Source organism: Choloepus didactylus, chromosome 9 (genome assembly GCF_015220235.1).
Source record: "Choloepus didactylus isolate mChoDid1 chromosome 9, mChoDid1.pri, whole genome shotgun sequence".
Taxonomy (NCBI): domain Eukaryota; kingdom Metazoa; phylum Chordata; class Mammalia; order Pilosa; family Megalonychidae; genus Choloepus; species Choloepus didactylus.
Genome location: NC_051315.1, coordinates 55726911 through 56214497, shown reverse-complemented (window position 1 = coordinate 56214497; position 487587 = coordinate 55726911). Strand labels below are relative to the sequence as shown.

Sequence of the window (487587 nt, the reverse complement as noted above, 5' to 3'; positions counted from 1 at the left end):
AATTTCATATTGTATTTATCAAAAAATATTCCTTGTTTTCTGGAGTTAATTTCCAGGGAATTGGGGCTTAGTATTCTTTAGCACTTGCCATTTGTTTTTATGTCTCATACTTTGAGTCTGAGTATAATGTCTGTGATGTATTTCTGATCTCCATGTAAATTTGATTTCCTAGATAGGATTTCATATTTCTGTTAATACCTGCAGGTTTCAAAACTTTTACATTAGATTTGGAAATCTCCCTTCATTCTCAATAACATTTCCAGATAGAAAAAGTATATATATATTGCTTCTCTTTCACTTCAATATCTGTGATTACCTTCCAATAAATTCATTTTCTTGGCAATGGGAAAACTTTTCTACACCTCAATTGGATAGTGATGAGTAGAGAGTAATTATCAAAATAAGGTGGGGAAAGTATTCTTTTTCTATCTTCCCATTCTTTGAAAAATTAATGTTTCTCTAGAAATTACCCTAGAGATGCTTACAGAAAATTCTTAATTGGGGAAAATATGCCAGATGTGCAGGTTGGTTGCACATTAGGGAAAGAGTGGTAGGTTTGCATTTTAGTGCAGTTTTAGTGCACTACTGGAAAATCATTGTCCCAATCCAAAGAATGGGCTGCCTAGAGCCCCAAATCTGTCACAAGGATTGATTATGTAGAGGCTACAAAAGACAAGTTAGCACAATTTTGGGGGGAATAGAACATTTTACGAAATTCATTGGAAGGCTCAAGTCTTCTATAAATAATGTAAAGCCCCTTACATGCCATGCTCTACATCACAGTCTCTTCTTCCATGGGATTTGATCTATCATGGACTCATCTCGATTTCTTTCAAACAGGGTTTTATTCCTGAGAATGCTAATTTTTATAGCATAAGTTTAGGTATCAAATAGTTCTGTGACATAAATCTGAAGTGAAAAAACTATCAGAAAGTTGTTTGATAATATTAATAGTTATGTTCTCAAAAAGCAAATACAAAGATGAAATGTGGTTGCTGCCTGCAACTATAAGAAAGCTTCCTGAATTTTTGATTTGTGTGTTTAGCTACACTTTAGTTCCTAAAGCTTGTTCTTTATTTAGCTGGGGGACTTTGTCATAAATAGAGTGAACCAATACCCTTTACTAAATAAAAATGTATTTGGATTTCAAAAGCATGTTTGAATTTCTAAAAACTCCTGCATCTTATTCAAAGAAGCTGACAGCCAATAATTATATTTTACCATTTATATTTTACCATTTATAATTAAGAAGAGGATTTTAAATATTTTGTTGATTAAATTAAGGGTAAACAGAAGGACAATTCATACTTTTTGTTTTCTCTGATGTGGACATTAGCTTCTCTTAGTCTCAAGTTTTAAGATAATTGAACGTGAACTGTGCTATCAAGATTATGAGAAGATTTTTGTAAGGAGCCACTTTTGTAAAACGCCCACTGACTTTAAGAAACTATACATTAAGATATTACATCATGAGCTTTCATAAAGTATTTCATTCTTTATGGAAACATTTGTGTTATCTTAGCACAACTGACTGTAGATATTATGCTGTGTCATTAAGAATGCATGAAGAGTAATGCAATAATTCGACTTTGATAACTCTACAACTTGCCATTTTCTCTGCAGACTTGCTGAGTATTCTATTAAATTGGGTAAATATTCTATAAAATTGGGTAAAAATGTAGGTCTTAGTATCAATTGAGAACATATTAGCAAGAAGGAATTTCTTATATTTTCTAAAAAGAAATAGTTTTAAACTCTGCATTTTGGTTTCATATTTATAGAAAGTCGGTGGTTTGTGTTTGTGCACAAGAATATGTGATAGGGTTTGACAGCCTTCAAAACATGATAAGAAAAGAAACCTGATGAAATTTAGTGATATGATTTGGGTACTTATCACTTGTATAAAGTAAGCAATAAAATGCAATGTGCAGGGCTTTTAAAAATAACTTCTAAAATCTTTATACTTTAGTTGATTCCTGAATATGGACCCCATAATAATCTGGAGGAAAAATGGTATTTTTCATTAGATGTTTACAGACTTACTGCATGGTAGTTTTATATTGGTAATCATCTAAAAAACCATAATAATCAAAATAGAGAATGAAAAATTTATATTTTCTAATAGTGCTATGTCTTTGGTGTAGTATTTTATTTTTTCTAGGAAATTTTTGTTTTGTGGTAATACTTGTCCCAAGACAAATACTTCTTAATTATGGAAAAATACTTACTTAGAATAACAATGTATATGGGAAAAAAAAAGTTACAGAAGTGTTTTTTTGTTTGTTTGCACACTGGATGATTTAATTTTATTTCAGCAGAAATTATAAAGAAGGTATAAGAATTATGATAGATATTAGCCATACAGAATCTCATCAATGATGTTGACTGGCATGTAGAAAAACAGAGCAATATACTTAAGTGCCATCTGACAGAAAACCATAGCCGCATTGCTTCATCTCTTCATTCCATTCAGAACTAAATTAGATTCACACAAGTTTTAAAAACCATAAACCGTAACACAAGAACTATCCCATTGTAATAGACATGAGATTTCTGAACATCAAGTTTATCAACAAGTTCAACAAAGTTTATAAAAATCCCTAAAGTCTTAAAAAAGGTCAGTACTTCTCAGTGCCTGGGTGTGGACTACAGGTGGCCGGTGGTGTTTCACTCAGTGTCACTGTAGCACCTATTCCTTTTAATTTGCTCTTCCACAGTAAGTTGTTCAGCCTGGGCCTCCACCCTGGAAAACGAAGGCTTAATTGCCCATTCACTGCTTGGAGCATCACAACTCTTATTTCCATTACTGTGGGCTGCTCCTATTGTTTCACCATGCCAATGTTTAACGTCCTTCTCAAATTCTCTTAAATACAAACATGGTATGTTTGTAATTGGATATACAGAATCTATTAAATCAGGTTCAAAAGTATTCTCATCTTTCTTGGGAAAAGCAGCAATTTTCACAGTGTTAGAAAAAAAGAAGTGCAAATTTTTGTTATCTGAGTAGTTTTCCCTGATGTTTAATATATTTGTATCAGAAGAGACTATTGACCTTTTCCCCTTTATTATTAACCCACCATTGAGGACTGATTTTGGAGCAGACTGCACAGGACTGCCTGCAGTAGCTCTGTGAGTCGGTTTATCGAGAGCCATAGCTAGTATATTCCTTGAATAAGTCTTTTTGGATTCAAATATACCAAGTAACTCTGAAATTCTTGATGCATTTTCTAAATTCTCAATTTCATATTCACTTGCAGTATCTTTTGCTTCACTTGACAGTGGTAATAAATTAGGAAACTCTAAAAAAGATGTCTTCTCCCCACAATTATTCAGATGTGAGACTACCACATAATTGTTATTATTATTCTTATTCAAATTCTCTATACAATTTTCTGGCACCACCTCGTCAACATTGTCAGTAATCCGCAAAACTTCTACAGCATCAGGTTCATTAAGTTTTTCATTTTTCTCCTTTTCAGTACTCTGTACAACCATATTACTATTGTCAATAATATCCATTTCACTTTTCCTCTTACACTTTGCATCTTCAGCTTCATTCAGTTTATCTTGCACATTTGTATTTCCTTTCTTCTCATCTTTTCTTCCTTCATCCATTTTCATTTCTTTGATTCCTATACCATCCTCTTTCTGGCACACCTGGATGGACTGCAGATATGGCTGCAGGAAAGAAATGTTGTCTTGCTTTTGTACCTTATTTTCTAGAGTTTTAACACATTCTATCAGTGATTCTCTTTTAATTTCAGGGAATGAAGGAGTTGTTATTTCAGGTGGCCATTTAGGTTTACTCATTTTGAGATCTTCCTCAAGTGTGAAGGTTTTTTTAGGCATCTCCCTGGAAGGAGGCCAAACAATTTTTAATTTTACCCTCTCTCCTAATTTTCTCAAATCAACCCTTCGCCCTTCACTATTACCAGAACCTAAATGTTTATTGAAATCTCCAAGAATGGGGGTATTTGTAGCAGCGTTTTTACACATATTTGGTTCTTCATTGGGAATACAGTCCACTGAGCTGCTTTGATTTTTGCAATTCCATCGATCTTTATGCTGTTTATGTCCAAAACCTTCATCATAATTTCCTTTAGATTTGAAAAGTTGCTTAAAGTGAGGTTTACAGTATATTTGTCCGTGAAGTGATGCATAATTTCCCAAACTGCCAAAAAGGGGAAAAAAAACAAACAAAACACAACACTTTTAGAAAAAAAGGAAAAAAAACCCACTTCTATTGACTGCAAAATCATAGGGAATTAATTATTTTAATATTTCCATAATGTCAGTGTGACTCAGTATAATCAACTTACTGGCAATAGCAATGTCCTTATTAGTTGAACATTCCTGTTAGATAATAGTTATCACAAATACTCTACAAGTGTATGTCTTGCAGTATTTAGAATTTCATGATGTATGTCAGGCATTGGTATAACAAGTATTATATTATAGATGGTGCAAAAAAGTAAAACTAAATATGCTAACTCAATGATTTGTGTAAGGGGTTGCAATTTTCAATAAATCCTGAAAACACACCCATAAAAACAAACTATTTGAACTTCTATGTTAACTTGATTTTGAATGAATTGAAAAGCTTGCCTGATGCAATTGTTTATCTGGTCTCTTTGGGGAGATCAACAAATAGAGTGCCTGTTAAACTTGAAATCAAATTTAGTCAGAAGACAGGATCATAGTTTTTGAATATCTCTGAATCTACACATAAAAACAGATAGGACAACTTGGTAGCAAAACTTAAAGCCTATGGAAAACATTTACAACAAAACTAAGTGACAAGGGATCCTTGCTAACACCAATATACAAAGGTATAAAGAAACCTCCAACAGTAATAAGACTTGCAAGATATTTGCATCTGTACAGGAGGTAGCAGAGGGAGCAAGGAAGGTGTCTGATGTACCTGAAACTAGGAAACCCCCAAAGCCAGCCATTATTTACTGGGAAGTATTGCAGGCCCACGAGAAGCTAAAACTGGGAGGGGTTTTGCTTTCTTAATAGTGAGTGAGTGCAAAAGGGTCTCCAGTGAGGACTGAAGAGGTTAGGGCAGCTAAGCCTCAAAACTGACTTGCTGGGGCCCTCTTTCAGAGCAGGGCCCCAGACTGAGTGAAAACATATAGGAATGGAATCAAGATTGAGCCAGATACTGACAAAAGAAATGAAAGGGAAGGTCCCGACCAATGTGAAGGAGAGGAACCAAGCAAGGAAATCCCAGAAAAGCCATTCTGAATTTAGCTTTCTTCTAAGGTTTGGGAAACTAATTTTATATAAAAACGAGCAACATAATAGTATTAGGTCAGACATGATACAAAGTTATTATAGGAAAAAAAGAGCATTGTTATATCCCGGCAAACAATGAAAACATGTCAGAAAAATATGTCTCCAAAATAGATCAAAACTTTACTAATTTCAAAATGAGCTAAAGGATATTAATATGATAAAAAGACATGAAAGAACAAAATGAATCAGAATGAGATAAACTCATAAATGAGGTGAAAGAAATCAGGAAAAAATAGAAATAAAAGAAAAAATCAGGTCAGCAATAAAAACTAAATTAAAAGAACCCAAGAGCAAATAAACACAATATAAATTGTCTTAAGAGAAACAGAAGACAATTTTGAAAATGTAAAAAATAAAAAAGAAATGAAGAAAGAAATGAAAAAGGATTTGAGAGAGAAAGAAATGATAGGGAAAAATATTCAATGTATATATAATAGAATTTCCTGAAGAAGAAAACTAAAGCAAGGAAATAGGTCAAATAGTAAAATATTATAATTGAAGAAAAGTTATTGATATAAAAATATGAAACTATATATTGAAAGAACACACTAGGTAACTGACACAGACCCAAAATGACAAACACAAAGAACTGGACTTTAAAGGAAAAGAAAAAAATCATTTGTGTGTCTACAAAACAATAAAGAGCATATGACATAAAAACAAAATTATAATATTTTCAGACATTTCCACAGAAACACTTTATGCTGGGAGAAAATGCAGTAACATTTATTTAAGATACTCAATGAAAGAAAGTGTAAGCCAAGGATTTAAAATTTAGCGGAACTTACTTTCCACTATAAAGGTCACAGATAAATTGTTATCAGCATGAAAGAAATCAGGGAATATTGTTTCCATGGGCCCCTTCTCAGAATCTACTAGAGTAGAGAATGAGCTTCAACGATTAAAATGACTAGAGAAACAGTGACATAAGGAATGGTGGTGAGTATTAAATACATAGTTACCTGTAGAATTAAGATGAAATGAAGACAAAAGGGAAGATAATATGGTATGTAATGACTGTATGATCTGACAAGGAAGACACAGTACAATAATAAAAAAAAAAAATGGGAGGGGTAACAGTTGAATGGGGAGACAAATGCAATTTTTTAGCTGTTTTGATAATCAATTTGATGGTGTTGTAAGACTGTTTTACAAATGAGTAACATATATTCTAATTCTGTTATTTCCCATGTCTTTGGGAACCAGGAATTCTGAAGTGGAAGAAAAGAGATGCAAACATAATAGAGAAGAAGCTTAAGTAACAGCAATATAGTTTTCAATTTGATTTGGAAATATCACTATGAGCTCACGATGTATTTTTTACTTATACATAAATATTTACTAGTTCTGTTCAGTAAAAAAGCTTAGCAACAATGACCAATTCAGTAGAATGAGCATTTCCAACACCTGGATTATAGTCTTAAAATACTATTTTTCATTAAAAGGAATTAGGGCTTGGAGAAAAGACTGATTCCAGGTTTGGGGCAGGAAATGTACAAAATGAGCATGGAACATTTGTCTTATCAGAGCACAAACAAGCTATCAAAGACTACTAATGGCACATTAAAAGAACTCATGAGACAACTTGAAGAGGCTCTCATGGGCCAGGGAGAGGACAATTTGAGCTTCAATAACAATAATGATTACATTTTATTGAAACCAATCAAATATATATAAATGCATGAGTCCATTAGTATTTTAAGTGCATTTTTACAAGAATCAGTTACCTCTAGAGGATGACAGGGAAACATTTCAATAGATTGATATATAAATAATTGATATATTAGTAAAATTGGTAAATAAAGAATCTTGACTTTATTGTGCTCTTTCTCTATACCATCGGATAACCAAGTAGTGGATGAGGGGAAGCATCTCTTTGTAAAAGTATTCTAACTATTAAATGAAAAAGAAGTTAACAGCATTAGAATATCAATATTTTGCAGGTATCAATGAATGGCTATAGGTATTAAGCCTCAATATCTACTTTAATCACAAAAGGAGACACAATCAGTCATTATGTGCTTACTATACCGTTGCCAACGCTACCTATATTCTCACCAAAGGTAATAAACCTGAGCCTGATCCAGAGCCTAAATCCAGGGGCCATTTTGTAGGAAATACAGAGGGCAGAGGCGCATACTGAACTGCACTATGAGTGTGCAGCTAGCAAAATCCACACTGTGGAAAACTATTCAGGTCAAATGGCTAGTGCTTCATTAATAAATCGTAAGGAATGAAAGGATATAAGGGGGAACGTACAGTTACAACAGATGTAAACGAATATCAATTTTTTTTAAGTGGGCAAGACTAAAGTATACTGTCTGGAAAAGTACATTTTGATTACAAAACTATAAACAGAAGCAAATAATTACTATAAAAGATGATATTCATTCATAGGGAGAGAGAGAGATTGTGATTGGGATGGGGCATGGGTGGTTTGAAGCTGTATGTACGTTTGAAAAGTATGTCCTTACAGCTAATCCATTCCTGTGGGTGTGGACCCATTGTAAGTAGGATCTTTTGATGAGTAGGATCTTAAATTAAGATGTGACCCACCTCATTCAGGGTGGGTCTTAATCCTTTTACTGGATTACCTTATAAGAGAATGAAATTTAGACAAAAGAGAGAAAGCCATAGAAGCAAGAAGCTGGAAGCAACAAAACCCGGAAGGGAAGGAAGAGACCAGGAGACACTGCCCTGTGCTTTGCCATGTGACAGAGGAGTCCAGGATTGCCAGCAGCTGGTCTTCAGGAAGAAGGTATTGTGTTGATGATGCCTTGATTTGGACATTTTGACAGCCTCAGAACTGTAAGCTCGTAAGCTAATAAATTCCCATTGTAAAAGCCAACATAGTTCATGGTATCTGCTTTGTGCAGCTTGGCAAACTACAACAGGGCACATTGAATAGGCTTTTGGAATGGCTGGCAAAGATCTATTTCTTGACCTGCATTGCAGTTACAAGGCTTTCTACTTTATAATAATTCATTCAGTCATGCATTTGCTTTGTTTTGTTTTCTGAACCTGTGTTTTCTGCACAATAAAAATATTTTTAAAAGCAGTTAAATAAATATTTTTGAGCCCTTATTGTATGCCAGCTTTTGCTAGGTGTTGGCAAAACATATACAAACACACTTCATACAGTCCCAGAGATCAGAGTGGAGTGGGACCAATTGCATGGCATTGAATTGGGAATGGGGCAAGCACAACGGATACCATGGGAGAACATGGGAAGGACACCTGACCCATAGATGGGTGTCAAAGCAGGTTTCTCTGAGGATATAAAATCTCAGTCGAGGTATGAAGAATGAGACTTTAGCCCAGTGGAGAGCTGGGGAAGGGACATAGTGAGACTCTTACAAAAGTGGGAATAACACTTAGGACCAGTTAGATGTGTGAGAGAAAAACAGTGCTGTTGAGAAAATGAAAGTTCAGTTTGGATGAAAAGTAACACACAATGCGATGGAGTAGGGGTGGGAGGTGTTATGAGAGAAGAGAAGGGGTCTGATCTTGAATTGCCTTTTAATTCAAGTTAGGAGGTTAAAACTTTCCTTGAGGGAGGAAGTGGAAGACATTACATGTTTTAAACTGGGGAATGACCTTGGATGTGTGTTTTAGAAACAGTTTTCTCACTGCATTATGGAGGATGGCTTTGGGGAAGGTTGTTGTTAGAGGTGGTGGTGAGAAATACTGGGGCAAGGAGACCAACTAGCTGGAAAGGTTATTGAGGTAAGTCCAGGTGAGAGATGATACTTGAAGAATAGCTGGGCAATGGGGATGCTGGGAAGGGGAGCGCTCAAGAGGTATTCATGGGATAGAAATCCCAGAACTTGGTTGTTGCTTTCATGTAGAGAAAGAAGGGGAAGAAGGAATTGAAGGTAATTTCAGGCTTCTGTCATTTGAGTTAATATTATTGTCATTTACTGATACAGGGGCATACAGACCATACAGTCAAAGGAGGGGATTTCAGTAGAGAGAAGATAATGAGGTGCATTGAACTTGGCATTCTTTTGAGAAGTCTATTTGGAGATACATGCTAATAATTGAGATTTGAAGTTCAGTAACATCTGAAGCACAGAAGAGAGAGAAACTGGGCTAGAGGTACTGATGACAAAGTCATTATCGCATGGATGATGACTGATGTCACAGGAGTGGATGTGAGTCAACAGAAAGACAATAACAGTGAGAAGAATACATGCCCATAACAGAATTTGGAGGGACTCTAACATCTCTAATGGACAGAGAAAGAGTCACCCACACAGGACTCCTGAGACAGAGTTCCAGAGGCAGGAGAAAAACCATTATACTCTGGTGTCAAGGAACCAAGGAAAAGAGTGTTTGCTTCAATAAGGGGTGTGTGACATTGCCAAATAAAGTCAGAAGATATGGCCTGAGAGATGTACACTAAATTTAGCAAACAAATCAAAACAAAACAAAACAAATTCCATTTTGTCATCTCAGACTGCAGCTATACCGAATGTCATATTCATTTAAATGCATTCACTTCAAGAATTTTGGAAAATAAGTACATTTGGAACTGTGTTGATAGGATGCTTCTGTTGTTCAAGAGAGTAAACAGATTATTTCTCTGACTTGACACTGATATTTTCCAAAACTCCAGCCCACCACCTGTTTTTTTTTTTTTTTTGTAAATGAAGTTTTATTGAAACAGCTATGTCCATTCATTTAGTTGCCTGCTTTTGTGCTACTATGGTAGAGCTGAGTAGTTGTCACAGGGATGGTGTAGCCCGCAAAGCTAAAATATGTACTATCTGGCCCTGTACAGAAAAAGCTTGCTGACTCTTGGTTTAGAGTCCAGATTCTAGAATAAAGTAATGTCTTAAAAATCACAATCTGTACAGTAACTCTTGATTTTTTGTGGCCAAGTGATTTCCATATTTGGACAAAAGGATTTGATTAGGAAACCAAAGTTTTCAAAAAAGGAAAAAGGGTCGCAGTCACCCTGAGCAATGCCTACAACACAAGTGCACCCCTTTTGGGACCATGTTAACTGTCGGCAGTAAGATCTAGGGAATTTCCCCTACAGAAGGGCGGTTATACAGACACTGCTGCAGGCTCTTCAAATGTTTGTGCCACAGATGACAAAAGCATTTTACCTCAGTTTACTGTTGCAGTGGTGGCATCGGAAGCAGGACTTATGAAAATGCTGCTTGTCTGCTACTAGGCACTCCATTGGGTAAACTGTCTTTTGACAAAGTAAACATATTTCCTTGTCTTGGAGCAGCAGTTTCTAAAAGGAAAAATTTACAAAGGTGAAAATGGTATTATCTTTGATCGTACTGTAAAAACAAAACAAAGGAAAACAAACCAAGATCATATCATCTGGCCATGCTGTTAAAGTGGAAAGCTCTAGGACTCTGTCCGACTGCTGCTTCTCCAGGCCTATATAGGGCAGCCGGCCCACCAGGTTGGACTCTCTGCTACAAGGAACCTCAGACTAGTGTCTCTACTGTCTATACATTGTATAACCTGACTTTTATTATTCAAGGGAACATACACAAGAAAAATATGCTCATTAATTTTAATTCATCACAGATGTATATGCAAACTCAGCCATGCAGAGCCCCAAGGGAAGTTATTATTCTGAATAATTGAATTTAATATATATGTTTACACCTAACTTAGTCCAAAGGTTTTATGTTTTAAAGCATTCTGGACTGATATTTCTAAAATATATACATATCTTTTTGAGTTTTGCACTCTGTGTTTGGGTAAATATTTTCTTGATGACTTTGGGTTGCCTCTAAGACACCAACTCCTAACTCTAATACAATGAAACTTCTGAATACAGTGATATTCAGGGCCGCTTGCCCTCAGTCTAAGTGGCTTTAGATTTTAGGGCTGTCTGCTTTATATTGCTTTCCCACATCTTCCCTTGCTGTAAGCACCTACAGTCACTTTCTGCTGCTCTCATGTGAATTCTAGGCTCTGCGAAAAACTAGAGTTACATTATTAACCAGCCTTTGTATTAACCAGTTTCAGAACGGACACAGAACTTTCACTTCAGTATTGTTTTGATACTCACAACCATGTCATGAGAACATCTGAGCTTTTATATTAGTTACAAATAAGAGTAAATATGTTCAGGGCTCTTTATACAGTTGAAATATATGCACTTTAACTCATAAATGCTCCATCTGGGCTACTGAGAGTTCTGTATTGCTTATTTGGTTCTAATAAGGGACACACTTCTATATTTAACACCAGTTTCTTTGTTGTTTTTTTTTCCTATGTGTTTTTGAGCTATATAATAAAAACTGAGCATTTGAAATTAGACAGCTTTGCTTAATTATACCAGAAGCAAGCACAGTAAGGAACCATATCAACCTGCTAAACTAGACACATATGTTGTAAATATGATTGAGGCATAATTATTAGTTTCAGCAGTTTTTTTAAGCTTGCTCTTTCTTTCAATCTGCCTAAAAGAAAGGACTACACTAATGATGCTCATTAATTATGTCAAATCCTTTTATTATGAAGCCTCACTAAGTGTAAAAAGTAGGGAAAATATAAAGAAATGAGCTGTTCTCTGATGCTTTGGAAACATACTAAGTTCATAAGTTGTAAAGCTTGCTCCTCCCAAATATAATCAAAATTTTAAAATGTGTTGTCTATGTTCATCTGTGAATGAGACCAAAGGAGTTATTGTTTGGGGTTTATTTTAAAAAAAGTGAAAATATCAGTTATAAAAAAAAAAAAGCACAGTAGTAGTATTAGAGAAAGCCAATTCTATCCAACTCAATAACAATAATTAAATATATAAAATGTCTAATCTCACACACTTTCATCAGAAACACAGATCAATAAAAAAATCTTAAAGCACATATGAAGAGTGTAAATTGTTTCTTGGATTATTACCAGACTATATTGGATTCAAATGCAAACACCACTTAAGTCTGGCAGTCAAAAATATGTTCAATAGTAGGTGAGGGATGTTATCAAATATTGTCCAAACCAACTGGATGAAAGAACAACTCCTAATGAGAAATATTAGCAATGTGTTACAATTATAAAATTATTTAAATATATAGTTGTATATAATTATTAATACTAACACAACAGTAGCAATTCTTATTATATCTGATGCTTTACCCAGAGCCTTATTTACCTTGACAAATACAGGTCTTAATAATCTATATAATAGTATTTGTTATTCTCACACAGAGCAGGTGAATAATTTATACTAGATACTTCTGTAAAGAGAAAGCAGTAGAAGCAAGCATGGTAAAGAGAAAGATACAAGCATAAAGAGAAAACTGTTAGTTTTAGGTTATCTTGTTGCTTATTTCCACACGCTCTATTAACTGCAAATCATCTTAGTTAAGGGACAAGTGCCTTTAAATGGGTTAATCTTTCACTCTTGCAAGCTCAGTTACCCCTTATAAATGCAGATTCCTCTTCGAAGGCGGATCTCATCTCTGTTGCAGAAGCATCTGAGGTTGCATATCCCAGGCTTTTAAACACCCCCTCACTGTCTTGCCAGGTCTTTTGAAAATTCCTCCTAAGTCCTTTAGGTGAATCAGAAATATCTAAAATATGGCCAGCGATGACATCTTCATAGGTTGGTGGGGCATGTTTGAAGTCAATGCCAGATTTGCCGGCTTCTGAGCTACGTGATGAAGAGGCTGCTGTGTTTGACCTGACAACTTGACTCTCAAATGCATCCACGCCTGAGAAATGTTCACTTAGAGACCTTGTTTCAGAATGTACCGTGGGCTGCTTAAAAGGAATTTTTTCTTGCAGCACTCTGGGATGTCTGCAAGGAAAGCCTCTAAAACTAGCGTTTTCTAAAGATGTTAATCCAAATTCCTCCTCACATAATGTATGGCTTTCTTGCTTCAGATTATGGTTTGCTTCTCCATTTGCATAAACTCTTCTATTTGACTTTGCTTCAAAAACTGGGCCACTCTCAAATTCCCTGAACCATCTGTTTATTTCATTTTCATGGTCATTTACGAAATTTTCAGCCATTTGAACAGTTCGGTTGGCTGCTTCATATCTCTGTGAATGCTCTGACAGGCAAGGCACTTCCACCTTGTGGATAATTTCAACTGCGTCAAAACTTTCAGTATGTGGCATCATGTGTTTAGCAGAATTTACTCTATCTTTATGAACATAAGTTGACCTTTTCTCTACTTTCCTAACTTCCTCTTGTGCTTCCATGGATTCTTTGAATGAACCACTATCAAAATGATTTACACTTACAGGTATTGTGATTGTAGGCGGAGAATCCCTACCACGAGCTTCTATCTTAATTTGACGACGAAGTGTTGCAGGAGATGTGATGATTTCAGACCTCTTCTCAACCACTGGAACTGGGGTTACTGATGGACATGAGATGGTCCCTCTGGATAACTTTGCAGTGGTATCTTTGAGTTTGACAAGTTGTTCAGAGCGACTCCTAGGTGGAGAAGGGGAGGTATTTGCTCTGTGAATTCTAGATGTTTGTGACATGGACTGTCTTGGTGCTGGTGGTTCAGTGGAACTGTCCTTTTTAGCGGACTGAGAAAGCTCATCCTTAGTAGAGGTTTCTGTTCGTCGGGCAGTAGATTCAATTGTTATATAAGTAGGTGACGGTGGTCGTGTTTTTAAACTGGGAGAAGAAATCTTGCTATCATCTGGTTTAATTTCTTGATGGGTTTTCACATGACTGTGAGCAGTTTTTGCTTCATGATGAGTTTTTACTTGATGGTGAGCTGTTTTTTCTTCTACAATTTTATTTTCTTTCCATTCAATGTTCTTATTGTTGCTGACATTAACATTAGACACTTTAGATAATGTTTCATTAAGACTAATAGGTTTCTTTCCCAGCTTTTCTGCTTTGGAGGATGTCATGGCTGTTTGAATTATATTCTCAGAGGATGCAAGCATATCCTCTGCTTGAGTTTTAATATGTATTATTTCTTCTTTGATCTTTTCTAAATTATTCTCCATGGCAATGCGAACTCCACATTCTCTTCTTTCTTCAGTTATTAGCCATTCTGGAATAATATTTAACAAAGTCTGAAATGTTTTAAGGGCATTTTGATTTGGTTCTGCTTCATACTGTTTCACTCTAGACAAAATCTGCTGTACTTCTTCACGTCTTCTCAAGATTTCCAATATATTTACAGCACATTTTCCATCATCCTGCTGGGTTTCTTTCACAGAGGAAAATAAAGATTTGTTCTGTGTAATCTCTAGCTTTGAATCTTTAGAATTAGAGAAGACTTGTTTCTGCTGTATGCCCTTGACTCTGAGACACTTTTCTTCCTGCAGACTACCATATGGCTGGGGCCATTTTTTTTGTTCAACTTTATTTTCAGAAGCTTGTGTATGTGTTTGCTGAAAATTCTGAGCCTGTGAATCAAGATGTGCATCAATAACCTTTTGCTTGACTACTTTCGTTGATTTATTCTTAAAATTCTCTTGTTTTCCTTCAACTATTAGTCTCTCTTCTTTTAGACCAATCCTTGGTGCTCCCTGGTTTTCTTCTTCACTTCCTGGAAGTTTCCCATTCTCATATTCTCTGAATTCTCTTTGCTTCTCATGAACTATGTTGAGTATCCTTTCAGGGCTTTTCTCTTCAGGTTCTGTAGGCATTTTTATTGTCACTCTTTTCTCTTTCTTAGGTAACTGATAATAATTTTCAGCCACAGTTTGCTTATTACGATACATGGGTCTTGCTTCAGTTTTCTCGCTTTCCTGATACCGTTGTTTGGTACTGGTTTGAATGTCAACTTCAGGTTGCTTTTTGTGGCTTTCATAGCTGTGGTCTGTTTCATTTAATTTATGATCTAATATTGGGAGCTTGATAGTTTTAACTTTGAAACTTGGAGAAACTGGCTTGTTCTGGGGTAAATGTGACTGCTCCAGATACTTCTTCTGTTGTGTTTGTTGTGTACGAAATTCTTGGTGACTCTGTTTAATTTTGCAAGAAGATTTTGATTGTACAATGTCCTTTGAGCCCTGCAAAACTTCCTTTTTAATGTTATCTTTGTCTTCTGAGGCAGCTAAAACACGTTGGAGCCTCTTGGCAGTGACTGACGCTGCTGATGTAGAGAGCTGGTTATCACTACACACTTCTATTACATGAGCATTACTTTGAGAATCTGGGTTTGATTGGGCCACAATGATCTCTGAATCCATTCTAGGTAGGTGAACATCCTCATTCGTGTTTTGTAACAGCACTTCCTTTTTCAACTCGAATACATTTTGATTTTGGCTCTCTGCTTTGACAATGTGGCAAGAACTCTCATGTTTCTGTTTTTCAAGCTCTTCTCTTTGCTGTCTGTATTTTTCTTCAGCAATCATTAAAGGTGTCTTAAATTTTCTCATATACAGTTTTGGACTTAGTTGCCCTGAACCTACTGGAAATGAATGAGATTTTATGAGTGGTGCTAACTGTTTTTCCTTGCGTAGTGAAGTTTCTGGAACAGTCTGTGAGAAAGACTTTGTAGACTCAATAGATGATTGTTTTCTCTCATCAACACTGTCTCTAAATATGTTTGGCTTTGTCTCTGTGTGCTCACTGCCAGTCATCATTACTACTCTTTTCTGATCCTTTGAGGCAGTAATTTTACATTCCATATCTGACAGGGAATTTGCTGATTCAGCTTTTAAAGAATCATGATTATTTTTATCTTCCATCTGCTTGGGAAATTTGGATTTGGGGGCTGTCAGAGGTGACAAAAGCATCCTTGATTTTCCTGTTATGATTTTGGACTGAGAATGAGTTTGCTCAGAGCTTGAGGCTTGTTCTTGGGAATATTGTTGAATGAATGCTCTATTCTGCTTTTCTTGAACAGAGGAGGAAAGAAGATGTGCTGATTTTTGAGATGGGGTTGGAGGATGGGGAGAAGGTAGAAACATTGAAAGGCATTCCTTCTCAGATTTCTCATCTACTGGTGGTGGAGGAAGAGGGAGGTTTGGAAAGCTTTCAGATTCAGCCTTTATGTTGTCCGTGGACAGTGAGGGAAGAAATTCATTTTTATCAGGCAACATCATTGAAGGAGGTGGAGGAGGAAGAGGAAATTCAATTTCAGATGATGCATTGGAAGGTGGAGGAGGAGGTGGAGATGGAGGTGGAAGGGGGAAGTCATTTTCTTTCACATTATTTTCAGGGTTATAGTTGGATTGATTAAAGGACTTTTCCAATGCCATCTTTAAGTCTGCTGAAGTATGTGTCTTCATTAGAAAGTCCTGGCTTTTCAGATGAATATCAGTCTTCTGCTTTTTGTCGGTTGCCTGAAATTTATTGTGGCTTTTTCCGGAGACATTCACTTCTGTTACATTTGATATATCTTGATTGACAGGCAAAGGCTGCCACACTGGGTGCAGATTCATGTTGTTTTCCTTTATATCCTTATTAGAATACTGCATTTCTTGCTTTAACAAAGTTTGCTTCTGAAAGTCCCCTCTAACTTCACAAGTTTCCCTAACTGGCACGTTGACTGGCCTCTGTGTAGGACTGGGCTTGGAGCCGGGTGAATCTGTGGATACCTTTGTGGTTTTGGTCTTTTTAGGGTTCTTTACGTGGGAAGACTCAGTCTTCTGGTGGTCATTCCTCAGTTTGCAGGTTTGAGTCTGTTGCTTTCCAGCTGTTTCATCAAGAGACAGGGTAGAGTTGAAGACATCATCGTTCTTCACCTTTTTCACTGTCTCTGATTCCTTAGTTTTCAGGTTCTCCTTAACTGACACAGTTGAAGTCAATTGTCTGTGCACATGTTCATCTCTAAGATGCTGTTGTCTCAGCTCATCCTTCCAGACACTCATTCTGTCCTCTGATTCCAACACATTTTCAATAGCTTTGTGGTGTGAATTAGAAAGACTTCTAAGGCTTTTTTCCAGAGCATCATTGTTTTGTTCACGATCAGCAATAATCTTTACAGTGCCTTTGGGGGCTCTCTGAAGGTTAATTTCAGTTCTTTCTTCTATCAAATTCCCATGGCAAGATTTATCAGTAGTTTGTCTGAATGTGTCTGTCCCACCCTGCCACCTGGCTGCTGACTCAAGTGGTCCTGGTCTTGGTTGAAGAACACTTTTTTTGTCCTTGGGGACAGCTACCTGATGCATCTTTGCTATCTGCTCTTCTGAGGATCCTACCCCTACAGCTTGCACATCTTCTTTGACTACACTTTCTTTATCTACTTCTTTGAAAGCTCTTTGTGCTTCTTTCAGAGACCTTAATGATGCCTCAAGGTCATCTCGAATAAGCTCCTTTTTCAGGATTTCTGTCCTAATGGTTGCAGCTTTTTCAAGGCTTTCTATAGCTTGTTCAATATTACCAGGGACAGCTTCAGGCTTCTTACCTTCTTTCCATCTGTGGCTTGATTCTTTAAGTGACTTGAGTGTGTCCAACATGTCACTTTTTATAATTTCTTCTGTTTTAGCCACTGTTTTCTGATTTATGGCCTGGCTGAGGGAATTTAGGGTTGATTTTAAATTACCTTTTATAATTTCTTCTTTGAGTGTCTTACAAGATGTACTCTGAGGCTCAGTCATAAAAACCTTAACTGTATTATGCACATCTCCTGGGATGATGTCAATTTCATTAACAGTACGTTCTATCTGAGACTGCCTTTTCTTTAGTAACAGTTTTGTGCCCTCAACGTCACCACCAATTATTTCTTCCTCTCCCTCTTGTTTCCTAGCTGTTAGTGTTTCATTTGACCCTGTCTGGAGTTGTTTGAGATAATCCAAAGCTCCAATTTCTATGCATGTTGTGAAAAACTGAACATTTCCTCTCTCAGAGGCATCAATTTTAGCCCTTTCAGATATTTTACTGTTTGCCACGGAAGACAACAAATTATGAATAGTGCGTTTTACGTCACCCCCTATTACTTCTTCATGCTCAATTGTGTCACCATCATTTTCATGAAGAAGACAATAGATAGTCATGTTAATATCTCCTCTTTCATCTTCCTGAATTAAAATGCCTTTCTTTACAGATCTTTCCTCAGAGAACAGATTTTTTATTGCTTGTTGAACATCACCTTTTACTATCTCTTCTTTTTCAACCTGAAATTCTGTTGGTCTGTTTAATAATTGAGTTTTGGTCAAATTAACATTTCCCTTCTCTTCTTCACTAACCAAAATCTCTCTTTTTATACAATCTCTTTTGGAAAGTAGGTTCACCATTATATTTTTGAGATCACCCCTGATAATTTCTTCTTTCTGTATCTCAGGAGATGCCTGATTCATCAACTTGAATTTTGCCATTCGAACATCCCCAACTTCATCAGCTTCAATGATGATTCCAGGAGACTCAATAACTTTTTGAGAGTATAGTTCTTCTAAGGTTTCTTTAATGCTCTTGCCAATAATTTCCACCTTTTCTACCCTATTTTCATTGAATTCATGGAGGGGTGTTGTTTCAAAGAGCCATGTAGTTGTCTTGACATCCGAAGGAGGGATTTCTTCCTTGATTATTTTTGTGATGCTTTCATCTGTTTCTTTAATAGAATCCAAAGTTTGATTTTCAAAAAGCCATACTGCTTGCTTAACATCACCTTTCTGCATGTCTTCCTGAGTGACTGTCTTGATATTTTCATATTCTGATCCTGCTCCTCTCAGCTCATCCATAGTGTGGGTTTCAAACAGCCAAGTGGATGTTTTAACGTTGCCTTTTTGTATCTCATTGATGGTTACTGTTCGTAAATAAGTGTTTTTATCCAAATTTTCAGACTCAAAGAACTGTTTACTGGTCTTTACATTACCACCTTGAATATAATCAACAGTGGGCACAATATCATGTGATTCTTCAGAAATCTTATCCAGTGGCTGTGTTTCAAATCTGTATCTGACAGAACTAACATCCCCTTTCTGAATGTCTTCTTGCGTGACAGATTTAATAACATACACATTATTTGATTCATTAATTGAGTCTAACGGCTTTGTTTCAAAAAGCCACCTTGTCCCTCGTACATCCCCATGAATTACCTCTTCCTTTTTAACTGTGGTCACTTCATGATAATACCCTTCTTGGTCTTGAATTGCATAAAGTGGCTGGGTTTCGAACAGCATTCTGTAGCTTTTCACATCACCCTTTATTACTTCTTCAGTAATTGTTTTCTTGGTGCTGACATCATCAGATTCTTCTTTGATCTTATCTAAAGAAAAAGTCTCAAAAACAAAGCATCGCTTTCTTACATCCCCACCTTGTATGTCCGTCACTGTCTTAACTAACTTGTCACCTTCTTGGCTTTCTTTAATCATATCAATTGGTTGGGTTTCAAAAAGCCACCTACAATTTAACACGTTGCCTTTCTGAATATCTTCATTTTTTAGAGTTTTGATCTTTTTCAAAACTTCCTCTGAACTGGAACTTATAGAATCCAAGGATTGATGTTCAAATTTATACCGCATGCTGGAAACATCGCCAGCTTGGATGTCTACTTCCACAGGCTTGGTTACCTTCCCTTCTTCTCCTTGTATGCTGTCCAAATTTTCTGTCTCAAAAAGAAAACAAGCTGTACGAACATCCCCACCTTGGACCTCCTCCTGCTTTACAGTTTGTGATTTGACTGTTGCTTCAGCATCATCTTTTATGCTATCAAGTGGCAGAGTTTCAAAGAGCCGAGTACAGGTTTTGACATCTCCTTTATGTATTTCCTCACTGCCAGTCATTAATGAAACTTTTTCATAAAGAGACTCCATTGGCTGTGTTTCAAATAGCCATCTACAGGTTTTGACATCTCCTTTAACAGTATCTGTAGCATGTTCAGTTTTATTTTCTATTTCTTCCATATTACTAAAATATTTAATTGAATCGAGAGGTTGGGTTTCAAACAACCATTTTGCAGATTTTACATTTCCAGTCTGTATTTCTTGAGCAGATATTCCTCTAATTATCTGAAATTTATGGATACTTTCGTCAAACTGGTCAATGGGCCTTGTTTCAAAAAGCCACCTACAGCTTCTTACATCACCTCTTAGGATTTCTTCCTGCTGGACTGTCTTTACTTGATGATATTTTCCATGGTGATCTTGAATGGCATACAGTGGTGTTGTCTCAAAGAGAGATTTATTTAACTCTACAGCACCTTTTGTGACTCCTTCTACCTCTATTTTATGTGATGCATCAAATTTAATTAAATTGCTTGATTCAAAAATATGAGTATAAGTCTTCACGTCTCCTCTGTCAACTTCTTCTAGTTTCACTGTTTGTATGTACTCCTTTTTATCTTCTCTAATCTCCTCCAGAGGCTGTGTTTCAAAAACCCATTTCTGATGCCTAACATCCCCCTTTTCTTCTTCAGAGGCAGTGATTTTCTGAAGCTTTCCTACATCAGGGCTATCTTTTAAAGCCTCCAGTGGAAGTGTTTCAAACAAATGTTTAGCAGTTTGCACATCACCTCCTATTATCTCTGCAGATGGTACAGGATCTGCATCAGGAACTTCTTTTAAAACATCTAATGGCTGGGTTTCAAACATCCAACACTTTTTGGAAACATCTGTACCTATTATCATTTCTTTTTCAGTGATGACCTCTTCTGACTGTTCTTTAATTTTCTCTAAAGGTTGAGTTTCAAATAGCCACTTTGCCCTACTCACCCCACCTTTGACATTTTCTTCCATGGATATTCCTCGGACAACTTTAATTTCTGTGATATCTTTGTTAATTGTGTCCAATGGCTGTGTTTCAAACATCCAACGTGCTGTTCTCACATCCCCCTTTTCAACATCTTCTCTGTGAACAGTTTTAATTTCTAGCATTTGACCCAAACCATCTCTAATAACATATAATGGCTGTGTTTCAAAGCATTTTATACTTCTTTTCACATTTCCTTTAATTTCTTTGAGCTCAGACCTAAGCTGCAGTAAATGAACCTCATCTACTGAACGAAGCTGTCCAAGTTGATCCAGATGTTGCGTTTCAAACATATATCTCACAGTCTTGACATCCCCACCAGTTATGTCTTTAAAGACAGTGACCTCTGATTCTTCTTGACTTTGATGCATTTTATTCATTGAATCTAATGACTTTGTTTCAAACATCCATCGGGCAGTGCAGACATCTCCTCTGGCTAACTCAGGAATTTTCTCAGCATTCTGTTCTGTGCCAGAAGAATGGACTCCCAGTGTATCTATGGGTTGGGTTTCAAACATCCATGTGGTATATTTCACATCACCCCCAGCAATGATTTCTTGATCTGCAATGCCTTTAGGGATGTTACCTTCATTTGGAGAGCCACTGTTGATAGAATCTAATGGCTGATTCTCAAAGATCCATCTCATGGACTGCACCTCCCCCTTCAGAATTTCATCCCACTCCAAGTGTTCTCTTTCAGAGTTTAGACCTTTTTGAGAACTATCATTTGTATTTTCAAACACACACCGGGTTCTTTGTACATCTGCTGAAATTGAGCTTCCTGGGTTCACTTGACTAGAAACAATCTCAGAAACTTCACTGATGTAATCTTTTTCTAAATTTTTTCTTAATTCAGGATGGATGTGCTTATATAAACGGTTTAATTCATACAAATTTCTTTGCTTGGAATATAATTCTTTGGGGACTGGTGGTCTTCGGGGAGGGCAAGAGAATTCAGGGGACTGGGAAAATGCTGTCACATCTACTGGAGTTTGACATATATCAGGTGGGGGAGGAGGAAATTCTTCTGTTTTTCCTGAAGGAGTGGCATTAACGTGTGCTAAAGTTGAGGAAGTGATACTGTGATCACTAACGGTTTCCTTCCTCTGGCAAGAAGTGGAAGAGGTATCCACAACCAAAGACGGCTTTAACATCTCTTCATACTCACTTTCAATCTTTAGGAGAGAGAAAATCAAATCTTATAAAGATGGGTGCTCTGTGGAGGCTTCCTTCACCTGTACCCCTTACCAGGACCCTCCTATGACATCTCCATTGGGAAAAACAGATGATAGAGTCCACTTAAAGACCTACTTAGGAGCAATATTCAATATTTGTTACTATCTTTCCTACAATCCATTTGCACTGTAAAGTTATCTTGCACATTCACTACATTGACTACTCAATATTTTAACATTTACTCATAATCTTGATTTTTACCCCTTTACTTAATGTGCTGTGCAGAGTCATCCAAAGGGAAACAATAAAAGTGTTAAAGTACTTTTGAGGGTTGTTTTTTTTCCCTTGGAATTTTAAACAGAGAAGAGTAAGCACCTGACATTTAAAGTTGATTTTATTACTTTATCTAATGTTCATTATTAGCCTTTAGAGCATACTTTTCCAACCCTCATTTTCTCTAGTGAGAAAAGTTTTAACTCTCTCTTTTCTTCAGTAGATCAATATTCTTTCTATGGAACAGAATAAGTACTTGCTCATGGTATGTTTTTATTGAAAAGCCATCTCAGACACTCAATAATTTGAAAACGCTATGCATCCAAGTCTGGTTTTGCACTTGATGATTCCGTGCAGGAGAAAAAAGTCTTACCTTAGTCTGTTTGGGTGGGATTTTCATCTCTTTGTCAGAATAAAGGACTTTTTCCTGAGCAGACTTTTCAAATTGCTCTTTTAAAAACTTAGTCGAAACCTTTGGAATCTCTTCATCCTCAGGTGTATCAATGACTACAAAGATAAAAGAATTCTAGGGATATTATACAACTAATAAAAATGATGTTTGAGAAGAAACTATAATGATAAGGAAAACTTTTCATTTTATAAGCTAAGTGAAAAAATTCAAGGTGAAAATTTATACATTTGGCACTACTTTGTTATATAAGTTAGCAATACAGGAACAAATATAGGAAGAAAATACAGGAAAAAAAAATGTTATTGGTGGTTATCTCTGGATGTGAAGCCATAAGTGATAAAACTGTTCTTTATTTTAATTATATATATTTTCCAAATGTTCTATAGTCATGTTTTACTTTTATGCTCAGGACAAAATAAAATTTATACAAGAAAAGCCTACAACAGAGAAGAACAGAGAAGGAAGACCTACTTTCTTAAGCAATAAAACCAAAACATAGTTCTAGTCAAGTAAAATTTTGGTCAGGGCTGGTTTAAATCTTCCCTTCCAGCTGTTAAGAGGGCAGCATAACTTCTCATTCCCCTTTTATTGGAAATACAAACTATGCCTGTCTTATGCAAATTTGCACAAATTTGCCCATAGTCTGATCTCATATCTGTAGGCTGAAGCACTAGATATCCTAATGCTTAAATCTATTATTAAAAGTAATACCATCCGGAGGCGGGGCAAGATGGCAGACTGGTGAGCTGTATGTTTTAGTTACTCCTCCAGGAAAGTAGGTAAAAAGCCAGGAACTGCGTGGACTGGACACCACAGAGCAATCTGTCTTTGGGCATACTTCATACAACACTCATGAAAACGTGGAACTGCTGAGATCAGCGAAATCTGTAAGTTTTTGCGGCCAGGGGACCCGCGCCCCTCCCTGCTAGGCTCAGTCCCGGGGGAGGAGGGGCTGTCAGCTCCAGGAAGGAGAAGGGAGAATTGCAGTGGCTGCTGTTATCGGAAACTCATTCTACTGATTCAAACTCCAACCATAGATAGACTGAGACCAGACACCAGAGACTCTGAGAGCAGCCAGCCCAGCAGAGAGGAGACAGGCATAGAAAAAAAACAACACGAAAAACTCCAAAATAAAAGCAGAGGATTTTTGGAGTTCTGGTGAACACAGAAAGGGGAAGGGTGGAGATCAGGCCTTGAGGCGCATATGCAAATCCCGAAGCAAGGCTGATCTCTCTGCCCTGTGCACCTTTCCTTAATGGCCCTGGTTGCTTTGTCTATTAGCATTTCAATAACCCATTAGATCTCTGAGGAGGGCCGTTTTTTTTTTTTTTTTTTTTTTTTTTTAAATCCTTTTTGCTTTTTCTAAAACAATTACTCTAAGAAGCTCAATACAGAAAGCTTCAAAGAATTGAAATTTGGGCACGTCAAGTCAAGAGCAGAACTAAGAGAGCTCTGAGACAAAAGGCAATACTCCAGTGGCTGAGAAAATTCACTAAACAACACAACTTCCCAAGAAAAGGGGGGTGTCCGCTCACAGCCACCATCCTGGTGGACAGGAAACACTCCTGCCCATCGCCAGCCCCATAGCCCAGAGCTGCCCCAGACAACCCAGTGTGACGGAAGTGCTTCAAATAACAGGCACACACCACAAAACTGGGCGTGGACATTAGCCTTCCCTGCAACCTCAGCTGAATGTCCCAGAGCTGGGAAGGGGGAGCAGTGTGAATTAACAGAGCCCCATTCAGCCATCATTTGAGCAGACTGGGAGCCTCCCAACACAGCCCAGCAGCCCAGAACTGCCCTGGGGGGACGGCACTCACCTGTGACATAGCACAGTCATCCCTCAACAGAGGCCCCGGGGTGCACAGCCTGGAAGAGGGGCCCACTTGCAAGTCTCAGGAGCCATACGCCAATACCAAAGACTTGTGGGTCAGTGGCAGAGACAAACTGTGGCAGGACTGAACTGAAGGATTAGACTATTGCAGTAGCTTTAAAACTCTAGGATCATCAGGGAGATTTGATTGTTAGGGCCACCCCCCCTCCCCGACTGCCCAGAAACACGCCCCACATACAGGGCAGGCAACACCAACTACACACGCAAGCTTGGGACACCAATTGGGCCCCACAAGACTCACTCCCCCACTCACCAAAAAGGCTAAGCAGGGGAGATCTGGCTTGTGGAGAACAGGTGGCTCGTGGATGCCACCTGCTGGTTAGTTAGAGAAAGTGTACTCCACGAAGCTGTAGATCTGATAAATTAGAGATAAGGACTTCAACTGGTCTACAAACCCTAAAAGAACCCTATCAAGTTCAGCAAATGCCACGAGGCCAAAAACAACAGAAAATTATAAAGCATATGAAAAAACCAGACGATATGGATAACCCAAGCCCAAGCACCCAAATCAAAAGACCAGAAGAGACACACCTAGAGCAGCTACTCAAAGAACTAAAGATGAACAATGAGACCATAGTACGGGATATGAAGGAAATCAAGAAGACCCTAGAAGAGCATAAAGAAGACAGTGCAAGACTAAATAAAAAAATGGATGATCTTATGGAAATTAAAGAAACTGTTGACCAAATTAAAAAGATTCTGGACACTCATAGTACAAGACTAGAGGAAGTTGAACAACGAATCAGTGACCTGGAAGATGACAGAATGGAAAATGAAAGCATAAAAGAAAGAATGGGGAAAAAAATTGAAAAACTCGAAATGGACCTCAGGGATATGATAGATAATATGAAACGTCCGAATATAAGACTCATTGGTGTCCCAGAAGGGGAAGAAAAGGGTAAAGGTCTAGGAAGAGTATTCAAAGAAATTGTTGGGGAAAACTTCCCAAATCTTCTAAACAACATAAATACACAAATCATAAATGCTCAGCGAACTCCAAATAGAATAAATCCAAAAAAACCCACTCCGAGACATATACTGATCACACTGTCAAACATAGAAGAGAAGGAGCAAGTTCTGAAAGCAGCAAGAGAAAAGCAATTCACCACATACAAAGGAAACAGCATAAGACTAAGTAGTGACTACTCAGCAGCCACCATGGAGGCGAGAAGGCAGTGGCACGATATATTTAAAATTCTGAGTGAGAGGAATTTCCAGCCAAGAATACTTTATCCAGCAAAGCTCTCCTTCAAATTTGAGGGAGAGCTTAAATTTTTCACAGACAAACAAATGCTGAGAGAATTTGCTAACAAGAGACCTGCCCTACTGGAGATACTAAAGGGAGCCCTACAGACAGAGAAACAAAGACAGGACAGAGAGACTTGGAGAAAGGTTCAGTACTAAAGAGATTCGGTATGGGTACAATAAAGGATATTAATAGAGAGAGGGAAAAATATGGCAAACATAATCCAAAGGATAAGATGGCCGATTCAAGAAATGCCTTCACGGTTTTAACGTTGAATGTAAATGGATTAAACTCCCCAATTAAAAGATATAGATTCGCAGAATGGATCAAAAAAAATGAACCATCAATATGTTGCATACAAGAGACTCATCTTAGACACAGGGACACAAAGAAACTGAAAGTGAAAGGATGGAAAAAAATATTTCATGCAAGCTACAGCCAAAAGAAAGCAGGTGTAGCAATATTAATCTCAGATAAAATAGACTTCAAATGCAGGGATGTTTTGAGAGACAAAGAAGGCCACTACATACTAATAAAAGGGGCAATTCAGCAAGAAGAAATAACAATCGTAAATGTCTATGCACCCAATCAAGGTGCCACAAAATACATGAGAGAAACATTGGCAAAACTAAAGGAAGCAATTGATGTTTCCACAATAATTGTGGGAGACTTCAACACATCACTCTCTCCTATAGATAGATCAACCAGACAGAAGACCAATAAGGAAATTGAAAACCTAAACAATCTGATAAATGAATTAGATTTAACAGACATCTACAGGACATTACATCCCAAATCACCAGGATACACATACTTTTCTAGTGCTCACGGAACTTTCTCCAGAATAGATCATATGCTGGGACATAAAACAAGCCTCAATAAATTTAAAAAGATTGAAATTATTCAAAGCACATTCTCTGACCACAATGGAATACAATTAGAAGTCAATAACCATCAGAGACTTAGAAAATTCACAAATACCTGGAGGTTAAACAACACACTCCTAAACAATCAGTGGGTTAAAGAAGAAATAGCAAGAGAAATTGCTAAATATATAGAGACAAATGAAAATGAGAACACAACATACCAAAACCTATGGGATGCAGCAAAAGCAGTGCTAAGGGGGAAATTTATAGCACTAAACGCATATATTAAAAAGGAAGAAAGAGCCAAAATCAAAGAACTAATGGATCAACTGAAGAAGCTAGAAAATGAACAGCAAACCAATCCTAAACCAAGTACAAGAAAAGAAATAACAAGGATTAAAGCAGAAATAAATGACATAGAGAACAAAAAAACAATAGAAAGGATAATATCACCAAAAGTTGGTTCTTTGAGAAGATCAACAAGATTGACAAGCCCCTAGCTAGACTGACAAAATCAAAAAGAGAGAAGACCCATATAAACAAAATAATGAATGAAAAAGGTGACATAACTGCAGATCCTGAAGAAATTAAAAAAATTATAAGAGGATATTATGAACAACTGTATGGCAACAAACTGGATAATGTAGAAGAAATGGACAATTTCCTGGAAACATATGAACAACCTAGACTGACCAGAGAAGAAATAGAAGACCTCAACCAACCCATCACAAGCAAAGAGATCCAATCAGTCATCAAAAATCTTCCCACAAATAAATGCCCAGGGCCAGATGGCTTCACAGGGGAATTCTACCAAACTTTCCAGAAAGAACTGACACCAATCTTACTCAAACTCTTTCAAAACATTGAAAAAAATGGAACACTACCTAACTCATTTTATGAAGCTAACATCAATCTAATACCAAAACCAGGCAAAGATGCTACAAAAAGGAAAACTACCGGCCAATCTCCCTAATGAATATAGATGCAAAAATCCTCAACAAAATACTTGCAAATCGAATCCAAAGACACATTAAAAAAATCATACACCATGACCAAGTGGGGTTCATTCCAGGCATGCAAGGATGGTTCAACATAAGAAAAACAATCAATGTATTACAACACATTAAAAACTCGAAAGGGAAAAATCAATTGATCATCTCAATAGATGCTGAAAAAGCATTTGACAAAATCCAACATCCCTTTTTGATAAAAACACTTCAAAAGGTAGGAATTGAAGGAAACTTCCTCAACATGATAAAGAGCATATATGAAAAACCCACAGCCAGCATAGTACTCAATGGTGAGAGACTGAAAGCCTTCCCTCTAAGATCAGGAACAAGACAAGGATGCCCGCTGTCACCACTGTTATTCAACATTGTGCTGGAAGTGCTAGCCAGGGCAATCCGGCAAGACAAAGAAATAAAAGGCATCCAAATTGGAAAAAAAGAAGTAAAACTCTCATTGTTTGCAGATGATATGATCTTATATCTAGAAAACCCTGAGAAATCAACGATACACCTACTAGAGCTAATAAACAAATTTAGCAAAGTAGCGGGATACAACATTAATGCACATAAGTCAGTAATGTTTCTATATGCTAGAAATGAACAAACTGAAGAGACACTCAAGAAAAAGATACCATTTTCAATAGCAACTAAAAAAATCAAGTACCTAGGAATAAACTTAACCAAAGATGTAAAAGACCTATACAAAGAAAACTACATAACTCTACTAAAAGAAATAGAAGGGGACCTTAAAAGATGGAAAAATATTCCATGTTCATGGATAGGAAGGCTAAATGTCATTAAGATGTCAATTCTACCCAAACTCATCTACAGATTCAATGCAATCTCAATCAAAATTCCAACAACCTACTTTGCAGACTTGGAAAAGCTAGTTATCAAATTTATTTGGAAAGGGAAGATGCCTCGAATTGCTAAAGACACTCTAAAAAAGAAAAACGAAGTGGGAGGACTTACACTCCCTGACTTTGAAGCTTATTATAAAGCCACAGTTGCCAAAACAGCATGGTACTGGCACAAAGATAGACATATAGATCAATGGAATCGAACTGAGAATTCAGAGATAGACCCTCAGATCTATGGCCGACTGATCTTTGATAAGGCCCCCAAAGTCACCGAACTGAGCCATAATGGTCTTTTGAACAAATGGGGCTGGGAGAGTTGGATATCCATATCCAAAAGAATGAAAGAGGACCCCTACCTCACCCCCTACACAAAAATTAACTCAAAATGGACCAAAGATCTCAATATAAAAGAAAGTACCATAAAACTCCTAGAAGATAATGTAGGAAAACATCTTCAAGACCTTGTATTAGGAGGCCACTTCCTAGACTTTACACCCAAAGCACAAGCAACAAAAGAGAAAATAGATAAATGGGAACTCCTCAAGCTTAGAAGTTTCTGCACCTCAAAGGAATTTCTCAAAAAGGTAAAGAGGCAGCCAACTCAATGGGAAAAAATTTTTGGAAACCATGTATCTGACAAAAGACTGATATCTTGCATATACAAAGAAATCCTACAACTCAATGACAATAGTACAGACAGCCCAATTATAAAATGGGCAAAAGATATGAAAAGACAGTTCTCTGAAGAGGAAATACAAATGGCCAAGAAACACATGAAAAAATGTTCAGCTTCACTAGCTATTAGAGAGATGCAAATTAAGACCACAATGAGATACCATCTAACACCGGTTAGAATGGCTGCCATTAAACAAACAGGAAACTACAAATGCTGGAGGGGATGTGGAGAAATTGGAACTCTTATTCATTGTTGGTGGGACTGTATAATGGTTCAGCCACTCTGGAAGTCAGTCTGGCAGTTCCTTAGAAAACTAGATATAGAGCTACCATTCGATCCAGCGATTGCACTTCTCGGTATATACCCGGAAGATCGGAAAGCAGTGACACGAACAGATATCTGCACGCCAATGTTCATAGCAACATTATTCACAATTGCCAAGAGATGGAAACAACCCAAATGTCCTTCAACAGATGAGTGGATAAATAAAATGTGGTATATACACACGATGGAATACTACGCGGCAGTAAGAAGGAACGATCTGGTGAAACATATGACAACATGGATGAACCTTGAAGACATAATGCTGAGCGAAATAAGCCAGGCACAAAAAGAGAAATATTATATGCTACCACTAATGTGAACTTTGAAAAATGTAAAACAAATGGTTTATAATGTAGAATGTAGGGGAACTAGCAGTAGAGAGCAATTAAGGAAGTGGGAACAATAATCCAAGAAGAACAGATAAGCTATTTAACGTTCTGGGGATGCCCAGAAATGACTATGGTCTGTTAATTTCTGATGGATGTAGTAGGAACAAGTTCACTGAAATGTTGCTATATTATGTAACTTTCTTGGGGTAAAGTAGGAACATGTTGGAAGTTAAGCAGTTATCTTAGGTTAGTTGTCTTTTTCTTACTCCCTTGCTATGGTCTCTTTGAAATGTTCTTTTATTGTATGTTTGTTTTCTTTTTAACTTTTTTTTTCATACAGTTGATTTGAAAAAAGAAGGGAAAGTTAAAAAAAAAAAAAAAAAAAAAAAAAGAAAAAAAGACAATATGTGTGAATCATTTAGCATAAAGCCCAGCACTTGGTAAGTGCTCAATAAACCTGATCTGATGACATTGTAAGACTGTCTACTTATTTCTGTTAAAACTCACTGTGATTAGCTGATCGTACACTGTGGATGACTGCATGGTGTATAAATATATTTCAATAAAACTGAATTTAAAATTAAAAAAAAAAAAAAAAAAAAAAGTAATACCATCCAAATAATAATTCTATGTTCAGAGTACTTGATACACTTCAAGTTTTATTTAAGGCCCTTGAGTCAAAAAGCAATATGGGTGACCAATTTATCATCTTCTCGGCTTTTAGGATGAATATATCATAGGGCTGTTGGGCAATGAGATATTTTAGAACCTTATTGTACCTATCACCACACACAGAACCTAATTATAGACAGAAAAACCATCCTGCCCTCTTGGAAATCTGAGTCATAGTTATCAAAGCTTCTCATTGAGGAGGGATGTGCTTTGGATGTTGTCCATTCAAACTAGGATGCATCAACAGAAGAATGTTAAATTGGAACCAAATAATATAACCAAAAGTCAATAAAAGGCAGACTCTTACCTGTTTCTTGAACATATTGATGAAAATGAGGTTGGTTTATTTCCAGGGCATGCTTTTCAAGATGAGAGATCTGTGTTCAAAAATAATTTTAAATAACTGTTTTTAAGAAGGGAAGTATTTCAATATTGAAACCAATATTCATTTCACAGTGATTTTCATCCAAGACCTCAGTGTACATAGAGAGAGATTAATTAAGCCTCTATCATTTATTTTAATGCATGGACTTACGCTGTAACAGGACTGATTTGAATTGACACCCAAAGTTTGATCACATATTTCGGGTTCCCATTTTAGTTTTCAAAGACTGCCAACTCCAAAGTGGGGAAAGAGACATTGATACTTATTGGTGCTGCATACATAAAGGGCAATAAAAGCAAAAGCTAACAACAAAGTCAAAATTTCCACAGACTTTTAGAAACTGTTTGGGAAGTATTATCAGTCTAAGTAATTACCATTTCTGTTCCAAGAACATCACTTTCATGGGTTTTGGAAGCTCCTTGTTCATTTCCTTCCATTTCCTGGCTGCTTCTTGAAATGTCAACCTGGCTGCCACCAACAACCTCCTTAATAGATATATAAATAAATAAATAAGTAGGATAATGACTTAAGACATGTCTGAAAATTTTGACTTTATTAATGCAATTTCAGTAGCAGAAACTTCTGGAAAAAATCAAGGTTTCTCAGTGTATTAGTTTTCTATTGTTCTAACAAATTGCCACAGTTTAGTGGCTTAAAACAATGCAAATTTGTTACTTTATATTTTGTAGTTCAGAAGTCCAAAAATGACTCTGGGCTAAAATCAAGACATCAGTAGGTCTGCATAGCTGTATTGAGACTTTAGAGGAAAATCTGTTCCTTGATTTTTGCTGCTTCCTTAGCAGCTTCCCCTTTTCCTTAGCTCAGAGCCCCCTTTTCCATCTTTAAAGCTAGCAAAGTTGTGCTGAGTTCTCATGCTGCCTTCTCACTCACTCTTCCAATTCCCTCAACCACTTTTAAGAACCTTTGTGATTACACTGGACCTACCCAGACGTCCAGGATAATGTCCCTATCATAAGGTCAGCTGTTTAGCAACCTTATACCCATCTGTAATATTAATTCTCCATTGCTATGTAACCTAACATAGTCACAGGTTTGGAGGATTAGAACAAACATTTTTGAGGGGACATTATTCTGTCTACCACACTCAGTAAGCAACAAATGTTAATAATGCGTTTTGTGCCCAATATGAGAAAGATGACCCACAGAAAAGCTGCGAATCCTCAATGGAAAAGAAATACATTTTGTTGCTCATAAATCAAAATTTCATGTTATACAATGACATTTTGCCTCCAAATTGCTCACCCAGTTTGATGACACATCCAGAGTTCAATTGCAGAATAAAATATTAAATATAATCATTAAAACAGACAGACCATATTATGCTAGCATGTATCTCTCTATCTTCACCCATGAGGCTACTTTTTCTTTTGGTTAAGTTAGCACAGATCATCTTGGCTGAATTGGAAGCTTGGAACATCTATTAGTTTTGGTGACCCATCCCAGCTTTTACTACATAATGTGATTTTGACACAATTATGTGGTTGATTAATATGACAAAGCAGCTGGTATACTGCTAAAAATCTTAACATAAAAAAACAAACATATAGACTCTACTAGAAAGCATGCATTTGCACTTTGTTGAAGTTGGGTTTTCACTTTAATCTTGATATCTGTGTGACAAACTAATACTGTTTTTGAGATACGATTTTTAAAATTTTGTCTTAGTAGCAAACAGTAAAATGAACCAATTATTTGTTCATCAAAATAGCACTAAATTATTTTTACAGTGAATTAAATACCAATAATAAATTTAAAATTAATACAAGGAAATTGATTTGTGATTTTTTCTTTTCTTTTCTTTTCTTTTTTTGCTAGTAGATTTGTAGTATGTAGCTTTTTTCCCAAGGGTATTTGGTCTACAGGGTTAATGTTTTGACTAACCTAGAGGGAAGTCAGATGTTTACCTAGGGATATATAGTATGATCTGATCTTATTATACTTTTCCCAAGAACAGGAATTAAGAAAAAAGTTGATATTCTCAAAAAAAATCCTACAAAGAACTAAAGGCAAATGTAGGTTTACCTACGTTTGGATCACCAAAACTAACAGATGTTCCAAGCTTCCAATTCAGCCAAGATGATCTGTGCTAACTTAACCAAAAGAAAAGGTAGCCTCATGGGTGAAGATAGAGAGATACATGCTAGCATAATATGGTCTGTTTGTTTTAATGTAATACAATTGTATGTAATGTATAATACAATCATGAAATTTAAGACCAGTGAAAAATTTTTTTCAGTAGAATAGTTTTACAGTCGTAGTCAATGATACACGCATTTAAAATATTTGAAATTGTGCTCGATGCACTTTTTTGTAACACAGATTTCACTGAAAGAATGAATGAATAAATGAATTAATGGATTAATAAAACAGCAAACTTCTATTAATAAACTAATTTCATGCAACTTTCTATTTGCCTGAGAACTGGGGATAAAATAATGAATGAAATATGTACTTTACTTTCTAAAGAGAGTATAGAAAATAGATAATCTATGCTGCTTACTTTAAGTTCAAAGAATCAGAAGTCCATATAAAAGGATGTTTTGTATAATCAAGTTTTACTTATGGCTACCAATAGCATCAGTCCAGGGGGATCAAAACAATCATTGAGGACTTCAAATAGAAAAAAAAATGCATGGGCAAAAATGACAACTGTTAGCATGACAAATCTTTTCAGCTGAAACGTCTTCTTAACTACAAGGTTATAATGGGAATATTCCATGGCTTTCCTATGCACACACTGAAGAAATAAGGAAGTAGCTATTGAATGGAGAGTGAAATAGCAAAGTGGCAACCTGACCAGTACCAAGGATCTTATTGTGGGGTACCATGCTCATTCATACAAATCAATGTTTCTGCCTCGATGTCCTAGAGATGTGGACCTAGAATCATACTTTATTTGGCCCACACAGTGTTTTCAGAGTTTTTAATTAGTTAATATGCACACAAATCAAGATTTCTGCCAGTTCTTAAAATAGGCAACACCAGATTCACATTCCAACATGGCAGTAGCTGGCTGCAACTAAGTAGCGGCTGGCCTTTGTAGCTGGGGCATATACTCTCCAGTAGGCCACATTTCCCATCACTCACTAATATTTAACATAGAATTGGCATTTTTAAAAAACTTGCCTGGTACCTATAGAAATGGGTTTCTGATACCTGCCACCAATTGTCACACTGAAAGAACAGAGTTAGTGGCATGAATAGTTGAGAAAGAAAAAGAAAAATATTGGGAGTAGAAAAATAAGAAATAATGTCTTTTTGACCCATATTTTTAAAAATGACCATATTATGGGGCAAACATTTTATATTTATACCTGAGTTAAAACAAACCATGTCTATCAGCTCTAAGTATATTTTCTTGTGGGAGATGACACAACATGAGCAGTACAAGTATACATAAATTTAGTTTAAATTTGTAAGTTTCTACTTCAGCATTTATGTGCTATTACTAAATAGAACTGTAATTGCTACACTGGTTTGGTGTGTTAGCATCAATGCATCAATTTTACTGCCTCCTGGTTGCTGTAACTTACATAAAATGCCTTAAAATATTCCAAGATTTTATTCCCATCATTTACCATGTTTCATATTTTGCAACTGGTTTAGTTTGGACTTTAAATCTGATTGTCAGTCTTTTCAATTGCTGGAGTCTATACAGAATGTAGGGTTAGCCAAGGGATGGATCATGATAATGCTCAGGAAGAAATCAAATTACATAAATAAAATGTAATAAAGAAATCTGGCCAGAATACCATACTTGAATGCACACAAAATGATTCATGAAATTGGTTCCAGGAAATTAAACTCAAATATAGACCAAGCTGCTAGAGATAAAATGCTGTTGGGTTCCTAGGTGGAGTAACCTGGAGTAAGGAATAGGGAATTAATCCTAACTCTTCCGCCACCAGTTATGGTGTAATTTTGGATGTTCTAAATCATACTTAAATTCAGTTTTCTCATCTCATGCAGCCATTAGAAGAAAGACAAAGATATAAAATGTGTGTTACATCTTTGGAATCTAAAGGAGAAAATGTGACACAATTGTAAAACATTATTTGGCATAGCTCACACCAATCTGATGTCAGCTCATATATTAGCCAAGCATATTACAACAATCTACTGTTGATATACAAATCTTTTAAGGAGATTTCTCTCAGCACAGAAAAGAGTTAGCATTCTGCCTGCCAAACTTGTCATTGTTATTATTATTATAGAAGAAGTAAATTCTACCAACAAATTTGCAAACTCATCCTATTACAACGAGTAAGGAAATAAAAGGATAGATTTTTTTTTTTTTTATTTAATGCTGATTCACTCTACTGTTGTGACTTTAGAAGTGTATCATATAGAAAAAGTTCAAGGAAAGTCTGACAGAATAGTAGACTTTCCACCAGAGTAGAAAAAATAGTCGATTTTCCACCAGAGTGCACAAAACAGAGGTTCATGCTCAATGCCAGTAATTCAGAAATTTTACCCATCACTAATTTCTATTTTAATAAAACTAGAAAAGGTTATGATATATTAATGCTATGCCTATCTTTGTCAAACAGTCATAAACAATACCAAAAATTTGTTATCTACGTTAGCAAAATGGTCAACAGATTCAAGGTTTGAAAGAATAATCAATTCTTTCTTTTAAATGATGAACATAACATTTTGTGGTTGATACACTGTGTTTGTCTGGATTGGGATATATTCAATTTGAAACTTTTTTTTTTGTCCCAAGATTTCTCTATTTTTAAAATTTAACCGAAAAAATTACAATATATAATCTGACTTCCTAGTGTTTGAGCTTCAGGGTAAGGCTTTTTCCAAATTCACTAGTACTTTTTGACAGCTTGGCTCCAAAATTATTTTCTCTTTGAAACTCTCCCCATCTTTTTTAGAGAGAGTTAGCTAATTCTGCTTTTTATTGTCGTTTTCCCATAACTGTCAGTTTACACCTCTACTATGATACTTAACACTTTTCGCAGTAATTATGTGCTAATATGACCCTCTCCTTTAACTCAGCTCTATCTCCTGCATTTTCAAATCTAATGTTTGGCTTCCCTAGTACATAGAAATGCTCAATAATATCAAGAAGTGAATTGAGGGGCAAATAGCCACTTTTACTTTTCTAGTAGTGTGAAAATTTTATAATTTAACCTGTTTTAAAAATTGAGATTCTAAATTCTTCACATGGTCCCTATGATTTTATTTTTGGTATTTCTGATGAAAATCTTAAATACTGAACATTTTCAGGTGGAGTAACCACAAAGCTGATGTGTATAACATTAACATATCAATCACTGTACAACATGCATTCAGAAAGGGGCCTTTTGATAACATAGTAAGTGATGAGAACATCTATGGAAGACTATGCCCAGTGCTGTGGTGCTGTAAAGGGTAGACGGCTTCTTGAGAGGGAGAAGTCTGCACCAAGAAAACAAAGGAACAATTATATACACAAAAGTAACAAATCTTTCAAAATAAAAAAACATATTTTCAAGTAGACTTTTTATAAAAAAGATCTTTGTGATGCTAAAAAAAACTAGTTTATATGCTCTCTTTAAAGTGAATTCATTATTATTCATTGTTGATAAAACAGACATGTTGTCAAGCACTGTGTAGAAACAGCAGCAGGATACATTAAGAAGAATTACTAGGACATCAAAGTTTTAGGCTGCAATATTTATGATGACAATGAAACACAAAATTTTATCATCAATTTCAATTAATGTAAATAATGAAAAATTATTAAGAGGGAAAAAGAGCAAAGACAATTGCCCAGGTATACAATTTTTTGTATAACTCAATATACTCAGAAGTGAAACCTGCGGTTTTACTTGGCTTGATAGTAGCCTGCCTAAAGCTATAGGAGTGAACCTGCTGGGCTATAGGATCCTCAGAGACTGCAAAACATTAAAAAAAATTTTTTTAAGAGGGTGAGTTTTTCCTTTGAAACCACTGAATCCCTAAACATAAGTGACCTTATGTAGCCTCACTTGTGCATTTATTTGTTCAACCAACAGCTGTTAAGCACCAGCTATGTGTGCTAGGCATTGCCACTATTTTTAGTAAAAGCTTCCATTATTCTATCTTCTCTCTCTCTCTCTCCTCCCCCCCCACCTCTCTCCTATCATCTCTACACACACACACACACACACACACACACACACACACACACACACACACACAGATATATACACACAATATATACAAATATATACCTGTGTATATATTTAATGGCATATAAAAGGCTCAGTTAGCTTGGAATTCCCTTCAGACAAGAATTCTAAATATATACAGATGCATGAATTATGCAAGTTTAGTGCATAAATCTCTGAGAGAAGTGTTATGATTCAACTAATTTTAACTCTTTATCGACTCAAAACAATTATGCTTTGGTCGTATTTAGTTCTAAAATGTAAAACAAACTTTTTACATAAAATATTTTAATTTAAAAATAGCAGTGTTTACCTTCACAAAGGAAGGATTCTGAATACGCAAGTCTGCTTTAACTGGCAGAATTCTGATTGTCCTCTTCTTCCCTAAAAGAGTTATTTATAAAGCCATATTCCAGAAATCCAAAAAAGCTGAAGGTTCATAAAAAGAGCATATAAAAGATGCACTCTCAACTGGGCCATCAAACGTATTAGTCATATAAATAACAATATTTAGTTGACAAACTAAAAAAGCAGGTTACATAAAAAATATTCAATTTGCAATAACGGATGCCTTCTAGAAGTTTTATGTAGATGCATGCTAAAGATATATATATATATATATATGCACTATTTCAATTCAACATAGACACAGAACATTTTATAACCAGAGAGGCAGTGGGATATAAATAAAACATAAAAGTACAACAGAAGAGGCTGAACTCAAAGAGCAGTGAAATTACAGATGAAAAGCCTGCAAAAAGAAGTGAAATATTCTAAAGAAAAAACCCTGACAAAATGTAACATATATCTCATCTTAATTAATACAAACCAAAACAGAGAAATAGAAGAATTCTACATCTTCATTACTATCCCAACACCACCAATATCTAATTGATTCCTAAACTCTGCCAAGTCTATATTTAAATATCTCTGAGTCAATGCCCTCTTCACCCTAGAACTTCTGACCCACTTAAGCACTCATATATTTAATCTGGACAATTACAATAGTCTCCTAACTTGTCTTGGTCCTTTTTATCTTGACCCCTTTTAATGTCATCAATACAGCCAGAATAATTTTCCTAGAATGCATATATATTTATCTTAAGTCCTGTTAAAAATTCTTCAGTGGCTCCTGATTGCCTTAGAATAAAGTAAAAAATTCTTTAACATGGCATATAATTTTCTTTGTTATTTGGCATCTGCCTACATTACCAGCTTCATGCCTCAATTATTCCTCACTGCATTCAAAATATATCATACTCTTAATCTTTTGCATAAGCCGTTCCCTTTTCCTGGTATGGAATTCTATATGCATGAAAAATTACCGCAAGTCTCAGCTGAAGCATTCTGTGCCCTTAAATGTCCTCCCTGACATTCCCTCATCCAGAGTAAAGTTTGTCACAACCTCCTGTGTCCCAATGAACCTCTTTATATCTTCTATTGTAGCATTTACCATACTGCACTTGTAAATTGTTTGTTATGTATCTGACTCACTTATAGAATAAGCTCCCTGAAGGCAAAAATAATGTCATACTCATCACTGACTCTTTTATGTCTGACATCTGGAAGATGCTTAATGATCACTGGCTGCATAAGAAATAATAGATAAATATAACACACAGACTCTGGAGCCAGCCTATATGGATTAGAATCACATTTCACATTTCCTCAACTTTCCTTGTTGAACAATTTCCTTGTCCCAAAAATGGGGATAATAGTGCCTACCTTGAAAGGCTGTGGTGAGGAGAAATAAATTAATGTAAAGCAGCTGATCCATAATAAGTTTTACATTAGTATTTGCTGTCTTTTCTTAACAAATATTTATTGCACATTTACTCTGTGTTGCACATTTTCCTGATAACACAGGACACAGTAGTAGGAAAGGCAAGGCAAGGCAAGGCAAAAAAAAGAAAAAAAAAGTACTGAATGCAAGTACCTTGTCTGTGTCAATGACTTTTACCAGAGAATTTCATTGTAGAATTAACCCTGAAACTAAAGAAGCAGGCCTCAATATGTAAAATTTTCTCCACTATTTAATAGTGGATTCAGAGAGGTTATTCATAGAGAGATACACAAAAAGTAACTTGCACAAAAGATGACTCCTTCAAACCCATCTGATCCCTGGGAATTGAAAATATTCTGTAGGAGTAGAGACAGAGAGCAGTTTTGTGACAGTCTATCCAGTTTTTCTATGCTTTCATGAACTGATACCTAGTAGTCAGTTCATAGTGACTACCTTATTATATAATTCTTTCCACACTTAATTTCTCCTGAAAGGTACTGTTGTATGACTCCCATCTAGACAATAAAGGAAGTTAAGATTCGAGATTATTTATCTTTTTATCAGTCACAGCTCCCAATTTCAAAGCATTGCGTCTAACTGATTTAAACAGAAAAGGGAACCTATTAAAGAGATACTGGGTGGTGAAGGTTGGGGTGGGGGTTGTCTCATAAAATTTACAGAAGACCAAGAAACAAGACTTGAAAGTTGTGTAGCTAGCTACACTGTCAAAATACTGTAGTTTATCCATCTGGCTAATGCACCTTTGCAGATGCCATTGGGCACTGGACATACTCACTTCCATCACCATTAACACTGTATGCTGGATGCTGCACCTAGAATAGTTATTTTTTGAAATTGGTTGTTGTATCTAACCCCCTGCTGTCTGTCACCAGCAAAACTGATTCTGTACAGTCCCCCGCAAAATATAATTTCTTATTCAAGTCCTGAGCTGCTGGTGTCTAATTGGTGAAATCTTGTTTACAGGCCAAGCCCAAGAAAAAGGAGGGCCAAAAGAGTAGGGGTATGGTATTTGCAGCTTCTCCTAGTGGGAAGCTCTTTAGATGGATTTCTCAAGTATAGAAGAAGATTCAGATATCACAAAGAATGGCAAGTGTCCATTACCTCTGCTAAGAAAGTACACATATTATTCATTAATACTGAGGTCTTCTTAACTGAATGGAAACCAGTTAAAGACACAAGAAAAGGAGTGACACTCGTTTTCAATAGCATATATAATAGTAAAAAACAGAAGTCTCATCATGAAATTGATTTGGGTTTATATGCTGGCATTATATATATATATATGTAGGAAGAATTTGAGACTGCAATTTGCTGGCTAAGAGTGTCATAAACCGTTACTATCATACAAACCCGGCTCCTTCTTTCACTCTCTTTCTGAGTCTTTAGGGCCATCAGTCTTTTTCACTGGGAGAAATGACATTTTAACTCCTTATATAAAATTCAAACAAGAAGGAAGAACAATAAAACAGATTTGGCGCTGATGTAAGTATTACAAGATTATCCGTACAAATAAGGCATTTCAGGGCAATTTGTTTTTTATGACTACAAATAAATTAATCTGATTACTTGAATTTTCTTCAAAATAAGGAACAACAAGGAAAACTGACAAGGGTAATCAGCTGAAATTTAGCTGGTGAGTGTATCTACTAGTCAATATGGGGAGTGGAAAGAGATTGGAGTAACAGACAGGAGTACTAAGCTATCACTGGAGTTTATCATCAATGCAAGTGAGAAATTAGGGAAATGTCATAACTAATGTCAGTCTTACTTAGTGTCCTCATCTGTAAACTCCTATGTCAGAGGGTGGGGAAAACATTGAAGATATGAGGGGCTACCATTGATTGATGGCTTGTCTGTGTCAAGAACTACATGAATATTATATGTTTAACCAGTAGTTTCTCTAAAATTCTACCATTCTAGAATTTTATACATTGATTACATATGCATTTAATAAGTAAAAGGAGTGGAGGGAAGAATATTATTTTACCTATTTTAAATCCTATTTATTTTAAAGATAGGATAGACAGTCATGAATATAATGCATTAACTAGAATCCTATCTATCACAAATTTTGGGCAGACAGTTTTAATACCAAAAAGCAGTTTAAATTATTTATTCCACATCCATTTGTGATGAAACTATGTTGTGTTCAAAATTGGGCCAAGGGAGGAGAGTAATTGCCCTCAAGTAGCTAAAAATGCTAAAGAACTGCAGAATTCTGAAATGCTTTCAAAGAATCCAAACATTAATTCATGCCCATTATTTGTTATTTGTTTAACTGAACTTATTTTAAAAATTACTGGGTCTTTCAGTCTGTTTCACGACTATATAAGGTAGCTAAGCATTTTATCTCCTTTTTTAGTGTGAATGATTTAGTGAAACTTCTTTTCCTGCAACATAACATATATCATCAAATGCAGAGATTCAACAGATACAAAAATTAATGTCCAAAGTTTGAGATTTCCCAAACTAGAAAGAAGTTCTTAAGAAAAATGAGACAAAGGATTATTTGCTTTAAGTAGATGATTCAAAAGTTCTGTAATATTAAAAAAAAAACCTCAACAACTGTTACAAATTGAGTCATTTAACTCCTATGGATTTATAGAAATAAATCAGATGAAATGAAATGAAATTTAGGAACATACTCTGACCAGTACTGAATTTCCTTCCAATTAAATTATATCAATAGTAGAGCACTTTAAAGGACAGAACACCAACCCACTTGGAGAACCCACAGACCTTCAGACCTTTGATTAAATATCAAGTTTATTTTGTAACGATGAGTTACTGCAGAAGAGATTGAAACAGGCTTGATTAGAAGTGTTAGGTTTCCAAAACTTATTACAAGTATAGTCATCTGTAAAATACCAAAAGATAAATATTTGATCATTTATAAGAGAAATTATGTGAACATAGATGCCAAACACAGAGCCCATGATCATTATTTTAAAATAATTTAACCCACTTCTTGTGTGAAATTCTATTATGTCTCACCACTATTTTTCATAGGAGGAAATAAACATATTTGCATTTGATTACGATATAGAAAAAACAGCTCTTTATGTGTCTATATCTCTTGTCCATATTTTTTTCACAAACTGCCCCCCAATACTCAGACTTGATGGCACGTTTTCTCATTACCATAAATTCATATGTAGTAATGTAAAGTCAGGGCAAATATCAGGAATTTGCTCCTCCATAAAAATATAAAGAAAATATGACTTTAGGAGTGTTTATGCATATTTTTAGAACAATGAGGCAAAATGTTTATGATAAAAGTCTCACAAATTCAATCCCAGATGAACATACTTATTTCATCTACCCTCCCCTATGTTTCTAAACATTATGTAATATGATGAATTATAGTACTAGATTATTGTAATTTGTATTCTGAGGATAAGGAATAAATTTCAAATGCCATAGCACTGATGTCTCTCGAGAGCACTGGTATTTAAATGAAGATAAGGAAGCTTGATTGAGTTCTTGGCTCCCCCTGTTGGTAGCGATCCAGAGGATGGTATATAATGCACATGAATGGTCTTGATGGGGTCAGAAATGAAGTAGCCTTCACTCATTCCTAAAGAGATGAGTGATAACTTGCTCCATACCATGACTATGTAGGTTAGAGAGGGATAAATAATAAACCTAAGAAATAGCTGTTAGAAGAAGTTGGAATCTTACACTCTTTGGTCTGTGACATTGCAATTTGCAAGGATGTTGGAAAAAATGAAGACTTCCCTAACCATATCTCTGCTATTGCATGGTGGCAAGGACAGAACCGCTCAATGCCTCTTTTAAAACGTGTTCTTCCAGGTTTTATTTTTAGCATGCTAATATGTTTGTAATTATGCAAATTAATAAATAAATGAAAATGTGAAAGAATACAGAAACTTGAATCAATCCAATCTTTTCAAAGACCCATGAGGAAGGGTTTCTTTTGAGAAATACAAATCCAGAGGAGACAGAAAAAACTAACAGTATCCTCCAATTTCAAGTACTTACAGAAAAGTCCCATTCTTATAAAAGTAACTGAATGGGAAAAAAAAAAAAAAAACACATTTTGCAGATCTCACTACGTTCCACAAGCCTAATGATTCTACAATATTAATGGTTTCTTTTGTTGTTAAAATTTTCCTTGCTCCTCACAACCTAGTGAAAACTAAGAATTTAAAATTGAATAGCTTGTTGTTGCATTACAACATTTTAAAATAAATTTCATTAGTAAATTAGAAAATATTGTCTATATACTTGAGAATTCTGTTAAATAGAATTATATGAAAAGCACATAAAATAATATGAGACTTTAGATCAAAGTAAGGGCTACACAAACATATTTTTTCATTCCAAATTTTCACCACTCCCATGAAAGAGAACATAAAACTCCATTACATTAAACGATCTGTATATGGCATCTTTATCATTATCAAATACTCTTCAAGAACACCTGTTAAGCAGAGACAACATGAACCTCTCTGTTTTTTGTGGTAGGTTGGATTATGCACCCCAACAAGAACATGTTCTTGATCTTAATCTGCATCCCTGTGGGTGTGAACTCATTATACACTGGAACTCATGAAGATGTTATTTTTAGTTCTATGACCAACTGAAGCATGGTGGGTCTTAACCTTGATTGCTGCAGGCCTTCTGAAGAGGACCAGGAAGTCACAGAAGCCAGAGTAGAGGACATCACCATGTGACAGGGGGCAGAGATACAAACCAAAGAACCCCAAGGATTGCTGGCAACCAGAATCAGAATGCTATGGTCTTTAGGGAGAAAGCAAAGCTTGCTGATGTCTTGATTTTGGACTTCTCCTAGCATCAAAACTACGAGACAATAAATTCCCAATGCTTAAGCTAACCCATTGTGTGTTATTTGTGAGAGCAGCCCGGGCAAACTAAGACAGTTGTGATCTCGTGTCTTTGGGGAAAGGGTCCAAATATCACTGTCTCAAAAACTTGAGGCCACAACACTATCCTATCCCTTTGTCCTAAAGAGGTCCTAATTCATTTTACTTTAAAGGGGTGAAGGGTATATCTGTAAGTGCACTTGTCTCCTGTAAATAAAATTGAAAATAGGTTTTAAAGAACAAATAGGTTTGCAGAAACAGAAGACCCACAATACGACTAAAAAGAAGAGAAGCTGTGTTAGTGGTGCTCCAATAAGTGGGGTAAACATTGCTCCTACAAATTCTATTTTTGAGGAAGAATAAGATGAATCATGGAAAGAAAAGCAACCAATTCAGGATTTTTCAAAAGCACTTGAATCTGTGAAACTCACTCTTATTTCTGGGATTTTAACTATCCACCAAGGTCCTGACTCCCAGAGAAACAGTGTCTGCATCCCCTCCAAATGTTAATATTTTGAAACCCCTCCAAGCCACTGGGCACATTAGTTCATTTAGTTTGTTCCACACAGTAAAGTAACTCAGGTTCAATCTACACATTGTATGAACTACACTATTTCACCAACAAGATATGGTTTCCACAAAGACTCAGGCAAACATTTTGCCTGTGCCTTCACAGTATGGGGATTGGAATCAATTTCCTTTTACACCTATGCACTACCATGGCCTGCAGCCATTCCACTGAGGAGGCAGGACTGAATCCTGCTGTGCAGTAGCAGGATAACTCATATACCTAACAGCTTCTACAGAAAGAAGCCACAATTGGGAAGTTGCAAACGGACCATGACTGAGACTCTATAGTCATGTTTCAGAAGGAAATTAGCCATCACCATCAACCATTTTGGGGGACAGCAGAGGTTGAGAGTTAGAGTGTGTGGCTATAAAAGAGTGTGAATGATGTTAGTGGATCATGGAAGACGGTCTTACTTTACTTTATGGGCACACCTTGTATCCTGGGGGGAGACCACCCACTGGTTCAGTTATGTAAAGAGCCAAATCCTCAAGAGCATGTTTGTTACATAATTTAATAAAGCTTAATCATTTTTCAATTAAGTGAAGTCCTGTATCTTTCAGAAACTAAAGCTATTTGCACAGAAATATCAACTGTATAGATGTAAGAGATACTAGGGGCATAGTTATATAATCCTCTGAAATTCAACTCTTTAAAATGGAAGATTGTAATAATTATAAGGAGTTAAATCTCCATTTTAATTAATTATAGGTATGTAAATCTGGCCTAAACTTATTTACTTATATTGTTCTAATTATTTTATTTTAAATTAATGTATCTCTAGTTTTGTTTAGTTTATTTTTAATATTCTAATAGATCTTTGTAATATGCAAAAAAATCACTACTTCAATACTACCTGACATCAGTATAGGAGTTAACTGGGCTTAAAGCGGTTGTTTAGCTGATTTATTATATTCCACATGAATTGCTGAAGCCCATGCTTTCTCCGCATTCTCTTGTTCTATTCTTTGAATGCAGTAGACACCTCAAGAAAAATGTCAATATAAGCAAAAGGGCCCTGCTATCAGAATGCAGATAGAGTGGGGTAGGCGGATGACAAGCCTCCATCAGAAACTAAGGAAGGAGTGGCTGTCTCTGGGATAAAAAAAATCACTGAGAGAGCTAGAAAATTTCCTGATCCCCAGACCAATTAAATCAGAATTATCTGGGCTGCCAGGGGATTTCGGTGCCCAGCCCAGGTTTAGGACCACCTTTCTTTGATGGCCAGAATTCCCACTGAGATTCCATGCTGCAGAGGGCATTTTGATTTTAAATCCCTTCCAGTCAGGGCAGGGGTAGGAGGTGTTGGGTCAGGGGTTATGAAATGATGTCCTGCTTCAGGCCCAGAGCGATATGGAAACCAGCAGATGGAAGATACACTGAAACCACCCCCACACCCCTGTACTCAACCCAGAGAACCCTAGGGTGGGGCACATGGTGGGGTCTTGGTACGGGCACGGCATGTATTTTTAGATGGGTCTAGTTCATGCAGGCCTTTACGGAAGCAGGGAAGAATGAATGGTCGATCAGGGCTGTAGAGAAGGACTTTCTACCTTTTATCCTGAGAAATACAAATCCTCAGGTTGATTTTGTTTGTGTTTTTGCTTTTTTTTCCCTGCCGTCAGTGTAGGTAATTCTAAATGTAGTCAGTGGATTTAGTTCATAACTTGGGTGAGGAATTTTTCACAAAATATAATTCTATCAATTTGATGTAGAAAAGAGTATGGGATTCTGCCATGATCTACAGAGACATGGGAAGGCTGAGGTGGGAAGGCTGAGGTGAGTAGGAAGAGAGAGAGACAGAGAGAGAAGCTGAGGAATGGGAGATAACTGGGTGTGAATGGCAAGGCAGCATGCAGGGGCACAGGCTAGAAAAGCAATAATGAAATGGGCAATCTTGAGCATGACAGAGCTAGTTTCAAATTTAACAGTGGAGAAAAAAAATGTCTGTCTGTAAAATATGTTTCTATGACCCACAATTGTATTGGAGTTTGCATCTCCATTTGCAGAAGTGGAAGGAAAGCTGAGTTACTAGAGGACAGCCAAGCTGGTTTGGGAACTTCAGTCAACTTAATTCTGCTTAAACCAGCCTGGGGCGATCTGGCTGCATGCATATTGCAGACTATAATTGGTGGAGGCCATTGTGCTTTACTTAGCAAACTGTTGGTCTTCTAATTCTGTAAGGCAGCATTAAAAAGGTAATCCTATTGTGTTCTTTTCATCGCCAAATCCTACTCAGCAACAGGCACTGAGAAAAAGCGGTAGAAGATAAATGGCTTAAAGGGCCTGGATTTGTGAGTGAAAAGCGGTGAAAGAATTGTTATTCAAGTTTTAATTTTTAACAGAATAAAGACATAGTCCAATCTATCTATGAGCCTTATTTTTTAACTCCTTGAGAACAAAAGTTTGTCCTAATGCTGCTTCACGTTTTCCTATAGACCCACCTCACCCCGCCCCCCCCCCCCCCCCACACCAGGGCATTATGGCCGGGCCTGTGGAAGGTGCAAGTGGTTACTGGGGCTGAAGGGGGAAAAGGTCAAGATGAGTCCCTTGCTTGTGTCAAATTAAGAGAAACAGTTCTCTGGAAAATAGGGGCCCTTATTGCTTAGTATTTTTACATAATTGCACTGTATGTTGAACAAATTCTTTCCATATTTTATTAAGTCAGTTGTAGAAATATGCTTTCATTGCTCCAACTGCACAAATCAGAAAATGTCACAAGGCAGTATCTTTCCCTTACAAATACTTTTCTTTCCTTTCCATATATCAACTAGAACATTCTCAGCATCACAATACTTTACTTGAATAAACAGAAAAAAATATCAATACCTCTCAACTCTTCCTTTTTTCCTTATTTATTCAAGCAAGGTAAACTTTTCTCTCCTGCATGAATCAATTCATATTATTAATTACACTACTTTCCTCTCAGTATATCTTGTCACAATACTGTGAATAAAGCAGTCTTCAAAAGCAAATGCTATGCTATTCATTTGCTCCTGCTTAAAAAACAAACTTTTATTTCTAATGGCATCCTGGGGTTATAATGTACTTGTCTAAATTACATTTTATGCATATTCCTCTCCTCAACCTTCTGAGAAGTACATCTCATCTTATGGTTTCTTAGAGTCAGGGTTAAGCAAATTTTCCTCAAAAAAAAAAAAAAGATCAGTTTTTATAACTTTAAAAATCTGCACTAAAGTTATTGACTACTTTGGAAAAACATGGGTTAAGGAATATACTGTATGTTCATTTTAAACTAATCTTTAATTACTTACAAGTCTCCTGTTTCCCAGAGCAAAAAAAAAAAAAAAAAAAAGAAAGCTAAGGTGTGGCCTTTCTTTGTCTTTTTACAAGTACATAAAATGTTTCTGAATCATATTCCATCTTGAGAATAATCACCACTTGATTATCCTTCCTCTTGGCTTTAGTGGCAATAACAGCATGATAATAACTGTTGTTTATTGGACAATTAATATATGTCACACATTATACTAAGAGCTCTACATGGACTATCTCATTTTATTCTTAAAATGAACCACTGATCTACCCTGATTTTACAGAATAGATTAGTGGCTAACTAGAGGGATTACAACTCAGGCTGTTTGAGTCTGCCGAGCTAACTCTTACTTTAGACTCCCTCATTTTGACTGGGATTAAGTTAAATTAAAATAATAATTTTTAAATAGGTCACAGAATTTAAAGACAATACAACCTGCACTCTTCATCATGACCTTGTGTGTTGATGGAGAGCGAAGTTAGGCAGGGCTATTAAAAATAACCTATGACCTTGAAAAATTATGTATTTGGTGGAAGACTAAAGGTAGTTTTAAAGCAATTATATGAGAAATGCTCTGCAATTTGGACAGTTAGCTGATAAAAATTTACTTTGTTTGTTAGAAAATAATTATGGGTTACCTTTAAAGAGTCTAAAATATGCCAGATTATATCTTTCACAAGCTGTCAAAAAATGTTTTCTATCGACCTAGAATGGTCCAAGGATTGTTCCAAATCCACATAATCTTACTGAGTGCTAATGTTTACATTAGGATTTTTCCAATAGCGGCTGCAGGCATAAGCATACATACTGTCATGCAGCGCCCTACCGGTCCACATGAGAGGTGGCGGCAGGGGGCGAAGGTCAGGAATATTTTATACTCTTGACATGGAGTCAGTGCAGCAATTTTCACATGAAAGCAATTACCTAAGCACTGTATTGCTCTGATTACTTTCAAAATCTTTGGAGCTCCATCTACTTTCCCTGCGTAAGCTACTTAAAAAGAAAAACAGCAATAGAAGATGCTTCCAGGACTTCACAATTAATATTCAAAGAACTCCTCAGAATTGCATGAAAATGGAAGAAAGAAAACAAAGAAGAAATTCACATGAAGAGGTGAAAGTCAAATCCCGAGTGTGAGAATATGATGCAAAGAAAAGATGTCCTAGACTGTTAACAGCACAAGGTTTCTTCTGGGGACATGGAAATGTTCTAAAATTAGACTGTGGTGAATGGCTGCAAAACTCAGTAAATATACTAAACAGCCATTGACTTGTACACTTAAAATGGGTGAATTTTAAGCTGGGCAAATAATACCCCAATAAATTGATAAAGAAGAAGAAGGAGGAGGTTGGGGAAAGAAGAGGAGAGGAAAGAGGAGGGAGAGGAGAGGTGGAAGGTAAATTTTTTAAGAAGCTGACACCCGCCACCCTCACCTCCAGGGCTGTAGTTGCCCAGAGCGACTCCTTTTTCTAATTTACGTAAGAATACTGCATAGGCCAGCAGTGATACTGCTAACTGTTGAATAGAGAGATTCGTAAAGCATGACACAATTGAGAATATATAAAAGGGACATAGTTTAAAATGAGTGTCCCCATATACTATCCCCCACCCTTTTTTTTTTCCTATTTCAGAACTCCTTTTTCAGTAGGTGTAAAACAGTCTGACCCATCAGCAAACAAAAAGCATCTTTAATCTCAGGGGCAGCTTAATTTTTAAAATGTGTTTAGCCCAATTGCCCATCTCCCAAACAGCTAATTACCCCAAAACATCTGACTTCAATACATTAGGAAGGAAAGAGGCAGATTGGGCTTAATTATTATACCTAATGAAATTATTGCTAATTGTGACATTAAATATTGTCAGAAATCCAAAACAGATGTTTTTTTTTTCTTTAACTCTAATTAAACTTGATTTCCAAATTAATATTAATTACTTTATGTCAACAAAATAAATATTTTTTGGCCAAGGGCAGACTTAACAGAAGCATAAATCTCAAATAGTTGCAACAAGCAAAGAGACTGAGAACACGATCAGGTTGACAACAGCTTAGGTGAGGACAGAATTAACCACCTGTCTGTGCTAGCAAACATCTTGTCCTCAATCCTTGCTGATAAAAGAAGCACTTTTTAGAATGCATTTAGATAGCTTTAGGAATTTAAGTGAATATCTAAGACAACGATTTTTCTACCACATCCTCCCTCTATAACCATTTATCTCAAATTCCTAATAAAGATTTTGAATTAAAAAGTTATTTAATATTCCAAGGTATAGGTGATATTTTTCCATTTCCCCACAGACTTCTACATATAGTGAAAATTCAATATATGGTTTTCACTAGTTTATTGCTACAAAATCTGCTTTATATTGCATTTATATTACACTGTATTATGGCTTTGGCTTATTCTTTCCTCATGGAATTGTCAGGTATCATCAATATATCTAAGGTTGATAATGAAACTGAAGTTCATTACAGTCACGTAATATGCAGATATTCAGACTTCTATTATTCTCACTCATATTAGTTAATATTCCACATTCATAGAGCAGTGGTTATGTCTTAAAATAATAACCAACATTTGTGAAGAGCTTATACTGGATATATGTTTCTGTTTTATCTTATTTCTTCGGTATCCATTTAATCTTCTTTGATAACCATATGCTGATTTTCCTCTGGGGAACAACCCACCCTGGATTTGTTGCATCTGCTCATTTGCCTGTTGTAAATATTCTCACCATGGCTGATTTTAAGCTATTAACATGATGTCAACTGGCTCGAAAAATTTCTAAAAATCTAATAATTGGAGTGTTGGTATGAGCCAGCTCAAGCACACCACTGCAGCTTGCATCAAACCTCTCTGAAGCCAGTCATTCCCCAAGGTTGTGGTTTTCTGAGATGATAATATTACTTTTGGATTTAGCCACTTTGGGTTGGTTTCTTCTCTTTTGCAATAGAATGAGTCCTAACCAATACCAAGTTTCACTGACAATGAATGACTTTCACATAAGCTTTTCTTGGTCATATTAGACTTCCCTAATAACCTCATGAGGTAGACAATTCATATATCAGTTCCTTCATTTTATTGATCAGAAACTAAGATTCAAGGAATTTATGAATTCGGTCTATGGAATACCAGCTACATAATTTGCCAGACACTGTGCAAAATTAAAATGTGGGGCCCCTTCTTCATAAATTATTAAGAATTCCAAGACAGCAAGGGCAAAGTATTAAACTAAGTGCAGGGTCATTCTAAGCTTGGGGGCCTGTGTGACTGCACAAGTCACTATCCATGAAGCCAGCCCTGGGTCTATGTCTCTCAGCTGGCAAGTGGCAGGGGTGGCATGTAAATTTAGATCTTCTGAATCTCTTACCCCTTATACTCTATTGCACTGCTTTCCAGCAAGGAAAAGGGTCTGTAGATAAATTACTGATGCTTATGTGTGGAATTTTTTATTTACATTAGCAGCAACACCTACATTTTGTATTATTCAATAATTGATTCACTTAAGGACTCCTATGTTGCAACAGCTATATATTAGATCACAAGTATATCCGAGTTTAATTTCCTATTAACTTTATGTTTCCTTTATGCAACATTAGAAAGAAATCTTGTCAAAAATTAATTTAGCTGCCTATATTGCACATTTTTAACTTTTAAGATAAAGCCAGGAAAAATAAAACAAATAATTATTTCACATATCACAACTCTAATCATGCTACTTGATTGCCTTATTTTTTTAAAGCTTAGGCAACTGTATATATATATTTTGGGAATTTTTATTTAAGAATACCCACTTTTATCTCTCAGTACAAAATTTTAGAAATATCCCAGTGACTTTCTTCCTTACAGAAAACATGAGTCTAAGTACAGCTGCTTACAGTGCAGTTACTATTTTTCAAAGTACTGAGCTCAGTCTGATTTTTTTTAACTCAGATTTTCACATTCGAAAATCATTATATCCCATGACAATATTTGGTGATCTATGATAATGAAGTAATGAAATGTGCAAAAGATTATATGAAATAAAAGTCTGAAGTTGCATTATGCAATTTTATGAAGCATCTGGGTTCTACAACTCAATTTTTGATGATTTTTAAAGAAAACAGAAAATCCCCTATAATAAACAGCTGAATAAAGTTTCAAATTTAATCTGTGCAAACAACCAGCAAATAATTTATCATGCATTATAACCTAGAAGCTCAGACTCAATATAAACATCGTTCCCAACATTTCTATTTACCTGTTGACTAACTTAGGCCATTTAATTTTCATTTATATCCAAAAGAGTAAAAACTGGGAGGAATAACATTCTAGCATGGTTCCCTAGAAATGTGGCAAACTGCTACAACTAGGTAAATCCATACATAGATGTGCTTTAAAGATGGTTTCTAAAATATTCTGAACCATGAAAGAAGGGGAATTTCTACTTTGGGCACTGAAATGAAAGCATGTCAACCATATGTGATTTATCCATCATCCATAGTGGTATTACCTGCTCAGATCTGTTCTGGTGCTGAGAAAAGCTGTTAGAGGATGAAGCAATTTCGTCCTTCTCAAATTGTTTCTTCACTCTGGCCAAACCACCAGGCACAATACACATTTCTGATTCTTCCATCATCTAAGGCAATATAAGAAAACAGAAAAGTTAGGCTCACATCTGGCACAGGATGGTATGCTCAAACTGTTCTTTTTTTCTTTATTTTTTTAAATAGTTGACAATTGTTGATGGGTGATATATTAAAAAGATATTAATATACACAATTGGTTCAGCAGACTTGCATCCAAAACCCTATTAAAATAGTCCCTCCATGTTTGTTTTCTCATTTACCAGTCTTTGGACATAAAGTCAGAAGAATATTAAGAAATATTCAACTAATTCTCATTATTTCTGATAAATTTTGATCTGGCGATTAGACCTATTAGAATATATTTCTATATAATACACAGACTAAGGGATATTATAATAATGCATTCAATTTGTCCCACAATAAGGTTGTCATTAAAATCCCAAACATAAGCAACACGTAATTAAGAATAGCTACTAAAATCACTTGACTCACTGCAAAATTTGTCATTAAAGAAGAACAAAGTAAAGAGCAACAGAACATTCCTTAGACAAAAAATATTAAATCTATAATAATGGCTATTAATAATAATGGCTAGTTGTAATAATAACAACAAGGGCTAGTTAAGGCATAGGGCTAGGTGATATTGCATGTATTTTTTGTCACTAAATGCTTCTTCATATTCTGTGAGATATTTGCATTTTAATGATTCTTATTCTCATTTTAAAATGAGGAAATTGAGGTTTCCAGAAGTGAGGTAGCTTGTTAGGTTCTCAGCTAGGATGTGAGTGTTGGAGCTGGAATTTGAACATACATCTTTCATCTTAGTCATTATGTCAGTGGACCGGAAGGAAAAAAAGAGGGGACATTACTCAAGATTGGCTTACCCCAGGACTCAGCTCTGAGCACTGGCATGTGAGAAGGAGGGGTTATAACATTAGAAGGGTTCTTGTCTATCCTTGTCATTTTACAGATGAGAAAAATGATTTTGATAGGGATCCTTGGGAGAAACTTGGAAAACACTTGAAGAGTTCTGTCAGATTTTATGCCCACCTGGGAAGTACAGAGGTAGTTCATGGGCTGTGAGCCCAGTAGGCACCTGAATTCAGATAAGATGACAACTCTCAAGCAAACAGGCCCCTTGCTAGCCCACTGCCTTCCTGTAGGCTGAAATTGGGAAATTGGGAGGACACTCAGAGACACTCAGAGCCAAAGTTCTGGTCTTCTGAGGTCTGGCCCAGACCTGATATAACCTTGGAAGCCTTGAGACCTGAAAGTACCTGGAGGCCAGTGAGCTGAGGTTCCCAAACCACACTGTGGAGTCCTGAAATCTTTACACAGTTTCTCAAACAGAGTCTAAAAATATAACTACTATTTAGGAGTTTTCTGTACTCCAAAATATTGGAGACTGATTTAATACTCAGGATTTTCTCAATTACTAGCACATATCAAGTGGTGGTTTTACCTAGTCCATAACAATTTCCCTACTTCTGTGTATTATCACATACTTCACAATGTGTACATTGGCTCTATGGAAAGAGGAGAGATGATAGTACATTTATAAGTACTAGTTACATATTCTATTGAATTCTGCAACAAACTTCAAATGTAAATGCTGGTCAATTACTGCCATTTGATCCATGGTAAGGCCATGAGAACGTCTGGCATCCCATTTGAAATTTAAGATCAGGCAAAGAAGGAGAAGGGTGAATTAAGGCCACAATATTTATTTTCTCCCTTCTGCCATTTAAGTTACATAAAAGGCTCTCCTAGATACATCATATATATAGAATATATAAGTATTATATTATAGAATTTAATATAAACATTATAAAAAAGAACCTAACCTTTCTCTTTTGAACAACTATAAACAAGGTCTAAATCATGCATGAACTTGTCTGGTCAACCTCAGTAATTATGCTAGTGATGAGACAAATTAAAGTTGCTATAATGAGCAAGTTGCTTCACAGCTACCAGAGGGATTAAAACACAGATATACTCATTCTTTTCCTTTGGCATTGTGCTTTGGAAGCAGATTGCTTTCACGTGTGAAATGCATCGAGTTGATTGTTTGTAATAGTAGTACTACCACCACCCCCATTACTCCTGAGAATATAATACTGCTGCTGCTGCTGCTGACCCACCTCAGTGAGGCAAGTCCTCTAAGCTGTAGTGTGGTGGGCAAGGAGGCTTCCTTGTCCAGTTCAGCTTGCAAACGAAGGTGCGAGTGGGCAGCCCTTGCCCCAGGAGGCCTGTGGCCATGCGCTGGAGAGAGGCTACCCTGCTCCCATGACTTTGACTTGTTAAGCACCATGTTCTAAGCATCTCAACTAATCATGTTATTGTAAATAACCACACAGCTTAGATTGCTCTGTGTTGAACTTTTTAATGCTTATTCTGAGTTCCTTATTTGGTGGCTTTGAAATAAGGTTTGAAATCTATGATGTTAATGGTAAGAATTTAAATAATTAACACTTCATTGAGGTAAACTGTGGTCAAGAAGATTTTCTATTACATAATCATCAATTTTATTACATAGAACGTAACATACTATGATAGAAATAACAATCTCGGAGTAGACAGTGATTCTATTCCCGGTTCTACCACTTGTAACCTTGGGATTGAATCCCAGAAGCTCGATTTTCATTTTCTATACACTGGAAATAACAATCTATTCCTTACAGATTTCTTATGAGTGTTAAATAAGATAAAAGGAATCAAATTGTGCAGCACAGAAAGTGGTGTTTTAATTCATTGCTCTACAAATGTTACTTGCCCCCTCTCTTCCAGAGGGCTTCTGCAGACAATTGCCTTTTCACAGTCACGAGTTTCATTTAGGTTTAACCACTTGCTATCTGGCTGAGTTTAGAACAAAGAGAAACTGAGCCTTGTCCACTATCAAAATTTGACCAAAATATAGCAGATTCTATTTGGGGCATAATTAGTGGTTTCCTGATTTTGCACTTAAAAAATTTGGGGCAACTGACAGAGCAAGGTAGTTATTTTGCTTTTCTTTAGTTATTTATTAGGATTCCTCTGAGAAAATACATGTATTCTTCCTTCTCACAATATGTATTTAGGGTCAAATTAAATAGTAGGGTGATATAGTGAGCCACAGTGCTTTCTTGTTAAAGAGGAGGCAGTTGAATATAGTTAAAAGTGTGCTAGAGTCAAGACTTGGAATTTATCTTGGTTTCATCGCTTCTTAATTCTCTATTCTCCCATAAATCATTTCCCCTCAGTTTTCTTTTCTGTAAAATAGGCAGGAAAGAGAAGGACAACAAAGGCCCTCACCTCTACTTCCAGAAGAGTTACAAAATTCCTTGTAGATAAACTGTTTTCAAAATAGCATTAAAATTATTGACTTTTGTATTAGATAATGGGGTAATTTAGTTACCTTATGTGCCTGGTTTAAGCATTTTGGTTTTTAGCACATTATACATAGTAATCGTGCCCTGATACCTACTTACTTTATGGTATACTCTTCTAGTGCCTTGAATGATTTACGTCTTCCTAAACAAAACATTGTTTATAAAGTAACCAGTTTTTAACTAGGTATTTTCAAAATGGGCTCTTTCCTCCAAGCATCATTTGCTCCAATTTAGAACACTGATTTGTAATAAAGTTCCTTAATTATCCAGCAGGGGGTGCTATCTAAACAGACTGGTAGGAGGCATAGGCATATTATTTGTTTTGGAAGTGATCTAGTTATTTATGTCATTTCTATACATTCATTAAAAAATGTAGGCTGTATCCAAAAAGTATTTTAGTAATTATGTAAAAACCCAAATGTTATTTAGAATTATAATATTGGTAATGAATTTAGCACAATCAGCCTTGTCCTAATTTGTAAAGAATGTCAACAGGAGCTATTTAAAAATATCTCCCTTTTTGGCTATTCATTCTTTCTCTTTTTCTCGCTCTCTCTCACTCTTCCTCTCTCTTCCTCTCACCCCCCTCTCTTTTCTCAGCATGTTTTTGGTGGGTTAAATGAACAACAATACTAATTTGGAGTTAATAAATATAAAAGAACATCCTTATATTCCAATAAGCTGAAAAGCTGCTCTTATTAAAATGACTCCTCAAATGCTGTTAATTGAAGGCCACAGAACATGGAACTCAACAAATTCTTTCGAATATGGCTTTATAATGTGTTGGCTCTAAAAACTGGTGGTCTCACTGAATCCTGCAGTTTCCTATAATCATAATTGGTTTAGCAGAGTGTCTACATTGCTAATCTGTCTCATTTCTATGTTGATTAAGCTACTCCTAATGGATTTAGTGCATACAGAGAAAATGAGAAAAGCAAAAGAAATTATACTTTTAGTGAATTTAAATGAACCATACATGAGACCAAGGAGGGCAGCAAGCAAACCCACATTATTAAAATTTGAAATTAATTCCCAACCTTCCTGAGGAGAATAGCTATAGGTTAAGTGATAATGATAATAATAATAATGCATTTTACAGTGCCTAGGGCTTACACATAAAGTATTACTGACTCCTTACCAAGCCCATATGCAGTGGATGTCTTATTACCATTTTTCAGTTAAGAAAACCCAAGCTCAGAGAGGGGTTACAATAGAAGCCCAAATTCACACAGCTAATAAGTAATAGAGCTGACACAAATTCAGATCTGGATTTGATTCACACTATTTCCATGCTCTTTCTGCTTTATCCCACTGGCCAGTAGTATTCTTATATTGCAAATGCCAGGAGCAAGTGTGAAGAACAGACAACAAGCACATCGCTTAATGCAGCACCGCCAGAGCAGCTTACATTAGCAGAGAAGCTGTGGCAGTCACCCCTGGAGACGGCTGCCTGGTACTTTGCCATCCGCTCCTTCAAGGAGACCACCTCCTGGAGGTCTGACACACCTCTGCTCAGTGAAGTGCTGTCTTCTACAAATCCACTCACAGGCTTCTTAGGCTGAACAGTTGCTGAAAACAAATATAGCATGCTCAGATACATGTAAAAAATTTGAACAGAAAATAGCATCACCTTATGAACAGTGGAGGCATTTAAAATATTTGGGCTCCTAAACCAGACTACAACATTTAACAATAGTCTCAGTGTTTCAGTCCCCTTCTTTCTTCCAAATTTCAAACAAAGTTGGAAAACAACTGTATATCAGCATGTGCTTATGTAAACATCAAAAGAAAATATTATCTCCACTTCTACTCTGGAATTATTCTCATGACAAAGAATTCTTAAGAGCCACATCATGTTAATAATTAACATCACTCGAGCATCGGAATTATGCTAAATGCAATAAGAGCATTATCTCATTGACTCTCTAACAACCCCATGAGGTAGGTGTTATTATTTTCTAAAATTTACAGATAAGGAGGTTAAGAAACTTTCCCAAGATCATACAATTAATAAGTTGTAGATTTAAATATGGTTGACTAAACTTTCAGCAACTCTAAAAATCGCTATTTGCTGTTCTCACCACACCCCAACTCCCATGGAGATATTTCTATCTAAAATATGCAAATCCTAGGAGGATTATACACTGCAGATTTTTTCTTTTATTCATTGAGGTAGGTTACATAATAAAGAAATAACAGTATTGTTGAAATAGCTTTGTCAATCATGCATTTCAGATATTTTCCCCTTTGAGCCATCTACCTAACAAAAATACAGGGTAGTAGGTATTACATACTTGGAAACAGAAAAAAAGACTGATCACATGATCACAGAACAATTGTTAGAAACAGAATGGTCTTAGAGATCATCTAGTCTAACCTAGTGTAACCTGCTTTTTTTAGATATAAGAAAACTGACCAGCAGGTGCTGACTGTCCATGGTTACTTAGCTAATATGTGTGCAAATGCTGGATCACAAAATTTTTATTATTTAATATAGCACTCTTTGTTATGTTATCATTCTGCCATATGGTTTATTTTTCACTCTTAAAGCATTCTAAATCCAAAATAATGTGAAGGACTCATTCTGCGAGCTGTCAAGGCACGGTAGAGATGTGTGTGTGTGTGTGTGTGTCTGTGTGTGTGTAGTCATCACTCATTCTCCCTTGGGGCTGCTAGTTCCTGTGACTCATGGGCTGTCTGGAATACATTATTCAGATGGTTTGATTCCATCACTGTGAACCAAGACCAAACCAACCCCAGGTAACAGCCAGCCAAACTTCCTCTGTTCCCTGTTCCTCCTCCCTCCTCCCTTAGGCCCAACACTGAACCATCTTGTTGAATTATTTGCTTTTTCTATTAGCTTCTTCAAAATTTATATACTCAACAGCAGTTGAGAACAGTCCCTGTAGCCCAGAAAACATTAAAATAAAAATCACATTATTTTTTACTTCCCTGAGTATTTTGCTTTTCATAGAGACTTTACTAAAAAAAAATGCCATATATTTTAATTAAAATTGTAAATTTATTTTATTTAATGTGCTATCAAACAGATACAACAAATATAGGGGTAAGAAGTTATATGAATGCCCTGATTGTACAATGCTGATTTATGCTCACAACAAATGTCAGCTATTTTGAAATTCCCTTGTCATGCACAGCCTCATATCTAACAAAAACATACTCCTCCAGTTAATTCTGATAAAAGGAGGTTCCCACAAACTGCTGAACACCTTTCACATGCTGAATAAATACATATTTATCTTTCCTGGTGGATTATCTATCTGCATAGATAAATTGTTTATATCTAGATGTACTCTTTTTTTCTTTGTTGAGAAAAGACACTATATAGAATTTATTGAACATAACCCTCAAAGTTTCTCCACATTGAAATACAAGTTTTAAAATAAAATCCCTCAGAAGAAACATGTTCATTCTTTTGGTACTCTTACCAGAAAACCATTTATTTTTGCTAAAATTTACAAAGATGGTGTTTATTTTTCAATATTCAATTTTTTCCCAGTATTTCATCCTAGAGGGAAATGCCTGACATTAATGGTCAGAAAATAAGTGGCTTGGATATTAAGAGATTTGGATTCCACTGTCTCAAGGCCTTTTAGGTTGATCACAGTAAAAAAACACTCCCTTTTATGGCTTTTTTTCCGTCAGTAACTGTCTTCTCAACTCCGGTAGGATGGTGGAGTTGAAAAATTACCATAAACTAACAGGCTGTGCCCACATTGTTTCCTTAACCTCCTTAGTCAATGTCTTTCTGTTTATTCATCTGACAATCAAGGTAATGCTTGCTGCCCAGTCTAACTCACAGAGCAGTAATGCAGTACAACTATCTACTGCTATCCTGGTGCTGATGATGCCTAACGTAAATTTGTGGGGGTGACAAGAGAGTCCCTTCCTTGGGGACCAGTGGGAAAAGGATAGGAACATCAAGCTTGAGCCTTCATAATGCCCTATTTCAAAAGACTTGGATGAAATTGTTTGAGTTTGGAGAACAGTATGCAATGTACTTAGGGTCTTTTTAAAGAGAAAGGAAACATAGAAGAACAAGTAAAGAGCCTTATGGTCAAAAAATATCTATGGAAAAACAGGAAGTGCTGAAATCTGTAAGTACGCAAATCAAACAGTGGAGGAACAGGCTAAAAGATTAAAGTGCTCTGTGTACAAAAGGAACAGAAAAATAGAATTTTCAGATGACTAAATGGCTAGACAATGTAAATTATGACTCAAAAGACATTCTAAAGTTTAATAGCAATTTAAATTTATTAGCAAAAAATGAGAATTTTTTTTTCTTTGAAATTTGCTAAAATCAATTCAAGAAGCCATTTTTTAGTTCCCATCTAAAGTCAGGCAGAGAGAGTGCTTCACAAAAGTGGAGCAAACACAGATACCATCTTCAAGAAGGTAAGTAAACTTTGGTGACATATGAGTAGCCTCACTATTTTATTATGCATGCATTATAAAGAAGTCAACTGCTCAGTACTTGGAAAATTGATTTAGAACTAAATTGAGAGAGTGATGAAATAAATTTTACCAAACCTAAATATATCATATTCAACTCAGTTCGGATTTGTGTGCAGGATATCATACTGATAGACATATCATAGGCTCAGACCTTTTAGCATGAATAAATTTTGTTATAATTCTTAACATTTGCATATCCCTCTGCTAATAATAAAATTCATCTTTTCTAATATTCAGAATGCTGCTGCCAAATCAAATTTGTAATCAGTTGGACTTTTATATATTCTTTTCTTCATTTGAATGTTATAAAACCAAGAAATAGATGGAGAAAAAAATGAAAGAGCAAATTATACGACAGTCTTCCATTAATTCACAGTTCTTAAAAAACATGGACAGGAGGGGCAAGGGAGTAAAGTGAGCAGAAGTGTATGCCATGACAGCACAAAACTATATGGTGTCCTCCTTTCAGCACGTGGCCACACTGAATCAGCTTCCATTTGTTAAACTAACCTCCCTATGGTCCTAGTCCACCAAAATTCATTGTTATTGCATTTACAGTTGCCCCTTGCCCCGAAACCCATCCATTTATCTGATTACAAAGCTTTATACAGTAACAAAAGCATATCTTTCATAGTAATAAAAACGGTGAGTTCTTGCTTCTCTATAACCCTTCTCCAACTAGTATTTTCCTAACTCACAGGAACCAAAAGAGATCCTGTACATCCAGTTGTCTGTTGTAGGAAGAAGACAAGATGCAGCACTGTAATAGACAGAATATTGCAAAGATCTCCACATACTCATTCCCTGAGCCTGTGACTATGTTTCCTTATATGGCAACAGGGACTTTGCAGTTGTGTTAAATTATGGATCTTGAGATGAGGAGAATATCCTGGATTATCCAGGTGGAGTCAGTGTAATCACAAGAGTTCCAATATGGAAAACAGCGGGGCAAAAGCATTAGAGTCAGAGCAGGGGATGTAATGCAGAGAGAGAGAGAGGGAGAGAGAGAGAGAGAGATTTGAAGCTTTGAAGATGCTGGCTTTGAAGATAGAGGAAAGGTTCAGGAGCCAAAGAATACAAGTTGGCTCTAGAAGCTGGGAAAGGAAAGTAAAGAGAGACTTCCCTAGAGCCTCAAGAGTAGGTGTGGCCCAGCTGACACCTTTATTCCAACTCAGTGAACCCATTTGGGCTTTGGATTTCCAGAGGGGCTAGGTAATAAATTTGTGCTGTTTTAAGCTACTCAGTTTGTGATAATTTGTTACAGCAGCAATAGGAAACTAATACAAATTTTGATACCAGAGTAGGGTGCTACTGTATCAAAAACCTAAACATGTGGAGATGGCTTTGAATTGGCTACTGGGGGGATTTTGAGGACCATGATATAAAAAGCCTAGATTTGCCTTGAACAGACCGTTAGTAGAAATATGGTTATTAATGATTCTACTTAGTGAGGACTCAGAGGAAAGTCAGGAGTATGGTAAAGAAAACCTGTATTGTCTTAGATAATACTTAAATTGTCATAAAGAGACTTTTGGTAGAAACATGGATGTTAAAGTCACTGGTGATGAGGGTGCAGAAGAAAATGAGGAACATTTTATTGAAAACTGGAGGGAAGGGAATCATTGTTACATGGTGGTAGTAATTAGCAAAATTGTGTTCTGTATTTATGTGGAAAGAATTTGTAAACTATGAACTTGGATATTTATTTGAGGAGATTTTCACACAGAGTGTTGAAGGTAATGCCTGGTTCCTTCTTGCTGCTCATGGCAAAGTATGAGAGGAAAGAGATAGAGGGAAGAACAGTTAAGCAACAGGGAAATTGTCAGCTTATCCAGATTGCAAAAGCCACTAAAATCAGGACATTCACTATCAACAAAGCATGCTCTGGTTCTGGAGAGAAAGCCAAAGGTTTGGCTGGAAAACCTTTTGCAGGAGCCTTGAATAGATAAAAATGTCACAGTATTCTGACACCCAGAGAGGTATTTAAAGAGATTAGTCATGTGACTCTGGGTTCCCTCAGCCATCTCAGCAGAAGCCAGGAATAGAGATGGATTATCCAGGAAAGGTCTGTGGAGAAGTCTCTTGTCTAATGAACTTCCATAATAGACCTACACAAGAGATGTGCACAAGAGACCTAAAAGGTCCTTGAGAATGTTACACCAGCAGAAAACTGTCAACTTGGACTGAAAAGGAAAGGACAAAATGAAAGAAGACTGTCCAACTCCCCAAATTCTAATGGCAGGAAATGGGCTTATAAAACTACTCGGTTACAAACATGCGTTACCGTTTCGGTTTGCTAAAGCTGCCAGAATGCAATATACCAGAAATGGGTTGGCTTTTAACAGTGGGGATTTATTAAGTTACAAGTTAAAATTCTAAGACTGTGAAAATGTCTCAGTTAAGGCATCAACAGGACAACACCTTCTCTGAAGAAAGAGTGATGGCATCTAGGGTTCCTCTCAATGGGAAGGCACATGGCAACATCTGCTGGTCCTTCTCTCTTGCACCCTGGTTTCAAAATGGCTCTCAGTTTCTGTGGGTCCTTCTTGCTTCTTCCAGGGCATTTTCTTTCTCTTCTAGCTTCCCTGAGCTCTCTCTCTCTCTCTGTGAGCTCTCTTAAAGGACTCCAGTAAAGGATTAAGATGCATCTTGAATTGGGTAGGTCAAATCTCCATGGAAACAACTAATCAAAATGTCCCACCAACAGTACGCCTGCCCCCTCAAGACTGGATTAAAAGAACACAGGCTTTTCTGGAGTATACAATAGATTCAAACCAGCACAGTTACCCTTCATGGGAAAGGAAGGATGACCTGGAGCACAGAGCTAAGGTCTCAAAGGGCAGAACCAAGAGCCACAATGATTTATTCCCAGACCTTGAAACCTAATGGAGCTTGCCCTGCTGGATTTTGAAATTGCTTGTAACTGCTAACTTCTTTTTCCTTCCATTTTCTCCCTTGAATGGAAAACTCTATAACTGGTATCCCATGCCTGATCCACCACTGTATTTTTTTTTTATTTTGAAATAAATTCAAAGTTATAGGAACAGTTGCAAAAGCAATACAATCCCCATACACAGAACTCCAGCATACCCCGACCCCCGCCCCCGATAACCCCAATCCACCAACTTTAACATGCTGTCACACGGCCATTTCTCTTTCCCTCCCTCCCTCCCTCATCTATCATCCATCATCTATTGCTCTGTCTTCTGAACATATGACAGCAAGCTGCACACATCCTTGAACAAACACTATAATTCACATATACAATTCCCATGAACAAGAACATTCTTTTATGCAATCCCATTAAGTGCAGCTAAGAAGTTCAAGAAATTCAATATTGATACAAAGCTTACATTCCATAATTCCTTTTTTTTTTTTCCTTATGTCTCAACTGTGTCCCTTTGAGCCTCCCGTCCTCCATCCTCAGATCCCATCCAGGATCATCCTTGGCATTTAATTGTCATCTATTTAGACTGTCTTTTTTTTTTTTTTCCCAATTGTGGAATCATATATACAGCCTAAATCTTCCCATTCCACCCCCTCCCTAGCATTCCATTAGTGGGATTAATCACATTTAGAATGTTGCAATGCTATCACCTTCCCACCATCCATTACTAGAAATTTCCCTTCCTCTCAAACAGCAACCCTACACTCATTTCTTAACTCCCCATTGCCCCTTCCCCCACTTCTAGTAACCCATACTCTACTTTTCATCTCTATGGTCCTATTCTCTGATAATTTCTTTGTGTTTACTATGGGGCTTAAAATTAACCTCTTAAATCCACAACAATCTTGTTTATCTTTGATACCAACTTAACTTCAATAGGACACGTAAACTATGTTCCTATACTCCTCCATTCCTCCACCTTTATATAGTTCTTGTCAAAAATTACATATTTTACATTGAGTCCAAAACCATTGATTTGTCATTAGAGTTTGTGTATTTTATATCATGTAGGAAGTAAATAGTGGAATTACAAATCAAAAATTATTGACTTCTATTTGTATTCCATTGTGGTCAGAGAATGTGCTTTGAATATACTCAACTGTTTTTGTTTTTTAATTTATTGAGGCTTGTTTTATGTCACAGCATATGGTCAATTCTGGAGAAAGATCTGTGATCACTAGAGAAAAATGTGTGTCCTGGTGATTTGGGATGTAAGGTTCTATATACGTCTGCTAAAATTCTCTATATCTCTCTCTCCTTTCTTTGTTTCTCTATTGGTAGGGCTCCTTTAGTATCTGAAGTAGGGCAGGTCTTTTATTGGCAAACTCTCTCAGCATTTGTTTGTCTGTGAAAAATGTAAGCTCTCCCTCAAATTTGAAGGAGAGTTTTGCTGGATAAAGTATTCTTGGTTGGAAATTTTTCTCTCTCAGAATTTTAAATATGTCATGCCACTGCCTTCTCGCCTCCATGGTGGCCACTGAGTAGTCACAGCTTAGTCTTATGTTGTTTCCTTTGTATGTGGTGAATTGCTTTTCTCTTGCTGCTTTCAGAACTTGCTCCTTCTCTTCAGTATTTGACAGTCTGATCAGAATATGTCTTGGAGTGGGTTTATTTGGATTTATTCTGTTTGGAGTTCACTGGGCATTTATGCTTTGTGTATTTATATTGTGTAGAAGATTTGGGAAGTTTTCCACAACAATTTCTTTGAATACTCTTTCTAGACCTTTACCCTTCTCTTCCCCTTCTGGGACACCAACGAGTCTTAAATCTGGACATTTTATTATATCTATTGCATCCCTGAGATCCATTTTGATTTTTTCAATTTTTTCTCCATTCTTTCTTTTGTTCTTTCATCCTCTGTTCCATGGTCCTCTAGGACACTGAGTTGTTGTTCAGCTTCCTCTAATCTTGTATTATGAGTATCCAGAGTCTTTTTAATTTGGCCAATAGTTTCTTTTAGTTCCATAAGATCTTCTATTTTTTTTTTTTTACTTTTGCAATTTCTTCTTTATACTCTTCTAGGGTCTTCTTTATGTCCTTTATATCCTGTGCCATGTTCTTCTTCATGTCCTTTATATCCTGTGCCATGTTCTTCTTCATGTCCTTTATATCCTGTGCCATGCTCTCGTTCTTTGATTGTAGTCCTTTGATTAACTGAGCCAAGTACTGTGTCTCTTCTGATATTTTGAATTGGGTGTTTAGGATTGGGTTCTCCATATCGTCTGGTTTTATCATATGCTTTAAGATTTTCTGTTGTTTTTGGCCTCTTGGCATTTGCTTTGCTTGATAGGTTTCTTTCAAGTTGTAAAAAATACCATTCTAATTCTTCAGATCTACAACTTGGTGGTGTACCCTTTCTCTAACTAACCAGCAGATGGCGTCTGCAAGTCACCTATTCCCCTCAAGTCAGTTCTCCTCACCTTTGTCTTTGTGGTGTGTGGGGAAATGATTCTTGTGGGGTTCAACTGGTGAACTCAGTTTGGGTGTGTTGCTGGTGCTGTCCCCCCTGAATGTGGGGTGTGTGTCTGGGTGATTAGGGAGGCAGGGCAGCTTTAATAATCAAACATCCCAGGTGTTCCCGGAGATTCAAGGCTGTTGCAAGAGTCTAAGACTTCATTTCAGTCTTGCCACAGATTTTCTCTGCTGCTGACCCACAAGTCCCCAGCATTGACATAGTGGCCCTGGGTTTTCTGAGTGGGCCCCCCTTCTCAGCTGTGATCTTCCAGAACCTCTGCTGAGGGAAGGCTGTGCTACGTCACAAGTGCACGCCGTCCCTCAAGGGAAGCCCTGGGCTCCCGGGCTGTGCATGGGCACTCCCAGCCTGAGGCAAAGATGGCTGAATGGGGCATTTCAACCCCCTGCCTTTTCACACAGCTCTGCCTTCCCAGCTCTGGGACAACTAGCTGTGTATGCACCCAAGGGCCCTGTCCATGGCTGATACTGTGGTGTGTGCGTACTGCCGTGGGATACACTCCCCATCACACTGGGTTTCCTGGCATGGCTCTGGGCTGTGGGTACGGCCCTGGGCAGGAATGTCTCCAGCCCACTGGGGAGCCGGCTGCAAGCAGCACGATTTCTTTCTCCTTTTGGCTCTCTTCTCTGCCCCCCTGGCCCTGAGGGAATCAGCAGCGGTCTATCCTCCATGCCAGACACCGAGAGGTTGGCACAGCCCACTCCTGTCATGCTTCACTGTGCGGTTCTCACTCACGTAACTGCAGCCACTCCTGGGTTTGTTTGTTATTTTTAAAAAGAACTAGTCCATTTCTAAATGCCAACCCCCGGTTTCCCCACACCACAGCAAGGTCGCGGGACTTTCAGCTGGCTTACTCACTCGTTTCAGAATGCAGACTCCCAGTTTCACCAAGTGCACATCCCTGTGGTTTTAGCAGACCTTGTCCAGCTGGTGCATCGCTGAAACTGGTGTTCTGGGTCACTTTCTCATTTTTATCTAGTATTTTTCATGGAGGTGTTTTTTTGCCCTGTCTCACCTAGCCGCCATCTTAGGTTCTCTCCCACCATTGTATTTTGAGAGAAGATAACTTGTTTTCTAGTTTACATATTCATATATGTAGAGGAAATTTGTTGCAGGATAGATCATGTTCAGAGTCTCACCTAAATCTGATTAGATGATTTAAATGATGAAATTTGGAAATTTTGAGCTGATTAGAGTTTAATGAGAATTTGGACTTTAAATTGATCCCATGATGGGTTGAGACTATTGGGTTGGGGTGAATATATTTTGTCTGTGGGATGGATGTGAAAGTTTGGGGGCCAGAGAGTAGACTGTGGTAGAATACTAGTCCCCCACATATACTCATGCAGTAATTCCCAGATTCTGTGAATATGTTACCTTGCATGTCAAGATAACTTTACAGATGTGGTTAAATTAAAGATCTTGAGAAGGGAAGATTATACTGGATTGGCTGTGTGGGTACAATGCTATCACAAGAGAACTTGCAAGGGAAAGAGGGAGGCAGGAGAGACAGAATCAGAGAAGGATATGGGATGACAGAAGCAAAGGTCAGAGAAAGAGAAAGAGATTTGAAAATGCACTGAAGGCTTTGAAGATGCAGGGACTACACAAGGAATGCAGGCTGCCTATACAAACTGGAAAATGCAAGTACATGAAGTCTTCCCTAGAGACTCCAGGGGAAGGTAATGAGGCCAACAGCTTGATTTTGGGAATTTTGGCCTCAAGAACTATAAGATAATACATTTGCATTGTTATAAGCCACAAAGTTTGTGATAATTTACTAGAGCAGCAATAGGAAACTAACACAGGCATCAAGTAAGCACATAGATATATCTGTCCAGGTCAGAAATTACTACACAATCAATTTTTATTAAGGCATATTTCAGTTCCCGCTCCTCCAAATTACACAGATACATTTATACAAACTAGTCTGTGATGGAGACATATTTGAAGTTATTCTTCATGAAGCAAAGAAGAAATGTCCACCTGTATGTATTTATATGACTCAGCTTAAATATCCATTTAGAATCTAATGTCTTGGAGTCACAGAACTGCCATTTCTAATTGCAATAACTTCTTGGTATATGGACTTGTCCTCTGTTTTGTGCAGCCTCTATCACCTCACAGAAAGTTCCTCTAGTATCAGAACAGTTACAAACGAACAGAATTTAGTCAGAAATGAGATAATCATTAGTACATTAATATTGCTAAATTGAAAATTTAATCTTGTTGCTATTAATTTTTTTAAAAATTAATTACTTAGTTTAGTCCAAGAATTGGCCAGTAAAAAAATCAATGTTGAATTAAATGATTTAAATTTTAAATGTTCAAATAAATTAGAATCATAAAATGCATGTAGATGATGCCCAATTTACAATATAAATCTACTCAGACATTTTCCTGGTACAGTCTGTCTTATATTACATTATAATAGTGATAACTATTGAGGAATGAGTGTCTATTATATGTTAAGCATTTTACATGTATTATCTCATTAATCCTCAGAACAGCCATATCAGACAGGTGGCATGATTCCCTTTTATGGATGAGGAAAGTAATACCCAAAAGATAAAATCATAGTGTAGATGGCTTAGCCTGTGTGCTGGTTTGAATGTATTATGTCCCCCAAAATGCCATTTTCTTTAATGTAATCTTGTGTGGGCAGATGTATCAGTGTTGATTAGATTGTAATTCTTTGAGTGTTTCCGTGGAGAAGCACCCCACCAAACTGTGGGTGATGATTCTGATTGGATAATTTCCATGGAGGTGTTATCCCACCCATTCAGGGTGGGTCGAAATTAAATCACTGGAGCCATATAAATGAGCTGACAAACAGAAGGAACTCAGTGCAGCTGAGAATGACATTTTGAAGAGGAGCTATGGCCAAGAGGGACACTTTGAAGAATGCATAGAAGCTGAGACAGCAGATGCAGATGAGAGACAGTTTGAAGATGGCTGTTGAAAGCACACTGTTGCTCCAGAGAAGCTAAGAGAGGACAAAGACCCCAAGAGCAACTGAGAGTGACACTTTTGTGGAACTGCAGCCTAGAGAGGAACATCCTGGGAGAAAGCCATTTTGAAACGAGAACTTTGGAGCAGACGCCAGTCATGTGCCTTCCCAGCTAACAGAGGTTTTCCGGACACCATTGGCCATCCTCCAGTGAAGGTAACCAATTGCTGATGACTTACCTTGGACACTTTATGACCTTAAGATTGTAACTTTGTAACCAAATAAACCCCCTTTATAAAAGCCAATCCATCTCTGGTGTTTTGCATTCCAGCAGCATTAGCAAACCAGAACAGCCTGGAATTGAGTTTAGGCATTTCTGAATACCAGGCCATTCAACTCTACATAGTCTCTTATGTTGATATGTTTTCATTAAAATAGAATATTTTTATTGCAAAGCAAATTTTTAATTAAGTGTATGAATCCTCTATTTTTTCTCCTAAAAAGCTGCACACAAATCCTTTCCAGACATTGATTTCAGGGTTTATATAGGGATAAATATAAGGGGAAACCAACAAGCTGAATTTATATGCCTCTTAGTGGTTTCTTCTTTGTTCTTTTAAGCCTGAGTTTAGAATTAGAAATCAAAGCCATTTCTTCAGCTTTATTGTTTAGGTCACTATAGAGATCAAACTTGAGAAGGTGTTAGTTATTGATTCAAGTGAACTGGAAAGAGTCAAACTTTACTATAAGGAGCTACTGGTCTCATTTTCTAGTGATCTTTTCTGCTCCAGCACCTGGAAAGTGGGGTCATGATTCCAAACTAAGTGTTCCCTTGTTTAAATCTGCATCCCAGGTACACAATGGGGGTATTTGATGAATTCTCCTCTTCAGACTCTAGTCATACATTCCACAAACATCTGTTTCCTGAGAAAGGAAAAACACCTGAAAGATCCTCTAGAAATAAGTATCCTAAGGAGTATTGATCTTGTTTTGTCTCTAAAAACAGAAATAATGGAAGTCAGCATCATTTCAACATGCTGACTTCTGAATAAAACAAGTTCCTATATGGCTGGTCCTACCGAGGATACAGCTTGTCCGAATACATGCCAAACAGTGCCCTCCTTCCGTGGCTCTCTTGAGGAAGGTAGTGCCCACAGTCCACATTCCTGGCACCCCAACCACATTTATTTGACTAGACATGAAATTAATTAAAATGGATAAACTGTAAAAAAGACCTGATACTGTTGAAAGTCACTTACATGGAGCCACAGAATGGCTCATTTTCCCTTCAAATTGTCCCCACTTAACCCTGGCATTGAGTAGCTTCCTCTGCTGTGCACCTACTGTCTATATTACTTAACAGTTTTTAGTGTATCTATGAGCCCCTTTGTCTTCTTCACTTCTTTCATCTTCCACCAACAAGAATAAAGTACCTTCAGGATAAAGCAGGACTAAACTCACTTTGCAAACCCGTTTTATACCAGGCTCTTCTTGGGCACTTTATGTGGGAGGAGGCAGAGCTACAGGTGCAGTAACCATGGCTCTGGACCCACAATGTCTGATTTTGGTTTTATCTCTGGCACTTACTGTTTGAATTTGAAGCTGCTTAACTTCTCTAGGCCTCTTTTTTCTTACCTATATGAGATCTACCCATATGGTTGCCTGTGAAGAATCAATGAAATGTATAAAAGTTAAGAGTATTTTACACATAGTATGCACTCAAAAAATGCTCAATAGATTCCAACCATCCTGAAATGTGGGTATTATTATTTAGAGAAAAATTCATGGAAGGGGAATTTGAAAATAAGAAAAATTAATAAATTTCCCCATATCTCTTAACTAGCAGGAGTGGGATAAGATGAGACTCTGGTCCATTTGAATCTAAAGTTTTTTTTCTTTTTCATTCCTCTCAAGAAACCCAGTAACCACCACACTGCCTGAAAGTAGAACTCAATAAACCATGAAAGAACGGACAATTAAAAGACAAGATTGAGATGAGAGAAGTAGCATGGTCTTACTCATATAGCTGCAGGGATGGAGCAAAGGATATAGAAGAGAAGAAATGACTAACTCGATGTATATCATATTTAAAGGGTTGGTTTGTCCATGTATTGGGCACTAGTCAATGAAACACCAGCTCTTCAACAGCAAACAATTTGGGAGTCTTCTGAAAATGTAAAGTTCCAGAAAATTACCCTAGTATATCACAGTTTAAGGACAGATCTGCTCCCTTGTTTCACCTTCCCCAATGGTTCTTCATGTTTTTACCTTTCTCTGTGCATTGTAGGTAAAATCATGAAACCATCATTCAAAGTTCTTCACTTTATTCACTTCCCTATGGGAACTCTGAGCAGTGGGCTTGGCACAATGAATCCCTGACTGCACCTGTTGACTGGACCATTCTTTAAGTCCCTGTTGCCTTTGGGTTACTTACCAAAAATGAAGAGGAGGAGTCTGCATTCCTCATTTATGTTTCATTCCTCTGTTGCCCTACTAAGTACCCATATGTTGCAAAATGTTACACTGTGCAGAAAACCCCTAAATAAAGAGGTATTGCTATATTCAGTTAATTTGAATATGAATAGTCTTCCTATGTAATTTGGATATTTCTCCTATTTAAATTGATTTCCATCATTTTCTCCCTAAAGCCTCTGTTTTAGAAAATCCAAAATTTTATATGATTCTACGTTATTCTAATGCTCCCTGAATTGCTACCTCTTTGATACAACTTTACTTATTCTTTGTTTCTGAACTGCTTAATTTCTAATTTTCTTTTCATGAACTTCCCCATGATTTCCAGCTCTCCAAACCTTCCCTCATGTGTCTCAGTTATTAGGCCAGTGAACCTGTTAGTAGAATTTATCTCTTTTCTGATTTTCTACACTGGAACTGAAAACTTAGAAACAGCAATCAAACATGCTCCCATCTGTGAGCCATAGACAGTTGTCAAGCTTGGTCTCTGAGTAGCAGATATGTGCTGACTCTAAAAGGCACTGTTAAAACAGACTGGTTGAAATGTCCACTAGAACCTTTAAAATCTTCAGAGCCCCTAGAATACTCTGAAAGTAATTTCAATTTGGGATTGAAACATTCATTATTAGATGGAAATGACTCACGGATATTAGTTTAGAATGTTTCTTTTCCTAAAAAGATCCACTTTGCCTCTCTTGTATACTAAACTTACAAATAGTTTGTATATGCTGTCGGCATTCAACAAATCAAAATTAGGCCACAGTAACGGACATGTATGATTAAATTTTGAAAACATCTTCCTAGCATGCTCACCTTTATGTTGTTTGAGTGTAGGCAGAGGTATGAAGTTATTTACTGACTATTACCTTAAATCATCTCTGTACTATTTGTATTATAGAACAGGCAATGTTTTTTTGGATACGTTTTTAGGAATTTCCCAATTCTTCATCCTTTTCCCAACTTCCACCACTTTGTTAAGGTTAGCATCTGAAATTTATTCTGACAAAGAACATTTTTAAAAAGTCCAAGTCTTCAAATACTAATTCTCAATGATTTAGACAATAGATGCTGTGACAGCTTTTCTTCCACTAATCAACCTTTTCCTTTGAAAAGTAAAATGATTTAATTCAATGCTCCTTTTGTCTTACAGAAGAACAGTCTCTGAATTTACACAAACTCTTTTCAATGCCCTTAAATAAGTTTTTGTTTAAAATGCTTTCTTTGCTTAAATCCACAAACAGCAACATTCTTTGATATTTTTTCTTTTGAACTTAATGGCTGATAGACTTGATCAAAGAAGGGGAACCACACTAATTCCACATACTTTCTTTTGCCAACATTATTTGGAAAAGCTAAGCTATCAAGGAGAAAAGTAAGGCTTAAATAATGCAACACATTGCTTGATGAGTAATCTACTGAAGTAAATTCACTCTTTCAGAGCAGTGTTGTGCTTAGAAAATTCTACTTAAAGAATTTAACACCTTCACAACAATATGATCTTTAATCATTTAATCTTGGGTAGGATGATAAAATTGCCAAGCATGGAAATGTTAATATCCATGTGAGATTTTTTTCTTATCAAACCTATAGGTTTTTGTAACATACTCTAAAATGAAATGTAGTTGGTATCTTATTCAGGTGTTTGACAGTCACAACCACCTTGGGATTACTGTTGCCCATAATTGTAAGGGATGCTGGGTAATGCTGGAACAGTCTCATTAAATTAAGAACAGAGATGTTTATAAATTAAAGCTATGATCATTTTAACGTATCAAAACATTGAATCAATCAGGTGCTGGATTACACTTCCCTGTCATAAATAACAAGATCCAAATACCCTTTGAGTATAAATATAGGGTGTAATTTCAAAAAAAAGAGATGGTGTCAGATTCCTAAATATGCTGGTTCTAGGAACAGTCCAAAGTAGTAAAGAAGTAATTTATTAGTCTTCTCTTCTTAAGATACATACAGAGTACATAGTTTGTCTCATCATCCTTTAAATTATTTACTTAAATATTTGGCTCAGATTCAAATACTATTCCTGTAAGTGCACCATAATTGGAAAACCAAGTTTATGCTGCTTATTTCACTCTTATTTTTATGGTTGAAGGTGAAAATCAGCCTTTAACTGTTATTCACATTGAAACTTGCCCTTTTCCATTAAGACAGTAACATCTGTGAATAACAAAGATTTTAATTAAAACTCACAAGAAAAATTTACCTAAACCAATGGTATTTAAACTTAGGTGTAGTGGAAGGTAAGGGGAAGAAAGGGAGAGGAGGGGGACAAATATAAAAAACAATAACAAATAATAATTCTGTTACGTTGGGCTTTTTAATAAAATTCCATGTGAAGTTACATTTTCAGAGTTGTAAAATAGTATGGAAATCACTTTTCTAGACTATTCCTTTCAGAGACCAAAAGCCTTGGGAAAAGGGCTAAGCCACTTAAGTATGGTCTACTCTGCACAAGAAGAACTCGCCAAAAGGGAACTCAGACCATAAAGTTAAGCCTCCACTTGTCTGTCTTCATAGGCTATTTTGAAAAAATCAGATCCTTAATTACAACCACAGGTTACGGACCAGGCTAAATCTTCCAATAGTCTGCAGAACCATGCTACCACCATTTCAGCCAAAGAATCTTTATAAAATGGCAGCAGATACATTGTGAATATGGAAGCCATCCACACAGTGGCTAAAAATGCTCCTCATGGGCGCTTATGGTAGGTGGGAAATAATACAAGGCATTTCTAAGGATATCATGCTTGTGTTTCCCTAACTGTGTGACATAGCCATCCCTAAACATTTTTGCAGATCTGGTTAATAAATTTTTTTTTTTTTTTTTTTTTTTAATCATCATTTTATTGAGATATATTCACATACCACGCAGTCATACAAAACAAATTGTACTTTCGATTGTTTACAGTACCATTATATAGTTGTACATTCATCACCTAAATCAATCCCTGACACCTTCATTAGCACACACACAAAAATAACAAGAATAATAATTAGAGTGAAAAAGAGCAATTGAAGTAAAAAAGAACACTAGGTACCTTTGTCTGTTTGTTTGCTTCCCCTACTTTTCTACACATCGACCCATAAACTAGACAAAGTGGAGTTTGGTCCTTATGGCATTCCCAATCCCACTGTCACCCCTCATAAGCTACATTTTTATACAACTGTCTTCGAGATTCATGGGTTCTGGGTTGTAGTTTAATAGTTTCAGGTATCCACCACCAGCTACCCCAATTCTTTAGAACCTAAAAAAGGTTGTCTAAAGTGTGCGTAAGAGTGCCCACCAGAGTGATCTCTCGGCTCGTTTTGGAATCTCTCTGCCACTGAAGCTTATTTCATTTCCTTTCACATCCCCCTTTTGGTCAAGAAGATGTTCTCCATCCCACGATGCCGGGTCTACATTCCTCCCCGGGAGTCATATTCCACGTTGTCAGGGAGATTCACTTCCCTGGGTGTCTGATCCCACGAAGGGGGGAGGGCAGTGATTTCACCTTTCAAGTTGGCTTAGCCAGAGAGAGAGGGCCACATCTGAGCAACAAAGAGGCATTCAGGAGGAGACTCTTAGGCACAAATACAGGGAGGCCTAGCCTCTCCTTTGCAGCAACCGTCTTCCCAAGGGTAAAACTTATGGTAGAGGGCTCAACCCATCAAACCACCAGTCCCCTATGTCTGTGGTCATGTTAGCAACCATGGAGGTGGGGTAGGCGAATACCCCTGCATTCTCCACAGGCTCCTCAAGGGGGCACTACATCGTTTTTTTTTTTTTTTTTTTTCCTTGTTTGTCTTTTTTCTTTTTTTCTTTTTTTTAACTTTCCCTTCTTTTTTCAAATCAACTGTATGAAAAAAAAAGTTAAAAAGAAAACAAACATACAATAAAAGAACATTTCAAAGAGACCATAGCAAGGGAGTAAGAACAAGACAACTAACCTAAGATAACTGCTTAACTTCCAACATGTTCCTACTTTACCCCAAGAAAGTTACATACTATAGCAACATTTCAGTGAACTTGTTCCTACTACATCCATCAGAAATTAACAGACCATAGTCATTTCTGGGCATCCCCAGAACGTTAAATAGCTTATCTGTTCTTCTTGGATTATTGTTCCCCCTTCCTTAATTGCTCTCTACTGCTAGTTCCCCTACATTCTACATTATAAACCATTTGTTTTACATTTTTCAAAGTTCACATTAGTGGTAGCATATAATATTTCTCTTTTTGTGCCTGGCTTATTTCGCTCAGCATTATGTCTTCAAGGTTCATCCATGTTGTCATATGTTTCACCAGATCGTTCCTTCTTACTGCCGCGTAGTATTCCATCGTGTGTATATACCACATTTTATTTATCCACTCATCTGTTGATGGACATTTGGGTTGTTTCCATCTCTTGGCAATTGTGAATAATGCTGCTATGAACATTGGCGTGCAGATATCTGTTCGTGTCACTGCTTTCCGATCTTCCGGGTATATCCCGAGAAGTGCAATCGCTGGATCGAATGGTAGCTCTATCTCTAGTTTTCTAAGGAACTGCCAGACTGACTTCCAGAGTGGCTGAACCATTATACAGTCCCACCAACAATGAATAAGAGTTCCAATTTCTCCACATCCCCTCCAGCATTTGTAGTTTCCTGTTTGTTTAATGGCAGCCATTCTAACCGGTGTTAGATGGTATCTCATTGTGGTCTTAATTTGCATCTCTCTAATAGCTAGTGAAGCTGAACATTTTTTCATGTGTTTCTTGGCCATTTGTATTTCCTCTTCAGAGAACTGTCTTTTCATATCTTTTGCCCATTTTATAATTGGGCTGTCTGTACTATTGTCATTGAGTTGTAGGATTTCTTTGTATATGCAAGATATCAGTCTTTTGTCAGATACATGGTTTCCAAAAATTTTTTCCCATTGAGTTGGCTGCCTCTTTACCTTTTTGAGAAATTCCTTTGAGGTGCAGAAACTTCTAAGCTTGAGGAGTTCCCATTTATCTATTTTCTCTTTTGTTGCTTGTGCTTTGGGTGTAAAGTCTAGGAAGTGGCCTCCTAATACAAGGTCTTGAAGATGTTTTCCTACATTATCTTCTAGGAGTTTAATGGTACTTTCTTTTATATTGAGATCTTTGGTCCATTTTGAGTTAATTTTTGTGTAGGGGGTGAGGTAGGGGTCCTCTTTCATTCTTTTGGATATGGATATCCAACTCTCCCAGCCCCATTTGTTGAAAAGACCATTATGGCTCAGTTCGGTGACTTTGGGGGCCTTATCAAAGATCAGTCGGCCATAGATCTGAGGGTCTATCTCTGAATTCTCAATTCGATTCCATTGATCTATATGTCTATCTTTGTGCCAGTACCATGCTGTTTTGACAACTGTGGCTTTATAATAAGCTTCAAAGTCAGGGAGTGTAAGTCCTCCCACTTCGTTTTTCTTTTTTAAAGTGTCTAGCAATTCGAGGCATCTTCCCTTTCCAAATAAATTTGATAACTAGCTTTTCCAAGTCTGCAAAGTAGGTTGTTGGAATTTTGATTGGGATTGCATTGAATCTGTAGATGAGTTTGGGTAGAATTGACATCTTAATGACATTTAGCCTTCCTATCCATGAACATGGAATATTTTTCCATCTTTTAAGGTCCCCTTCTATTTCTTTTAGTAGAGTTATGTAGTTTTCTTTGTATAGGTCTTTTACATCTTTGGTTAAGTTTATTCCTAGGTACTTGATTTTTTTAGTTGCTATTGAAAATGGTATCTTTTTCTTGAGTGTGTCTTCAGTTTGTTCATTTCTAGCATATAGAAATATTACTGACTTATGTGCATTAATCTTGTATCCCGCTACTTTGCTAAATTTGTTTATTAGCTCTAGTAGGTGTATCGTTGATTTCTCAGGGGTTTCTAGATATAAGATCATATCATCTGCAAACAATGACAGTTTTACTTCTTCTTTTCCAATTTGGATGCCTTTTATTTCTTTGTCTTGCCGGATTGCCCTGGCTAGCACTTCCAGCACAATGTTGAATAACAGTGGTGACAGCGGGCATCCTTGTCTTGTTCCTGATCTTAGAGGGAAGGCTTTCAGTCTCTCACCATTGAGTACTATGCTGGCTGTGGGTTTTTCATATATGCTCTTTATCATGTTGAGGAAGTTTCCTTCAATTCCTACCTTTTGAAGTGTTTTTATCAAAAACGGATGTTGGATTTTGTCAAATGCTTTTTCAGCATCTATTGAGATGATCAATTGATTTTTCCCTTTCGAGTTTTTAATGTGTTGTAATACATTGATTGTTTTTCTTATGTTGAACCATCCTTGCATGCCTGGAATGAACCCCACTTGGTCATGGTGTATGATTTTTTTAATGTGTCTTTGGATTCGATTTGCAAGTATTTTGTTGAGGATTTTTGCATCTATATTCATTAGGGAGATTGGCCGGTAGTTTTCCTTTTTTGTAGCATCTTTGCCTGGTTTTGGTATTAGATTGATGTTAGCTTCATAAAATGAGTTAGGTAGTGTTCCATTTTTTTCAATGTTTTGAAAGAGTTTGAGTAAGATTGGTGTCAGTTCTTTCTGGAAAGTTTGGTAGAATTCCCCTGTGAAGCCATCTGGCCCTGGGCATTTATTTGTGGGAAGATTTTTGATGACTGATTGGATCTCTTTGCTTGTGATGGGTTGGTTGAGGTCTTCTATTTCTTCTCTGGTCAGTCTAGGTTGTTCATATGTTTCCAGGAAATTGTCCATTTCTTCTACATTATCCAGTTTGTTGCCATACAGTTGTTCATAATATCCTCTTATAATTTTTTTAATTTCTTCAGGATCTGCAGTTATGTCACCTTTTTCATTCATTATTTTGTTTATATGGGTCTTCTCTCTTTTTGATTTTGTCAGTCTAGCTAGGGGCTTGTCAATCTTGTTGATCTTCTCAAAGAACCAACTTTTGGTGATATTTATCCTTTCTATTGTTTTTTTGTTCTCTATGTCATTTATTTCTGCTTTAATCCTTGTTATTTCTTTTCTTCTACTTGGTTTAGGATTGGTTTGCTGTTCATTTTCTAGCTTCTTCAGTTGATCCATTAGTTCTTTGATTTTGGCTCTTTCTTCCTTTTTAATATATGCGTTTAGTGCTATAAATTTCCCCCTTAGCACTGCTTTTGCTGCATCCCATAGGTTTTGGTATGTTGTGTTCTCATTTTCATTCGTCTCTATATATTTAGCAATTTCTCTTGCTATTTCTTCTTTAACCCACTGATTGTTTAGGAGTGTGTTGTTTAACCTCCAGGTATTTGTGAATTTTCTAAGTCTCTGATGGTTATTGACTTCTAATTGTATTCCATTGTGGTCAGAGAATGTGCTTTGAATAATTTCAATCTTTTTAAATTTATTGAGGCTTGTTTTATGTCCCAGCATATGATCTATTCTGGAGAAAGTTCTGTGAGCACTAGAAAAGTATGTGTATCCTGTTGATTTGGGATGTAATGTCCTGTAGATGTCTGTTAAATCTAATTCATTTATCAGATTGTTTAGGTTTTCAATTTCCTTATTGGTCTTCTGTCTGGTTGATCTATCTATAGGAGAGAGTGATGTGTTGAAGTCTCCCACAATTATTGTGGAAACATCAATTGCTTCCTTTAGTTTTGCCAATGTTTCTCTCATGTATTTTGTGGCACCTTGATTGGGTGCATAGACATTTACGATTGTTATTTCTTCTTGCTGAATTGCCCCTTTTATTAGTATGTAGTGGCCTTCTTTGTCTCTCAAAACATCCCTGCATTTGAAGTCTATTTTATCTGAGATTAATATTGCTACACCTGCTTTCTTTTGGCTGTAGCTTGCATGAAATATTTTTTTCCATCCTTTCACTTTCAGTTTCTTTGTGTCCCTGTGTCTAAGATGAGTCTCTTGTATGCAACATATTGATGGTTCATTTTTTTTGATCCATTCTGCGAATCTATATCTTTTAATTGGGGAGTTTAATCCATTTACATTCAACGTTAAAACCGTGAAGGCATTTCTTGAATCGGCCATCTTATCCTTTGGATTATGTTTGCCATATTTTTCCCTCTCTCTATTAATATCCTTTATTGTACCCATACCGAATCTCTTTAGTACTGAACCTTTCTCCAAGTCTCTCTGTCCTGTCTTTGTTTCTCTGTCTGTAGGGCTCCCTTTAGTATCTCCAGTAGGGCAGGTCTCTTGTTAGCAAATTCTCTCAGCATTTGTTTGTCTGTGAAAAATTTAAGCTCTCCCTCAAATTTGAAGGAGAGCTTTGCTGGATAAAGTATTCTTGGCTGGAAATTCCTCTCACTCAGAATTTTAAATATATCGTGCCACTGCCTTCTCGCCTCCATGGTGGCTGCTGAGTAGTCACTACTTAGTCTTATGCTGTTTCCTTTGTATGTGGTGAATTGCTTTTCTCTTGCTGCTTTCAGAACTTGCTCCTTCTCTTCTATGTTTGACAGTGTGATCAGTATATGTCTCGGAGTGGTTTTTTTTGGATTTATTCTATTTGGAGTTCGCTGAGCATTTATGATTTGTGTATTTATGTTGTTTAGAAGATTTGGGAAGTTTTCCCCAACAATTTCTTTGAATACTCTTCCTAGACCTTTACCCTTTTCTTCCCCTTCTGGGACACCAATGAGTCTTATATTCGGACGTTTCATATTATCTATCATATCCCTGAGGTCCATTTCGAGTTTTTCAATTTTTTTCCCCATTCTTTCTTTTATGTTTTCATTTTCCATTCTGTCATCTTCCAGGTCACTGATTCGTTGTTCAACTTCCTCTAGTCTTGTACTATGAGTGTCCAGAATCTTTTTAATTTGGTCAACAGTTTCTTTAATTTCCATAAGATCATCCATTTTTTTATTTAGTCTTGCAATGTCTTCTTTATGCTCTTCTAGGGTCTTCTTGATTTCCTTCATATCCCGTACTATGGTCTCATTGTTCATCTTTAGTTCTTTGAGTAGCTGCTCTAGGTGTGTCTCTTCTGGTCTTTTGATTTGGGTGCTTGGGCTTGGGTTATCCATATCGTCTGTTTTTTTCATATGCTTTATAATTTTCTGTTGTTTTTGGCCTCGTGGCATTTGCTGACCTTGATAGGGTTCTTTTAGGGTTTGTAGACCAGTTGAAGTCCTTATCTCTAATTTATCAGATCTACAGCTTCGTGGAGTACACTTTCTCTAACTAACCAGCAGGTGGCGTCCACGAGCCACCCGTTCTCCACAAGCCAGATCTCCCCTGCTTAGCCTTTTTGGTGAGTGGGGGAGTGAGTCTTGTGGGGCCCAATTGGTGTCCCAAGCTTGCGTGTGTAGTTGGTGTTGCCTGCCCTGTATGTGGGGCGTGTTTCTGGGCAGTCGGGGAGGGGGGGTGGCCCTAACAATCAAATCTCCCTGATGATCCTAGAGTTTTAAAGCTACTGCAATAGTCTAATCCTTCAGTTCAGTCCTGCCACAGTTTGTCTCTGCCACTGACCCACAAGTCTTTGGTATTGGCGTATGGCTCCTGAGACTTGCAAGTGGGCCCCTCTTCCAGGCTGTGCACCCCGGGTCCTCTGTTGAGGGATGACTGTGCTATGTCGCAGGTGAGTGCCGTCCCCCCAGGGCAGTTCTGGGCTGCTGGGCTGTGTTGGGAGGCTCCCAGTCTGCTCAAATGATGGCTGAATGGGGCTCTGTTAATTCACACTGCTCCCCCTTCCCAGCTCTGGGACATTCAGCTGAGGTTGCAGGGTAGGCTAATGTCCACGCCCAGTTTTGTGGTGTGTGCCTGTTATTTGAAGCACTTCCGTCACACTGGGTTGTCTGGGGCAGCTCTGGGCTATGGGGCTGGCGATGGGCAGGAGTGTTTCCTGTCCACCAGGATGGTGGCTGTGAGCGGACACCCCCCTTTTCTTGGGAAGTTGTGTTGTTTAGTGAATTTTCTCAGCCACTGGATTATTGCCTTTTGTCTCAGAGCTCTCTTAGTTCTGCTCTTGACTTGACGTGCCCAAATTTCAATTCTTTGAAGCTTTCTGTATTGAGCTTCTTAGAGTAATTGTTTTAGAAAAAGCAAAAAGGATTTAAAAAAAAAAAAAAAAAAAAAAAAAAAAAAAACAAAAAAAACGGCCCTCCTCAGAGATCTAATGGGTTATTGAAATGCTAATAGACAAAGCAACCAGGGCCATTAAGGAAAGGTGCCCAGGGCAGAGAGATCAGCCTTGCTTCGGGATTTGCAAATGCGCCTCAAGGCCTGATCTCCGCCCTTCCCCTTTCTGTGTTCACCAGAACTCCAAAAATCCTCTGCTTTTATTTTGGAGTTTTTCGTGTTGTTTTTTTTCTATGCCTGTCTCCTCTCTGCTGGGCTGGCTGCTCTCAGAGTCTCTGGTGTCTGGCCTCAGTCTATCTATGGTTGGAGTTTGAATCAGTAGAATGAGTTTCCGGTAAGAGCAGCCACTGCAATTCTCCCTTCTCCTTCCTGGAGCTGACAGCCCCTCCTCCCCCGGGACTGAGCCTGGCAGGGAGGGGCGCGGGTCCCCTGGCCGCAAAAACTTACAGATTTCGCTGATCTCAGCAGTTCCACGTTTTCATGAGTGTTGTATGAAGTATGCCCAAAGACAGATTGCTCTGTGGTGTCCAGTCCACGCAGTTCCTGGCTTTTTACCTACTTTCCTGGAGGAGTAACTAAAACATACAGCTCACCAGTCTGCCATCTTGCCCCGCCTCCTCTGGTTAATAAATTTTTATTGTTACCTGGAACTAAAGTATCTACATCGCCAAGAAGAAACTTATGGCTGAGGTTAAAGCCATGAGCTTCATAAGTATTTAACATTTAACATAATGTTTATACAAAGTGGATGCCCATTGAGCATTTTTTGAATGAGCTTGTCCAGAAATAATAATGGAAGATTTAATGTTCATCCTTTTATGGTTCCTTGTGACATATTTTGTTACCTTCTCTCTCTTACATATTTTTAAAGACTAGAAAGCAAGTTTCAAATACTGCAACATACTTTATTTAAGGAGCACAGGGAAGTTATGTGAAAGTTGAGATTAGAGCTTCCAGGAGGGAGCAAAAATAAATGTCTTGCCTGTAAACCTGTGAGTCTCTCACAATGAAATACAGCTCATCACCAAAAATGCTCAGCAGGGTATCACAAGAGCAAGTAAAAATTAGAACTGTACAAAAATGTTTACTTAGAAAGTGAAACCAATCAACTTTGGGCTTTCTGCCAAATTTAATTTCTGTCAGAATTTCTCCTGTTATTACAGAGCTTCAGAAAGCAATTAGAAAAGTGTTTTAGCAAAAAATTCTGAATGCCATTCATTTTCCCATCATATTTTGTTCAGAAGAAAATGCCTCCCTAACCCACTGGGCCAAGTATAGACAGAACACACACACACACACACACACACACATTTTTCCTTGGGGTACCATGCAATTACAAGTAAGATCCTACTTGTTTTTCATATCCAGGAAGAAAACCTCAGAAGATTTTCAGAGTGTCCCAGTGCCCTCTTGAGTTGGTAGACTGCCAAGAAAAGCAGATGTGGCAAAAAGCCCTAGCTCCCATTCACTAGCAGTGCAAGGCCTGAGGAAAAAGTCATAAACCACACCAAGTCTAACATTTGGATGCCATTACAGAAACCATCACAGAGGGAGGAATTCAAAATGCTGATGCTCTGAAGCACTCACTGTATCATTCTTTACAAAATTTCAAACCTGATCGGAGTTGGTGAGTGATTTAGACTGGACACAAAAAAACACTCGTCTTTCATGACCAGTCTACTGAAACAAACACACACATACACACTCAGGTATAAACACACACATATCTGCTAAAGGTATAACACACACATACTAAACTCCTAAACGTGTATAATCTCCATGGCTCCATCCCCAGTCTTCTGTTTTTGCCTTTCTGTACCTACTGGTCCACTTTCCAGTAAATATTTAAGCCCTCATCCTATGTGACCACCCCTTTTCCAATTCATCATGGCTATAAAGGAATATTACCTACAAACTAATTTCCATTCCCCAGTTTTTCAGTTATGTATTAGAATAGAGAAATTTGGGATTCCAAGAATAATGGTGAATGCAATGAGGTGTAAATTAAAAGTGAATAAAGCAATTTTTGAGTATGAACATGTATTAAAAATAGTGAACCTTTAACCAATTAGATATATTTTATGGCTTGGCTGAATTTGCTTTCAGTGAGGTGGGTTTACCTCAAGAACTTGAGAACAAATGAAATAGGGGTTCAGTGGAAACTCCATTGTTAGAACTGAGTGGGCAGTGGGTCTGATGAGGTTCGTCTTGAGCCCTCAGGTCTAACACCAGGCCTTCATTTTTTTGGACTTAGTTTAGAAATGTGCACCCTAGTCCACGTTGTATTGTTCCTGGTCCGCCTGACTTCTGACCTTGGATTTATTTTCCTGTTTATGGCTTAGCTTCCTCCCTGGAGCAGGATGCATTACTTACGATCTTTTGCTTTCATGGGTTCATGCTCTTTTGCTTTCTCTTCAACTATTATTTGGATTCTTCTTTGGTGTTGCTGCTTCAGATCCCTTTGATAAACAGTCTGATCCCATAAGCACAACCAATGTGCTATGTTGTTCTTTCTCCCTCTCTCCCGCACTTCTTTTTTTTTTTTTTCATTTCTTTTAAAGACCTCTGGAATGTCTTCCTTAATCCTAGAGCTACTGCTATCTTTAAAATGTGTGAAATGTCCTCTATTTACCAGAATAACAAAAACATCATTTCTTAAAGCCAGACATGGTTTCAAATGAATCTCACAAAGCACTTCACTGGGAACCTATGGAATGCTGTCAGATAAACTCTTATTGATTAAGAACAGAGACTTTGGAAGCTGATAGACTCAGTTTGACTTCTGAACATGACACTTACTGAGCGGATTACTTTTTCAGTGCCTCCTTCTACAGGGAGAGTTCTCCTTCCTTTTTCACTCAGATGCTGTGAGTGGATCCAGGAAATAAAAAGGGAAATAAAGGTGGAAGAGATGGATAGGCAGGATGTGATAAAGAAGTACAGTTTAGGCTTAGAGTGAAAATCATTAGTTGAGAAGAAAGGGTAACTGTGATCAGAGAGCATTATTTGAGAGTCTAAGAACTAGGTCAAAGTAACAATAACGTCCAATTGTAGTAGCTCCATCAGAAAAGAGAATAGTGTCCTTGGGGTTGCTATGGTTGAAAATTCAGTTTCTTGAAGTAATGTGGATGTTGACATTACCAAGGATAACAGAAAGTTATTAATTTCAAGTGTTGGAATGCTTATAATATAAGGAGGGCACTTAACAGCTTTCTATAACTCCAGAGAGGACAGAAATTTAATTTGAGCTGAAGAGTGCATTTCTGAGAGGTAAGGACACATTTAACAAAAGAAAAACCTATTAAATCAGGTAGAGAGTTTTCTAAACAGCTTTTTTAGCATGGTGCTATTTTGAACTTTTAGCATCTAAGGGTAACTTGGTGCCTAACACTTTAATTTGGTTCTCTGGGACCATATTAATAGTAGTTATTATGTTACACTAGCCTCATATTAAATAATAATGATAATGAGAGCAAAGGCTTATACAGCACTTACTATATACCAGGCGCTATTGTTTTAATCACTTTACAAATGTGAATTTATTTAATCCTTAAAACAATCCTATGGAGTAATGAGGATAAATACTATTTCTCCATTTTCTGATGAAGAAATGAGGCAAAGAGATATTAAGTAATCCGCTTAGTAAGTGTCATGTTCAGAAGTCAAACTAAGTTGATCAGCTTCCGAAGTCTCTGCTCTTAATCAATTAGGTCATGGTCTGGTGGCTGGAGGTGACCTCCCGACCCGGCCTCCACCCCCAGCTGGTGTTTTTCAAGAGGGCAAATTATAAATATTGTAAATATTGGTTGTTATTTGACACTACCCATCTTTGAATAATATTCAAATGGACTTTGAGAATATGAAAGAAATGGAAAACAATATGGAAGTACAGGTAACACCTTAGTTTTTTTTTAAAAAAGAATATGTATATATACACACACACATATATGTATTTATATACATATTTTAGTGTATGAAAGTTAGATACATTCATGAACAAAGAGTTCTGAGCACAGTTCAAAGAAATGGTAATAACATAGTTAAAAGAATTTAGACTAAGCAGGAAGCTGGAGATGGTTGGGTTGAAATGTAGAAGTACATTAAAAGGTGTTAATATTGAAGGTCGAAGAAATTTATTGCTTCTATTTAAACGGTGAAGTGTTAAGAACTATAGATAGTAGTTTTCAGTAGATAACTGCAATAGCTGGACGAGAGCCTTTTGTGAAATAAAGAGTTGTAACTTCAGTACAAACACATGCTTTTCTTCCAAATTTCATGTCTTCGAATATTAAGAGCAATGTGGTGGCTGTTGTCCAGCTCTTGATGATAGATGGATGATGAATCCCAAAATTATTCCCAACCCAGAATGAGTCAGCGACTGAAAGCAGACATGCACTAATACAGTTGCATTCCTAAAAATAAACACTCTTGAGTACTCCAGGACTCAGAGGGCTAGCATATTTTCTACCAAAGAAGTCAGGGATCTCATGAGGTTCTGTGTCCTCTCTGAACACTAACGGTACAGAGGAAAGAAGGAGGCCATCAGGGCGATCCCAGCCATCCAAGGCCGATTGCTGCCAGTTGCTCTTTCTTTGTGCAACCCTCACCCTATTCCTATTTACCTAGTAGAAAAACAGTTGAATTCTACCTTGTGCAGTGTTCAAGAAAATGGCTTAGATCCAACAGAAGTAGGGGAAGGAAATTTTAAATTAAGCCTGTAGTTGGAAGTGGCAAACATGACTTGACAATGTGACTCGTGAATTGACAATCTAAAATTCCAATTTACAAAACAGCTAAATCAAAAGGCAATCTTCACCTTTTCAAAGGATTTTTCATGGTTTAATGGCTACAGGACATAATGGCTATAGTTGTTTACAAACACCTAATTATTTGAAAAAGAGGTTTACTGGTTAGAAAACTTAAAGCTGAATTCTTATTATGACAGTGCTGACTAAATACAAACAAGCAAATGAAGATGAACAGAGATATTTGATAAAGCACCTATTAAGTTATGATGCAATTCAATTGGAAGTAATCTTCATTTATCAAAATTTACTATTCATAGTTTTGAAAAACCCAGCTACTTTATAATGTGAGGTATGCCTACATTTTATTTCAATGCAGTTAAGTGTCTATAAATTTCAAAATAAAATAATTGTTATTCTAACATTATTTTACATTCAGTCCATATTTATTGAACTTTAAATGAAAAACATTGTTGACATGTTTTGAAAACATCTATTAGTCTGGACTTTGCTTTTAAAATTAATGGTGGCATGTGATTTTTTTTTTTTTTAAGCTCTTCTATGTTGGCAACTACCAACATAAGTCATTTAGAAATACACATGCTGATACATTCAGACTTTTAGGGAAGATGTCATTGGATCTTTGACTAACGGATAAACTTCCCAAAATAAACTCTTTAAGTATTATATTTCTTTTAAGCCTTAAGTGTGCTTAGAGCAATTTGGCAGGTTTCTTTTTACTTTTGAACAATCAGACATTTCTAAAGTTTTGGTTCACCAGGCAACAAAGGATACATCCTGCATACAATTAAAAAAATGCAAAAGAGAAAGACCTATTTGAAGGCCTGCCAAAAAGAGCAGAGAAAAGTGATAGTTGTCCAATGACAAGACAGTAGGAGAAGAGCTCATTAACAAAGAAGATGAACAAATTTAAATGCTCCGTAGAATTAAAAAGTAAACCAATAGTTATATTTTGAGCTTTAACTGAATAGGTAGATTTAGGTCTCCCTTTCCTCAATTTGTACTAATTTTAAGAGAAATTTGAAATACAAAATAAAAAGCAACTCAAAGCCACTGCTGGAAAAATAAGTCTTTATCGATGTGTACCTCCAGATATATCCCAAGTTATCGGGTTGGGTTGATGTTACGGCAAAAAGATGCAGTACAACCTATAGCACTTTGAAATATAAGAGAATTGGTTTTTAGTTCCTTTTGTTTAAACTTGTATGACTTACTAGTTAACTTTTCTGGGCCTCCATTTTCTTATCTAGAATTTAAAGGCATTAAACCAAATAGTCTCTGGGGTACTCTGTGTTATTTATGCAATGAGTTCCTTTTTTGCTTGGCAACATTTTAAGAACTACTGCTACTCTACCAGGAATTTGGTTTGCTTACTGTGCTTTTCACTGGCAGATTATTTTTGTCATCATTTAGGCCCACAAATTCCAAAGTCATTAAATATAGTCACATTGTCATTTGTTGTCTCAAAATCAACATAAATAATTCATTGAATTTGCCAAATTTTAATTTTAAGGAAACAAAACCTTTACTCTTTCCATTGCCTGTCTTATTTTCATTTTTCTTTGTGCTTTTACTACTCACGTTGTACAAATGGAAAAATATTCAGGTTAGTAGACATTGCCAGAGATGGATTCCAATGATTAGGAAAATAAATAGTATGCAATGTTTACTCTGTATTTCATAGGTAGCATTACAGAGAAATAGAAGATACATTGTGGACATACCATACAGTTAATAAAAGACCATTAATCTAAAAAAGTTACTCTGAACCAGAAAAGTCTGACATTACCTACCAATCTTCAAGGAAGGAGCCTGTAAACTTTAATGAGCAAACATTTGTTTCAGAAGCAAGAAAAACCAAATTACAATTTAATTAAATTTCAAAATGTAATTTAAATGCTTTCAAAATAGGGGGAGGGAAGCAAATAGAAGGGACAACATAATGCCAATTAAGTTCTGTCACCCACAGACAGACATTCAATCAAAAATGCTGGAATTACACTGCCAAGCACTTACTACGTGCCTGGCCTATTTTATAAATTACTGCATCTGGATATGACTCCTCATTATCAAACTGGCCTTACAAAATGGACTTTTAATATCTGGGGTTGTAATACCTGTGTGTGTGTGTGGGTGTGTTTGTGTGTGTGCGTGTGTGTGCATGTGTGTCTGTGTGTGTGTGTTTGTGAGAAAGAGAGACAGACAGACAGACAGAAGGGAGACTATATCAGTACCAGTCCAAGGTTATCAGGGGAGTCCAATACCTCACTACCTCACCATGAGTAACATTTTACCAACCAAGTAAAAAGAATACTGATGTGCAGAAATTTTTCAATGGTAGTAAAATGTAAAGTGAGAGGCAGAATGCTGGAACTGATTGAATAGAAACAACTGTACATTTTTCAAGAGCATTGTCAGCTTTTTACCTAAACGTAAACCTGGGAAAAGGCAACTCTCTCCTCTTCCTCTGTAATCACAGAAGACATGGACTATCGGCTGACATTTTTACATGAACATTTTATGAAGTAAAGCTCCCCATGATCATTAAAAATGTCTACTTTTATTTTTAGAGTGGCTGAGGAAGGCTGTATCTTAAAGATGCCCAACACCAGTATGAGAGCAAAAACATTTAGTCCTAAATTCAGACTACAGTTTCCCCAAGCTGGCACCTTGTCATATTGCAGACATCTGAAATGCTGACTGACTTTTAAAAATGGAACTAGATGTTAGTTTACAAGGAGATAGCAAGAAGGAAAAATATTCAAAGATTAGGCAGGAGAGCAGTGAAAGATTTAAGCATAGAATTCAGGGCTTTCTAATTTCTGACCCAATATTTTTAGCACTCAATAGTAACATGTCTAAAAACCTCAAAACAGGTGTTCTTTCATATTAAAATCCCTGGCTCTGAAAGTAGTTGAGGTAAATATTTTACTTGTCCTTCAGCACCCTACACATAAAATTTCTAAATAATTAAAACAACCTACAGCTTGTCAGTGACCAAATACAGCTCTGGTAAAAAAAAATATCTTTCAGTTCTGCACCAGCTGGCTAAATTTAAACCCTCTATTATGTAATCTTAAAGCATCCTTGCTTTTAGTTGGTGTCTTAAGAGATTGTGTTATAAAGTCTCTCCAAAATCACTTCAGGCTCTAACATCTAAACACTTAAGGCAAAACAAGACCAAATTAAGGTGTTCACAGGCAAAGGAAGACAGGAAAAATCCATTTGAAAGAATATATAGGGCATGATACTTTCAAAGTAAAATTTCAGTCTCCTCTAAGTTTGGTTACTACAGTTATGGTTGGCAGATCCAACTGGCAGTGCTTTTCTTAATTCTGCAAAACATGTAAGGACCTAATTCTTTAATCCTTCCTTCAGTAATACTCCCAGCGGAAATGAGACTACAGTTGGAGCAAGAACTACAAAATCAAACCAAGGCTTGGAAAAAGAATAATTTTCAGACATTTCCCTGTAAACCGCAAATGTTGACCATATTTAAAATTTTTCCCCCACGAAGTTAGAAGAAAATAACTCATATTATTCAAAATATTCATCAAATATATTATCAATTTATGCTCATTAAAGGCAAGCTAATGTTTTCCACTTTTCTCTTTTAATTGGAAATTCAAGTGTATTATTAGTTCTCAACTTCTCATTAAGAGTTCAATATTAAATACTAGAAATGCTAAATATTTGGCAAAGGGATTAATATATGAAGACCTAAAATTTAATAATATAAAGCAATGCTAAATATTATCTTAAAAACAACATCCAACTGAATATTTTCTTTTTTATAAAAAAGAATTTGACCACAATTTGACTTACAGTCTTCATTGATCTTAAATAACCAGTGGGAACATTTTCCAACCCATGAAGCAGACAAGATATCAATGACCAAACTACACATACCTTTTGTAATATTTAGACTCAACCCCAAGCTCGTGGAAATGTTGTATATATTTACAGGTCTTCACAGGCTAGTTTCCTCCCTTGTTTCATGTACAGCTAATTTCCCAGTCCCCTGAAAGCAACCGGTGGAGTGGAGGCCAGCTCCACTGAAGGATCTACCAAGCAAGTAGATGGACGGCTGAATTTATTTTAGCCCTGTGTCTAAAGGATACAACTTGGCTTCTATTTTTAGGAACTGAGCTCTGTATAGGTGGGGCCTGAGTCAACCACTTTTTTAGAAGTGTGTCTCTCAGTCACTTTGCCTTGTAGTGTCCTCTGTAATATATGCATGGCTCTAACATTTGTGCAGTCAATCAAACTCTCTTCTGCAGCCAGCCATCAGGCCAACTCTTAACTTCTGAACAAACTCTAAAACATAACCAGCATGGATGAATAAAAGCTGAGGTTAAAGCCCTTCAATTACATGCATTCATTTTGACAATTTCAATCTATTACGAGTCAACAATATGAAAATAAAGCAAGTATGAAAAGTTCCAGTTTATTCTGGTGGAATGATTACTGGAAGAGGAAATCCTGTTTTTATTTCACACAATATTCTTAGGTATGTAAAACATTAGTTTGGTATTTGAGGCTTCACATATAAAGGAAAACACTGTTGTAATATTTATATAAGAAAAGGAAGTGCTCTTTTGGTTAAAAAGGTGAGGTAAGAAGGGGGGAGAAGGCATTTTAGAGTGAATTCAGAGCACACTTACTCTGTGATTACTGCCCATTAATATTAGCTTTATTCATCTGGCATGAGGCAGAGCAGGCAGGGAAAAGGAGTCACCTCACATGCTCATGAGAGGATCATATCAAATATCTTTTGATGCCATACTACTTACTCAGCACACCTGCCAACCTGACGTGGAAATGAGTAGGGGAACCAAACTAGAATTGCCATTTAGCTCCATAATATCAAATCTAACAAATTTTAAGTAAATATGAAATAATCAAATCCCCATCTTTCCTCTCTTCGGTTATTCCTGGAGTGGTTTTAACTATGCAGCAACCCGGCCTCACAATAAACCCAAATAAAGAAAGAGAAAATTGTGTAAGAAAAGCACCTGACTCATCTACTACTTATTTCATACAAACTGCTTATAGGTAAGCTATGTAGCATACTATAGTCTACTAAATATCAGTATATTCATTGCATTTTTCCATATATAATGTTGGTTTCTATTAAAAATAGGTCAAGCAGTGATATTTCAGCTAATTAACTCTAAGAAAAAGTTTCTGAAATGGTGCTCCTGTATACTCCTCCCGAGTTTTCAGGGGCAGGAGCCACTATATCCTAATCATTTAGTTCTGTACATTTAGTAGCTGCTGGAATTTAAATTTTAACTGAATAAAATTAGATAAAATTGAAAATCCAGTTCCTCAATTGCATTATCCACATTTCAAATGTTCAATAGCTATATGTGGGTAGTGGTGACTTAATTAGATAGTGCAGATATAGTGTATTTTCCTCATTGTGGAAAGTTCTATTGAGTAATGCTACTTTAGAATACAGAACTACAACACAGCTTTGACACTAACTGAACTCTGCCCCAAGCAATTTTCATAAGTTGTTTAATTGTCACTTTATTCATCTGTGACTAAACTGAACTGTTTACTACTTTAAATGGTTTCTATGTAGATTAAATGCGACAATGTATGTAAAATATTTAATACAGTCTAAATCTAGAACATGATATTACTTAATAAATTATTATTAATCTTATCATTTTGCTATATACATTAGAAATGGATACTAGCTCTAAAATCACAATTCATTTTAAATTTTGAGGAGATTAATCCTACAAGGTAAATGTAGTCAACTTTATTCTTGTATTTGCATATTTTTCCTGATGATGATTATGGTGATTTCACTCTTTTGAAATGTTGTTAATTACTCAAGGATCTGACTTTTAACTTCCCCATCTTTGTTTTTTATTCAACAACTCCTTGCTTTCCTATTCCAGGGTAGTAACAGGTTTCTTCACTTGTTTCCATTTCTGAGCAAGGACTCATGCCTGATGTGCACAGAGGCCAATATTATGACATAAGGATTTGAGAAAAGAAAGAGTTTTATTATGAGGTAGATTGGCAAGAAGACAGGAGGCAAGGCTCAAATCTGTCTCCCTGAACTGAGAATTAAGGGAGTTTTGTAGGATGGAAACAAGGGGAGGTAGGGACAGTGACGAGCATTTGGGTTGGCATATTTTGACTGGTTGCTTATAGAATTATCCATATATGGTAGAAATACACTCAGAGACCTGATTTCCCTTGTTAAGGGACCCCTCTCATTTTACTTGCTTCCAGTGTCTCCTTATCCTCATAATCATTGGTGCTGAGTAGAGTGAGTTCTCAGGGTCTCAAGGGTTATCAAAGAGACAAGAGTTTCTGCACATCCTCTGGTTTATAACTTGTGGTCAGTTTGACTGCTTGTAAAACAAGCTCAGGAAAGAAAAGGTTACAAGAACAGAGGACATTCTCATAAAACAGTTTTTGGCCTGACCATGGTATCATTTCTTTAAAAGTTTCACTCAAGATAACCTTTCCTCAAACTTTGTTTTTTTTTTTTTCCTTTCAGGAAGGAATATGTTTGATTTAAATTCCTTAAATACACTTAAAGAAAGAAAATTTGGTTATGTTACCAAAAAAAGATTTTATTAAGCATCAGTAAGTAATATTAAAATTTATATATTACTTACTGGGTAATTACAGGTTGAGAAATTATTTTTTAACATTTTTCTTATAATAAAATTCTCAACGTTTATAATAGTTCCAAACTTCAATGATTACACATTGATAAAAGAAAAACAGATACAGATAGAAAAAGAAATCTTGTCGGAATATTATAAAATAACTGGTAATTGATTAAGAGTAGTAAATATTTGATCTTTAATAGCATGTTTAAACTAACCTAAGATTAAGAAATAATTTTCAGTTATAGAACTAATTAGTTATCATTGAATTAATTTGATGTATTCATTTTAGTTGTGAAGACAAGGAAAACACCAACACCTAGATTCTGACTCTTCATTCTTTCTGTTGTTTCAGACACTGAATTGCTTTCTTCATTTCACCCATTTTCAGTCACTATGAAAGCAAGATGGATGGATAATGATAGATAGATAGATAGATATACAGGTAGAAAGAGTGAATTATATCAAGATATGTTAGAAAATTTGAGTTGAAGATGTCATTCCCTATCCAATGCATATATACACTCTTTAAATTAACTTTGCCATACTTACCTACCTCTAACCTGCACTCAAACCTATATTGTACTCAACTGAAACCTACAAATGACTTTTGCTTCTAGCGGGGTGGAGAAATTAGCATCAGGTCAATGCTCCCACTGAGAACAATTAGAAAAGCTGGATCAATTATTAAAATAATTTATGTAAGTCCTCTGAGATCACTCAAAACAATTAGTACCAGAGAGAGCATAATTCAAGAAAGGTGCTTTCAAATGCTAGCTGAGGGTTTGAGGCTATCCTTGGGGTAATTTGCCAATTCTGGTTCATCTCGAGGCTGAGAACTTGGGCTTGGCCCAGAAAGAGTGTTGCCACTGGGGGACAGAAAAGCCCAAACATTTTTGGCAGTTACAAGGGACTGCAGTGACAAATTGTAGTTGAAGAACCTCAAATTCTGTTTCCTTCCCCCAGATAGTTGCTAAATTCCAAATTTTCACAGGACAGCAGGTTAAAATGGTAATCTCAAACTCAGAAAAGTAAAGTGGAATAGCCACATTTCACAACACTTAGGACATAAGGATATACCAGCAGGACAAGTAATGCTGAAAGCCCTCAAAGGAAAGATAAATTGAAAATAAAATAATCAAATAATCTACAACAACTGATTTGTCTCTGAGGCTGCTTACAATTCTGGCCCAGATAGAGGCTGGAAATTCAATCTTGGACCCTGGCAGATAGCTGCTGCTGGGAGACAGAGAAACCAGCAGAGATTTTGGCAACTGAGCAGGACTGGGGTGACAAAAATTGGTGACTTGAATGGACTCAATGATAGCAAGTTTCCCCCTAAAGATATTTGCAAATTCTGAAGCTCACCAGTTGTGAGGCTAAATGTCCAAGCTGAAAACCTCTGAAAAAGTAGAGCAGAAGTATCTGAGGAAGAGAAGGATCTGCCAGATTCTCAGTGGGACCCAAAATTAAGGTAGTCAGCTCCTCTTCCCACTACACTCTGTCTGCCTACCAAAGGAAAGCTTTAGCTTCTCTGACAATGGAGGATAACATTACCTGTTTTCAAATACACAATGCCTGGCTTTCAATGAAAAAGAATTACCAGACCTGTGAAGGTACAGAATGATGTGCCTGGTAACTAGAAGATGAAACAGAAAAAAGAAGCAGGTTTTGTAGATAATTGGAGTTAGCAGGCAAAGACTTTAAAATATCCAAGATTGATATATTTAAGACAATATAGACAAATATATACAAAATAAATAAAAAGATGGAGAATTTCACAAGACAATTAGAATTACAAAATAAAAATGAAATGGACATTTCAGAATTGAAAAATACAATATCAGTAATTAAGAACTCAATGGGATACTAAACAGCAGATTAGGGATAACAAAAGACAAGATTAGTGAACTAGAAGATAGGTCAATAAGGAACAGAAAGCTCTAATTTGGATATTTTATATGGACTATCAAAAGGTGCTCATTAAATTTTTCTTTACCAATGTGACTGCTGAATCATATAGCTTCCAGGCCTTGGAAAATAAGTCTTTTCTGCATATGTTACTGATAAGCTACATCTTTGTACTTGTGCAGTTTATGTCTAAGTGAATGAAAAATAGTGCCACCTTATCATTCCAGTTTACTTCTACCATCTAGTATATTTGCTTTCCTCACCATTATCTATGTCCATGATAAAGAATATTTAATAGCAAATGACCACCAACATACATATAGGTGTACCACTACTAAAGATCTCCCTCTAGAGCGAAACTGATTTATGAGTTTAGGTTCACTTATGATTCCACATTTGTAGGTGTTTTTGATAACCTGAAATGAAATTTATCTGGGTTAGAGGATTTCAAAGTGCTTCTTTATTAGGTCATCAGTTATCTTGAATTTACTCCCTTTTCTGCTTTTGCTGATGCTACCATTTGTGGGGTGAAGACTATTTTCCTTGACCCAAAAGATAGATACCATCAAGAAATTATTCGGGCAACTTTGTATCTCTTGCTCATTAATATCAAATAGTAAAACTTTCTAAGAAAGCACTGAATCGCTCTTCTTCCTTTAATTATCCCCAAACAATATCTACACCTTATAAAAGGATGTGGCAGGAATTTAATTAGGTGATTTATATTTATTCTTTCTTATTTTCATAGCAACCCCATGATATTGGTGTTATCACCATTTTATACACAGGTAGCTGAACACGTGTGAAGTTAAGTAACTTCTCCAAAGGCAGGAGTTAATAATCAGCAAAAAGGTAAAAATGGATTTGGATTCAATTCTGTTGACTCCACTAGGTTTAGATTGTTTGGAATATCAGTTATCCTGACACTATCATTTGCGCTGGTGTGATATTCACTGAGAGCAACCAATTCTTCCTCATATTATTAAATACTGAGATTGAGGCATACTGTAGGTGTGTAATAGTCAGGTAAGCAAACAGAATGATCAGGGAACATTACAGAGACAGGAAGAGAGGGGCCTTTAAAAGAAGGACAACTAGATTTTAGTTATTCTTATGTAATTCCTGAATCAGCAGGGTCCACCTAAGATTTTTAGAATTAAAGACAAAATATATAAATACTTACTTTTTAACATTATTAGCTAGCACACATGAAATACAAACCTGCCAACTAGGTTTAACCATCTGCTTGAACACTGTAGGTGGCATAGCCTGGTGTCATGTGAGCAGGATTAGAGTATTAGTAACTGAAGTGAAGCTGAATTTAATTAATGTGATTTTCAGCTGTTCAAGTTTAATTCCATTAAAATTATGTCATGATATTAAGGAATTATGATGGATGACTGGCAAAAGAAAAATAGGCATGAATGAGGCTTTCAGGCATATATATCTCATATTTAAATCATACCTTACAGTCTCATGTAGAGTGACCATGCAATTTATCATCCAAACTAGGGTACTTTTGATAGTGAAAGGAGCACTATTAATAACTATGCCAGCACATCAGCAGAGAGTTGGACATATAAACACCTGATTAATAAGCCAAATTTGGACCCTCTTGACTCATCATTGGAGTCCACATTCAGTGTGATTTCTAATGATCTGGTCCCAAAATAAAAATAAAAAATGTTCTTTACTAGGTATGTGTGTGGATCATTCCCATCCTTTAAATATACTTGGGACTAGATATGTCCCTTATAACAGAGACTGGAATGAATGAAAGAACTCTGAAATATGATCCAGTGAAAGGAAAATTTTCATTAGGAACTTCCCGGTTAAAAATGGCAGAGGACTAGATGTTCCTGATAAACTTAACAGCTTCCAATTAAAATAGTGAAACAAATTCACAAAATAACCTGAATTGATAACAATGAGATGGATTAAGTGTGTGTGCAAGAGAAAGAAGGAGGCGGAGGAGGAAGGGGAGGAGGGAGAAGAGGAAGAAGAGGAGGAGGAGGAGGAAGAAAAAGAAGATGAGGAAGAGAAAGAAAAAGGAAGAGGAAAAGGAAAGGGGAGATATGCTAATGTTTGCACAGAATTTCCAATAATGGTTATCACTGAAAGAAATTAATATGAATCACAGTTTTGGACAGCACACTGCCTGGAACATCCCCTGAATCAGAAGAGGACAAGAAGTTTCCTCAAATGACAGAAAAAGACTTTGACTCACCCACAGTTTTATTTTGCTATGACTTAAACCAGGTGTTCTTTCCCTAATTCCATGGGAAATACCTTCTGGATGAACCAGAGCTATAGTTTTGGCTCACCTTCACTCCTACCCCCCTTTTATTCACACACATATGCCACATTTCTTAGAAGAGAATGGAGAAGATAAGAATGGGTTGTTGAGTTCCTAAGGAAACACTTACAAAAAGTTCTTGGTGGGGAGTTTTATATACTTTTTCATGCTTTGCATCATGCAAAGGAAAGTTTACGCATTGTATCTGACTACCTAAATTAGGATTGTAAAGTATAGGGGTAGAAGTTTCAACCTCTAAACAGCAAATTTGTACAGGACCAAATATTAAAGATTACAGATATAGTTCAGTGGAACAAAATATGGGTGAAATTATAGTTTCTAAGTATGCAGTGGTGGCAGAATAAGAAAAACTCACCCACCTTATCTGAAGAAAATACTAAGACAGAATCAATCTCAACTCAATGAAAGTAAAGTAAATAAGCTAGATGTAATACAGGATTCATAAAGAGGTCTTGCTGGATGATGATAAGGGAGCACTAACTTGACAATGCCAATTGGTATCACAGCTCATAAAATATAATTTATTTCAGATGAAACTGAAAATGTAGAAGTTATATTCTTGATGTGTTAAAAAAGATGCAAGAGGAGAAGTTTCTCTGAAACCAAAGTAGTTTGTTATTAAAGATAGAATAGGATGAAATAAAGGAATGGAAAAAGTGAAGCCTAAAATTGTTTGCAACAAAATGAAAACTTTAAGAGCAGAATTAAAATAGCATTTGAGATAGAAAAGTGCATATATGAAAAAAATAAAATTAAATCAATGAAATGGAGAAAACTTTCAGAAATTCTGTCATGCAGTAGCAAAATCAAAGAGATAAAAATGATTCCCTGGATTATGATGGATATGAAAGACAGAGATGGTCAAAAGAACATAAATGTTTCAGAAGAAGAAACAGAAATATAGCAAAGAAATAAATAATTAAATTTGAAAGAAAAGAGAAACATTTTTGAGCTGACAAAAGGTATGAGACGAGGAACTAAAGGTTCATCAAGATATCTGGAAAATCCCTTATAAATTCATGAATTTTAAAGATAAAAAATAGTGAATAAGGAAAAAAAGACAAGCTGCTCTTAGAGTTCTCCACTAAGATATTATGTGGAGATGTGTTATGATACAGTGGAATATTGTGTACAAGGCTTTTAGTTTTGTTTAGTTCTAGTGGCAGACATATTTGAATGAGGAATTCTACTTATAGAGAAGTTTCTGTTACTTCTGTATGAAGAAAATAGAATCATCTGCAATATATGAAATATTCTCAGGTTAAACAAATACAATGTATCCTCACTGGGAATACAATTAAAATATATTTGTAACTTGACAAAAGATTATAAAGGATTACTCTGGACCAACAGCAAAAGAATGGAAAATTTATTATATATATAAAAAACTCATAATGTGTATTAAAAGAAACAACACTCTAAATGTAATGCAAAATTGAAGGTAAAAACAAAAAATAGTCTAGGAAAACAAAATGTATATGGAAAAGAATATATTTTAGTATTTGTAGCATATAATTTAGTAGTAATGCAATAACCTGGAGCTGTAACCACAGATTAAATATATTGTCTGATATTAAATATAAAGAGTGGAGACAAGAATGAGAAGTAAAATCCAGTTGCATTTTATTTTGGAGTTTGATGACATTTTTCAATCACTCTTTCATATGTTCATGCATTGAGTAAGTCATCGAATATTTATTGAGTATCTTTGTGTCAACTTGTGCCATATCCGGTGTTCATATGATGAACAAAACATTCATGGACCCTATTAAATATGCAAATATATTTGTATTAAATGGGATAATGTTGTGAGAAAGAAAAGAAGACATTTTAATAAGATTGGTCAAGGAAAACGTCTTAAGATGGTAACAATTTTAAACTTGATCAGAAGGATAAATAAAAAAGAAGACAGAGTGATGTAATCAATATTATCATTTAAAAAGCTACATTAATTAAAATGCTGTGAAACTAGCATAAAAATCAACACTCCATTCAGTGGAATAAAAGTAACCATCAAAGGTAATCAAAATGGAAGAAATTTTCCAACAGAGTTTGGAAATCCAACTAAGTAATTGGAAAAAAAATTTAAAGACTTAGAGTTCATATGAAAATGTATGCCACACTAATTAAAGACTTAATCTAAATTCAATAAATAACTTTAATAAATACAGGTATATATTTATTAAAATAATATATACACATAGTAAATATTTCATGCAACACAAGACAGTATGCATAAAATGAAATTTGTCCCATAGCCCTGACACCCAGTCCTTTTGAGGGCAACTGTAGTTAATTTTTCCATGTGTCCTTCTAAAAATGTTCTCTATATATCCAAGCACATATATGTATTCATATATGTATAAAATATTAGAATGGAAGAATTATACACTCAGAGTTATATTTTATACTCATTTTTTAATTGACCATGTATCTTGCAAAACCATTTCTGTCAGTATATGCAAATCTAGTTAATAATTTTTATGGCTGCATGGTATTTTACTGCATGGATATAGCACATTCCATTTAGTTTGTCTACAATTTGTGGTTGTTTTCTGAATTCTCTATTATAATGATGATGCAATAAATAGCCTCAAACACGTGTGCTTGATATATTAAGAGTTTTGTGCTGAAGTCTGAAGGGAACACAAGAGAAACAAAACAACTCATCCAGACACTTGGCTACCAGGCCCTGCTACAAAGAAGGTTCTAATCCCACACTCTAATAATGTGAAGGTTATGGTGAACTAAATATAATTAAAGAAACCATAGAGCTCATATCTAGTCATCTGTAGATTAATTTCATTCAGTGCCATATTAGTGACCTGACAGGATGTGTGCCCTTTTCTGTGGGAATATATAGTTTATTTCAGTTTATCCTGTTCTGTTACCCAAAATGCCCAGTATTCAATTAAAAAAAAAAAAAAAAAAAAAAAGTGAACCACCCTAAAAGAGAAAACAGGCATTAGAGGTAGATACAAAGATGGGCCAGATGCTGGAATCATCAGACAGAAATGTTAAAAAAATAGATCTGGTAGAAAAAAGTGGAAAACACATATGAAAATATGTGGAGTTTCTGTAGAGAAAACAGTCAGAGTGAAAAGGAAAAACTATAAACTTTTTTTAAATGACAGAGATAATAATAATTTCAACAGACTTATCATCAGGCGGTATGAAGCAGAAGAAATAGTGAACATAGAAACAGGTTAACAGAAATTACTCGAATTGAAATCCATGAAGAAGGTGTGAAAAAATAGAGCACCTAAGATATGTGGGACAATATCATGTTATGTAATAACATTTAATATTATATTTAAATATAAATATATGTGTGAATATATAAACATATGTATATGTAAATATATGTGATATATATGCATATATAGTGTATGTGTGTTTGCGTGTACGCTCACTTAAAACTGTTTAAAGTCAAAATAATTACAACATATTGTAAAGTTTATAACGTATGTAGAAGTGAAATATATGACTACAAAGGCAGGAGAGTGATCATTGGAATTACACTGTTTTATAGTTCTTATATTACTCTCTAAGCTCTAGAATATTTTGAAAGGTAGGCTGTGACAATTTGAAGATATATATACTTCTATATAGCAAACACTAAGCATAACACTGATATGACTAAAAAGTTAATAGAGGAAATAAATGAAATGCTAAAAATAATCAAATTACCAGATAAAGGCAAAGAAACAAAAATCTAATGGAACTAATAGAACTCAAACACCAAGACGGTAAACTTAAAACCAAATACAGCATTAATTAAATGTAAATGTATTAAATAATCTCATTAAAAGGAAATTTTTTTCAACTTTTTATAAAAGCAAGACCCAACTCTATGTTGCTATTAAGAAACACAATTTAAACATAATGGTATTGACAAGTTAAAAGTGAAATTATAAAAAAAAGATATATCATGTAAATACTTAAAACAAGAAAATTGATGTTTGCCCCTCTGTTCAACCATCGATATACCTTTAGGCCACCTCAACCTATTGCAAATCATAAAAAATGCCACCATAAACATTGGTGTGCAAATATTATTTGTGTCCCTGCTTTCAGTTCTTCCAAGTATACACCATATAATAGGGCTGCAGGATCATATAGCAGCTCTATACCCAGCCTCCTGTGGAACCACCACACTGTCCTCCAGAAGGGCTGCACCATTCTACTTCCCTAACAACAGTGAATAGCTATATCTTTCTCTCCACACCTTCTCCAGCACTTATATCTTCCTGTTTATTTTTTAAAGTTTTATTTATGCAAGATGCAATCCATCCTAACTGAACTATCAATGGCTCCCAGTATAATCACACAGTTACACATTCACCACCACAATCTGTATGAGAACATTTCCGTTTCTTCTGCAAAGAAAGAATAAGAGGAAAATTAAAAAAAATAAAGAATAATAAAAAATAAAGGAGAGACAACAACTACAACAAGAATCCCCTGCCTCTCCCTTATATCCCCCACTTATTGACATTTAGCTTTGGTATATTGCCTTTGTTATAATTAATGGAAGAATAGTACACTATCACTGTTAACTATAGACCCTAGTTTGCATTGATTGTATATTTTCCATATATCATGCCATTTTCAACACTTTGAAGTGGTGACATGCATTTGTTCCCTCATGTGAAAACTTTCTTATATTTGTGCATTTAATCATCATCATTGTCCACTCTGGTTTTGTTAAGTTATACAGTCCCAGTTTTTATCCTCTATCTATCCTTCTGGTAATACATGCCCCAAGGCTTTCTCTTTTGACTATACTTACAATCACATTTGTTCATTATACTTACAGTATTGTGCTACCATCAGATAGTATTGTGCTATCCATTTCTGGGTCTTTACAATCAATCCTGTTGAACATTATGTACTCCTTTAGCATCAAATGCCCAATCTGCACCCTCTGTCTATCTCCTGATAGCCAGGGTTCTTAATTTTTGAAGGCAGTACTTTCTTCTACCATTTTTAAAAATTTTATATGTCATACCTTATTTTTTTCTCCTCTTTTGGCTCTTACTGATAATATCCATTTCTACCCACTTCTCCAAACCTCTCTCCTGTCTTTTCCTATCTGCTTGTAGCTCTCCTTTTAGCATTTCTTGTAGAGCAGATTTATTGTTCACAAACTCTCTCAGTGTCTGTCTGAAAATATTTTTGTCTCTCCATTATTTTTGAAGGACAGTTTTGCAGGATATAGAATTCTTGGCTGGCAGTTTTTCTCATTCAGTATCTTAAATAAATCATACCCCTGCCTTCTCATCTCCATGATTTCTGCTGAAAAATCCATACATTGTCTTATCAAGCTTCCCTTGTATGTGATGGATCACTTTTCTCTTGCTTCTTTCATATTTCTCTTTTTGTTTTTGGTTTTTGATAATCTGATTACTAGCTGTCTTGGAACAGTTCTATTTGGATCTGTTCTGTTTGGAGTATGCTATGCTTCTTGGACCTTTAATTTTGTGTCTTTCATAAGAGTTGGGAAATTTTCATTTATTATTTCCTCAATTATTCTTTCTGCCCCTTTTCCTTTCTCTTCTCCTTCTGGGACCCCCATAACATATTATATTTGAATGCTTCATATTGTCATTCAGTTCCCTGAGACCCTGCTTATATTTTTCCATTCTTTTCCCTATCTGTTCTTTTGTGTGTAGGATTTCAGATGTCCTGTATTCTAGTTCATTAAGCCATTCTTCTGCCTCTTCAAATCTGTTGTATGTCTCCATTGTGTTTTTCATCTCTTCTATTTTCCTTTCATTCCCATAAGTTCTGCCATTTGGTTTTTCAAGTTTTCAAATTGTTCTGTACGCACACCCTATGTCTTCTTTATATCCTTCATCTCTTTGGACACATTTTCCTTCAACTTGTTGAATTGATTTGGAAGATTCAACAGCTTTAATTAGTTGTTTCAACTTCTGTATCTCAGCTGGGGTGTTAGTTTGTTCCTTTGTCTGGGCCATACCATTGTGCTTCCTAGTATGAGTCATGATTTTTTTCTAGTGTCTAGGCATCTGATTTTCTTGATTAATTTATTCTGGTGGTCATTTTCTCTCTTTTATCTAGGGTTTTCTTGTTGGTTGGCTTTGTTCTCTAACTGTTCTTTGACATTCGGTTTAACTTATTCTATACCTCTAGCATAGTTTCTGATTAACTGATCATAATTTCCCAGCTCTTGTTTTTCTGGTTCTTACCCTGCCTACATGGAAGATTTTTTTTGAGAAGGGTTTCCCAAGAAAGGATCTACTCCATCCAATGAGACTTTCCCAGACAAGAAAGGCCCAGGATACAGGAATAGGGTATAATTAGTATGAAGTTTCCCTGGAGAGGAGACACTGCAGGGTGCCAGTCTTTCCTGTGAAACCTCTTGATTCTGTGCTTTTCCTATCCTATCAGCAGGTGGCACTTGTCAGTCTGTAGCTCCCCACTGGTGTAAAGAGGCATTGTGCCTTTAATCCTCAGCAGACCCTGTCCCTGTCAGGGACATGGTTGAGTCAGAGGATGAGGTAGAGGGTGGGCTTAAACTGTTTCTTTTGTCCAGCCCCTGGAGTCTGAATTCTCTGAATGAGAGCTGCCATTTGTGCTGGGCCCTGTTCTCCCCCTTTCTTGGAGAAGATAAGACCTTCCTTCACCCAACTAGTTACTTTGTCTCTCAGACATACCTTAGCTCTGCCCTTGCCTGGGGCAGTGCTGACAACCAAAAAAGCCTACTGCTTTATTTATGCTAAAAAAGTTAAAAAAAAAAAAAAGAAAGAAAAAAGAAAAAAAAAATCCTTATCAGACCCATCCCCAGCCCCCCAGGTTCGCCAGTCAAGAGCTGGGATTGGTACCTGACTCTATGTGCCCCTTTTCTTGGGGCAAAGCCCTTTTCCAGTATTCTGAGCTCATCCAACTCCAAAAGCCTCTGTTTTCTTTTTCTTCCCATCAGCCCCCATCCTTCCTGTGGAGAAGCTACCTCCGGGTTCCTTTCGTGCTTGCTCTGGGTTTATCTGTATCTGGAGCTTATATTCAACCATCCGGATTTGTTAATTAAATCCACAATTGGAGCTTGCTTGTGCTATCCTTCCCTTACTCCTAGTAGAGACTGCTTTTTTTTACCCTGGGGAAGTGACTTCAAAACAGCCTGCCATACCAGAGGGGGAGGGGCAGTTCTGCATTGTGATCTTGGCCCTTCCACCCATTCCAGACTTGTGTACGATGTGTGTCTGGTCCTGGAAGCTCTCCAAACAGTTGTCCAAGACAGTTCTTGTCTATTCATTAGCTGCTCCAGAGGACAAACTAAATTCCACACCTTCCTATGCCACCAGCTTGCCCCATCTCTCTCAATGTCTTTGATTACCAAATTGTACATTTTATTCTTTTTAATCAAATCACTTAACCACAAAAGTCTTCATCTTTTAGAAATTGCATCAAATATATTTAAAAAGGAATTCACCCATGATGTAAGAATAGAAATATGTATCATCATAGGGTTATTAGTGTTATTATGACAAATTTACAATATAATGCATCTAAATATTCTTGACATACTAATGTGCCTATTATCAAACTTACTCCCCTCAGCTTCTGGAGGCTGGGGAACAGCTTTATGGGAGGGAGGGCAGCAGCTTGGGAGAAGAGAATGTTAGACTCAGAGAATATTTAACTCATGTTTTGAGAAATGTTAGAATAATAAGACTTTTATATAGATATAAAAATTGGGATTATAATGACTATAAAAACCAGAAGCATTTGTAGACACAGATACTTGTTCACACAGAGACACATATTCAGAGGAGGGTGAACATATCTGTTTTTGATTTACCAACTCATTTTGCAACACTTAAAACCCAAAGGAACAGTGAGGGCAGGGTAAGATGGCAGAGTGGTGAGCTATAGGTTTTATTTACTCCTCCAGGGTAGTAAGTAGAAAGCCAGGAACTGTGTGGACCAGACACCACAAGCAATTTGACTTTGGGCATACTTCATACAACACTCACGAGTGCGTGGAACAGCTGAGATCAGTGAAATCTGTAAGTTCTCATGGCCAGGGAACCCATGCCCCTCCCTGCCAGGCACAGTCCTGTGGGAGGAGGGGCCATCAGTGCTGGGAACCAGGAGGGAGAAATGCAGTTGCAGCTCTGATTGAAAACTCAGACTGCTGATAAAACTCAAACATAGATAGACTGAGACCAGACACTGGAGAATCTGGGAGCAGTCAGCCCAGTGGAGGGGAGATAGGGCTAGCAAAAACAGCAAAAAAAAAAAAAAATAAAATAAAAAAAATAAAAAAAATAAATAAATAAAAAATAAAATAAAATAAATAAAAAAATAAAAAATAAATAAAAACAGAAACTTTTTGGAGTCCCAGTGAACATAAAAAGGAGAAGGGCAGGGCTCAAACAGAATCAGGCCCATATGCAAATCCAGAGGGCAAGGACCCTTGTCTGAAGAGCCCATTTCCCTGCTTTCTTGATTATTCCTTAATGGCTCTAAACTCCCTGTCTCTTAGCATTTCAATAGCCCATTAGACCTGCAAGGAGGGCCCTTCTTTTTCTTTTCTTTTCTTTTCTTTATTTTTCTTTTTTCTTTTTTTTTTTAAATCTTTTTCTCTTTTTCTAAAACAATTACTCTAAGAAGCCCATTATAGAAAGGATCAAAGATTTGCAATTTAGGTCCAGGCAAGAGCAGAGCTAAGAGAGCTCTGAGGGACAAAGCAATAAGTCTAGTGGCTGAGAAAATTCGCTAAACACCATAACTTCCCAAGAAAACGGGGGTGTCCCATTACAACCATCTGCCTAGTGGGCTGGGAATGCTCCTGCCCGGTGCCAGTGCCACAGCCTAGAACTGCCCCAAACAACCCATTGTGACGGGAAGTGTTTCCAGCAACACGCACACACACCACAATATCTGGCATGGACAATAGCCTTTTGCACACCCACAGCTAATTGTCCCAGAGCTGCGAAGGCAGAGTTGTGTGAAAAGGGGGAAATTAACACACCCCATTCAGCCATTCTTTCAGTAGGGTAAGAACACCCCTACACAGCCCTGTGGCCCAGAACTTCCCTTGGGGGATGGTGTTCACCTGTGATGTAGCACACTCTTCCCTCAGCAGAGGCCCTAGGAGGGCACAGCTTGGAAGAGGGACCCACTCGCAAGTCCCAGGGACCATAAGCCAGTACCAAGGACTTGTGGGTCAGCAGCAGAGACAAAATGTGGCAAGACTGAACTGAAGGATTAGACTATTGCAACAGCTTTAAATCTCCAGGAACAATTGGGAGATTTGATTATTAAAGCCACCCCCCATCCCTAACCACTCAGACACATGTTCCACATTCAGGGTGGGCAGCACCACCTACACACACAAACTTGGTGCACCAATAGGACCCCCACAAGACTCAGACCCCCACTCAACACAAAGGCAAAGTTGGGGAGAACTGGCTTGAGGGGAATATGTGGCTCGTGGATGCCACCTGCTGGTTAGTTAGAGAAAGTGTACTCCATGAAGCTGTAGCTCTGACAAATTAGAGATAAGTGTTTGAATCAGTCGACACATGCTAAAAGAACCCTATCAAGTTAAGCAAATTCCAAGGGGCAAAAAACAACAGAAAATTTTGAAAAAATGAGACAACATGGATAACCCAAACCCAAATACTGAAATCAAAAGATCAGAGGAGACACAGCACTTGGAGCAATGAAAGACAAACAACCAGAGCATGGCACAAGATATAAATGACATGAAGAAGACCCTAGAAGAGCAAAAAGAAGAAATTGCAAGAGAAAATAAAAAAAATAAATGATCTTGTGGAAGTAAAAAAAACTGTCAACCAAACCAAAAAGATTCTGGATACTCACAGTACAAGACTAGAGGAAGGTGACCAGCGAATCAGTGACCTCGAGGATGACGGAATAGAAAATGAAAGAATAAAAGAAAGAATGGGGAAAAATTGAAAAAATCAAAACAGACCTCAGGGATATGACAGATAATATAAAACATCTAAATATAAGAGTCAATGGTGTTCCAGAAGGAGAGGAGAAGGGTAAAGGTTGAGGAAGAGTATTCAAAGAAATTACTGGGGAAAACTTCCCAAGCATTCTAAACAACATAAATACATAAATCATAAATGTCCAGTGAACTCCAAATAGAACAAATCCAGAAAAAAAAGCCATTCCAAGACACATTCTGATCAGATTGTCAAATAGTGAAGAGAAGGAGCAAGTTCTGAAAGCAGCAAGAGAAAAGCAGTTCACCACTTACAAACACAACAGCATAAGACAAGTGACTACTCAGGGGCCACCATGGAGGCGAGAAGGCAGTGGCATGACATATTTAAAATTCTGAGAGAGAAAAATTGCCAACTAAGAATTCTTTATCCAGCAAAGCTCCCCTTCAAACTTGAGGGAGAGCTTAAATTTTTCAGACAAGCAAATGCTGAGGGAATTTGCTAACAAGAGACCAGCCCTACTTGAGATACTAAAGGGAGCCCTACCAACAGAGAAACAAAGAAAGAAGGGGGGAGACGAAGAAAGGTTCAGTACTAAAGAGATTCAGTACGGGTAAATTAAAGGACATTAAGAGAGAGAGGGAAAAAAATATATCTGACAAACATAAAACAAAGGATAGGTGGCTGATTCAAGAAATGCCTTCACAGGAATAACGTTGAATGTAAATGGATTAAACTCTGCAATTAAAAGACATAGATTGGCAGAATGGATCCAAAAAAAAAATGAACCATCAATATGTTGCATACAAGAGACTCATCTTAGACACAGGGACACAAAGAAATTGAAAGTGAAAGGATGGAAAAAAATATTTCATGCAAGCTACAGCCAAAAGAAAGAAGGAGTAGCAACATTAATCTCAGATAAAATAGACTTTAAATGCAAGGCTGTTATGAGAGACAAAGAAGGCCACTACATACTAATAAAAGGGGCAATTCAACAAGAAGAAATAACAATCATAAATGTTCATGCAGTCAGTGTGCCACAAAATACATGAGACAAACACTGGCAAAACTAAAGGAAGCAACTGATGTTTCCTCAATAATTGTGGGAGATTTCAACACACCACTCTCTTCTATAGATAGATCAACCAGACAGAAGACCAATAGGGAAACTGAAAACCTAAACAATCTGATAAATGAATTGCATTTAACAGACATATATAAAACATTACATCCCAAATACCAGGATATACATTCTTCTCTAGTGCTCATGGAACTTTCTCCAGAATAGATCATATACTGGGACATAAAACAAGTCTCAATAAATTTAAAAAAATTTTAATTATCCAAAGCACATTCTCTGACCACAATGGAATACAATTAGAAATAATCATCAGAGACTTAGAAAATTCACAAATACCTGGAGGTTAAACAACACACTCCTAAACAATCAGTGGGTTAAAGAAGAAATAGCAAGAGAAATTGCTAAATGTATAGAGATGAATGAAAATGAGAACACAACATATCAAAACCTATGGTATGTAGCAAAAGTGGTACTGAGGAGGAAATTTATGGCACTAAAGACATACATCAAACAGGAAGAAAGAGCTAAAATCAAAGAACTAACAGAGCAACTGAAGAAGCTAGAAAATGAACAGCAAACGAATCCTAAACCAAGTAGAAGAAAAGAAATAACAAGGATTAAAGCAGAAATAAATGACATGGAGAACAAAAAAACAATAGAAAGAATAAATAAAACCAAAATTTGGTTCATTGAGAACATCAACAAGATTGACAAGCCCCTAGCTAGACTGACAAAAGCAAAAAGAAACAATACCCATATAAACAAAATAATGAAAGGTGACATTACTACGGATCCCGAAGAAATTTAAAAAATTATAAGAGGATACTATGAACAACTGTATGCCAACAAACTGGATAATGCAGAGGAAATGGATAATTTCCTGGAAACATATGAACAACCTAGACTGACCAGAGAAGAAACAGGAGACCTCAACCAACGAATCAGAAGCAAAGAGATCCAACTGGTCATCAAAAAGCTTCCCACAAATAAATGCCCAGGGTCAGATGGCTTCACAGGGGAGTTCTACCAAACTTTCCAAAAAGAACTGACACCAATCTTACTTAAACTCTTTCAAAACATCAAAGAAAATGGAATACTACCTAATACATTTTATGAAGCTAACATCAATCAAATATCAAAACCAGGCGATGATGCTAAAAAAAGGAAAATTACAGGCCTATCTCCCTAATGAATATAGTTGCAAAAATTCTCAACAAAATACTTGCAAATTGAATCCAAAGACACATTAAACAAAAATCATGCACCATGACCAAGTGGGGTTGATTCCAGGCATGCAAGGATGGTTCAACATAAGAAATCAATCGATGTATTACAACACATTAACAAATCAAAAGAGAAAAATCAAGTGATCATCTCAATAGATGCTGAAAAAGCATTTGACAAAATCCAACATCTGTTTTTGATAAAAACACTTCAAAAAGTAGGAATTGAAGGAAACTTCCTCAATACGATAAAGAGCATATAGAAAAACCTACAGCCAGCATAGTACTCAGTGGTGAGAGACTGAAAGCCTTCCCTCTAAGATCAGGAATGAGACAAGGATGCCTGCTGTCACCACATTATTCAACATTGTGCTAGAAATGCTAGCCAGGGCAATTCAGCAAGACAAAGAAATAAAAGGCATACAAATGGAAAGGAAGAAGTAAAACTGTCATTATTTGCAGATGATATGATCTTATATCTGGAAAACCCTGAGAAATCAATGGTACAGCTACTAGAGCTAATAAACAAATTTAGCAAAGTAGCAGGATATAAGACAAATGCACATAAGTCAGTAAGTTTCCATATGCTAGAAATGAACAAACTGAAGAGACACTCAAGAAAAAGATACCATTCTCAATAGCAACTAAAAAAATCAAGTACCTAGGAATAAACTTAACCAAAGATATAAAAGACCTATACAAAGAAAACTACATAACTCTACTAAAAGAAATAGAAACGGACCTTAAAAGACGCAGAAATATTCCATGTTAGTGGATAGGAAGGCTAAATGTCATTAAGATGTCAATTCTACCCAAACTCATCTACAGATTCAATGTAATCCCAATCAAAATTCCAACAACCTACTTTGCAGACTTGGAAAAGCTAGTTATCAAATTTATTTGGAAAGGGAAGATGCCTTGAATTGTTAAAAACACTAAAAAAGAAAAACGAAGTAGGAGGACTTATACTCCCTGACTTTGAAGCTTATTACAAAGCCACAGTTGTCAAAACAGCCTGGTACTGGCACAGAGATAGACATATAGATCAATGGAATTGAACTGAGAGTTCAGAGATAGACCCCCAGATCTATGGCTGACTGATCTTTGATAAGGCCCCCAAAGCCGCTGAACTGGAACATAACAGTCTTTTCAACAAATGGGGCTGGGAGAGTTGGATATCCATATCCAAAAGAATGAAAGGGGACCCTACCTCACATCCTACACAAAAATTAACTCAAGTGGATCAAAGACCTCAATATAAAAGATAATACCATAAAACTCCTAGAAGATAATGTAGGGAAACATTTTCAAGACCTTGTATTAGGCGGCCACTTCCTAGACTTTATACCCAAAGCATAAACAACAAAGGAAAAAATAGATAAATGGGAACTCCTCAAGCTTAGAAGTTTCTGTACCTCAAAGGAATTTGTCAAAAAGATGAAGAGGCAGCCAACTCAATGGGAAAAAAAATTTTGGAAACCATGTATCTGACAAAAGACTGATATCTTGCTTATATAAAGAAATCCTACAACTCAATGACAAGAGTAGAGACAGCCCAATTATAAAATGGGCAAAAGATGTGAAAAGACAGTTCTCTGAAGAGGAAATACAAATGGCCAAAAAAACACATGAAAAAATGTTCAGCTTCACTAGCTATTAGAGAGATGCAAATTAAGACCACAATGAGATACCATCTCACACCAATTAGAATGGCTGCCATTAAACAAACAGGAAACTACAAATGCTGGAGAGGATGTGGAGAAATTGGAATGCTTATTCATTGTTGGTGGGGCTCTATAATGGTTCAGCCACTCTGGAAGTCAGTCTGGCAGTTCCTTAGAAAACTAGATATAGAGTTACCCTTTAATCCAGCGATTGCACTTCTTGATATATACCTGGAAGATCTGAAAGCAGTGACATGAAGAGATATCTGCGTGCTAGTGTTCACAGCAGCATTATTCACAATTGCCAAGAGATGGAAACAACCCAAATGTCCTTCAACAGATGAGTGGATAAATAAAATGTGGTATATACACATGATGGAATACTACGTGGCAGTAAGAAGGAATAATGTTGTGAAACATATGACAACATGGATGAACCTTGAGGACATAATGCTGAGCAAAATAAGCCAGGTACAACAAGAGAAATATTATATGCTACCACTAATGTGAACTTTGAAAAATGTAAAATAAATGGTTTATAATGTAGAATGTAGGGGAACTAGTGATAGAGAGCAATTAATAAAGGGGGAACGATAACCCAATGAGAACAGATAAGCTATCATGGGTAAATTTAATGTTCTGGGAATGCCCAGGAATGACTATGGTTTTTTAATTTCTGGTGGGTATGCTAGGAACAAGTTCACAGAAATGTTGCTATATTAGGTTATTTACTTGGAAGTAAAGCTATTTTAGGTTAGTTGTCTTTTTCTTACTCCCTTGTTATGGTTTGTTTGAAATGTTTTTTTATTGTATGTTTAAAAAATTTTTTTACATAGTTAATAGCTAATTTAAAAAACAAAAACAATGAAACAAATATGGTGGTGGAGAATGCACGGGTGTTGGGCTTCCCCACCCTGATGTTTGCTGATGTGCTCAGACATAGAGGACTGGTGGTTTGATGGACTGAGCCCTTTACGACAGGACTTGCCCTTGGGGAGACTGTTGCTGTATAGGAGAAGCTAGGCCTGCCTATAAGTGGGCCTAAGAGTCTCCTCCCGAATGCCTCTTTGTTACTCAGATGTGGCCCTCTCTCTCTAGCTAAGCCGACTTGGCAGGTGAAATCACTGTCCTCCCCCCTGCATGGGATCTGACACCCAGGGGAGTGAATCTCCCTGGCAACATGGAATATGATTCCTGGGGAGGAATCTAGACTTGGCATTGTGGGATGGAAAACATCTTCTTGACCAAACGGGGGATGTGAAAGGAAATGAAATAAGCTTTGGTGGAAGGAGAGATTCCAAAAGGAGCCAAGAGGTCACTCTGGTGGGCACTCTTACACATAATATAGACAATGCTTTTTAGGTTCTAATGAATTGGAATATCTAGCAGTAAATACCTGAAACTATCAAACTACAACCCAGAACCCATGAATCTTGAAGATGATTATATAAAAATGTAGCTTATGAAGTGTGACAATGTGATTGGGAAAGCCATATGGACCACACTCCCCTTTGTCCAGTGTATGGATGGATGAGAAGAAAAATGGGGCAAAAAAAAAAAAAAAAAAAAAAAGGCACCCAGTGTTCTTTTTTACTTTAATTGTTCTTTTTCACTTTAATTTTTATTCTTATTATTTTTATGTGTGTGGTAATGAAAATGTTCAAAAATTAATTTTGGTGATGAATGCACAACTATGAAATTGTACTGTGAACAAGTGAATGTACACTTTGTGTGACTGCATGGTATGTGAATATATCTCAATAAAATTGAATAAAAAAAGAAAGCCAAAAGAACAGATTTTCAGATTGCTAAACAAAGTATGATTCTGATTAAAAACAACAACAACAAAAAATCTGGCTCCATGTCTCTGATACTGGCACATTTTTCTATTGGTAGCTGGCAAGATGTTAAACTTCATCAGTAGAGAACCCTGGAAGGACTATGACGGAGGAATGGTTTTTCTTGGTTTCCATGAGTCCTCCCTCTCAGCAGTCTCCTGGAGTGTGGTGGACAGCAGCACATGGCATCTCCTCTGTACAAGCTCCCTTGGCACTCCAAAGGGTGAGTCCTGGAGAGTTTCTCTGAAGCACCTTAGAGGACTTCACTGCTCTTCAGTAAGCCATGGTAATGCCCTCTCCAATGAAGTCTGTACTCCAGCCTTGGAGGGAGTGGAGGGTCATTTCCAGATGTGGCACTCTACATTAGCCTTAGAGGTAGTGACTGTTCTCTCTTTATGCTATTTCTCTATTCCTTAGGAATTTTCTTTACTCCTTAGTAACCAATCCTCTATTAATCCTATCTCCTGTTACAGTTAAAAATTCTTTATTTTAAACTTTCCCTGCTCAAATTACTCCATTGTTTCTGTGTCCTGATTGAAGCCTTACTGACAAAACCATTAAATGCAATAAAATGTAAATGGCTATTTTTGCAGTTTAATTTTCTGTTTAAATATTTGAAGTTGTCTCCTAACATGCCAGTCATATAATTTCTGAGTTTCAAAAATCTTGTTTATATGCTAGGAATAATAACACCTATCTCAAAGAATAAGGAGTAGATTATACAATGCTTGTGAAAGTACATAGAATGTAGGCTATTGTAAACTCCATGAAGGTAGGGCCATCTCTGCGTTGCCACTCCTGGATACTCAGGGCTTTTCACAGAGCTTGGCCCACTGTGAGTACTCAATAAATGTTGGTTTGAGGAATGGATGCATAAACACATCTATATTACCCAATTTTCATGTATGTTTATTTGAATTTCAGAAATGATGCATAAATAAATCTATTGTTTCCAAGTTTACCAAAGGTAAATATTATGCTATAAAAATGAACTTAACATCCTTCAACTGCATCTTGAAATAGTGTAGACTCTTGACAAAACACAGTTGTAGCACTAAGTTAGAAATAATAGAAAATATAGAGAAAACTACATAGTCTTAGAGATTAAAACTTTGGCATGCTGTTTAATGAGCTATTTTTCAGGTTTATTTTGTAAGGATATATATATTCTTTGTAATCTGAGTAAAGGAATACAATTCACTATAATTATTGTTTTGTTATCCTTATGTAAAACTGTAGGTTCTGATGGTGAACTCTGTATATGTTACAGCATAACTAAATCACTGTTTAAAAGCAATTTGTAAACACATTAGCAAATTCATATTTGATGCCCTTTATTTTCAATGAGAAGAAAAATAGCTTTCAAAGATTTTTACACACTTAATTGTCTTTCTTACAATATTTTCACCTAAAAGCCTCGACCTATATTGAACTAAAATGTGCTATTATGGCTAGATGCAGCAGTGCAATCTTTCCTTCTTGTATCAGTACACAGGCTAGTAAGCTCAGATACTGTTTTTTGTTTCCCTTTTGCAATATTTTTCATAATTTTCCCAGAAGACTTATCAAGAAACTTCATCATTCTTCATGTTCCATGTTACATGAAGTTAATAACACTGTATAAGTTGCTTTGATTGTAGGGAGAGAGAAAGGCAAGGATTCTGGATTCCAGACTCTATCCAAAAGTAATGAAAATTGCAGACCTTCTTATGTGTATATGCATGTAGGGGTGTGTGTGAGTGTATGTGTGTGGTGTTTCTAGGAAAAATGGAGACATTGATAGCTTCCAAGCTGGTATACACATTATTTATTCAGTATATATGTAGGCTTCACCCCTGCCTCATATAAAGGAAGAAAATCTGTCCACTAAGGTAAATATTGGCTTTGAGATCTAGGAAAATTCCCAACAACAGGTTAGAATCAAACACAACCTCAGGCAGGAAAGATGAATTTGAATCAAAAGGACAGCAGCAGTGTATCTTTGTTTTGGAAATACAAAATAATAAAAATATATATAAATTCCTGAAAGCTGAGAGAATATGAGGGACAGATGAGCAGCACATAAGAAAGAACATTCGGTTCTTTCATGAGACTACCACCATGTCTTTCAAGAATAACATTTGAATGTCATAGACCACTGTGCGCGTCAATTACGAATTTTTGTTTCCTTGCCTTTCAGTGCACTGAATGCATTTGTTGTTGTTGTAGTACATAAGAAAGCACAGTAAACATTCCTAACCAACATTTGACTTGGTTGTATTGAGGATTAGGAAAATGTGTAAGAATGGCTTCAGGAAGCCATTTTTAGATTATAAATTGAAAAAAAATGAAAAGAAAATAAAAGTCTAAAATGGTTCAATGGGACATGGAAGAGAGGAAACGAGCAATTTCATTATCTTTGAGGTCTTGGCTGTGAAGTGCCTATTTGCTCATCCATTTTAATTGGCTGATCAAAGAGCCATTCATATTTTGTTTCAATTGTCATTTTAAATTAATGGGTCAGTTTCTCATGCTTTTCAGGCTCCAGGCCAAAAACTGTTTTGTTCACAGGTCAGAAAAACATGGTAGAATATGGTAGACTCTACTTGATATAATGTCTTGCAGAGCTTATTATTTACATTTGGGTCTCAGTATTGCAACCCTTAGATGATCACCTTGACAAAAACTGGGAAATCAAGTATTCACCTCAGTACTGTTCACTGAATGTCCACTAGGCAATGAGTATGCTAGTAAAACTTGCTTTTCAGTTGCTGAATTTACAGTTGTTTATTGCTTCAAAGACCCTTGGAAACATCTTAGACATTTTTAAATAGTTGACCCTAATTCTAAATATGTCTTTCAAAAGAAGTTTTCTTCGAATGAACTTTCCCTAAAACCTAAACTAAATCTGGGTTTTAATTTTTTCTTAAAAATAGTGTCATTTTGAATGTTATATAGTGTGCTAAGTTATTTTCACTTAGTATTCTAGGTAATCCCTTTACTATGCCTAAGAAGTAGGGATAATTTACTATTTTAAAGAGTAGGAAACTGCAGCTTAGAGCTCAAGTAAGTTTCTCTAGTTCACACAACTTGTGAGACCCAAGTACAAGATTTAACCTAGGCTTGCATCTCACCAAAGTTTACTTTTTTTTATCACATGAGTCTGTAAATGAAATTTAGTTTACCCCCACAGAATCACAAATTACAGCTATGCTCACTGTTCTTAGTATTTCTCTCCTGTGGGGTGAAATTAATTAATTCAACTATTTATTTGACAAATATTTGTTGAATATTTACTCCATACAGGGAATGTTCATTGCTATGTAATTAATGAGTAAGACAAACAAATAAATCATAGCATAATGTAAAACATGCCAGAATCATCACAGAAATGAGCACACAGGTTGCTTGTGCAGTACATGGTGGGTTGAGGGTTGCATTTTTGGGGAGCAGCTGAAGATGACACATTAGGATCAGTTAACTGTTACTCTACTGACAATAGTACAGAACATCAACTTCCCTTTAAGCCATCTAAGCATTTCTATCTTGTAGAATCTTCTACTTAATGTGATAACATAAGGGGGCACTAAAGTGGAGAACAATTCTCTACAGGCCTCTTTCCTATTATTGTAACAGCTACTCGCATATCTAGAGCTGAGGGTTCTATTATACTGTTTGTCTAGTCCTGATTAATTATAATTAGATGTGCCGTGTCTTCTTGCTGTTCAAGTCCTGGCTGTGTTGGGCATAGAAGCCATATCAAATCTGTTCCCTCAAGGAAGTAAAAATTTATACAAAGATGTTAAAAAATATAAGCAGTAAAACACAGCCAATCTAAAATAGTAAGCTTGAGATGAACGTGATAACAGTGCATGTTTGAGAACGTCTTGTCACAGAAAGAACTGTCAGCCATACCAGCTTGCTTCAGGAGTTCCTGTAAGTTGATTTACAAACATAACAACAGGAAAAATGAGCTGTTAACACCTCTACAATCATTTGTCAGCCTCCTAAAACATAAACAGTAAATATCTTGCCAGACTCAAGAGCTAATTTCCTTGAAATCTTGTTAGGAATTGAATTTAAGAAATTATGTTAAAATAGTTGCTTGGTTCCTAGCAATCCCATAGCAACCCCATGTACACAGTTTTCTTCCTTCATTATCATGATTTCTAATTTTGTGATTTGTAATTTGTTTTGGGTTTATGTATTTACTGTCTGCTTTCCCTACTAGAACGTAAGCCCTACATGGGCAGGAAACACATTTTTGTCCATCAAAGTATATCTGGAGCCTGGCACCCAGTAGTCATTTCATGAAATTATGCTCGAATAAATGAATAGTGATTTCTATAGCTCTGTTAGCATTTATCTCACTATTTGTATATCCAAATTTGTCTCCACTAAACTGTGAGAGCAGTATTATAGAACATTTGTGTCCTCAAAGCCTAGTATATAATAAAGGCTCAACCAGTGTATATTAAATGAATAAATTCAAACCAGACATTGCAACATTGCTCCACTCCAAACGACTCCGTCATATAATTTCATTGACTGACTATAATGGAGAGAGAGCAAAGCGTCCAGTATCCACCTAAGGGCCACTTCCTTTGTAGTTTTTCCTATTTTTCTCTATCTAAAGTGATTTTCTCTACTCTGAATTCTTAAAGATTTTTGTTTGCGTTCTTGTGCTTTGTATATTGTTAGTAATCTCTATGTTGACTGGCCACTTAACCAAAATATTTCAACCCACTCCAGCCCAGCTCCAGCCTCTTTCCAAATACAGGATGGGACTTGGTAGAGATGGTAATTCCCTGGGTAAATGAAAATCTAAGTTCATGTAGGCTAGACCAGATTGCAAAGGAATTGCTTGGGAAATTTATTAAAATACAATGATATTGAGACAGTCTGATTCAATGGGATCAAGCTGCAGAAATCTGTTTTTTAATAATCATGCTAAAGTGGTAGGCCACTTTATAAGACTAGAGAGTTCAAGTAGTTTTATGCATCCTTTTACAGCCAGTGTTTAGCAGGACACCTGACACATAATTGGTGGGTAGCATCCTTCCCTAAAATGTAGTTGTATATGTTCCTTGGAGGATCTGTTTTTCCCATTATCTGTCTGCTTTCATTAACCTTTTTCTGCTCCAGAATTCATTTCCAATTGTTCCCTATTCTATGCCATGGCCTAGACTCATAGGAATTCAGCCTAATGGTTAACATTTAATGAGAGCCTTATTAACAACTTCAATATAATATCACTTAAGAAATCTGAGTTGTTTATCAGGGGCCATTTGAAATGCAAACAACTTATAGCAAAGGGGACCCAATCCAAATTACTTAGTGATAAGTGAACAAAAATTGCAATCACTCCTTTGCAAAGCTATAAAAGAACTCAAACTGTTCTTCATACTATGAAATCTGTCATAGATCGTATTGTGCCCAAAAGGTTTTATTTCAATTTATATAATTTTATATTAATCTGCCCTAAAATGTTATTTACTGATATTTTTTAAGATCATAAATCTCTAAAAAACTTTCACCAAATTGAAAAGAAATGGAAACAGTGATCTCTAAAAAATAAAATCAAATAACTAACAAAGAGTCAAGTTTCTCTGCCCAAATGACCATAGTTTCAAATGATAGTTTTTATCTTGCTACTATAAAACTTAAAGATAACTTTTTACAGTTTAACAATTTTTAAGCACACAGGTGTGCTAGTCAAGGTACTATGACATTTTAATATCTACTTAATCAAAAATTTTCCCAAGCCCTTAGGAATTTTGCCATACTTGATTTTTTTAATTATACAAGTAATACATTTTTCTAGCAATGCCTTCTTGCTAGAAAACATTGAAACAGCAAACAACCTAACAATACATCTTAGAAACTTGTCTATGTCAGTACCAACTGGTCTACCATACCATTCTTTTCAATTCAACATAATATATCATGGTATGGTGAAACATATTTTACCCAATTATTCCTCTATATTGATGGGCATATATTTTGTACTCAAGTTTTCACTAATAAAATCAATACTACACTAAATATCCTCCATCATAGACGGTTGTGCGCATGTGAAATATTTCCTTTAGATAAATAGATAAAATTGTTGCAGAACTGTTTCGTTGACAGGGACATTTTAGATTTTTAATTAACACTGTCAAATTGTCTCCTGAAAAGATTATACCATTTTTCTACTATCACCACCAACATTTGAGAGGGCCTATTTCTCTATAAATTCCTCAAACATAAAAAGGAGCCCATGTTTTTTTTTTTTCTTCACCATTCTGATGGGAAAAATGATACCTGATTATGATGTTAATTTTTATTTTCCATTTATTATTAGTGCTATTTACATTTTTATATGATTATTGGTCATCTGCATTTCTTCTTTGGCTCATATGCTTTACCCAAGTTTAAATGTGGTTGCCTCTTCTTTGTTAAGTGTTTCCCATACCCAAGTTTAAATGTGGTTGCCTCTTCTTTCTTAAGTGTTTCCTATATATCTCAGATACTAATCTTCTGTTAGTTATATGTGTTATAAATATTTTCTTCCAATTTTTATAGCGTTTTAACATCAGTTAACACAAAACAGCAGTTTAAACATTTCTTTTTGAATTGTATCTGTCATATTTTCCCTTTCTGGCTTCTGTTTTTTGTGTTTCATAGAAATTCCTTTCTTTCACTGAAGTCCTACACATACTTTTCTAATACCTCCTATCAGAGTTTTGGGTTTTTGTTTAGCTCTTTAAACAATACATTTTGTGTATAATGAGAGACTGGGATTGAAAATTTTCTTGGTTGGTTAACTCTGTGTTTGTGTTTTCTACTGATTCACACTTATAGTGGATTATTATCCTGGGTGCCTTTAAATTTTGGAATTTGAGCATATGGTCCTCTTCCTTCACTATGGCAAATCTGAGCAGTGTAATGTGTTTTTCTCCAAAGGATTTGACTTTGCTTCTGCCAGATGCTCCATGGCATAAAGAACCTGCAACAAATTTTAGGTAAATTTCTCAATTTGGGGTTTCCTGGATATTTCTGGTAGTGTAATTTGGTGTATACTTCTGTGGATATGAAGTCTCAAGGAAGACTTTTTGCCCTGCTATGTTCTAGTATCCAGGATTGCCAGTAAAAATCTTATGCCATTCTGATATACAATTTTTTTCAGAAAACTGCCTTTTTTCCTATCTCTGGAAATTTTGAATTTTAGAACTTTATGTTATTGTTCTACAATCTCTCCACTTTGGGTCTACATGTGAGGTTATTTAACTCATTGGAATGTTGTGGGTCCTATTAATTTGAAGGCCCCTGTCCTCTTTCAGCACTGAAGGCCTTTTTTTTTCCTTCTTTTTTTTGTCTTTGATAATTCCCCCCACTCCTCCATTCTCTCTGTTTACTCCCTCTGGAATTCCTATTGATTTTTATCTTTCAATAATTCCTTAAAAGGTCTGTTCTACTTATGGAACTCTTCCATAAAACCACAACTTCCTTTTTTGGTGGGGGGAAGTAGATATATGTTTTTGGACTGCCATCTTGATCAATTCTGTCTTTTACATTTTAAATTATTTCTATTGCTTACAAAGAGATGGGAAGATACAGCAGGGGTGACAATTGTAGGCAACAAAAATGTACAAATAATGAACTATAGTGCACTTTATGTTTTGTTCCTGTAGCTACAGAAAAAAATATGGTACATAATATCCTTTATTATTTTCCTGCTAAGAAATAGAATTGTTTAGAAATGTATAGCTAGAATAAATAATTCTATGAATGGCATAGTATAAGCAAGAATATTAGGGGTTAGCCAAGACAAGGTTGCCTGTTGATGTAGTTCTGTGATGGGAAAAAAAAAATTCAGAACAGAAAGTAAAACAAAACAGTCTTCAATCTCCAAAGGATTATTGATTTAGACTCACCAGAATTCCCAATTTTATTCATTAAAAAGTATTATCATCTGAATTTCCACTCATTTCCTAAACTTTTAATCTGAATTATTATAAGCGAAATCTGAGGACATTAAAATTCCTTATTAGCTTCCTATTGATAATAAACTAAAAGCAATGGTCTCTGTTGTTACACTGTCTTCCCATTGGGCTATCTGTCAGCATTAGGGATGGAGAGTGAAGATATTTAAGCATAGCAAAGACATTTAAGAACAAGTCATACTTATTGTGATGTGATGATATAAAATAGGTTTGGAGGTGGTGTGTCAAATTATTCCCTGATATTTATGAAAAGCAGCAGTCTTACCAAGTCTGTAGAGAATGATTACATACCCCATAATAAATCTGGAACTATCTAGAATGTTAAGTGCTGAAATAACTCAACAGAATAAGTTTGCTACTGTGTGTTGCAAGTACTTATTTTTTAAAAGGTGATTTTCAAAAAATGGAACCACAAACTTTTCCTTTTCACCTTAGGCAATACAAAGTTATGTGGTATGAATTAAGAAATCCTGAGATTTTCTGGCCAGTACTTTGTGTACTCTTCTAAGTGAGTCCTCATATGCCATTTCATCAGTTGGGGCATTGCATATGAAGAATTGTTACTATGACATGCAAAATTTATTCATAGAACATTATTTTAGCTCCATTCCTTTATTTATAGATGGAGCAAAAGAACCAAATATAGAAACATGTAGCTCTTTATAGATGTAACTTCACAAACAGAAAGGTTCATGTGCTATTATTTGTGTTTTCACATTTATTGCTAAGTTATTATTCTTACTCATTATGTATACTGTATATTTTAAATGGCAAGTGAAACTGCATAAATCAGAAATAAATGATGTTTACAAGTTAAATATTTATAATTAATTGATTTCAAATTGAATTGTGAAGAAAATACACTTTTTAAATAAAAGTATTTTTTCTCAAAACCTAGCAATACAAATACATTAAAAACTTTCAAGACATTGTATGTTGAATTTTAAAAATCACTAATTAGCTAATATATTCAGTGACTATTTTCCCAATCTTCATATTTGGGATATCTAGAGTTTAGGATTGTCCTTAGAATGTTAGTTTTTTATCATAGTGAAAAGCAGTAAAATACGCCATTCCCCCAATTTGTAAACATTGTTAAAACCTGTAAATGAATATTTAACTCTGAAAGCACAAAACTCAAGTCTTCCTGCTTCATTCAGACCATCCTACTTAAACCTGGCCGTTGAGTCTGATTAACCTCAATCTGGATTGTTTCCCTCCCAGCTTAGAATATACCCACCTAACCTGGCCCCTGCTATGTTGCTATAAGGACATTTACTGAAATTAATCTGCTACACATAAAACATATGGAACCAGCCCTATCCCCTCAAACTCCTTACTTTCATTGCCCCACTCTGACTTTGCTTGCTCTACGTGGTACTTCCACTTTCCTTCCTCTCCCTCCCCCTCAAACATCCCTTCTTTCTCTTCTTGGTTGACTCCCACTCATACTCCAAACTTAGCTAAAAACCATAAGCACTTCTGTGAAGCATCTCTGGGCCCAGGAGACAGAGTTAGCTGCTTCTTGTATGTACTTCTACTGTAACAACTTTCACCTTGAAATGTGGGTATCTGTCTTTTAATGTGGCTTCTTTCCTAAACTACAAGCTCCTCAGGATCAGGGTCTGTGTCTTCACCACGCATAGAGGTTGGTCCATGTTACGTGTCCAGCAAACATTTACTGAATTACGGGTGTTGTCCCTGCTCCTGCTCTGCATTTGTCTCTGACCCCAAACCCATTCTCCAGGGCCTGGACTCTAGCTCCTTCTCAAAAGCTTCATAGAACTGCTTTAGTTTTCTTCCTTCTTTTCCTGCCTTCCTCCATTCCTGCCTCTGTCCCTTTTTCTTCTCTCTCTCTCTTCCTCTCCCCTTCTCTCCATTCCTTCCTTTATTCATTCTTTCTTTCTTTTAAATAAAAATCAGTGCCTCAAATTAATGAGTTTTCTGAGCCATGCCCCAAACTTAGTGGCTGGATTATTTTTAATCCTTAAACCCAGCCTTCCAGCATTGCATCATCAACACCTGTCATCAAATTTCTCGGGTGTAGACCAACCACATGTCTGAACCTCTAAGCTTGCCTCACTTTGGAACACTGACAATCACATGAGACATGCCAGCTGGATAGACACATGGATTCAGTAATTCAGTTCTTGTTTTTCACCTTTGTGCCAGTGTTCTAATTTCAAACTTAGTAGGTAACACAATTCCCATGTACCTGTTCCTGGAATAACCATTTCCAGGTTTGGCTCCAATGTGTGGACATCAAGTCTTCAACCACTCTTGTGATTTTGCCTGAACTCCTCACCCTTCACCCTCCTATCTGGGCCTGTTCTCTGGAAACCACATAGAGCAATATTTAAAACAGACAACATACAGACTGAGGAATAAGGGGAAGATAGTTCCATACAATTTGCTCGATGACGGTGGTAAGGTATAAGGATATTATTGCTTACATCTTTCCTCTGACTTCAAGTAACTGCACAGAAACTATAGCATAATCATTCCAATCATGAGGCTGGGATTACCAGCGTGAATTCTGCCTCAAATCTTACCAGATATATTTATTTATCTTGAACATACCAAAAATTTGACTTTGTGTATTTATTTATTTTTTAATGAAGAGAAAAAGACAATATTTTCTTCAAGTCTTTGCTTAAATATCATCTACCCATGTGGCTGATCCCAACCACCCAATTTATATTACAAAACTCCACCATGTTCCATCCCCTCTATGTTGGTCTATAGTTTCCATAGCACTTATAACCTGACATACTATAAAATCTGTATTTTTTTCCTGTTTTATTCACTGATGCTCCCAAGCATCTAGAATAGCACCTAGCACATACTAGGCACTAAATAAATACTTGTTGAAGGGGATTGTGGGAAGATGGTGGAGTAGGGAGCTCAAGGACTCAGTCCTCCCACAAGAACAACTATTAAACAGACAGGATATGTCTGAAACAACTATTTTGAAACTCTGGTGGCCAGAAGAACATTGTACAGCATCCAGGGAAGAGCAGGACAAAGAGGCTGATAAATTATAATAAATAACAGTAAATTTCACTCTCTGCATGGCAGCTACTCATGCCCATTCTCTACTCTCATGGCAGGCTATCTTGGAGTCCAGCCCCTGGCTAGTTTGCTTGTGAAAAAAAGGGACATAAAAATCTTCTCCAAGATCATGAATGGGCACAAGTGATCATGGCCATTTATTAGTGACTTTGGATTGTGGGGGTCCTGGCTCTGAGGGCAGCCATTGTTTCAAGATGCCCCAGACAGGTCAGCAGCAGTGGAGACTTAAGGATGCTGAGTTTCCTCAGGGCTGTTGGGGACAGTTAGTTGACATATGCTGGACTGACGAAGAAAGCACAGCTTTGGTGAGCCATGCAAGCTCTTGACGCCTTTCCTGACACTCTCCTCAGGGCACTTTGGAGCCAGTCTGCACCCCCTTTTGGGTCCCTGGTCCTGTTTCAGCTGGGAATGACTGATTTGGAAGCCTTCTCCAGCAAGCCCCTCCTCTCCAAATTTGTCCTCCAGGCAAAAGCAACCTGAAACAAAAAGAGTGTAAGACACTATAGAGTTGGAAAGCCTGGGGAAAAGGCTTGCTGGCTTCAAATACCTAGGAGAGGGAGGTCTGTCTCCTGAGAAACAGGGAAAATCAAATGCCTATAAACAGGAGAACTCCAAAACACTCACAAGCAAAAGCCCAGGACAAGACAGAGGCCCAGGAAGACAGAGAAAACCCAGCACACTGCATTCACCTTGGGCATACCTTCCTGATAAGAGGGCTAAAGCTCAAGAAAATCTGTCTTATCTCCAGCTAGATATAAAATTAAAAACAGATGTCTCAGGCAATAATTCCCAGAGTTAATATTTTAACATAGTAAAATGAACACTGTGCAAAACAAGAGTACAAGACAAAGAAACAGGAAGAGGATAACAATCCAGAAAACACCAAAGAAAACAACCAGAATGTGGACATACCAAACAAAGCCTTTTAAAAAATGATCTTAAAAATGCTCAAGGAGATGAAGGAGAATACAGGAGATATAAGGTAAACAATGAATTAACAATATGAGACTTTTAGTAAAGAGACAGAAATTTTAAAAAGAAACCAAACAGAGCTACTGGAGTTGAAGACCACAATAACTGACATGAAAAATCTCCAGGAGGGTTTCAAGAGCTGACTGGAGCTAGCAGAAGAAAGAATCAGTGAAACTGAAAACAAAATACTTGAAATGAGCCACTCTGAGGAGCAGAAAGAAAAAGACACCTCTGGGATAGCATCAAGTATACCAATACATACATTATGGGAGTTACAGGAGAAGAGAGAGAGAAAGGGGCAGAAGGAATGTTCAAAGAAATAATGACAGAGAACTTCCTAAACTTAACAAAAGATGGGAATATGCACATCCAAGAATCCCAGAAAACACCAAAAAAGATAAACAGGAAGAAAAATTCTCCGTCACATATTGATCACACTATTGAACGAAAAGGACAAGGAGAGAGTTCTGAAAGCTGCAAAAGGAAAGGAACATGTTATATACAAGGGAGTCCCAATTCAATTAAGTGCTGATTTCTCATCAAAAACAATGGAGGCGACTCGCCCTCACTCTCGGTCTCTGTTCCTGCCCCACAGACCTGCCTGCGGCCGAGAGCTCCAGACTCAGGTTTCCCAGGCTGGCGGCGCAATGGGCTGTGGGAACTCCACCGCCACCAGCACAGGCACAGAGGCCCTGCAGGAGCAGCTAAAGATGTAACAGAACAATCTATAACAGAAGATGACAAGAGGAGAAACAATGGAGGGGTCTACGTTGGCTTACCATCTGAAGCTGTCAATATGGTGACTAGCCAAACAAAGACTGCATGAAAAAATTAGAAGAAAATAATATCTTGACTCAGTAATCAAGAGCTTGTTCATCATGATTTAGAAGGGATTGCTCTGCAGGATATTATAATGTGCACAGACATTTCCAAGGAAATTCTAAACAGTCAAGCCTCCCTCCTCCAAAAACAAACAAAAATCTTTAGGTATATAGTTAAAACCAGGGTCACATGTTTAATGTTGGGGTAATAGAAGGGAATTGGCTAGACAGTATATTCATTTATGGAACTTTCCGTTGTTGACATTTGAAAGACAAGTTAACAAACTGCCTTGGAGGCTGTTTTTGCACAGACTGATCTGCTGGGCTCCAGCAGCATTTTCTCCCGGCCATTCAACACAGTTCATGGAGATCATGCCTTTTCACTGGATCTTTTTTGATAGTTTTTATACATAACAAAATCCTTATTCTATTTATAACTTAAGATAATAAGGGCCTATAAATGAGTTACCCATATAAAGTAATATATTTTTCTGTTATCTTTCACTACTTCTACTTATTACTAATTTTTAGCTGTAAAATCATTAAATTGATTCTTTGTGGTCACTTTCCCTTTTTTTTCTATTTGGTTTTGGCTTTATTTAAATATCAGAAAATTTTCTTTACTAGGAATAATGAATTACATTGTAACATTTAAAAAATAAACTACTTAAATTTGCATGTCCTATGCATATTTTCATTAAATTCCTATTTCCTTACTCAAAGGCTTATGTAACTATAGATATTCCTAGTCATTGAATCTCTTTTGTATAATCATGACATCTCTTCATGTTAATTCTATACTGTTTTCAAGGACTCGCAATGGATGGTTAGTGGAATATTTGGAAAAATCTTTATTTGTTATAGAACATGTGTCTATATAGTACTACAATGTGAATTACCTGATTTACCAATGTATTTCAACAATTAAAACATTTGTATCCCTCTTAAAAAAAACAAATCCATGGAGGCAGAACACAGTAGGTTGAAATACTTGAAGTACTGAAAGAAAAAAAATCCAACCAAGAATTTTATATCCAGTGAGACTTTCTTTCAAAAATGAAGGGGAAATTAAGACATTTCCCAATGAACAGAAGCTGAAGGAATTCATCACCACCAGACATGCCCTACAAGCAATGCCAGAGGGAATTCTTAAGATTGAAAGGAAAGGACACTAGGCAGTGGTTCAAAGAGGCATGAAGAAAGACAGACCTGCAGTAAAGGCAACCATTTGAGTAATTATAAATACAGTATTACTGTAGAGTACTGTTTGGTATAACTATACTTATAACTATACTTATTTCCAAAAGGTGCAAAAATGCAAATGCAAAAAATCCATAGTTTTTGACATACACTGTACAAAGATATAAGTGGTAACAAATTAAAAAAAGGTGGGGGGATGAAGGGGTATAGGAAAAGTATATATGTATGCTACTGAAGTTCAGTTGTTATCAAACCAAATATGTTTGTTATATATTTTGTATGTTAATTTTAACCCCAAAGTAACAAGGAAAATAAATAGATGAAAAATATATCCATATAGAAAACAGAAGGCACTCAATCTGGTACAATACAAAAAATCAAATGATTATAAAAGTAGGCATTATGGAAGAATTGAGGGAGAAAAAAAGTTTAAGACATAAAAAGGCTAAATAGAAAAATGGCAAAAGATAGTCCTGTATTATCTGTAGCGACTTTAAATAAAGACAGAGGTTGGCAGAATGGATAAAAAAGCATGACCCACTACATGCAGCCTGCAAGAAATTCACCTTAAATGCAAAGATACAAGTAAGTTTAAAGTGAAAAGATAGAAAAAAAATAAATCATTCAAGTAAAAATCAAAAGATAGCAGGAGTAGCTATTACTAATATCAGGTAAAATAGACTTTAAGTAAAAAGCAGTTATGAGGGACAATGACAGTTATTATATACCGACAGAAGGGACAATTCAATGAGAAGATGTAACAATTATAAATATATTTGCACCTAAGAGCAGAGCCCCAAAATATGACACAAATACTAACAGAACTGAAGGGAGAAATTGATGGTTCTACATTAAGAGTAGGAGACTTTAATACACACTTGCAGTAATGGATAGTAGATCTGGTCAGAAGATCAATAAGGAAATACAATATTGGAACAATACTTTAAGCCAACTAGACCTTACAGACATATACATAACACTTCACCCAACAAAAACAATACACATTCTTCTTGCATGCATATAAATCATTCTCCAGGATAGACCATATGTTAGGTCACAAAACCAGTCTCAATACATTAAAAATATATTGAAATCATACAATATACACAACTGAATGAAGCTGGACATCAATAACAGAGCAAGAAATGAAAAATTCATAAATATGTGGAAATTCGACAACATATTCTTAAGCAACCAATGGGACCATTCAATTGGGACATCATCAGCAAAATTAGGAAATAGCTTGAGGTAAATAAAAATGAAAATACAACACACCAAAACTTATGGGATGCAGCAAAGACAGTGCTGAGGGGGAAATTTATAGCTCCAAATGCTTACATTAAAAGAGAAGAAAGACTTCACATCAGAGACTTAACCTCAAAAGGGAAGAACTAGAAAAAGAAGAGTAAACTAAACCAAAATTGAGCAGAAAGAAGGAAAAAAACAAAGACCAGAGCAGAGAGAAATGCAATAGAAAACAAACAAACAAGAACAATAAATAAAATCAACAAAACCAAATGTTGGTTCTTTGAAAAGTTCAATAAAAGTGATAAATCATTAGCTAGACTGACAGGTAAGAAAAGAGAGAAGATACAAATAAAGAAAATTTGAAATGAAAAGGGGACATTAATACCGACCCACTGAAATAAAAGGACTATAAGAGGACACTATGAATAAATGTATGCCAAAAATTAGATAACCTAGATAAAATGAACAAATTCTTAGAAACACAGAAACTACCTACATAGACTCAAGAAGAAATAGATCTCAACAAACAATTACTAGTAAAGAGATCAAATCAGTAATAAAAATCTTATCAATAAAGAAATACCCAGGACCAGAGGGTTTAACAGGGTAATTCTACCAAATATTTCAAGAAGACTTAACCTCCAATTCTGCTTGAACTCTTCTCAAAAATGGAAGAAGAGGGAAAACTCCCTAACTCATTCTATGAGGTCAACATCACCCTCGTGTCAAAGCCAGATAAAGATACCACAAGAAAATAAAAGTATAGACTAATATCTTGTATCAATATACATGCAAACATCCTCAACAACAACAAAAAAAACAGACTGAATTCAACAACATATTAAAAGAAGTATACATTGTGATCAAGTGGGATTTATCCATGGTATGCCAGGTTGGTTCAACATAAGAAAATCAATTCATGTAAAACCCCACATTAATACAGTGAAGGAGAAAACCACATGATTATCTCAATTGATGCAGAAAAAGGCATTTGATAAAATCCAGCACCCTTCTGAATAAAAGCACTTAAAAAACTAGGAATAGAAGGGAACTTCCTCAACATGAAAAAAAGGGCATCTATGAAAAGCTTACAGCTTTCCCTCTAAGATCAGGAATAATACAAGGATGCCCACTGTCACCTCTGCAATTCAACATTATACTGGAGGTTCCAGGTGGAGCAGTTATACAAGAAAAAGAAATAAAAGGCATCCAAATTGGAAAGAAAGACGTAAAACTCTCACTATTTGCAGATGACATGATCATATATACAGAAAATTCTGAAAAATCCACAACAAAGCTTCTAGAGCAAATAAACAAATTCAGCAAAGTGGCAGTGTACAAGATCAACACCCCCAAATCAACAGTGATTATATGCAAAAGCAATGAACAATCAGAAGAAGAAATCAAGAAATAATTCCATTCATGATAGCAACTAAAAGAATAAAATATCTAGGAATAAATCTAACCAAAGATGTAAAGGACTCATACATTGAAAACTATAAAACACTGCTAAAAGCAGTGAAAGAAGACCTAAATAAATGGAGGACATTCTGTTTATGGACTGAAACTACCTATAAAGTAATTTATAGATTCAATACAAACCTAGTCAAAATTCCAAAACCTTCCATTGCAGAAATGGAAAAGCCAATCATCTAACTTATATGGAAGTATAAGGAGCCCCGAATAGCAAAATCCATCTTAAAAAAGAAAAATAAAGTTGTAATCAAAACAGCATAGTTCTGGCACAAGGACATATAGACATATAGACCAATGGAATTAAATTGAAAGCTCAGAAATCAACCCTCACATTATGTCAACTGATTTTTGAAAAGGGGCAATTGGGAAAGAATAATCTCTTCAACAAATGGTGCTGAGAAAAATGGATCTCAATTCACCAAAAAAAAAAAAAAAAAAAAAAAAAAAGGCCTAAATATAAGGGCCAGAACTATTGGACTCCTAGAACAAAACATAGGGAAATATCTTCAGGACCTTGTGTTTAGGCAAGGGTTTCTTAGACTTTATACCCAAAGCACAAGCAACAACAATAAAAAGTAGATAAATGGGATCACATCAAAATTAAAAACTTTTCAGCCACAAAGAACTTTATCATGAAAGTAAAATGATAATTCACACAATGGGAGAAAATATTTGGAAACCACGTATCTGATAAAGTTTTAATATCCTGAAGATATAAAGAAATCTTTCAACTTAACAACAAAAAGACAAACAACCCAATTTAAAAATGGGCAAGAGACTTGAATAGATATCTCTCCAAAGAAGATATGCAAATGGCCCAAAAGCATATGAAAAGATGCTCAACATCATTAGCTACCAGGGAAATGCAAATCAAAACCACAGTGGGACACCATTTCATACCCATTAGAAAGGCTGCTATTTAAAAAATGGAAATTAACCAGAGTTGCAGATGATGTGGAGAAACAGAAACACTCATTCATTGCTGGTGGCAATGTAAAATGGTGCAGCCACTGTGGAAGACAGTTTGGCATTTCCTCAGAAAGCTAAGTATAGAACTACCATATGATCCAACAATCCCACTACTAGGTATATACCCCAAAGAATTGAAAGCAGGGACTCGAACAGATATTTGTGTACCAATGTTCACAGCGCTATTATTCACAACTGCCAAAAGATGGAAGCAACCCAAGTGTCCATCAATTGGTGAATGGATAAATAAAATTTGGTATGTACATACAATGGAATATTATCATAAAAAGGAATGAAGTCCTGATACGAGTGACAACATGGATGAACTTTGAAGACATTATGTTGAGTGAAATAAGCCAGACACAAAAGGACAAATATTGTATGATCTCACTGATTTGAAATAATTAGAATATGCAAACTCAGAAAGTCTGAATCTAGAATAAAAGTTACCAGGGGATGGGGGTAGGGATAAGGAATGGGAACTTAAGGCTTAAAATGTACAGTGTTCCTATTTGGAATGAAGGAAATGTTTCAATCATGGATGGTGGTAATGTTAGCACAAAGTTGTGAATGCAATTAACATCACTGAAATACATGTATCTCAATATGATTTAAAGGGGGAAATATTAGATCATATATCTGGTAACAGAATAAATTTATTTTAAAAATCCATGGAACTGCACTACACAAACCCTGAACCCTAAGTTAAACCATGGACTTTAATTAGTATAATTATAAAAATGTGCTATCATCAAATGTAACAAATGTTCCACACCAATGTAAGATGTTAATGATAGGGTGGTATATGGGAATGCTCTAGTTTATGCATGATGGTTTTGCAAACCCACAATTTCTCTAATAAAGAACAAAAATTAATTAATAAATTAAAAAATACTTGAATGAATATTCAAAATGTACTTTAGGAATACATATTCAATTGTGACAGTCTTGAATCAGAATATTTAAAATTAATATTCAGCTCTTTCCAATTTTAAGCAAGAAAAATGAATGAATGGTTTTAAAGGGAGGGGTATTTATATTTGCTGTTCTCTTTCTTTGATGGCATCATGTTTTAAAATTAAGTATGACCATGCACAAGCTCAAAATGAGTTCCTGAGATTTTGATTATCTATGGACATTTTCCAGCATTCCAAGGTGCTGATTTATAGTTACCACGTGAATGACCTCATGAATAGACCTTTCATTAGATATTCCTCAGAATAGCAAATTCCCAGCTGCCCCTTCCTACTGGGCTCATGATTTAACTCTGGAATTTGTTTTGACTCACTGACTAGAATAGTGACTAGAAGGAACATGTGGGAATCATTGAAAACTGCAGGTGAATCCCACTTTAAAAACGAGAGAGGAGGGAAAAATTAAAATGGGTAAACAGGTAAAGGTGATTACTGATGTGACAAAATGATTCTTTACAAAAGGCATCATTGCAGAATTAATTTAAAGGGTGAATTACAGGTAGGATTTTTCCTCGTGAAATATTTCTGTGTGAGTGAGCTGATGTTAAATTTTAATACATCCTAGAATGCTGATAAGACCTCTACCCTCCTGTAGGTATGGTAAGCTCAGTTCCTAAATGAGACTTCAGAGTTTAAAACTTAGCCAATAATTTTTCTTACTTTCTTAATTCCCAGAACCTGCTAAGATTTATCACTTACCATAAAGACCATAAATAATGCAGCTGTTTTCAGTAGAAGGAGACTGTCTGTGGCATGAAATAAGGCATGGGTGGGTAAGGACCTGGAAACATAGGTCCATGTTTGGGACTCTTGGGCCTGCAATGGTGTGTCCAGAAATCAGACCTAAAAGCCTGTCCTTTGCATCTCATTAGAGGGAACAAATCAGTTGGAGCAGAACAAATGGTACTGATGGTCCTTGCTGGAGCTGTTCTATGACTAAATGTCTGATTTATTTATAAGTTTCCAAATTAAGCCCTTTTATTAAAGGATGGTGATGTTAAAATTTAAAATATCCCATTACTCCGTTTCATTTAACTTTGTTGACCTTAGGTATTTAGGGAATGTTTTGCTTCCTGACCTGAGACGAGTCCTATTCTCAAGGCAACTGAGCTCCAGAAAAGATATTATGGAAAAATGCATAAGCTCACAGTTGATATTTCTGTTCTTCTAGTAAAGCCATTGTTTTTCAGTACCTTGAAGAGGAGTCAATACATTTTTTCTTCATTTTATCATTAGAAGATACAATAGATAACAGACTCACTAGCTTTGAAGGCAAGATTTTTAATATGTGGATTATTCCAATTAATTACCTGATTGATTTTGTGGACATGAATTCTCTTTCCATTATCTTCATACATTTTAATAAAGACAAATTTGCAAGAAAAGATAACTTAAAATTAACTATAGCATGTGGATCACTTGCTATGGTAAGGATGGACAGTGAGTTCATTGGAGGAATAACATCTTCTAAAACTGTGTTGCTCAATACAGTGATTTAAATTTAAATTATTTAAAATTAAATAAAATTAACAATTAAGTTCCTCAGTCACACTGGCCACATTTAAAGTGCTTAATAGCTACGTGTGACTAGTGATTACCATATTGGATAGCACAGATGTGGAACATTTTCATTATCACAGAAAGGCCTATTGGACAACATTTCTATAAAATGTTTGATTTTAAATGAAAAATAAGATGTGTAAATAACAATCATTTATGTGCACGAAAATACATGTACTGCACATATTTCAATATTTTAGCAAAATCAATAATTGGAAGGATCCCACCACTTTAAGAGGAATAGAAAATCAAAAAGAACAGAATCCTCAGTTTGTTTTGTAAAATCTGTCAAAGGAGATGAATAGCTATTATAAGAATAAAGAAGGAATTTAGCTTTAATGGAGCAGCATAAAAAGAGAAATACAGCAGATAATTCAAAGGTTTATTACAAAAGCCTTGAAAGAGTGACTTGGAACGTATATTTTATCTGTTAGCATTTTACATGTTGATGACTTAGAAGATTAACATTAAAATTATGGCTTAGAGAATAAAAGTGAAAAGCAAGGTAACCGTCATATAAAAAAATCCCAAAGAATATAAACTAAGTAACACTATCCAATCACCTGTGCTATCAGAAGCATCATTTTATCTAGAGGTTTTCAGTAGAAAAATAGATTTTTTTATACTACCTACATGTAACTTAGACATCAGTACCTGACATTCCCAATATTCACTCTCCAACTTAATGGTTTTTAAAAATCTAAAGGAAATTTGCCAAATCAGATTGCTATTACTACAATACAAATAATTCACACCACTTCAGCTGATTTCTCTCTCTCTTTCTCTCTCACACATACACACACATTTATTACATCATCCACATATTTCAAACTATGGGTTTGCCATGTTTGATATTTGATTTCAAATGAGAAAAGTTTTCCTAGAATGCCTGGAACAACTAACCATTAGAGTACACCCCAAAGAAAATGTGAATGGAATGCATCAACATGCCCAGTGAAGCATGACACCAATGCATAGGTGAGGAAAGTGGAGTAAAGAAAATAAGACGTAGTGAGAGCAATTAAATGCAACCTGGAATGGATGATCAGGCCTAGAAAGGACAGGTGGGGAGAATCATGGTGCCTTTGCACCTGCATTGGATCCACAGTTGAGCACAAGGAGTGGGACTAATCTAATGGGCATTTCTATGGCTGAGCCCTGGGATGGATTTATCAGTTTACACTGGTTTTGCTAAATTCTAAAAAGTGCAAGACATTATGAAGCTGCATTTTAATTATTGATCATGTGTTTTTTTCTTTTTTTAAAAAAACCTCATGTTTATGAGAGAGTTATAAAAATTACCACCTTCAAGTATGAAAGTCTTGTGACTATGTAAGATTTTTAACTTGTTTGTGAGGCCATCACAGTAACTCAGATGATCATATAACTGATATCCTTGAGTTAACACACTTTATTCAGATACAGATATATATCTTCTTAGAATAAATTTCATATCTTTGCAGAACAGCAATATCATTATACTTTTTTATTGTGTGGGCTTTGTTAAGTTTATACAAAGCCCGTTAAAGTTAACTGTAAGTATTTAAATGTCTCATAATAGTCCCATTATAGATAGAAATTTGGGGCATCATGGAAAGAATTAAAAATATCTCATAATGATATAATTTTTTTTCTTTTAAAGGTAGTGATGTATAGGATTTAGAATTCTTGTGCAATGTACAAAGTAAAATAAAAAAAAATAAAATAAAAGCTGCCATGTTTATCCTTAGCGCAATTTTCCCACCCTGGATGTTTTTTCCATCCTGTATTTTCAAGTTTAGCTCTGAACATTATCAATGTATCTTGAAATGTGAATCTGAGCTCACTTTTAAATTTAAGCCATATCTGATTCTAAATAACAATTTCCCACAGAATACATTTTCTAAGCTTGCAAATTAAAGAAGCTTCTGCAGACCTTTGCATGGAAACCATAGAACACACAGAGTGAGAAAAAAGGTGTAATGAGTTGAGCTAATTATCTCAAATAACGCCAATCAGTTTGCCCACCTCATTTTTGCCTACCCATGTTAAGATTTCCACAAGCCAGCATCAACAAGGCATAATACATTGACTAAAACTTTCCTTTTTTGTTCTCTGTTAATCCAATTAATTTGCATTCAGCCAAGTGAACATAATGCTTAATCACAGGCCAGGAATATGTGGAGTAAATTCTTGTTTTTTTCTCCTTTGTTAAATTCCAGGAATATGTGCAGTAAATTCTTTAAGACTCACATACTATTCATATTAGTATATCAAAATGAATTGAAAATGAAAAAATAGAGATTGAGATCCTAATTTACATCTATTTAGCACTCCATGCCCAGTCCCTCAGTGGCAACCTCCTCATAACTCCTCTCACATTCATGTCCCACTATACATCATAAACTTAAACCAAATGGAATCAGAATGGGCTAAACAGTGTGCAGATTACCCGAGTTCATTCTGTACTGTCTTATATTGCTTTTCAAATTTAATGTGCATACAAATTACCTGGGGATCATGTTAAAATGCCAGCTGTGATTAAGTATGTCTGGTGAGGAGCTCATGATTCTGCAGTTCTAAAACCCTTCCAGGTGATGCTGATGTGCTGATCCATGGACTACATTTTGAGTAGCACAGTTTGAAAGCAGAGTTACATGTGCTTTCCAAACTGTACACTGTTATATCCCTAGAGGATTCCACATTGTTCATGTTAACTGGCAAATTGATAGTTTGTTATATATACTTGAAATGATATCTTAAAAGTTCTACTAAATATGATTTTTAAGAAACATCACAAATATTATAATATACACTTCCTGGCTAAAATGGAGAAATACAGAAAGCACATAAACAGAACTGATAAGCAAAATCTGTTTTTTCAATAAATCATTTATATTTTACACTTCTGTCATTGTTGAAAAAATATTAATAGTGCAATTTGTAACATAGGACTTAACTTTTTAATGACATTTGTAAAATATTAATCAAATTTATGAGGTTCCCCCTAAAATATGACACTGTCATGCCACATTTTATTCTGAATTCATTAAGCACATTTAGTTTAATTGCCTGAAAAAGATGCTGAAGGCATTTAAATTTTTTTTTTTATTTTGCCACTGACAGGCACTTGTATTTCATCCTTTTACTGCCCACAGACAGAGAGACCAATACATTCCTTTCTTTTTTACAAAAAGAAGAATCAGATAATGGTCAAATGTGTTGTTTCAAAACCCTAATTCTAAAAATATTTGGTTGTACTGGTTTATGATCAATTAAAAGATATTTTATTTTTATGAAATCTAAGTCAAATATTATAGAGTCAGAAGCATTTACATATATCTGTATTTTTCCTGAACTGTTTCCTATGCTAATATGCAGTCATTTTCCCTATTAATTTTTACATGAAACCCTCATATATTTTCTTTATCAATCACTTGTGTTGTGCAAGGTATGATCCCAAGAAATCACATCAAAATTTTATGCTAACCTTCGAAGATGTAATTTTCAGATGACATCTTGTCAAAAGATGTTTCTCCACCTTTCTTGTCTGAATCTTTCACAGAAACGTTGGTCTGGCTCCTGGGGTGACTCTTAAATGTTGGTGAACACAAACTTCGATCAATTTCCATTTCCTGTTAGAAGACATTAAAGGAATGCATGTTAAAAAGCTATCAGTGGGAAACAGATGTGGTTTTCAGGGGGTTTAGAAGGCAGGAGAGAGAGAAGGAGGGGGATTCTATCATGAGTGATGCTTTCCAGTATGCTTCGGGTTACATTTTGATAACTTTACAGAGAACAGCAAATGCGTATCTGACACTTAGTTTACTTTTCCACTGCTGGTTCTACTTCTCAATTAGTTTTTCTTTCATGTGGCTTTTTCTCTCCCTCATAAGAGAAAGAAAGTGGAAATAAGGGTCACAGTACAACATAATATATGTTAATAGATGCAACTTCCTAGGACTGAGAAATGTCGCTGAGGGAATTTCAGAAAACAGCAATATATCAACATTATATGCTTAAGACAGAAGGAAATGAGTGTTTTAATGTTATGCTCACCCTATAATGATAATCTTAGCAATTATAGAGTTCCCAAATTACAAACCAATTCAGCCATCATATAGTAAGTACAGTTTCTCATTTCATAAAGATTATGAAATGACTTTCATTGGCTAGTAATTCAAAAGTGGAGAGATAAGAGACTCCTAAAGAAAAGAAGTATCAAGGAGATTTAAATATAGGAAGTCTAGTGTTCCTCATTTGATAGACGGAGTAATATAATCTAGGAAAACAAACCAAGTCAATCTTACTAAAAGTTTTAAACAAAAAATTGTGAAATATGTAAATGACCTAAGATAGCCAAAGAAAGAGTGTTTTTTTGTTTGTTTGTTTTTTAAATCAAATAATATGTTGAAAATATTTTCACTAGCTACTCATAAGACTTAGATTTAGATTTAGGCTTTGTTTTCCAAATGGCAATTAAAACAATGATGTGATGAATTGTTGACCACTTTTGGTACATTTGAAATTCACTGGTATGAGTAACTCAAGTTTGAGAGACAGCTAAAGTCTCCAAAACATGAGATTCAAACGTCAGAGCTGCCATGGCATGTGACAGTGAGTCCTTTAGCTAGTGAACAAACAGAGCTAACCACCTGCATCCATCCTCAGTTCATTCTGGTGTCCTCTCCCATGGTCATATATGACATGGATGCAGTACGTTTGTCTGCTTTTCTTTTGTCAATTTAATCCAACTGCTATCATTGGCAAAAATAAAGAGAAATTGAACATGCTTTAAAATGTGGTGCTTCTTGTTCAAATATTTATATTTGATCAATTAAATGGTGGAATGCTGAACATGGCTAGAGATTTAGACTGGTGATGTGAAAGAATAGTACCTATGATTCATGTAGAAACACGGAAATGTGATTATGTGAAATTGAGAAACACGGAAATGTGATTATGTGAAATTGTTTAAGCAAATGTTTCAGCAATTGAAACATTTATACCATATTGGTATAAAAAGCCAATATGGTATAAATGGAATTTATACCATATTGGCTTTCTCAATTTGGGATTCACAAATACCAATAGTGTATAATACACTGAAGCAGTAAGTGACACCACACACAATCCATATGTGAATATAGTGGGCAATAATTATTTCCAAGCCTTGATTATCAGGTCTGAGTCATTCTGAGGCAAGTTCTTCAGGGCCCTGGCAAGGGACAAGTAAGGAGGAAGCTATGCAGAGATGTAAAAGCGCTTTTCAGATGTGATTGAATTGAGCTGTTTCCAATCAAAGCAGTGATCTCCTTTTATCTCTTTTAATCTGGTTTATGCATTGTGCTTCTACAAATTATTTACTTTGAGTAAAAATGCACAGGCTAAATTAAATTCACAAAACACCTGTTTGGAGGAAAATATGTAGCACTTGATAGTGAGAGAATTGGATTCAGGCCCTCCCTTTGCTATAATTAGCTGTGTGACCCTGCACAAGTCATTTGACATTTCTGGGACTATATTATCTCATATATTGTGCAAAGAGATTTAGTCACTAAACATCCAATATTCAACAACCAAACACTTGTAGTGAAATTTTATTTGACATAACAATCAATGTTCTGAGACAAAATAAAATAAAGACATATTGTTTTTTGTAGCTTGCAGTCTAGCAAGGGAGACACATAGTAATGAAGCACAACTATGCACAGACTAGGAAGGAGGGATACACGAAGCTCTGAGTGTCTAAATGGGGTAAAAACCTATTGAGGAAAGTCAGACAAACTTCACACCCCTCCCCGAGGAAAAAATCTTTAGTTGGTATTTCAAGGATGAAGAAGTTTAACCAGGTAAAGAAACTTGCAGGTGGAGAGGACAACATGTGCAAATAACCTGTGCTGGGAGGAAGCCCATTGAACAGAACTGTGGCTGGAGCAGAAAGCCTGAAAGAGAACATGGTGCTGGATGACCTACAGAGTAGGCAGAGGCCAGATCATGAAGGACCTAGAAGTCCATATGACTGGAAAATCACTGAAGTAACTGTGTGTGTGTGTGTGTGTGAGAGAGAGAGAGAGAGACAGAGACAGAGACAGAGACAGAGGCAGAGACAGAGAGACAGAGACAGACAGAGAGACAGAGAGACAGAGAAAATAAAGTCTGTAGTGTCAAAAGCTCAATCTACCTTTAAAGCAGTTTCTCAGTCTCAGTGCCATTGAAATTTTGAGATTTTGGGACAGATAATTTTTTGTTCCTGTTCTGGGCATTGTAGGATGTTTATTAGCATTCCTGGTCTCTCCCCCTTTAAGCCAGTAGCATTTCTTTACCCCCCTGTCATGACAATCAAAAGTGTCTCCCAGTTGACAACACAACTTCTCCCAGGGGGAGAAGAGTCACCCCAGTTAAGAACCACTGCTATAGAGTAGGATAGATGGGAAGTATGTTAAAATATTGTGGGAAGATCAGGTAGTATCCTATTGCAGTAGTCCAGGCAAGTAATAACAATCTTGATGGAGATGGAGAGACATGATCTAAGTTGAGAGCTATTTAGGATGTAAAACTGACAAGGTTAGGTAATGGATTGAAACTGAGATAAGATGAGATGAACGAGAGAGAGAGAGGAGAGAGAGACAGAAAGAGAGAAAGAGAGAGACAGATTTCAAGGAAAGTTTTCATTTCTTTTTCCGATGTGCACCACTAAATGGGTTGTGGTATTATAAAATGATATCAGAGTACCAGAAGGGGACTGGTTTAGGAGAGAAGATCATGAATTGTATACTAAGATGCCCAAAAGGCAGTTGGATGTATAGTTCTGGAACTTAGAGGAAGAATATGAATTGAGCAAATAACCTATGAGCTATCTGCCTTGTAGTGATAATTGAACCCATGGATATGGATGAAATTGCTTAAGGGGAGAGTATATAGACTGTGATGAGGAAGGGGTCCAGAAGCAAGCCTTGAAAAATGCTTCTATTTAATGTTAGAGGAGAAAGAGTAGAGAAGAAGAGGGTGGAAAGTCAGGAGGGAAGAATATTTAAACAACATTGAAATTTTTTCAGAGATATACTAGATAAGGACTTAAAATATCCTTTGAATTTAGCAACATGGATATAAACTGTTCAGCAAAACTGCTTTGGTAGAAATAAAAGGGTTGGGCAGCAGACTGATGTGGGCTTGAAAAGTTTAGTGCCAAAGTGGAGGGGAGAGATAGATCAGTAACTAGAAAGATGTGTTTTATTTAGTTTTGTTTTAAAGGGAAAAACTTGCATATGTTGAAAAGCCCATAGGAAGGATTATATGAGATGGCTAAAGTACAGAAGAGAAGGAATAATCAATGAAATAAAATTTCTGAGAAAGGCAAGAGGATATAACCAAAGATGGGAGAAAGGAAAGGATTCTTGTTGTAACTGAGAGGAAGATGAAATTAATTTAGCTGTAGATGACTGGCATGCTTGGTATCTTTTTTTTTCTATTGTTTAAAGCAAGATATAATTTTTTACAATCTTCAAAATGTAATGATTGCTCAAAAAGAACTTAACATAGATAGTAGGCACTAATCATTGAGTAAGGAACATATTCACTTCAACAGTTGAAATATTAAAAATGACAATAAATATACAGTTTTAAAATAAAAGAACAAAAATCTTCTCTTAGCACTAAAAGCAAACAAAGAGAATAAGAAACAGGAACCAAAAAAAAAAAAACACACACACACACACAAAAACCTAACTTCCTCTTTGATAAAATTATCAGATATCTTACCCCCACCCACAATATATAAAGAAGGATATCATACACAGTGAAAATAAATGCAGTGATGGTAAAACAGAGGCATGGGAAGACGAAATGAAGATGGCTATAAATCTCACACACAGTCAGCAAATCCCAGTTCTCCAAAGTAATTGGCACATCCTAAGGGGGAACCAACAATCCCTTGTTTTAAACAATAGCAGCCTGTGTGATTGCTGGTAGCCAGAGCTTCCTGGGTTGATCTGGCACAAAAGAGAAGCAGCAAATGAAAGGCTGGGGGATGATTCTGAAAGAGCTATTCCCCAGACAAGATATATTTGCAGGACATGCTTGGTATCTTAAAGATAAGAAGATTCCAGTCTAAGGTCATCTGTTCCCCTATGAGTATACAAGATCTAGTGAGCATAGGAGAGTAGGGGATGGAAGAGGAGATTTCTCTTACACTTGAAGAGAATGGAGAAATTTTCATTTCATTGCTTTGGGGAAAAGGAGAGTGAGACGACCTGGGCTGTGTAGCTTTGTCATGAAGCTGTTTGAGGTTTGTAATACCAAATTTACAGGGCAACCAGTAGACCTTGTTGAGTGAATTTGTCTGAAATGTCTCCACAGTTCTACCTCAATCAATGAGAAAGTAGATAGCTGACTTCAGCCAGGGAAAGGTATTTTTGAGGAAGAAAAAAAAGAAAATGAGTGTTGCAGGGTAGGCTAAGTTGAAGGGAGAGGACAGGCAGAAAGCAATTTAGGTTACTGTGGAGAGAAGTGAGAGAATAATTGAAATGATACACTATCGATTCCAAAATGGATTAAAAAGGAAGAAAAAAAGGGAACAGTGGAATGAAAGACAGGAAAACAATCCGTTGACTGGGATTCTTGATGAGTTTAAAGAGCAATTAAAGAGTGAATGGTTGGCAAAGCAAACTGGAAGGAAAAGTGACCCAGATGTGCTTTGGTGCCATTGAAAATAGAGCATTACAGGCACTAGGAACCAGGCTACACCATGAAATTAGGGCCAAAGTGGAGTAGAGAAGAAAGTCATTAAATAGGAGAAATCTGGGAAATCAGAGGCTGTGATAGTGTCCTGAGAGAAATAGTAGAAAGGCTTAGAAGGCAGAGCAACACTGTAAGTCAAGTGTCAACATTTCTGAGGGGCCGTTAATTGATGTTAAGTAACAGTAATGAAGAGGGGTAAGTTTAGTGCAACTGACTGGCATGAGTCTAAAATGAGTTTTTAACAATAGGGTAGGAGAGGAGTGAGTGGTCTGGAAGAACAATGGCCTCCAGATACACAAGGAGGATTCAGGGATGGTGATGTTTTCAGGGGAGAGCTAGGTTTTCAAGGAAGCCTTTGGAGAAGAAGTTGAGGACTCAGAGAAGGTCGTTGATTATGAAGGGGAAGTTCCAGAGACACTGGTGGAAGCTCTGGCTTAAATAATATCTAAGTAAATAAAATATCTCAGTAATGTCTACATCTTTTCTAGTTTTAAGACACAGTGAAACCAGGAAAGTAATGGAAAATAGGGGAAACTTAAGCTTAAAATGTGAGATTATTGTTCTTTGTTATTTATGTACATTTCTTCCTTTAACAGATGTGTAATTATAATATTAGAAGATAAAATGTTTTTTAAAAATGTGAGAATGAAAAATGCCAACCTGTAATGATGATCAAATATCTACTTTACAGGAGGCCATGGAGCTATAGGATCCCTAGAAATAATCATAACATCTTACCAGGAATTTCAAATGAATGTGGGAGGCCTTATTGCTTTATATTGTTTTATATTTGGACTTTTGGTTATACTTCAAATGCTGATTTATCTCATATACACTCCCAGACTTGACAGGTTCTTACATTTGGAGAAATAAAAATATTGATATAGAGAAACATAAAGAAGTTTCACATGAACAAAAGGAGCAGGTCAGAAAGGAAGGAAAATAACCAAAATATGGGAGACAAGAGAAGAAACCTCCTCATAATGAATTCTGGTGTAATGAGGAAAGACTATTCCAGTCATGGCGTGGTTTCTCACCTGGTTTTAACAAAATCCTTCTTTCTCATTCATGCCTTTGTATTTTTAAGCATTTCCTCAACCCCTGTCTTGGAGGGCTTTACCTCCTCCCTCTGGGTATTAAAAGTGTCTCTTCCGTCATTACCCAACTCAGTGCAACCTCCTCTATGATGCTCTGTCAACCATTCTATTTAACAATCATCTTTCATTCACTGAAAACATTTTGAACACTAAAGTGTCAAGCACTTTTTGGAGACTGTGAATATAAAGATGATTAAGATATGGGTTGTGTCCTCACAGTCTAGTGGCAGAGAAAGATAATCAGTTGAGCCTTATAACACAAAAGGGAATGCGTAATAATAATAATGAAATGTACAGGGCATCCTGAACACACACAGGGAAGAGTCCTGAAAGCTTCATGAAGAACATTCTGTCAGAGCTGAATCATGGGTAGGAGCTGCACTTGATCCTGCATATAACAGAAATCTGTGGAAGTGAATTAAATAGGGTTTACAAGATTAGATTTGTATTTTAGATGGATATCTCTGTCAGCTGTGTGAAAAACAGAAAATAACGGGATAAGATGCAACATCTTATATAGTAAGTATGGTAAAGAGTCTATTTAAATTTCCAAATGAGGGATGGGAAAAGCCTACAATAACATAATGAGAAGAGGGGTGGAAGGAAGGTAACACACTCACAAATATTTAGGAGAGATCACAAGGCACCCAATTATGCAAGTGAAGAATTCTTGCAGCTTCCAACTGAGTTTCTCGGAATGCTCAATCTTGGGATGATCCCTCTCAGAAGCCATCACTATGCTTTGAGAAGTCCAAGCCACTTGGAGAAAGCATTGGCAGGTGCTCCATTCTACAGCCCCAACTGATTCCCCAAGCTACAGGAGCATCAGCCACTCACAGTGTATGTTAGCCATCTTGGATGTCCAGCCCTGTAGAGTCTTCAGATTACTGTAGTCCCAGCTCTCATTTGACTGCAACTGCATGAAAGATTCCAAGTAAGAACTGCCCAGATGAGTCAAGTCAATCCACAGAACCATGACAGATATAATAAACTGTATTAAGTCACCAAATTCAGGGGTGGTTTGTTAGGCAGTAATTAATAACCCAGAACATACTATCCTCACTCGCTTTATCTCTTTTGTTCTGCTCCTTTGGCCCTCATTTTTCTGCTTGGAGATAAGAAAACTGAAGAAAAAGAAATACTGCTTAAAGAAACCATAAATCCAGCATTTGCTGAATTGTGCCAAGTGCTCGGCTCTACATTCATCTTTTTCATGTAATCCTTTTAATAATACTATGAGGTAGTTGTATCATAAAGTCAAAAATCTCAAGCGCTGCTTTCACATTTTATATTCACACTGAATCAAGGAATGGAAGCAAGAAAAATAGGCAAATATAATAACTAGGTTTGCAGAAATTATAATCATTGTCATGACATTATCACAATCTATTGCACACCTCACTCATCCAGAAAGACCTAAGGAAACCATCTGGCGTGCTCCCTCATTAACCCCAGTTGTTAAAGGATTTAGATGTTGGTTTTAGCATCTGGGTGAAATGGGATGCCTGATTTTCCAGAAATGTCTCAGTGACTTGGCATTGAGGACCCTTTAGCATAGCTCCACTGAGTCCCATCAGCCTCCGGGGCCATCCACTGGCTGTTCTTAAATGGCAGCACTTGGTTTCTCCTGAATCACCTCTGACTTTCTGCCTCTCCAGCTATGTTCATATATGTTGTCTAAAGAACACACTCTGTCATGCCCCCATTTGCCATCTTTTTCTATAGAAACTCTGTCTTTTCATTTGAGGCTCAAATGCCCCTTTAGGAAGCTTTCCTCAAATGCACAGCTAAAAGCAATCACTCTCACATCCGAGCTCCTATTGTATTTGCAGCGTTCTTAGTGCTTTTTTCTCATTCTGCATTGCACTCCAGTCATTTTTGACATATCTTGTTTCCCCCAGTACACTGCCAGCTCATTAAGCATAGGGACCATGCTTTTTTCATCATATAACCCACATAGAATCCAACGTACAGTCTTCTTTGAAAATTGCAGATACTTACTAGATGTTGTTGAATTGACTTGAATATTTTCTGAGGTTTATATTCACATAAAGCATTCACAGAAAAATACAATCTAAAAATGTCCAAAGACGGAGACAGCATTTCACAGAGTGAAAGGGGGCACACACAGGCTACTTCCCCCACGGAGAAGAGGAAAACTAAAATTTATATCTCTGTGCATGATGAACCAAAACTTTACTGCCAATACTTTTTAAATTTCCCTTTAGATAGAACTCAGCACCTAAATTTTCCTAATAATCTAATAAAAGTAATTTTATCATCATTTTCAAAATATAAACTTACATGAGAGAAACAACAGGAATACCAAAGCAATTGTTTATAAGGAAGAAAATATGCATTTTTTCTAGAGTACTATGAAACAATTTTTAGAAAATTGATCATCTGTTCATTCTCATGTTTCTATTACTCCTTCCAGAATGGGTTTATATATTAAATAACAAATCAAAGTCTCTCCTTTTCCAGGGGAGAAAATGCATGGGCAATTTTTACAAATTTCAAATTGTTTTCATCAATCTTTATTGGCTGCATAGCTATAAAATCAATGCCATCCATATCACTCCTGTGGGTATTCTTTTTTCAAGTTCCACAGTAGCCTGTTCTGCTCCCTTGCACTAAAATAACACATCTGCCTGCATTAATTAATTCAGTCACTTACTAAACTTAGACCTAGGGGAACAAGAATATAACTTATCATTGAATATACCTATTGAAGTGAGTAAGTTCAGTAGCTAAAAAAATAATAGATTTATTTAACTAGTTGAGTCTGTATGGTCAGACAGAGAATTCTTTAGTAACCACTATTGACTCTATGCCACTCCTATTGGATGAATTAAACTGAACAGCTGTCAAAGTAGTCTGTACTCACAGTCTTCGAATGCATATTTACCTCACCATCTATTTACACTGCATTGGGTAAAGAGCTTACATGCGATACAAGGTATTCAGACCCTAAGTTCTGAGACAAAGCCACAGTCAAAAGGTTTTGTAGTGATTTTATTACCTTCTGATCAAAGGAAGATACATTCTTGAAATGCTGAGTTTTTCAAATATGTTCCCATCAAGACTGCCAGTATTCCAGTCAATTTTATTAAGCCCTGACAGACATTTATGTCCTCAGCACAAATTAAGGCACAAAGTCTAATAGATGTCCCTGGCCTAAAGACCTAAAACGAGAAACCAAAAATGCATAAATAGCATTGACTCTATGGGTCATTTTCTTTATATTTTATTTTATATTACACTTTAATTTCTTTTCATTTAATTCCAGGCTCATCACTTAAGGCCATTCTTTACCTTGACTTTAGTCCCATAGAGATATAAAGACATCTTGATATTTTATCATTCCGGCATATTATTCCTAAGCCTGAGATATGCACTAAAATTCTACCCAACCTTTCTTCTTCAGAATTCCTGAATTAGAGGCGAAGGTCCTCAGGGATGAAGACTAAGTCTCCTCCCTCCTTGACCTTCCCCTCTTAGTGCCCCGTACAATGTTAGGAATAGAGAAGGCAGGCACAAAGAAATGTTGCCAAAATCAAAGACAGTTTCTTGAGTTTCTCAAGATTGTTTGATATGATGAACCTATGGATTTCTACTGCATTATGAAAAATTGGATAGACATGTTCATACAAAAAGGAGCCTTTTATGCTTAAAGCCGTGGCCAGTGGGATGCCGTGTGATAGCGGACCTCATGACAGCTTCACCACAGGCAGAATCAAGTCCCTTCAGATGATTCTATTTAGTGCCTGTTCTTTGCCAGAGAGGGCAGTGAGCCTGGCTATCCAGATCAATACTGTTACAAGGACTTCACTTCTGGGGCTGGAAACAATGTCACTATTAGCCATGGAGCCTTAGAGAAGGCCTTCAACCTTCCTGATACCTGTTATTTCTCTCTAACATGAACCTGCTCCTCCTCACCTCTCCTAGAATGTGCAGATGGGTACAAAACAATTTGTCACGTGTTCATCTCTGGGCACAAAACGTTGTGCTGTGCCCTATACAGTTAACTAGAAGTCATTATTGCCATTTTATAGATGGAGAAAATTAAGTACAGAAAAGTTACAAATTTAGTCCTGGTTCATACACCTATTTTTTTGTTGGGTCCAAGATTAAAACCCACATGTTCCAGCTTTTTAAAGAAAATAAGCTGCATATGTGTGCACCAGCATTTAAGATTCTCAGAAGAAAGGCTGGCAGGGCAGGGCTGTGGCAAGGGGGAGCTGATTCAGGTCTTACGGTCATGTTTCCTAGTTTCTTTGGATTAACTGATTTCAGTTAGACACTGGGCTATGTACATCATTATTTATTTATTTATTTATTTATTTTTATTTGCAATGGCCCTAACAGAAAAAATGCTGCAAAATTGGAAGAAGTATATTTCTAAGTTCACTGAAGTCCTCTACATGCAAAATTAAAAATCTTACAATTTATTGGAGCTTTGAATGGCAGAGCATGTCATTATGTCCCTTTGTTTCTCACCTCCTTAGATGCCATGTTTGACTTGCTGTGTGCTTAAGAAAGCCTGTGGCGTTTTATGCTCAGGGAGTACTGAACACAAATTCCCCAGGAGAAGCAGAATTTTATTGCTATGTACCCTTATTTTCATGCTGGCATCACATTTAGGCAGTTAATTTTCCATATAAAGCAGAAATACTGCCTTCCTAGCCTTCTCAGTCAAGAATAAAATTCTGCAACTTACCCCAGTTACTCTCATTTGCTTAAATAGGTCCCTAAAGTATTTATGATTATCTTTATTAGTTGGAGCCTATATCCAGTCTTAAAAGAATTCTAATGAAAAGAAAACTTCTATTAAAATATTTTAGCTAGTTTCAATTGACCATATTACTGGCAATGGAAAAATCCCTAATGGCTAAACCTTTTAAAGCTAATTTGCTTGAACACATTTTAAAACTGATGTGCCATTGGAGATTTAGGTGTTAACATGCAAAGTGTTTTCTTTCTCTATTTTTTACATTCATTTTTATTTCATTTCCCCTTAGCTTCGGAGAAGTGCGGTAACTCGATATGCCTTCGAGTTGCGTGAATGAGATAAAAGGACCAAATAAAACAAATTTCTGCATTCAAATTATAATACTATTTTAGTTTCCTAAATGCTCAAACAAATGCTACACAAGGGGTTGGCTTACACAATTGGAATTTATTGCCTTATGATTTTGAAGCAAGGAGAAGCCCAAAATTGAGGCATCAGCAAAGTGATGCTTTCTCCCCAAAGACTGTGGACATTCTGGGGCTGGCTGCCCATGATCCCTGGTCCTTGTTTTTTCTATCACATGGCAAGGCACATTGCCTTCTCCCTTATCTTCTGGATTCCACTGACTTCCAACTTCTGGATTCCCCCCATAGCTTCTCCTTCCCTGTCCAATTTCCTTTGCTAATAAGGACTTTAGCCATAAATTGGATTGAAGTTCACTCTCATTCAGTTGGGGCAAACCTTAACTAACAACATCTTCAAAGGTCCTATTTACAAATAGGTTCATAGCCACAGGACTGGGGGTTGTGACCTGAACATGCCTTTTGTAAGGGACATGATTCGATCCCCAACACATAAGAAACTATGCAAAAAATGAAGTGAAAATGTGTGTGTGTGTGTGTGTGTGTGTGTGTGTGTGTGTGTGTGTGTGTAGGTTGTGATCTAGCAATGCTCAGAGTGAATCTATGATGTTCACCTAAGGAGCACACAGTTCTTGACAAGAGAACACTTCACATAATTGTGCTGAGTTGGGCTGACATGGTGAAAAATGGCTGGAAGCTAGTCAGACTTGGGTTTAATCAATCAGACCTGGGTTTAAATTCCAACTTCACCAGTTTCCAGCTTAGTGAATTTGAGCCAGTTATTTCACCTCTATAGGCTTCCATTTCCTCAACTGTAAAATCATGATACTCATGCTCAGTTTGGAGTGAATACTACATATGATATTTGGTAGGGTAAACATTCAATACCAGATAGCTATCCCATAGATATTTCAATACACAATTTTGACAATCATCAATGAAATGCAAAGAAGGAAACCATGTTTTCCTAATTCAGAGACATTTAAGAAAAGATTTCTCAAGTAGTGTCTTTGATTTCTGGCTGGGAACTCTCTTCTAGACATGAAACTGAGTAATCAGGCAAAATGTGAATCTCGTAAGGTAGACTTATATTTATGTGTTAATTATCTCATGTTGGATTTTATTAAGGATACTGAGATATTTACACTTATAAAGTTTCTGGCTGTCCATATTTTATAGAAGACAGAGTCTTCTAATTATCAAAAGTTTGGCTTTTATCTTCTTTCATCTCTTATGTGCCATGGAACTTTGGTTGTATCATAAACACCTTTTAACACTTTTCCTTTCCCATAAATTGAGGATAAGATTATTTCATACTTACTGTAGTGATAATTAGAAAAATTATTTAAAACAATGCCTATAAAATGTCCTTGATACCTTGGAAGCACATAAGCTATCATTCAAAGTTAAAATTGTTCTGAATCAAGAAGTAGAAATATTGAGACTCATGAATATATTGCAGTCTACCACAGTATTTGCACATCCTAGGGGATATAACACTCAACACCACAGAGGAACAGATGGCAAAGAAAACTTGCTTAAGTCCTTCCCTCCTTCGAGACTGTGGTCTCTCCTAGAAATAACAATGTGGAGTTCTAAGAAGCCAGAAATGGCCCCCAAGAGAAGAAGTCCATGGAGTGGCACTGAAGAAGTGCCATAAGGACCTCATCTTTTCTAAAGCTTTTCCTGAGCGAGTTCTTATTTCTGTATTACTGAACTGCAGATGGCCCAAAAATGTCGAGGGAAAGCAGCTCCACTGAGATTGAGGTAAAACCTTTTAAAGGCTCAGTGAAAAGTGGAAAGCATATTAGTACCCTATAATTTCTCATGTCTTAGAGGCTCGTTTTATAAATCCCTATGAACAATACAACATGCAATTTTAAATATAGTAGCACAGAAGGGGAGCCTATAAGTAGATTATCCATATAACATCTTTATGCTGCTAAAAGGGAAACAGAGTGCTCTTATAGGCCAATTAGATCAGCACTTCGCATACATGACCAAATGATGTTTAATACTTACAGCAATGAGGGAGAGAATCAGAAATGAAATCATACTATAAATAAACTGCTGAACTTTGCCATGCGCCATATTAAGAAAATTTCAATTTTCTTATCTGTGAAACTGTGCTTTGAATTATGATTATTTATGTAGTATTAGGAGTCATTGTGGGCATCATAAGTGAAATCTGTGCATTCATTCAGCAAACATTATTGAGCATCTTTCAAATGCCAGAAACTTTCAAATATTGAAATTTTACAAAGGTGAACAATCAAGAACTTGTCCTTCAAGAGCTCACAGTCTTCTTGACTACTTTAGTGCTTCTCAGTGGCTGATGTGTTTCTGAGATTGTGTTCATGTACTGAACTGTCCAAGAGATTCATATATACTCTCTCTTAACTCTGTTTCATGGTTACCCCTATAGTATTTTATTCTGGTTTTGTTTACATTACCCTAAGTAGATCCATGGTTTTTTTGCAGCAATGGCTGAACCTGTACCCCTTCCTCACTTAAGATAATCCTTTGAAATGCAAACTTAAAAAACAGCTACTTGTAACTCCTATGACTATAATCGCTCATGTGCATTGGTCACAAGGTTAGTCTCAGATCAAAGAGTCGTAGCCATCATTTTGTCAGTTGGCAGTGTGCTGTCAAACTGGCTGTTTTTAAAGAATACACATTTGTAAAATGGGAGAGCATTTGAGAAGCTAAAGTAAAGAGGGTGGATTTAACAACTATAATTCTATGGAGACTGTTAGGTCTACATTATACTATTATTTCTTTTCATGCACATAAAGAAACTATAAGGACAGAGAGGTGAAGTTATTCAACCCAATTAAAATATTAATAAAATACAAAGGAATTGCACCTGTTCCCTCAACGAGTTCTCACACCAGATGAAGTGGAGCAGGAAGGAATTATTTTTTCTGCCAATTATATGAACTTACTTGCACCTGCAGCCCACCCTTCCCCCTTTTCTACAGACAAAGAGGTATCCTCTTTGTGTCTAAGGTTAATTCTCTTATATATGCCCTGGTTCTCACATCCTTTTTCATGGTTCTGATCTCTGGATGTTGCTGGGGCCCCAGCCTACACTGCTTAAATGGGAATCCTTGAAAATGGGGCCAGGGATCAAGAATTTTATGAAAATTTCCCAGATGATTCTGATGTGCAGCTAGGATGAGAACACTATCATTTTGTCTTCTTAGGCACCTTACTCCACAGTTGTTCAGCTTCTCTATTGTACCTTGTCAGAAATATTATTCAAAACTTGGAAATAAAGAAAAAAGAATGGGCAGCAGGTTGCTGGAGGGTGGCTCTTCCCTAAGAAAAGGGAGGGGGGTGTTGCCCATCCCATGCACTGCCTGTGGCTTTTGATTAGCAAATTTGGAGCGCTAGATTCCAGCTCCCAGAACAGCTACAGATTCAACCTGCCCAGGACAGAAAGCAGCAGGAAGCATCCATCCCAAACCTGCCACTAGCAAGGGCAAAAGTGGGGCTGATTGAGAGACACAGTAACTTCTCAGAGCAACAGGGAACAGTTGCTGAATGGCAGCATCTCTCCCAAAAAGGCAGAGGTTGGGGCAGGGGGTGGCAGGGTCTCAGCCCAGTGCAGTTTATGGCTGTTTAGAGAGGTCAGATCCCACAGTCTGGGATCTGAGGAACAGTTTCAGTCCACCCCAGCCAAAAGCAGTCTCTGTTTCAACCACACCCCTGGCAGAAGAGGTATCATTTGAAAACTAAAGGAACAGCAACACCTTAGGACTGTGGGGAATACATGGCAGAAGAGCACTATCTGCTGGGAAAGCCAGGAAAACACAGAATTGGGGAGACATGATAGAGAAGATTGGTGTCCTTCTGGGTCTCCTCTCCAGGGCACTTTGGGAATGATTTACACCCTCTTTGTGGCTTCCTGGGCCTGTTCTGACTGGAAGAAGCTCAGGAAGGTCCTCTACAGGGGACCCTGCTCCCAGAATCAGCACTCCAGGTAAAAGCAACTAGTGATAATGAAAGGAGGGTTAAAAACATATAAAGGCAAATAAAAAGCAAACAGAACAGATTAACATTCACAGAGGAGAAACAGGGGAAGGGACGCTTTCTACTGGGGGTGAAACAATTGCACAAATAGTGCAATCTCAAAAATTGTATCATATATCTAGGGCAAGAATCAGATGAATAAGAGCTGAAAAAAAATTGATCAAACATGAGCTATTCTGAAGGTCTAAAGCAAGGTGAACCAAGTGTCAAATAAGAGCTTTAGCACAAAGCCCAACAACAGGGAAACCATAGTCAAATGAGAGAAACTGACTTTCACAATGAACTCACCAAGAAAATCAGATGCCTAGAAACAAGCAAAATATTACAAGCCATACAAAGAAACAAGAGAATGTGGCTCAATCAAAGGAATAAAAAGATACAGGATTTGAAACAACTAATCAATAATGCTCAAGCAAATATCCTAAATCAATTCAAGGAGATGAAGGAAAATATGGCAAAAGAGAAAAAAGATATCAAGAAGACACTGGGCAAGCATAAAGAAGAGTTTGAAAGCATGAAAAAAGAACTGATGGGAATGAAAGGCACAACAGAAGAGATAACAAATACAACAGAAGCATACAACAGCAGATTTGAAAAAGGAGAAGGAATGATCAGTGAACTAGAGGATAGGACATTGAAATCCTACAGAGGAAAAAAAACAGAAACAGAAAAAATGGGAAAAATGGAGCAGGGTCTTAGAGAATTAAAGGACAGCATAAAGTGCACACATAAATGTGTCATGGATATCTCAGAAGGAGAAGAGAGGAGAAAAGGGGGCAGAAAGAATATTTGAGGAAATAATGGCCCATAATTTCCCAAATCTTATGAAAGATACAAAGGTACATGTCCAAGAAGCACAGTGCACTCTGAAGAGTATGAATCCTAATAGACCTCTCCAAGACACATACCACACAAAATATCAAGTGCCAAAGACAAAGAGAATTCTGAAAGCAGAAAGAGAAAAGGATTTATCACATACAAAAGACAATTTCTCATCAGAAACCATAGAGGCAAGAAGGCAGTAGGTACTAAAAGAGAAAAACTGCCAACCAAAAATTATTTATCTAGCAAAACAGTCATTCAAAAATGAGGGGAAGTTTAAAATATTCAAAGATAAACAGAAACTGAGAGGTTCATGAACAAGAGATCACCTTACAAGAAACACCAAAGGGAATGGTATTAGGCTGAAAGGAAAAGACAGGAGAGAGAGAGGCTTGGAGGAGAGGGCAGAAATGAAGAATTTCAGTAAGGTTAACTAAAAGGGTAAAAAAGAGAGAGAGACAAAAATAAGACATGATATATAAAATTTAAAGGATAAAATTGTTGAAGTAAGTACTGCCTTTACAGTAATAACATTGAATATTAATGGATTAAACTCCTAATCAAAAGACAGAGTGGGAGAATGGATTTAAAAAAATATGATCCATCAATATCTTGTCTACAAGAGACTCATTTAGACTGCAGGACACAAATGGGTGAAAAGTGAAGGGCTGTAAAAAGATATTCCACACAGAAAGAGCTAGAGTAGCCATGCTAATACCAGACAAAACTGTCTTTAAATGGAAACTGTTATAAGACACAAAGAAAGACACTATGTATTAATAAAAGGGGCAATCCACCAAGAACATATAATAATCATAAATATTTATTCACCTAATCAAGGTGCCCCAAAATCCATGAGACAAACAAAACTGTAGGAAGAAATAGATGTCACTACAATAATAGTCGGAGACTTCAATACACACTCTCATCAACAGACAGAACATCTAGACAGAGGATCAGTAAGGAAAAAGAGGTCTTGAATAATATGATAGATTAACTAGATCTATGAGACATTTGCAAAACATTGCACCCCAAACAACAGTATAATATACATTCTTCTTAGGTGCGCATGGTTAATTCCCCAGGATAGACCACATGTTGGATCACAAAACCAGTCTCAATACATTTTAAAAGATTGAAATTATACAAAACATTTACTGTTATCATAATGGAATGAATTGGAAATCAATAACAATTGGAGAACCAGAAATTTCACAAATATATGGAGGTAAACAACACACTCTGAAATGGTCAGTGGTTCAAAAAGGAAATTACAAGGTAAATCAGTAAATATCTCCAGATGAATGAAAATGAGAACACAACATATCAAAACTTAGGGGATGCAGCAAAGACAACGCTGAGAGGGAAATTTATACCCCTAAATGCCTAAATTAAAAAAGAAGGAAGGGCTAAAAATCAAAGACCTAACTGCACACCTGGAAGAACAAGATAAAGAACAGCAAACTAACCCCAAGAAGAGGGAAAGAAATAACAAAGGTTAGAGCAGAAATAAATGAAATTGAGAATAAAAAAACAATAGAGAGAATCAACACAACCAAAAGTTGGTTCTTCAAGAAAATCAATAAAATCAACAAATCCTCAGCTAGACTGATAAGAAAAAAAGAGAGAAGATACAGATAAATAAAATCAGAAATGACAGGGGCATTATTACTGACCCTACAGAAATTACAAAATATATATCATAAGAGGATACTACGAACAACTGTATGCCAAGAAGCTAGAAAACTTAGATGAAATGGACAATTTCCTAGATACACATGAACATCCTATACTGATGATAAAAGAAATAGAAGGCCTCAATAAACCAATCACAAGTAAAGAGCTTGAAATGGTCATAAAAAACCACCCCAAAAACAAAAGCCCAGGACCAGATGGCTTTACAGGTGAATTATACTAATCATTCCAAGAAGAATTAATACCAATCCTGCTCAAACCCTTCCAAAAAAATTGAAGAGGAGGGAACACTACCTAAATCATTCTATGAAGCCAACAGCACCCTAATACCAAAGCCAGATAAAAAAGCAATAAGAAAAGAAAATTACAGACCAATTTGCGATGACTATAGATGCAAAAATCCTCAACAAAATACTAGCAAATCAAATCCAACAGCACATTAAAAGAATTATACACGATGATCAAGTAGGTTTTATCCCAGGTATGCAAGGGTGGTTCAACAGTAGAATATCAATCAATGTAATACACCACATTAACAAATTGAAGGAAAAGAAAACACATGATCCTCTTAATTGACACAGAAAAGTCATTGGCAAAATCCAGCATCCTTTCTTGATAAAAATGCTTTGAAATGTAGGACTAGAAGAAAAGTTCCTCAACATGGTAAAGGTCATATATGAAACACCCACAGCTAACATTGTACTCATGACTGGGACAAGACAAGGATGCCTACTGTCACCACTGTTACTCAGCATTGTGAGAGAAGTTCTAGCTAGAGCAATTAAGACAAGGAAAACAAATCAAAGGCATCCAAATAAGACAGGAAAAAATAAAACTTTTATTATTTGCAGATCACATGATCCCATACCTAGAAAATCCCAAAAAATCTACAACAAAGTTACTGGAGCTAATAAATGAGTTCAGCAAAGTTGCAGGATACAAGATCAACATACAGTGATCATTGGTGTTTCTATACACTAGGAAAGAGCAATCTGAGGAGGAAATTAAGAAAAGATTCAATTTATAATAGCAAAAAAAAAAAAGAAAGAAAGAAAAGAATCAAATATCTAGGAACAAATTTAATTAGGGGTGTAAAAGATCTATACACAAAAAATTACAAGACATTGCTAAAATAAATGAAAGAAGACTTATATAAATGGAAGGACATTCTATGTTCATGGATTGGAAGACTAAACATTGTTAAGATGTCAATTCCACTGAAATTTGTTTACAGATTCAACACAATGCCAACCAAAATTCCAATAGCCTGCTTTGCAGAAATGGAAAAGCTAACCACAAAATTTAATTGGTAGGGTAAGGAGTCCCCCAAAAGCCAAAAATGTCTTGAAAAAATGTCACACCTTACACAAAAATGGACTCAAACTGATCATAGACCTAAATATAAGAGCCAGGACCATAAAACTCTTAGAAGAAAATGTAGGGAAGCATCTTCAAGATCTGATCGTAGGAGGTGGTGTCTTAGACCTGACACCCAACACACAAGCAATGAAAGAGGAAATACATAAATGGGACCTCCTAGAAATTAAACACTTTCATGCTTTAAAGGACTTTGTCAAGAAAGTGAAAAGAGAGCCTACTCAATGGGAGAAAATATTTGAAACCATCTATTGGATAAGAGTTTAATATCTAGCACATATAAAGAAATCCTACAACTCAACAATAAAAAGACAAACAACCCAACTAAAAATGGGCAAAAGACCTGAATAGACACCTTTCCAAAGAGGAAATACAAATGGCTAAAAAGCACAGAAAAAGATGCTCAAAATCACTAGCTATTGGGGAAATGCATGCCAAAATCACAATGAGATACCATTTCACTCCTACTAGAATGGCCATGATCAAAACAACAACAACAACAACAACAAAATGAAAAACTACAGGTGTTGGACTGGATGTGGAGAAACAGGAATACTTATTCACTTCTGATGGGAATGTTGAGTGGTGTAGTTACTGTGGAAGACAGTTGGCGATTCCTCAGGAACTTAAGTATAGAATTGCCATATGATCTGGCAATCCCACCACTAGGTACAGAAGAACTGAAAGCAGGTATTTGAACAGACATTTGCTCACCGATGTTCATAGCAACATTATTCTCAATTGCCAAAAGATAGAAACAACCCAAGTGTCCATCAACTGATAAATGGGTAAACAATACACACACACACACAATGGAATATTGTTCAGCTGTAAGAAGAAATGAAGCCCTGATGCTGGAAACAACATGGATGAAACTTGAGGACATGTGGAAATAAGCCTGACACAAAAGGTCAAATATTGTATGGACTCACTAATATGAAGCAATTAAAATGTGCAAATTCTTGGTGCTAACATCTAGAGTGTGAGTTACCAGGAGATAGAAAGAGGGTAGAGAATGGGGGTTTGATGCTTAATTTGTATAGAATTTTTAATAAAGTTGATTTTAAATGTTTGGAAATGGATAGAGGTGATTGCAACACATTACAGTAAGGGTAACAGTGAATTATGGGTGTGATTATGGTTGAAAGCAGAAGTTTAAGATTGTGTGTCACTAGAAAGATAGCTAGAAGATAAAACATGGGACTGTATAGCATAGTGAACCCTGTTGTGGATGATGACTGTGGTTAATTGTACAAATACAAGAACAGTCTTCCATGAATTAGAACAAATGTATGTCACTATTATAAGGTGTAAATAATTGGGTGACATATGGGGAAAAATACAACAAATGCAAACTATGGACTATAGTTGACAGTAATATTGTAATATTCTTGCATCTATTGTAACAAAGGTACTATACCAATGCTAAGTCTCAATAATAGGAGAATGGAATTTTTTCTTTTTTTTGAGCAATGAGAATGTTCTCAAACTGATTGACCAAGAGCCTTTGATTGTTCACTTTCTTTGTACACTTTGGAGGGATTGTACATTGTGTGAATAAAACTGTTTACTTAATAAAAAGAACCCTAGGTGTCCCCTACAAGTATTGGTCATGACGAGTTTGAGTTACATCGGCTCTAGTGAGGCTCCTCTATTTCGTTTTCCAGAGAAGATGGGAAAGGTCAACAGTTAATATAAGCTAATAGACGGGGAAGCATAGCCCTCCAATGGGACTCCCAATTACAGTACCATCCCCCAGTCTGTAAAAGACAGGGAAAGTAGTAAAAAAATTCCCTATGCTCAGATGTTTATGGCTCTCTATCAAGACAAGGACCTGAGAGGGATTTGCTGCTTTTTTAATGCCCATGTCTCAACTGAATTATCAGTGAGGGCAAGCCAAGCTCAAGAATAAGAACCATATGGTCACCTGTTTTCTAGAAGGCATAAAAAGAAGACTGCACTCCCAAACCAGTTAATTATAATAAGCCAAGAGAAGTTACTCAGGAGAAAGAGAAAAACCTGGTCCTGTTCCCGGGGAGGCTGGTGGAGGCTCTTAAAAGTACACTAATGTCAGTCTGGACTCCTGGGAAGCTCAGATTTTGCTGGGCACCCATTTCATCAGCCAGTCTGCCCCTGACATTTGGAGAAAGCTGCAAAAGCTCTCCATAGGCCTGCAAACACCCAGTAATGACCTATCAGAAACTGCCTTTCTGTTTTCACCAGGACAAAGCCAACAAGGAAAAGGCAAAGAAAGGTAAGCAGAAAACCATGGAACAGGCTCAACTTATTACAGTAGCTGTTAAAAGCACCCCATCCCCTTGAGGTCACCTGAATTGAGGCTCCAAGCCTCAAAGGCCTTCCTTCAACTGTGGATGAGATGGCCACTGGCAGAGAGAGTGCTAGAAACCTTGAAACAACCTCGACTTTGGGCCCACTGGGACCTCGCCCCAAATGCTACCAGATTGGGCACTGAACCAAGGACTGTACCGTCTTCTGAAGGGGGTGGGAGAGTCTCTAGAGCCCTGCTCGTGGCAAGTAAAAAGGACTGAAGGTGCCTGAACCCACATTCGCCTCCACCAACTTCACATCTGAACATCAACCTAGAGGAGCCTTGGGTGACACTTGATGTGGCAGGTAAGATTACTGATTTCTTAATTACACTTAACACTTAATTACACTTAACTCTGTTCTGAACTGCCACTCTGGACCTACCTCCACTTGGACTTGCCTAGTTATGGGAGTTGATGGTAAAGCCAAACTACCCTTCTCCTTTATAAGCTTGGAAATATTCTAGTGTCTCATCAATTTCTCATTGCCTCTGAATGCCCCACCCCTCTTGTAAGGAGGGCTCTTCTTTACTCCCTGGGGTCCACCTTAAGACCCAGCTAATGTTTACCCTCTTGTTTGCCCTGAGGCCTCTTTGCTCCTACAAGGTCTACGCCTCTTGGCATCCCAAAGGAGATTCTTAAGCAAACAGACCCCACTGTATGGGATAAAGGCATCTCAGGGCAAGCCCACTGAGTAGCCCCTGTCTGCATTCAGGTTCTCAGTCCTAGATCATAAAGACACATTTTTTGTATCTCTCTTCACACTGACTCTCAATACGTATTTGCTTTTGAAAGGCAAGGAACTAACAATAAGGTTCTTGCCCAGCTCAATTAGACAGTGCTGTGCTAAGGGTTTCAAAATAGTCCCCATATCTTTAAGAATGCCTTCGCAGGGAACCTTATTGACTGACCTGCAACTGCCTCAAAGCACAGTCTTGCAATATGCAAATTTTGTGAACTAACATATTCCCAGTATGAAAGTGAATTTTGTTTATGGTCATAGCTGACTACCAGCCCTGAATGGATATGGAAAGTTGTAGGTTTAAGAAAGTGAACTTTGTTTGTTGTCATTGCTGACTGCAAGCCCTAGATGGATATAGGAAGTTGTGGAAGGTTTAAATGAATTCTGTTAAAATAATGTCGATTGTTGGTCTGCTCTTAATGAAAGGTTTAAAAAAGTTTTTCTTACCCATCTAAGTACTCTGTCTAGAAGACAAAGATTTTATATTGTATCAGAATAATATCCTTGTTGATGTTTAGGTTGACCTTATCCTTTATTTCAAAAGAGAAGTCTTCTCAGTCTTAAAGGAAAACTGTTCACAGGATTTGTTCTTTCACCTTGTAGAAGTAGGGTGCTAAAATAATTTAATATATTACATAGAAAGTGTTTAGGAAGTAGTACAATAATTAGAATAAAGTATTCTATCCCTCTGTTAGCTAAATTTGCATGGGTGAAATATTATTCATATATTTAGAGACTTTTTAAAATTCCTAAAAATGTGAAATGTTTTCACTATCCATGTTATATCCTGACAGTGATCTGTATGATGTTAGATGCTGTTAGTCATGGTCTTAGTTTTTCTCAGAAAAATTACAGTTCATAGAAACAACCAAATTTACTGGTTCAGTTACACTACTTTGCCCTAAAGCTTCCAAAACTTAAATTTTCTGTAGCAGTTTTTTTGAACAACCTAATTCAGCTTTATTTGACATGGAACCTGGAAAAAATGAAGAATAAAATCTTAATCAGAAAATGAAAAGATTTGCAAAGTCCTTTAGGAGACTAGATAAAAATATAAAACTATTGAACTTCCCCACCTGGGGAATTCTTGCTATTCTCTTAAGCAATAGGGGCTCCCAATTTAATAAGCCAAGCCCTTGACCTTGAGGCTTGCTTTTAAGAAACTTATCTCTGTAATGGCAAAGTTAAGCCTACTTATAATTAATGCCTAAGAGTCACCAGCAGAAAACCTCTTTTGTTGCCAAACTCCACAAATAAACTTACTACTTTCCTCCCTACATGGGACTTGGCTTCCAGGGCTGTAAGTCTCTCTAGCAATGTGAGAAATGATTCCCAAGGATGAGCCTGGCCCTTGCATCATAAAATTAGTTAACAAAAAAAAGGGAAATAAAATTTCAGTGGCTAAGAAATATCAAATTGAGTCGAGAAGTCATTCTAGAAGTCATTCTTATGCAAATTTCAGCCAGATTCTGCAAACTGCCACAGTATGCCAAGCCCCAACCAATAGTGTTCCTAAAATTCTAAAGAATACCCTGAACTCCATTTTGCTCCTGCTTCTGCTCAGTGTATACAATTTCTCACCCAGTTTGTTTTTTCCAGATTAGAAGGCTTTCACAACAAACTTCTCTTCATCAGAGGCCCCACATTCAATAGCATAGCCAGAGACTTCCATGATCCCACAAGTAGGGCCTCGAACCACTGACAGCTTGAAGAAGCTATAGAAGATGGACCATCAGGCCACATTCCGTTAAGATTAAGATTAAGATTAAGATTGAGGGGGAAATTGTGGCAGGGTTAGAATTAGAGCTAGAAATCTCTGAGGGGAAAATTGTGGCTGACTGATGAGCAAAGGACAAATTCTAAGAATAGGCCAGGCCTCAAGGAGAAAGATATCTCTGAGAAGAATAGCAATAAACAGCACCTGGGGACAAAGGACCCCACCTGAGTGAGTCATCTATGATCAAGCATCAACTAAGGAGGACAATGGGAGGGGAGTAAAATATTTAATAAAAATTAGAAAAGGAACCCAAATCTTTAAAAGCAGATTGTCCCATAGGGTTGGGACCCCTCGACTCTCACCTCCTTTTCTTGCAAGAGTGCCCACATGTCCTCTCTCATGCATTCTTAATAAATTTTCTACCTACTTGCTCAAAAAAAAAGAGGTTAAGGGAGGGATGAAATGGAAGTGGGTGTAGCTATGAAAGGGCAACAGGAGGCTCTTTGTGGTTCATCAATGCCAATATCCTTCTTGTGATATTATATTATAGTTTTGTAAGATGTTACCATTGGGGAAAACTGCATAAAAAGTGCATAGGATCCCTTTCTGTTCTATCTTATAACTATGTGAATCTACAATTACCTCAAAATAAAATGTTTAAAAAAAACTAGCATACTAGTTTTGGTTCTTAATTGGTAGATTTTGATATTCAATTAATCAATTCAACACTTATGTTATAGATTGACTTAGCAGAAAAACAATTTTGTTCAGGAACTTAGTTTTATTCCTATTAAACATTTATATTGGATGATTTAATCATCTGGACTAGTTGATCAAATGAGCTAAATGTATGCACAGACTACGTATAACTGAATGTTACTAAAAGTAGATATTGAGAATGACCAAGAAAGCAAATTGAAACGTAGCTTTGATGATTGAAATCCATTTTGGCTATGGGTGACCTGATCTGATTCATGCATAGGTCTAACACAACTAATGATGACAAAGGGAAAAAAGCAAACACAACTCAATTTCATGTGGGAAGAAATGGCTATTTCATGTATTAGAAGTGAAAAATTAGAATTTGTGAGTGTATGTGAAGGCAAATTGAGAATAAACTGTAAGAATACTGGTATTTTGGGGGATGAGATCTAATTATTACTTGGGATTGGTGGAAGTATGCAGTAGAATTTACAATTTTTATTTTATATACATTGGTATTTTTGAACTTTTCACCATCATACATTTCCTTTTATAATTCTTTTCAAAACCATAAAATGGAAAAATAAAAATGAAACATGGAAAATACTAAGATATATTCTATTGCAAAAAGTAAGAAAATATTTAGTAATTATTTCAACCAAGTAAAAATACTAAAATCCTTCAAGTGAAAAACCAAGAGAATAAAAGATAATGATTTCTTGTTAAGGAGAATTAATCGTAGAAAAGCGTCAGCTCATATCAACTGGTGTGCTGGGAGCTTTGCTTTTGTTCTCATATAAACCCTGAATGAACACTTTGTAAGAGAAATTCTAAAGGAGCTCTGACAATAATTATAGCATGCAAAGCCTCACTAGGAATGACTGCTGACTCCGTTTCCCAGCTGCGGAAATACAGATTAGGACAGAAAAGCAAATCTTTAGTTCTGGTAATAATGGAAGAAATTTAATAGAGTCTAGTGATAAGAGCAGCTACATTTTAAGTTAGCTTTCATTTGACCTTGGGATTTTAGTATTCATTTATTATTATCATTTTTTATAATAAAGAAGAACCGCGAGTATGAGTTTTACCTAGCTGGGCAGAGACATAGCAGCTAGTGTGACTCCAGTTAGCTAAAGTGTTTTCTTACAAAGGAATTTCTGTATTTCCTTAGGTATAACTACTTTATGAAAGGTTTCTGTAGAAACAAAATATAATAAAGAGTAATCTATTTTTCTACTCTGTAATAACATCTGGTCGACTAACAGCTTTCCTATAGCCTAGAGCATTGCTGTAATATTGGCTAAGTCTGTTTGCTGAGTTTGGGCAACATAAATCCCTGGAAGCCATGGTGACTCCCTATATCTTGAGATTTATGGGGAAAACTGGTTTGCAAAAGAGAGGGAGGAAGATGTAACTATGCAAATCTAGAAGAAGGAAATCACAAAGATCAGCAACAAATGTAAAAAATAAAAACAAAAAAAAGTCAAAAAACAAAATGAAAGCAAGTTTCCTCTGTGATAGATCATTATCCTATTCAGATATCATAACTACTGATTTTTAGTTTGGGAAAGAATAAAGCTAATTCTACAAAAACTTTGCAGTAGCAAATATCCAAAGGATTCCATTCTTTTTATTTACAGGAATTCACCTTCTATCTGACAGGCCAGTATATAAAAATTATACTTCCATAAATTGTTCCAAGAGATAAAGAATAACAGCTGAATTTCTAAGGGAAAAATCATGCATTTGGAAACCAAATAGTAGTAGTACCAAAACTCTGCTACCTAAAAAGTCCTGTAAAAAGATAGGAAATCGGGGAATAAATTTGACTCTATGAACTAAGACCACTTGCAGATACAGGATATGTGTACTGAAAATTGAGTTGATGGTCTCTAAAGCTTTCTGATCCTTCTGAAGATGGTTCTTTTATGAAGATAAAAAAACATGTATTAAAATTTTTATTCTATTTAAAAGCAATGGCATAGTCACGATTTTAAATGCTACATTGACAGTGAAAATCTTCATTGCAATATATTTGGGTTAATGATATAGTGAGTGTAGTTTTCACACACAGCATTTTTCAAACTAAGTTTTAGTTGTCTTGAAGCTACTTGCTTCTCTAGAATGTTTACTTGAATGTTAAGTTGTTTATTTGAATGGCAATGTACATATTTTTGCAGCTTTTTTTTTTAAATTCAGTTTTATTGAGATATATTCACATACTATACAGTCATCCATGGTGTACAATCAACTATTCACAGTACCATCTTATAGTTGTGCATTCATCACTCCAATCTATTTTTGAACATTTTCCTTACACCAGAATCAGAATCAGAATAAAAAATAAAAAGAAAAAAAGAACAACCAAATCCCCCCCCATCCCACCCTATTTTTCATTTAGGTTTTGTCCCCATTTTTTCTACTCGTCCATACATACACTGAATAAAAGGAGTGTGATCTACAGGGCTTTCACAATCACGCTGTCACCCTTGTAAGCTACATTGCTATACAATTGTTTTCAAGAGTCAAGGCTACTGGGTGGAGTTTGGTAGTTTCAGATATTTACTTCTAACTATTCCAATGTATTCAAACCTAAAAAATGTTATCTATATAGTGTGTAAGAATGCCCACCAGAGTGACCTTTCAACTCCACTTGAAATCTCTCAGCCACTGAAGCTTTATTTTGTTTCATTTTGCATCCCACTTTTGGTCAAGAAAATGTTCTCAATCCCATGATGCCAGGTCCAAATTCATCCCCAGGAGTCATATCCTGCATTGCCAGGGAGATTTACACCCCTGGGAGTCAGGTCCCACGAAGGGGGGAGGGCAGCAAGATCACCCGCCACGGTGGCTTAGTTAGAGAGAGAGGGCCACATCTGAGCAACAAAGAGGTACTCAGGGGAGACTTAGGCACAATTATAAGCAGGTTTAGCCCCTCCTTGCAGCAACAAGCTTCATAGGGGCCAGTCCCAAGACAGAGGGCTCAGCACGTCAAGCTGTCAGTCCCCAATGTTTGTGAGAACATCATTTGCAGTTGTTTTTGACAGAAAGTGACTCACAAATAGCCATTTAAAGATATATAATGATGGCCAATGAGAAAAGATGAGCTTTAACAGCCACAGTCCCACAGGATTCTTTCTGCAGGTACACTTTGCAATGTCCCTCCTTATCTCTGATTCTAAAAACTCTGTTTCCACAGTCTCTAGTTTGCTCCCTATGAATTGTTTTCCTTGCTAATCCAAATCAAGTAGCTATCACCAATGTTCAAAGAGCTCCCTAGGGGCAACCACTAACTTTCCTCAATGCACAATTAAAGCCTTCAGTTGAGATCATTAATGTGCACTAAGGAAACCTGGACACAGAGAATGAAATTTATCTTGGCCAGATGAGCACTCATTTTTACCTTTCAGGAATGTTGATAACACCCCCTTGACCTATCGTGCCTATTCCCAAACCCCTCCTACAACAACTCAGGTTTAATGGGTGGCACATTATAAGAGATTTAATAAATGGTCCTTGGATTAATGAATGACTATATCCTATGTAACCATAATTTTGAAAAATCTTGAATTGTGTTACTTGTTTTATTGAAAATCACCTTAATCATGTCATAATTTTTTTTGACTAGTACAAAAAGTGTATGAATGAAAAGTAAGTCTCCCTTCTACCCCAGAACCCAGAAACTGCTTTCATATATATCTTTTCACTCATAGTCAATGCATAAAAATATATATAATTTCCACATATTATACAAACTGGATTATGGTCTACATGCAGTTATATACGTTAATTTTTATTTAATAATAAACCTTGGAAATTATTTATATCATCATGTATAGACCTTCCTCATTCTTTTTACAGCTAAATAATAATCCAGTGTATATATGAAATATATAATAATTTTTTAATTATACTTTTAAAATTGGATTAGAGGGAGTAAACGAGTGGAGTAAATTTCATTTTTTGCAAAGTTACAAACCTAAAGTGCTCAATAGGCTGTTTTCCTTGTGTTGTAGTGAATTTGAGATCTGGAAAAAGAACCACAAAAAACACCTAAAAAATAATACAATAAAAAAGAAACTAAGACAAAAAAACCCTTCAGATATTAGAAATCTAAGAAATAAACTTCTGCATGTTCTCAATAATTTATTCTAACAAGAAATGAAAAGATGTGGTAAAATGTGACTTTACCCAAGGCTTGGAATCAGAGAATTACTAATGATGGAAAGAATAAAGGTGGGAAGTAGAGGTCAGGAGACTGAATTAACATACAGAGATCTAGCAAAAGGGAGCTTTTTTATTCCATATCAATCAGCATTTCCTGAGTGATTACTGCAGGCAAGATGCTTACCTGCTTTTAATCTAAAAAGATAAATGACTATTCAATGCAACATATACTCAGTCCCAGGTGAGTGATTATAGACTATAATTACTAAAGGAGTCTGCTGAAAAAATTAACACTACCTTCAGTTTCCTTCTTAGGCCAGTGGGAAGTTCGATTTAGATTTTAGTGACCTACCTCTATGGGGGAAAATTTGGTGGTACTAGAGGGAAAATATCTCCCTGGAATAGTAATTCTAAAAAGGCTGTGTTCTAGTTTGCCAATGCTGCCAGAATGCAAAACACCAGAGACGGATTGGCTTTTATAAAAGGGGTTTATTTGGTTACACAGTTACAGTCTTAAGGCCATAAAGTGTCCAAGGTAACACATCAACAATCGGGTACCTTCACTGGAGGATGGCCAATGGTGTCCGAAAAACCTCTGTTAGCTGGGAAGGCACGTGGCTGGCATCTGCTCCAAGTTCTGGTTTCAAAATGGCTTTCTCCCAGGACATTCCTCTCTAGGCTGCAGTTCCTCAAAAATGTCACTCTTAGTTGCACTTGGGGTATTTGTCCTCTCTCAGCTTCTCTGGAGCAAGAGTCTGCTTTCAATGGCCATCTTCAAAATATCTCTCATCTGCAGCTCCTGTGCTTTCTTTAAGGTGTCCCTCTTGGCTGTAGCTCCTCTTCAAAACATCACTCACAGCTGCACTGAGTTCCCTCTGCCCATCAGCTCATTTATATGGCTCCACTGATCAAGGCCCACCCTGAATGGGTGGGGCCATGCCTCCATGGAAATATCTCATCAGAGTTATTACCTACAGTTGGGTGGGGTGTATTTCCATGCAAATCTAATCAGCACCAAAACATCTGCCCCACAAGACTGCATCAAAGAATATGGCTTTTTCTGGGGGACATAATATGGACAAACCAGTACAGGCTGTTATATCACATATGGCTCAGTAATTTCCAAGCAATGGTTACATGATTTACTATTCATAAATATCCTGAGCTTAAGAGATTTTATGCACCTTGACAAAATGTGAGATTTGAAAGATATCTAAATAAATAAACATTACTCAAGCAACTTTTTACCAATTAACAATCTAGCCATAGCCAGAAGTCCATTCACATTTTTTCATTAATTATATATTTGTAAATACTAGTATTATATCTGACTTAGTAAGTTTTTTTTTTCTCCTTTTAAATCACACGGTATAGCGGGAAAAGCATGGCTTTGGACATCAGGTAAGCCTGGGTCAACTCTACTATTTACCGGTTGTGTCACTTCTGTGAAGTTTCTCCTGGCCTCTGTTTTTTTCAGTGTTGTAGTGAGGAGTATATGAAGTAATCTATACAAGAGTTTTCTTTTGAGTTAAAACAAATCTTGTATGCATCTTGAAATTTAAAATTTCAAGATGCATACAAGATTTGTATATATGCATACAATTATAAGTGTGAATATATATATACATACATATATATATATAATTTCCAAAAGTTTAAATTAAAAAATTAATCAAATTTTAAAATCTGGCATAAGTTAAAGTTGGGATGCTAGAGAATAAAAAATAATTTTCACTTTTACAACTATTTGTACAAATATGTTTCACTTTGACATCCATTGTACACTCATAATGTTATAAGAGATTAATACAGCATTCAATCCTGTCTCCCTTCTGTGCCAGTTTGGATGTGGCCCCCAAAATGCCATTATCTTTGATGCAATCTTATGAGGCAGACTGATTAATCTTTTTGATGAGGGTGTGAACTTTTGATTGGATGTTTCCATGGAGATGTGACCCACCCAACTGTAGGTGATCACTTTGGATAATTTCCATGGAGGTGTTACCCTACCCATTCAGGGTGGGTCTAAATTAGATCACTGGAACCATATAAATGAGTTGACAAACAGAAGGAACTCAGTGCAGCTGTGAATGACCTTGTGAATAGCAACTGTGAGTGACATTTTGAAGAGGAGCTATAGTCAAGAGGGACACTTTGAAGAATGCACAGGAAGTGAGAGAGGAGCTACAACTTAGAGAGACATTTTGACCATGGCCATTGAAAGCAGACACCAGCCATGTGCCTTCCCAACTAACAGAGGTTTTCTGGAAGCCATTGGCCATCCTCCAGTGAAGGTACCTGATTGTTGAGGACTTACCTTGGACATTTTATGGCCTTAAGACTGTAACTTTGTAACCAAATAAACCCCCTTTATAAAAGCCAATCCATTTCTGGTATTTTACATAAGGCAGCATCAGCAAACCACAACACCTTCGTATGTGCTATATATCACTAGATTTAAAAAATTGCTTCTTCAGTCTTTTTTACACTCAAATAAAAGTTCCTCAGTAGTGGTCCTTCATTTTCTAGGTCAGTATCAGGCATGTAATTTGCTTAAACCAATCTCTCTAGAACTCACAAATAACCATTAGCTTCTACCTCTATGTATCTTGCTTAAAGCCAATCCCTGGATAAACCACAGTAGAGTCATCGCATTGGCATATTTGATTTACATATGTATTCTGTATATGATATATCTCAGAAGTCAAGAAAAGTTTTTAGGAGTGATCAGCAAGAATTATTATAATGTTCAAGGACTGATGATCAGTGAGAGTGTGTTTTAGATTGAATATGAAAATTTAATTCAGCTTGCAAGAGGCAGATCCCAGTAAACTGTAACACCACATAGGAGAAATACCTTTTCCATAAAAAAGTATATTAATTAGTTGGATGCCTTCTACAATTTTTTTTACTTAAAGTGCTAATGTTATACTGTTCTGTGCAATTAAATGGAATGTGTTAGAGACAGAGAAGTGCAATTGATTGGAACTTTCTTGTTAAAGCATGAAAATACTATTTACAGATGGAGAGACTGAGAAAACTTTGAGAGTGTTTCTGAAAGCCATGATATTAAAAAGTGAACATATCAGAATAACATGAAATTAGAACTACGTGGTACTCAAAGGCAAAGAATGTATAAAGGAGTTGAGCAGAAGAAGAGTGATATACAGGATGGGCCCTGAAATAGATATTAACCAATACAGAATTTACTATCAACAACAGTAGACTAGGTAATTTGGTTCAACTCTCTAACCAACAGCAATTGTATAAGCTGGATAAAAATATTTAGAAGTTGTTTGAAGACATTGGAAAGTTTTCAAGGTATAGATTTATAGGGCCAAGATCCAGGAGAAGCATCTCCAGAGAAGTGATCCTCACCTTTGGAGCTGCGAATGCCATAAAAAGTGGCTAAGGGTCTGAGAAATTGAGCAAGCTTGTTGACAGACTGCAAAGACTACAGTGACAAATAACTGGAGTTTAGTTTCCCCCAAGGAGGGGAGATATGGTGGAAGTCCCAGGCTTTGAGATTAGACTCCGGAATGTTATAATTTGAAAGAAAGGGTGAACTGATAATTGACTAGCACTGAGACCAGCTTCAAATTATGTCAATTTCTGATTGGATTACCAGATTGGATATCTTTCCAGTATGATCCAGGATAACTAGTAGCCAGAACAAGCCTTCCAGATGTAATCATTAATTCTTTCTGGAGGAAGAAAATACCATATAATTGTATCACTAAAATTTTTCATACGAAGACCCAACACTAACTCAGAAATACCCAGCAACATAAGGATACAAGGCCATCTGACCATGAGAGCAACATAAAATAGAAAATTAGAACCCTTGATGTTATGAGATACAGACTTCAAACTATGATTATTATGTTCAAGGAAAAGAAAAGACAAAGTTTAAGAATTTCATTAAAGAACTTGAAATTTTTTACAAAAGAGCCAAACAGAAATTCTAGAAGATAAAAAATAAAATATTTTAAGTGAAGAAGTTAATATAAAGGTTTGAAAGAGATTAGACACAGTTGAAGAGGGTGGAAGACAGGTCAGAAAAAATATATATAAACTGAAAAACAGATTAAAGCAAGGATGCAAAATACAGATAAGTACCTAAGGACTACTGGGGATATGGTGAAAAGGTCTATCATAAGTATAATGGGAACCTCAGTATGAGAGGGAAAAGGGAATGAGGCAGAAACAATATGTGAAAAGACAATTGACTAGGAATTTTACTAAACTGACAGACATCAAGTCACACATTTGAAAATCACTATAGACCAACGATGATAGATACAAGGAAAATGACACTTGGGAGCATCAAAGAAAATGGCTGAAGGTAAAAGACAAAGAAAAATCAGTTTGGTTTACATTCAAAGAGCAACAATGAGACTGTCAGCTAACTTCTCATCAGAAACCATCTCAGTAAATAATAATAGAATGATATATAGGGTTTACAGTTTTCTTCTTTCAGTATATTGAAGATCTCATTCTTTATCCACCAAAATATTTCACCAACATGTTGGTGAAATAAAGCCATTTTCAAACAAATAAAAAGACAGCATATATTATCATCAGCTGCCAATTAGAAAAAATACTTTAAAGTGTCCTTTACATAGATAGAAAATGATCACAGATAGAAGTCAGGGATGCACAAAGCAATGTCTGAAAAGATAACTGACTTCTATTAACTGCATAAAATAAAAATAATTATGTCTCATAGGGTTTAAATATAGAGAGAATTTACATCACAGCAATTGTATATCAGTCAAGAGTAGGTTATTTGGAGATGAGTTGAAGTTTTTTAAAGTTCCTGAATTGTCTCAGAAGAGATAAGAATATTAGATTTTTGATAAGAATGCATTTTATAATCTCAAAGGCAGCTATTCTCAAAACATAGTCCTTAGATCTCAGGGGCCCCCGAGACACTTTCAGTGGTTCCATAAGGACAAAACTACTTTCATAATAATTGTTATTTTTTCACTGAGTTTACATTTGCCCTAATTGAGCAAAAGCAATGGTGGGTAAAACTGCTGGCATCTTAGTACAAATCAAGGCAGTGACATCATACTATACTAGTTATGATACTCTTCTATGCTAGGTGTTGGCAAATTATTTTCTGTGACGGTCTAGACAGTAAATATTTTAAGATTTGTAGACCATACAGTCTCTGCAAAATTACTAAATTCTGGAGTTGAAGATTAAAAATCTTTGTAGATAATACATAAATAAATGAGCATGGTTGTGTTCCCATATAACTTTATTTTAAAAATTATCAGAGGGCTATATTTAACCTCTGTTCTAAGGCACACACTTGCAGTAAAAACAAGTAGAACGCACACACATACACATATGTAGGCAGGTTTACTTAAGGAATGCTCTTGCTAAAGCAGTGGAAATTACTAATTTTATTAAATCTTGATTCCTGAGTCCATATCACTTTACTATTCTTTGTGACATAGCATGAAAAGCATGTATTTAGTCTGCCTACTGAAAAATGACTGTCTTGAGGAAATGTGCTTATGTGCTTGTAATAGTTGCAAGCTGAACTATTTGCTTCATCATGGAACATCACTGGTGCTTGAAAAAACAATAGAAAGTATGGTTATTTATATTTGGATATTTGGCAAACTAGGCAATGAGACATGAAGGGGACTCTAATAATGAGCTTTAGAAAAAGTTTTCTTTGCTATTAAAAAAAAGACCCCTTAATAGTTGCTCTTCTCCCACTGGACATTGTCCTCTATGTATGTGATGCCCAGAACTGTGACAGCCATCTTGTAATGCAGAAAGAGATTCAACTGAGGACAAAGCCAACGGTATACAAAGGACCCACTGCCTGTATCCTATGTTGATAATTAGGGTTGTGGTACACGAGTTACCACTCCATTTTCATCGGGTCATTCACTTAACCACCAAACATTTATTGAGTGCTAATTAAATGCCTAGCATTGGGGATATGTAAGCATGGGGAAATAGCAGGGAGTACCTTACCTTATAGAAGTTAGACTCTAAAAGGGAAGACAGAGAATGAACTTGTAATTAGATATATGATGACTGCTATGAAGGAGAATTCTGACAGCTATGGAAATACGACCTTGTCTAGGCATGCAGTGAATGCTTTTCTTAGCAAATATGAGATATAAGCTAAGATATAAGCTAAGACCTGAAAGATGTTGTTCTAGTTTGCTAATGCTGCAGAATGCAAAACACCAGAGATGGATTGGCTTTTATAAAAAGGGGGTTTATTTGGCTACACAGTTACAGTCTTAAGGCCATAAAGTGTCCAAGGTAACACATCAGTAATCAGGTACCTTCACTGGAGGATGGCCAATGGCATCCGGAAAACCTCTGTTAGCTGGGAAGGCACGTGGCTGGCGTCTGCTCCAAAGTTCTGGTTTCAAAATGGCTTTCTCCCAGGACATTCCTCTCTAGCAAGCTTGCTCCACTTCAAAACATCACTCACAGCTGCACTGAGTTCCTTCTCTTTGAGTCAGCTCATTTATATGGCTCCACTGATCAAGGACCACCCTGAATGGGTGGGGCCATGCCTCCATGGGAATATCTCATCAGAGTCATCACCCACAGCTGGGTGGGGCACATTCCAAGCAAATCTAATCAGCACCAAAATGTCTGCCCCACAAGACTACATCAAAGATAATGGCATTTGGGGGACACAATACATTCAAACCGGCACAGATGTGTAGAGGTTGGCTAGGGTAAAGAATAAGGAAGTGTTTCCAGAGAGGAAACCAATGTGCCTGATATCTGAGAGAGCAAAGATTGTGTGCTAGGAAGTGGAGGAAGGTCAGAATGCCTGAAGCACAGAGAACTAGGCGGGAGGGTGCCATGGCAGTAGTTAAGGCTGGAGAAGCAGTTGGGTGCCTTGTCTTTGTAGAATGTTATGGGTCAAATTATGGATTTTGAACTATATTCTAAGAGATAAGCAAATTTATTGAAGGTTTTAAAGCTGGACCTTGACATGATCTGATTTGTATTTTAAAAAGATCATTGTGGCTGCAATATAAAGAAAGGATTAGAATGGAGTGGAAGTGAACACCTTGGTAAAGAGGCACACAGAAAGCCAGGAGTAAGATGAAGTGGCTTCAAGTGGCGTAGTGGCAGTGGTGTTGAAACATATGGAAATGTAACCTAGTTGGAGGTGCAGTGAATTGAGAATGTGAGCTGAGACATAAGGGATAACAAAGAATTGGATAGGACAAAGAGTAAGGCGGCATCGTTGACTGAACTTGATGCTTGTGGGGTAGAGGCAGGGAGAGGAGCAGATATAGAATGCTATAAAACAGGTTCCACATAAAAATTTCTGTACTTTTTGTTTAATTTCACACTTTATTTTATCCATTATACATCCCAGATTTTGCCCATCTAAACTTTATTATTATTTCCAATGGAAAATTTTAAGGTCCCTGTCACCAGAAATGTAGTAATGCCACAATATTTTCAGTTGACCCTTGGTTTCCAAACTTGTAATGGTTCATGTGATTAAATGTAATTGGCTAAAATACATTTTTAATAGGTGTAATTACATGATTCCACTGCACCCAGATATCTAGTCCTTCTCACATAAAGTACCAAATGAGATTAATTCAAGAATCACTAAAGTAGGAATAATTTTCAGAAATTCAAGGGAAAATATATCAAAGTCAGCTATACACTTTTGTTTGTTTCTCTTAATTCTAAAATAGTTTAATTCCTCTCATAAGTTAAGGAATCTATATTAAATAATTTCTGTTGTCAGTCCCAATAATTAGGGATCTCTTATTTTATTCATCTTAGATAAAGAAAGAAATATAAAACTTGGAATTCACACAAACTGAAAACGTTTTCTGCGAGAATAGTATTCAATTCATCTGATAATTTTTACTAACATAACAGTTTCTTACTGAAAGTGCCCATATATTATATGTTTTTGTTTCCTTTTCATTGAAAGAAATGAAGCCTTTCTGGTTTCTCTCTAGGACCGTAACAGTTTAAAGTGTCCAATTTATATATAATTATTGCATTTAGACAATTATATACTTTTTCTCTAGTGTAAAGTTGAAAAGCAGACTCAAAAGCAAATCCTTTATTATTTTTGGCCAAATTACCTGATTTTATTTAAATATGAGTAGTTATATTGAATTGTATATACTTAGATCAGAAAGTTATTACATATTGTTGTTTCAAAAATATTTTAGTAATCATATTTCCTTAATACAATTTTAAAATAAAATTTATGTTTGTTAAAATTTTAAATAAATAAGGGTTAAAGAAAGTTGTGGATATTGAATTGGCTGTACATCTCTCCAGCAATGGTTCCCTAATCTAAGAAAAGGTTCCACTGGAATTCTAATTTTCAGAAAGAAATTATTTTATTCCAGGACTCCAAAGCAGAGACTTATGTCCAAACAGTAAACAAACTCACTAGTTAATCCATTTTTTTAAAATACATATTTCTGTTTTCTAACCCGTCAAATGAGAATGGGACTATTCCACCTCCCTTCCTTCCATCTCTTTGCTTTGCTTAATCCCCTGGGATCGAAAGGGATTGGATTTGCTTCCAGGCCACTCTTACCATAAGGCCATTGATTGCCCTTCAGGGTACCACCTTAACATGTGTCTTAGTCTATTAGATTCTTGTCCTTTGGCACCACCCTGGCATTGATTTCTGCCTCTTCTTGAGACTCCATCGAAACCTCACCTATTCTTGCAGAATCAGCAAGCATCCTCTAGGCCAATTTAAGGGTCCTGTTTATCTCTCTGGGTTCTTTCTGTCTCTTATGTTTACTCTGAAATTTCTTGCTATCTGGTTAGCTCCTCCATGCTCTTACATAATGATTTTAACTTTTTTTTGTCAGCATCTTTACTTGCTCTAAATAACCAACATCATCGTGATGGCAAAGAATACCATAGACAGAAATTAACCACATTTTATCACTTTTTCATGTTACCACTTTTGCCCAGGCCACCATCATACCTCATGTGGATTACTGCAATAGCATCCAAACTGGTTTCCTTTTTATTGCCCTTGGACCCCAGTAATCTATTTTCAACCAGAGAGTCAAACTAATCCTGTAAAAACCTAAAACATATTATGTTACTTCTATGTTTAAAGCTTTTATGCTTTCATGGCTTCCTATTTCATTTTGGGTAAAGACCAAACCCTTACAGTAGCTTATACGTGTTTCCTCTGATGCGCTAGGCATGCTGCTGCTGCTTCAGGCTTAGCACTTGCTATCGTGGCTGAAACACTCGCTCCGCACGTATCCATAGGGCTCACTTTTTTTTTTTTTTTTTAACTGTTTCAGATATTTAATTAAATTTACTTCAGCAACTTTGCTGGGCCAATGCTACTTAAAATTACAATCTTCCCCAATACCAGTTGATCCTATGGCTTTTCAATTAATGATTTTTTTATCTACAGCACTTAGGGCATACTGTTTATGTACTGATATATATATATATATTTGTCTCCCCACTTGAAAATCAGCACTGATAAATGAAGAGATTTTGTCTGTTTTTCTATGGTATATCTTCAGTACCTAGGTTCTCAATAATTATTTATTGAGTAAATGATTCAACATAGACATTTAGAGAGAGTAATTAGTGTCATATCAGAGAAGCATAAACTATCTTTAAAATGATTATAATACGAGCCTTACATGGAATTTGATAAAGCTCACCTAAATACTTCATTCACTGTCCCTAAGGTGTTCCTTCATTGAAAATTTTTTTCTTTTCCCCATAATAATTTAGGAAAACAAAGCAGAAAGAAAGAAACAAAGAACCATAGGAACTATTATCTTAAATGGGAAAAATATTTTCTTAGGAACCCTCCTCCTCACAGAATGAATATATATTCAACGTTTATGAACATAATGAATCTTTCATTTCAAAAGTTGTTTTCACAACTTGAACATGTAATCAATTAACATGGAACAGTCAACCTGAAGTCTAACAAAATAAGGCTAAACAAAGAAAGAGTATTTCTAAAGCTTATAAACTGTAATCAAGGAAGAAGATACTATCCTTTTTTTTATAAAATCTTTTCCCTCTCCAGTCCTCTACATTCATTTTCTTTAAATCAGCTGTCTATCTTTTATTTCTTGATTCATTTTGCAAGTTCATTTTTTCCCTTTCAATAGGTTTTCTCTTGCATATAATAGACAATGTTTTCTGAAAATTCATCATGAAACTGTATTTCATAACAATTTATTCAGCTCCTTCAGTTGTATTATTTTAACTTCAACAGTAGGTGAAAGACTTTCAGCTGGGTGTCAACATTAAAATAAAAGACTGAGTATACCTGAAGGCAGAAATCGCATGGATGCCATATAAATCGCATCTAAATTTCTTTGGAAATGTTACCTTAACTTTCAGCTACCATTTGAACACCTAATAATTTAAGATCATTATATTTCAAAAAAAAGAAGCTAGAGAAATGAGCCACCATTTTCTATCCTAATTAGTAAACATCTGTTGCCCACTGTCATGAGTACATCCTCCACAAATTATTACAGTTGCACTCTAGGAAGCCATTTTACCTTCAAAAAGAGCTCCAGTAAAGAACTGCCTATTCTGAGGATTGGCTAAATGAATGCAGTTAGGACTTCCTTGCTTGAAAGACAAGTCTTATTAAAAGAGACAAGAGTATTCTTAAGTGTCTTTGAAAATATTGGCATGGGCTGTAAACCATAATATTTATAAAAGTGGACAGAGAAAATAAAACTCAGAGATACTAAGAAACAAAACTTCTAGCAATCTCATAAAATTAGACATTGCTGAGAAATGATGACAATACCCAGGCCAAGCCGCTGTGAAAAGGTTGGAAAGGATGTGCTTCTCTTTGAGTGAATTGTTCCAAATGTGAAGAGGGCTAAATTGTAAAAAGCAAATAGCTCCCCCAATCTTTCTTTGATATTTTTTGCACAGGGTAAAAGGTCTAATAAATAGGAAATGTTTTTTTTTATGCCACATTTCTAAACATATCTGCCTTCTCACATTCCTTCCTCCTCCCTCCCTCACTCCCTGCCACCCTTTCTTCCTTTCTCCCTTCCCTCCTTCCTACCTTCCCTTATGCTTTCTGCCCTTCCTTCTTTTAGAAAAAATAAAATAAAAAATATGTAATATCCCTATAGGCCAGACAGTGTTCTAGGTGATAGGGATACAAAAATGATTAATAGGAGTTATATTGAGTTAAAAACCACACAAATTGTAGACGTTAAAGCTGGAAGCAATTTGAACCTCAAGTTAGCAAATATGTACTCTCTCTGACTGGGAGGTTGAAGATAATTCATTCAACCATGTTATAGCTGATTATTTTGAGGCTTTTAAAATAAAACATCTGAGATCATTCCTTTAATTAAATGGTGCAAATGAGGTACTAGAAAGTAGGACTTCTGATGCCCAGTCCAATTCATTTTCTTATAAACTATACTGACTCTCAATGAGATGTTCTGTTGTTTATACAAAATAAATGAATACAGCAAGTAATTTGTTATTGTTTTTAAAAATGGATCTCTCATGAAATATTGAGCCAATAAATTTGTTATTCTGATATAACAAATATGAGTAATATGATTTTCAAAACTATATAGTTTGTGAAATGACTAAATATAGAAAAGCAAAGACTGAATTGACCCTTGAAAATAAATGGATATAGTAATAATAGTTACGATTAATTGAATGCCACAAAATATATATTATTTACATACTTCTCATTAAGTTCTTTTTTTAAACTCATTTTTGTTGAGATATATTCACATACCATGCAGGCATACAAAGTGCATATTCACTTGCTCACAGTACCATTTCATAGTCATGGATTCATCACCAAAATTAATTTTTGTACATTTTCATTACCACACACACAAAAATAATAAGAATAAAAATTAATTTTAAAAATAAAAATTAAAGTAAAAAAAAAAACTGGGTGCCTTTTTTTTTTTTTTGCTCCCATTTTTCTACTCATCCATCCATACACTGGACAAAAGGGAGTGTGGTCCATATGGCTTTCCCAATCACATTCTCACACTTCATAGCTACATTTTTATACAATGTCTTCAAGATTCATGGATTCTGGGGTGTAGTTTGATAGTTTCAGGTATTTACTGCTAGTTATTCCAATTCATTAGAACGTAAAAGAGGTTGTCTATATTGTGTGTAAGAGTGACCACCAGAGTGACCCCTCAGCTCATTTAGTTCTTAAAACATTATGAGGTAAGTAATGCTAAGTCAAATTTATGGATAAAGAAACTGAGGCTGAGAGGATAATGACTTGGCAAAGTTCACCTTTCTGATGAAACCCATATACAAACCCAGATTTGTGTGACTCTAACACTTTTTCCCCCACTATGCTTTCCTGCTTCAAGTTTCTGTAGTGAGTACGATAGAGTCTCATGGAGTAGTGTGATTGTAAACAAATAGTCCTAAGAAAACAGAACAAAGCTTTTAACTAAATGGCCAAATGCAAGTTTAAAGTGAAGAAAGATTTAAAAAATTCTTATCTGGACTGCCCTGATCAAGATGGCAGAGTGAAGCACTTCAGGGCTCTGTCCCCCCACAGAAGCTTTGAACAACTGGCAAGAATTGGGAAAAATATCTTTCTCAAAGCTCCAGAAAACAGGTAAAGACAAGTAGTAACAGGGTGAGTAACAAATCAAGTAAAAGGCTACTTCAAAGCAATAGGATCTCATGGCATCCTGGCTGGCTCTTCCCCCACCCCTTACCAGCTTGGCATGGGAGCTGGCCTGTGCCCCCAGTGCAGATTCCTGGTCCCAGTACTAGAAGGAACAGAGTAGTCCCCGTGAACATACTGGGAGTTTGTATATGTGGCCCAATCTGCCTGGTGGTGGCCTGAGGGACTCATCTTCCCAGAACTTACCCTTCATGTAGAAAGTGACTCACAGAACTCTCCTACAGAAGGCTGTGGGAGAGCAGTCAAGTCATGCTGCTTAGGGCAAGGGATTAGTGGGTATAAGACACACAATGCAGTGCCTGGGATGCTGAGTAAAGTGTTTCCTAAGGAAGAAGAGAGATATTTGTATCTGAGTAAATGGAGGAATTCGTAGGACCAAGACAAGGCATGCCCAAGACAAGATGCATGTGCAGAAGGGATCAGGGAGGCCCCTATGCTTTGGTCTGGAAATATTCTCTATAACCCATTATATGTATAAGCCTTGAAGGAAAGAAAAAAGAAAGAAAGAAAGAAAGAAAGAGTAACTAAAGAGACAATGACAATCAAATGCAATACATTTGGATGGGCTCTAGCAAGGGAGGAGAAAAACATCAAAGGGACATTATTGGGACACATGAAAAAATTGGAACATAGGCTGTAAGCTTTATATCAATGTTAAATTTCTTGAACTTGATAACTGCATGTTAGATAGTTAAATGAATATCCTTGTTCTTGGGAAATATGCATGGCAGTAATAAGTGTTCAAGGAGCATAATGTATACAACCTACACTCAAGTGTTCAGAAAACGAGTTGATAAGCAGATAGATAGATGGGTAGATGAATGATGGATGGATGGATGGATGAAATGACACATCAAATGTAGCAAAGTGTTAAAATTTGTGGAGCTGGGTATCTGGAGGAGTAAGGGTTATGTCTCTCTGTGGTGTCTGTATTATTTTTGTAACTGTCCTATAAGTTTGAAAGTATTTCAAAATAAAAAGCTAAAAAGAATTCTTATCTGAACCACATGATTAAAAAGTTATACTTGCTTTGACATACAAAGATGAGGTTCTAAATCTAAGATATTTACTGTTTAAGCTTTTATGCTTTTATCTGCTTAACCTCAAGAGCATTATTTAGTTTCAGAAATGTAAAGCAGAAGACTGACCTTTTCCATATACATCAAAGTATCCATATTTAAAAAAATATTGAGATTTTGACTGATATATTCAAGGAAACGTTTTTCTAATTTTAATTTATCTTTTGGTTTCTTATGAAAGCTTCTCATTACTCCAGTAGGTTTAGACAGTAAGATATTTGCTAAACAGGAAGGACTGAATCTTAATGCAGAACTAAATAATGAACATGATGATGATATCAGGTTGTTAGGACTTGAACACTCAAGACATAGACTGACATAAAGTTAAGTGACAGACCCGTAACGTCAGTTTAAAGGACACATACTATTTAAGTTTCCTATCTGCTAAAACAAATACATACAAGAGTTGGCTTAACAACAGGAATTTATTGGCTCATGGTGTCAGAGGCTAGAAGGCTTGCCTCCTCTCAGGTTCGGTATCTTCTGGCTGGCCTATAATCTTTGGGTTCTTTGGCTTTTCCATCACAGGATGATGAACAAGGCAGTGTCTTCTCCATTCTCTTCTGAGTTCTATTGACTTCCAGCTCGTGTTTGCTCCCACAGCTTCTCCTTCTGTGCCCAATGTTCTTTGCTTATAAGGATTTCAGCCATAATGGAAGAAGGCTCACCTACATTCAGTCTGGGCACTCCTTAACTAATAATATCTTCAAAGGTCCAATTTACAAATGGGTTCACATGCACAGGACCTGGGGTTGGAACCTGAACATGCCTCTTGTGGGGACATGATTCAATCCCCAACATAAACCAATAAAAATACTTTAGGGTTCTCTTGCAAAATGGCAAAATGGACCCTAATGAATGTTTGTTTCTTTAATATTCATGTACTTTCACTATTTAATAAAGGATAAAAAAATTATTTACATTACAAAGGAATTTATTCGGCCTTTTAAATAAATGGATATCTTTTTCAGGACATTTAAGTGTTGGTTACTAAATAATTACTTACTAGAGAAAGTGCAGGATAGATTAAAGGTTAAGAATCACAGATGACTGAAGATGATCCACAGAAAAAGATAAACCATTTTGAAATAATTCAAATCTGGGTAGTTGAAATTAATGATTTTTTGAAATGTTTTTAAAATGAATTGTTTTAATGGTCTCTAATCCATCTTCAAAATAATTACTTTGGCTTATTGACTCAGGGTTGTTTTGAAGTTTCTTTTTTCTTTTTAAATAAATAGAACTGGAAAACACAGAATGCTTCAAAGAACTATTGTTTATGTTTCACAGTATAAAATGCTGTTTATATGCCTCATGCATATAAACAGGGAAGGCTCTCTTGGACCCTAAAACATTTCTATCTGCTCTCTCTGACAGGAAAAATTTAACTTGAGCATAAGCTTTTTATTTAATATTTCATATAAACGATAATAGTAACAGTGCAAATACTGCTGGGAAAAGTGACCCAATAATAAACTGGGTTGGTATATAAATCATTGTAAAATACCCTGAGGGAAGGTATTGATTTGAGAGAACATATAGTTTGAATACAGTATTTATTGAGTTCCTGGAATTCTACTTTGCTTTGAGAATATGAGTAATATATAACTACTCTCTATACACTGAATAATATAACATATGACACAGGTCCTGTCATATTAAAGAAGTTCAATCAGTGCTAGGAAAAAGTAAATTAGGTTACAAGAAGATCCCATAGCAAAAGGATATGGCCTAGTCTGGAAACTGGAGAAGACCTTATCATGTGAAGAAAAATTAGAGTCAGTCAGAAAGTGAGGGAAGGAGCAATCCATTCACTTACTTCTTTTTATGTGCACCTTCCCATAAAACATTCCATATTTAGAGCCATCTTCTGAAAAGCAAAATATTAATTTCCATATAATGGACAATATATTTGTATATATTCACACATACACAGAGGCACTCTTACAACACATGCATTTTACACATATATGCACACATACATATACATACGTATGTTTATTTATATATATAGTACATATGTTTTTAAAATATTTATCTCATTGACTGCTGTATTAAATGATCATTATTTTGAACACCATGTTCCATGCTTGGCATATAGTAGCGCACTGATAAGTTCCTATTAATTATTTCTGAGTATAATGCCTCACATATATTTATGAGCAAGGTCTCTCACTGACTGCATGGTGTTTTAGTTACTGGGTGTGTTCACTTGCTTCTAATCTTGATTTCTCCAGCTGCATATCTTACACCCACTGAGAATGGCTAATGCTTCATTTTCTTATGAGAGAGCTGCTGTCCCAACCAAGTAGACACTATATTCTCAGGAGGCTGCAGTATATATATTTAGGCTTCTCTTGGAATACTTATTATATTTTTGGCATATTACTTCTTAATAAAGGACATTTTTGGTGAAGACAGTTGAATGAAAATGTTTAAATGTTGTTAATTCCTACACTTTTCTAGGTAGAATGCTGTCATGTACATCAGTTTATAATCTAGATTAATCTGTATTCCATTAGCCCAGTCAAGGTCAACTCTTTAGATCACACAAGTTCATCCTGTGTTACTTCAAATTGGCTTCCCTAATAAGTCATTATTGTTGACTTTTCATATCTTGGTAGAGAGCTAATAACTCATAATGTTAAGTGTATAGGCCTTGAAATTCAGACAAAATTTTGTAAAATGCTCATCCTGACACTTGTTAGATGTTTAGTCTTAGGAAACTACTTAATTTTTCCAAGCCTCAGATACAAAATGGAAATTATAATAGTACTTACCTCATAAAGTTGTGAATATTAAATGAGATACAATATGTATAAATGCTTAGAACATTGATGCCAACATATAAAGCCCATAAGATAAAATACTGCATTTTTTTCCTTTAAGTTTTTTTTTTTTTTTTTTTTTTCATTCTGAACCAATTTAGCATGGGGCATCAAGATAGGCTTGTTCCTTAAAGGAAAATGACAAAATCATGATATGGATAAAACAACTTTCCCTGAACCTAGTTTGCTCCAAGTTAAATCTTTAAAAAAGTCTTAACGGCAGATTTCCACCAGTAAACATATTGTCTGGCTGGGTAATAAAAACTCATAAAAGAAATGAGTAGATAAAAATGATGATAAGGAAGCCTATTTTTATTGACTGATAAAAACAGCTATCTGGGGTCCTAGATGTTTAAAGAACAATGTATCAGAATGTTAAATTCAAATAATATTCAGTCATTAAATTCAGAATATGTCAAAGATAAAGATTTCAATTTCACCAGCCTCTTCAGTGACTGAAATTCATTTAGATATTGGATTTTCTGTTTATCTGGTTGAATGCTGCTAACCTGCAGGTCTGTGAGCTCAAAATGTGATGCTTTCACCAGAAAAACTAAAACAAAAAATACTTCATAAAAGACTTATCTGGAACTGAACTTTCCTAGATTAGGAGATCACAGGAAGAAAGGGCAAAGGTTTGTCAAAATTCTAAATAAAGGTTATTCAACTATAATCATCAAATATTTATTGGGTTCTTACTATGTGTAAAGCCCTGAGCTATGAGACAAGGGGAATCCAAAGATAAGCAAGACATGGTCCCTAACTTCAAGGAGCATATGACTAGAGAACTGAATTAGATATGATTTCTCCAAGTACAGATTCAAAGAGATTAAGGGAGGAATGCTGGGTGAATATTTGAAGCAGTCAGGAAGTTAGGGCTGTATCATTAAGTACACATAGACACATAATTGAGATATGATTGGAACACAGGTCGAGGTCAGACTATAGAAGGCTATGCTAGTGATTTTTTAACTTAAATAATTAAACCATCGTAGAGAGCTCTAATTCCAGTGAAATGGAGTAGCTCATTGCAGGGCAGTACTCCTCCCTTGAAAACTGAGAAAATCCATTAAAATACAGAAAACATCTGTTTGAAGGCAGTGGAGAATTACTGAGGCAACAAGAAACAGAAAGGCTAAAATGACAAAGACAGAATATAGTGAGCTGGCCTCTCTACCCATTTTTATCCTGGGAGTATATGCCAACTTTTGGCCTGGGCAGGAAACTGAGAATCCAGGTGAAAGCTTGGTGGGAATTCCTGTGGAAAGCCATTGTGTGTAGGGATAACAAAGATTTTGACAAGGCTTCAAGCTTAAAGCTAATTTTCCCATCAAAATTTTTTTTCCCCAAATACTGGGAATATACCAAATTAAACATTGCAGAATAAAAGATCAGTGAACTTGAAGATACAGCAAAAGAAACTATCCAAAATAAATCATATAGAGAAAAAAAGGCAAAAGATATATACACAGGCCATCGTGTGTGTGTGGGGGGGGACAAAGGGACAAATGTCAAATAATCAAACATGTGTAATTGAGTCACTAGAAGAACATTCAGGACGGAGGCAGAATGCATACTTAAAGAAATAATTGCTGACTTTTTATGAAAACTATAAACCCATACACTCAAGAAGCTTAATGACCCCCAGCAGAATAAACATAATAAAATTATTGTAAAACATATCTTACTCAAATTGCTGCAAACCAAAGCTAGCGCAGGGGTGGGGAAGACATTATATACAAAGGACTAAGATAAGAATTTCCCAGATTTCTCATCAGACACTATGCAAGTGATTAGACAGTGGAGAGATATTGTTAACGTGCTAGAAAAAAACAAACAAATAACAATGGTTGACTATGAATTATTTAACCTGTGAAAATATCTTTCAAAAATGGAGCCAAAATACTTTTTTGCCAAACAAAAACTGAGAAAATTCATCACTTTTAGACATGCATGATGTATGATGAAAACTGTTCTTAAGGTGGAAAAGATAACAAATGGAAATTCAGTTCTGTGCAAAGCAAGAAAAAGCCAAAGGAAAAAAGCCTCAATGGCAAACATGTAAGAAATTTAAAACATTTATTTTTTAGATAAAAAACTTTCTGAAAATATACTTTACTATTTAAAACAAAAATAGTAACAATGTATTTGAAGTTTAGAGCATGTGCAGAAGTAATAAGTATGACAACAATTAGATAAAGGACAGAAAGAACTGAATAGAAGTTTACTGTTACAAGGTGTGTCATTTTGGATGTATTATGTCCTCCAAACACCATGTTCTTTAAGTGAATCTTATGGGGGAAGATGTATTAGTGTTGATTAGATTGGGATCTTTGGATTAGGTTGTTTCCATGGAGATGTGACCCACCCAACTGTGGGTAATACCTTTGATCAGATTATTTCCACAGAGGTGTGGCCATGCCCATTCAGCATGGGTCTTAATTAAATCACTGAAGCTCTATAAGATCTCAGACAGAAGGAGCTCAGTGCTGCAGCTTAGAGAGACATTTTAGAGATGGTTGTTGAAAGCGACTTTTGCTAATGCTTTGGAGATGCTAGCCCAGAGTTTGCCTGAGAAGCTGACACAGAGACATTTTGGAGAACACCATTTTGAAATTGCACACTTGGAGCAAGCAGATGGTATCCACATGCTTTCCCAGAAAACAGAGGTTTTCTGGACACCAATAGCCTTTCTCCAGTGAAGGTATACTCATGTTTATGCCTTGATTTGGACACTTTCATAGCTGTAGAACTGTAAATTTGTAGCCAAAGAAACCCCCTTTATAAAAGCCAATCCATTTCTGCTATTTAGCATAATGGCAGCTCTAGCAAACTGGAACATGAAGTTCTTATGCAATGCTGAGCGTGGTATAGCTAGTTTGAAAGTAAGTGTTAGTAACTAGAGATGTGGTGTTGTAAATCTTAGAGTAACCACTATAAAATAAAACAAAGAGATATAGCTAAAATGGAATGATTTTAAAAAAATGAGGAACAAAGATCAAACAGGGAAAATAACAAAAACATAGCAAGCTGGCAGACTTAAAGTCCAAGCACATTAATAATCACACTAAATGTAAACTTTCAAAATATCTATGCAAAAAGGCAGAATCAGACTGAATCAAAAAGCAAGGCCCAACTATATATTATTTCAAGAAACACACTTAAAAGACAGAGATTAAAAGTGATGGAAAAATATAAAACATGAAAATATAAACAAAAAGGAAGCAGAAGTGACTTTATAATATGCAACAGATAATTTTTTAAAACAAGAATATTATAAAGATAGAAGAGTTTCATAATGAAAAATGTCAGGTTATCAAAAGACATCACATGTTAAATATGAAATACCAGATAACAAGCCTTCAAATACATGAAGCTTCAAAATACTGAAGCAAAAACTAAGAACTAAAAAGAAATATTACGTAAGTCCACAATTACAGTTGCAGATTTCAACACTCTTCTTCCAATAATTGATAAAACGAGTACAAAGAAAATCAGAAAAGATATAAAGACTTGGAAACATCAGCCAATTGACCAAAATTTGCATTTATAGTGTACTCCATCTAAAAAATAGCAGACTATGCATTATTTTTCAATTGAATACAAAACATTCACTGAGGCAGAACATATTTTGGATCGTATAACAAGTTTCAAGAAATATATGAAGACTGAAATTATATGAAATATGTTCTCTATACACAATGGAATTGAACTGAAAATCAGTAACTGAAAGATACCTGGAAAATACAAAAATATTTAGAAATTAAACAACTTCCAGAGAGAGAAGAATTCACAAGTAAAAATAGAAAATATTTTAAAAATTAAAAATGAAATCACAACATGATCAGTTTAAAGGGTGAAGCTAACACAAACAGTTTTTACAGGGAAATTTAGAGCAGGAAGTGCCTATATTAGAGAATAAGAAAGACCTTAAGTCCATGTTATTAGTTTCCACCTAGAAACTAGAAAAAGAAGATCAAATTAAATTCAAAATGGGCAAAACTAAAAAAAACAATGCGGATAGCAGAAAATCAATAAAAATAAAGCAGATAGGAGAAATCAATAAAATGGAAAACAGAAAATCAATAGAGAAAATCATAAATTCAAAAACTGGTTCCTTGACAAAAGCAATAAGTGATAAACTCTGGCAGACTGATGGAGAAAAAAGAGAGAAGTCACCACTTAGGAGTAGTTAGAACAAAAAGGGGACATCATTTCTTCAGGCATTAATAGCACTACACAGGAATTTTATGAAAATCCATATGTCCACAAATTTGACAACTTAGATGAAATGAAAAGATTCCATTAATGGCACTATTAAACTCACCCAAGAAGAAAAGATAACCTGAATAACCCTTTAGCTATTAAAGAAATTGAAGTTATAGTACAAACTTTTTCATAAAGAAACTTGAGGCCCAGATACTTTCTCTGGTGAATTTCACCAAACATTTGAGGCAGCAATGATATCAATTTTATAGTCTTTTCCAGGAAAAAGAAGAGACGGGGAACACTTTCAATCATTTTATGATGCCAGTTTAACCCTCTATTGAAACCAGATAATGACATATCAAGAATACTGTAGTACAGTGTCTCTCCGAACCAAAAATCAAAACTCTTTAACAAATTTTAACAAAAAATTTCCAGAAAAAATATAAAATAACACATCAACATCAAGTGATTTTCATCACACAACAGTGTGGCATGCTAGTAAATGTTTAACAATGTACAGGCAGAGAAGAAATTAAAGAAAAAAAACCAAAAAGCTAATTTTTAGTATTTGCCAATTTTCCTGGTGTATGTAATCCCACCACATCTAATTTCCTTCTAGCTACTAATGTTCAGATTACCCTATGAAGAGTTGGAAAGAGATGCACACATTGGCATACCAGTGGTTTAACATTTAAAATCAGTTTAAGTGAGTCACCATATTAACAGACTATAAAAAATATAAGAAATAAAAGGAATACAGATTGAAGAGAATGAAATTGTGTTCATGCATGGACTACATGACTGTCCATGTAGAAAATCTTAAATAATCTACAGAATAGCTACTAGAGCTAATTTATAAGTTTAGTTTGGTCACAGGATACAAGGTCAGTATATAAATATCAAATGTTTTTCTATATGCTGTTAATAAACAATTGGAAACTGAAATGGAAAATTCCATTTACAATTATATAAAATATGAAATAATTAGGAATAAATTTAACAATATAAATTCAATATTGTATTTTGAAAGCTACAAACTTTTGCTGTGATAAATTTAAAAATACCTCACTAAATGGAGAGAGGTACCATGGACATGGATCAGAAGACTCAATCTAGTTAAGATATAAATTGTCATCAAAGTGATCTAAAAAGTCAAACAATCTCAATGAAAATTCTTTCAGGTTTTCTGTAGAAAAAAAAAGTTGATTCTAAAATTTATGTGAAAATAGGAATCTCCTAGAATAACCAAGACAATCTGAAAAGGAAGAATAAGTATCTTTTGGAAAAGGATTTATACTACCTTCTTTCAAAAATTAATGTAACTATGGTAAGTAAGACAATATAATATTGGCATGAAGATAAACATGTAAGCTGTTTTAGTCCCCTGGTTGCTAAAGCAACTACATGCAATGGGTTGGCTTAGCAATGAGAATTTATTGGCTCACAGTTTTGAGGCTAGGGGAAGTCCAAAATCAAGCCATTGTGAAGGTGATGCTTTCTCACTGCAGACTGTGGCATTCTGGGACTGGATGCCAGTCATCTTGGTCCAAGGGTTTTCTGTCACATGGTAGCCTCTCCTGACTTCTCCTTTCTCTTCCAGTTTCCCTTGACCTTCAGCTTCTTCTGTATCTTTCTCCTCTGGCTTTTGTGTCTGGCTTTCACTCTGCTTATAAACGACTCCAGTAATCCAGACTAAAGCCCAACATGATTCATTTGGACCACACTTTCACTGAAGTAACATCCTGAAGAGATCTTATTTGCAATGGGTCCACACACACAGGAGTGGATTATGTTTAAGAACATGTTTTTTTCTGGGCTATATCACCAAACCAACATATAAATTTAAAGAATTCACTAGAGTTGTGAAATGAGAGATCTGGAGATACCACTACCACCAAATTGCCATACTAAAGCAGGATGGGGATATTAGTATTTTTTCCTAATGGAAGTACGTGTTAGCTCACTAAAGCTGCCAGAACGCGATATACCAGAAATGGGTTGGCTTTATAATGGGAATCTATTAGTTTACAAGCTTATAGTTCTGAGGCCATGAAAATGTCCAAATCTAGGCATCATCAAGATGATACCTTGTTCCTGAAGATGGGCTGCCCGTGATCTTGGGCTCCTCTATCATGTGGCAAGGCATGTGGTTTGTTGTTCTCTCTCTTCTTTTTTGGGTTTCATTGTTCTCAGCTCCTGGCTCCCGGGGCTTTCTTTCTCAGCTCCTGTGGTTTTCTCTCCAAGCTTCTGTGTCTTTTTCTCTGTGTTTCATCCTTATAAAGGACTCCAGTAAGAGGATTAAGAACCACCTGGGGCATGTCTCAACTGAAATAATATAATCATAAGGTCCCACCCACAATAGGTCTACACCCACTGGAATGGATTATCTTTAAGAACATGACCTTCTGGGATACATAAAACTATATTTGTTTATCCTTTTTACCCTATTTCATGAATGGTCTATACATATGGAATTACATAAATTTCTGTCACTTTTTATTCCCACTCATCTATATTTCCCTTTTATCTAATACTGCATAATAGGCCAACCAAAAACTTACTGGTTTAAAAAAACAAGCATTTATTTATCCTTACCACAAATTCTGTAATTTGGGCAGAATTTGGTAGGGACTGCTTGTCTCAACTTCATGTGAATACATTCAGCTGGGACTTGAATGTTCAAGATGCCTTCTAGTCTTCCAAGGCTTTTCTCCTTGTGGTCTCTCATCATTCGGTAGTGTAGCCTGAGCTCCTCATGTGGCAACAGAATCCTAATAGATGCTTTCTGTATGGATAAGCCTCACTGTGTAAGCTGTTATGAAGTCTCAACTACCATGATTTTGCTGATATCTCATTGACTAAAGCAAGTCATACATTCAAGGCCAGATTCAATGTGGGAGGGAATGACACAGGGTATGGATTCTTGGAAGTGTGTTTCATTGGGGGCCTCCAATGTAACAATCTACCACATACTGGGAAACCTATCAGATAGGTCGTTCTCCTTTAGCAGACTGCTACTACTGCCTACTGCTTATTATATTTATGTTTTATTTGGGGGTAAGGAAAGATATTTCCCTGACAATTTCCTCAAGCATGGAATCTGATAATTTTTATTTGTTCAGTCTTTGATGCCACTTTTTCTAGAATGATTGTTTCCTCTGCAGAAATCTGTTTCAAGCTTCTGTTGAGCACAGTTTTCTCCACAAGTCAATCTAACCCTATTTACAGTAAATCCTCTAACAATATCTACCAATTTTTAAATTCACAATTATTTCTCAATTATTTTGTGATAGGTTTATTGTTTTGTTTTGTTTTGTTTTGTTTTCAAATATTACTTCAGTCCTTTTCTGAGATTTGTGGTTGAAAGGAAGGTAGGTGCATAGGCTCTGTCAACCATAAGGCCCTGTAGTGATGGGATAAACTGCCCTAGCTGGATTCCATCTTTTAGTCCTTTCTGCCAACTTCCTCTATTCTCAGTATACTCAGAAGTCTCATACTGTGTCATGCATTGGGGGTTCACAAATGAACCACACATCCCACTGTTCATGCCTTTCTGTGTCTTTCACATTGACTCCAGGCTTAGCCACATGACTTGCTTTGGTCTATGGGGTTTTAGCAAGCATAATTCAATCAGTGGCACAAAATGATTTCTACACTGGGCCTTATCCTCTTGAAATGCAACTTCTTGGAACCCGGAAGCCATGCTGTAAAGTGGTCCTGGATATTCTGCTGGAGAAAGCAGTCACACAAAGAGGTTCTAGAGGATGAGACATCATGTAAAGAGACAAAGGCCATATAGTGGAAAACTGAGGCTTTCCAGCTGGGCTCCCAGCTATAAGCAGCTGCATGAATGACCCCAAGCAACATGACTGTTTTAAGCCACTAAGTTTTGGAGTATTTTGTTTTGCTGCAATAGATAACTGAAACATCCAAGTTTCAGACAAATTTGGACTACTCCCATTCCTCATAAATTCTTTTTCATTTTGCCTCTTTTATGCTTTGCTCATGTTTTTACTTCCTCCCAGAATGTGTATACCTCTCTTCCTATTGAAATCCTACACATCCTTCAAGATGTTGAAATATAAAGTATTGAGCAAAGTGATAAAGGTATTCTGTATTTCTAATATGCTCTGGCTTATTTTTATTTACTCCTCACCAAGCAGAAAATCCCCCAGGATTTATGGTTGTCTCTATTTTCATTAGCCTGCTGGAACTACAACACTATATTGTTACTTTAAGCCCAAGCAATTGTAAACTGCTGACATCCCAATAAAAAGAGCTATGGTAGATGGTTGAAGCTGTTTCAGGAGTCCATTTACTTCCTCAGCTTCCTGGGTCTTGGAATAATTGGAAAATGGATGCAATGATAATAATTACAGAAACTGTTTATTGAAGGCTTGCTGCATTTTATTAAGGCCTTTACATATGTAATCCAGGTGTCCCAGACCTCATCATTCTATGGCTATCACCCAGCAGCTATCATGTTATTCTTCTCCTGTTATGACTCCATATATTTATGGCACTGCTCACAAATCCACTTGGTGAAATCTCATACTGCTATCTCCCATCAAAAAAATTCTAATCTATACTGGAAGTATGGTCTCCCAATCCTCCCACTGCTTGGGACACCTTGGTTTAGCATGTCAAAGCTGGGAAAAATAGCCTCCTGTCAAATTCTTTGCCATGCTTTGTTATAGGGGTCCTGAAATAGGTCAGCTTGTACAGAGAGACTCATAGATGAATAATAATAATAATAACAATAAAAAGAATATCTATTAACTATTGAACAAGCATTTATTTTTTATCCACAGTTTTCATTTAACACATTCAGCAACTTTATGAGATTGTAATATTATCGCCAGTTTACACAGACTTAGCAAGGCTGAACTGTCCAAGATCAAACAAGTTTTCCAGAAATGACACCAGTTTCTGATTGTCACTCCTTTAATAATAGGATTACAAATCTAGTTCATGAAATCCAATGGGTGTCTGTCCTATTCCATTTGCTCACTTAGGTATGATTGTCACCAGACACCTTTAACCCTTCCCCAGTCCCACCTCCTGGATTATGAAACAAAAGCTCCCTTCCTTATCAGAGAACAAAAAACAGATATTGAGGGAAGTGGAGGAACTGCCTGCATTAAGAACATCTGTATCCATCTTATTCAGCCCAAACTGGCCCATTACACCTGTTTTACCTCATTATTCTAAAGAAACAAACAAGCAAACAAAAATATGACATTGTTCATAACATTTCTATTTTATAATTGAGGAAATGAACACTCAGAACATTAAGCCACCTACCCAAACTCACACAGACATCATATGATTATGAGTGGAGTGATTAGAAGTGGAGAATGAGCTTATAATAGGCCTGCAATAGTATCTCCTGGAGAAGGCCTTAAAGAAGGAAAAATAGAGAAAACAGAGAAAGTTTACATAAACTGAGGTTCTAACAATTATTTAGAAGGAAACTTCACATTTTTGCTATCAATTTTAACAGAGGGCCTTTCAATATCTAGAGATATTTGTTGAGACTTTCGATGTAGAGATAATAGGCAGAAATGAAAAAAATAACCACTTAAATCAATCAGAAGTGTACCCATAAAAAAGTCATTTCACATTTATGTTCCAGCACCAATTTTATGACCTCAGAATTCTAGCAAGAAATGAAAGGAATACCCTCTTATATTCCCTCACTGTGATTTAGAAGTCCCTGTCCAGCAATAAACTCGACACTCTCTTTCCCTAGTAAATTCTACCTTGTTGTAGCTTACTTTTCATATTAAAACACTTTCTAATCCAAGTAATGTTTGTACTCCCTCTAAGGAGAACTGGCTTAACTTTTATTATATACTTATTAAGGAATATTTAACTTTTCAAAATGAAAATTAGAAAGGAAGGAAATAAATTAAGATGAAAGAGAAGGTATTTACTGAACCTGGTATATTTATGAAGAAACATGGTATATCATATAATTTTGAAATTAGGTCTGATTTGAATTTGAAAATGCTTGATATGTTAATGAATTTCATATAAAATTGAGTCCTAGAGTGTATAGTCCAAGGAAGTAGAACAATTTTATTTATCCTCTTACCAAACCAGATAAATGGATGGAGAGAAAGATGACAACTATCCATCCTAAGATCAGGCTGTATTGTTTAGGTTATATCGATTAACCACTTATTTGTTTTTAATTAAAATATTCCTTCTTTTCCCAATACATTTTCCCTAATATACTAAGTTGGTATTGCAAATCTGTTCATTTAGCTAGGCTTCTTAACTTTAGGTAAAGTGATTGTATTCTTGTATTCATGTATTCAGAAAGAGGAAACACCATCATTTCTTCTTTCTTGTTAGCCAGGACTGATATGCTTTGCAGTCATTGGTGAGTACTGAGAACTGCTTTGATTCTGATAATCTCCAAATGAAAATAATTCTTCCACACTGAATCCTATAGCATAAGATTTTTTAGATTAGGATTTTATTAAATGAAATGACCCGTACAATATCCTTGATGAAAAATACCGTTTGGTAAGGAATTGTCTCCCTTATTAAAATAAACACACAAACCTTCAATTTTGTAATCGCTGGAAGGAGACTCACTAGGTGGAAAGAGGCAGCTGGATTGAGTTACTCCACATCTATTGCTCCTAAATTGTGTTTTCTCTACCCTCACAGTCCCCAGAGGTATACTGCCCATTTTATAATTTTCATTCAAGCATGGACACAGAACTTTTCTCTGTTGTCCTTACCACAGTGTGACAGGACAAGAAAATAGAAAGTATCTTAAGCTTAGGTAGGTTTCTGATTTTACCATATATAATTTTTATACAGATGCCTAAGAGAGTCCATCTTAGGTCAGAAATTAGAAAATAACCTCCAGCTGAGCTTGCAAAACTGTGAGCTAAATATACGATTGTAGTTTTAGTAACTAAGTGTTGAAGTGATTTGTTATGGTAGCAAAAACTAATCAATATAGCATGGTTGAGAATCTCTTTTGAATATGGGGGGGTAAATTAAAATATTAGTATCATCTTTGAGAGTCTTTAGAGGCAGCGGTATGGGCATGGGGGGAGAGAGTGAGAGAGTGGGAATTTTCAGTTGGCCCTGGAAAAGTCAAATACACTGTTTTGCAATAAAGGTTAAAGTATGGTAAAGTAAGTCAACATTTAGATAAAACCTGATCCTGATCCCTTTTGAGCCCAGAACACATTAATCACTAGTGAGTCAGTTTTGGCTAAAGCATTAGTCAAAAATGTAAGTACCAACTATCAAAAAATATATCGTTATTAACAATAAAAAAAAAAAAAAACTATACACAAAGCAACTATTGTAGTTGGTGTGAAAAATCAACTATGTTGAAAACAAAGCACATTAAGGGTCACTGACTGTGTGTTTTGCATTTTCTAATTGAAACCATGATACAAAATTATGCCAGTGAATTTTTAAACACGGCCAATGCAAAATATTATGCTGATCACCTACCTGGTCAAATGTTAAAAGGTCATGACAGTATTGAATCTTATACTCCTGAGCTTTGTTGAAACTACCTTAACTATATTCCTAATCTATTCAGGGAAATTTCTAAGGCAAAATCAGTGCAATTCTTGAGCTATAATGTATATCTTTCCACTGACATATGATTTCAGTAAACTATGCAAAATGTCGTAACTTCTGTTGTCTCTTTACTCAGCCTAATTCTTTTTTTTTTTTTTTATTAAATTCAGTTTTATTGAAATACATTCACACACCATACAATCATCCATGGTATACAATCCACTGTCCACAGTACGATAACATACTTATGCGTTCATCACCACAATCTATCTCTGAACATCTTCCTTACATCAGAAAGAACCAGAACAGGAATAAAAAGTAAAAGTGAAAAAAGAACACCCAAATCATCCCCCCATCCCACCTCATTTGTCCTTTAGTTTTTATCCCCATTTTTCTACTCATCCATACACTAGATAAAGGGGGTGTGATCCACAAGGTCTTCACAATCATACTGTCACCCCTTGTAGTCTACATTATTATATAATTGTCTTCAGGAGTCCAGACTGCTGGATTGGAGTTTGGCAGTTTCAGGTATTTACTTCTAGCTATTCCAATACATTAAAACCTAAGAGGTGTTATCTATATAGTGCATAAGAATGTCTACCAGAGTGACCTCTCAACTCCATTTGAAATCTCTCAGCCACTGAAACTATTTCATCTCATTTTGCATCCCCCTTTTGGTCAAGAAGATACTCTCAGTCCCACGATGCTGGGCCCACATTCATCCCCGGGAATCATATTCTGCATTGCCAGGGAGATTTACAACCCTGGGAGTCGGGTTCCACGTAGTGGGGAGGGCAGCAAGTTCACCTGCCAAGATGGCTCAGTTAGAGAGAGAGAGGGCCACATCTGAGCAACAAAGAGGTACTCAGGGGGAGACTCTTAGGCACAACTACATTCAAGTTTAGACTCTCCTTTGTGGTAACGAGCTTCATAAGGGCAAGTCCCATGATCGAGGGCTCAGCACATCAAACCGCCAGTCCCAATGTTTGTGACACCATCAACACCAGTCCAGGTGAGGATGTCCAACACATCCACACCTTCCCCCAGATCCTTGGGGCTGAGGAGGGGGAGGCTGTAAATATTTTTATTATCTGCCCAAATTACTCTGGGATATGTCACTATTTCACTCCAGCCTATACCAACCTACCATATCTCACTTCCTATTCAAAGTTCCATGCAATTGTGATGTTTGAACAAATCAACTGTAGAGTTGTACCGTTTAGAAAATTTAGATACTGTACCAAATAGATATCTCTTCCCTTGGTCTCACACGGAAGTTGAAGATTTAAAACACAATCAGTTTCAACCTTTACCCTTTGGCTTGGCTTGCCCTGGTCTTAACCAGACCTGCTTCATTCATATCACTAATTGAAGTCTGGGCTCTTTTTCAGCTTTTTTTTTTTGACAGTGGCTGTATGCACTAATACTGACATTCATATCTGACGAGCTCTAGCTCTACTCAGCCTAATTCTTGCCAAGAACATTTGACTTTCCTGAATTGTTATTATCATGAACATGTCTTTAGCAGTGGATTTTTGCTGATTGATATTTTGAGAAGAGTAATGTTAGATGTCAAAAGGCAGTAATTGGAAGGCATAAATTAAATGTTCAACAACCCTATTACTGTTCAGAATTACTTTGAGTAAAACATGACAAATTATCTAAAAAAGAAAGTGTTTGGGATAAAACTTTTGTTCTCCACATTGTATATAACAAAACAAGGACTTGTAAGGACAGAATTTAGCACTTGGTTTACTGACACACAGAAGACTTCATCCCATTTTTATTAGGTATTCTTGTCATGGTTAACTGTGCAATATGCTTACTTAGATTCATAAAATAATCCATTAGACCTTGGCCTCATAAGGATTAGATTTTAAAACATATCAATAAGGACAGACCCAAATGTCAAATGATGGTTTGCAAAACCAATGAACCGCGTATTTTGTCATGTGAAAAAATCAAGATATCAATCAAATACATGAAATTTACAAACATATTAACACACATGTAAGTATAGGCCTGCAAGTAAATAACCACAAGTGTTTTCAGTCTTTCAATATACCCCAATGTCTCATCAGAGACATGGATTCTTTTCTCTGTATATCTATAGAATAGAATGTATGTTATAGATGAAATTTAGAAAAAAAAATTATATGAGAATTTTCATAAAAAAAAACAGTAATAATGTAAACTCAATAATGATGGATGAAGACAGGAAGTAGAGACATGGAGAAGGAGAGTGCCATCACAGTAGAAACGTCATTGGCAGCATCTCTCACTGAGTTACACATTAACTACCCTGCTTGGACTGTGTGTTCCTAACAGAATTTCAGTGTTTAAATGTACACAACAACATGATACCAAAAGAAAGCTTGGTCTTATTTTTTGATTCCTAGACCTATAGATAATTTAATAGACTTGAATTAAAATTAGAATTTTTAGATCAGATCTTAAGAAGACTAGTTCCATCCTATATGTTGTCTTTATTTATTGTAAACAGGTAATTTGGGTGTCAAAGTAGGCACACTGATTTAATATTTGGGGCTTCACAAATCTAAGATACTAATATTTCCATTATCAATTATTTAAGAATGGCTTTTTGATCAGGGTATTTATTTTGTTTTATAGTAGTGTATGTTCTTTGCTATGTCTGTCCCAATTTATTCTAACTTTTTATCTGACTCTGTTATCCATCAATAAATGAATCACCATTTTACACTTTTAAAAGTACTATTATGTAGATTCATGTAAGAAAATCCTGAGTAATTCAGTACCAAAAGTGATCTCATAAACTAACTTCTTCAAGTTCATATTTTGCATATTGGATGTTGAGTAAGCTACTTATACACCACAGTGAATTAATGGTCCAAAAACCTTCTTCATTTACCACCCCACCATGCATACTGGGCAATGCAGTAAATAAAGTGAAATGTCAGAAACTAATGGATTTAAATTGGATTAGAGAAAGTTTAGATACCATCTCTCCCCAATGTTTAAAAAATACCCACAATAAATTTAACTAAAAAAATTCTAAATATTAGCGATTTTGTTGAAGGGTACAAGTAGCCGTCAATTTGGACTTCAACTGTCTTAACTATAAAAAAGAATAATAGCATTTACTTTCCAAGTCTGTTTTGAGAATTAACTGTGACCTCACTTTGTACTGTAATTTATTTTCCTTACCAAATATTAAGATCATTGAGGGTAGAATTTACATCGTGTTTGTATTTTTTTCTGAAATGCCCTTCTACCTTAGTTTTAGCAGTTATTGTGGTTTTTATTCCTTAGCAATAAAAACAACACCAAAGTGTTTATTTTGAGGCGAAAAGGCAGTCAAATTGGTGAGATCCACCCATATTAAGAGGATGCAATGGCAACTTTTCAAGAAATGGATTCTAACCTGAAAGGTCAGTTTCATTTTTAATGTTCCCAATTTCTTACTAAAAGTAAGTTGAGAGGTAGAGAAAGAATATATCATTGATTTAATAATTCAGAAGGTCTTCGCTGAAGATTATTTCAAAGCTGCTTGCCAAAGTCTCCCTAAATAGGCCATCTTTGTGTGTTATGTTTTTATTTTGTTAGGTAAATACAGATCATAGTATAACATATCCAGGCTCCACCCTGATTTATCCAGATGTCAACATTTTGATATATTTTCTTAACATTTCTTTTCAACCTGTATTCATTTCAAAAATGTTAAGTGAAAAAAGCAAGTTGTAAGAGAGAATGTAGAATAATATATAAATGTTTAATAAATAATAAAGTAGTTGATCATGTTTAATTGATTTCACAGTCCATTTAATCATTAATTTGTGTAAAACCATTTATTTAGTATCCAAAAATTGAAGTTACTTTTATAAGTAGCATAGGCAATGCAAAATGTTTAATACACGGTATCAATTATCAAAGAACTTGCAATGTGTCAAGGGAGATGACATATTAATGGTAAGAAAGTTTATAGAAGAATAGCTGCACAAAGATACAAAAAAGTGACTTACAAATTCCAGCGAGTGACTGATTTCTGGCTAGTGTGGCTTCCAGCAAGACCATGAAATTCTCACCCTAGCTGGTAGAGGAGGTGAGTTGGGTTGGCAGTTAAAGGAGGGCTGCGGCACGAAGATGTGAAGATGAAGGGGAATTAATAGTATGAAATGTAGTACTAAGAGGAGAAACCACTAGATAATTTCCATGAAATACAAGTAGTGCAGTTTAGTTGATGCCTAGGGTATATGAAGAATTGTGAAAATTTAGGGAGGAAAAAGTTTGTGTATATCTTGGGGAGCTTCGAATTCCAGGATAAGATGTTTGACTCATTATGGTAGGTAACAGAAAGTCATTTCTGTGGTTCTCTACATCTCCTTTAAACCTTTGCCCCTCTGACCAAGAAAGGAGCCAGAGCAATTATACACGAAAGGTGCTGGCAGATGTTCACAATCCATTGGTGTCAGTTCCAAACCATTCTGTTCCCAATTACATCTACTTGTTGCTTTTGTTCCTTTTTTTCTGTTTTCACCTCTGCTTAACCCTTCTGTTTCTATTAATAACTTGCTTTTTCCCAGATCATTATCTTTGGTTCAATTCTCCCAACTTCTTAATCTTTTTCCATTGGTGAAATGATCTATAGGGATCAATCCAAGGACTCCTCTTAGACCGCAATTTCCAGCAATCGCTTCCTGGCACCATTAAATCCTGTGTATTTCCTGTTCCAACCATTCCATGCCAGAAAATCACTAGACTTGCATCATTTAGAATTATTTCCAGGAATACAGCACATATCTTATATTCAGGGTTTGCTGATCTTTTCTCTGGCTTTCACTTTGATTTTACTAGGATATCGAAATAGTTAAGCAATAGAACTAACTATATTTATATTACATGTCTATCACTTGGAGCCTCTGTTCTCACTTATTTCAAATGGCCATCATTTAAATCTATAGTAATCAAGTAATCTGGAGACACTAGGAGATTTAATCATTGCTAAAATCCCACGAAATCAGTGGATTATGCTTTGCCAAAGGTAACAGCTAAAAGGTAGCATCTACTCAAAAACAGCAGTCCAGGTCTATGGTAGCTACTTTAGCTCTAGTCACATTAGGAACTATAAGAAAGCAGGAAAAAAAACAAGTAAATTGGCAACTGGCTTTCAAAGTGAGTAGTATCCTGTTCTGCATAGATAAGACAGATGCTATTAAAATGCCAATATTGCAGTAGAAAAAAGTTCCATATAACCATAATGTGTGGCAACTCAGCCAGCATTCAAAACTCATTCCTGAGATAGTTTCTCCCACATCAAAGCCTGAGGCAATGTGACATTTTAAATACTTCATCTTGTAAATAGTAGTCTAGCTGAAGCAAAAGGAAGACTACTATGATCATCAGGAGCACCCAGCAGGGAATTTTCTTCCATCTAGTTTCCATTACTACTTTTGCTTTATTTCACACTATCATTTTTCATTTGTCTTCTACTTCTGGTTTCCTCTTCTATTAAAATGAATTAGTACTTCGGAAAAACATTAGCATTTCCCAAAAAAAAGCAAAAATAAAATGTCAGCACAAATATCGAATAAAAAGGGAAAAGCTAATTCAAATGCTCTAATTTTCTCCATTCTGGAAATGAAAATAAAGTTCCTGTGCTAAATATTTTCAACAGATGGACACAGTGGTTATCAGCTTAAGATCCATGAAAGAGCTTCAATAGATTGTGAACTGAGGAAAGAGTAAGTTAAATTGTGTGTGTGTAATTATGTGCATTATGTACATTTTTCTGAATAGAGTATCCATAGTTTGTAAAACAAAATTGTGAAGCAAAAAGTGGTTAAGAAACAAACTACTTTCTTCTGTCCTGTTAGCACTTTATTTCATAATGCACAGGTCAAGCATATCTAGTATTTTTCTTCAGTTAAATGTAATGTTAAATTTCCTATGCTAACAAATTGAATACAGTAAAAATTAAAAAATAAAAACAAATTATAAAATCAAAAGGCATTTCAACTTCTGGCTATGATGGCACAGCTTGTACCAGACCAATTCTGACACTGAGAACAATTTAAAAAGCCTGATAAAAAATGAAGTCTGTTTGAAGACATCATAGAACTGCCAAAATAACCATAAATAGAGAAGAAAAATCAGAGAGAGAGAGAAATACATTGCGGTAAACTCAAAACTTTGCATGCTACTTTCCCTCTCCAGGCATTTGCCTAATCTTAGCTTGGGACAATAAGCCAAGAAACTGGACAGAGGGGACAGTTAAGAGGCCAAAAGACTAGTAGGGCTTTCAGCAATCTCACAATGTTGGGGAGGAACAAATAAGAGTTAAAGGATACAAAATCAGTAAGAATTTTAGAACTAGATCATGGGGAAAAGAGAGGTATGCAGAAGTAAGACCAATACTCTTCCAGCTTTGCATGAATGAATTTTTCATATTCTCAAGCTTTTCTGGAAAAAAGTCTAAGAAACCAACAAAAAGTGACTAAAAAGCAAACTTTTTTGAAGTCTCATAGTGCTAGGGAGACAATAATGACAATAATATGATTGCAGGACTCAGTAAGAAGAAGAGTGAAACTCCACACAAGGCTGTTAGTCAACAATTGGATTGAATTAATTTTCTATTTGCTGCCTGGTACAGGATAGGGTAAATTTTACCTGAAGAAAGAGAAGGTCATACAAAAACTCTATGATTTTTCTAACAGAATGTCCAATGTTCAATAGAATATAAAAGGCATACCAAAAAAAAAAAAAAAAAATGGAACAAGGTGAGAGAAAAAAATAGATAACAGAAAGTCATAAAGGTGACATAGATATTAGAGTCATAACATTAAAATTTAAAATAAGTATGTTATTTCAAAGTACAAAAGACAACTAAAATTTATATAAAAGTATCACATAGAAATTCTAGAACTGAAAAAACACATTAACTGAGTAAGGACTCAAGCAGAAGACTGGATAAATATTGAAGAGAGGTTTCTTGAACTATAAATATAGATCAGTATAAAACAGAAAAAAGTACAGAGAACAAAAGTAATTGAAGTGTAGAAAAGGCATAAGGGACATAGTGAGCACAGTGTCTATGCCTGTTATTTGTACAATTGAAGCCGAGCAAGGAGGGAGAGAGAGAATGGTACAGAAGTAATTCATGAAGAGATAATAGATAATAGATAAAAATCCTCATTATGATAATAGCTGACTTCTCAACATAATAAATGGAAATCAAAAGGCAGTGAAATAGCATAAAGTCCTGAAAGGAAATAGTTAACACTCTAGAATTAAAAAAAAAAGGAAAATATTATTCCATAATAAAGGTAAAAGAGAACTATTTCCAGACACAATCTCTTCCCCCAAATCCTCAGAATTTGTCATCACCAGTCAATACCAAAAGTGATTCTAAAAGGGATTCTTCAGGCTAGAGAAAAAGTATTGCATACAGAACCATGAGAATGCAGGAAGATATGAAGAACAAAGGAAAGAGTCAATGTTTGGAGGGGAAAAATTATGGAAGGTTTAAATCAATGAAAATAGTAACTTGAGGGTTAAAATCATGAACAACAAAATACCTGATATATTTTTTAAAATAATAAACACTTCATGAATGAAGGTTTATTTCAGGAACTAAATGGTGGTTAAACATTCAAATATTAATCAATGTAGTGGACTAAGTTTTATAATTTAAAAAATCAACCCATATTTATGATAAAAGATTTTAATCATCAAGATTGGGTGGCAAAACAGCATAATATTAAAAAGAGAATTTACTAAAAACCTTTAGCACAAATCACATTTAATGGTGAAATATTGAAAGCCTTTCTCCTGAGAGGAGGAATGAACAGAGAATTCTGTTTATCACTACTTCTGTACTGAAGTTGTAGCTGTGATTTTACTAGATGTTCTAGCCAGTGCCATAATGCAAGAAAAAAAAAAATAAGGATTGAAAAGTCAGAAAGAAAACTACAATTTTTATAGACTACACAAATGTACATATTGAAAATACAAACAAATCCATAGACGATTTATGAGAATAAGTCAGAGAATTTAGCAAGTTTGCTCATATAACAAATATGTTAAAAATCAAAATACATACATATATACTAGTAATTTCTAAACAATTATAAAATGAGGCTCATAAATTTATCATTTACAATGGGATTAAAAATCACATACCAAGAAATAAATCTAGCAGAAGATGTGCAGTACACAGACAACTGCATAACATTATTGAAATAAATTAAAGAAGACCCAAATAAAAGGATTTCTCTCACTATAAAGATATATAGATGTATATATGTATATATACCATATTATTGATATGAAAGATTCAATATTGTATAGATGCATCAGAACTTCATTTCCTTTTACAGCTAAATAATATTCCAACATATGTATATACAATACTTTGTTTATCTATTCTTCGGTTGATGGACACTTGGGTTACTTCCATCTTTTGGCAATTGTGAATAATGCCATTATGAACCACATGTGCAAATGTCTGTTCAAATCCCTGCTTTTAGTACTTCTGGTTATACATCTAGTAGCAGGATTGCCAGATTATATGGCAATTGTACACTTAGATTCCTGAGGAACTGACAGACTGTCTTCCAGAGTGGTTGCACAATTTTACAGTCCCCAAAGCAATGAATGAGTATTTCCATTTCTCTACATCCTATCCAACACATCCTATCCAACACTTGTAGTCTTCTGGTTGTTTTTTTGCTTTTGTTTTTGTTTTTATAGTGGCCATTCCATTAGGTGGAAATGGTATCTCGTGGTTTTGATTTAATAGCTAGTTATTTTGAGCATCTTTTCATGTGTTTTTTAACCATTTGTATTTCCTCTTTGGAGAAAAGTCTATTCAAGTCTTTAGCCCATTTTTAAATTGGGTTATTTGTCCTTTCACTGTTGAGTTGTAGGATTTCTTCATATATTCTGGATATTAAACTCTTATTGGATATGATTTCTAAACAGTTTCTCCAATTGAGTAGGTTGTACTTTCTCTCTCAATGAAATCCTTTGATGCACAAAAAATTTTAATTTTAAGGAGGTCCCATTTATCTATTTTTACTTTTCTTACTTGTGCTTTGGGTGTAAAGTCTAAAAACCATTGCCTATCACAGGATCTTGAAGATGCTTCCCTACATTTTCTTCTAGGAGTTTTATGGTCCTGGCTCTTATATTTAGCTGAGGGTTTTTCTTACACACCTTCATCATGTTGAGGAAGTTTTTTTTCTATTACTATCTTTCAAAGTGTTCTTTTTTATCATAAAGGATGCTGAATTTCCCAAATGCCTTTTCTGTGTCATTCAAGATGACAATGTGTTTTTCCCCCTCGATTTGTGAATGTGTTGAACTAGCTTTGCATATCTGATATAAAACCCACTTGACCATGGTGTATGAGTCTTTTAACGTGCTGTTGGATTTAATTGGCAAGTATGTTCTTGAGGACTTTTGCATGTATATTCATTAGAGAAATTGGTCTGTAATTTTCTTTTCTTATAGTATCTTTACCTGGCTTTGGTATTAGGGTGATGCTGGCCTCAAAGAATGAGTTAGGTAGTGTTCTATCCTCTTCAAATTTTTAGAAGAGTTTGAGCAGGATTGCTATTAATTCTTCTTGGAATGACTGGTAGAATTGACCTGTGACGCCATCTGTTCCTCGGCTTTTATTTGTTGGAAGGTTTTTGATGACTGATTCAATCTCTTTACTTGTAGTACATGTTGATGTCTTCTATTTCTTCAGAACCAGTATACGCTGCTTCTGTGTTTCTAAGAATTTGTCCATTTAATCTAGGTTGTCTAATTTGTTGGCATACAGATGTTTATTGTATCTTCTTATGATCTGTTGCATTTGTGTGAGGTCAATAATAATGTTTCCCTCTCATTTCTGGTTTTATTTGCATCTTCTCTTTTTTCTTTGTCAGTTTGGCTTAGGGTTTGCCAATTTTATTGAACTTCTCCAATAACCAACTTTTGATTTTGTTAAATCTCTTTCTCTTTTTTTGAATTCTCAATTTCATTTATTTCTGCTTTAATCTTTGTTATTTCTTTCTTTCTGGTTGTTTTGGGACAAGTTCACTGTCCTTTTTCTAGTTCCTTCAGGTGTGCAGCTGTGTCTTTGATTTTAGCTCTTGTTTTTTAATTTAGGGCTATAAATTTCCCTCTCAATACTGCATTCACTGAATCCTGTAAGTGTTGATAGATTGTGTTCTCATTTTCATTTATCTAGAGTATTTCTTGATTTATCTCGTAATTTCTTCTTTGACCCACTGATTAAACAAGAGTGTGTAGCTTAATTTCAATATATTTGTGGCTTTTCCAATTCTCTGCCTGTCATTGATTTGCAGCTTAATTTCATTATGACTAGAGACAGTGTCTTGTATAATTTCAATCTTTAAAAATTTACTGAGACTTCTTTTGTGACCCAACATGTGGTCTATCCTGGCAAATGAACAATGAGCACTTAAGAAGAATGTATATACTGCTGTTTTGGGGTGCAGTGTTCTGCATATATCTGTTAGCTTTGGTTTATTTATCATATTATTCAAGTTCTCTGTTTCCTTTTTGATGCTCTGTCTAGATGTTCTGCTTATTGATGAGAGTGGTGTATCGAAGTCTCCAACTTTGGAATTTGACATTCTGATTAGTATGTGTCTCAGTGTAGGTCTATTAGGTTTCATTCTGTTCGGAGTATGTTGTATTTCTTGGGCATGTATATTTATGTCTTTCATAAGAATTGGGAAATTTCAATTGTAGAGATGTCTGTTCTTCCTTCAGTTTTGCTAATGTTTGCCTCACTTATTTTGAGGCACCATGGTTAGGTGCATAAATATTTATGATTGTTATTTCTTCTTGATGGATTGCCCCTTTTATTAATATATAGTGTTCTTCTTTGTCTCTTATAATAAAACAGTTTTGCATTTAAAGTCCATTTTCTTTTTTGTTAATGGTTGTATAGAAGATCTTTTTCCAATTTTTCATTTTCAACTTATTTGTCTCTTTAGGTCTAAGTTGAGTCTCTTGCTAACATCATATAGTTGGATGTACTTTTTTGTCCATTCTGCCAATTTGTGTCTTTTGATTGAGCAGCTTAATCCACTGACACTCAATGTTATTGCTGTAAAGGCAGTACTTACTTCAAGCATTTTTTCCTTTAGTTTTTATATGTCATATCTTATTTTTCTCTCTCTGTTAACCGTTTTAGTTACCCTTAGTGATAATCTTCATTTCTACACTGTATTCCAAGCCTCTCTCTCCCATATTTTCCTTTCAGCCTTCAGAATACTCTTTAGTTTTGTAGTAGGGCTGGTCTCTTGTTGAAAAACTCTCTCAGTTTCTGTTTATTTGTGACTATTTTAAACTCATTTTTGATGGACAGTTTTGCTGGATAAACAATTCTTGGCTGGCAGTTTTTCTCTTTCAGTACCTTAAATATATCGTAAGCTGCCCCCTCCCCTCCTTGGTTTCTGATGAGAAATTAGAACTTAGTCTTTTCAGTATCCCTGATCTCTTGGGGCTTTCAGGAGTCCCTCTTTATCTTTGGAATTTGACAGGCTGATTAGTGTGTGTCTCAGTGTAAGTCTATTAAGATTCATTCTGTTTGGAGTAAGTTGCATTTCTTGAACATGTATATTTATGTCTGTCATAAGAATTAGGAAATTTCAGCCATTATTTCCTCAAATAGTCTTTCTGACCCCTTTTCCTTCTCTTCTCCTTACAGGGAAAGCAAGACATGTATGTGTGTGTGCTTTGTGCTGTCATTCAATCCCAAGACCCTGCACAATTTTTCCATTCTTTTCTCTATCTGTTCTTCTGTCTGTAAGATTTGAATTGTCCTGTTTTCTAGTTCACTGATTCTTTCTTCTGACTATTCAAATCTGCTGTTCTCTACCTCTACTGTATTTTTAATCTCTTCTATTGTGCCTTTCATTCCATTAATTTATGTTTCTTTTTACATTTTCAAATTCTCCTTTATGCTCACACAGTATCTTTTTAACATCCTTTATCTCCTTAGCCATATTTTCCTTCATCTCCTTGAATAGATTTAGGAGATTTGTTTGGAAATTAGCTGTTCCCAATTTTTTGTGTCCTCTGAAGTTATAATTTGTTCTTTTGACTCTGCCATATTTCCTGTTTCTTAGTTTGGCTTGTAATTTTTTTGCTGATGTCTAGGCATCTGATTATCTTGATGAGTTTACTCGAAGGCCAATTTCTCTCTCTTGACATGGTTTTATTGCTACTCAGCTTTGTGTTAAGGCTCTTCTTTGACACTTGGTTCAACTTACTCTACACCTTTAGAAGAGCCCATGTTTAACTGATCAGATTTTTTTCAGCTCGTCTTCATCTGATTCTTGCTCTGGATATGTGGTATAATTTTAAGATTGCACTATTTGTGCAATTGTTTCACCCCCAGGAGAAAGCTTCCTTTCTTTTATTCCTTTTCTGGGAATCTTGATCTGTTCTGTTTTTGTTTTGTTGCTATAGTTTTATTATTATTATTATTATTATTATTATTATTATTATTATTATTATTTCAATATTCCTTTCCTTGTCTTTAGCTGCTTTTGCCTGGAGGTCAAATTCTGGGATGAGGTCATCCTGGATAGAACTTGCCCAAGTCAGTGTTTCCCCACCACTACAGGGCCAGGCACCCACGAAGGGGGTGCAGACTGGCTCCAAAGCGCCCTGGGGAGAGGGTCAGGAAAGACACCAAAAGCCCTTTTCAAGGTTCCCCAAAGCTGTGCTTTCATGATCACTGTTCTCCACAGTGCTAAGGATGCACTGTGACTTTACAACTCCACTACCTCCACCCCAGTTTGGGGTGGAATTGAAACAATGGCTGCCACTTCTTTTGTCCAGGGTGGATTGAAACAGTAGCTCAGAGCCAGGACCCAGTGATCCAAATTTGCTGATCAAAAGCTGTGACCAGTGGTCAGCCATGCCCCTTCTTGTTCTTGAGGAAAAAGTGTTTTTTGTTCCTTTCTGACAGCAGCAGCTAGTCAGGGACTGGATCCCAAGGTGGCCCACCAAGAGACTGGGGGATGGGTGCTGGCATGGAGAGAGCTACTCACTGTTCTTTCCTGTAGTTTATCAGTCTCTTCCTCTTGCTCTTCCCTGGATGCTGCACAGTGTTTTTCTGTCCTCTGGAGCCCCAGATCAGTTGTTTCAGACCAATTCTGCCTGTTTACTAGCTGCTGGGGAGAAAGTAGTGAATTCTTAACCTCCCTACTCCCCATATCCCCAGAAATCCACAACCTTATATGACTTTATTTTAAATGGCATCTAGCAGAGTGCTACTCACATAAAAATTGTTCTATAAAAATGTTTAACGATGAATTAATTTTCCAGCAGTGCCTAGTAGATTCTTTGAAAATTTACTATAATTATCAGTACTGCCTACACAATTTAAGTTGCATTTACTCCATGAAAATCAATTTATAAGTAAATGAAAACTAAGTAAGTTTGCTTTTTGTTTGCAAGGATATAGTTCAAAGGTATTCAGTATAACTAAATACAACAAAAACAATTTCTTTTGTGCAATTTACATTTAATTTGAGTTTGCAATGTGTTGATTTTGGAATTAATAAAGGGTAAGTTAATGCCTTTAATAAATTTTAGCATGTAGAGTCATAACATTAAGCAATATTATAGTTTTCAGTCTAGCATTATGGTAAAAGCATATTAAGATATAGGCTTGGTTTGGTTAGCTAGGGATAGGAAAACTGAACTAAACTTGAAAACTATTAAAGAAAAGGATGCTTCTAGTCATGATGGACTTTTAAGTTTATAGCTATGCCCCCGTCCAAATTCACCTTATTCCAGTGCCTTCCTTAATCTTGGGACTTTGAAGGAATAAATTATATTCACAATATTTTACAAACTGTCCTGGCATGCCATAAACCAATTAGAACCGATGCCTGGAAACTCCAAACTGGCATTAGCCATGAACAAGTGATACATTTATTCTGCTGCCTGCCACCACTAGCACTGTTTTGTACTAAATATTATCTGATAAAACACACCTCTTCTCTTAAAAACAATTGTTTAAATATATAGGAACTTTAATTTTTTATTAGAAAAGTTGTAGGTTTACAGAAAAATCATGCAGAAAATATAGAGTTCCCATTTACCCTTCCCCATTATTAATAGTTTGCATTAGCATGTACCTTTGTTACAATTAATGAAATATTATTATAATTATATACTAACTATAGTCCACAGTTTACATTAGAGTTCACTGTTTGTTTTGCACAGTCCTATTTTTAAAAATTTTATTTTAGTAACATATATACAAATTAAATTTCCCCTTATACAATTTAGTGGCATCAATCATATTAACAATATTGTGATACCATCAGTACCATCCATTACCAAAACATTTCCATCACTCTAAAGAGAAATTTTGTACCAATTAAGCATTAACATCCTATTCCCTGCTCCCACCCCTCAATAGAGTAGCCTGTATTCTAGTTTCTGACTCTATGAATTTGCTTATTCAAATTTTTTTCATATCAGTGAGATCAAACAATATTTTTTCTTTGGCATCTGGCTTAATTCACTGAAACTGATGTCTTCAAGGTCATCAATACTGTGACATGTATCAGAACTTACTGCTTTTTATAACTGAATAATATTCCATTATATGCATATACCACATTTTGTTTATTCATTCGTCTCTTGATGGACACTTGGGATGCTTCCATCTTTTGACAATTTTGAATACTGCCGCAATGAACATCAGTGTGTAAATATTTGAGTCACTGCTTTTACTTCTTTGGGGTATATACCTAGAAGTGGAATTGCTGGGTCATATATTACTTCTATATTAACTTTCTGAGAAAGTGCTACACAGCAGCTTCACTATTTTACATTCTTACCACCAATGAATAAGTGTTCCTGTTTCTTCATATCCTCTCCAAAACTTGTTCTTTTCTATCTGTTTAAATAGTTTTCATTCTAGTGGGTGTGAAATGGCATGACATTTTGATTTTGATTTGCATTTACCTAATGATAATGATGTTGAGTATCTTTCATGCACTTTTTGGCCATTTGTTTATCTTCTGTGGAGAAACGTATACTCAAGTTTTTGTCCATGTTTAAATCGGGTTGTTTGTCCTTTTGTTGTTGAGTTGTAGGATTTCTTTATATATTTTGGATAATAAACCCTCACTGGCTATGTGCTTTCTGCATTTTTCTTCCATTCTGTAAGTCGTATTTTTACTTTCATTATTAAGTCCTTTGATGCACAAAAGTTTTTAATATTTAATAAAGTTCCAGTTACCTGTTTTTCTTTTTGTTGTTCATACTTTTGTGTAAAGTCCTAGAAACCACTGCCTAATACAAAATCTTGAACATGCTTCCCTTTGTTTTCTTCTAGGAGTTTTTTTTGTTTTTGTTTTTTTTAACTTAAATTTCATTTTATTGAGATATATTCACATACTATACAATCATCCATGGTGTACAATCAACTTCATAGTACCATCACATAGTTGTGCATTCATCACCCCAATCTATTTTTGAATATTTTCCTTACACCAGAAAGGATAAGAATAAGAATAAGAAATAAGAGTAAAAAAGAACACCCAAATCACCCCCCCACCCTGCCCTTTTTTTCATTTAGTTTTTGTCCCCATTTTTCTACTCATCCATCCATACACTAGATAAAGGGAGTGTGATCCACAAGGTTTTCACAATCACACTGTTACCACTTGTCATCTACATTGTTATACAATTGTCTTCAAGAGCCAAGGCTACTGGGTTGGAGTTCAACAGTTTCAGGTATTTATTTCTAGCTATTCCAATACACTAAAAACTAAAAAGTGTTATCTATATAGTGCATAAAAATGTCCACCAGAGCGACCTCTCAACTCCATTTGAAATCTCTCAGCCACCGAAGCTTTATTCCGTCTCATTTCACATCTCCCGTTTGGTCAAGAAGATGTTCTCAATTCCATGATGCCAGGTCCAGATTCATCCCTGGGAGTCATATCCTGCATTGCCAGGGAGATTTACACCCCTGGGAGTCAGGTCCCTTGTAGGGGGGAGGGCTCTTCTAGGAGTTTTATAGTTTTGGTTCTTATATTTAGTTCTCTGATCCATACTGAGTTAATTTTTGTATATGATGTGAAGTAAAAATCTATCTTCATTCTTCTGCATATGGATATCCAATTTTCCTAGCACCATTTGTTGAGGAGACAATTTTCTCCCAGTTGAGTGGACTTGGCAAGCTTGTGAAAAATCAATTGGCCATAGATGTGAGGGTTTATTTCTGTACACTCAATTTGATTTCATTGGACGAAACATCTGCCCTTGTACCAGTACCATGTTCTGTAAATTAAGGTAGTTTTATAATAAGTTTTAAAATCAGGAAGTGTGAGTCCTGATTTTTTCTCCTTTTTTCAAGATAGTTTTGTCAATTTGTATCCCTTTCCAACCTATATAAATTTTATTATTGGCTTTTCTATTCTATAAAGAAGACTGCACTGTAATTTTGATTGGAATAGTGTTGAAAAGCTTTAGGTAGAATTGACATCTTGACAATATTTAGTCTTCCAATCCATGGACACCAAGTGCCCTTCCATTTTTTTTAGATCTTCTTTGATTTCTTTACAGGTTTTGTGGTTTTCCATGTACTAGTCTTTTATATACTTGGTTACATTTATTCCTAGATATTTGATTCTTTTTGTTGCTATTATAAATAGAATTAAAAAAAAAATTCCTCTTCAGATTGTTCATTACTAGTGTATAGAAAAATTACTGATTTTGATTGTTGATCTTGTGCTTTGCCATGGTGCTAAATTCATTTATTAGCTCTTGTATCTTCCTTGTGGATGTTTCAGGATTTTCTATATATATATATATAGACTTATGTCATCTGCAAAGAGGGAAAGTTTTACTTCTTTCTTTCCTTTGCCTTCTATATTGTTCTGGCAAGAACTTCTAGTACAATGTTGAGTAACAGTAGAGTGGTGTCAGTGGGCATCCTTGTCTGGTTCAGGATCTTAGACTGAGGGCTTTCAGTCCTTCATTACTGAGTATGATGCTAGCTGTAGGTTTTTCATATATGCCTTTTATCATGTTGAGGAAGTTTCCATCTATTCCTAGTTTTCTAAGCATTTTTATCCAAAAGGGGGTGGTGGGCTTTGTCAAATGCCTTTTCTGCATCAATTGAGATGATCATGTGTTTTTTTCCCCCTTTGTTCTATTAATATTGTGTATTACATTAATTAATTTTCTTATATTGAACCACACTTGCATACCTGGGATAAATAGCACTTGATCATAGTGTCTAACAGTTAATTAAGTGGTCCCGCATTGATTTATTTTGTGTCTACAACAGAACTAAACATACAGATATCAAAACTTTACCACTGCTTTAATCATGTTTTTACAATCAGTACAAAGTTAAAACATAGACTTTTGAGGATCATGTCATTAACAATTAAATATTTTTCTAGACAACTTTGCTATTACAAGATAGAATCTTCATGTTTTAATTTGGAATTTATTTGATTACTAGTGACATTTGAACATATTTTCAATTTTAACAATCATTAATTCTTTCCTCTTGAAGATCCATCTGTTTATGGTTTTTATACTCATTTCTTGGGCGTGGGGGTGAGGGACGGGAGTAGGGGTGATTGTGTCTCTTCAGTTGTGGGATAGTGTTGTGGATACAAACGTATCAATTGAAATGAATACATGTTGGTTGGAAGTTTCAGCTCTGTCACATACCAGCTGTTTGACTTTAAGTGGGTTGTTTTTTTTAACATTTCCAAGACTCTTTACTTGTATATAAAATGGGTAAATAATATTATGCTGTTCTAGTTTAATCATGCTGCCGGGATGCAAAACACCAGAAATGGATCGGCTTTTATAAAGGGGGTTTATTTGGTTACAAAGTTACAGTCTTAAGGCCAAAAAGCGTCCAAGGTAACGCATCAACAATCGGGTACCTTCACTGGAGGATGGCCAATGGCGTCTGGAAAACCTCTGTTAGCTGTGAAGGCATGTGTCTGGCATCTGCTCCAATTCTGGTTTCAGGACGCAGCTCTAGGCCACAGCTCCTCTTCAAAATGTCACTCTCAGTTGCCCTTGGGGTGTTTGTCCTCTCTGAGCTTCTCCAGAGCAAAAGTCTGCTTTCAAAGGCCGTCTCCACAATGTCTCTGTAAACTGCAGTTCCTCTCTCAGTTCCAGTGCATTCTTCAAAGTGTCCCTCTTGGCTGTAGCTCCTCTTCAAAATGTCACTCTCAGCTGCACTGAGTCCCTCCTGTTTGCCAGCTCATTTATATGGCTCCAGTGATTTAATTTAGACTCACCCAGAATGGGCGGGCCAACACCTCCATGGAAATGATTCAGAGTCATCACCCACAGTTGGGTGGGGCGCATCTCCATGGAAACACTCAAAGAATTACAACCTAATTAACATTGATAGGTTTGCCTGCACAAGATTACATCAAAGATAATGGCGTTTTGGGGAACACAACACATCCAAACTGGCACATATGCCATTGATATGCTGTAGGAAAGGCAATGAGTTAATGCTTGAAATAATACCCAGCCACAAGCACTCAATAAATTTAGGGTATTATTGATTAAATGAATGATTTGTCTTTCACATATGTTAGTAAAATTACTTTCAGTTTATATGTGCCTTTTATTTTTTGCAAAGTTGAAATACTCATTTACATGGAAAGTCTGATGTTGCAGAAGTATTGGTATTGCCTAATATTGCTACACCTGATCCCTCAAAATTCACCTATTACTATTCTTTAATCTATAAAAATATTCTATATTAATATTTAAGTGTAGGGATATGTGTGCATGGTATTTTCTAAGAGAAAAATTAAAAGATGATATTAAAACCTTCACTATGGAATTTTATAGCAGCTTTGCAATGTTCTTCAAGCATTGCAATCTACAGTAGTGGTTGTTAACATATTAGAATGTGAATAAGTTATTAATGTTTTATTTTGATCCTTTATTTTGAATCTTTACAGTCTTAGGGATAATAACTTTTAAAATTACAAGGCATTAATATCATGAAATTCCAAAAATAAATATGATATATTTTATAAAAGTTGACACTAATTTTAGGGATTTATCAATATAATTAATTAAATTATTCTTATAATGGCAACATTTTTAAAGAAATATTCCCAACAAACTTTAGAAACCACCTGTTTAAAAAAAGGAGGAAATGAAGCATGAAAGCATTTTCAGAAGTAAGAACTTTAATAAAGTTCCATATCACTACTATATATATATATATATATATACTATATCACTATATATATATATATATATATATATATATATATATATAATATATCCCTAATATATTTTGTAAATACAATATGATTAACATAATATAATTTTTTAGGAACAGAGAGATCAGAATATAATTAGCAAATAGTATCACCATAAAATTGTTCCTACAAAAATTCTATTTGTTTTCATAAGTTATTGACAAAGGAATTAGTCTTCAATCAGAGCAATAAATAAATACTTTCTACTTTCTTTGCTATGGTACTATTTATTCAAACAAAATTTTAGAAGTAATCTCAATAATAAAACATGTGAAAGCAGAGCTCCTCTAAAATGATAGCTGCTAAAACGATTATACATGAGAATCACCTAGGAAGTTTTAAAAGTATTCAAAGTAAACTTCACCACAGAACGACAACAACAAAAGATCTTTCCTGTGATTGTAATGTGCAGCCATGGGTGAGCACCAAGTCGCTAGAACAGTTACAGGGTGATCCGGGACCCATTCACTTGGATCACTCCTGACAACTTAAGAATCCATGAAATAGAGCTTGAAGACCACAGTACTAGCATATTTTTTCTAACTAGTAATCAATAAATGGAATATATTTTGAAATAAGTGAAATTTTAATAAAAATAGTTAAGGAATAAAAATAATAAGAAATATTACTTAAACCCTTGAGCAGAGAAGACTGTGACACATTAAATGTAACAGACAATATTAAAACAAACAATTACATAAAATACGAAATGAAGCCTCTTGATATTGAGACAAATTCCTTCATGTGAGACATTTATAAAGAGATTTAAAAAAGTAGTAACCAATGAATTACTAATTTGTATGGTCCAGTATGGGACACCTGAAGCTATACTTTTCAGGATAGACATTACTTCTGCCATCAATAATCATAATCTAAAAGAACTTTCCAGATGGAATGCATATGCACACACATTCTCTTATATTATGATACACACACACACACAATTTATGTAATACATAAAGTTGTATATTATATGTAATATATAGTATATATTGCTGTATATTACTGTATATACTGTATGTAAATAGCATGTTTACTATATAATATTTAATGTTTAATAACAGTATATGCAATATACTAGATGTACATATAGACACACATGTATACACATAAGCTCATTTATAAATGATTAAATAATGATCTATGCCTTTTTGATGGTGGAAGGAAATGTATTTAGAATACACTTTTTTCAACTGTTAATTATTAATTATGTTTCTTTATATTTGAATGTTCAAATATTACATGAATATATGGTTAGTTATTTTTAAGAAACTAAAATACACATGAATGAAATTTGCCTGAAAGATAATGAGATACAAGTAAAGATTTTAGTCTCAATTTTTAGCTTCCCCTATAGGTTCCTCTATCCTGGGTATTCTTCACTATTTTCTATTTTAGCCATATACAATTTCCATGAAAATCTTTGGATAGAAACAAATGTCCAATATAGATGGAAATAAATTGATCAGTGGACTTTTTTTTAATGAGGGCCGTGATTACGCAGCATTAACGTCCAGCCCCCCAAACTAATAATACATTGTGAATCAAACTATAAGTTTATTAAAAACTAGAAAACAAAAATACAAGCTTTTAGAAAAGAATCTTGTTAGAAACGGAAGCACTTAGACTGGAAATGATAATTATAAATGTATCAAGTTTTAATGCATTAATAAAAATAAGAAAAATGTGATATTTTTCTCAGATGGGGAAAGTATAATAACTACAAATTAATAACCCCTGAAATACATAACTCATTTCTTTATATTTTTTGCCAAATGTCATCTTAATAAAATTTCAAGGTTATGGAAATTGTTTTAAAATTAAACTTACTTTAATCAGAGGTAAAATCTTCTGACTACATTGCCACTTCTCAGTTAAAAAAAAAAAAAAAGAATGCAAATACTGCAAATCTGAATTTAAATTCAAAACTGAAAGTCTTAACCCTAGCTAGCTAATTGTGCATATTTGACATTTACTTTATTGCATTGTTCTTTTTCACTGTGATTTTCTTCTTTAATGAAGACAAAATTCTTGACAACCACACTGCCCCGGAGAATAGTTTTGTAGCAAAGAGGTCAAGTTCCTCTATGTTTATGTTTCTCCTAAATTCTCAATAAGATTATCCATTCTTTACTTTCTCCAAGGTAACTTATTTCACCTACTAACTTTTCTCATTCATGGTATTATTATTGAGGTCATGATCTGAAGTCAGAGTATACATCTTATTATTTTAAAGTATAACTTTTTTGTAATAGGTTGACTCAGATTTTGATACAGTAGTGATTGAAGGGCACCTCAAGGAGTTATTTGCTTCTTAAATCACTTCAAGCTTTTAAATCTCCAAACCATCCCATAAAGTTGAAAATGTTTCACTATTTACTGAGAGATTTTAGAGTTTTCTTGGTACCTTACTTTCACTGCCTTGGCATATAGTTTTTTCTAACCTAAGTAAGACCTCCAATGGTCTCTTGTGCATGCATTTATTCATCCAGCAAACACATGTTCAGCATTTACTACATCTCAAGAACTTGGGTTGGCAGTAAGAACTTAAAGATTAAAAGTAAAATAAGTTAAAATCCCTGCCTTTCATGTGTTCACATCAAAGACAGAAGTAAGCAGACATTTGGTGTACACTGTAATCCCGGAGGATGGATTAAAGTTTTGCATCTTGTAAAATGGGCAGGAAAGTGAGAAGGAGATTTCTCAGTGGAGATAAACTCTATGTTAAATTTTGAATTATGGGTAAAGATCAGCAAGTAGTGGGGATGGGAGCTTCAGCTCTGTGGCTACCAATAAATAAATAAATAAATAAAAATGCTCTAGTCAGATCTCCTACTGTAGGGAGCCTCACTGACTGGGAATCTCAGCTACCACTTCTCTGGGTCCACCACTGCATTCATGCCAAGGCCATGCTACTCTTGACCTTCTTTAAGTCACCTACTGAGCATCATGAGAGTACTTGTTCCAGCTTATTCCTGTGGGGTGTAATAATCGCCTAACTGATGACTTTAGCTTCACTCCTCATTGGTCTGGCTGGAGCATTCTTAGAATTGCACTGGAGCATTATCATCCTTCCCAATCCTTCTTCCTTTCTCTTCTTAGGTATCAGATCTGCCTTTAATTTTTCCCTTTACCTTTCATACCCCCTCCTCCCCAATCTCTTTCATGACTAATCCTGTTTTCTCTTCTGCCTCTCAGAGAACCTGAACTAACACAGGTGGTAGCAAGAGTGGTTCATGGAAAATGGTGTTTGAGAACTGGTTAACTTCTTGCCAAGCAAGCAAAGAGGATGTCATTCTGCGTGATATTTGGGTATGAACAGCTCCTGGTAAAGGTGGTGGGCCAGTTACTTGAAGAGTTCAATGGAGGTGACTTTGCAAAAAGTCCTGATATAAAACTCCTATGCAGATGTGAAAATTCAGGCATTTTAAAACTATGGGGGCAAGAACTGCACATTTTGCTAATTATCACTAACTTGCATTGATTTCCTGCAGAGGGATAATGAGAATCTGAAAGGTTATCAAGTAAAGTCTAAGTATGACAGCAGAGATTCTCTTTGGTAGCTTACAAAGAGATTTTTTTTTCTTCTTTTAGTGCAAAGATTGGACTTTGGCAGTCATGAGAATATGCTGCTCAGATCTGCTGTAGACAGTAGTTGACTGACAGCCTGAGTTGCCACACCACTGGATCTACCATCATGTTCATGATGTGGCCATGCTTCCTCTGTCTTACTCTCAGCCAACTACTTAACTTGATAGGCATACAAGTTCAGGGTCTTACCTGTGGGACATTGTACTCCATAATGAATGACTTTGGCTCAAAGTCCCCATTAGCTTGGGTGAAACTTGATTGAACTTTGTTATAGGCTGAGAATCTTCCTGCTCAATTTCCCTTCCTTATCCCTGCTCTTTCACAGGTGTCAGACCCATACTGAGTTCTGAATACTTTCTCTACCTACTACTACTGCTTCCTCCTTTTTATCTTTCATAAGCATTGCCCCCAATAAATATCTTTGCATCTAATTCCACCTTGGTGGTTGCTTCTCAGAGGATCAGAACTAACACCGGGGACAAAAGAGTGGGTGCACAGCTATAACACTGCTATAACTCAGTACAAGTGGGTACACAGGAAAGCATGAATTGTAAAGAGATGTAGGAAAATGGGTATAAATTATGAAGGATTTTTTCCCACAGTAAGGAATTATGTCTGTTCAAGGAGCTGGGGAGCCACCAAAAGACACTGTGGTGCAAGATTTGCATTTTAGAAAGATCATTCCTTTAGCTTTGTCAAGAAAGGAACATAGAGAAACTAGATTTAGGAAGAGAAACTCCATCTAGTGAAACTGACTACTGGGATGGAGAGAGATGGAAAAATTTAAGAGATTATTATGTATAAATCAACAAATACTGTGTGATGGTTAGGTTCAGGTGTCAACTTGGCCAAGTGATGGTGCCCAGTTGTCTGGTCAAGCAAACACTGGCGTAACAGTTACTGCAAGGACATTTTGGGCTGGTTAATAAACCAGAAGGCTGGTTTATTCAATCATCAGTCCATCGATCTGTGGCTGATTACAACTACAGCCAACTAAGGGAGTGTCTTCACAATGAGAAAATACACTTAGCTGGATTCAATAAAATCTTTTGAAGCCTTTTAAGGGAGAAGACAGACCTTTCACTTCTTCTTCGGCCAGCCAGCCTTTCCTGGGGAGTTCATCGAGGACCTTCATCGGCGTTTCCAGCTCGCGGCCTGCCCTACGGAATTTAGACTTGTGCATCCCCACAGATGCGTGAAAATACTTTTATAAAATCTCATATTTACAGATATCTCCTGTTGGTTCTGTTTCCCTAGAGAACCCTAATAGTTTTAAATTGATTATAGAATGTGAAAAGGGAGCAGATGCAGGAGGATAGAGACAAGGATAAATCCCACACTGACTTGAACAATGGATAGTGCTGTACATAAAGAGAGGGAACATGAAGGCTTGGGATGGAAGATAAAGAGAGCCAGATATTATGAGTTTGGATATATGAGGAAAATTCAACCAGTGTTATTTAAGAGACAGTTGAGTACATGGGCTGAAGGTTAACAGAGGGATAATGGGTAGGGACAAAGACATGATAATGCTTACTTTATAGATAATAAATGGTGTAAGAGTGGCTAAGGGAGGATATACAGAGTGGCAAGAGAATATAGCTGAGGAAAGGGAATAACTACAAACGGGAATCAGTTCCATTTGTATTTATTTCAGGATAAATATCTTTCCCTAGAGTCTTTCCTCAAAGTTTCTCTTTCTAGTCCTCCACTTCATGTTAGAATATTTATATAACCACCCACACCAAACATTATATTATTGGAGTTGATATCAATAACTGTTAGTGGTTAAAGAGTAGGATTGAGAACAGAATTATATGGGTTCCAATCCTGGTTTTACCACTTGCATGACATTAGGAAATTTGCTTAAACTATCTAAATCTGTCTCTTCAGACAGATTGGGACCTATATTCCACAAGGTGATGATGAAGATTAAATGAGATATATATATATATATATATATACATATATATATATATATAAAATCATCAGCAAAATGGCAGGTAATAACTCAGTGGATATAAATTATCATTTTTATGATACAAAAGAATGGCTAATCCTAAAATATTGAAGATAGCTCATGTGCCAGTTTGAAACTATTATGGACCCCCCAAAAGCCATGTTCTTTAATGCAATTTTGTAGGGCCAGACCTTTTAGTCTTGATTAGGCTGTGACCTGTTGATTGAATGTTTCCATGGAGATGTGACCCACTCAACTGTGCATGAGAACTCTGACTAAATTATTTCCATGGAAGTATGGACCCCACCCATTCAGGGTATGTCTTGATTAGTTCACTGGAGTATTTAAGAGAGAAGCTAAAGAGCCGACACAAACCCAGATGTTTACTGGTGCTTAGAGATGCTTGGAGGTCTGGACAGAAGGACATCTGGAGATGCTAAGCTAAGAGATAAAGCCCAGAGTTTGACCCGGAGAAGCTAAGAGAGGACCCCCAGAAGCTTAGAGAGAAATCACCTAGGAGAAGCAAGGACGCACAGGAGCTGAGAGAGAGGAGTGAAGAAAGACCCAGAGACAGTTCGGAGAATGCCATTTTGAAACACAACCTGGAAACAAAGGAATAGCAGATGCTAGCCACATGCCTTACCAGTTGACAGAGGTGTTCTGGACACCATTGGCCTTCCTTCAGTGAAGGTATCCTCTTACTGATGCCTTAGTTTGGCCACTTTTATGGCCTTAGAACTGTAAATCTGTAACCTAGTAAATTCCCTTTATAAAAGCCAAACCATTTCTGGTATTTTGCATAATGGCAGCATTAGCAAACCAAAACAGCATAAAATTGGGGAAAAATGGCATTCTATACAGTTTTATATAAACTAACTAGCAATAATATGGACTTTAAAAATTTTTATAAATATTTTAACACCATGCCCAATAAATTCCAAAGATTGTAATAGGTATCAATACAAAGATAAAAGAGAAGTATTCTAATTTGAATCTATATGGAACTTAGTGTATGTTGGTGATATCTGGTGGGCTCTTATGAGTGAATGTATGTGTGGACTAAGGAAGGTCCCATGGAAGAACTCTTTTTCAGGGAAAAAGGGGCCAGGAAAATTGTACCTCAATGAGTACAAATGCTTTCAACCTCAAAGGGGCCTGGCAGATGTGCAAAGGGTCAATCTACAGAAGCAGGTGGGATTAAGAGCTAATAAAATATAAACTTTTGCTGTGGCATTAAAGAGCATGAGATTTAGAGTGATGAATGAACCCCAGCTCTATTACTTATTAGTCATTGAGCAAATGATTTGCCCTCTATAAATCCCAATATTCTTCACTTTAAAATAGAACTAAACATTTGGCACAAAGAATGGCAAATAAGAAATAGCTATAATATCATTCACTCTGCTCCACATTTAATGGGCCCTTTCACTCTGAAGCCATTTTCCTCTCTGGGATATTAACTTCCATCTCTTGCCTAATGTTCTTCCCTTTGTTTTCACAGTTCACTTATTTGACCTTCTGTTGGCCTAATGAAAGACTTCCTGGATTGTTCCCCTGTGTCTCTTTCATATTTTCTAACTTTTTGTACTTTTCATTCTCTCTTGTATAAGATCATCAAATTTATCCTACTGTTCTTACAAAAGATTTGGTCCAATTTGTAAGAGTTTTCTTTTTCTGGAATTTTTCATTTTTATAGTGTCCTATTCTTGTTTTGTGAAAGCAAAATGTTCTTGATTTTCTTTGGTATTGTATCCAGATCTCTTAAAATTTATCTATTATCTATCTATTTATCTATCTGTCTACCTACCTACCTATCATCTACCTATATAGCAATCATAAACTTCCCTGAAACATCTGTTTCTTCTAGGTTTAGATGTTTGTTTACTTTAGACTTTTTTTTTTTAATTCTATGGGTTTTCCTCAGATGTCTGGTGATCCTTGCCTGCCTGTTTGAATTGGTCTGCTTCCTCTCTTCCCTGAAATGGAAAGCCTGACTGGACTCTATGTGGAAAAGGAATGGGAAAACAATAAAATAAGAGGGTGTAAAAAGAGTTAGTGTTTCTATGTATATCTTAATATCAGATAGTTACTAAAATCTGTTACTGCTGAATTTTTTGCAAGTAAGACAATTATAAAGGTGCTTAAATATTAGACATCTAGAAAGATTTCCATTTAGGATGCTTCACAGGTATTTTACAATCTTACTGTGCTAGTTTGAATGTATTATGTGCCCCAAAATGCCATTATCTTTGATGCAACCTTGTGTGGGCAGACATATTAGTGTTGACTAGATTGTAATTCTTTGAGTGTTTCCATGAAGATGCAACCCATCCAACTTTAGGTGATAACTCTGATTAGATAATTTCCATGGAGGCGTGGCCCTTCCCATTCAGCATGGGCCTTGATTAGTTTACTAGAGCACTACATAAGTTCAAACAGAAGGAGTGAGCTTGCTACATCCAAGAGGGACACTTTAAAGAACACACAGGAAGCTGAAGGCACTGATAGTGACATTTTGGAGGAGCTGCAGCTAAGAGAGGACAAAACTCCCCAAGAGCAACATTTTGGAGAACGCCATTTTGAAATGTATTCTGGGAGCAAGCAGATGCCAGCCACGAGCCTTCCAAGCTAACAGGTTTTCCGGACACCAATGGCCATCCTTCAGTGAAGGTACCCCCTTACCTTGGACACTTTAAGGCCTTAAGACTATAACTTTGTAACCAAATAACCCCCCTTATAAAAGCCAATCCATTTCTGGTGTTTTGCATAATGGCGGCATTAGCAAACCGGAACACTCATCTTTAAATAAGCTGATACTAGGTATTTAGTAGATACTTAGGGTGTGGTGTATGTAAGAGACTGAAGGGAGACCGTAATTAACCAACCCATTTTCAAAGAAAAATTTTGGACCTACGTGTAAAGATTGCATCTGAGTGTACATTAATATGCTTAAAATGAAAATGAAATATTTAATATATACAGGTATCATTCTAGGATTTCCAGCTATAAGAGATTTTTTTAAATCTACTGACCAACTATTAACATCATTACATTAGGAGAGGAAATAAAATGACAGGCAAACTTGTACTTAACAAATATTAAAAAAAACAAAATGATGAGTTATGGCTAGCATATTCATCTATATTTGCATGGGTGTAGGGTGTACTCATATTATTTTAGGGCTGCTTGTATAATCAATATATTTCACATGTATCTTCTAATATGAGGGAGAGTCTTGCTACACAAAGAGAGCTCCACTGACCAGAAGTATCATCACCTGGGAGCTTGCTAGAAATGCAGAATCTCAATCCATCTCAGATGTACTGAATCAGAATATGCAGTTTAATAAGATCTGCCACTGATTCCTAGTCTTATCAAAGTCTGAGAAGTATTTGTAGATAGGAAAGAGAATCAAATTGAGAGTCAGATATTCCTCTTTCTAGAATTGGCTCGCTCTTATGATATGTTTTATGTTAATAATCATCCTTCCAAATCTTGGAAACATTGGTATAATGTTTTCAGAAAAAAAGGACTAAGGGAGAAGATTGAGTAGCATTTCACATCATACATTTGCATGAAAATCCATGTACTTGGAGTAGAAATGTACTGAAAAATTCTAGTGAAAATAAAGTCAAAGAGAAAATAACTGACAGTCGTATTAGAAACCATAAAACCAGATCAGAGATCTAAGATAGTTATGACATACCTTTTGACTAGGTAGACAGCTTCTGGATCAATCAGTGCAAAAGCAGGATGGCTTAAAAAATTTCACTTTAATTGATATCCACTGTATGTCAATATTACCTCCAGGAAGAAAGAGCAAGTGACTAAAAAAGTTACTACTACTATTGTAATTTTTTACCATCATGGATAACCAATTGGTGAATTAGAAATGATAGGACCTTGGAGAATTATGCTAGCCATCCTAGAGTCTGTGTTAATGAGGGACATCCAGGCATAGTCAGAATGATAGGCTAGATTATAGGAAATCAGATTTCAAAACATAGAAGAATGTTGGATATGATCCTGTAGGCTGAGTCCCCAAAAGAAAAGTTGTCAAAAGGAGAGGCACCCATAAAAGAAATCAGTTATGATCCCAATGAAGAAAGAAGGGAGCTGTAGCTAAAGGAACTTTTGGAGCTGACCAGGAAGGAGGAGATAGAAAGAAGAAATGAGGCAACATAAGGGATGAACATACGGTCTAGTTATGTCAGAATAATGACAAGAAAATTCAAATCTTGAATAAAATAAGTTCTTAAGTGTAGGTTATTATGTGAAGATAGGGGTATAATCTTAGTAGCCATCAGAAGGCAGCTGAATTACTCAACTCTTACTTTGCTTCCCTCATTTTACTCGTATTATAATCATTTGCTCACATCTTTCTCCCTCACTTAACTGAGGGCAGAAATCTAGTCTGATTCATGTTGGTATAGCCAATCCAGAATAAAATAGAACTCATTAAACGTTTGGTGAATGAATGAAGAGAAGAATAAATACTGGTAAGAAGGAGCTGCAACAATTGGTATTGTAAAACAGAAATCATCTCATAAATATTATATATATATTTAAAAGCTTATTGTGATTACTAGCTAATTTTTTCACAATTCTATAAAATTCTAAGTTAAGTGAAAAGGGAGTTCTACTGAACTCAGGAACAAGGAGACATTCACTGGTCTTAACTAAATATTTCCAGAATGATTGAGAAAACTTGAAGAATAAAATTCCCAATTACAAATACATGTAATTAAAGGTATGTTTCTTGAATTTCATGTTTGTAATTATTTTATTGCAAACTAGTTTTACATTTTCACAATTGTATGTCAACAATATAATATTTATTTTTGCTTGTTTTTGTGATGTAAATAAAAATTCATATTATTTTTTTAAAAAGGTCTCCCTACCAAAATTTGTCTTCTTGTTCAAATATCCACACTGCTCCCTTCCATAGTTAATGGCTATTATTAGTTTCTTATGTAATCTTCCATAACTTCTTTTATGTATCTATAGACAAATAATAATTTACATTTTCATTCCTTTTTCCCCTTTTTTATACAAATGGTGTCATACTATACGTGTTTTTCTCCAACTTGATTCATTCCAGTTTTACTGTTTTCACTTTTTATCATGGAAATTATCAAAACAAATAAAGGTAGAAAGAAGAATGTAACTAAGTTCTAGAAAAAATTATCAATAGTCTGCCAGGCTTGCTTCATCTACTCCCTACCTTTATTTTTTTGTTGGGATGTTTTTAAAGCAAATATCAGACATGTTTATTTCACTAATACATACTTTGATATATATCTATAATTGATAAGGTTTTAGTTTTAGTTTTTTTCTTTTCTTGCATTAACATAATGCTATTATCATACCCAACCAAATTAATAATTCATCCATATTATCTAAAACTCAGGTCCTCTTCGAGTCTTTCTCCTTTGCTCAAAATTAATTTTTTACAGTGGGTTTATTTGAATCACTTTATTTTCAAACATTACATTTGGTTGCTTTTAAGTCACAATTAATCTTTAAGTACCCCCCCCCCCCTTTTTGAATAAAAGACACTGCGTCATTTCTCTTGTAAAATTTCCCACTTTCAGATTTGGTTAACTGTATGCTTATGATATCGCTTAATATGTGCGTCTTCTCTCCATAATGCTTATAAACAGATAGTTAAAACTAGAAACTTTATTAGATTCAGGTGTAATTATCTAAAGGCACACTTCATAAATGAGTCTATATTTTTCTAAGCTTTGCATTAGGAAGCACATTCTATGGGATAGTTATACTTTTAGTGGTTAATTAATGGGTTTAGGTGGTATCACCCTGGTTCATCCATTATAAAATTTCCCTTCAGAAAAATAGTAGTTTTAGCAGTTGTAATGATTGTTGCCTAGATCCACTGTTTCATAAGGAGATGAAAAATAATGATTTTGTAATTCTATCACCCCTCTTGCTTTTTATAGTAATAATTCTTTGATAAGGAGCTTTGACTCACTAACTTTTTGGATGAAAGACATACAGGAAAGGCAGGATATCTTTCAATTTTTGGAGTAATGAACTGATGGTCCAACATTAGTTGTAATTTTGAACACATGAATTTTTACATATTTATATATTAATATAGTTTAGTCTACTGCAGTAATACAATATATTTTAGTCTACTTCAAAAATATTTCTTTTTGAATTTTGAATTGCCCTGTATTTCATAATTCAACTACATTGTCTTTTGTTTGTTATTATAGATGCATAGTATTTTGGAGTATAGATACACCATAACTTATTTAACTAGACCTCTATTGATGGGCTTCTAGGTATTTCTGATATTTGGAATATTACATGTAATAATGTGGCATTTATGTTGTTTAACACTATATAAATATGTATTGAGAATAAATTCCCAGAATTGGAATTGCTGAGTCAAATGATATATATTTTGGAATTTTGTTAAACATTGTCAAATTGCCCTCCATAGGGGTTGTATCAATTTGAATTCCCATAAGCAATTCATGAAAGTGTATATTTTCCCTACAGCCCTGCAAAGAGAATATATTATCAAATTTCAGGGTTCCCCAGTGACTCAATAGATAAAAACAATGTAATTTGTTTATTATATCATGAATGAGTTTGAGCATTTCTTCATGTGCTTGTGCTAATTGAAATTACTAATTAGTAAAATAAGTATAAAGCTTTTTATACTTAATGTTGATAAAATTTTCTGAGATTTTCACTCTGTCAAAAAAAATAATAGAAATATTTGTATTTCCTTTTCTGAAAAAGATCTGTTTTTATGCTTGTTTGCTTTTTTGGATTATTAGCCCTTTATTTTGTAGCTAGAGGAGCTCTTTAAAAAACCAAAAGATAATCAATCTCTTGATTTTTGACATGCTGAAAACAATTTTTGATTTTTAATTTAGGATTTGACTTTGTTTAGGTGTATTCTACAATGTAGTGTGTTTTGGTTTTATTTAGTTGATTTTATGATTTCTCAATTTGGAGTTTTATTTATGAATATTTTCCCCATGCCAAGTTTATGAAGGAACTCCCCATATTTTCTTCTAGTACTTTTACGATTTTATTTTTCTAACATTTACATTTTTAATCATTTGTAATTTATTTTGTGTATGGTGTGAGATAAGATTCCAATTTGTTTTTTTATTCAAGATAATTCCCTAGGCAACTAAATACCATTTTCTAAATAGTTCATTTTCTCCTCACACATTTTTTTTTTATACCAAATCTGTAGATGTTTTTGGTGTGCATTTATACCTTTTACTGAGTTCCAGTTTTTCTTTGTCTATTCATGCATGAATACGTATATTTAAGGGTCATTGTGCCTTTATAATATGCTTTAATATTTTCAGGAACAGAATCCAATCTGCTCTTTTTTCAGAGTTTTCATGGTATTTATGCTAGGCTATTGTTTATAAGAACTTTAGAATCAGCCTATATAGTTATAAAAATATGAATATTTTTTATAGTGAAAAAGTTAATTTTAAATGAACTCAGGGAAAATTGATATCTTTATAATGTTGAGTCTGCCTTTCCAAAGTGCATGGTATGTCATTTTTTTTCCCAAATCTTCTTTTGTTTACTTCAGGAATATTTAAAATTTTCTTCAGATAGAACTTGCATAGTGTTAAGTATTCCTAAGTATTTTATTTTGTTATTTTTCTAACAGGGAACTTTTTCCTATGATACCTTTATTTGGATGTTGTTTGTATATGTGTGACAATTTTTATATTAAGTTCAAACTGTGCTACCATATCAAGTTATAAGAATTTGCTGCTCTTTCCTACACTTACATCATTAAATGAGTTTGTATTTGGTTTTGTACATGTGTGAGGGGAGGAGGTAAGGAGTAATCTTCCAGTTTTGTTTCTTTTCAAAGCCCAATGGTTTTGTTTTCTGTTACCACACAAAGAGCTTTCTGAATATATGACCTGGCTGGCTGCTTGTTCATGTTTCCCACTTCCTCAAAACCAAACAGTTCACAGAGGCTTCTATCACCAGGCCAGCTTATGGCTACACTCTTGTATCAACTTGCCAAAAAAACAAAAACAAAAATATAATTTATGCAAGATTATGTCTCACCTTTCCCCTTCAGGAAGAGTATTTTAGCTGAGATGTCCCACTGCGGGGCCCTCTTCTCACTTTCCAAGACTTCAATTCTTCCCATAGGACTCCTGCAAATTCTGTTATATGCCAAAAAATGTGCAAACATTTTCAAAACTAAAGTTCATATCAGATAATTAAAATATTTTTTTGTGAGAACTTGGAAAAGAGATTACTGAGAACCAAATGAGTTCATTAAGATAAACTATATGGAGTTAAGTGTTTTCCTTTAGAACAGAGAAATCTGGCATGCATAAACTATTCGAATTTTAGAGATTTCCTGATGGAAAATTGAGCAATACACAATGGTGGAATTATACCTGATTTAATGAGGATAAAATTATAATCATTGAAGGATGTTGTTTAATTGCCGATCTAACCCTGGAGGGAGATTAATTGTGAGGCTACCCCTACCAACAAAAACTGATGCTTTTTTGAGTTATGTTAATGACATATCTAAACTAGGGTAGCGAAAACACTGATGTATGATAACAGTATTTTGTTATTTTATTATAAATTCACCATATCACACCTTGCTTACTATAGTGCTAGTCAACAGACTTTAAGCACAACCTGAAACATAGTTTGGTATATTCATATGCAAACTAGCTGAGGGGACTGAAGATAATTTCTGGCAAAAATAATACTGAAAATAGGGAGAAGACAGCTATATTTTAGTTCTATTTCAGAAGGAAAAATTAAGGTTTTCTGTTTGGCCTCTGAGGTTAGAGCTTGGGTCTATAAGTAGAAGATATAGGTTGACAAGAGTGAGTTCAATGTAAAAAAAATTTTTTTTTAAATGAGTCCAAAAGAAAATTCAACCAAGGAATGGCATCTGTCTTTGTGCGGCTTGCAGCTTGTGCTATTCCTACAATATTTAAGAAAGCAAATACACAGAGAATAAATTAGGTTAAAGAGTGAATATTTATTTATAATGAGAAGATATCTGACAAATTACAAATTTGTAAAGAGGATAAATACCTCAAATATTATAAAATCTAGAAAAATAACCTAATATTTTAATTAGTTAACTACCTGACAAACTTATATAATACTTTCCCCTACATTTTTGGCTATATAATCTTGACATCATCTTCTACTAGGAAATTCAGTCTTTTTATAAACTAGCCATAAATATATATATATATTTATTATTTATTTAAATTGACATTTAGAAATGTTTAGAAACATTTCTTTTGGCTTCACAACTCATAACTGGAATTACTTTTTTCTAACTCCAGTATAGCCTGAAACTGTGACTATATAATTTCTATTCTTATTTCAGCTCTAAAATTATATTATCTAGAAAACAATTTTCAATGATTTGAAGATTTTTGTGGCACCTTAACTTTTAAAATATCTTTTCATTCACATCTATAACTTATTTGATGCTCTATCATTGGTGATGATTATAACTCTAATTCAAACATTTTCATATAGAAACCTATGACCCAGTCTTGAGTGTGGTCTCCAGGTGTGCATTTAACTTGTGATAAAATCAAAGTCAGTTTTGTATATAATTAAATTATTCCTCTAGTAACTTAGAAATGATTGCAAATATCTTTCAAGATGCAAAAGATTTACAAATTAAAGAAATGATGGTATTTAAAAAAAATAATCATCTCTGTTCAGTGTAAATAAAGTTGTTTCAGGTGATTTCCCTTTGATATATTACATCCAATTATTTTAATTATTTAATGCATGGAAAGTCTTCTTCATTGTTCCTATTATTTTTATGTTACTTTTCTAAATTACTTTAGTGCAAGGTGAATAGCTTTAAGATGAATGGAAAAGATGAGAACACCAGAGAAGGATGAGAAAGTAAAAGCATATTAGACTTAAATATTCATGATTTAAAGAATATTTTTCAAAGAAGGAAAAACATTACGAGCAGAAGGATAGTCACTGGTATGGTGGAATTTTAATAATGTTTTTAAATCATCCAAGGAATCTTTTATTCAACTACTGACAGGAAAGCTGTGAGCATTTTGTTGGGATTCCTAGTATTTTTGCACTCAAAGGATTTTATACATTCCACTTGGTGAATAACACAGAGTTGTTTCCAACCTCAGAAAGGACAATCTTGCCAATCAGCTAGTTCAATACTCCATGGTAATAACATGCAGTATAGCTTAGAAACAGAAGTGATTTAAACACATTCTATTTCCAGAGAAGAGCCTTCCTCATTTGTAAATAGGTGACAAGCGTCTTTTAAAACAGATAGTGCAGCAATTCTATTTATACATGTTTTAGCCTTTGTGCCAATTTGAATGTATTATGTGCCCCCAAACACCATTATCTTTGATGTCATCTTGTGTGGGCAGACCTATCAGTGTTAATTAGATTGTAATTCTTTGAGTGTTTCCATGGAGATGTGCCCCACCCAACTGTGGTTGATGATTGATTGGATAATTTCCATGGAGGTGTTGGCCCGCGCATTGGGTGGGTCTGAATTAAATTACTTGGAGCACTATATAAGATCAGACAGAAGGAGCAAGCTTGCTACAGCCAAGGGGGACACTTTGAAGAAAGCACAGGAGCTGCAGATAAGAGATAGTTTGAAGATGGCCGTTGAAAGCAGACTCTTGCTCTGGAGAAGCTGAGAGAAGCCGAGAGAGGACAAATATCCCAACTGCAACTAAGAGTGACATTTTTGAGGAACTGCAGCCTAGAGAGGAATGTCCTTGGAGAAATCCATTTTGAAACCAGTACTTTGGAGCAGACGCCAGCCACGTGCCTTCTCAGCTAACAGAGGATTTCCGGACACCACTGCCCATCCTCCAGTGAAGGTACCCGGTTGCTGATGTGTTACCTTGAACATTTATGGCCTTAAGACTGTAACTGTGTAACCAAATAAACCCCCTTTTATAAAAGCCAATCCATCTCTGGTGTTGTGCATTCCGGCAGCATTAGCAAACTAGAACAGCCCTCTTTTACTCAAGCCATATCAGATGTTTTTTCTCCTTTCTGTCAAAGACTTTGGATCTTCTACATATTACTTCACTTTTTTTTCCCACAGAACTGTGGGTACCTTTCCTACCTACAAATTTATAACTACCAGAAAAAAAATCTCTTTGACACCCTCTAACATCATTTACAGTGTGTGTAAAAGAAAATGGTCAAGCTTCTCGACATTTTCATTTCCAAGTGTCTTACAAACACCTCTTCAAAGTGTTTCTGACTCCTGTTTCAACCACATCTTGATTGATTCATTCATTCATTTGTTCATTCAGAAATAACATTGAAAATCTAAAACATGCTGAGCACAGTGTTAGGTTCTGGAATACCATGATGAGTAAAATTAACAACGTTCCTAGCCTCATGAAATTTACCTTCTAAATGGAATGCATACATCAAATAAATTATCATAAAAATACTTCTAAAGTTATGGTTATGACAAGAGTTATGATTCTGATGTGGACATCCTTAAACATCCAGACAAAATCGAGTTGGAACACTGTGGTCAACATCTGGCATATACTAACTCAGAGCCAGAAGAATACCAAGAGGTATTTTTGTTGTTTGTTTGTTTTTACTTTATATGTCATTTAAATCTCAACTTTTTTTAAAGCAAACTTAATTTAAGTATAATGTACAAGCATACAACTTGATGAATTTTCACAAAGTGAACACACCAGTCAAATCAAGAAATTAAACCACCAGCACTTGAGGAGAGCCTCTCTTGTTTCCTCCTAGTCAAGAGATTTTTATTTCTATTCTAGTCTTGGCTCAGCAAATGGCTGATCAGTTCTTTCAATAGAGATTCTTTATACCACACATAAAAAACAGCCAGTACTTTCCAGATGCTCATTTTTTGTCATTTTTAAAAAATTTTTGCTCATCCTGCTTTATGCTAGCCTCTGTATCTTTTACTGTTGCTGTTGTTTAGGAAGCAGTTATTCTAAATAATTTCTCAACATTTGTGTTACCAGACTGATTTGCTGGGTGATCTTAATCTCTTTACATCTCACTTCCTTCATCTGTGCATGATGGACTTGAACTACAATACTATCTTGAAAGTTCTCTCCAGCTGGAACATCCAGTGTTTCAGCACCTGTGGTGACTGCACCAAAAAACAAAACAGATAAAAGACTGTACCTATGCCCTAGGCTAATTTAATAACTTAAGGATATCCTAAAATTCAGTAGTTTCTTCTAAAGAGTGAGTGGGAAGAGTATGTGTACTTAAGATGGAAAGTGATCCTCTTCCTTATATATAACAGGACTCAGAAAAATTGGAAAAAATTCCAGAATGGGTTTATCTTGTCATTTGCAAATGTATCATATCAAAGAATTATGAAAAAATATTTTCCCCCAAGGGTGCTTTTTATTTTAAAATAATTTAGCTACTTAATTTTTTCAAATTTATCATTTTTTTGCCAATAGAGACTTGCTACATAGGAACTGCATCAATGCTAAGTAAAAGAATAACTTGACTTTAGATGGAAAACACCTGGTACATTGTACCAGATGTCAGTTTAAATGGAGAATATACATGGAGAACTAGAGTCAGAAACTTCAATAGAGGACCTGCTTCACTGAAAATCAATCTACATGTTTTAATCTAGCTAGACTGTGAACTGACCTTGGTTTCTGCACTTTGCCATCTTCTAAGTTCTCTTATTGCCTTTGACTACTCTGTATACATTGACTCATGCACATCTGGATTTCAATTTGCTGCCCAGATTCTGCTAACTCAGAATTCCACCTTGCCCCTGACCTGAACATCATTTCAACTACACTATTTAGAATCACTTTTGGCCTTCCAAAGTCCCGTTGTCTTGCCCTCCTTCCTTTACTTTCACAGCTGACAGTTCAGAGGCCTTACCCTTCATATATTTCAACTTTCCATAAATTTGCACTTCTTCTCCCCGTGTCTGGAATGACACTCATTGCTCTTCTCCACACACAGATACTTGATAGATAAAAAGCCTCATATATGCTAATATCCAGCTCAACTGCTACCTTCTCTTTGAAGTTTCCTGACCTCCCACTATTTTTAGCAATCTCCAACCTTCTCAGTATTCCCTTTGCACTTGGCAACTTTTCAGTCATCTCTTTAGAGAGAACTCATTTAATTCATCATGTTATACTTAAGTGTGTGTGTGTGCATATATATAACTGTCTAACGGAATGGCAAGACTTCAAGGGAAGTGTTCTCTTTTACATCATTTCTTCCTACCTATGCCAGTGCTAGACAACTGTTTGTTGATGGACCAAATGAGACTCATTTTTGTTCACCTGCAAGTAATGAATATTACATATGTTGTCAATTGTCAAATTATATTTATTTTCTTCTTTTCTGAATGTAGACATATTTATTCTCTCTTGGTACTTCTACTTCAAAACTATCCATTTGTTTATTTTAATGAATTATTCAATAGGAGGTGTACAAGAAATAATGGTTTTGAGAAATATGCAAATACACTAGTGACTTTTCTTTTTCAAATTTCATAAGCTACAGGGTTAATAAGCCATGAGAATCTGACAACCCAAGCATCAAATGGGATGCACAATATGTCCTGAAATACATTAACACCACATTTTCCACACTGGAACGTTTTAAAGAGCTACTTATCAGTTAAAGGTAACATTATTATCTTTCTTTTTATTGAGACCATTTCATTAATTAGTTTTTAATTCATTTAACAAATATTTATTAAACATTACTATGTGTAAGACATTGCACCTGATGCTCTGGGAAATAAGTCTTACTCTCAAACAACTTAAATTCTAGGAGATGAGACAAGGTATGCATATGATTAAACCAGGCATTGATAGATGACATGAGGTAACAATGAACCATAATGAAAGTTCAAAGGAAAGAAAGATAATTCCTTTTTAGAAGTGTGGAAGAAAAACCTCAAGTTGCCCCTGAAGGCAAAAATATTTGGACATGTGATGATGGAAAATTACAAACCTTTTAAACTTTTCAATATTATATTTTTAAAAATTCTTGGTGAAGCAAAGAGCATAGACATTAAAAGCATATCACAGCCTCTTGTTCATGCTTTAATTACAATGAAATCAACATCATAACTGACATCATAGATGATAATCAATGTATGGATATTAGATATTCAGTCAAAGCCTAGTTAATGTGTCTAAATGATGGATGATTAAAACTAGGTTTTTGACAGATTATCCAGGTATATGACTGCTCTGCTCTCTACTTTGGGCTATTCATTTATTTTATCTGGATGCTTTAGGTAACTAGAATCTTAAAAAATCCCAGGAAAATAGTATTGTCGTATAGTAATTCAAATGTATTTGGGCCACGTTCAACCTGAAACCAGTCACGTAGACTTAGAAATTCTTTTTAGGATTATTTGTATTACTCTGTAAGAAATGATATAATTTTGCAAAGAATTAGAGTATTACTTTAGTGTACAAGTATAGTAATAATATTTCAAATATTTTTAAAAATTATTTAAAGTGAAAATGAAATACTGTAAATAAAGTAATTGGAATTAAATAATTATTTTACTATGGTTGATTGACATAAAAGGCAAACTAAAGAAGAAAAGAGCATCAATTAAAATGCTGATTAACATTTTAGCAGCATCAAAAAAATGGACATGTTATCAACCAATCTGTCATTTATGATTTTCACATTTGGAGAATTATAAGGACTTAGGGAGAAGATCTAGTACACACATAATAAATCAAAGCTGAGTAAGCATATAAATATCTGAAAGTCAAAACATATGTTTCTGTACTAGGGACACTTACAAAATACTAGGCTTTGCGGGTGTCTGAGCTTGTGCCTCGACTTACCAGGCCTGGGCCAGGGGACCTGATATCACCCCCTGGGGAGGGTAGTAGGTACGGGCGTGAGTGCCCTCTGCAGCCCCCCCGAGCCTGGGGAGCGAGGTCAGGGCAGCTCCCTTTTCCTCACCCAAAATGTCACTGGCAGGGGAGGCTTGCCGGAGGAAACCGCCTTTCTCCCAACTGCCCTTTCCCCACTTCCTTATCTTACCCACTCACTCCCTGGTGCCAAGGCCACTCCTGCCACCGCCAGCGCGCATGCCCGTGGCCAGAACTACCCCCGCCCCGCTGCAACGGCTCCGGCGTTCTCTCAGAACCAATCCTAGCCCCTATCCCTTCAATATTGCCATTTAAGGCTACTTCACCTCCTTTCCAGCCCTGCCCTTCTTACCAGCCTATATAACCTGTAATCACCCCTGAATAAATCTCTTTGGCGCATACTCCTACTGGATGAAGAGTGTCTTGTCCCTATCGCCGCCCTCCATACCTTGCACGCCTCCCGCCGAGGACCCCGGCCACGTCCTCCGCCTCGCCCTCGCCTCCGGGAAAGAGCCCCCGCCGCCGGTACCCCTTGAGCAGCCCCGAGAGCTGAGGGCTTAACTACCGGCCGCCCCTCCCCCTAGAAGCAGTAACCGCGACCGCAACTGGTGCCCCGTGTGAGGGACGTCTCCACACAACAGTTCAGCAGGTCGATCGCTCGCCCGGACGCCTCTCCAGCTTCCCGTTTCCTCGCCTGCAAGGTAGGGCCGCCTCTCCTTCGCCGCTTCTGGAGCCGTGGGAGGTTCCCTGCTCCGAAGCCGCTCATCCCTTCCCCCACACTCTCTTCATCCAGTAGGAACTCCTCCCTTCCCCTACACTCTCTTCGTCCTTTTGTATGCGCACTTCTATGACCCCCGTTCCTCCTAACACTCTCCCTCTTCCCCTCCATTACTTTGCTGTAGTTCTTTGTATCTTTATTTCTTCATTTAGCGCCGTGTGCCTCTTTGCAACCGCCCCCCCCCCCTGACTGCTCCCGTTGCCAAAGGGCACTGCTTTCTGCTCTCGCCGTCTCCTTCGGCCTTGCGGCCACAGCTTATCTCATTCTCTCTGCTCGGTAAACAACTCCTCCTCCTCCTCCCTGCCAGCCGGCCGGCCCGGCTCGGGAGCAACCCCCCCTCCTCCCCCCTCAGCTATGGGTAATCGTATATCTACATGTCAGGCACCTCAAGTTCGTGCTCTAGCGGGTCTCCTAGACACGCATAGCTGTAAAGTGTCTGTCCGGCAGCTGCAGGTGTACTGGGACCTCCTGCTGCCCTTTAACCCATGGCTCACCACTTGCCATCTTTGGGACCCTGTTACTTATGATCGTCTTATTGATCGGGTCACTAATGCCATGGAACATGAGAGCAAGCGCTTCCCTCCCGGCTTGCTCCCCACCTTGATAACCATCCGCTCCTGCCTTCAAGGCTCCCTCCCCCCTGATCGAGGCCTCGTTAAATCCAAGGAGGCCCTATCAACCCAGCCAACAGATTCAGATAGCGATACTAATTCAAATCATGACTCGGACACGGAGTCCTTAGTCGAGCAGATTAACAACGCGCTCGAGGTGACTCCCAAAAAGCAAAATAACACTGTGCCACGCCAAGATGGCGAACTTCCTCCTTCTTCTTCCATCGAGGGGAGGAAATGCTCCGGCGATGACATCAGCCCTAAGCTGGGCCGGAAACCACATACGCTTTACCCAGCCCTTCCACAGGGCGGAGCTAGTCTGCCATCTTATGCCTTGGGCCCCACCCTTTCACAGGGCGGGGCTGATCCACCATCTTGTGTCTTAGCCACGCCCACCGCGCCGCCATCTTGCGACGCTTGGGGCCTCCCACTCCCACCTCCCCCTTCGGCGAGCTCCCCCTCGGAGCCGCTACCGGCCGCTGCCGCCGCTCCTTCCACCCCACCGGCTAACAACCCCTGGCTGCCTTCTACACCTCAAGGCAACCCTTGGGGCAACGCTCCCCCTACCCTCACTCCCGCGCCAAGCCTTCTTCAAGCGCGTCCTCCTTTCTCTCGCGCTTTTCGCTGCTTTCCTCTTAACCTTGCCCCCACCCCACAGAAACCGTATGACTGGTATCCCATTGACTCAGATACTATCAAGCAGCTTCGCAGGGCCGTCAAGGAGGACGGGTTAGGTAGCCCATACGCTTCCCAAATACTGCAGGATCTCGGCATGGACTATTGCATCCCCCAAGACTGGGCCTCGCTTGCCCGTTCCATTCTTAACCCCGGTCAGTTTGTTGACTGGCGTGCTCACTTCCAGGCAGAAGCAGCTAAGCAAAGTGAACAAGACGCAGCCCTTGGAGTCTATCATCCCCCTGAAGCCTATTTGGGCACTGGAGCATTTCTAAATGCGTCTGCTTATATTAATGTCCCTGCTACCTTCTGGACTGTCCTCAGAGGCATCGCCTTACGCGCGTTTGCCAATTGCTCTGCCTGTCGGCCTAATAAATTCACCAAGCTCTTCCAGGAGCCGAGTAAGCCTTTCGCCACCTTTGTCTCCAGAGTCGAAGAAACCTGCGCCAGGAAGGTAAGTGATCCCCAGGCCCAATATTACATGTGCCCATCCTCAAATCCTGGAAAATCGTACTGTAATTCCCCCAACGAGTACTACTGTGCATACTGGGGGTGTGAAACACTAACCACTAATTGAAAGCCTCCTGTTCCTAATCATTACCTTACCCTAAAGTGGGCCCCTACAGGGTGCAAACTCCCTACTGTTAACTGGCTCGGCCAAGAAAGTAAGGGATCCTGCACACATCTTAATCTTACAGTGCAGCTCCCCACTGATCCCTCCTGGTTACTCGGTCAAACTTGAGGCTTCAGAATCTATGAGAAAGGAACCGACCGAGAATCACTTATTCTAATAAAAAAGGAGGCTGTAAGCCAACCATACCAAAATACTGCATTAAAAACACCCTCTAGCATAGGTCCCAACCAAGTCATTAACCCTCTTTTTCCACAGCCCTCCAGCCGCGTCTTAGCTCCGGCTAAACGCACTTCAACTACATCTCAAACCCCACCACCCCAGCTTCCTTTGCCCCCTTCTCGTTATTCTTCTCCCCTCCTCAGCCTCATCCAAGCCGCCTTTGCCTCAGTAAACTCCTCCAACCCCAATTTTACCTCATCCTGCTGGCTCTGCCTCTCCACCTCTTCCTCTCTGTACGAGCCCGTTGCCTCCAACCTCTCCTTTTCAGAAAGCACAGAAAACAGCCCCTTGGAATGCATTTGGAATACCTCTGCCGTCCCCCTGACCTTTCATTCAGTCTCCTATACGGGAAAGTGCGTCCGCCCTCGCTCCAGTAACTCTCCCGACCTCACTGCCTGTGCCAGCTACTCATCTCCCAGCAGCTCTGCCAAATTTCTCATTCCTCATAACTCCTCCCAATGGCTCTGCTCCTCTACAGGACTTACCCCCTGTCTCAGCACGAATGTCATCAGTGAATATAAAGAAACTTGCCTCCTAATTGTCCTTATCCCTAGGGTCTTATACCACAGCGAAGAAGACTTCTTCCTCCGTCTGGAAAAAACTGCAGCTCCTGCCCTTCTGCAAAAGCGAGAGCCCATCACCGTCCTTACAATTGCCTCCCTCCTAGGTCTTGCAGGCGCTGGCACCGGAATCGCTGCACTAGCCAGTCAAGACTCCGCCCTAACTCACCTCAGGGCGGCTGTTGACGAAGACATTCATCACTTACAAAACGCTATTCACCATCTAAAAAATTCTGTCAATTCCCTCTCTGAGGTAGTGCTCCAAAACCGCCGAGGTCTCGACCTTCTCCTCCTCAAAGAAGGAGGCCTCTGCGCCGCCCTAGGAGAAGAGTGCTGTGTTTATGCCAATTCCACAGGTCTCGTCGAGGACAGCCTGAAAAGGGTCCGAGAGGGACTGGAAAAGCGTAAAAGAGATCGTGAAGCCACCAGTTATTGGTCCAGTTTTTTCACTCCCATTCTCCCATACATCCTTCCTTTTCTTGGCCCCTTATTAATAATTATTCTAGCTCTCTTCTTAGGACCCTGCCTCATCTGCAAAATTGTCCAGCTTGTAAGAAAACAAACGGATGCCATTTTTTCCTCGTTCGTGCAAATCCAGTATCAGCGACTCGCCACCTCTGACGCCCCCCACTCCAAGATAACAGCCAACCCTCCGCGACCTCAACGCCACCGGTCAACTCGCCAACCGCGAGACCCTTCTCAATTACCTGAACATCGTTCTCGCCTCGAGTTCCAGCTTCTCTGAACCCCTGAACTTTAAACCCCTCACCTTCACCCAGCCCGCTGCAGTGAAGCCATTGTCAAGCGCCCAGGCACCACACCAACACTGAGCTCCAGCCTCGCTGAGCCACCGTCAACCCCTTTTTCCCTTCCCTGACCTCCCCCTTCCCTCACCCGTAGTGGGCCTCTCCGGTAAAGCCTCTTCCTCTAATTAGAAAAGAAAGGGGAATTGCGGGTGTCTGAGCTTGTGCCTCGACTTACCAGGCCTGGGCCAGGGGACCTGATATCACCCCCTGGGGAGGGTAGTAGGTACGGGCGTGAGTGCCCTCTGCAGCCCCCCCGAGCCTGGGGAGCGAGGTCAGGGCAGCTCCCTTTTCCTCACCCAAAATGTCACTGGCAGGGGAGGCTTGCCGGAGGAAACCGCCTTTCTCCCAACTGCCCTTTCCCCACTTCCTTATCTTACCCACTCACTCCCTGGTGCCAAGGCCACTCCTGCCACCGCCAGCGCGCATGCCCGTGGCCAGAACTACCCCCGCCCCGCTGCAACGGCTCCGGCGTTCTCTCAGAACCAATCCTAGCCCCTATCCCTTCAATATTGCCATTTAAGGCTACTTCACCTCCTTTCCAGCCCTGCCCTTCTTACCAGCCTATATAACCTGTAATCACCCCTGAATAAATCTCTTTGGCGCATACTCCTACTGGATGAAGAGTGTCTTGTCCCTATCGCCGCCCTCCATACCTTGCACGCCTCCCGCCGAGGACCCCGGCCACGTCCTCCGCCTCGCCCTCGCCTCCGGGAAAGAGCCCCCGCCGCCGGTACCCCTTGAGCAGCCCCGAGAGCTGAGGGCTTAACTACCGGCCGCCCCTCCCCCTAGAAGCAGTAACCGCGACCGCAAGGCTTTATATTAAGTGTTTCATTTCTCCCTTAAACATTTGAAAAATAACACAGACTTTTTTCAACAGCAAAACTATTTTTGTAAGGATTCCATTGATGGAATGATTAAGTAACCACTGAATAATGGCCTTATTTCCAATACTATATATTTTTTGGTTTTATAGTTTATTTTATACAAATAATGATAAGGTATTTTTTTTGGTTTTCTAGTTTATTTTATACAAATAATGATAATATTTATGTCCAGAGCTTAAGTTTCACTACATACATGAAAATGGTAAGAAATGTGCATTGAGAATACTGTATATTATAGCCATCATGAAACTGAAACAAGCCAGCTGCTCATTAAATATAATTCTTAACCCCTAGTATTAGAATTTCTTTGAATTAATGAAGTTCCTCTCATTAGTTTTTTCTGTTGTGGCCTTCCAGAAGTTACCTAGGAAGGTGAGATGTATGTATGTGTGTATGTGTGCGGGTGATGTAGACTGTCATGTTGGGGAGGGTGTGTTAGTTTTCCAGGCTTCTATGACAAATAGCACACAATGGTTGGCTTAAACAGTGGGAATTTATTGGCTTAATTCTGAAGATAGAGCAAGTTCAAAACTAATGTGTCAGCAAAGCAATGCTTTGTCCCCAAAGTCTGTAACATTCTCTGCCAGGATGCTGGCCGCCAGATCTCTGGGGTTTCTTGGCTTGTATCCCTGGCTACCATCCCATGGAAATGCCCTCTCCTTTTTCTTCCTTGTTCTGTTGATTTCTGACTTCTGGCTCCTCCCCATGGCTTTCTCAAACTCTGGATTCTATTTTTCCTTTCTTCATGAATCAGCTGTTATGTCTTTCAACTATCTGTCTATTTATATCTAACTTTCTTATTTTCTGAAAGGGTTATTATTTATTTCAAACATTTTTCTTAGTATGCTGTTTACCTTTCAAATTTATTTAGTTTCTTTAGTAGAGAGATAATTAAAATTTTTAAGTAATCTAGCTTTTTGGCCTTTTCTTTATCATTTCTGCATTGGATATCAGGCTAAAAAGACCTTTTCCATTCTCAAGTTTACATCAACATTCAAAATTTGTAATGCTCTTGTTGCTTCATTTTTCATTTAAATATTTAATACACCTGGGATCTATTTTGGCATAAGATGTAAGATACATAACTTTATTTATTTTTTCACCTGATTATTGAACTGAGGACCACTTACTGAAGATCTCATCCTTTTAAATTTATTTGAATTTCTACTCAAACAATTTAGTAAATTCTCAAATATGCCTGATCAAGTTTAGTAAGTTTATATTCTGTTTCATTGACCTGTATATTCTGGTAAAAAAAAAACCACCCTGTTTTAATTATCTTGGCTTTATAACGTATTTTATATCTTGTAGTAAATTCCCTCATCATCATTCTTCTTCAGTATTTTCCTGACTTTTTGCTCATTCTTTTTCCAAATGAAATTGAGTTTTACTGAATTGTTAAGAAATTCATTAAGGTCTTAATTTTTTATTGATTATTTATAAATTAATTTGCAGAGAAATGACACAATTGCTATATTGGAGCATGTTATCCAGAGCTTTGGTGTTGTGTTCCATATATTCAAACTTGTCCTTTTATATCCTTTATTTAAGTTTAATGTTCATCATATATATTATGTATTTATTTTGCTTATTCCTAAAAAATTTTTAATTTTTCTGCATTTGAGGATGGGGTATTTTTTCAATTACATTTTTATTTCAAAAATTAACTTCAGTTCCTATAAAACACTGCACATGGCTGTGTGTATTTTGTTGTTTCTACTGTGAGTCTAAGTGGAAATAATACTTTCAAGTATTCTAAAGAACATTTTCTTAGGTAGTGAAAAGAAGATGCAGTTATCTGTTTTTAGGACATGAGTTCAGTATTTATGTTAGGTTGATATTATTATATTTTTCTTTTCAACATTTTATCTTTTTTTTTGTTATCTTGATATCTTTTCAGAGGTATATGAAAATTCTGTGATGGTATGTTTTTATCATTTTCCTTAATTTATTTTATATATTTTGATGCTAATTCATTATCCTGAGAATGGTACACTTTGCTGCTATAAAATAATTATTTTTTCATTAATTTCTTTTTTAAAAACATATTTTCTAATATTAATATTATACTCCTTACTTGTTTTATGTTTTAATTTGGCTGAGTTAATTTTTTAAAAAAAAACATTCTGAGTTGCTTGGTTTTATAATTATTATTTTTTTAAATTAGGGATGTTGCAGGATTACTGAAAAATCATGCAGAAAGTACAGAATTCCCATATACCTCCCAAATCCTCCCATACCATGGTTTCCCCTATCATTAACACTATGCATTACTGTGGTACCTTTGTTACAACTAATGAAACAACATTATTATAATTTTACTATTAACTTTAAAAATCATACAATTGAATTATTTTTTTTCCAATCTGAGAGCACCTGCTTACTTTTACTTTTTTGATACATTTTATTCATACTTGTCAATGTTTTTGAGCTGTTGCTCTGCTTACTATGGTTTTGTTTATATGTTCTAGATTTGAGGGAAAATTCTGTTTTGGTTTGAGGCCTTGACTAAATTCATTTTTACTGAATATGTATGTTCTAAATTTATCTATTTTTCATTTTCAAAATAATTAAATTCCATTTATTTTTACCTGAGAATAAATTAGTGACTATCTTCCTTCTGGCTTCTCGAAACTTATTCTTTTTATAATCTGATATTTACAATTATTTTTATTACTTTACATTATATGTGCTGTCTCTAAATAACTGTCAATTTGATTATGCATAAAACTATACTATGACAATTATATAAGGTTATTCTGAGCTTTATAGTTTCAGTGCTGGCCATGATTTATGTCAACTAATCTGCTATGCTAGAATGCTTCCTTCAATAGTTTCTCCATAAAGAATTGAAGAGTTATATACTTTTTAGATGCATTTGTACCTAAAAACGTATTTCTGCTATCTTCTGTGAATGACAAGTTGGTCAAGTACAAAAATCCTGGATCTCAAGTTATTACTCCAAAACTCTATGTTTTTCCTCTTCTATTTTATGTTTCAGAAAATTCTGTGACCAACTTCAATTTTCTTTGTTTTTAGTTAACCTGTTTTGTCCCATGCATGGATGCTGTAGAAATGGTGGTATTTGGGAAGCTAATTACTAATATTCTTCCTACATGGGTGGAAATACAAATTTCATGAGTCTTGACTTCTTCCTATGGAAGCTGCAATATCCAGATATTTCTTCTCTTTTTTCTTGGAAAGTAGAAGTGGTGGCTATTTCCAAGACTGGTTCTGTGCCATTTTTGTAAGTTCCTTAAACTATTTGATAGCCTCTGAAAAAGCTTTTTCTCTTAAGTTAGCCTGAGAATTTGGTGTTGCACACAACTACGAGACATAAAATGAGAATTCTTTCCTTTTCTTTAAATTTTAAGAAACTGACAGGAAAAGTTGATACTCATAATTGTTGTGATACACATGCAATATTCTTTGGTCTATAGATTTTTGTCTCTCTTCAACCCAAGAAGTTTATTTTTTCTGTTACCTTTACATATTATTTCTGTTCTATAAATTCTGGTCTCAAACACTAGATATTTTTATGTTAGATCTCTTTCATTAGACTTCCATAATCTTCAACTTCTCACTTAAAATTTCATTTTTTCTTTATCTTTGGCATTCTGAGAAAGTAAAGTCTTCCTCTATATTTGGTTTTTCAGGCTTTTTTGTACTTATGGAGCATCTGTTTCTAATGCATTTAAAATTACACTATCACCTATCCTTGCATCCAAAAATTAACTTCCATATTTCATATAGTCCATTTCTTTTTGTTGGATTTGTACAAATTTCCCTTTACATTTTCATCTGCTGACTTGCCATCTCATCTTTCATATTTTATTGAATGAAAACCATGTTTCACGAATTTAAAAAAAAACCATACAGACTATATCAGAAGTTTATAGCTAAATTATTAAGTACATCTGTGAAATTGTAAATATATTGCTGCATTTTACATTTATACTGCAGAATCTTTGTATTGAACCAACATGTATGTGTTTACATATTTATGTATGTGTACATGCATGTATCTGTGGATTTTTTTTGCTGTATTACAGATATAGGGCCATTTTTTCCTGATTTAATTTAGAGACTTTCTTTGAGCATTCAAGACTTACAGATTTTTGCTAGTTCTGAAATCTAGGTTTTAGAAAGATACATGCATTAGGAAGATCACAAGTAACTCTTGTGGAATAAATTCATTTTGTGCAGTTTCCTTTCTGCTTTAGGTGAAGCCTTCTCCACAGTGCCAGACACAGTGTAAATAATTTTTCATCCTTGGGAAGTAATGGTCCTTTATATTTTGTCCAATGTAGCCAGGATTCCAAGCAACAAATAACTTCAATCCTTCAGGAAATTGTTCATTAAGAGTGCAGCTGCTATTGGACTTCCTCAAAGACCATGACCCACTGTCAGATTATAGGTACAGTAATGATATAACCTGTTTTGTCCAGGACAGTCCCTGTTTATGTCCACTATCCTTGTGTAGTATAAAGAGCATGCTCTTTCACTCTTAAAAGTGCCCTAGTGTAGACAATGCATTAAGTACAGAAGCTGTGTTTATAGTGTCCAAGTCCAGTTTCACAAAACAGTCAATAAGAGTATCAACTGGATGAGCACTGCCCTGAAAAGCTGCTCCTCCAGAGCTTCTGCAACCACAGCAGCCACTGCCACGGACACCGATGTAATCAGTTCACTGGTTTCTGGCCACCTAGAACTTTTTAATCAAGCACCCAATTATGTGAACGAAAATAACTTCAACATTTCAGGAAAATATCCACCCTAAACCATTCTAATGGCTGCTACAGGTTTTCTGCTCATTTATGACTCTCCTATTTTCCTGTTTAGGACTAAAAAGTTTCCAAGTGACAAAATCAATCTAAATTGACTTACTCAGTTGTCCCCATGAACCACCCTTCCCACTCTAGCTACTGAAATTTCAAGTTCAGTGTTGTTCAAGAGGTCCACTGATTCTTCTTTTGATACAGCAGTGCTCCAGCATATTATGATTAACAGATTAGGTTATCTCCTTCTATAATATAGTGTAATCTACAGTATATCAAAGAGAAATACCTAAAATTTGAGGATATTTTGTTGGCTATCTTCCTTAGCTTAGAAGGAAGATTGGGATATTTCCCTATCTGCACAAATTCTGAATTAGTTCTCTTGTAATTGTGGAGGGGGAGGAAAAAGAGGATTTTTGTTGTTTTTGAAACAAATATGTGTTCCCAAACCATATTGAGTTTTTAAATGTCTGAAAGTTATAATTAAATATTTTCAAAACACTGTTGTCTAATTCCTTCCAATATTATAAAGCATATGGCTTTGGTTGAACAAGCACATATCACACCTTGAGTGGGACTCATATATTTAGAGTACTTTTTACAAACCTATGCCTACAAACCTGGCATATCCATAGTTCAGTAAAATAATTCATAGGCTTCTATTTTGAGCTCATAATAAAAAATAGCAATGCCTCAGTTTTTGTTGTGTGTGTGTGTGTGTGTGTGTGTGTGCAGATTTAGTTAGATATTGTTTATACCATAGACTCAGTTAAAAATAAATATTTAATTTAAAATCAAGAATAGATATCCATATTCTCAAAAAAATCACTGAAAAGGTAAAAGGCAATTTTAAAATTAATTTTTGAATAAAAAATTTAAAGAGTTTTTAAGTCTGTTTCTAGACATGGGTTAGTTTTATATTTTAAGTAAAGAGTCACATACATTTGATGTGTATGGTGAAGGGACTGTAATGAATGAAAGAAGTCATTTGTGAATTTTGTAATGAACCACATTTATATCTCTCCCTGTTTCTCACATTATGACACTATTATGTGACCCACAAAAATCAACATCTAAACCAAAAACTCTCCCAATTATCCTCAAGTCAACCGAACTTCATTCAGGAATTCATTTTGTGCAGAGTGAAAAGCATGAATTTTCTGCAAAAGTTACTTCAAAATGTCATTTCTTAGTAACATGCATTTCTGAAAAGACAAAGACTGGAAAAGAAATAAGAAGTTAAATGGAATTCACTCTCTATGTGAATGACATATTGAACCAGATTTTCTCAACTCCTAACCCACTTCCTGATCTGAATATTTTTCTTAGCATTTTCAGAAAACAAGAATTATTGATTGTTCTCAAGGTATAAGTGATACCTGGAAAATACTGTATAATTATGAGCAGAGGATCTCTAAAGAGACAAAAATTAAGGAGCAACACAAAGTGCTAAGAGTTATGGTGAAGGGAATAAGGTTAAAAATGTGGTAAAGAATAAAAGACATTTTTTTTTTTGAAAACTATAAATTAATCAAAATCCTGTGAAAAATATCTTCTCATGTTCTTAAAATATATCATTGCTAAACATATTCTCATCATTATCAAAGATGCAAGAATGATCGTATATATAAGTCAAGGGATCACTGTCCTGCATAGTATAAATAAGACAAAAGAAACTTACTTCTGTTCATTTGTCTGTCACATCCAGAAATTTCCATTTTCAGTTTATGTTAACTTAAGGCTTTTTTATTAAGGTGTAAACGTTATCTAAAGAGGATAAATTTTAGTTGTTTCTTGAGGTAATTAAATTAGCCTTTTGGAATGGGAGCAGGTAAGGTTAATTTTGAAATGGAGACGGGATCTGGCCAGAAGAGCAGATTGTGTGGATTTCTAAATCTGAGAGGGGTGTGTGTGTGTGTGTGTGTGTGTGTGTGTGTGTGTGTGTGTGTGTTCCTTTCCTGTGAATTGGAGTGGTGATATGAAGAGGTGCTAAATTGAGAACAGCACTGTACAGTTTTGGTTTGGGCTATAATCTTAATGCATAACACTGGATACTTGAAATTCTAAATATACCAAAAAACATGCCTCTAAGGAAACATTTGAGAATTTTCCTTATGTGGAAAAATTGTAAAAGTTTGTACCATTGGCTTGCTTTACTCTTTTCTTGAATTTTAATCATAATCTTTCTTATGTTCCAGGTTATTCACTCATTCATTCATTTCCCTGTCAATTAATTACTGCATGTCTACCATGCACCAGTCACTGTTCTAAGCATCAGGCATATAAAATAAATTAGACTCAGCCTTTGCTCTCAGGAGCTTACAAGCGGGGGAGTCTGAGACCTTAAGAGATAGTAATAAAATCCTGTGACCTAGTCCCCAGATAAAACTGTCTAACGGGTATGTAATCCAGTGTAGGAAAAAGGAGAAGAGGAGAGATACCACAGAGAGTTAACAAAGGAGATGCATCTTGAAAGGTAAAATATTATTCAAGCTGAGCTGGTGAATATGGAGGAAAACACACCTCAACATAGTGTAAGCCAAGGTTCTGAGATATGAATGGCATTAGACAACTTGGCATGAGGACTAACACAATTTTCTTCCAGGAAACAGGCAAAGACAAATAATTTTTCCACATTCTCAATCTACTGCAAATTTCAGAGCTCAGTAACGTGCTATACTTTCTAAGCAATTTATAGTCAAAAATCACTTTCACAACAAAACCATACTATGTTAATTGATTTAATGGTTCTTTTATCTCTCTATTACAAGAGATGGAGAAATTGAATATTCTATCACTAAGTTCATAGTAGATGCTGGTTTACAACCATAGAACAAATACTATCAGGAATGTAATAGATGCTGTGAAAAAATTCTCTGAAAGAGGATCTAAGTGATCATGAATCTTTAAGGTCCCACCACAACTTACTATCAACCCTAATTGTTTCTGGCTAAGATTTCTCATGGGTACCTGCAGCAATTTAGGATGTCAGCACTTGTGGTAAAGTATCACTTACAGCATCGCTTAGAGGAAGGAGGTAGCTAATGTTTTTGCCTTGAAAGTTAAATTTAACAAAACTCAACCAAGCAACATGTCATATATCCAAATGCCAGATGCTTACTTTTAGTATTGCACATATACAGGCTTTTTCATGAGCCATTCCTTAGAAACCACTAATAAATAGAGCATTTGTTAATATAATAAAAGTCAAAGCACACGTTTTCTCATTGCTTAGCTTTTTATTTCGAAATACAGACTTACAGAAAAGTTGCAAAAATAATGCAGAGAGTTCCTGTATACCTGTCCTAGTTTGCTAATGCTGGGGAATGCAAAACACCAGAGATGGATTGGCTTTTATAAAACGGGGATTTATTTCACTACACAGTTACAGTCTTAAGGCCACAAAGCGTCCAAGGCAACACATCAGCAATCGGGTACCCTCACCGGAGGATGGCCAATAGCCTCCGGAAAACCTCTGTTAGCTAGGAAGGCAGCTGGCATCTGCTCCAAAGCTCCGGCCTCAAAACGGCTTTCTCCCAGGACGTTCCTCTCTAGCAAGCTTGCTCCTCTTCAAAACATCACTCCCAGCTGCACTCTCTTTCTTCCCCCCAAGTCAGCTCATTTATATAGCTCCACTGATCAAGGCCCACCCCGAATGGGTGGGGCCACGCCTCCATGGGAACATCTCATCAAAATTATCTTCCACAGCTGGGTGGGGCACACTCCAAGCAAATCTAACCAACACCAAAACTTCTGCCCCACACAAGACTATAAAGATAATGGCATTTGGGGGACACAATACACTCAAACTGGCACAATACCCATGAACCAGTTTCCCTTAATGATAACATCATTTACATAATCAGTAAAATTAATGAAACCAGAAAATTGACACTGATACAATACTATTAATAATACACAGATCCTATTCAAATTTTAACAGTTTTCCCAGTAACATTCCATTTCTGGTCTGTGATCCAATCTAGGATGTACCTTGCACTCAGTTGTCATGTCTCCTATAACAGTTCCTCAGTCTTTCCTTGTCTTTTAGGCCTTAACACTTTTGAAGAATGCTGGTCAGTTATTTTGTAGAATGGTCCTTAAATTGGATTTATCTGATTTTTTTTCATTATTAGATTGAGGTTATACAAGAATACAACAGAAGTGATGTGTCTTTTTTGGTGCATCATAAGATTTATATTAATACGGACTCATGAATACTTAATCTATTGGCTATTATTAATCCATTGGCTATAATCTGTTACTACTATTGTGTATTTTCTTAATGAAGTTGTCCCATAGTTGGCCATTGGGAGCTTCTTAAAGGAGAACCCGTGTCCTTTACATATGCCTCCCTCATGTTTTGAACACTACTTTCTGACATATCAAGAAGTTCCAGATCAGTTTGTATTTTCCCTGCCACATCCCTAGAATCAACCATTTCTCCAAGATGTCCTGGTTCCTTCAATTGGAGAACAGTTTTTAGAAATCAAGATCTGGGTGCTGTTAGAATGCATACTTATAAAATCTATTATAGAATAAAAAGTTCTTTATATTATTGACCTGATGAGATTTTGGTTATTCTCTGATGTTACGAATGGTTTGATCTTAATAAACATATTATTATTAATAGTATTTTAATAAACAATTACCCCCAATTTCTTTAATTCTCTGAATAGAGATTGGCGACCCAAGCCTTCCATGCAGACATGTCCTGTGGGCGTATGTTGGTGGTTCCAGGCAAATTGCTGTTGTCTTGATCTTCCCCTTACAATTTTCCAGTTGTTATCCACCCTTTCTGAATCTTTTCCATCAAAGTCAGTCTATTTTTGGGCCTTATTCCTTAATTTACTCCATTCCTTGTTCCTTGTTAGGTGCTCTCATGCTTCTGGCTAGTCAGAACTAACAAAAACGTGACAATTCAACTTACTTTCCCTTGCAGTGCCAATATTCAATTATTTTTTTCATTCCTGTCTCTTTCTGTCCCAATCAAAACTCACAGAATTAGCAAATCCAAATCAGATTTGCTGACAAGGCTTGATGGTCAGAGGAAACTACTGGAGTTAAACATGTTCATACAAGGTTGACTATCACTAACATCCACCCTCCATTTAGATTTTCAAGTTGTATTTAATGTTAAAAAAGACTGACTATTAACTCAATGAATTCCAGGTCTGGGGATAAAGTGAAGTGAAACATTTTGGGGAGCATGGGGAAAGTATTTTGGATAATGTTGTCTTTCCTGTATAATCCTCAAAATGTGTAAAATTACTCTAAACAATCCTGCTTCCTCCTCAACATGTGAAAAGAAAGGTCAGAATCTCAAGACAGCATGCTTATGCTATGCAGCCTCTGTATAACCTCATTTATCTAAATGTTTGCTTTATGACACCATTTCACAGTACAAAAAAAGTTAAATTAATTCAATACCGTGTTCTCAGACAAACACTTAACAGGACAATCTTTCACGACCAGTCTCATAAATTTACATTCAGAATACCATAAAGTACCTTTTTTTTTTTATTATTGATTGTAAAATGTCAGTTCCATGCTATTTAGAAACTATTTGATGACAGGGACATCTCAAGAGGAAGCAGACACTGCAGCCAGATATTGTTTTGCATTGTTGATTAAACTGTGATGTTTTCCCCATTTTTGACATATATCTACCTTTCAAGAATAAGTGACTGTAAACAAAGTGACTGCTATTCCAAATTGAAATTTTCATTGAAATGAGCATTAATATTTATGCAGTCTTAAAGGAACTGAAAACATTTTGTAAATAACCTCTCAAGTGAATAATACATCAGTTAAATAGGGATTTTGATGTTTTAGCTATGATGATTCCTATCAACATACCTGATTTTGATAAAGGCCTAAGGACACTGGGAGAATAACCTACGAACCACAGGGCCAGTTAGAATGTCCTCCCATCCCACTCTGGGAGGGGTCCCCAAATACTCCTCTGGCCAGTGCAGAGTTTGTCATAGAAGAACTATGTGTGAGGTTGTTCTTATTTTCCAAACCTCTACTTTCAGAGGTGAACATTACCAATACAGGTGTGTATTCTTGTACAACACACCTTCTTTCCCTAGTGCAGTCTGATGCGTCAACCCCTTTTCTTCTGCCGTTATAGGAAAGATCGGCTGTGATGACCCAGCACCGTCAGTGCCTTCTTTCAGTTCAGTCCCCTGCCCTGCCGAGACTGGTCATGTTTCTCCCCCTTCCAGATGACTTGATCACTTGATCTTGAGATTATGACACCTCCCTCTGGTGGAGACTGAACCCTAAGTGTATTATCACTCTTGTTTTCAAACCTGACTGATCAGAAATTCCTAACATTATTCCACACCCCAACCAACACTAAGAGTAACTGTTAGAAAAGATGTTTTATGTTAGGATATTGAAGTAATCATGGAAATGAAAATAGTAATCATAAATAAAATAGCATTTTGATAGTGTTAGCCAATAAGTGAAAAATCACTGCATGCTTGAGGAGATAAATGTGGTTACAAATTCTTGTAACTGTATAGATTACTTTTCCTTCACTTATTTATTTATTTTTTAATCTCTGCCTGACCTGTCTGTTAGCTTTGGTTATTATCTGTATTTGTAATTGCTTTAATTATTATTCTAATTGCTTTCCATTTTTAATGAAGACGTGTTCAGTGACAACCCAACCACTATTTATTAAGGACCAAATTTTGTGTAAGATGTTGTGAAATCAAAGAAGTATATAATGTATCTGGCAATAGGAGCTCTGAGGAATACATGGCTCATAAGCAAGTAATTACTACTCAATTAAATAAGTGGTGAATCAAAATAAATAAAATTATAAGAGAATATCTGATTTGTGTGTAGAGGCTCATAGCAGTTTGAACTGATTTCAAAGAGAAAGTGTAATTTTAGCTGAGTCTTACAAAGTGAATAGCTTGACAGCCTATAATGACTTGACCCCTGACTAATTCTCTAACCTTAATATGAAGACTACTGTTTTAATGACAGAAATCCAATTCTGATATTTCATTCAAATGCTTTACAGGCATCTTTGGCACCAGTGTCTTAATAATCATTAGAACCATATTTTGTTTTATCTAACACAGATTTCCTTAATACATCATCCTCAGTTCTCTTGGAATTCTTCAAGATACAACACTTTAAACAATGCTGCTCAAGTTCTAATTCAAAAACTTTAGGATAATATATGTCCAAAATGAAAGTATCACTTTTCCTGCAAATATATATTTATAATCCCTACATCATATCCCCTTGCAATATTATTTTTATAGTAACCTTTAAAAGGCTTATTGCTAAAATATCCAAAAATAAAATTATCATGGCATATCACCAGAAATAATTACTATATTGTGTTTTCAATTTCCTTTGAAACATATTTTAGCGTGATCTCTATGAGTCTCCAATACTACCATTGATTGGTATTATTTCAGGCTGATGGAGTCTTCTCCAAATGGTAAATTTTATTTAAATAAAACATATCGGAGAGTTCTGCCCAAAATATCAGAGAGTGTGTAAAGATTCAAATGTAATCAAATCCCTCTTTCTTAAGATTTGGGGAAATAATTTCTGTCTTATTTAATGACAAGGAAGTAATAACCAAGAAATGTCTGCTTGCAGTTTCATCATTTCACCATGGAGCTGGAAGCCAGATTACAGAACAATAAAGAATGAATGGGAATTGAGAGAGTTTAGATGGCCAGGTTAGATAATCCTTTCAGAAAGACTAGTCATAGAGGAAAGTGGAAAATAGGGTGGTAGGTAGAGGGAGGTATGTGGTTTTAAGGACTGTTGGTTAGTTTCTTTTTGGGAGAAATGTGAACATATTTAAATGTTGGTAGAAAGAATTGACAGAGGGGGAGAAATTAAGGATATAGGATAGAGGCTTCCTCATCTAGTCACAGGGAGTAACAAGCACCAGATCACCCTCCTGCCTTACACAATTATTAAAATGTACAAAATATGTGACAAGCCACTGTTGTACAGTACCACTCTGTACAACACTGCCATTCTTGTAAGAAGGAAAACTTGTGAGTTTTCCTCAGGCACCATGTTTACCCTGGATTTTTGAGTAATGGATATGTCATTATCTTGACTGTGTGATGGTTACATAAGTAGAAATGTGTGTGGGTGTCAAAATTTATTGAATCATACACTTTAACTATATATGTTAATTGTATATCAACTGTATCACAATAAGACTTTACACAAAAAAAGAAAGATTATTCTGGCCTCAGAAATGAAGTGTTTCCTCTCCCTTTATTTTCTGATATTGTTTGTATAAAATTGGTATTATTTTTTCCTGAAATGTCTGATAGAATTCACAAATGAAAACATCTCAGCTTAAATTTTTTTCTGTGGAAAGATATTTTAATACAAATAAAATTCATTAATTTGTATTCTCTTATTATTTTAAAATCAGTTTGGATAGGTTGTATTTTGTAAAGATTTTTTCTCTTCATTAAAATTATCAATTTTGGGGCAAAAGATTGTTCATGCTATTCTGTTATATCATTTAAGACATACTAACGATCAGGTAAAATGGTGATTTCCACACTCAGGCAATGATACAACAGTATCATAATATGGTTATGAAATGTCATATCATAGCCCATTAAAACAGGGCAAAAATATTATTTTAGATTATTCAGATCCTGAAAACTGTTATCAAAAAGTAAATTAAAAAGTTAAGCCCTGAAATACATACAGTAGGAAAGGATTTTAATTAACATCCGGATGCTCTTCAAAATAGAAGTTCTTAAAGATCTTGCATTTACAAAACCCCTAAGATTTTGGATCAGCTGTCCATGAATATTTCACATGACGTTTGCAGATTGTGTCCCTTTCATTCACCTAGAACCAAAATTAAAATGCAAAAATGACCCAAATGCTAAAGGCTCATGAAACGGACACAGATTTTTTTCAGTTGTCTCTTCTTTATATTTGCTGTCTTAAATATGTACAGATGTTTCCTGGAATGGAGATTCACTGCATATTTAAACAACTTTAATGAAGGGCTAACCTTTTATGTTAAACATTTGTTACCTTCATTTGCTTTCTGGCAGCAGTTCATACATTTTTTCCCCCAAAGGACACAGCATAATGAACATACACAAGATTATTTAAATAAATGATTTTAATGAGTTCTTTGAATAGATCCTTTAAAAAAGCAAGCATAAAATTGCTTTCCCAGTTGGGATGCTTTAAAATATCTTTAGAAAATTCATATATAAAGCTTTAAATTTCTAACAATTTTTAAAGGAACAATGATTGAAAGAATTTTTATTTTATTGAAATATGATTTATTCTCACTCATACTGCAGAAGACATTACAAAACCCAGCAGGATTTTTGAATTATTTTAATGGATTATCACATTTCATATTAATAAGTAGTTTTTTTCAAATTTAAAGGCTGCAGCTCTTACACACTACTTTTGTCTGTGGAAACATGTAACCTCTATAATTGGTGAATATACTAGACATGAATAAATTTAATTTATGTAGTGAACATTGTGTTGTCTTCTCAACCCCTTTGAACTCCTGCTGAATATGTCATAGCTTTGAGGTTGAGTGGAACTGACTCCAGCCCCTGCTACTGTGATTGTTTCAGCAGTTGGTATATACATCATTTGTTCTCATCAAAGCAATGTTGAAGCATTCTGTTCAATGGTTTTATTCTCTTGCTGGATGTGAATGAGGAAGTGTGTAGAACCAGAAACTGTTGGAAACCATTATACCACCATGAGGACAAGGACATAGTGGACATATGGAGCTGGGTAGAGATGTGAGAATTGCAGTGAAAAGGTATCAGAACCCTAGTAAAACACTTCTTGACACTTGCCTTGTCCTCAGGCTTTTCAGATATGTGAGGTAATAAGTTACTTTTATTATTTAAACTCCTTTTAATCTAAGAATAAGGGATCTGAGAGTGACATGAATTGCCTTAGGCAAATATCACTGTCTTCACTATCAATTTTGGAATGTTTTATCTGTTTGAAAGGATAATTTGTTGAACTGTCTCTGTTTAGATTCAAATATACCATTCATATAGCTCAGACCATTAAGGCTGACATATTAAAAATTAAAACTTAAGAATAGACAGATAAATAACTGAAAGTTGGATGTTGATCAGTCCTGTAAATTACACCCAATTATCTTTATTAGAAGACCCTGTGTGTATTGTACTGTCAGTCAAAAATATTCACACAGGCTGTTATACTAGCTTCTGTGAAAAAAATGAGAAAAAAATTAAAATCAAGGTTCTTACTTTTAAGAGTTAACTATCTACTGTGATTTACACACTCTTGAAAACAGAGAACTTTCAGTTTCAAGGACCATTGTGGCAAAATAGACCAGGTTCAGATATGTAAAAATACTTTGCAACAAGTCATTGGTAAGTTTCCTTCTAGCTTTAATGTCCTATGATTCAGTGACCAATGAAGCATCAGGGATTAGAGGGAACAGAGTGGTTGAGTGATCTGTCACATGGAAATCACAGAGAATTTTCTTCTTATTTTTAAATTGGTCTATTGACATTCTGAGTTCTTAAAAGGACAGATTCTCTGTCTATTCTCTGCATGGTATTTCAAAAAATACTCTTTGATGATGACATTTAATTGTTTCATAATCAGATACTCTTCATTAAGTGTCTTTAAATATCCAATTATATGTATAAAGGAATATCAATGCGATGTTAGAAATTTTAGGAACTTGGAATCTATAACATTCAGGCCTAGAAAGGCTTCCTTATATTATGTGGATCCTGAAAACATCTTTCACATCATCTTTCAACCTCTTTTGAAATTCCTTTGTTAGGAACTCATTAGCTCCTAAGAAGCTCATACCACTTCCATGCAGTTCTTAAAGTATTGCCATCTATGTATTTAGCCAACATCTACTCTTTGGAATTCTAGAAACTCATCTGAAACATTACTGTAACTCTAGCTAAAGATATTCTTTTGAGAAAATTTGCTAAAATCAGATATTCATCAGATTGTGCTTATTTCTATAAGATTTTCTTAAAACATGCAAACATTTATATAGAAGTTTAATGGCATATGACCAAATTTGACCAGTGTAGATGTAATGACTGAAAAATCACAACTGTAGTCTTCTGGAATCATATGAACGAAAATATATTCTGCTTAGTATTATATAGCTATGTGGGGCATGGGTGAAATGATAAAACTGTTCTTTCTGGAAATGAAATGTTTCAGTGATTATAGTCACAGTCCTGGTAAGTGTATATAATTGTGTGTGATATAATTTCATAATCATATAATGATTATTGTTAGAAAATAGCATGCTTCCACATGCTTATGTGTATGTGTTGCCCAACATATCAGAGAAGGTGGTAAAAGAATCCCTTCAATACTCCTCAAGAGGAGCCTAAGGAAGATTATTTTGTGCTAGTAAACAGGATTGTTATCCATGCTTCCTTAAGTTTAGTGATGTATCATTGGTGCATTGTGGGCATTTCAGGGAATAAGTGGTTCATCAAATAATTTCATATCATAATTTGCTCTACAGGAGACTTCATATATGTGAAAACAATCTGCTTTTCCTTAATTTGAGGGAAGGTTTGACTCAAAAGTGGACCTGACTGTTGCAAAAATTTGCTGCAGGGTTCCTGCAAACATTTAATTTATTTATTAATGTTTTCTTAACTAGGGTGATGGGGTGAGTATTTTATTCCCACTACACTGATTATTAGGATTCTGAAAACTACCAAGGTTAAGGCAATGTAAAGAGGCATTTTGTAATGTAACTCAAAGTAGGAAAGAAGACAGATGTATAGCACAGTGATATACTGACTAGACGGCAATGCTTCTCAAACGTTGGAGTGCATACAAATCACCAGAGCACCTTACCAAAAAGAAAAAAAAGTGAAATATTCAGTGGATTTGAGGTGGATCTGAGGGTCTACACAATTCCAGGCAATGTTGATGCTGATGGTCCAAACATCACACTTTGAGTGGCAAGGTGCTAGCTAGACAACGGGCTAGCAGTTGGTTGACCTGCATGTTGTAAAAGGTCTGATTATCCATAATTCACCCTGATACCAGAACACTAGGAGAGCATTTTATCCCTACCATCTTCCACCTTCTTGATCTGAAGGTTCACATCTATTTCTTTACGGTAGCAGAATTTGATGGCACAAATAAAGACCAATAAACCAAGACTGGATAAAAGTAGAGTGTAACCATAACATGCAGAGGGGCAGAGAAGAAAAGGATTAAAAGGATCAAAAAGCAGGGAAGGGAAGGAAAGTAAAGTAAAAAGTATGGTCATGTTGGGCAGGGACTCCTGGGGAGGCACCAAGGCTTTTGTTATCTGCTGAGTGTATGGACAAAAAGTAAACCTTGAGATTAACGAATTAATGAACCATATTTATGTGTGGAGCTGGGAACAAGGGTATAACCCGGGATCCCTTATCCTGAGTAAGCTATAATATTTGACTTGTAAGCAAAGGACTGACTGAACAAGTTCTGAGATGCCATATCTCACCAGCTAAGAGAAAGACCCTTCTCTTGCAGAATGTACCTTACCTCCCTTCCCTGAGCACCAGAGTACTGATGCTCTTTTTTTTTTTTTGCACTTGAATTTTTTTATGGAGATTGTTCACATACCATACAATTATGGAAAGATCCAAAGTGCACAATCAGCTGCCCACAGTATCATCATACAGCTGTGCATCCATCACAATGGTTAATTTTTTTCCAATTTTTAGAACATTTTCATTACTCCAGAAAAGAAATAAAGACAAAAAAGAAAACTCAATTCCCCCCCTACCCCTAACCACCCCCCCTCCATTATTGACTCATAGTATTGGTATAGTACATTTGTTACTGTTCATGGAAGAATGTTAAAATACTGTTAACTGTAGTACACAGTTTGCAATAGGTATATTTTTTCCCTATATACCCCTCTATTATTAGCTTCTAGTTAAAGTGTCATACATTTGTTCTAGTTCATGAAAGAGACTTCTAAAATTTGTACAGTTAATCACAGACATCATCCACCACAAGAGTCACTGTTTTATACATTCTCATCTTTTAACCTCCAACATTTCTTCTGGTGACACATGTGACACTAAGCTTTCCCTTTCTACCACATTCACACACCATTCAGCACTGTTAGTTATTCTGACAATAACATGCTACCATCACCTTTGTCAACTTCCAAACACTTAGGTTCAACCTAGTTGAACATTCTGCTCATAATAAGCAACTGCTCACCATTCTTTAGCCTCATTCTATATTCAGATAACTTATATTTCATGTCTATGTGTTTACATATTATAATTAGCTCATATCAGTGAGACCATGCAATATTTGTTCTTATGTGTCTGACTTATTTCATTCAATATACTGCCCTCAAGTTTTCTTTATCAACCCATTTTTTTAAGAAGCTTTTGTTCACACACCACATTTTCCGTCCTAAGTAAACAATCAATGGTTCCCTATATAGTTATATATTTAAGTATTCATCACCATCACCACTATCTATATAAGGACATCTGCATTTCTTCCACAAAGAAGGAGGAAGAGTCAAAGAAGGTAGACAAAAGGAAAAGAAAAAGAAAGAAAGAAAGAAAAAAAAACATGACAGCTAAAAAGCAACAAAAGGAAAGACAGAATTAAACTAAAGTAGAATAAAAGAGTCAGACAGCATTACCAATGGAAGAGTCCCATATCCCTCCCTTACGTCCCCCTCATATAGGCATTTAGCTTTGTTGTATTGCCTTTGTTACATTAAAGGAAGCATAATACAAAGTTTCTGTTAACTATAGTCTCTAGTTCGCATTGATTGCATTTTTCCCCCAATATCACCCCATTTTTAACACCTTGCAAAGTTGACATTTATTTGTTCTCTCTCATGTAAAAAACATATTCGTACATTTTATCACAATTGTTGAGCACTCTAGGTTTCACTGAGTTATACAGTTCCAGTCTTTATCTTTCTTCTTTCCTTCTGGTGTCCTACATGCTCCTAACCTTCCTCTTTCAACCATACTCACAGTCATATTTGTTTAGTGTACTTATGTTGCTGTGCTACCACAACCCCAAACTGTGTTCCAAACCTCTCACTCCTGTCTTTTCCTTTCTGTCTGTAGTGCTCCCTTTACTATTTCCTGTAGTGCAAGTATCTTGTTCACCAATTCTCTCATTGTGTATTTGTCAGAGAATATTTTAAACTCTCCCTCATATTTGAAGGACAGTTTTGCCAGATATAGGATTCTTGGTTGGCAGTTTTTCTCTTTCAGTACTTTAAATATATCACACCACTTCCTTCTTGCCTCCATGGTTTCTACTGAGAAATCCACACAGTCTTATCAAGCTTCCTTTGTATGTGACAGATGGCTTTTCTTTTGTTGCTTTCAGGATTCTCTCTTTGTCTTTGATGTTTGATAATCTGATTAGTAAGTGCCTTGGTGTAGGTCTATTCAGATCTATTCTGTTTGGGGTATGCTGCGCTTCTTGGATCTCTAATGTTATGTCTTTCATAAGAGATGGGAAATTTTCATTGATTATTTCCTCTATTATTGCTTCTGTCCCTTTTCCCTCCTCTTCTTGTGGGATACCCATGGCACATGTATTCATGCACTTCATGTTGTCATTCAATTCCCTGAGACGTTGTTCATATTTTTCCATTCTTTTCCCTATCTGTTCTTTTGTGTGTAAGAGTTCAGGTATTTTGTTCTCCAGTTCCTGACTGTCTTCTTCTGCCTATTGAGATCTGTTGTTGTCTCCATTTTGTTTTTCATCTCTTGTGTTGTGCTTTTCATTTCCATAGCTTTTGCCAGTTGCTTTCAAGCTTTTGATTTCTACCTTGTTTGCCCAGTGTTTTCTTTATAGCCTTCATCTCTTTTGTTATATCTTCCCTGAACTCATGGATTTGGTTTTTGATTTGATTTAGCATATCTGTTTGAAAATCTTTAATAGATTGTTTCATTTAAGTGAAACAATATCTCAATTGTATCTTGATTGAGGTGTAAGTTTGTTCCTTTGACTGGGCCATAGCTTCATTTTTCCTAGTATAGATTGTAGTTTTCTGTTGTCTAGGCATCTGGTTTCCTTATTTAGCCTGGATCTTCCCAGACCAGAATGGGTTCAGGTCTCAGAATGGGGTTACATTCAGAGTGTATCTTAGAGGAATGACAGACTTTCCTGTGAGATTTCCAGTCACTGTGTTTTCCCTAACCTGCACAGCAGGTGGTGCCTGTTAGCCTATCACTCCTGAGTGGTGTAAGGAGATGTGTTTTGGCTTCAGTTTTTGTTTTGGCTGTTTTCCCCCAGGCTTTGGGGTCTGGTTCTGAAGGGAAAGCTGGGCTCCACCTCCTTACTTTTAGGGAAGATACACCCTCTAGGGAGTTATCATCTGCATTTGAATAGTCTTTCTGTCTCTGTTATCTCCACCCATCTGGGTCATATCTCTGCAAATTTAAAATGGCTGTGGCTCTCTCTTCTGAGCTTCTGAGGTTGAGAGAGAGAAAAAGGGACAGGAAGTCCCCTTTTGGAGCCAGTACTTGACCCCCCAGTTTCACTTGTTGGCCAGAGGCACCACCCAGTCTTCTGGGCAACCCCTGCCAGTACAGATGAGTTTTCTGGTTCTTTAAGGTCAGTCATCACTAAAAGCCTCTGTCTGCTTGTTGGGAGTTTGTAGCTTGTATTCAGCAGTCTACATTTGTTAATTAAAACTCCAGTTGGAGCTCAGCTGAGCCATATTCACTTGTGCAAGAGTGCTGCTTTCTACCACAGCGAGGCTTTGCAGCAAAGCCTGCCATGGGGGTAGGGAGCTCCCGGCTTGGGTCTGCAGCTTTCACTTACAGATTCTATGCTGCGATCTCAGGCATTCCTCCCAATCCAGGTTGGTGTACGATGTGTGGACAGTCATGGTTGTCCCCCAGCCATTATTCCAGATTATTTACTAGTTGTTCCTTATTGGTAATTATTTGTTCCAGGGCACTGACTAAATTTCACTCCTTTCTATGCTGCCATCTTGCCCCTCCCCTCTCTTGAGACTATTTTTAAAATATACTTTTTAAAAGGCAAGCTAAAATGTGTAAATCCCAAATGTTAATAAATGAGAGACTGCTAATGCATTAATCTGTAATGCTAAGTAGTTTTGCGCAGATTTCAAAATTATGCAATTTCTGGGAACACAGTAAGATTTTATATAAAACTATATTTTAAAATTCTAACCTGTTCATTTCTGTTGTTGTGAAATTGTAGAAATGAACAAGCTAGAGCATACGTGAGAGACCTTCAATGCCAAGCAAGGATCAGGTATATCTTGATATAATACTTATGCAGATCTGTCCTTTCTCTCTCTCTCTGTATGCATGTGTGTGGGTGTGTATATATGCATGTGAGTATGTATATACACAGCTACCCACCACCATATATATATATATATATGAGACAAAACAGTTTTTTATATATATCTCATTTTGGGATACTTCTTAATGGACATTTGTATTAATGATAAGTAATATGGGCAGAAATTAGTTATCATTAGTGATTCAGCTTTGGAATTAATATTTTCTGCTTATTTTCCAGGTTTCTAAATCAATTTACTAATGGATAAATACATTGAAAATGCAAATTAAGTTTTCAAAAATGATTGCTGTTGCCAACTATTTGTCCAAATCAAGAATTCTGTGTTATTTTATAATTAATGCAAAATATGGACATTTTTGTTGAGGTTCATATAAAGTTGTGTGACACTGTGTGTCAGTGTGACAGTGTGGAACTTTATAAAAAACCTTATAGTTTCATTGATTCTAATAAATAAAAACATTTTATATATTTGAACTTGAAAAATAAACATAAACAAATAAATTATGCTTTATCTAATTTATATTTTAACTTCTGAAATACTTAATTTGAGAAAAGTAGCTGCTTTAATTTCCTAGGAAATGGGTTGGCTTAAACAAAGGCAATCTATTAGCTTACATTTTTGAGGCCCAGAAAATGTCCAAATGAAGGCAGCATCAAGGCAATGCTTTCTTTCTGAAGACAGGCTGCCAGGGAATCCTTGGCTTCTCAGACACATGGCAAGGCAAATAGCAGCATCTGCTGGTCACTCCCTTCTCTTCCAGGTTTTGTTGCTTTCAGTTTCTTGGGTTTGTGGCTTTTTTTTTCCTCTCTCTCTCTCTCTCTCTCTCTCCCCCCCCTTCCCTCCCTCCCTCTTTCCCTCTCTTTCTGTACTCATTCCATTATAAAGGACTCTAGTAATATGATTAAGACCCATCCTGCATGAGATGGGTCACACCTTAACTTAAGTAGTCTCATCAAAAGGTCCTACTTAAAATAGGTTTATACCCACAGGAATGGATTAGATTTAAGAATATATTTTTCTGGGGTACATACAGCTTCAAACCACTACAGCAGCATTTTGGATAAAATAAACAAACTTAGGAAACTACTTTTCTATTAGATGAAAATTATGTATTTGTTGTAATTTAGCAGTCTGGAAACAGGAAACCCTGTCCTATTTGTGTCCATCTGGTCTCAACATGCTTCCCTATAAATATCTAGTACACAAGGAACTGAATTTCAGTTAGAAATTTATTCTTTGTCAATAAGATCTTTTGTGTTCTTTAAGATTTCCTTCTAAAATGTAAGTGCATTTTGGAGGAGTAAGTCAATCTATAAGGTAAGGATTGACTGAAAGGACTTGCCAACAGCCAGGACAAGGAAATCAGGTCCTGAAAACTTTTGGGAGCTGAGTCTTGGTAAAGTGACATTGGTTGGTCAGGGGGTATATTAACCATTAGTGTGCTGAAGCAAATATGACTTTCTGCCCGCTGGGGGCTAAGATTATCCTTACGGTTGGGATGGGACAACATGACTAGATCTGTTCATTGAATTATAAGTAGACGTGATGTGTGTCACCTTTGGATTGCAGCATTTAATCACTTAAGGACTTCAGTCTCCCTCTGGCTCTTCCTTCTGGCAGGTAACAGGCAATATTCAAGGTGGTGACTCTGACAGACTATGTCGCCTAGTGACTATGATGAGCAGAAGCTCCCAGCTGAACCACGATGCATCTACAGCATGAGCAGGAGCAACAACTAAACCTTTCATTATAAGCACTGTTTGTCACTACTGCAGAATAGTCTATCTTCACTGATTTAGGAGGGCAAGAGAGAAATCGGAGAGGGCTTCAAGAAGAAAGAAGAGGGAAATTGAAAGGGTTCATGGATAACTGCCGGGAACAAACTTAACTTGCTTCAAAATATTTTCCAGTTCCCAACTTTCCCAAAATGTATACAAAGGCCAAATACAAACATACACACATAGTGGACATGTAAGCAGCAGGCTGGTAGCTCTACAGCCACATGTGCACAACCATTTAACCTTGCACTGAACACTGAATAGTAATGCCAGGTTAGTACGAAGTGTATGGACCACTCACTGTTTTGTTGATTCAGCTTTCCAGGATTGTAGGTTTGCTTATGCAGATCCCTAGACCTAGATGGACTTTCCTTGCCATGCTTGCATGCTTAGAACATCTTTATTCTTCTAGTCATAGTCCAAAATCTATCTTTTCTAAAAAATCTCTGAATCCTCTAAAAATATTTGATTTTTAAGATGGTTTTCGGAAATGTATAGGGAATTTATATTTCTTAAGTTGTCACAATGACTGGTGGGTGATGGGGGCTGAGGATTCTAAAAATAATACTGTCCTGCCTAAGATGGTAATAGCATACCCCTTGAGAAACTATGAAAACTTAGCTCTTCTTTTAAACTTTTATGGCCTTCTTTTGTTTCCTTTCTTAATTTTTAGCCCTTCCAAAAACCATATAGGTGCATATCACAATCCTTCTACTATACTAAAATTTCCTTGATTCCTGGATTTATGCCTGATTCATCCTTGTCTTCCCCACTGGGTTAGTTCTCGATGATATTTTTTAAGTGAATGCTTATATGTATTTTAATGAGTTCCATTGGCCATAGCACATTTACATCTTGTTAGCTAATCCAAAAAATTAAGTTAACGGTAGAAATTTCAGGTAAATTGAATTATGTTCCATGGGAGAAAAGTAGAGAAGATATTTTTAGGGTGATGGGGAATAAAAATGACCACCTGATCCATATATAAATATCTAGGTAGATACAATGCACATTTTCTAGCCCCTTCCTTCTTAAGCATAGGCAGTAAAATTCTATTCTAGCCATAATAGAAACAGAGAAAAATATTTGATCAAGATTATTGTTGTATTCCCTTGTTGCATACAGCACATGTCATTTATTTCCTTGTCTTCTAAATAGAATACAAAATAAGTAAACAGGTATTTAGCTGTTTGAAATCTTATTTAATCGTCAGATTTGAAGTTATTCTTATTTTTTTTTCTCTCTCTCTCTTTTAGAAACTTATAATGCAAACTCAGAGTGATTGAGAACATTCAAAGCAACCTCTAGCCCTGAAATCCACTGGGTATCAATTTTGAGGTCTCCGAGAAATATTCTGAGGCTTTAATTTGACGACATTCTGATGAATTTAGATGAGCCATGTTTAAATGCTCTCTGGCATAGATTCTTTTGATGCTAGGCAGGTCACTTTCTATCCTAGGGAAGAAGTAAGCTCTAAAGGACAATTAACACAAAATGATTCAATCATCCTTGTTAATGGCTCTGCTCCCCTCACCCAGAAGTGAGGGTTAGTTCTACTCTCTGCAAAAGTTCTTATCCTTGCTGAAAGTTTGCCAGCAAATCAGTGGTATACCACACAGAGCCCCAGAGAGGCAGTTTTGCAGTGCCACTTTACATTAACAGTACTTTTATATTCATGTTATGCTAATTAAGCAAGAAGAGCAATCTGATGTAATGATGGTGCTTAAACTGAGCTTCCTAATGGCAATAATGTGCCTCAAAGGGCACGAATCAGTGTCCTGCCTATGACTTTAATCCATGCCTGGACAAGTTAAAGGTTGGGGATGATTACAAAGTGCCAATAAGTACTTCAAAATGGGAGGCTTGGAATAAACACAATTCTAGTCTCTTAAATAAAGTCCCTATAAAAGCTCCTGAGTTGACTTTCAGTATTAAGTATTTTGCAATATTAATTATGCTCATTTCTACCTCCACTGAGATAAATGATATGGATCCCAATTCTCTATCAGTGAGAGCAGCTACCTTAGTCCTAAAGGATGCTATGATCCCTTACTAATTGTACCCCTCATAACACAGTTTTTCCGTCTGAGGCTTTTTAAAGATGTTTTAAGTGAACCCCTTGTTATTTTGTCCTCTCAAGAGCCATGCACAGCCTGAAACTAAGGAGGCACATTCCTTTCCAAGGTCCCATGCATTTGTGAAAACATCTAGTAATATGATCTTCAAAGCAGGGGGCTGCAAAAGTGGGTACAATCTGATCTTAGTGGGAGACCCAGGACACTTAAACATTTGAAACATTCACATGCCCTTTTCATAAATACAACTGTTCCAACTAAATTGACACATTCACATATTTGACCTTTTCTCTCTTCCTTTTGCTATTTCTCCCCCTTGTTCTGCTTCTTGCTGGTCTCTATGAAGGAAGGAATTTGCTGTTGATATTTTCTTTTCCACTCATTTTCCTTTTCTTTTCTCTTTGTTCAACAAACATTTCACCTCTCCAGCAACTGCTGAATTACCCAAGGTTGCTCTTTCCTTAGTTAAAAAGAACCACACTTTTAGCCGTTTGCTCACAATGAATAGATATTCTGCAGAACAAAATGGATTTTCTTGATAATAACATTATTTTTTAAACACTAAGTCTGCCTATGCTGAAAAATTTCTCAAATTAAAGACCATGTGACATGGAATTGGCAGGGTAAAAATGAATGAAGCTCTATTATAGTTGTAGTTTAAAATTATTTTTAATTTAATCAAATGTGCTCTTCTATTTTCCTAAACCTCAGCTACAATTTATCTCCGTTTCCTTAAAGTGAGTGTACTTATCCATTCCACTAGGTCAGCTTTGTATTTAATAGACCTTGTTTGGAATCACAAACACAGTTACTAGGATTGTATCCTCTGAAATAGATGTTTAACCTTTGAACCTTATTCTCTTCAGTGCAATAATGTGTGGTCAAACTATCAAAAGCACAATGAGATTGTCAACACCCGACCCCAAAGAATGAACAGGAGGAAATAAACCTTCCTTCACTGAAATTTCAGAGCAGTAAGGAGGATTTCTAGATCTAAAAGCATATGAAATCATCATAAATATAGTCTTTAAAATACCTGCCATCATTTCTTCATAACTAGTTGTCTATGTACTGCTTTCCATGCTTTCTAGTTTCCCATGCAGAATGAGGGAAACATTACATTGCTTTCCCTTTCCCCTGCAATTCTAAAACCAGACACATTCTGTAAGTACACAGCTTCTGAGAAGCAATTAGAGTTAATGGGATTAAAAATCTAATCACACTACTGCTCTTGGCTTGTATCTGCAGAACTGAATGGTAAAGCCTCGCTTTCCAAATGTACAAAAATGAGTTACTGCACTCAACCACGGCAGGTCCCTGTAGCCCTTATTTTATCTGGCTCTCTCCAAAGACAGGTTTTCGTGGCTTGATCAGAGAAAATGGCTCAGATTTATTTCTTAAAACAGAGACATTTGCACTTTCTTGCTTTTAGTTTTCATTTGATATATGTTAGAGACGACAGCAAGAGAAGAAACAGGAGTATAAACAGGAAATACATTAAAAAATAGTTTCTCTTGAGTCCAGAGTGGTAATAATCACCACAGAAACCCTCCGTTTCTTTTCACGAATGATACTACTTTAAGAAGTTGGGGGAGATATCCTGCCAAAGCATTTTAAATATAGAGCAGTCTCTACAAAAGGCCCTGCGGAAGGTTAGAGGAACCAGTGCTGGAGGGATCCTGACCTTCTGTGACGAGAAAGGGTTTGAATATAGATGTCCTCTCAAGTTCTTTTTGCCATTGAAATTGCATAAGCATATGATGCTGAAAGAAAGGCTGGATATACACTCATGGTGCAAATTAATATTTTTTAAAACCAGGACAAAAATATATGCATTCAAAGAGAAAGACACAGCAAAAAAGCAAATCTACCCTAGAAAGATGGTTTACTCCTGATGCTATATCATTCCATAAAATAAAATAAAAATTAATAACAATAATGGTTATAACAATAATAATAATAATTGATATCTTCTAACTCCTGGCACTATACTAAGCATTTTCTATGTATTATCATTTAATCCTCAAAACCCTATGACGTAGCAGCAGGTGAACTCACTGTCCTCCCCCCTTTGTGGGACATGGCTCCAAGGGGTATAAATTTCCCTGGCAACATGGGACACGACTCTGGGGGATGAGCCTGGAAACAGCATTGGAATCGTGAGATTGAGACAATCTTCTTGACCAGAAGGGGGAAGTGAAATGAAACAAAATAAAGTTTCAGTGGCTGAGAGATTTCAAATGGAGTCAAGAGGTCACTCTGGAGGGCATTCTTATGTGCTGTATAAATATCCCTTTTTAGTGTTTAGTGTATTGGACTAGCTAGAAGGAAATACCTGAAACTGTCGAACTGCAACCCAATAGCCTTGATTCTTGAAGATGATTGCATCACTATGTAGCTTACATGGTGTGACTGTGTGATTGTGAAAACCCCATGGCTCACACAGCCTTTGTTCAGTGTATGGACAGATGAGTAGAAAAATGGGGACAAAAACTAAATGAAAAATAGGGTGGGATGGGGGCTGGAATGTTTTGGGTGTTCTTTTTTATTTTTCCTTTTTTTTTTTTTGGAGTAAGGAAAATGTTCAAAAGTTGATTCTGGTGATGAATGCACAAAGATATGATGGTACTATGGATAGTTGACTGTACACTGTGGATGATTGTAGGGTATGTGACTATATCTCAATAAAACTGAATTAAAAAAAAAAAGAACCCTGTCTTAGTTTGCTAATGCTGCAGAATGCAAAACACCAGAGATGGATTGGCTTTTATAAAACGGGGATTTATTTTGCTACACAGTTATAGTCTTAAGGCCACAAAGCGTCCAAGGCAATCGGGTACCCTCACCGGAGGATGGCCAATGGCCTCTGGAAAACCTCTGTTAGCTGGGAAGGCAGCCGGTGTCTGCTCCAAAGCTCCGGCCTCAAAACGGCTTTCTCCCAGGACGCTCCTCTCTAGCAAGCTTGCTCCTCTTCAAAATATCACTCCCAGCTGCACACTCTTTCCTCTTTGAGTCAGCTCATTTATATAGCTCCACCAATCAAGGCCCACCCCGAATGGGTGGGGCCACGCCTCCATGGGAACATCTCATCAAAATTATCTCCCACAGCTGGGTGGGGCACACTCCAAGCAAATCTAACCAACACCAAAACTTCTGCCCCACACAGGACTACAAAGATAATGGCATTTGGGGGACACAGTACACTCAAACCGGCACAAACCCTATGAGGCATATACTATTATTACCCCCATTTTGTGGAGAGAGACACTGAGGCACAATATGGTTTAGAAATTCACCCAAGGTCACATGCTCAAATGCTGGGGCCAAGATTGGAAAGTAGACAACATGGCTCTAGTCCCCAGCTCTCATTCACTATTTGCAAATGAAAATATTTACTTGAAAAAAATCAGACTCATTCATATGGGGACAACCCTCAAATGTCCTTCATAAACTGTCAAAAGTCGGTAAGCAAAGAAAAATAAAGTCTGACCTCAGCTTCTATCTCTATTAAATCTACCTTCTTTCCCTCTGCATTAGAATCAGTTTTGTCACTGCTGCATATATATCTCGTTTCCACAATTCCCCAAGTATTTCTAATTACCTGTCCCCTCAACTGCCCAGCATGCATCTTGTTACTTTACCTATAGTCAGTGGGCCTATCTGTCTGTCAGTGCATTCCTAGGTAATGCCCAAGCACCAAACTGAAATTCATTATCATTTTTTTTATTTTTAATTTTTTATTATCATTTTAATCCAAGAAAAACACAGTTAGCAAAGTCTCTCATATTTAAAGGGAAAATGTAAATGACTCTTAGAATCCAAGATCACCAACCATATTGGTGGATGAAAATTTCATTCTTCATTAGTTTGCAATTATACTCAACTATCATCAACATTCAGCAAGTAGCTAGCAATCACATCTAGAGAAGATCTAAGATATCACAGGAAGTTCCTAGCAGAGATTCAAAAGGAAATTAGCTGAATATTTTACAGTGCAGTTATATCTTACGTGGGGTTAAGTAATGAAGTCAATTATGAATGTGAAAATCAGATAGACAAAAAATTAACCCTGAGGAGATTGTAAAACACACACACATGGGTCTGGATACATGGTTTGCTTTAAACAGAGCTGCCTCTTGACAGGGCCTACATGTTTATGTTTCCTTCATGAAGGAAGAGATCACAGCATCATCTGCTGAGCGTAAGATGCAACTCTCGTCCTGCATTTAAGAGCCATATTGTATGAAATGCCTTCCCACTCTCCTGCCCAAAATGCATATAGCTAAATTTGCATACATAAAATGTGCTTTTTATGTGGCATCCATTCCATGCATGGAAACAAAGATAATTATTAGTGCAAAGCCCCTAGGTTAGTCCAGTTATTGCATAATAAATGTGAATTAATGTATATTTGCCCAGGAACATAACAGAAAATGAAACTGAGTTCTTGTAAATAAACAGAACAACTAAAATGGAATGAAATGATATTTTTACCTTGAATGCTGACATTTGAAGATGATTGTTTTAATCATAAGAGAAGGTAGATACAGATTTTGAGAGGGGCACTTTCCTCCATTTTTTTCCTGTGTAAATTTAATTTTAACAAAGAACGGCTTTCTAAACTGAAAATTTTAAGAAAAGCATAAAATATTAATATCCTATGTGTGGGACAATCTCCCAAATAAAGGGGAAAATCAACAAAAAAATAAGGAGGAAGACAACATCGAAACAAAATGAAAACAGCTAAGTTACTAACGATACCTTCCCTTGAAGTAATGTCATACAGTATTTCAGCACAGTGGTTTTAAAGATGGGGTAACCTTGTGTTAAATGCTTATGGTATATTAAAGTAAAATAGCAAAATACATAAGGTGGCATACACATTTAGTTGCCTATTCAATAACCATTCTAACCTCCTTTTTCTTAATTACAGAACTCCAGTTTCTTTAGAGTAACAAATAACTGGGTTCAAAATAAGTAAACATTTGCTCTACTGCTATGCTTCCAGAACCGGCTATGTAAAATTTTTCTGGCCATTGAGATGTAAGCAAGAGTGAATGGGAGGATCTTTCAGGAAAGCTCTTTAAAAAGGGAACTGAATGTATGTATACATATTCTGTCCTTGGCCTTTCCCCTTCTTCCTGCTTAATACTCCAGTGTCATGCTACACCTAGAACAGCCACCTTGAGACCATGAGAATAAAGGCCATATGGTAAAGAAAGCTGACTCTAAAACCAGAAGAGCCTGGGTACCTAGTAGCTATCTACCTTGAACTTTTTGGGGGCTGAAGAAAAATAAACCAGTGAGATGTTTACACCAATCTTTCTCATGACTTGTTACTTGAGTCTGAATATAACTTATCACTGATATAACAAATGTTATGAAATAATGATCACAAACACACACACAATGTAGGCAGTCCTTCCTCACTTTGCAAAGTCCCAATATGAATGAATTTCAATTACCATTTTTTAAATAACAGCAGTCCTCCAACAACATGGTTTGAATTTCAGTTACAACAGTGCATAAACTGTAGGTAACTGCATAAAGTACAAATTTTGCTGTTCAATCCACAAATCACTACATAAAAAACAGAAGCAAATCATAGTCAGTGAGCAAGCACATCACTTCTTTCGGAGTCTGTAGGTGATTGTCCACTACAATCTTGGTATTCATTTCACGCACAAACAGCAATGCATATAGCTGTGTTACGTCCTTGCTTCCTAGTGATAAACCCATATGACATTTAACAAAACTGGATAATCAAAAGACAGAATTGGTCAATAATGATGAAAATGAAGCAAAGAAATGAAAAGAGTTAACTGGGAGTAAAATGTCAAATGCAATGAATTTATAGAAGAAATAGCTGAGCCTGGGAATGTTGACACTACTGCCACTCAAGAGACTCAAGATCTGCAGACAGAGGAACTTAGTGAAGTCAAAGTTTTTAACATAAATGATGAAAGTGGTTATGATGAAAAGGATGAAGATGTCCAGAGGAAGCAATGCTGGCAAAAAGAAACTTCACATTCAGTGAACTCTCAGAGGTATTTCCCCATATTATAAACACAAGGAATAAAATGTTGGAAACTGAAACAAAGTTAGAAAGCAGTGTGGCATTTTGCCAAGCCATAGAAAAGATGCTTGCTCTGCATTATAAATTGTACAATGAGAAAAGAGCAAACACTGTCCAAACCACTCTTGGTAGTTTTTTAAATATAGACCTTTACTGAGGTGTATTTTACCTATCATATAATTCACTAATTTCAGATATGCAATTCAATCATTTTTTAGCAAATTCACCAAGTTGTACAACCATCACCATAAATCAGTTTTAGAATATTTCCATATCCCAGTACAATCCTGCATGCATATTTACTGTTAATTTGGTTTCTACTCCCAACCTTCTCTCTAGACAACCAATAATCTACTTTCTCTCTCCACAGACATTGCCTTCCTGGACATTACATGTGAATAGAATCACTCAATATGTGGACTCTTGTATTTATCTTCTTTCACTAAGCATACTGTTTTTGAGGTTCACCCATGTTGTGATATGTAACAGTAGTTTGTTGCTTTCTATTCCTGAACAGTATTCTATTTCGTAAGTATACTGCATGTTGTCTATCCATTCACCAGTCAATGAACATTCAGGTTGCTTCCGATTTTTAACTAGTTGAATAATGCTGCTAAAAAGTTTGCAAGTTTTGATAAATTTCACAAAGAAAAAAAACTTTAATTTTCAATGTTTCTAATGTTTTAAATTAAGTTTTTGAAATATATATTAGTTTTATTTTTTCACATCCCTAGACATTTATAATTTATAGTAAGAGAGATTTTAATATTTTGATGAAAAATTTTAAAGGTCACAGAACATTTGTAATTTTTGCCATTGACTATTCAGATTGCTTTGTATGTATTAGCTTGCATAACTATTTCAATGACGCCACACTACTGTGTAAAGTAGGGACTGCATGTATACACACAAACACACACATACACACACACACACACACATACACATGACTAATAGGGCTATACAAAAATATATAGTTGCCCTCGGGTGATAGATTTATGGAACATTTTTCTAAACTACCTTAATGCTACTTTTAAAATTAAAAATTAAAATGTAAAATTATGTGGGGAAACATTTCTATGATTTCTTTTGATCTCAATTTAGGAATATAATTTATAGTGCTTTTATACTTATCAGCATGATTAAAATCATGTTTGGCTTTAAACATGAAGGCAGGATAAGAGAGAGAGAGAATCTGACTGATCACTAAGTGAGATCAGGACAGAGAAGATGGAAGTTAGACAGTCTATAAGAAAATCATAGCAATGCCCTGTAGTAAAATGAGGTAGTGTGTGCCAGTTTGTATATATTATGTCCCCCAGAAAAAGCCATGTCTGAGGGCAGACATATTAGTGTGGATTGGGTTAGAACCTATTGGTTCAGTGTCCATGGAGATGTGACCCACCCAACTGTAGGCAATAACTCTGACTGGATAATTTCCATGGAGGTGTGGCCCCACCCATTCAGCGTGAGCCTTGTTTACAAGTTTATTGGCGCACTATATAAGCTCAGACAGAAGGTGCTCATGGCTAGCTGTAGCTAAGACAGACATTTTGAAGACAGCCGCTGGAAGATGATGCAGACATTTTGGAGAACGCCATTTTGAAATGCAACCTGGGAGCCAGCAGATGCCAGCCATGTGCCTTCCCAATAACAGAGGTTTATGGATGCCATCGGCCATCCTTCAATGAAGGTACCCTGTTGCCTTAGACACTTAATGGGCTTAAGACCGTAACTCTGTAACCAAATAAACCCCCTTTATAAAAGCCAATCCATTTCTGGTGTTTTGCATTCTGGCAGCATTAGCAAACCAGAACACAGTGTAAGACTAAGGGTCTTCTGAGGAGATGTTTCATCGGAGTCAGTGGCCCTGAGTTCTCAGTGACAGAACCTAAACTGGTTTCAGAGTTGACAGAACCTTCTACTTCTTTTCCAAATTCAAGGCCAAGACAAACCAAACGAGAGAGGCAAACCCAATTTGTTGTTGTTACTTTAATTAGACCAAATTAAAAGAGTCAGTCATGTTTATATCCCTGATAACATCTTGGAAATCCCCAATACGACTATTTACCTAAGGGATTCTCTGGATTAGTACAAAAATGGAATGGAATTGCCTCTCTTAAAGAGGTAATAGAATTGGCCTGGGCTCTGCAAGTGACAGTCCAATATACACTGTGCATTTTCAGCTTTATAGTATCATGTTACATTTGCATGGTGGGGCAGGAACATTAGTATATTGGCTAGGGGCATCCTAGCTGGCTGCAAAAGCAGGAGGAAGTTTTAAGAAACAAAAGTTAGCTCCTTTAAAATCATATACCTGTTGCTTGACCTATCTTGACCTAATAGTGTTTATGAAAATGCTTAATCAATTTTTAATTTGAGTTTAAATCAATTGTTAAATGGCATTGTTCATTTCTATATAATATGATTAAAATAGCCATGATAAAATTTGGGATTTTCTTCACCTTTTGTTTTACTACAGTTTACAACAGCTGTGAAGATAGCTGAAAGTACAAATTACAGTCTTTATAACATTTGTTGAAACACTACTATTGTCTAAAATTCAAGTTTTATTTTAAATGAGTGTTTTAAAACCTAAATTAAGTCTGAATGGAGAACACAGAATAAAGATTAGCATTGTTCTTTTATATTTAACATATGATAATCTCATCAAAGTTGTCATAGACAGAAAGTAAACCTTTGGGAAGGTAATGGTTCATTATTTCAGGATTCATGCAGAATATTAAGATTATTCACCAAAGAGAAAAGGCACTCATGGTGATAAAAACGTTATCTCCATATGTGGAAAGGTGTGAAATGTGTATAATTCTAGATGTGTTTGTCCTAATTGCAAAAATCATAGCAGAATGGATTTCTCATGTCTTTGCAAGGTGTCTCTTAAATCTATTACCTTATGAATTTAAATATTGGCATATGAAGACCTCAATAGCTCTGATATTACCTAAATTAAAATGTGTTATAATCTGAATTTTGTTTACTTTAAATTCAGTGACCATTAACAGTATAAAAGAGGTTTGGTATGGAAGTTAAGAGTACAAAAAGATTAGGAATTGGCAGGAAATGGAGAATTTGTAAATGGTTTAGTGGTTTAGTCTTTTTAAATAATGATTTTCTAACTGAAAATGATACTTAATCATTTATTAAAAGTTAGGCCTCGATAAAATTAGGTCTGGTAGTCTATGAGGTTCCAATGCTGGTTCAAAACATCATTGTTGTGAGTCTGGAAAAATTAGTTTTTTTTCTTCCTATAACTAGTTTAACTTCTCAAATCAGCCCATAAATATAAAAAAGATGTTTTAACTGGAGTTCTAGAGAATGTAAGTATCATTTTTATTTTTATGGGAAACACTTATTTCATAAAGCTACATTTTTAGACACAAGAGCCCCTTTTTACCTCTCTCTGCCAACTGGCACAACTTGTGGGCTGGAATATGCTGAGGGCACAGGCAGGAATAGAGGGGTTCTCTTGTTGCCACAGTGCCCAAGAATTGGGAATCATTTGCCAGGATGATTCAAATATAACAGAATCTTAGTTGCTACAGCTTCCAAAGTACAGTTAAGGTAAGAGTCTTTTACAAATAACAATTGTTAGTAATAATATCAATGCCAATAATGGTGGTATATTGCTCTTTTTATTTTTTCATTTAATCCTCACAATAACCGAAGAGAAAGCATTAACTCCATTTTATTAATAATGATAACTATGTGCTGCCTTATTTTGTCTGCATATATGGTTGCTAACAATTCCTTCCAACCATGTATTCACATGATATTCCTCCTGTCAAGAGGAGTCTATTCCCACTCCCCTCTGGGACTTGTATTGATCAATCGAAAACAGCAGAAGTGATACTGAGTCAGTCCAGGGATAGTCCTTATGATTCCTGGATGCTTCATTTTTGCTTTCTTGGAATCCAGCCAATGTGCTGTAAGAAGTCCAGGCTGCCTTGCTGGAAAGGGAGCCTACATGGAGAAGTCTTGCAGGATTAGACATCATGTAAAGGGAGAGGCAACAAGGAAAAGAATCAAGGTAACCCAGATGGCAGTCAGTATCAACACCCAGGCATGTAAGAGAAGCCTTCTGGTACCTTCCAGCCCAGTTCATCCAGCAGATGAATGCAGCTGCCAAGAGACCCCAGGTGATACATTACAGAGCAGAACTGCCCAACCAACCTCAGGATCATGAACAATGCCAACTCATTGTTTTAAGCCATTAAATCTTGGTATGCTTTAGTTACAAAGCAATAGAAAACTGCTTCTTATGTATCAGGCACATCTGAAACTTCATTTATTAACTCATTTAACTTGCACTTCTCAATGGGGCAAGGACATTATTATCTTCACCTTATAGATGAGGCAACTGGAGTACCTAGAGGCTAAGATACTTCCACAAAGCCATACTACTACGGAGTGGTGAAGACTGGGAACAAAGCACTACTGTGCTGCCTCTCCCATGAGAACACTGAGGCTCAGGGAAGTTAAGCAGCTTGCATTAGGGATCACTCTCGTCTGTGCCCTCCAAATCCCTGGCCTCTTTATGGGTAAAATAGTTGTTCAATGTAGCTAAAGCACAGAATTCATTTGTAAAAGTTGCATGAGATGAGAGTAGAGAGGTAGGTTGGAGTTTGATTTGAAGGGCCCATACATCACATGTTGACCTGTGGCTGGCCCATTAGTCAATGATGGAATTTCAACCAATCCATTTCAAAATGAAAAATGAATCAAAAAGGATAATATAATGTATATATTCAGTGCATAACACTGTCAGCATGTCATTTTTTCCCTTTGGAAGAACTCTCTCTTCATGGCGTAAATGTCTTTCCTAAAGTCTTTTGTTTAAAATGGACTTTAATTTGCAAAATAATAGAGAGACCTGAGGGTTACAGTTGGTTTCTTAATGTTATTATTTGACAAAGTAATATCCATCCATCCATCCATTCATGTCTGTCTGTCTGTCTATCTATCTATCTAATATCTATCTATCTAATCTATCACCTATCTATATAAGGCCCATTTCAAACCCCAATGTTATTTGAAAAAATTGCTGTATGAAATCTAGAAAATACAATTATAGACAAGAGGGGACCCTAAGAGTCAACACGATAATATTTTAAGCTTAATTTATTTGACATTCTGAATACTCCAAGTCTGGAGATTTAAGCTTAAAATCGTTGCGTAGTGATTGTAACTCACAATTCTTACTTAGTATCTTCCATTCTCTAATCCTTCCTTTATTGTCATTTCCCCACTGTTCATGCCTCTTTAGAGAGTGCTTCCTTAGCATCCCTGGCTATACAGATAATGATGGTAAGTGCTTATTCTGTGTTGTTAATGTATATTATAACTGCACATCTAATGAACAAACGAATGAATGATTTCTTAAGGAGGGCGATTTGTGCTATCTATGCATTTTAATAGTCTGTCATATCCCTGCCTTTGAAAAAGATTGGACTTCTTTGTCATATACAACAGTAAGAAACAAATTATGTCTCCAAAAAAGCCTTAGAAAACCATTCCAAAATGAATAAACAAAAAGAATGCTTTTATTTTAGCACTCGGTTTTAATTTACGAAATTCAGTGCTGGGCAGTAATTTAGAGAAATTGCTTGTAATGTAAGACATGCTTTTTCTGTCTTCAAATCAGTTGGAAAAATATTTTAATACAATTTAGATTTTATTCTATAATAGCTCCCTGTAATTATGCTTCCACTAATTAAGGCTTTTAAAGTTTGGGTGTATATCAGACTTCCAACCTATTTTCCATCAATTTTTTTATCTGCAAGCTGTCAAAAGTAACAACTCTACTCTCATATTTCCTTGCATAAAAGCCAGAAACTACTCCCAAGACCTCACCACAATTAAATACACAAATGGAAAGGCAGATATTATAATGGGAAGCAAATTAGTTTTTGCCTCAGTGACAACAAGTACTTGAGATTCTATGAAGATTCTTCAAATAGCAAAACAACCAGGGAGGGCACTTCAGTAGCTGCATAAACAAATATTACATGCAGATATTCTAATCAAAAATATTGCCAAATGCTACCTTTAGCATTTAATTTGCATTTCTAATTCAAATTATTCAATGTGGAGTAATATCTTGGAAGAGTAAGGGACTGCTAGCCATCACATTTGTGAAACTATTTGTATGTAATTAACTCTCACTTTGTACTGATGAGAAATCCTTTTATATAAAAATGCGCAGGCTGTTGTTCAGCTTCTACTCATTATAGACAGTTGGAAAAGGTGAGTAAAAAGAAGATAAAAAGCATGTCTTCAAGATAGAGTCATCCAGATTTTTAAAATACACATTTTGAATGGAGTAATTTTATAGTTTTAGGGCCAATAAAGAAACCATAGAGATACCATAATGATAAATGTTATATATAAAACACTACTATATTAAGGTCAAGAAACTTTTTGTAACAGAGAAGTTAGGATTATATAGATATTCCTTTTTACTTTCTAGTATATTAGAGGAGACAGAGGGAAATACCTGAAATCTCTGAACTGTAATCCAGCCTTTTGTGCCCTTGTGATTGTAAAAACCTTGTGACTGACTCTCAGTTGTACCCCTTTTATCCAGTTTTTCAACTTTAAAATCTTATGATCACTAAAGATAGCCCCTAATGTTTATTAATGAAGGGCCTTGAGTAAGCCTAGAACTAACCCACCCCAATTTCAAGTCTATCTTAATAGAGAAAGCTGGGTCTAACCAAAATGGGCCCACCTGACAAGCACAGCAGCTTAAACTTTAACCTACAAGTGACCTATACATCATTATAATACTAAAAATATGCCCATCATTATATTAAGGCCACCATTTTCTAACTTATGTTTTGTGACTAAGCATGTAATAATCTGCACATGCTCAATAATTAGATCATCTCTAACCTCGTCATCTCAAGCCATTGTGCTCATTATCCTAAAACTTGTCCATCTTTGATATTGTAAAACTATCAGAATTACTGCAGTTAGGGGAGACAGGTTTTTAGGCTGATGGGCCATCTGATCTACTGCTTAGGGACTAGCGATAAACTCTTTTTCTCTTTCAAACCTGGTGTCTCAGAAATTGGTTGTTTGAGTGCTTTAGGCAGAGAACCCACCGCTTTTGACCAGTATCCCTATCTTCGTGCATTGGTTCTGGAACCAATAAAATAAAATACTCGATTGATAAATCTGGCCCTGGAATCATGAATATGCTTATACAGTTCTGATATTAAATTAATCACAGTTGCTGATAGACTGCCTGACATGAACACAACTACATACATATTTAACCAACTGGAAACATGGTTCATAAAATTCAAGAGAAATAAGTGCTAGGTGATACTATATGGAGAAATAAAAACAAGGCAATGAAAAACAAGAGGATGAAAGAACAAATGAGAAAAACAAATAAAGCAAAACCCCTCAAGGTTATAATTGCTGAAGCCCCACCCTGTGGCTGCAACATAAAAAAAAACCAAAATGATGCCAGAGAATTATCAAGCTTCACTAGTTATTACCATGTATAAGGCTCTGCTAACTCCTATAATACTCTATAATGTAGACTCTATTAGTATTTTCCTCATTTTACAGATTAGGAAACCAAGGCCCAGATAATTTAAGTAAGTTGCTTAAGGACACAGAGCTAGTAGGGACAGGAGGTAGCATTTGAGCCAAAGTAGTCTGCTGCAGAGTCCACACTCAAATCACTACACTCTGTAAAATAATAATTTGTTTCAAACTTGGAAATAAAGCAAAATGATAATTCTTTGATTTTTAAAATAGCATGCTAGAAAATTTTCTAATACATCTGTTTGGCTCTCAACTGACTCTATTGGAAGATATAAGTCTACTTAATAAGAAGGCCACGTGTTTATTCCTATACTCTTTGAGCTTAAACTGCAGAGAAAACAACTGATAAAGTGTGATTTTGGGGGATGGGGAGATAACCCTAAAGTTACATTTTTATTATTCAATAGGACAATAACCAGTTTGTATTTAAGTTGGCAATCTTGTTTTGGTATTTCTTTCCTGACTCACTATACTATACAAAACTGTGCTTTCAAATGCACTTGGAACCAGCTCTCTTGTCTGTTTGTTGATTTTCTAATTAATTAGCTAAATGAATCTTTGTCACATAATGACTCTTCATTTTTAGGATTCTTAAATGCCTTTTACTACTTGGCAGATGGAATGTAGAAAGCTGGAAATTCTGGTGTAGTAGAAAAAGTGAACAGATACTGGGGTCAGACAAACCTGGGGACAAATACAGAAACACAAATATTTAACCCCTCTGAGTCTCAATATCATTATCTGTAAAATAGGAATAATAATTCTTAGCTCATAAGGATTGTTGGGTAGATTATATAAAGTAACATTTCTGAAGCATCTAAATTGGCCTTGGTACAACCTCTCCAAAATTATTAGTCATTTCCTTTCACTTTTCCAACTTGAGTAACTTGAGTTAGTTGAATATTACAATGTTCTGTCACCACACAATACAGGTTTAGATACCACACTTAAGTGTGTGTGTGTATGTGTCAGAAGAAGGTTTGAAAACAAACTAAACACAACAAAAAAGTAACTAAAATGAGCACAAATGTCAAAACTCAGTAATATGAAAAAACATTAAAAGAAAGTTCTCTTTTCCTTTCTCTTTGAAAATAATATTTCAAAGTTTTCAAGTATATCAGAAGATTTTATATCAAAGAATTTGAACCACTGTATTCTATATTCAAGAAAACATTTGAGTAAATCAACTCAAATCATGACTTTTCTTCAAATATACTCCCTGAAGAATGGTGGCTACAAATCATGATGTGTCAAACACTATTTTAAGTTTTGATGAAAGCAAATTATTTCTTCACCCCCCAAAGTTAAATGCTGTCCATGTATTCCAGGTTGTGAACTGCTGTTTTAAAGATACTGCCAAAACGAGACAGTAGTCATTGCCAAAAGTCAGAAATGTTTCATGTCATCTATTTTATAGTAAAAATTAATGTGACATTGACATTTGACATTTTACTTTAAAATATAGCCATACTTCCACCTTAGTCTATTTATTTCTAGATAGAATTTTTTTCCAGGAAAAATTTGAAAGACTTTAACATGGACCAATGGAAACCAGGCATCTAGAACACCCTTCAATGTGATCTGATTTCATGGGATTCTGTGCCTTTCATTGTTTTTGAGACGTGTCACAACTTTGGGTTTTAGATAACTGATAACAATAGAATGACTCTTACCCATTGTTTTAGTTTTGCTAGGCTACAACCACAAATATCACAAACTGGTTTTGGTTTAAACAACTTGAATTTATTGGCTCATAGTTTTGGAAGCTAGAAGGCTTGCCTCCTCCCAGGAATATCCTTGGCTGGAAATCCTTGGGTCCCTTGGCTTTCCTGTCACATGGCTATGTCCTCTCCTGTCTCCTCTCTCTACTGAGTTTTGTCCCCATGGCTTTTATGATGGTGTCTGAATTTCTTCTGCATATAAAGGACTCCAGTAATCAGATTAAGGCCCACCCTCATTCAGTTGGACCACACCTTAACTAAAACGCAGATTAGGATTAAAAACATGTGTTTTTTGTGGTACATAATTGAACCTACCATACTCATAGATATCAAAATTGTATTCAGTAGAATGCTATTATTGCCCCTCCTATTTTGACCAGTTCTGCAGTTTTGCATCTACTAAAACATTTTTTTTTCTGACTATCAATATATGGCACCTTGAATTATCTTTTTAACAATTCCCTCAATTGAGTTAAATATCATATTTGGCATACATTATTTTTATATTTGCATGAGAATCATGATTTTACTCTTTTCTGAAAATTATCCCTTATCTACTGATATCTATCTATCTATCTATCTAATCTATCATCTATGTACATAAAATATTTATGTGTTTGTAAATTTATAAAAATCCCTTCAAATCTTCAGGTAATATGATGCTCAGTGAAGATGGGTCATATATCCCATGTGACTTCACCTATTACCTGTATCCCTGCTGCATACTGGTTGTATTCATAACTCATTTGAGAAGTAGAAGCCTAAATTAAAATAGGAGCTCATTCAACATACACAGAAAGAACTGAGTAATAATCAGAGTAATAAAAGAAACCAGTGGAATCAAAGGAAAAGGATAATCTTGTCAGGGTGAGGTACGGGGAAAGACAAGAAAATAGATGGTTTATCTGGTTAGTGGCCTAAGGATAGAGTGCTCTTGTAATAGAATTTATATCCAACAACTGAAGAACAATTCTTCATTTTAAACATTGGGTTTTACTTAGGGCACAGGGCAGACCATTTCCAGTTCTAAGTTTAACCACAATAATCAGGATACTTTGATTTTGGTTCAAGATCTTACATATAAAAAAACAAAAAATACGTAATAACTCTAGACATTATAACTGTCATGTTTTTACTCTATGGGAAGCAGAAGCAAAAGAGTTTCTCATCTGTGGGAGCTTTGATAGACACCCCAGAAAAGATAATTAAAGTTTAAATTGATCCATTTGTATGAAGGTGAGTGGTACAAGGTGACAAATGAAACTCACAAGATGGTGATAATACTGGGTTTGTTCTGGCCCCTTTTGATACGCTGGTTCTCCAAAAGTTACTTTAGTGGAACTGTGCCACTGAAGTCCCCTGCAGGCTCTAGACCCTCATTCTTCTAGGGAATTTAGTTCTCTTTATGCCACGCTTATCAAAATCCATCTATATTTGACTCAAGTTGGGTTGCAGTTGTCTTTCCAGTATGTTACTTTTGTAAGCATTTAATTAGATATTTACTAATTTTAATTTTGTAGGGTTTTTTGAGCCATTTTTTTCAGCTGTCAGAGCTTTTTGTGGGCCTTGAGAAGCTTCTCGTATTTACTAAATAACATTCCAGTAAGATCTGTTGTTGAAAGGGCCTACTATGGATTTTGAAATTCATGTAAAAACTACGGTCCTATTTTATGCTTTCTTGGGAATGACAGCATTCACCAATAAAAAAACAGAACAAAACTGCTTACCTTTTGCTGGTGGGGACTAAAAAGGAATTTGGGACTCTCTTCATCTGTTCAGGAGTCAGCAGGCTTCTCATTGTCCCTTCCTCTAATAACTGACTTTGCCCCAAGTCCCAGCAGTGGGCAGGTGACCCAGGTTTAAAGTCTTTTACCACTTGAGGCCAGTTATCTGAGCCTGATGGAGGATGTGTTCTTTGCTAGATGGAAAGGCCAAAGTAAGAAGGAAAGAATGTGTCAACTTAGAGAAGCAGAGACAGGCCAAGTTGACAGGATGAACAAAGTCCTGCTTTCGAGTCCTACAGCACTTCCTGGGAGCCGCCTCAGGAACCTGCTGTAGCTTGAGGCTCTATAGCCTGATGGTTGAGTATACGACCTCTGCAGCCAGCTGTCTATGATCAAATCCCAGCCTGCTACTTATTAGCCCTGTGCCCCATTCAATTTACTTAATATTTCTATGGCTTGATTTCTTCCACACTAAATCTGTGATGATGATATTAGTAATAATGCCTACCTCAAAGATAAATGAGTTAAAATGTATAAAGCACGTAGAACAGTGCCTAGCATCTATTGAATGCTATGTAAATGTTAACGTAATTATCAATCCCTGTTACATGAGAAAATACATTCTGTATGTTTTTCTTAAGCTAGTTTGAATTAGATTCCTGTAACTTGCAGTTAAACATAGCCATGATCATTAAAGCTAACTCTTGGGCTCTCCTCTCCTATGGCATGGGCATTAGCTCCCACTATCTCTCCTGAAAGATATCAATTTCTGAGAAAGGATGCAACATAGTAACTATCTAGGATTCCAGAGTGGATATGGTGTTGGTAGCTCTCATCATTCATCCCTCTTTTTTAAGATTCCCAAATGGCTACCTCAAATTGACTACTCCCAGGTAACTTCTGGACAGGAGATACAGTTATTTGCTTTGGGGATATGACCAAATACATAATAAACTGTAACTGTTCTTTCTTCATAAAGGAAAAATGGATGGACTACTGACAGTTTTATAGAAAAATATATTTTAAACAAAATAGTCATTAAAAATACATATCAGTTAGAATTAAAAGAGAAAAAATTTTAAATCCACACTAAAATTTATGATCTGGGGAAGCACAGCAAAGAAAAAGTAAGGATACAAATATGATTAAGAAAAAAACAAAACAAAAACAATGAGTTTTAGGACAATCTTTGTGCCAATTTTTCATTTTCTACTGGAAAAAAATTCAAAGTGTAAAGAAAAAAGGTTGCCACCATCCATATTTCACTTCTCATTATTTGTCATTTTAACCAATTATATTCATCAGGACACTTAGTGTATGAAGATTCCTACTGAGGAGTATCTCTAAACTGTAAATAATTGAACTGAACATGAAATCAAATCCACTACAAAACAGGAGTCTATAGTCTAGAGGAAAATCATCTTGATGGAATGTCATGCTAAAGATCATGTCAATGACCTGGCTTATCTCTTGAAGTAGCAGCTGGAGAAAAGGGGAAAAGGACAAGGCTAGAAAGAAAGATTTTCAAAAATTCTAATTTGGGTTGCTGCCATACAGGAAATACATCATCCCAATTGGTCTTGCCTGGGCCATCTCATGCCCACCACTGAGACATTCATTGTGATGTGACACAGGAGAGCCACAATGGAGTCACGTGTCCCATGGCCGAGGTGGGTGGCAGGCACTCCACTCACACTGACATGAACCGAAGTAGAAGGGTGTTGTTTACCAGATGAGGTCAAGTGTATGTATCAGAAATAAGGGTGGATGGCTATAGGATGACCAAAACTCCTAAATGCCCATTATTATAATGAATCAATATTTTGTCTGATCCTATGATGGCAGGAATATATCCAAAGTAGCCTTTACAGCAGAGACAAAAGGAATCCTCTGATCAGAACAAAGACAGTGTAAAGACAGAAGAGAGCCATTTCATCATAATCTCCAAAAGTGTTTCACCTTTGAATGCTTTGACTATCTTTTAAAATTTTATATATTGCTATTATATTCAAAAACAAAAATGAGTTATGAACCTTGAAGACATCATGATGAGTGAAATAAGCCAGACACAAAAGGACAAATATTGTGTGATCTCACTTACATGAAATAAATAGAACATGTAAATTCATAGAGTAAGAAACTAAAATACAGGTTACCAGTATGGGGTACCAGTGTGGGGGTGGGGAATGGTGAGTTAATATTTAATTGGTACAGTTTCTGTTTGGGGTGATCAAAAGTTTTGGTAATGGATGATGGTTGTAGTAGCACAACACTGCGAATGGAATTATATATTTGAAAGTGGCTAAAATAGGAAACTTTAGGTTGTGTATATGTTACCAGAATAAAAATTTTTTTTAAAAAAATAAAGAACTATATAACACAAAGAGTGAACCCTAATTTAAACTATGGACTATAGTTAGTAGTATATTTATAATATTATTGTTTCAGCAATTGTAACAAAGGTACCACATTAATGCAAATTGTTAGTAACAGGGACAACTGTTTGCGTAAGGTAGGGGTAGCTTTATGGGAACTCTGTACTTTTTACATGATTTTTTTGTAAACCTGAAACTGCTGTAATAAAAAAAATTTAATAAATTATCTTCTCTATTACACTTTTTTACTTTTAAAGAGATCAAGAGATAATGCAAACATATTAAATTTTATTATTAGTACTATGGTAAACATCTGTAATTGGTATGTTTTTGTTACTTTTCTAACGTGAATCCTGAAGAGAAAATTTTTTCCTTCTGAAAAACAAAAGAAACAAAGTTTAATACAGAAATGTTTCAATGGAGGTTTTAATTGACCTCTCTGGTACATACTTATTTGAATAATGGCATTATATTAAAATTTAATGAAAGCAGAATTTAATTCTACTCATCTTTCCTTAGATATAATTCCTGATCATTCATGTATGTTTTGATGCTTTCATTACCAACAAAACAGATACCATTTGAGAATTTCAATTTAATTGGTAATATTTTGATGATGTTAATTGTTTTTAATACAACAGCAATTTGGTTGATTCTGTAGAGCTTAAAATTTAAAACAGTCTCTCTTTAAGGGTTTTATTTTGCATTTCAATAATACCTGACACTGATATTTCTTTTCTAATAAAAGTATGTGAAAAACAGATCTTCTCAATGCAAAGATCATATTTTGCAAGTAATAATTTTAATATTTTCTGCCTCCTTAAGGAATTGTTTATCAGTACTAGCTTATGAAATATGCATAATCGCAATGGTCTTTAAATAATACATAAAGTTGGATGCTTGTGGCTAGTTTGCATAATATTTAGTTTCACAGAAAGAGCATAATGTAGTCTTGGACTTGGAGACTTATTTGAGTTCAGGCTCTACCATTTACTCAGTGTATGTTCTTGGACTGACCCAAAAATGCAAAGAACCTGTGATAATACAGATAATACCTGTGAAATCATGCTGCATATTTTCAAAGGCAAAGTGACTTTAAGACAATACTACTGTAGAGGTTTTTGCAAGACCTTTAAAGCCATGTTTGTCCTAGGGTTCCAAATGCCCATCGGATCTAGGGGTTTTTGACGCTTCGACTAAATCAGAGTAGTTTCAGGTAGAACAGAAGGAATGTGAGAGAGGATTTGGGGCTATGATACCTCCATGGGGTCTGCTAGCAGCTTTGGAAGTTTTGCTAGGGCATGGTGCCCCAACAGTGTGGAGGCATGCTGGTCACCTGATTTGTTGACACAGATACAGCAAGCCTAGGATGGCAGTCTATTGACTACTGAAGAGACTTAATATGTTATGGAAACTTTCAGAAATAAGTGGGAAGGGTTAGAATTGTCATAGAACAGGGGAGAGCAGAACGAGAGAAATATGTTTCATTACTATTTCTTTATTATGTTTTTATGACCAGATTTGAGTCATACAATTAATAGCATCTTCTGTTAAAGATTGGTATCAAAAGGTGCAAATACTTGGCAGGGTTTCATACTCAAAGTAGGATACAAACTTTTCCTGAAATAACTTAAACTGGCATTTATCCTTGATTTCTTCTTCTTTTTATAGAACATTTGTTCTGTAGATCATTTTTTTCAACTGCTTTTATTTTTGGATACAAGAAATGCATGTAGAAAATTTGAAAAGATAGGTATGAACAAAGAATGTAAAAATTACTAAAAATCCCAATATTTGAAGACTTGGAAAGAAACATTGACATATTGATGACATTCCTTACAGTTTATTTCTCTTTCTAGCTATCTGTACCCTATGTACTATTTATTTACTTATCTAGTGGCCTTATTAATACATTTACATAGTTGAAAATATATTTTAGCTGCGATTATAGTTCTGTTGTGATCAGCACAGTATTTCAGGAAGGATGCTTATTAGAACAATAAGGGAGGAAGGGAATCTAAATAGTTAATCAGCAGATTCAAGACTGTTGGCAAATGGTGTGTTTGATGTTACTGTCAGATTGCCTTGGCCTCTGAAATAATGCCCTATGAGAAATGGAAGGGTGTCATTAAGCATCAAATTAAAAACAAATGGAGATACCTTATGCAAGACATAATCTAGATCTTTCCCATACTGCCGATGTCCCAGATGTGGAGAAGTTCCATTAGCTACATTAAACAGTTCCATTAGTTCCATTAAATAGGATTTAGTACAATAGTTCTGAAAGTATGTTCTGAGGTATGTGGATCTGAAGGACAGTCAGTGTCAGCAGTTCTCAACCCTAGCTATATAGTGTCATCACTTCATACTTTAAAATTACACTGATTGTCAATCTCCCAACCTATAACTATTCTAATTTAATTTGGTCTTGGGTGGGGACTACGACCTATATATTAAAGATTAATATTTACACAAGATACATAGTAAATATTCCTATATATACAAATGTGCATCCAGGCTGAGAACCATTTTTCATGTGGAAAAGAGCAGATTCAGAGTTATTTTTAAAATAAGCAATGAAGGAAACAAACAAGCACCTCTCCAAATGTGTCCAAATAAACATTTATTTCTTGAAAGCAGCAAGAATATAAGAAATTAAATAACAGAGATGTGTTGGTTAATTTTGATAAAAGATGTCAAATAGAGCACAAAACAATGAAGGAAAACCAAAAGAATACTGACTCTTCAAGAAATAAATCACCAGAAATACTCTCTCCGATATTTCAATACTATAATCACTATAATCTAATAATGCTATAACACAATACTATAAAGACTCATTCACAATAATACTCCAATAGTACTTCAATCTCTAATATTAAAGATTCCTGTACATACAAATGTGCATCCAGGCTGAGAACCATTTATACATGTGGAAAAGAGCAGATTCAGTTATTTTTAAAATAAGCAATGAAGGAAACAAACAAGCACCTCTCCAAATATGTCCAAATAAACATTTATTTCTTGAAAGCAACAAGAACAATATAAGAAATTAAATAACAGCAATGTTATTGCACTGTCAGCTGTTCTCAACCCAAGCTATATAGTGTCATCACTTGGGCACCAAAATTACACTGATTCTCAATCTCCAAACCTCTAACTATTCTAATATAATTTGGTTTTGGGTGGGGACTAGGCACCTATATAATAAAGATTAATATTTACACAAGATATATATTAAAGATTCCTATATATACAAATGTAAAATCCTAAAAAGAGAAGCAGATAGAGGCTTTTGACTAGGGTCCTTCAAAGGTACGTTGGAAAGTCAGATTTAAATCTTTAAGGTTATGTTTGTCTTTCAAAATTCTTAGTGTGACTGGAAGCCGAGTTTCTGAGGACAGCAGATAATAGGAAAGGATCTCCAAGATGCTGTATTTCTAAGGACCATAGCTCTCAATTTTCAAAGAAATATGATCAAGTGGGAAAATATGTCTTATCCTAGAACAGTGTGTATGAAATTTTAGTGTGCATCAGAATCACCCAGAACTCCTGTTACAATAGAGATTGCTCACCCCACCTGAGAATTTCTGGTTTAGTAGGTCTTGGATGGTGAATGAAAACTCATATTTCTAACAAATTTCCAGATGATCCTAAGGCTTCTGGTTGGGGGGCTGCTCTTTGAGAATCAATATATATATATTTGATATACATTATTGATATGTATTTGATATACATATTTCATTTTACAAAAGGCTTATGGCAATCTCCCACTGTTTGAGAACTGGACATTTCCCCATGCATCTACTGTACTGAATGGTGGAAATCTTAAGAATTGCTGTTAAGATAATAAAGGATCTCAACAGCGAGGACCCTAAGTATCCTCTACTTCATGCTGATAGTCCAGTGCTGCCCTCTTTTATGAATAACCCCAGTGACCTGCAAACTTACTTGGCTGGATGATGAGTGGGAGGGGTGTTCCCTAGCATTCTAGTTCATGGGGCATTTCTATTTCTTATGTGAGTAGGATATACTAGTTAAATGTTTGGAGAAATCACAGTTTTCAGAAGGACATTTTAATTCCATGAGCACAATGGAACCAAGGGCAATGATCTTGGGTGAACTTTTCTCACAATGATTTCCCCTTCTCTTGGAATGACTCCAAGGAGTGGATTTCCAGTAACCACGATTTTTTATGACTCTGCCTCCTAAGCCATATTTGACTAGTCCTGGAGTAGATATCTGATCAAAGCCAGGCCAGAAAATCTTTTCCAATTTTTTTTTAATGGAAACGTGAATCAACATTTCTACTGCAAGGGAAGTAGTAAGATATACAAAGAGATGGGTAGGGAGGGAGAAGGAATGAGAGAGAAGGTGACCTGGCAGAGTTTAATTATCTGGTTAGAGTACTCATGACGCTCAACTGCATAATTTCCCATTCTATCATCTGATGGCTTAACCCTTCTGTGAGTCCCCAGTTTGCTTAGGTTTCTTTTTATGACTGAATAATAATCCATTGTATGCATATACCACTTTATTTATCCACTTATGTATTGATGGACACTGGGTTGCTTCAAGCTTTTGGCTATTATGAATAAAATGCTGCTGTGAATCTTGGGGTATAGATACCTGCTTGAGTCTCTGCTTTCAATTCTTTGGGGTATGTACCTAAAAGTGGAATTGCTAGATTATATGGTAATTCAATGCTCAACCTTTTGAGGAACCACCAAACTGATTTCCAGAAGGAGTACACCATTTTACAATCCTACCAACAATGAATAAGTGTTCCAATTTCCCCGCATCCTCACCAACACTTGTTATTTTCTGTTTTCTTGTTTCTTTATAATCATGATACTAGTTGGTGTGAAGTGTTATCTTATTGTAGTTTTGATTTGCATAATTTCTCCTCATGATCACTGATATTGAGCACGTTTTCATACGTTTATTGACCATTTGTATATCTTTGGACAAATGTCTATTCAAGTCCTTTGCTCATTTTTCAATTATTTGTCTTCTTGTTGAGTTGTAGCAGTTCTTTATATATTCTGGATATTAACCCCTTATCAGATATATGGCTAGCAATTATTTGCTCCTATTCTGTAGCTTGTCATTTTGCTTTCTTGATAATGTCCCTTGATATACAAAAGTTTAAAATTTTAATGAGGTCTGTTTTACCCATTTTTTCTTTTGTTGCTCATGCTTTTGGTGTCATATCTAAAAAATCACTGGCAAATCCAAGGTTATGAAGATTTTCTCCTGTTTTTATCAAAGTTTATGATTTTAGCTCTTATGGTTTAGTCTGATCCAGTTAATTTTTTTATATGGTTTGAGGTATGGGTCCAACTTCATTGTTTTTCTTCATGTTTACAGCCAAGTATTGCAACACAGTTCGTTGAAGAGACCCATTCTTTCCTGTTGGTTCCTTTGTCAAAAATCAGTTGGCCATAGATACATGGGTTAATTTTTGGACTCTCAATTCTATTCCATTGCTATATGTCTATCTTTATGCCACTACCACACTGTAGTGATAATGTACCTTTGTTCATTCCTACATGGATTTGAAAACAGGCTTTTCCATTTCTGCTGGGATTTTGATAGGGATTGCACTGAATCTGTAAATTGCTTTGGATAAGGTTGACATCTTAACAATGTAAAGTCTTTCTATCCAGGAACATGGGATGTCTTGTCATTTATTTAGGTCTTCTTTAATTTCTTTCAGAAGTGGTTTGTAGTCTTCAGTGTATAAGTACTTCACTTCGTTAGAGAAATGTATTCCTAGATAGCTCTTTCTTTTAGATTCTATTGTAGATGGATTCTTTTTTTTTTTAATTTCCATTTTGGATTCTTCTTTGCTGATATATAGAAACTTAACTGATTTTCTCATGTGAATCCTGAAGACAGCAGATTTGCTGAATTTGTTTATTAGCACTATTAGTTTTCTTGTAGATTCTATGGGATTTTCTATATAAAAATCATGTTGTCTGTGAATAGATATTTTACTTCTTCCTTTCCAATTTGGATCCTTTTTATTTCTTTTTCTTGTCTAACTGTTCTGGCTAGAATGTCCAGTACAATTTGAATAATAGTGGAGATAGTGGGTGCTCTTGTCTTATTCCTGATCTTAGAGAGAAGACTTTCATTATTTCAATATTGTGTATAATGTCAGCTGTGGGTTTTTCATATATGCTCTTTATCATATTGAGAAAGTTACCTTCTATTCCTATATTTTTGAGTGTTTTTATCATGAAAGGGCGCTGGATTTTGTCAAATGCATTTTCAGTGTCAGTTGAGAAGATCAAGTGATTCTTCTCCTTCATTCTATTAATGTGGTAAATTACAGTTACTGATTTTCTTATGTTGAATCATCCTTGCATTCTTGGGATAAATCCCACTTAATTCTTTTTAAATGCAGTTGGATTTGATAATATTTCATTGAGGATTTTTGCATCTATATTTGTAAGGAAAGTTAGTCTGTGTTTTTCTTTTCTTGGAATGTCTTTATCTGGCTTTGCTATCAGAGTAATGCTAGTCTCATAGAATGAGTTAGGATGAATTCCCTCCCGTTTAATTTTTTGGAAGGGTTTGAGAAGGACTGGTTTTAATTCTTTGAATATTTGGTAGGATACATCAGTGAAGCCATCTGGTCCTGAACTTTTTTTTTTTTGGAAGAATTTTTATTACTGATGCATTCTCTTTACCTGTTATAGGTTCCTTGAGATCTTCTATTTCTTCTTTAGTCAGTTTAGGTAAATTGTGTGTTTTTAAGAATTTGTTCATTTCCTTTAGATTATATCATTTTTTGGTTACATGATTTTTGGGGTATATGGTTTTTATAGTATTCTCTTAAAATGCTTTTAACTTTTACAAGATCAATAGTAATGTATCCACTTTCATTTCTGATTTTAGTTATTTGCATCTCCTCTTTTTTCTTTGTCAGACTTAGATAAAGGTTTGTCAATTTTACTGATCTTCTCAGGGAACCAATTTTTGGATTCATTGATTCTCTAGATTGTTTTTCTCTTCTCTATTCTACTTCTCTCCACCCTGTTTTTATTATTTCTTTCCTTCTAACTTAGGGTTTAGTTTTCTCTTCTTTTTCTAGTTTCTCAAGATGTGACATTAGATTATTCAAGTTCTTTATTCTTTTTCAGTGTAGTGTTTACATCTATAAATTTCCCTCTGAGTTTTGCCTGTACTGCATCCCACAAATTTTAATATGTTGCCTTTTCATTTTCATTCATCTCTAAAAATTTTCTAATTTCCCTTGTGATTTCTTCTCTCTTTGGTTGTTTAAGAGCATGTTCATTAATTTCCACATATTTGTCAACTTTCTAGTTTCCTTTCTATTACTGATTGCTAGCATCCTTCCCTTATAGTCAGAGAACATGCTTTGAATCTTTTAAAATTTATTGAGACTTGTTTTATGACCCAACATATGATCTACACTGGGGAATAATCCATATGCACCTGAGAAGAATGTATACCCCTCTATTGTTGGGTGGGGTATTCTACATATGTCTGTTAGGTGTAATTGTTTTACAGTATTCATCAAGTCCTCTGCTTCTTCCTTGATTTTCTATTTAGACATTCTATCCATTATTGGAAAATGGTGTATTGAAGTCTCCAACTATAATTGTAGAATAGCCTTTTCTCCATTTCTGTGAATGCTTGCTTCATGTATTTTAGGGTTCTGTTATTAGGTGCACCTATGCTTATAATTGTTATATCTTCTTGTTTAAATGACCCTTTTATTAATATGTACTGTCATCCTTTATCTCTTGTAACAAATTTTGACAAAGTCTATTTTGCCTGATATTACTATAGTCGCACAGCTCTCTTTTAGTTATGATTTGCATTGAATATTTTTTCCATCATTTCACTTTCAACCTTTTTGTGTGTTGGGCCTAAGGTCAGTCTCTTGTAAACAATATATAGTTGGGACAAAAGTTACATTTTTGAATTTCAGAAGTGGAATATTTTCTCAATCTTCTTAAAATTCTTTAACATTTCTTATCTCTGCAGGATACTAGAGACCAACTAGCAAAAAAATAATATACTTGAAAGGTAAAAACAAAAAGAACATTTATGATTTTGAAACATAATCTTTATTCCACTATTGTGGAAGACAGAATAAAAGCCCCACCAAAGTTGTCCATGTCCTAATCCCTGAATCTCTGAATGTGTTACATTATAGGAAAAGGGGAATTAAGGTTGCAGATGGAGTTAAAGTTGCTAACCAGATGACCTACATAGGGAGATTTTGATAGAATATCTGGGTGGTCCCAATTTAATCATAAGAGTTCTTAAAAATGGAATAGGTAGGCAGAAGAAGACAGAATCATATAATGTGAGAAAGACTCAACCCATTATTGCTGGCTTTGAGGATGGAGGAAGGGGTTGTTCCAGTTTGCTAATGCTGCCAGAATGCAAAACACCAGAAATGGATTGGCTTTTATAAAGGGGGTTTATTTGGTTACATAGTTACAGTCTTAAGGCCATAAAGTGTCCAAGGTAACACATCAACAAATGGGTACCTTCACTGGAGGATGGCCAATGGTGTCTGGACAACCTCTGTTAGTTAGGAAGGCATGTGGCTGGAGTCTGCTCCAAGTTCTGGTTTCAAAATGGCTTTCTCCCAGGATGTTTCTCTCTAGGCTGCAGTTCCTCTTCAAAATGTCACTCTCAATTGCTCTTGGGTGTTTGTCCTTTCTTAGCTTCTCTGGAGCAAGAGTATGCTTTCAACGGCCGTCTTCAAAGTATCTCTCATCTGCAGCTCCTGTGCTTTCTTCAAAGTGTCCCTCTTGGCTGTAACAAGCTCACTCCTTCTGTCTGAGCTTACATAGTGCTCTAGTAAACTAATCAAGGCCCATGCTGAATGGGTGGGGCCACACCTCCATGGAAACTATCCAATCAGAGTTATCACCCACAGTAGGGTGGGGCGCATTTCCATGGAAACAACCTAATCCAAACGTTCCAACTTAATCCCCACTAATATGTCTGCCCCACAAGATTGCATCAAAGAATATGGCTTTTTCTGGGGGGACATAATATATACAAACCAGTACAGGGGTCATGAGCCAAGGAATGAGGGTGGCCTCATTCCTGGAAAAGACAAGGAAATGGATTCACCCCTAGTGCCTGCAGAAGGAACCAGACCCTCTTGTGAGACCTGTGTGGTACTTCTGATCTCCAAAACTGTAATATAATAAATCAATATTCTTTAAGTCATGAAGGTTGAGGTATAGTTTGCTATGCCAGCAACAGAAACTAATACCATTATTTAAATTGGAACTTGGTCTGAAATACTAAAGTGATGCTTATCTCACCTGTCAGTTGCCATTTTTTTACCCTGTTGTTTCTACTCTGGCCATTTCTTTAATTTTTCATTGTTAGTTCTAGAATTAAAGTCTATCCCAGTGAAAAGAAACACAGACAAAGAGGAAAATACTAGTTAGTTTTCCTACTTGATAATAACCACAGAAAAAATAATGTTGAATAGGAAAACATTTCAAACTGATGGTAAGCATGAGTTTTTAAAAATCATATTCTCACTCAATGAGCCATGCTCATCTTTGCCTTCCATTACCATGAACAACTGGGAATTGATTATCTAAAACAAGCAATGTTCTCAAGATGTTGAGCTATTGCTGACTACATTATGACTGGTGTACTATGCCTGCTGGGTCAGTGGATAGCTACTATTTTATTTATTTGCAGACTGCTGGGCCACATTTTTAAGCAGGAAAAACATTGCACAGGGTTGATGCTGTCTTTTCTCTATAGTCTGCCTACTGAGTTAAGTTCTCAGGCAATGAAATCATATTTTCTTTGGCAGGAAGTAAATATTCAAGATAACCCGTATCAGGAAAAAATCCTGTAAAAAGCTTAAACAATAAAAAGATGCAAACTAAAATGTGACTCTGTCCTGTCAAATATGATACTAGTGTTAATGTGATTCTGAAAGACAAAGAGTTGCCACTTAATAAGTGGATTTTGTTATGTAAGGCAGATTTATCTGAATATTTCCTATAAAAATAGAGATTATTATGGGTAGCCCCTTGCTATTTTTGAATGCTGCAATAAATAGACAGTAGTGCACAAAGATTCTTTTTAATAGCAATGATGAAAATGATAAGTGGCAGCAGATTCAAATGGTAGCTATTTTAAATCAAAACATACAGTGTTCCACAATTAAGTAGGCATGGATTCACAGATTATTGCTCTGGTCAAATTTCAATGATAGATTATTTACAGTTATTGCAATAATAAAGGAAGGCAGGTAGGCCAATAAAAATTTTATAAAGAAATTTGAGAAGAGTGTTTTCAATATAAAATGGGCAAATATATAACCCCCAGAACAAATGAGATACTAGAAAAGTACTTCAGAAAACCAAAAAGCTCAGGTGATATTCCTTCAAATCCTACATATGTAATTGTCAAATATATAGGATTGCTTCAAAATAGATTTATTTATTCAATAAACATAAGTTGCATGATTGCCATGTGCCTATCTCCCTGTTAGGTACTAGGCCGCCCAAGATGAATTTTGACATAATCTTCTCCCATGAGATGTTGAGGGCTAAACAGACATATATACAAATATTTTCAGTATTAACACTAGGATATGCATTTATTTTAAAGATAGCCAGCTGGAGCAAGTTGAGTTTATTATGATATTTGGAGCATCTACTAAATCACAACAGATGAGAAATCAAAATTATATTATAAACTAAAAAGCTCTATAAATTTGGTGTCCTTTTGCAATTCCCAAAATATACCTAGCCACTAAAAATACAATATTCCTAAATGCATCAGCAGTCATTCAGTAATTATAGGGGCCTGAAGAATTTGTGATCTGAGAAAGTGAAAAGCTAACTTAGAAACTGAATTTAATGGCGCAATGAAAACTTTAGAAGTCTTTTATATTAAGTATTAAATGGTTAATCTCAAGACCTCCCTCAGATGTTCCAAAGAACAAAAGTGAATGCCGGCTGACAGCTGTCTAACTGCAGAGTTGACAAGATTTTTGATAAATATAGCTACTACCTATTATATCTGAAAATACAGCCTGTAATCCTTTTACTGTAGAGGAAAGCACTTGTAAGCAGGGCAAGCCTAGAGCAACATATTGGGGAAAGGGAAGAGGAAAGATAAATCTATTCTCTGTCAAAGTTGTAGCAATCCTTCATATAAAGAAACAGATTCACTGATTCATTTTCTGATTAAGAAACAAAATATAAACTCTTTTCTTGACTTTGTATTAAGGAAATTAAGAAATCAACATTTAAACATTAATTCTATTAACACTAGATAATTTCTGAACTTAACTAGTCCATTTAAACTGGAGAGCAATCTTATTCTCCCATCACTATTGTACTTGGCATTATAAACCATATTTAAACCCAAGAGTGTTATGCAGGCCCAAGTGCCACAGAATTGGGTGCTGAGAGAAAGTTGGGTGTACATGGGCTGCTTGAGGTGGGCTCTGTTTTATGACAACCTACAAACAGGGGTATTGGGGCAGAAGGGAGCCTCTTCTCCTTCAACCCCCGTCCCTAACCTGCTTGTAATGACAGAGGAGAGAATTGTGATGGGAGGAAGAAGCTGTGTGCAAGCAGTCATGCACGCCCCACTCCCACCCCCCAAATATTGGCATACATATTTTTGTGATTAGAATTATAATGGAAGGAAAAATGATTTTCAAAATTATTTAGCAGTTTAAAAAAAAAGGCAAAAATGACAACATTTGGTATCTGTTTATACAAATAAAGTTGCTACAAGTCCTTGGTTTGAAGCCTAGCCAGAAAAGGCAAAGACTCAAATAGGGGCATATTATTTCAGCACTACAGAGTGGTGATGGTTCTGAAAAGTATGGACTCAGCTCAAGAAAGATACTAAAATATGCCCTATGAAACCCACAATTGTCAAATCTGCCTTCCTAATCCCAAGTGCTAATTGCAACAATTGGACAAAAAACAATCAATGACACCTGTCTCTCTTATAGTTGCTAGAACTCCCAAATGGGTCTACTAATCATATTCCTGATGTATCCATTTTGTCTCCAAAAAAGATGTGAAACATCTGCAAAGGAAGATAATCAAAAATATTGTCTGACTATCCAATGTGACCCCTTAAAATAGCATCCAACTTCTTCTCAGGGCATACCTGTCTTTCCTTAATCTGGTCTAGCTGACTCATATTATGTCTTTGTCATGCATAGGTTTGGCCCAGAGTCTTCCTTAGTCTCCCAGGAGTACCTTAACCTTACCTCCTGCTGCTAAGCTGTGTCCCGAACCCTCAAGGTTAGGCACAGTCTGTCATTTCCTACAGTGATAAACAGAGACTATTCTCTGTTGCTCCTGAGGGCAAAACTTTACTCAAAACATGGATGTTCCCAAGGGACACCTACTCCACATGAAAATTAATCGTCTAAGAAAGAGAGCCTCCTGGCAATAGAAAGAACTGCTTTGCAAACACAGGATCTCTGAGAAACTAGAAGTGTTTGAGTACAAGTTGAGCTGTGTCTGTCAAGGATGTAACATTCATTCTAAACTTGGGAGGAAGCTTGACTCAATGATATCTGGGGCTCTTCCTCCTTTAAGTTTCTTATCATTCTAGCTCAGTTATTTTGATTGACATATCTTTATGGGAACTGCACGTCTGTTGTTTTTAAAGATTATCTATTTTGGAAATGGATTTGCTAGTTAAAAGTCAATATAATCTTCTCTTGCTGGGAGAGGACTTATTAGTAATATGAATGTTAAAATTGGAATAATTTCTTTGGAAGAATTTATAGTTTTTAATTTCTACATTTGGAAAAGCATCTCTCAGTAGAGAATGATGAATAAAAAAGATCTCATTAGATATATCCTATTGAGGCACCTCTGATCAGTATGCCAAATAACTCCAGCAAGAACTCTTGGTAAAATATGCTGCTATAGAAAAGGTGTTTATAGTAAACTTGTTTTTAATTTCACATTTACTTTTGGCTTGCAAACATTGAAAATCATTTAGTATAGGGTTTTTGTTTTGTGTATGTGTGTGCTTATATAGCTTTTATACTCTGTCTACCACTCCTAGGTTATTATTACTGTCATTACAGGAAAACAGGATCTGTGTTTCTTAGCACTGCATACTTCCTTCATTTCCACCCCCTCAGGCTCTTTGAAAAGATCAAAATGTTACCTACATAGTTTTTCTTTCTTTCAGCAGCAAAGAGTCTCAGAAGCTGAACATCCTTGGGGACCAAAATCTTTTTTTATTCACTGATAAAGAATACGAAAGAAAATATAATGAGTCAGCAACAACTCTATCAACGAAAGTTTTACTCTGAGCATTAGAAATCATATTATTTAGCTGTATGTGCTATAGATCCCTGGTTACCTTTCTGCAGAGAGAGAGAGAGAGAGAGAGAGAGGGAGGAAGGGAGGGAGGAGGAGGGAGAGGGAGAGGGAGAAACTATTTGGATTTCAAATTGGCTTACTTTTAATGTTGTGTGTGTGTGTTCAAGTGGATGTGCATTTATATTTATTCTGAATACATCATTTGCTTAATTTACTTTCTACATTGCATTAGAATCTTCAAATATTCAAAAGTCTGGGGAATCAAATATGCAAAAAGGAAATTTGGACATTAGCACAAGATAATACTTTTTGCTAGCCAAGAAAATCTTTCAAATCCATAGGTGGCCAATATACAAAGGGCATCAAAACCTGAGAGCCCCTAATGCTCATCATTGCACTTTTGATGCAGAGTTGCAAGAAGATGCAGGAAATATGTTCATACTTTCCTTTATGCCTGAAATATTTCAGAGTTTAAAAAGTGTAGGTAACAATTAATTATTACTTAACATCTTCTAGAGTAGGGAAAACAGATCAACAATAGCAATAGCAAAATGTCACAGTAAATTATGGATGAGCTACCTGAGATGGTGATGGGCTGTAGGCTGGTTGCAAGTCTACAGTTCATGAGCTAGAACAACGTGGAGATGAAAGCTGTCTGAAACCAGCTGCATATGCAGGCCACTGTGTAATAAAGCACTGAAAAAATGGAATACATATTTTTTATTCCAAGAAGGCAGTTTGCCCTTAGGGGTGCTGGTAGACATAGCTTGAAGCCAAAGTAACACCAGGCTTCAGATTTTAAAAAGGTCAATAAAAGCAATATTAATGCTTTCATATCTGATTCTTGCACAATTTCACCAGTGTCATCCATGAGACAAAAAAGAGTTGCAAGACAGGGTTTCTAACACAAAAAAGCTGACACACAGACACTGGAAAGATTACTTAGGCTGGGCTGAGCATATGCAAGGGACAAAGGATACCATGTTATCAAATACCTGCTTGTCAGTGAGCAGAAGGAATGCAGCTTTAGGCAGTTCAGACTGATGAATCGCTATAAGTTTATCCTGAAGCCCAGTTCAAAGGATGGAATACGAATACACATGACCCAGAGAGTAGACACTGTAAAGGAAAAGCTCTTTTTAACAAGGACTTTCCATATGTCTATTCCTGGGTTAATTACCAAACACTACCCCATGCTCAGCACCCTATTAAAAACTGTGGAAGAAAAGAAAAGAAAGTGATGTGTTTCCTACCTTATAATCATGGTGGATTGTCAAGGAGGGTGATGGAATAATTTATCATCCCGATTGGGACACTTTGGAGAGTGGAAAGGAAACTACTAATATTTTTGCTTGGGCAATGTGGAAAACAGGACTATTCCTAGCAAAGCAGGACATATGATTGCCATGTAGAGGAGATATATGTACATCCATGCTTAAATAATTTGCCATAAACAAAGGAAGGCAAACCAATGCCAAAAATTAGAATAAAAAATCAAGAATGGTGAAAAATTAAACAACTCAGCTTAGCATCAACTGGCACAAGCAAGAGATGATAAATAAAAAGAGAATGTCAATTCTGAAATATTATCAAGACATCATAATTGAAGTGAACTAAAGGATCTGCTTACAGGCCTAATGAGGCCCCAGGTAGCATAAAGGTGTGGACAGGTATCTGTGTGCAATAGAGAAATGGGAAAAAGGAAGTTGAGTAATAAAAAAAAATGTTAAATAAGAAAACCCAATCCAGTATGCTTGAGAAGTTTCTTTTGGTCCTATGCATGCTGACAATTAGTCTCACTAAATGTGCTCAGCATTCATGACAAAAAAATCACTGCAAGAAGATTCATGTTGCATTGCCTTTTCTGTCTCTAGGAACTGCTGCTTGGACACATTCCAAGAATAGAAGCAGGCAGCATAAAAAAAGAAAGTTTAGGCACAGTCCTCCTGAGGCATTAGTCTAAAGAGGAGAGGTGAGAGACAGACTGGTATAAAGCAGCAGGCCTCTAAAACACCTAAAACCACGAAGGAGATCTTATAGTGGGGGAAGGTGGGTCCAGTGAAGGAACCTCTAGAGCACTGTTGCCCAATAACTCTCAGCGATGATGGAAATGTTTTATATCTGTGTTGTCTAAACAGTAATCATGAGCCACACACAGCTTTGAGAAATTGAAATATGTCTAACGTGACTAAGGAATGGATTTTTTTTTTTTGTTTTAGTCTTTTAATTAATTACAATTAAAATAAACACTTTGGTAAGTGACTCCATAATTGGCAATACAACATAGTAGCATAGCTGCAAGCACATGATATGGAGTACCCAGACTACAATTTTGGAATGCTGTGACTATTACTGAGATCAGGCTTAAACAAAAAGGGTATACTCTAGAGGGTGTAAGATACTAGAGGAATGGGTATTATAGCAACCCAGATAGGAAATGACCAGGGCTTAGGCTCCAGAGGAAGTAGTGGGAAATGAAAAGGAAAAAAAAGAAATTGAGGGCTGTGTATTTGAAGGACAATGAGCAGAACAAATTATCAGAGAGGACTCCCAGTCACTGAAGACACAGTGCTGTCATTGAAAAAGTAGGGAATTTGGGAAAGAAGTTGACTTAAATGGTAGCAAATGAGTTCAGTCATGGACATTTGTAGTTTTATGTAGCTGAACAACATCCAGATGTAAGTGTTCAGAAAGTAGTTGGAAACTTGGGGACAGAGCTTAGATAAAATGGCGAGACTTGAGATAAATATATCAGACTACATAGAATCAAAAATTGAAATCACAGAAACATAAGACTGAATCTGAGAGACTATCTGCAGTAAGAAATTGGAAGAATGGAGAAGCACCAAAGACAGAAAAACAAAGTTAATTCCTGTTCATCGAATTTTAAAATTTGTATTTCATCTTGACCTCCTTGCTTCTCTCCAGCTGCCTTCTCCAGCAGCTTCTAGGCTTAAAAAATTTTCATAGCTAGACTTTTCTCTAGATTTTGATTTTATAAGAAAGATAATTAATTTTGCCTTCTAATGAGCATTAAAATAAATAAATGTTCAAATTATTCTTTTATTATATTATTATTTTTTAAATCTCTCTTTTTAAAATTATATCCAAATATCTTTCTTTGGACTCAAAGTGCACTAAATCCATCTCTGCCTCCACCCTCAATCACAGAAGGAAGAAAGCAATAAGTTAATTATAAGGATTTTCCTTCAAACCAAATCATCCATGGTTGACTGCTTTCACTTATTCGTGAAGCTCCTTGTTAGTGTGAAAGTTGTTTTGCAAAAAGTTACCTGTTCATTGGACTAGAACATTTTGACTTACTCTAATAAATAAGGTGAAATATAAAAACTAGCCTCTTCAGTGATTAAAAGTAAGGCTTCTGGACTTACCCTTTCTGGGCTAGATTCTTTTCAATCACTTCCTCACCGTAAGACCTTATTCAAAAAGGGTTTACTAAGCCTCTGTTTTCTCATCTGCATAAAGGTTGTTTTGACAAAGTTGAACTCATAACCTTTAGCTATTATCTTTTTTCAAAATATTTATTTTATTTATACTATATTTTATCAGAACTAAGATAACATTAATTAAAACACATACACACACATCATTGTTTTATTTACCACTGACAAACTATGAAACACCATTAACTATAAGAAGCATGTCAATTTCAAAGGTGCTGTGCCAGTTTGGATATTTTATGTACCCCAAAACTCCATGTTAGTTGATGCAATCTTGTGGGGGCAGACATATTAGTGTTGATTAGATTGGAACCTATTGATTGAGTGTTTCCATGGAGATGTGACTTAACCAACTGTGGGTGATGACTTTGATTGGATAATTCCCATGGAGGTGTTACCCTACCCATTCAGGGTGGGTGTTAATTGGATCACTGGAGTTGTATAAAAGAGTTCACAGACAGAAGGACCTCAGAGCAACTAACAGTGACATTTTAGAGCAGCTGCAGCTGAGAGACACGTTTTGAAGATGGTCGTTGAAGCTGACACCGACATTTTGGAGAATGCCATTTTGAAATGCAACCTGGGAGCAAGCTTAAGCCAACCATGTGCTTTCCCAGCTAACAGAGGTTTTTGGACGCCATCAGCCATCCTTTGGTGCAGATACCCTATTGCTGATGTCTTACCTTGGACACTTAATGGCCTTAAGACTATAACTTTATAATTGAATAAACCCCCTTTGTAAAAGCCAATCCATTTCTGGAGTTTTGCATAATGGCGGCATTAGCAAATCGGAACAGATGCTAATGTAAAAAAGACTGCATCTTAGAATTGAGGACATATGGTAATGTTTGTGACACTCAACGTTTAAGGGTTGCTCTGATTTCTGGCACTTTCTAGGATCCATTCACACTAGAAACACAGCTATGAGAGCCTGTATGAAAATAGACAGCATGAATTCAGAAGGCATCCAAAAAGCAGTATTTTAAACTGCGGGTTCCACATTGAGATAGACGTGAGTTCAAATTTCTGCTTGATCACTTTTCAATAGAGCAACTGTTGGCAACTTATTTAACTTCTCCATCCTTTATCTGTAAAATGGGAATAGTGATAGTTCCTGTCTCCTAAGATGACCATGAATATTAAATGGGATAATGCCTACAAAACCCTTGGCATGGTGCTCGGCAAATACATGAGGCCCAGTAACTATTACTTGCTAGCCATGAGTGGCAGCACGGTGCCTCTTCCTATAGTGACTTGGGGGAGGACCAATGTTAGGATGTCGCAAGGCATTCAAGTATAACCTTGAGAATTCACAAGCCTTGCAAAAAAGGCTCTGGCCTCAACCCAAAGGGCAGAAATACAAAGTGGAAACACAATTGCTTGTCTTTGATAAGTCTTTTTAGAGACTTTGGCTCACATCCCATGCAACCACTCAATTTTATCTTTAAACATGAAAGGAAAAAAAGTGTGTGTTACTCTGTGTGTGTGTGTGTGTGTGTGTGTGTGTGTGAAAAAGAGAAAATTTAGTCTGTGGTGTGCCTTTTTTTTTTTTTGGTAACAAACTTTCTTTCCTAGGAGAAAATCATTGCTCCTCATGTCCAAAAATGAAAGTAAAATGGAAAAGGAACAGATGTTAAATTATAAAATCATTATGATCAGAAATGGAAATATTTCTATATTATCTTTATCATTAATTAGAAAAAGTTTCTGACATGACTGGTTCTAACCAAGGTTGAACTCAGAGCATTTTGATTAATTTAAATGTATACTCCTGATATGTTTCTACAGTTTGGAGAGAAAAAAAGAGAACTGCTCACATTATGATGCATTGCCATCATTTAGAGCAATTTGTCTCATGGCATACCATAAATGACTTACATTGACATAAAACAAGTTAGCACATGATTAAATATCATAAATCTTCATATTTGCTAGTTGGTATAGATGAGAAACATTAATGAAGCTTGAATATGTTTCAGGTGTTTGAAACTCATTGCATTCACTCACCACTACCCATTAAACAGATACAAAAATATCTTTCTGAGTAGGAAAATGTGTTAACCATTTGCTTCCCATATGAAATAAGTATGGAGTGCTAAATAAGTATGAAAATAAGGGCACAGTTTGGTGCCTAAAGGCTCCTTGAATCCAGGAAGAGGGTACCAGAATGACTGTACTGGTTGTTTACAGTCATGGCCATTCTGAAATGTCAGTGTCTGCACTGTACTCAATGTTTAATATCTTAAATTTAAACACTAACAAAAGATCCAACTTCAAAGTTCAGAGAAAGGGCTTCATTTTAGGAACAAAAAGAGGCAACTACACTAAAGAAGGCTCTATTGTGTTAATCTTGGGGCTTGCTTTGCAGCAAGGAAGACTAGACTGGAGAGTCCATGGAGTTAAGGAAGATGACCATCAGAGGACCTACCAGCTCAAAAAAAGAAAGAATCTTTAAAAGCAATTGAGATACCCACCAAAAAGAAATAATTGATATCCCTCCAAAAAGAGGATGAGTGTTTTGGTGTTCTAGCAATGCACAATGGAGATAGAAGCTTGCTGTCAAGTCAGCAACAGAAGGGCAACAGATAGTTATAGCTCTTGGAGGTAGAGTTTGAGATGAGAGATAGTTTGGGTTTCTTAAGCTTGATGCAATGACTGGGAAGGACTAGAGATAAGACAGAGCCAAGGGTTTAAACAATAATAATGATAAAAATTACAACTACAACAACAAACAAGACAAGGACTCTACTCCTGAAAACGTAGTAAGAACTCAGTAAGTGGAAATGGAGTATAAATTTAATTCAGATCAAACCATAAAGATATCCATATACCTAGCTTCTGAATTACTGAATAAGCTCCCTAAATTCTCCTCAATAGGAAGAGAATTAACTGCACAGATACTGAGTTTATAAGCAGGGATTAAATGGCTGAAACGTCAAAGGTTTAGAAGTATAGAGATGGGGAGCTAAGGATACATTCTACCAGGGGATATAAGAATAATAAATCTTTTACGTTTAATAAATCTTCTACCTCATCATGCTAAATTTCTCAACAAAATCATAACCATTTTTAAAAATATTTATTTTGAAATAATTTTAGACTTACAGAAAAGTACCAAAAATAATATACAGAATTCCCATATTCAAGTTTTCTCTAATTTTAATATTTTATTTTACCATAGTACAATTTTGAAATCAGGAAATAATCAGACCTTATTTGAATTTCATCAGCTTCCCAAATAATGTCCTCTTTTCTGGCCCAGGATCCAGTTAGTGATCCACACTGTCCTCCCCTTAGTCTCTTCCAATGTATGGCAGTTTCTCAGTCTCTATCTATAGTGACCTTAACACTTTTGAAGAACAGTAGCCAGTTTTTTATAGAATGCCCTTCAATGTAGGTTTGCCTGGTGTATTTTCATGAGTACATTGAGATTACATAATTTTGGCAGTAATACCACAGAGGTGATATTTTGTCATTCACAATATTTCGTATCAGGAGCACATGATATTAATTTGTCTTATTACTGATGATGTTAACTTTGATCACTTAGTTAAGGTGGTTTCTGCCAGATTTCTCTACAATAAATGGAAGTTTCTATGTCAGGCATGTTATGGAAGAAATTCTTGTGTTGACTCCTTTCAGGTTGGCCTTTGTATTTTTTAGTGGTCGACTTTTAATGATTGAATTTGAAGACTCTATTTAGAAGTCATCTCCATGGCCCTTTATAGGGTCTAAAGACTGTTATTCTCTCTAGAAGTCATCTCCATGGCCCTTTATAGGGTCTAAAGACTGTTATTCTCTCTATTTAATCACTCTTCTTAAGGTAATGTTTTCTTTACTTTTTGCTTTATCTTATCCTGATTGTGAGAGGATTCTCCAAAAGAACCTCCTGGGACATAAAAATCAGCAATAGCAGGACAATGAAGGGGAGAAAAAGTTGTGCCTGGGACTTATTAAATTAATTCAGTCCATGAGTATAAATGTTGGATAAACATCTTGGGAGGATAGTTGGGGTAAAAGAAGTGGGCTCACAACAGAGGCAGCAGAACTAGCATCAGTATCCCTGGAATACAAGGGTGAACATCTTCACTAGCCTCTGAGTAAAATGCCAACTAAAGCCAATCTATGAACGGAGAGCAGTTTTCCCAGCTGAAAGTGAGTCAATATTGCTTAACATCTTTCTATGGTTACTGACACTAAATTCTCTAACAATGTTATTTTGTGACTGCATATATCACTGTGACACACAAATGAGATGAGATGGCAATTCCTTCTGAAAATCTTAGAAGCCATGCAAATGTGCTCAGTTCGGAATTTTGCCATTAGCTTGCAGAGCTATTTTTTTCCAACTAAAATAAGACACTGGACAGGAGGCAGTAAAATAGCAAACATTTAAATGGGTAAAAATGACAGCCAAAGAACACTAACATTATTTTAAAAAACAAATGATACCATTAAGAAAACACAATTAAAAAAAAAAAAACAACCCTCAGCATTATGACCATGCTTGCAGTGTCCTTGAGGTCTAGATTTTATTCATTGTGTGTGTGTGTGTGTGTGTGTGTGTGTTATGGATGTATAAATACAGCAAACACTTTTAAACTATGTAAATCTCCCTCTTTCGGATTTTGAGTTCTTAAATGTCAGTGACTTTTTCTACTAATGAAAGAGAACAACGAAGTTGGCAAACATATCTCTGTCTAGGGTTTTAATAAATGACGCTATGAAACCTATGATTTAACAATTGTAGTTCTTGGTCTCGTCATTTCAAAATAAGGTTGTAGTTCATGTTGGAAAGTTTCAATAATGTTTGTTCCACTGATTGTTCAATAATATCTCTTCTAACTGGGGCTTTTGCAGGCTGAAAAACTAAGGTGTCCTCAGACATGAAAGAAAGACTTCACCCAAACCACATTCCCAGGTGTAGAAAGCATAGAGTGTATACCTCTCCTTTCATAGGGATAAAATAGAAGCACACTGAGATAAATATTTTCCCTAAGGACAGCTATTGGGATATAGAAGTGATATCAGAGGAGGGGTAATAGAAGAAATATTCATACAGTGCTACTTTGGTGCTATTTCTTAAATTTCATTTGTAGCTATGTCTTAAATACTTCTGCTCTTTCAGGTGTTATGTCATCTTACTTTCACAAAAATCCTGGGCCATATTAATTTCCCCAATTTGTAGATGTAAAAACTAAGGATGAAGGAGGTAAAATAACTCATCAAAGTTTACACAATGAGAAATAGCTAGGCAAGGGTTTCCAACTGAACTTTCGTTGCCAAATAATTATGCTTTTATATGCAATATTGAAATGAAAACTCTGATTCTGTATAATAGGCTCTTTAACCAACAAGTACTGAACTATCTCATTAGCCTATTTACTTCAACTCTACAAAAAAACTACTTCCCAATTTTTAGACAAAGGAAACATTATTTTATGCCTTCAAAGAGCTCTAAAACTGTTCCCATAGAAGAAATCTTTATTTAGCTTTGTAATTTTGAGAGTTTGGTGGACAGATTTTTCAGTAATCAATTTCAAAACTGTAGTAAACTGTCTTAGTTAATGCTTTTGCAAAATACATCATGCTTGAGAGAAATTATCTCAGAGACACTGATGAGAGAGGAGGGTGGGAGATGGTCAGTGAGAAGGCTGTGACAGAGTTCTTTCTGAAGAGGAGGAGTGCTTGTGCTCTAAGATGGGAGATAAATTAATCCCTGAGTCCACAAAAGCCTGGGTTTATGGAGCAAACATGAGTTAAAGCATCTAAAGAAGTGCTTGTGTAGTGGAATCCAAATTGCCAGCCATGGTTCGCCTGTGTTTTCAAATGCCTGATTTTATGCAGAACTATACAGATAGCAGATTGGTCATTAAATGGAAAACCAGAGGCTGTTATTACTGGAGAGAATGAAAATAACATATATGGAACACCATATATAATTCACTTATATGCTGTTTAATCATTGATGTACATGTAGGTCCACTGTCTCTTAGCTTTGTGTCTTCATTTTCTTCAAGTCTCCAATCACATGATAGATCAAATTAATACATTCTAAGCCAGAATAGCTAGGATAGGGTGACTGTGCTTCCTGTTTTTCATCAGGTCTGTTTTAAACATCCTTTTTCAGAAACTTGGAGCCTAAGTAAATGATAGATACAGTCTCTGTTGGCATATTAGGTGAATTCTACCTCAATGAGTAGGTTTGGGGGAAAGATTTTAACTATTCATTAAAAATACAAGGAACAATTAAATAATCTACACCATTTGGAGTCTAAGAATCATGAATGGAATAAAGGCAAAAATAATTAATAAATAGAAGCAAGAAACCTGTTATTCAGTGGGAACATATTAAAGGTTGAAGGAATTCTTTAGGGAGGTTTGCTCAGCGGCATCACTGTCCCAACTGTGTGGACAGCAAGTTGGAGCTTCAATGAAGGAGGAACTTACACCTTCCTGTTCTGCTCCAAATTGGTCTTAAACACTGCTCCTATTTAGAACTGACTAGCCAGAGTTAAGTTCATTTTATTTCAAAATTGCTTCTATATTACACATAAATTGAATCATCCACAGAAGAAATACATGAATTGAGGCATGTGTGCCCCACGTGCTTTGCATGTCTTTGTTCCTTTTAATCTTCCTTTCATTAATTTTTCTTTTTCTCTCTTTCTCTCTCTCTTTAATTTTTGACAAAATTCCTCTCCTTCTGATGTGCACAACAATCATAATTAAATTCACCTTTTATGTGACTTCGTGTTACATATCAAATATAGAACATCCAAAACTTAGATTAACATTGCTCGATCAGTTAATATTACAACACGCACACCATCAACTACAAACAGAAGGAAGTCAAAGACCTGGTTTTGAAATATAGGAATGTGTTCATCAGGTAAAAAAGAGGAAACCTTCTCTAACATCATAACTACCCAACCATTCTTTAGCCTATCAAAATTTCTGCTTTTCTCTTATAGATAAAGGTAACCAAACAGCCTTGTGAGAATTGCCTTGTGGTCAGCAGCGGGGAAGTATATGGTGAAACCCAGATAGGACAGATAGAGCTAACAATTCTCAACAGAGAAGGAAAAGCTTACCTTAGAGTTCTCGGTTAGATTCTTATTGCTGCTATAAAAAAAATAACACAAACTCTGTGGCTTAAAACACAAATTTATTATATTACAGTTCTGTCTGAAATCAGTTTCACTATACTAAAATCAAGGTATAGGCAAAGATGTGTTCCTTCTAGAGACTCTAGTGAAGAATCCATTCCCTTACCTTTCCAACTTCTAGAGGATGCCTGCATTCCTTTGCTCATGGTCCTGGATCACTCTGACCTCTGCTTCTATCATCACATCTCCCTCTCTGACTCTCTGTGACACTCCTGCCTCCCTTTTAAAAGGACCCAGTTTTTGACCAGGATAATCTTCCCATCTCAAGATCCCTAACTTAATCACATCCACAAAGTCCCTTTTGCTAGGTAATGGAACATATTCACAGGTCCTGGGGATTAGGATGTGGACCTCTTTGGAAGGTCATTTTTCTGGCTACCATGATAAGTATCCTAAGTGTAGCTACTTAATGGAATCTGTGAGAAGAACAAGACATGGATTTTGTCCACAATAGTTTTCAATGTGAAACCTTTTGTTTGCATACCCCTCGTGATGTTTGCATTCATTTGGGCTATATTAAAATATCCTGATCCTTCCAAGTATTTAAAGTTGCCTGTGTTTGATTGTTTGCAAAAACGGCTGCAATTATGCCTCCCTGCTCCCCCGTCAAGTCTACCCCTTTTGCGAATGTCAGTTTGCAGCTACTCTCATCAAGAGGTGAAATCTATTTTAGTATTCCTTTAATAGGGCTTGTCTTACGACTACATTGACCCATAGAATGTGGAGAAGTGAAGTTGTGCAAATTCTGAGCCTATGCCTGAAAAGGACTCATGCACTTGAAACCTTGTGCATAAATGTGGGCAACTTGCTTTAGGGAGAGAGACAACATGGGGTAGAGGTGAATCACCCAGCTGTGGCCATCCTAAAAGGATAAGACTCTAGCTGACCTGGGAGCTGACCATAGATGCATAAGTGAACTCAAAATAGACTAGATGAATTGTCCAGTTAACCCAGAAACTTATAAGCAAGAATAAATGCAGATTCTTTAAAGTCACTAATTTGGGGGTAATTTATTATACAGCAAATGCTTACTGATACATTGCCTTACATAATAACTATTTTTATCTTAGTATTACACGTGAATGCACAATTTTCTCTGAGATTTGTAATCATATAAAAGATGCTTGTAAGTTTCTCAAAATTCTTTTAAAATCATGTTCTATACTATTTATTTGAGATAATGCCTGTGTAAATTTATATTTTTGAATTATACTTTCTCATGTACATAAAAAATCTGCAGTTTAAAAATCCATTCTAAATTGTATTTATTGGCTGTTTTACAAAATGATAACAATAGGTGTGTCACTATTGGAAAATTATAAAATGTCAGCAAGCAAAATTATTTTAAGAATTACTCATTAATTTTCCCTTATAATAATATTAAGACAAATTATTGCAACAAAGTCTCCGGGATTTGATGAATATATTTTAGGATTTGGTATCTCTCCTTAATGAGTGCACATATTTGAAGAAAATATTAGTAAGAGTCTTTAAGTTCCTTTTTCTAATTAACAAAATAATTTTTGAAACCAAAACTATTCTTAAGTGGACTTATAATAATTAACTAATGGATATATATTTCTCCTATGAATGCTAAAATGTTTTAAACAAATATATATAAATATATATTATATACTTATGAACATATATATGTGTGTATATGTGGGTGTATCATATTGTATACCTTTAAAAAATCTGTAAACTCTAGATTGAACTCTGATAATGAACAAAATAAAATTCTAATCTAGTGCTGGTTACTGGAGAGTTTTTTCTGCAGCAACAAGAAAATGCAATTCATTGTTTCTTATTGTCAAAATGATTTGCTAATTGAAAGCGGTTTTATTATTTAAAATTATTTTCTGCCCTTGCTTTAAATGTCATAAATATTAAATACATTTCCCTACACACCAACATATAAGTGGAGAATCTCCATCAATATAACAACTCAAAGTGGCAGTATGGGTGTACCAGTTTGGATGTATTATGTCCCCCAAAACTCCATGTTCTTTGATGCAATCTTGTGTGGGCAGACATATTAGTGTTGATTAAGTTGGAACATTTGGATTAGGTAGTTTCCATGGAGATGTGACCCACCCAACTGTAGGTGATAACACTGATCAGATAATTTCTATGGCAGCGTGGCCCCACCCATTCAGCTTGGGCTTGGATAAGTTTAATAGAGCCCTATATAAGAGCTCAGACAGAAGGAGCTTGCAGCTGCAACTCACAGAGACATTTTGAAGATGGCCATTGAAAGCAGAGTTTTGCTGATGCTTTGGAGGGACTAGCCCAGAGTTTGCCCCCAAGAAACTGACACAGAGACTTTTCAGAGAATGCCATTTTGAAACATAACCTGGGAGCAAGTAGACACCAGCCATGTGTCATCCTAGCTAAGGGAGGTTTTCCAGACACTATTGGTCATCCTCCAGTGAAGGTACCTCATTGTTGATGCCTTACCTTGGACACTTTATGGCCTTAAGACTGTAACTGTATAACCAAATAAACCCCCTTTATAAAAGCCAATCCATTTCTGGTATTTTGCATAACAGCAGCATTAACAAACTGGAACAATGGGTAAAAAGAAAATATATTGTTTAAAAAAAAAGGGTTAAGGATCATATTGTATAAAATGGCCAAGCTTTAGGGTGAAATATATAATCTCAAATTTAGTTGAACTAGAATTCTTTTCACATGCCTAATAACATAACATGCTTCATTGAAAGAAAGAAAGCTAATTCTCCATTGGCTTCTCATTTCTTTTTCCTTTATTTCCTATTTTCTGGAAGATATATAGAATTTATACAGATTTTTCACAAAATTTTTAATACTCATTTATGTAAAACTGATTCTTAAGTCTATGTGTGTCTGCTGTGGATGAAGAATTTATATAAATGCACAATCCGAGTTTCAAACATTTAGGGAAATACCATAGTATGACAGAGTACCTAGAAAATATTGTATTAAATATACTAAGCAAATTTTATGTTTGCATGCCAAATGGTGTTTTTATATGTCTGACATTTTTCAAAATTATTTAAATCATATCAAATCCAAAACCACAAACAATGCAAATAGCAGTATTTTCACATTTCAAACAGAAACTCTTATTAATGCTTTGTCTTTTTAATATTGCCTTTAGGCAGCTACATGTTATCCACAAGAGGAGAGTTTATATTATAAGATTTATAAGGAAGATTTTTCTCCACTTGGCTATTTCTTCTGTCAGTTATCTCGGGTAAATATCTGTAATTGTTACCCTAAAGTCAATGCAGATTGAATGGAAACTATTTTCTGTGGCTTTACTTCACTTCCTTTATAAAGATAAAAATAAATGCCACTATAAATGTCTATGTTGAATGAACCCCAATCCCTAGACATCCAAGTAAAAGGTTTATAAAAGGACATGAAAAGGATAACACCTATAAGATAAAAAAAAGGAAAAGCCTTGGAATTGTTAATGGATTTTTAGATATGACACCAAAAGCAATAGCAACAAAAGAAACAATTGGTAAGTTAGACTTTGTCAAAATTAAAAACTTTTATGTTTCAAAGGACATTATCAACAAAGTGAAAAGACAACTGACAGAATGGGAGAAAATGATTATACATCATATATTTAATAAGGGCTTAATACCCAGAAAATATAAAGAACTCTAACATGTCAATAACAAAAAGATAACCCAATTAAAATATGGGCAAAGGACTTCAATAAGCATTTTTCTAAAGAAGATATACAAATGGCCAATAAACACATGAAGAGATGTTCAACCTGATTGGTCACTAGGGAAATAAAAATCAAAACTACAACAAGATCCCACTTCACACCTACTAGGGTGGCTATTTAAAAAAATAGGAAAATAAAGTGTTGGAGAGGATGCAGAGAAATTGGAACCCCCGTGATTTACTGGGAAATGTAAAATGGTGCAGTTACTGTGGAAAGTAGTATGGGATTTTCTCATAAAGTTAAATACAGAATTACCATATGACCTAGCAATTCCACTGTTAGGTATATACCCCCCTAAAATTGAAAACAGGGACTTAAACAAATGCTTGCACACCAGTGTTCATAGAAACATTATTCACAACTGCCAAAAGATAGAAACAACCCAGTTATCTATCAACAGATGAATGGATAAACAAAACATGGTACATGTACACAGCGGAATATTATTTAGCTGTAAGAAGGAATGAAATTCTGAGACGTGCTACAACATGGATGAACCTTGCAAACATTATGCTGAGTGAATAAGCAAGACACAAAGCAAACACTGTGTGGTTTCATTTATATGAAATATCTAAAAATAGCAAATTTGTAAAGACAGAAAGTAGATTAGAAATTACCAGGGAATGGGGAGAGAAGGTAGAGGAGTTGTTGCTTGGTGTATAGAGCATGTTTGTAAATTTTGGAAATTTTAAAATAAAATTAATTTAAAATATTAAAACAAAAAGAAGAGAAAAACATCTCAACTGAGCAGTCAACAAAAAGATGCCTTTTTTGAGAGAGATCCTCTAGTTTCAACATAACCTCATAACATAACTTCATATCTCTTATTCTCATTAAACTAATTCTAGACAGTTGATGTGCAAGAATGGTCTCACTGGATTAACTACTAAATATGTCCCATTAGGAAACCTGGGAACAAGTATTAGCAAAATAATTTATTTTGAAAAATTTCCTATTTCTGTTATGAAGGCTAATTATACAACAACAAGAGTAGGACTGAGTACTTCTTGATAACTACACTAGATGAAAAAAATTATCAAAGCGTGAATTTGCTTCCCAATGGACAACTTGAGATCATTTACTCATTCTTTATAAAATTCAACTATAATCGCTCTCATTTAGGTCCCTAATGAGTATAATAATTTCAGGCAATTCCAGTTTAAATAATAGTTGCTTTTAATTGATAAGGGAGGTATAAATGTGGCCTTAATTAATAATCTTGCCAATCCTGTTTCCTGCATTTAATTAAGTGCCTCCTTTAGCTAGTAGACCTCTTTCACATGTAATACTTTAGTCTACTGTAATCACCTAGGCATGACCATCATCATCTATCCCCAAATATTCCAGACTCTACACAAGATTCCTGTGAAGTAGCTGATTAGGACATTTATATACAGAAGATTAAGTGTCATGAAGCTTTTGAAGGAATAGCAGTTTTAGGATTAAAACCTAAATCTCTGTGTTTCCAAAGCCTTCACACTTGTTCCATTTCACCGTCATTATTGATAAAACCTCACTGAGCTCCTGCTAAATGCAACATCATTTGTTAGATGTTTGAAGTACAAAGAGTGGTAATAAATTGTCCCTGCCTTGAAGGAACATCCAGTCTAGGTGTATACATGTGGCACATACATAAAGAAACAAATGTCACCATAAGAGGGCGTATCAGAGCTGTTTTTGTGAGAGTGAAAGGAAGTCAAGTTCCACAATAGAGGATGCCATATTACACAACTGCTTCAGGGTGTCTGTCTAGAATACAAGTCTGTCTAGAAAAACATGACATGCTCAGAAACAAACACCAGGTAGACAAACTACCTAGCTTGTCAACTGTAAGCTGAGATTTCAGTCAATGGCTCCTTACCTTTCGGTTATGCTCAGCTGGTCCAGGTGCTCTGCTTCCACTCCTAGGAGCCTCGAACACACTCTTCAGCTCATCAAGGGCAATGGAGAAGCACTCGATTCTGCGACGACCACTCAGGGAATCCTCCTTCAGCACTTCCGGCTGGCCATCTTCCTGCAAGTTATCACACTTGTCCTCAGGGCTTTTCTCTGGCACTAAGCTCAACATTTCCCCTGAACTGCAGGGAATACTTGGGGGATCTGGAGGTCCAGAGGCTGTTACTAATTCTCCTTCAAGTAATTTGCTTTCTGGTGGTTGGAAGAGCTTGCAACGGCTGCCCCCAGGACAACATTCACTGTTCTGGTATTCGCTGGATTCCCATTTCTGTCTCAGGAGGTTCAGGGAGCCTTTCTGCATTGGGAACATGGATGGCTCCAGGTTGTCCTGCAACATCAATAGTACTTTTGTCAAAAATAGGCTCAGGTATGGGAGTCACTTTCACAACACCATATTTTTGGAGGAGTGCCAGCTCTTGAGGTCTGTGTCTCAGTGTTGAAATCCAACTGTGCTCTTGACTTGACCCCACAAAGCCATGTCATTTAAGATAAATTAGAATTGGAGAAGACTGACTGGACAGCCACAGACATTTGGATGTAAAGAAATCAAAACTAAGAAAACATAATTTTCTCCCCTTTTCCTTATATGGAAAACAGCCAATAATTATTTACAGTGTAAAACTTAGACAATTTTCATTATTTGCCTACTATATTCTGAGCAAGGGCAATTTAACAAACCTAACAATAAAGCAAAAGGTTTCATTTTCTGCCAGTAACAGTTCAAGACTCCCTTTGAAATTACAGGTTTCTGTAAATGTTTTACTTGAGAAGTTATTTCAGAAAATAGCTAACAGGTTTTGGCTATAAAGCAAACATTTTGATAATAACATATATGTATATCTCATCTTAATCCTAACATTATCACAATTAGTTAGTTGCTATTATTCCTATTTTACAGGCAAGGAAAGTGAGAAGTAGTAACTTGCCCAGGGTTCTAAGTGATAGAATCTGCATTTAAAATACAACTGCATAACTCCATTATCTTGTCCTCTGAACCAGCAAAGTTTACTGTTCTTGTTATCCTTTAAGAATATCTGTCCAATTCACACCTCAATATGAAACTGATTTTTTCACCTTGTTTTAGTGTTTTGTGGTGAGTAGAAAGAAAATGAACTGGCAAAATATGCTCTTTCCAGGAACACATACTCACACGCACACATCTTACGCAGCAACAGTTATATGCTAACAAGAATTTTTTTGCCATAGAAATAGCCACTTTTTGTTCTAGCCCAAAGATTCTGTACTGCAAGTTTGAGATTTTAAAAAACAAATTTTGCTCTTGGGGTTGATGCATTTTCCTGTAAAAGTATCAGCACAGTGGGTATGATAAGCAATCTCATTTAGATTAAGGCCTGCTATTATGTCAAAAGGCCACCTAATACAATGCCTCTAGAGTTAACCAATTAATTGCCTCCTAGCTCTGAGTACACTCTTCAATATATGCTCTATAATAAACAACTGAATTCCTTTAAGCATCCTTCTTTTAAATTGAACACAGTGTTAAGGTTTCTCAGTAGAGGGCACAGGAGGAACACTGTAGGAAGACATGGCTTCCAGCAGTTTCCAGTGTGGGCCAGGGTTGTCAGAGGTAGGGGTATGAGAATATCCAGTGGAGTCAGCCCAGCCACATGCACAGACACCATTCCTCGGTGATCTTACAGCCTCAGTCTGCAGATAACCTTTCCTTAGCCCTCTTGACCTGGAAACCAACATGTCCCATTACGACCTGCACACCTGCCTGCGGCCTGGAGGGTCACAGAAGAATTCTCATAGGACAATGGCTACTTCTGTAAGCTACTAAGCAAAACCTACTGCAAACCCCTGCATGGCCTGTGTGCTTGAAAGGCCCCCTGTCTCCACCAAAGCTTGGACTCCCACTGTATGATCTTGCCTCCAGTTGCTGATCACATGCTCTGTCAGCGCTTGGAGGGTGAGGATGACCTATTGCTTGCCTAGAAACTCCAGATCAACCAGCCCAGATAAGCCACAGAACTTCTCTGCCATCCACTGAGTGGAACCAAACCTTGCCCCAGGAGGACTAAACCCTTTGCAGGCTTGTCCTTCCCTAGTTTCTCTCTTTCAGTCCAGGGTACCATATTGGTAGCCTTATATCTTACATTTGCTCTTACCATAGTTAATAATTCTTTATATAAAGCTTCTCCTGTGTAACCTACTGTGTAGTTTCTATCTCATGACTTGCCTCAGACCCCTTGCTCAATAAAAGATGTCTGTACTCTAATTCCATAGTAGGTCATGCTGACAATATTTTTCCAGTATTGTCAATGTTGATCCATGCCCCTGAGCTGAGGTGACATGAAGATACAAAGGGGTTAAATAGGTGATGTCCCTGTGACCATATTGCTCAGGTTGCCAATTGGTTACAGTGCTCTCTTCCTTTGCACTCAACAAAGCAAACTTTGGTTCAGAAATAATTTATTTCTGTTCCTATACCCAGATGTGATGAGGTCTGCTTGCCACCTTACCTAGCCACCCAGGAGAGCAACACTCAAGAACAATTTGAGTTCAGAAGGTTTAGAATGTTCTTGTCTCTATCAAGTCATTGTTTCCACTAAAGTAGACATCAATATGTTGAGTCATTGAGATTGAGGATACTCTACAGAAGACTGAGGTTGGATGAAACTGAATAATTTCCACAGAAGCTACAGGGTGAACTAATGACCCGAAAAAAAAGCATACCCAATTTTGACATTTCAAAAGAAATGCACAACGTTTAGCACCTGGCACGTATGACACATGAAATGCTTTGTTTCTCACCTAAATAGATGAGTACTCTGCATTTATGGTTGTTTAAGGGTTGGTTTTGGTAATTTAAGGCATATTTAACCATGATTCCCCTCCCTAATCCTCACTTTCTAGGATTCAATAACTCTGTCCTTCTTTTATTCATCCTCTTGTATTCCTTATTTTTTCTCCTACCATAAGACCTTTGCAAATTCTGTTCCTTCTGCCTCAGTACTCTTCCCTCTCTCTTCACCTGGTAAATCCAAATTATGCTTCTAACCCCAGGTTAAAGCATGACTTCTGATGTCCCTGATGATGTTATAGCTCAGCACCCTAATTTCCCTCACAATACATTCTTCAAGGCACAGATACCACAATTGGAATTTTACATTTGTTTCTGAGGCTATTTTATTCATTTCTGTTTCCTAGGTTGCAAGATTCTTAAGAACAGAGTGCACATCTGTTTTTCTTTGGCAGTTTATCATCTGTCCCTAGCGTAGGACCAGGCACAAAGTAGAGGCTCAATAAATATATCTTAAATATAATTGAGTCCAATGCTGTAAAATTAGATTTTTACTATAAACTACTACATATACAAACAGATTTTCTCATCCTAGACTCAAAATATGGAGCAATGGTTTTTTCCGAAACTTAGATTCATTAGGTCTTAGAAAGGACCCAATTAAATGTATTTTAATTAGCTTCCCAGGTGATTTGAAGAAAGGTGGTCTGAAATCCATACTTTAAAAAAAATTAAGAGAGTAATCGTTTACATGGATTTACAGAGATAAATCTGCAAAGTTTTAGTATATACACATTCACATTAGAATTCCAAAGGCTGTATTTTATGCTGCAGCCATGTGATCTGCTATCTCACATGAGAATACCAAATATGTAGTGGGAGAATTTTTGAGTAAGTAAAAGGAAAGTCATGGCCAAAATTAAGTCGTCAATGTAGAAAAACTAGATCTTACAAAAATGCTGTATGTCTCATGCTTTCTGTAACTGTAAGAATTATATCCTGCCTCTATTATTTTAATATTGTGCTTATTTCTAATCATAATAGTAATACCGGGTTTGTGGCCAATTTCAAAACAAACAATTTTGCTTGTCAAGTGCTCTAATCCACTCAGAGAAGAAATATTAAGTCAGAATAAGTCTTGACAAGAATAGAAAATCACCAAATGCTTCCCCAATCTACTGAAATTCCCTAAAGTGAAATTTTAAACAAGCTTCATAAATACTCATATGGTTTATTTTCTTAGACTCCTTGTAACTCATAACTCGTTTCTTGTAATTGAAGACACGCTGTGGTATACTTTTCTACTAAGAGTGTTTCCAGTTTAAAGCATAGTGATTTATCAACTTAAAAAACACATTTCTGAATCTAAAAAAAATATATGATTATTACAGAATGATAGGGAGTGAAAGGTTTTAAACTTTTATGTGGCAAGAATGACAAAAGTGCTTATATGTGGCAAGAGTGACAAAAGTGCTGATACCTTTGACTTATATTTCTCAAAAGGAAAATTTATCCTTTGTACTTTAATAATTTAAGAACAGTATGTGCAAATTTCCCCTGCAGCATTTTTATAGTCATTAAAAATGTTTAAAAAATTTTTAAGTCCAAAGAGAGAGGAATGTTTTAAAAAATCATGGTCTAGCTACACAATGGAATTATGTAACCATCGGAAATTGTAAATATAAAGACAACATAGAAATACTGAAATAAATTTAAGCTATGACATTTGGCAAAGAAGTACACAGAAGGGAATGAATTTCATGATTGCAAAATATATACATATGTTCAAGATCTGAAAATATTTGACAAAATGAAAATAACTGTTAGTGTATTGGGATTTGGGGCAGTTGGCTTTTCCACACCTTTAAAGAAAAATAAATACTCTTTTTTAGTAACATGAGTTTAAACTGTCTACTTCCTTCCATGGAAGAAAAAAAAATAATAATGTTTTCTGAAACAGCTATGGACTTTTCTGGAATATTTTTAAATTTCCCACCTATTACTCTAATATTTATAGCATCAAATTCCAATATTCTCACTTTTCACTAACAGAGAATGACCACTGAAGGAAATTTAATCCCAAGAGTCAGTTTACTGCAGTCATCTCTGTTTTAAATTACAGCACTGCCAAACCCTCCCCAGAATCAGTAGACGATCCCTCCCTTTTCCCTCTGTTGCTAACATATATATTTATATTTCTTCTATGAAATGATATCTGAGATTGACTGCAAGTGATGTCATTTTCAATGCTCTAAAATTGTGGTAGTAGAGCACTCTGCATCAAGCAACCAGCCAAAAGTTATTTCTGGAAAGAATACAAACTTCGGGAACTTGACAAGCCTCCTCAACATGTTTGCAATGGGGACACAGAAGGCTTTTTGCTGGATTTCACAGTAAGCCTCCCTCAGCAGCCAGGCTGGTAGTGGGCTACTTAACCCTCTTTCACTCTATCAAGGTTTATATTGAAGTTCTGAAAACACAGCATGCTGGAGATGGTCTGGATTGCATGCCAGAGCTATTGCACAGAAACATTTCAGTAATAAATCAATTTACTTTTTTTGTGAAAAATTAACAAGTGCCTCTTTTCATTCTCTTTAATGATTTTATTGGTTTCAACATGCTTTCTCTTCTCTCAATAAAAACCACTCTCTTGCTTATTATACTTCAGAGATCAGAGCATCTTTTGAGGCACTTTAAGCACACTTATAAATATATTTTCAGATAGAACTTAGCAATTTTAATACCAACTAAAGTAAGGAAACTTTTTATTAATCAAAATGAAAGTTCTGCCAATTTGAGAAGAAAAGAAATAATCACAATGGAATAAAAACATATGGTTGGACAGAGCTTTATTTTAGTGGGCAACTCATCTTTCATAACTACAGCTATATACCTGTAAAGGGGGAAATATTTTGCAATATAATTCTAGTCTCCCTTAGAACAGTAGCTAATGATGCCAAAGACATGACAGAATGTAAGAAGATTGAGAGGCATATCAACATCAGCATGCTGCAGTTTCAAACTGCAAACAAAATGTTTTCAAGAACCTGTCAAATTTATGTTGTCCCTGAGCCAGCTTCTCTGCCAAGGAAATCCCCAGTATTGCAACTACAGAAAGCAAATTAAGGTTAGGGAAATACATCAAACTAGCCCTTTCTAATGAGGGAAAAAATTCCAAGTATTAGGTTAATAATGCTAATATTAGTGCAATTTATTTTTCAGTTTTGGTTGCATTTTTGTTTACTAAACATTCAGTATGTTTGTTATCATTGAGAAATATCCTCAGAAAACATTAATTTATTTTCAGAGGAAAAAATCCTAATGAGAAAATTAAGTGTTAGTTTCAAAAAAAAAAAAAAAGACTGATCCTTCTTCAGAGGTAAATTTTAAATAATTTTGGCAGAAAGTTGCTGAACATCTACCTGATAAGAATGAGGGTGCAATGAGTTAAGAGTTTCAAAGAAAAGGCATTTTCAATTTAAAAATAAAAATCTAACTAAAGCTTTAATATTGGATATTGCCAATTCCATTACTTTTTCTGGTTATTCTAAGTTTATCAAAACAGATTCAATTAGTTTTCCCTCTGAAAATGTACCTAACATTAGTACCTTACTTTTCCATTAATAATATACATGCATAATTTATATACATGAAGAAAAAGATAGAAAGTATGCATTTGTTTATTTTCTTTCCTTTATCTCCTTATTAAGTGAACTAAGGCACCTTTCTAAGACAAGTTATAAAAGAATTTATTAAGCTGTATATTTGCAACAAGCTTATCTTACCGTCATGTCCTTTTCTGTCAAGTTTCTGTCTTGTGGCTCGGCTACCACAGTCATGTATCCATTAAAGGAAAACACAAATTTAACAGTTCTTTAACTCACTGATCTCATCTAACTAATGAACACCAAGCATGATGGACATACGTCGCTAGATAGAGGTTACAAGACACCAAATCTCTCATAGCTAGATCTGGGAGCTACATTATTTAACAAGTCATGGAAGAGAGAAGAACACTTTCATCCATAACCCCTGCTTGTGCTGGGTACTCAGCTTACAAAGTTTACCAGTTAAAGGCTGATTGAAGCAGCGTTTGTTTTCAAATTCTATAGAACAAAAAACAATGCTCAATAAAAGGACCAATGTCTTAGAATCCCAGAAACTGCATGATGTGGATAATTAGTATTTACTAAAAGAAGAGATTAGTTAATTGTTTCATGGCTTATGCCAAGCAGGCTGGGTACCAGACAATACCTGTTACTGGTACAGAGCTCTGTCACATAGGTAAGCTTCTACTGTATCATACAGTGCGCATCTGTAGAAAAATATCCATCCAAAACTCACTCTCACAAGCTCTGAAATAGGGATCTAAATGATAATCATAAAACGAAAACCAAAGTTTTTAGAGTTTACTATAGAGAGTTGTCAAAGGATTAGGAATGATTACTCCCACTTTTCAAGGGTTTACAGTGTAACCAGAGGCACAGTCCTTCCCTTTACCGTGCACCAATGTTGCTGTTGATGCTGTAAACACTGCATATTCCTAAGGCTCCACTGGGGAATTTTCAGATTTGGTATGTCTGGAATATGGTCTGCGAATCTGCCTTTTAAAATGCACCAGATGTCTGAAGTCTAAGAACCCCACCATTTAAGAAATACTTGGCTGCATTGATAGAGAAATCAGTGAACTGGAGATGATTTCATTGCATTTATTCATTCAGTAAATGCTTCTTGATAGATTATTATGGGGCAGAAGCTATGCTAAGTACTAAAAAGTATTTATAAAACAACATATAATTGAAAATCTTGCCAATAGTGGTCAGAAAGTGCAGAAAGTACACTGGTAAATGGCTACCATGATAAAATAAATAGGCTACCTGGTGAAGAGAATTTTTGTAAGCGGTGTTGAAGGCAAAGTGACTCTTCCAGGCCTTTTGAAGTTTGCTAACTTAGAACTGCAAAGTAAACTTTTCCTTCTATATTGAGAATTGTCAGCTCTATCTATCCTATCTGGGTTTCACCAGGTACTTCCTCCCCTGCTAATCACAAGGCAATTCTCACAAGGTTCCTTGGTTGACTTCATCTGTAAGAGAAAACCTGAAATTTTGATATGTTAAGAGTATAGTGGTAGGACTTCTGGGGAAGATGATGGAGTAGGGAGCCTCAGGACTCACTCCCCCCACCCCCTCCAAACAGCTAGTAAATAAGAAGGAACTGATCTGGGGCTCTACAGGCTAGAAGAACATTGTACAGCACCCAGGGAAGAGTGGGAGGGAAAGGCTAAGAAACTGTGGTCAAAAATATGAGTAGTTCTTTCCACGTGGAGGCTGCCAGTGTCCATCCCCCACTCTCCTAGCAGGCTGTCTTGGGATCTAGTGCTGCTGTCAGAAAGGGATGAAAAAAAAAAAAAAAAAAAAAAAACTCTTCCCCAAAGATGGGGAAGGCATGGCTAAGCACTGATCATGGCTTTTGATTAGCAAGTTTGGATTATTGGGTCCATGCTCTGAGCTACTGTTTCAACATGTCTCAAACAAAGGTGGCAGCAGCCATTGTTTCAACCCCACCCCCGAAGGGGCAGAGGCAATGAGGTGTAAAGAAATAGTGCCTCCTTAGGGCTGCAGGGAACAGTTTCCTGAAAAGTGCCATCTGTTGGACAGGCCAGGACAGGGCAGCTTAGGGGAACATTCAAAAGGATTTTAGGGTCTTTCTGGACCCCTCCCATGGCATTTTGGAACCATTCTATGCCACTTTCATGGGTCCCTGGCTCTGTTTTGCCTGAGAAATACTGACTTTGGGAATTCCTCTCTAGGATGATCCTCCTCCCAGAATTTGCCCTATAAGAAAAAGCAGGTGGAGACAATGGATGGACTGTAAATAAAACTACAGAGACAAAATGAAAACAAAGAGATCAAGATTATCAAAGAAGGAACAGATGAAAGGAAGCTTTTTCCTGGGGATGAAACAATTGCACAAACAGTGCAACCTAAAAATTTGTACCATATTTCCAGGGTAAGAATCAGATAAAAAACTGAAAAAATCTGATCAGTTAAATATGGGCAATTCTAAAGGACAAGAATAAGTAGAATCAAGTGTCAAAGAAGAGTCTTAGCACAACTCCAGTCAACAATAAAATCCTTGGAAAGAGAGAAAAACTGACTTTCAGAGTAAACACGTCAAGATATTAAGAAGCCTAGAGAGCAGCAAAAATTTACAAGCCATACTAAGAAATAGGAAGATATGGACCAGTCAAATAAACGAATTAAAATTTTGGAGAAGACACAGAATTTGAAACAACTAATAAAAGATATTCAGACAAACCTCCTAAATCAATTAAAGGAGATGAAGGGAAAATATGGCTAAAGAGATCAGGGATATTAAGAAGACACTGTGAGCACAAAGAAGAATTTGAAAGTATAAAATGAAACAGAAATTATGGGAATGAAAGGCACAAGAGAAGAGATTAAAAATACACTGGAGGCATACAACAGCAGACTTGAACAGGCAGAAGAAAGAATCAGTGACCTAGAAGAAGGACAATTGAAATCTTACAGGTAGAGGAACAGATAGAGAAAACAATGGAAAAAAAAATGAGCAGGGACCCAGGGATGTGAATGGCAGCATGAAGCACACAAACATATATGTCATGGGTGTCCCAAAAGGAGAAGAGAAGAAAAAAGGGGCATAAAGAATATTTGAGGAAATAATGGCCAAAAAATTTCCCAACTTTTATGGAAGACATAAATACACACGTCCAAAAAGAGCAACATACTCCAAACAGAATAAATCATAATAGACCTACCATGAGACACATGCTAATCAGAATGTCAAATCCAATATAAAGAGAAAAAAGCAGCAAGAGAAAAGTGATTCATCACATACAAGGAATCCTCAATAAGACAAAGTGCCAATTACTTATAGGAAACCATGGAGGTAAGAAGGCATTGGTATGATATATTTAAGGTACTGAAAGAGAAAAACTGCTGACCAAGAATTCTTTATCTGAAAAACTGTCCTTCAAAAATAAGGAGGCGTTCAAAATATTCACTAAACAGAAACTGAGACAGTCTGTCAACAAGAGACTTGCCCTACAAGAAATACTAAAGGGGATCTGCAGGCTGACAAGAAAATACTAGAAAGAGAAGCTTGAGTAGAGTATTAAAATGAAGATTATCAGCAAGTGTAACTAAAGGGTAAAAGAGAGAGACAAAAATAAGATGTGACATGCAAAAATCAAAGGATAAACTGAAGTAAGTACTGCCTTTACAGTTATAACGTTGTATGTTAATGGATTAAACTCCCAAATCAGAAGGCACAGACTGAGTTAATGGATAAAAAATGTATGATCCAACCATCTGCTGTTGACAAAAGACTCACCATAGAACCAAAGTCACAAATAAGTTAAAATGGAAAGGTTGGAAAGATATTACACACAACTGTAGCCAAAAAAAAAAAAAAAAAAAAAAAAAAAAGAGCTGGCATAGCTAAACTAATATTGGGCAAAACAGACTTTAAAAATAAAACTGTTATAAAAGACAAAGAAGGAGCCTACATATTTTAAAAGGGGCAATCTATCAAAAAGATAAAAATCAAAAATATTTATGCTCCTAACCATGGGGCCCCAAAATATATGAGGCAAACACTGACAAGCTGAAGGGAGAAACAGATGTCTCTACAATAACAGTTGGAGACTTCAATACAACACTCTCATTAATAGATAGAACATCTAGACCATGGATCAATAATGAAACACAGAAACTAAATATTATGATAAATGAACTAGACCTAACAGACATATACAGAATATTGCACCTGAAAACAGCAGAATATACAGTCTTCTCAAGTTGTTCATGGTTCATTCTCTAGGAAAGACCACATGTTGGGTCACAAAACAAGTCTGGATACATTTTAAAAGATTGAAATTATACAAAGCACTCTCTCTGATCCCAATGGAATGAAGATGGAAATCAATAACAGGTGGAGAGCTGGAAAATTCACAAATATACAGAAGTTAAACAATACACTCTTAAATAATCAGTCAGTCAAAGAAGAAATCAGTAAATATCTGAAGATGAAGGAAAAGGAGAAGAACAATGGAATCTAATTGAGAGTTCAGAAATGGACCCTCCCTTACTTCTATGGCCAATTGGTATTTCACAAGACTGCCAAGTCCACTTAATTGGGGAAGACTTATCTCTTAAACAAACGGTGCTGGGAAAACCGGATATCCATATTCAAAAGAATGAAAGAGGACACCTATCTCACACTGTATACAAAAATTAACTCAAAATGGGTCAAAGACCTAAATATAAGAATCAGGACCATAAAACTCCTAGAAGAAAATGTAAGGAAGTATGTTCAAGATCTTGTGGTAGACAATGGTTTCTTAGATTTTATACCCAAAGCACAAGAAACAAAAGAAAAAATTGATGAATGCGACTTCCTCAAAATTAAAAATTTTGTGCTTCAAAGAACTTTGTCAAGCAAGTATAATGACAACCCATTCAATGGGAGAAAATATTTGGGAACCACACATCTGGTAAGGGTTTAATAACCAGAACATACAAAGAAATCCTACGACTCAACAATAAAAAGATAAACAACCCAATTTGCACATGGGCAAAAGACTTGAGTAGTCATTTCTCCAAAGAGGAAATTCAAATGGCTATAAAGCACATGAAAAGATGCTCAATATACTAGCTATTATGGAAATGCAAATCAAAACCACAATGAAATATCATTTCACACCTACTAGAATAGCCACTATTAAAAAATCAGAAAACTAGAAATGTCGGAGAGGATGTGGAGATATAGGAACACTCATTCATTGCTGGTGGGAATGTAAAATGGTGCAGTCAGTTTGGCAGTTCTTCAGGAAGCCATATGATCCAGCAATCCCCCTACTAGGTATAAATCCGGAGGAACTAAAAGCAGGGACTCAGACATCTGTACACAAATGTTCATAATGGCATTATTCAAAATTGCCAAAAGATGGAAGCAACCCAAGTATCCATCAACCAATGAATGGATAAACAAAATGTGGTATAAACATATGATGGAATATTATTGAGTTATAAAAAGGAATGAAGTCCTGATGTATGCGACAATATGGATAAACCTTGAGGCCATTATGTTGAGCAAAATAAGCCAGACACAAAAGGACAATTATTGCTGGATCACACTGTTATCAGTTATATTATTATATAAATATAATAAGCAAGTTCATAGAGTTAGAATCTAGATTATAGGTTACCAAGCAATATGTTGGGGTTAGAGAATGGGGAATTGTGCTTAACTTACACAGATTTCTATTTAGGCTGATGGTAAAGGTTTTGAAGTAGATGGTGGTGATGGTAGCAATTATTCTGAGTGCAATTAACAACACTGAAATATACAGGTAAATGTGGATAAAAGATGAAACTTTAGGATGTATATATTACCAGAATAAAATTAAAAGATAAAACATAGGACCGTACAGCACAGTAAGACCTGTTGTATATGATGGATTATAGTTGTTAATAGTACAAGTATAAGAAAGTTCTTTCACAGGTTATAACAAATTTATGACAAGGTGGTAACAATAGAGCCGTATATGGGGAAAACAAAAACCTAATGTAAATAATGGATGACAACTATTTTAATAATCTTTCCCAATTGTAACAAAGACAACTACCCTTAAAAATAACAATTAGTTTTAAAAGTGCTATCATCAATAGTAACAAACATTTCACACCAATGCAAGTGTTGATGGTGGGGTGGGGTGCAGGAATCCTGTATTTTATGTATGATTGTTTTGTAAACTCACAACTTCTCCAATAAAAAAAAGAGTGTATAGTAGTCTTCAGCTTCCAGCTGATGAGCATTCCCCCATTTTCAGGCCTGTGCTTCAATTCTTAGCAAACAAGAAAAGTCTTATTTTAATTTGAGTCTCAATTATTATTCTCTCAAAACAAGAACAGAGTCAAGGATGCTTAGGATGGAGGCCCACCTTCACCTTGCCCGCATCAATGGAGAAGGAATGCTTTCAATGCTTTCAAAAGGTTTTTAATGCATTTTAAGGTGCCTACATAATGTGTAGTTATCTTTATATATTTTAGCATTTAGTACCCTATGCCAGTTAATACTGCACGTGACTGTAAGTTACAAAAATTCTTGTCATAGTGCTTAAACAGTAAACCCTACCACAGTAGCTTCATACACAAATCAACCAGAGGTAGTCCAGAATAGGTTATACCATCAGCACTTTCAGTTCTTTCTTTCTTCATCATACTTAGCATGTGTCTTTCATCCTCAAGGTCACAAGAAAGCTGCCGCATTCCAAAAATTGCATTTATGTTCCAACAAGGAAGAAAGTGGAAGGGCCAAAAGTTTTTTCCCAGTGAGGCTGTTTTTGTTAGTTTGTTTGCTTTTACAAGGGACACTTCCCAGAAACCCCTGACATCATTTCCATGAACAGAATTGCATCACATGGCCAATTCTCTCTACCAGGAAGCCTAGGTTATCAAGAATTATTCCCTGGGCACAAGGAAGCATACAAATATTTGCATAGTTTAGCAAGTGTTCAAATTATAAGTTTCAAAGACTTATTTGAAAGTTTACAATATAGGGCAGGTAAAACATGATATTTGGAAAAGGTATAGGGTGCAATATAAAGATTCTATTGTAAGGTTAATTTTGTAAACTGGTCACATTATGAATTGCAATTTCTGGTGACTTAGAAAATTTTTTCAGGAGTTTGCCAAAGTCAATGAAGAACAATTAACCATAGATAGATAGATAGATAGATAGATAGATAGACAGATAGTTAGTTACAGGTATATGTGTGTGTGTGTGTGTGTGTGTGTGTGTGTGTGTGTGTGTGTGTGTATGTGTGTGTGTGTGTATTAACTTAAAAACGACTTAGGGATGCTTCATCTATTAATTTAAAAAGGACTTGGGGTTTTTTCAATATCCAAAGGGCTAAATGCAGAGCTTATCTTAGTGTGTTTCTTTTTCCCACCTTGGGAAGATTTTTTTTAAAAAACAAACTCTAGAAATTACAGACCTGTCACCATCACTACCTAGTTGGAAACTTACTGAAACATATAATCAAAAAATCAATTTATAAGTACCTAGAAAATCATGGGGTAGTGTGTAAAATCTGCTTGGCATTGTGAAAAATAAATCTGTCAAATCAACTTAATTTCCTTCTATGACAAAATGACAAGTACAGCAGATACTGGAAACTTGATAGACAAAATATATCCTGACTTTGGTCAGGAGGCAGAATCAGTTCCACATACTACAGACAGAAAATACAGGTTGGGTGACATTTTATCTTTGTTAAGTGATCCTATTAATGACCATGCTTAATTCATCTGGAAATGATACTCAGTTGGAATACTGGACAAGTAAGATGGTGGTTAGGTTTAAAGATGATCAAGTCCAATATCAAGTAGTGGCAAGATGATTCTGATAATTTTCTTTTTGAAAAAAATTAGAAGGCATTAGTAGGATGAAAACCAAGTAGGAATTAGCAATATTTTACAGCTTCCTTTTGAAATGCCATCATAGCTTTTGGAACCAAATTGCCTCTGTGGTGGTTCTCAGTGGCTATCTGAGTAGTGGGATGAGAAGCTATACTAGGTTCACACTAAAGAGTGATCTGATCAGTGAGTGAACCAGAAATGCTTTGACTGGTCAATTTGATGGGGGTAGAAGAATTTTCCCACTTCTCATAATGAGAAAAACTGCAAGTTTATATCAGAGCCTAACTGCTATTTACATTTGACAACAGTGTAAATCTGTAGGTAGTAATCATTTTTTAATATGTGTTTATCATTATCAGCTAGACTGGTATCTTCACTGGCATTTGGATTAAAGACTTCCTCCAGATATGTTACACATATCTAATATGGATAAGCCCATCTGGTTACTAAAGACCAGATTCCATGCACAGAATGTACAAACTAGGACCATTTATGAAATTGTAATTTAATAACACTTATTTTTGTTGGGTTGTGCTAATTGATCTAGTCCAAACAATTACTTGAAGCTTAAACTCCTACAATACACCTATGAATGGGCACTCCAGGCCAGGCTGGGACATTATGACAGGAGACTCATTTTTATTTATTTATCAATTCATTCAATTGATAAATACTGAGATCTAGTATATGCTGGGGAAAAAAAATGACCAGATTGTGGATCAAATCCCATGCAATCCTTGTCCTCCAGAAGCTTATAATCTGGTTGAGAGATTCCCAAATGATAATTCATGGTTTAAAATGCTCTAATAGAGATGCTGTGGAAGGACAGAGAAGGGAATTTGAATTAGCTCTGACTTGAAAATTCTTTCTTGTATTAAACCACATATCTCCAAATATCTCTATAACTTTGCCCACTGAACTGTTCTAAGTCCTAGCACCATACAGAGGAAGCCTAATCCTTCTTCTACATGAAAAAACTTTAAAGATTTAAAGAAAATTTTAATGGGTTCCCTAAATCACCTTCTCCTATATAAGCAAACCATCCTCAGATATACCTCATTAAAAATGGTCTTAATTCTCCCAATCATCACAGCTCTAACCCACCCTTCACCTGCAGCCAGAATTAGTCATGCATTCTCTTAGCACTTTGTAGATATGTCCATTTTTCTCTCTCTTTAGTAGACTGAGATATCTTAAAAGAGAATATTTTGATTTTTTGTTATCTGTTGCTCATTTTGCACCAAGAACGTTACAGGTACTCAGTAAATATTTATTGAACATAAAGGGAGAGGCTCTTTTATTCTTTTTAAAGTTTTCAAAACAAATATTACAGAATGTCAGGAACTTTCATGGGTACAGAATAATTGGTGGGCTAGTATGAATTCTTACACAAATCTTAGGGATTCCTTTTTCGCTAATGTCATGTCTTTACTAGAGTCATTTTTAATTAGCTGCAAAGCAGTTTACAACATATAGGTGTAATATTCAGAATATTTTATAGCTAATTTCAGGTGGACATGATCCTAATATTGAAGCAGGGTCCTGGATGCCTGAACCGTACCTGGGGAAACTCCAGTGGTTAAAGAGAAGGCCATCAGCTGTTCACTAACCATTTCAAAATTATTTCTACATTTTAAGAACCAGTAAGGCAACAGTGATGCATAGTGGCTGTTTTAGTTTTCTAGGAAGCTCAAAGCAGATACCATGAAATGGGTTGGCTTAAACAATGGAAATTTATTCACTTACAGATGAGGCCAAGAAAATGTCCACATCAAGGCATCATCAGGCCATGCTTTCTTACCAAAGACCTGCTGCCAACAATCCTTGGCTCCTCTGCCAAATGGTAAGGTACATGGCAGCATCTGCCATTCTCTCCCTTCTCTTCTGGGTTTTGTTGATTTCACTTCTTGCTTCTGTGGCTTTCTCTTTCTCTCTCTGTATTCTTTCTCTCATAAAGGCATCCAGTAATAGGATTAAGACCCATGCTGAATGAGGTGGGTCACACCTTGTGGTGGTTTGAAGCCATATGCTACCCCAGGAAAACATGTTGTTAAATCTATTCTATTCCTGTGGGTGTAAACCCACTGTAAGTAGGATCTTTTGAAGAGGCTACTTCAGTTAAGGTGTAACCTACTTTATGTCCAATGGAAGGCAGAATTCAAAGCAATGAGCATGGGTACTTAGCTGAGTGTATTTCCAAGATAGGTGTGGGAAGTACAGGCTGATTTCTCCTTGTGGCTTTATAGCAAAATGTGCAAGTAAAGGAATAAGCTGAGAATAGAACTCTTGGGCACAAAGAAATCAGAAATGGATGGTTTGGAAAATTCTGAGCTTCCAGAAAGTGAGTCCCCAGAGAACAGTGGGGAATGGAGTATTTAACTGATCATGGACCCAGTCAGCCATTTCAGTACAAGTAAGGATTGGAAATGCAGTTATCCAGGAAGGATCTGTGGAAAGTCCTACAGTCTGATGGTTTTGGACACCTTTGTACTATATGCAAAGCCAACAAGTTATTTTTGTGAGATCTCTATGAATGAAATCACTGACAGCCTCAACTAAAAGGTACAGATTGAAGAAAAAATCACTTCAAAGGGAGAGCCATAAAAGCTAAGGTCTGGACTGAAGACATTTTCTCAGGCCAAGAGAAAGTACCCACCCATGAATGTGGAAAGAGAGAGCCTGCCTTGGTGCTTGGAGAGGGTGAGACTTCTGCCCTGCTGTTCAGGAAGAATGCTGCTGCCCCTGTCTTCAGAGAGGAGGGAGCATATTCCCTGGGAATTGTGGAGAAGCTGGCTATCAGCACAGTGTCCTGAGAGGGTTGAGCCTGTGTCCTGGGGACTACAGAGTCTGGCTGTCACCCCAATTCTTGGAGAAGGTGGAGCCTTCACTTCAGTATTTAGGGCAGACATGACTGCTGTATGAGCAACGGGAAGGTTTGGAACTGCTTCTCTTTCAGGCCCAGAGGACAAAACATAGTTTCATAGATAACTCTCAGAACTTGAAATCTAATCAAGTACGTCCTTCAGGGTTTTGGAATTATATGGAACCCATGACCCCTGTTTTCCTAATAATTTCTCCCTATGGGAGTGGGAATGTTTATTCTATGCCTGTACCTCCATTGTATATTGGAAGCAAATAACTTATTCTCTAGGTTTCACAGGTCCACATATGGAGGGGAATTGTGCCCCAGGACAGACCACACCTATAACCAATTTTGATGAGATTTTGTTCTAAACATTGTATCTGAAATGTCTTAAGGCTTTTGGGATACTGTGATGGAATAAAGTATTTCGCATATACACAGAACATATCTTTTTGGGGTCCAAAGGGTGGAGTGTGGTGGTTTGAAGCTGTATGTACTCCAGAAAAACATGTTCTTAAATCTTACCCATTCCTGTGGGTGCAGATCCATTGAAGTTTCTTTAGTTAAAGTGTGACCTACCCCTTTCAGGATGGATCTTAATCTTATTACTGGAGTACTTTATAAAAAGAATGAAGACATAGAGATAGAGATAGAGATAGAGATAGAGACAGAGACAGATAGAGATAGATAGCGATAGAGATAGATATTGAGAGACCGAGAACACGCCATGGAAGCAAGAAGCTAAAAACAATGAAACCCGGAAGAGAAGGGAGAGACCAGCAGACACTGCCTCGTGCCTTGCCATGTGGCAGAGGAGCCAAGGGTCGCCAACAGCCAGTCTTCAGGAAGAAAGCATTGCCTTGATAATGCCTTGATTTGGATAGTCTCAAGAACTCAAACTGTAAGCTAATAAATTCCCATGTTTTAAATCAACCAACTTCATGTTATCTGATTTCAACAGCCTAGGAGCTTACCTGAAGCAGCCTCGTTAAAAGGTCCTACTTACAATGGGTTTACACCAGAGAAATGGATTAGATTTAAGACCATGTTTTTCTGGGGTACATATGGCTTCAAACCATCATAGTGGCTTGCTTAATCGCAGCCCTAGAAATACAGAATTTCAGCATTAAAATTTTAGTAGAAAACCTGTAATCAAAAGCCCCCATTTTTCTGGTCCTGAGATGGAAAACGGCCTATTGAAATTCACACAGTTAATGTCAGACAGTGGTACAACCCATACCTTCAGAAGTTTGACCTCCTTCTGTGACACTATACTCCTTTCAGTTTAAACTAGGGTTTCCACGTAAAGGAGAAGGGCATCACTCTCCTGGAAGACAGCCACCACTTTCTTGTTCCATGATAATACCAACTGTACTCCATGGAAACCCTTTTGTAAACTGTAGAACATTCATCTCAAATTTCACTGTGCCTAAGAATTTCTCGGGATGCTTTTTAAAAATGTAGATTCCCAAATTCTGTCATCAGAGAGCTGACTAAATAGATCTAAGATATTTTTTAACATACATCAAATCACACCGTAGATTTAGCTCTAGGATGTAACTTGAAAAGAGAAAAGACATTTTTGGTCCTGTTCACCATTTTTTCCCTAGGAGAGCACCTGGTACTATATGAATACCTGTTAAATAAATGACTGATTGATTATGCTTGAATCTGTCCCTTCATGCATATTTAATGTTTAAGACCAGTCTGTTATATATAATCTATCTTATAAATTTGTAACTGCTACTAGAAAGTTTCTTTCCTTTTCTTTTTAAGATGAAATAATAAATGCCCTAATAACAGTAGTAACATGCTTTGCTTGAAAACTGCAAAAGTGTTTTCATCAAATTTTCAAATACAATCCTCATAACAATATTTTTAAGGAAACATATTATCTTCACATTTTGCAGATGAAGACATTAATTTTCAGAGGGAATTAATTATTTACAATGATTACACAAATACAGATGACAGTCAAAAATAGAAACAGTTCTTTTGGCCATGGAGAAAGTTTGGAGGAAATCTTTTAAATTATATAGTTTATTACTTACTATAAACAGATCTATGAATTAAAAAATCAAAAACATTTATTTTAGGTGGTTTTAGTTTTTTTTTTTCCTGAGCATATCCTACTTTCCTAAATTTTATTTTATTGCTATTTCTTTGTTATTTTACAAATAGACATCAAATATAGAAATTAAAAAGAAAAACAAATTTCATTGCCCTGTGAACTGTAAAAAAAAGTCTTAAGTCTCACAAAAATACATATTAGAATCCAACAGATGCTGTAGGCTAAGTAAAGTCCAAGAATCTACTTTCTTCTAACTTAAGAGGCTACAAGATTTTAGAAAGTTCTCAAGATCCTTTATTGCTTCTTTGGTTTTTGTAAGTCAATTAGGCATTTTGATTTTTTTTCTCAATGAATGTACTTAGTCACAGTGTCATTTTGTAAATAACTATCCCATTATGTTTTGCACAATTTTAGTGTTTAGACATTTAAAGTCAAACCATGATATGGTTCCATAGTTTCATGGAGGAAAACATGTTAATGTATACATGACACATTGATTTTTGTTAACTATTTATTCCTGAGAATAGTAAAATATATTTCTAAGATTCTGATATGAATTTTGGGGGGGAAGGGTAGGAGGGTAGAGGAACTTGAATATCTTTCTATCTAGTCATGAAAGTAACCACATTATTTATAAAACATTTTTGCATAATTACCAAAGCTCACAGATCATGCACCTAACATTGTAAGAATATGTATAAACAGGGGCCTCAAGGAAAGGAGGAAAGCTGGATATAAAGGGGAAAAAAAATCTCTTCCTAAATTGTAGCCAAGGATGCATTTATCTAACATAGAATAGGATATTTTATTTATAAATATTCCCACCTTAGGGCTCATTCACCTAAAAAAAAAAAAAAAAAGGCTAAAATCGGATACCAGAAATGTCTTCTCAGTTCTTTCTTCACCTGTCTTTTCTACAAGAGATCATTACAAAAGCAACAAGGTCTGCAATTGTTTGGTGGCATTTTCTCTTTGGCCCTCTTCCATAACATGGATTCGAGATTCTATATTGCCACAGCACTGAATTTGCTCTCACAAATTCATGTAACCTCTATTTTATAGTATCCTCTGGGCAATTTTTTGAAGCTCACTGTCCTTAAATATTTCTGTTTCTTTGTTTTCTTTGAACTACTTCTAGTACAGTTTTGTGCTTCAATCTAATTGCTGTTACTTTGAAAACCATTTTGAAGAGTGTTTTCTAACTTGCTGAGCATTTGAATTACACTAATTACTAAGCATTGCAAAGTAGTTAGGCTTACAGTTCAGATGTAAAAGTAGTTAGGCTTACAGTTCAGATGTAAAAGTCAGGATAGTGTCTATTGATTTCTCTGTAAATTCTTTGCATTGGAAGGGTTAACATTTGCTTGTCATAACTTTGTGAATAGATAAAAGCACAATAATTTTTGACAATTTTCTTAACCTTCTATTTTTATTATATTTGTGTTAAATATCCTTAGTCTGAAGAACATGCTTTTGGGTGACTGTGGAGGACAGTAAAATCCCTGCTTCAAATATTTTATCAAACAACGATGAGACATTCTTTTACTCTCTATTTGTGCTGAGCATGGTCTGTCAACAATTACATGCTTAATGTGATTTTAACAAATATACAGTTATGGGGATTAAACCCCCACCACTCATAGATCCCCCAATTCCCCAAGAATGTGTCCTCATCTTCCTCTTCATGTCCCTGTGTGATGGTTTGAAGCTGTATGTATCCCAGAAAAGATCATGTTCTTAAAGCTAACCTACTCCTGTGGGTGTAAACCTCTTGTAGCTATGAAACCATTTTAAGTAGGAGCTTTTGGTGAGTAGGAACTTAACTTGAGATGTGACCCACTTCATTCAAGGTGGGTGTTAATCTTCTCACTGGAGTCCTTTATAAGAGGATGAGTAAAAAAGAGACAGAACCTAGAGAAGCTGAGAGAAAAGCCAGGGAAGCTGAGAAAGAAAAGCCAGAAGCTGAGAGAAGGACTCACACACAAGCTCAGAAAGAAAGCCACAGACAGAGAAGCCAGAAGCTAAAAGCAAAGAAACCAGCAGAGAAAAGAAAGACCAACAGATGTGCCATGTGCCTTGAATGTGACACAGGAATCCAAGATCGCCAGTGGCCAGCCTTTGGGGAGAAAGCATAGCCTATTGATGTCTTGATTTCAACATTTTCACAGCCTCAGAACTGTTAAGCCTGTAAGTTAATAAAACCCCATTGTAAAAGCCAATCCATTTCTGTTATATTGCATTTTGGCAACTTTAGCAAACTAAATCAGTCATTTGTATATAAAATCTGTATGCTTTGTTGGGATTTAGATTTATTTATTCAAGATTTAGATCAAACTTCAATAAGGAATTTACATGATTTAACCCAACACTGGGAAACATATTTTTCTACCCCAAAGGCTCTTCTGTCAGTAGTAAGTTTACTATAAAATCTGAAACTTTCCAGAGTGGCTGACTCCAAAGTACATGGTTTGTGCCTTTCAAGAGGCACAAGGGTGAATCTGAAGAATTGAGGGCTACTCTGCAATTTGGGTGTAACTGAACACCAACAATTTTGGCCCCACATCACCATGTATTAAAATTTAAAATAAAAGAATTATAGTCATCTGGAACTAATACCCTTCAGTTATAATATCAAGGAAATAATGCTTTTAAAAAATAGAAGCCATAAATCATAATGTGTTCTACTATTCAAAATAACATTTTTGAAGATTTGTCCCCTTTTGTTAACAGACATTTATGTTACTCTTTCCCAACTTACTTTAAGCCCTAACTTATCAATTCATTAAGCTTTCTTGAATTTACGGCCATCTGTTGTTCTAGTTTTGCTCAAGCAGAAGAATGCAAAAATGCATTAAACTACATTGTGATTCATTTTACACCTTACTCAAGACTGGCAGCTTCACAATTAAAATGAAATCGTTATTCTGGTAAATGGGATGATGGTCAATGGAGCATCATTCCATCTTCTGTTGACTCCAGAAGATTTGAAATCAACCTTACAAGCACTGCCTGATTTGGCACACCATGGAGTGCTGCCTTCAGGAAATTGGGGATGTAACTTTTCACTCCCATTAAGTAGAAATGAAAAGAGAATAACAGAAAACAAATAAAAGAAAAAGAAAAAAAAGAAAAAGGAAAAGAAAGGAATCTATCCCTACAGCCTGCACAGCAATGAATAAATTCCAAAATTCAGCTTTCATATGTATGAATTGAAAAGATTCTCTTAGGAAGGAAGGTTTGCATATAGGGAACTAGGCAAAATACATAAGTTGAACTTCTGGCTAAGATGGTGGAGTGGGGAGCTCCAGGACTCACTCCTTCCTCCAAAACAGCTATGAAACAGGCAGGAATTGTCTGAAACAATTGTTCTGGGGTCCCTGAGGCCAGAAGAACAGTGACAGCATCCAGGAAAGAGTGGGAGGAAGAGGCCGAGAAACTGGTAAATAACCGAGTAGCTCACTCCTTGGTAGTACTGGTGCCCACTCCCCACTCTCACTGTGAGTTGTCTTGGAGTCCAGTCTCTGGCTAGCTCAGCGGACAGAAAGGAACATAAAAATCTTCCTCTCCAAGAACAGGGGTGGAAATTGTCATGTACTGATCACAGCTTTTGATTAGCAAATTTGGATTGCTGGGTCCCAGCTTTGACCTACTGTTTCAACCTGCCCTGGACCAGCTAAAGCCACTGTTTCAACTGTGCCCCCTGACAGGGGTGGAGACAGTGGAGGTTTAAAGACAAAGAGCCTCCAAAGGGCTGTGGGGAACTGTTTCCTGAAGGGTGCCAACTGCTAGGCAGGCCAGGAAGGCACAGCATCAGGAAGCTGTCAAAAAGACATCTTTCCTGACCCACTCCCCACAGATCTCTGGAATTGAGCCACCTTCATGGACTCTGATTTGGCTGGGAAATACAAAAGTGGAAATATCCTCCCCGTGAATACCCTATGCCCAGAATGTGCCATGCAGGCAAAAGCAACTAGAGGCAATGAAAGAACTGTAAAAAACTATAGAGGCAAAACCAAAAGAAACAGAACAGATCAAGATTCCCAGAGAAGGAACAGACGAGAGGAAGGTCATTCCTAGGGGTGAAACAATTGCACAAGTAGTGCAATCTTAAAAACTGTAGCACGTAAACAGGGCAAGAATCAGAAGAAGAACTGAAAAAATCTGATCAGTTAAGCATGGGCAATTCTAAAGGTCTAGAACAAGTTGAAACATGTGTCAAAGAAGAGCTTTAACACAAAGCCAGTCAACAATAAAACCCTAAGCAAGAAAGAGAAACTAACCTTCAGAGTAAATCGTCAAGACAATCAGATGCCTAGATATTAGCAAAAAATTACAAGCCACTCGAAGAAACAGGAAGATATGGCCCAGTCAGATGAACAAATTAAAACTTAGGAGGAGACACAGAATTTGGAACAACTAATAAAATATTCAGACAGGGGAGTGATGTCATCAACATGGCAATGTAAACAGCCACTGAAAACCTCTCTCCAGAGATTCAATGAAAAAAATGGACAATGCTGAATAAATTGTTTGAAACTCTGGAGGAGGATACAGAATGGGGAAGGACCCTGTAGATGTCGAACCGAAGAAAGAGAAGAAATATCAGGTAGGAATCTTCTGTCCCAGACCAGCTGGTCCTCTCTCCTCCCCCTCAGATGGTCTCTGTGTGGGAAAGGCACATAACTGGCAGATGGGACCCCTCCCACCGGGGACAGATTTTAAAATCCCTCACTGTGAGACATGCCCTCAGTTTGAAGACCCAGGGGACAGGGAGGACATTTCAAGGCCTAGGTCAGTAGGGAACAAAGAGACTGAGGAAACATGGACAGAGACTGCTTTTCCAGCCATGGGTCTGAAAACCCTTCTTTCACCCTGAGGGAAGCAGCAGCCGGTGGTCGTTTTCTTGCCTTGGCGGCGGCTGGAGTACTGGGTGAGCTGAAGGGGTACTCTGCCACAGGTATAGGCCAAAATTGAGCCAGATTTTGGCTGACAAGGTACAGGAACAGGAATCCCACAGTTTCAGCTCACCTGTGTGGACACAGCCTGTGCTCGGAGGCAAAGTAGATGATTAAGGTACTGAACAGCACCCATCTGCTGGACAATTTGGAAAGTGCAATGGAATAGATAAGGTTCTAAAAAGATGTTCCAGACCCTTCTTTAGGACCACAGAAGCTGATCTACGCACCCTGCACAGAAACCCACCCTGTTTTGGCTAAGAAATATGGACAACCCAACTGTTAAAGCAGGGCTCTAAAACAAACCCAGATCTTGCTGGCCAGTGGAAAACAGAGCACCACTGGAAGCCAGCAGATCTATATCACCATATACAGTGAACTTGATGGGGTGCCCAGTGCCTACCGCCTGTCCCTGTGGCAGATCACAGTGAGTCCCTGATTTGAGGGGAAGACTGGGGAGCACAGCCAATCTGACAACTAGCCAATGAGAGAAACAAAGAAATATAGAGATCAAAGGAAACCAGTGGGAAAACCCAAGGCAATAGAGAGAAAACAACTTCCAGAATAAACAAATCAAGAAAACCAGAGGCCTACCCAGCAAAAAATCATGAGCCACACCAGGAAACACAAAGATATCACCCAGTCAAGCAACAAACGAACACTCAACTGAGATTCAAGAGTTGAAACAATTAATTAAAGATGTTCAAATATTCTAAATCAAATCAAAGAATTGAAAGAAAATGTGACAAAAGGGATGAAGGATATAAAGAAGACATTGGGTGACCATAAGGAAGAATTTGTAAGTTTCAAAAAACAAATGGCAGAACTTATGGAATTGAAAGGCACAATGAAAGAGATGAAAAACACAATGGAGACATACAGCAGCAGACTTGGAGAGGTAGAAAAAAGAATTGCTGAACTAGAGGACATAATATCTAAAATCCTACACACAAAAGAACAGATACAGAAAAGAATGGAAAAATGTGAGCAGGGGCTCAGGGAACTGGATGACCATACGAAGTGCATGAATATACATGTTATAGGAGTCCCAGAGGGAGAAGAGAAAGGAAAAGGGGCTGAAAGAATAATAGAGGAAAAAATCAATGAAAATTTCCCAACTCTAATGAAACATAAAGTTACAGGTCTAGAAGCACAGCATACCCCAAACATAATTAACCCAAATAGCCCTACTCCAAGATACTTACTAATCAGATTGTCAAATGTCAAGACAAAAAGAGAATTCTGAAAGCAGCAAGAGAAAAGCAATCCATCACATACAAGGGAAGCTCAATAAGACTAAGTGCAGATTTCTCAGTAGGAACCATGGCAGCGAAAAGGCAGTGGTGTGACATATTCAAGATACTGAAAGAGAAAAACTGCTAACCAAGAATCCTATATCTGGAAAAACTATCCTTCAAAAATGAAGGAGAGTTTAAAATATTCACAGATAAACATACACTGAGAGAGTCTGTGAACAGGAGACCTCCTCTATAAGAAATACTAAACAGAGTGCTACAGACAGATAGGAAAAGACAGGAAAGAGAAGATTGGAGAAGAGTGTAGAAATGAAGATACCAGGAGATAGAAAGAGAGTGAAGATTGGGCATGTGATGCTGAAGGAATACAGAATGTTCAACAGGATTGACTGTATAGATCCAGAAAAGGCTAGTACAATACTGGGTGATGGTAGCACAACACTGTAAGCACACTGAACAAAGATGACTGTGAATAAGGTTGAAAAAGAAATGTTAGGGGCAGGGAAGACACCAGAAGGAAAGATAGAAGATAAAAGAGTGGGATGGTATAACTTAGTGAAACCTAGAGTGGTTAATGATTGTGAATTAATGCACAAACATAAGAATGTTTTTACATGAGGGAAAACAGATGAATGTCAAGTTGGCAAGTGTTGAAAACGGGATGGTATTGGGGAAAAATACAGTCAATGCAAACTAGAGTCTATAGTTAACAGTAATATTGTAATACACTTCCATTAATTGTAACAAAGGCATTATACCAAAGCTAAATGTTTATAAGGGGGATATAAGAGAGGGGTATGGGATTCTTGGCTCTTGGCATTGGTGTTGTCTGCCCTTTTTATTGTATTGTATTGTATTTTATCTTTTGGTTTTTTTTGTAATTATCCTTTTTTTCTCTTTTTTTCTTTTTTTGCCCCTTCCTATTTCTTTGTGGAAGAAATGAAAATGTTCTCATATAGATTGTGGTGCTGCATGCATAACTATGTGATTATACAGGAAACCCAGTGATTGTTTACTTAGGAGGGAATGTATGTTGTGTGAATAAAACTGTATATAAAAATAAATAGATGGATGCAAGTGCTGGAGAAAATATGGAGAGCAGGATATACCTAATCACCATTTGTGGGGAAGTAGAATGGTGCAGCCCATCTGGAGGGCAATGTGGTAATTCCACACAAAGCTAAGCATGGAGTTGCCATATGGTCCTGCAACCCTGTTACTGGGTATATCTATAGAAGAACTGAAAAGAAGGACACAAATGGACATTTGAACAGTGGGGTTTATGGTGTCAGCATTCACAATTTGCAGTGGATGGAGGTGACCTAAGGGTATATTGACTGATGAATGGAATGGTAACTGTGGTATATACATACAATGGAATATTGAGCTGCTCAAGAAGGAGTGAAATGTGAGGCGAATGGACATTGAGGACAGTATGTTGAGTGAAATAAACCAGAAATGAAAAGAAAAACATTATAATGCCTCACTAATATGTACTAAATATAATGTGCAAACTCTGAGAATTGAGTCTGAGAGCATAGGTTTTCAGGGGAAGGCTTACTGTAAAGGCTCCAAAATTGTAAGCTCTTACAGCAGTTACATCTATTCCTAAGTTGTAATGGTTATTTCTAAATTCTGAGATGCTGAGCAATTTTTGTATAACCTACTTGGTTGATCCTGGAACTTTGGCTATCTGTGTGACACCTGAGACTCAGAGCCAGAGTCTGACAGCTATGAATGTCAGCATTACAACAGACAGCATATATTAGAGTCTTAAAAAAGAGATCAGACTTCAATTAGAGATATAATGAAATGGACATGGTTAGGACTAAGGTAAATCAGAAAAAGGGTAAAGGAGAATAATGACGGTGTTTTTAACTTCTGTTTGAGACCAAGGAAGATATGTTTATTAGGTGTAAAATCTATATTTTTTGTAACACCTTATATAATTTAACTTGTATGGTCAGTTTATTCAAACAACATAATTACATGGAATGTTGAATAGGGAGTGAAATCTGGTTGGTTTGTACAGGTTAGTGTGAAGCCCCAAAACATCTCAGAGTATTCTTGGCAGAGAATAAAAATGTATTAGTCATCCTTTTTTTTTCTCCCTTGAGGGACTGGGGGAAACTGTGAAAATAATAAATTTCCCCACCTGGGGAATTAATGATATCAAAAGCATTGGGGGCTACCAATGTCTTGCCTACAAGGAGGAAGATCTAGGGCAAAGCCCACTTTATGGCCATACATCTGCAAGACTTGAGGAGGAGGTGGACCAGAGAGGACCAGGAGGTTTTCTGCCAGGGGGCAAATGTGGAACACCATGTTCCATAACAGGAAGTATAGAAACTGCCCAAGATGGAGGCCCATAGGCTGGAGTCTTTTTAAGAGTGGAAGGTGGCTGGGCACCAGGAAGTGGAATGTGCTGGATCAAGGTGTTGGAAGGAGCATGAAGCATATCTGGCAACTCTCAACTTCCACGTGCTGGACATTCTTGACAGCATCAAAATATTGACTAAATTGAGCCCTCTTCTGTTCATATTCTACTTCTAGCTTTCTCAATTCTTTGTAAATATCTGGATTCTCTTTTTCATAAAGTCATATACATTCAAAGGTTTCACACAGCTTTTTACATCTGCCTTTCCGCACCTTTTCATTTAACTGGGGCTGTTGCACGGGGTGAAACTCCATTTCATCAAATTTCTCTATGTCCTGGATAATCTACTTGGGATCCTTCATCTTCAAAACTGCGGCTTGTACCATCATGCACTGTTTTTTTGTTCTTCTTTAATTCTCTCTTCCAGGCTTCCTTTCAGGCCTGGTCTGTGGGGTTCATAAATTTTCCACTCTTGGTGGATGATGTAGATCTCCGTCCCATGTTTAAAATCTGTATTGTTTACTTGTTCATCAAAAAAACAAAGCAACACTTCAGCTGAGTTCCCAGGTCTGTGAAAAGTGGGATGTAGACAATTCCTGGCCTCTTTTACTCTGTAGGGGTCTTCGCTTCGGTCCCTCTTGTCAGTTACTCAGCCACTGCCATCTTGAAACCTGGAGGACTGTTTTTAACAGTTACTTTTCCTCTTTCATGTTTCCTACCTAAACCCTTATGATGTCACATATGGATTCACCCAGCCACCTACCAAGACTCCCATGTCCTATTTTCTTTTTCGTCTGCTGTCAGAAACATGTGTCCTAGACCACTCTTGTCAGTCATTTCTCTACATGAAAACTATCAGTTCTTCCTCATGACTCATGGTATCAAAACAGACTCCATAGGCTATCAAAGTTGTAGATGTCTGTTACTCTAACAACCCACCGTTCCACATCATCTTGACTCCAAGTATTCTACAGCATGAATCCTCTAGATCGGGAAGGTGGCTGTATTAATTTCCTATTGCTGCTGTAACAAATCACCACAAACTTTAGTGGCTTAAAACAACTGAAATGCTTTCTCTTATGGTTCTGGCAGCTAGAGGTCAGAAGTGTGTCTTTTGGAGCCAAAATCAAGGTGTCAGCTGGGCCGCTTCTCTGAAAGATCTCCAGGTACATCTGTTTCCTGGCCTTTTCCAGCTTCTAAAGCTGCATTCCTTGAATTCCTTGGCTTATGGCCCTTTCTTTCTTCAACTCCAGCAACATAGCATCTTAGTTATCTCTCTGGTCCATCTTCACTTCACCTTCTCCTCTCTGGTAAAATTTCCATCTGCCTCCAGCTCTTATAAGGATACTAATGATTGCATTTAGGGACCATGTGGATAACCTGGTAGAGTTTCCCCATCTCAAGATCCTTTATTTATTCACTCTTACAAAGTCCCATGTAAGGAAACATTCAGAAATTTCAGGAATTAGGATATGAATATCTTTGGGGACCATTATTCAGCCTATCACATAAAAGCAAGTTTTATGTATCTTGAGGTAGGTTCCCTCTCTCTTACTCTTATTCCAACCTTAGAATGCCTTTCTCTCTGCTAACTGGCAATACTATTCATATTTTGGGCAAAAAGCATATGACACTTTATTTAACAAATATTAAATAATACCTACACTCTTCAAATCAATGCATTGGGCACTGTGAAGGTAAACATGTGGTCCCCACCCTCCCCTAGCAATTATTTACTAAAGAAGAAAAACATGCATTGAATTAACACAGAAGAGGGAAGAATTTATTTATAATCACACTTTCTACTTTCTCACCCTCTTTTTCCTTCAACCTTCTGTAATCAGGCCCCTGTCCCCAACACTACCAGCATTGCTCTTACCAGATCTGCAATGACATCTATGTTAAGCTAAATCCATTTGGTCACTTTCGTGTTTTTATTTCATTTGGTTTTTAAAATAGCATTCAAGAGTGCTTTCTTTCTATCCTCATTTCTGAAACACCACATTTGTCTAATTTTCCCACTTTTTTTTTTTTTTTTTTAATTCCCATTCAGAGTCTTTGCTGGATCATCCCACAGTTCAGTAGTAGACCAACCATTCTCTATTTTCTCTAACTACACTCTTATGTAGTGGAAAGAAGACAGAGTCAAGATTTATAATAAAGCTCTGTGTTTACCAAAAACAACATGCTGGGTATCCCAGGAACTTCTGTTTCCAGGCAGGAAGTACTAGGTCAGAGAAGGCCAATTTCTGCAACAACTAGATCAGATACTCTATTTTTTTGAAACCACCTTTTGAAGATACCAGAGCTTATAGAAAAAATAAAGGCTGAATGGACAAATATTAACAAGAAAGGAGGATCTTCCCCAGATGAGCTGACAATCCCAATCTCTTTGTCTCTTGGCTGCTTTTTACCCTTTGGGTATTTGTCGATTCTGGGCATTGGCTGAGGATGTAGATTGGCCCAGGCAAAGATCCCGTGTTGGAGAAAAGGGAAATCAGCAAAATTTTTGACAGTAATGTATGTAGGGGTGGAGTTAAAAATTGGAAAACTGATGGGCCTCAACTCATGGCCAGTATTCTCCATAGGATATATGCTGAGTTCTAGGGTTGTGTGGGAGACTAGAGGTTTAGAACCATAGTGTTTAAAATATAGAGTGAAATTTCCTATAGTCTCTTGGTATTTAGAAAACAAAGATCTCTGTGGGAAAGGGCCAGTTTCAAGCTCACAGTCAGTTTCCCCCATAAGACACTTTCCAGATTTCAAGCCTGCATGGAACTAAAGTTTGCAGATCTGGGCTACAAACCCTTGAAGGCAGCAGTTGATCTTGCTTAGTTTTTCAGAGATAAGGAGATAAAGACCTGCCAGGAATGAAATCAAAAGCCTGGAGAGCTATATCTGAGAAAGATGGGAGAAAGATGTAAAATATCTTACTAAAACTGTTATACAGCTCAGTTTCCTTTCTTTTCTTTCTTTTTCTTTCTTTCTTTCTTTTTCTTTCTTTCTTTCTTTCTTTCTTTCTTTCTTTCCTTCCTTCCTTTCTTCCTTCCTTCCTTCCTTCTTTCTTTTTTTGATTAAATATAGACGAAAGAGATGAAAGGCTGGGGAATTTCACTGGAAAACTAAATATATAAAAAGAATCAAATTGACATTTTGGAATTTTGGAACTGAAAAATACATTATCTGTGATAATAAACTCTGATGATGGGTTTCACAGCACATTTTACATAGCTGGACACAGGAATAGTGAACTAAAAGATAAGCAAATTAAAAAGTAAAATCTGACATAAAGAACAGAGTACCAAAAAAAGAGGAATATGGAAAAAAGAAGCAGGCAGGAACAAAAACAACATATGCATTATTGCCAAAAGTCTAAAATACAAGTAATTTAAGTTCTAGAATTAGAGGTGAGAGAGAACAGAACAAAAGCAATACTAGAAGAGATAATGATCAGTAGTATTCCAAAACTGATGAAAGGTACCAACCTACAGATTGAATAAACTTAGCCAACTGCAAGCTGAATAAACACAAGGCAAAACATGAAGCATAACATAGCAAAATTGCTGAAAACAAAGAACAAAAAGAAAAATCTTAAAAGAAACCAAAGGAAAAATGACATAGTGCCTACTAAGTTGTCTTTGAATACTGTTAGATTTCAATATACAAATTTGAGTAATTACAGCTCTAAAGCATGTTAAATTAAATTTACAAACTCTATTTCCCTCTTTAAGCAAGCAATTTTCTGACTAACCCGAAAATACTTCCCGAGAAATGAATACTTAATACAAATGTAATCATTTTAATTTATAAAGAAAAGAACATATGTTCTCTTATTTATTTCAATACTGTATTAACTTTGGTAAGATTTCAACTTAAAATAATCAATTAAATCAATTATTCAATTATATATTTCAAATTCATGTTACAAGGATTAACTCATAGATAAATTTTCTTAAATATTAAAGGAAACATATTGGGGGTGACATCATCAACATGGCGACGAAAAGAGCTGCCAAAAACTTCTCCCCAGATATTCAGCAAAAAAGGGTGATAATCCTGACTTCTTTGGAACTCTGGAGGAGAGTATGGACAGTAGAAGGACCCTATAGATGCCAAATTGAAGAATAAGAGATATATCAGGTAGGAGAACTTCATTCCGAGCTGGTGGGTCCTCTCCCCTCCCCCTTACTCAGTCGCATGCAGCACGCAACATAGAACCAGAAGTTGGGATTCCTCTCACTGCAAACCAGGGACACAGACTAAAAAACTGCTCGCAGCAGTGAGACAGATCCCCTTCATTTGAAGATCGGGGGATAGGGGACATTTCAAGGCCCAGATCAGTGAGGGATGAAGAGTCTGAGAAAACGTGGGCAGAGGCCATTTCTAGCCCTAAGTCTGAAAGCCCTTCTCCCACCCTTGAAGAACATAGTAGTGGGTGGACTGATACTTTCCTTGGGGGCGGCTGAAAACTGCGGCAGCTGGGGGAGTCTTCTGCCACAGAGAGAGTGGGAGATACAGACCCACAATGATTCAGACTTTACCCAGCAAAGTGAGGGTGCCTTTACAATAATAACACTAAAGGTAAATGGATTAAACTCCCCAATAAAAAGATACAGACTGGCAGAATGGATTAAAAAATAGGAGCCAACTATATGCTGTCTACCAGATACTCACCTTAGATACAAGGAGAAAAATAGATTGAAAGTGAAAGGTGGGAAAAAGATATTTCAAGTAAACAACAACCAGAAAAGAGCAGGGATAGCTATACTAATATCAGACAAATTAGACTTCAAATATAAAACAATTAAAAGAGAAAAACAAGGGTACTATATATTAATAAAAGGGACAATTCATAAAAAAGACATAACAATCATAAATATTTATGCATTGAGCCAGAGAAGCCCGAAATACATGAGGCAAACACTGACAAAACTGAAGGGAGAAATAGACACCTCTACAATAATAGTTGGAGTCTTCAATACACAGCTCTCATCAATGGATAGAACATCTAGACAGAGGATAAATAAGGAAACACAGATGTTGAATAGTATGATAAATTAATTAGACTTAACAGACATTTATAGAACACTACACCCCACAAGAGCAGGATACACATTTTTCTCAACTGCACATGGAACTCTCTCCAGGATAGACCACATGTTGGTCACAAATCAAGCCTCAATAAATTTAAAAATATTGAAAATATTAATATTATACAGAACACTTTCTCAGATCATAGTGGAAAGAAGTTGGAAAATAATAACAGGAAGAAGACTGGAAAATTAAAAAAATATGGAGGTTGAGCAATACGTTTTTAAACAACCAGTGGGTCAAAGAAGAAACTACAAAAGAAATTAGTAAATATCTTGAGGCAAATGGCAATGAAAACATGACATATCAAAACTTACAGGATGCAGCAAAGGTGATGCTGAGAGGGAAATTTATTGCCTTAAATGCCTATAATAAAAAAAGAAGAAAGAGCAAAAATTTAGGAATTAACTGCTCACCTGGAGGAACTAGAGAAAGACCAGAAAACTAACACCAAAGCAAACAGAAGGAAAGAAATAACAAAGACTAGAGCAGAAATAAATGAGATTCAGACCATGAAAGCAATAGAGAGAAATCAACAAAATCAGAAACCATTCTTTGAGAACATCAGTAAAATCACTGGACCCTTAGGCTAACAACGGCAGGGGGGAGGATAAATAGTATCAGAAATGGGAAAGGGGACATAACCACTGACCCCAAAGAAATAAAGGAGATAATGGGAGGATACTATGAGCAACTATATGCTAACAAACTAGACAACTTAGATGAAAAGCATGAACAACCAACATTGACCCGAGAAGAAACAGATGACCTCAACAAACCTATCACAAGTAAAGAGACTGAATCAGTCATCAAAAAGCTCCGAGAAAGAAAAGTCCAGGACCAGATGGCTTCACATGTGAATTCTACCAAGCATTCAAGAAAGAATTAATACCAATCCTGCTCAAACTCTTCAAAAAACTGAAGAGGAGGGAAAGCTGCCTAATTCATTCTATGAAGCCAAAATCCCCCAATACCAAAACTAGACAAAGATACTAAAAGAAAAGAAAATTATAGACCATTTCTTTAATGAATATAGAGGCAAAAATCCTCAACAAAATACTCACAAATTGAACACAGCAGCACATTAAAATAATTATACACCATAACAAAGTGTGATGTATTCTAGGTATTCAAGGCTGTTTCAACACAATAATAAGCAATTAATGTAATATACCACATCAATAAACGAAAGTGGAAAAACCACATGATCATCTTGATCAATGCAGAAATGGGATTTGACAAAATTTAAAAAAGGGACCTTTCTCAATACAATAAAGGCAATATTTGAAAAACCCACAGCTAAATCATACTCAATGGGGAAAAACTGAAAGCTTTCCCTCTAAGATCAGGAACAAGACAAGGATACCCACTGTCATGATTCTTATTCAACATTGTGCTGGAAGTTCTAGCTAGAGCAATTATGCAATAAAGAGAAAGAAAAGGTATCCAAATTGGAAAGGAAGAAGTACAACTTACACCATTTGCAGATGACATGAACCTATATGTAGAAAATCCAGAAAAATCCACAGCACACTTATTAGAGCTAATAAATGAATACAACAGTGACGGTAAAGATCAACATGCAAAAATCAGCAGTGTGCCTATACACAAGTAATGAGCAACATGAGGAGGAAATCAAGAAAAAAATTCCATTTACAATAGCAACTGAAAGAATAAAGTATTTAGGAATAAACCTAACCAAGGCCACAAAAGACCTATACACAGAAAACTACAATACACAGAAAACTACAAGACATTACTAAAAGAAATCAAACAGGACCTAAAAAAATGGAAGAACATACTGTGTTCATGGATTGGAAGACTAAACATAGTTAAGATGTCAATTCAACCTAAATTTATTTATACGTTCAATGCAATACCAATTAAAATCCCAACAACTTACTTTGCAGAAATAGAAAAACCAATAACCAAATTTATTTGGAAGGGCAAGGTGCCCTGAATAGTCAAAAATATTTTGAAAAAGAAGAATGAAGTGGGAGGTCTCACACTACCTGACTTTGAAGTATATTACAAAGCTACTTTGATCAAAACAGCATGGTACTGGCATAAAGATAGATATAATAATCAATGGAATAAAATTGAGTGTTTAGAAATAGACCCTCTCATCTACAGACAATTGAACTTTGATAAGGCGATCATGTCATCACAACTGGGACACCATTTATCTTCAATAAATGGTGTTTGGAGAAGTGGATATCCATATCCAAAAGAATGAAAGAGGACTCCTGTCTCACAACTTATACAAAAAGTAGCTTGAAATGGATCAAAGACCTAGACATTAGTTCTAAGACCATAAAACTTTTAGAAGAAAATGTAGGGAAATATCTTAAAGATCTTGTGATAGAAGGTAGTTTCCTAGACCTTACACATGAAACACAAGCAATGAAGGAAGAAACAGATAAATGGGATCTCCTCAAAATTAAACACTTCTGTATATCAAAGGACTTTGTCAGAAAAGTAAAAAGGCAGCCTATGCAATGGGGGACAATATTTGGAAACACATATTAGATAAGAGTTTAATATCCAGAATATATAAAGAGATCCTACAAGTCAACAACAAAAACACAAACAACCCAAATAAAAAGTGGGCAACAGACATGAAGAGACACTTTTCTAAAGAGGAAATACAAATGGCTCAAAAACATATGAGAAAATGCTCAACTTCACTGGCTATTAGGGAAATGCAAATGAAAATCACAATGAGATATCATCTGACACCTACCAGAATGGCCATTATCCAAAAACAGAAAATTACAAGTGCTGGAGAGGATGTGGAGAAAGAGGCACACTTATTTACTGTTGGTGGGAACATAGAATGGTGCAGCTACTCTGGAAGGCAGTGTGGTGTTTCCTCAGGAAGCTAAGTATGGAATTGTCATATGATCCAGCAATTCCATTACCAGGTATATTCTCAGAGGAACTGAAAGTTAAGACACGAATGGACATTTGTAAACCGATATTTACAGCGGCATTATTCACGATTGCCAAGAGATAGAAGCAGCCCAAATGTCGATCAACAGACGACTGGATAAGCAAACTGTGGTATATACACACGATGGAATATTACACAGCTGTAAGACAGAACAAAGTCACAGAACATGTAATAATGTGAATGAACCTCGATGATGCTATGTTGAGCGAAGTCAGCCAGAAACAAAAGGACAAATACTGTATGCCCTCACTGATATGAACTAACATTAAAGAGCAAACTTTGAGAGTTAAAGCTGAGAACACAGGTTATCAGGAGGAGTATAGAATGTTCAACAGGATTGACTATATAGATCCAGAAATGGATAGTACAATACTGTGTGATGGTAGCACAATACTGTAAGTACACTGAACACAAGATGACTGTGAGTATAGTTGAAAGTGGAAGGAGAGGGGCATGTATACACCGGAAAGAAAGATAGAAGATAAAGACTGGGACTGTATAACTTGGCGAAATCTAGAGTGGTCAATGATGGTGATTAAATATACAAATATAAAAACATTTTTACATGTGAGAGGACAAATGAATATCAACTTTGCAAGGTGCTGAGAATGGGATGGTATTGGGGAAAAATATAATCAAGGAAAACTAGAGTATATAGTTAATGGTAACATTGTAATATGCTTCCATTAACTGTAACAAAGGCAATGTACCAAAGCTAAATGTCTATAAGAGGGGGATATAAGGGAGGGGTATGGGATTCTCGGTGGTGGTGATGTTGTCTGACTTTTTAATTGTATTGTTTTTTAATTTATTTTTATTTTTAATTTTATAATTTTTATTATTCTTAATTTTGTTTTTGGAGTAATGAATGTGTTCAAGGGCTGATTGTGGTGATGCATGCACAACTATAAGATGATAATGTGAACAACTGATTGTACACCAGGGATGACTATATGGTATGTGAATATATCTCTATAAAACTGCAGGAGAAAAAAAAATAAACAGAAGGATATAGGTCCTGGAGAAGACATGGAAAGAGGCAAGTACCAAGATCTTTGTGTATAACCTGGTCTATCCCTAGAGCTTTGAGTACCTGTGTGGCACCTGAGACTCAGAGCTAGAGTTTGGCAGCTATAAATGTCAGTATTATCCCATACAGCAAGTGTTTAAAAAGTTGAAAAAGAGTTCAGAATCAGTTAGAGATATGAATGAAGCGGCTCTGGTTAAGACTAAGGCAAGTCAAACTAAATGGTAAAAGATGATATTGGCTGTGTTTTAAAACGTCAAATTCTGAGACCAAAGGAAGATATGTTTATTTGGTGCAATATCAATATTTTCTGTAGCACACCAGATAATTTAAATTCTACGGTCAGTTTACTCAAATACCATAATTACGTGGAACTCTGAATAGGGAATGAGATCTTTGTACAGGTTAGTGTGAAACCCCAATACATCCCAAAATAATCTGGGCAGAGAATAAAAATGTATTTGCAAAGCACCCATGAGGGATTGGGGGAAAATGCAGAAATATTAAACTTCCCCACCTGGGGAACTACCAGTGTTCTCATGAGTGTTGGGGACTGCCAGTTTAGCGGGCTGAGCCCTCTATCTTGGGGCTTGCCCTTGTGAAGCATCTTACTGAAAATGAGACGCTAAGCCTACTTACAATTGTGCCTAAGAGTCACCCCCAGAGAGCCTCTTTTTTTATTCTGACATCACCTCTCTCTCTAAGCCAACTTGGCAGGTAAACTCACTGCTTTCCCCCCTATATGGGACATGACCCTCAGAGGTGTAAATTTCCCTGGCAACATGGGAAGTGACTGCTGGGGATGAACCTGGACCCAGCATTGTGGGATTGAGAAAGTCTTGAACAAAACGGGGAAGAGAAATGAAACAAAGTTTCAGTAACTGAGAGATTTCAAATGGAGTCGAGTGGTCATTATGGAGGTTATTCTTATGTGCCATATAGATATCCCTTTTTAGTTTTTAGTGTATTGGTATAGCTAGAAGGAAATACCTGAAACTTGAACTGCAACCCAGTAGCCTTGATTTTTGAAGATGATTATTTATGTAGCTTACGTGGTGTGAGTGTGCGATTGTGAAAACCTTGTGGCTCCCTCTCCCTTTATCCAGTGTATGGATAGATGAGTAGAAAAATTGGAACAAAAATTAAATGAATAATAGGGGGGATGGGTATGGGATGTTTTGGATATTCCTCTTTACTTGTATTTTTATTCTTTTTTTTGAGAAGTGAAAATTTTCAAAAATTGGTTTTGGTAATGAATGTACAACTATATGATGGTACTGTGAACAACTGATTGTACATTGTGGATAATTGTAGGATATGTGACTATATCTCAATAAAACTGAATTTTTTAAAAAAAAGAAAACATATTTCTTTTTAACACAAACATTTTACCTGTGGTCAGATGGCCATATCTCTAGATTCAAAATATATACATACTCCAAAATTCTTCTATCCAACCAAAAATTTTCCTTCTTTTAAGTATTTCATATTTTATGCTACTGTGAATGGTATTTACAAAAATTTCAATTTCCAACTGTTCGTTGATTAGTTTATAAATTTTTTTTGTATATTGATCTTCTATTCTGCCACTTTACTAAACTCATTTACTAGTTCTAATACCTTTTGAACCTTCCACAGTATTTAAGAAGTAGATGATCAAGTCATCTTCAAATAAAAACAGATGTTCTTCTTCCTTCTCTCTCAGAATGCCTCTCAACTTAAAAAAGAAAAATGTTTATTTGTTTCCATTTTTGCCTTACTGCCCTGGATGAATACGGAAAACATATTGTGAGAGGAGAAAACCTCATCTTGTTCCTGATATTAGGGAGACAGCATAAAGCCTTTCACAATTAAGCATGATGTTAGTTGTAGAATTTTTGTAGATGTCAGCTATCAATTTGAGTAAGATACCTTCTGCATATATTTGCCGAGAGTTTTTATCAGCAATGGATGTTAGATTTTGTTCAACGATTTTAATTATTTTATTGTGATGAAGTTTATTTTTGATTGTGTAATAATTTCAAAAAAATTTATTAGAGAATTTGTACATTTACAGAAAAATCATGGTGAAAATACAGAGTTCCCATACACCAATCCCTCACACACTCAGTTTTTACTATTATTAACACTGCATTCATGTGGTACCTTTGTTACAATCAATGAAACAACATAGTCCATAGTTTACATTAGGGGCTCACTATATGTGTGTATATTCCTTCTTTTAAAATTTTTTATTCTAATAAGATACATGAAACCTAAAATTTCCTTTTAACTACATTCAAGTATATAATTTAGTGATGATAGTTACAGTCATAATGTTGTGATACCATCACAATCAGCCATTACCATAATTTTCTATCACCTCAAAAAGAAATTCTGTACAAATCAAGCATTAAATCCCATTTCCCTACCCACCCACCCCGATCCTGGACACCAGTACTCCATATTCTACTTTCTGACTCTATGAATTTGCTTATTCTAATTATTGTATACCACACAATATGTGTTTTTTTGTGTCTGGCTTATTTCATTCAACATGATGTCTTCAAGGTTCATCCTTGGTGTCCCATGTATCAGAAGATCCTTCTTTTATATGGCTGAATAATTTTCAATTGTGTATATACTACTTATCCATTTATCTCTTGAGGGGCACTTGGGTTGCTTCCATCTTTGGCAATTGTGAATGATGCCAATATGAACATTGGTGTGCAAATATCGGAGTCATTGCTTTCAATTACTTGGGGTATATACCCAGAAGGGATTGCTGGGTCATATAGTATATTAAATATCCATTTCTGCCAAGAAGGCTGTTGGGATTCTATATAAATTGCTTTGGGTAGAATTGATATCTTAACAATATAAGTCTTTTAATCCCTGAAAATGAAATGTCCTTCCATTTATTTAGGTCTCTTTTGATTTCTTTTAGCAGTGTTTTATAGTTTTCTGTATAATAGTCTTTTACATCATTGGGTAAATTTATTCCTGGATATTTCATTAATTTAGTTGCTAATGTAATGAATTTTTCTTGATTTCCTCTTCATATTGTTCATTACTAGTGTATATAAAAATTACTGATTTTTAAGTTTTACCTTTACCCCACCACTTTGCTAAATTCATTGATTAGCTCTAGAATCTTCGTTGTATTTTTTTCAGGTCATCTTTTGCCCCAGGATGCTTTGACCTAATTGTTTCTTACACTACTTTAGCTATCTGCAAGCTGCTTCTGCCTGAAGAGCAAGTCCTGCCAGGGCACACCAGGAAAGGAGTTTTCTGGTTCAGTTTTTTAGACTGCCACCAGATAGAATGGCACTGATATACAGGCACTGCTATATGCATGTAGCAATAACACTGCTCCCTCTTGAACAAGACCAGGATGCATAATAGCTCTACAAAGTGCCAGGAGAGGAGACAGGGTTAGGGCCAACAAGGGGCCATGAGCTTCTCCTATCATTTTTATAAATGATTTTTACAAAGCCACATTTTCTTTATTAAGCACTTGTCCAGCTGCTGTAACCATTTAACCAGTTTCCGGAGTTCTGAGGAACATGGCTCTGTTAGTTTTTGTTAGTTCAGATTCTGTGGGAGAATGGCACCCAGAAGCATCATATTAGTCAGTATTCTCCAGGGAAACAGAATGACAGGATATATACAAAATGTATGTTATATATACATAAGTATTATGAGATCCACCATAGGAATTGGCTTGTGCAACCATGGGGACTCCTAAACTCAGTCTCTGCAGGACAGGCTGTAAACTGGGAATGCCAATTAGGATTCTAATAAATACCCCAGGAAAAGTTGGCTGGCTGTAATGGAGACAGAAATTCTTCTTTTTTTACTGCTGAAATCATCAGTTCTCCTTTTAAGGCCTTCAACTTACTGGATGAGATTTCTCTCATTGCTGAAGGCAGTCTCTATCACAACTATATATAGCTGATTTTTTTTTTTTTAATCATCATTTTATTGAGATATATTCACATACCACGCAGTCATACAAAACAAATTGTACTTTCGATTGTTTACAGTACCATTACATAGTTGTACATTCATCACCTAAATCAATCCCTGACACCTTCATTAGCACACACACAAAAATAACAAGAATAATAATTAGAGTGAAAAAGAGCAATTGAAGTAAAAAAGAACACTGGGTACCTTTGTCTGTTTGTTTGCTTCCCCTACTTTTCTACACATCCATCCATAAACTAGACAAAGTGGAGTTTGGTCCTTATGGCATTCCCAATCCCACTGTCACCCCTCATAAGCTACATTTTTATACAACTGTCTTCGAGATTCATGGGTTCTGGGTTGTAGTTTAATAGTTTCAGGTATCCACCACCAGCTACCCCAATTCTTTAGAACCTAAAAAAGGTTGTCTAAAGTGTGCGTAAGAGTGCCCACCAGAGTGATCTCTCGGCTCGTTTTGGAATCTCTCTGCCACTGAAGCTTATTTCATTTCCTTTCACATCCCCCTTTTGGTCAAGAAGATGTTCTCCATCCCACGATGCCGGGTCTACATTCCTCCCCAGGAGTCATATTCCACGTTGCCAGGGAGATTCACTTCCCTGGGTGTCTGATCCCACGTAGGGGGGAGGGCAGTGATTTCACCTTTCAAGTTGGCTTAGCCAGAGAGAGAGGGCCACATCTGATATATAGCTGATTTTTAAAAATATATTTGATAATATATTTAACTGGGGAGTCTCATCCAGTAACATTTATTACAATTATTAATAATTTAGTTTTGTATCTATAACCCTACAATTGATATATTCTTGTCCTTCTTTTTCTATTTCCTTCTTTTCAAATTTTGATTTTTCTTATTCCATTCATTATAGATTGTTTTAGGATTTATAAACTTCTGAATTTAAAATCAATGGTGATGTCTGAAATTTTACTGCACATATTTAATGTTCCACCATTACAATTTTTATTCTAGAAATTTCATTCTATAAAAATTAGTCTGTTAAACTCAGTAACTATTTGTATACTCACATTTCCAATTTCATTTATGTCTTCAAACATTTTATGTGTATATAAGTAGCTTGTTCTTGTTTCTGCTGACACTCCCTCATAGTAGTGCCTTATTATGCATGCAGTAATTTCTGCCTGTGAGGCTGTTTGTTTGTTTGTTTGTTTGTTTTCATTTTAATTGTGGTGGTCTCTGGGCCTAATTTTTCTCCAGAAATGAATGCTTCTACTTCTGCTGTTCTTCAGAAATGGAACCATTGCTGGGCAACTTCAGGCTCTTCTGAGGGTTTTTCATTCAGAATGAAAGATAAGATAAAGTACAATAAATTACTCCATAATATAAAAATAATTGAGTAATAACACTCAACACTTCATTGAATATTTTTCTATATTCAATTACTTTATCTTTTCTTTGTGGACTCATGGATTTTTATTTCTTTAATATGTTTAAATCAGCCACCATTTTATTCTTTTGGGTGTTCATATTTTTGCAGACTTGGCCAGGGGGACTCTCTTTAAGAGGACACCTTTGTCCTCTTGAGATATTGCTATTAATCCTGATAGCATACTTTCCTTTGAGCATGCTAAGACATCCTAGGCCTACCTTTATCTTTATTGACCCATTGCTTACAAGTACTTTGGATCTTTTTACTTGAGAATAGTATTAGAAATCATCATGTAGGAGCTAGGGTTGCATATTACGTTCATGTTGCTGGGGTAACAGTGCTCCTGGGTCAGTTCAGTGCACAGAGTTGCAAAATAAACAGTTTTCTTTTAAATCTGTGCTTCCTATTGATATTTCCAGTTAGTTCTGACTGCAGTGTTTCTATTTAATTTGCTTTAAGTATTTTAGTAATTATACTGCTTTGTACTTACAGTGAAAATATTGATTCCTAAAAACAAATTCTCTAACAATTCAAAAATAATGATGAAATGCATGTTATTATTAAAAATTAAATTACTGAATTAGGTTCAAGGTATCCTATATTGAACTTTCTGTCATGTGCAATTAATAAGTATATGTGCACAATTTGCTCTGCTTTACGGTACTCATTTCATCCCGTGTGGCTACAGAACTCTTTACTTGATGTACTATTTGTTGCAGTTTACTTCAAATTCAGAGTGTTATCATTCCTATAATTATAGCTCTATATTCTTAGAAAGTGTCTTTTCTAAGTGTTGTTATTTAGGTTCTGGAAGGGAGTGGTGGAAATCAGATCTATTAGTCTACTTTATGAGATGTAGGAAGAAAGAAAAGTCAGCAACTTAATTCCTAAAGCCATATATAAGTGTTCATTTAGCCACCACCATGGTCTATCTGCCATGGTTAAATGTGTAGTTATATGCGTAAGATTTGTATATATGACTTCAGTCTGAGCAAAACGATTCTGATTCAATTTCAAAAATATTAAAATCTACATGTTTTCACATATTCAATTACATTTTAACTTTGCAAAATCATGTTCTGATATATCATTTTATTTATCTTCCTTTAATAAATTTAAAGCTCTCTTCATAAAACAAAATATTCCCTTCCAATCTTAATATGTCTTGTTATGCACCATGATGCCAAGGCTTGCAAAAGTATACATTAAAATTCCCAGTTAGCACCATTCTACTCTTTATTTTGTTTCATGGGGAAAGATATCTACTATCTTGGAATTGCATATTATTGCTAAGTTGGTATACAAACGAAATATGCTTTTAAACATTGCCTGAGATCCTCTCTTAGGCTTCCAAATTCTGAGCATATATATAGCTAGAATCCTTCTGAGTTACAGAAAATCTAATGAAGAATTACAATTTATCTATTACTCAAATGGCAAATGAATGTAAACTTCTTAAATTCAACTAAAATATTAGAAACATACATAGTCAAGAAAAATAAGTTTTCAAACTATTGTGGTGAAACTGTGTAAGATATACACCTTGAAACTTTCCTCTATATTTCAAATACAATTTTTATAGATTAATAAAATTTTAAATATCTGGTTCATTAGAACTCATTCATTGAAGACACCAGATTTTATAATCAGTATACACATCAATAACCATCTTTTCTCTTTTAAATTCCATCTTCTACCTTACATTTCTGTAAAATTTTAGCTATTTAGTTTCAGAGTAGAAATAAAAATCAGTCAGAAAAAGGATGCAAGGTGCTGCCAAATGACAATTTTGTAATCTGTAATAATTGCATTTATCTATACATCATAAAAACAAATTATTTTTAGATTAACATTAAACATCACATTTCTTAGTTTCATTACATAATATTTCATTTCTTTTTAAGACTTTCACAAATTTTTCTCTTTAAATCTTTAAACAAAATCCCCACAGTTGATGGGGGAATAGACAAATATTGAAATGCCTAAATAATTTTTAAAAGATATCTAGCCTTGGGCAATAAATTATAAAGAAAGAAAGACCCATTTCCTGTCTATGCTCTATAATAAGCAAAGGCTTAATTTGTTTTTGACATTGACACTATCAAAAAATAAAGAATCACTGGTTTTAAAAGAATGAATGGGATTTTTTAGGCCCATATAAACATTTCAGTCACTCTGTCTTTTTAGCTAGAAACAAACTCAGCAAATGACCCAGCTTTTCACCTTTTCACAATAAAATCATCATATTTACAATAAAATATTGTATGTATTTTGTTTGTCTGCAGTTTGTCATTCCAAATAATCATTCTTGAGACCCTAAGATATCTCAATAAATTTGTATAATGTGTTTACATGAATCATAGAAGTCCAAACTCCTTTTTAAGAGAACAGAACATTTATCTCCAAACAAAGATTATCTCACATATAAAAACATAGTTGCTAACATTCGTACATATGGAAATGTCAGTGTCCACTCAATACTTTTTTGCTAGATTGGGATTCTTATTTAAACTACCAATGTGTCCTCTGCCTCTTCTCTTCTGCATACTTAGCTTACTCCGGGGAGAGAATTACTCCACTTTGATCAATTTTGACTAAGTGAAATATCTTTCCTTTAAGAGCTAATGTTCTCCTGGGCATTCTGAGTCCATTATTTCTAGAGAATGACTATCACAAAGCTCAAGGACTTTAGCTATGGTACCTCAAAAACTCAGTCCCAGGTTAAGGCACTCTGATAGAGGGGTTCCTGGCACTCCCGAAGTGGGAATTCAATAAACTTTGAGGATAAAATGTGTATTTCGGCAATTCCAGGAGCAGAGGAAGAGAAGGAACTCAGCCATTAGAACATCATTGTCTTCTGATGAGAAGCGGAGACCAACATATAGTTTCAGAAGCACATATTCAGGTAGAGCAGTGATGACTGAATCAGGAGGGCTTTTCATAGGTTTATAAGGAGGGTAATTTTGAACCCTCTAATTTTACTTCAATATCATTAATATACATTTGCAACTTCTCATAGGTTTGTAGGTGGTAAGCTTCATTTCCTCATGCATACCATTACTCCATCTGATTAGCATGGGTTTCCTCCAGGTATTTCTTTAGATGTCTTAGGGTATCACGGATCTAAGAACCATGAAGAAAAACTTACAAATTTGAATAATCTCCAGCATATCAATACAAAATTTACAGACTGGGAACATAACATTCCAATATTTTCTGAGTAGCAGTAGAATGCATCTTCTGTTCCTTGAATAGGGGTATACTCATGTTAGACTAGCCTGAATTTGAGATAAAAACAAAGTACTTCATACTTTCATGGCATCTTATAGGAAAGATGTAAGAGGTATAGAGGTATGATGCAGACGTAGACAAAGATTCAGTTATGATACCTAACTAAAACAACAAAATCTTTTGAAATAAAAAGAATTTAGGACCATAGATTGTATTCTCAGCCCCAGGCAGTGGAGAAGAGGCAAGAAAGACGAATCAAAAGAAAAGTATCAATGATTTACCCACATTTGATCTTTATCCTGCTGATAATTCTACTATTTTAGAGTTCCATGTCAAGTCTATATTAAATTGTTGTACATATTAATACTATAGATTCAGAATTTAAAATGTGACTTTGTCATCATTTAAAAATTGCATTCAGAAAAAACATAAAATGTGGGTTTACTAATTAGCTATTGTTATATAACAATATTACCACACATTTAGCAGCTTAAAATGGCACACATTATCTCAGAGTTTCTCTGAACAACTGAGCTGGGTCCTCTGCTTCAGGATCTCACGTGGCTGTGATTAAAGTCTCAACTGGTGCTATGGTCTCATCTGAAGGTTGACTGGGCAAAGATCAGCTTCCAAACTCACATGGTGGTTGGCAACCTTCAGCTCCTTGTGGTTAAAACTGAGTGTCTTAGTTTCTTGCTGACTCTCAGCTGGAGGTTGCCCTCAGTTCTTTGCCATGTGAACCTTCCCAATATGGCCACTTGCTTCCTCAAAGCCAGCAGTAGAAGCATCAGCAAGACAGATGCTATAATCTTATTTAATGTAATCACATATATCCTGTCAACTTTGCTGCATTCTATTGGTTGGAAGCAAGTTACACATCTTACTCATGATCAAGGGGAGGAGATTACACAAGATATTAATACCAGGAGTCACTATTCAGTGGGAACCACTTTAGTCTGTCAGCTACAAGAGCACTCACAGGAGCTTTAACAAGTTCCTTAACCCAGCATGTTATAGGTATTTGTTTAAGCACAGATGTAACCAAAGAGACCCTTCCTAAGATTCATCTAATGATTCATGTGGGGAAGGGGGGTGGGAGAGGAGACTAGATATTGCAATCATAGGTAAACAAATTTTGAAAAGTTATTTGGGAGAAGTACTGATACATTTATTTATGAGATCACAGTATTTGGTAGGTAAATTATTGCAGATATACCAGTTAGTGAGACTATCTTCATTTCCCTAATGATCCATTATGTGACATGAAATTACATCCTTGGGGAATGATTTCCTCAAACACTCTTATGGCTTTAAATATTACTGATATGCTAATGGCTCCAAATTTATATTTTGAGTCCAGAAATATTCACCAAAGCCCAGACCTGTATATGCAAACACCTGTTTGATATCCCTACCTAAATGCCTAATAAGCATCTTAAACTCAGCTCTTGATTTCCCATTCCTTACCAGTTTTTCCTATATTTAAAATGGCACCACAATGCCTTAATTCCACCCAAACTTCTAGGAGTCATTCTTGATTCTCCTCTTTTCCTCCCCCTATATCCTGGTATTCCCCGAAGCAGGAATTCCAGAAGCTGTTATCAAGTCCTGCTGATTCTATCTCTTATACATTTTCTCTATCCATCTACTTTAATCTCTAATATAACCACACTAGACAGAACTATTACCCTTTCTTCATCTTGGTTGCTACCTTCCTTTACTAATTTGTTTTCCTACCCCTCTACACTAGTTCCACATAGCAGCCAGAGTGATCTTTATAGAAATTAATCAAGGTCAAAGTACTTCATGCAGACTTATTTCATAACCTACAAGGCCTAATGATCATTCACCTTTCCAGACCCTTTCTCACTCACATTGGTTTCCTTCCTTTCCTCCTTCCCTCCCCTCCTCTTTCTTCTTTCTTCTCTCTCTCTCTCCCTTTCTCTTTTTCTTTTTTCTTTCTTTCTACTTTTAGAATTGTCTATACCAAAACATTTGTACAAGTTATCACATTTCTCAGTTTAAATGGTATCTCCTCAGAAAAGACTTTCTAAGTTGGCTTGACCACCCTAGCTAGAATATTTAACTTCCTTTCCAATTGCTCTATCACAAAATCATATTTATTTTTGTTATTGAAACTACATATCTATACATCTTTAACTTTATTTAGTGCTTACATCTTCATTGTCTACCTTCATGCAGTAGCATGTAAAATCCAAGAGAACAGATACCTTCTCTGACTTCCTCACTATCCTTTCCCCAGAGCATGGAACTTTGTTGCAAATTGGAACTTTAGGGTTATGGAGTAGGGGAAAGGAAACCTTTTAATTGTTTTTTTTTTTGGATCACAAGAGTACCACATGCTTACTGAGTCAATGATTTATTGTTTCATTCAATATTTAGCATACACCAACTGGTGCCAGGCACCTAAAACTGCAAAATCCAGACACATTCCTTTTCTGCATAGATTTTATAATATAATGGAGAACTCCCACTTGTGAAAAGGTGATTGCAATAGAGTATGTTATCAGATGTAGAGGAATTAGGACTTGTGATTGATTGGACGTGTGGGGTAATGTAAGTGAGCCAGTCAATAAGGACACATGGGGTTTTGACTTATGCAATTGTGTAGCCTGTGTGCCATTCACTAAAGTTGAAAACACATGAGTAAGAACTGTAAACAATATGCCCATAAATATACTTTCCTAGAATAAGATAATTGCATTTTATTTATATTCACATAGTCCACTCTGTATTATAAGTTTACATAAGAATAAAAATGTATACAGGCATTATACACATCTCTACTACAGAAAGATCCTATTTTCTCTTGCTTATTCTTAATTAGCAGTGCCATTTCCCTGACATGGCTGATTGAGCCAAGAACGGCCATCCAATCCCAGAGGACAAAATCCATAAACTAATCTGAATTAATCAGATTCCCTTTTGAGAATTTGAAGTAAGATACACAGAAACATAATAAGTTGCTAGCTGAGGTAATGACAGATGATTAGAGTGAAGTCCACGAACTCCTGCAGCTGAACTCCCTGGAGCTGTCTTGTTTTCCAGCCTTGCTGAAATCTAGTTGTTCAGTTATTCTTTAAATTTTTAAAATATGCATTTTCAATAAATCCGTTTGTCTTGGGCAAAGTTGAGGAGGTTTTTATTGCCTGCAACCAATTTTTCCTGCCTAAAACATGAAGGCACTTGTCCATTGAAAAATCAATGAGCAAGTCGTGGATTCTACCCAGCATTATGAGGTGAATTGTTTCTACTTGGATTTAAAAACACAAAAGCAAACTAGGTGAAGAGGCCTCATTTTCTATATCTGATTTATATCATACACTGACAAACCATTTGTTTACTTCATATATACTCCAGTATTCTAGGTAATCATGTGAGCTTATATGTCTTGGTTTTCTAGTCATCTTGCAGACTCCTAAAGGAAGAGTCCTTGTTTTTTTGTTTTGTTTTGTTTTTTTAAGTACCAGAGCATCTACAGGAGGGGTTTTATAAATGTTTGTTGACTTTTTGATGATTTTTTGTCCTAACTATTCTAGAGAAAAATGTGACCTATTAAACATGGAAGAAACAAGGTTTTCTCTTAGAACATAAAGCCAGCACCATAATTATAATCCAGTATCACTCAAGAAGATAATATGATGGAATTATGAACAAGGTATTTCAGATAATTATACAGGTACATTGCAGAAATCATGAATGTCTAGTTTTTAGCTTACCCTTTCCTTAGGAGTTACATAAAATTAAGATGTTTCTTTTTTTCTCCAACAAGTATATTTCTGTCACTTGAACTGTACTGAAAATTTAAGGAATGCCCTATAAAAGCCAGTTGGTTATTGTCCATACCATGTCCTTAAATTCTGGTGCCTAGTTAAGATAGCAAATTCCAGAAAAGGGTAACAAAAAATCCTATATGCATGGATCCAAAACTCATTTTTGAATAAAATATATTTATTACTTTATTTAGGAAATATTTATGGACACAATCTCTAATTGCCAGGCACTATGCTAGGAACTGGTTTACTGTGGGAAACAGGATGCAAAATCTGACTTCAGAGGGTTCATAATCTGCTGCAAATTTACATATACACTTAAATAAATTTAAAATACAAAATACCAAACAGTTTATGTGGTACAGTGGTTAGAAACCCTTTAAATGACTTGCATCAAGTCACTGAACCCATTTGTTCTGGCATTTTTATAATGGAGTATGGTATCCCAGAATAAGCAAATCTCCTCCCTCCCCCTTAAAAATGTGTTTTCTTTTGTGTTTTTTTTTTTTTTTTTTGGCCCTTTTTGAACACTTCATAAGTTATTTTACTTAAATAAATTTGAAAATATAAGTATTTTGTGGGGATTTTAAATCCATTGATAGTTTATTTCATTATTTAGCATCTGATTACTTTCTCAGTAGCGAAGTACTACTTTTACAAAAAAACTATACAGAAGATGTATAGAAAGATGATTTGGGAGTATGAGAGACTGGATGAGACAATATTCAATTTGCTACCTCATCAGGTAATTTTGTTCAACTAATAGAACAGGGAGAAGGGAGTCAGGGATTATCAGGTTATTAACAGAAAAGGACTGCCCTTGAAAATCATTTTTGGCATGCACATGTTGCCAGAAATTCAAAGACCATTAAATCTATTTCAGATGGAGCATCTGGTATCAATTACTCTGAGTATCACACTTCTCTCCCACTTTTTAACGTTTGAGGTCACTTTTATCACCTCTGTTTAAAATAATTTGTTTTCAGTTTATATTCAAATAATGTACAGGTAAAATTACTAATTAATTAGTAATCAATAATTACTAATATAAAATTACTATAACAAGCAATGCTGAAAATTGAATTCGAAAGCATATATACCAGGGGATAGAAAATGGACAGAGATTGGGCAATCGATGCAGGAGTGTGGAGTATTCAGTGAGGCTTGTTGTAAAGGTTCATAGATTGTAAGCTCTTATAGCAGTCACATCTATTCCTGAGTTTTGACTGTTATTTAAGAGATGTTTATGTGGTACAGCATTTATATGCACTGTAGCATGCTTTCTAATATAACCTGTATGGTCAGTCTATTTAAACAACATGGTTACATAGAACTTAGAATGGGGAATGAGATCTTGTTATTCTGTATGGGTTAATATGATACCTTGATGTACCCTAGAGTACTTTGGGCAGAAAATGATAAAGTATTTGCAAAATCCCCTTGAGGGACTGGATAAAATGTGGAAATACTAAGCACCCTCACCTGAGGAATTCCTGATATTCCCACAAGCATTAGAGAATTCCAATTTTATAAATCAAGCCCTCAGTCTTGATGATTGCCATTATGAAACTTATTCCTGCAAAGCAGAAGCTAAGCCTTCTAATAATTACGCCTAAGAGTCACCCCCAGAGAACCTCTTTTGTTGCTCAGGTGTGGCTTCTTTCTCTCAGCCAACTCTGCAAATAAACTCACTACCCTCCCCCCACTACATGGGTCATGACTCCAAGGAGTGTAAGTCTCCCTGGCAATGGCGGACAGGGAGTGATGAGCCTACACCCAGCATCATGGAATTGAGAAAGCCAGCTTGACCAAAAGGGAGAAAAGAAATGAAACAAAATAAAGCTGCTGTGGCTGAGAGGTCAATCTGGAGGTTATTCTTATGATTATAGAGATATTTCTTTTTAGTATCTAGTGTATAGCTAGAAGGAAATACCTGAATCTGTTGAATGGCAATCCAGAAGACTTGATTCTTGATGATAATTGTATAATTATATAGCTTTTATCCTGTGACCATGTGATAGTGAAAACCTGATGACTGTCCCTCCCTTCAACCAGTGTATGGACAAATGAGTAATAAAATAATGACAAAAATAAATAAATAATGGGGGGAGGGGGGTATGGGACAGTTTGGGCATTCTTAGTTATTTCATTATTTTTCTATATACTTTTTCTTTATTCTGGAGTAATGAAAATGTTTGAAAATTTATTGTGGTGATGAATGCACAACTGTACAATGATACTGTGACCCATTAATTGTATACTTTGGATGCATTACACGATGTGTGAGTATATCTCAACAAAATTGCATTAAAATGTACAAAGACGTTAAAATTATTTTTCTACCCATTATTTATTGTGCATTTAAGAAGCTCTTAAGATCTCCAAATATTAGGTTAACTCCCTGGAAATTTACTTTTGAGAAAAATCAGCTTGTATGCCTCTCTTCTCATTCTAAACCACCTTCCAAAGAGGACAGTGACAATATCATTTACGATTTCAGCTTCTCCTAATTCCTTCAATCTGAACTGTTTCCTTCATCTGAAACATTTCTTCTTCATTAGTTCAATCATCTAAACCTACCATCCTGACCCCCTTGGCCCAGCTTTATAAAGAAATGGATTTCATTCATGGTTTTCATTTCACTACTAAGCCAATGAATCTGTCCCCAGAAAGCTTCTTTATACTGAGGTAAAAAAAGAGTTTTCCAAACAGCTTTTTCATTCAATGAAATGTTTTTTTCTAAGACAACTAGAGACACACTGTTAAGAACATCTCCTAGAGTTAAAACTCACAAATTTGGAAAAATATCAGCCCGTCCTCTTTACAAAGTGCTTTACATATTTTAGTTGCTGACATACTACACTGGTTAAAAAAGTAAATTTTTTCTAAAGGAGAAAAGGTAATAGTGAATCTATATATATATTTTAATGTTAATTTCTCAAGAGGTTTCTTAGACTTTAGTGAAACCCAGAACTTGAAAAAAATGTTTTATGAAATAACTTTATTAGTGATTTTTTCTTTTTGCCAAATATCAGGAATTGGCATAGCTTCACACTAGAAGAGCTAAAATATATAAAATCATCCTGTAAATGTAAACATATAGTGTATTCCCTGGCTTACTGCTCTTTTTTTAATCTTGCCCACATGAGCTAGCACACTTGGATTTGCCACCTCTCCTTTTTCTCAGGAAACATAAAATTGGTGTAAAGTTATATGTCTTCCCCCTATGTCTCCAAATAATTTTCATGTTTATAATAATTCAAACAGGTCTCTTGGGATTCTTTCCCAAATCTTCATTTAATAAAGAAACAGTATACTCCAATTAATTAACAAATGCACATGCAATATATAGATACACTCTGCCGGTTTATAGTTTGGTTGCTTGAAAATGCCTGCCATTAATCTTGGGCTCAAAGCCAAAATAGAAAAAAATAAAGACTACAGTTGTCAGTCTGCCTAACGTTCCTACTAGCTTTTGTTGTCTCTTTATATAGTTGACATTTCTACCTTAATTAGTTGAATCTTCTAAATTACACCTGCTCTCCTGCCCCCTCCCCTTCTAAATGAGCAGTTTTCTATTAATACTCATCTTTCTGATTTAATGTACTCTGTACTCTGATTCCTACTATCTGCTTATAATCCAACTCCAATTTTTTCTTCTTCTAACAGGCACATTCTTTTGGGATCACAATCATCAATGTGTGCTATTCATCTTTAGTACAGAGCTTGTGCTGGTGTAGCTGTTCAGCTACTGTAATAAGGATCATAAATGAATTTGGTAATTATTTAAATTATTTTGTTCATTGATTCTTTCCTAATGTGTAAAATGGGAGAGGTGTGCAAAATCATGTTCACAAACTGGTGAAGCTTAGGACAAATTCCATTTACAGAATTATTTGTGTGCCTAACATGTTTTTCTTAATCTTAATCTTCACATTTTAAAATAGGGAATCTTTTTCATCAGATTATCATAGTACCTAACTCACTCTATTTGCTTATATCCAGTTCAGTTCACACATTTATATGGCCTTCCTAGCTCCTGGAGGCATCCAAGTTTTCAACCCTCTGAGCTAGAAGAGGTCTAAGGTTCCATAGAGGTAATAAGCTGAAGGGTATTTTTTTTAAATAGTATTTTCATTTCTATCACTGATTCATTATTAAACATTAAACCATGAAACAGAGATATTAGGACATTAACTGAGGACAAACAATGTAAGTCCTGTTGGCCTACAGAGAAAGCAATGAATGATCTCATTTAATTTGTGGAAAGTTAGATAGCAGAAATTCTGCAAATGAAATTAAGTGCTATGCCTCATTGAACAAGTTCAGAACTCTCTAAGGAGAGATGTGAGTTCCGGTGTTCAGCAAATAAGAAGCAGTGTCTTTAATTTAACTGTAATTTTGAAATGGTTGGTTGGCAAAAGATACTGAGAAAAAGGATTTTAAATTATCTCACACTGCAGGAAGCCAAGAAATGTCCGTGTCAATTGAGCACTGGCGATTTCAAATTGAAGTTTAAATATGGTAGGTTTTTATTTTCATTTTCCATCTGACTAAATAATTTCTAATTTTACCATTCACCCCCATATACCCTCCAAAGAAACTGGATCTAAGTTTTGGTGCGATTTTTAATCAGATCTTTCCTCTCCACAGTCATTTCTTGCAACTATGTTAATTGTATCCTAAAATTCTGCTTTGGAATTTAAAAACATTTAGGGTTAATGAGCTTTCTTCCCAGAGAAGAAAATAAAAAGAAAATATTGCAGCTAAGCCTAATGATCATTTGACATTTTCTGCCCTACCAACCATTTCTTTGGCAAATTTGCTGATTTCTGTGAATCAGAATTTTGGGGACACTCTGAAGTATCTGGAATTCTCACTCAGCTTGTTTTTTAAAAATGTACCTTAAAATGCATGCAGGTGAAGGCAAGGTTTTGATTTTAGAGATTGTACACGGGCCAAAATGAAGGCAGTTTATGTCTCTAGGTAAAAACTGTACTACATGACACAAATCCTTCAGCATTAACTGTGTTATAGCAATTGTAACCAGTGGAGAGCTTGCATTTAAACAATTTTATGTATATATTTATTTTTTTAAAAACTTTATAAAAATTTTTTTAAAAAACATTTCAAACAAAACAAAGGAGTAAGGAAAACAAATATTCTAAAATAACTACATTGCTTCCAATATGCTCCTACCATACCCCAAGAAAATTAATGAACCATAGTCATTCCTGAGCATTCTCGTATCATTAAAATTACCTTCAATATCTTATCTGTTCTTATTAGATTATCATTCACCCTTCACTAGTTGCTGTCTATCTCTAGGTCCCCTATACGCTACAATATAAGACACTTGGTTTACATCTTTTACAGAGTTCACATTAATGGTAACATACAATATCTCTCCTTATGTTTCTGACTTATTTCACTCAATATTATGTACTCAAGTTTCATCCATGTTGTCATAAGCTTCACATCCCCGTTCTTTCTCACTGCTGTGTAGTATTCCACCATATGTATGTACCACAGTTTATTTATCCACTCATCTGATGTAGGACATTTAGGTTGCTTCCATCTCCTGGCAACTGTGAACAATGCTGCTATGAATATCGGTGTGCAAATATATGTTTGTGTCACAGCTTTCAGGCTCTCTGGGTAAATACCAAGAAGTGAAATTGCTGGATTATAGGGTAACTCGATAACTTAGTTTTCTGATGAACTGCCAAACTGTCTTCCAGAGTGGCTGAACCATTATACAGTCCTACCAGCAATGAAAATAGGTTCCAATTTCTCCACATCCTCTCCAGCATTTGTAGTTTCATGTTTGCTTAATGGCAGCTATTCATATTGGTGTGAGATGATACCTCATTGTGGTCTTGATTTGCATCTCCCTAATAACTAGTGAAGATGAACATTTTTTTCATGTGTTTTTTTAGCCATTTTTATTTCCTCTTTGGAGAAACGTGTTTTCATATCTTTTGACCATTTTATAATTGGGCTATTTCTACTAATGTCATTGAGTTGTAAGATTTCTTTATATATACAAGATATCAGTCTCTTATCAGACAGATAGTTTCCACATATTTTTTCCCATTGAGTTGGCTGTCTCTTTACCTTTTTGACAAAACTTTCAGGTACAGAAGCTTTTAATTCTGAGGATTTACCTATTTTTTTTTTTTTCGCTGCTTGTGCTTTACATGTAAGGTTCAAGAAGCGACCTCCTACTACTAGGTCTTGAAGATATTTCCCAACATTATCTTCTAAGAGTTTTATAATGGAGTCTCTTATTTTGAGATCTTTGATCCATGCTGAATTAATTTGTGTATAGGACATGAGGTAGGGGTCCCCTCCCATTCTTTTAGATATAGATATCCAATTCTCCCAGCCCCACTTATTGAAGAGGCTGTTATGTCTCAATTCAGTGGATTTGGGGGCCTTATCAAAAATCAGTCAACTACAGATCTGGGGGTCTATTTCTGAATTCTCAATTTGATTCCATTGATTGTTATGTCTATCCTTGTGCCAATATCATGCTGTTTTGACTACCATGGCTTTATAGTAGGCTTCAAAGTCAGGCAGTGTAAGTCCTCCCACTTTGTTTTTCTTTTTTAGAATATTTTTAGCAATTCAAGGCATCTTTCCCTTCCAAATAAATTTGATGGATAGCTTTTCCAGGTCTGAAAAGTAGATTGTTGGCATTTTGATGGGAATTGCATTAAATCTAAAGATCAGTTTGGGTAGAATTGACATCTTAAGTATGTTTAGCTTTCCTATCCATGAACACAGAGTCTCTCTCCATCTCTTTAGGTCACCTTCTATTTCTTTTAGCAGAGTTATATAATTTTCTGTATAGAGGTCTTTTACATCCTTGGTTAAGTTTATTCCTAGGTACTTAATTTTTTTGTTGCTATTGAGAATGGAATCCTTTTCTTCAGTGTCTCTTCAGTTATGTCATTTATACTGTATACAAGCATTATGACTTATGTGCATTAATTTTATATCCTGCAACTTTGCTGAATTTGTTTATTAGCTGAAGAAGGTGTGTCATAGATTTCTCAGGATTTTCCAAGCAAAAGATCATATCATCTGCAAATAAAGAGAGTTTTGCTTCTTCCTTTCCAATTTGGATACCATTTATTTATTTTTCTTGTCGAATTGCTCTGGCTAGAACTTCTAGCACAATGTTGAATAATAATGGTGACAACAGGCATCCTTGTCTCATTCCTGATCTTAGAAGGAAAGCTTTCAGTCTCTTACATTAAGAATTATACTGGCTGTGGGTTTTTCATATATTCCCTTTATTATATTAAGGAAGTTTCCTTCAATTCCTAACTTTTGAAGTGTTTTTATCAAAAAAGGCTGCTGGATTTTGTCAAAGGCTTTTTTAGCTTCTATTGAGAGGATCATCTGATTTTTCCCATGTGATCTGTTAAGATGTTTTATTACATTAATTGATTTTCTTGTGTTGAACCACCCTTGCATGCCTGGGATGAACCCACTTGGTCAGGGTGTATAATTTGTTTTTTTAATATGTCTTTGAATTCAATTTTCAAGTATTTTGTTTAAAATTTTTGCATCTATATTCCTATATTTATTAGGGAAACTGGCTTGTAGTTTTCCTTTTCTTGTAGCATCTTTATCTGGTTTTCGTGTTAGTGTGTTGTTGGCTTCATAAAATGAGTTAGATAGTATTCCATTTCCTTCAATTTTTTGAAAGAGTTTAAGTAGGAATGGTGTCAATTCTTTTTGGAAAGTCTGGCAGAATTCCCCTGTGAAGCCATTTGGGCCTGGGGTTTTATTTGTAGGAACCTTTTTCATAACTGATTGTATCTCTTTACTTGTAATTGTTTTGTTGAGTTCTTCTATTTCTTCTTTATTCAATCTAGGTTGTTAGTAGATTTCCAGGAAATTATCCATTACCTCTATCTAGTTTATTGGCATATAGTTGTTCATAGTATCCTCTTATGATATTTTTGATTTCTTCATGATCTGTAGTAATTTCCCCCTCATTTATTATTTCGTTTATTTGAGTCTTCTCTCTTTTTGAATTCGTCAGTCTAGCAAAAAGTTTGTCAAGCTTGTTGATCTTCTCAAAGAACAAACTTTTGATTTTATTTATTCTCTATTTTTTTTCCATATCATTTATTTCTGCCTTAATCTTTGTTATTTCTTTTTCTTTTACTGGCTTTAGGAATAGTTTGCTCATCATTTTCTAGCTTCTTCAGTTGTTCCATTAGTTCTTTGATTTTAGCTCTTTCTTCCTTTTTAATGTTTGCATTTAGAGCTATAAGTTTCCATCTCAATACCACCTTGCTGCATCCCACAAATTTTGATATGCTGTGTTCTCATCTTCATTCACCTCTAGATATTTAGCAATTTGTATTGCAATTTCTTCTTTGACCCACTGATTGTTTAGGAGTGCATTGTTTAACCTCCAGATACTTGCGAGTGTTCTGGTTCCTTGATGGCTATTAACTTCTAGTTTTATTCCATTTTGGTCAGAGAATGTGTTTTGAATAATTTTAATCTTTTTAAATTTATTGAGGCTTGTCTTATGTCCCAGCATATGATCTATCCTCGAGAAAGTTCCATGAGCACTAGAGAAGAATGTATATCTAATAATTTGGGATATAATGTTATATATATATATATATATATATATATATATATATATATATATATATTCATTAATTCTAATTTGTTTATCACATTGTTTAAATTCTCAATGACTCTACGGGAATTGGATTCATTCAAATCGACTCCAATGCCATAAATAAGCAAACAAAATAAATAAATAAAACTAAGGAAATAAAGTTATTCTGTTAGACTCAAATAATAGCTAGTAAACTCTGTAAAGGCTGCTAGTGGGCCATTTAAAACTCTTCTAATAATTTCATTGTGCCCAACCTCCAAAATTCCTCTTTAAAACAAGTTGAAGATTAACAGTATATAATTTTTGTATAAAATTTTAAGATAACTTTAAGTTTTATGGATAATGTATGAAAACAAAATAAAATGTGTAAATCATTCAGCCTTCCTTGAAAATCCCTAACAGCATCATATTTTAAAATTAAAGTATAACGTAAATGCAACGAATTGCATAAATCCAAAGTGAAATTTGATGATATTTTCAAATGCATACACCCATGAAACCCCCATATTATCAAAATATTGAATGTTTCCAGTTCCATCACTCCAGAAAGTTCCTATTCAAGTCAACTGCTGCCTTTATATGCAACTCCTATGATAATATTTTTATAATTGATGGTTTTACCTTTTCCAAACTTCATAAAAATAAAATTGTATAATTGTAATTTTTTGTGTCTGGCCTCTTTAATAACATAATTTGGTAATTATTCAATGTTGTTTTATAAATCCATTGTTTATTCTTTCAGTTGCTGAATAATATTTTAGTGACTGAATATATCACAATTATTTATTAATTCTCATGTTAATTAGATATTTTTGTTATTTCCAGCGTGTGGAAACTAAAAATAAAGCTGTCTTTAAATAGACAAGTTTCATTTCTCTCACCTAAATACCTAGAAGTGATATTGGTGAGTCAAAGGATAGGTACATGTTTAACTTTATAAGAAAGTGCCAAAACATTTTCCAAAATAGTAATACCATTTTACACTCCCACCAGCAATGTATGAGAATTTCAGATTCTTCACATCTTCACCAAGATTTGTCATAGTCACAGTAATTTTAATTTTAGTCATTTTAGTAAATTTGGGATAGTATCCCATTGTGGTTTTAATTTGTTATTTCCTGATGAATAGTGGTATTGAGCATCTTCATAATATGCTTATTGGCCATTCATATATCTTCTGTGAAGTTGCTTAATTTGTCCTTCTTAAAAATTGAACTGTTTGACTTTGTTATTGATTTGTAGAAATCATTTATATATTCTGAGTGCAAGTCCTTTGTCAAATATATGCACTGAGAATATTTTCTCCAACTCTGTGCTGCCATTTCATTCTCTTAGTAATGTATTTTGATAAGTCAAAGATTTCATTTTGAGGGCATCCCATTTATCATATTTTAATTTATGGTTGATGCTTTTGGTATCCCCTCTAAAACAGTATTTCCTCTCTCAGGTCAATAAAGATATTTTTCCATATATTTTTAAACAAATAATAGTCTTTGCTTTTATATTAATGTCTGTGATTCACCTCAAATTAATTTTTATCCACATTTATCCAGTTTTTCTAGCATTATCTTTGCCAAGACTTTCCATGGAATTGTCTTGGCACCTTTGTTGAAAATCTTCTGTGTCTGAGTTTATTTTGGACACTCATTTCCTCTCCATTGATCTATTTGTTTATATTTACATTAATGCAACACTGTTTTACATGATAGCTTTATGTTAAGTTTTAAATCAGACAGTGTGAGCCCTCCAACTTGTTCTTTTTCATGACTGTTTTGGCTTCTGTAGATCCGTTGCATATTCATATAAGTTTTAGAATAAACTTGTCAATTTCTACAGAAAAATTCTGTTGAGATTTTGATTGGAATAACATTGAATCTATAAATTAGTTTAGGTAGGACTGACATCTTAATATTAATGTTTGCAATCCATGAATATTGGATATATATGTCCATTTATTTGGGTCTTTAGTTTCACTTGGAAATATTTTGTTATTATGAGTTCAAAGGTCTTACATCTCTTATGTCAACTTTATTTCCAACTATTTTTTTGTTGATGCCATAATTAAATGGATTTATTTCTTAATTTAAGTTTCCAATTATCCACTTCTAATATAGAGAATCACAACTGAATTTTTTTATTTTTAAAGAAGTTTTATTGCTATATATTTACACATCATACAATCCATCCAAAGTGTACAATCAGTGCCTCACAGTGTAATGACAGAGTTGTGCATTCATCACTACAATTACTTTCAGAACATACTCTTTTACTCCAAAAAGAAAAAAAAAATACCCCTTTTACCCCTTCATCATTGACACTTAGCACTGGTGTGGTATATTTGTTAACACTGATGAAAGAATATTAAAATATTACTGTTAACAAAGTCCAAAGATTGCATTAGATGTATGTCCCCCATATTACCTCCCTATTATTAACATCTTGAAATAGTGATATACATTTGTTGTAGTTCATGAAAGAAGATTCTTATATTTGTAGTATTAAACACAACAGGCTCACTGAGTTATACAGTCCCATGTTTTATCCTCTAGCTTTCCTCTCGTGACATACACAACCCTAAACTTCCCCTCTCAACCACAATCAAATGCATAATCCAGTGCTGTTAACTACACTCACGATAATGTGCAACCATCACCTCCATCCATTGTCAAACATTTATAATCAACCTAATCAAAAATTCTCCACAAACTAGGCATCAACTCCCCATTCTCTCCCCTCATTCTGTCTTCTGGAAAATATACCCTAGATTTTAACACTATAAGTTTGCTTATATTAATTGGTTCATATTTGTGAGATCATATAATATTTGTTCTATTGTGTCTGGCTTATTTCACTCAACATAATGTCCTCAAGGTTTGTCCATGTTGTCACAGGTTTCAAGACTTCACTGTTTCTTACAACTGAATAGTATTCCATCATACGTATATACTGCATTTTGTTTTTCCATTTGCTGGTTGACAGACACTTGGGTTGCTTCCATCTTTTGGCAATTGCAAATAATGCCCTATGAATATCAGTGTGCAAATGTCTGTTCATGTCTCTGCTTTCAGTTCTTCTGGGTTTATACCAAGTAGTGGGACTGCCAGATCTTATGACAATTCTATACTAAGCCTCCTGCATAACTGCTAAAATGTCTTCCACAGTGGCTGCATCATTTTATATTCCCACCAGCAGTGAATACACCATTCCTATTTCTCCACATCCCCTCCAACACTTGCAGTTTTCTGTTTTTTTGATAGTGGACATTCTAGTGGGTATGAAATGATACTTCATTGCGGTTTTGATTTGCATTTTCCTAACAGATAGTGATGTTGAGCATGCTTTCACATGCTTTTTATCCATTTGTATTTTTTCTTTGGAGGATGTCTATTCAAGTATTTTTTCCGTTTTTAAAATTAGATTGTCTTTTTATTGTTGAGTTGTGGGATTTCTTCACAAATTCTAGATATTCAACACTTATCAGATACGTGGTTTCCAAATACTTTTTCCCAAAGAGTAAACTGCCTTTTCCCTTTCTTGGCAAACTCTGTTGAAGCACAAAAGTTTATTAATTTTGAGGAGAAGACATTTATCTATTTTTTACTTTCACTGCACGTGCTTTGGGAGTAAAGCCTAAGAAACCACTGCATACCACAAGATCTTCAAGATGCTTCCATACATTTTCTTCTAGGAGTTTTGCTGTCCTGGTTCTTATATTTAGCTTTGAGTTTTTCATATACTCCCTTTATCATGTTGAGGAGGTTTTCTTCTATTAGTATCTTTCAAAGTGTTCTCATTAAAAAAAAAAGATGCTGGATTTTTTCAAATGCTTTTCTGTGTCAAACAAAAATATCAAGTGGTTTTTCCCTTGGTTTGTTAATATTGTGTATTACATTAATAGATTTTCTTATGTTGAAATATACTTGCATACATGGGGAAAACCCCACAAGACCCTGGTGTATAATTCTTTTATAATGTGCTGTTGGATATGATTTGCAAGTATTTTGGTGAGAATTATTGCATCTAGAGTCATTAGATAAACTGGCCTGTAATTTTCCTTCCTTGTAGTATTTTTATCTGGCTTTTGTACTAAGGTGATATTGGCTTCATAGAATGAGTTAGATAGTGTTCCTTCCTCTTCAATTTTTTGGAAGAGTTTCAGCAGGATTGGTGTTAATTCTTCTTGGAATGGTTGGGAGAATCCACATGAGAAGCCATCTGGTCTTGGGCTTTACTTTGTTTGGAGGTTTCTGATGACTGATTCAATCTCTTTACTGTGATTGGTCTTCTGAGGTACTCTATTTCTTCTAGAGTCAGTATAGGTTGTCCATGTATTTTCATGAAGTGGTCGAATTCATCTAATTTGTCTAATTTGTTGGTATACAGTTGGTCATAGTATCCTCTTATGATCCTTTTTATTTATGTGGGGTTAGTGATAATGTCCTTATTCTCATTTCTGATGCTGTTTATTTGAATCTTCTATTTTTCTTTCTCAGTGTAACTAAAGGTTTGTCAATTTTTTGTTATCTTCTCCAAGAACCAACTTTTGGTTTTGTTGTTTCTCTCTTTTGTTTTTTACTCTCAATTTCATTTATTTTTGCTCTAATCTTTGTTATTTCTTTCTGTTTGCTTGCTTTGGGATTAGTTTGCTGTTCTTTTCCTAGTTCCTCCAAGTGTGCAGTTAGGTCTTTGATTTTAGATCTTTCATCTTTTTAATGTAAAGTGTTAGGGCTATAAATTTTCCTCTCAGGGCTGACTTCACTGCATCCCATAACTTTTGATATGTTGTGCTCTCATTTTCATTCATTTCAAGATATTAACTGATTTGTTTTGTACTTTCTTCTTTGACCCACTGGTCATTTAAGAGTGTGTTGTATAACTCCATATAGTTGAAAATTTTCCAGTTCTCTGCCTTTTATTGATTTCCATCTTCATACCATTATGAACAGAGAAAGTGTTTTGCATAATTTCAATATTTTTAAATTTTGGGGGACTTGTTTTGTGACCCAACATGTGGTCTGTCCTGGAAAATGATCCATAATATTTAAGAATGTATATCTTGCTGTTTTGGGGTGCAATGTTCCATATATGAACTAGGTCTGTCAGATCTAGTTCATTCATCACATTTTTAATGTTCTCTGTTTCCTATTGAGACTTCTAGATGTTATGTCTATTGATGAGAGTTGTGTATTGAAATCTCCAACCATTATTGTGGAGACATGTATTTCTCCCTTCAGTTTTGCCCATGTTTGCCTCATGTAGTTTAGAGCACCATGGTGAGTGGAATATATATTTATTTTTATTTCTTCTTGGTGGATTACCCCTTTTATTAACACATGGTGTCCTTCTTTGACTCTCTTATAACAGTTTTTCAGTTTAAAGTCTATCGTGTCTGTTATCAGTAAAGATAACCCAGCTCTTTCTTGGTTACTGCTGTGGGGATATCTGTTTCCAACCTTTCACTTTCAAGCTATTTCTGTACTTGTGTTTATGGTAAGTCTCTAGTAGGTAACATAAAGATGAATCATACCTTTTAATCCATTCTGCCAATTTGAGTCTTTTGACTGGGGAGTTTAATCCAGTAATGTTCAATGGTATTACTGTATAGGCAACACTTACTTCAACCATTTTATCCTTTGGTTTTTACATGACATCTCTTATTTTTGTCTCTCTTTTTACCCTTTTAGTTATCCTTACTGACAATCTTGATTTCTACCTTCTCCTCACAGCCTCCTTCTCCTGTCTTTTCCTTTCAGCCTTCAGATCTCCCTTTAGTATTTCTTATAGGGGAGGTCTTTTGTTATTGAATGCTCTCAGTTTGTTCATCTGTGGATATTTGAAATTCTCCCTCATGTGTGAGGGACAGTCATATAAAGAGTTCTTGGTTGGCAGTTTTTCTCTTTCAGTGCCTTAAATATATCACCACTGCCTTCTCATCTCCATGGTTTCTGATGAGAAACTGGCACTTAGCCTTACTATGTTTCCCTTGTATGTGACGAATAGCTTATCTCTTTGTGCTTTCTGGATTCTCTCATCTTTGGTGTTTGACATTCTGTTTAAAATGTCTTTGGGAAGCGGTCTATTGGATTTATTCTACTTGGAGTATGTTGTGCTTCCTGAACATGTATATTTGTATCCTGCATAAGTTGGGGAAATTTTCAACCATTACTTCCTCAAATATCCTTTCTGTCCCTTTTCCCTTCTCTTCTCCTTCTTAGACACCCATCACATATATGTTTGTGTATTTTGTTCTGTCACTCAAATATCTGAGACCCTGCTCAATTTTTCCCATTCTTTTCTCCATCTGCTCTTCTGTCTGAAAGATTTCAACTGCCCTGACTTCTAGCTCACTGATTCTTTCTTTTGCCCTTCCAAATCTGCTTTTGTGTATTTTTAATCCCCTCCTTTGTGTCTTTCATTCCCACAATTTGTTAGGTTTCTTTTTATGCTTTCAAGTTCTTCTTTGTGCTCACACAGTGCCTTCTTAATATCCTTTATCTCTTTAGACATATTTTCCTTTATCTCCTTCAATTGATTTGTTTGAACATCTTTCATTAGTTGTTTCAAATTTTGTGTCTCCTCTGAAGTTTTTATTTTTTCCTTTTACAGGGCAATATCTTCCTGTTTTCTTTTTTTGTTTGTTTGTTTGTTTATGACTTTTAACTTTTTGCTGCTGACTAGGCATCTGCTTTCTTGATGAGTTTACTCTGGAAGTCAGTTTCTCTCTCTTGCCTAGGATATTCTTGTTGATTGACTGTGCTATGGCTCTTCTTTCACACTTGGTTCAACTTATTCTAGACCTTTAGAATAACTCATTCATTTCTTATTCATCTGATTCTTGCTCTGGATAGATGGTAAAAGTTTTGAGATTGTACTATTTGTGCAATTGTTTCACTCCCAGGAGAAAGCTTTCTTTCCCCTGTTCTTTCTCTAAGAATGTTAATCTGTTCTGTTTGTTTTGATTTGCTTGTATAATTTTTTTAACAGTCCTTTCATTGTCTCTAGCTGCTTTTGCTTGGAAGGCAAATTCTGGGAGGAGGTTCACCCTGGAGAAGACTTTCCCAAGTCCCAAGTATTTCCCAGTCAAGAAAGGGCTAGGGACCCTTAAAGGGGGTGTAGATCAGTTCCAACATGCCCTGGGGAGGAGATCAGAAAGGATGCCAAACTTCTCTTCAATGTTTCCCCGAATTTATGCTTTCCTGGTCTGCCCAGCAGATGGGGCTCTCCAGCAAACTGTTCCCACAGTCTGAAGGTGGTAAGGTCTGTAAGTCTCAAACAATTCCACCCCTCTTGGGTGCATGGTTGAAAGCTGTCAGCTGCTTTTGCCTGGGGTGGGTTGAAACCATAGCTCAAAGCTGGGATTCCATGGAATGAATCTGCTAATCAAAAAATGTGACTGGTGCTTGGTCATACCCTCCCCTGTTCTTGGGGAAGCACCACCCTTAAGCAAACTGTCCCGCACAGTCTCAAGAAGGCACTGTGTCTCTAATTCACCCCCTCCCCTCCCAACACTTCTACCTCTTTCAGGGGCAGGGTTGAGACAATGGCAGCTAGCAGCTTGTTGTCCTGGGCTGGTTGAAACTACAGCTGCCCTTAGAGCTGGGACCCAGTGATCTGAGTACAAAAGCTGTGATCAGTGTTCAGTGATGAACTACCACCACCACCACCCCCCCATTCTTGGGGAAGAGGACTTTTATTTCCAGCCAGGCACTGGATCCCATGGTGGCCTACCATGAGAGTGGGGCATGGGCATCAGCCTCCACAGCATGGAGACTTGCTACTCATATTTCTTCACCACAGATTATTAGTCTCTTTCTCCCACTCTTCCATTGATGGTGTCCAGTGTTCTTCTGGTCTCTAGAGCCTGCAAACAGTTGTTTCTGACAGTTTCGGGCTGCTTACTAGCTTTCCTGGAGGAAAAACAGAGTCCTGGAGCTCTCTACTACATGATCTTTGAATCCATTAATACCTCAATTTATTTTTTACTTTTTATTTTCCATCAAATTTTATTTTCCTTACTTTGCAGGGCTCAGTCAGATGAAGGGAAGCAGCTGCCCAGCCTGTCCTTTCCACAATTGATTTTTAATATATTTGAATTGGTTTTCTATTTCTGCATAACCAATTATACCACAAACTCAGCAGCTTAAAACATTACCCATTTATTATATCACAGTTCTGTAGGTCAGAAGTATAGACAGGTCTTCTACACAGGATCTTCCATGGCTAAATCAAGGTACCAGTCAGCCAGAGTTCTCATCTAGAGCCTCTGGGGAAGAAGCCACTTCCAAAATCATTTAGGTTTCTGGCATACTTCAGGACTGAGGTTGCAGAGCTGAGGTCTCCATTTCCCTGCTAGTGTCAGCTCCTAGAAGCCTCCCACATTCCAAGCTGCATGGCCTCCTCCATCTTGAAAGACAGTGACTGAGAATCTTCCCCATATCAAAGCACACTCATGCTTCAAATCTCTCACACAAGAAAGAGCCCTATCCCTTTTAACAGCTAACCTGATTAGTTCAGGGCAAATGAGGATGATCTCCCTATTTTAAGGACAACTAATTTGGGATCTTAATTACATATGCAAATTTCCTTCACAACAGCACTTAGATTAATGTTGGATTTAATAACTGGAAGAAAGTATGTGTATATCTTGGGGCCACCTTAGAATTCTACCTATCACATACATTATACCTACCACATACCAACAAATTTGCTATACTACTTACTAGTTCTAGTATTTTTCTTTCTAGATTTCTTAGAATTATTAATGTAAATGAACAAACAGGAATAATTTTCTTTCCAATACTTATGTTTCTTAGTTTTTTCTGTTGTTTTATTGAACTGGTCAAGACTTCAGTTCATTATTGAAGAAAATGATGAAAATAGACATCCTCACCTTTACTATTCTTAATTTGCCAAGAGTTTCTTTTAAATCAGGAATGTGCATTAAATTCTTTTTTATGACAAATTATAATTACATATTCAATTTCTTTATTACAAATGGGCTATTCAGATTTTCTATTTCTTATTTTATTCTTTCTAGTTGTGACCAGATAAAATACTCTGTAATGTTTTGATTGCTTTGAATTAGTTGAAATTTATTTTATCAGCTAATATATGCTTTATCTTGGTGAGTTTTCCATACGCCTTTGAAAAGAATCTCTATTCTTTCCTATAAGATGTCTACTGGTAGCTGTAGTGTTATATAATTATCAATTAGATCAAAGAAGTTGATGATGTTGGAATCTTCTGTACACTTACTGTTGTGTAGTGTAGTCATACAATCAATTATTACTTATAAAGGGGTATAAATATCTCCAACTATCATTAGGAATTTGTTTACTTCTCCCTTTAAACCTGCCAGTTTTGCCCCATGTATTTAGTTTCCTTATTTAAGTATGTAAACCTTTATAATTGGTAAATCTTTCTGATTAATGAAATATTTTATCATCATCAAATGACCTTTATCTTTGGAAATACACCTTGTATTTTATTTTTTTGTTGTTGTTGTTGTTTATAAGAGACTCACTTTATTTTTTTTTTTTAATTCAGTTTTATTGAAATATATTCACAAACCATACAGTCATCCATGGTATACAATCAACTGTTCACACTATGATCATATAGTTATGCGTTCATCACCACAATCTATTTCTGAACATTTTCCTTACATCAGAAAGAATCAGAATAAGAATAAAAAATAAAAGTGAAAAGAGAATATCCAAACCATCTCCCCATCCCACCCTATTTGTCATTTAGTTTTTACTCCCATTTTTCTACTGATTTTTTTTCAATTTTTTAACTTTGTTTATCAAAAAATTAAAAACAAACAGTCAAACAACAACCAAAAAAACCCCACAACATTTCAAACAAAGCAATGGATTAAGGAAAACAAATAACCTAAAATAATTACTTTGCTTCCAATACGTTCCTACCATACCCCAAGAAAATTAATAAACCATGTCCAAACAAAGGAGTAAGAAAAACAAATAATCTAAAATAACTACATTGCTTCCAACATGTTCCTACCATACCCCAAGAAAATTAACAACCCCTAAGAAAACAAAGGAATAAGAGAAAAAAAAACCTAAAATAACTCTATTGCTTCCAACATGATCTTACTATATCCAAGAAAGTTTACAAACCATAATCATTCCTGAGCATTCCCATAACATTGAGATTACCCTCCATAGTTTATCTGTTCTTATTAGATTATCATTCCCCTTCCACTAATTGGTATCTCTAGGTCCCCTACATTCTACAGTATAAAACATTGTACATTTTTCACAGAATTCACATTAGTGGTAACATACAATATGTCTCTTTTTGTGCCTGGCTTATTTTGCTCAGCATTATGTCTTTTTTTTTTTTTTTTTTTTTAATCTTCATTTTATTGAGATATATTCATATACCACGCAGTCATACAAAACAAATCGTACTTTCGATTGTTCACAGTACCATTACATAGTTGTACATTCATCACCCAAATCAATCCCTGACACCTTCATTAGCACACACACAAGAATAACAAGAATAATAATTAGAGTGAAAAAGACCAATTGAAGTAAAAAAGAACACTGGGTACCTTTGTCTGTTTGTTTCCTTCCCCTATTTTTCTACTCATCCATCCATAAACTAGACAAAGTGGAGTGTGGTCCTTATGGCTTTCCCAATCCCCTTGTCACCCCTCATAAGCTACATTTTTATACAACTGTCTTCGAGATTCGTGGGTTCTAGGTTGTAGTTTGATAGTTTCAGGTATCCACCATCAGCTACCCCAATTCTTTAGAACCTAAAAAGGGTTGTCTAAAGTGTGCTTAAGAGTGCCCACCAGAGTGACCTCTCGGCTCCTTTTGGATTCTCTCTGCCACTGAAGCTTATTTCATTTCCTTTCACATCCTACTTTTGGTCAAGAAGATGTTCTCCGTCCCACGATGCCAGGTCTACATTCCTCCCTGGGAGTCATATTCCACGTTGCCAGGGAGATTCACTCCCCTGGGTGTCTGATCCCACGTAGGGGGGAGGGCAGTGATTTCACCTTTCAAGTTGGCTTAGCTAGAGAGACAGGGCCACATCTGAGCAACAAAGAGGCATTCGGGAGGAGGCTCTTAGGCACAACCATAGGGAAGCCTAGCCTCTCCTTTGCAGCAACCGTCTTCCCAAGGGTAAAACCTATGGTAGAGGGCTCAACCCATCAAACCACCAGTCCCCTATGTCTGTGGTCATGTTAGCAACCATGGAGGTGGGGTAGGCGAATACCCCTGCATTCTCCACAGGCTCCTCAAGGGGGCACTGCATCTTTTTTTTTTCCTTGTTTTTTTATTTTTTTTTTAACTTTCCCTTCTTTTTTAAATCAACTGTATGAAAAAAAAGTTAAAAAGAAAACAAACATACAATAAAAGAACATTTTAAAGAGACCATAACAAAGGAGTAAGAAAAAGACAACTAACCTAAGATAACTGCTTAACTTCCAACATGTTCCTACTTTACCCCAAGAAAGTTACCTAATATAGCAACATTTCTGTGAACTTGCTCCTACTATATCCATCAGAAATTAACAGACCATAGTCATTCCTTGGCATCCCCAGAACGTTAAATAGCTTATCTGTTCTTCTTGGATTATTGTTCCCCCTTCCTTACTTGCTCTCTACTGCTAGTTCCCCTACATTCTACATTATAAGCCATTTGTTTTATATTTTTCAAAGTTCACATTAGTGGTAGCATATAATATCTCTCTTTTTGTGCCTGGCTTATTTCGCTTAGCATTATGTCTTCAAGGTTCATCCATGTTGTCATATGTTTGACGAGATCATTCCTTCTTACTGCCGTGTAGTATTCCATCGTGTGTATATACCACATTTTATTTATCCACTCATCTGTTGAAGGACATTTGGGTTGTTTCCATCTTTTGGCAATTGTGAATAATGCTGCTATGAACATTGGCGTGCAGATATCTGTTCGTGTCACTGCTTTCCGATCTTCCGGGTATATACCGAGAAGTGCAATCGCTGGGTCGAATGGTAACTCTATATCTAGTTTTCTAAGGAACTGCCAGACTGACTTCCAGAGTGGCTGAACCATTATACAGTCCCACCAACAATGAATAAGAGTTCCAATTTCTCCACATCCCCTCCAGCATTTGTAGTTTCCTGTTTGTTTAATGGCAGCCATTCTAACCGGTGTGAGAAGGTATCTCATTGTGGTCTTAATTTGCATCTCTCTAATAGCTAGTGAAGCTGAACATTTTTTCATGTGTTTCTTGGCCATTTGTATTTCCTCTTCAGAGAAATGTCTTTTCATATCTTTTGCCCATTTTATAATTGGGCCGACTGTACTATTGTCATTGAGTTGCAGGATTTCTTTATATATGCAAGATATCAGTCTTTTGTCAGATACATGGTTTCCAAAAATTTTTTCCCATTGAGTTGGCTGCCTCTTTACCTTTTTGAGAAATTCCTTTGAGGTGCAGAAACTTCTAAGCTTGAGGAGTTCCCATTTATCTATTTTCTCTTTTGTTGCTTGTGCTTTGGGTGTAAAGTCTAAGAAGTGGCCGCCTAATACAAGGTCTTGAAGATGTTTTCCTACATTATCTTCTAGGAGTTTTATGGTACTTTCTTTTATATTGAGATCTTTGGTCCATTTTGAGTTAATTTTTGTGTTGGGGTTGAGGTAGGGGTCCTCTTTCATTCTTTTGGATATGGATATCCAACTCTCCCAGCCCCATTTGTTGAAAAGACCATTATGGCTCAGTTCAGTGACTTTGGAGGCCTTATCAAAGATCAGTCGGCCATAGATCTGAGGGTCTATCTCTGAATTCTCAATTCGATTCCATTGATCTATATGTCTATCTTTGTGCCAGTACCATGCTGTTTTGGCAACTGTGGCTTTATAATAAGCTTCAAAGTCACGGAGTGTAAGTCCTCCCACTTCGTTTTTCTTTTTTGGAGTGTCTTTAGCAATTCGAGGCATCTTCCCTTTCCAAATAAATTTGATAACTAGCTTTTCCAAGTCTGCAAAGTAGGTTGTTGGAATTTTGATTGGGATTGCATTGAATCTATAGATGAGTTTGGGTAGAATTGACATCTTAATGACATTTAGTCTTCCTATCCATGAACATGGAATATTTTTCCATCTTTTAAGGTCCCCTTCTATTTCTTTTAGTAGAGTTATGTAGTTTTCTTTTACATCTTTGGTTAAGTTTATTCCTAGGTACTTGATTTTTGTAGTTGCTATTGAAAATGGTATCTTTTTCTTGAGTGTCTCTTCAGTTTCTTCATTTCTAGCATATAGAAACATTACTGACTTATGTGCATTAACCTTGTATCCCGCTACTTTGCTAAATTTGTTTATTAGCTCTAGTAGCTGTATCGTCGATTTCTCAGGGTTTTCTAGATATAAGATCATATCATCTGCAAACAATGACAGTTTTACTTCTTCTTTTCCAATTTGGATGCCTTTTATTTCTTTGTCTTGCCAGATTGCCCTGGCTAGCACTTCCAGCACGATGCTGAATAACAGTGGTGATAGCGGGCATCCTTGTCTTGTTCCTGATCTTAGAGGGAAGGCTTTCAGTCTCTCTCCATTGAGTACTATGCTGGCTGTGGGTTTTTCATATATGCTCTTTATCATGTTGAGGAAGTTTCCTTCAATTCCTACCTTTTGAAGTGTTTTTATCAAAAAGGGATGTTGGATTTTGTCAAATGCTTTTTCAGCATCTATTGAGATCATCAATTGATTTTTCTCTTTTGACTTGTTAATGTGTTGTAATACATTGATTGATTTTCTTATGTTGAACCATCCTTGCATGCCTGGAATAAACCCCACTTGGTCATGGTGTATGATTTTTTTAATGTGTCTTTGGATTCGATTTGCAAGTATTTTGTTGAGGATTTTTGCATCTATATTCATTAGGGAGATTGGCCGGTAGTTTTCCTTTTTTGTAACATCTTTGCCTGGTTTTGGTATTAGATTGATGTTAGCTTCATAAAATGAGTTAGGTAGTGTTCCATTTTCTTCAATGTTTTGAAAGAGTTTGAGTAAGATTGGTGTCAGTTCTTTCTGGAAAGTTTGGTAGAATTCCCCTGTGAAGCCATCTGGCCCTGGGCATTTATTTGTGGGAAGATTTTTGATGACTGATTGGATCTCTTTGCTTGTGATGGGTTGGTTGAGGTCTTCTATTTCTTCTCTGGTCAGTCTAGGTTGTTCATATGTTTCCAGGAAATTGTCCATTTCCTCTACATTATCCAGTTTGTTGTCATACAGTTGTTCATAGTATCCTCTTATAATTTTTTTTAATTTCTTCAGGATCTGCAGTTATGTCACCTTTTTCAGCCATTATTTTGTTTATATGTGTCTTCTCTCTTTTTGATTTTGTCAGTCTAGCTAGGGGCTTGTCAATCTTGTTGATCTTCTCAAAGAACCAACTTTTGGTGATATTTATCCTCTCTATTGTTTTTTTGTTCTCTATGTCATTTATTTCTGCTTTAATCCTTGTTATTTCTTTTCTTGTACTTGGTTTAGGATTGGTTTGCTGTTCATTTTCTAGCTTCTTCAGTTGATCCATTAGTTCTTTGATTTTGGCTCTTTCTTCCTGTTTAATATATGCGTTTAGTGCTATAAATTTCCCCCTTAGGACTGCTTTTGCTGCATCCCATAGGTTTTGGTATGTTGTGCTCTCATTTTCATTCGTCTCTATATATTTAGCAATTTCTCTTGCTATTTCTTCTTTAACCCACTGATTGTTTAGGAGTGTGTTGTTTAACCTCCAGGTACTTGTGAATTTTCTAAGTCTCTGATGGTTATTGACTTCTAATTGTATTCCATTGTGGTCAGAGAATGTGCTTTGAATAATTTCAATCTTTTTAAATTTATTGAGGCTTGTTTTATGTCCCAGCATATGATCTATTCTGGAGAAAGTTCCGTGAGCACTAGAAAAGTATGTGTATCCTGTTGATTTGGGATGTAATGTCCTGTATATGTCTGTTAAATCTAATTCATTTATCAGATTGTTTAGGTTTTCAATTTCCTTATTGGTCTTCTGTCTGGTTGATCTATCTATAGGAGAGAGTGATGTGTTGAAGTCTCCCACAATTATTGTGGAAACATCAATTGCTTCCTTTAGTTTTGCCAGTGTTTCTCTCATGTATTTTGTGGCACCTTGGTTGGGTGCATAGACATTTACAATTGTTATTTCTTCTTGCTGAATTGCCCCTTTTATTAGTACGTAGTGGCCTTCTTTGTCTCTCAAAACATCCCTGCATTTGAAGTCTATTTTATCTGAGATTAATATTGCTACACCTGCTTTCTTTTGTCTGTAGCTTGCATGAAATATTTTTTTCCATCCTTTCACTTTCAGTTTCTTTGTGTCCCTGTGTCTAAGATGAGTCTCTTGTATGCAACATATTGATGGTTCATTTTTTTTGATCCATTCTGCGAATCTATATCTTTTAATTGGGGAGTTTAATCCATTTACATTCAACGTTATAACCGTGAAGGCATTTCTTGAATCAGCCATCTTATCCTTTGGTTTATGTTTGTCATATTTTTCCCCTCTGTCTATTAATATCCTTTATTGTACCCATACCGAATCTCTTTAGTACTGAACCTTTCTCCAAGTCTCTCTGTCCTTTCTTTGTTTCTCTGTCTGTAGGGCTCCCTTTAGTATCTCCAGTAGGGCAGGTCTCTTGTTAGCAAATTCTCTCAGCATTTGTTTGTCTGTGAAAAATTTAAGCTCTCCCTCAAATTTGAAGGAGAGCTTTGCTGGATAAAGTATTCTTGGCTGGAAATTTTTCTCACTCAGAATTTTAAATATATCGTGCCACTGCCTTCTCGCCTCCATGGTGGCTGCTGAGTAGTCACTACTTAGTCTTATGCTGTTTCCTTTGTATGTGGTGAATTGCTTTTCTCTTGCTGCTTTCAGAACTTGCTCCTTCTCTTCTGTGTTTGATAGTGTGATCAGTATATGTCTCGGAGTGGGTTTATTTGGATTTATTCTATTTGGAGTTCGCTGAGCATTTATGATTTGTGTATTTATGTTGTTTAGAAGATTTGGGAAGTTTTCCCCAACAATTTCTTTGAATACTCTTCCTAGACCTTTACCCTTTTCTTCCCCTTCTGGGACACCAATGAGTCTTATATTCGGACGTTTCATATTATCTATCATATCCCTGAGGTCCATTTCGAGTTTTTCAATTTTTTTCCCCATTCTTTCTTTTATGCTTTCATTTTCCATTCTGTCATCTTCCAGGTCACTGATTCGTTGTTCAACTTCCTCTAGTCTTGTACTATGAGTGTCCAGAATCTTTTTAATTTGGTCAACAGTTTCTTTAATTTCCATAAGATCATCCATTTTTTTATTTAGTCTTGCAATGTCTTCTTTATGCTCTTCTAGGGTCTTCTTGATTTCCTTTATCTCCCGTACTATGGTCTCATTGTTCATCTTTAGTTCTTTGAGTAGCTGCTCTAGGTGCTGTGTCTATTCTGGTCTTTTGATTTGGGTGCTTGGGCTTGGGTTATCCATATCGTCTGGTTTTTTCATATGCTTTATAATTTTCTGTTGTTTTTGGCCTTGTGGCATTTGCTGAACTTGATAGGGTTCTTTTAGGATTTGTAGACCAACTGAAGTCCTTATCTCTAATTTATCAGATCTACAGCTTCGTGGAGTACACTTTCTCTAACTAACCAGAAGGTGGCGTCCACGAGCCACCTGTTCTCCACAAGCCAGTTCTCCCCTGCTTAGCCTTTTTGGTGAGTGGGGGAGTGAGTCTTGTGGGGTCCAATTGGTGTACCAAGCTTGTGTGTGTAGTTGGTGTTGCCTGCCCTGTATATGGGGCGTGTTTCTGGGCAGTCAGGGAGGGGGGGTGGCTCTAACAATCAAATCTCCCTGGTGATCCTAGAGTTTTAAAGCTGCTGCAATAGTCTAATCCTTCAGTTCAGTCCTGCCACAGTTTGTCTCTGCCACTGACCCACAAGTCCTTGGTATTGGCGTATGGCTCCTGAGACTTGCAAGTGGGCCCCTCTTCCAGGCCGTGCACCCCGGATCCTCTGTTGAGGGATGGCTGTGCTATGTCACAGGTGAGTGCCATCCCCCCAAGGCAGTTCTGGGCTGCTGGGCTGTGTAGGGAGGCTCCCAGTCTGCTGAAATGATGGCTGAATGGGGCTTTGTTAATTCACACTGCTCTACCTTCCCAACTCTGGGACGATCAGCTGAGGTTGCAGGGAAGGCTAATGTCCACGCGCAGTTTTGTGGTGTGTGCCTGTTATTTGAAGCACTTCCGTCACACTGGGTTGTCTGGGGCAGCTCTGGGCTATGGGGCTGGCGATGGCCAGGATGATGGCTGTGAGCGGACACCCCCCTTTTCTTGGGAAGTTGTGGTGTTTAGTGAATTTTCTCAGCCACTGGATTATTGCGTTTTGTCTCAGAGCTCTCCTAGTTCTGCTCTTGACTTGACCTGCCCAAATAGCAAGTCTTTGAAGCTTTCTGTATTGGGCTTCTTAGAGTAATTGTTTTAGAAAAAGAAAAAAGGATTAAAACAAACAAACAAAAAAAAAAAAAACGGGCCCTCCTCAGAGATCTAATGGGTTATTGAAATGCTAAGAGACAAAGCAACCAGGGCCATTAAGGAAAGGTTCACAGGGCAGAGAGATCAGCTTTTCTTCGGGATTTGCATATGCGCCTCAGGGCCCTTCCCCTTTCTATGTTCTCCAGAACTCCAAAAATCCTCCGCTTTTATTTTGGAGTTTTTCGTGTAGTTTTTTTTCTATGCCTGTCTCCTCTCTGCTGGGCTGGCTGCTCTCAGATTATCTGGTGTCTGGTCTCAGTCTATCTATGGTTGGAGTTTGAATCAGTAGAATGAGTTTCCGATAAGGGCAGCCACTGCAGTTCTCCCTTCTCCTTCCCGGAGCTTACAGCCCCTCCTCCCACGGGACTGAAGTAAGACACAAAAGGACAAATATTGTATGGTCTCACTGATATGAATTAATTATAATCTGTATACTCATAGACATGAAATATAGGTTACCAGGATATAGAATGAGGCTAAAGAATGGGGAATGGTTGCTTATTATGAGCTGAATGTTTAACTAGCTTGAACTTAAGTGTTTCGAAATGGACAGAGGAAATGGTAGCACGTTTTAGTGAGAATAATGAACAGTGCTGAATGGTATGTAAATGTGGTGGAAAGGGGAAGCTCAGAGTCACGTATTTCACCAGAAGGAATGTTGAAGGTATGTATAACACTATAACTAGAAGTTAATAATAGAGGGGTATATAGGGAAAAATATACCTGTTGCAAACTATGTACTACAGTTAGTAGTATTTGAACATTCTTTCATCAACAGTAACAAATGTACTATACCAATACTATGAGTCAATAATGGAGCGGTGGTTAGGGGTATGGAAGGATTTGAGTTTTCGTTTTTGTTTTTATTTCTTTTCTGGAGTAATGAAAACGTTTTAAAAATTGAAAAAAAAAATAATTGTGGTGATGGTGCACAGTTGTGTGATGGTTCCATGGGCAAGAGATTGTGCACTTTGGATGATTGTATGGTGTGTAAACAATCTCAATAATATTGAATTTAAAAAATAAAATAAAATTACTGCTTCTCCTTTGTAAAAATCTATATGGACTTCATTTTCCTATTTAAAATATTTGTCTTTTCCTTTAGACACTGGGATATGTTAACTTCAGATGACTTTTTAATCATAGGCAAAAAAAGAATCGGGAAAATGTTTATATTTAAGTAGAGGTAAAGGAAAAAAATTAATATTAATTGAGTACCCATATGTCTTGCAAAAGAAGCCAAAGAAATTGCAAAGTGTTCAGTAAGACAAAAAATGGGAGAAGCATTTCTTAGAATCCACAGAAAATATCATAATTAATAGCAATCAGTAGCTTTAAAAATCATAGAACAGTATATTGGAATTATCTGCTTTCCTAGTTTGTACATATAATTCATGACACTTCACCTAACTCCATAAATTATGCTCAAGGATGTGAATAATGATACTATACATTTAGAGAAAATATATATTTCCCGATACCCATAAACCACTGATTTTACTTTAAGTAAATGCTCTCTGTTCTAGTAGAATTCACTGGACCAGTGTTTATTTATTATTAAAAAAATCATTATAATTTTTTCTATCATAAAAGTTAGCCTTGGGACTAACAATAAACCAAGACGGCAGTGAAAGATGCTCCGGGGTGCCATTCCTACAATACTCTTTGATCGACTAGCAAACGCTGTCAGAGCCTTCACTGGACACTCCCTACCTCCTCCTGAGTGTGGTATGGGGCAAATATGTGCTCCATTGTGGGTCCTTTACCCTGTCTAGAGGGAGCAGAGTAACCTCTATGCACATATTGGGGTGTCTTTATTATGGTGCCAAACTATCTGAAGGCAGCCTAAAAGACTGAAATTGAAACCCTTCTCCAGCTCATCCTTCCAGAACTTGCTCTACAGACAGGATCTACTTGTAGACAGATAAAACAGTGTAAGAAACAACTAAGTCAAAATGGCCTGAGGCAAAGGATTCATAGCTTTAAGACATAAAAAAAAGCTACCAGGAGAGAGACAAAGTCTATTACAAAGGGAGTACAGGGAATGTTTGGATTTCTGTAAAAGTGAGAATAACTAAGGCCACAAGAGAGCATAAGCCCAGATTAGACAAAGACTCAGAAGGGACTGAGAGAACCCTGCATTTCACTTTCACCTGGGGCTGATCTTACTCAGAGGCTATGCACTGAAGGGCAGCACCAAACAATGCAATTTTGCAAAGACTGTGAAAGGTGTTTTCCTCCATTTGTTTTCTTTGTTTCTGTTAGCTCCTGGGACTCCATGAAATCTGTCATGTCACAAGCTGGATAAAACTTTAAGGAACAGACAGATCAGGGACTACATACATTTTAGAGTTAAAACATTAAAGTATTAAAATGTTCAGTATGCAACAAAAGATTATAAGATAAAGAAAGAGGAAATGATGGCCCATTCAAAGAATAAGATAAAAATTCAGAAACCATCAATGAAGAAGACCAGACTTTGGACACACTGGACAAAGACTTAAAAAAACAACAACAACACAACAAAACAAACAAAAAAACTTCAGATGTGCAAAGAGATATCAGGAAATAATGCATGAAAAATATAAGAATCTCAATAAAATAGACATTTTAAACAGGAATCGAGGAATCAGGGCAAGATGGCAGCATAGAGAGGAGTGGAAGCTAAGTAGTCCCCCTGGAACAACTGCAAAAAACCAAAAACAACTAGTAAATAATCCAGAATAACTGCGAGGGGACAAACGAGACCATCCACTCATCATACACCAACCTGAATTGGGAGGAATGCCCAAGATCACAGCATAAAATCTGTAAGTAAAACCTGCAGATCCAAGTTGCGAGAGTTTCTCCCCCATAGCCCGTGCTGCAAAGCCTCGTGGTGCCAGAGAGAAGCTCTCTCCCAGCAAGCAAATATACCTCAGCTGAGCTCCAAATGGGGTTTTAAGTAGTGAGTGTGAACTGCTCACTGCAGGTACGAATCCCCAAAAAACAGACAGAGGCTTTGGGTGACGACTGACCTTGAAGAGCCGGAAGGTCGCCTTGGACGCGGTCTGAAGGGTACTATCTGTTTCTTTTTTGGCTCAGTGGAGAAAGCCCCAGTCATTTTCAGTTTCCAGGGCTGTGACTCAGAGAAGGGTGGAAACAGCACAAGCAGAGAGAGAGACCACTGAAATGCTAATGACCTCCACCTGGGGGGTCTATCTTCTCTAAGAGGAAAGGGGTGCGGCCCTTTCCATTCAGAACCAGACCCCAGAGCCTGGGGAACATGGCCATACCTCCTCACACCAGTCAAGAATTATAGGCTAACAGGCATCACCTGCTGGGCAGAAAAGCACAGTGACCTGAGGCATCAAAGGGTGGAGCAATTTTCTAAGACACACCCTCAGGGAAACCAGATACTGAATATTTCTTCCCTCTGGGACCTGAGCCTGTTCTGGTCTGGGAAAACCTGATTTGGATAACCAAGGAAACCATGCCTAGACAACAGAAAATTACAACCTACACTAAGAAAAACAAAGTTATGGCCCAGTCAAAGGAATAAACGTGCACTTCAACTGAGATACAGGAATTTAAACAACTAATGCTAAATCAATTCAAAAAGTTTAGAGAAGATATTGCAAAAGAGACAGAGGCTGTAAAGAAAACACTGGGCATATATAAGGCAGAAATCGAAAGTTCAAAAAAACAACTAGTAGAATCTATGGAAATGAAAGGCACAACACAAGAGACGAAAGACACAATGGGAACATACAGCAGCAGATCTCAAGAGGCAGAAGAAAACACTCAGGAACTGGAGAACAAAACACCTGAAAGCCTACACACAAAAGAGCAGATGGAGAAAAGAATGAAAAAATATGAGCAACGTCTCCAGGAACTCAAGGATGAAACAAAGTACAATAATGTACGTATCATTGGTGTCCCAGAAGGAGAAGAGAAGGGAAAAGGGGCAGAAGCAATAATAGAGGAAATAATTAATGAAAATTTCCCATCTCTTATGAAAGACATAAAATTACAGATCCAAGAAGCGCAGCGTACTCCAAAAAGAAGAGATCTGAATAGGCCTATGCCAAGACACTTAATTATCAGATTATCAAATGTCAAAGACAAAGAGAGAATCCTGAAAGCAGCAAGAGAACAGTGATCCATTACATACAAAGGAAGCTTAATAAGACTATGTGCAGATCTCTCAGCAGAAACCATGGAGGCAAGAAGGAAGTGGTGTGACATATTTAAGATACTGAAAGAGGAAAACCGCCAACCAAGAATCCTATATCCATCAAAGCTGTCTTTCAAATATGAGGGAGAGCTCAAAATATATTCTGACAAACAGACAATGAGAGACTTTGTGAACAAGACACCTGCCCTACAGGAAATACTAAATGGAGCACTACAGAGTGATAGAAGACAGGAGTGCATGGTTTGGAACACAATTTTCAGAGATGGTAGCACAACAATGTAAGTACACTGAACAAAGATAACTATGAATACGGTTGAGAGAGGAAGGTTGGAAGCATGTGAGACATCAGAAGAAAGGAGAAAAGATAAAGACTGGGACTGTGTAACTTGGTGAAATCTAGAGTATTCAACAATTGTGATAAAATGTACAAATATGTTCTTTTATGAGGGAGAACAAGCAAATGTCAACCCTGCAAGGTGTTAAAAATGGGGAGGCATTGGGGGAGGGATGCAATCAACATAAACTAGAGACTGTAACTAATAGAATCATTGTATTATGCTTCCTTTAATGTAACAGACGTGATATACCAAGGTAAATGCAGATAAGTGGGGGGAAAGGGGAGGCAAGTTAGACACTTGACATCGGTCGTATTGTCTGATTCTTTACTCTACTTTGATTTAAGGTTATTTTTCCTTTTGCTGCTTCCTAGCTGTCATTTTTTTTCCTCTTTCTTTTGCCTCTCTACCGTCTTTGACTCTCCCTCCTGCCTTGTGGAAGAAATGTAGATGCCCTTATATAGATAGTGGTGAAGGTGGTGAACACATAAATATATGACCATACAGAGAACCATCAATTATTCACTTAGGATGGAATGTATGGTGAGTGAACAAAACCATATTTAAAAAAAAATGGGTTGATGACAAAACCTCGAGGGCAATATACTGAGTGAAGTAAGCCAGACACATAAGGACAATTATTGCAGGGTCTCACTGATAGGAACTAATTATAATATGTAAACTCATAGACATGAAATATAAGGTACCAAGATATAGGACAAGGCTTAAGAATGGGGAGTGGTTGCTCAGTATGAGCAGAATGTTCAACTAGGATGAACTTAAATGTTTGGAAATGAACAGAGGTATCGGTAGCAAGATGTGAGAATAACTAACAGTGCCAAATGGTGTGTGAATGAGGTGGAAAGGGGAAGCTCAGAGTCATATACATCATCAGAAGGAAAGCTGGAGGTCAAAAGATGGGAATGTATAAAACTGAATCCTATGGTGGGCAATGTCCATGATCAACTGTACAAATACTAGGAATCGCTTCCATGAACCAGAACAAATGTATGACAATATAATCCGAAGTTAGTAATAGAGGGGCATATAGGGAAGAAATATATACCTATTGCAAACTATACACTACAGTTAGTATTTCAACATTTTTTCATAAACAGTAACAAATGTATTATATCAATACTACGAGTCAACAATTGAGGGGGTTGGTTAGGGATAGGGGAGGATTCGAGTTTCCCTTTCTTTTTTTCTTTTTCCATCTTTCACTTCATTTCTTGTCTGGAGTAATGAAAAGTTTCTAAAAATTGAACAAAAATTTAGTGTGATGATGGATGCACAGCTGTATGAGGGTACCCAGGGGCAAGTGATTGTACACTTTGGATCTTTGGATAATTGTATGGGATCTGAACAATCTCAATAAAAAAAAAATTGAAGGAGGGAATACAGCATCAGAAAGAAGAAAAAAAGGAATTGAACAGAAATCCTAGAGTTGAAGATCTATTAACTGAAATGTAAAATTACTCAGAGAGTTTCAACTGCAGACTGGAGCTAGCACAAAAATCATTAAACTCAAAGACAAGACTATTAAAATGATTCAGGCCAAGGAACAGAAAGAAAAAATAATGAAAAAAGTGAACAGAGACTAGGAGACATGTGGGACAACATCAAGGACACCAAAATGAACATTTAGGGAGTTGCAGAAGGAGAAGAGAGAAAGGGGCAAAAGGAATAGTCAAACAAATAATGGCATAACACTTCCCAAACTTAATGAAAGGCAAAAATATACACACTCAGGAATCCCAATTAACTGCAAACAAAATAAACTTGAAGAGAATCACACCCAGGCACAAGTAGCCAAACTGTTGAATGACAGGGACAAGGACAGAGTTCTGGAAGCTGCCAGAGAAGAGCAATGTCTTACATACAAGGGAACCCCATTAAGATTAAGTGCCAATGGAGGCAGAAGGCAACAGGGTGACATATTTAAAGTGCTGAAAGAAAACAATCGCCAATCAAGTATTTTATATCCAACAAGACTGTCCTTCAAAAAATGAGGGAGAGATTAAGACATTACCAGGTAAACAAAAGCAGAGAGAATTCATCACCACAAGGCTTGCCCTAAAAGCAATGATAAAAGGACTACTTCAGACTGAAAGAAAGGGTACTAGACAATGAATTGAAGCAGAATAAAGAAAAAACTTCCAGTAAAGGTAACCATAGGGTAATTATAAACACCAGTACTATTGTATTGTATTTTTTGTTATGTAACTCCACTTTTTAGTTCTTACAGGATCTAAAATGCAAATGCATAAAAAGGAGGGATAAATCTATGATTTTGAAAATACATGTATGAGGATATAATTTTAACAAGTAAAATGAAAAGGTAGGTGAACAGAGGGGTATAGAAACTAAAAGTATCAAATGCCTAGGAATAAATTTACCCAAGGATGTAAAGGATTTGTGTACAAAGAATTAAAAAACTTTGCTAAATAAATCAAAGAAATCCTAAACAAATTGAAATGCACTCCATGTGACACCCAAAGCAATTTACAGACTCAATGCAAAACCAACCAAAATTCTAACAGCCTTCTTTGCAGAAATGGAAAAGCAAATCATTAAATTTATATGGAACGATAAGGGTCCCCAAATAACCATACTATCTGGAAAAAGAAGAACAATGTTTACAGTAATCAAAACTATGTGGTACTGTTACAAGGAAAGATATATAGACCAATGGAATAGAATTGAGAGTTCGAAAATAAATCTTCACATCAGTGGCCAATTGATTTTTGACAAGGTTGTCAAGTCCACTCAATGGGGAAAAAATGTACTGGGAAAACTGGGGCTTTCCATATACAAAAGAATGAAGGTGGGCCCCAACCTCACACCATACACAACAGTTAACTCAAAATGGATCAAAAGTCTAAATATAAGAAGCAGAACCATAAAACTCCTAGAAGAAAACATAGGAAAGTATCTTTAAGACTGTTTTAGGCAATGGTTTCTTAGACTTTAAACTGAAACTGTGATCAATAAGGAAAAAATGTTATGGGACTTCATCAAAGTTAAACACTTTTGTGCATCAAAGGACATCACATAAAAGTTAAAAGACAAACTATATAATGGGAGAAAATATTTGGAAACCACATATCTTATTAGGGTTTCATATCCAGAATATATAGAAATCCTACAACTAAACAACAAGAAGACAAACAACCCCGTTAAAACATGGGCAAAAAACTTGAATAAACATTTTTCCAAAGAAATGGCCAAAAGGTACATGAAAAGATGCTCAACATTATTGGCCATTAGGGAAATGCAAATCAAAACCATGAGCTATCCTTTCACACCCACTAGGATGTCTACCATTCAAAAAAACTGAAAATAGGAAGTGTTGGAGAGGATGTAGAGAAATAGGAACACTCATTCATTGTTGGTGGGAATGTGAAATGGTGCAGTTGCTGTGAAAGACAGTTTGGCAATTCCTGAGAAAGTTAAGTATAGAATTATCATACGGCCTAGAATCCCACTTCTAGGTATATACCAAAAATAACTGAAAGCAGGGACTCAAACAGATATTTGCACACTGATGTCCATAGTGGTATTATTCACAACTGCCAAAAGACAGAAGCAACCCAAGTGTCCACCAACAGATGAATGTTTAAACAAAATGTAATATATATATATGTGTATATATATATATATATACACAATGGAATTTTATTCAGCCATGAAAAGGAATGAAATTCTAATACATATAACATGGATGAATCCTGAAGACATCATGTTGAGTGAAATAAACCAGACACAGAGAGACAAATATTCTTTGATCTCACTGATATGAAATAATTAAAATAAGCAAATTCATAGACTCAGAAATTAGGATACAGATTATCAGAATCTGGGGTGGGGCAGTGTTGGGAAGTTAATAATTAATTTGTACAGAGTTCTGTTTGAAGTTCTGTCGGTTTGAAGCTGTTATGGATCCCAGAAGAGTCATGATCTTTTAACCCAATCTTGTTCGGTGGAACCTTTTGATTGAGTGTTTCCATGGAGATATGACTCACCCCACTGTGGGTGAGAACTTTGATTAAATTATTTCCATGGAGGTATGGACCCTGCCTATTCAGGATGGGTCTTGATTAGTTCACTGCAGTACTTAAGAGAGTTCAAGAGTCGACACATATGCTGATGCTTGGAGATGCTTGGAGATGCAGACAGAGGATGTCTGGAGAAGCTAAGCTAAGAGATGAAGCCTAGAGTTTGCTCCAGAGAAGTTAAGAGAAGCTTATAAAAGAAATGCCCTGGGAGAAAGGAGCAAGGACACACAGGAACTGAGAGAGAGGAGGGAAGACAGAAGCCCAGAGACATTTTGGAGAAAGCCATTTTGTAACACAACCTAGGAGCAAAGGACTAGCAGACGCCAGCCACATGCCTTCCCAGCTGACACAGGTGTTCAGGACGCCATTGGCCTTCCTTCAGTGAAGGTATCTTCTTGTTGATGCCCTAGTATGGACACTTTTATGGCCTTAAAACTGTAGATTTGTAACCTACTAAATCCCCTTGTATAAAAGCCAATCCATTTCTGGTATTTTGCATAATGGCAGCATTAACAAATCGGAACAGAAGTGATGGAAAATTTTGGTAATGGATGGTTAAGATGGTAGCATAGCATTGGGAATGTAATTAGCACCACTAAATTGCATATTTAAATGTGGTTAAAAGGGGAAATTTTAGATTATATATCTGTTCCTAGAAAAAAAAGATTTTAAACCACAGTTCTATACCTCATAAACAGTGAACACTAATGTAAACTATGGACTTAGCTAACAGTATAACTACAATAACATTATTTCATCAATTGTCACAAAGTTATACAGTAATGCAAAATGTTAATAACAGGAAAACCTGCATGTGTGGGGGGTATATGGGAACTCTGGTGGTCTTTTCTTTGAGTGATTTTTCTGTAAACCTACAACTTCTCTAATTAAAAAATAAATAAATAAAGACAGTCTTGGGAATACTTTTAGGCTTAAAACCTGCCCCCAAGGTTTAAATAAATTCTCTAAATGTACTAATAGCAGCCTCAGGTATATTCATGACATATAATAGGCATACAATAATTAGTATTGCCAAGTAATTCACATGTTTTTCTAATCATCACATTATCCATTTAAGATACATATTATTATCTCTGTTTAATAAACAAGGAAGTTCAGCCATAGAATATTTGAGTAAATTAGTCAAATAAAACAAACTGAGTAAGTTCCAAATCTGAAAATTATCTTAAACATGATTTAATGAGGTAATGGACTGGAAAGTACATTTTGTTAGACAAAGACTTTCCTATCCACATCCCCTTCACAGACTAGATTGAGATCCCTTATAATTCACTCTCTTAGAACTCTGTACTTCTTCAAATGGCTCATCACAATCATAATTAAATAATTACTAGTTTATTGTATGCCTCCCTTTTTGGATTATAAATTTCATGAAAGCAGATTTGTGAGCATAGTGCTGCTGTTGCATTTCTGGGCTTAGAATGGTGGTTGGCATGCAGTAGGCCCCCAATATACTTGTTGAAAAAATAATTGAATGATGACATTGCAAGTGTCTAATAGGTGAGATTTCCCAGGATGTATCATGATTGTCACAGTTCAGATAGTGCTAGGTCACAGCTGTGTAAATGGGAGCCTTGCATAAAAGACTGTGCTGTGTTCACAATTAATCCTCACTTGATGACTGCACTGTTTAATTTCCATTAGCATTTCATCTGATATTCTTGGGAAATGATGACACACTTATTTACTGCTTAGCATTTGTACAACAGAGATAAATGCCCTTCAATGCATTACCACAGGAAATAGTTTCTTTATGTCTTTCAAGCACAACTGTCCAAACGCTCTGTGATATGATGATAAAATAATGATGACATTAGGTAAAAATGACATTTAATCCTATTGGTGTGCCTGAAACTCTGTTCAATGTATCTCATTTAATACTCACAACAAATGCAGTACTATTATGGTATGTTCTATTAATTCCTCCGTTTTGCAGATGAAGACACTAAAGCTTAGAGAAGATATTAACAAGATGGTAAATGGCACAGCTGCTCTTTAAATACAGGCAGTCTACTTCTAGAGACAGGCTCCTAACTGCTACACTGTACCAGAGTGCACTGCTGGTATATAATGATATTTCACAAAGAAATAAATTAGATAAATGGTCTTTCACAGGTTGTTTTATAACAAAGAGCACCACAGCCTGCATTTTACACCCTGAAATTTTGACCTATGCTATTTTCAAAGACCAGGATATGGGACTAGAGAGAAACAGATTTGAGTATATGAATTGCAGACCTGAGGGGAGGTTTTGAGAGGAGTTGGGACAACCCGTCTCCCAAAATATCACTTCCTCTGACTTGTCACACCACTTTTGTACAACTTGAGAGGTTACTTGCTTTGAGTTAATTCATAGACGTTTGGAGACAATGGAGTGGTGTCTCTGTGTGCATTTCAGTATCAACCAGTTCGTTGTTTCTTAGTTGAGGGTACTGATAGCATAGAGGATCTGAGGGAGCAGTGGACAGCATGAGACAAGATCATTTTAGAACACTGGGAATGTCTTAGATGGTCAGGACTGTATGAAAAAAACTTTTTAACCAGAGGGAAGTATGAGGGCATTAGGTATTCAGGGATCAGGAGAGAAGAGTCCCCTGTGTTGGAAGAAGAAAGCCAAAGGGACAATGTGAGGGTAGTAACCCACATGCTGTATGCCAGAGGACTGCACGAGACTTTTCCCAGGCATATGACCCACACTAGGTTCAATTTTAATCTGCCAAGAAGAAAGAAAAATAAACAGAAGGATGGGTACATTTGAGAATGTTTCAATGCAATCACTCATTACCATTCATCTCTGTTTCCACCCCAACACTGTCTCTGTTTAAACGCATCACATATTTCCAGAATATCGGGAAACAGCAACAGAAGCTGTTAGAGCAGGATGTAATTAAAAGGTATTTGTACCAGATGCCCCCACCCGCACCCCTCAGATCTTTCAGGTTGATTGATAACTGCCAGTATCTTCTTATTTGTCTGTGATTTTTATTCCTAAAACTGCAAATATCAAGGAATTAACACTCTACTCCCTTCTTTCTACCCTCCCCCCTCCCCAATCAATGACTCCCTCATCCTTGGGTGAGATCATTTTGAGACAAGTATTTTGCCCATTTCCCATAATTCTCCCATGGGTTTAAGCTCCAATAACCCCAAATAGGGTACACTTTTTTTGACTGCCCTCTCTTCCACACTGCCACTTTTCCACCAGAGTTACCTACATGTGCCAAACAAGTTATTTTTCGCTCTAATCCCTATTTCAAGATCTGTTCCAAGACAGGATTCAAACAGTGAGCAAGAAAGAAATTATAGTGTTACTAACATGGGGTGGGGGGGAGGTTAGGGTAATCTTTTTGTTTTGTTTTGTTAAGATCCACTTATTAGGGAAACTACTTCAGGAAACATGAGCCCTGAGGCTTTAGTTGGATTTAACAGACATTTAAGGAGCAGTTACTATATGGTAGCCATTATTCGAAGTTCTTTAGCATGTTATTTTCATCCTACATTCTAATTACAGTCAAATTTTGTAAACAGCTGTGATTTTCATCCATTCAATTCATATTTGTTTCTCTAGGCTCAAAAGTCAGGGGATAAATCATACCTCTAAAACAGCAAAAACAGTATTTTTTATTATGCCCAAACTATTGGGCAGACTTCCAAGCTTCTCATTTATCATGTGGAATCTATCATTTTGCACCCCTCTCTATCCTAGCTTTGCTTCCTGAACATGTGCTGTCCAGGCTACTGATGCCTGTGAAGCCACTTGAAGGTGCCTTATTTCTGCTACCAGTCATCAGTAATGCTTTTGACTGCAAGTGACATAATACTTGGCCAACAGCAGCTAAAACAATAAAGACAATGGATTATCTCATATAACAAGAAGTCTGGAAGCCAACGATTCCAGTATTGGTGTAGTAGCTCAATGCCATTATCAAGGGCCCAGATGTTTGTTTTTTTAAAAGAATCAATTAATTTTTAATTGTGATAAAATATATGTAACATAAAAATCATTTTAACCATTTTAAGAGGACAATCTTTGACAATAAGTACACTGGCAATACTGTGTAACTTTCACCATGATGTATTTCCTGCCTATTTTTATTATCCCAACCAAAACTCATACTCATTTAGAAATAACTCCCCATTCCCCCCTTCTCCCATCCCTGGTAACCACTATTCTACTTTGTCTCTATGAATTTCTTTATTCTAAATATTTAATGTAAATTCATACAAAATTTGTCCTTTGGTGCCTGGTTTATTTCTCTGAGCACAATGTCTTCAAGGTTCATCCATGTTCATCCACGTTCCAGCACTCATTTTCCCTGCATGTTATTAATGTGGTGTATTGCATTTATTGATTTTCTTACACTGAACCATCCTTGCATTCTGGAATAAATTCCACTTGGTCATGGTGTATAATCTTTTTAATATATTGTTGGATTCAGTTTGCCAGTATTTTCTTGAGGATTTTTGCATCTATATATAGGGGATATTGTTTCACAATTTTCTTTTCTAGTGCTGTCTTTATCTGGCTTTGGTATCAGCATGATTCTGGCTCCATAGAATGAGTTAGGAAGTATTCCCTTCTCTCCTATATTTATAAGAGTTTGAGGATTGGTGTTAAATGTTCTTTGAATATTTGGTAGAATTCAGCAGTGAAACCATTTGGTCCTGAACTATCTTTGTTGGAAAGCTTTATTTAGGCCTGTTTAAATTTTCTATTTTTTATTGTGTCAGATTAGGTAATTTGAATGTTTCTAGGAATCTGTCCATTTCATCTAGGTTTTCTAATTTGTTAGCATATAGTTGTTCATGCCCTACCCTCTTATAATCTTTTTTATTTCTGTAAGGTCAGTAGTAATGTCCCCACTTTCATTCTTGATTTTACTTATTTGTTCCTCTTTTTGTCAGTCTGGGTCAAAGTCTGTTGATTTTATTGAACTTTTCAAAAACCCCAATTTTTTTTTCTCTATTTTTTTTTTAATTCTCTATTTCCTTTTTTTTTAGGATGTATTTTGATATTTAATTTACAAGTTTAAATAACTTGGGCTTTCAAATTCATTTTGCAGACCACATTTCTCTACTTTTTTTAATGTACATGATTATGTTCTGTTTATTTTTTATATTCTCTGTCAGATTCATTGTCCTTTCTTGGTGTTCAAAATGGAAAAACTATATGTTTGAGCACAATCTAGTTGCTCACTAAAAGTGACATTGTATAATGCTTGGTCCTATTTATGAACTTAAGTTAAACACATGCAAACACATAAAATTACATTTATGAACTGAATATATTTGTTTCTTTTGGAAAGACTTCAGTTGTCTGAAATAATATTTAAATGTTTGGACTTAAAGAAATTCAAGAATTACTCATCATATGATACCAGGTGGGGAAGGAAGACAATGGGAAAAATGCAGGTGAAGTTAATATAATGTGATAACTTTAAACTAGGGGGGTAGAGTACACAATTCAAGTTATGAAATCATTAACATAACAACTAAGAATATAGTTCAAGTTAACCTATCCAACAAATGTTCATCAGGTATATAAGCTAAGGTAAATGAGGTTGGATATGGAACAGAAAGCTCCCAAAACATTCCTTACGTTCACAGGGCTTCTTTATTCTGCTAAAGGTGCTTCACAGTTAGTGTGCTCATAGAGTTTTTTTTTCTTTATCATTTCATCCAACAATTGATGAGGCAGAAAGTACCACTGAGAACCCTGCCACAGTCACTGCTTTCCAACAGTTTCTCCCAAATATGAGGTCTCTAGCACCTTGTGAGGGCAAGGGCTTTCCCACAGTCATTGTGTTTCCACCCACTATGACCTCACTCTGATCTATGATGCTCACTGATGACAGTGTCTATCTTCCCAGAAAAGGCTTTCCCATCTCAGCATTCATACTGATTGATTTCTCATCTAGAAATTTCTGCTCAAGGCTTTTCCACCTTTAATGAGCATCTTGTTCTTTCTGTGGCAAGTTGGTAACCAATTGGATTGCTGGTAGCAAGGGTGAGGCCTCCAAGGGGTTCCTTGAGGGAAGTTTCTCTAGCCCCACAAGGTCTGATTGCAGGTATAGCTTCAGTGACAGTCATAATGAGAAGTTTAAGAGTTTATAACTTATAGAACCTCAAGCTAGACAAGACGGCCAGGGAGAGGCAGAGAGTAATCCTCTCTCCCAGGATTTTTATCGCATGCTTGAGGATGCATTCTTCTCTATTTAAAGCAGCTTGCGGTGAGGTGCCTTACTTTTGTGAGGTTATTTCCTATTTCAAATGGCTTTGGCAGCAAGGGTGTTGACCAACCACCTGGCCTCCTGGGAGGGGCTGCCTATGTGTCCTGGCTAGGAGTAGGCAGCAAATAACTGAGTCTGTTTACCCCCAAGACAATGTGCCAGGGCTTTCCACATTATTGGACATAAAAATAAGATGTAATTGATCACTGAATGCACTATAACATGCATAAGGTTTCTGTCCTGGGCAAACTGGTAGCTCTTGAGGGAGCACATATGGCAACAGGCTGTTGTATATTACTAAGGTATTGCCATGCTCACTGCATTCAGAAGGTTTCTTCCCTGTGCAGATTCTCTAATATTTCCTGAGGTTGCACATCTGGCAAGAGGTTGTCCCAAAAGGACTGTTTCCATTTATAGTAGCTGACTGATGTTTAATGATGTCTGAGGGGTCACAGAAGTCATTTGCACAAGCGCCACATTAATACGGTTTTTCTTGTGTTAACAGGGTTTCAGTTGTATGTAATGAGCTGTCATTCTCTGCAGAAGGATTTTCAAACTTGACTGAATCTACATGTTTCTCTACTGTGTGTATTCTTTTATGTTTAGTAAGGCAAGACTTGGAGGTAAAAGCTTTCCCACACTCAATGTATTCATAGGGTCTCTCTCCTGTATGAGTTCTTTGATGTACAATGAGCTGTTGCTTTCTGATGAAGGCTTTCCCACAGTCACTGCATTCATAGGGTTTCTCTCCTGTGTGAATTCTCTGATGTGTAATGAGATTTGTCTTCTGTGAACAGAACATTCCACATTCACTACATTCAAAAGGAGTTCTTCCTGTGTGAAATCTCTGACGTGTTTTGAGGCAAGCCTTCTGGCTGAAGGCTTTACCACACTCAGTGCATCCATAGGGTTTCTCTCCAGTATGGGTTTGTTGATGTACAGTCAGATAGCACTTCTGAAAGAAGCCTTTTCCACAATCACTGCATATATAGGATTTCTCTCCTGTGTGAATGTTCTTATGTACAGTGAGCTGTGATTTTCCGAGAAGCCTTTCCCACATTCTATGCATCCATAGGGTTTTCCTCCTTTTTCATTTGTCTGATGTATAATTAAGTCTGCCTTCCTGCAGAAGGCTTTGCCACATCCAGTACATTTATATGGCTTCTCTCCTGTATGAGTTCTCTGGTGTTCAGTTAGTTTGAACTTTCCAGAGAATGCTTTTGCACAGAAACTGCATATGTGGAGTTTTTTTCCTGTATGAGATTTCTGATGTTCTGTAAGTTGAAATTTCCTGAGGAAGGTTTTCCCACATTCACTGCATCCATAAGGTTTTTCTCCTGTGTGAATTCTCTGAGGTTCAGTAAGCTTCCACTTCTTGGAGGTTTTCCCACATATACTGCATCCATGGGGTTTCTCTCTGGTATGAATTCTCTTATGTTGAGTGAGCTGAAACTTCTTGATGAATGCTTTCCCACATTCAATACATTTACGGGTTTTCTCTTTTTTGTGAGTTTTCTGATGGTTAGGGAGTTGTGACTTAGTGCTTATTGGTTTTCTACTTTCACAGAATTTATTTTCAGCATGAGTTTGCTCCTGACTAGCATGGAGAAAGGATTTCCCATTTCCATTAAACTCACAGCTTCTGTTAATTACATAGCTTCTGTTCTGATTGACTAAACATAAATATGATTTCAATGTTATTCCATATAAAATAAACATACTGTGATTTGGACTTAAAGGAAAATGACTTTTGCTATGATGAACAATATTTCCAAATGCATTACATTCATAGCATTGTTCCTTTCTCTTCAGTATTCTTTGATTTTGTGAATGCCCTGACAGATCATCAATGATCTCAATTTCCAGATAGGTTTGACTGCGGATTTCATCTACTATCCATGGTTGTTCTCCTTGTTCCCACCTGAGGAACACATCTGATTTTCTAGCTTGATACCCCAGTGATACCAGGTAGCTATAGTTCTCCAACATCATGTCCGAGTACAGGTCCTTCTGAACAGGGCCCAGTAACTACCACTCCTCCCAGGTGAAATCCACAGCCACATCTTCCAATGTCAGCAATTTCCATGTGAAAAAATGGCCAAAAGCGGATATATTTCATTTATGCCTGCTCTAATCTTTACTATTTTCTTCCTTCTACTAACTTTTGGTTTAGTTTGCTCTTTCTGCTTTAGTTTCTTCAGGTATGAAGTTAGGTTATTGATTTGTGATCTTCTTTTTTTAATGCAGGCCTTTAAAGGTATAAATTTTCCTCTGAGCACTGACTTCACTGCCTCCCATAGGTTTTGGTATGTTGCATTTTCGTCTGAAAATATTTCCTAATTTCCCTTGTGATTTCTTCTTTGATCCATTGGTTATTTAACAGTTTTTTAAAATTTCCAAATATTTGTGAATTTGCCAATTTTTCTTCTGTTATTTGTGTCTGGTTTAATTCCATTGTGGTTTAAAAGATATTTTTTTTTATTTCAATATTTTTAAATTTACTAAGATTTGCTTTGTGGCCTAACATATGGACTCTGCTGGAAAATGTTGCATGTACACGAGAAGAATGTATATTCTGTTGTTGTTCAGTTGAGTGTCCTGTATATGTTCATTAGGTCTAATAGATTAATAGTGTTGTTCAAGTTCTCTATTTCCCTATCAATTTTTTGCTTAGATGTTTAATCAACTATTTAAAGCAGTGTATTGAACTGTCCAACAATTATTGTAGAACTATCTGTTTCTCCCTTCAATTCTGTCATTTTTTGCTCATATATTTTGGGGCTTTCTTGTGAGGTACATGTATGTTTCATCAATATATAATATTCTTCTTTGTTCCTTGCAGTCTTTTTTGACTTAAAGACTATTTTGTCTGACAATACTATAGAAACTCTAACTCTCTTTTGATTATTGTTTGCATAGCATATATTTTTTCTACCATTTTATTTTCAACCTCTTTGTGTCAGTGAGCCTAAAGTGAGTCTCTAGTAGACAGCATATGGATGAATTTTGCTTTATCATACAATCTGCCAAAGTCTGCCTTTTAATAGTGGAGATTAGTCCAATGACATTTAAGGTAATAACTGAGAAGAATTTACTTTTTTCATTTAGCTATTTGTCTGCTATGTGTCCTCTATGATTTTGCCTTCAATTATTCCATTACAGCCATTTTTTATATTTAGTTGCTTTTTTGTAGTGTACCATTTTGATTCCTTTCTTTTCTCTATATTTTTTAGTTATTTTCTTAGTGGTTACCTTTATAATTACAATGAACATCTTCAACAAATAACAAACTAGCTTGAATAGTACCATCCTGGTTTCAGTAGTATACAACTCTCTACTCCTATGTATCTCTGTCCTTCCCCTTTTATATTTTTATTGTCTCAGATTATATCTTTATACATTGTATACTTGTATACTCATTAACATGGATTTTAAAATGTTATTTTATGCATTTGCTTTTTAAATCATATGGGGGGGAGCTGTTACAAACCAAAAGTACAATAATGCAAGGTTATATATTTACCTATCTATTTATCTCTACCAATGTATTTTGTTACTTCTTATGGCTCCAAGTTGCTGTCTAGTGTCTTTTTATTTCAGCCTGAAAGACTCCCTTCAGCATTTCTGGCAGGGCAGGTATTCTGGTAATGAACTCTTTCTGCTTTTATTTATCTGTACATGTCAGAATTTCTCCTTCATTTGTGAAAGATAAGTTTTCCAGGTATAGAATTCTTAGTGGACAGGTTTTTTTTTAAGGATTTTAAATATCCCAGCCCACTGTTTTCTGGCCTCCATGCTTTCTGATGAGAATTATTCTTTTAATCTTATTAGAGATCCCTTGTATGTGAAAGTCCCATCTCTCTTGCTGCTTTTAAAATCCTCTCTGTCTTTGGATTTTGACATTTTCACTATACTATGTCTCAGTGTAGAGCTCTTAAGAGTCTATCCTGCTAGGATTTTAAGATTTTTGGATGTGTACATTCATGCCTTTCTTCAGATTGGGGAATTTTTCTGCCATTATTTCTCAAATACTTTTTCTGCCCTTTTCTTTCTCTCTTAAATCTTTCTAGGACTCCAATGATGTATATATCAATATATTTGATGGTATCCCTCATGTCCCTCAGGCTCTGTTCATTTTTCTTCATTATTTTTGCCTTCTGCTCCTCAAACTGGATAATTTCAATTGCTTTATTTTCAATTTCACTTATTCTTTCTTCAACCTGTTCAAATCTGCTGTTGAATCCATCTACTGAGTTTTCCATTTCAATTACTGTACTCTGCAGTTCCGAAATTTGTTTGATTCTGTTTGCTAATTCCCATCTCTTTGTTTTATTCAGACAGCATTTTCCTAATTTCCTTTAGTTGTTTGTATATGGATTCATTTAGCACATTGAACATACTTAAGATGGTTGATTTAAAGGCACTGATTAAGAGTTTCAATGTATACTTCCTCAGGGATGATTTCTGAGTTTCAATGTATGAGCCTCCTCAGGGATGATTTCTGACAAATTCTTTTTTGCCTTTGAATTGGAAACACTTTCCAGTTTCCTGGTGTGTTTTCCAATTTTTTGTTGAGAACTGAACATTCTGAATATTACACTGTCATAACTCTGGAAATATAGTTCTCTGACTCCTCTGGGATTGCTAATTTTGTTGTTGTTATTGCTGATGATTGTAGCCATGAATTTGAGACTTTTCCAAACTATTCTGCTCCCAAATGGAGAACAGAGACAAAATAAAAAGATTAGGTACTGCTTCTTTAAGACCCTCTGCCACTTTTGCCTGAGGGGTGATGGAATAATGTCTGCCCTCAGAGCTGGCATCCAGTGATCTGAAGTAGCTGATCTGAAGCAGGGATCAGATATCAGATAACACCCCTTTGGATTATGGAGGAGTAAAGTCTTTATAGCTCACCTTGGTACCAACAAATTGCAACAAGAGCCAGGGCTGCAGTCAGCATGGCCACCTACCATGCAGTTGGGGGTTGGAGGATGATAGTGTCTGCATGGAGGGTGAAATTCATTGATAGTTACTGCATTTAACTAGCCTCTTCCTCCAGCTCTTCCTGGATGCTGTATAGTGTTCCACTAGACTCTAGAGTTTCAAAATAGCTGATTCAAACTGTTTCTGCCAGTTCAATAGTTATTTTGGTTGAAGAACTGATTCCTGGAGCTTCCTATTCCATCATTTTCCCACAATCCATCTCCACTCAGTTTTTTGTTTGTTTGTTTTTTCTGCTTTGTCAAACTCTTGGTGTTGAAAATGTGGCCTTTCATAGTCACAAAATGGGTGCTAGAATGCTAGAAGTAGTTCAGAAAGGAGGGAGACACTCAGACAACAAGGAGAATCTCCTTGTTCATTAGGGTGAAAAATCTTTCTCATAAGTCCAATCAGAATTCTCTTTATATCACATAATCTACAACTTGATCACTTGGCCACTTCTAACTATTTACTGGCAAAAGAATACTAATTGACTTAGTCAAACCTTGGTTTATCCCCCTTGTCTTTACATAGTCCCAATAAAAATACATAGGCACACATGGGATGTTTTGGATTTTCTTTTTTCTTTTTCTTTTTTTGCAGTAATGAAAATGTTCTAAAATTGATCGTGGTGATGAATGCACAACTGTGTGGTGATGCTGTGAGCCACTGATTGTATACTTTGGAAGGACTGTATGGTGTGTGAATTTATCACAATAAAACTGCATTATATATATAGATATATATATAGGCATTCTGTTGATAAATATAAAGAGGGGATGACTGCTGAATGAAATCAACAGTGTCTGCTATACTGCATTGCCTATTGATAGCCACTGAGGTGGTGTCCTGCAGAAACCCTACACCATGTTCTTGGTTGAAATGAGAACTCCTCTCCCTTAATTTTTGGATTGCACTTCTTTTATGGATATTAAGGCCATGCTTCCTGTGTTTCTAATGTCTTACAGATTTTTTTAAACATCTTTTATGTGCAATCACCTTTTCTTACTGCATAAAGAGTAGTTCATGTGATAGGTCAGAGGATTCAAGAATATTAAGTTTTGTGTTTAGGAACTGCCTTGCTATCAGAACTGAGACATGTTACCACACAAAGTTCATATGCCTGATTACTTCTACACATGGGATGAGTTCCTTATCAAGACCTTCCTCAGCACCATAAGCAATGGACACTTGGCCCCATTTTCTCCAAAGAAATATCTAAATTCTAATGTGAGTACAACTGAGACTCCATATGAGACCCTAATATATAGGCACCCACTGAGTTTCCACTCTTGTTTTTATTAAGGGTCTGTCTCTTGTTTTGCAAGATTTCAAACCTACTCATGTAAGTTAGTCTCTGATCAGAGTTTGTGAAGGTAAGAGCAAGTTGAAAAGAGCAAAACATTTCTGTCTCTGCTCTCCTGGTATCAATTATCTTCAATTTTTCCTAATATCTATGTTATTTTTTAAGTAAAACATAGAAAAAATAAGATAAAAAACAATTTAAAGGCTAAGTTTTCCAAGTAACCAAATCCAGCCTTTAAGCTTAGGGAAGCATACTTTATCCTCTGCACTGATAATATAATATTCAAGTGCAAGTTCTTCTTATAATTTATATTTGTTTTTGTCCTAGATTCATCATAATTGGACAGATAAAAGTGAAAACTGCATGACCTTTTTTCTTTTTAATGATCTGAAGGTGACTAAAAGGTCCATCTTACAAATGGTCTTGGTTAATTCTAAAAATCTCTGATGGCCCAGTTTTGCTCTCCATGAGTTGATGCTGTCTGCAGAATTCTTGTCTTCTTATTGCATACTCTCTCCCTGGACAATTGCATTACTCTCAGGACTTCAGAGCCATGCTAACTTTGAGTACTAACTTTGAGTACTAACAAGGCATCTTTACTTATCCTGTACGTGCCTTCCTTGTACTATTCATACCTGTGCCAGTTTGGATGTATTATGTCCCCCAAAACACCATGTTCTTTAATGTAATCTTATGGGGGCAGATGTATTAGTGTTGATTAGGTTGGAATCTTTGGATTAAGTTGTTTGCATGGAGATATGACCCACTCAACTGTGGGTAATATCTTTGATTAGATTATTTCCTTCAAGGTGTGGCCATGTCCATTCAGCATGGGTCTTGATTAGCTTACTAGAGCCCTATAAGAGCTCAGACAGAAGGAGCTCAGTGCTGTGGCCAAGAGACGGCCATTAAAAGTAGACTTTTGTTAGTCCAGAGTTTGCCTGGGAGAAACTAAGAGAACACCCCCAGATGCCCAGAGAGAAACATACTGAAAGAAAGCCATTTTGAAACCAAAATCCTGGGGCAGACGCCAGCCATGTGCCTGTGACTTCTCAGATGACAGAGGTTTTCCAGATGTCATCGGTGTTCTTCAGTGAAGGTACCCTATTGTTGATGCCTTTGTTTAGACACTTTAATGGCCTTAGGACTATAACCAAATAAACCCCTGTTATAAAAGCCTGGTATTTTGCATAATAGCAGCATTAGCAAACTGGAACATACCTTAATCATGGATCCAATGTTGAAGACATTTTCTTCTCCGCTAAACCTACTTCTCTTACCAATATCTCTATTTCAGGACATTGAACCACCAGCCATATAGTTTTTCAAATCAAGAATTGTAGAGAGCATATTTGATTCCTTCCTCTCTTTAACCTCCCTCTTTTGAACAAGCACCAAGTCCTATCAATGCTAACTCCTACTTATGTTTAGAAAGAGTCTGTCCCTTATCTCCAAACCATGGCATTACCCTAGTTAAAATCACTTCTCATCTCACTTCAAAATTGTTAAAACAACTTAAGAGTGGTATTGTATCTACCAATAAGACCTAATCTTATATCTTCCAATATAAGCTCCATAATGCAGGCAAAGTGATTTTTCTAAGTTATAATTCTTACATATTTGCTTAAAATTATCCATTGCTTCCCATTGTTAACAAGAGAAATCTCCAATTTTTGTCATATCAACAAGGTCCTTTATTACTTGGGCCCTGGCTACCACTCCAATCTTATCTCACAACATTCTCAACTCTGATATCACTTTCCAGAAATAATGGAATACTCAGGATTTTATGAATCATCTATTACTTTGTTGCCTTTGCAGATGTCTTCAAAAATAATTTTTTCCCTATTTCCCACCCCCATGTATTTCATACCAAAAGAACTTTCATGAGGCTTTCTGTAATACACTCAAGAAAACTTGATCTCCCCCTTGCCATAAATGTAATCAGTACTTTCTCTATTATAGATCTTGGTTATCTGAGTTTTCCTTTTAGGATACAAGTTACTTGGTGGAAAAGACAATGTATTAATGGTCTTGGAATCCTCAGGGCACTGCACAATGTCTAGCATGACTGGGTGTTCATTAAAATACCTTTGGTATCCTATTTTTTCTCTCAAAAATTAAAAAAATTAAAAAGAGTAGGTTCTTCTCCATCACTTCTTCCCAGTTTTATATGCTCAGACTCTCATGCTTATTTCTAAACAGATTTTAGAGGAAACCACTTTGAAAACAAATCTACAATTCCTATGTGAAGAAAAAAAGAGGGAAAGAAAAGGAGAAAGTGAAAAAAAAATTTTTTTTCTGGACCTCTCATATCTTGCTCTTACATTGCTATGGAGGAATTGAGCACATGGAAAAGTGCAGTGAGATGGTGCCTTCACTCAGATTCATTACTCTGCTCTATGCCTCATCTTCTAGACCATATTCATTTCATTTATATGTGGTCTCCCGAGATCTCCTTTCATTTTTCCTCACATCTCTGAGACTTCACCACAGTCTGTAATCTCTTTTTTTACTTTAAAGAATCCCTAAATAACATGGTTGACATGGTCCTTACTCTGCAATTTTCAAAGACATTGCTCTATGTTAAATATATATATATATATATTTATATACACACACACATACATATATATATGTATATATATATTTTTTTCCATGAAGTGAGAGTTATAAATCTGGGCTCATAAACTTGATTCCAAAATAATTATATCTTAGTAGAAATGGTAAGAGTAAACACTTGAACTCCCTGTTTTTTATCAGTAAACTGAACATAAAATGTAAAATAAACTGGAGAAAATTTAGCTCCAAAGATTCTCAATCATAATTTGTGGTAAATTGTTCAAGCTTCTGTTCCTCACCCTCCAGATTTTCTAGGCATGATTATCACCATCTTGAATTTGTTAAGGATGACTGGGCCTGGAATTAAGGGGACAAAGAGTAATTTCTTATGAAAGCTGAGACTATTCAAATCTCCTTCTCTGAGATGGGATTAAACCAATCAGTTGTGTTCCCTGGAATTAGGGCTAGAAGTAGAGAGTTTTTAATCTGAGTTTTGGAGATTAAAAATCATAATTGTATGCAGGGAGAATACTTTGTTAATTAAAAGGAAATTCAAACTGAACTCACTGCCAAAATTTAGGGTGTGAAAACAAGTTACATAGAATCAGGATACAAACCTGAATTTAAATCAAGAGAGTAAAAACAAGAACAGCTGGTAACAAGTTATTGGCAACTTAGAACAACTGTCTGGAAAGGAGTTTGGTGTCTATGGTTGGCTTAAGTGCATCAGGCATATTATATGTGGATAAAACATTCACAATTAAAGGTATGATAAACAGGAAATTGCATTTCCTCATGCTTCCTTACTCTTGAGACTCTGGTCATCCATAAGCAAATGGTACAAAAGTATAGCCAAACCTGGAAGGAAGGGTCTATGACTGATGATAATAAAATATAGATGCCTTTATTCCCGAGGCTTTTTAGAACAGACCTTTTAACATTCCGAGAAACAAAAATGCCAAGATCTTAACTGGAAGAATAATATTTTACCATGCTCATTCTTGCAGTCCCGATTCAAAGTGATCTCAGCCCAATAATGTCACCCGCATCCCACCTCTCAGGGTATTTTTGGAACTTTTCATGCAGACTTAGTTTTGTTTCCCATGACCTCTGCATAGACACCAAGTATTACCACGCAAGTGCTGAAGACTGTTTAGATTAAAAATGACACTTCACCCAGTGTCTGCAGCCAGAAAGACATGGGGGCCTTAAGAAATCTGTTATCAAATAGGATTACATTTCCTATAATAGCATAGTTTTGATTCTTGGAAAATATTATATAAAAGTTTTTGAAGCAGGTTACATCATTTGAACTTGTGAAGAAATGAATTTTCATGTAACCTGTGGGCTGTTTATATACCATTTTGACAATGAGCCAAGGGGAGTTGTTGGAATAATAAAAGTAAGAAACAAATATTGGATTATAATAAGCCAATACCAGTACAGCAACAAGGGAATTAGGACTGAAGAAATGCAATTTAATAGGATTGGCAGGAAAGCTTTATTATCAGCAATCAAAGATCTTCTGTGGAGGGATTTCCAGGGAAAATGGTGGAGTAGGAAGCTACACGCCTCCTCCAAATACAGCTAGTGGGCAGGCAGAAACTGTCCTAAAAATGGTATGGGGCTCTGGAAACCAGGGGAGCACTATACAGCATCCATGAAAGAACAAGATGGAGAGACTGAAAAGCTGCAGAAAAATAACTATGAATGAATTGTTCCATGGCAGTGGTAGGCACCCACTCCCTAACCTTGAGGCGAGTAGCCTTGCACACAGACTGAGCTGGCTATTGCAGGACAGATAGGGACATAGGGCTTGCCTCCCCAGGAAAAAGAATGGCCATAGCTGAGGTCCAAGTGTGACTCTTGATCAGATCACTGAGTCCTGGCCCTGAATAGTGGTTTGAGCAACCCTGGACAGGGCTCCATACAGCCACTGTTACAACAACACCTCCACAGAGGTGGAGCCTGAAAAAAAAACCAATACTCCCTCCTAGGCCTGCAGGGACAGTTGACTAAACAGTGTCATCTGCTGGGCAGGCCAAGAAAGAGCATCTTCAGGGAGAAAAAAAAAAGGCTCTTTCTGTGCCTTTCATGACAGTCTCCCTGGGGCCATTTGGAACTGGTCTGCCCCCACTGTGTGTGCCCCTGGCCCTGTTTTGATCAGTTAAACACAGGTCATTCTAAGGATCTAAAATAATTGAACCAAGTGTCAAAGAAGAGCCTTAACACAAAGCCAATCAACAAAAAAAAAAAACCTAGGCAAGAAAGAAAACTGACCCTCAGAGTAAACTCATCATGATAATCAGATACCTAGACATCAGCAAAAAATATAGTAGAGTCAAAGGAACAAATTAAAACTTAGGAGAATACAAAGTATTTGGAAAAATTAGTCAAAAATGTTCAAACAAATCTAAATCAATTCAAGGAGATGAAGGAAAATATGCCTAACGAGATAAAGGATATTAAGAAGAACTAGGCAAGCATAAAGAAGAATTTGAAAACATGCAAAGAAAAATAAAAGAACTTATGGGAATGAAAGACAGAATAGAAGAAATTAAGAATATACTAGAAGAATACAATAGCAGATTTGAAGAGGCAGAAGAAAAGATTAGTGAACTGGAAGATAGACATCTGAAGTTATACAGACAGAAGAACAGACAGACAAAAGAATGGAAAAAATGCAGCAAGTCCTCAGGGCATTAAATGACAGTATGAAGCACAGAAACATATGTGACATGGATGTCCAAGAAGAGAAAAGAAAGGAAAAGAGCATAAATAATATTTGAGGAAATAATGGCCCCAAACTTTCCAACTCTTACTTAAAGACATAAATATACATGTTCAAGAAGTGCAACATACATACATGCAAACACACACACACAAAAAAAAAAACCTAATAGACCTATTCTGAGACATTTACAAATTAGAATGTCAAATGACAAAGACAAAGAGAGAATTCCAAAAGCAGCAAGAGAAAAGTGACTGATTCATCAATACAAGGGATGCTCAATAAGACTAAGTAATTTCTCATCAGAAACCATGGAGGTGAGAAGGAAATGGTATGAATATTTTAATGTACTGAAAGAGAAAAACTGCTAACCAAGAATTCTATATCTGGCATAAGTGTTCTTCAAAAATGAGGAATAGTTTAAAATACTCAAAGATAAACCTAAACTAAAAGAGTTTGTAAACACAGGACCTGCCCAACAAGAAGTAGTAAAGGGAACTCTGCAGGCTGAAAGGAAAAGACTAGAGGGAAAGGCTTGGAGAAAGGTTTAGAAATGAAGATTATCAGTAAGGGTAACTAAAAGAGTAAAAAGAAAGACAAAAATAACATGTCATATCAAAGATAAAGGATAAAACAGTTGAAGGAAGTACTGCCTTTGCATTAATAAATTTGAATGTTAATGGATTAAAATCCCCAATCAAAAGATACAAATAAGCAGAAACCATCAAAAAATATGATCCTTCTATATGCTGTCAACTAGAGACTCACCTTAGACCATAAGACATAGACAGGTTGAAAGTAAAAGTTTGGAAAAAAGATATTCCACACAAACTGTAACCAAACAAGGTTTGGGGTAGCTATACTAATACCAGACACAATACTAATATCAGAAAAAAGAATAGCCTTTAAAAGAAAAACTGTCATAAGAGACAAAGAAGGACACTATGTATTAATAAAAGCGGCAATCAAGAAGAAATAACAATTATAAATATTTATGCACCTAACTATGGTGCCCCAAAATATATGAGGCAAACACTGGCAAACTGAAGGGAGAAAGAAATGTCTCTACAATAATAGTGGAAGACTTCAATATACCACTCTCATCAATAGATTGAACATCTAGAAAGAGAATCAATAAGGAAAGTGAGAACTTGAATAATATGATAAAAGAACTAGACTTGACAGACATATACAGAACACTGCACCCCCAAACAGCAGGATATACATTCTTCTCAAGTGCTCATGGATCACTCTCCAGAATAGACCACATGCTGTGCCAAAAAACAACCCACTCTTAAACAATCAGGGGGTCAAACAAGAAATTGCAAGAGAAATCAATAACTATCTTAAAATGATTGAAAGTGAGAACACAACGTATCAAAACTTATGGGATGCACTGAAGTAGTGCAGAGAGGCAATTTTTTAGCCCTAAATGCCTACATTAAAAAAGAAGAAATAGCTAAAATCTAAGACCTAACTGCACATTTTGGGAACAGCAAACTAATCACAATGAAAACAGAAGGAAAGAAATAACAAAGATTGAACAGAAAAAAAAATGAAATTGAGAATAAAAACACTAGAATTAATAAAACCAAAAGCTGGTTCTTTGAGAATCTCAATAAAATTGGCAAACCCTTAGCTATACTGACAACATAAAAAGAGAGAAGATGCAAATAAAACTAGAAACAAGACTGAGGGAATTACTACTGACCCCACAGAAATTAAAAGGATCATAAGAGGACACTATGAGAAATGATATGCAACAAATTAGTTAACTGAGATTAAATGGTTAAGTTCCTAGAAAAAAACAGGAAGAAACTACACTGATTCTAGAAGAAAATCTCAGCAGGCCAACTACAAGTAAAGAGATTGAGTCAATAATCAAAACCTTCCAAACATTAAAGCCCAGGACAAGATGGCTTCACAGGTGAACTCTACCAATCACTCCAAGAAGAATTAACACTAATCCTCTCAAAATCTTCCAAAAAAATTGAAGAGGAGGAAACATCAGCTAACTCATTTTATGAAGCCAAAATTACCTGAATGCCAAAGCCAGATAAAGATACTACAAGAAAGTAAAATTACAGAGCAATCTCTCTAATGAATATAGATAAAAAAAATACTCAACAAGATACTTGCAGATCGATTCTGAAAGTGCATTAAAAGAATTATACATATTGGTCAAGTGGGTTTTATCCCAAGAATGCAAAGGGAATTCAACCAAGAAAATCAATTATTATAACACCATATTAACTTACTGAAAAGGAAAAGCCACAGGATCATCTAGATTGGCACACAAAAGGCATTTTATAAAACTCAGCATCCTATCTTGATAAAAACACTTCGAAAAAGACAAGAATGGGAGGAAATTTCCTCAACATGATAAAAGGCATATATGGAAAACCCACACCTAACATTGTACTCAAAGGTGAAAGACTGAGAACTTTCCCTCTAAGATGTGGAACAAGACCAGGATGCTCACTGTCAGCACTGTTATTCAACACTGTGCTAGAAGTTCTTGCTGGAGCAGTTAAGAAAGAAAAGGAAATAAAAGACATCCAAATTAGAAAGGAAGAAGTAAAAGTTTCACTATTTGCAGACAACATGATCCTATATAGAGAAAGTCCCTCAAAATCTAGGAAAAAAAGCTACTAGAGCTTATAATTGAGTTCAACAAAGTGGCAGGATATAAGATCAACACTCGAAAATCAGTAAGTTCCTATACACTAGTAAGGAGCAATCTGAGGAGGAAATCAATTTTAAAAACTCCATTTACAATAGTGCCTAAAAGGGTCAAATATCCATGAATAAATTTAACCAAGGATGTAAAGAATTTATACACAGAAGACTTCAAAACATTGCTAAAGGAAATCAAAACATTGAAATCAAAGCATTGTTAAAGGAAACCAAAGAAGACCTAAATAAATGGAAGAGCATTCCATGTTCATGGACTGGAAGACTAAATATTGAGTCTATTCTACACAAATTGATTTATAGATTCAATGTAATTTCAATTAAAATTTCAACAGCCTACTTTGTAGAAATGGAAAATCTAATTATCAAATTTATTTGGAAGGGTAAGGGGCACCAAAGCAAAAACAAAACAAAACAAAATAAAAACAAACAAACAAACAAAAAAACAGCTTGAAAAAGAAGAACAAAGATGCAGGGCTCACACTTCCTGATTTAAAGCATATTACAAAGCTACAGTGGTAAAAACAGCACAATACTGCCATAAAGATAGATGTATTGACCAATGAAATCAAATTGAGAGTTCAGAAATAAACCCTCTCATCTACAGCCAACTGATATTTGACAAGGTTGCCAAGTTCACTCAACTGGGACAGAATAGTTTCTTTAACAAATGGTGTTGGGAGAACCAGATGTCATATTCAAAAGAATGAAAGAGGACCCCTATCTCACCCTGCTCTAGTTTGCTAATGCTGCTGGAATGCAAAACACCAGAAATGGATTGGCTTTTATAAAGGGGGTTTATCTGGTTACACAGTTACAGTCTTAAGGCCATAAAATGTCCAAGGTAACTCATCAACAATTGGGTACCTTCACTGAAGGATGGCCAATGGCATCGAGAAAACCTCTGTTAGCTGGGAAGGCATGTGGCTGGTATCTGCTTTGGAGTTCTGGCTCCAAAATGGCTTTCTCCTGGGACGTTCCTCTCTAGGCTTCAGCTTCTCTCCAAAATGTCACTCTCAGTTGCTCTTGGGGCATCTGTCCTCTCTTAGCTTCTCCAGAGCAAAAGTCTGCTTTCAAAGGTCATCTCTAAAATGTCTCTGTAAGCTTCAGTGCCTCTCTCAGCTTACAGGTATTCTTCAAAGTGTCGCTTTTGGCTGTAGCAAGCTTGCTCCTTCTGTGTGAGCTTACATAGTGCTCCAGTGAACTAATTCAGACTCACCCTGAATGGGTGGGGTCACACCTCCATGAAAATTATCCAATCAAGGACTTGTCCACAGTTGATTGAATCACATCATGGAAACACTCAATCAACAGAATTACAATCTAATCAACACTAATAGGTCTCCCCACAAAAGATTACATCAAAGATGATGGCATTTTGGAGGGCATAACACATTCAAACTAGCACACACCCCAAATATAAAAATTAACTCAAAATGGATCAAAGAGCAAGTAGGGCAAGTTGGAAGTGTAGGGAGGTGTGGCACTTAGTCCTTTAGAGCAACTAGTTAATAGCCAGAAATTGTCTGGAACAACTGTTTGGGGGACATCAGTGACTGGACACACATCACACACCAGTCTGGAAAGGGAACAGCCAAGATATCAGCATAGAATTACATACAATTACAGATCCAAGAAGTGCCATGTACCTCAAACAGAATCGATACAAATAGACCTATTCCAAGACACTTATTAATCAGATTGTCAAATGTCAAAGACAGAGAGAATTCTGAAAGCAGCAAGAGAAAAGTGATCCATCACATACAAGGGAAGTTCGATAAGATTATGTGCAGAATTCTCAGCAGAAACCAGGGAGGTGAGAAAGCAGTGGTATGATATACTTAAGATACTAAAAGAGATAAACTGCCAACTAAGAATTCTATTTCTGACAAACTGTCCTTCAAAAATAAGGGAGAGTTTAGAATATTTTCAGACAGACAGACACTGAGAGAGTTTGTGAACAAGAGATCTGTTCTATAAGAAATACTAAAGGGAGTACTACAAGCAGATAGGAAAAGACAGTAGAGAGAAGTTTGGAGAATAGTGCAGAAAGGAAGACTATCAGTAAGGGTAAAAAGAGAAAGAGAGAACCTGTAAGGCAGAATAAAGTCATGAAACATATAACAATGTGGATGAATCTTGACAATATGTTGAGCAAAATTAGCCAGAAACAGAAGGACAAATACTGCATGGTCTCACTATTATGAACAAACATTAATGAGTGAACTTTGAGAGTTAAAGTGGAGAACACAGGTTATTAGGAGATAGAAAAAGGGTAGAGATTGGGCATTTGATGCTGAAGGACTACAGAAAGTTCAACAGGGCTGACTGTAAAGACTGAGATATGGATAGCACAATATTATCTGATGGTAGCACAATTCTGTAAGTACGTTGAACAAAGCTGAGTTTGAGTATAGATGGAAAGGAAGACTAGGGGCATTTATGACACCAGAAGGAAAGATAGAAAATGAGGAATGGGGCTGTATAACTTAGCAAAACCTAGAGTGGACAATGATGGTGATTGCTCTGGTTTGCTAATGCTGCTGTTATGCAAAATACCAGAAATGGACTTTTCTGGGCTTTTACAAAAGGGGTTTATTTGGTTACAGATTTACAGTCCTAAGGTCATTAAAGTGCCCAAACTAAGGCATCAACAAGAGGATACCTTCACTGAAGAATAGCCCATGGCATCCAGAACACCTTTCTCAGCTGGGAAGGCACATGACTGGCATCTGCTGGTCCTTTGTTCCCAGGTTGTGTTTCAAAATGGCTTTCTCCAAAATGTCTCTGGGCTTGTCTCTCTTAGCTTCTTCAGAGGAAACCCTGGGCTAGCATCTCCAAACATCTCCAAGCATCTCCAAGTGTCAGTGTCCATGTCAGTTCATAGCTTCTCTCCAAAATATCCCTCTCAAATGCTTTGATCTCATTCTATCAGTAAGCTTTCTTATAGGGCCCCAGTGATCTAATTAAGACCCACCATGATTTAATTAAGACACACCCTGAATGGGTGGAGTCCACACCTCCATGGAAATGATTCAGAGTTATCACCCACAGTTGGGTGAGTAACATCTTCATGAAAACACTCTAATCCAAACATCCCACAAGATTGGATTAAAACATGGCTTTTGCAGGGACATAATATATCCAAACTGGCACAGTAATTAAGTGTACAAATATAAGAATTTTTTACATGAAGGAGAAAAAATGAATGTGAACATTGCAGAGTGTTGAAAATGGGATGGTATATGGAAACATACAATCAATGTAAATTAATCTATAGTTAACAGTAACTTTGTAATATACTTCCATGAAATATTAACAAAGGCAATAAACAAAAGCTATATGTCAACAAGAGGGGGATATAAGAGAGGGGTATGGGATTCCTGGTGGTGTTATTTCCCCTTTTTTATTTTTTTATTTCTTATTCCTCAATTTTTCTGCTTCTTTCTTTGTGGAAGAAATGGAAATGTCCTCATATAGATTGTGGTGATGAATGCATAACTATTGTGATTGTACCTGGAACCATTGATTGTTTACTTAGGATGGGTTGTATGGTGTGCAAATAAAACTCTAAAAAATAAACACAGGGGAGAACCTAAGTTGGCAGCTAGGAGAGACAGGGTAAAAAAACACTTCCGTGAAAAATACTAGGTAAAAGCCAGAAAGTGACCCAGAATACCAGTTCCAGGGATGCACCAGCTGGACAAGGTCTGCTAAATCCACAGGGACCGTGCACTTGGTGAAACCGGGAGTCTACATTCTGAAACGAGTGAGTAAGCTGCTGAATATCCAGCATCCACGCTGCAGTGTGGGGAAACCGAGGGTCGGCATTTGGAGGTGGACTAGTTCTTTTTTAAAAAAAACCCAAAAGCGGCTGCAGATATGGCAGCAAGAACTGCACAGCAAAGCACGGCAGGAACAGGCTATGCGAACACCTCAATGTCTGGTGCAGAAGATAGCCTTTCGCACACCCACGGCTAACTGTCTCAGAGCAAGGAGGGCAGTGGTGAGCAAAAAGGGGAAAAAAAACCACAGCCCTTGCAGCCATCTTCCCGCGGGCTAGGAACACTCCTGCCTGGCACCGGGGCCACAGCCCAGAGCCGCACCAAGAAACCCAGAGTGACAGGGGGTGCTTCCAGTGGCACGTGCACACACCACAGTGTTGGGCATGGACAACAGCCTTTCGCGCACCCACAGCTAATTGTCCCAGAGCTGGGAAGGCAGAGCTGTGCGAAAAGGGGGAAATTGGCATGCCCCAAACAGGCATCCTTACAGCAGGCTGGGAACACACCTACAAGGCCCAGTGGCCCAGAACTTTCCTTGAAGGATGGTGCACACTTGTGATGCAGCAAAACCTTCCCTCAGCAGAGGCCCTAGAAGGGCACAGCTTGGAAGAGGGACCCACCAGGAAATCCCAGGGAATAAATGCCAATACCAAAGACTTGTGGGTCAGTAGCAGAGACAATCTGTGGTGAGACTGAAATGAAGGTTTGGACTCCTGCAACAGCCTTAAATCTCCAGGAACACCTGGGAGGTTTGATTGTTAATGCTGCCCTCCCTCCCTAAATGCTCAGACACACACCCCACATTCAGGGTGGAAAGCACCAACAACACACCCAAACTTGGTGCACCAATTGGACCCCACAAGAACCAGACCCCCACACACCACAAAGACAAAGTTGGGGAGAACTGACTTGAGGGGAATAGGTGACTTGCAGATGCCATCTGCTGGTTAGTTAGAGAAAGTGTATGCCACAAGCTGTAGATCTGACAAATTAAGAGATTCATCTTTGAATAATCCTACATATCCTAAAAGAACCCTATAGAGTAAAGCAAATGCCAAGAGGCCAAAAACAACAGAAAATCTTAAAGCATATGATAAAACCAGACGATATGGATAACCCAAACCCAAATACCCAGATCAAAAGATCAGAGGAGACACAGTACTTGGAGCAATTAATCAAAGAACTAAAGACAAACAACGAGATCATAGCACAGGATATAAATGACATGAAGAAGAGTGTGGCACAGGATATAAAGGACATGAAAAAGACCCTAGAAGAGCATAAAGAAAAAATTGCAAGAGTAAATAAAAAATAGATGATCTTATGGAAATAAAATTGTTGACCAAATTAAAAATATTCTGGATACTCACAGTACAAGACTAGTGGAAGCTGAACAATGAATCAGTGACCTTGAGGAACACAGAACAGAAAATGAAGGAACAAAAGAAAGAATGGGGAAAAATTCAAAAAAATTGACATGGACCTCAAGAATATGATAGATAAAATAAAACGTCCAAATATAAGACTCATTGGTGTCCCAGAAGGGGAAGAGAAGGGTAAAGGTCTAGAAAGTGTATTCAAAGAAATTGTTGGGGAAAACTTCCCAAACCTTCTACACAATATAAATACAAAAAGCATAAATGCCCAGATAAGTCCAAATAGAATAAATCCAAATAAACCCACCCCAAGACATATTCTGATCAGACTGTCAAATACTGAAGAGAAGGAGCAAGTTCTGAAAGCAGCAAGAGAAAAGCAATTAATCACATACAAAGGGAACAACATAAGACTAAGTAGTCACTACTCAGTGGCCACCATGGAGGTGAGAAGGCAGTGGCATGACATATTTAAAATTCTGAGAGAGAAAAATTTCCAACCAAGAATACTTTATCCAGCAAAACTCTCCTTCAAATTTGAGGGAGAGCTTAAATTTTTCACGGACAAACAAATGCTGAGAGATTTTGCTAATAAAAGTCCTGCCCTACTTCAGATACTAAAGGGAGCCCTACAGACAGACAAACAAAGAGAGGAGAGAGAGATATGGAGAAAGGTTCAGTACTTAAGAGATTCAATGCTGGTTCAATAAAGGACATTAAGAGAGAGAGGGGGAAAATATATCTGGCAAATATAAACCAAAGGATAGGATGGCTGATTCAAGAAATGCCTTCACAGTAATAACATTGAATGTAAATGAATTGAACTCCCCAATTAAAAGATACAGATTGGCAGAATGGATTAAAAAAAAATGAACTATCAATATGTTGCATACAAGAGACTCATCTTAAACCTAGGGACACAAAGAAATTAAAAGTGAAAGGATGGAAAAAGTATCTCAAGCAACCTACAGCCAAAAGAAAGCAGGAGTAGCAATATTAATCTCAGATAAAACAGACTTTAAATGCAAGGATGTTAGGAGAGCCAAAGAAGGCCACTACATGTTAATAAAAGGGACAATTCAACAAGAAGAAATAACAATCATAAATGTTTATGCACTCAATCATGATGCCAGAAGACACATGAGACAAACACTGGCAAAACTAAAGGATTCAATGGATGTTTCCACAATAATTGCAGGAGACTTCAACAGATCACTCTCTCCTACAGACAGATTCAACCAGACAGAAGATCAATAAGGAAACTGAAAACCTAAACAATCTGATAAATGAATTTGATTTAACAGACATATATAGAACATCACATCCCAAATCACCAGAATACACATTCTTCTCTAGTGATCACAGAACTTTCTCCAGAATAGACCATATGCTGGGACATAAAACCAGACTCAAAAAATTTTAAAAATTGAAATTATTCAAAGCATATTCTCTGACCACAATGGAATACAATTAGAAGTCAACAACCATCAGAGACAGAAAATTCACAAACACCTGGAGGTTAAACAACACACTCCTAAAATGAATGGTTTATAATGTAGAAGGTAGGGGAATTAGCAATAGAGAGCAATCAATAAAGGGGGAACAATAACCCAATAAGAACAGATAAGCTATCATGGGTAAATTTAACATTCTGGGAATGCCCAGGAATGACTATGGTTTGTTAATTTCTGATGGGTATGGTAGGAACAAGTTTACAGAAATGTTGCTATATTAGGTTATTTTCTTGGAGTAGAGTAGGAACATGTTGGAAGTAAAGTAGTTATTTTAGGTTAGTTGTCCTTTTCTTACTCCCTTGTTATGGTTTGTTTGAAATGTTTTTTTATTGTATATCTTTTTTAAAAAAAATTCTTTTTTGATATAGTTAATTTAAAAAAAAAGAGTTAATTAAGAGTTAATGACAATCAATACAATATACGATACTGGAGTGGATCTAAGAATGGAGGAGAAAAGCTGAAAGGGGGCATAAGGAAAAATTGGAACATAGAATTTTAAGCTTTATATCCATATTAATTTTCTTGAATTAACTGCAGTTAAGTTAATGACATAAGTGAATATCCTCCTTCGTAGGAAATGTACATGAAGTGTTATGAGTTCGAGTATGATACATGCAACCTGCTCTCAAATGTTCAGAAGATGATAAATGGGTAGATAGATAATTGATAGAAAGATAATAGATATAGTTGAAAGATAGGAGGGGGAGGGAGGGAGGGAGGGAGAGAGGGAGGAAGGAAGGGAGGGAGGGAGGAAGGAAGGAAGGCAGGAAGGAAGGAAGGAAGGAAAGAGAAAGAAAGGTACTGCAAAGGTAGCAAAATGTAAAATTGGAAGATATGGATATCTGCGGGTGGGGGGGGATTGGAGTTCTCTGTATGGGGTTCGTATTGTATTTGCAACTGTCCTATATGTTTGAAATTATTTCAAAATAAAAATTAAAAATCCCCCTCCACCCCAAAAATAAATAAACACAAAGATATAAGTATTGGAGAAAATGTGGAGAGATAAACCTATTCACTGTTGGTAGGAAAGTAGAATAGTGCAGCCCATCTGGAGGGCAGCGTGGTGGTTCCACAGGAGTATAGGGCTGCCACATGATCCTGAAGCCCCATTATTAGGCACATAGTTGGAAAAACTGAAAGCAGGGACATGAATGGACATTTGCCACTGGTGTTTATGGCAGCATTATTCATGATTTCAATGGATAGAGGTGGCCTGAGAATACACCATTTGATGAATGGAAGGGTGAACTGTGGTGTATGCATACAATGGAATATTGAGGGGCTGCAAAAGGAATGACGTTATGAGGCATGCTACTAGGTGAATGGACCTTGAGGACAGTATGTTGAATGAAATAAGCCATAAATAAAAAGACTAATATTGTTAACTCCTCACTAATATGCACTAAATATAATGTACAAAACTCTGAGAATTGAATTCGAGAGCACAGGTTATCAGGGGAAGGCTTAATGTAAAGGTTCCTAGATTGTAAGCTCTTGTAGCAGTTACATCTATTCCTGAGTTGTTATGGCTATTTCTAAATTCTGAGATGCTTAAAGGCTCTTTGTATATAACCTGGTCATTCCCTGGAATTTCAGATATCTGTGTGACTCCTAAGACTCAGAGCTAGAGTTCTCCAGCTATGAAAGTCAGCATTATCCCATACAGCAACTGTTAAAAGCTAAAAAAGAGATCAGACTTCAATTAGAGATGTGAGTGAAGTTCATCTGGTTAAGGATTAAGGCAAATCAGACTAACTAAAGCATAAAGGATGATATTTACTGTGTTTTAAAACTTCAACTTCTATGTGAGACCAAAGGAAGAGATGTTTATTTCGTGCAAAATTTATATTTTCTGTAGCATACTATCTAATTTAACTGGTATGGGCAGTTTATTCAAACACCATAATTACATGGAAACTTGAATAAGGAGTGAGATCTCTCTGGTTTCTACAGGTTAGTGTGATGCCCTGATACAGCCCAGAGTAATTGGGCAGAGAATAAAAAAGTATTTGCAAAGCCCCCATGAGGGATTGGGGAAAAATGTAGAAGTATTAAACTTCCCCACCTGGGTAATTCCTGATATTCTCGCAAGCATTGGGGACTGCCAATTTAGTGGGTCAAGACCTCAATCTTGGGGCTTGCCCTTACGAAACTTACTCCTGCAAAGAAGAAGCTAAGCCAACTTATAATTGTGCCTAAAAGCCACCCCAGAGGACCACTTTTGTTCCTCAAATGTGGCCTCTCTAAGCCAACTCTGCAAGTAAACTCACTGCCCACCTCCCCCAGACACACACACAGGACATAATTCTCAGGGGTGAAAATCTCCCTGGCATCATGGGACATGACTCTCAGGGATGAGACCAGCCCTGGCATCATGAGATTGACAAAGCTTCTTGGACAAAAGAGGAGAAGATAAATGAAACAAAATAGTTTCAGTGGCTGAGAGATTTCAAATAGAGTTGAGCAGTCATTCTGGAAGTTATTCTTATGCATTCTATAGATATCCTTTTCAGTTTTTAGTGTACTAGAACAGTTAGAAGGAAATACTTGAAACTCTTGAACTGCAATCCAATAGCAATGATTCTTGAAGATGATTGTATAACTATACAGCTTTTACAGGGTGACTGTGTAATGGTGAAAACCTTGTGAATGACACTCCCTTTGTCCAGTGTATGGACAGATAAGTAAGAAAACAAACACAAAAAATAAACAAATAGGGAGGATAGGGTGCATGGGCTGCTTGGTTTTTTTATTTTTATATTTATTTTTATTTTTGGAGTAATGAAAATGTTCAGACATTGATCTTGGTGATGAATGCACAACTATATGATGATACTGTGAACCAGTGATTGTATCCTTTGGATGATTATCTGGTATCTGAATATATCTCAATAAAATTGTATAAAAAATGGATCAAAGATCTAAATATAAGAAGCAGGGCCATAAAACTCCTAGAAGAAAATGTAGGAAATATCTTCAGGATCTTGTGTTAGGCAATGGTTTTTATTTTTTTATTTATTTATTTTATTTTTTTATTTTTTATCTTCATTTTATTGAGATATATTCACATACCACACAGTCATACAAAACAAATTGTATATTCGATTGTTCACAGTACCATTACATAGTTGTACATTCATCACCAAAATCAATCCCTGACACATTCATTAGCACACACACAAAAATAACAAGAATAATAATTAAAGTGAAAAAGAGCAATTGAAGTACAAAAGAACACTGCATACCTTTGTCTGTTTGTTTGTTTGTTTCCTTCCCCTATTTTTCTACTCATCCATCCATAAACTAGACAAAGTGGAGAGTGGTCCTTATGGCTTTCCCAATCCCATTGTCACCCTCATAAGCTACATTTTTATACAATTGTCTTTGAGATTCATGGGTTCTGGGTTGTAGTTTGATAGTTTCAGGTATCCACCACCAGCTACCTCAATTCTTTAGAACCTAAAAAGGGTTGTCTAAAGTGTGCATAAGAGTGACCACCAGAGTGACCTCTCGGCTCCTTTTGGAATCTCTCTGCCACTGAAGCTTATTTCATTTCCTTTCACATCCCCCTTTTGGTCAAGAAGATGTTCTCCATCCCAAGATGCCAGGTCTACATTCCTCCCCAGAAGTCATATTCCACGTTGCCAGGGAGATTCACTCCCCTGGGTGTCTGATCCCACGTAGGGGGGAGGGCAGTGATTTCACCTTTCAAGTTGGCTTAGCTAGAGAGAGAGGGCCACATCTGAGCAACAAAGAGGCATTCGGGAGGAGGCTCTTAGGCACAATTATAGGGAGGCCTAGCCTCTCCTTTTCAGCAACCATCTTCCCAAGGGTAAAACCTATGATAGAGGGCTCAACCCATCAAACCACCAGTCCCCTATGTCCGTGCTCATGTTAGCAACGATCAAATGGGTTAGGCCAATACCCCTGCATTCTCCAAAGGTTCCTCAAGGGGCCACTACATATTTTTTTCCTTGTTTTTCTTTTTTTTTTTTTAACTTTCCTTTCTTTTTTAAATCAACTGTATGAAAAAAAAATTTTTAAAAAAAACATACAATAAAAGAAAATTTCAAAGAGACCATAACAAGGGAGTAAGAAAAAGACAACTAAACTAAGATAACTGCTTAACTTCCAACCTGTTCCTACTTTACCCAAAGAAAGTTACCTAATACAGCAACATTTCTGTGAACTTGTTCCTACTATATCCATCAGAAATTAACAGACCATAGTCATTCCTGGGCATCCTCAGAACGTTAAATAGCTTATCTGTTCTTCTTGGATTATTGTTCCCCCTTCATTAATTGGTCTCTATTGCTAGTTCCCATACATTATACATTATAAACCATTTGTTTTACATTTTTCAAAGTTCACATTAGTGGTAGCATATAGTATTTCTCTTTTTGTGCCTGGCTTATTTCACTAAGCATTATAACTTCAAGGTTCATCCTTGTTGTCATATGTTTCACAAGATCATTCCTTCTTACTGCCGTGTAGTATTCCATCGTGTGTATATACCACATTTTATTTATCCACTCATCTGTTGAAGGACATTTGGGTTGGTTCCATCTCTTGACAATTGTGAATAATGCTTCCAGGGACATTGGCGTACAGATACCTGTTCGTGTCACTGCTTTCTTATCTTCCGGGTATATACCGAGAAGTGCAATCGCTGGATCGAACGGTAACTCTAAATCTAGTTTTGTAAGGAACTGCCAGACTGACTTCCAGAGTGGCTGAACCATTATACAGTCTCACCAACAATGAATAAGAGTTCCAATTTCTCCACATTCCCTCTAGCATTTGTAGTTTCCTGTTTGTTTAATGGCAGCCATTCTAATCGGTGTGAGATGGTATCTCATTGTGGTCTTAATTTGCATCTCTCTAATAGCTAGTGAAGCTGAACATTTTTTCATGTGTTTCTTGGCCATTTGCATTTCCTCTTCAGAGAACTGTCTTTTCATATCTTTAGCCCATTTTATAATTGGGCTGTCTGTACTATTGTCATTGAGTTGTAGGATTTCTTTATATATGCAAGATATCAGTCTTTTGTCAGATACATGGCATCCAAAAATTTTTTCCCATTGAGTTGGCTGCCTCTTTATCTTTTTGAGAAATTCCTTTGAGGTACAGAAACTTCTAAGCTTGAGGAGTTCCCATTTATCTATTTTTAATTTTGCTGCTTGTGCTTTGGGTGTAAAGTCTAGGAAGTAGACACCTAATACAAGGTCTTGAAGATGTTTTTCTACATTATCTTCTAGGAGTTTCATGGTACTTTTTTTTTTATTGAGATCTTTGGTCCATTTTGAGTTAATTTTTGTGTAGGGGGTGAGGTAGGGGTCCTCTTTCATTCTTTTGGATATGGATATCCAACTCTCCCAGCCCCATTTGTTGAAAAGACCATTATGACTCAGTTCAGTGACTTTGGGGGCCCTATCAAAGATCAGTCGGCCATAGATCTGAGGGTCTATCTCTGAATTCTCAATTCGATTCCATTGATCTATATGCCTATCTTTGTGCCAGTACCATGCTGTTTTGACAACTGTGGCTTTATAATAAGCTTCAAAGTCAGGAAGTGTAAGTCCTCCCACTTCGTTTTTCTTTTTTAGAGTGTCTTTAGCAATTCGAGGCATCTTCCCTTTCCAAATAAATTTGATAACTAGCTTTTCCAAGTCTGCAAAGTAGGTTGTTGGAATTTTGATTGGGATTGCATTGAATCTGTAGATGAGTTTGGGTAGAATTGACATCTTAATGACATTTACCCTTCCTATCCATGAACATGGAATATTTTTCCATCTTTTAAGGACCCCTTCTATTTCTTTTAGTAGAGTTATGTAGTTTTCTTTGTATAGGTCTTTTACATCTTTGGTTAAGTTTATTCCTAGGTACTTGATTTTTTTAGTTGCTATTGAAAATGGTATCTTTTTCTTGAGTGTCTCTTCAGTTTGTTCATTTCTAGCATATAGAAACATTACTGACTTATGTGCATCCATCTTGTATCCCGCTACTTTGCCGAATTTGTTTATTAGCTCTAGTAGCTGTATCATCGATTTCTCAGGGTTTTCTAGATCTAAGATCATATCATCTGCAAACAATGACAGTTTTACTTCTTCTTTTCCAATTTGGATGCCTTTTATTTCCTTGTCTTGCCGGATTGCCCTGACTAGCACTTCCAGCACAATGTTGAATAACAGTGATGATAGGGGGCATCCTTGTCTTCTTCCTGATCTTAGAGGGAAGGCTTTCAGTCTCTCACCATTGAGTACTATGCTGGCTGTGGGTTTTTCATATATGCTCTTTATCATATTGAGGAAGTTTCCTTCAATTCCTACCTTTTGAAGTGTTTTAATCAAAAAGGGATGTTGGATTTTGTCAAATGCTTTTTCAGCATCTATTGAGATGATCATTTGGTTTTTCCCTTTCGAATTGTTAATGTGTTGTAATACATTGATTGATTTTCTTATGTTGAACCATCCTTGCATGCCTGGAATGAACCCCACTTGGTCATGGTGTATGATTTTTTTAATGTGTCTTTGGATTCGATTTGCAAGTATTTTGTTGAGGATTTTTGCATCTATATTCATTACGGAGATTGGCCAGTAGTTTTCCTTTTTTGTAGCATCTTTGCCTGGTTTTTGTATTAGATTGATGTTACCTTCATAAAATGAGTTAGGTAGTGTTCCATTTTCTTCAATGTTCTGAAAGAGTTTGAGTAAGCTTGGTGTCAGTTCTTTCTGGAAAGTTTGGTAGAATTCCCCTGTGAAGCCATCAGGCCCTGGGCATTTATTTGTGGGAAGATTTTTGATGACTGATTGGATCTTTTTGCTTGTGATGGGTTGGTTGAGGTCTTCTATTTCTTCTCTGGTCAGTCTAGGTTGTTCATATGTTTCCAGGAAATTGTCCATTTCCTCTACATTATCCAGTTTGTTGCCATACCGTTGTTCATAGTATCCTCATAAGTTTTTAAATTTCTTCAGGATCTGCAGTTATGTCACCTTTTTCATTCATTATTTTGTTTGTATGGGTCTTCTCTCTCTTTGATTTTGTCAGTCTAGCTAGGGGCTTGTCAATCTTATTGATCTTCTAAAAGAACCAACTTTTGGTGATATTTATCCTCTCTATTGTTTTTTTGTTCTCTATGTCACTTATTTCTGCTTTAATCTTTGTTATTTCTTTTCTTCTACTTGTTTTAGGATTGGTTTGCTGTTCATTTTCTAGCTTCTTCAGTTGATCCATTAGTTCTTTGATTTTGGCTCTTTCTTCCTTTTTAATATATGTGTTTAATGCTATAAATTTCCCCCTTAGCACTGCTTTTGCTGCATCCCATAGGTTTTGGAATGTTGTGTTCTCATTTTCATTCGTCTCTATATATTTAGCAATTTCTCTTGCTATTTCTTCTTTAACCCACTGATTGTTTAGGAGTGTGTTGTTTAACCTCCAGGTATTTGTGAATTTTCTAAGTCTCTGATGGTTATTGACTTCTAATTGTATTCCATTGTGGTCAGAGAATGTGCCTTGAATAATTTCAATCTTTTTAAATTTATCGAGGCTTGTTTTATGTCCCAGCACATGATCTATTCTGGAGAAAGTTCCGTGAGCACTAGAAAAGTATGTGTATCCTGGTGATTTGGGATGTAATGTCCTATATATGTCTGTTAAATCTAATTCATTTATCAGATTGTTTAGGTTTTCAATTTCCTTATTGGTCTTCTGTCTGGTTGATCTATCTATAGGAGAGAGTGATGTGTTGAAGTCTCCCACAATTATTGTGGAAACATCAATTGCTTCCTTTAGTTTTGCCAGTGTTTCTCTCATGTATTTTGTGGCACCTTGATTGGGTGCATAGACATTTACGATTGTTATTTCTTCTTGTTGAATTGCCCCTTTTATTAGTATGTAGTAGCCTTCTTTGTCTCTCAAAACATCCCTGCATTTAAAGTCTATTTTATCTGAGATTAATATTGCTACACCTGCTTTCTTTTGGCTGTAGCTGGCATGAAATATTTTTTTCCATCCTTTCACTTTCAATTTCTTTGTGTCCCTGTGTCTAAGATGAGTCTCTTGTGTGCAACATATTGATGGTTCATTTTTTTTTTGATCCATTCTGCGAATCTATATCTTTTAATTGGGGAGTTTAATCCATTTACATTCAACGTTATAACCATGAAGGCATTTCTTGAATCAGCCATCTTATCGTTTGGTTTATGTTTGTCATATTTTTCCCCTCTGTCTATTAATATCCTTTATTCTACCCACACCGAATCTCTTTAGTATTGAACCTTTCTCCAAGTCTCTCTCTCTCCTTTCTTTGTTTCTCTGTCTGTAGGGCTCCACTTAGTATCTCCAGTAGGGCAGGTCTCTTGTTAGCAAATTCTCTCAGCATTTGTTTGTCTGTGAAAATTTTAAGTTCTCCCTCAAATTTGAAGGAGAGCTTTGCTGGATAAAGTATTCTTGGCTGGAAATTTTTCTCACTCAGAATTTTAAATATATCGTGCCACTGCCTTCTCGCCTCCATGGTGGCTGCTGAGTAGTCACTACTTAGTCTTATGCTGTTTCCTTTGTATGTGGTGAACTGCTTTTCTCTTGCTGCTTTCAGAACTTGCTCCTTCTCTTCCGTGTTTGACAGTGTGATCAGAATATGTCTCAGAGTGGGTTTACTTGGATTTATTCTATTTGGAGTTCGCTGAGCATTTATGATTTGTGTATTTATGTTGTTTAGAAGATTTGGGAAGTTTTCCCCAACAATTTCTTTGAATACTCTTCCTAGACTTTTACCCTTTTCTTCCCCTTCTGGAACACCAATGAGTCTTATATTCGGACGTTTTATATTATCTATCATATCCCTGAGGTCCATTTAGATTTTTTCAATTTTTTTTCCCCATTCTTTCTTTTATGATTTCATTTTCCATTCTGTCATCTTCCAGGTCACTGATTCATTGTTCAACTTCCTCTAGTCTTGTACTATGAGTGTCCAGAATCTTTTTAATTTGGTCAACAGGTTCTTTAATTTCCATAAGATCATCTGTTTTTTTATTTAGTCTTGCAATGTCTTCTTTATGCTCTTCTAGGGTCTTCTTGATATCCTTTGTATCCCACACTATGGTCTCATTGTTCATATTTAGTTCTTTGAGTAGCTGCTCTAGGTGCTGTGTCTCTTCTTATCTTTTGATTTGGGTGCTTGGGCTTGGGTTATCCATATCGTCTGGTTTTTTCATATGCTTTAGAATTTTCTGTTATTGTTGGCCTCTTGGCATTTGCTGAACTTGATAGGGTTCTTTTAGGATTTGTAGACCAACTGAAGTCCTTATCTCTAATTTATCAGATCTACAACTTCGTGGAGTACACTTTCTCTAACTAACCAGCAGGTGGCGTCCACGAGCCACCTGTTCTCCACAAGCCAGTTCTCCTCTGCTTAGCCTTTGTGGTGAGTGGGGGAGTGAGTCTTGTGGGGTCCAATTGGTGTACCAAGCTTGCATGTGTAGTTGGTGTTGCCCGCCCTGTATATGGGGCGTGTTTCTGGGCAGTCAGGGAGGAGCGGTGGCTCTAACAATCAAATCTCCCTGGTGATCCTAGAGTTTTAAAGCTGCTGCAATAGTCTAATCCTTCAGTTCAGTCCTGCCACAGTTTGTCTCTGCCACTGACCCACAAGTCCTTGGTATTGGCATATGGCTCCTGAGACTTGCGAGTGGGCCCCTCTTCCAGGCCGTGCACCCCCTGGTCCTCTGTTGAGGGATGACCGTGCTATGTCACAGGTGAGTGCCATCCCACGAGGGCTGTTCTGGGCTGCTGGGCTGTGTAGGGAGGCTCCCAGTCTGCTGAAATGATGGATGAATGGGGCTTTGTTAATTCACACTGCTCCACCTTCCCAACTCTGGGACAATCAGCTGAGGTTGTAGTGAAGACTAATGTCCATGCCCAGTTTTGTGGTGTGTACCTGTTATTTGAAGCACTTTTGTCACACTGGGTTGTCTGGGGCAGCTCTGGCCTATGGGGCTGGCGATGGGCAGGAGTGTTTCCTGTCCACCAGGATGATAGCTATGAGTGGACACCCCCCTTTTCTTGGGAAGTTGTGGTGTTTAGTGAATTTTCTCAACCACCGGATTATTGCCTTTTGTCTCAGAGTTCTCTTAGTTCTGCTCTTGTCTTGACCTGCCCGAATTGCAAGTCTTTGAGGCTTTCTGTATTGGGCTTCTTAGAGTAATTGTTTTAGAAAAAGAAAAAAGGATTAAAAAAAAAAAAGAAAAGAAAAAAAAAGGGCCCTCCTCAGAGATCTAATAGGTTATTGAAATGCTAAGAGACAAAGCAATTAGGGCCATTAAGGAAAGGTCCACAGGGGTGAGGGATCAGCTTTTCTTCGGGATTTGCATATGAGCCTCAGGGCCTGAGCTCTGCCCTTCCCCTTTCTATGTTCACCAGAACTCCAAAAATCCTCCGCTTTTATTTTGGAGTTTTTCGTGCTGTTTTTTTCTATGCCTGTCTCCTCTCTGCTGGGCTGGCTGCTCTCAGATTCTCTGGTGTCTGGTCTCAGTCTATCTATGGTTGGAGTTTGGATCAGTAGAATGAGTTTCCGATAAGGGCTGCCACTGCAGTTCTCCCTTCTCCTTCCCGGAGCTGACAGCCCCTCCTCCCACGGGACTGAGCCTGGCAGGGAGGGGCACAGGTCCCCTGGCCGCAAAAACTTACAGATTTTGCTGATCTCAGCAGTTCCACGTTTTCATGAGTGTTGTATGAAGTATGGCCAAAGTCAGATTGCTCTGTGGTGTCCAGTCCATGCAGTTCCTGGCTTTCTACCTACTTTCCTGGAGGAGTAACTAAAACATACAGCTCACCAGTCCGCCATCTTGCCCCGCCTCCCAGGCTATGGTTTTTAAACTTTACACCAAAGCACAAGCAATGAAAGAAAAAGATAATTGGACCCTCCTCAAAATTAAATACTTGTGTGCTTCAGAGGATTTTGTCAAGAAATTGAAAAAGCAGCCTACTGAATGGGAGAAAATATTTGGAAACCACACATCTTATAAGGGTTTAATGTCCAGAATATATAAAGAAATCCTACAACTCAACAATTAAAGACAACCCAATTAAAAAAAAACAGACAAAAGACTCGAATAGACATTTTTCCAAAGAGGAAATACAAATGGTTTAAAAGCACATGAAAAGATGCTCAACATCACTAGCTATTAGGGAAATGTAAATCAAATTCTCAATGAGATATCATTTCACTTCTATTAGAATGACTACTATTAAAAACACAAAAATAGAAATGTTGGACAAGATGTGGAGAAACAGGGAAACCCATTCACTTCTGGTGGGAATGTAAAATAGTACAGCTACTGTGGAAGACAGTTTGAAGGTTCCTCAGGAGGCTAAATATAGAATTGCTATATGATCTGGCAATCCAACTATTAAGTATATACCCAGAAGAACTGAAAACAGGGATGTGAACAGAATTTGCAAACCGATATTGATAGTGGCATTATTTAGAATTGCCAAATGATATAAGCAACCCATGTGTTCATCAACCAGTGATTGGATAAACAAAGTGTGGTATATACATACAATAGAATATTATTCAGCTGTAAGAAGGAATGAGGTCCTGATGCATGCAACAATATGGATGAACCTTGAGGACAATATGTTGAGTGAAATAAGCAGAAGAATAAGGACATATATGGTCTCCTTTATATGAAATAATTATTATAAGCAAACTCATAAAGTTAGAATCTAGAAGACAGGTTGCCAGGAGATACAATGAGGGTAGAGATTGGGGAGCTGTGCTTAATTTGTGCAGAATTTCTACTCAGTTGGTTATTAATGTTTGGAAATGGACAGAGGTGAGGGTAGGGTATTATTGTGAATGTAATTAACAGTGCTGAATTACATGTGTGAATGTGATGTGATTGAAAAGAGAAATTTTGGGTTGTGTATGCTACTAGAAGGAAAGCTAGAGGACAAAACATGGAAATATAGAACAGTGAAACTTGCTATGGATGATAATTGTGTTTAATAGTACAAATATAAAAATGTCATTTCAGAAACTATAATCAAGTGTTAATAATAGGGTGGTATATGGGGGAAAAGACACCTAAATCCAAACAGGGACTATAGGTAACAATATTTTACTATTCTTGCATTAATTGCAACAAAAACACCACACCAATACTAACTGTCGACAATAGGGAGGTATATGGAAATGTTGCATTTTTTATTCTTAAAAAAATGTTACATGTCACATAAAAAAACAAATTTCCTTGTCAGTTACACTGTTTTACTCTGATGCTTCTCTGAAAGTGCATGAGGTCAACTTCAGGCCAAAGCTTCATCTTTGGCAAAAACACAAGAAAACAAAACAAAAACCTTAACATAAGAAATAAGGCAAGTATATAAATTCTGTTCTGTCTGTCAATTAGCATAACTCTAGTAAGAACATAAAGGTGGGACAAGGTCAGGTGTCTTGACTGACAAGACCCTTTTGGACATCTTGGACTTTATATGGGATAAGCTACATACTTCTATGGGATATAAATGTATCCTTCTTGTCATAAGCCTGTTTTCTGGATAGATAGAGGCTTTTCTTTGTCACAAGGCTACTGCCCTCATAGTAGCTAAAAATCTATCAAACCTCCCCACCTGGGAAATCCTACTACTCTCACAACTAATATGGCCAAAAGTTCTGGCATTTATAAGCTTTGCCTAACGCTTATAAGCAAAGCCCTCTATCTTAAAGCTTGTACGTCGGAACTTTATTTCTGTAATGATGAATCTAAGCCCAGTTATACTTAATGACTATGAGTTACCCCCTGAAAACCTCCTTGTTTCTCAAATGTGGCCTGTCTCTAAACCAAACTGTGAAAATCAACTCACTACCTTCCCCCTTACATGGGGCATAACTCCCAGGAATGAACCTCCCTGGCGCTGAGAAATTATTACCAAGCATTAATCAGCAATGCAGTTGGAAAAAGAGCTTGATCAAAAGGGGCAAGTGTTAAATAACATAGAGTTTTTTGTGGCTAAGAGACTTCAAAAAGAGTTGGGAGGTCATTCTGAAGGTCACTCTTATACAGATCTCAGCCAGATTTCACAAACTGCCACAGTATGCAAAGCCTCAAACAAAAGTGCTCCTGAGGGTCCTAGGATGTCCAGACACCACAGGCAAGCCACATGGCTATAAGAAATCAGCAGCCCCTATCTGTGAAAAGCTATTTCCCCAATATAACATAATTATATTCACTTATAAATACCCTAATCATGATTCTTCTACTTCCTTTATTTGAACTTATAATTTTCAATTTACTTGTTATGTTTATTTCTCAGAGACCTAAAGCCTCCAGATTGTTCCTATACTGATTGGGCCCTGAAAACCAGCAGGTATGCAATCAGCTCCCACTCTCCAGTTCTTTAGGCCTGCCATGGACAATTAACAAAACAATCATGATGGATCAGCCCTAATCAGAAAGCAAGGAGTATCTTCAACTGCAAGCAAAACAATTCCATTCCTCTCTCCCATAGTATCTACATCACTCCTCAGCTTGAAGCAGCCAGAATGGTCAACATCCCAAATACTAAAGATCAAGGAATAAACAAAAATAAGGGGGGACTATAACCACTGACCACAGTGAATTTATTGTTACTGGAGTTATTATCTTGTGATAACTGAGTAATTTGTAACATGGTTATATTAGAAAAAAGATCTGTTGTGGAAGGAACTTTATTTTCACATATTTTGAGACCTGCTATAGCAACAGAAAATTTATGGAGGTTTCTTTTAGAAAAAAAATAAAGGTGAAAACCAGGTATCGAAAAGCAGTAATACAGGGAAAATATGGTCCAGAAGCTTGGTTTTGAAACCTATCAACTCAACCAAGACAATAATGTATACTGGACATGACCTGGGTTAAGTGCTAGTCCCAGGGCTGCCATTAATGAGCTGTATAACCTTGGACAATTCTCTTTACTTTTCTGTATCTCAGCATTCACATTTGTAAAATGAGTTTGTATTATACAATTGCTGAAGTTCCTTCTTGTTCTATGAGTCAATGAACTAGTAATATGAAATTTCACTTTATTTTCAAATTGTCCCTAGCCTTGTACATATAAACAAAATAAGCCATGGTTGAGATAATATAATAGAGAAAACATTCTATCAACCAAGATTTTTAAATTTCACCCCAAGACTAGAATATACGTAAACTAGAATATATTTGAAAAGTAACAGAGACCATACCCTTCAGCTGCCTACACATTGGGCCACATATTGGTTGTCATGGTTACCTTATTTCTATTTCAAATGAGAAAATTTGGTATGGTCATAAGGGAATCTATTAGGTGGTCAAGGAAAGTCTGAGTATACTATTATCCTAAATATGCCTTAAACTATGGCCATAATGATACTATTCATAATAGAATGTTTATGTATGTCTTAAAACATTCCTAAAAGGATATATTTCAAACAGTTTCCTTTAGGAAGAGAGGATGGGAGAGGAAATATGGGTGCTTTTCACACTTACCACATATCTGAACTATATGAATTTTTTAAATTAGTAGGTAATATTTCTACAGTCATGCAACAACATTATAAAGATACGTTTAAGCAGTCAGTTATCCCACTTGAGTGTGACCATAACTTGACACTATTTGTGGGAGACGTCCTCAATCTGACCAGAAGATGCTAATGAAAAAGAGAATGGACCTCTAGCTTACCCCCAGTCCATGTTCTTCGTTAGTTCTTAAAACAATCCCTAAGCACAGAATGTTAATGATAGCTGGCCTTTACTGATCCAATCCCCATCTTTTGGAGATGAATTGGAAAAGACTTCAGGAATACATAGCTCTTTGTAGGGAAACTAACCTTTAGAGTCAAGACCATGTTGACAACACTTCCCAATGTCATGTATTCCACCTCCACAGGCTGATTTACTAAGAGGATCTCATGAAATGTCTCTGTTACAATCTGGTAAATTATACAGTTTCAAGGAGCAACACTTCCCGTGATCAAACAGCACTGATAAGCTGTGCTTATTTATGTTTTTAAAAAATTCTCCTTTTTTTCCAATAAGCCAGTAAAAGTGATCTGACCCAAAAAAGTGGAATCTAATACTAAAAGGAACTAGTTTCACATTCCCTAGTTTTCGCAATTGGTGGCTATGACAAAGCCACCTGCTTTGCTGACTTATCTGCACTATGGAAAGAAAATTTGATTACCTGTGATTATTGAAGTTCTAAATATATTGTTCCAAAACAATGATGAGAGAAAACTGGCTGTCTAATAGCTTGTGTTTAAAAGCATGTAGTTGTCTTACCAGAAAATAATGGAATACAACACTGTAGCGAGATGAGGGATTACACACTTGTAAAAGTCCCCAAGCTTCATTAGCACCAGCAGTCAAAATAAAACGTGGTACCTTCACTTTGCTAAGAAAAATTGAGTGCTGCTAAGGTGTTTTGTTCTATTTCTTTCCCCTTGAAAAATATCAGGCTATTTGAAAACAATGTTTCTTTTCATTAATACAAAACTACATAAATCTGCATTCCTAGGAAAATGAAATATTCCACTATGGCAAGTGACAAACATTTCTGATTTATATGACAGCTAACACAAAGCAACAGCGTGCTATGCAAAGAACATCCAAAATGACAGGGTAGCAATGGGAAGCAGCCAAAGGCATTATATCCTGTTTTTACTCCATTCTCCTAAATGGTCCCATGTAAAGGGCCAATTACCCAAGTGCTTTATACAGACTACATAAGTGCCTTAACTGGATGGTCCAGTTATCTGAGGGACTACTGAGTTCACAACTGGTTAGAGTTAGATAAATAAAAATAAGTGTGGAGCCATCAGGTCTTAAAAAACCAAAACCATAACTAAAAGAAAACAAGACAAAAGCCAGTTCTACTCAAATACCTCATCTCTGACTAACTTCAGGTACTTTTGCATAGTTACTAAATCATAAGATGAACACAGATTTTGCCAAATTTGAACCACAGTTTAAATGATGTGGGGTTATAAGAGTGCTTCTTCACAGAGTATTCGACTAGATTTCTCTCTCTAATTCAACATGTTTCAGGTGACAGGACTTGCATTGTACTCTTTCAGGCATGAATCCATCAATACACAGATCTCATTACAGGATCAGAAAATGTTTTCTGATATCCAATTACTCCTATGTTTTTTAAGCTCCCTGGACTACATTAAAAATGCCTGCTCTCTCAGTGAGATTCAGTTTCACTGGGGCCAGGGAAATTCTAAGAGTTACCTGATGCTCTCTTGTGCTCTCCCCTGACCTTAACTCTCCCTGTATTCTGCTGACCACATATGACCTTTATTTTCCAGGTTTCCTTTCTTATTTCACTACCCTTACTTGCCTCCTCCCTATCTCTTCTTTCATTCTCTTTTGGCTGCCTCACCTTTACTGTATCCTGCACCCTCTTCTTCCTCATGCTTTTCAAGACTGCTTTTCACAACAGTGCTGAAGATATACTTTTTTTTAAACAACCTGTCAGGGATAATTAATTAAATATCTCCTGCAGTCTAACCATACCAAAATACTGTTCTAAAATTTAATCTGTTGATCTTTACCAGAAACAAAGCTCAAGTAATTTCAGGTTTGACAATAATTCATCTTCCAAACATGAGTAGTTCAGCATGAAAAATTAAAGAAAACAAAGACACGCTTTTTTCAGCAGCCAATAACTTCTTGGTTATAGGCACAATTAATAGGGCAAAACAATATTTGACATAAGTGACTTGAAGATGCAAACTATTATTCTTTGTTGCATAAACTTGATTCAAAATCTCTGAATTAGTTCCCAAACAATCATTCCCAAGTTGGCTGCTCCTGCCAACACTTTTTTTAAAAGAGCTCTTTTACCTGAACATGAAATCCTAATATGACCCAAATCCATTCCTAACACCCAGAAATATGCTTAGTCACATCTTTCTTTACAGAGTGTCTTAGTGTTACAGGCTGCTATGACAAATACTATACAATGGGTTGGCTTAAACAATGGGGATCTAATGGTTTTAGAGACTGGAAGGCTTGCTTCCTCCCAGATCAGCAGCATTCTGGCTTTCCCATCACATGGGTATGCCCTTTCCTTTCTCTTCTGGTTTTCCCTGACTTCCTGCTTCCGGCTTCTCCTTGTGGTTTTCTCTATGTCTGAATTTCTTCTGCTTATAAAGAACTACAACAGTCCAGATAAAGGTCCAAGTTCATTCAGTTAGACCACACCGTAACTAAAATAACATCGTCAAGAGATCCTCTTTACAATGGGTTCACACACAAGAGAATGTGACCAAGACTAAGAACAGGCCTAAATGCATTGCAATTCAATCCACTACATAGGATATACATTTTCTTTAGGAAATGCAAAAATGTGTTAACTCCTCAAACATCTAATATCCCTGTGACTTTCAAGGAGTATGCCTATTATTTGAAACCCTCCAATTTTGCTCTTTTTTTCCTTCTCTATCAACCAGAAAAAAGTGTGTCTTTTTCTTTTACCAATCACATAAATCGTCTGGATTCAACAATTTGAGAGATTTTGTCTTCAGTCTTCTTTTGTTTAAGAATTAATGTCATGAAAGATACAAACCTTCTAATGTTAAAACACAATTTGGATTAAATATTATCCAATGACAGTGGCTCAAGAGTTTATGGCATCTTCTCTTGGGTTGAAAAGGCTTTTTTGTTTCTTCACTGCTGAAGATTCTGTTCCAACAATTTCATTGAGTTTAGTTCACTAACTGAATAAGGAAGAAAGAGTTCCCTTTTTTTAATGAGCTTTCTAGTTGACATATGGCTGTTTTTTTTCTTTTATTTATGCACATATTTTTGCATACGACACATGTACTTCCTTGCAAATGTATTTTGCACATGACAAGGTATGAGAGAAATATGCACTCCCAAATAAATAGCAAATTTTCTTCTTCAAAGAGACTATTCTAACACAATTTGACTTCTCAAATAATTATAATTGTCTCAAATAACTTTAAAAAGAACATAGCTGACAGAAAAAAAATTGGCTATTAAAAATCCCTGAAAACCACTGTTAAGGTTTTTCTTTGTTTTGTTTTCCTTTGCTTTAAAAAAGAAATGCCTTGGTAGAAATTTTAAAACATATCTTCAGAAACTACATGCGAATACACACAAACACATATATTCAACTTCTAAAATTTTAAGTACAATATTGAATGGAATTGATAATTTTTCACATCAAATATAAGACCTTCTTAGAAATAATACACCCAATGCCAGCTAAAAATATACAAATATTATTTCCAATGGTAGTATTGAAAGCCTAGTGAAAATTTTAGTATTTTAAATTTATATAAGTAATACTGAATTCAGAATTGAAATTTCTACATTTCATATAAATAAATGGTTTTTATTTTTCAGCTATTTCCAAAGCTAAAGCAGTTGAACTAAATAGTGTAATGAAATTTGGAAATAACAATTATAAATACATATGTACCTAACAGCAGAGCCCCCAAAATATTTGAATTATTGACAGATTTGAAGGGATAAATAGAGTTCTACATTAATAGCAGGAGACTTCAATAGACCACTTTCAATAATGAATAGAACGTCTAGAGAGAAGATCAATAAGGAAATAGAAGAAATTAGACCACATACATTTAGTCACAAAACACTTCTCAATAAATTCAAAAGTACTGAAATCACACAAGGGGTCTTCTGTGACCACAGTGGAGTGAGGCTAGAAATCAATAACAGAGGAACAGTTGGAAAATTCACAAAAATGTGGAAATTAAACAGCACATCTTAAACAGCAAATGGGTCACAGAAAAATCACAAGGGAAATTAAGAAATATCTTGAGAAAATGGTAACAAACAAAAAAATATACCAAGTAATATGGGACACAACAAAGGCAGTGCTGAGGGAAATTTATAGCTGTAATGCTTACATTATAAAAGAAAAATATCAAACTAGAGACCTAACCTTGTGACTGGAGGATCTAGAAAGAGAAGAGCAAACTAAACCCAAAGTTAGCAGAAGGAAGGGAATAGTAACTGTTAAAACAGAGAAAAATAAAATAGAGTATTAAAAACAATAGAGAGAATCAACAAAACCAAAAGTTGTTTCTTTGAAAAGACCAATAAAATCAACAAAAAATTAGCCAGACTGACAAAAAAAAAAAGAGAGGGCACAAATAAAAAGTAAAATCAGAAATGAAAAGGAAGACCTTACTACTGACCCCACAGAAATAAGAGAATACTATGAAAAACTGTATGCCAAAAAATTATATCACCTAAATGAAATGTGCAAATTCCTAAACACTCAAATTACCTACACTGACTCAAGAAGAAATAGAATATTTCAACAGATCAATAACTGGTAAAACGATTGAATCAGTAATCAAAAACCTCCCAATAAAGAAAGTCCAGAACCAGATGGCTTCACAAAGGAATTTTACCAAACATTCCAGGAGGATTTAATACCAATCCTATTCAACCTCTTCCAAAAAATTGAAGAGGAGGGAACACCTCCTAATTCAATCTATGAGGCCAACATCACCCTCATACAAAAGCCAGATAAAGACATCACAAGAAGAAAATTACAGACAAATATTTCTTACGGATATAGATGCAAAAATCCTCAACAAAACACTAGCAAACTGAATCCAACAGCAAATTAATAAAATTATACACCATGATCAAGTGAGATTTATCCCTGGTATGCCAGGTGGGTTCAACATAAGAAAATCAATTAATGTAATACACCACATTAACTGGATGAAGGAAAAAAAACCACATGATCATCTCAATCGATATACTAAAAAGGCATCTGATGAAAGTCAGCACTCCTTCTTGAAGAAAACACTTAGAAATCTAGGAATAGAAGGAAACTTCCTCAATATGATGAAGAGCATATATGAAAAACCCACCACTAACATCATACTCAATGGTGAAAAGCTGAAAGCTTTCCCTATAAGATCAGGAACAAGATCTTGGAAAAACTGTCCCTACTGCTATTCAATGTTGTAATGGAAGTTTTAGCTAGACCAATCAGGTGAGATGAAGGAATAAAAAGCATACAAATTGAAAAGGAAGAAGTGAAACTTTCCCTATTTGCAGATGACATGATCCTATACACAAAATTCTGAAAAATCCACAACACAGTTACTAGAATCATAAATAAATTCAGCAAAAAGGTGGGTAAGAGAGCAACACACAAAAATCAGTAGTTTGTATACACTAGTAGTGAATAATCCAAAGAAGAAATCAAGATAAAAATTTCATTTACAATAGCAACTAAAAGAATCAAATATCTATGGATAAATTTAAATAAGGATGTAAAGGACTTGTACACAGAAAACCATAAAACTTTGCTAAAAAAAAAAAAAAATCAAAGCAGACCTAAATAAATGGAAGGACATTCTACATTCATGGATTGGAAGACTAAATATTGTTAAGACATCAATTCTACCTAAAGCAATTTATAGATTCAATGCAATCCCAATAAAAATTCTAACAGTCTTCTTTGCAGAAAAGGAAAAGCCAATCATCATCAAATTTATATGGAAGGGCAGGGTGCCCTAAGTAGCCCACACCATCTTGAAAAAGAAGAACAAAGTTGGAGGACTCATACTTCTTGATCTTAAAATTTATTACCAAGCCACAGTAATCAAAACAGCATGGTATTGGCTCAAGGACAGACATACAGAAATATGGAATCAAATCGAGGGTTCAAATATAACACATTTATGCCAACTGATTTTTGACAAAGGGCCAAGTCCACTTGGCTGGGAAAAAATAGTCTCTTCAACAAATGATGCTGAAAAAACTGGCTCTGCACATGTAAGTTAAGGTAGACCCCCTACCTCATGTCTCACACTTCACACCATATACAAAAATCAACTCAAAATGGATGGATCAAAGAACTAAATATAATCACCAAATCTAGAAAATTCCTAGAAGAAAGCATATGGAAGTATCTTCAGGTCCTTGTGTTAGGCAGTGGTTTCTTAGACTTTACACCCAAAGTACAAGAATAAATAAATAAATGGGACCTCAGTAAAATTCAAACTTTTGTGCATCAAAGGATTTTACCATGAAAGTAAAAAGACAACCCACACAATGGGAGAAAATATTTGGAAACCACATATACAGATATAGAAACCCTACAAATCAACAACAAAAAAGATAACAACTCAAATGAGAAATATGCACAAGATCTGAATAGACACTTCTCCAAAGAAGATATGCAAACGGCCAAAAAGCACTTGAAAATGGCTTGAACAGACATTTGCACACCAATGTTCATAGGAGCATTACATAGGAGCATTATTCACAGTTCAGAAGAGGGAAGCAACCCAAGTGTCCATTAACCAATGAATGTATAAACAAAATGTGGCATATACATATGATTGAATATTATTCAGATGTAAAATGGAATGAAGTCTTGGTACATGTGACAACATGGATGAACTTTGAAGACATCATGCTGAGTCAAATAAGCCAGACACAAAAGGACAAACATGGTGTGGTCTCACTGATAAGAAATAATTAGAATAAGAAACCCAAGAGTCAGAAAGTAGTATATAGGTTACCAGAGGTCAACATAGGGATAGGGAATGGGGAGTTAATGCTTAAATTTTAGAGTTTCTATTTGGGGGTAGCAGAAAAATTTTGGTAATGGATGGTGGTGATGGTAGCACAACACTGTGAACGTAATTAGCAGCACTGAATTATATATTTGAACGTCATTAAAAGGGAAATTTTTAGGTTGTTCATATGTTACTAGAATAAAAATTTTAAAAACCATAGGACTATACAACACAGTGAGCTTACAACACAGTAAGGTAAACTATGGACTATATTTAATAGCACTATCATAAACATGTGATTTCATCAACTGTAACAGAAGTGCCACACTAATACAAGGTATTATATGGGAACTCTATTTTATGCATGATTTTTCTGTAAACCTATAACTTCTCTATAAAGAAAATGAAAGAATTTTATTGAACAAACAGGAAGGGTTTGGAAGGTAGACTGTTTATTCTTAACACTATCCAAATTGTTTTCTTCTGGGTTTTTTTTCCTTGAATAGAGCTTTTATCTTTGAAATTAATGACATAAATGAGGGCTGGGAAAGGCCATATAATCCTAATTTGAGTTAGTAGGCCACAAAACCAGACAAAATCATTCATCTTGCTTAAAAACCATGGAGTCTTTTCTTTCATTTGGATTGACTTCAGGAATGGAAATGTTGTATTTTCACTTAACTGAATGCTGCAAACCATCTGTTACAGAGGTTTGAGGTGATCACTTCTCCAGGCACTTGGCATATCGAGAGGAAAGGGAGAGAACAGATTCAATGACCATCAGATTCCTCCCACCTGCATTAACTACTTGTTCTACTGTATGTCATGTTGGATTCTAAATCTATTTCAGTAAATTATTTCTTTCTTTCTTAGAGGATTTTCAAGATGAGCATTTACAACCTTCTTTGCTGGCTGTGTTATTTTTTTCAAGAAGCTATTGTCTGATGAAAAGTTAATCATTCCGGTTTTCTCAAATGCTCTCATCAGCTGATATAAACATGCGTAATATATAGTCACACATATGTAAGTATGTCCCGAACCTCCATTATTTGTGCTGCCTGGGCATCCATTTTGCCAGGGCCTCTAGGCCTTTACCCTAGTCATTAACCCACTTCTCTGCCAGGCCTCAGTGTGTATCATTCACCTCCCCCCAACCATTCTCACCCAAACACCACCCACATGCCTCACCCAGAACCCACAGCTGGCCCCACTGCTCTCAGACCCCCAAGTCCTTTTCCCTTTTAGCGCACTTTTGCTTTAAACTAACCAATCATTGACTCCTTGGAAAACCTAGTAACCACCACCTTTGGACCACAATAAAGACATAAGCCCACTGGGTCCCTCTCCACCTGATTGTGTACTCCTTACCTGCTAGTTGTGCCCCAGCCACTGGCACTTCTTGTCATCTCCTCATGGCACCTTTCTTCCTCACCAAGACCTGCAAAAAATAAACTACCTTGTTTCATGCATTATGGCTTCTAGCTCCCCATTTGTGTAGTACTTAACCTCCACCTGAACCCAAATTTAAAATCCTACTTAATCAGTTTGGAACAAGTGATGCTGGTCACCACCATGGGGAACTGAGGCATAATGTCTTTTGATTGCTCTTAGCTTGCTAACTGGCTTTCTCAGGCAGCTAACATTACCTGGGAAGAGGTTGTAGCTTGCAGGTATAGGTCTGCACTGTTTTGCACTGACACCTGTTGCCTCTGCCAAGTATTGCCAAAGCTTTCCACCCCAAACTGGGGGTCCTGAAGATTTATGTCCTCCCCAGGATCCACAAAGGGCTAACCCTAGCATGGCAAGAGGGGAAACCCTGTGGTTTCTGGTGCTCCCCCTAATGGGAACAACTGGCACTGGGTGGCACCTACCATGAGTAATGGCTACATAACTAAGGCCTGTAGTAACTTGGACTGGAGTCAGCAAGGCAGGAGAACAAGCATCCCCTGCCCCAAGCTGTGACTCGCCAGTGAGCTGAAAGGGAGAGCACTAGACCTCTCTGTGCCTGGACCACAGCAGCTCAGAGACTGGCTTTGGGAGACTGCACACACCATGTCTATGGATCCTGTGTCCAGGGCTTAAACCCCAACTGGAGCCAGAGGAGCACCCCTCCCCAGGAAGCACAATGGCATTCTGCAAGCAGCAGTGCTGCAAGGGTCTGCCATCCTTATGCTGCTGTTGCCTCACCCTTTATCCCCAACCCCATGGGCTACAGAGAATCAAAACCCTGGCGTGAGGTGGCTAAGGAACTACTGGGCAAAAAGAAGGGGCCTGAGCATATTGTGCCCCTAAGACACCAGAGCAAGTTTCTAAATTGCTTAAGAAATGTAGGACTCCCATGTAATGTGCACAGGCATTACTCAGTGCTGCTGCTTATCAGCAGGCCAAAGCCCTGGTGTTGAGCTCCTATGGTCGGGGGCCTATGCCTGACTACCCAGGTGCTTTGCCGTTACTAGGGGCTGACCCCAGATAAAGTCAATTGCGACCCCTGGAGAGAAAGGCGGCTGCCTACCAACCTGAGAGCAAGAGCGCCCAGTTTTCCCCGTAAATACCTGGCGGGTCAAGCAGTGGAAAGGAAAAGGGAACTCCGAAACCAAAATTAGGAACCTTACCTACCCAGAAATACAACTCAAAGATTTTGCAAAGGAAGATAAAGTAAAGAGGGGTGATTAGTCACTGAGGGTATTTAACGCGGGCTGGAATTGCTGGTTACGGCTGCCGAGAAGCGTCCATCGGCCCGCGATTGCCAAAGACCCAAAGATTCAAATTCTTTTGCGGGACCACCCCCAAGGGCTGCAGGCAAAACATCTCTATAACCACCAGAGTGGTTCCTAGTCTTCCTAGGGCTGGGGAAAGAGGTGCCATACGTACCCAGAGCCCAGGTATAGACGCCTGTGTCGAGGAGACGTCCTGAAGCCCGCCCACAGAGAGGCGGCGCTCCCCTTAACTTGGATCTTTATGGCTTAGGTTCAGAAGCCGGCCCAGCATCCCTGTGTTGCAGTAATTGCCGGGAAGGCACAAACTTCCTAGGACTCTATAGAAGAGGCTAGGTCTCTGCTAAGGAAGATTGGAATGTCCAGTGGGTGTGTCATTTTGATGCCCATCCGGACCAAGCTGACCTCGATTATATTACAAACCAAAAAGTCAGAGAATTTTTCCTCAAAGGAGCACCTCACAACCACCTAGCAGCTTTGCTTAATTTAGTGGGCCATGCTCAAACCATAGGCGGTTCTTGGGGATATTGTTCTCCTAGCCTGTTACTCCCCTGGCCAGGAAGGGTCTCCACAACCAAACACCCAAATATCAGCATTTCAAGGAGCCACCTCTCTGGGTCCCTGGGCCGGGAGGAGAACCCTCCCCGCGAAACGTTTTCCCCAAACGTCAAGTGCCGCTGCGCCCCCTACAGTCTGGGACCTTTATTGGCAGCTTCGGGACTTGGGAGTACCAGATGCTCTAATCACCCTCCAACCATACCTGGGGGCGACGCAACTGCTAGATGCCTTACTCCCTCTGTGCAGTGCTCCGTTACATCAGGTTAATCACAGCGAATCTTCTAATTGCCAGATGGCTGTGCAGCATCTCTGGTCTGCTGCAGAGCCCATTCCCAGATCTGGAGCAATGGCAGTCTCCTCAGCTCTTGCCGGAGAGACTTGGCAAATTCCGGGAGCTCACCCCACCAGCTGGGGACAATCGTCCCTTTACAACACTGGTGGTGCACTGGAGTCCAAAAAATTAACCGTCTTTCCTTTCCATCTTAGGTACAGGGCCCAAATTACACTGCTCCTGGGAAACGCTACCCTTACTCTTGGGGTTCACCAAATAATGTAAAAACGGTGTCTGGTAAAGTTCTCTCCAGAAAAAATCATCATAGATGTCACCACTGGAACCACTTCTATTCAACATCTCCCAGTGATGGTGGCACCCTGGCTCTCTCCTTCTCAATCATAGTAATAAATGCCTTGACACAGCTACATGATTCATGAAATAAGATTAAGTCACTGGCCCTGCTGGCCGGAAAAACCAAATGGAGTTGTGTCCAGCTGCCAGCAAAATGGAGGTGGTCAAAAGGCCACAGTACCAACTCAAACAGGAACTAAGGGACTCATGCTCATTATTGAGGTCCTGTTAAAGGGAAAAGGTAATAGTCCCTACAATCTTCCCCTTCAGCAGCTCCATCTGACCAGTACTAAAACTTGCCATAATGAATGGAGACTCACTATAGATTATAGAAACCTAAATTCTCAGGTTCCTACCATAAAAGCCCAGATTCCCCATATAGTCGAGCTTACTGAAGACATTCTGCAAGCCTTGGTGTCCCACTTTGCAGTAATGGATCTGGTCAATATAATTTACTTAATTCCCATAGATAAAAATTCACAGCTTCAGTTTGCCTTCACATTTGAGGACAACCAATATACATTTATCCAGTTCCTCATGGGGAACCTCGACAGTCCTGTCATAGCCCACAACCTATGCCACCAGGACCTACAGGTCCTGCATCTGACCCATTGCCATCTATGGCACTATGTAGATGACATCCTTTTAAAGTTACCCTTGGAAGAGACGGCACACCAAGACTTAACATTACTCACTCAACACTTACAAAACAGGGGATGAGCCATATCCCCACATAAGGTTTTAGGGTCCCAATCCCACTGTTAAATTTTGGGACATTATCTGTTCTGTTAAATTTTGGGTATTATCTGTGAGTGGTACCCACTATGGTTAAGCATCAGTTTCTCATACGTAAGCCCCCTCTCTCCAAAATTCAAGCAGGCACAACACTTACTGGGCCTTTTTTTGTCCTAGTGTCAATATATTCCCCCACTTAACATTAATTACTGCTACAACTTATATATGTGATCATGAAAAAGTCTAGCTCCTTTCTGCAAAGTGGGGTTCCTCTTGAGACCAACAGTCTGACATGGAAAGTCAGTCACTCTGTCTTACCAACGGTAGTGCCAGCATTATATGTAATGCAGCCCATTGGAGGCCATGGCTTATCACCCAGCCTCAGACACCTCGCTAACCCAGGATGGGGTACAGGACTCTGCACAGCTAGCAGAATTGGCCACACTTTGCAGTATCAGATGCCCTAGCACAGGATCTTCCTGCGCTTTGCATTTTTACCAATTCATGGGTGGTTGCCAATGCCTTGGAAGTCTAGTAGGATTTATGGAAACAAAATGATTTCCTTACTCAGGGCAGACTGCTCTGGGAGGACTATATCTAAGGGAGCTAGCTAAAATCAAACTTTCCATTTTTGTTTCTCATGTTTCTACACGTACCAGTCAACATCCACCAGAGGCCCCCTTCAATCATGTCACTTTCAGGCTCTCTAAACAAGTTTCCACTGTTTCTCCAGAGGTTCCCAAGCCCCCCTACATACTCTAACACCTCACTGAATGGGCCTATACAACCTCTGGGCACTAGGACACAGGCTCTCTTATGGATAGGACCTATCAAGCTTCCATTGCCAAAACTGTCACCGATGATAATTGCACCATTTGTGCACAAACCAAATTATGGAGATTTCCCAGATGGAGCCAATTTCTCAGAGGCCTTCACCCTTACTTGCACTAGCCTCTATACTTCACCAGACTCCTGCCAGCTTCTGTGGGAACCACCAGGTATGCCTTAACTATGATTAATTCCTTCATGGGTCTTTATTGCCCTACTTCTTCCTGGCATGCCACAGCTAACAAGACCATGGCAGGATTCACTAAGTCTATGTTGGTCCCCTTTAGCCCTCATACAAATTATTGATTTGGACCAGAGTACCCACTTCACAGCCCAGTCATTCCAACTTGGGCTACAGAACAGGATATCCTTTGGGAACGTCCATCCTCCATATCACTCTCAGGCTGCATGTCTAATAGAAAGACACAAGGACCTCCTTAAACATCTTCTCTATAGGATCCAGGGCAGTAAATGGACCCCCAAATAGATTTTCTTGCTTCTTCAAGCCCTAATAGTACTAAATTCCAGAACTTTGGGGTTTCATATACCCCACAGTAACTGCATGTCTCCTTCAAAACCTCCCCCTTTAGTGGTCAAAGTCAATCTTATGTCTTGCCAATGGCCTGGAGATAGTACTATCACAATCACACCTACTAACCAGTCATCCTCCTATATATTTGATTTTTTGATTCTGCTCTCATTCTCTATGAAATGGCATCCAAATCCCAGACAGATCATCATTTATGATCCCCTACAAATAGAGAGTGCTTCCAAGCCTCCTGAGGCTTTGCTGCTTGACCATGAATATCCAGAGCCCATAAAAAACCCACAGTCACTACCAGTTTTCTTGAGCTATAAGGGATGGCTAGTGTGTCCTAACTCTCCAAATTCCTTCCAGAAAGTTGAAATAATTGCTTCTTGGGCCCAGCAGTAGCAAAATGTGGGTCACACAGAGGGGTGAGTCCAATTTGTGGCTAGTGATGCCAGCCAGATTCACAGATAATGTCCTCCCCAGCACCAATCTACAAGGTAATGTGAGCCTGGTACCAGTACAAGGCCCAAAACCCAGGCCTAAAAGCCCCAGAGGTGGAACTGGCCATAAGGAAAGGGATGTCTCAAACCCGTGAGAGGGAGACCACTGCCAAAAAACTGGTAGTCATGATCCAAATGTCCGCAACAAAAAATCATGCACCACGACTAGTATGATGTTGTTGCTTGCCAAGGCTCTGGCTCTTGACCTGATTATGGGCTGCATGGGTAAGCAGCCTACTTACAAATCCCATGGACCTCACCATGATGTACAGGCCTGTGACAACTATACCAAAGTAGCCCACATTGCACAGCCAATTGGTATACAGAGCACTGCTGGGAAGCTCTCCTGATCCATGCATGCCACCAAGCCTGGCTGACCCAGAAATCAGTCAACTCTTTCACCACTGGCCACAGTGGAAACTTTGCTTAGTCAAGTTTAGTCCAACTTATGCCACTACCCAAATTTTAACTAGTTCTTAGTTCTTAAATGGCTGAAGCCCCTATGCCCTAACAGGGGCCTTGATGTCCAAATGCCAAGATATTATCCAACAAATGTCCATACAGCTAGGTTTCCTCTGTGCCAAAAACCTCCAGACTTTCCAGATGGAATCTTCCCAATCTTTTTTAACTGGAGCCCAAGGCTTTGCTATACGCACCCTGGATGACCCCAAGAAGTTTCTATATATTTGTCAATCTAGCAGTAGGGCCTCAGCCTACAACACCATCTTATACCATGAACTTTTCAGTGGAGCTGACTTCACCTCAGATGATGCCACCCTACCCATGAACTATTTCCCACCACAAACCAACTCATGAGCTCATGATTAGAGTGATTTTGCCCCTGGAGACCCCTTCACCCCAGCTGGCCAAAGAGCTCTGGCGTTGTCTCTACCAATGGGAACATGTACTCTTCGAATTTTTCCTACCTGAACTTGCAACCTGCTTAAGTCTAAATCCTTCATCCCTACTAGATGCCTGTGGAACTCTGAGTCATACCCCCCATGATTTTCAAACTATGCTGTGCCACTCTCTGTTGGCTAGCAAAACTCCTAAACACAACTTTGCAAAACCAATGTGATACCACCACCCTGCCCCATGCCTCCCCTCCAAGCCCTTACCTGACTTCCCTTTTCTGTGTATCTTACTGAAGTGTTTTTTCTTACACTTTACTCCCTAATTGGCACTCTAATGTTCACCCTTAACACTAGTTGGGTCCCCACTATTGTCCCTTTTTCCAATGACTTTTCACATCACTTACTCTCAAAAGAGACACCAGTCCTGAGAAAAGACGCCACTGCTTTCCCCACAATGTCCCCTCTGCCTCCCTTGGTTTGCACAGACACCAGCGACATACACATACAAATTGCCAAGATAATAGCAAAAGCCACGAGTACTCAGCCTTGCTGAGTATGCCTGTACTCGTCCAGAAAAATCAAGAATAAGGACCCCAACATTATTGTCAGCACATGCTGGAGAGAGTAAAACAATGTATAATGAATGCTAACATGAGAATAAGGGGAAAAAAAAAAATTCACAAATGGTGACTACTTCCCCAGAACTCTAAAGAAAGAAGAAGTACATAACTTCAGATGACTTACTTCACTAGAAAACAAAGTGAAACTTGTCATGTTTCACAGAAAATAAGAGGCAAATATGGCTAATCTGATGTGGAAAGGCTGTCTGAAGAGAACTGCAACAAATAATATAGCTCCTATTTATTAATTAATAATATTTTTTATCAGAGATCAGGCAAAGCAATAGAAACTATTCTGTGTCTTTTAAGCAGAAATTGTATTACTAAAAACTTTTAATTGAAGTATAATGTACATTCAGAAACAGCACATATCATGATTCTACAGCTCATTGAATTTTTTTAATGTAAACAAACCCATATCATAGCACCCAGATTGAAAAATAGATTATCAATACCTCAAACCCCATATCATGCCCCATTTCTGTTACTTCTCCACCAAGGATTTCTATACAGACTTATAGAATTATTGGAAAATTTGACAAACAAAAGTCATTGAGGCCACTGCTAGTCTTCAAGAAATCTGCAAATATAGAAATCAGAGGGATGCCACCACCAATGATCTCAGCTTCCTGCTGAGATAAAGTAGGCATCTCAGATTAAACCAGGTTTACCATTTGGCTTTGCCCAATCACCTGCCCACCGTTGTGTGTGTGTGTATGTGTTTGTGTGTGTGTGTGTCTGTGTGTGTACCAGTAAAACTTTATTTGCAAAATCAGGCACCCACCAGGTAGCCTTAGTGTGTCAACTATTATAATAGACTAAGGATTTGCGCTGAAATTTTTTAAAATAGCATTTGTATGAGTTAGGTTTGTTGTATAATAAAATCTCAACTTGGTGGCTTCAGACAGCAAACTTGTATTTTTCTCATGAGTTTTTAAGTCTATGGGGCCTTCTGGCCTGGGGCTACCTGGCACATCTCTGCTATTAGCTGGCAGCTTGGCTGGAACTGGAGAGTTTAGGATGGCTTCCCTCACATGCCTGGTGGTTGGTAGAACATTTAGTATGGGAGCCTCAAATGTCCAGCTCATCTGCACTGCACATGCTTTCTCATCTTCCTGTAGGCTGCTCTGGGCTTCTCCACAGGATGGCAGAAGGGTTCTTGGCTGGTCCCCCAGGGAAATTATTTCCATCGGAGAGTAATGGTGACTTCTTTTCTCCCTTCCAAATATTGTGCCACTAACTTTCAATGGAGGGACATTTCTGCAAAAAAATATTAGAAATATTAAAACCAGACTTGAGTCCCTGTGGCTTATGGGAGAGCTTAGAAATGTAGGGGTGATAAAGAGCCTCAAAAGAAAATAGCTGGTCCAATCTGCTATACCCCTTTAGCTGCTCGTCATCCATATACACAATTCTTTGCATATCTGAATTGCCAAAACACAACAATAACAACAACATCATGCTGTCACATAGCATGGTACAACTATTCATCATACAAATAGAGAGCAACAAAAATGGAAGATAATGTTTCCTAAATTCCTCAATCCATTTTCGGTGAAGATTATTTCTTTTCTTGTTCATTTGCAATTACCCATTGATATCTTATCACTTAAAGACCAATGAAACACCTCAAATAAACTACTGAAAGAAAAGGAGAGGTAAAAATTCTGTGTGTATGTGTGTTGATAACATGACAGATGACCAATAGATGACAGATACATCTAGTTACTACAGTTTTTGTTTTCTCAATGGCAGAAATACCTTATAAATGCCTTCCTTCTGCTGCTATTTATTCTATGCTCCTTTCACTCAGTAGGTAGCTCAGCTGTTAGTGGTTCTCCACTTGTTTGATGAGCAAGACCTTCATTCATGAATTGTCTGAGATGCCTATGCCTCTGCCTGTATGAGATTGATGGAATTCTCCATTAATTTTTAATAAAGTTTTTTTTCTTTTAATGTACAGTTGGTTGGGCCTGTTCATTCACCTTCACCAGCAGCCAGAGAATCTCTATCCTTAGTGTTTCTGGTATAACTTACTGGAATTCTGTGTTTTGAAACCAGCTTGATAAGTCCTTTACTAAGCAGCTCTTGAGGGGCTGCCCAAGTCCGGGAATGGTGAATCTTCAGTCTCTCAGAGACAACATCTGGGGTTATAAGCTTGCAGTTGAGATTTCCTTACAGAGTTTGTCATATGTGACTTTGTTAAACAAGACAAGGTTATTGAGCTTGTTCCAAACTTTGCCTTTGGACTGCTGCTTCTTTTGGGCCTTGCCTCCAGATTTTCTCAATGCGTCTTTGTCTTTCTTGGCTGACTTTCTGGCATTTTTCTTCTTCCTGTAGTCCTTTAGCATATGGATTTGCCTGTCCTGTCCAATGCTTCCACCACTACCACATTCATTGTATAGGTAGTATTGCGAAGCTCAGAGAGCAGGGACTATTGCTGCAGGCTTGCTAAGGTATCAGACAAAATGCTCCATTAACTTTTATCACTGGACAGGGAATAATAGGTGACAGCTGGCATTATTAATACTTTGTTTAACAAAACCTCTTAAAATTATCCAAATATCTAAGATAGCTACGTGTACAAAAGATATACAAATTAAAGCCATTAAAAAAGTAATAGGTATCATAATTTATAATTGACTATGTCTTCTGTATCCAGAAATAATTGTAAAATTAAAACCTAAGATAAAAACTGTACACTGTATCTCTGACTGATTTACACCTTAGAAAACAAAGGCAGTCTCTTCACTGTTACCTATTAGTGTCTCTCATGGGTTGAGGGATTGTATAGGAAAAGCCATAATTCTCCTTGATATTTTGGGCCCAGTAACTCAAGACAACAGTAGTCCCCTTTTTGTCTGCTGGTTCAGTCATAAGGTGCTTAATGTGGTCAGATGGAAGCCTCAATTTCCAACTCAATTTGATGATAGTTTTATGTCGATCAGAAGCAATGTTTGGGCTGTGGTGTACACATGGTGGAATACAACGTGATGGTATAAGGCATTTGGTAAGTCAGTGAATATGGTAGTGGTGGAAGCATTGGACAGGACAGGCAAATCCATATGCAGAATAAGTGACCAGTAAGCTGGGGCTAAGGGAGATAAGCAGGAAGATTCAGAACTGCACACATTTCTGTAAGAATTGAATTCATGATGCTATTAAGAAAGAGCCTATCATTTATAAGATGTTCTCTATACTCCTCATCTTATTCACCTTGTGCTAATTTTACTGAGGATTTTGCTGACAGCCCACAAAATATTAGTAGGGTCTTTCTCAGTTGCTGCTTATTGACTTCAGACTACTGAACAGAACATATCGTTGTGATACACAGTGCATCTTATTGCCCAAAGAGTGCAGCATCATTTGGTACCATCATTACTTTGACTTGATAGATTCAGTTAATCTCTCAGTTAAAGTTAGTACAGAAGAAATGATTGTCACATAATGTAAAATTTATTTGAGTAAAAAATTTTAATAGTTTTATAAATAAATTTAATCCTGTGCATAAAAATTATTGACGATAGAAAATGTTACTTACAAATTTCAATTATATTTAATTGGAAATTATGAGGAAATGATGTTAAAATTGCATTATCAATTTTGGGATTCACAAATGCTTTGGTTTATATTCCTTGTGAATATAATGGGTGGTCTGCTATGGTTTGGCACTGGATCTTAAGGTAGCAAAAAATCTTAGCCAAACATTGCTCTCTGTGCTTACAGCTTAAGGTGAATATATGGCAACTGATTCTGTACTTCACCACTTTTAATTCTCACTGACATACTATAACATGCTTTGTTTTCTATATTTATCAGATAAAACCTGATTTCTACTAAAACACATTAAGTTTTACTACTTTGATGATCAACCATATTTTACACTACTAATAATTGTATCCTATAAAGAAATATAGGGAAGTTTAAACAAGGGAGCTTAAAGAGGAGTGAGAAGTCATGTTTATATATGACATTCCCATTGTACACTCTAACATTTAGATTAGAAGGCATTTTTTTCCAAAGTAGAATAATATCTATCAAGAAATTTAAATTATAAAAATATTAGAGTTTTAGAGAAACTCATAAACATATTCTACCCTTTCAGAAATTTGAGGCCAGATTAGTTAAATAAATTCTGTAAGAACCTGTGCTGTCCCCAGGACTGAAACTCAGACCTAATCACAATTTACATTTAAATATTTTGGAATTAGGGATTAAAAAACAAAATAAATACATAAAATCCTGCCAGCACATAATTTGGGGTATGAATGTTTCTCTTCCATGCATCTCCTGCAACATTAAGAGGTTTTTGTTGGGGGCCCCAGTGATTTTCTCCATGTTGTTTTGTCTTGTTGATAAACCTTTGCTGACTTGAGTTTCTCAAACTCTCCTTCCACTTCTAGGCCCCAGTGAGTTGACAGAGTGTAGGGAAAGGTCAAATAGCTTCTTACCTGCTTTCAGGCCCTGGGACATTCTACTTGATTGAAGCTGTAATCGTGCTTTTAGCTTTTACTTCTTCTTCCAGGTATTCCAGAATATTTTCTCTGGAAAACACATTTTCAAGCTTTGTGAAATTGATCACCATCAAAAGATTTTAAAAGCAAATGAGTTTTCTAGGAGAAGAAACAGAGCCTGGGAGAAAAATGGCAGGTTGACATCTACACTGAAATTGGGACAGTGGAGCTTTCTGCTCCCAGATGTAAGGTAGAGAATATCTCTCTCTAGTGATAAATCATGGATTTTCTCCAAAAAGGTGTTTTACTTGGAGAATGAAAATAATGAAAACAATCTCTAGAGAGGCCTCACTACTGACTTTCAAAATACTAGAGCTACAGCTATGTTCATCTTTACTATACAAAGGTAAATAGTACTTGTTAAAATATTTGTTCTTCTCTCATTTCTATGTGAAATTATCCATATTAATATTCTACTCAATGGATTATCCTGACCTTTCATGGCTCTTTTACATTCTAAATCTGTTCATTACAGCTGATATCAAAAGGGAAGATGGTTACAAAAAATATTTTCAAATAAGATATGTCAGTTCTGCTCTTTTAAGCTAAGAGTTTGTAGAGAAGAGACAAATTAAATTTCATGTTTCATTTAAGTAGTCTACAAATGATATTCTTTATTTTTGGATGATATTTTCTAAATGCCATTTTAAGTGCTGCATATTATTTAAATATAGAAAGAGGGTTATTTCAATTGCTAAGAGTTTTATGCTTAAAAAAGAGATAATACCCAGTGTTCTTAATTACTTAATTCTATCTACCTATTTATCTATATCAAGATATTTAGCAATCTAACCTAAATACTGTATACATTATTGAAAAAGAAATGTATGTATTCAAAATTGATCTCAGGTTTTTTACAAGCCATCTCATAAAAACCAGTTTCCTAATACATTTTTGTTTTTTCTAATCCTGATGGTGTCCCAGGCTGCAGATACTTCATAAGGTAAATTAATTATTGTAGAATTTTTTTTTTTCAAAAAGAATTTTGGGATCTAATGTAGCCCAGTTCTGACTTAATCAACATTTACTTATTTGTTCTTAATAACTAATTATAAATTCACCTTTAAATTCTTGATTTTTGTATCAGAGAATTGATCCAAGTGATGTTTGAGCCCTTACCACACTAGAATTCTCTGATAAGGTTTGATTCTATTCCTTCCCTAAATATAATCAATAAACAGGAAAGTTATTCTTTGGTAGAAAATTCTCCCATGTCCTTCCCCATTTATGCATTTTTTCAATTACAGTTCTTCTTTTCAAATGGAGATGTATGGCAGGCATGCACAAGAATGAGAACAAACTGGAGAACTCTGCCTTTGAAATAAAAGGGTCAGGTTTCTCCCTCAGTGCATGCAACAATTTAAGAAACAGTAATCATCTAACTCAGGAAAAAAATCCTTTGCCTAATTCTATTCCACTCATGTGTTCTGGGAATAAGTCTCAATATTTTAGGAGCAATCAATAGCAGATGATATCTCTTAGCTACACTACTCAAGAGAGCCAACTTTATCTTCATTTTATTGAGTCGATGTTCTATTTAACTCTAAATTATTTATGTTATACCATTTGGGATGTAAAGGAAGTCATATTTTAGAAATTGAGGACTACTTAGAATAGATTAATTGTGAATTATTATTCATGTAAATCTCACATTGGCCCTGGATTTTCTTTGAAGTACTACTGAGCAGAGAAAAAGAACAAAGTACTTCTACAGAAAATTAATAAGCAGATTTTTAACCTAAGAGACAGATCAGTGACTTCTCTAGCCTCTTTGACTGTTGGATGCATTCTACAATCAAGAATATTTTGTGTTTGATCAGGATGGAACAGATTATTGAGCATATTTTGACTGTGATCACTAAAACTTAACATGTTGCTTGGAGCATAGTAGACACTAAAAACATTTTTGGTGAGTGCATAATGAATACAAATGAACAAATGATTAAATCACTCTGTTCACTCTCCTTGATTATAAATGGTTATCACCCTTATAAAATGAAGAAGACATTAATATTGATATGAAATCCGAAGTTTCATTTCTAGAATAGCTATTTTAAATGGTAGTAGTCATGTTCTGAACTTCCTCAAGCAAAGATGCTAATATTCATATATCTGAATTATGAAACAATCTCTTCAGCAAAATAGATGCTTATCAATTATTCTTAGAATTTCCCTGTAATGCTCTCTGGAAAACTCTTTCTAGAATTTTCTTTTGGCTTTCAAAAAATAAAGTTTTAGAAATACTATATACTGTAAGCACAAGTCCTCTCTTTCAAAAAATAGGAAAATTTCATTTTCAGCTACAAAATAACCAGGGTAAAATAATGATCCTTATCAAGCTTCCCCTAATATTAGCATCTTATATAACCCCATTAAATTTGCCAAAACTTATAAATAAATCAGCACTGGCAAAATACTGGCAAAATACTGTTATATAATCTACAGATTTATTTGTATTTCACCAGTTTTTCCATCAATGTCCTTTTTCTCTTCCGGGATCCAATCCAGTATACCATATTGCATTTTGTCATCACATTGTCATAGTCTCCTCTAGTCTGTTATGGTTTCTCAGTCTTTCCTGGTTTTGAAGAGCACAGGTTGGGTATTTTACAGAATGTCCTTCAATTTGAATGTGTCTGATACTTTCTTATGATTAGACTGGGTAATCGGTTTGGGAGAATCCTGCAGAGACAAAGGGCCCTTCTCATCACATCATGTCAAGAGGAATCTGGTAACAATATAAATTTTCACTGGTGATGTTAACCTTGAGAGCTAGTCAAGGCAGTGTCTTCCAGGTTTCTCCATATACACTTATTTTTCCCATGCTATTCTCTATTCTTTGGAAGTGAGTCACTATATCCAACCCACACTCAAAGACAGGAAACAATTTCCACCTCTTGGAAGAGGAGGTATCTACATATATTATGTGAAATTCTTCTGTAAGGAATAGGTGTCCCATCTCCCCTATTTATTTATTTACTGATTCAGCCACTTATTTATATCAGTATGTACTCATCAATGTTTATTTTATTTATTTTATTTCTTTGGATAAATTCAATACTCTCATCATTTATTTTGTTGAGCACTTCCATAATTTCTGGTATTATAAGATGCTCTACATTCATCTTATATTTTCCCTGCCCCAGTCCTAGAATCAGCCATTTCTCCAAGGAGAAATAAGAAGAATATGAGAATATGAGAGTATGAGAAAATAGTACTTAGAAACCAAGGTCTGGGTGCTGGGTATACTCATCGCAACTGGAGTGTTGCTGCTTCTAGGTCAAGAAAATTGAAAATATTTGAATGTAAATAGTGAGAAACATTTTGGAAAAGAATATAGAATTCTTGTAAGTCAAAATACAAATTTATAACAGTAAAAGCCAACAGAGAAACATAGCTTTTTATTTTGCAGAGTGTTAACATCTTGTTTCCATTAATCAGTAGGTTATCTTTTTGACCTAACATATAGTTGATTTTCAAATGTGCTTCTCTAGCTTTGACATCCACACTGAGATCCAGACTCAGTTATGTAGCTATTTTCTGATAAAATCACTTGTTATGATCTCTATTCATCTCAAACTTAACTTGTTAAAAACGGAACTCATTATGTACCCCACTCCCACCTTGTTCATCTATGGCATTCATGAAAGAAAGCTGAAATTCATTTTAAGTCTCCTCATCTTATTTTACATTCATATGTATTTAATTACCAATCTATGCTGAATTGACCCCTTAAATATTTTAACGTATTTATGTCCTTCAACTTTTACAACTACCTCCTCAGTCCACATCTTTCTCATGTCCTGCAGTGACTATTGTAATATGGCACACCGAACAAATAGCCTTCTTTTAACTAGACTTGAAACCTTTAAATCCCTCTTCACACTGGGACTAGACTCATCAATATAAGTCAATTTTGTAACAATAACATTCATATGTTATAATTCTTTCATAGACTCCCTTCCATAGAAATGGCACAAAAGTGGCACAAAAGTTCCCTAATCATTCATCCCTATATATTTTCTGTTGCTGACAGGACGGCGAAGGAATGAAACATGGACACAAAATATAAAGTTAAGGGAGCAGGGGACTCAGAGCCTAATTGACAAAGACTCCCTCCGTTTGCTCCATATCATATTTATTAGCTTTATTTTATCACAAGAAATAGGGGAGTTACTAACAGGCCGGAGAAGGCAAGATAAAGAAGCTAGTAAGATAGGGAAGTCAGAGACAGGCCATTCGAGACTTGCATGCTTCTTGTATCAACAATGCGGGTGCTGCCCTAGACAGTGTTCTGTCTGGGCAGGACTTGGTGTTCCGATGTCCGTACCCTTGAGTATGTCAAGGACGCATTCCAAGCTCAGGTCATTTTTCCACAATTTTCCTAGCCCCATCCCTCTATGCTCTCTGCCTTACACTTTATATTCTTCTAATATAAATTGATTTTCCCAAATGCATCATCTAGTTTTTGCCTACATGCATTGGAAAATGCAGAAATACCCTCCCTATCTTTCTTCATCTGTGCTATGCTCACTCAGACGTCAGCTTAATTCCAGCTTCATTTATTCCCAGAAACCTTCTTCATGTCACTCAGTTGGCCAAGTTCCCTTCCTATGGGTTCCCTTGATCCCCAGCCAATACATCTGTCTTAGCAATTACCATCTCTTATTGAAACAATCTGTTCATGTGTCTGTTTCCCCTACCAGGCTGTAAGCAACCTGCTCTATTCTTTATCTTTATGCTCAAAGTGTTTGGCACTGAACCGAACTAAACCATAGCAGTATGAGGAGGTATTGTACGGAAACATAAAGGAGAAATGGCTGCTAAAGATCACACAATTAAGGAAATGGAAAGAGAGATTTCAAATCCATTTTCTGATAACAAAACCATACTATTTCCATATGCCTTTTTATCTCCTATTAGTATGATTATATTAGATGATATCTTAAATGATAGAATATTATTATAGAAATAATTACAGAAGTAGCATAATGTTTTGCTTCTTGATATACTTCTTGCTTTCCATTTGTTTATGAATAGCAGTGACCCATTCTGTTCAGTAGGATAATTACACCTGAGTTGGTTGTGAATAAAAATAGAGTTGGAAGTTTGAGTCATGTCATTTTCAACCTATATAACTTCAGGAAGATCTCTTAGTCATCTTTCATAGTTGAAGTAACTGGAGATCTATCCTGAGTACCAAATGAAGTAAAGGTGAAAGTCCAATAAGAAACTATAAAGTTTTTATTTCATTAATGAAAGAAGTTATTTATATTATTAGTCTTCATGTCACTCACACAGAGATAATGAGTAATGATCAATCTTAGCTAAGGTATAAAGAAGCCTGTAATAGTATACTGATTTTCATTTTTTTCCCTACAGTGACTTACAGCTTCTTTATGGTGATTCACTGAAAGAAAATATTCTACAGATAAAATTACCATAGTATTTTATGGCTCTTTCTAGACTGTTGACCACCTATACTACCAATGAATTATGTAATACAGTTCTTTCAGGACCCTAAATGTTTAGAACATCACCATTTTAACTGTCCTAACGTAACTTGAAATGACCCAAGGACAATGATAGGGTATTATCAATCATACTTGAATAAATTAGTACAAATAAATGTTATAATAGTTAAAAGGTATTAAACATGTCAGTCATTGTGATGAACACTTGGTCATTTCACTTTAACCCTTAAATAATTGAGAAATTTCTATTATTCCCCTTTTATAAATGAAAAACAAAGTTCAGAGAGACCAGATAACTTGACTAGGGTCACAAAGATAGTAAATAATCATTGTGTCAGGATGTGAAACTGTCTCTAGAGTCCATGAACTCAAATCACTGAGCTATTATGCCCTGTTGGATATCTCCCAGTGATCTGTGCATTCCTTTATTTGGGAAGATGGGGGCCTCATTCTTGAATGTTCACTAAAGCAATTAAAGTACTTTCTCATGAACAGGTTCCTGATGTTTTGCTGACACTGCACTAAAACACATTTGTTTTGCAGATGATTATTGTGATAGCAGGAAACTACCTGAAAACCTTACTTTCCTTTGCTCCTTGGCAACTTTTATTTCCATCTGCACTTCAAACCTAGAAGATCATAAATATAGAATTCTTCTAAATTGTATCAGCTGGAAAATATGTACTTTATGAAAAAGAGGACATTGTTTAACAGTACTGTATTCCCATAGGTATATGTCCCATATGACTCTAAATTTAAGCCCTATACCATACTAGAGTTATATTATTGTGACAGTCATCTCCCTTAGAAGTTTATCAACAGTATCCTTGATTTATTGACAATTTCATAAAAGAGAATTCAAATATTTGATGACTTAAAACATTAATTTACAAATGAAACAAGATCAAAGTCTATTTTAAGAAATTATGATTATGTAATTAAGTATTAATCAATATAGGGTCTAATTCATTTAAGGACAGAAAATGAAAGAATTTCTAGGATCTGAACATTCTCCAGTGAGCCATTTAAAACTTGGAGAATAAGGAAATTTTAGATAGGGGAGATGACAGTAAAGAAAATAAAAGTAAATCTAACAAATATTCTGCAGACACCATTGCACAAAATGTATATTTTTAAATGAATAGAGTTACCACAATTAATCTAAATAATTTACATGTGAATGCCATCTTTTATGATCATCAATCTGCTATTTTTCCTTAAAACAACATATGATTGTCTATACATAATATCAATCTTGTTCTTATAAAGGAAGAAAAATAATACAAGTATAAACAGATCCTATGAGGTTTGGTGACAATTGTAGGTTGAGGAGTAGAAATCTACTCTTATTTAAGAAAGAAAACAATTTTCAAAACAATGAATTTAATTAATTCTCTTTACAGAAAGGGGAATGTTGCATGTGTCTATTTAGTTGAATGTGGCCCCATAGACTGTAGCCAACCATTCCCCCTCAGTGTTAAGACTCTAATGGTTTCTGGATAATGGATAACTTTTAAAAAAGCACTTTAAACATGGCAGGAACCAGAACAAAACAAACCATAAACTGGCCCAGATTGGCAAGGAAAATGGTAGAGGGTTTTTTATTGTGGATAAGGGAAGCTAAGCAATATAGTTGCATCTATACATCTCAAAGCAATCTGACCACTGGCCACACAGCTAATTCAAGATACTTCTGCTAATTAGACATTAGAATTTAATTTTATGGTTGGACTAATTAGTTAGATAATTTCCATAAATGGAATAACGCATTGACAAAGGCACTAACCCAATTCAATTGATTTGCTTCATGGTTCATCTATTAAGAAAATTTTTCTCTTTTTTTTTGAGAACTTTTTTTTTCTGAAGTATAAATGCTTGAGGCAGCACAATGTCCTAGAAAGTGCCCTATGCTAAGAGTCAAGAGGCCAGGGTTCTACTCCTTCCTAACTAGCTTTTTGGCCTTGGGCAAGACACTTCACCCCTCTGAGCCTCAGTTTATTCATTTATGAAATGAAGGACCAAGGAGGCTTAGATGGTATTTAGGGTATTTTCTTCCTATAACATTTTATATGCCTATATTATTCTATTTTTCTTTCTGTATTAGATGATTATTTTCAGGTATAATGTCCTTTCTAGTTGAGAATTTATAGTTAATATTATAGCAACAACTTCATATTAAATCAGATGCCTTTTTACATAAAAACAAAATTAAGATTAAAATAATGTAAAAGCTAAATGGCAGGTGAGATTTTTTTAATTCATCCAAATTCTTAAGGGTATGAAGAACATGGCAAGCAACTGTTTTCTAATTTTATGGTCAACAAGAGAACAAATATGCCCAACTCCTAGGAAGACATACACAAGTCTCTCCTGAAGAAAATTCCACTGAAGTCAAGGTCGTATAACTGCGGCACATGATACATTTTATCAGTGGAAGCTAAAAAGACCCTTTCACTGAGAGTCAACAATTTGGAGCCTATGAGTTGCTAGCAGTATCAGAATACATAGTTGAAGAATAGAGTAGAAAACTATTAATCTAGAATGTCTTATGCACAGCCTCTCCTAAAGCCAGTAGGACAGACTAGATAATGTCTTGACAAAATGGATGAGTTGGCTCTCTTTGTCCTGTAACTGTGTTTGGATTAGCTGAGAGCTGGCAGATATACAACTTCAATCTTTTTCATCCTGTCAGTTTTGATACAATTCTAGCTCTGTGAAACTCATTCATAACTGCTTCTGTATCTTCTTGTGTTTTCATATGTAGAAACCAGCTGTTGGCATATGCTTTATGCATCTCTGCATGTACTTGAAGTCTACTGAGATGAAAATTTCATGGAAAATTTCAAACCGAAATTAGGTCTATCTAGTATTCAAAACCATTACATATTACTAGTGAGAAAGAAATCATAGTCCAAAATAGCAGAGAGGGCATTTCCTTCCAAAGCAAGTTTCTTTGTTTTCTGGGTATAGTTCCTATATACCTAATTTAGGAGTGTACATCCTAAGCATATAAATACGATGCCTGTTAATCTTTTTTTTTTTTTAATTAGAGAAGTTGTGGGATACAGAGCAAGCATGGATAAAGTACAGAATTCCCGTATATCACCCTATTATTAACACCTTGCATTGGTGTGGAACATTTGTTACAACTGATGAAAGCACATTTTTATAATTGTAATATTAACTGTAGTCCTTGGTTTAGCATAGGATTGTTTGTTTTGTGCAGTTCCATTAAAATTTTATTCTAATGCCATACATACCTCCTAAAATTTCTCCTTTTAACCACATTCAAATATATAATTCAATGCTCTTAATTATGTTCACAATGTTGTGCTACCATCACCACCATCCATTACCAAAATGTTTCCATCATCCGAAATAGAAATTCTACATTTTAAGGATTAACTCCCTATTCCCTAACCACCCCCAATCCCTTTGTAACCTATATTCTAGACTCTGACTCTATGAGCTTGCTTATTCTAAGTATTTCTCATCAGTGAGGTCATACAATATTTGTCCTTTTTGTCTGGCTTATTTCATTCAACATAATTTCTTCAAGAGTAATTTCCTCTTTGAATCCGCATTTTTGTTTCCATTTTTTATGCCAAAGTTTTATTGAATTAAAAGTGTTACACATGCTTTGAAATTTGCTCTGTAGCTACTTGCTAAATTGTACTTTGAAAGTATCACATTTCTGTATTCTTATTATACTACACAATAAGGAAATAACTGAAATGGTGGAACTGTAACCCATAACATTTTTTGAAATTTGCTAACTATTTGTTACATCACACTTTGAAAGTTATCACTATTCTTTATATATGTTGTATTTCAAAATGGAAAAATGTAAAAAAAAAGTGTTACATTTTCTTTTTCCTACTACTGGTTTACAGACTATATTTTATTTTAACTTTTAGTGGTTATTCTTAAATTTTTAACATGTGTACTTGTCTTAATGCAGTCTAAAGGGAGTATTTCTCCTCTCTTTCTACATAATTAAAGAACATTAACGTATTTAATTCTTTAAGTTTGATAACCTTCCCACTTTCTATGTTATATTATCTAATATTTAAAGTTTGCTTAATTTATATACCCCCTACATTTTAATTATGATGATGTTTTATGTTAACTTGTATATCTGTTTCCCTAATGTGCACTACTCATCATTGATTTTCATATTTTACCGCTTCTTATTAGGTTCAATTTTCTTTTTACTGTGGTATATCTTCTAATAGTTCTTTGGGGGGAGGGGGTTGAGGTGTCAGGTGGTAGCTATATGTTGTAAAATTTCTGATACAAAATTATTATGTAAAATTTATGATAGTGGTCATTTTCTCCTTATTTAATTCTACTCTGGAATGATAATTTACCTTGATCCAGAATTCTAGATTGAGAGTTTTATCCTTTCAGCAATGAAATGATATTATTTGGTCTTCTGGCTTCTGCTATTAATCTGAAAAAGTGTCTGAGTTCAGGCTAATTTTAAGAATTGTAGGAAGCTCTTTTTTTCCACCAAGAAGCTTCTTAATATTTTCTCTCTCTTTCTTTGATGATCTACACTTTTTCCACATTGGATGCAGTTGTACATTTATTTTCAATCATCCCATTTGTGATTCATTTATTTTCAATCTGAAGGCACACGTTTTTCTTCAATCCCAGAATATCCTCAGTCATTAGCTCTTTGCTTCTACCTTGTTCTCTCTATTCTGACATTCTGGAATTCCTATTTTTAAAATGGATTTTTCCCAATTTTTTATGTCCCTGCCCTCTCTATTTTTTCTGTTGCTTTGTCTTATTTATCTCTCTTTAATTTCATCGATTCTTCAGCTGTCTTCAATCCATTCATTGAGTTTTACAATTCAATGAATGTATTTTTCATTTCCAGTAAATATATATATATTTTTAAAGCCTGTTTATTCTTTCTCTATAGTTTTCTATATTTCCCTTATGTTTTTCCCTAATTTTATATCTTTATTCAGTTTAAACATATTTATTTTTGTAAGTCCATTTCACATTTTTGCATTATATTAAATCCATGAAGTAATAGTTCTCCTCTTAGTTTTTTTTCTATTGACTCTCATGGAAATTCAGTTCCTTAAGTGGTTGGTAATATTTTTATTATGTATTATTGTATTTGGGGATTGTGTATGCATGGGGAGGTGGGGAGTTACATGTTGCTAGCACTATTTTCTCACTAGTTTTTTCATTATTTCTTTAAATTGGGATGTCTACACAACACAGTTACTGTGAATTCAGATCCACATTTACATGTGCAGAGACATGGCATTTTGCTTTCTCAGAGCACATTTTGTGGTTCTGCACAGAGCTTCAATGAGCTGTTTCCATGGGCCCACAGGAGGTGATTTTTTTCTTGTTATCTTTCGAGTGGTTGCTGTTTCAGAGGCAGATGACAGAAATATGAATTTCTACTCTTCAACTTATGAGGGTTTAAGGCCACATTTGCCCCCACCCTCCCCAGGTATGCTGGGTGTCTTTTTTTGCATCTGTCAGCATTTTTCTTATCATTATGGCTCTGAGTTCACTTTCTATTTCTGTTTATCAAGGGTTTTCCATTTTCTTTCTTGTATGCTTGTTATATATTTTAATACTATTAGTTCTTGTTTCCCCAAATTTCTACATGACTATAGTATGGGAAGTGGTGCATTAATTCAGTCTATTGTGTTCCTGGAAATAAAAGATGCTTCCTTATTATAAACTAAGATATAGTAGTAACACAGGAACAAGGTAGAAATAAGGATCACTGGTGATAGTTATAATCTGTATAAGTTAAAGGAATTGGCCAGCAATGAGTGAAGTAGGAGCTCAAATATACTAAAGAATACCATAAATTGATTGACCAAATAGTTAAGACATTCAATCAGGAATTAAATGGTTCAAGAAAAACTAAGCATGGGGAGAATTTGAGGAGGAATATAAGTGTGAGCCTGCAGCAACAACAAGGCTTGGGTGACTAAAATAAGGACTCCTTTTCTAAAGAATTTTTAGCCTCCTCTTGGTGGTAGTTGCCAGTCTCCAAGTATGGGTAGCCCTATAATTTCAAAGGTGGGAACCTTAAACCTTATCACCTAGCTTCAATGTCAGGGCATGAGCATAAACCGTGATAAAGTCTTTCTATTTGTATATTTGTTTCTTAAAATTTATTTAAATAGCCTATAGAACAAACTAGTGCATCCTGCTCTCTTCTTCTGTTCTCTTATATTTCTGAATAGGAAGAGATCTATCCTCAAACGTTTATTTCTCCCTAATGCCCTAGCAATGTAAACTGTAGAGCACTCTTGTTATTCTCCTCCAACAGATATTTTCAGAACTTCCTAATCCATGTCTCTATGTATTTCTAGTATCCTCAGGTACTTTCTTCATTATGCTTGAGAGTGAAAGCAAAAATGATACTGAATCACGGAGTACCAAGCAAGAGGTGAAAAAAGAAAGCCTGGAAAAACAGGTAGGGCCAGATCATACCATGTATTGTATGTCATGTCATGGAGTTTATGATTTACACTGTCAGTAAAGTAGAGCCATTTAAAGTTTTAAGGGGATTGTGGGTTGTTCAGCAATTTTTTGTTTGTTTTAGTTAATCTCTCTGCTGCCATTTGGGAGAGTGAATCTGAGGAGAACAATACTGGATAGAGATAAGGAAGTCAGTTAAATGGTAATTACAACTATAAAGACAAGCAATGAGCAAAGTCTGATGAATGGAAAGGAATAACATTGTGGAAATATTCAGTGTGGAAATATTCAGAGATAAAATTTATATCTTGGTGACTGATTGGATAGACTATATTAGGGAGAGGATCAAGAAAATGATGATTCCAAGATTTGTTTCTTAATTGTCTAGCTAGTTAATGGTGCCATAAATTGATTGAGCAAATAAAGAAGGAGGAATAAATTTAGTGAGAAATGAGAAATTGAATTCAGATATGTTGAGTTTGTATTGCCTGTGAGAGATCCAGGTGAAAATATAAGTGGGGTAAATAAATATTTGCAGCCAAATCCAAAGGTAAAATTTAGGGACATTTGAGCATTTAACTGAAATTTAAGAAAAGGTAAGGTAACCCACAAGAAAGAGGCAATATTTTCAATGACTATGGTCACTATATAATTAATTAAGCGGTGTCCAGGTCAAGAGTGAAAACCATAGAAATGCCCAGAGATCCTTCCCTGTAGTTATTTACACAAGATTATGGCTCATGTAATAATTAATACAAGTAACTTAGGCTGGGCATGGGGATACTTGGCAATAGTTTCTAGTTCTTTTAAAAAAATATGTATACTATAATGGTGGCCACTTTGACAGTTACAAGCCACATATCCCATTCAAACCATTGTTTAAGAAAACAGTGTAAGTTGGAGAGAAAGCAATAAATTTATATTTAATAAATTTATATTATATTTATATAATTTAATAAATTTATATTATATTTATTAAATTATAAAACACACACAAATATGTCATGAATATGAAAAAGGAAGCTTGTTGGGAAGATACAAACTGTTTGAACAAACATCCACCATATTACTAGAGAGCAAAATAAGATTTTATTTCCCTAAAAGTAATAATCAAAAACTTTTATCTACTCTACCTTTCTTCATCCTAATCTTTATCATTCTGCTAAGGAAATGAATAGATATTAAGTCTTATTTTTCTAGGGGGTATAATAGCTAAAGTGAGTTTCACAGAGAACTTATACCATTTCTACAGATATGGAAGATGATTAGTTGTGTAGCAGGTAGAAAATGTGTACCTTTGGCAGAGATGAATTTGAAATTCTTCCCTTTTGGTAAACACAGGTGCCTGACAATTTATTTCCAACTCTTTAGAAACTATCAGAAGAATATAAGAAAAATGAAACTACTGAGGTGAAAAAAGTATGAGAATTACATTGAGCTGCCAACTAGATTTAAATTTTCAGCTTAGCAAACAACTTGATTATTGACTAAAATGAGCATAAATGAAAAACATTCTTGAAGACTCCAGTCAGGAGGATAAACATGTTATACCCATCTGCCAGGCAAGCCCTGTTTTCTTGTGGAATAGGGAGGCTATGTCTAGAGAGAAAGTTGGGTTTATTCAGAAAAACAGAATTCAACTGCAGAGGCTTAAAAATAAGGAAATAAAATCAAGACAAGTGGGAACTCTCCCTACAATTGCTTCTCAGGCCACTAATTTGAATTGAATATTGGAAAAGTGTAATTTTTGAAATAAATTTTAAAATTAACAACACAAAACTTTAACAATGCATAGCATAGTGGACAGACTTGAAGGTTGCACTATGATCCCACCCATTTGTACATTTTTAATCACAACTTTGAATAATCCTTGGGACAGGGTAAGACCTGTGACTTGCTTCTAACCAATGGAATGTGACAAAGGTGATGGGATGCATGTGATTAAGCATGTGTGATTACATAAGAGTGTTGCATTTATCTTGCTAAAGCCTCTTAACATTATTGACATTGAAGAAGCAAGCTTCCAGGAATCTTACAGCTGGAAGGTAATTTTACAAACAACCTGAGTAAACTTGGGAGTAGATTCTTCCTCAGTTGAGTCTCTAGATGAGAACCCAGCCCTGGCCAACACCTAAATTGCAGCCTTGCAGACTAGCTATACCATGCTCAGACTCCGAAAGCATGGAAACTGAAAGATAAATAAGTATTGTTTAAGTTGCTATATTTGTGATAATTGGTTACTTGGCAATAAATAACTAATATACCTATTTACATTGTCATTCATTCATTTATTCAATTCAATATGAATTGCACTATGCTGGGTATATAATGCTAAACCATTTTATAGCCTAATGGAATACACTTACTACATCATATAATAATTTGGGAGAAATACAGGATGCTGTTGGAGCTATAAACATGTCTCTGAGAGAAATAATATCTAATTTGAGATCTGAAATATAAATAGAAACTTTCTAGGTAAAAAGAATGTGAAGAGAAGAGTGTTGAAGGAAGAGAAAATACATGCAATGTTCAAGATGAAAATGAAAATAGCTCCATCTAGCAAGTATTTAGACTTTGGTGTGGTGTGTGTGTGTATATGTGTGTGTGTTTAATGGGGGACAGAGGTGGCAAATGGTAACATTAAAAAGGGAAGGAGGGACCTGATTATATAGGTCATTCTTGTAAATCATTTTAAAGAATTTGGACTTTGTCCTCATAAATTACTGTTTTTCTTTAGGTGTATGTATCATATGGTATTTTGTCTTAATAAAGTTTTTGGATTGGGGAAGATGTATCAGTTTTTTATCATCCTGGTCTCATTTCGGTCCTTCTCCAACTTCCTTAACCGAATGAAAGACTGTTATTGTTGGTAGAAGTAAATGGCAGAGATAGATTTGCAGAACTTACCTCTGATATCAGGGTATTTACATATAGCAAAGCAAGCTGCAAAATTCACAACTAACTCCAGAGGTTTGTCCATATAGAATAATGCTTCTCAAACACTAGTGTGCATAAGAATTACCTGGGGATCTTTTTAAAATGCAGATTCTGATACAATAATTCTGGGAAGGGCCAGAGTATCAGAATTACCAATAGTTTCCCAGGCAATGCTGATGCTATTTGTCTGCAGACCACACTTGGAATAGCAAAGATGTAAACAAGAATGAGAAGGGAGTCCCCTGGAATCTGTTAGTGGAATGGCTCACTCTGGTATAAATTATGGAAAATTAGAGCAGCTGGAGCAATCATGAAGCAGGGAAAATTTAGCTGTGGTCATAGCAATGTGATAAAACTCAAAAATTGGGGGTTAGAGATTTTTTTAATATGGAGGGATACTTTTGAGCCTTTTGGAATAAAAATAGTTTTAATACCCTCCTACTCAAATCCCATTGATAAAAAAAATTGAGTTTAGGGCTTTGTGAGCAATTCAGTATTGCTCACAATTCTATAATGAGAAATTTGAGTTGCAGTTTCATTTGTGAATATATCAGAAGGAAAGGTTTCCCCTGTCTATGAAGTGGGCAAGATATACCCCTTATATTCCTTCCTTTACAAACTAAGGGCTTGTGCCCTTCTGCTTCTATAACTCCTCACTCCTGCCCCAGGGGGCCAATGCTCTCGGTTCCAGCCTCTGTGGGTACCAGACAGCCCAAGCACCCCCAGCCTTTGTTTTCCATTCTTTCATGGTCTTATTATCTGTTAATGCTATCCAGACAAATGGAACCAACTTGAAAATATGTCAACGAATTATTGGGATAGCCGTTTCACATCCAAACCAGCACACCCATTCTAATTCAGTTGGCCACATCTTAACTAAAAATCACATCTTTAAAAGGCTCTATTTACAATGAGGTCACACCCACAGGAATGGGATTAGTTTTTGGAGGGGTACCTAATTCAATTTACTATGCCTACCTTGGTTAGGGACCAGGTTTTCTTTTTTCCCTTTCTCGTTTCTAATATATCATGAACAGAGGCATAGTTTTATCTCACATGACTGCTTATACTACAAGAGTCGAAAAACACCCGAAATATATCCTAGTCAGCATGATAAGTCTATTGATTATGGGTTTAAATGTTATGGCACTGTCAAATCACTACAAAATTTGTTAAAGTTAGCTCTTGATTTCTGTACTTGTCTCATCAAAGAGGGTAACAGTTCACTGATGGGCACGGGTTTTGTCTGCTATTTGAATGCATGCTGTGGTTTGTGAAACCCTGATTCAAATGCCCACCTGATTCTTACCTTTAAAGAAATGAAATAAACTATAAAACAACAACAGCAACAAACAAAAACTACAGCAAGAAAACCACCAACTACTGCTCTGCTGAGAAAAATAGCTGCATAGTACAGTATTTCTCTAGTTTTAAGCCTCAATTAGGAAGTTGACGTCTCTCTAAGTTACGACAAAGCTTTTTGTAAGTCATTTTCATTTCAGTCTCTATCAGGAAAGAACATGTGGCACCTAATGCCCCTACCTTATGCAGGTTATGTTCCTTTAGCTGCCTTTTTTGTTTGTTTGTTTGTTTGTTTGTTTGTTTGTTTGTTTTACATTATATACACCTTCATACTTTGGGCCACTTTCAGACCCTCTCTGTGCTCTTACTGAATCATCAGAAAAGGTCTATTTTCAAAGACTAATCATACTGAATTTGAGTCAGCAGCCTGTCATGCAATTTCACCCTAAGGTTTAAGTTTAAGGACATGAAAAAAGTAGCTAGACAGATACGTCTATGCGTAGTGCAGCTACTATTAGAAACTAAAATATCCAAACTGCTTTGGCCATCCACATGGACTGGAGCCCAGCTGCAATACACTGTTCTCTTTTGCTGGACAGTAGCTCCACATTGCAGGACTAATTGCTTAGAAGGAGCAGCTTTTACTTTGGTCATTAGATTCTAAAATAACATGTCTTTTGTAGAGTTTCTTGAGTTGCCTCCTATTCACAAATACAAAGAATGTTCATAATAAGGGAATGACTGGGAACAATTATGCTTCTCCTTTCAACTCTGATCATCATGACACCAAACTGAACTTCTGCAATAAAAAAAGAACATTAGAACCATAACCTTCTAGACCGGGGACTAAGATCTCTTGAAATTTCCACTATGTCAAAGCTCTACCCTAGATTATGGGGAATGGGTTGTGATGGCGAATAAGCAATATTTTCACCCTAACAAATAGATGAATTGGGGAGGAATAACAGTACTAACATACCTATTTAAGGAGATAAATATATTAGAACATGGACTGCTGGCTTCTTAAAAATATTAATAGAGTAGAATTTTATCCTGTGAAATCAAGATATAATTTATTATATCTCAAAGCACCATCATTATCATCACCATCGTTATAAGGGTCTCTACCTTTCATGAGATTTTACCATTTATTGATGACTGTTCAAAGTTTTAAATTTATTAACTCATCTAATCTTCATAGTAAACATGATACAGGCATAATTATCTCATATACATACACACACACACACACATATATAATCATATTAGAGAGAATGACAGATGCTGAGAAGTATATTGTTCTAAAAACCAGCCACATAGAGGATTAAGTTATTCAGCATCAAAACAAAAAATCACTTTATAATGCAGGAACTTGAAAGAGGAAGAAATATCTTTAAAGCCCATGGTAAGATGCACTCATGACATTTGCTCTGAGGTTCAGCACCAGCCGAAGAGTGATGTATGATGAAAATTTTTAAAACCCTATGTGTACAGTTATAGACTTTCTAATGCAAAGCATCATTAAGCATGTGTGAACTTCTCACTGTACCCTTCAGGTGTGTTTGGAAATATTTAGCAAACCATTGATTTTTTATACATTGTCTGAAGTTGTTTAAAAGAACACTCACTTGTACTTCTAGAATATATAACCATCCTTTGGAAGTTACTGATATAAGTTTATTCATTCTAAATATAGATCAAGGAAAAAAATCTGTTTTATGACTTAAGTAGTTGAAGTACAGGCAGAAGAATATAATGACCTTTTTTTGACCTCAGCATCCATGCCTTTGTTCTTCTCTATTTGGTCTCCTTTTATCCCATCCTATACTAATAAATCCACCTATAAGAACTCAATTTCAGGTTTTAGAAAGATGTATACCGTTTCATTCTATAGTAATCAAAAAAGGCAAGGTAGAGCTTCCTTTTCTATCTACTTAACCTATTTTTTTCCAGATTTATAAGAATCAGAGTGTCTCTAGAAACCACACACCAATGCTGAAATTCTGGGGCTGATGTTAATTTGTATTCTTATGCATGCTGAGCATTATCTGAAGAAACAGAGCTGCTAATGTGCTTCCCTATGAATCACCAGTGATTCTGTAACTAAACTTATGAGCTGGGTGGCCTCAGGTTTAAGAGTAAATAAAACTGGAGCCCCATCCACTGGAATGTGATAGAGATTTTATCAGTGCACTGAATTCTTTAATAGAGAAGTTATCATCATAAGACAAGCAATAAAAATCAAATTACTTCTATATTTACTTCAGAGATTGTACCTGACACTCCTACTTATCTTTAGAAATGTGCAATAGAAATGCAGTTAAAGATAGCAGTACTTTTAGGAGTTAAAACCATCTTTAGGAAAGGATTTATCTGGCTATGTTATTAGACGTGTCAACAGGAGCTCTAGTGGCTGAATGGATCCTCTGATTTAATCACAATTTTGTTTCCTTAATCATTCAGTAAATGGATGTTTATTAATCTCTGGACTAACCAACAATATTCTTGATACTCTGATAAATAGAAAAGCTAAAAAAAATAGATCTGTAGTATCATATTCATCGTAAGGTGCTAAATTACATGGTAAATCCATAAAGTGCAAGAGGAGAACAGATATACTAGAAGGATTATGGACTTGATGACAGTTTCAGGGAGGAATTAGTATTCAGGTTGTCCTTTAGAAACAAGATTTTGGTAAGGAAAGAGAGGGGTATGAAAACTGAACAAGTTATGTGATTGACCCAAAGTTAAACAGTTAGTGTTGAAGCCAGAATCTAAACCTTTTGTTCTAGTTTCCTAGTTGCTGAAACAAATACCATACAAAGGGTTGGCATAGCAACATGAATTTATTGGCTCACAGTTTCAGAGGCAGGACGGCTTCCTTAATCTCAGGATCAGTATCTTTTGGCCAGACTGCAAACTTTGGGGTTCCTTGACTTTTCCATTGTATGGCAATGCACATAGTGGCACCTTCTCCTTGCTTTTCTGGGTTCCTCTGACTTTCAGCTTCTGACTGCTCCCCATAGCTTTTTTCTCCATCTGACTTTCACTCTGTTTACAAAGGACTGCGGTAATCTGGATTAAAGCCAAACCTGATTCAATTTGCCACACCTTAACTGAAGCAACATCTTGAAGAGATTTTATTTATAATGGGTCCATACACACCAGAGTGTGGACCAAGACCAAGAACATGTCCAAACTGGGATACACAATTCAATCCACCACTCCTGTCTTTGGATTCTAAAATCTATGATCCATCCAACATTCCATGAATTTGGGAGTTATGCTACATCTAGTTGAATAATACAACAGGCCCATAAAATGTCTTCATTAAGTTAACTGAATTCTGGACCTATCAGGGTGTCCATTTAAGACCTTCTAGAAAGATTTTATAGTATCCTTATATGGTTTTATATATATATGTATTTTTGTGCAACTTGTGTGTGTGTATATACATATACATATATATCTGTATAGAGAAATACAGAGAGAAAAAGAGAGACAAACAGACAAAGAGACAGGGAGACACACATACACAGGGAGAGAGAGAGAGATTCATTCGAACATACCCAAAGATACATTGTTATTTGAGTGTTATCCACAAAAGCAAGGTTCATAACAGTAAATATAACATAGTCTTATTAACCTAAAATGATTTAACACACACATGAACACAAATATATATACATAAAAATACTTCTCTAAAGATAGGCATACATATAGATATAGTTATAGCTGTAGCTGTAGATGTAGATGTAGTTTCAGATAAACCTGATAATAGTCATTATCTTTGGGGGGAGAAACTGGTAATCATACAGTTAGAAAGACAGTTTTTTTTTTTTAATCTTTTTTATCTGATTACAAATGTCCAATAAAGTTTCAGACAAAAAAAAAAAAGAAAGGTTTTCAATATTATAATTTTCAGCACTATTCAATTTAGCTGACACATTCACATATTGCCTTTATAATTAAAAATCTACTTTTTTTAGATGTGGAGAAAGGTTCAGTACTAAACAGATTCGGTACGGGTACATTAAAGGATATTAATAGAGACAGGGAAAAATATATACTACAAACATAAACCAAAGGATAAGATGGCTGATTCAAGAAATGCCTTCACGGTTATAACGTTGAATGTAAATGGATTAAACTCACCAATTAAAAGATATAGATTCGCAGAATGGATCAAAAAAAATGAACCATCAATATGCTGCATACGAGAGACTCATCTTAGACACAGGGACACAAAGAAATTGAAAGTGAAAGGATGGAAAAAAATATTTCATGCCAGCTACAGCCAAAAGAAAGCAGGTGTAGCAATATTAATCTCAGATAAAATAGACTTTAAATGCAGGGATGTTTTGAGAGACAAAGAAGGCCACTACATACTAATAAAAGGGGCAATTCAACAAGAAGAAATAACAATTATAAATGTTTATGCACCCAATCAAGGTGCCACAAAATACATGAGAGAAACACTGGCAAAACTAAAGGAAGCAATTGATGTTTCCACAATAATTGTGGGAGACTTCAACACATCACTCTCTCCTATAGATAGATCAACCAGACAGAAGACCAATAAGGAAACTGAAAACCTAAACAATCTGATAAATGCATAGGATTTAACAGACATATATAGAACATTACATCCCAAATCACCAGGATACACATACTTCTCTAGTGCTCATGGGACTTTCTCCAGAATAGATCATATGCTGGGACATAAAACAAGGCTCAATAAATTTAAAAAGATTGAAATTATTCAAAGCACATTCTCTGACCACAATGGAATACAATTAGAAGTCAATAACCCTAAGAGACTTAGAAAATTCACAAATACCTGGAGGTTAAACAACACACTCCTAAACAATCAGTGGGTTAAAGAAGAAATAGCAAGAGAAATTGCTAAATATATAGAGATGAATGAAAATGAGAACACAACATACCAAAACCTATGGGATGCAGCAAAAGAGGTACTGAGGGGGAAATTTATAGCACTAAATGCATATATTAAAAAGGAAGAAAGAGCCAAAATCAAAGAACTAATGGATCAACTGAAAAAGCTAGAAAATGAACAGCAAACCAATCCTAAACCAAGTAGAAGAAAAGAAATAACAAGGATTAAAGCAGAAATAAATGACATAGAGAACAAAAAAACAATAGTGAGGATAAATAACACCAAAAGTTGGTTCTTTGAGAAGATCAACAAGATTGACAAGCCCCTAGCTATACTGACAAAGTCAAAAAGACAGAAGACCCATATAAAGAAAATAATGAATGAGAAAGGTGACATTACTGTAGATCCCAAGGAAATTAATAACATTGTAAGAGGGTACTATGAACAACTGTATGGCAACAAACTGGATAATGTAGAGAAAAGGGACAATTTCCTGGAAACATATGAACAACCTAGACTGACCAGAGAAGAAACAGAAGACCTCAACCAACTAATCACAATCAAAGAGATCCAATCAGTCATCAAAAATCTTCCCACAAATAAATGCCCAGGGCCAGATGGCTTCACAGGAGAATTCTACCAAAGTTTCCAAAAAGAATTGACACCAATCTTACTTAAACTCTTTCGGAACATTGAAGAAAATGGAACACTACCTAACTCATTTTATGAAGCTAACATCAATCGAATACCAAAACCAGGCAAAGATGCTACAAAAAAAGGAAAACTACCGGCCAATCTCCCTAATGAATATAGATGCAAAAATCCTCAACAAAATACTTGCACATTGATTCCAAAGACACATTAAAAAAATCATACACCATGACCAAGTGGGGTTCATTCCAGGCATGCAAGGATGGTTCAACTTAAGAAAATCAATCACTGTATTACAACAGATTAACAAATCAAAAGGGAAAAATCAAATGTTCATCTCAATAGATGCTGAAAAAGCATTCGACAAAATCCAACATCCGTTTTTCATAAAAACACTTCAAAAGGTAGGAATTGAAAGAAACTTCCTCAATATGATAAAGAGCATATATGAAAAACCCACAGCCAGCATAGTACTCAATGGTGAGAGACTGAAAGCCTTCCCTCTAAGATCAGAAACAAGACAAGGATGCCCGCTATCACCACTGTTATTCAACATTGTGCTGGAAGTGCTAGCCAGGGCAATCCGGCAAGACAAAGAAATAAAAGGCATCCAAATTGGAAAGGAAGAAGTAAAACTGTCATTGTTTGCAGATGATATGATCTTATATCTGGAAAACCCCGAGAAATCGACGATACAGCTACTAGAGGTAATAAACAAATTTAGCAAAGTAGCAGGATACAAGATTAATGCATATAAGTCAGTAATGTTTCTATATGCTAGAAATGAACAAACTGAAGAGACACTCAAGAAAAAGATACCATTTTCAATAGCAACTAAAAAAATCAAGTACCTAGGAATAAACTTAACCAAAGATGTAAAAGACCTATACAAAGAAAACTACATAACTCTACTAAAAGAAATAGAAGGGGACCTTAAAAGATGGAAAAATATTCCATGTTCATGGATAGGAAGGTTAAATGTCATTAAGATGTCAATTCTACCCAAATTCATCTACAGATTCAATGCAATCCCAATCAAAACTCCATCAACCTACTTTGCAGACTTGGAAAAGCTAGTTATCAAATTTATTTGGAAAAGGAAGATGCCTCAAATTACTAAAGACACTCTAAAAAAGAAAAACCAAGTGGGAGGACTTACACTCCCTGACTTTGCAGCTTATTATAAAGCCACAGTTGTCAAAACAGCATGGTACTGGCACAAAGATAGACATATAGATCAATGGAATTGAATTGAGAATTCAGAGATAGACCCCCAGATCTATGGCTGACTGATCTTTGATAAGCCCCCAAAGTCACTGAACTTGGTCATAAATGTCTTTTCAACAAATGGGGCTGGGAGAGTTGGATATCCATATCCAAAAGAATGAACGAGGATCCCTACCTCACACCCTACACAAAAATTAACTCAAAATGGATGAAAGATCTCAATATAAAAGAAAGTACCATAAAACTCCTAGAAGATAATATAGGGAAACATCTTCAAGACCTTGTATTAGGTGTCCACTTCCTAGACTTTATACCCAAAGCACAAGCAACAAAAGAAAAAATAGATAAATGGGAACTCCTCAAGCTTAGAAGTTTCTGTACCTCAAAGGAATTTCTCAAAAAGGTAAAGAGGCAGCCAACTCAATGGGAAAAAATTTTTGGAAACCATGTATCTGTCAAAAGACTGATATCTTGCTTATATAAAGAAATCCTACAACTCCATGATGATAGTACAGACAGGCCAATTATAAAATGGGCAAAAGATATGAAAAGACAGTTCTCTGAACAGGAAATACAAATGGCCAAGAAACACATGAAAAAATGTTCAGCTTCACTAGCTATTAGAGAGATGCAAATTAAGACCACAATGAGATACCTTCTCACACCGATTAGAATGGCTGCCATTAAACAAACAGGAAACTACAAATGCTGGAGGGGATGTGGAGAAATTGGAACTCTTATTCATTGTTGGTGGGACTGTATAATGGTTCAGCCACTCTGGAAGTCAGTCTGGCAGTTCCTTAGAAAACTAGATATAGAGATACCCTTTGATCCAGCGATTGCACTTCTCGGTATATACCCGGAAGATCGGCGAGCAGTGACATGAACAGATATCTGTACGCCAGTGTTCATAGCAGCATTATTCACAATTGCCAAGAGATGGAAACAACCCAAATGTCCTTCAACAGATGAGTGGATAAATAAAATGTGGTATATACACATGATGGAATACTACACGGCAGTAAGAAGGAACGATCTCGTGAAACAGATGACAACATGGATGAACCTGGAAGACATAATGCTGAGCGAAATAAGCCAGGCGCAAAAAGAGAAATATTATATGCTACCGCTAATGTGAACTTTGGAAAATGTAAAACAAATGGTTTATAATGTAGAATGTAGGGGAACTAGTGATAGAGAGCAACTAAGGAGGGGGGAACAATAATCCAAGAAGAACAGATAAGCTATCATGGGTAAATTTAATGTTCTGGGAATGCCCAGGAATAACTATGGTCTGTTAATTTCTGATGGGTACAGTAGGACCAATTTCACAGAAATGTTGCTATCCTAGGTTACTTTCTTGAGGTAGAGTAAGAACACATTGGAAGTAAAGTAGTTATTTTAAATTAGTTGTCTTTTCGTTACTCCCTTGTTATGGTCTCTTTGAAATATTCTTTTTTTGTATGTTTTTTTTAAATTTAAAAATTTTTTTTTTTTTTTTTATTTTTCATACAGTTGATTTAGGAAAAAAAAAGTTTGAAAAAAAAAAACAAGGAAAAAAATATGCAGAGCCGCCTTGAGGAGCCTGTGGAGAATGCAGGGGTATTGGCCTGCCCTACCTCGATGGTTGCTAACATGCCCACAGACATAGGGGACTGGTGGTTTGATGGATTGAGCCCTCTACCATGGAATTTGCCCTTGGGAAGACTGTTGCTGCAAAGGAAAGGCTAGGCCTCCCTATAATTGTGCCTAAGAGCCTCCTCCCGAATGCCTCTTTGTTGCTCAGATGTGGCCCTCTCTCTCTAGCTAAGCCAACTTGAAAGGTGAAATCACTGCCCTCCCCCCTACGTGGGATCAGACACCCAGGGGAGTGAATCTCCCTGGCAATGTGGAATATGACTCCCGGGGAGGAATGTAGACCTGGCATCTTGGGATGGAGAACATCTTCTTGACCAAAAGGGGGATGTGAAAGGAAATGAAATAAGCTTCAGTGGCAGAGAGATTCCAAAAGGAGCCGAGAGGTCCCTCTGGTGGGCACTCCTATGCACAATATAGACATCCCTTTTCAGGTTCTAATGAATTGGGGTAGTTGGTGGTGGATACCTGAAACTATCAAACTACAACCCAGAACTCATGAATCTTGAAGACAATTGTATAAAAATGTGGCTTATGAGGGGGGACAGTGGGATTGGGGGGGCCATAGGGATCACACTCCTGTTTTGTCTAGTTTGTGGATGGATGAGTGGAAAGGTGGGGGAAGGAAACAAACAAACAAACAAACAGACAAGGGCGCCCAGTGTTCTTTTTTACATTAGTTGCTCTTTTTCACTTTAATTATTATTCTGGTTATTTTTGTGTGTGTGGTAATGAGGGTGTCGGGGATTGATTTAGGTGATGAATGTACAACTATGTAATGGTTCTGTGAACAATCAAATGTACGATTTGTTTTGTATGACTGCGTGGTATGTGAATATATCTCAATAAAATGAATAAAAAAATTCAATACAAATATTTACATAAACAAAAATTATAAAAGTATGTAGATTATAAAAGTCACATGAAACACATTTTAAAGTGTCAGTGGAAATCGTTTAAGTTAATTTGCTGTGTAACTGGAAGATAATCTAGTTGTATGAGTCCTGAAGTCATGCGCTTTCTCATGCTGTTTAATTTCTCTTTCTCTGGGAACATTTGCCACATGGCTGTGACTGATGATAATGTGACTGCTAGAATTCAGCATGCAGGAATGATTTCCATTTGCTTTCTCTTATGATTATGAGTTCATGGAGAGCTACCAAGTGCAGAATGAAGGGGAAATATTCTGTTTGACAGGAGCTAGTAGTAATAAGCTGTCATCCTTTAAAAGGAATCCAGTAAATATTTCTTTAAAGCAGCTTCTCTAATAACTTGCACAGTTGTGGAAAGCAACATGATACCTTGACTTAATGCCACCCTTCAACTGGGTGACAATAGGTCCGACAGTTAAAAGATAGGCCTTCCCACCAGCCCAGAGAATTAAAGAAATTATTCATTGATTTCTTCTTTTTATTCTACAGATGGCTTTAACTTCCTGACTATTCTGCTCATATCCATCACCTATAGAAAATTCAATGTGCAAAGGCATTTAGAGAAATTTTCAGTTTATAAATATTTCTGTGCTTTCAAGTATCCTTTTCATCTTCTTCCTCTGCCATAATATTGGGAAATGTGAATATTTTCTTTGATCTTAAAGCAAATGATAAATTTACAGGACTGATTAGTGCCTTGCAGTTGAGACACATTTCATTAAACTCAAACTAAAGGAACAGAATAGCAGGTCAAAAATGTGAAATTTGGTCTCAATGATGTAAAAGATTTACAACAAATTTCAGTTGGAACTCAACAAAGAGAACATCAAAAACTATTTGGAAGACTGATTCATTTTCCCAGACTGCACACACCACACACACACACACACACACACACAACCAGAAAAGACGTATCCTGTCATTCTGATATGAATGAATATAGGGACGTGATCCCTCTGCCTATAATTATTCATTGAAATAACACTAAACAGAGAACCAGAATAACTTGTTCCATTATGTATACTCAGAATCATTCTACTCTTCTGATTTCAGTTGTTTAGCAGGCTTTGTATTTGTCAACTATGGATGGCATCAGGGAAGAGGGTTAAAAGCATTTCTAAATGCCATAAGTTTGAATGACCTGCGCACCAGAGAATTACCAGTCGTCCATAGTGAGCTGTCCAAAGCTGCACTTGACGAAAAGAATTTAGTAATTCTGAGAAAGGAAAGTAATAGGAAAATGTAGGCAGGAAGGTTCCTGCACCAGTAATGCAACCTCACTGAACAGTGAAGTATGTGTGCTTTGAAAGAAAAGCCATTAGTTCTTCTACTATTTATAGCTAATATTTGTTTTTTATCAAGGACACCTCACAATTTATAAACCCATATTAGTCAGTTTTTTCTTATGTCAAGGAATATTTTGAGGAACATAACTCAACTTTTAAAAAAATATTTAATATTTTCTAAACAATGCTGATCACTTAAAATTATCCATCAGAATGTTTCTAAGTAGAAGAAATTGCTGTTTATGAAATTGTATCAAGGTCATAAATGTCAAGAGTTCCCAAAGGTAAGGTATGAGACTAAACGTGGAGCAATTCAACTCTATCAGACACACAGCCATTTTAGTACCCACTGCAGACATTTACAATATGTAGAGAAAACCCACACTTCAAAGAGTAGCATTATATCTTTCTGGATTTTAGAGATACAAGCTAAAGAAAATTTGGCAATTATTTTCTTCTACATAGAGGAGAAATTCATTTTGGGGACCCTCACATAACTCAAAAGTAGTCATATCAAATTCATTCAAACTTTTAAAAGAAAGAAAATACCCTTTTCACAGAGGCCAGGCCTTGAAAAAGTTTGCTTAAAAACACATTTTCCTTTAATGTTATAAACTGTATAGGGTGGAAATAATAGATTTAGAATGGTAACAGCTCCTTGACACTATATTTTGGATAAATAAGTACTACTTTCTTATTGATTTGAATGAAATTATAGATAAAATAATAATACTCTAGTCATTTTTTTAAAAAAGCCAGTTGATAATAAGTGAACTAAGATTCTAGACAGTTGTATTTGGAATTTTATCCAACTGTAGTAAAGAGATATTGCTAAATGTTATTGGAAATTTACTTTCAGATGAAGAAAACAGACATTTAGCTGCAGAACAATGGCAAATACTGTAGTCTCCTTGCAAATACAAAGACACATTATTGACAAAGAAATTTAATAAAATAACCCACCCTACAATGTTGGAACTGGAAGGAATGGGATAAATAAGATAGTCCATTACCTTAATTACAGAGAAGAAGAAATTCTAGTACTGAGAGGGAATGTGATTCATCTATGGCCACTCAGAGGCAGTCAGTGGTAAACCTGGGCTGAGCATATAGATCTTTAAATATTACACCATCACCCTTTCCACTTACATTATTAGTGTAACACTAATAGCTATATTAAAAAGACCCAAAAATGTAATGGCAAAATACAATAGAAATAAACTAGTTGCTCATGTAACAGACTGGCATGGATGCACCTTGTCAGTGGGATGTCTCTGTTTAACAGAATTATTCTGGTACCTAGACTGCCTACAGATGTGGCCCTTGAACACATAGCTTCCAAAGGTTGTGCTGGAGTCATCGCCTCTCAACTTTGCTCGAAGGGAGAATTAGCAAGGAGGAGAACATGTGGGAGGAAGATTTTCGGGGCCAGTGCCAGAAACGACAATCTTTACTTTAATAACATTCCACTGGCTAGCACCTAGTCACATGAAAATCCATGAGAACAAGGGATGCTCCAGAATGTAGTCTAGCTGCTTGCCCAGTAGGAAGAGAAAACAAATTTTGGTTAATATATTTAATATTCCCCATGATAGAGAACATTGTTCTGCACGAATAACCCTGTAACAGGTACCCTTCATCCCAGCCCTGAGTTCTGTAAGCTAAAGAGATACTGGGGTAAACAAATTGGGATTAATGTCTAGTAATCTCTACCATACCACTTTACTACTTCATGGTGTGTGACCCTAATCTGTGGGTGTGCCCTAGTAAATGGCACCCTGCATCCCCCTCTGGGATCTGTAAGTCAAATGAAAACTAAGGAGGCTTGCTCCAACCATCAAATCATAGATGATATCACAAAGAGTGTGTCTTCTCCCTGCATGCCCAGTCTTGATGCAGGCCTCACGCCCCTATTCTGCTCTGACCTCGTTCATCTCTGCTTTCAGTTTAGCACAGAGGCATTAGTGGAAATATGGTCACAAGGCCACTTTAAAAAAATTAGCTGTTTTATTCAAAGCAGATATCTATTTACATAATGTGCATACATCTTACAAATGTGAAATTATACATTGGAGAATCATTTGAGCTTGGATCCCAGAGGCATATACTTTGAAGTTCAATGATAAAATTTTCCCGTGAATGAATTATAAAAATGGCCAATTTAGGTAAATAAAATAGATGAAATGCTTTAATACTTATATATTAAGATACAAACATTTTAAACATAGATGATTTCTTATATCTCATGGTGCTTCATCCCATTAAGAAAACCAGGCTAGTTTTCCTCTCTTTTCCTTCCTTCCTTCCTTCCTTCCATGCTTCCTTCTTTCCTCCCTCCCTTCCTTCCTGTGAAGGATTGTAACAGCAGGAAACAAAGAAAATAAAGTTGATCATTAACATCTTAAATACTATACAAGGAATTGAAAAGCACTCAGAGCACAGGCAATAGATTTGGACAAACAACTCAAGTAGGAAAAGAATGCGAGATTAGAGAATACAGCATATGTCTTAATTTATTTAGGTATTCTTTATTGCCCTTAACAAAGTTTTATATCTTTCAGTAAAGGGGTTTTATACATCTTTTGTTAGAGATATTCTTAGGTATTTGTGATTTTGTTACTATTGTAAATAATTTTTGCACTTCATTTTCTCATGTTTTATGTTGCTTGTGTATAGAAATGAAATTGACATTTGTGTGTTGACCTTTTCAATAGAAAAGCTGCTAAACATATTTATTAGACCTAATAGGTTTTCGTTTTCTTTTAATTTTCTATATACAGAATTATGTCCTACGCAAACAGAGTTTTGCTCTCTCTTTCCAAACTTTATGACTTTTGTTCCCTTGTCTTACTTTATTTCATTGACAAAGAACTCCAGTACATTGATAAATGAAAGTGGTCACAGTAGGTATCCATGTTTTTTTCCCAACCTTGGAGGGAAACCATTCAATATTTTACAACTAATTATATTTTTAGCTGTGGGATATTG

At 36.2% G+C, this 487587-nt stretch overlaps 1 protein-coding gene and 2 pseudogenes across 3 annotated transcripts; 1 reads left to right on the top strand and 2 right to left on the bottom strand.

Moving 5' to 3' along the window:
- Window positions 1-2667: 2667 nt before the first annotated feature.
- XIRP2 (xin actin binding repeat containing 2) lies at window positions 2668-312874 on the bottom strand. Of its 3 annotated transcripts, XM_037849930.1 has the most exons (14): window positions 312470-312874; window positions 136110-136254; window positions 129159-129170; window positions 125523-125533; window positions 119426-119453; window positions 93182-93219; window positions 67325-67334; window positions 57014-57174; window positions 52162-52287; window positions 31382-31492; window positions 30930-30999; window positions 22710-22843; window positions 10413-10546; window positions 2668-4171 (listed from the first exon to the last, which is right to left on the bottom strand). In XM_037849930.1, the coding sequence occupies exons 1-14, from the start codon at window positions 312872-312874 to the stop codon at window positions 2668-2670; spliced, it is 2889 nt and encodes a 962-aa protein (XP_037705858.1). The 3 variants fall into 3 exon arrangements, with proteins under 3 accessions (XP_037705858.1, XP_037705857.1, XP_037705856.1); XM_037849929.1 differs by lacking the exons at window positions 67325-67334; window positions 93182-93219; window positions 119426-119453; window positions 125523-125533; window positions 129159-129170; XM_037849928.1 differs by lacking the exons at window positions 2668-4171; window positions 67325-67334; window positions 93182-93219; ... (1 more) ...; window positions 125523-125533; window positions 129159-129170 and adding an exon at window positions 12693-22062 and having other exon boundaries at window positions 10452-10546.
- LOC119544486 lies at window positions 125040-125218 on the top strand (annotated as a pseudogene).
- Window positions 312875-403208: 90334 nt separating the features above from the next.
- On the bottom strand, window positions 403209-404867 carry LOC119543737 (annotated as a pseudogene).
- Window positions 404868-487587: the final 82720 nt, after the last annotated feature.

What these genes read in the sequence shown, in the direction of transcription:
- XIRP2 (XM_037849928.1), bottom strand. Translation starts at nt 312,874, where the DNA reads ATGTTCCCAATGCAGAAAGGCTCCCTGAACCTCCTGAGACAGAAATGG. An exon ending in TGAAAATTACATCTTCGAAG is followed by an intron (nt 57,175 to 136,109) that starts GTTAGCATAAAA and finishes ATTTGTTTTCAG; the next exon opens with CAACTGTTCAGCCTAAGAAG. An exon ending in ACCAGAACAGATCTGAGCAG is followed by an intron (nt 31,493 to 52,161) that starts GTAATACCACTA and finishes ATATCTATTAAG; the next exon opens with GAGGTTGTTGGTGGCAGCCA.